General features: G+C 42.7%; 1 protein-coding gene across 1 annotated transcript; it reads right to left on the reverse strand.

Annotated features, from left to right (window-relative positions):
- Positions 1-214,209: 214,209 nt before the first annotated feature.
- LOC126278929 (uncharacterized) lies at positions 214,210-462,134 on the reverse strand (the record flags this gene model as incomplete). Its single annotated transcript, XM_049979206.1, has 16 exons — positions 214,210-215,895; positions 230,863-231,063; positions 246,923-247,263; positions 251,475-251,770; positions 276,707-276,967; positions 288,073-288,374; positions 290,598-290,724; positions 297,071-297,216; positions 301,301-302,414; positions 308,370-308,597; positions 318,658-318,820; positions 339,036-339,171; positions 351,210-351,386; positions 378,088-378,276; positions 410,718-410,807; positions 461,867-462,134. Coding segments are annotated over 16 exons (4,191 nt in total), but the record flags the coding sequence as incomplete, so codon positions are not given.
- Between the last annotated feature and the right edge of the window lie 114,582 nt (positions 462,135-576,716).

The raw sequence follows: 576,716 nt of genomic DNA on the forward strand, positions 1-576,716 counted from the left end.
AGCAGTTTAGTCTCATAAGATGTAACAAAAAAAATGGACGACAGACGATATGATGTCATAAACAGTGAGATGCGTCAAAAAATGCCCCATCATATATAACGTTTGAATTTATCACTTCTTTGTTACTAATACGATTTGCCAGACATTTTGTAGACGTTGAGGCAGAACGTACCTACAAAAATAAATCACTGGATGGCACATAGTTTACGAGATGTGAAGTCATAAACATCAAGTGCAAAGCCAGAAGCTGCGTGGTACAGATGCGGACGCACAGCTATAAATATATACCTGGGCAACGTCGCGTTTCTCTGCTAGTAATAAATAAACCACAGGAAAACACATCACTCAGGTATGACACGGGAAACTGCTAACGCGAAACCAGTGCCACATGTTGAACCTGTATTTATGATGTAGTAGGAACCATCAAGACTAAACATGAAACAAAATATGCTACAGAAAAACTGCAAATAATATTGCGAAAGTCAGGATTCCACATATCTTACGAGAAAGCTCAATTCACGGAAAATTTACATCAAAACACCAGCAAAGATCAACTAGTGGTGGAATGTGGGATGATTATGCAGGCATTCTCCTTCAAGTAACTTGAGGGAATCGTACTGTCCTTAGGTTTGGACCCTACTGCAAACATAAAACCCGATATTAGACTTCAAAAGGTATTTCGGAATTTTCACATGATCCAAAACCCTAGTAAACAGCTTAAAATGCTGAATAATCTTGGTCATAAGTGTCGTACTTAGTCGGATTAGCACAATCAACAAAATCGACTGCCACGGATAAAATTTTAAGAAAAGCTAGTTCTGCTGTTGCTGTCGAGAGGATCAAATATACTTGTTGTCGAAAACTGGACTTGCTTTCTCAATGTCAACATTGCCCGCACCTGAATATGGCTGTCCAGTTGCCCTACAATTCATGGAACTGGGTAGATTGAACGACGTGGGCCACATCCGACTGGGTCCGTGAGGTGGCGACAGTGATACAGGCTGCAAAGTTTAATCAACGTTAGACGTTTTGCAGCAAGAAAATGTTAATCGACGCTCCAACGTTAATACGACAATCTGATTTTTGGACGATGCTACAATTACGTTCTTAGGTAGAGAAGTGAACTTCGCGCCGACACCAAAAAATTCGACAGTCCCCACATTTATCAGCAATGTTGAAGAAGCTGGTCAGCCAGGTTCCTCAGATTCAGCAGATGTAATACGAACCGAAACTTTCGGGCTATTGTGAAAGCTCGCCCGCAAAAGAGTACTATATGAAGGGCTTATTTCAATAGTGGTACAAGTCCATTTTTGTTCATCTGAGATACACTAAAGTTAAATGAGCTGAAAAACCTGCAGTTGAGATACCAGAAATACCCAAGTATATATACTAGAATATTTCTAATATCTCAACTGCATATTTTTCAGCGCTCATTCAACTTTAGTACTCTGTATCTCCGTATGCAAAAAAACTGGTCTTACCACTATTGAAATAAGCTCTTCATGTGTGCCAGACATAACTGCACTACGTTAACTTCGCTGGTAGTGCTGTCCTTCCCACTTATAAAAGTAACGCCACTGTTGTAATGTCTTGTGACAACTATGATAAAACGTAAAGTTTACTGACTGATAGCACTTATGGTAATATCGGTAAAGATCCCCGATACCTATGCAGTGAGAAGTGATGCCGTTATCCTGAAGGCCAACCCCTTCCCGTCGGAAGTTATGCAAAGGTTGAAACCAACTGGGGCTGTTACTCCAAGGCCTCTTGAGTTCCAAACATCCATAAGAAAGACGCTCCTGTACTTCCAACTGTGAGTAACATTTGATCTCCGAATCATGACATCCTCAAACTCTTAGCTCCGTCATTAAGACCTGATGTGGAAATACTCTCTCCTAACACACGCAAATCTGCGGACTTCATTGACAAACTTGAAGCACTGACACTGAAAAGCTGTGCTTTATTAGTCAGTTGAGATTTCGTTTCCGAATTCACCATCGTTCCCCTTTTGGTGGCTTTCTCTCTTATTTGCAAAAGTTTTTATAAAAAAAAGCTTCGTCCTGATATGTCCTGACTTCGACATACTTTTTATTTAATAAATAATTTTTTTGAAGGAAGTTGTGTCGTCGCCTCTGGTGGCCAATATTTTCATGGGGGACTTCGAGGAAAGGCCACTAATTTTGTTTGTCTGAAACCAACTGTATTTTGGATGCATGTTGGCTACACGTTGGCGGTGATGCACCGTGGTGAGGATAAATTACAAGAATTTTTAATACATTTAAATTCCTTCAACGAAAAAATTCGATTACCTATAGAAATAGAAAAGAAAGGATACCTTCCATTTCTGGACGTTTTGGTTTATCGGAAAGAGGATGGTACCTTGGAACACGCAGTTTATCGGAAGCTTATACAAACTTATATTTACATAGTTGCCGCCAGCCTTCCCAGACAATGAGTGGCTTGGAACTTTAGTTCACGGAGCACGTAGTACTGCTAACGAGAACAATCTGCAGAATGAGCTTTCACACTTAAAGAGAGTTTTCGAAGCTAACACGTATTATCCACACCAAATGCGTAAAGACCTGCGAATAAAACCTAAGATGGGCATAAAGAACGAAGCATAAGACATATAAATTTTTAAATCCATTGCTTTCTTGTAATATGTGGGGTTCCTGTAGTTAAAAACAGGTCCGATCATCACCAAACACAAAGCTAAATTGATTTTTCGGCCTCCACTGAAGAGAGCAGCAGTTTTGTGTCCTTTCGAAGATGACTAGATGGTCCGCAATACTGTGGTTCACAAGAACCACTTCGAGTGTGGCTTTTGGTGCGTTGGGCTGACGACAAGTCCGGTACAGAAAAAATACATCGTAGCTACACCGGACTCTTACAGCCAAATAAAAAGACTGTGGTAGAACACTGCATCGATACCGGTCCATCCATGTGATATCAAAATTTCAATACGCCAGCAGGATGTTGCAAAGACGACATTGAAGCTTTTCAGGGACTCTTACAAGAATTAGAAATTGACACTGACAATCGCGGAATGCGAAAACAGGAACACAACAATTACAGGTCACATCCGTCGCAATTCCGCGATGAAAGAAATAATAACCGGACACGACAAGGCTATTCTCACAACACAAATCGTGACCAAAACAGACGCCACATGTATGACAACCGTTGGCAGAGTAGTAATAACTACAGGGAAAGATCACCTCTCCGCGGTAGTGACTATCACACAGACAATCAGAGAAACAGACAATATGGGAACCAGAATAATTATTATCGAGGGAGACAGAATAACGTCAGACGCAGCGGTCCACCGCGCAGTTACGATTCCTGGAGAAATTCTCCACCACATGCCCGACAAGAAAGAAACTATGTAAACTACCGACAAAACTACAGACCAGAATTCAGTCACAACTGGCGGGATTCCAACAGGGCAGGGCCCTCTCGACAAGATCAATCTAAATGCTGCAGCCCATTACAAACAGTATTGTAAGGTGCTTAAAAAATTATTAGGAAGGCAAAAAGTATGTGGTATGCAGATAGAATAGCTAAGTCTCAGGATACATTTAAAACCATATGGTCAGTCGTAAAGGAAGTGGCTGGTCAGCAGAGACAGGTAAAGGATATAGAATCAGTGCATAGTGGGAATGTCCGTGTTACTGATAAGTAGCATATATGTACAGTATTTAATAATCACTTTCTGAATATAGCAGGTGAACTAAATAGAAACCTAATCCCAACAGGGAATCATATAGAGCTCGTAGAAAAAAGTGTTCCGAGACTGTTACCTGAAATGCTCCTCCATGATACTGACAAGAAGGAGATTGAGTTAATAATTAAATCACTAAAGACCAAGAACTCTCATGGATATGATGGGGTACCTAGAAGAATACTGAACTATTGTTCCATATATGGTAGCCCAGTACTTAGCCATATCTGTAACTTTTCCTTTAGGAGTGGTCATTTCCTGACCGATTAAAGTACTCGGTAGTGAAGCCACTTTATAAAAGGGAGACAGGGATAATATTGACAATGATAGACCTATTTCTATGCCATCGGTGTTTGCTAAAGATATCGAGAAGGTTGTATATACAAAGTTACTGGAGCATTTAAATTCACGTAATTTGCTGTCAAATGTACAGTTTGGATTTAGAAATGGCTTAACAACCGAAAATGCTATATTCTCTTTTCTCTTTGAGGTTTTGGACGGATTAAATAAAAGGTTGCGAACGTTAGGTCTTTTCTTTTATTTAATGAAGGCTTTTGACTGTGTTGACCACAAAATATTACTGCAGAAGCTGGACCATTATGGAGTAAGTGGAGTAGCTTACAATTGGTTCGCCTCTTATTTTAAGAACAGAAAGCAGAAGGTGATTCTCCGCAATATTGAGAGTGGTAGTGATGTTCAGTCCCAATGGGGCACTGTTAAGTGGTTCGTTCCCCGAGGGTCAGTGCTGGGGCCACTGCTGTTTCTTATTTATATAAATGATATGCCTTCCAGTATTACAGGTGATTCAAAAATATTTCTGTTTGCGGATGACACCAGCTTGGTAGTGAAGGATCTTGTGTATAATATTGAAACATTATCAAATAATGTAGTTCATGAAAGAAGTTCATGGCTTGTGGAAAATAATGTGATGCTAAATCACAGTAAGACTTAGTTTTTACAGTTTCTAACTCACAATTCAACAAGAACTGATATTTTAATCAGACAGAATGGGCTTATTATAAGCGAGATGGAACAGTTCAAGTTCCTAGGCGTTCGGATAGATAGTAAGCTGTTGTGGAAAGCCCACGCTCAGGATCTTGTTCAGAAACTAAATGCCGCTTTATTTACCATTAGAAAAGTATCTGAAATAAGTGACATTTCAACAAGAAAAGTAGTCTACTTCGCATATTTTCATACGCTTATGTCATATGGTATTATTTTTTGGGGCAATTCTTCTGATTCAGAAAGGGTATTTTTGGCCCAAAAACGGGCTGTTCGAACTATGTGTGGTGTAAGTTCGAAAACCTCTTGTCGACCACTATTCAATAGTCTGGGAATTTTGAGATTGCGCTCACAGTATATATTTTCTTTAATGTCGTTTGTTGTTAGCAATATTAGCTTATTCCCAAGAGTTAGCAGCTTTCACTCAGTTAATACTAGGCATAAATCAAACCTGCATGTGGGATGCACTTCCTTGACTCTTGTGCAGAAAGGAGTGCTGTATTCTGCTGCATACATTTTCAATAAGCTACCACAAGAACTCAAAAATCTTAGCAGCAGCCCAAACACTTTTAAGTCAAAACTAAAGAGTTTCCTCATGGCTCGCTCCTTCTATTCTGTCGAGGATCTCCTGGAAGAGCTAAAAAATTAAGCAAATTCCAGTGTTACATTTTTGATTTTCTTTATTTAAATTAACGACTTGTCCCTGAATATTTTTCTTATATTTCATTTTATCTGTTTGTCCAATCGTGTTACAATTTCATGTACTGACTCGTTCCATGACCATGGAGACTTCTCCTTAATGTGGTCTCACGGAACAATAAATAGATAAATAAATAAATAAAAGGGAGGCCAGTCTCAGGACTGAAGGCCACCACAACAATATAACCCGAAGGCTAACGGTATCAAAATCTAAAGCACCGACGTAAATATCTCATTACAGATAAGTTTTCTCATGTATTTTCGGCGTAATTGAATAATGGATATTAACCCGGGGGCTGTTTACATTTTTCTGCTTCCAACCTAGTCGTTATATTCAGGTGCTGCGAGCTCTATCTTTATGTGTAGTTGCCTGGAATTCAAACAGACAAGGAACTTAATTTCTGGGCTCCCCGAAGAATCAATAAAACCAGGGGATCCGTGCGAAACGTTCACACTTTCAGCCTTTTAAATAATGACATTATTTTGAATAACTGTAGTCGTCTGGTTAAGGGTAGCTGCATCAGAGAAGCATCTTTAAAAATTAACCGAACGATGTGAAATAATAATCAGATGTAGATCCAACATACATGTATACGCGACTTCATGTGTACAGAAACGTGTTTTGCATTGGGAATGTTTGTCACGTCAGAGATTAAGTAGAGCCATATAACCTATAACTTTAGTTCGACAAATATTTTCAGTTACGGTGAGCACTTTAGGCCGCAGCAGCAGAAGGTAAACCACAATTCAAGGTGACAGTGACAAATACGTTCGTCGTTTCGAATGTGGTATATTCGTTTAGAGAAGTCAATTTTTTCAACGGGCGCAGATAATGGACTACCGCAGTGGTCATGGTTATTAACTGTGACAATGCTCTACACAAATTATCCCATCAATAAATACATTAAAGCATATAAAAATGCATTTCTAATAAAATAATGTGGAAAGGGAGCCTCTTACTCGTCATTAAAGAGATAGCTTCGTAAAATATACACTCCTGGAAATTGAAATAAGAACACCGTGAATTCATTGTCCCAGGAAGGGGAAACTTTATTGACACATTCCTGGGGTCAGATACATCACATGATCACACTGACAGAACCACAGGCACATAGACACAGCCAACAGAACATGCACAATGTCGGCACTAGTACAGTGTATATCCACCTTTCGCAGCAATGCAGGCTGCTATTCTCCCATGGAGACGATCGTAGAGATGCTGGATGTAGTCCTGTGGAACGGCTTGCCATGCCATTCCCACCTGGCGCCTCAGCTGGACCAGCGTTCGTGCTGGACGTGCAGACCGCGTGAGACGACGCTTCATCCAGTCCCAAACATGCTCAAAGGGGGACAGATCCGGAGATCTTGCTGGCCAGGGTAGTTGACTTACACCTTCTAGAGCACGTTGGGTGGCACGGGATACAAGCGGACGTGCATTGTCCTGTTGGAACAGCAAGTTCCCTTGCCGGTCTAGGAATGGTAGAACGATGGGTTTGATGACGGTTTGGATGTACCGTGCACTATTCAGTGTCCCCTCGACGATCACCAGAGGTGTACGGCCAGTGTAGGAGATAGCTCCCCACACCATGATGCCGGGTGTTGGTCCTGTGTGCCTCGGTCGTATGCAGTCCTGATTGTGGCGCTCACCTGCACGGCGCCAAACACGCATACGACCATCATTGGCACCAAGGCAGAAGCGACTCTCATCGCTGAAGACGACACGTCTCCATTCGTCCCTCCATTCACGCCTGTCGCGACACCACGGGAGGCGGGCTGCTCGATGTTGGGGCGTGAGCGGAAGACGGCCTAACGGTGTGCGGGACCGTAGCTCAGCTTCATGGGGACGGTTGCGAATGGTCTTCGCCGATGCCCCAGGAGCAACAGTGTCCCTAATTTGCTGGGAAGTGGCGGTGCGGTCCCCTACGGCACTGCATAGGATCCTACGGTCCTGGCGTGCATCCGTGCGTCGCTGCGGTCCGGTCCCAGGTCGACGGGCACGTGCACCTTCCGCCGACCACTGGCGACAACATCGATGTACTGTGGAGACCTCACGCCCCACGTGTTGAGCAATTCGGCGGTACGTCCACCCGGCCTCCCGCATGCCCACTATACGCCCTCGCTCAAAGTCCGTCAACTGCACATACGGTTCACGTCCACGCTGTCGCTGCATGTTACCAGTGTTAAAAACTGCGATGGAGCTCCGTATGCCACGGCAAACTGGCTGACACTGACGGCGGCGGTGCACAAATGCTGCGCAGCTAGCGCCATTCGACGGCCAACACCGCGGTTCCTGGTGTGTCCGCTGTGCCGTGCGTGTGATCATTGCTTGTACAGCCCTCTCGCAGTGTCCGGAGCATGTATGGTGGGTCTGACACACCGGTGTCAATGTGTTCTTTTTTCCATTTCCAGGAGTGTAGATACGAAGCTGGGAATCAATGATGCCCTTTTGTCTATGGTAGTCAAAAATCTCTTTATCTCAAAATTTTCCACAAACAGTAAGTTTAAGTGCAAAATCGCATGCAATTTCCGAAGCTGTTTAAGAAATATTTCTGATGAAGCTTCATTCATCTCTGCACATTTAGTGCGTTTTGAGAAAAAGAGATTCACTTGAGAAATAATATTTATGGTTATTGGAATAAGTAAAATATCTTTGTGTTTTCAACTGTATTTTTATTGCTTTTAGGAGTTAACACAGCAGATAATCTCACCTCTAAGCCATTCCATCCTGCTGCGTTATCTGTAACTGCGACTCGGTCTAATAACCGCATTGTTTATGATCCTTTCATCCCGCTGCCTGCCCTAGATTTCTTGTCTTCCGTAAACAACTGTGCAGTGACCTATCTACTGCTGTTGCTTAACGCACTAACGGTGTCGGAGTGAGGAGCAAGTTTCTTTACATCAATGCCGCTTCCTACAATGAGATGTGTGACATGTGCAACGTTCCTGATAATCTTAAAATTACTGGTCGGTTTAGTTACGTTCTATTCATAGAAATGGCAAACCTCGACTGTAAACTTCATGCTAAATGCATTTCGTGGAAGTATAAGGTATCTTCTTGACCGATGCTACCACCTACGACTGAAATACGTGTCGCTTTTGAGAGTTATCACACTTCTCTGCGCCTGACATTTTATATGACCCATAATTTATTTTCTACCAACTACGTCACTCTTACGCAAAGGAAACGTGTACGTGTATTTTAGTTGTCACAAAATATCTGTCGCCACACACGTCAATTCACATAGCTTCCTCTATACAGGGTGTAAATTTTAAGTTGACGAACTAGAATAACTTGAAAAATATGATTCACATGAAAAAATGTGTAGAATCCAAAGTTGGTTATTTTCGAGGAGGACATCTGCTGGTGCTAAAATTAGCCAGCCACCCTAGCCCCCTGGAGATAGTTAGCTAGTCAGATGATTTGTTTGATAATTATATTTGTGTGGCCTCATGCCCACGAAACAAACAAAACTTGTTCGAATCAGCAGAAAAAATTAATATTTGGGTCAACATTTGTAGAACTCTAATTCCTCGCTCTCAAACACCACCCCATGGGGAGAGAGGAAGAGTTTTAGTTTTAGCGAATCAAAATTTGCGAAGTAAATAAGTATATTTATTTATCAGTAACCATTTTCCATGCAAAAATGAGAACATGGATTTCCTTGAGTTGCAGCGCCAACTACCAAGAATCAAAAGAAATGTTTAAGACAAAATGTACGTAGTTTCTTTGTAGAATCTGATTCTGCAATAAAAAATGAGGATTCCAATTTGAAATTTCAAAGATGCCTCCCGCCCCATCCCTAGAGGGCTTGGGTGGCGGGCTAATTTTAGCACCAGCAGATAACCCCCCCCCCCCCCCCCCTTCCGCAAGTAATCCACTTTGGATTCTACACATTTTTCGTGTGAAGCTTATTTTTCGATTTATCCTCGTTTGTCAACTTAAAGTTTACACCCTGTAGATAACACTGACGCTTAATCTATTTATATCTACGCCCTTGAAAACAAGTTGAGTTTGCAAAACATTGTAAGTCTACGATGTTTTTGAGCAAACGGGAAGCGAGGTTCAAAATGGTTCAAATGGCTCTGAGAACTATTGGACTTAACATCGGAGTTCATTAGAACTACTTAAACCGAAGTAACCTAAGAACACATGCTACGGTAGCAGTCGCGCGGTTCCGGACTGAAGCGCCTAGAACCGCTCGGTCACCGCGGCCGTCGGGAAGCGAGGAAAAAGACGAAATTACTCAAAGAAAATATTACATGTCCGACGCCAGGACCCTTGACAGTTCTGTAATTCCACTTGAGGTTGCCGGAAACTTAGAGACCTACACTACCTCACGAAAAGAGAGTTAACTGAAGAGTAGGTTAAGATCTAAGTCGAGAATAAAGGAAGTGAATTCCGATAAATAATAAGTAACCTGTGCTTTTTAATGACTCACGACACTGAAATTACAGTCAGCCTGTTCTTGTCGTCACTGTGTCAAAACTAAAGCAGGCCATCATCAGTAAACACTATCGAAAAAAAAATCACAGCACCAAGAAGGAGATATGTGACCTAAACGAAAGTCGGTGGGCGTGTTTCTACATATGACAGATCATGTCTGCTTAAATTTCTCGTCAGTCGCATAATAGTGGCGTTAGTAGCTTCACTATGAGCATGAAAGTCAGGTTTGCTTTAAATATACGCTGTAAATGTCTTGATCGTTAGTCATCTTTGAGATTAGAAGTGGCGAGCTGGCGGAAGTCAGGAATGCCTTTGAGGTGACAAAGATGCAATTATCAACACCTCGCCGAGTTTGAACGGGATCGTGTAGTAGGTCTACGAGAAGGTGGATGTACCTTCTGCGATACTGCAGAAAGACTGTGAGGAATGTAACCATTGTACGTGACCGCTGCTGGTCAAAACAATGTATAGTCACGACAAGACCGCACTCCAGCCGGCCACGGGGTACTATGGGAGGAAAGACCATCATGTTCGGCGAATGGCTCTGGTGCATCGTATTGCGTCTGCTGCAGCCAGACGCCCTGTAGCGTGCATTTCACTGTCTCCAAACCACTATTATTTGTGACTTCAGTGGCGTCAAGCTAGAGCTCATCGGAGGACATGGTGGAAGTCCAGTTTTCTCATGAATGCTTGTTGTGCCACGGTGCCATCGATGGCTGTGCGTCGGCTAGAAGGAGGGCAGATGAAGGCCTGCAAGCAACCTGTCTACGTTCCGGACACACTGGACCTCAACTGGAGTTATGGTATGGAGTGCGATTTCATATGGCGGCAGGAGCACTCTCGTGGTTATCCCCCGCACCCTGATCGCAGATCTGTACGTCAGTCTGGTGATTCGACCTGTTGTGCTGCCATTCACGAGCATCATTCCACGTGGTATTTTCCAACAGGATACCGCTCACCCACATGTCACTGTTGTAACCCAACTTGCTCTAAAGGGTGTCGACGTGTTGCCTTGTTCTGCTCGATCACCAGATCTGTCTAGACTCGAGCACATATGGGTCATCATGGGACGAAAAACCAGCATCTTCCACAAACAGCAAAAATCCTCTCTTTATGTAATGACCAATTGCAACATCACCGGAGCGCTATCCCACAAACTGACATCCAGCATCTGTACTACGCAATACATGCACGTTTACATGCCTGTATTCAACCTTGCTGCGGCTACATCAGTTGTCGGTGTACCAGCATTTCACATTTGCAACAACAGTTAACCTCTCGCTTATATAAACAAAAAATGGTTCAAATGGCTCTGGGCACTATGAGACTTAACTTCTGAGATCATCAGTCCTCTAGAACTTAGAACTACTTAAACCTAACTATCCTAAGGATATCACACACATCCATACCCGAAGCAGGATTCGAACCTGCGACTGTAGCGGTCACGCAGTTCCAGACTGAAGCGCCTAGAAACGCTCGGCCGCCTCGGACGGCTTATATTAACATGTGATCTTACAATGTTAATCACTTACCCATGTTACGTAGAAAAATGTATCTCCGAAATTTCATTACTCTACATTAATTCTTTCTTGGTATTGATTTTGGTATTTTCAATGTAGATTTGGACTGCTCTGGCAAGAAAGCCCCTCTGCTTAATAGTAAACGACTACCTTCCTCGCACATTCCCTCCACAAAGCGTTACAATTGTGTTGTAAGTGCGTCCATAGAGTTTACGTAACTGTAATAAATGTTTGTATGGTGTGACGTTGTGAGTGTATAGTATATAGATGAGACAATGTATAGGTTAAATCCGGTAGCGACACCAGACCTACCTTTCTCGAGTCGTACCAAGGAGTACGTCACTCCCACTTACCGGCCATGATTCGAACCGGCAACCTCAGTGTCAACGGCTACCACAAACGTCTTCGTTAGTGACCTCGACTACAGTGTTGCCTTGTGAACTGAGGCGACCATTTGCTATCACGATACGATCTACCAGATGACGAATTTACATTGAAGATAGTGACAGCAATATAAAGTATTAGTGAACAGTAATTTTTGGCAGAATAAATAAACGTCTCACACATAAATAATGAATTGGGTTAATATCAAATAACAGAAAATCCAGGATGGAATGTGACGATACGACAGAAGGAAAGTTGCTACTCACCATATAGCACATATGCTGAGCCGCGATGGGGTCAATAAAAAGATTCACGCAATCATAGCTTTCGGCCATTAAGGTCTTTGTAAGCAGTAGACACACATACACACACACTCACGCAAGTGCAACTTGCACACACATCTGCAGTCTCAGAGAGTTGAAACTATACTGCAAGCAGCAGCACAAGTGCACGATGGGAGTGGCGACTGGGTGGGGGTAAGGAGGAGGCTGGGGTGGGGTGGGGAGGGGGAGGGATAGTATGGTGGGGGTGGCGGACAGTGAAGTGTTGCAGTTTAGACGGAGGGCAGGAGAGAAGCTGTGGAGAGGGTATGTAGTGGAAAGGAGAGAAATAAAAACAAAAATAAAAGAAATTAAAAGACTGGGTGTGGGGGTGAAATGAAGGCTGTGTGTTCCTGGAATGGGAACAGGGAGGGGGCTGGATGGGTGAGGACAGTGAGTAACGAAGGTTGAGGCCAGGAGGGTTACGGGAATGTAGGGTGTATTGCAGGGAGAGTTTCCAACTGCGCAATTTAGAAAAGCTGGTGTTGGTGGGAAGGATCATGGCATAGGCTGTGAAGCAGTCATTGAGATAAGGGGTATCATGTTTGGCAGCGTGTTCAGCTACAGGGTTGTCCACTTGTGTTTTGGTCAGTTTGTCAGTGGCCGTTCATGCAGACAGACAGCTTGTTGGTTGTCATGCCTACATAGAATGCAGCACAGTGGTTACAGCTTAGATTGTAGATCACATGGCTGGTTTCACTGGTAGCCCTGCCTTTGTTGTGATAGATAATGCTAGTGAGCGGACTGGAGTAGGTAGTGGTAGGAGGATGTATGGGACAGGTCTTGCATATAGGTATATTACAGGGGTATGAGCCATGAGGTAAGGGATTGGGAGCAGGGGTTGTGTAAGGATGGACGAGCATATTGTGTAGGAGACTGCAGATGTGTGTGCAAGTTGCGCTTGCGTGAGTGTGTGTGTGTGTGTGTGTGTATGTGTGTCTACTGCTGATAGAGGCCTTAATGTCCAAAAGCTATGATTGTGTAAATCTTTTTATTGTGCCTATCGCGGTTCAGCATCTCCACTACATGGTGAGTAGCAATTTTCTTTCTCTCGAATTGGGTTAATAATCTCACAACATACCGATTATTATTACAAAATATCCGAAAACTATGGAGGAAACATTTGGAAAGGGGGATGATAATGCAAGACATCCACGTATTTTTGGGCTAGTTTTATTATCGTCTCCTGGTGTTACCAACATACTCTGTTGTTGGGTATCTCCATTCTGTGATAGTAGAAACCAGGGTTTTTCGTCAGCGGCGCTCGTAGTCCTGGGGGCATCGTTGAGTGGCGGCCACGGAGATTCGGCAAACAAGTAACTGAGTGTAGGGGAGTGGCGGTGGTGCAGGGGAGGGAGGGGTGGGTCGAGCTTTGCTGCCCGCAGAGGGGCAACGACCTAGGGGAGCGGCAGGTCTTGTTAATTGGCGGCCATCTGCGCCAAGTCGCCCTGACGAGGCCAGCCTCTCCGCTTCTCGGTGCATTCCAACGCTCCAGCTCGGTCCAAATTGTCAAATACTCCTTTCTGATCCGTCGTAAGAGACGTCGAATACTGATGTTCCCAAACTTCGCACCAAATAATTACTCTGGAATTACACTGTAGTGTTGTGTCGTATTAACTATGACAACTAACCCTCCACAATAAACGACGTCTACTTATTGATACTCATTTCGACAATGACATGAAACTCATATCAGACAAACGTCGAAGACACCCGTTTAGCTTGAGCGGTAATTGAGAAACGCTGGAAGAAGTGTAAGCATTTCTGCTTCGCTTTTTTGGTCATAGGTAAGACTTGCGACCGAGGGCCACGTGATCTCATATGGCTTGATTTGGACGACATGACATCCCTTAACAACTATTTTAATCGGTGCAGATTTTCTACTATCACCCTAAATGTCGTTTACTGTCTGCTACTAGGGTACCAGGTGCCCTTCCTGTATCTGTGGTGTCCCTCAGGGATCTCCTTTTTCTCCCATATTGTTCATCATAGTTATGGACACGGCCACCAGAGGTCTTCAGACATTAGCACCTTGGCCACTGCTGATGGCTAGTAAAAACTTTGAACGATCACACCTTGAATGGTTTGGACAAAATTTGGATACAGAGACTACTCGACGCTATACATAAGAGAAATATGTTAAAGTACCTTTGTTAAAACAATCGCTGCAGAACGCCTACTCGTTTCTGAAATCTCAAACAGCTTTAACAACCCGCGACTTAAATGGTGGATAATGACTGGTATGCTTAGCGAACAGAAGATCCCAGACGACCCCAGTGTCCTTGTATGATGCAGAATGTTGGTTCGCAACAAAACAAGCAGAGCTACGACTTACTGTAATGGGAACTAAAACGCTTCGGTGGACATTTGGTCCGACACCTTATGACCATGCAACCAGTGACGAAACTCAGACGTGTTACTGAGTCGCACCTGTCGTTGTCACCTACTCCGAGCAGGCCAAGAAACAATAGCAAACATTGCCTTTCGTTGAAGGTCGACGAAAACGAATTTCTGGGAGACTGAGGCCACTTGACTAGACATACTTTATGTAGATCTCAAGACAGTGGGTCTTCACCCTCACAAAGCACAAGATAGCTCTACGCCGAGACAGACAGTCAAAAGAGTCAACCCAGAAACACTAGGTGGGAAACGTTGAAGAAGATGAAGGAGAGGTAGTAGGAGAACGCTTCTAAGCAGCTTTCCTAATGATTTCAGCTCAGCGAACAATGGAATGTACAAGTTTCTTCAGGTATACTATAGCCAGATATATCCACTCACTGATGATTAGATCCAGTGAGCTAAAGGGACTAACGACTGCTACGTTCATTCGCTGTTCTAAATCTTCCCGCAAATTTTCTATGTCATTAAGATCCCAAGTGGTTGGCGCCAAATCATGGTACGAGAAACACCATCAAGATATCAGATCCGACCTGAACTGCAACACTTCATTGAACAGGCGGTGCATCTGACGTCTCGCATTGTGTTAAAAGACGCAAAATCGCGACTCGTCGAACAGCGCTGGACGCCTCCAGTTAGTTACTGTTCGGAAGGTGTGTCGTTTGTCCGACTGACAACTTCGAGGCTTATTTGCAAGTGTTACCAGTAGTCTCTTCTGAGGCAAAACGGGCAACATACAGTATTATGGACATCTACAGATGGCAGCAGTATCGCAATCACAAGGTATAAAAGGGCAGTACGTTGGCGGAGTTGTCATTTGTACTCAGGTGATTTATGAAAAAAGGTTTCCGGCATGATTATGGCCACACGACGGGAATTAACATATTTTGAACTTGGATCGGTAGTTGGGGCTGCACGTCTGGATCGTTCATTTAGGAAATAGTTAAGGAATTCAATACTCCGCTACCCACAGTGTCAAGAGTGTGCCGAGGATACAGCATTTCAGGATTTGCCTTCACGTCGGATACGCAGTGGTCAACGACCTTTGTTCAACGACCGATAGCAGCGGCGTTTGTGTGGAGTTGTCAGTTCCAGGAAAATGTGACACTGCGTGAAATAACTGCAGAAATAAATGTGGGACGTATGCGTTAGTACAGTTCGGGGATATCTGGCGTTAATGGGCTATGGCAGCAGCTGACCGACGGGAGTGACCTTGCTGACAGCCATGACGTCGCATGCAGCGCCTTTCCTTATCTCGGGACCACATCGGTTGTACCCTAGATGTGGCCTGTTCAGACGAGTCCCGATTCCAATTGGTGATACCTGACTGTAGGACACGAGTGTGGCGCAGACCCCACGAAGCAATCGACCCAAGTTGTCAGAGGGGCACTGTGCTACCTGGTGGTGGCATCATAATAATGTGGGTTGTCTTTACATGGAGTGGGTCCTTTGGATGTTGGGCTGCTCAGAGAAGATATGCAGCCGTTCACGGACGTCATGTTACCAAAAAAACGAATGACGGTGTACGGATGACAATGCTCCAGGTCACCGGACCACAATTTATCGCTGATAGTTTCAAGAAATTCTGGACAATTCGAGAAAAAGCATTAGCCTCCCAGATCCGCCGAAGTTAATCCCATCGAACGTTATGCGACATAATCGAGAGGTTAGTTAGAGCACAAAATCCTCCACCGGCACCACTTTCGCAATTATAGACTGCTAAGGAGGAAGTACGGCGTAATATTTTTGGAGAGGGCATCCAACGAGTTGTTGTCCATGCTGCATTACGCTGGGTAAAAGGAAACAGGACCAGCGTGCCGCTGTTCTTTTTTTTTGTGGCGAACAACAAACTCCAATAGACATACATCGGAAAATAAAAGTCTGTATATGGGGCAGATAAGGCGAAACGTCCAGGAAAAAAAGTGCTGCTGCTTCGTGCTAAAGCCCATTACCATATCATAAATGTAACGTCGAAGTTAAGCCTGGTGTTGATCTCTACTCAAGCGATCATTACGCCTTCAGTCCCTTAAAAAAGGCCTTAATTGGTCGACGATTCCAGTCGTGCGAGAAGTGCATCAGGAGACTACGGTCTTCCTCAGACAGCAGGACAGAGTGTTACACAAACGGGTGTCTTCAGCCTGGTGCTTCGGTGTCATGACTGCCTCAATTCTGATGGCAATTTTGTTAGATTGTCGTATCTATTCTGGAATGTAAGGGTCCGAACGAAATTTTTTGACCACCCCTTATATTTCGTTCAGTGAACTTACAATTTCACTGGAAAATTTTTGTAAGTTCTTTTCTATTCTCTGAAATTTAATTTCATTCAAATATCTCCCTCTTTTCCCTTACTGTCTACTCATTGTGTAGACTGAAAATTGTGACAGTTAAGCTGCAACCTTCTTTCACTCCTCTGTGAGCTACTGCTTCCCTTTTACGTCTTCGACTCTTATAACTGAAGTACGGTTTACTGCTATTTCTACGTGAAACTCTCAGTTATCTGCGTGGTATGCAATTTGTGTTATGATATTTTCCTCTCCTCGTTCTTTCATTTTTCAACTAATGTGTCGTGAGACGCCACTATGTCCAATTCTTAACATTATATCTAACATGTTGGATTTTTGCGTATTTTTCTTTTTACCAAAGGTTATCAATCCCTCCCATTTCATCAAATTAATAAACATTTTAATTACGACTCATTACATCTATGCTTTAAGCCAAAGTTGGTTGCCCTATCTACTTCACTTAGCTACAGATCTATTAGGAAATCTTTGAAATGAAGTACCACAGATTAAAAATTTTATGTAACTGGCTGCTTATATATGAACCTGAACGTCAACTAAGAAATTAAATGCGTTATGAGTTTTTCTTGCACTTCACTGGAAATGGTACAATGACGTATAAGATTTGCTTTGTAGCCACGGAACAGCGTATTTCCAGGGAACAGCAACTGTGAGATGTCAAAGACAGACGTACGCCTCCCAGATCTGATATTAGGAGCAACAGTTACGTAAATTAAACGCGGGAAAAGACAAAAGAGGTTCGCCGAGTAACATGCTGCCTCTTTATTAACGAAGCATGACGCATAACTCGAAAAAATTAAAACAATTTTCAGCCAACGCGAAAATAACTTGAATTATTCATTTAATCGGAGTACATTTTTTCCCAGCGGCGGAGGTGAAATTAACTTTCGAGTTTTATTAAAATGTGAATTCCTTGCTTATTAAAAGCCGTAAATTTGCTGGATGCGACTCGTTCATTGTCTTTGGCTGCCGGAGTTTGTCTGGAGACGGCCAGGAATACAGCTCCGCGTGTGGTAGGCGAAAAGAATGGAGAAGGACCAACCACCCAAGAAGTAAGCCTGCACGTTGTACGGAAAGTCTCAAGGAAACATGGCGTAAGAATACGCATAGTGTGTTCTACAAATATCTGTACTCTAACAGGTCACGTAAAGATGAAGTACAATTTAATCGTTATCATTACGATTAAGGTTTGCAAAGGTTATTTACTAGTCTAATTTCCATATTATACCTTAACAGATGATACGCGTTTTGGTAATTATAAAGGCAGTCTACTTAGCGGCATCTGATAAGGTGCACACACAATCCTAACACAGAAATGTAGCAAAGCCAGAGTGCGGATTGGTTGTTAACGTTCCACACAATAATGCTAATCTGCTTTAATCCAGTTATCCATTCCTGCAGGTTGTCATATATTCTCTTCATTTCACAAAAAAATTGACATTGCACACTATCAGTCCGTTTCACAGAAAGCATTCGATAACGTTCCGCACTGTCGTTTAGTGAATAAAATACGAGTATCGGACCAGATTTTTAATTGGATTCAGGACTTTCTGAGAATCAGGCATTACTAAGTTATTCTTGACTGGACTAGATCGACAGATGTAAAGATAATTCCTTGAGTACCTCGAGAGAGGCTTATATGATCATTGCTGTTTACAATGTACATACTCTTTGAGGAAGTTATAGGATAGCGATATGGACATATAAATGTTTCCGACGTGATTATGGCCGCACAACGGGAGATAACAGAGCCATAACGTTACATGCTAGTTGAGGCATCCCATTTCGGAAACTCGTCAGGGAATTCAATATTCCGAGTGTCAAGTGTACCAAGAATAGCAACACTGCGAGAAATAACACAGAAATTAGTGTGGGACGTGCGACGAACAGTGTGGCCAAAGTCAGCGTTAGTGGGCTATGGCAGCAGACGCTCGACGTGAGTGGCCTTGCTAACAACACGAGAACACGATTGTAGCGCCTGTCCTGGGTTCGTGATGATATCGGCTGGACCCTACACGATTGGAAAACCGTGACCTGGTCAGATGAGTCCCGATATCGGTTGTTAAGAGCTGTTGATAAGCTTAGAGTGTTGCTCAGACTCCAGGAAACCGCGGACCTTTCAACAACGCACTATGCAATTTCGTGATGGCTCTGTAATGGTGTGGAATGTGGTTACATGGAATGTACTGGGTTTTCTGTTCAAACTGAGCAGAGGAGATAATTTTTAGCCATTCATCGACTTCATCTTCCCAAACAACGACTGAAATTTTAAGGAATGCACTGCGCGATGTCACCGGGTCACAATTCTTAGCGACTGGTTTGACAAACATTCTGGACAATTCGAGCGCATCGTTTGGTCACCCAGATTTCCAGACATGAATCCCATCGAACATGTATGGGGCATAATCGAGAGGATGATTTGTGTACAACATCTTGCACCTGTTTTGTTGTTTTTGTTGTTGTTGTTGTTGTGGTATTCAGTCGAGAGACTGGTTTGGTGCAGCTCTCCATGCCATTCTATCCTGTGCATGCTTCTTTGTCTCCCAGTATCTACTGCAACCTACATCCATCTGAATCTGCTTAGTGTATTCATCTCTTTGTCTCCCTACACGCTGCCCTGCCTAAATTGGTTATCTCTTCATTCCGCAGAACATGTCATACCAACCGATCCCTTCTTCTAGTCAAGTTGTGCCACAAATTTCTCTTCTCCCCAATTCTATTCAATACCTCCTCACTAGTAATATGATCTACCCATCTAATCTTCAGCATTCTTCTGAAGCACCACATTTCGAAAGCTTCTATTCTTTTCTTGTCTAAACTATTTATCGTCCAGTTTTCACTTCCATCACACATGACTACACTCCATAGAAATACTTTCAAGAACGACTTACTGACGCTTAAATCTATACTCGATGTAAACAAATTTCTTTTCATCAGAAACGCTTTCCTTGTACTTTCCCGTGTACATTTTATATCCTCTCTACTTCAACCTTCATCAGTTATTTTAGTTCCTAAATAGCAAATCTCAGTTACAACTTCAAGCCTCTCATTTCCTAATCTAACTCCCTCGGCATCACCCGATTTAATTTGACTACATTCCATTATCCTCGTTTTGCTTTTGTTGATGTTCATCTCACATGCATTATGTTCAGCTGGTCTTCCCGGTCCTTTGCTGTCTCTGACAGAACTACAATGTCATCGTCGAACCTCGAAGTTTCTATTTCTTCTCCGTGGACTTTAATTCCTACTTTTGTTTCCTTTACTGCTTGCTCTATACACAGACTGAATAACATCGGGGAGAGGCTACAACCCTGTCTCACTCTCTTCCCAACCACTGCTTCCCTTTCATGCCCATCGACTCTTATAACTGCCATCTGGTTTCTGTACAAATTGTAAATAGCCTTTCACTCCCTGTATTTTACCCATAGCACCTTCAGAATTTGAAACAGAGTATTCCAGTCAACATTGTCAAAAGCTTACTGTAATTACACAAATGCTTGAAATGTAGGTTTGCCTTTCCTTAATCTATTTTCTAAAATAAGTTGCAGGGTCAGTATTGCCTCCCGTGTTCCAGTATTTATACGGAATCCAAACTTATCTTCCCCGAGGTCGGCTTCTACTAGTTTTTCCATTCGTCTGTAAAGAATTCGTGTCAGTAATTTGCAGCTGTGGCTTATTAAACTGTTTGTTCGGTAATTTTCACATCTGTCAACACCTGCAAGGTCCTAGTGGAGGTGTTTTCCATTGTCTTCCTATGACCGTAATGGGGATTAATGGTGATGATGAAGACGACACAACAACAGCCAGTCATCTCGAGGCAAGAAAAATCCCTGACCTCGTCGGGAATCGAACGTAGGACCCCGTGCGCGGGAAACGAGAACGCTTCCGCAAGACCACGAGCTGCGGACATATTCATGGTACACTCGTAAAATGGCCGTAGGGAAAAATACACACTTCATCGCCACTTCGGAGACGCTGTATCCCATCACTCGTGCGCCGACTATAACACCACGTACAAACTCACTTAAATCTTAATAACATCCCTTTGTAGCAGCAGTAACTGATCTAAGAACTGCGCCAGACTTCGTTTTATTATCCTTTTATTTTCACCGCTGACAGTATCAAATTAATTTTGAGTATCAAATTAATTTTACTCTTACGTGGTTCTCGTGTTATATGTGATGTTGTCTTAAAAGTTTTGAAGCATTACTAATGAGACCAAAAGTCTTTCTACGTCTAGTCCGCCTCTCCAAAAGCCGTACTAGTTTTACTTCCTAAATAGAATGGGTGACATATTTTTTATTGACACAATACAATGCTAGGTAGAACTTCCTTCATAAACTCCACAAAACAAACTGGAAAGGACACATTGGAAACGACCATGACAGTGGAAAAATGATAATACAGGGTGTGCGAAAAGTCTTTCCCTGATTACATAAATTGATAACTCAGGCTAGAAGTAAGATACAAATATGGAACTGGTGTCTAATTGTTTACAGATTATCAAAGTTTTTTTTACACTTCAGTAAACTTCCACATGAACGCTCTTGATAGCACGTAGCACATCTAGGCGATATTCAATTTCGGTCCACGCATTAGCCAACATCACTGGAGGGATCGATTCAAGGACTGTGGTTATCCGTTGCCGCAGGGTTTCAAAATCTGGAACACGTGTTCGGTAGACCTCGTCCTTGACATAACCCCATAAAAAGACGTCTAATGGGGTTATGTTAGGAGAGCGAGGAGGCCAAACCGTTGGCCCAACACTACTAATCCATCGCCCAGAAAAGGTCATACTGAGATAGGCACGGACGTCCAAACCCCAATGAGGCGGTGCACCGTCTTGCTGAAACAAGACGTCGGGGTAATACTGAAGCAACTGAGTAACAGGATACAGTTGCAGCATGTCCTGATACACTGTAAATGTGATGGTAGCCTCAGCGAAAAAGAATGGCCCGATAATTCGATCGTGCAATAGCGCGCACCAAGCATTCACCTTTGCACTGCCTCTGGTGTACATCATGACCTCGCCAGGGGGTTGTGAAACCCAAATTCGCACATTATGGCGATTCACTACTCCACTGCCAAAGAAGGTCGCTTCGTCGGAAAAGGCAATTCTTTGAGATAACCATCATCGTCCTCAATACGTGATAGCAAAATGGTGCAAATGACTCTGAGCACTATGGGACTTAACATCTATGGTCATCAGTCCCCTAGAACTACTTAAACCTACGTGATAGCATTTCGACCGCAAAGTCATATCGACGTGTACTGTCATTGGGCAACAATGGAAGTGGAAGTTTACTGATGTGTGAAAGAAACTTTGATAGTTTGTAAACAATTAGAGACCAGTTTCATATTTGTATCTTACTTCTAGCCTGAGTTATCAATTTATGTAATCAGGGAAATACTTTTCGGACACCCTGCATTAGCTGCAACAGATCTACACAGGCTAGGAAACATTACATTTTTAAATTTTGCAGTCCCTGGACTTGTCAGAATATTCCCCCACTTTGCGTGGAAATTCTGCTCGTGCACACATTTTCAAGATGAAGAAATAAGTCAGACTGATGCCCAGGTCAGCAAAACCATATTAAACTATGTTGGCTGAATTATTAAATTATGAAAAAATCTGGAAATTGGTAGTTTTGTACTTACCAGAATTTTCTCACGGATTCTTCAGTTTTCGACTAGTAAATACCCTCTACACTTGACAAATATGTGAAGAAATTTTGAAGTCTCATGTTGTTGCCCACTACGTTCAGTGTTATACAAGATATACGTCGGTGCTGGTGTCCTGTGCAGGACCTGGTCGAAGTCAGCGCCTTCCTACGCCATGGCGGTGTTTGCGTGCTGGCGGCTAGTCCCCGCGTACGGCGCGGCTTTTTCTGGGGACCCGGCGCCGACTTCCCCGGCATCAGTACTTCTCGGCCTTAATTTAGTCCCTTCGGAATAGGTTGGCGGCGCGGCGGTTCGCGGAATGCCAGATGAAGACGTGCTCCCGTAATAACTCCTTATCCCCGCTCACGGGGCAGGAGATTGCGTGCCGCGCCGCGCCGCGGCGAGCGGAATAATGAAACGGCGTTGTGCTGCCGCTTTTGTGTCCTCCCCGTTCCAATTAAATATTTCTTCCCGACAACAGATGACAAGCGGCCGCCGGTCGGGAAATGCCGGCCGGAGAATGTCAGCGATGCAGTGCGGTCTGTTTACACGGAAAACTTCGCGTCGCCCGGCTGCGGAAACTTCTCGATTGGTTGTATTCATGAGACAAGCTGGTGGCAAAATTACTTACTTCCGCGGCAGAGAAACATCAAAGAGGGCCTCTTGTTGGCTGCGTTTGCTTGCTTCCTTTCTCCTCAAACAAAATAATAGCTAGAAGCATATCTATATATCTGCTCTTATCTGCCGTGGGATATGAGACAATAAACATTTCTCCTCCTTTGTATTACTTTCTCGCTCTGTGGCAGAGAAAGAACTTTGTTGGTATAGTTATCTCATCTTTAAAGTGCGCTATTTTGAAGACTACGACCAATGCTTGGATATAAATAACCTTCCCACGACAGTCGCTTCTTTATTGTATCATTACTCGTTTCAGTGATTTTCACTGCTCTTTTCAAACGATGGTCTGAACAGCCAAAATGATTATTGGCACTATAAACCATTCAGTAATGTAGGACACTTATTTATATAACACTGTTGTTACGCATGTTTTTCACCGTATTCTTCATGTTTATTCCTTCTATAACCGCTCTTTCAATTGAAAACCATATTATCAGGTTTATTCTCTTATAGGGGAGAGGTGATGAAACGGTACTGTATGTACCGTTCCATGATGAAATACGATGTTTTTGCAATAATACCTTCTTAAAAGGACAGCATCATCGATAGATATTCACGGGTGCGGCGACTTGCCGTTTTTTTCTCTCACGTAAAACGGCCTCACCGCGGGCGTCACGAAACTTCCATGATGTAGGATGGAACGTTGTAGAATATTTGTTATCATGTAAAATATTTATTTAATGTTAATATGTTCACGCACGTGTAATATCCTTTACAACCTATTCCCATCTTTCCTGAAGCGATGTCAGCCATAAGTTTGGAAGCAGACAACTCTTGGTATACTGTAGTAGTGCCAACTTTGCTTCCTTGGGCTTGAGTGACAGAGATCGACCACAGGCAAAACTTTGTCAAAGACAATGTGAGAACACAGGGTTTAGGGGGAGAGGTTGGTCAGGCTCCACCGAAGACCAGAGGCTCTCAGGAGATGCGCCATGGTAAGTGGCTGTTCTGCGAAGAAAGGGTAAGGTAGTTGTCGAGCCTTCAGCATGTCCGCCTCGATTAGTAACGGAAAAATGTATTGGAATACTAGATACTTGTGACTAACCCACTCTTTTTCAGCCCAGCGTTGAAAAGGGAAACCAATCATTCCGCTCATGGTTATTTTCATTATTTTCTGTTGTATGATTTTTGTGTATTGAGAGTGATAGATGTATGTCTTTGTGTTCAAGCCACGTGGTAGGCAACGTTAGGCCTGGATAGTGAAATTGTCCATCTATACGATAGACTTTCAGTTTCCTGTGTTAGGAATTTTGGACGGGTATATTGATTTTTAGTGTGTGTTTTCTGTGTAGAAATAGGGACCACGTGCTCCACGTGTGACGAACGAGTAACAAGGCAGCTAGCCTGGCCTATAGAGAAACTCGAGTAGAAGCAATAGATTATTTAAATAAACTGCTACCGCCTCACGGTACAGGCATTTACACAGTTTCAACCGTTCGACTAAAATCTTGTAAGCATGTGGAAAGCCACTTTGAAAAAATGGCTCTGAGCACTATGGGACTTAACTACTCTGGTCATCAGTCCCCTAGAACTTAGAACTACTTAAACCTAACTAACCTAAGGATATCACACACACCCATGCCCGAGGCAGGATTCGAACCTGCGACCGTAGCAGTCGTGCGGTTCCGGACTGCGCACCTAGAACCGCTAGACCACCGCGGCCGGCAAAGCCACTTTGAACCCACGTGGTCACAGCCACCACGTGCACATGCAGTATTCCTTGATATTGGTTAAATTATAACTGAAGTTGCTATACAGTACAGAATAGGAGTATAGAAAAGAAAGCTTTATCGTCTAAAGCCAAGCCGATCTCTGTTCAAATGGCTCTGAGCACTATTGGACTTAACATCTGTGGCCATTAGTCCCCTAGAACTTAGAACTACTTAAACCTAAATAACCTAAGGACATCACACACATCCATGCCCGAAGCAAGATTCGAACCTGCGACCGTAGCGGTCACGCAGTTCCAGACCGAAGCGCCTAGAACCACACGGCCACACCGGCAGTCGCCGATTTCTGTCCTCACCCCCAATGCATGCTAGTATTGAATCTGTGCACTAGGTGCAAGTTTGAGCTCTTGTCTATGCTGTACTATGTGTTTTAATATTAAACTAGTGGGAAAATTACTAGTGGCTGATGAGATGCAGTCCCGTCTGTTAAGAGTTCCACATTTCCCAGAAATAGCGTGCGTGTTGCGTGCAGTTGTGTAAAGTAATAAGAGGCTTCACCTCCACCTAACATTATATTAAATTCTGAAAGAAATAAAGCAAATTTATTCAGAATAACTTCAGTGTGCTATACTTGAACAAACTCGATACCCCTTTAAACAATTATAAATAATAATGGCACCGACTGCCAATAGGTATGCTGCGTTCTATGACGGAAAACTCCTTCATTGATCCCTCCAAAATAATCCGTTGCGCATCATTCGTGTTCAATATCCACACCCATAAAGGGCTGTAATAAAGATGAAGGAGGTTTCTGAGAACCTATGACATAGAAAAAGTAAAATATTCCTAAACATACCTATAACTAAGAATAGATAATTTCCCCACAAACAGATAACTTTTAATGAAGGCGATTTCTGCCAGAATCTGTTTCAAGTAATAAACCCCCACCGACGGTCCCTTTTCAGAGATCAATAATATCGGAAATAATTAATAGCACTGAAAAAGTTTCTATTAAAATTATCAATGTATAATCTCTCATTAAAATAGCACCCGCAGGAAAGTAGCACTTCAGGGCAATGAAAGAGGATTTAACGCGGCTATTTTTGTTTCTAAATTTAACTATATAATCCATGCGTGGCTGTTGTTACATCTCTTGTCTTGTTTTCTGCACTCTGAATATGTCAACGTAGCTGTGGTGTGCGATATAGTTGATATTTCCGTGTGATATGCTACGGAACGGATCAGGGCACTTTTGATAAACTGCAAGAAAGTTGACTCTAATTAATTAATTTATACGGGACAGTCTTTTGCCGTAAGCTCACGGACTAAGAATCTACATCCACATGGATAATTTGGAAATCATAATTAAGTGCCTGGTGGAGGTTTCATCGGACCACCTTCACAGTTATCTATTATTCCAATCTCGTATAGCGTGCGGAAAGAACGAACACCTTCTCTGATTTCCCATATCTTATCATGGTGATCGTTTCTCTCTATGCAGGTCGGCGTCAACACAATATTTTCCCATTCGGAGGAGAAATTTAGTGATTGGATTATCGTAAGATGATTCCTCTGCAACGAAAAACGCCTTTGTTTTAATGTTGTCCATCCCCAATCCTGTATCATTTCAGTGACACTCTCTCCCCTATTTCTCTGTAATACAGAAGTGCTACCTCTCTTTGAACTTTTACGATGTACTCCGATTATCCTATCAGGTAAGGATCCTACACCGCCGAGAGTTTTTTTAACTGACAAGCGTAGTGTAGGCAGTCTCCTTAGTAGACCTGTTACATTTTCTAAGTGTCCCGCCAGTAAAGCGCAGTCTTTGGTTAGCCCTACCCACTACAGTTTCTAAGTGTTTGTTCCAAATTAAGTAGCTCTTAATTGTAATTCCGAGGTATTTAGTCGAATTTTCGGCCTTTAGATTTGACTGATTTATCGTTTAACCAATGTTTAATTCCTTTTAGCACTCATGTGCATGACCTCACACTTTTCGTTATTTAGGCTCAAATGCCAATTTTCGCACCATACAGATATCTTTTCTAAATCTTTTTGCAATTTGTTTTGATCTTCTGATGACTGTACTAGTCCATAAACGACAGCGTCATCTATAAACAGCCTAAGACGGATGCTCAGATTTTCTCCCAAACCCTTTATATAGATATGGAACAGCAAAGGGCCTGTGACACTATCTTGGGGAACGCCAGGAATCTCTTCTGTTTTACTCGATGACTTTCCGTCAATTACTACAAACTGTGACTCGTCTGACAAGAAATCACGAATCCAGTCACATAACTGATACGATATTCCATAAGCACCCAATTTCAATACAAGCCGTTTGTGTGGTACAGCGTCAAAAGACTTCCGGAAATCCATAAATACGGAATTGTCAATAGCACTCAACACTTCATGCGAATAAAGGGCTAGTCGCGTTTCACCAGAACGATATTTTCTAAACTCATGTTGACTGTGTGTCAATAGGCCGTTTTCTTCGAGGTAATTCTTTATGTTCTAACACAATATCTGTTCAAGGACCCTTCTGAATATCTACGTTAATGATGTGGGCCTGTAACTAATTAGATTACTCCTACTACCTTTCTTAAATATTGGTGTGATCTTTCCAGCCTTTGGGTACGGATCTTTCTTCGAGCGAACGGTTGTATATGGTTGTTAAGTATGGAGCATTGCATCAGCATATTGTGAAAGGAACCTAATTCGTATACAGTCTGGACCAGAAGACTTGTTTTGTTAAGTGATTTGAGTTGCTTCACTGTTCAGAGGAAATCTAATTCTACGTTACTCATGTTGGCAGCTGTTCTTGATTCGAATTCTAGAATATTTAGTTCGTCTTCTTCTGTGAAGGCATTTCGGAAGGCTGTGTTTAGTAACTCTGCTTAGGCAGCAGGGTCGTCTACAGTATTTCCATTACTGTCACGCAGAAAAGACTTTGGCTGTGTTTTTGCCGCTGGCATACCTCACATACGACCAGAATCTCTTTGGATTTTCTGCTGCGTTTCGAGACGAAGTTTCGTTGTCGAAACTATTATAAGCACCTCGCATTGAAGTCCGCGCTGAATTTCGAGTTTCTGTAAAAGATCGCCAATCTTGGGGATTTTGCGTCTGTTTAAATTTCGCATTTTTTTCGTTGTTTCCGCAACAGTGTTCTGACCCGTTTTTTGTACCAACGAGGATCATCTCCGTCGTTTGTTAATTTATTTGGTATACATCTCTCAGTTGCCGCCGATAGTATTTCTTTGAATTCAAGCCAAAAATGGCTCTGAGCACTATGGGACTCAACTGCTGTGGTCATCAGTCCCCTAGAACTTAGAACTACTTAAACCTAACTAACCTAAGGACATCACACACATCCATGCCCGAGGCAGGATTCGAACCTGCGACCGTAGCAGTCGCACGGTTCCGGACTGCGCGACTAGAACCGCGAGACCATCGCGGCCGGCGAATTCAAGCCACATCTGGTCTAAAATTATATTGTTAATTTGAAAGCTCTGGAGATTCTCTCAGGAATGCGTCAAGTAAATTCTTATCTGATTTTTTGAATAGGTATATTTTCGTTTACTTTTGGGGGATTTTCGAGTTACAATATTCAGTCTCGCTACGACAACGCTGCGTTCACTAATCCCTGTATACGTTTTGATGCTCGTTATTAACTCACGATTATTTCTTGCTAAGAGGTCAAGTGTGTTTTCACAACCGTTTACTATTCGCGTGGGCTCATGAACTAACTCCTCGAAACAATTTACCAGAGAATGCGTTTGGCACAATTTCGGATGATGTTTTATACGTAACTCCGGAATGGAAAATGTATTTTCGCCAACATATCGAAGGTAAATTAAAGTCACCACATAACTATATTTGTATGAGTCGGGTGGGTGTTTGAAATCAAATTCAAATTTTCTTTGAACCTTCCAGCAATTGTATCATCTGAATTGTGAAGTCGGTAAAAGGATCCAATTATTATGTTATTCCGGTTGCCAAGAATGACCTCTCCACATAATAACTCACAGGAACTATCTACTTCAATTTCGTGACAAGATAAACTACTTCTAACAGCAACAAACACGCCACCGCCAATCGTGTTTAGCCTATCCTTTCGGATCACGGTTAGGTTCTTTGCAAAAATTTCGGCTGAGCTTATCTCCCGCTTTAGCCAGCTTTCAGTGCCTATAAAGATTTGAGCATCAGAGCCTTCTAATAGTGCTTGGAGCTCTGGTACTTTCCCAACACAGCTACGACAATTTACAACTGCTATACCGATGATTCCTGTATTTACGTTCTTCCTGTGTTTAGCCTGCACCTTATGTGACTGAAGCCCTTTTTGTGTCTCCCGAGACCCTGTAACCTAGAAAACCGCATATTTCACGCGACACAGCCCTGCTATCCTTGTACCCGCCTCCTGCGTATAGTGAACTCCTGACCTATTCAGCGGAACCCGAAAGCCAACCATCCTTTGGCGCAAGTCGAGGAATCTGCAACCTGCACGGTCATAGAACCGTCTGAGCCTCTGACTCAGACCCTCCACTCGGCTCTGTACCAGAGGTCCCTAATCGGTCCTGTCGCTGTGTTGCAAATGGTCAGCACTGCTTTCATCTCGCATGCAAGACTAGCAGCCTTTACCACTTCTGTTAGCCTCTCGGAACAAGAGAGAATCTCTTCTGAACCAAAATGACACACATCATTGGTACCAACGTGAGCCACCACCTACAATTGACTGCATCCTGTGGTCTTCATGGTATCTGGACGGACCCGTCTGAAATGACTCCACCTGGTATGCACACGGAGTGCATCTTTCCGTTCTTCCTCTCTTTGACAGCCAGTCCCTAAGTGGTTCGGTGATGCGCCTAACGTTGTAGCTTCCAACTATCAATAATCCCACCCTATGTGATAGCCCTGATATTGCAGGCTGAGAGGTTTTCTCTGAAGCAGCCAGGCGACAGCATCTGAGCGACAGACAGAACCTGAAACCTGTTTGTCAGACTAACCGAGGAGGCGTTACGTGCGGCCCTCTGGGGAGTCTTTTGCCTCAGGCTACGACCCGGTGTCGACCACCCACTCGACCACAGGTGGAGGATCATCCTCAGTGCGAGGAGTAACTGCAGCTTCAAGTTGTGTAACCGAAGGCATCACAGCCTGGATCAGAGAGCGAAGTTCCACCAACTCGGCTCTCATCCTTACACAATAATCACAGGCCCTACCATACTAAAGACCGGGAAAAACAACACTGCCCAGGTAAACGGACTGTCGGCACGTGCCGCGGAACTCTACTATATATGCTGACTAAAACGCAGACTATATCTCTAATAAATTAGAGTATCACGCAGGGATTCAAAAACCTAACTACCGAAGCACTTAGGTGGAACCAAATAATTCGCCACAGATTAGGAACTTGTAATGGTCACAAAATCGATTTACTTTCCAAAGCAAACGAAAACGCGAGAACTATGGCTATTAGGTATTAAGTTAACACGCAGAAACTCAAGAAACGAAACTTTTAAAGCACGCGAATGATATTGTACAATTCGCTCCTGGTTAGGAACTCGTGAAAGTCAAAGTCGGTTACCTACCTGTTGCTGCGTGTGGCTCGGCCGGCTGGCGCTGCCAGACTCTGAGGAATTGTGTGCGTGAGAGAAAGTACCGTTCAGTATTAAACTCTATTACATGCTGAATAACCGATAATAGGATCTGTGGACTACACGAAGGGACGTTAAATCAAATCTAAGAACGGAACTGGACACTTAGCTTTGTGAAAATAAAAGTGTACGAAGTATGAAAGATTGTATCGAAGTATTACTGGACTATATTCCTTACTATTATATCTATGAGAGACCAACTATAAACACCACGGACTTTTTAGTTGCCGTAATTGCTGAGAGTGATTGTAGGATCAAACCCCCTTATCCCTATATACAAAACGCAATCATTCATCATCATTCAATTATTATTCAACGTTGTTAATAAAGAACTAAAGTGATATACTTAATAGCGTGTCTATTATTAAACGATAATGATAGGCAAGCAGCAAGCTGTATCTCTGGATGGTGGAAGGTTCGATTACCAAATACACTCCTGGAAATTGAAATAAGAACACCGTGAATTCATTGTCCCAGGAAGCGGAAACTTTATTGACACATTCCTGGGGTCAGATACATCACATGATCACAATGACAGAACCACAGGCACATAGACACAGGCAACAGAGCACGCACAATGTCGGCACTAGTACAGTGTATATCCACCTTTCGCAGCAATGCAGGCTGCTATTCTCCCATGGAGACGATCGTACAGATGCAGGATGTAGTCCTGTGGAACGGCTTGCCATGCCATTTCCACCTGGCGCCTCAGTTGGACCAGCGTTCGTGCTGGACGTGCAGACCGCGTGAGACGACGCTTCATCCAAACATGCTCAATGGGGGACAGATCTGGAGATCTTGCTGGCCAGGGTAGTTGACTTACACCTTCTAGAGCACGTTGGGTGACACGGGATACATGCGGACGTGCATTGTCCTGTTGGAACAGCAAGTTCCCTTGCCGGTCTAGGAATGGTAGAACGATGGGTTCGATGACGGTTTGGATGTACTGTGCACTATTCAGCGTCCCCTCGACGATCACCAGAGGTGTACGGCCAGTGTAGGAGATCGTTCCCCACACCATGATGCCGGGTGTTGGCGCATACGACCATCATTGGCACCTAGGCAGAAGCGACTCTCATCGCTGAAGACGACACGTCTCCATTCTCCCTCCATTCACGCCTGACGCTACCCCACTGGAGGCGGGCTGCATGATGTTGGGGCGTGAGCGGAAGACGGCCTAACGGTGTGCGGGACCGTAGCCCAACTTCATGGAGACGGTTTCGAATGGTCCTCGCCGATACCCCAGGAGCAACATTGTCCCTAATTTGCTGGGAAGTGGCGGTGCGGTCCCCTACGGCACTGCGTAGGATCCTACGGTCTTGGCGTGTATCCGTGCGTCGCTGCGGTCCGGTCCCAGGTCGACGGGCACGTGCACCTTCCGCCGACCACTGGCGACAACATCGATGTACTGTGGAGACCTCACGCCCCACGTGTTGAGCAATTCGGCGGTACGTCCACCCGGCCTCCCGCATGCCCACTATATGCCCTCGCTCAAAGTCCGTCAACTGCACATACGGTTCACGTCCACGCTGTCGCGGCATGCTACCAGTGTTAAAGACTGCGATGGAGCTCCGTATGCCACGGCAAACTGGCTGACACTGACGGCGGCGGTGCACAAATGCTGCGCAGATAGCGCCATTCGACGGCCAACACCGCGGTTCCTGGTGTGTCCGCTGTGCCGTGCGTGTGATCATTGCTTGTACAGCCCTCTCGCAGTGTCTGGAGCAAGTATGGTGGGTCTGACACACCGGTGTCAATGTGTTCTTTTTTCCATTTCCAGGAGTGTATTACGAAGAGTAAATTGTGACTTAAAAACTCTTTCATTTTATTTCCAGTCGGACAGAAATCATACAAAATCAGATACAGTGCGGATCAGTAGTAACGTCGGAAATAGGAAGTTGAAATAATAAGTAACATCCAAAGAAGTTATGAACTACCTTGACTTCGGTTAATGCAGCAGTAAATGCAGGGTGATCGACTGTGTAAAAAGTCAACATTACTATTATTAGAAAAACCCGAAATTTAGTCGTCGTTACAGTGGAGATATTTGTGGATACTTCATCTTATATGTAGATATAACGGAAAGTCGGGCATAGGCAGTAGATAACATCAGCATCTTACGTCAGTGAAGCCGACGACAGCAGATCGTCGGAGGGAGGCTAGATTTGTCACCATAACGAAAACAATAAGTTGGTTAATATTAAAAATTACTCATGTTCTGCCAAATTAGGAACTATTTCCGATTTAATTTTAGGCCTGTAATCCTTTTCTGCCAAACACCGTCTGAAAAATTTAGTAAATGTTGACTGTTACTTCATCGCTCTTGCTCCTCACTGTCACGTACTGAGGTTGGGTTCTGCTGTAGCATATCAGCTTTTCAGCACAAGAGTTTTAAAAAGCAGTACATGAAAATAATTTAAAAGTAACAAGTATGTGTTGTTGTTGTGGTCTTCATTCCTGAGACTGGTTTGATGCAGCTTTCCATGCTACTCTATCCTGTGCAAACAGCCTACATTTTACATCCGATCTACTTCGGCCATCATCAGTTATTTTGCTCCCCAAATAGCAAACCTCCTCCACTACTTTAAGTGTCCCATTTTCTAACCTAATTCCCTCAGCATAACCAGACTTAATTCGACTATATTCCATTATCCTCGTTTTGCTTTTGTTGATGTTCATCTCATATCCTCCTTTCAAGACACTGTCCATTCCGTTCAACTGCTCTTCCAAGTCCTTTGCTGTCTCTGGCAGAATAGCAATGTCATCGGCGAACCTCAACGTTTTTATTTCTTCTCCATGGATATTAATGCCTACTCCGTATTTCTTTTGTTTCCTTTACTGCTTGCTCAATACGCAGATTGAAGAACATCGGGGAAGGCTTCAACTCTGTCTCACTCCCTTCCCAACCACTGCTTCTCTTTCATGTTCCTCGAGTCTTATAAGTGCCATCTGGTTTCAGTACAAATTGTAAATAGCCTTTCGCTCCCTGTATATGACCCCTGTCACTTTGAGAATTTGAAAGAGAGTATTCCCGTCAACATTTTCAAAAGCTTTCTGTAAGTCTACAAATGCTAGAAACGTAGGTTTGCCTTAAAATATTATATAATACACAACAAAGTTTGCCACCATGTTTTTCTGTCTGTCTGTGAGTGATAACTTCGAAACTACTTCGTGTATGATGATACGGTTTCCACTAATAGATAGACTGATTCACGAGGGACGTTCCTCTTTATAATTTACAAACATTTCGTGCAATTTGGCTGTGCTGCGAGGACTTAGAGTGCTCCCCAACCTACACCTTTTTCGTCCAGTATTCGAAGGCTGATCTCAGGAACTGCTGTACGACCTGTAATAGGGTATGCATTAAAACGGAGACCAAGAGGCTAATTCACGAGGCAGGTATATAATTTTTTACCGCCACGCCATACAAGCCATCCTGTTCTAAAAACGTACAATTCTGAACCAAAACACTGTGACAATTTGCTTAATAGCTTGTTTGTCTGTCTCTGGAACGACATACACCACTGATTCTGTGTATCAAATATCCTACAGTTCGTTGGTAGTGTTGTGGAGGTATGTGGCATTAGCGGTCTACGCACAAGCTATATACACTACTGGCCATTATAATTGCTACACCACGAAGGTGACGTGCTACAGACGCGAAATTTAACCGACAGGAAGAAGATGCTGTGATATGCAAATCATTAACTTTTCAGAGCATTCACACAAGGTTGGCACCGATGGCGACACCTACAACGTGCTGATATGAGGAACGTTTCCAACCGATTTCTCATACACAAACAACAGTTGACCGACGTTGCCTGGTGAAACGTTGTTGCGAGCCTCATGTAAGGAGGAGAAATCCGTACCATCACGTTTTCGAATATGATAAAGTTCGGATTCTAGCCTCTCTCGATTGCGGTTTATCGTATCGCGAAACTGCAGCTCGCGTTGGTCGAGATCCAATGACTGTTAGCATTATATAGAATCGGTGGGTTCAGGAGGGTAATACGGAACGCCCTGCAGGATCACAACGGCCTTGTATCACTAACAGTCGAGATGACAGGTATCTTATCCGCATAGAAAACAAGCATCTTATCCGCATGGCCGTAACGGATCGAGTAGCCACGTCTCTATCCTTGAGTCAACAGATGGGGACGTTTGCAAGAAAACAACCATTTGCACGCACAGTTCTACGACGTGTGTAGCAGCATGGACTATCAGCTCGGAGACCATGGCTGCGGTTACCCTTGACGCTGCATCACAGATAGGAGCGCCTGCGATGGTGTACTCAACGATGAACCTGGGTGCACCAGTGGTGAAACGTCATTTTCAGCATGAATCCCGGTTCTGTTTACAGCATCGTGATGGTCTTATCCATGTTTGGTGACATCTCGGTGAACGCACATTGGAAGCGTGTATTCGTCATCACCATATTGGCGTATCACCCGACGTGATGGTATGGAGTGCGACTGGTTACACGTCTCGGTCGCCTCCTTTTTGCATTCACTGCACTTTGAACAGTGGACGTTACATTTCAGATGTGGCTCTACCCTTAATTCGTTCTCTGCGAAACCCTAGGTTTCAGCAGGATAATGCACGACCGCATGTAGCAGGTCCTGTACGGGTCCTTCTGGACACAGAAAATATTCGACTGCTGCCCTGGCCCACACATTCTGCAGATCTTTCACCAACTCAAAACGTCTGGTCAATGGTGGCCCAACAACTGGCTCGTCACAATACGCCAGTCACTACTCTTGATGAAATGTGGTATCGTGTTGAAGCTCCATGGGCAGCTGTACCTGCACGCGCCATCCAAGCTGTGTTTGACTCAATGGCCAGGCGTATCAAGGCCGTTATTACGGCCAGATGTGGTTGTTCCGGGTACTGATTTAACAGGATATAAGCACCCAAACTGCTTGAAAATGTAATCACATGTAGTATAATATATTTGTCCAATGAATGCCCGTTTATCATCTGCATTTCTTCTTCGTGTAGCAATTTTAATGGCCAGTAGTGTAATTCGCGTAAATAACTGGCCGCTGACTTGCGCATACGGTGATGGCACCTGATGGCGACACAGTTGGGTTCCACAGGATTTACAACAGGCTAATCTAGTGGCCGAGACATCAATGTGAATTCCCTATAGTGCTCCTCAAACCACTGCAATACGTGTCTGGCTTCGAGGCACGGACAATTGTACTGCTGAAAGATGACATCGCCGTCGTGAAAGACATCAGACTGGAAGGGGTGAAGATGACTCATAACTGTCAAAGTGTCTTCGATTACTACCACAGGTGCCATACAAGAGCGGGGGAATAGTTCCTGTACCATAATATTGTTCCCACCAGCCTGCGTCCTTGGCGCTCTGCACTTTCCGAGCCGCCGTTCGCTTCGATGAGGGCGCTTGTGGAGACGACCAGTGACGTACTGTAACAAAAAATGTGAATCACCCAAAGAGCCGACGCATTTCCATTGATCGAATCCCGATGGTCCCCTTGCCACGGCAGTCGTAACTGACGATGTCGCTGGATCAACATATGAACACGATGGGTGGTCTGCTGCGGAGCTACATATTCAACAGTGTACGATGAACGGTGTGCTCCGAGACGCATGTGCGTTCACCAGCATTATGCTCTTTCTGCAGAGATACCGCAGATCACCATCTATCACACTGTAAACATTAGACAAGCCTCCGAACCCCATGTTCTATGAAGGGCCGTGGTCGTCAACCATTTAGCGCCTAGTGGTAGTTTCATTGTCCTACTATCTCTTTCTGTAGATGCTCACGAGATTAGCATGTGAACATTCCACCAGTTTCCCAGTTTTTAAAGAAACTTGTAAGGTGTCAGGTAAATCCAACACCTTCAATGAAAACCCTGACATGATAAGTAAATCCAGTAGTATGTCACATAGCTCCAAATAAATCGTGACATTAAATTAACCAAAGTAATACGAGTAACGAGTGAGCAAATGGAATACCACAGACTAACACCAGAGTGCCTAAATGCATGTCGTACCTTCCCACCGTGAGACCGACGCAGTTCCGAGGGGAGAAACGAGAACAGAAGCCGAGAGCAGAACCATGTTAAGCTAGAAGGCCATACGATAAGGGACGGACTGGACACAAACGTCGCCAGCCTACCTCTAAGACTACCAACCGCAGTTTTAGCGTGAGACTTTTTCACGCCTCTGTTACGTCAAGGACCACCCCCCCCCCCCCCCCCAGCACATGTTAAAACCTAGAGCCCTCCAGAAAAACAGTATAGATCTTACGATAACACAAAAAGGGCCACTACCACCCGAAAGTTTTAGCGTGATACTCTTTCGCGTGTCTGTTACTTTAGGACCACCCACCAGCCCATGTTAAAAGATAAAGCCCTCTAGAAGAACAGTATAGAACTTACGATAACGCTAAAAGGACCACACCAGCTGCAGGTTTTAGCGTGAGACTTTTTCGCGTCTCTGTTACGTTGCAAACTTTAGAAACATTGCCCCACCACGAAAACTATAACGTTTCTCATTGGATAGACAGAAGTTTTGTAGGTGGAGCTTAAGGTTAACATTGAGACCCTGATTGGTCAGATGACAACACAGCCAGATAGTTTTTTCTAGACCAACTTCGGTAAATTGTACTAAGGAGAAGTTAGAGGAGAGTTGCTTCCGAGATGGTGACGTGAGCGGAGCTGGGCTGCCCGCCGCTGCCCTGACGCTGCCTAATCACCGACAAGGTAATGAACGCACGCGATGCCGCATTTTTGAGCGCATAAGGCTTCACTCAGAACTGTAGAAGTCTCATCTGTTACACCCACTTCTTTGCGTAATACTAGTGTCGATCGTTAATTAAAACTCATGGTGTTCACATTTGCCACTTGAAGAACAGATCTGAAACGCTATGATTTTTCGTTTATATAGTTATTGATGAGCCACATCAGCCACTGTAGTTTACGACAAGTTAGATAAGTAATTAAAGATAATTGAGGGTTACTGTAGATCATTTTGATAGTTTTCTATTTTGTGAAACTTAAATTAAACCTAGTTTATACACTCCTGGAAATTGATATAAGAACACCGTGAATTCATTGTCCCAGGAAGGGGAAACTTTATTGACACATTCCTGGGGTCAGATACATCACATGATCACACTGACAGAACCACAGGCACATAGACACAGGCAATGAGCATGCACAATGTCGGCACTAGTACAGTGTATATCCACCTTTCTCAGCAATGCAGGCTGCTATTCTCCCATGGAGACGATAGTACAGATGCAGGATGTAGTCCTGTGGAACGGCTTGCCATGCCATTTCCACCTGGCGCCTCAGTTGGACCAGCGTTCGTGCTGGACGTGCAGACCGCGTGAGATGACGCTTCATCCAGTCCCAAACATGCTCAATGGGGGACAGATCCGGAGATCTTGTTGGCCAGGGTAGTTGACTTACACCTTCTAGAGCACGTTGGGTGGCACGGGATACATGCGGACGTGCATTGTCCTGTTGGAACAGCAAGTTCCCTTGCCGGTCTAGGAATGGAAGAACGATGGGTTCGACGACGGTTTGGATGTACCGTGCACTATTCAGTGTCCCCTCGACGACCACCAGAGGTGTACGGCCAGTGTAGGAGATCGTTCCCCACACCATGATGCCGGGTGTTGGCCCTGTGTGCCTCGGTCGTATGCAGTCCTGATTGTGGCGCTCACCTGCACGGCGCCAAACACGCATGCGACCATCATTGGCACCGAGGCAGAAGCGTCTCTCATCGCTGAAGACTACACGTCTCCATTCTCCCTCCATTCACTACTGTCGCGACACCACTGGAGGCGGGCTGCACGATGTTGGGGCGTGAGCGGAAGACGGCCTAACGGTGTGCGGGACCGTAGCCCAGCTTCATGGAGACGGTTGCGAATGGTACTCGCCGATACCCCAGGAGCAACATTGTCCCTAATTTGTTGGGAAGTGGCGGTGCGGTCCCCTACGGCACTGCGTAGGATCCTACGGTCTTGGCGTGCATCCGTGCGTCGCTGCGGTCCGGTCCCAGGTCGACGGGGACGTGCACCTTCCGCCGACCACTGGCGACAACATCGATGTACTGTGGAGACCTCACGCCCCACGTGTTGAGCAATTCGGCGGTACGTCCACCCGGCCTCCCGCATGCCCACTATACGCCCTCGCTCAAAGTCCGTCAACTACACATACAGTTCACGTCCACGCTGTCGCGGCATGCTACCAGTGTTAAAGACTGCGATGGAGCTCCGTATGCCACGGCAAACTGGCTGGCACTGACGGCGGCGGTGCACAAATGCTGCGCAGCTAGCGCCATTCGACGGCCAACACCGCGGTTCCTGGTGTGTCCGCTGTGCCGTGCGTGTGATCATTGCTTGTACAGCCCTCTCACAGTGTCCGGAGCAAGTATGGTGGGTCTGACGCACCGGTGTCAATGTGTTCTTTTTTCCATTTCCAGGAGTGTATACATGGAAAAAGCTAAATCAAGTTTAAAATAATGTAATTTTATAATATTTGTTTATTTAGAAGCAAAATATTGAGTATTGAAAGCTGGCTGATTCATGCTTACGGAACTTGTATTGTAAAATGTAAAAGATGTAGGGAAGTCCCTCCGCAACGGGAGTGGCTCGGCGCGAAGTAAAACGTGGTTTTGGCGGTCTAACTGAGCGGCTACTTTGTAGGGACGGTACGCAGTCAGTGAATGGCTAGCCGTTGCACGGTACACATCGACGGTGCCAAGGGAGGCAATTGGAAGCCGCTTTGCAAGGACTTCTGTCACGGATGTGGATTTGGCTGTTGCATGGTACTCTGGGCAATAAGGAATGGCTGTAACACGTTAAAAATCCGTCGCCAAGAAGAAATTCACACATTAAGTGCCGTGAGTACAGTTAGTCGCCATGTCGCTTGCCACCACTACTTCGCCACTGCTCCACCAACTTCATGCACACAGATTTGTACCAGAGCAGGGACCAGTTAATGTGTGTGAGTGATTTTAATAATAAGCCAGGTGCTATAAACCTGTGTTTAAAACCATATCTTCCATCCTGATCATGAACCTGTGCAGGGTCCTCTCCTAACGGTTTATAAATCCGAGTATCATGTTTTAAATGAACTAATGAAATATTCACGTTTGTCAAATGTGCAAGGATTAGTGAAAGTTGCAGGTAGTTAGAATTTTGCTTAAGTACTATGAGTTTATTGAGAAGTATGGTTTTGCAGAAATTCAGTGCCAGTCTGTGTAAATGTTACTGTTTAAAAGACCTGCTTCACAGGTGATGAAAAAGGCACATATGTTTAATTTATCTGAAACATAATTTAGCCTTGATTACTATGATGAACGATTTATTTGAAGTTAATTGAGCTCAGTGTTGAACAATTTGCCTTGAAAATTAAAAACATTAACTATTCCAACTGAAGCTTAGAATTAACTTTAATTGTATTAAATTTTGCTACTCAAATAAACGTAGAGTAGTGATACTATACTGGTTTATGGGTCCCCACTGTATTCTTCTCATATTAGAAAGATAAATGGAATATTATTGCTCCTAAGGAAATCAGATATATTTCTCTGAATGGGAGTATAAACAGTGTAATTGTGATATTACTCTTTTTTTTTAAATAACTGGTTGTTATATTCGCTCAAGTTAGAAGACCCTCAATGTTCCGTTTTAGTTCGGTGCTTCGTGCAGTAACATCTCAGTACCGAGTCACGTAATGGTCGGAATTGTAACTGTTATTCTTATGAGTTGGGTACAGTTTTGCTTTCTATGATTACTGGTTTGTGTATTATTAGTAACTAGTGCTAACCACATTTTAGATTGCCCTGAGTCCAATTGTATCCTGTGTGCAGTTCAAAGACAATCTTAATGAAAGTTCAAATGGTTCAAATGGCTCTGAGCACTATGGGACTTAACAGCTGTGGTCATCAGTCCCCTAGAACTTAGAACTACTTAAACCTAACTAACCTGAAGACATCACACACATCCATGCCCGAGGCAGGAGTCGAACCTGCGACTGTAGCAGTCGCGCGGTTCTGGACTGCGCGCCTAGAACCGCGAGACCACCGCGGCCGGCTTAATGAAAGTCACTTCAACAACTAATATTCAATTTTCTTAAACATATATTTTCAAATAAATGTGCCTAATTGGACTGACGACAGTTCGATGTAAATTTTACTACTTTCATCAACCCCAAAGTTAACGCCTATTTAATTTTTCTCTTAATTGCACTATATTTAAAACTACAATCCGATACCTTCTTTCATTAGGCAAACACGCGGTCAGAATTTCCCAAATCCTCTCAGAGGATAAGATTAGCTTGTGTCACGGCAGGTTAATGTAATAAGTTTAATCAGTGCTATCATAATTTTAATTAATCTCATCACCTCACTCAATCTCAAGAAGCACCAGATACAATGTTTGTCAGAAGTTACTATGAAGATCGACTGAAAATAGGAAGGGGTGAATAACAGATTTCGTGTAAAGGTATTATTAATAAAAGGGAAGAGGTTGCTCCTTGTGCAGACCGAAAGGTGATATGTATGGAAGAAGAAACGGAAATTTACATGTCCTTAATACTGCAAAGAGTGAAGCTCAAGAGTACCGTAATGGAGTTGAGATCAATGGCACAGGACAAATTAGGGATTAAGTTAACAACCAACGTGAACTACCCTACGTGAATTTCCCGAAGTGCAGAGTCAAGAGCTTTTCCAGTACTGAAAGAGCAATCAAAATGTTTTTCGAAGTGGACAGGAAATATGTCCGATTGTAATTGTAGATTGAAGTTCGAGAGCTATACATTTTCGTACCAAACTATATCCAGTACCACTACGAATCAAAGTGCATAGCAGTAGAAAAATAGAAAGACAATAGAAATCAAGAGAATGATCGACAGAGTAATCGTTGAGAAATCCTCTAATAGATACTGACAAAAAGAGAGGAGCTTGGCCATCGTTGTCGACGCCCATCATCTCATCACGTCTACTCAGTAAGCTGTCCAGTATGTGGTAACACAGAGTTCCCTACTTCTCAGCGCCACTGCCTCGCCCACCTCGTTCGTTATTCAGTGTGAGTCTGCTAAATAGGAACAAACTACAGGGAACGGTTCCTAAAAGGATCAAGAGCGAAGAAGGTCATACGGACATATGAACATATGGAGCGTGGAGGTAAAACCCTGGTACATACATCCCATTCCCACTTACTAGGTATGTTCTCATGTATGCTTCCAATCATTGAAATCCACACAAACATCTTTTACCTCTGCTGAACCTGCATTCAGGAGGACGGACGGTTCAAATACCCATCCTGCCACCCTGATTTAAATTTCCTTTATTTCCCTAAATCGCCCCAGGCAAATCCCGGTATGTTTCCTTTAAAAAGTGGCGGACGATTTCCTTCTCCATCCGTTCGTAATCCGAGTTTGTGCTCCGCCTCTAAACAACTACATTTACATCTACATGTACATGGATACTCTGCAAATCACATTTAAGTGCCTACCAGAGGGTTCCTGGAGCCGCCTTCACAATTCTCTATTATTCCAATCTCGTATAGCGCGCGGAAAGAACGGACACCAATATTTTTCCGTACGAGCTCTGATTTCCCTTATTTTACCGTAATGATCGTTTCATCCTGTGTAGGTCGGTGTCAACAAAATATTTTCGTATTGGGAGGAGAAAGCTGGTGATTGGAATTTCGTGACAAGATTCCGTCGCAACAAAAAACACTTTTCTTTTAATGATGTCCGGACCGAATCCTGTATCATTTTTGTGACATTCTCTTACATATTTCTTGATAATACAAAACATGCTGCCGTTCTTTGAACTTTACGATTTTCTTCGTCAGGCCTATCTGGTAAGGATCCCACACAGTGCGGCAGTATTCTAAAAGAAGACGGACAAACTTAGTGTAGACAATCTCCTTAGAAGATCATTTAGATTTTCCCAAGTGTTCTGCCAACAAAACGCAGTCTTTGGTTTGCCTTCTCCACAACATTGTCTATGTGATCCTTCCAGTTTAAGTTGTTCACAATTGTAATACCTAGGTATTTAGTTGAATTTACCGCTTTTAGATTATACTTACTTATCGTGTAACATGATGACGATGGGACGTTAAACTGTAATCTTCTTTCCTTTCTTCTTTTTATCCCCATTTTCTAGTGTTTGTATCCTCCATGGAGCGCATTTCCGGGCCGTATGTCCAACTGATCTTTTTTTTTTTTGCTGATTACCCTCTCACGAAACGTTATTCTTGCGTTTCTCCCCGTTTAACTAAATGAACATGCATTGCCTCTTCACACACTATCATATTCAAGATACGTTTCAATAACGTATGAAAAGCGGACACGATTTTTTTGGTGTCTTCGCTTTTTACACTTTAGTTGACCGCCGCACTACTTTACTTTTACTTTTATAAATTTTAACTGCTGTAAAAATAGCCATACATAAGAATCATAAAGAGATGCTGATGAAATAAACCTTCATTCTTCGACTTTTTCGGTCATATATTCTGTATGGAAAAAGAGTGAACAAATGAGATATATTTGACCATCTGTTTGTATAGGGTAACGATATGTGGTGAACACGTTCCTGAAAGTGTCATAGAACAATGAAACAAACTTACATTAAATGACTTATATTAGCGTGTGTGCTATTGTTCTTACAGTGGTGTGGGATATTAAAATAAAAAAATCATTTGCGGAAAGTACAAAGAAATCGAACCGACAATGATCTTACACGTGAACGAAATGTTGGAGTACGGTGAATTTGCATTGCGGTACCTGTCGTCAGTAGCGAAATTCGTTAAAGTGTGTAATTAGTGTTAACACACTGTCTACACACAAGTTCCATCCTGCCGTGTGGGGCGCACTCTACATACTAGAGAACTGTAGAGATGTTTTATGTTCACAGGTCGATACAAAGATAATACAGTGATGTATGCAGAGAGTCCCCACCTGCCCTTGTTTAAGCATAGGGTCCAGTAATCAGTATTCCGATTAGATAAAGCAAATATATACCTAATTGTTCATTTCTATCGTTCTTTCCCTAATCATCCTCAGACTATGTATGGCATCTCCTGTTCCTTTACCATTTCTGCAGCCGAACTTGTTTTCTATAGAGTTTTCTTCAATTTTCTTTCCAATCTCCTTTAGTGTAGCGCTAATTATGACCTTTTTGAATTCTCTTGTGTTAAACTTTTTAGATAAAGGTATTGGAATGTTCTTCCGTAGATCTTGAGGCCCAGTTGCTGTGTCAAAAATTCTGTTTAGTCCCTAGGTCAATCTGGCTACTGAATTTACATCTGGGACTTTGATTGCCTCAGATGGAATTCTGTCATAACCCATTGGTTTCTTCCCCTGGAGCTCCTGAATTGGTTTCTGAAATTTCCATTTCAATATTATAAGAGCTCAAGCTTCCTCATTTTGTTCCCTTAGCTTAGATTAGGTTAGTAGTAGTTCCATAGATCACGAAGACGACACTTCGTAATGATGTTGAACGTATCAGGTTAATAAAAGGCGTCTATACAACATATTACCTAACACAAAATATTACATGACACTTAATACTTTATTTTTTTCCATGACACTTAATACTTAATTTTTTTGTGGGCGTTGCGGAAATTACCCACTTACTACATCCAAAAATTCATCTAATGAAAAGAAGGAGTTGCCATTAAGAAATTCTTTTAATTTCCTTTTAAATGCTATATGGCTATCTGTCAGACTTTTGATGCTATTAGGTAAGTGACAAAAGTCTTAGACTTTTGTAGCAGCATAATTTACCCCCCTCTAAGCCAAAGTTAGATTTAACCTTGAGTAGTGAAGATCATTCTTTCACCTAGTGTTGTAGCCATGTACACTGCTATAACTTTTGAATTCGTTTGGATTGTTAATAACAAATTTCGTAAGTGAATATATATATTGTGAGACTACAATGAAGATCTCTAGCTCTTTAAATAAGCGTCTGCAGGACGATCTTGGATGAGCTCCAGCAATTATTCTGATTACACGCTTTTGTGCAATGAACACTTTTTTACTCAAAGATGAGTTGCCCCAGAATATGATGCCATACGAAAGCAGAGAGTGAAAATAGGCGTGGTAAGGTAATTTACTGAGATGTATATCGCCAAAATTTGCTGTGACCCTAATAGCATAAGTAGCTAAACTCAAACCTTTCAGCTGATCCTCAGTGTGTTTTTCCAGTTCACTCCCTCATCAATGTAAACACCTAAAAATTTTGAATATTCTACCTTAGCTATCGATTTTTGATCGAAGTCTATATTTATTAATGGTGTCATTCCATCTACTGAGGGGAACTGTGTGTACTGTGGTTTGCCAAAGTTTAATGAGAGTCCATTTGCAGAGAATCACTTAATAATTTTCTGAAAAACGTCGTTCACAATTTCATCTGTTAATTCTTGTCTGTTGGGTGTGATAGCTATACTTGTATCATCGGCAAAAAGTACCAGCCTTGCATCTTCGTGAATATAGAATGGCAAGTCATTAATATATATTAATATACTGGGTGATCAAAAAGTCAGTATAGATTTGAAAACTTAATAAACCATGGAATAATGGAGATAAAGAGGTAACAATTGACACACATGCTTGGAATGACATGGGGTTTTATTAGAACAAAAAAAAAACACCCCATATTGCTAGACGCGTGAAATATCTCTTGCGCGCGTAGTTTAGTGATGACCATGTGCTCAGCCGCCACTTTCGTCAGGCTAGGCGTCGCAGGTTCCCAGACCTCAGTCCGTGCGATTATTGGCTTTGGGGTTACCTGAAGTCGCAAGTGTATCGTGATCGACCGACATCTCTAGGGATGCTGAAAGACAACATCTGACGCCAATGCCTCACCATAACTCCGGACATGCTTTACAGTGATGTTCACAACATTATTCCTCGATTACAGCGACTGTTGAGGAATGATGGTGGACATATTGAGCATTTCCTGTAGAGGACATCATCTTTGCTTTGTCTTACTTTGTTATGCTAATTATTGCTATTCTGATCAGATGAAGCGCCATCTGTCGGAAAATTTTTGACCTTTTGTATTTTTTTGGTTCTAGTAAAACCCCATATCATTCCAAGCATGTGCGTCAATGTGTACGTCTCTATATACATTATTCCGTGATTTATTCAGTTTTCAAATTTGTACTGACTTTTTGATCATCCAGTATATTCATCTTCCAAAATAAGCATGGTACTATGAACCTGTGCACCGCATAGCTCTTCCATGTAATCCATCCAAACTTCCTTCTCCTCTTCTAGACATATTGTCCTCTTCCCACGTTTTTTAACATTCGTTGTTTATTTATTTTCTTTTTTGATATGGATTTTACAGTTTTGTACATTTCTTCCAAATTTCCTTTATTTTCCCATTATTTTATTTCCTCACATTGTTCCTTCATTCGTCCTTTCTAGCCTGGTCAGTTCACTTTCTTTTTTCAGTGATCAGTTTCTGCGTTCTCCCTAACTGTCATTTTCCCATTTCATGTGCTCATCCATTTTATCCACACATACACTGAGTGGTATTCACACCAAAGCAATACTTTTTTCGGTAATCCCAACTGTTCTTCACTCAGTGATTAAGTTAAAACTGTGGAAAAATAACAGTTTCAGTTAATGGTGGGAAGACGGGGTCCGCTGCACTCACTTTGGCAGCGAAGCGGATTTCACCGGGCGACCAGACCAGCCTTCTATCGCAAATATTTTCGGAGTGCCCACGGCGGCGGCGGCGGCAGCGGCAGCGGCGCCAGAGGCCATTTTTGCGGAGTCCACTTATCAGGTTGCGGCCGCCCTTGAAACTTGGGCAATTATCCTCTATCAGCGCTCTAGCGCCACCTCGCGTCCCCCTGTCCCCCACAGCCGCGTTATTGGTGGCGCCGCCACAGGGGCGTCTGATGGCTCGGATTTGCCCGGGGAAGACCCAGCCGCCCCTGTCTCTCTCTCTCTCTCTCTCTCTCTCTCTTCTCGCAGGGCTTTCTTTTTAATGAGTAGGGAGCTGCTAATGGGGCAGCGAATCGACAGCTCTACAAGATATATCGCCCAGTTGTTGGGCTTGCGTGCTGCAGTACTTACAAGGGGAGGCCACGACATTTGGAACGCGGATTTACTGCGAACTTCGTACAATCGTAGTACTCCATGAGGACAACAACATGAGTAAGCAGTAGCGCGAACTTCTCAAGCGTTATTGAGAAAATCGCAAGATAATTTCAGTCATCAAATATATACCTGTGAGTGGCCATTTTTACCATTCAGCGGTGCCAGCCGGGTGGTTAGCGTTCAAGCCACAAAATCGCTGGATCGAGTCCCGTTCATCCGTTCTGTGGTGTCACCGCCAGACACCGCACTTGCTGGTGGTAAACTTTAAATGGGCCGCGGTCCGTTAGAATACGTCGGACCCGCGTGTTGCCACTATCAGTGATTGCAGACCGAGCACCGCCACACGGCAGGTCTAGTCTAGAGAGACTCTCTAGCACTCGCCCCAGTTGCGCAGCCGACTTTGCTAGCGATGGTTCACTGTCTACATACGCTCTCATTTGCAGAGACGACAGTTTAACATAGCCTTGAACTACATCATTTGCTACTACCTAGCAAGGCGCCACATTCAGTTACTATAGGTACTATCTTCAAGAATGTATTCTGAACAGACAATATTTTGACTCATGTACCGTCAAGAGCGACGTTCATCATTAATGGATTATAGTTAAGTATCAAACTAATTATGTCCTCTTTCTGAATTCTCATTCCTTGTCATGTTGCAAACCTCACGTCAGTATAGTTCTTCCCTCTTCACGCCAACCTGCGTGAGCTAAAAGGTGTGCATTTCGACCTCCACTCTGTAAGTAGGCTGTGTGAGTTTTTTTATTGGTAAGGCCACGTAGCGCTCTGTATGAAAGTCAATGGCTGTGCTGTGTGCAGTCAGTCGCTGGTTGGCATTGTTGTAACACTCGCCATTGTAGTGTTGGGCTGTTGGCTGTTAACAGCGCGTAGCGTTGCGCAGTTGGAGGTGAGCCGCCAGCAGTGGTGGATGTGGGGAGAGAGATGGCGGAGTTTTGAAATTTGTAAGACTGGATGTCATGAAGTGCTATATACATTATGACTTTTGAACACTAGTAAGGTAAATACATTGTTTGTTCTCTATTAAAATCTTTCATTTGCTAACTATGCCTATAAGTAGTTTGTGCCTTCCATAGTTTGAATCTTTTATTTAGCTGGCAGTAGTGGCGCTCGCTGTATTGCAGTAGTTCGAGTAACCAAGATTTTTGTGAGGTAAGTGATTTGTGAAACGTATAGGTTAATGTTAGGCAGGGCCATTCTTTTGTAGGGATTTTTGAAAATCAGATTGTGTTGCGTTAGAAATATTGTGTGTCAGTTTAAGCACAGTCTTGTATAATTTTTCTAAGGGGACATTTCATATGTCGACCCTTAGCCGAGGATACCTCACTGGAATCTTCAGATATTTTCTTGTAGTTTGTGTAGTTAGTGTAGCTTTTGTTTATTGCTAGCGCGTAATTGTAGAGACAATCTCCTTTGTAGTTGCAGTCTTTCATTGTTGTACAGTTAAACAGGTGTGACACCTGTGTAAATTTGAGCCAAGTATTCTTCAGCTGCGATTGCAATTAACTAGATATTATTTTCAGTGCTATGTTAATGTGTTCTCTTATTTTTGCTCTTCAAATTGTGCTTTTCTGTGTTGTCATGTGAAATATTGTGACAATAATGGCGTGTGAAAAACGTAATACCAGGCTACAAAGTAAACTGAGAAATGACAGTGAAGACGAAAGCAGTCTGTTAGCGCCACCGTGTGATGAATTAACTAATGTTCAAAGTAGTAATTTAGTAATAGTGCATAGGGAAATGGAGCGGGCTGCAAATAATGTTGTAGGCAGTGAAACAATTAGTGAACCGGGGAGCATTATCGATCGATCGGTCCGCAACAGCTCGCCTCAGAAATCGGAAATGACAGGACACAATCTTGCAAATACTATACATTCAGGTTTTGCGTCCTCACCGTTTTCTCAAATAAGTCAAGGCACATTTTCTGCTTGTCAAAATGTGAATGTTGCCGGTGCAAATGCACTGCCGAAAAGCATAGAGGAACAGACACCAGACACTAATGCATTATTATTGCAATTCATGCAACAAATGAAACAAAATCAGACACAAACACAACAGTTAGAAACAATGGAACAAAATCAAACACAGAAAAAGCTTCAAAAGTTACACACAATGGAACAAAATCTTCAAAAGTTAGACACAACGGAACATCACCACAGACAAACACAGCAACAGTTAGACGCAATGGAACAAAATCAAAAACAGACACAGCAACAGTTTCAAACGTTAGACACCGCGCTTGAACACATTAAGATTTAAGTACTGAGTTACAGAAAATCGAATCGAAATGTACAAAAGTCTGTAATGACGTAAAAACACAAATTAGTGAGCATTTTCAAACTATTTTTTTCGTGGCATGAAAATGCATTACAGAATCATGAAGCAGCCATAAAAAAACTGCAAACTATTGTCCGTGAAAATCACGACACCTTGCAAGTTAAAATGGACTCAGTTGCATCCACAGATTGGGTTTCGCAACTTGCAAAAACTCAGGAAAACTTAAAGGACACAGTAGATTCGATTTCAACACAAATGGACACTCTGAAAATTGGTTCAGAAAAACACACTGACGAAATGTGTTCAGTATCAGAGAAAGTAGCCGAACTTTCGGATCAGTTCACTAACTTATCTACAAAGGTTGATGATGATCTGAATGACACAAGATCCGTAGCCTTCACTGACACAGAAGAGTAAGAACGAATTAGAAAATTCAAACAAAATCAAAATCAAATCAATACACAGTACAAAAGAGAAATCCGGGAAGTACAAGATCAGCTGACACAGGTAATACAAGAATTACGTATTTCAGAGGACACTCGAGCTCCAATACGGGAAGAGGGACATAGAAATACGGAACAGCCACAGAATTATAACACAGGGCACTTCGGAAATTATGAAAGAAATTGGCAAGGTTCACCGAATTTTGAGATGGAACCGCCGAAACGACGAAACAATGACCGACACGTCACTCGCCGACACGATGATTTTGACTATAAGCTGTTCATTACTACACGTCGATTCAATACATTTAAGAATTCTGACATCAACATTCATCCACAAGCATGGCTTCATCAATTCTTCATTGTTTTCCTCCCAACTAGTTATTGGAGCACAGGTTAGAATTTATATGTGGCTACTTGGAGAATGAACCAGCTGTAAGAATGCGATCGGTCATTCACGATTGGCACAGTGAAGGAGAATTTTATCATGCCTTCCTCTTAGCGTATTGGTCTCAAGCTACACAAGACCGAGTAAAACATAGCATCATAATGATGAAACATTTCGAACAATCTGAATTTTCCAGTATTCTGAAATATTTAGAAGACATGTTGCACAAGATTCAGTACCTGTCAAACCCATACAGCCCCTCAGAACCCATCCGCATTTGCTTAATCAATTACATGAACATTAACGGCGTATTATTTTGGCAGGACGTTGCAAAGACGAAATTGAAGCTTTTCAGGGAGTCTTACAAGAATTAGAAATTGACACTGACAATCACGGAAAGCGAAAACATGAACACAACAATTACAAGTCACATCCGTAACAATTCCGCGATGAAAGAAATAATAACTGGACACGACAAGGCTATTCTTACAACGCAAATCGTGAACAAAACAGACACCACCCATACGACAACCACTGGCAGAGTAATAATAGTTACAGAGGAAGATCGCATTTCCATAGTAATGAATATGACAGAGATTACTAAAAAACAGACAATATGGGAACAAAAACAATTATTATCAAGGGAGACAGAAGGAACTTCAGACACAACAGTTCAGCGCACAGTTAGGATTCAGGAAGATATTCCCCACCACGTGACCGGCAAGAAAGAAACTATGGAATCTACCGACATGACGACAGACGATGTAATCGTAACGACAGACCTGAATTGCATCAGAACTGGCGGGATTCAAACAGAACAGGGCCCTCTCGTCAAGATGAATTTGTAGAAGTTAGGTCTCCTAATCCCAATAACGACGCACGCCAACAAAGAGATGGCAGACAATGACTCGCACCGCAGGCAGCTACGTGCGCCAGCTGGCTCAGAGAAAAATAACATAGACGCCAACCTTGAGAAAAATTTGAGCTTTCTTTACCGAAGTACCGTATACCACATGATAATTCCACTGAAACTGGAGGTCTGCATAGTAGGAAGAGTAAAGGCTTGCTCCACATTTCGCTTGAAAAACCATTTATTTAGAGATAATCTGCTATTTAACTTTGGCTTTTTGCCATGTAACTTTCCACTTTACATTACTAGTATGCTTTGTCAGACTTAGAATCTGTTAACATGCAACAATGTTTGAATTTAAATAGCCAGTCAAGAACCAAGAGAACTTATTTAAATAGAAATTACGAATGCGTTGTTATAGTGAACAGACGTCACACTGTTATTGTGAGTGTACATTCTTGCTTGTTAGTTGCACGATTACGTTACTACTATCAGGCTTACATACTTAGAACATATACTGGTAGTACTAATGAGATTTTAATGCAACATTTTGGTTTACTTGAAAATACATTCTGGATTTAAAGTACTTTCTGAGAGAAAGGAGGTTAGTTTATGTGACAGCTACACGATTTTATCACGACGCTACTAATGAGTGACAATTTACAATGTTGCTTTTGCTGTGTTTCTATTTTATGTCTGATCAGTTTTATGTATTATTCTGGAGAGTAAAACATGTTTCAGTAGTAACTTTTGTGGTATAGCTACATTGAGACTGCCTTTTCCGTAGCACAGCAATACGTTACAATTATAGTACTTTCTTGATCATGGTAAGGTACGTAATAACTACGATATCTATACGTAAAGCATTTCACTTTCGTTTATGATGAGGTTAGTACATTGAGTTAAGCAGAACTTTGCTTCCAGAGGACGATGACTACGACACTTCCACGGAATTACCTTACAGCAAGACGCAAGCTCTACAGGACACGCATTTGAGTGATTAATTTTGTACTTAAACCACTTATTTTTCAAAATTTTTCAATTGCAATGAAAGTTTTCCGAGATACATTTCATTCTATTCCTGTAATCTGTAACACCTGACGGGAATAATTACATTAATCATCAGGGGGGTACACGCCTACTTGGTTTACCATGTGTTTGGCAAGCACAAGGAGCCCTACCTCATATGGTATTTGCTTATACAACTTTACACATCGGTACCATATTTCTCTAACATATAAATTACACAGCTATCTGGTTATTTAACTGAGAGAGAACAAACATTTATTTTACTACATCAGTGACAGATGTTTACGTAATTGCACCGTTGGATAACGTCACACTTATGAAATTGTATTTGTCTGTACTTTGTGAACTGTTCACACTTTTTCGGAACCATTGTGGTACTATGAGAGCTTTGAATGATGTATTTGGTATGAGATCATGATTTTTAAAGTAAGTTTGAGGCAGATGACACTTTTGACATGAGCAGAGAATTTTTTTTAGGATGTGAAATTATTGGAGGAAGCTACGACGATTTTGAGAGTTGACTGAGGTGTTATGATGTCATTATTACGATGACTATGTGTATTATGCTGTAGCGCTATGTTGATGATCAATAAGCTGATGCTATATAAGTATCTGTTATGATGAAATATTGAAGAAGTGTCGACGAATAAGGTAAGGAATAATGAGTAGTGTTTAGGGACTCTGGTTTGTGAAAAAGGTTGTTAGAAACCAAGAATCGTACTTTAAGAGTTATGAAATATATGTAAATGCGTGAATGTATTATAATGCCGACGAAAACTTTTTGGACACTGTTATATCAATAGGATTTTGTTTCTACAGATTTGTAACGCAATTTCTTGACCTGTGAAATATTTTTATATGCGACTGTCACTGTAGCGGAAACTGCTGTCGTAAATATTTCGATAAGAAAATTAAGTGACCACCTTTACGTAATGCGTCGGGGGCACCCAGCTGCGTTACAGACGCCTGGATAAAAGCCATTAGTGTGTGCCTTTCAGAGCACAGGTGGAGAAAAAAAAGTGGCCATTATCCTCGCTATTGGCATTCCTTTGTAGAAAGCATCGTAAATACGACACCCTCAAACTTGAAAACATGATTACAATGTAGAGTTCTTAATTTTCTGATATTTACTGAAATGAAAGGATGACAAACATTTCATGTCTATTGTCTTGTTAGTTGGAAGATTGTTTACTGAATTATGAAATGCCTTATGGCTAGCGAATGACGTTTCACGCCTTGCTTTGCCTATTTTGTTTAATATCTAGTTTTTAGCTGCACTGCAGCATTGGTTAAAATAAAATTTAATGGATGTACTACTATAGTTAGTTTATGCCTACAGATCCAGTCAATAATAAATGTATGATCTACTTCCAAGAAAACGAGGGCACGTAAATAGACATTTCCCTTCACAGAAGGTGCATAAATAATTTTTTAACGATTTGGTAACTTATCTGCTAGAGTTAGTTCTCGTGATGCCTCACCCCTAGTATTAGGATGTTACATAGGTATTAAACATGGCCATTTTACTGTAATATTTTTTCTGCTTGAGCTTTGTCATGTTTAAATATAAGTTATTGCATTTGCTGCTGCTGTTTGCCAGGCATAGTGCTATTAAATTTCACTTTGCATTACTCTGTTAAGCCAGTTTTACTACTGATTTATTTTTCTTGTTTGCTGCTCATTGCCTTATACTAGTTGTAATATTGCTGCTTGCTTTGCCAATTTTGAATTTTTGTTATTGGTGTTTGTGTTAATTATTTTGTGTTGCTGCATTGCCTTGTCCCTTAGTTTAGCATCTCAGCTCAGTAGATTTAAGTTAGCTTAAGATGGGGTAGGCCATATAAGAGAACAGGTTATGACAAATTGGAAGAAATGCATTGAAAAGCTATAAGAAAATGGTTTTGTCAAAAAAGTTGTGTACAGTGGAGAAAAACTATTTTTGAAAGAGGATGTGAACAGAATACAGAATGCAGTCTTAGATAGGACTTTTTTGGAATAATGATGAACGAAGGGAGATCTCTATGCAAAATACTGCAGTAAAACAAACCCTGTCCTTTCCTTTTGTGTTATCCCTCTATCTGTTTGTGTACCCTTGTGTACTTGTATTGTTCCTGTCTTTATGTGTTTAGCTGATACGAGTCATGTTGTAGAATTTTTCTAATACTATGTTATTTACTTTGCAAAGATGTTTAGACATTATTAATTCTGTTTTGTTTTAATGCTCATCTGTGAAGTTGATGTTTCAAAAGTTATTCTGATCTTTTATGTATTTACTTATGTCATAATTCCTGTAACACTGATGTATATGTTTACTTCTATTCTTTTGTAAAGCCTGTTTTACTACAAATGTTATCTGTATTGTTATGTTCTTTAATGATGTATTTTCTACCTTTGTTATTGTATTCTTATGTGATAAAATTCTAATTGACACCAGTTCATCAAATTAAGTAATTTCGAAGTTACATTTCACTGCACACGTTTCTGTTGGTCATAGTACATGGACAATATGTGAGAAATAGTGACTGATAGTGGTTGCACGTGTGTTAATAATTCAGCAATGGACTATTAACAGCATTGCTAGTTCTAAGAACAATTAAAGAAAAGCTTTGTGAGTGCACAAGTGGCGGTTTATGGACTAGCAATATTGTCCACAAGACTCTTCGATGGTGATTGTGCACCTGCACAATCGCAACAGATGGTTGCTGGCCGTCTCTACAAGGACTACAGTGGGTCTACAACTTTGATGACTCACCAACACCATTATTTCTACCAGGACTGCAGTGGGTCTGCACCTCTGGTGGCCCACCAATGCCGTAATCTCTACTAGGACTACAGTGGTCTGCTCTGTGATGACCTACCTACCAATATTCTTCAAAACTTCGACTGACTCTGCTGTGGGTTTGCTCTGTTGTGGCACATTACCTGTCTGCATGTCAAGAGTCAGCACTGTCTTTACGTTGGAAGGACGACACTACTACTTCAAGACTGCATGGAAATCCACTACTTCTGTGTTCATTCTCTTTTGCTGCTCAGACTTTGAGAAAAACACTGCTATTTAACTGTGATGAATGACCAGGACTGTCTTTATGGACTGTGAGAAAATTTTAGCTTTTGACCAACATTGTATCAATAAGTGTGTGAATTTGATTTCTTTGTTATTGTAATTATAATTATGAAAAAAAAATGCAAATCTGTATTGGCCAGTGCCCGAAACAACTTTTAAAATTTTTTGTGGGGAGCATGGGGGCCATGTAAGTAGGCTGTGTGGGTTTTTCATTGGTAACGCCACGTAGCGCTCTGTATTTAAATCACTGGCTGTGCTGTGTGCAGTCAGTGGCTGGTTGGCATTGTTGTAATACTCGCCATTGTAGTGTTGGGCTGTTGGCTGTTAACAGCGCATAGCATTGTGCAGTTGGAGGTGAACCGCCAGCAATGGTGGGTGTGGGGAGAGAGATGGTGGAGTTTTGAAATCTGTAAGAGTGGATGTCATATAGTGCTATATACATTATGACTTTTGAACACTAGTAAGGTAAATACATTGTTTGTTCTCTATTAAAATCTTTCATTTGCTAACTGTGCCTATCAGTAGTTAGTGCCTTCCGTAGTTTGAATCTTTTATTTAGCTGGCAGTAGTGGCGCTCGTTGTATTGCAGTAGTTCGAGTAACCAAGAGTTTTGCGAGGGAAGTGATTTGTGAAACGTATAGGTTAATGTTAGGCAGGGCCATTCTTTTGTAGGGATTTTTGAAAGTCAGATTGCGTTGCGCTAAAAATATTGTGTGTCAGTTTAAGCACAGTCTTGTATGATTTTTCTAAGGGGACGTTTCGACTCGTAACACCTTGTTGGTTCTTCTGCTAACACAAAACGTTCTTTTTTTTTATTTTCAACACTCATTTTCTTTACTATTTATATTACAGTTGATATAATGGGAAACATACGTGTAATCGGATGAACGTTTATTAAATTTACGCTGTTATTTGGCACTCTACAAATTTTTATTGTCACAAATAATATAATATTGTAACTGTCGACTAGCAAACGACGAAACGCATACAGTGACACTGAAAATGTTTGCTTGTCCTTGTGTTCCAAACTGTTTGTATTTAATCGAGAGAGAGCGCTATGAAAATTCAGTCGATACTGCGTGAGAAGATATCAGCGCTGATTTTTAAGGAAACGCTCCGTTATGCAAGGTTTGTCCCAAATTATCGTCTGGAATAGAGGTTTTTGAAAATGTTAACGAGGTTTGTTTTTCCACGGAAAACCTCAAAAGACCTTACGTATGCGGAAAAATAGCATTTATTCAATGCAGCTGGTGCAGTTTAACTTTTTGTTTTCCATGTTTTTACGAAAAATACCATCCAGCAATTTGTACTCGTAATTGCGAAAGCGACAATTAATTGTACATCATTCGATAGCCGTCTTTGGCGCTCAAAACTTGGAGGCAACAAGTAGTTTCGGGCTCCTTCCACTTGTAAGGCATTTCTCAAATCACGGACAAGCATACATTTTCAGTATCACTTTATGCGTTTGGTCGTTTAGTAGTCGACAGTTATGAATATTATATTAATTATAATAATAAAAATTTGTAGACTGCCAAATCACATTGTAAAATTAATAAAAGTTCATCCGATTACATGTATTTTTCCCATTATATATATTGTAATGTAAATAGTAAATAAAATGTCTGTGTTGAAAATACAAAAACTGACGAACGGGACTTGATCCTGCGATTACGTTGCTTGAACGTTAACCACCCGACTGCCGCCACCTCGTGGTAAAAATGGCCACGCACAGGTATATATTTGACGACCGAAATTATCTTGCGATATCCTCAATAACGCTTGAAAAGTACGCGGTACTGCTTACACATGTTGTTGTCCTCATGGAGTATTACGAGTGTACGAAGTTTGCAGCAAATCCGCGTTCCAAATGTCGTGGCCTCCCCTTGTTAGACAACGCCCATCCCAATCGTTTGCTGTATGAACTTGTCAGCAGCTTTCCTAACATACTCTATGTTTGTTGGTTGTGCCACTGACTGTATGTTTAACATAGCACCGCTAATGGATAAATACTGAGCATGTAGGGCATCCAGAAAGTTCCGTATCAATAGAAAATATCAGAAAGTGGTTATTATTGGATATAGAGATACGTGGTTTATTGTGAAATGTTCATCAGCTGTCACAGTTTTGCCATGACTTCAGTGTTCGCCGTATTCGCGGCTCTAAGAACATGAAGGCAATATTCGAGCTCTGCGCATTTACGGGTCAACACTGTAGCATCAGCAGGTCTGACTGGAGGAAAGACCAACGTCTTTTCGCTAGGCACTATTGCAGAAATGTGGAAAACCGGCATCTGAGACTGACAGTAAATCCATCTTAGTGTCGTCAACGTATATTTCCCGCAAGGTCCGCGTTGGTAACATGAGAGAAATTACAGCTTGTCTGCTTCGAGTCACACGCAGTCTGAGCGACGCTTGTCTATCCAGACTGACCTCTTCATTGGAAATGCCCGTACGGCATTGTGCGAGTGTTCGAAGATGCATCCGCACATTGTGCTCTTCCTACGTTGTTAACTGAGGACAAGAAAAGAAAACTAGTAGCTTCATGTTTGTGGTTCGTTTCATCTTTAATGCCAGATAGGAGAGAAAACGATATTTGGTTTTGTTGTGACGAGGCATGCTTTACCTTGAGGGGTACTTGACTGCGAAGTATTCACGCATTTGTGCTATGGAAGACCCACGCCAGGAACGTGAGTTCCCTGTGCACACTCAGAAAGGAGACGAGTGTTCAGTGTGCAAAACCACATAGGCGAATCTTCAGCATTATTATTTTGTGGCACGGTCAACAGTGAGCGGTACTTGCCGATGGCCTATTCATTTGTGGTATACACTGTACCTCAAGACCAGCAGTACACGTGGTTTAATAGGGCAATGCTATGGCTCATACAGCCAATATTAACACGACTTTCGTCGATAAGTGTTCTTATGAACATGTGACATCGGAGGAGCTGTGGCCCCCTAGATCTTCGGATTTATCCAATTCTAACGTTTTATTGAAGAGGGTATGATAAGGATGCTATTAACAAAGTTCGCCCGCACTGCCGCAAAATTTCAGGCAGAAACCGGCCGATTCGTTGTTGCAATTCTTCAATGAAAGTGTAGCTTTTTATTCAGTTATATAAATCAGAAGTTATTTAACTTAGTTATTTTCCCATAGTATTACGTCACCTTTTTGAAACCCTATACTTGGAACATATTGGCCGTGATTTCCACGCCAAGTGTGTTTCAGACATAACTGACATGGGAGATCAACAACATTTATGCAAACACACAACATATGACACTGGTTTGAATGTAGTGAACATTATGTTCAAATGCTCTAAGACTAAACGAAACGATGTTTTCGAAAATAAAAAAAAGATAATGGGCATTACAGAAGATACGAAGAATAGATACTGAAGCTGAAAGCCATTCATTAAAAGTCGCCAGTAGGATAGTACTGGGCATTTCAAATAACTTCTACCTTCAGCATCAGGTATCCCTGATAGAGACATCCGGTGTCAAGTTACACACTTGGATGTGTTATATTCTATATCATTCCCAGTCCCTTACCCACGGGAACAACTGGAAATTGATCATTATCACCCCATGGAAACCCCTCCCATCCCCCACAGGCCATAGACAACTGTGTGGATTGTATTCAAGGTCATGACACAAATCATAGCCAAGTGAACCCATAACTCGATACATGTCATATGATATAAAATTAGCAAGAGCCCCTACCACCCCTCTCAGACAATGGAAGCAGAATAAAACGGTGGGAAACTCAATGGGCCCATAACAGCCGAGCTGTTTCTTCGTCTACTTATTCTACTTTACAACTAGCTCTGCTGTGTGTAGGCCACTTCATTCGAGATCTAAACATCGTGAAAGAGAGGTTACGGTCTGTAATAAACAAGTTCCGCATTATCAACTGTAATATTTTGTCCATGTAATTCAGTTATTGCATGAGCCTAGTCAGTTGTGCTTTATGGTGATAGGATATGTACACAATAACACTGCTATAAAAAATAACTTATGGTTTACTGACGATTACTTTTTCTTTTTACTAAAAATTTTGTTCTAGGTTTATTAACAATAATATATTCTGGTTTATTTACAAGGTTACTTCTTACAAAAAATTATTTTTTCTTGTAATGTGCTTATACATTTTTTTTGAAACTAACGATATCAGGTACTATATGCACTACAACTAGAAGAACTTAAATATTACATTTCCCAAATAATCATTACTTACTGATCTGTTCAATGTATACAGTATATCTTCCACTGTATTGAGTATTTACTAAGTGTAGAAGCGTGAAACCGGAATTTGGTGGCAATAATTACACGTCTGTTGTTTGAAACTGATAAACAGTGTTTTATTCAAAACAATCTCCATTGCTATTTACAAATTACTCCCAGCTCTCCGGCAAGTTATGAATGCCACGCCAAAAAAACAGTTCCTCTTTTGAAGCGAATCAGTCAGCGAGCCATTTTCGTACATTTTCATTCGAATTGAAGCGTTGTTCAGCCTGAGATTGTCCCAGCGATGCAATTAGATGGTAGTCGGACGGAGCCAAGTCTGAAGAATAAGCCGCATGCTCTAGAACTTTCCAACTGAACGCCTTGACCGTTTCCTTGATCAGTTTTGCTGTTTGTGATGGGAAGTTATCATGGAGCAGTATGACTTTATGTTGCCTTTTTCCACATTCCGGTCGTTTTTCAAGTAATACTCGATTTACATCGATCATTTGCTTTTGGAAGCGATCAGTATTAACGGTTCCACCAGGTTTTAGCAGCTCATAATAGATAACACCCTTCTGATTCCAGAAAACACAGAGGATTATCTTCTTTCCAAAGCGATCTGGTCTTGTATTGGATGTCGATGGTTTGCCTGGATTCACGCACGATTTTCAACGCTTAGGATTCTCAGAATGTATTCATTTTTCATCACCTGTCACTATTCGATGGCGAAACGACTTTCTTTTGTATCTGGCAAGCAGTATTTCACAAGTGGTCTTTCGATTTTCTTCCTGTCTGTCATTCATTTCATGCGGAACCCATGTTCCCACTTTCTGTACCTGTCCCACAGCTTTAAACCGAAGACAAACGGCTTTCTCAATCAATTGTTTCGCGAGTTCCTGTTGAGTTTGAGTACCATCTTCTTCCAATAAGGCCTGCAATTCGCTGTCTCCTTGCCTTCAAATGTTTTCGTTAGTTTCCCGCGCTCGTCGTTTCTCACGTCAAAATTAGCACTTTTGAATTTTTTGAACCACTTGAAACATTCTGTTTTCCCACGAGCATGTTCGCCGAAAACTTCGACAAGCATTCTATGTGATTCTGCAGCAGCTTTCTTCAAATGATAACAGAAAAGCAATGCTGTCAGCAAATCGTAGTTCGTAGGCACAAGCTCGGCATTTTTACTGGTTTGAAACAGATACCGATGTACGAAACTTGGGTTACTGTATGTTGACATTCGTCGTCAACCGTTACAGGAAGCAGATGGCGCTGCACACACGGTCCCACTGGTCCTACACTGACGACTACCTCCATGTATAGGGAAATTCCAGTTTCATACTTCTACACCTGGTACCATTAATTAATCACTTGTTTCTGTTTACAATATATGTACAGTATTAACATTTTCTTCGTGATCATTCTGTACGCATTTCAATGAATGATTTCTGATCATTTCTTTTCTGTGAGCAGTATTTACATGGGAAATGGGAACTAGCAGCACCAGGTGAAGAAGAAACCGCAGCTACACACTCAAATATATACATAATATTTACACGCACACATAGTACATGGTAGATATAATATATAAAGTATATGCACATATAGTGTGCAATGAATCTTTCATATTCTCTCACACACAACTATGGCAAGTGGTTCATCCACTTTTCTACACAGACACACACATACACTCACATCAACTGTTTACAATTAAATACACAACTAAACACTCAATCACTCCAGCGAATAGACTACGTAATATAGGATGCCCATCCTTCCACACATATCAACTGTTTGTCATCATAACAAAACAGCCATACCTCCAGATGCATCGCAGTATTTACCTTATTACCTCTCAATCGAAAGCTTTCTTGGCGCACCACATTTGCAGTGGCAACCAACATCCCTGGAGGAGGCATCTCTTGTAATTTTCAATTGTGAGAGCTTTTGAAGCTGCACAATGCACACCCTTAGCTCGCTTCTGGGTGGCACCTTCATCTATATCGTATGCTTACATCTTTCATCCGAGCAACACCAATTTCAAGGTACAATACGCGTTCGCCTCGTCTTTCATCAGATCTTCTTATTTTGAGATGTTATTACAAAAGGATTATTGGCCTCTTATCCATATGTGTCTAATTCCTCCTGATTGTACATAATTACTTCACAAGGTTCACAGCCTTTCACCCAGTAGATGAAACTGTCTGTATCCATACGAAGGAATTTGGGATCGGCGAAGTTTGGCTTTCCAAAGACATAGTGAAAGTGGTACACGTGAAGTTAGGAATGGTCTAAAACCGATATAGGCATGCTTCGTGAACTGCGCTGAAATCTTGGCCATCTCCACAGTGACTAGCTCTTCATTGAAGATGGTGACTAGTTCGGAATTTGTTATAGCGACGTAATCTCTTGCCGTATTCCGCAGTATTATCCATGGATTTACCGAAAATTGAGTTGTTCGTAGTTGTTGTTGTTGTTGTCTTCATTCCAGAGACTGGTTTATGCAGCTCTCCATGCTACTCTATCCTGTGCAAACTTCTTCATCTCCCAGTACTTACTGCAACTTACATCCTTATGAATCTGTTTTGTGTACTCATCTCTTGGTCTCCCTCTACGATTTTTACCGTCCATGCTGCCCCCCAATACTAAATTGATGATTCCTTAATGCCTCAGAATATGTCCTACCAACCGATCCCATCTTCTAGTCAAGTTGTGCCACAAATGTCTCTTCTCTCCAATTGTATCCAATACCTCCTTATTAGTTATGAGATCTACCCATATAATCTTCAGCATTCTTCTGTAGCACCACATTTCGAAAGCTTCTATGCTCTTGTTGCCTGAACTATTTATCGTCCACGTTTCATTTCCACACATGGCTACACTCCATACAAATACTTCCAGAAACGACTTCCTGACACTTAAATCTATACTCGATTTTAACAAATTTCTCTTCTTCAGAAACGCTTTCCTTGCCATTGCTAGTCTACATTTTATATCCTCTCTGCTTCGACCACCATCAGTTATTTTTCTCCACATATAGCAAAACTCTGCTGCTTTGATGCTGCTCTCCACGCTACTCTATGCTGTGCAAGCTTCTTCATCTCCCAGTACCTACTGCAACCTACATCCTTCTAAATCTGTTTAGTGTATTAATCTCTTGGTCTCCCTCCACGATTTTTACCCTCCATGTTGCCCTCCAATACTAAACTGGTGATACCTTGATGCCTCACAATATGTCCTACCATCCGATCCCTTCTTCTAGTCAAGTTGTACCACAAATTTCTGTTCTCTCCAATTGTCCTAAAAAGTCTTTTTTCTGATTTAAAAGGTCACAAGAGCTGTCTCTTCTGTTTATAACTCGACGTACTCCTCCAACCAGGCATACTGATCAGAGAAGATTCCGAGAGTGATATTTACAAGTGCCATCTTCGACCTGAGTCGTTGCTGAAGGTTTCTGTAGTAGGTAACTTATCTTTTATTGTTACCCCAGTATTTCCAACAGCTTTTGGATGGAATCATTTCTTGGGACTATGAGCTCTGGACGTAGTGGCAAGACACTGGGCTCGTAATACAAATGAGTGGAATATTCCAGGTCTACCTCTAGGAGATATCCATTATCAGCGTCTCCATCCATATCGTGGATCTTCAGACTGGTGATTTTCAATCTGAAAATCCATTGGAACCTTCCAAATAGTGGGCTTCGTTGCATGGTTTGCCCATAGATATTGTTTGTGACCAGGCAAAGGATGTAGTTTAAAGTGTCAGGTGGCCTGTACTTCTCCTCACACATACTCGTGTGATTCGCTCTGGCATACCTGTGTAGTCACTGCCAAAGTCTGCCACAAATCCCACGTTCAAAGAAAAGCATCATGTCAACATTAGTCAACAGTTCGATTCTGATATGTGTCTTTCTTAACATCGTCTCCAATAAAAGTTCTGGTGGAATGAAAGGCTGGATGAAGATGGTTTATGCCCATTCATTTTCGAAAACGTCCACGACCAGATTACGTCAGTGTTCGTATACAATGTAGGATATTCACCACCGAACGTCTGCCAAACATTCACCATATGCTCATACTCTGCATCCTTTACGCATGGCCGGAACAGTTTTCTAAAGAGATACATGCATGACGTGAAGCGAATCCAGGAAGCGGAATATTAGTTTGGCATGATGTTCCTGGAATATGATATGTGTTTCCCAATAGTGGCAAGGATGAGACTGACCTTATCATCGTTGATATTCACATCACCTAAGTGTTTGAGTAGAATCTGAGCGTCATACGCGCTCAGATTGTGGAAAAAACGGGTTCGTACCGTGGAAAAAAAAGGTCACAGAGCTGTATGGGACTTCACTTCTGAGGTCATCAGTCCCCTAGAACTTAGAACTACTTAAACCTAACTAACCTAAGGACACCATACACATCCATGCCCGAAGCAGGATGCGAACCTGCAACCGTAGCAGTCCACACGGTAGCGCCTAGAGCCGCTCGGCCACTCCGGCCGGCGCGCCGTGGCAGTTGGTGTATCTAGTTAGATGCATTTTGAGCTGAACCGTGAAACTTCCCCATATAATGACAATGATCCCAATGTAAATATCTGCTTTTCTATCCAACGGAAGTCCCACATCTGAAACTCAACCACCTGATTACACAAAGCATCATTCTTCTCCGAACTGATCATGGGGACATTGTTGCGGTAAATTCGATCTGTTTCCATTATTTTTTTTAGAGATCGGCGATCAACCATGTCGTAAGATTACCCCAGTTTAAGATTAGAATTTTTTGCAACTAGAATCCTAGGAGCACATAACGTAACGTATGTGTTGATCTGTGGACTTGGTACGGGAGGAAGAAGAGATACCTTCACTATGCACAACAAGAGTTACAAGACACTCGAAGTCGATATAAAAGACTAAGAGACATGGTTCCTGATGGTGGATGTTCTTAAACCTTAAGAAATTTTTATCCCCTGTGGGCATTTCCACACATACATGTTCCTGGATCAGATACTCACTTATGGTAAATAAATAGAGGCATCGTGTCATAAATGTCGAGCACCATGATGTTTGGACATTTCGGTATAAAGTAGATGGGATATGTTTTTCATCCACTCACAGTGTCGCTTTCTGCCTTTAGAGAGTATTAACGGGTCTACATGTTTGTGACGCTTACCAGTTAATCTGGAAAAGTACTTACTTCTTTGTTCCGTACGGTGCACTCATGGACGTCTTTTGACTCATAAATTCCCAAAATGAATTAGTGAAATGAATAACTGGAGTTGTAGTTCTCGAGTTTTGGGAAGCCCTAGAGTTTTACAGGGAAGGAGGTGCTTTGGAAACTGTAATACCAGCAAACATCTGATGTTTTGTATGTACTCAGGAGCACTTCATAAAACAACCACGCTTAGCGGCAATGTCTTTTAGAAGAGGGATGCTACTGGACCCCTCCCCCCCTGCCCCCCTCCCCCCAATAAGTGGATGAAAGACATGCAGGTATATATCGAGATGGAGCACACGGCTGAGAACCTCACTCGACCCTCTTTCCTCCATCTGAATAAAATGGCACAGTATGCTGCTTTTGGTAGAAGTTCTGAACCACTATGTGATTGACAAACCCCATGATATTACGCCATTGGCCCCCCAAATCCGGACAATGGTCTTCTGCTCAATAGCATCACTGCCCTCTTTCAGAAGATGCATCACCTCACAGATTTCCGAAAAGCATTTGACATCGTGCCCCACTTCAGACTGTTAACGAAGGTATGAGCAGATGGTACAGGTTCCCTGATACATGAATTGTCCGAAGGCTTCTTAAGTAAGGGAACTCAATATGTTGGCCTCGATGGCGAGTGTTCGTCAGAGACACGGATGTCGTCAGCAGTATTCCAGGAAAGTGGCAAAGGACCGCTATTATTTTTTACATACATAAATGATCTGGGGGGCAGAATGGGTACAATCAGTGGTTGTTGGCTTATGATGCTGCGCCGTACATGAGTGTGTCAAAGATGAATAGCTGTAGTATCAGACAAGATACCTTAAGAAAATTTTCTAGTTGGGATAATGAATGGCAACTGACTCTATGGGATCAAAAATGTATGTTGATGCGAATGAGAAGGAAAACAAATCCGTATTGTTAAGATAAAGGGTTAGTAGTGTCCTGCTGCACAAAGTCACATTGTTTGAATATATGTGCATGATATTGCAAAGCGATTTGAATTGAAAGGAGCAAGTGAGGAATGTGGCAGGGAAGGCGAATTGTCGACTTCTCTTTATTGGAACATATTTAGGAACTTATGGTTCATATGCAAAGAAGATCATATATAGAGAGCTAGTGTGACCTGCTCTTGAATATACTTCTGGAGTGTTTGGGATTTGCACCCTGTCAGATTAAAGGAAGACATTGTAGCAATTCAGGGACTGGTAGTTAGGCTAGTTACTGGCAGATCTGAACAACGAACATGTATTATGGAGATGCTTCAGGGACTCAAATGAGAATCCCTGGACTGAACATGATATTCTGTTTGAAGGACACTACTGAGAAAACTTAGAGAACCAGCATTTGAAGGTGGCTGCAGTATGACTTTACTACTCCCAAAACACACGTGGTCTAAGTACCACGAAAATAAGGTCTGAGAATTACGGCTCATATGGAGGCATATAAACAGTCGTTTTTTCCTCACTCTTTTTTTCGGTGGGACAGGAAGTGAAATTACTAGTAGTGGTACTGGGTTCCCTCCACCATGTATCACACAGTGACTTATGGAGTGTGTATGTAGATGAAGATGTAGAACTGCTTTTGACGTAATTCCCAGACACCATGGATCGTTGATTTACCCAAGGAGCTCCCTTTTCAGACCAGCTTCACAAACATTACGAAAGTGGTCAGGCCTCCGTAGCCCAAAGTCGAGTTATCAATGAGGGCAAATCAGATCCTTTCTCCAAATGCGCAAGCAATCACTGAGTAGTCCAGTGCGACGACAGGACTTACTTTGTGACCTGTAACAGGGTGGGTGGGGGTGCTGCCGATGCTGTTGGACCCAACATGATGTCTCTGCAATTTCCAATGGTTATCCTCAGGAGATGGACCGTGTGGCCCAAACCACAGAAAATGTGCTGGAGTCATGATGCTGTGCAGCAGACCAGTCTGGAACGTCAGTGGACTGGGCTGGACCGCAGGTTTCGCAGGATCTGATTGTAGCTACTGCTGCTGACTATTCAGCCTGAGGAACATAGATGATGACTGACCCGACCACTGCTGTGCAGCCAGCCGAGGTTAAATTCATGTCTGTGCACATCTGGATGTGGGTACATTCATGAACTTGGCTGCGACTTCATGGCCAAATAAGGACACTGATCAACTGGTTTACTGCAGAGCCAGCTGATGGTATATCGACGGACTGGGCTGCTTCACTGCCAGCTGAGTGTACATCCATGAACTGGACTGCTGCAGAGATAGCTGAGGGTGTATCATGGGCTGCATTGTGGATTGTTGCACCTTATTTTGTGAGTATATCATCGTAGCTGTGTCACCTGCTGCTACTGTATGTACATTTCCACCACCAATTATATCTTCCACATCACCAGCACAAATCTAGGAGAAAAAATATTATGAATAATGCACAGTTTAAAAAATTAAAGATATGTGGAGGTGTCAATATTGTTTCTACTAATATTGAGGAATTTACCTTTCCGTAGTTATGAAACAATAATTAAATCAGACCCTAAGATGTCGACAGGTGTTGATATACATCAGTGGGGACAGGTAAAAATGTTTGCCCCAACCTGGACTCGAATCCGGGAGCTCCTGCTTACATGACAGACGCTCTATCCATCTGAGCGACCAAAGGCGCAGTTGATAGTGCGACTGTAGGGATTTATCCTGTCCACGCTCCCCGTGGGACTCACATTCCCAACTTAATGTCCACACACTACATTCGTAGCGTCCCTGCCCATTACACTCATTACTCGCAGCAGACTATCTCACCGTGTCCCATAAGAGTTTGGGCAATGCGTGTGCATCCAGCACAAAAGATGAAGGTCAAAGCCGGTTAGCCTTAAACTATATATGAAGATGGTATCTGTTCTTTCGGACATATTCATATATTTTCCTAGTTAATCCACAAGATCCTATTGGCTGCAGTTGCGAGCAATACTTGACCCATCTCTACTGGTACATCCCCAGTCCCCTCGCTCATGCCACCGAGTGCCTAGAGCACACAAGAACACATCACATTAGTAATCTCTGTGAGCAACTGCATTTTTTGTGTGTTGTTATTGTCAAAAGAACAAAAGGAGATGAAAAAGAATACTCACATACTCAGTCCTCAGTGACTGGCATCATGCCTCGTGAACTAATGATGGAGAATGAGTGTGTTGTTATTGTCAAAAGAAGAAAAGGAGATGAAAAAGAATACTCACATACTCAGTCCTCAGTGACTGGCATCATGCCTCGTGAACTAATGATGGAGAATGAGTTGATACCCTTTGTTAACACATTTACCCATGATCCATCATCACTGAGTGCAGTTACCAATAGACAAAAACACAAAATAGGAATGCAAGCATGCAGTTGCATGTTACATATTAGTACTGATGGAAGAAGAATAGAAAGAATTACAACTGACATATGCACTTGTGAATGACTAGCGCCAACATCCATGAGTTCACTGCAAGGAGTGGTGTTGGCTCTACTACTACAGGAATCTCCTGTAGATCAACATTAATGATAATTACATCAGAACACTGCCCTGGTGTTGATTCAGTGGTTATGGGACTAAGCTGTGGCAATGGGTCCATCTCTATGGCCACTATCACATTGCATAATTCTACGACAGACAGAAACAAAAAAGCATAATGTTAGATGTTTGCATTATTATTCTTACACGTGATGAGCGAGAGAGTAAGAGAAACTGGTACTATGTTCACATTATTCAGTATTTATCCAGCCGCCAGTCTCTGAAATGCCCAGTTGACTAAACTGCTAGGTTAACAGTGGCGATGGCATGCTTCCATCTGTAACAACAGAAGAAGAAGGTGGAATTAGACTTCAGATTGCTACTAATAAAAAATGCAAATCAAACACAAACACACATACACAAAGGAACTCACAGACACGCACATGGAAAAACAGTATGAACAGAAATCATCCCCACATACTTGAATGATCATAGTCAGAGTCCAATTTGGGCTGCATATTAGTGGCACCATTTACACAGCAGACACGGGTATATGTGTAAACAAAGAACGTGCGTAACAGCAGTGTGAATGAAGGGAATGCTGTGATGGTTACTACTGAGAAGCACTAAAAGTGTTGCTTCAGCCAGTTTACTCACAAGATGGTTAAAGGAATGTTGGGATAGATACTGAGAAGCACCAAAGAGACGCTCTGACGAATCTGCTCAACAGAAGAAGGAAGGTAAGTCACTTTCGTCAGCGATCAGACTGGAATGGCCATCTGGACCGAAGTGCGCCCTTTTTATAGCCGAGTGGTGTATATTTTATCCACTAAGAAACCATAACTGATATCACTGCTTTGTCAGGTTCATTCCTGTATGCGTAGGGACGGGTGAGTGAGTGCCTGTCTGCTATCACTCTTCAGCTTCCTGTGAGCCAGAGAGTAGTACTTTCTTTTGCCGATTTGTGGGAGCACTATCACGTAGGTGTTGTTATGCTTCTGTGCAGGCCTGCAGGTTGAACATTGGCTGCAGTATATCTGCGAATATTCTTCGAACGGTTTGGCGAATTTTCCCGCTAGTGGCAGAATTATTACCCATGCAGACATGAACCAGGGGCCACACTGCCACTCCGCTTGTCTCAGGAAGCCTACTCACGCAAGCAAGACATCAACGGTTAGTGCAGACCCATCCACTGCTGCTGTGGGCCAGCCTGGCTGAGCTGGCTGCACTCACAAGCGATTGTGACGTTGGAGTGATTGCGAAATGTATTAAGACCCTTTATTCAATCATGAGTATTCGCTCATAAACGTAAGATCATCCTGCCATAAATGATCCAAACTATGTATTATGGTTCGTCTGTGTGCGTACCTTTTGCGAGCAGGCCTGCAAAGTTCACACAACACCATCTCCAAAACTATCCAGTAATGCATCTTTCTCAAAGCTCTGAGATGAGTGATATTCTGTAGTTCATATGAGCTGTGTTGCCTGCCGTGATAGACGTTCTCAGTATATATATAATGTGTTCAACGTTTTGTGCTGAATGTCATTGCTTTGGCTTTTACCTCATAACACAGGTCTAATAATGTTAATATAGGCTTATTTCCTTCAATTACAGCTTCTTAATCGTCCTTTTGGAGTGTTGTCTCACCTATGCACATTTGCCATACATAATATTTCAGCATAAGATCTCTTCTCTTTTCGTATATTGTTTTGGGAGTCCCAAGATTTCAGGGGTATTAGATCCCAAACTCACTGTCTGCAGCATGGATGGTGTCCTTCGTTAGTAATACTAGCAGTTTTCTCGGCATATATTACTGATCTTGGCTGACCCCATATGTCATATCTAATTTGCTAGCACTGTGAGAGCTGAGAAATCACTCATTGGATATCCTTCATGTTCTTCTTCTTCTTTGCGTTTGCCTGCATCTCACGCCATGACCATGGGTGAGAGTTGTTTAATACGTTCTGTTATGGGTCTAGATGTTTGAAAGAGAGACTGTGCTCGATCCAGCTGTCCCAGTAGTAGCAGTCATAGTTTGCTTCGAATGGCTTTCCGCATTTATTTGGCATTGTGTTTTGTTGACATTCTGTCAGATACTGATCGAACTTAGAGATAGTACGCATCTTATATACTGTGGGGACTAGTTGTGGCGATATGTTATTTACCTTCTTAACTCTTGTATATTCGTGTCGACGGAACCTTTCATTCCTCTTCCCACCAGTGATTCAACAACTCAATTTTCGTATTTATTCCCATCCAGTTCCGTTAATCATTCATCGACACTTCCATTGTCTGTTTCAGTTTGTCTCTCTACATGTGCCCTGATTTCTGCCATTCAGCTCTTCAGCCTTCATAATTGATGCCCTGATAATGCTATCCTACACTGTTCACCTTCTGTTATTTGTTTGCTCACTTAACTGGATTCTATCAATCAGGTGAGATTTACTTTTCACAGCTTCTGCCATGACACTACTACCCAATTCCATCAATCTTCTTTTGACTGTCTCGTTTTTTCTGTCAGCGCATAAACGTATATTTGGGCTCTGCTTCATCCCATTGAGACCAGCACGCTGCATTTGCGTAGATTTATTCACAGCCAACAATATGCTGATAGCATTACGTTTTGGTAGACTGCCTTTAACGTAGAATCTCATCGAAGTTTCGTCTATATTACCCAGTATCCACTATTCTCATTTTATCAGTAACCAAAAAGCCATGTTGTTGTTGTTGTTGTGGTCCTCAGTCCTGAGAGGGTTTGATGCAGCTCTCTACGCTACTCTATCCTGTGCAAGCTTCTTCATCTCCCAGTAGTTACTGCAACCTACATCCTTCTGAATCTGCTCATAAAGCCATACTTCGAGTTATTCCAACAGTCCTCTTAAATCGTAACAAATTCAATCAATGACACGTGAGTTCCTACATGAGCATGGTAAATATGTTTAAATCCAGAGTGTCATGGTTGATAGCTATGATAAGTTTTACGATATCCCAGACCAATGGCTCCAGGAACTTTGAGTATGGCTAGCACAAACGAAGTGCATCGACTTGTATATGGTAGCCAAAGCAAATGTATTCCTAGATCTCATACAGGTTTTCTGCAGCAACTTTGTAAACATGAATACACTATTTGGCAGTAGAATGTCGCTGCTTTTGCTGAACGACTGGTATGTTACTGCCTCCGTGCCCCGCATTATCTCCTGCAGTAGCTCGTATTCTGCCCGAAATAGAACATTTTTGAAAAAAATATATGTATGCTTAAAGCACTCCCACCTCAGGTAGTATTAACAGTGTTAAAACAGTGACTGTCTCCCCGAAATCTTTAAGTCGTGTAATTAAAGCATGTATGTTATTGGGAAGTAACGAGACATTCTTCTTCTTCAAGCTTCGAGGATCGTCATTGCAGGACCAATCTGTTACCACAAGAGTCCTGTGGAGGGGATGTTTCGTCCACTCCGTTATGACCATATTGACGCTCACATTGGCGTACAGTGAAATTTATAAAGAATACACACTTATAGCCCCAAAACATTTTTTATTTTTAAATACAAGTTGCAGAGTATGTGAACAGACTTAAATACGATCACATTTCTAACTTCACTCTGGCGCAGTATGAATCATACAAATGACCAACGGTTTCTTCCGATGGACGGAGAATTTTACGGGCTGACTCCGACAGTTCACTCTACAATGTGTCACAGAAAGATGGACGTTCGATCGCAACCTTAGTTGACAGTATACAACATACTTAATAGAACAAATTTTGTACATTAGAGTTTTAAACGTCTCTTCCTGCAGGGATGACAATGATCTTTCCACTAGACACTATTGCGCATATTTAGAGACTCGGCAATTGAGGTCGACGGCAGAATGATTCTTCTGCCACCATTTGCGTAAGGACTGTGCAGATAATTGCGGGGAAGTAGTGCTCGTACAGACGTTCTCCGACTGTTCTTTTCCGCTCGTTCTATTTGCGAATGGAACAGGAAATGAAATGACTAGTAGTCGAACAAGTTACCCTTTACCATGCATATATCGTGGTTTGCGGAGTATTACGTAGATGTAGATATAGATGTATGCTCTCTCTGTTATTAAATATTTGGCTGTATGACCTCGCAGCATTACAAATGGCGAGGAACTTTGATGTATCACGTAGTCGATAGCATTCAACCGCTGATAAGATCACAAAGACACCACAAAGTCATTGATTTTAAAATAGAACCACCGGCTGGAACTCCCAATTTGATATCATACATGTTGTTGTTGTTGTTGTCTTCAGTCCTGAGACTGGTTTGATGCAGCTCTCCATGCTACTCTATCCTGTGCAAGCTGCTTCATCTCCCAGTACCTACTGCAACCTACATCCTTCTGAATCTGCTTAGTGTACTCATCTCTCGGTCTCCCTCTACGATTTTTACCCTCCACGCTACCCTCCAATGCTAAATTTGTGATCCCTTGATGCCTCAAAACATGTCCTACCAACCGATCCCTTCTTCTAGTCAAGTTGTGCCACAAACTTCTCTTCTCCCCAATCCTATTCAATACCTCCTCAGTAGTTACGTGATCTATCCACCTTATCTTCAGTATTCTTCTGTAGCACCACATTTCGAAAGCTTCTATTCTCTTCTGGTCCAAACTAGTTATCGTCCATGTTTCACTTCCATACATGGCTACACTCCAAACAAATACTTTCAGAAACGACTTCCTGATACATAAATCTATATTCGATGTTAACAAATTTCTCTTCTTCAGAAACACCTTCCTTGCCATTGCCAGTCTACATTTTATATCCTCTCTACTTCGACCATCATCAGTTATTTTACTTCCTAAATAGCAAAACTCCTTTACTACTTTAAGTGTCTCATTTCCTAATCTAATTCCCTCAGCATCACCCGATTTAATTTGACTACATTCCATTATCCTCGTTTTGCTTTTGTTAATGTTCATCTTATATCCTCCTTTCAAGACACTGTCCATTCCGTTCAACTGCTCTTCCAAGTCCTTTGCCGTCTCTGACAGAATTACAATGTCATCGGCGAACCTCAAAGTTTTTACTCTCCATGAATTTTAATACTTACTCCAAATTTTTCTTTTGTTTCCTTTACTGCTTGCTCAATATACAGATTGAATAACATCGGGGAGAGGCTACAACCCTGTCTCACGCCTTTCCCAACCACTGCTTCCCTTTCATGCCCCTCGACTCTTATTACTGCCATCTGGTTTCTGTACAAATTGTAAATAGCCTTTCGCTCCCTGTATTTTACCCCTGCCAACTTTAGAATTTGAAAAAGTGTATTCCAGTCAACATTGTCAAAGGCTTTCTCTAAGTCTACAAATGCTAGAAACGTAGGTTTGCCTTTTCTTAATCTTTCTTCTAAGATAAGTCGTAAGGTCAGTATTGCCTCACGTGTTCCAACATTTCGACGGAATCCAAACTGATCTTCCCCGAGGTCTGCATCTACCAGTTTTTCCATTCGTCTGTAAAGAATTCGCGTTAGTATTTTGCAGCCGTGGCTTATTAAACTGATAGTTCGGTAATTTTCACATCTGTCAACACCTGCTTTCTTTGGGATTGGAATTATTATATTCTTCTTGAAGTCTGAGGGTATTTCACCTGTCTCATACATCTTGCTCACCAGCTGGTAGAGTTTTGTCATGACTGGCTCTCCCAAGGCCGTCAGTAGTTCTAATGGAATGTTGTCTACTCCGGGGGCCTTGTTTCGACTCAGGTCTTTCAGTGCTCTGTCAAACTCTTCACGCAGTATCGTATCTCCCATTTCGTCTTCATCTACATCCTCTTCTATTGCCATAATATTGTCCTCAAGTACATCGCCCTTGTATAAACCTTCTATATTCTCCTTCCACCTTTCTGCCTTCCCTTCTTTGCTTAGAACTGGGCTGCCATCTGAGCTCTTGATATTCATACACGTGGTTCTCTTCTCTCCGAAGGTCTCTTTAATTTTCCTGTAGGCAGTATCTACTTTACCCCTAGTGAGATAAGCTTCTACATCCTTACATTTGTCCTCGAGCCATCCCTGTTTAGCCATTTTGCACTTCCTGTCGATCTCATTTTTGAGACGTTTGTATTCCTTTTTGCCTGCTTCATTTACTGCATTTTTATATTTTCTCCGTTCATCAATTAAATTCAATATTTCTTCTGTTACCCAAGGATTTCTAGCAGCCCTCGTCTTTGTACCTACTTTATCCTCTGCTGCCTTCACTACTACATCCCTCAGAGCTACCCATTCTTCTTCTACTGTATTTCTTTCCCCTATTCCTGTCAATTGTTCCCTTATGCTCTCCCTGAAACTCTGTACAACCCCTGGTTCTTTCAGTTTATCCAGGTCCCATCTCCTTAATTTCCCACAATTTTGCAGTTTCTTCAGTTTTAATCTACAGGTCATAACCAATAGATTGTGGTCAGAGTCCACATCTGCCCCTGGAAATGTCTTACAACTTAAAACCTGGTTCCTAAATCTCTGTCTTACCATTATATAATCTATCTGATACCTTTTAGTACCTCCAGGGTTCTTCCACGTATACAACCTTCTTTCATGATTCTTAAACCAAGTGTTAGCTATGATTAAGTTGTGCTCTGTGCAAAATTCTACTAGGCGGCTTCCTCTTTCATTTCTTAGCCCCAATCCATATTCACCTACTATGTTTCCTTCTCTCCCTTTTCCTACACTCGAATTCCAGTCACCCATTACTATTAAATTTTCATCTCCCTTCACTGTCTGAATAATTTCTTTTATTTCATCGTACATTTTTTCAATTTCTTCATCATCTGTAGAGCTAGTTGGCATATAAACTTGTACTACTGTAGTAGGTGTGGGCGTCGTATCTATCTTGGCCACAATAATGCGTTCACTATGCTGTTTGTAGTAGCTTACCCTTATTCCTATTTTCCTATTCATTATTAAAATTACTCCTGCATTACCCCTATTTGATTTTGTGTTTATAACCCTGTAGTCACCTGACCAGAAGTCTTGTTCCTCCTGCCACCGAACTTCACTAATTCCCACTATATCTAACTTTAACCTATCCATTTCCCTTTTTAAATTTTCTAACCTACCTGCCCGATTAAGGGATCTGACATTCCACGCTCCGATCCGTAGAACGCCAGTTTTCTTTCTCCTGATAACGACATCCTCCTGAGTAGTCCCCGCCCGGAGATCCGAATGGGGGACTATTTTACCTCCGGAATATTTTACCCAAGAGGATGCCATCATCATTTAATCATACAGTAAAGCTGCATGTCCTCGGGAAAAATTACGGCTGTAGTTTCCCCTTGCTTTCAGCCGTTCGCTGTACCAGCACAGCAAGGCCGTTTTGGTTAAGGTTGCAAGGCCAGATCAGTCAATCATCCAGACTGTTGCCCCTGTAACTACTGAAAAGGCTGCTGCCCCTCTTCAGGAACCACACGTTTGTCTGGCCTCTCAACAGATACCCCTCCGTTGTGGTTGCACCTACGGTACGGCCATCTGTATCGCTGAGGCACGCAAGCCTCCCCACCAACGGCAAGGTCCATGGTTCATGGGGGGATATATACATATATATACTGACTTATTTATAGCCTGTATTTTTAAGCTGTAGCTAAAATTAAAGAACATGATTACTCTGTGATGTGAGTTCTTCACATCAGCTGCCACTACTATGCCACTTGACGTCTCAGTTCTTTACCAGTTCCCTCATGACTGGACGAACTATTCATTAGACGTCGTTTATATTCACTTCGTACATTTATAGGCAACTTACTGACAGAGATAACAGTTTAAGTCCTATGGACTATTACCTGTTCCTACACAACTTGTTCCTCTGCAATTTGACATTTCACGGACATTTACGTTACTGCCCGAAGTCTTTAAGAATGATGTATTTCATATGTACGTTACCTGCTGTAAACATTATGATGCGCACACATGATGTCAGATTGAGGGGGGATCTCCCATTGTACTGTACCATGTTGGTTGTAAGACAGAAAAGTATAATACACTATTGGTCATCGAAATTTCTACACCAAGAAGAAATGCAGATGATAAATGGGTATTCATTTGACAAATATATTATACTAGAACTGACATGTGATTACATTTTCACGCAATTTGGGTGCATAGATCCTGAGAAATCAGTATCCAGAACATCCACCTCTGGCCTTAATAATGGGCTTGATACGCCTGAGCAACTGAGTCAAACAGAGCTTTAATGGCGTATACAGGTACAGCTGCCCATGCAGCTTCAGCACGATACCACAGTTCTTCAAGAGTAGTGACTGGCGTATTGTGACAAGCCAGTTGCTTGGCCACCATTAACCAGACGTTTTCAATTGGTGATAAATCTGGAGAATGTGCTGGCCAGGTCAGCAGTCGAACATTTTCTGTATCCAGAAAGGCCCGTACAGGACCTGCAACATGCGGTCGTGCATTATCCTGCTGAAATGTAGGGTTTTGCAGGGATCGAATGAAGGGCAGAGCCACGGGTCGTAACCCATCTGAAATATAACGTCCACTGTTCAAAGTGCCGTCAATGCGAACTAGAGGTGACCGTGACGTGTAAACAAAGGCACCCCATACCATCACGCCAGGTGACACGCCAGGTGACACGCCAGTATGACGATGACGGATACACGCGTCCAATGTGCGTTCACCGCGATGTCACGAGACACGGATGCGACCTACATGATGCTGTACACAGAACCTGGATTCATCCGAAACAATGATTTTTCGCCATTTTTGCAGCCAGGTTCGTCGTTTAGTACACCATCGCAGGTGCTCCTGTCTGTGATGCAGCGTCAAGGGTAACCGCAGCCATGGTCTCCGAGTTGATAGTCCATGCTGCTGCAAACGTCATCCAATTGTTCGTGCAGATGGTTGTTGTCTTGCAAACGTCTCCATCTGTTGACTCCAGCCATGCGGATAACATGCCTGTCATCTCGACTGCTAGTGATACGAGGCCGTTGGGATCAAGCACGGGGTTCCTTATTACCCTCATGAATCCACCGATTCCACATTCTGCTAACAGTCATTTAATCTCGACCTACTCGAGCAGCAATATCGCGATACGATAAACCACAATCGCGATAGGCTATAATCCGATCTTTATCGAAGTCGGTAACGTGATGGTACGGATTTCTCCTTCTTACACGAGGCATCACTAGAACGTTTCACCAGGCAACGCCGGTCAACAGCTGTTTGTGTATGAGAAATCGGTTGGAAAATTTCCTCATATCAGCACGTTGTAGGTGTCGTCACCGGCGCCAGCCTTGTGTGAATGCTCTGAAAAGCTAATCATTTGCATATCACAGCATCTTCTTCCTGTCGGTTAAATTTCGCGTCTGTACCACGTCATCTTCGTGCTGTAGCAATTTTAATAGCCAGTAGTGTAAATATTTATTCCTACCCAACATATTAAAAAAAATAATAATAATATGCGTAGACACATAGGTTTAGCAAGTGCATAAACCACAACTCTTTATTTCAATGAGGCATACACTCGAGCACCGCTCTGTCCATTACTAACAATTAACTGCTGCTGGAGAGAGCCAGCAGCTGTCTGTATGGGGCCCTGATAAGTCTACAGCCGGCAACTCTCAGTGGACACTCCGTATCGAACAGTCATTAAGTGGTATTCTAGTCGGGAACGTTGGCGGGCGGTGGCTGCGACACCGGAAGCAGCGCTGGGGATAGCACAAGGATTGATACCGCCAGAGATTGCGCCGGCTGGTCTGGTGGCAATGGAGGTGCTGCATGAGTTCACTGACTCCATGCAGGAAGAAACTGTTGTATCCAGGGACCCAACCAACCAACAAACTCGCACACGCGCTCTCTGACCGTGACATCCCTGGCCACAGCTCCTGTCGCGGCCGTCGGCGTCTCAGGACGTTACCGCCGACGGAAGATGTCGCGCCATGGCTGAGCTTGGGTCCGCAGCGCCCTCTGCGTTGTGCATATGAGGAGGAGCGCTGGCCCCGACATGGACAGTCTGTTGTCGTTTGTCTATTGCTAGCATTTCGTGGAGTTTATAGCGGGGCCATTGCAGTGTGATATTTGCTATTGTATTCAACTAGCCTCAGTACACGGATTACTCTTGGGTGTTACTTGGACTTGTGTTGCTGGTGCACGTTTCGTCAGAAATATAGATAAGTTATCTCTTCATTCAAACTAGCGCAATTCTTGTCATTAATTATTTTTCGGCCAACAGACAAAGCTACATCCTCGTCACTACCCACGTTTTATACAATTTGTGGTGGCTCCCCCAAAAGTACCGCCGAGGACCTAGGGTTTGGGAGCCGTCACAAAAGAAACTGCATTTTTTAAAAAGGTTATCGAATCAAAGATGAGTGAGTGGGTGGCTGTGACCGAAACAGATCTTTAAAAAAAACATACCATACCTCATTCATATATTTTATACAAATATCATTGTGTTGCGGCAGCACAGAACCCAAAACACACTGATCGGAAAAAGCGAACACAGGAAAATAATTAATGTAGAATAATGAAACTTTGCAATTACGTTTGTCTAGGTAACATATTTATGTAATTAAAAATGCAAGATCACAAGCTAACCAGTGCAACTATCAGAATGTTGAACGCAAGCATGGATAGCATGCATTGTGTGTTACAGATGCTGAATGTCACTGTGTGGTATGGCGTTCCATACCTGTTGCACTTGGTCAGTCGGTACAGGTTCGGTTAATGGTGTATGTGGATGACGCTGGAGTTTTCGTCCAATGATGCTCCATATATTCAACTGGAGACAGATCTGGCGTTCGAGCAGACCAAAGTAACATGTCTACACTCTGTAGAGAATGTTGGTTTATAACAGCAGTATGTGGACGATCATATTGCGTTGGCAAACACCCCCTGAAATGCTCCTCATGAATGGCACCACAGCAGGTCGAATCACGAGATTGACGCGCACATTTGGACTCAGGGTGCGTGGGATATCCAGAAGTGCATCCTATACCATAGCATCCTAGACCATAGCTCCAGGTCGAGCTCCAATGTGTGTGGCATGCAGACAAGTTAGCTGCAGGCCCTCAACTGGTCTACTCCTAACTAACACGCAGCCACTACTGATCCCGAGGGAGAACCAGTTTTCATCAGAAAAGCAACAGGCCTCGACCCTTCCCTGCACTGACGATAGTTTGGGGTTAGTGGAACGCACGCTACTGGGCGTCTGGCTCGTGCTGTTATGTGACTGATGGAATGGCAGCTGCAGTTGTGGTACGATGCTGTAGACGACAGCTATTTCAAAGTCTTTTGCAGTAACTCAGAAGGAACATTCAGCTTCTCTTGTCTTTATTACACGACCTTGCGCAAACTCGTTGAGGTGTTGATAATGACGTCTTTGTCGCCATAAATGGATTCTTGCCTAACATGAACTGACCACCTCCAATCTCAAAGGTAACTAATTCTCACGTCCGTTTGAAGCATCCCCACGTCTCTTGTGGTTCCCTTATTAGGTACTCCACGTTGACGTCTGCTCGTAGATACGTATCGTCGGTAGGTTTTCCGGCTTTATTTCCCGACGTGACAGCGACGACTCTCCGATGTGGTGCGGGCTTTGTGTTTTGCTATTACTGCGAGTTATGTAAATATCGCTTTTATTTAGTAATTCGCCCGTCTCAAAATCTCTGCCCTTTTATGATTAAGGCAGCCTGCTCCACCTTTCGGAGGCAGTGGGGACGTCACGAAAGTTCATATTAAGCAGTCCGTAAAACACGTAAACGTTGACTTCAGTTAGCGTGTTTGTTAATGCCTACGCTTTCCGCCAGATAGTGCTGACTTACTGCTGAATAGCTTTGGTTCCGTAAAACCTTCACTGATTAGTACTAGGTAAATCAAATAAGTACAACACTCTTGTATTTCACTTTCACTCTATATTCAAGGATTAAGATGGTGATTGATGATGGTCTATTTAAAAGGTTCGCAGCCTGGAGGAATCTAAATAGTCCGCGATTGCCGATATGCACACACTCTACGTCCAGATTCGCAACTAACGGCACACGACACTTTCAAAAGTCCACGTGTTAATATCTGAATACGGGTACCTCTGAATTCACTCGTATCAGCAGATAATCTGAGTTTCTGTCGTCTATAGGTCCGTAAAGTTCCAGTCTAGCACTAAAGTCCTAAAATCCCCTTAATACTCCGTTGCTACCAACAGTCAGAGATGGTACACTACATCACTTTTAATCTCCGTAATATTCTAACAGTTATCGTGAATCTTAACACGATACAGTCCAATCTAATTATTGTCTCGCTGATGACACGGGTTCCTCGCCCTTTAACGAATCAGTCAAGGAAAAAGGGGGAGGCAATAATGACGATCAGGCCTTTTTATAGGTTTTTCATCACAAGAGTTTAACGTCACTGCCTTCTCCATGAGGGAGCTTCCGTGGCTTTGCTGTACTTAAACGTTAAACTACTTGCTGATATACTATAATTTCGATCTTCAATTACCGAACTCTGATTCTACACTATTTTCCCCTCTAAAAATTATATTCCTAATTTTAAATTATTCTTTCTATAGGTTTTATCACTGTAAACTAAACCGAGGTGTCACACGTTACAGTGTGTGCTTAAAGCAAACCTGATTTGCAGCCTCATAGTGGCCCTACCCTCGCCATTCTTATGCGACTGATCCGAAATTTGAATATACATCATATTTCAGATGCAGAGGCACTACCTTTTGGTTATGCTGCACAACTCCTTTTCGATGTTGAAACTTTTTGCGTCAGTACAGTTTACTTCTGTAGGCCTTGAATTCTGCCTTGGTGGCGTTCAGGACAATAGGCGGCACTACCCAAATAGGAATTAGTTCTGTGTACTCACCTCCTACAGTCTCTATAGGTTCTACAGTTACACACTTTGGCACAGGGGGTTCACTGCCATTTATCGACTGCTCCTCGTGATCCATTCAAGCACAATCTTTGCTCAAATAGTGTATAAACTCATGGTAACTAGCTATTACATATCGCTACCAATGACACAGTCTTACTGCAGCGATGGATAATGCACACTGCTGATCTTCTAAATTCACAGCACTTGAATATTTGAAGTATATGCCTGTGTCACATCAAGTTAAATCTAACATGGCCTCACTATACATATGACTATTAACAGTTCACAGCCACTAGATACGAACATCAATCTGTGCATGTCAGGGATCAAATCCATTGTCATCTTGTTTTCTTCATAATCCATGATAATGCATAAATACTCTCACTTGTACCATCAATACTGAATCTGGTAGCAATGTGATGTGCGCCTCCAGCTTCATTCGCCACGTCAGTGACGTTGCCTGGTGATAGTCCCACACTTACTAATTTCGATTCATGTGCATTAACTTTATATGTGCTGCAGAACAGAGGTGAAACTGATGTGAGTCATGTCTCCGATTATGTGAACTGTGGTAGTTGTTGCTGTGGCTGCTGCGACGGTGCTACAGTATAGCAGATCTTCACTGGTCTGATAAATCACTACTGTGGCAGTGAGGCCAACAGTATGTGCATTTCCTCGTCCAGCAGTTCTGCTGGCACCGATTCAGAGGCGTGTTGCAACACTGTAACAATAACAAAGCGTAAGTATTTAATCGAAATCGTATTTGTTAATAACTGTATTATTATTAAGAACTTACTTTCAGTTTCAACATTCTTACTCATCTTTTATCTGGGGTCGTTTGCTCGCCGTTGCTGCTAGCTCTGGCCTTTCATAAGCCTCTCACTATGAAGATCAAACGTCGAATGAGGAGCCTCGGGCACCTAGACGCATAATACGCTACTGGCCATTAAAATTGCTACACCAAGACGAAATGCAAGTGCTACACAGGTATTCGGTGGACAAACATATTATACTAGAACTGACATGTGATTATATTTTCACGCAATTTGGGTGCCTAGATCCTGAGAAATCAGTATCCAGAACAACCACCTCTGGCCGTAATATCGGCCTTGATACGCCTGGCCATTGAGTCACACACAGCTTGCATGGAGTGTACAGGTACAGCTGCCCATGCAGCTTCAACGCGATACCACAGTTCAACAAGATTAGTGACTGGCGTATTGTGACGAGCCAGTTGCTCGGCCACCATTGACCGGGGGTTTTCAATTGGTGAGAGATCTGGAGAATGTGCTAGCCAGGGCATAAGTCGAACATTTTCTGTATTCAGAAAGGCCCCGTACAGGACCTGCAACATGCGGTCGTGCATTGTCCTGCTGAAATGTAGGGTTTCGCAGGGATCGAATGAAGGGTAGAGCCACGGATCCTAACACATCTGAAATGTAACGTCCACTGTTCAAACTGCCGTCAATGCGGACAAGACGTGGCCGAGACGTGTAACCAATGGTACCCTATACCATCACGTCGGGTGATGTGCCAGTATGGCGATGACGAACACAAGGTTCCAATGTGCGTTCACCGTGATGTCGCCAAACACGGATGCGCTCATCATGATGCTGTATATAGAACCTGGATTCATCAGAAAAAATGACGTTTTGCCATCCTTGCACTCAGGTTCATCGTTGACTATACCATCGCAAACGCTCTGTGTGTGATGCAGCGTAAAGGGTAACCGCAGCCATGCTCTCCGAACTGATAGTCCATGCTGCTGCAAACGTCTTCGAACTGTTCGTGCAGATGGTTGGTGTCTTGCATACGTCTCCACCTGTTGACTGAGGGATCGAGACGTGGCTGCACGATCCGTTACATCCATGCGGATAAGATGCCTGTCATCTCGACTGTTAGTGATACGAGGCCGTTGGGATACAGCACGGCGTTCCGTATTACCCTCCTGAACCCACCGATTCCATATTCTGAAAACAGTCATTGGAGCTCGCCCAACACGAGCAGCAATGTCGTGATACGATAAACCGCTACAGCTGTTTGTGTATGAGAAATCGGTTGGAAACTTTCCTCATGTCAGCAAGTTGTAGGTGTCGCCACCGGCGCCGACCTTGTGTGAATGCTCTGAAACGCTAATCATTTGCATGTCACAGCATTTTCTTCCTGCCGGTAAAATTTCGCGTCTGTAGCATGTCACCTACGTGGTTTAGGAATTTTAATGGTCAGTAGTGTATAGTAAAGGAGGAGGGGAGAGCTCAATTCATGTTTGTCCATCGAGTTTCCCACCATTTTATTGTGCTTCTGTTGGCCGAGAGGGATACGGACAGGTTTCCTGCAGATTCTCAAATTTTATGTCAGATGCCCACTATCGATAACTTGCACAAACCAATCCTTGGTGGTTCCTCCGTGGTGGAGGAGAGTGTAGGTTGGGTATGAATATATATCAGCCAAATGTATAACCTGACACCAGACACACTTATTATTGTAGCCTGATACTCAAGGTCAAGGTTATCCTAAATGCCCACTGATATTTTCCTAACACCTTTCAATTTATTCATTTTGAAGCGAGTTGTCAATAACTGAAGCATTGCAAAGAGATTCTGTACCCAGGTTCTCGACTGTTAACACATTATAGTCGAAGGTAACTGTAGTCATAAATTGGGAGTATAAAGTTGGCTGACCAATCAAGTGACTGTGAAACGGAGTGTGGTCGGAGCGTGCCACGCTGAACACTAGGCAAAGGCATTCTGCAGTCGAAATTCAGCGTTCTGTTGGTGAACGTGCTTGAACTTCTCTTATTGGGGACTCCGTGTGTACTGAGATCAGTTTATGTTCCGATAGTCATTTCCATGCTGTAAAGCTACGAGTATCGTGGTGCAGTCGTAGCTACACTAGCGAGTTCGTCATAACATTCTGTTTACAACGCTTTTTGTTTCATGCTCAAGGAACAGTACCGATATTTCAGTTGTCCATCCATAAAATTAAAGTATGACCTTAGTTACCTTCTCACTATTTTAATTATGCTCCGAGTAATCTAGTGTATATGGAGTTTTCTTTCGTTCCGATTGTCATGTACTGGAGAATTGTACATCGCCTCAGCCATCACAGGACATATGTAATATTCTTGATGTCACAGCTTATTGACTTATTTATTAATAACTAGGAATACCACCAAAGAAGTTTCGATTTATTTTCGTTCCATAGTCATTCATGAAATATACACGAGATTTGAACTGTTCATACGTGCTTTTATATTTATACATGAGACAGTACTTCACCTGAGAGCAAGTTATCATGTAAATTCTAACTGCAGTGTAATTGTTAGTCAAAAAGGAAAGCTGCTATCAACAAAAATGTTTTGAAGTCTTTGCATCCATATTACAGCCTATGGTAAGTCAGTGTGTTCCAGACTTAGTGTAGTTCTAGACTGTGTTTGACGTGACTATTAGTTTCCATAATGTCTTTGTGAATAGGGGTTATGGTTAAAAAGTGAGGTTTCACATCCTCATGTTACGTGACCCGCTTTTAAGGGAGGTCAATTAAACAGAGTTCAGACTGCTTTCATAATAATCTCTGATCAAAATCTTACTTGGAAGGGGAAATATCGTCAGGGGACTTTACTGTACTTACGTATCTTATGTATTCAACTTCGTTGAAGAAAAAGAATTAGTCTTTCAAAGTAAAATCATGAAAATGGCTTATTGAATCTATCCAATTTTCAAACGTACAGAGGAAAAAAATACAATAGGATGCGTGAAAATTAATCATGTAATTGTTGAACAAATAAATCATACTCTTCCTCTCTTTCATATGTCTCCTAAGAAAAGTAATATCTATGCTCCGTTCGCGATCTGCAGCATCATATATCTGTGACTGGCTTTTTCGTGTTATCGGTTTTGGGAAGTAAACTGTACAGGACGCGATTATAGGCGAGTTTCTACGTGGTAGCACTATTAGAATTCCGTAAGTACACCTTACGTATTTCCTAGCATCTGTAGAATACAAAACGCCAGAAAACACATGTTTTCATGTGTTTCCATTATAGTGAAATTTCTATACATTTTAATACCTCGCAATTAATGTCATCAAATACAATTAAATATAAATCGTCAAAAAATGTTTATAAAAACGTGTGTAACCGTGAAACGCATGGCTAGCAAAATAATGTTAGTAATGAAAAATTTTACAACATATCATATTTTTATGTCCCAAAACAGTAAAATATGAAGAGACGCGAATGATCGTAAAATACAAGGCAACAATGAAATAACTTAAGCGAACTGCACCTTAGACAACAATGAAAGAGATAATAAACAATGTATTTCGAGCATAGTAATCAAATAACAGAACTTTTGACATGTGGGAACGTTTTATACGCCGTATGACATTTCGTTCTGGTTTGTAGTTATTGGGCGCCCACTGTGAAACACAACATTCGTCTCATTACTATGGGCTTCTTCCTATTAAAAGCAAAAGTGTGGTTCGAACATTATTATAATAGGCTACATTACATTTAATATAAATTAATATAGCATATCGTATTTACGGGAACCTAATGCGCACCTTTGCTGACGTATGCGGTATTTAAAACTGTGGTGCACGTAAGATTCGATAGGACATCACGTTCGAGTACCAACTTGAATTTGTCGTTCAAAGGTAACATCATTGAAATATAGGCAAAGTTCCTTACGTCATAATGTTGCAATTCTCAACTTCGATACATTTTTGTTGGTCTATTATTGTATAGTGTGTTTGTATCAGGCAGAAACGGAAGACAAGCAGAGAAGAATATCATACGATGCTACTCTGAAGTGTAAAGTAAGTCTTTATGCTGAAAAATATACTAAGAGAAGGGTGGGACGAGAGTTCAGTCCAACTGAGAGTCACGTTTGCTTATCAAATAAACAGAAATTGTCATTATTGGCAGCTACCACTACTAGAAATAAATTTACTAGCCCTCACAAGAAGACACCCTACAGCGTGCGGCAGCGTTCAGGGTAGGATATTAAAAACACACCATCAGGCAGCAACTGTAACTTATTTATTATCTCTTATGTCGATTAATAGTTAAGGGTATGGCATTTACTAATTAATAAAGCCGGGCGGGGTGGCCGTACGGATCCAGGCGCTGCAGTCTGGAACCGCGCGACCGCTATGATCGCAGGTTCCAATCCTGCTTCGGAATGGATGTGTGTGATGTCCTTAGTTTAGTTAGGTTTAAGTAGTTCTAAGTTCTAGGAGACTGATGACCTTCGAAGGTAAGTCCCATAGTGCTCAGAGCCATTTGAACCATTGAACTAATGTGTAAGTCATTGTCCATTGCATGGATTACTTTTCGAATATCACTCGTGTCAAATGATGCCCCATCTGCACAAAACATTCATCTAGGCGGCGTTGGAAGCTTTCTATAACTCTGCGTAACATATTCTCTGGGAATATTGCCGACGGCAGTTCTGATGCAATCCTTCAGCTCAGGAATGGTGGCTAGAATTTGCATGGAGTTCTTGCCACATACGTTTCCCGGTAGAGTAATTTCCCTTTTTGGTGACATTTACTGGCCGCCTCGCTCACCTGACCTTTCACGTGCAGAGTTTTTCCTTTGGGGCTACCAGAAGTGATCTGAACACGTTGTGCCACCATTTCTGAGTTGGAGGATCGCATCAGAATTGCCGTCGGCAATGACCGAGGGAATACGTTACGCATGGTTATGGAAAGCTTCCAACCCCGCCTAGATGAATCTGTTGTGCAGAGGGGGCATCATTTGACAGGGGTCACATTCAAAAAGTAATCCACGCAATGGACAATTACTTACACATTAGTAAATGGCATACCTTTAAATATTAATTTACATAAGAGGCAATAAATAAATTACAGTTACTGCCTGATTGTGTGTCTTTAATATCCTACTATGAACGCTTCCGCACGCTGTATAACACTAACGTGCCGTGAAATACGCTAATGTTACCCTCCGAGAGTATTTCAAAATTCTGCCATGCATGTGACATGAAAAAGGGTATAGGACTATAATTTCGAAATTTGTGAAGCTGTAAGTAGGTTTTCTTATTGGTAACGCCACGTAGCGCTCTGTATGAAAATCACTGGCTGTACTGTGTGCAGTCTGTGGCTAGTTTGCATTGTTGTCTGCCATTGTAGTGTTGGGCAGCTGGATGTGAACAGCACTTAGCGTTCCGCAGTTGGAGGTGAGCCGCCAGCAGTGGTGGATGTGGGGAGAGAGATGGCGGAGTTTTGAAATTTGTAAGACTGGATGTCATGAACTGCTATACATTACGACTTTTGAACACTATTGAGGCAAATACATTGTTTATTCTCTATCAAAATCTTTCATTTGCTAACTATGCCTATTCAGTAGTTTGTGCCTTCCGTAGTTTGAATCTTTTATTTAGCTGGCAGTAGTGGCGCTCGCTGTATTGCAGTAGTTTGAGTAATGAAGATTTTTGTGAGGTACGTGATTTGTGATACGTATAGGTTAATTTAGTCAGGGCCATTCTCTTGTCGGGATTACTGAAATTCAGATTGCGTTGTGCTAAAGAAAAATATTGTGTGTCAGTTTAAGCACAGTCTTGTATAATTTTTCTAAGGGGACGTCTCATAGTTAACAGTAAAACCAAACGGCTCTTAACCTTGGAAGTTAACAGAAGTGGTAAAACTATTAGTAAATGAAAAATATGAACGGTCACCAGTCTAATTAGGCACATTAATTTGGAAACATTTTTTTGAGAAAATATGGGTATTAGTTATTGAAGTTAGTTTTGAGATTTCACTTTGAATATCAAAAAGGATGCAAACCGACATAGTGCACTCTGTGGCAGCAGTTTCCAATAACACACACACTCACACAAGTAAATTATGGGAAGCACATACTAATGACGGCCAAAATCAACAGCATTACTTAATCAAAATATTGAAATATCACTACATGGATTGCAGAACTAGTTTTGGACTTCAAGGGTTTCTATCTTGACTGATATGAATAACACAAATAAGGAAAAATAATATCTTACATACACAGTTTAAGCTCCTCTGCATAAAGCAATTTTCCTTAGTAAAAGTAATAGTTCATTTTTTTCTTAAGGTTACAGGGTACATTTCCGGTTCAATATTATGTAAAAATCAACACCTATTTCTTTCAGGCATTGTTTATAATGTACATGTTTTACAGTTTTTTTGTTGATATCATGTTATACAGCACACATTCTAAACAAATTGGAAGTTTTTTCAATATCTTTGAACCTGCTTAGGGTTATTAAAAAAATTACAATGAAATGATGCATTTTTTCCACAAAATTCTTTCTCATATTGAAGTACCATTTAATCCAATGTTATACATTTGAAGGAGACCAAATTGTTACCAGATATGAATGACATATTGGCTGAGGTACTAGACCTATTGAATTCCACCTATTATGTACATCTAAGCAGATTCAGAAGGATGTAGGTTTCAGTAGGTACTGGGAAATGAAGAAGCTTGCACAGGATAGAGTAGCATGGAGAGCTGCATCAAACCAGTCTCAGGACTGAAGACCATAACAACAACAATGTACATTACAAGTATAAAAAAATATCTCATCTTGCATTTCAATTTTTATAATTTTTTCTTAGTAAAGATGCTAGTTTTTCTATAATTTAGTTGATTCTGCAATAACGGTTAGGTCTACGACATAAGTATTGCAAGTTACAGAAAAAAATTAGAGCAATGTTTACAAACTCTAGGAAATATATGTACCTGAATTCTGAAAAATATAACTTGTGGGAAATTGTGAATGAGGATATAAGTCACATTAAACTGTGCCTCAGAACATTTCTGAAGAATAGTCTTCAACCTGAAACGTTTCTTCATCTTCCAGCTTCCTCTGGGCATTCCGTTTAGCACTTCCTGCTTCTTTGGTAACTTGAAGAGCGACTCTTTCAGCTTCATGCACCCATTGTCTGTCACCCACAAGCAATTGATCTTCCACATTATAGCCACATTTTATACCTAAAGTTCTCACAACTTCGAATCTACCTATCACTCCATCATTGAAACATATCATTGCATCTAGTACACCAAATTTTAATGTATTTAGTAACACAAAAACATTCGTGGGTAATGTTTTCCATATGCAATGGTGGAAACTTTCATTTGTACTCTAGTGCCCCCTTGAAGACATTTAGTAAGCAAAACAAGGTGACTTAGGTGTATAAAAATGGTTTTGCTTCATTTGTAACATGATAGGGAAGATAATGCTTATCATGATATGTTTGACCACTTTCTTTTGGTTTTCGGTAACTGCACCAAGAATCTGCTCCTTTAGGGCAAAGTCCATGAACAGGGTGGTCATCTGTGAACAACGAATGAAATTAGGTGACCCATACAGATTTTCTCACTGCTGTAACATCATTCAGAGGTGCAGTTAATCTAATGACCAGTCAATAGTAACTCTGTAGAAGGTCTATTTCAGTTTCTGTCAATCTGCCTCAGACAGACAGAGATTTTCCATCAGATAGCAACATTCCTTTCATTTCTATTCGTAGCTTCCTAAATCTAGCACCCATCCTCTTTTATACATCTCCACAACACTCCAGTTTTGTTACCGAGGTATCACCATAATCATTAATTTTATTGAAGGCTTTAGAGTCCCCCATCGCCTAGTACTTCGTATATATAACTTTATAAACGGGCACCGACCTCTGAAATTTTTTTAGACCTCCATCACCCTCCATACCTCCACTGCAGCTATCATAATTCTTAGAACACTGATGTTCAATATGTCCTTCGGTGCTAACATGGCAGGTGTGCAGTACTTAGATAAGCATTCAAAATCAACAACATCTCCATTTTCCAGATAAGTAGCGCTTACAACACCATCCAAGGAACGATGTTCTCGACATTGATATTTGCCATCAAGTGCAACAGCAATGTCTCTATTTCCACTAATATTTACACTGTCTTCTACTGCACAATTCATAGATGCTATAGACACAACCGCCAAGACACCTAAGAGTATTTTTATGTACTTGCTGAACCAACTGGGATGAGGAGGAAGGTCGATCAAACCACAAAACATTTGAGCAGCCTTTTTTTCCTTTTCCTATTGCACACATTGCATGCACTAATTTCAAATTCACATCATAAGAATAATGCACAGTATTCGAAGTCAATTTCCATTTTCGAGGTAGATTTATTGCAGGATCTACACAGAACAACTACTTTTGACGCGAAACCCTTCCTGCTACTTTGTTGTTCATTTTTTCCAGACAGCCAACACCAAAAAATTGTTTGCATTTTACCACTTCCTTTATCAAAGAAGATAAGATGCCCGCATCAACAACAACAAATCCACTACAAACAGCCTCATTGTTAACACAAAAATTTGAATCACCAGGAGGCGTGTCATGTGGAAGTTTCTTCCCTGAAGAACTGATACATAGATTACTTTCAACAGTGTGGCTTGCTTTGTTTGTGAACTGTTTACCACGGAATTTCCTTTTATTGAATGTCTTGATGAGTGGCATGGTTTGTATTTATTGCACACTAAAGGACATGTACTTCGACAAATATATGTAGCACTTGGGCAACAAACAATCAGTAACACGTGAACAAACTGCTTCAACGAAACAAAAGTAAATATTAGCAAAGATAATCATTTACGGACACTAGAAACCCGCACTGTACCAACATATACAATGTATCGTATGTATAATCGGTGGAAACAGAACAGAACTGTTCTTTTCGATATAATACTGGTTTCTGTAACGGAAATAAAGGGGGCGTGGTGGCATACATGACTATAACTTTAAAATTTGATATATGTAGGTCATATGTCATTTGAAACCCTGTAATGTATAGATCAATGTAATCAGGAAATACTATATAATTTAATAAAGTCATAAAAATTGCGATTTTTCCACCATTTCAAGTAAGGACAATATGCTGGGTACCCATAAACTGGTATAGTTTCGCTATACTGACTATTGCAAAAGTAAACTGTCTCTAAAAGCTAATCATTCACGTAATTACTTTACAAAGGTAATGAAATGCAATGGTGGGCAAAATTAACTTAAAAAGGAACCACTCATGAAAGGTATCAAACTACACTGACTTTGAAATTGTGCATAACTTCACCTCAATAGTACTACCGCAAATCCGTCCATTGAAGGTTTATATGTACTTGTACTTTTGCCACCTATGATGCAAGTATTCTTTGCAATAATATTTACAGAATCTTGTTCTGTAATCCTAAAAAACAATGTTTTATAATAAACTAAGGGTAGTTGAGCAGAAACCTATCCAACTTCACTTTTATGGTATTCGGTTTTAAATAAATGAGTTTCTCACTTTCCTATTGATTGATCTTTAAATTTTTGTAGTTAAACTTCCTACCTTAACGATTTCACTTGGAGTAGTCCATAAACAAAGCATCCAAATTTTACTCTTACTTTAGCTTTTGCTAGTCCTTTTACTTTGGATAAAAAATCACTTTTAAACACATGAATTCCAGGACTGTTCATTTAAATCAAGATAATCGATTTTAGTAGCACTTAGGTGAGGACCCTAAGTAGGTTCGTGATCAGGATTCAAGTTATGGTTTCGAACACGAATTGACGTTTTATGTTATTATTATTGAATCAACATACAAATTAACTGATCCATGACAATATACATTGTGTAACTGAATGTATGAAGTCTGTGAAGCAGTGGCGAAGATTAATGGCAGGCGAAATGGCGGCTAACAGTACTCACGGTTCTTGATGTGCGAATGCTCTATAAAATATCTTCTTGGCGTCGATTTTCAACAAATTAGAACCATTCCATTATCCCGTGAATACCAAATAATAGCTAGATCCACATCCGAGGCAAATCCCTTCTAATGCTGCTTCCAATTGTCTCTCTTAGCACTGTCGAGGAATACCGTGCGAAGGATAGCCGTCGCACTGTGTGCCGTTCACACAAAGGAGCCGCTCAGTTTGACCGCCAAACCCCCCTTTAACATCGCGCCATGCCTCTTTTGTTGCGGAGGGATTTAATTACAGTATTTACATGTTACAAATACAAGTGCCGTAAGCATCAACCAGCTTTTAGCAAACATACTTCTTTCATAAAAATATTCACATTATAATAATTTAAAATTTCAACATATTCTCTGCATTTTTTCATATACACGTTACAAAACTCTACATTTCTTGCCATTCATCAAGGAGTTCCGATAACACAAAGTGCACATTTCATAAATTGCAGATACACAGTTACTTAAAATACTCCTAATCGGTGTGTTACTATCCTGACGTTAAAATAAAAGAATAATTATGAGTAACAACTGCAATTTACGCTATGATTGTTTCCATTTCATATAAGTAACCAAGTTACGCGTTCTTTGTTTTAATAATAACTGTATCACTCAACAATCGGTCACTTGGAAATCGTTGTAGTTTTAATAGTTCATGTATATAACTGTTGTTGCGTGAAACACATTTAGCCTGTCAGTGACGCACCAACAACCTCTTTTCTATGATTCTAATTTTTAAAACTGCTGTGCGCGTTATATTCGATTGCACATTAGATTCACGTAGATATGGTACTTACGACTCTCAGTCGCTGTATAACGACCAGTAAAAATGGGAAGAGAATAGCCAGTAGAACAACAGACCAGCTAGCAACAGAAACAGATTAAAGAGTCACCAAAATACATTAGCGGTCCAACTTAGCCAGCTTCATTTTCCTTAAATATATTTTTAAAATAAGTCTCTCCTGCTACACTTGATTTCTCTAACATTTGTTGCTTTATGTTCATTCCCTCGGGCCGCGAATGTTAACGCACATTGTGGGCTCTGTGATATAACTACAGTTAGATTTTGTCCAAGTAGTTTCATAAGAAGACGACTGTTTTACGAGGAAAAGTGCATTTGGTTCGCACAGCTGCCGCCAAACAACTCTCTCTTTCTTGTTCGACAATGGAGTTCTTGCAAGTACCTCGCTACGGCACTGTTGTTGTTGTTGTTGTTGTTGTGGTTTTCAGTCCTGAGACTGATTTGATGCAGCTCTCCATCCTACTCTATCCTGCGAAAGCTTCTTCATCTCCCAGTACGTACTGCAGCCTACATCCTTCTGATTTTGTTTGACAAGAACGTTACATTCTGAATCAGTTTTGGCTGTTCGTCAATAAATCATTTTCTTCGAGGTAATTTGCAATGGGGGGCGTCAAGCGAATATTTATCTGTTTTTGTTTAATAAATAAGTTTTGTATATATTTTTGGTAAATGAAATGAAATGTCGTGTGACGAGGGCCTTCCGTGGGGTAGACCGTTCGACTGGTGCAAGTCTTTCGATCTGACGCCACTTGGGCGACTTGCGCGTCGATGGCGATGAAATGATGATGATTAGAACAACACAACACCCAGTCCCTTAGTGGAAAAAATCTCCGACCCAGCCGGGAATCGAACCCGGGCCCTTTGGATTGACACTCTGTCGCGCTGACCACTTTTTTTTTTTAATCTCATTTTAATCGTTTTCGTTCGTTGTGTTTGCTCGGTGCGGACGTCACGAGACATCCGTTTATGTTCGTTGTTGGTCGATGAACTCATTTTTTTTTTTATTACAGAGGGCAGCTAACCCTCTGACCGAACGCGCTGAGCTACCGTGCCGACTACCACTCAGATACCGGGACGGTGGTGGGTATGGATTTTACGGTAATCAGTATCGCTACAATAACGTTATGGTTACTAATCTCTGTTTCCGACATGATACTCTCTCTTTGCTCAGTATTTTGTTGGTAAGAGGTCAAATACGTTTCCACAATCATTTAGTCTTCACGTGGTCTCCTGAAATAATTCCTCGAAATATTTATCTGAGGACGCGTCTGTACGATTTTGTGCGAAATTGTATACATACCCTCGACTTATAAACACATATTTTCGCCAGTATATCGAGGGTAGGTCGAAGTCACAATCAGCTGTAACTGTTTGAGTGGGGTACCTACAGCTGTAATTATTTGTAGATAGGGAAAATTGAGGTCTCCATCTCTAATCGGATACATGAATTTGAATAAGTGTTAATAACTGTCACACTTAAGAGATTCCTTAAACAAGAAGGAACCCTGTAGCATTTGTCTTACGTGTGGACAGTCACAGAATCAATCAATACCAGCAGCTTCTAAACGGCTCTCTACAGTGTAATATTAAAAGGCTAGCATACCTCACCGTCACAATATCGTTTGCTAACTAAACTGCCTGTCTTTGAAAGAATGGCTTTCTTACGACATCTGTTCCACCGTGTAACCTCCCAACAGAATAAATATGAATAAAATTACATAATTATAACATTCACATTTAGTGTAACCTCCCAACTAGTTTATTTCATTATAACATTCATGTTTAGTGTAACCTTCCAACAGTTTATTATGCCGTAACCTAGCAATAACAACGTGACTAACCTCCCAATAAAAAATGTGACTCATATGTAACCTTTCAATAATTAAGTGACTGTGAATCTAAACTGGTAAATTTGGACGTCAGCAGTGATGCGTCATGGCCCTGAAATAAATTGAAAATTCTTACCTCAATGAAGTCGCCAGATAACGCGTATTTATCTGCTCCTATAAGAAATTTTTCTGGCACAGCCCAGTTCAATGCTGGCCGCTAGATTTGGCATCTATAAAACGAAAGACTGATTTTTCTTTACGATAATTGGGATGACCATGGATTGGAGGTATTAGTAAATTCTTTAAATTCAGATGAATGATTGTCAAAAGTTAATTTTATAAGAAAGATTATTATTAAAAGATTAAAAAGACATTTACATGGGACTTGACATAACAATAGTACAAATTTAGTTGTAACAAATTACAATTGCGCGTGTCTGCTTTTACATTATACTACATCGCTCAGGCACGACTACCAGCTACTGCCACCGTTACTGACGCAGCTTCTACTGCAGCGACACTGCTCTCTGGTCTGCGATTCTATTATAGCTTACATATCGCAGGCACCGCGTGAGCATTCGATCGAAATTACATCTGCTCGCGTGAGCTAGCAATAAATTCCTTAGACATGGACCTCTTACAACGGGACACAGACTTGTGTGCCTCAGGGAGAATATCACACAGAAATGTGGGAAAGTATGATTTCACAGACACCTGAAGATAAACGCCAATTATCTCGCAGGAATCTACATTCGAGATTCCGTATTAAGTGAACAATCTAGAGATTTTTACACCCGCATACGTCTATCTCTATTAGGCACCATGAAGACAGGATTAGATTAATTTCAACACACAGAGATCCTTTTGAGCAGTTATTCTTCCTGTACTCCATCAGTGACTGGGACGGGACGGAAGTTTAACATGTGCTACCATGTGTTGTGTAAATAGTTCCGCGTAGTCAGCTCGTACGAAACTTTTGTATTAGAGCACGCCCCGCTAAGCACAACAGTGCAGGCGCAGCGCTCGTTCGTCTCCGCACTACGAAATGGCACTGCAATAGAGACGGACCAAATTGTGCTTCCGCCGATCCGCATATTATGTAACGCAGCCAATGAGATTGCTGCTAGCGTAGAACCTTTTCTCCTCGCGGATCACACTCGCGCAGTGATATATGAACACGCGAGGTATTACAACGAGTGTACAGACCTCCGATTAGTCAGTCTGCATTAGTCTGTACCAGTCTATACGAGTCTTACATTTGTCTGTACCAGGCTATAGTCAAGTTTCAGTCTGCGCCTAAAAAGATTTCCATATTCCTGTACATAGCCATGAAGATAAATGTATAGACACTTTTGTCAAGTGTCCGAGATGTATATGAGAATAAGATTAACGTACCAATACTAAAGGAACTTCAGATTGTCAATTGCAAATAGCATCCAGAACCAAGTTAAGTAATTTTTATGCTTGTTATTATTTTATAAATGTGTGTAAAAGTCAATCAAGTTCTGTTTAAAGTTGGTCACCGTGAATCTGCTACTCTAAGCGTGCAAGTGGCATTTATATCGTCTGACCTAACGGCAGAAGATAAACACGCCACGATAAGACCACGAGACATATTGCTGACACTCGCCTACTTCGTTAGAGCGACAAGTCAAATAATCTTATGGTCTGTGTACAGAAGGTCTTACAGTACGCACACCACACCATGCTAGTACCCTCTGACACGCACTTCACAGTGGTTTGTAGGGTATGTATGAAGATGTAAATTGGGAACTTGCTACATCCTTCTTGAATGCGAAGGACGAAGGAAGAGGGATCTCAAGGATCAGGAGCTACATTAATGCGCTTAATGCCTGTCTGAAGGACCGTGGATGAAAGCCGCTGAGATCCGCTACCTCGACGAGCATTTCCCGGGCTCCACTGAGCGAGGCCGCTCGCTGCCATTCTGGGCCCTTACCACCGATTGGATAGCACTCCTGCAGCGGCGTTCGGTCGACACGCGCCGTAAAAAGCAAGGAGGCCGTCGTTTTTAAGCGCCCGCGCCTGCGACGTTGCAGGGCGTAACTTCATTTCCTTATAACTCCACGTAGGGCGCAAAAAGTTAGCGAATGGGCGGCGGAATGTATGAGGCAAGTTGGCGGCAACGATCCGCTCCTCCCTGGCTCCCGAGTCGCGGCCTCAGCAATATGTAAAGCAGCGCCTTTCAATCCGATTTGGCCTCCTTCGGGCCGTTACACGCTGCCGATAGATATTCCGACACCGTTCGGCCGTTAACTGGCACCAAGTTGGGCGAGAGGCGCTTGTTCTTCAGGCAAAGTTGAAGGTGTTACATGCAACGGACGTTTCGCGAGGTATGGAACGAACGCTAGAAAAGTCCTACGAAGCATTTCTGATTCCATTGACTTATACGTGATTAAATACAGTGCACCATAGCACTATATTATACAATGGCGGCTAATGCAAAACTTTTGCAATGTGCAAGACTATGGTGACCTGTAACCTTTTGCTTTATCGTATCGTAATCGTAAGTAATTTGCATATATTTATTTTACGTACGTAAATTGAACAGTTTAAGTACATTTAAATTTTACAATAAATGCTTTAACATTGGTGCAATGACATGAAAAGAAAAACAAGTTGCTAACACTAGGAATCGAATCCGGTTTCACGAATTGCCAGTATCTGACCAAAACAATTATGTCACAGTATTATACAAGACTTTTCTACCCAGAGGTTGAAACCGTACGTAAGAGAAGAAAAATTTCTTGTGCTCCTCGAGTCATGAGGCAATCAAACACTTAACATAAAAAAGTATTGTCAGTCAAACTCCAGGCCCACGAAATTAGGTGCTTACTCGCTTTTTTTAAATATAAGAGCATCAGTGTAACAAAAATGTAATAAACTGCTAAACAAAAAGCGCCATGACTATAAAGCGGCAAGGACTGACCAACTCAGCCGATACCTTGAGATGAAATACAAGGCTAAACATATTGGTGAATACGTCGCGATACCGTGTAAGGCGTAAACAGTTCCAACATGTAGTGGCCACATATCTACGGAGGGTTGATGGGTCCGTATTGCCCACTTCATCTACAATGTAATGAACATAGTGGCCCAACAGCCAAGCAGTTGTATTTCACTTTATCTTCGGAAAGTAGGAGGAACCTCGACGTAACAGGATATCAGCCGAAAAGGCCGTCTCAACCAATCGAGTTGTTGTTGTTGTTGTTGTCTTCAGTCGTGAGACTGGTTTGATGCAGCTCTCCAGGCTGCTCTATCCTGTGCAAGCTTCTTCATCTCCCAGTACCTACTGCAACCTACATCCTTCTGAATCTGCTTAGTGTATTCATCTCTTGGTCTCCCTCTACGATTTTTACTCTCCATGCTGAAATCCAACGCTAAATTTATGATCCCTTGATACCTCAAAACATGTCCTACTAACCGATTCCTTCTTCTAGTCAAGTTGTGCCACAAACTTCTCTTCTCCCCAATCCTATTTAATACCTCCTCATTAGTTACGTGATCTGTCCACCTTATCTTCAGCATTCTTCTGTAGCACCACATTTCAAAAGCTTCTATTCTCTTCTTGTCCAAACTAGTTATCGTCCGTGTTTCACTTCCATACATGGCTACACTCCAAACAAATACTTTCAGAAACGACTTCCTCATAAATATATATTCGATGTTAACAAATTTCTCTTCTTCAGAAACGCTTTCCTGGCCATTGCCAGTCTACATTTTATATCCTCTCTACTTCGACCATCATCAGTTATTTTACTTCCTAAATAGCAAAACTCTTTTACTACTTTAAGTGTCTCATTTCCATATCTAATTCCCTCAGCATCACACGATTTAATTTGACTACATTCCATTATCCTCGTTTTGCTTTTGTTGATGTTCATCTTATACCCTCCTTTCAAGACACTGTCCATTCCGTTCAACTGCTCTTCCAAGTCCTTTGCCGTCTCTGACAGAATTACAATGTCATCGGCGAACCTCAAAGTTTTTACTTCTTCTCCATGAATTTTAATACCTACTCCAATTTTTTCTTTTGTATCCTTCACTGCTTGCTAAATATACAAATTGAATAACATCGGGGAGAGACTACAACCCTGTCTCACTCCTTTCCCAACCACTGCTTCCCCTTCATGCCCCTCGACTCTAATAACTGCAATCTGGTTTCTGTACAAATTGTAAATAGCCTTCCGCTCCCTGTATTTTACCCCTGCCAGTTTCAGAATTTGAAAGAGAGTATTCCAGTCAACATTGTCAAAAGCTTTCTCTAAGTCTACAAATCCTAGAAACGTAGGTTTGCCTTTTCTTAATCTTTCTTCTAAGATAAGTCGTAAGGTCAGTATTGCCTCACGTGTTCCTACATTTCTACGGAATTCAAACTGATCCTCCCCGAGGTCCGCATCTACCAGATTTTCCATTCGTCTGTAAAGAAATCGCGTTAGTATTTTGCAGCTGTGACTTATTAAACTGATTGTTCGGTAATTTTCACATCTGTCAGCACCTGCTTTATTTGGGATTGGAATTATTATATTCTTCTTGTAGTCTGAGGGTATTTCGCCTGTCTCATACATCTTGCTCACCAGCTGATAGAGTTTTGTCATGACTGGCTCTCCCAAGGCCGTCAGTAGTTCTAATGGAATGTTATCTACTTCGGGCGCCTTGTTTCGACTCAGGTCTTTCAGTGCTCTGTCAAATTCTTCACGCAGTATCTTATCTCCCATTTCGTCTTCATCTACATCCCCTTCCACTTCCATAATACTGTCCTCAAGTACATCGCCCTTGTATAAACCTTCTATATTCTCCTTCCACCTTTCTACCTTCCCTTCTTTGGTTAGAGCTGGGTTGCCATCTGAGCTCTTGATATTCATACACGTGGTTCTCTTCTCTCCAAAGGTCTCTTTAATTTTCCTGTAGGGAGTATCTATCTTACCCCTAGTGAGATAAGCTTCTACATCCTTGCATTTGGCCTCTAGCCATCCCTGCTTAGCCATTTTGCAATTCCTGTCGATCTCATTTTTGAGACGTTTGTATTCCTTTTTGCCTGCTTTCTGTACTGCATTTTTATATTTTCTCCGTTCATCAATTAAATTCAATATTTCTTCTGTTACCCAAGGATTTCTAGCAGCCCTCGTCTTTTTACCTCCTTTATCCTCTGCTGCCTTCACTACTTCATCCCTCAGAGCTGCCCATTCTTCTTCTACTGTGTTTCTTTCCCCCATTCCTGTCAATTGTTCCCTTATGCTCTCCTTGAAACTCTGTACAACTTCTGGTTCTTTCAGCTTATCCAGATCCCAAATCCTTAAATTTCTTCAGTTTTAACCTACAGGTCATAACCAATAGATTGTGGTCAGAGTCCACATCTGCCCCTGGAAATGTCCTACAATTTAAAACCTGATTCCTAAATCTCTGTCTTACCATTATATAATCTATCTGATTCCTTTTAGTATCTCCAGGATTCTCCCATGTATAAAACCTTATTTTATGATCCTTGAACCAAATGTTAGCTATGATTAAGTTATGCTCTGTGCAAAATTCTATGAGACGGCTTCCTCTTTCATTTCTTAGCCCCAATCCTACTATGTTTCCTTCTCTCCCTTTTCCTACTGACGAATTCCAGTCACCCATGACTATTAAATTTTCGTCTCCCTTCACTACCTGAATAATCTATTTTATCTTATAATACATTTCATCAATTTCTTCATCATCTGCAGAGCTAGTTGGCATATAAACTTGTACTACTGTAGTAGGCATGGGCTTTGTGTCTATCTTGGCCACAATAATGCGTTCACTATGCTGTTTGTAATAGCTTAACCGCACTCCTATTTTTTTATTCATTATTAAACCTACTCCTGCATTACCCCTATTTGATTTTGTATTTATAACCCTGTATTCACCTGACCAAATGTCTTGTTCCTCCTGTCACCGAACGTCACTAATTCCCACTATATCTAACTTTAACCTATCCATTTCCCTTTTTTAAATTTTCTAACCTACCTGCCCGATTAAGGGATCTGACATTCCACGCCCCGATCGGTAGAACGCCAGTTTTCTTTCTCCTGATAACGATGTCCTCCTGAGTAGTGCCCGCCCGGAGATCCGAATGGGGGAGTATTTTACCTCCGGAATATCTTACCCAAGAGGATGCCATCATCATTTAATCATACAGTAAAGCTGCATGTCCTCGGGAAAAATTACGGCTGTAGTTTCCCCTTGCTTTCATCCGTTCGCAGTACCAGCACAGAAAGGCCGTTTTGGTTAATGTTGCAAGGCCAGATCAGTCAATCATCCAGACTATTGCCCCTGCAACTAATGAAAAGGCTGCTGCCCCTCTTCAGGAACCACATGTTTGTCTGGCCTCTCAACAGATACATCTCCGTTGTGGTTGCGCCTACGGTACGGCCATCTGTATCGCTGAGGCACGCAAGCCTCCCCACCAACGGCAAGGTTCATGGTTCATGGGGAGACCAATCGAGTTAGAAACGCTAAATGTCTTTTAAGTCGGCGCCCGTTCGCTTCGTGAGCGTGGCAGACGTTGTAGCGTGTCCATGGTGGGACGCTAACTTCACCAACAGGTGACACTACGTGCAATATGAAATGGGCTCTCATTGGTAGAAAACAGATTGTGGACTACTTGATACCACGATGACGCCATCGCCGTTGGTAGAACAGTAAAGCTAATATGAAGAAACACCGTCTACGAAGAAGTTTGTGGTGACGCTCGTTCAACACGCCCAGTGTAAACAGTCCTTCGCCACAAATTAACAAAAAATTGTTAGGGAGATGTGACCTCTGTAGACTATCAACCCCAAGTGACTGACGGCGATATAAAGTTAATCGACATGTATTAATAGAAAATTCAGTCGACCGAAACCGACTGGTGGACCAAGCTTGTCCGACCGCAGACGGTAAAGTAACCGAGACTTGAATCTATGGATTGCGTGAGAATTAGTCAACACGGCAAGCCGAACAAATAACACAGATGATTCACTTCGAGCGTCGGAAATTTCCAAACTCCCGAGGGGACACACATGACAAATCGCCTCTTATCGTATACGAAACATATAATGGTTCCATAAAAACGATTATACAGCTGTTTCAGTTTTCTACTCATTATTGCGGGAAGGAGAAAGACCTGAGTGATTAAGTATCCTTTGCAAAAGCCGGAAGTATCAAGCATACGAATTTTCTGAAGCGGGTTAAGAGAACGCCATTCATGTTCCAGGATTGCACTATCTATACTGCCCATAACCTATTTCTATTTAAGGACAGCCATTTTAATAGAAAAATGGTCAATATTTTTGAGTCATGAGTCTTCTGGTTGGTTCGATGCGACACGCCATGAATTCCTCTACAATGTCTGTTTTCCTCCTTTTCAGGTTTTACACTTTGAAGCTCCATCTAGTGCCACGTAAGTCATTCTGCGTTGTCTTAAGATATTCTGTCATCCCGTCCCCTATTCTTGTGATGTCTTAGTTTCCTCGCCGATCCTCTGGAGGCCCTCTTCATTAATTACCTTATCAATCTACCAAATTTTCAACCTTCTACTATAGCACCACATCCCAAATGCTTCGATTCTCTCCTTTCCCTGTTTTTCCATAGTCCATGTTACTCCATCATACAATTCTGTGCTCCAAACGTACATTCTCAAAAATTTCTTCCTCAGATTGAGGACCTCTATTGGCCTGTAATGTCCTTTTTGCAGTGATAGTCTGTTTTTACGTACTGCTTCCTCCATTCGACATGAGCTATTTGGCTGATTACATAGCAGCATTCCTTAAGTTCATCTACTTAGCGGTAACCAATCCTGATCTTAAATTTCTCGCTGTTCTCATTTCTGCTACTTCTTATTAGTTTCGTCTTCCTTAGATTTACTCTCAATCTGTGCCGGTCGGAGTGGCCTTGCGGTTCTGTGCGCTATTGTCTGGAACCGCGTGACCGCTACGGTCGCAGGTTCGAATCCTGCCTCAGGCATGGATGTGTGTGATGTCTTTAGGTTAGTTAGGTTTAAGTAGCTCTAAGTTCTAGGGGACTGATGACCTCAGATGTTGAGTCCCATAGTGCTCAGAGCCATACTCTCAATCTGTGTTATGTACTCATTAAACCGTTGATTCCATTCAACATATCCTGTAATTCTTTTTCACTCTCTCTCAGGATAGCAATGTCATCAGCAAATCTTATCATTGATATCCTTTCTCCTTGAATTTTAATTCAACTCTTGAACCTTTTTTTTGATTTCCGTCATTGCTTCTTCGATGCATAGGGGTGGAAAAACACATCCATGTCTTATACCCTTTTCAATCCGAGCACATCGTTCTTGGTTTCTAATCTTATTGTTCCCTCTTTGCTCTTGTACATATTGTATATTACCCACCTTCCCCTATAACGTATCCCTCTTTTTCTCAGAATTCGGAACATCTTACACCATTTGACATTGCCGAACGCTTTTTCCAGGCCGTCATATCCTATGAAAATAATCTTCATTTTTCTTTAGGCTTGCTTCCATTATTAACAAAAATGTCAGAATTGCCTTTCTGCTGACTTTACCTTGCCTGAAGCAAAACTGGTAGTCAGATAACACATCCTCAATTTTCTTTTCCATTCCTCTGTATATTATTTTTTCAGCATCTTGGATACATGAGTTGTAAAGCTGATGGCGCGATCATTCGCGCACTTGTCGGCTCTTGTAATCTTCGGAATTGTGTGGGTTATTTTTTTCCGAAAGTCAGGCGGCATATCTCCAAACTCTCACATTCTGTAAACCTATGTTCTGGTGCCGTTTCCCCCATTGATTTTAGAAATTCCGACGGAATGTTTATCTATACCTTATAACTTATTTGATCTTAACTCTTCCGAAGCTCTTTCAAATTCTTATTCTAATACCTTATTCTGTCTCTTGCCTGTCGACTTCTGTTTCTTCTTCTATCACGTCAACAGGCATGTCTTCGCCCTCATAGAGGCATTGAACGTAATATTTCCATCCACCCGCTTTATCGTCTTCATATAACAATGGAGTTTCCATTGCACTCTTATTGTTATTACTCTTGCTTTTAATTTTACCGAAGGTTGTTTTGACATTTTATCTGCTGATTTAATACTTCCGACAATCGTTTCTTTCTCGAGTTATTCGCCTTTTTTATACAGCCGTTTCACCTTAGCTTCCCTGCACTTCCTATTTATTTCATTCCTAAGTGACTTGCATTTCTGTAATCCTGAATTTTCCTCAACAGTTTTGTACTTCCTTCTTTTATGGACTAGCTGAAATATTTCTTCTACTACCTATGGTTTATTGGCATTCATCTTCTTTATACCTATGTTTTTCATTCCAGTTCCTGTGATTTGCCCTTTTTAGAGGTGTTTATTTGTCATTAACTGAACTGCCTAATGAAGTATTCCTTTCTGTAGTATTTACAGTCACAGAGAACTTCAAACGTTTCTCTTCATTCCTCAGTACTTCTGTTTCTTCCTAACTAGCCACTTAACATTAGCCTACTCTTCATCGCTACTAGTGATCTGAGACGGGGTTTGCCCCTGAAGACGCCTTACAATCCAGTATCTGATTTCGAAATCTCTGCCTGACCTTAGTAAATTAACTGAAATCTTCCGTATCTCGCAGCCTCCTCCCCGTGAGAGCCTTGAACAGAGTATTTCACTATTACTAGCTGAAATTTACTGCAGAGCTCAGTTAGTCTTTCTCCTCTCTGATTGCTAGTACCAAGCCCATAGTCTACCGTAACCCTTTCTTCTATTCCTTTCTCTACAACTGCATTGCAATCCCCCGCCACTGTTAGATTTTCATCTGCATTTACGTAACAAATTACTCATTCACTGCCCTCATATACTTTCTCTATGTCTTCATCTTCGGCTTGCGATGTCGGAATGTATACCTGAACTATCGTTTACGGTGTGGGTTTGCTGTCCATTCTGATTATAACAACCCCGTTACTAAACGGTTCACAATAACTCACTCTCTGCCCTATCTTTGTATTCATGACGAATCCTACTCCCTTCGTACCATTTCCTCTTGCTCCTGATGTTACCATATACGCATCTGACCAGCAATCCTTGACTTCTTTCCAATTTTACTTCAGTTACCGGAGATCCGAGCAGGGACCATAGCGGTATCTTTTCCCAATGAAGAGATCACCGGGACGCTTTTCCAAATACAGCTCTATGTCCTGTGGATACAGAATATGTGTTATGAATGCAATGGCTTCCATTGCCTTCTGCATCCTCGTGTCGTTCATCATTCCTGAATCTTCTGCCTTTAGGGACTGTTTCCCACTCAAGGGCAACAGGCTTCCTGAACCTCTGTCAACTCCACTGCTCTCTTAGATAAGGCCGTTAGGTAGCGGCCTTCATTACTAATGATAAAGAAATTTAAGTGGTGGCGAGGTTCGTACCTTAAACGGAGACTTTTGGATTATTAAATGGAGACGCTACCACCACTTTTTACCCTCGCGGTCTTTCTTGTGGGCCAATCTCCTTATATAAATAAATTTATTAATCTCCAAAAAAATTAAAAAAAGAAGAAACGAAAATCAGATCTACTCCTACTTGACACAGTCACTTTTACCCTGCTGTAAAAAAGAGCTCTCCCTCTTCAGGTGTTGGTCCTAACTATTTCCAATGTTGAGTCAAAGCGATAGGCTCCATGACTCAACAATTTTCATTTATCCAGACATAGAAAAGCTACACAGTGAAATAAACAACGTGCACCTAAGACTTTGCTTCACTTTAGAAACAGAAACAGACAACACGCAACTTTTACTAGATCTGACTGTACGATGAACAATCAACACTCATGACTTCACAATATTCAGAAACCTGGAACCACGAGCACCACTATTTACAATATATCGAACCACCCGGTGACAAGCTACAGATTCATGCTCCACAGGCTGAACAGAACACTCTAAGGAAACAGAATTACACACAGAAGCCAAACACAATAAAACAAATAGCAGTGGAAAATGGGTACAAGGCTCATATTGTGGAGAAAATAAACGAACAAATTTGTTAATGGGAAAGTAACGAACGCCTTGCACACACACAAAACCTTACACAACGCAGAACAACACAACACACGAGAACCACATGCAAGACACAACAGTGCAGCAACATACACGCAAAACAAAGTGGAGCATACACAATTATAATAACAAACTTGTCCCCAGAATGAACGACATATTGAAGAAACAGGGTCTTCAAACGGGGTATATAGGACAGAAAACACAACATAGAGGAAGCTCGGAACACAGCAGACACCCATGGATAAATTCAACAGCTCAGGAATATACGAACTCACATGCCACACTTGCCAATCAGTATACAAAGGACGAACATTCTGGAATCTGAAGACGAGATACTAAGAACACCTCACAGCCCTAAAATTTTTACCGCTCATAGCACATTTGCTAACCACCTAATAGCCGTTAATCACCACGCAACTGCTATTGCGACAGATCTAAAAATACTGAAATCGAACTACAGCCTATACGAAAAACTAACAAAAGAAGAAAACTTCCACCACATACAGGATACAATAAGAGAAGGCAAACAGTTTTAAATGGGTACACTACATTTTCTAAGAGGCACAGTATTCAACACTTTAAAGAAACTTCACAGAAAAGGCAACACAAATAGGTAAAGATGCTTACACACACACACACACACACACACACAAAGAGAGAGAGAGAGAAAGAGAGAGAGCACTGCTAATCATTTCCTTTCCTGTTCCAATCATAAATGGAGCGAGTGAATTACGACTCTCTGTCTACTCCCGTGCAGACCCCGATTTCTTTTATCTTATCTTGGCGTTACTTACACGAACTGTACATTGTTGGTGGAAGAATGGTTCTGCAATCGGTCGGAAATACTGGTTCTCTAATCATTATGAATAGTGTTTCCTCACGCCCCCCAGTGAACCCCATTTTAGTCGACTACGCATCTCAACAATATGCGCATGCTGACCACACCTCCCTGTAACAGATCTAGTTGCACGCTTCTGAATGGTTTCGATATCATCCTTTAATCCAATCGGTAAGAATCCCAAACACTAGAGCGGTACTCAAGAATATGTTGCACTAGAGCTCTATAAGCAGTGCCCTTTATAGATAAGCTAAACTTTTCCATAATTCTCCCAATTACCCAAAGTCGACCATTCGGTTTCTCTACAAGCGACCTTACGTAATGGTTCCATTTCATGTCGTTTTGCAGCTTTATCCACTAGATATTTAACCTACACGAGACTGTCAAGCAGCACACCACTAATACAGTATTCGAACAATATAGGATTGTTTTTACTGCTCATCTACAATAAATTACATTTATTCACAGTTTGATGAATTTGGCATTCATCACACGAAACATAAACTCTTTCCAAGTTGTCCTGTATACTCGCACAGTCACTCAACTATGGAGCATTTCCGTATCCTACAGCATCATCAGAAAACTGTCGCAGGTTGCCGTTCATCACATTCGGTTTCGTATGCAGGGTGTCCCAGGAGAAATGGGCCACATTCGAGGCAAAAATTGTAGTAAACATGGTCTGTTAACTGCATACCTGAATGGCTAAGAGAACCTTTTCTGGTGCAAACTCTTTGCTACCCGTTTTCCGAGAAGCGGTAGTATTCGCCAAAGCTGCTCTTCTGCCCACGTAATTTACCCTGGAAGGAACACACATCAAGGATCTACTGAATGATTAATTTCGGTCCGGGAAATGACGACGAGGAACCTCAGGCTGCAGAAGAAGAAAATGGGCTGCTGAACTGCCACCAGCTGAAGGTGACAGTGAAGGTGCTAAATTGTGCTGCTGCTAAAAAGACTCCTACTCTGAATGCTGTAATTTATGACTGCTATTATCTGTCACCTTATTTATGTCATTTCATTGTAGCCATTTTTGTTACTGTTTTGTGGAATTAAAAAAAAGCAAGAAGAAAATGTCCAGCAAATACAGGCTATAAAGAGATACCTTAAGATCTGTGAGCACTTGTTCATCTTCGCTATTGTGACACAAATCTCTTCTACTCAACAAGTGCTCATGTAACATTATGCATTTTAGAGCCAGTGCTTAGGAGACACATTTGCTCAGAATGACCACTCCTATTATATCCATGAAGATTGACCATTGTTCCTGGCACATAATATATGAGAACGGTCTTATCAGACTTCCATAGGGCACTTCTGACGATGCCCTTATCTCTGCTGAAAACAAGCCGTTCAAGACAAAGTATCAGGTTCTATTACTTAAAACGTTTTCGGAGGATCTTTAACAGTATATAGTGCAACGCTGGGTCAAACACTTCCCGGAAATCTGGGGCAAATGGTATGTGCCTGCTGCCCGTCATCCATGGTTCACAGGATGTCGTGAGAGAAAAGTGTAAGCTGAGTTTTGCAAGAGCGACTCCTTTTACATCCGTCCTGATTTCCAGACAGAAGCTTCTCACTCTCAAGTAAATATATTGCACTGGAACTTAGAAAACGCTCACCAATTCTGCAGGCTTCCGACGCTAATAGAAGCAAAAACGTTTGAGGAGACATGCGTTCGAGAATTAGCCGGTTTCGAGAGAACTGCGAATGAGTTGTTGTTGGCCGCTTTTGACTTCAGTATGAAATGTTGTACTAGTTAGCACAAATGCATTTCCTATGTGAACTTTTGGGTTAAATCGCTATCTCATTGAGCTCAGATGTCACCTACGGCTTATCCAAGCACGTTAAATGCTACAATTTAATGTACACTCGTTCCTGCTAATAGAATTGTCCCAGCGTCGCCCTCGCATTTGAACGAAAGGCACTCGTCTCCCTCAGATCAGCTCGTAAAACTTCACAAGACAATTCTTTCCTCTAATTCTCCAACCTTATAAGCGCGAGTGTTGTACATTTCACTTCTCAGAAAACCATATGCAGAAAAACTAAGCGGATTGAGGTTAGGAGACACGTTAATCCAGATACAAATCCTGCTCGAGTTGTTCAGCTTGAACCATACTGACGCGTTAGATATACTCTGATGTTGTTGTTGTTGTTGTGGTGGTCTTCAGTCCTGTGAATGGTTTGATGCAGCTCTCCATGCTACTGTGCAAGCTTCTTCATCTCCCAGTACTTACTGCAAGATACATCCTTCTGAATCTGCTTGGTGTATTCATCTCTTGGTCTCCCTCTACGATTTCTACCCTCGACGCTGCCCTCCAATGGTAAATTTGTATCCCCTGACGCCTCAGAACATGTCCTACCAATAGATCCCTTCTTCTAGTCAAGATGTGCCATAAACTCCTCTTCTCCCCAATCCTATTCAGTATCTCCTCATGAGTTATGTGACCTACCCATCTAATCTTCAGCATTCTTCTGTTGCACCACATTTCAAAAGCTTCCATTCTCTTCTTGTCCAAACTATTTATTGTCCATGTTTCACTTCCATACATGGCTACACTCCATACAAATACTTTCAGAAATGACTTCCTGACACTTACATCTATACTCGATGCCAACTAATTTCTCTTCTTCAGAAACGCTTTCCTTACCATTGACAGTCTACATTTTATATCCTCTCTACTTCGACCATCATCAGTTATTTTGCTCCCCAAATAGCAAAACTCATTTACTACTTTAAGTGTCTCATTTCCTAATCTAATTCCCTCAGCGTCACCCGACTTAATTCGACTACATTCCATTATCCTCGTTTTGCTTCTGTTGATGGTCATCTTATATTCTCCTTTCAAGACACTGTCCATTCCGTTCAACTGCTCTTCCAATTCCTTTGCTGTCTCCGACAGAATTACAATGTCAACGGCGAACCTCAAAGTTTTTACTTCTTCTCTATGAATTTTAATACCTACTCCAAATTTTTCTTTTGTTTCCTTTATTGCTTGCTCAATATACTGATTGAAAAACGTAGGTGACAGGCTACAACCCTGTCTCACTCCCTTCCCAACCACTTCTTCCCTTTCATGTCCCTCGACTCTTATAAATTCCATCTGGTTTCTGTACAAATTGTAAATAGCCTTTCGCTCCCTGTGTTTCACCCCTGCCGCTTTTAGAATTTGAAAGAGAGTATTCCAGTCAACATTGTCAAAAGCTTTCTCTAAGTCTACAAATGCTAGAAACGTAAGTTTGCCTTTCCTTAATTTTTTATCTAAGATAAGTCGTAAGGTCAGTATTACCTCACGTGTTCCAACATTCCTACGGAATCCAAACTGATCTTCCCCGAGGACGGCTTCTACCAGCTTTTCCATTCATCTGTAAAGAATTCGCTTTAGTATTTTGCAGCTGTGACTTATTAAACTGATAGTTCGGTACTTTTCACATCTGTCAACACCTGCTTTCTTTAGGATTGGAATTATTATATTCTTCTTGAAGTCTGAGGGTATTTCGCCTGTCTCATACATCTTGCTCACCAGATGGTAGAGTTTTGTCAAAATATAACCAAGCAGAGTGAAATATTTATAACATAATTAAGCTTCAATGAGTTACAAAATGCCATAGTTGTTACATGGCCAGGAGAATACAACTGATGCATGAGAATATGTCTGCGTATTGTCATTTTTGGCATGTTCATCATTAGAAATAAGTTATGCTGAGCACAAATTATTTAAGTTTTTGTATCTGAGGGCATCGATATGCTGTCTGTAGGGAGTTACAAGTTTCTCCCTGCCGTGTTAAAACAGAAGCGAGAACAGGAGCATGTGAGCCTCTATATGACGGGGTTTTGATGTTCAGAATGGTTCAAATGGCTCTGAGCAATATGGGACTTAACATCTGACGTCATCATTCCCCTAGAACTTACAACTACTTAAACCTAACGAACATAAGGACATCACACACATCCATGCCCGAGGCAGGATTCTAACCCGCGGTCGCGCGGTTTTAGACTGAAGCGTCTAGAACCTCTCGGCCACACTGGCCGGCAATTTGGATGTCACTCTCCAGTGAATTTGTTATTGTGAACAGATTTATATTGTAGTTCATTGTCAGTGTGAAAAAACTTTTTTATGTTACGAGGCTGAAACGATTTGTATGTTTATGTAACACCTTGCCAAGGAATAGAAGAATGGCTAATGTTAGCATTTCTTTCTCGGGATGTAGTGGTAATGGTGTTGCTTAAGTTTACTTTGGGGTTTTTCAACTAGAATGTTTAACATATCATGGTCGGGGTTCAGAGTCACGTAGAATTTTTTAAACGACCTGTTATTCGCCGCTGTCTGCAGGAATTATTTACTGTATTTCTCAACTGCAACTTTGGTCTTTGGGCCACTTTCGAGTGGTACTGCAAATGGTGCCAGACTCTAAAATCCTTCGGCTTATATACATGCCATCGTCAAAAACAAGCCTTTTCACTGTAGAAATGCAGTAATTCAAATGCTTTTGAAACTCAGTACGTCGTGAAATGAAGTAAACAACGGGTGTTAACGACGGACGTATTATATTCATTATTTTGGCCTTTAGGTTTGACTGTAGAACACCTGACCAAGGAATAGGAGACTGGCAAATTTTGGCATTTCTTTCTTAGGTTGTAACGGTAATGGTGTTGCTTAAGTTTACTTTGGGTTTTTTCATCTAGAATGTTTAACATCCGTAGTATCGGCTCAGCGTCGTGTACAATTTTTTAAACGACATGTTATTCGCCGTTGACTGTAGCAATTATTTACTGTTTCTCACATCAACAATTTTGGCTTTTGGGCCATTTTCGATTGGTACTGCAAATGGTTTTGCTTCAGCACGTATCAGACTCTAAAATCCTTCGGCTTATATACATGTCATCGTCAAAAATAAGCCATTTGACTGTACAAATCCAGTAACTTCAAACGCTTGGCCGGCCTAAGTGGCCGAGCGGGTCTAGGCGCCATAGTCTGGAACCGCGCTACATCTACGGTCGCAGGTTCAAATCCTGCCTCGGCATGGATGTCTGTGATGTCCGTTAGTTAGGTTTAAGTAGTTCTAAGTTCTAGGGGACTGATGACCTCAGACGTTAAGTCCCATAGTGCTCAGAGATAATTGAACCATTTGAGGCAAATGCTTGTGAAGCTCTTGTAAGTAGACTGTTTCGTTTTTTTTTATTGGTATCGCCGCCGCCACGTAGCGCTCTGTATGAAAATCACTGGCTGTGCCATGTGCAGTCTGTGGCTGGTTGGCATTGTTGTAATACTCGCCATTATAGTGTTGGGCAGCGGCAGCTGGATGCTAACAGCGCGTAGCGTTGCGCAGTTGGAGGTGAGCCGCCAGCAGTGGTGGACGTGGGGAGAGAGATGGCGGAGTTTTGAAATTTGTAAGAATTGGTGTCATGAACTGCTATATATATCATGACTAGTGAGGTAAATACATTGTTTGTTCTCTATTAAAATCTTTCATTTGCTAACTGTGCCTATCAGTAGTTAGTGTCTTCAGTAGTTTGAATCTTTTATTTAGCTGGCAGTAGTGGCGCTCGCTGTATTGCAGTAGCTTGAGTAACGAAGATTATTGTGAGGTAAGTGATTTATGAAACGTATAGGTTATTGCTAGTCAGGGCAATTCTTTCGTAGGGATTTTTGGAAGTCAGATTGCGTTGCGCTAAAGATATTGTGTGTCAGTTTAAGCACAGCCTTGTACAATTTTTCAAAGGGGACGTTTCATATGTCGACCCTTAGCCAAGGATACCTCACTGGAATCTTCTGATTTTTTCTTGTAGTTTGTGTAATTAGTGTAGCGTTTGTTTATTGCTAGCGCGTAATCATAGAGAGAATTTCCTTCGTAGTTGCAGTCTTTCATTGTTGTACAGTAAAACAGTTGGGGCATGCATGTAGATCTGCACCAAGTATTTCGCAGCTGCGCGTGCAATTAACGAGATATTATTTTCAATGTTATGTTAATGTGTTTTCTTGTTTTTCTCTTCAAATTGTGCTTTTTTGTGTTGTCGTGTGAAATATTGTGACTATAATGGCGTGTGAAAAACGTAATACTAGGCTCCAAAGTAAACTGAGGAATGACAGTGAAGACGAAAGCTGTGTGTTAGCGCCACCATGTAATGAATTAACTAATGTTCAAAGTAGTAATCTGGTAATTGTACATAAGGAAATGGAGCAGGCTGCAAACAATGGTGTAGACAGTGAAACAAGTAGTGAACAGGGAACAATAATCGATCGATCAGTCGGCAACAGCTCGCCTCAGGATTCCGAAATGACAGGACACATTCTTGCTAATACTGTAGATTCAGGTTTTGCGTCCTCACCGCTTTCTCAAATAAGTCAAGACACATTTTCTGTTTTTCAAACTGTGAATATTGCCGGTTCAAATGCATTGCCGAATAGCACTAAGGAACATGTTTCCGACACTAGTGCATTGTTATTACAATTAATGCAACAAATGGGACAAAAGCTTCAAAAGTTAGACACAATGGAATAAAATCAGAGACAAACACAACAAAAGCTTCAAAAGTTAGACATAATGGAACAAAATCAGAGACAAACACAGCAACAGTTGGACACAATGGAACATAATCTTCGGAAGTTAGACATCACACTTGAACAAACACGTGAAGATTTAACTACTGAGTTACATAACATTGAATCGAAATGTCAAAAAATCTGTAATGACGTAAAAACACAGATTTGTGAGCATTTTCAACCTATTTTTTCGCGGCATGAAAACTCATTACAGAATCACGAAGCAGCCATAAAAGAATTGCAAACTGTTGTTCGTGAAAATCACGACACCTTGCAAGCTAAAATGGACTCAGTTGCATCCACCGATTCGGTTACGCAACTTGCAAGAACTCAGGAAAACGTAAAGGACACAGTAGATTCGATTTCAACACAAATGGACACTCTGAAACTTGGGTCAGAAAAACACACTGAGGAAATGTGTTCACTATCGGAGAAAGTAGCCGAACTTTCGGATCAGTTCACTAATTCATCTACGAAGGTAGATGATAATCTGAATGACACAAAACCGGTAGTCTTTAATGACACAGAAGAGTTCGAACAAATTAGGAAATTCAAACAAAATCAGAATCAAATTAATACGCAACACCAAAGAGAAATCCGGGAAGTACAAGATCAGTTGACACAGGTAATACAAGAATTACGTATTTCAGAGGACACTCGCACTCCAATACGGGAAGAGGGACATAAAAATACGGAACTGCCACAAAATAACAACACAGGGCACTTTGAAGATTATGAAAGAAATTGGCAAAGTACACCGAATTTTGAGATGGAACCGCCGAAACGACGTAACAATGACCGATATGCGACCCGCCGACACGATGATTTTGACTATAAGCAGTTCATTACTACACGTAAATTCAAAACATTTAAGAATTCTGGCAACGACATTCATCCACAAGCGTGGCTCCATCAATTCTCTCATTGTTTTCCTCCCAACTGGTCACTAGAGCACAGATTAGAATTTATGTGTGGCTACTTAGAGAATGAACCAACTGTAAGAATGCGATCGGTCATTCACGATTGCCACAGTGAAGGAGAATTTTACCATGCCTTCCTCTCAGCATATTGGTCCCAATCCACACAAGACCGAGTAAAACATGGCATCATGATGATGAAACATTTCAAACAATCTGAATTTTCCAGTCTTGTGAAATATTTTGAAGACATGTTGCACAAGAATCAGTACCTGTCAAACCCATACAGCCCGTCAGAACTCATCCGCATTTGCTTAATCAAATTGCCTGGACATTTACGGCATATTATTTTGGCAGGCCGTTGCAAAGACGACATTGAAGCTTTTCAGGGACTCTTACAAGAATTAGAAATTGACAATGACAATCGCGGAACGCGAAAACAGGAACACAACAATTACAGGTCACATCCGTCGCAATTCCACGATGAAAGAAATAATAACTGGACACGACAAGGCTATTCTCACAATACAAATCGTGACCAAAACAGACACCACCCGTATGACAACCGTTGGCAGAGTAGTAATAATTACAGGGAAAGGTCACCTCTCAGCGGTAATGACTATCACAGAGACAATCAGAGAAACAGACAATATGGGAACAAAAATAATTTCTATCAAGGGAGACAGAATAACTTTAGACGCAACGGTCAAGCGCGCAGTTACGATTCAGAGAGAAATTCTCCACCACGTGACCGACAAGATAGAAACTATGGAATCTACCGACACGACGACAGACGATATGATCGTAACGACAGACCTAAATCGCAGCAGAACTGGCGGGAATCAAACAGAGCAGGGCCCTCTCGACAAGGTGAATTTGTAGAAGTTACGTCTCCAAATCCCAATAACGACGCGCGCCAACAAAGACACAATAGGCAATGACTCATACCGCTGGCAGCCTCAAAACGTACTTATGAAACTGACGACGCAGCTGCCGTAGCTAGTAATTACGTTAAAATGGAAGACATTAGGGACATATTACTCCAGGAAAACGATGTAAAACATAACAACATTGCATATCCTGTGATTCACATTACTGTAAATGACGTAAAATTTACGGCAGTACTTGACTCAGGCAGTCCCATTTCAGTAATTAGTGAAACAGCTTTTAGCAAATGCAACAAATCGAACGATTGCCCCACACTTCCGTTACGCAAGATTAAATTACAAGGTGCAGTCATTGGAAAAAGTGTAGATGTACGCCAACAAACCAACTTAGAATTCTTTTGTCAGAGCCACAGCTTCTCTATGAACTTTCTTATTGTTCCATTGTTGTCGACGGAAATTATACTGGGAGTAGACTTTTTGAATGAATACAAAGCAATCTTAAACTTTCACGATGCTGAAATAAGTTTAGAGAAAGAAGGTAAGTCAATAGCTTTGAAATTTGAAGATTGGCTCTCAAACCATGACGAGGAAATTAATCGGCTTTACCTTCTGTTAGACAACAGTTCGGAATTTTCTACGGAACTAGACACTAACAGTCGCTCTGCAAGTACTGACAGGGATGATATCGACGGCACAATTGAAACTAATGAGTTAATTCAGAATAAAATTCAAACAATTGAGAATTGTAATGACACTGATAGGCAGGACCTTTTTGAGATTTTACAAGCACATTCCACAGTTTTTACTCACAAAACAGGAACAATCAAGGGATTTCAATACCAATATCGTGTTCGTGAGCATACTAAATTTTGTGTTAGACCATACGTAATTCCAGCACATTATAGGGACCGTGTTAGAACAGAAATACAATCTATGCTTGACGACGGCATTATTGAGCCTGCAGTAAGCTCATACAACAATTCATTACATGTTGTTGAGAAGAAAAATGGATCGATCAGGCTTGTCTTAGATTCGAGACAAATCAATACTATCATTATTCCTGAAACACACAGGCCGCAAACGTTGGAAGAACTTCTTCAAAATTTTAATGGTGTAAAAGTGTTGTCTTCCATTGATCTCAGATCCAGCTTTTATCAGATCGAACTTCATCCAGAATGTAGAAAATACACAGCCTTCCTTTGTTTCGGCGTTTGTTATCAGTTTCGGAAACTTCCTTTTGGTTTGAACATTTCCTCGGCAGCATTCATTCGCGGGCTAAATTCCATATTACCTGAGCTCTTAAAACGTCACATCACCTTATATGTGGACGATATTCTGATAGCAGAAGCCTCATAGGAACAACATAATCGAATCCTCAACAGCGTGTTACATATTTTTGCAGAATCTGGAATTAAAGTTAACTTTGAAAAGTCTGAATTCGGTAGGACAAAAGTGAAGTTTTTGGGACATATTATTTCTTCTGAAGGCATCCAGCCGGATCCTGAAAAGTTAGAAGCAATCAGATCCATTCCAGTTCCATCCACAAAAAAACAAGTCCGCAGTTATCTAGGTCTCGTAAATTTTTACCGTCGTTTTCTGAATATGCAAATTCTAGTTACACCAAAACTTTGTTCTCTCGCTGGAAAAAATACTATTTGGAACTGGGACGAACAAGCACAGTTGGAATTCAATTCTTTGAAATAATCGTTACTTAACGCGCCAATACTAGCTCATCCAGATCTCTCACAAGATTTTTGCCTTAGCACGGATTCGTCTAAAGTCGGTCTTGGTGCCCATTTATTTCAAGAAGCCACAGAAAATGACATTACTGTTCAGAAAACCATTGCTTTTGCTAGACGAGTGCTAACAAAATCTGAAAAAAATTATTCCGTTACTGAATTAGAAGCTTTAGCTATTGTTTGGGCATTTAACAAATTCCGTTTCTTTCTTTGTGGTAAGCACGTAAAAGTATACAGTGACCATCGTGCATTACAATTTCTTATGTCTTCAAAATTAAATCATGACAGGTTAAAACGTTGGGCATTGTTTCTGCAAGAATTCCACTTCACAATAGTCTACATTCCCGGAAAGGAGAACATTGTTGCGGACGCACTGTCACGTGCACCGGCTGGGCTTGAGAAAAGTAACACAGAAAGCAACCTCGAGAGAAATTTCAGTATTCTTTACATCCAGAAAGTCGCCTTTGAAAACTTCATCACCACATCTTTAAAGGACATTGCTCATGAACAAGATAAAGATCCGATTTGGAAAGACATCAAAAGTAAATGGCATGAAAAGACACACACACAGATTCGGCATTATTATCTGGTTAGAAACAATATATTGTTCAAACGATGCACTGTTGATGACAAGCTATGGGTACTTTGCATTCCAGACGATTTTGTTAATAAGCTCATTTGGTACATTCATTTCAGCTATGCACATTTTGGTCCACGAAAATGTTATCATATTCTTCGAACGACTTGTTATTTTAACAATGTGGTAAAGAGAATTCGAAGAGTCTTGTCTATTTGTAAACTTTGTCAAAAGGCGAAACCATCTACTGTCTCTCATCGTGCTCCATTGTTTCCTATCATTCCTTCTAAATTAAAAGAATTTGCTGGTGTTGATCTCTTGGGACCGCTTGTCAGAACATCTAATGGATTTTCGTACGTTCTAGTCGCTGTTGAACTTACTTCTAAATTTGTTTCTTTCACTCGGTTACGTAAAGCCACTGGACGGTCTGTATCCAACGCCTTTGTTAGAAATTTCTTATGTGAAGTTGGACACGTTAGTAAAGTAATTTCATATAATGGACCGCAATTCAGATCTGCTGTTTGGTCACGCATGCTTCGTAACCATAAAATCAAATCTGTTTTTATTTCATTGTACTCAACACATTGTAACCCGTCTGAACGGATTATGAAAGAAATCAATAAGCTTTGCAGACTTTATTGTCACAGAAAGCATCAGCATTGGGACAGATATTTACACTTATTTCAAAACGTGCTGAATGAAATGCCTCATGACTCCACTGCTTTACCACCTGTTCTTGTACTGAAGAATAAAGAACCACCAAACAGAATCAGAGAGCTTGTACCTTTTCCGAATACACGTAAACTTCGACACAAAGACATAATTGATTTGGCTATTAAAAATATAAAATCTGCTGCAGACAAAAGGAAAAAATTACATGCTAAAGCAAATGCAAAGAAATTATATATTGGTCAGAAAGTTCTCATTAAAGCTCATCCATTGTCACATAAGAAGAAACACTTGAGTCACAAATTCTTTCTACTTTACAACGGACCTTACAGAATCCGACGTATACCACATGATAATTGCGTTGAAGTTGAAACTCCTCGTACTAGGAAGAGTAAAGGTTTACACCACATTTCACATATAAAACCGTTTATTGAAAGATAATCTGCTTTTTAACTTTGTCTTTGCCATAAAACATTTCACTTCACATTTCTAGTATGCTTTGTCACACTTAGAAACTGTTAACATGCAACAATGTTTTGAAGTTCACTATCCAGTCTAGAACCTACGGAACATATTTACCAATGCATTGTTATAGTGAACAGACATCACTGTGTTATTTCGTGTGTACATTCTTGCTTGTTAGTTGCACGATTACGTGACGACTATAAGGTTCACATAGTTAGAACATTTACCAGTATTGCTAATGAGATTTTAATGCAACATTTTGGTTTACTTGAAAATACATTCTGGATTTAAAGTACTTTCCGTGAGATACCAGATGATACAGTGGTTAGTTTATGTGACAGCTACACGATTTTATCACGACGCTACTAATGAGTGACAATTTACAATGTTGCTTTTGCAGTTTATCTGTTTTATATCTGCACAGTTTTTCTGAATTTTTCTGGAAAGTAAAACATGTTTTAGTAGTAACGGATGTGGTATAGCTACAATGAGACAGCCTTTTCTGTAGCACAACAATACGTACAGTACAGTACTTACTTCATCACGGCAATAAGCATAATAACTAAGATATCTATACGCAAAGCATTTCAATTTCGTTTATCATGAGGTAAGTACATTGACTTCTGCAGAACGTAGCTTTCGGAGGACAATAACTACGACACTTCCACAGAGATTGTCTTACAGCAAGACGCACATTTAACGCTACAGGACACGCATTAAACTATTTATTTTTCAACATATTTGAATTACAAAGAAAGTTCTCCGTGATACATCTCATTCCGTTGCTGTAATCTGTAACACCTGAGGATATAATTACATTATTCCTCAGGGGGGTACACGCTTACTTTGTGTACCATGTGTTTGGCAAGCACAAGTAGCCCTAGCTAATATGGTATTTGTTTATACAACTTTACACATCGGTACCATATTTCTCTAACACATAAATTACACAGCTATCTGATCATTTAACTGAGAGAGACAAACATTTACTTTACTACGTCAGTGACAGATGTCTACGTAATTACACCATTGGATAACTTCACACTTACAAAGTTGTATTTTGTCTGTACTTTGTGAACTGTTCATGTTTTTTCGGAACCATTGTGATACTATGAGAGCTTTGAATGACATATTTGGTATGGGATCACGATTTTTAAAGTACGTTTGAGGCAGATGACACTTTTGACATGAGCAGAGAATTTTTTTTAGGTTTTGAAATTATTGGTGGAAGCTACGGAGATTTTGAGAATTAGACTGTGGTGTTATGATGTTATTATTACGACGACGATGTGAGTTATGGTGCTGAGGTATGTTTAAGCTGATGCTATATGAGTTATTTGGTTATGCTACGTATCTGTTATGATGAAATATTGAAGAAGTGTCGACGAATATATATATGTGTAATAAGGTAAGAAATAATGAGTAGTGGTTAGGGACTCTGATTTGTGAAAAAGGATGTTGGAAACCGAGAATCGTACTTTAAGAGTTATGAAATGAGTGTATATGCGTGAATGTATCACTATGTTGGCGAAAATTTTTTGGACACAATTATATTTAAATGATTTTATTTCTACAGATTTGTAACGCAAATTCATGACCTGTGAATTTTTTTTATATGAGACTGCCACTGTAGCGGAAACTGGTGTCGTAAATATTTCGATAAGACAGCTAAGTGACCACTTGCATGTAATGCGTCGTGGGCACCCAGCTGCGCGACAACCACCTGACAAAAGAAAGCCATTAGTGTGTGCCTGTCAGAGGCAAAGGTGAAAAAAAAGAGGCCATTATCCTCGCTATTGAGATTCCTTTGTAGAAAGCGTCGCAAATACTACACGCCCAAACTTGAAAACATATGATTACACTGTGGAGCTCTTAATTTATGATATTTACTAAAATGCCTAATGAAACGACGAGAAATATTTCATGGCTATTGTCCTGCTAGTTGAGAGAAATGCCATGTGGCTTGCTTTATGCATTTATTTACTCATTTTGTTTAATATATAGTTTCTAACTGCACTGAAGCATTGGTTAAAATAAATTTTATGGATGTACTAATATAAATATTTTATCCCGACAGATCTAGTAAATAATAACATTATGACGTACTTAAAAAGAAAAACGAAGTAGCACAAAAAGCCATTTCCCTTCACAGAAATTGCATACAGAACTGTCTTTTCAAGTACATGGTAATATTTTTTTTCAATAAATTTTTGTGGTGCACCACTTTAATTGCATAGACATTAAGATGTGAATAGACATTGTCCTTATCTGCATTGTTGTCTTTAGTGTAACATTTTTTCTGATTGAGCTTTGTCATGTTTAGGTATAAGTTATAGCATTTGCTGCGGCTGTTTGCCATTCATAGTGCTACTGAATGTCACTTTGTATTACTAGGTTAAGCCAGTTTTATTACTGATTTATTTTTCTTGTTTGCTGCGCATTGCCTTATATTAGTTGTAATATTGCTGCCTTTTTTGCCAATTTCCATTTTTTAACATTGCTGTTTGTGTAAATTGTTTTGTGCTGCTGCATTGCCTCATCCCTTAGTTAAGCATCTAAGCTCCGTAGATTTAAGTTAGCTTAAGAGGGGGTAGCCTATATAAGAGAATGATTTGCGATGGATTGGAAGAAATGCATTGAGAAGTTATACGAAAAAAGTACAGAAATCAGGTATAGATAGGACTTTTTGGAAATAATGAAGAACGAAGGGAGATCTCCTAGAAGTAAAGAAAGTTTTGTTTGCAAAATACTGCAGTAAAACAAACTCTGTCCTTTCCTTGTGTTATCCCACTATGTGTTTGTGTACTCTTGTGTATTTATGTTCTTCCTGTCTTTATATGTTCATCTGATAATACTTATGTTGTGGAATTTTCTAATATTCAGCTACATTCACTATGATGAGGAATACTGTTATCCTCAAATATAATTTGCGTTAATAACATGTTATTTACTTCGTAAAGATGTTTACACATTATTTATTCTGTTTTGTTCTAATGCTCATGTGTGAAGTTGATGTTTCAAAAGTTATTCGGATCTTGTATGTATGTACTTATGTCGTAATTTTTGTAACACTGACGTATTTGCTATTTCGATTCTTTTATAAAGCCTGTACTACTGCAAATGTTATCTGTAGTGTTATGTTCTTTAAAGATGTATTTTGTACCTTTGTTATTGTATTCTTATGTTATAAAATTGTAATTGACACCAGTTCATCAAATTAAGTAACTTGTAAATTACATTTCACTGCACACGTTTCTGTTGGTCATAGTATATGGACAATATGTGAGAAGTAGGGACTGATAGTGTTTTCACGTGTTTGCACGTGTGTTCATAATTCGGTAAGGGACTGGATAACAGCATTGCTGGTTGTAAGGACATTTCAAAAACAATTTTTGTGAGTGCACAAGTGGTGGTTATGGACTTGCTATATTATCCACAAGACTCTTCAGTGGTGATTGTGCACCTGCACAGTCAAACAGATGGCTGCTGGCCATCTCTACAAGGACTACAGTGGGTCTGCATCTTTGATGGCCCACCAATACCATTATTTCTACAAGGACTGCAGTGGGTCTGCACCTCTGGTGGCCCACCAACAGTAATTTCTACCAGGACTACAGTGGGTCTGCTCTGTGATGACCTACCTACCGATAGTCTTCAACGTCGACTGACTCTGCTGTGGCCCATTACCTGTCTGCATGTCAAGAGCCAACACTGTCTTTCGTTGGAAGGACAACACTACTTCTTCAAGACTGCTTAGAAATCCACTACTTCCAAGTGCAATTTCTTTTATTGCTCAGATTTTGAAAAAAAACACTGCAATTTTACTGTGATGAACGATCAGGACTGTCTTTATAGACTGTGAGAGAATTTTAGCTTCTGACCAACATTGTATCAATAAGTGTGTGCATTTGATATCTTTGTTATAGTAATTATGGAAAATTTTATCAAATCATTATTGGCCACTGCCCAAAACAATTTGTAAAATTTTTTTGTGGGGAGCATGGGGGCCATGTAAATAGACTGTTTAGGTTTTTTTTATTGGTAACGCCGCCGCCAGGTAGCGCTCTGTATGAAAATCACTGGCTGTGCAATGTGCAGTCTGTGGCTGGTTGGCATTGTTGTAATACTCGCCATTGTAGTGTTGGGCAGCGGCAGCTGGATGCTAACAGCGCGTAGCGTTGCGCAGTTGGAGGTCAGCCGCCAGCAATGGTGGACGTGGGGAGAGAGATGGCGGAGTTTTGAAATTTGTAAGAATTGGTGTCATGAACTGCTATATATATTATGACTAGTGAGGTAAATACATTGTTTGTTCTCTATTAAAATCTTTCATTTGCTAACTATGCCCATCAGTAGTTAGTGTCTTCAGTAGTTTGAATCTTTTATTTAGCTGGCAGTAGTGGCGCTCGCTGTATTGCAGTAGCTTGAGTAACGAAGATTTTTGTGAGGTAAGTGATTTGTGAAACGTATAGGTTAATGCTAGTCAGGGCCATTCTTTCGTAGGGATTTTTGGAAGTCAGATTGCGTTGCGCTAAAGATATTGTGTGTCAGTTTAAGCACAGCCTTGTACAATTTTTCAAAGGGGACGTTTCAAAGGGGACGTTTCACTCTGTACGGTGTGAAATGAAGCAAATTACGGGTGTTAACGACGGATGTATTATATTCAGTACTTTGGGCTTTAGCTTTGAATCTGACAGGTTTTTAACACGCTTCTGTTTCACTGACGATAAGTTTAACGAAAGGAAGAACGATTGACACCAAAGTCAGTGGTAACTCTCAACTACCAGTTCGTAACTACTTCGCAAGCAGATGGTTTGTGGCTCTACGTGTATTGGGATATTTTTGCTCCTAGTATCTTACGCTTTACCCACGTGAGTTTTTGTTAAAAATTACGAAAACCCTTCATAGATAACTGAGTAACATCTTGAGATCCCTTACCTGTCTGCTGCACGCTTTGAAATCAGTACGAGAATTGCAGTTCACAGAGAGCGGCCGGTGCAGTGATTTCTGGCGCTTTCCCATCGTGTCCCCAGAGGGCGGACGCTCGGGTGCTGACGGCTGTGACAGCAGGATCGCCGTCGGTTTAACTGCCGTGTCCCCCGCTGCCGGATAAATCTCCTCGCCCGGATAGTTTAATCCCCGCGGAATGAATCTTCGCGACAAGTGTGGATGAAGTGGCGCTGCTACTCGCAATTTAGATGTAACTGATGTTAACAGCCTCTTCCGAAGGGGGGCGAGGGACCGGCCGCTTCTCGTAGCTTCCGGGGTGGCTCTTCGTACCAGATGCTGCCTTCGAAATTTTCTTGGCCGCTCTGTTCTCTGCCAGTCGGAGAGATATACGTCTACGGGTGCCCCTGTCTCCGCCGGCCCTAGCAGCAACGCTACGGATCTCTGTCCGTCCCCAATTCAGGAGTGCATCGCCGTCCCGTTCACCTCCCGTGCAGCAGCTGCCACACTAATGTAAACATCCAGCCGTTTGTATACAGAAATACTAGCCTTTCATTACAAGTGTTATGACGAGTTCTCTCGATTGAACCTAAACTTACGTTAACGTGGCTGTCAAGGCTGAAATCTCAAGACACTGTTTTCTTCTTTGTCTTCCCCTCATTTGCCTGCTACTGATTGCGTTGCCACATGAGAGATGCTTTTACATTGCGTGAGGTACGATTTTAAACTACTAACAACGTAATGCTACAAAACTCGGATTTTCTACCAAACATTCCTCCTCCTTTTCCCGAAGACGCCTCGTTCCAGCACACGCACACAGTATAACATGCTCTGAGTACAGCGAAAATCCAACATAATATATTCTGCCGAGTGCTCTCCTGGTGGCATAATGTTACGTTTAATACAAACAGCGTCGGTTTTTCAAATGAAACTGACCTGCACAGTGATTGCGTACAGTTTCCAACGATAGTGCTCTCTTAGAATGTTCGAAATCGAAATTATCGCATAATTATGTTCTAACTTGAATCTGGCGCTGCCCTAAAATAATTTTTTTCATAATTTATTCATTCATTTAACCTCAGTTGATCAAGTCCGTCAGGGCGTCTCTTACGTAAGACCGAAGTTTCGCTCATATAGTATCCTTTTTACTTAATAGTTCCCTAACAAATACAACTTCAATCCGGAAATAGTATTAAAAATGTTCTGAGTGTCTACACCTCCAACGTGAGTAAATGAAATTGACTGTGGACTTAAGATAGTGAACTGACAGTACTTGTACCACTACTGTCACTTCTGCTGCTACTAATAGTGATAATCGCAACAATAACAGTGACAATGACAATGACAGTAATAACAATAATGATAGTAGCAGGTATGAAAAGAGCTTTTAGGTAAAAAAATACATCTTTTCTGATTAGCGAAGTCTGGGGAAAGGAAGTTTAAGCAGACTGCGCCGACTAAGAATACTGGAAAGAAGGGACAATGGTAATCATTGTTGTCGTTTCAGTAGATATGTCATTAACTCTCTTCTCAAGCTGGTGATATAATTCAGTTCTCTAATATATTCCAGGAGATTATTGCTTAGTCGGGTTCTTATTACTGAGAAGCACTTCAAGAAAGTGGCTGAACGCAGAACTGGGACTAAATTTATTTCGCACTGATAGGAACGGGTGTTTTTCCCGTTTTGTTCAGACAAGAACGTTTAGATATAGGGGGGGGGGGGGGAGTCTACGTTGATAAGACAGTAGTGAATATATAGGATATGGAGATACCTGCGCTTTTCTGGACGCAAGCTGAAAAGCTGCGCATATTATGGTGAAATATTATCGAGTTGAATATCACAGATGCAACGAACACTGGACTTGCATTCGGGAGGACGACGGTTCAAGCCCGCTTTCTGCCATCCTGATTTAGTTTTTCAGTGCTTTCCCTACGTCACTTCTGACAAATGCTGGGCTGGTTCCTTTGAAAAGGTGTGGCCGATTTCCTTCCCACCGTTCCGTTATTCGATGGGACAGATGACCTCGCTGTCTGGTGCCCCCCCCCCCCCCCCAAAAAAAAAAAAAGAAACCAAACGAACCCACCAATACTGGTATTCATAACCAGTTCGAGGCACCGTGAACTTTCCTGAGAAATACCTTGCAGCATAACTTCATTGTACTCACCATAAGAAAAGAAAATTAAAGGTCAATAACTCGTTACTTAGTAAAGTTGCAGCTCGAGATATTTATCATAGTTGTCCTAAAGAAGTAACAAATGTTTGTGGGAGTAACGAAGTAACTTATTACGAGATGACATTGGTTGCAGTGAGGCAAGCAGTACGGTGGCTGCAGGATGGCATGATTTTTTTTCCGCTTTGCTCACAGCACACCTGACGCTGCTTGCCGTGAGAACTGCATAGTGTAACATTCAGTCAATACGAAGATTCATGCCCTCTACGAATCACAATAATCCATGTCAGTTATTGTCCGATTTTGTTCAGAGTTGGTACACAGCCTTTTGTTATTAATGGAATGATGCTAAAAGTCCTAAAACCTACGCCTGTTTTGTAAAACCAACTTAGGAACAATAACAGATCGACTTTCATTATCATTTGATGACATTCCAAAGTTATGAGTGCATAACAATCCATTAATTAGAATTTTCTTTTTAAAACTTTAGTCACTGTGCATTACGTAATACAAAAACCGGTCAGAAATATTAATTGATTATATTTTGCCGTGTGAGTGTGTGAGAATTATTGAGAGAGTGTACGTGGGACATACGTATTTAATATTCCAATTTTACGTAAAACCCTGTAGAAACGAACCGTGGTAAAGTTATTTTTCAGCCACAATTCAGGTGACGTATGTCGGTGTGTGCTTGCTTTTGTATGAATGCAGCCAGAATGGAAGTTAGAGGCGGAATAAATTTGTCATTTTGAGGAATATTTCGCACTTAGTTTCTTTTGATTAAATAAAATAAAAGAGTTTTGCTGACATTAATTACTATCAAATTAGTAATCGAATAAGGCAAGATTTGCCACGAAATTGGTCTGGAATGAACGTTTTGATTGGTCGTTTAGATCAACAGACAATTGCCAAATATCTTTTATAGATTTTTCCATTTGATTCTTTAAGTATAGCATTACAACTTCTGAAGACTGGAAGTAAGCATTTATTGAACTAAAACTGAGAAAAATCTACTTCATAAATCCGAAATATACTTTAATAAGCAGATCGCTGAGCTAGTTTAGGATCCCTTTGGACTTATTTACTTTTCTGTTGCCCACTGATCAATAACAAATGAAATTAAAGCATCCCACTGCTCCTACATTCGTTTGACAACAGAAGGAAGTTAACGCCAGCAAAGCTGCGATGGATGTATATAACGTTGGATATATTTTTGAAATTCCTCTAGCTGACACCATAGTTTGAAACTCAGATTGAAGTAATTGCTACGTCGTTTGCTAGTGCCTCCCAGCGACCAGGAAGTGCCTTGCAACCATTATTAGCACACAAACGAATTGCACGACAAATGCATTTCGCTAAAATGATTCTAGGGAGAAACTTTAAAGCAGTTAGAGTAGCTACTACGGAATTATTATAGTTTTGCCGTACAGCACTTATAAGGGTCCTTTGCTATCAAGGAACAAAATGCTGGCTCCTTCTCCCACGTAGTGCGATTTTTTGAAGCCTATAGAGAGGTTTCTCGCTTGTGGCTACTCATCTCTTTGCATCTTATTTTTCTTTGGTGTAGAAACACTGTATATCTCCACATCTCTACTTGACGTTACACCCCGTTAACGCATTAAGCAAACTGTTAATGTCACATGTTGTTTGATAAGGCACACTATGTACCGTACTAGAAAACAAATAGCTAAGAATCATTGTTGAACAGCTCATAGTACAGTACTCGGTATATCCATAAGTAATGCGAAATTGAACGGTACAGGAAGCACCTAACCGAAATCCATTTTTAGTTAAATACTTAAGTATTACGCTGAACTATAATGATCACATAGCGCTAAAGTGAAACTTAGTGCACAACAAGGTTTTTACGAAGGGCGTGTGCCGGAAGATGTTCTTACAGCCTACTGGATAACTTTAATGTGGCTGTAGTTTATTGTTGTCAGTTAAATAATGTTAACGTGAACGTACTTTATTGTTGTACACGTGCTTTGTGATCGCTTGATCGTAACATAACGATGTATGCAGGGTTAATTTGTTTTGCAACGGTTTCTCGCTCAGAAAGTAAACATTCTAAAACTGTCAAATTTTCGCTAATAATCCTTCATTTTAGTATTAAACATCATATTCGTTCTTCAGCATAAATAACCGGTTTCTTCCACACAGCTGCGAGTGCTGGATTCCAATACCCGTTCATGCCTGGGAACTCGTTTAATTGATGCATTTTCTTTACTAGGCGCCGTTGTGAAAAGTACGCAGTAATCCAAACTTGATAAGCTTTTATTTCCATACACGAGATGGCTACATGACAGGATATGATGTCAAGCGAATTGTGCAGTGCAGCTTTTTATGTAACTGACAAAAACGTTAAGACTGGGTGGCATAGCTGACGCGTTTCCTCAACAGGATCAACTTTTCGGTGGTACACTGTTTTTATTATTCACATAACACCAATATAGCTACACATCAGACGCATAATTAATTTCGGGATACGAAATAAAATTATTAAATACTGTTGGAAATAAATGAAACGTACTGCAGGCTTCTTTCCTGTGTCATATTCTTAAGGTAGATCAGTATGAGATACTCTAGCCTTTCATCAGCAGACGTTATAGAAAGAGCGTCCGGTGACTTCATTGCAACAGTAAATAATGCGTTCCCTGAGTTCAACTACACTATTGACAGAGCTGCAACACATGAAAGATTTCAAATACTTCCACACACAAAAATCCAAGGTGATGAAGTCGGGTGACCTGGAAGCGAGCCACACCTCATACACGTGAGAAACGCTACCTACCAGTACTTAGGTGTCTGGAACGATGATAAAATCAAACGAGGAAACTTTAAGAGTTTGTAATTTAGATGTCACTGTACGTGTACATACGTCATATCGAGGATACCACTGGTTTCCGCACCTATCTTTATTAGTATCAATCTCTGTTTCACTGTTCTCTAATCGCTCCTTTCTGTTGTACCTGTAATAATCAAAACACCGTTTGCCAACAGTTACTTCCCTGAATGCCCAAGTATAGCTGTTTTCATGCTTCCACTACAAGGGCTCCTAACATGGGAACAATACTCTACAGTTGCTCCCACTACCGTATTTCCTTTAGAGATGCACTGCACTTTCGCGAAAGGTTTTCAACAAATCTTTCACTCGTTTTCCCTAAAACAGTCTTTACGAGTTCGTCCTTTTTTATATAGCTTCTTCGTAACCGCCATAAAGAGTATTGGCTTTGTCAGGTAGGCGAACCATCCCCTCCACCACATTTTGAACGAGCAACGGTTAGGCGAAGTGTGCAGCAAGTCCTTTTGGTATTAGACTTTTTCAAATTTGTTCGTTACTTAAGTCCAGACGTTGAAATAAGTTGTGAGATTACCATGAAACTCCTATAAGGGACTTTATTTTGGTAATTTGGTCAAATTTCAGCAATATATTTGCGTTTGTTGGGCCTTAATCTCACGATCGTATTATTGCTCTGCCCATTTGTCAGCAGTTAACTCATTTAATGTATTTTAAAGTGGTATTTCTTTTACATCAATATTTTGCGCAATTTTTTTTATTTTTAATTCGTTTTCTTTGTATACTTGGTTTCCCGCCACATGGTCGGTTGGAGCAACCGCCACGTTGGTAAAGTGCAATTTCGGTTGAAAATGTACAGTAGACCAGTGAATAACTATACGGTAGTGCGTGAGTGTAAGATATGGAAGGAATAATCTTGTGTGTCGGTATTTTTGAATTTCTGTTGGCTACTGCACCTTGGCCACATGTGTCGTTTTGTATCAATGTGATAATTAGTAAATGTTTCTTGTGCCCCCTCCCCCCACCCCCATAACTATTTGATTTGCTGACAATGAAGTGAGTTACATAGAATATACTCTTGTATCTAGAAAATTTTCAGATCTTAATGCCCATTGATGGGATAAAGACTTGCAAAAATTTTCCTGCCATGTGATAGTAAATATTCTTCCCCACAGCTCAGTAAAGTGGTGTTGTTTCGGAACGCAGGATTAAGCCAAAATTGGCAATCGTAGTGAAATGCAGCGCTTGCTACAACCTCTTCAGAGTACGTTTTAATGAAAATAGAAATACATAGGCAAATACTCTTGCGCCCTGACCAAGCTCCCTGTTAGTGTCTTTGCTGAACTTGTTCTGAGTGACCTGTAGCAATTAAACGCAATATCAGTAGAACACTCGGGTTTATGTATAATTGTATGCCTGCATAAAACTCCACAGAAGCCAGGTCTGCGCTTACCTCTCCCTTTCCATAATTACGTGGCGAAAGTAAATCCCGTTAACTAGAGTGACCAGTTGTGATAATGTACAATAGGAGAGCCCCTGATGTTGTACAAGACTGGGCAGCAAACATTCCAACAGATACACAGCTAGTTGTTGAAATGCCATAGGTATTAAATAAATGTCAATTAATCTTTATTCTCGACTGATTATTTCCTCCTTTCATCATAAAGAATAGGTAAAACCCAAAGATGGTCAATACCTGAGTTGCACGCTGTGTCGACAATTGAAAGTAAATAAAAGCCCTATGCTACCTATTAAGCCCTGCAAACGTGCCTTCTGTAGTGGTTCTAAAAGACTGTGTTATCCGTTGTCTTCAATTTTTTACCGGTTGTTTACAACAACCCGCTAGAACTTATTAATACCCCAGCAGTAATCCGCAGGGTCCTGTAATTTCGTGGACCACAGAATTTATTAAACTAGTACTACAGGAGGTAACTTGAAGGAGCTGTAGGACATGATAAGCGACGGTAATTTTCGTACCAGGTCGTGCTTTACCAGTACCACCGGTAGAAGAGGTTCCATTGGAATATATGTAGCAAAAATTATTTTTGTCACGTTTTCCACCATGGTCTGACGTTCAGTTCTTGTTGTGAATGGTTTCTTTTTAATGTTACTCTGATTGTCTCAGATTTGTATCTGGATTTGAGATTTCCTGTCAGAGAGGTCAGTTCGTAGTAACTGAAGGAAAGTAATCGAGTAAAACAGAAGTGATTTCTGGTGTTTCCCAGGTCAGTGTCGCAAGCCCTCTGCTGTTCCTTATCTATATAACCGATTTCAGAGACATCTGAGTAGCCGTCTTAGTGTGTTTCCAGATGATGCTATCGTTTATCGTCTAGTAAAATCGTTAGAAGATAAAAACAAGTTGCCAAACTATTTAGAAAAATATCTGTATGGTGCAAAAATTGGCAGTTGACCCTAAATAACGGAAAGTGTGACGTCATCCAAATGAGTGCTAAAAAGAACCTGTTGAACTTCGATTTCTCGATAATCAGCAAATCTAAAGGCCGTAAATTCAGCTAAATACCTAGGAGTTACAATCACGAACTTAAATTGGACAGAACACATAGAAGATATGGGGAAGGGAAACCAAAGACTACGTTTTATTGGCAGGACACTTAGAAAATTTAACAGATCTATTAAAAAGACTGCCTAATCTATGATTGTCCCTCCTCTTTTGAAGCACTGCTACTATACAGTATTTGGGATGGACATAATTAAAACAAAGGCGTTTTCATAGCAGCGAAATCTTCTCACGCAATTTCAATCACCAATTTTCTCCTCCAAATGCAAAAATATTTTCTTGATTCCGACCTACATAGGGAGAAACGATCATCATAATAAAATAACGGAAATCAAAGCTCGCACGGAAAGATACAGGTGTTGAGTTTTCCCTTGAGCTGTTAGAAATTGGAATAATAGAGAATTATTGTGAAGGTTTTTCGATAAACTCTCTGCTGGTCACTTAAGTTTGATTTGCAGAGTATTCACGTAGATGCAGATTTCGATTTAATTTCTAAGGTGAACTCTAGTGCACCAACAGGTCTTCGTTTCGTACGTAGTTGGCGTAACCGCCAGAGTCAGTTTGGTACTGTTTCTCTTTGAATAGACAACGTCACTGTCAAATAATACCTATATGAGATCGGAAATACATTCAGTCCATGTGCTTGTTTTCGTAAGTCATTTACTGAAGTTTTATTTAAATTTAAATATCATATTATTTAAAAATTCTGTATGTAGATCACCAATAAGCATATTAAGTTAATATGTATATATTTGCTATCGTCAGTCTCTTTGTACCCATTATGCCACAGTTTCTCTTTGATGATGAAATTTTGAAATGTGTAACGCTTAATTAAGAATTTTGATATTTCAACGTTGTGCCATGGATTTAATCTCCATCAAGTAATGGCTTCTCAAGCATGATAGAAGACGTGTAATTTAATACAACAAACAAACAAATACTCGAAATCTTCCAGTCGAAACTAAATACACGTTGTAACTAGCAAATCTAAAGTGACAGATTTCAGTGACTATATTTGTGTCTAACGTTGTATTTTTTTTCGTGTAAGTCTAAAATGAATTAAAGTATTTCAGTGTTGTTTTGTTAAGAAAGGCTGTGACGGAATCCGGTGAGAAGTGCTCAAAATGTTACAACACAAAAACATTAAATGTAGTCAAAATGGTAGGCTTTTTTATTTCATTGTCGAAAATATTCTCCGTTGTTATCGGATCACGGACGATTTCTACACACATCAAAAAAAGTTTTGCATCACCTCTGTTCCGAGAGTTCCGGAAACCGTACAGAAAATTGGAATAGAGATCAACATAAACATCATATCTGCCTTTTTTAATGCTCATGAAAACCACACATTGCATGTTGTACCACCATTCAGTGAGACTTTCAGAGGTGGTGGTCAGATTTCTGTATACACCGGTACCTCTAATGCCCAGTAACACGTCATCTGGCATTGATGCATCCCTGTATTCGTCGTGGCATGCTACCCACAAGTTCGTCAAGGCACTATTGGTCCAGATTGTCTCACTACTCAATTGCAATTCGGGGTAGATCCCTCAGAGTCGTTGGTGGATCACGTTCTCCATAAACAGCCCTTTTCAATGTACCCCAGACATGTTCGACTGGGTCCATGTCTGGAGAACATGCTGGACACTCTGTTCGATCGATGTCATTACCTTGAAGGAAGTCATTCACAAGATGTACACGGTGGGGACGCGAATTGTCGTCTATGAAGACGGATGCCTCGCCAATATGTTGCCTGTATGGTTGCACTATCCTATCGGTCGGAGGATGGAATTCATGTATCGTACAGCAGTTACGGCGCCTTACCCGAACACCAGCAGCGTACGATGGCCCTACATAATGCCACCCCAAAACAGCACGGAACCTCCACCTTGCTGCACTCGCTGGACTGCGTGTCTACGGCGTTCAGCCTGACCAGGTTGCCTCCAAACACGTCTCTGACGATTGTCTGATTGAAGACGTATGCGACACTCATCGGTCAAGAGAACTCCTGAGCGGTCCATTCAACATGTTGCTGGGCTCATCTGCACCGCGCTGCATGGCGCCGTGGTTGCAAAGACGTACCTCTCCATGAAACTCTTGAGTGAAGTTGTGCATCATGCAGCCTATTGCGCACAGTCTGAGTCGTAACACGACGTCCTGTAACTGTACAAAAAGCATTATTCAGCATGGCGGGGCTGCTGTCAGATTTCCTCCGAGCCATAAAGCGTAGGCAGCGGTCATCCAGTGCAATAGTAGCTCTTGGGCGGCCTGAGCGAGGCATCTCATCGACAGTTCCTGTTTCTCTGTATCTCCTCCATGTCCGAACAACACCGCTTTGGTTCACTCAGAGACGCCTGGACAGTTCCCTTTTTGAGAACCCTGGCTGGAGCACACTAATAATGCGGACGCGACAGAACCGCGGCATTGCTTGTACAGGCACGGCTGAACGACAGAAAACGCAAATCGTGTACCCTGATCCTGGTGGTATGACTGGAATTGACGGCTGTCGGACCCCCTCCGTCTAATAGGCGCAGCTCATGCATGGCTGTTTACATCTTTGGGCGGGTTTAATGACGTCTCTGAACAGTCATAGAGACTGTGTTTGTGATACAGTATTTGCAGTCGTCGTCTATCTACAGAAGTCCTGGGAAACACCTGCACAATAATTCTCTATTATTCCAGTTTCGAACAGTGCGAGGAAATACCCAACACCTATATCTTTCCACGATAGCTTTGATTTCCGTCATTTTATTGTGATGATCGTTTCTCCGTATGTGGCTTGATGTCAGTAAAATATTTTTGTATTTGGAGGAGAAAATTGGTTACTGAAATGGCGTGAGAAGATTCCGCTGCAATGAAAAACGTCTTTGTTTTTATGATGTCCATCCCAGATCCTGTATCATATCAGTGACACTCTGTCGCCTGTTTCTCGATAATACACAACCTGCTGCTCTTCTTTGACCTTTCTCGACGTACGCCGTTAATACTATTTTGTAAGGATCCCACTACCCGTAGCAGTACTTCAGAAGAGGACGGACAAGCGTAGTTTAGGCAGTCTTTTTAATAGATCTGTTAAATTTTCTAAGTTTCCTGCCAATAAAACGTAGTCTTTGGTTTTCCTTCCCCACATCTTCTCTGTGTTCTTTACATTTTAAGTCCGTCATTGTAAGTCCTAGATATTTAGCTGAATTTACGGCCTTTAGATTTGACTGATTTAACGAGTAACAGAAGTTTAACGGATTCTTTTTAGCACTCATTTGGATGACGTCACATTTTCCGTTGCTTAGCGTCAGTTGCCAATTTTTGCACCGTACAGATATTTTTCTAAATAGTTTTGCAACTTGTTTTGATCTTCTAACGCCTTTACTAGATGATAAATGACAGAATCATCTGCAAACAACCTAAGACGACTGCTCAGATGTCTCTGAAATCGTTTATATAGATAAGGAACAGCAAAGGGTCTATGGCACTACCCTGGGATAAGCGAGAAATTATTTTTGTTTTAGTCGATGACTTACCATCAGTTACTACGAACTGATCTCTCTGACAGAAAATCTCAAATCCAGAGACATAACTGAGTCAATCAGAGTAGCTTTACAAAGAAACCATCCACAACGACAAACTACATGTCAGAACATCGTGGAAAAATTGACAAAGATTTATTTATACTTATTTCAGATAAAATGTACATAGCATGAAATGGACGTCGAAAGGTAACATGTGTGTTGCCTATCTGTGCAGGCGAGATAGTAACAGCAGCAAGTCTCAGATGCTGCTCAACAGAGAGCACCATCGGCTAAGAAATTACTTTGCTACACCTCCCGCATATACCAACAGTGGACGACCACGACGTCATCCGAACAGGAGACTCAACGGGCGATGAGATCATTATCTCCGACAGTGAAAGTCGATCTTGCAGCTTCATTGTAGCCATCTGCACGGCCTTATGATGTGCGACCCGAGGACTGGAGAGACAGTCGCATTTTGAAATCTCATTTCGAGAACTGATTTCTGGAGCCGCAATACATGAGTTGCGTTCTACATTCAACGGTGTGTTCAGAAATCGATAGTGGCAGTAACGCAGCTATCAGCAAGTGCGGTAGACTATAGCAAGATACCACAGAGGAAAATAGCGTATTACTAAAAGGACTCGTGTGTTAAAACTCCTAGAGCTGCAGTTCCGATTCGAACTCTGACACTGGAGAACATGACAGCTGGAAATGATAACTTTTCACGGATAAGTTTCCATCTGTATGGAATATTGTGTACCAGGATTCGTGCCAAGTCTGTTATGAGTCATAGTAAATGTGAGTTATTTTACTATTTGCGTAGCAGTTTCAGGACGCTACTTTGGTGTAGTAGTTCAAATGAGTGCAAATGGCTCTGAGCGCTATGGGACTTAACATCTTAGGTCATCAGTTCCCCAGAACTTAGAACTACTTAAACGTAACTAACCTAAGGACATCACACACATCCATGTCCGAGGCAGGATTCGAACCTGCGACCGAAGCGGTCACGCGTTTCCAGACTAAAGCGCCTAGAACCGCAAGGCCACACCGGCCGGCAACGGGTGTAGTCGTTAACGCTTACGCACCTCACCGGTTACGCACCTCACTTGGTTACCCTGTAGTCTCTAGAGACAAAAATGCTGGAGTGACCAGATCCGGTGACCACGCGGTGAGGCTTCCAATGGGGTGTCCTCAATCAATCCACTTGTGTGATCTCAGAAGAGAGCACATCACAACAGTCATGAAGAAATTAGCTTGACAACCAAGGTTCAAATGGCTCTGAGCTCTACGGTATTTAACATCTGAGGTCGTCAGTCCCTTAGAACTTAGAGTTACTTAAACCTAACTAAGCTAAGGACATCACACACATCCATGATCGTGGTAGAATTCGAACCTGCGACCGTAGCTGTCTCGGGTTCCAAACTGAAGCGCCTAGAACCGCGCGGCCATAACGGTCGGTGACGGCAACGGGCGTATCCCGTGAAAAAAAAGAGAATAGTAGGAAGTGCATCAAGAACCATTGGTCGTGAAATCTGACAACTTCACTCCTGGAAACGGAAAAAAGAACACATTGACACCGGTGTGTCAGACCCACCATACTTGCTCCGGACACTGCGAGAGGGCTGTACAAGCAATGATCACACGCACGGCACAGCGGATACACCAGGAATCGCGGTGTTGGCCGTCGAATGGCGCTAACTGATCAGCATTAGTGCACCGCCGCCGTCAGTGTCAGCCAGTTTGCCGTGGCATACGGAGCTCCAACGCAGTCTTTAACACTGGTAACATGCCGCGATAGCGTGGACGTGTGCAGTTGACGGACTTTGAGCGAGGGCGTATAGTGGGCATGCGGGAGGCCTGGTGGACGTACCGCCGAATTGCTCAACACGTGGGGCGTGAGGTCTCCACAGTACATCGATGTTGTCGCCAGTGGTCAGCGGAAGGTGCACGTGCCCGTCGACCTGGGACCGGACCGCAGCGACGCACGGATGCACGCCAAGACCGTAGGATCCTACGCAGTGCCGTAGAGGACCGCACCGCCACTTCCCAGCAAATTAGGGACACTGTTGCTCCTGGGGTATCGGCGAGGACCATTCGCAACCGTCTCCATGAAGCTGGGCTACGGTCCCGCACACCGTTAGTCCGTCTTCCGCTCACGCCCCAACATCGTGCAGCCCGCCTCCAGTGGTGTCGCAACAGGCGTGAATGGAGGGACGAATGGAGACGTGTCATCTTCAGCGATGAGAGTCGCTTCTGCGTTGGTGCCAATGATGGTCGTATCCGTGTTTGGCGCCGTGCAGGTGAGCGACACAATCAGGACTGCATACGACCGAGGCACACAGGGCCAACACCCGGCATCATGGTGTGGGGAGCGATCTCCTACACTGGACGTACACCTCTGGTGATCGTCGAGGGGCACTGAATAGTGCACGGTACATCCAAACCGTCATCGAACCCATCGTTCTACCATTCCTAGACTGGCAAGGGAACTTGCTGTTCCAACAGGACAATGCACGTACGCATGTATCCCGTGCCACCCAACGTGCTCTAGAAGGAGTAAGTCAACTACCCTGGCCAGCAAGATCTCCGGATCTGCCCCCCATTGAGCATGTTTGGGACTGGATGAAGCGTCGTCTCTTGCGGTCTGCACGTCCAGCACGAACGCTGGTCCTACTGAGGCGCCAGGTGGATATGGCATGGCAAGCCGTTCCACAGGACTACATCCAGCATCTCTACGATCGTCTCCATGGGAGAATAGCAGCCTGCATTGCTGCGAAAGGTGGATATACACTTTACTAGTGCCGACATTGTGCATGCTCTGTTGCCTGTGTCTATGTGCCTGTGGTTCTGTCAGTGTGATCATGTGATGTATCTGACCCCAGGAATGTGTCCATAAAGTTTCCCCTTCCTGGGACAATAAATTCACGGAGCTCTTATTTCAATTTCCAGGAGTGTATTTCGTCATACACTAAGTAACTAAATAGGGAAGCTTCTCTCCTATCCCGGACACGCCATTGTTGTTGCAATGTTATTAGCATGCCATATCTTCCACAAACATTACGAGCGAATCACAATTATATATAGGTTGATTGTCTTATATAAGAACTCAACAACAGTACCAGCGCAAGGCCTCTAACACATTGTCGACTTGTTGCCAGTTATTAAGTTGACAACAACCAGGGCACATTAATGAAAGTTTCGGTGACTTCTCACTTTCCACAGCTAGCGAGGCGCTGGAGGCCAGAAATGCGGGAGCGATCACACACGGAAACCAGTTAGTGGGCTACCGATGGGGTAGTCTGGAGCGAACCTCTTGTTTGCGCTCAGTTTAGTGATCATGGGGGGAATTGTTTTCAGAGAATGACATTTAATACAGGTGCCTTTGTCACCTAAACTGAACGGCGTAGGCCGATGTTGCTCATGTGATACACTGATTTATCACATCAGGAGGTGAAGAATGTCAGTGGAATGAAACAGTGATATCTTTGGGCGTGAAGAAGTGGATAGCAGAGGAAAGTTAAAAGCGGGCTACGATTTTCAATTGGAAGCAATGTATATTTAATTTATCCACTTTTTCTCGCATTTCAACGTAAAATATTTCTATAAACATTTTCATCTGAAAGAGTTGAGAGCTGGTTTCACAGGGTGGGGCAGGATAAGGTTATGATTGTAAATGGGGCCGTAATCAGTTACTCTCGGTTGCACAACCAGTAATTAAACTTTATTTAAATTAATTAAAATTTTAAAACAATCGCTTAAATAACACAATTGAGTGTATGACGGCTGACGGCCTTATCAGAGAAAAAAATCCACAATTTTAGGACCGAAGGCCACCAACAATAACCTCAAACTACAAACGGCTGAAGGCCTTAATTAGAAGTCAGAAGAACAACTACAAATAGCTCTTATTAAGATAAATACTTCATTAAAAAACTAAGACGTCTGAAGGCCTTATTATAAAAGAAGCGAAATTACCAATCTGCTGAAGGCCACAAACAAATTCAAATAACAAACGGCTGAAGGCCGTAATTAGAAGTGAAGAAAATAATTCCAAATAGCACACATCTCAACAAATACCTTGCTTTTAAAACAAGTTTGCTTTAAAAAACTTATTTTAACATGGCTGAAGGTCATATTTTGAAAACCTGAATTATAAGTCAGGAAAACAATTCGAAATAGCACCTTTAAAATAAATTCCTTGCTTTTAATACACGTTTGCTCAAAAAAGAAACATTACTGTAACATGGCTGAAGGCCTTATCACCAAAGAAGTGAAATTATTGCTCTGCTGCAAGCCACATCAACAATAATTAGAAAATTAGAAATATGTGACTTCTGAAATTTTCCCGGCGTATTTGTTCTTCTAATAATTTCCGGGTATGCAGCCGGATCCCGTCGACATTCTGCCACGATATTTCGGCCCAGAGACGTCCGGCCATCATCAGGTGAGTACACAACTACTGAAGAGCCCAGGTGCAGCCGCGGTATTTACGCCGATTCTCGCGCAAGTGTTGACATGCGCGGCATAGCCGAGTTGTACGTGCTGCCCTCGGTGGTGAAAGTAAAAGATCATCTAGTCATTGAGTATCGAAGGACGCTGTCTATTCCGCTGTGAATGTATAATTTTAATAACAGGATTCCAATTTTTATCCAGTTGAAAGCCGTTGTCACGATTTATAAGATTATCGGCAAGACGTATTTCCACTGATTCCTTGATTACGGAATCCCAAAATCCGGAAACCGGAGCTAAAATTTTTGTCCCATGGTATTCCATTGAATGTCCCAATGAAATACAGTGCTCTGCTACTGAAAGATACACCCGTCTGCGGCAACGTTTGTATCGAGACAGATGTCCAGAACGAAGGTGTCCTGACAGGAAGACGTTCGAAGCAACTGATGGGCGTCTTAGGGAGCACGGAACATTCCAGCCTATGACTCGCGACTGGGGAAGACATTGAACTACGAGGACACCTGCAATGGACGAGGCAGTTCTTCGTGCAGTTGACGATAACCCTAACGGCAGCGTCAGAGAAGCTTCTGTTGTACAAGGTAACCTTGACCACGTCACTGTACGGTGAGTGCTACGGGAGAACCCGTTGTTTCCGTACCATGTACAGCGTGTGCAGGCACTATCAGCAGCTGATTGGCCTCCACGGGTACACTTCTGCGAATGGTTCATCCAACAATGTGTCAATCCTCATTTCAGTGCAAATGTTCTCTTTACGGATGAGGCTCATTCCAACGTGATGAAATTGTAAATTTTCACAATCAACATGTGTGGGCTGATGAGAATCCGCACGCAATTGTGCAATCAACACAGATTTTCTGTGAACGTTTGGGCAGGCATTGTTGGTGATGTCTTGATTGGGCCCCATGTTCTTCCACCTACGTTCAATGGAGCACGTTATCATGATTACATTCGGAATACTCTACCTGTGCTGCTAGATCATGTGCCTTGACAAGTACGACACAACATGTGGATCATCCACGATGGAGCTCCTGCACATTTCAGTCGAAGTGTTCCTACGCTTCTTAACAACAGATTCGGTGTTCGATGGACTGGTAGAGGCGGACCAATTCCATGGCCTCCACGCTCTCCTGACCTCAACCCTCTTGACTTTCATTTATGGGGGCATTTGAAAGTTCCTTTCTACGCAACCCCGGTACCAAATGTAGTGACTCTTCGTGCTCGTATTGTGGACGGCTGTGATACAATACACCATTCTCCACGGCTGCATCAGCGTATCAGGGATTCCATGCGACGGAGGGTGGATGCATGTATCCTCGCTAACAGAGGACATTTTGAACATTTCCTGTAACAAAGTGTTTGAAGTCACGCTGGTACGTTCTGTTGCTGTGTGTTTCCATTCCATGATTAATGTGATTTGAAGAGAAGTAATAAAATGAGCTCTAACATGGAAAGTAAGCGTTTCCGGGCACATGTCCGCATAACATATTTTCTTTCTTTCTGTGTGAGGAATGTTTCCTGAAAGTTTGTCCGTACCTTTTTGTAACACCCTGTATGAAGAAACGGACTAATGAAATCATTAAGTGTGATAGTATACTTTGTAAATTTTGAAATGGCTGAAACGCGCTGCATTTGTTCCGTAAGTGAACTGCGCTTCATATTAATGCAGTATAACAGATAATTAAATTTCGAAGTATAGCATTAACAGTTTGCACCGTTGAAATTTACAAGACAAAATTTTAAACACGTGTAATTGCAGATCTCATTCAGTTCCTACCTGTACTCGTGTTTATGTGACGGTAATTAGTTTTAGCTCTACAACTGAGTGTACCTCCCCTTTGCTGTGCTGTGTTGGTGAAAGTGGCCTAGTACCAGTTTTTCTTTGCTTGTTTATAGGTGAAAGTATTTAGTATTGAAATATAAGTACACAAAGTTCATGAAAGAGCTGTGCTTAGTTGTAAGTAGTCAAAAGGTAAACACTATTCGTTCATCTGAGATAATAAGGTGTAAGTCATATAACATTTTCTGATTATAAATTTCACTCGAATCACAACGCATAGTTTCATAAAGTTTATATTCATTGTGAGTCGTAGTTAATTTTAATATATACTGTGGTAGTGAATGACAACCGAGGAATTTTAACAGTTAGCATTCTGTGGATCGTAGTTTTCATCCAAATCAGTACGCTAATGGAGAACAATCGATAAGCTTATAATTAAGTGGTTTGAATTAGCGTATGTCCTTGTGGGTAAAGACCATTTGTAATTATAATAATCTAAAATCATACAGCAAAACAGCATTACTGATATCTTGCTTAAATGTGCGTCTCTCGATTTTTATGTCAAACCTTGTGCAATACTTCAGGCAACAGCCACATTGGCAATTTCACTCTGTATGCCAGAGTAACATTTATCTACGTATGTTAGCAAGTACATTATGAGTGACGGTGTATGACCAAATCTACAAAATTTTTAATGGATCTAATGGATGATTAACACTCTTCTCGTTCGTTTCCTTTTTACTTTCAGCTGTTTTAGAAGCACAGGATGAGCAATTTTCATCATTAATTGATAAGTAATTTAATGTCTTGCATATTCCTTAATGAGCAGAGCCTTGATCCCTCTCATTATTCGATGTGTAAACGAGTAAGGTCTCTCTTTTTTTTCCTAATGGAATAGTTTCTTAGTTTAAAGAGACACTTCCACAATACAACTGCTTCAATATCCACATAGCTCAAGAGGAAACAAATGATACTTAGCTTTTGGTCTTTGCAGTGTCTAGATGGTTTTGAGGTTCTACTCTTGAGGGTACATATATGTTATTGTGAATTTTAATTTTAAAAATCTACCTGTTACCAACTGTTTGTCTAAACTTCTGAGCCATATGTTTGTGACTATTACAGCGCCATCTGTCACAAAGCGAGAAAAGTGGTTCAACTAAAACATTCATATTTCTTTACGTACAACACGAATATGTAATAAACATGGGGGTTCCTATTTTTAAAAAAACATTTGATATCCGTTTGACCTATGGCAGCGCCATCTAGCAGTCCAACCATAGCGTCATCTGGTTTCCCCCTTCAAGCTAGACCAGTTTCATTCTTTGTAGTTTTTTCGTTTGACGCTTCGTGAGATATTTGGTCCGGTCACGATCAATGGACCACCCTGTATAGAGCGTACGTCTATATATGTTGGTATTGAAGTAGCTATACATTATACAAAGTGTACGTCATACGACAATATTAACGATTTTTAACATGGTTTATTTTCACTCATTTAAAAAAGGTATACCATTCCATACATCAAGTTGCAGGACTCGTTATTTATTATTTACTTTCATCAAAATCATTTCATAAGTGTAATCGCGGAAATATGGCAGATACAGTTACGTTATCGTTTATAATATTAGTATTGATTTTCTGCTTCAGTGCAGTGATGCTGAATGATGCTTAAAGTGATAGCACATACGCTGCTACAATAGTATTACGTTGCTTCATGATGATTATTTCTGTGGGAACTGATAGTACATAATAGTTTACGTTAGCATTTGATGATACGTAAATATGACATTCCTTAAATACACTTGGAACAAAAAGACAGTAAAATGTATAGTGCAGCATCGAATCAATCTTTAAATGTGGAATAAACGTAGATCAGGAAACAAAACGATTTCAGTCTGCAAGAATCAGTCACTAATCGGATATGTGCATACCACTGACTCCCACACGTCTCATAGTGATAATTGCAGTTCTCAAATTATATCACTAAACTAAAAAGAACAAAAGCAATGGAAGTGAGGATGAATGACAACAGACTAACAAGAAAATCCATTATCTCTTGGAAGAGAAATAACAACAAGCTGGAGTCAAGAATTTAGAAAATATTTAGAAGTATATTGCCTAAAAGTAGGAGAGGCTGCAGAAGAAGATGCCTTCGGGAAGAAAATGTTAAATGTATGAGAATTTCAAGGTAAAAGCGATATTAAGACAACTGTGAATTGGTGTGAAGAAAGAAAAAAAGAGACTTCGTGAAAAGATGAGACACGTTTAGAGGAAAATAAAATATCTAATGTGAATGAATTGAAGTTGTCACGTGATCCTTAGTTGGCCGACATGGAAGGGAAAATTTTAGTGACGTATTTACAGAGTAGCGGCACCTAGAAAGGTATATATTATCAAAAGAGCCCTCTTTATGACACAAACGAGGTGTGCCATTTATTTACACCCTCCCGCAAGTGACGGGACGAAAAACCAACACTTGATTAAACAGAGAGCCCGTACCACTACTGTGACCAGGGAACCTCTCCCCAAGAACACAATTCCTGTGCCAGCAGAAAAATACAAACTCTACACGAGCGCTGATGAATATTAAAAAAAGAAAAATTCGCGCCAGAATTAATTGGATATGTAGGGAGGTGAGGGGAGAAGTAGTGGCCCTCTGCTGAAGGGCAGTTGTAAATTCAGTTAGTGCTCACGCACTACGAAACAAGGCCCTCCCCTCTTGCCGGTGTCCCTCGGACTATAAACGTAAGTGTTAGGGCGGGTGAGGCTGTTTGGGGTGGGAAGCAGAGAGAGAGAGAGAGAGAGAGAGAGAGAGAGAGAGAGAGAGGGAGGGAGAGAGAGAGAGAGGGAGAGAGAGAGAGAGAGAGAGAGTGAGAGACTGAGATGGAAGGGGAACAGTTGAGTCGACGCGTAAGGGTAGCCGAGGGCGATGATTGGGGGCGAGCTGTAATAGCGGAATGTCGCCGGGGGTTGACAAGGGATGCCACTTATTTGGGCTATTTTTCTTCTCCTTCTTTCTCGCACGAGTTACAAGAAAAGTAATGGGTTCCGGGGTCGGAGGCCTGAGGAGCGAGGCCTACAAGGGAAGTCCAGCACAGACCGCGGGGGGAGCCAACCCCGCCGTCTTAGCAGCATTGACTTATTGGATCCGGGATGATTCATGTCGCGCGCCCTTATTATATCCACCTCGGTTTTACAGGTCATTCTATCTGTGAGAGCTGTTCGCTTTACGGGCCCGGGGGGTTCGCCCGGGCCGTGATTCCTATAATAAAGCGGTCTCTATTATCAATTAACTCTCTGTCCTTCGTTAGTGACCGTGTGACGGCGGTCCGAAAAGAAGGCGATAAACGGACACGGCCACCATCGTATATTGCGCGCGTCAGCGTTTCATTTCTATTGGAACAGAATTCTTACGAGGAAGATTGTGTACTCTAAATTAGTATACTTCTTCTCTTTTTGGCTCTGAGCACTATGGGACTTAACATTTGAGGTCATCAGTCCCCCTTCCTCTCTTTTTAAAACGTATTATGGGTCATATTGCGACTTCAGTGGAATGCGTTCCCAAACACTCTTCCGGCTTTGAAGCCCCTCTGGGAATCAACATCTCTATCAGGTGAGCAGCAATCTATCCTTTTCATAATACTGTTCTTATTCCATCCTGGACTTCCAATAAATCTGTTTACAGTATACAGAAGAATGATAATTAATTATGTAAACGCATAATGTTGAAAGTGAATAATATTCGAAGCAAGATAAGTCTCAGTAAACGTGGGGTGTAAAATGCACACCTTTTAAGAGCAATGAGTACTTTATATTTTATACTGACAATCAAATCCCTTCTAGAGAAAGCTCTTTCCTCTCCATTTTGAAACGAGACTCATGTGACCAGGCAACATGTTTCCAGTCATCAACAGTCAATGTCAGTGTTGACAGGCCCAGGCGAGCCGTAAAGCTTTGTGTCGTGTCGTCATCAACGATACAAGAGTAGTAAGAGTAGTCCTTCGGCTCCGAAAGCCCATATCGATGATGTTTCGTTGAATGGTTCGCACGCTGACACTTGTGGAAGGGTGCACTTCTGCCACCTTGAACGATTCTCCTCGGTCGTCGTTGGTACCGTTCTTGCATGACCTTTTTCCGGCAGCATCGATGTCGAATATTTTATGTTTAACCGGATTCCTGATATTCACGGTACACTCGTGAAATAATCGTACGGGAAATTCCCGATTTCAATGCTACCTCGGAAATCCTGCATCCCATCGCTCGTACGCCGCCGGCCGCGGTGGTCTCGCGGTTCTAGGTGCGCAGTACGGAACCGTGCGATTGCTACGGTCGCAGGTTCGAATCCTGCCTCGGACATGGATGTGTGTGATGTCCTTAGGTTAATTAGGTTTAAGTAGTTCTATGGGACTAATGACCACAGCTGTTGAGTCCCATAAAGCTCAGAGCCATTTGAACCTTTTTTTTTTCTTTTTTTGCTCGTACGCCGACTATAACACTACGTCCAAACTGACGTAAGTCTTGATAACCTACCATTTTAGCAGCAGTAATGAACTAACAACTGCGCTAGACACTTGTCTTATATAGACGATTCTACCCGCAGCTGGCCTCTGTGACCGAGCGGTTCTAGCAGCTTCAGTCTGGAACCGCGCGACCGCTACGGTCCCAGGTTCGAATCCTACCTCGGGCATGGATGTGTGTGATGTCCTTAGATTAGCTAGATTCAAGTAGTTCTAAGTTATAGGGGACTGATGGCCTCAGATGTTAAGTCCTATAGTGCTCAGAGCCAGTATACCGTGAATATCAGGAATACAGTAAAACATCAAATGTTGGACATCGATGCGGCCGGAAAAAGGTCCTGCAAGAACGGGACCAAAGACGACTGTGGAGAATCGTTCAACTTGAAAGAAGTGCAGCGGTGACGGATATTGCTTCAGATTTCAGTGCAAGGTTATCAACAAGTGTTAGCGAGCGAACCATTCAACGAAATATCATCGATATGGGCTTTCGGCACCAAAGGAACAGTCGTGTAATCTCGATGACTACATAAGACAAAGCTTTACGCCTCGATAATGGTCGAAGTAGAGAGGATATAAAATGTAGACTGGCAATGGCAAAAAAAGCGTTTCTGAAGAAGGGAGATATGTTAACATGTAGCACAGATTTAGGTGCCAGGAATTCTTTTCTGAAAGTATTCGTTTGGAGTGTAGCATAGTATGGAAGAGGAACATTAACAATAAACATTTTAGAACAGAATAGAACAGATGCTTTTGTAGGAATGCTGAAGATTAGTTGGGTTGTTGTTGACGTGGTCTTCAGTCCTGAGACTGGTTTGATGCAGCTCTCCATGCTACTCTATCCTGTGCAAGTTTCTTCATCTCCCAGTACTTACTGCAACCTACATCCTTCAGAATATGCTTAGTGTATTCGTCTCTTGGTCTCCCTCTATGATTTTTACCCTCCAATACTAAATTGGTGATCCCTTGATGCCTCAGAACATGTCCGATCCCTTCTTCTGGTCAAGTTGTGCCACACATTTCTCTTCTCCCCAATCCTATTCAATACTTCCTCATTAGTTATGCGATCTACCCATCTAATCTTCAGCATTCTTCTGTAGCACCACATTTCGAAAGCTTCTATTCTCTTCTTTTCCAAACTATTTATCGTCCATGTTTCACTTCCATACATGGGTACACTCCATACAAATACTTTCAGAAAAGACTTCCTTACACTTAAATCTATACTCGATGTTAACAAATTTCTCCTCTTCAGAAACGCTTTCCTTGCCATTGCCAGTCTACGTTTTATATCCTCTCTACTTCGACCATCATCATTTATTTTGCTCCCCAAATAGCAAAATTCATTTACTACTTTAAGTGTCTCATTTCCTAACCTAATTCCCTCAGCATCACCCGACTTAATTCGACTACATTCCATTATCCTCGTTTTGCTTTTGTTGATCTTCATCTTATATCCACCTTTCAAGACGATAGCCGTTCCACTGCTCTTCCAAGTCCTTTGCTGTCTCTGACAGAATTACAATGTCATCAGCATACCTCAAAGTTTTTATTTCTTCTCCATGGATTTTAATACATACTCCAATTTTTTCTTTTGTTTCCTTTACTGCTTGCTCAATATAAAGATTGAATAACATCGTGGAGAGGCTACAACCCTGCCTTAATCCCTTCCCAACCACTGATTCCCTTTCATGTCCCTCGACTCTTATAACTGCCATTTGGTTTCTGTACAAATTGTAAATAGCCTTTCGCTCCCTGTACTTTACCCCAGCCACCTTTAGAATTTGATAGAGAGTATTCCAGATACCATTGTCAAAGGTTTTCTCTAAGTCTACAAATGCTAGAAACGTAGGTTTGCCTTTCCTTAATCTTTCTTCTAAGATAAGTCGTAAGGTCAGTATTGCCTCACATGTTCCAGTATTACTACGGAATCCAAAATGATTTTCCCTGAGGTCGGCTTCTACTAGTTTTTCCATTCGCCTGTAAAGAATCGTGTTAGTATCTTGGAGCTGTGGCTTATTAAACTGATTGTTCGGTAATTTTCACATCTGTCAACACCTGCTTTCTTTGCGATTGGAATTATTATATTCTTCTTGAAGTCTGAGGGTATTTCGCCTGTCTCATACATCTTTCTCCCCAGAAGGTAGATTTTTGTCAGGTATGGCTCTCCCAAGGCCGTCAGTAGTTCCAATGGAATGTTGTCTACTCCGAGGGCCTTGTTTCGACTCAGGTCTTTCAGTGCTCTGTCAAACTCTTCACGCAGTATCGTATCTTCCATTTCATCTTCATCTACACCCTCTTCCATTTCCATAATATTGTCCTCAAGTACATCGCCCTTGTATAGACCCTCTATATACTCCGTCCACCTTTCTGCTTTCCGTTCTTTGCTTACAACTGGGTTTCCATCTGAGCTCTTGATGTTCATACAAGTGGTTCTCTTATCTCCAAAGGTCTCTTTAATTTTCCTGTAGGCAGTATCTATTTTACCCCTAGTGAGTTAAGCCTCTACATCCTTACATTTGTCCTCTAGCCATGCCTGCTTAGCCATTTTGCACTTCCTGTCCATCTCATTTTTGAGACTTCTGTATTCCATTTTGCCTGCTTCATTTATTACATTTTTATATTTTCTTCTTTCATCGATTAAATTCAATATTTCTTCTGTTACCCAAGTATTTCTACAAGCCCTCGTCTTTTTATCTACTTGATCCTCTGCTGCCTCCACTAGTTCATCCCTCAAAGTTACCCATTCTTCTTCTACTGCATTTCTTTCCCCCATTCCTGTCAATTGTTCTCTTATGCTCTCCCTGAAGCTCTGTACAACCTCTGGTTCTTTCAGTTTATCCAGGTCCCATCTCCTTAAATTCCCACCTTTTTTCAGGTCCTTCAGTTTTAATCTACAGGTCATATCCAATAGATTGTGGTCAGAGTCCGCATCTGCTCATGGAAATGTCTTACAATTTAAGACCTGCTTCCTAAATCTATGTCTTACCATTATATAATCTATCTGATACCTTTTAGTATCTCCAGGTTTCTTCCATGTATACAACCTTCTTTCATGATTCTCGAACCAAGTGTTAGCTATGATCAGGTTGTAGGGTAGGTCAAGTAAATAATCTGGAGCGATAGAATAGAACTGGGGAGAAGACAGATTTGTGGCACAGCTTGAGTGGAAGAAGTGATCGTCGGTAGGATACATTATGAGGTATCATGGGATCAACAGTTTAGTACTGGAGGAAGCGTGGTGGGTAAAATTGTAGAGGGAGACCAAGAGATGAATATAGTACGCAGATTCAGATGCATTTGCGTTGCATTAGTTACTCAGAGTTAAGAGGTTTGCACAGGATGACTAACTTGGAGAGGAGCATGGAAGCAGTCTTCGGACTGAAGACCATATCAACAACACAATTGTAGCGTCAACAGTGGAGTAGGGAGGAGGTGGTGTTACTGTTTGGCGTATTTTTCGTGGATAGGGTGTCATCCGCTTATTGCAGTTAATATGAAGGTAAATACAGACGATATGAGCAGCATTGTGTACTACGTATAGTAGAGGAACAGCTCGGCGACGATGGTTCTTTGTTTCGCCAATACAATGCACGCTGTCATAAATCAGTGTCTGTGAGGCAACGCTTTGTGGATAGTAAAAGCCCTGAATTAGACAGGCTTCTGACATCAGTATCTTCACTAGTTTTGGCACAGAGGAATAATAGATTGCCATTCCTGCTCAGACAATCACCTACCTCGTGGTATGTGCCGCGAAGGTAGTTCAAGTTGCCAAAAAGATGAAAGTGTAATCTATTTACATTATTGTCCACTAACGATGTTCAGATATTTTTGATCAGCAAAAATAATTGTTGCCAGTAGACTATCTCTCCTGTTTCTGTGTATAATTTAATTTTTAATTTATTCTTTGAAAAATGACCTTTAAAGTTGAATAAAAAATATACTGTTATTTCATAATGTCTATCCGTTATAGAGAGCTTTTTTGCGTGATGCATAACATGCGTAACTGGAGACAAGTATAAAGCTTATCATGTAATCGTGAATGAATAATTGTTATTCTTGTTAAATATTCAGAAAATGCTATGCTTTCTGATGTTACTTATCTGGTTTCTTTATGTAAATGCTTTTAACTGAGAAAAATGTTGGCATTCTCCAAACAAGATTCAACTTTTCTATGTAATTTCATGCCAGAGGCTATATGTGCCATTAACTGAAAAACTAATACCTTGAAATAATTTCAAATAAGCCGCCTAATGATGGCGGCTGCAACTGGCGAGCGATGTACCTTCTGTTGCTGCAAACGGAACTAAATTCTGAGAAGGGCTGAATTAGTTGACATGGAATGTTACCAATGTACATTAAAAAAATTTCTACATGTGTTTTTAAAATATGTTTGTTAAAATCTTTGTTACTTTTACCCACCTTTTGTTCTACAGCAGTGATTGCTAATTATATATTTGAACGATCAGAGAGATAGCTATTAACAGAGATCGAACTTTTTAACGGCGTTCTTAATAATATGAACAGCGACAGCTCTGAGTTTTATAACTCATTGTTCTTTCTGCAATTAATATAGCAGGATTACATGTTTCATTCTATGGTACAACATATATTAATTATTATTACTATTTTCGTACAAAAGATCTCTAATATTATTGTGAATGTCACGTAGTTTGCATCACATACTATATATACTGTACATCATACACCCGTCGTAATTATTCTTGATGACGACATTTTAGCCGCGTGGGGTTAGCCGAGCGGTCTAGGGCGCTGCAGTCATGGACTGTGCGACTGGTCCCGGCGGACGTTTGAGTCCTACCTCGGGCATGGGTGTGGGTGTTTGTCCTTAGGATAATTTAGGTTAAGTAGTGTGTAAGCTTAGGGACTGGTGACCTTAGCAGTTAAGTCCCATCAGATTTCACACACATTTGAACATTTTTGAATGACTTTTTAGACAATTTCACCCAGTCGTTTTTATGGGATCGCTGCATTAGGAAGACTAACACTGTCATTGCCTCATCTATTTCAGGTAAACGGATGTGTATTAAAATTATAGGATTACGTCTGCGTCTTTGCCGCTGGGAAAGGATGGCTTCACCGAGTCATCTGCGGTAAACGAGATGTCAATAAAATTCTGATGGCAAGAGGGTAAGTGAAATCGAAGAATAACGAATCTGGCCGGCAGCAGGGGCGAACCCTTTCCATTGTGACCACGTGATGGAACCCAGCCGGGAAATTGAGATGATGAGCAATGCCCACGGCTCGTGGTTGGCGGCCCTTGTATTGAGGGCTGGAAGGGGGGCTGTGCAGGGGAGGGGCTGCAGGTGAAACGTAAAACTGCAATTTCCTGCAGATAAATGAAGCTCGAGGCGGTGGCACAGGGAGCCAAAGGGGCGCAAGCACACTATGGCGGTGTGGTCGAGTGTGGCTTGGCGAATGAGTCACACACAGACGCCAGACACGATGCCATCTGCAGGAGATCTATAGGCGATTGCGCTCATCAAATGCATTCGATTCGTAATAGTAAACTGCCAAAGGGTCGCGGATGATTCTGTAGTATCCAGCATTAGAAAATTGTAGCGAAATGCAGGAAGATCTGCAGCGGATAGGCACTTGGTGCAGGGAGTGGCAACTGACCCTTAACAAAGACCAATTTAAAGGCGCTCATGTGCAGCAATGATGTAATATATTGCGAATACATAGAAAGGAGGATCCTTTATTGTATGATTATATGATAGCGGAACAAACACTGGTAGCAGCTACTTCTGTAAAATATCTGGGAGTATGCGTGCGGAACGATTTGAAGTGGAATGATCGTATAAAATTAATTGTTGGTAAGGCGGGTGTCAGGTTGAGATTCATTGGGAGAGTCCTTAGAAAATGTTGTCCATCAACAAAGGAGGTGGCTTACGAAACACTCGTTCGACCTATACTTGAGTATTGCTCCTCGGTGTGCGATCCTTTCCAGATCGAGTTGACCCAGGAGATAGAGAAGATCCAAAGAAGAGCGGCGCGTTTCGTCACAGGGTTATTTGGTAAGCGTGATAGCGTTACGGAGATGTTTAGCAAACTCAAGTGGCAGACTCTGCAAGAGAGGCGCTCTGCATCGCGGTGTAGCTTGCTGTCCATGTTTCGAGAAGGTGCGTTTCTGGATGAGGTATCGAATACATTGCTTCCCCCTACTTATACCTCCCGAGGAGATCACGAGTGTAAAATTAGAGAGATTGGAGCGCGCCCGGAGGCTTTCCGACAGTCGTTCTTCACGCGAACCATACGCGACTGGAACAGAAAAGGGAGGTAATGACACTGGCACGTAAAGTGCCCTCCGCCACACACCGTTGGGTGGCTTGCGGGGTATCAATCTAGATTTAGATGTAGATACGGACTGCACTCTGGGTACCCGCATCACAAAGCAGCAGGCTCGGGAAAAAAAATTAAATAACTATGTCTCTTACAATATTGTGGTGAGGGTTCTCTTATGTAATTATTTTGTATGGACTTACTCGCCCTGAGAACGTCACTTGACAGGTAATACAAGGGTGAATTCAATGAAAACCTTAAATTTGTTATAAGAAATCGAAATTTAGCGACGTTATCCCGTAAGTTGTAAACGTGCTACAAACAGCATGCAGAATGGCCTTTAGGTGGCAGCATAGTGCTGATGCACACATACCTTCGCAGTATCAGCATAAAGATGGCCGCCCCACTTGTGACTTGCGCCAGGGAAGAACAGCGTTCTGTTATTCGGTGCCGGCCTGAGTGGCCCAGCGGTTCTAGGCGCTACAGTGTGGAACCGCGTGACCGCTACGGTCGCAGGTTCGATTTCTGCCTCGGGCATGGATGTGTGCGATGTTCTTAGGTTAGTTAGGTTTAAGTAGGTCTAAGTTCTAGGGGATTGATGACCTCAGATGTTAAGTCTCATACTGCTCAGAGCCATTTAAACCATTTTTTTTGTTTTTAGGTTTTTGCGTAGTGAAGGTGTGAAACCTACTGAAATTCATCGACGAATGAAGGTTCAGTACGCTGATGCATGTTTGCCACAGCAGCAAGTCTACGAGTAGAGTAGAAAGTTCGCAAATGGTGTAACTTCGGTGGAAGATGCTCCTCGTCCAGGTCAGGCACAACGAATGTGTGCCTAGAGGGACCACTGTCACCAGTTCCCCATACACAGATCTCCTAAAAAGTTATCTGTGGCCTGCAATCAAATCAAAGCGACGTGGATTGCTGTCAGCAGGTGTCCTTTTGCAACATGACAATGCAAGGCCCTACACTGCCCGTACAACAGTGTCAACAATCACAGAACTGCATTTCGACTATCTTCCTCATCTACCATGCTCACCAGACCTTGCCCCCAAGTGATTTCCATATGTTTGGACAACTCAAAGACGCAATGGGAAGAAGTTCCGTTCTAATGAAGAGGTACGCCTCGCGGTGCATCAGTGGTTGCGAGTACTAGCAAAAGAATTTTTTTCTAAAGGAATGTATGCACTCTGTAAGCGCTGGAGGACTTGCATTGGGCGTGGAGGAGATTATGTTGTAAAGTGGTACAGCTTTGTACCACTTCTGCACAATAAATAACATTTTAAAAAATATTCAATGTTTTTATTTGACTCGCCCTCGTATGAAGCAGCATTCACATCTCAAACCCCGCGTCCCTTCGCGTCAAATTCTCGGCTCGAACGCTTAGTTATTTGGTTAGAAGAAGCCGCCAAGATTTTTACAATTATGTTTGGCGAAATTCTACATCTAAATTCATACTCTGCAAACCTTTGTGTAGTACTCGTACATGGCAGTGCTGCTTCCAACAGTTGTTAGGGCTTATTCCCGTTCCATTCACATACGGAGCGCGTTAAAAGTTACTGTTTAAATACCCCTGCATGCACCGTAATTAATCTGATATTGTCCTCCAGATACTTTCGGGAGCGATACGTAGAGAGCTAAACTCTGTCCAAACAGGCCTCAGAAGCCCAACGGCACTGACCGACCGCCGTGTCACTCTTCATCGTTAGGCGTCACTGGTTGCGGTCGTTTTCTGTTTTTGTGATCGGAGTTGTCACTTCTCAGTCAAGTAGCTCATGAATTTGCGTGACAAGGGTCGAATGCACTCCGCTTGCCAATAGCACTCGCCAGACCCAGAAGGTAATCCATCTCTGTGCTAGCGAAGCCCAACAGAGCTTAACTTCAGTCATCTTACGGAAACCGATCTCACGACAGCGGCAAGGCCATTAGCAGGACATTGCTAGAGTCACCAATTAACATCGGTTCTCGAAATTTTGAAAATAGAATTTTTGGTACTCTTTGTGTCTATTTTTTTGTTTAGTTTCTCCAGCATCTCTGCTACAATGTTACCACGGATAAAAAAATCTGCCATTCTGCCTAAGTTCATTATCCTCATTTGGTCTGATTTATTATAGGTATCAGACACCAGAGGAGTGTTCCATGATGAGTCTCATGAACGATTTGTAAAAATTTCATTTGTTGATTGACAGCGTTCCTCGAGCATTCAACCAATAAAAGGAATTCTGCAATCGGTTTTAAGTACGACTGATGCTATGTGGCCATGCTCAACACCACGCCGCGTTTTTGCAAGGTTTGAGAGACCCCTCTAGCAAAACACCTGGCTGCCAGAGAAGCGACTGGCGAGCCACGTGCTGCTTTGTAATGCTCTGGCTAAGCTGTACACTGCAACCATCTCTTCGCCTTGACAACGCTGTACTGTACGCGACAGTTCAGTCCAGTGCTGTTACGAAGTCACTACAAATGGATCACACAACCCACTACAAATATATCATACTACCGCTGAAAATGTGGTACATTTTTATTTTGTCATCTCTGCCCAGTTACTACCTCTCGGCCTACGCTGATAGTATTAATTGCCCTCAGTTCCACAGTTACGAAAACATTAAAATTATTGAACAAATAAAATAGAAGCAAACGGTGTTACTGCTGCAAATGTAAGCGCTTGACTGGTGAATCTGTACACTGCCACTTATTTCAGTATAATCGTCTGATATAATTAAAAACTTTTCAAATTCGTCTACATCCTTTGACTGTTAAAGATGAGAAATTGTCGTTCTTTCAGTCAAAGGCCTAGTGGGCTGAAATGCAGTGCAGCGGCCGCCGTGTGATGCAACAAGAGTTCCATTCATTGCAGGTGTAGACAGCCGGTTTCTCAACTTCGAGTCTATTCTGAATATCTTGCTGAAAACAGAAATTTAAAAAGGAAATTAATTTAAAAAATGTTGAAGTTTTTGAAACTGGTATCTCTCATCGCTCAGTCTTGCTCATTCACTAAATAATCTCACTAATTGCCGATAACGATAGTAATAGTAACAACCAAACAGCTTATAATTTTCTGCTAATGATTTTTATCTTACCTGAATACTCGCTCGCATGCCGCTGTGGAGTGCGGAAGTGATAGTACTGCTACGGCGAAGTCAACTGAAGCATCATATAAATGGACACCGTCATCGGAAGATATTTGCTCAGTCTGCAAAAATTTATACATCGGCCCTTAATTAGGTCTGTACTTGTAAACATTTAAAGTATGGCACAATACTTCTCCTTTCTTATTTGGATTGAAACTAAAATTATTTCAAAAGTTAATGAAAAGCTACTAAACATAGCTTGTGCCAAAATCTATTATATTTCGAATCCGAAGAAACATCTGCTGGAAGCACATTCAAGAGCAAAGAGCACCATTCACCATTTACGTTTTGCATTTCAGGTGGTTTAACTCGTCTCACAAGATATGATGGAGTTGTCAAGTAGGTGTAACTTCTGTCTCTGTACAGGACATGGGTCGTTTCGGAGATAATACAGATAAATTTTCTAGCAGAGGGTTGTTAAATTTATACAGCATCTAAATTCCATTATATCCACGAACTAAGATCTTGCAGTATCTGTCCCTCACTTCCCTTATAATACGAGGCATAAGTAAAACATACTTCAAATTCATTGTTTCGAGAAGTTCCACACCGAAACACAATCGGTTAACATCCAAAAAATTTGTCACATCTGCAGCCTGTACAGGATCCAGAGCTTCTTTGTGGACATAATCCTGTTTCATGTAGGTTAGCAAAATTACTAAATGATTTTTCAATTGTACTTTTAAGCTAAGCACTACAGCGTTTGAAGATTGGATGTAAGCGTTCATTGTATTAAATTTGAGCAAAATCCACTTCAGAAATTGGAAATACTGTTAATCAAATGGATCACGAAGCAAGTATAGGATCTCTTTGTACTCATTAAACTTTCCTATTGCCCACTGAACAATACAAAATAAAATTAATTGTTCTACTGATACGACATTCTTCTGACAACCGAAATAAGTGAACGCCAACAAGTCTGCGCTGAATGTAATATTTTATGTGCTTTAAGCTGCATATATCTTTGAAATTGGGCTAGCTGTCACTGCCGTTTGCATCTTAGTTTTAAGTAATTATATACATCTGTTGAATGTTTCCTACAATGCGTAGAAAGTGCGTTGCAACCATTACTAGTACACAAGCGAATTGAATGACAAATGCATTTTGTTAATTTGCTTCGAAGAAGAAACTCTTTTAGTCAGCTGGATACGGAATTATGCTGTCCACTACATTTATACTTCCTGAGCCCAAAACAACGATTTTTGCAATATTTTGTTCTATTCTACAATCAGGGAACACGCTTCTTAACATAGTTTTCAAATGGTTCATTGTATTACAAGGAATATGATGAGCTGCTGGGATCACGGCAGTTTTAAGCTCAGTTTCCGTAGCTTGTTTGTCGAGCGTTGTCGTACCTTTGGGCAAAAACTTTGCAAAAATTGCGAGTTATTTTTCAGTGATATCGCTCGGTTCTTTGTTAACTCATCCATTTGCATCTTTTTTTCTTTTTTTTTGGCGTGGAAACACCGCATATCTCTGAATCACCTCTGACGTTACACTCGCTTAATGCAGTACACAAATTAACACAAAATATAAATGTTTCATGTTGTTTGACAAGGCACACTACGTACTGAACTAGAGCATGAAGAGCTGAGAACCATTGTTAAACAGCTCACAACACAGCTGCTGGTATAACCGAGTATAATGAGAAATCATACAATACAGGTAGCACCTAGCCGAAATTCGTTGTTAAATCTTACTGTAATTGACTCACAGCTCTAAAATGAACTTACTGCACAACAAGGTCCAAGCGAGGCGTGTGTGTCAGAAGACGTTCTTACACTCAACTGAAGAATTTTCCTATGAGCTTAGTTCATTGTTGTGCACGAGCTTCGCAGTCGCTTGATAATGACCTAATAATGTACGCAGAGTTGATTTGCTCCGCAACGGTTACTCGCTCAGAAAGTGAAAATCCCAATATTATTATATATTTTCGCGCTTAATAGTTCATTTAGTATCATACATCACACAGGACTTGAAATTATGGCATGCGTATGACACTTATCTTACACGTAACAAGCCTGGTTCAGTTATTCACACTCGTAGTGGTTAACGTGATCGTTGCTTTTTGTGCAGTAACATTGTCATTATTGCTGCTGCCGTAACATGTGCGCTACTTTCTATAAATAGCGATTATAACATAAAAGTTAAATCTTTAATAAAGTGTGGGAGGAAGAAGAATTCTTTTCTGTAGGGAGAAACTCCAAATAAATGCGTCTTTCTTGTCAGATGGCACTGTCGCAGTTCTGCAACGTCATCGCGACTCTTACACAGTGGTTTCAGTATTGAATCACCTCGTGGTTCTCAGTTAAGGAAAACTAAACACACAACGTAACATGGAAAGCCTCAAGTTCAGAATAGACATACATCCGTGTTAATAAAGGAAGGAGAGTTGGCTTTTAATTGAAAAATCAAAGAAATTTGACTCAGTCAGTGAGTTTATAAAGAGGAATATGGCACAAATTGCTTGTATTTTAGACGCCGAAAATAACGAACTAAACTACATGCGTACTGCTTTACATCCCCAGAGATGCCAAGTTTGGAAAGAAGCTATCCATAGTGAGTAGTGGGGCAAGACAACTGGTAAGAGGCGACCAAGGACTCTCCCCATTTTTTTTGTCTTTATTGACAATAAAAATCTCGATCTGAAACCAAATTGTATCACTCGAAAAATAAAAATTTTGAACTCTAATTTCGTTTACCTGTGCCAGAAAGAGACTAAAGAAGACTTAATTTGAATGCTACTCATCTGCTTTCTGGTCGAGAGTGGCTTCACATTGTGAAAATCGGTGTGCAAAATCGCAACATAACTGCAAGTGTACGCAGTCAGGGTAATGAAGTTAGTGAGACACCATTATAGTAGATAAGTGTTTGTTTATAGTATATAGTTTGTACCAAACTGTTCATAAAAAGGTATATTGCGTTACTTCTGAAACTATACTGGTTTACAAAATGATGCAACAAAAAACAAACTACTGTAATAAATAGTGAATTCCGCAATTTTAGCAAGGGCTCCGTAAGACCATAATTTTAGCCTATAAATAGCGATATTTACGGGCAAATCGCAATATTTGACATGTCTGCGTACCACAGACAGGTGAGTTTCAGTTGTTATCTGCAGTATACCCTGTAATATACAAAAAAATTATTTCTAAGTGTTCACCAAGGAGTCTCATTTTGGAAGAGTGTAAAGATAGTGGTGTGACAGATCAACCACAACTTACCATTTTTGTAAGATATATTTTAAATAACTTTGAGATGCTGAAGTTCTTAGACCTGCTTGCGGTGAATGATGCTACTCAATGTTTTGACTTAAGAAAGCTCTTGAGTCTGTTCATTGAAAATTTCAGTGGTCTTTCGGATGTCTCCCGACGATGGAGTGGCTGTGATTGATAACAAATAATGGTTTCGGGGATTTTTAAAGCTCACACAGCATCCTCTAATTTCATACCTCTCCACTGTGTTACTCACACAGAACATTTAGCATCGAAACTTTTCAGCATACAAATGTTATTCAGGTAGTTCTAAACATTGTCAGCTATATGTTTCATCGTTAGCGTCAACCGTTAAACAATGCGGCTGTCCTCGAACTAATTCCGTAACTTCACCGCTCCCAGAGGTTGCGCCATACTTGTAAAATGCACAAATAACTGGAGATAAAACATAGTTTATTTTGACTGAAATACTTATTAAGATCGTTAGTTGTCCCAGCTGTTCATAAGGTACTTGTTTATAATGTGAGGTGGCCAAATTATTTGCTGTGTGATTTAGTGGAGTGCCACACAGACTTACCAGGTATAAACCGGTAAGTAACCAGTTTCTGCTTATTGACCAAACATTGACCGCGGAACAGTATAAAAAACCATTGGACACACTAGCTCAAAGAAGAAAACTCTCTGTGTCTCCTTCTGTTAGTTCTACTTCTCTCCTTGTCATAGCTACCTCTCCGCTACTCCCACCTCTTCTCCGTTTTTAATCACGTCACTCTCCCTTCGTCTGCTTTTGCATTTGCCTCACAACGGCTTGTACTCCCAAACTTCTGTTTTTATCATCAACTTCGAAATCATCATTTCACCTTCCACTCACGTCACTAAATGAATACGTATTAACATAAATACACGACGTATTATTGACATGACAAATCTTAGTCCAGAAATGTTTCTAAATAAAAAGTAATTCAAGTCTTACAAAAATTGGAAACACTACAAGCAAAAAGCACAAGGAGGAACGTTTAGCCTGAGGCTTGTAATCAAACACTGGTGATGTAATATTTGGTGGGATTAAGTCAGTAACCGTGTAGTCGCGAAAATCAGAGGGCTGAAAACGCCCCTGCCAAATGTCGGAACGATTCGAAAATTTCCATTCGGACGGTACCGGTACTTCGGGATTTGAGCGTAGTATGCAGTAATTAAATATCACAATTTCAATAGCTAAGAAAACGAGCTACTTTTAGATCCACAACGAAAATCAGAATTTTAGATATGTTTGATACCAGATCATGGATAATGTTTTAAATGAACAGAACGAAAAAATATGGTAGAGTAATGCATTTTTTAGCAGTTGCAAAGGCTGAATTTAAATCCTAAAGTATTTATCCTATTTGTTTATATCGTATTCCTCTAGTTTTCTATTTTTAGTTTCGAATAAGAAGACCATATTTTAGCCCGAATATGAAGACAGTTGGAAATGATTGTGAGCTGTCTTTGCGCAATACATGAAATCTCTAAGTATACTGTGCGTACACTTTAAAACGTTTCCTTTCCACAGAGTGACTAATGTTCGCTTCTCTGCCTTAATGCATTCTCTCATATTAGTATTACGCTCTCCTACGGGAGGGAGGGGACATAAATCAGCTCCATAAACTTACTTTCGCCCTGTTTAGCCGTTCTGTAGACAGCATGCAGTTTCAACTTTTCTGGGTGTACCCAAAAGTATATTCGTCTTATCATTTGTCTGTAATAATGACACAGTGCCATATGTTCTGTAGTCGACATACAGAGGGTAACTAAAAAATATCGAGTGTAATAACAAGCTACACCCTCTGATATCAAAGCTTGCACATGCAAAATGCAGTTTCCGTCCGCTTAGAGTAGCGCCGTTTGCAGAGCTGCGTTGCCATCAAGTCGGTAGGCAGTCAGCGATTCAGGACACCAACCAGTTCCATCCCTTTTTCGTAACTTCATTAAAGTAATTGTTGTCGTGTGTAGAATACGATGGATATTGTTAGCAGTGCACCTAAAAAGATTCTGACGTTATTACCTTGTCTGTATAACGCCTCTTTTTCATGCACTTTCTTTTCACTTAGAAACAAGCAGCTAATGCAGATACATTGCCGTTTCCATCAACGTAACACTGCGAAGGACAGATACATATATACAGGCAAGCAATTACAGTGACGTATCACATTTAAATGTAAAAGTTTGCAGGAACCGGTAATACGGACATGTTTAGGATGTGGTTATAAGAAATTCAGCTACTTACTTTATATCTTACTTGAAAATGGTCATAAACTGACACAAATGGGATATTTAGTAATCTACGTAAAAATTCAGTGACATTTTCAGAAATAAATTAACTACACCTCTACCTAGAGCCGAACACCCGACGTAAATTGTTCATTACCGAACGTTCTGGAAAGAAATTCAATACAGCTCTACCTCAACCCGAACACGAAATACAAAATATTCTTACCCAACGTTCTCTCCAGTGCAGGAACCGCATGGACCTGTTAAAATGCTTTATATTTTTATTATGAATGGAATCGCAAAGTGCGAGTAACAGGAAATTTATCCGTCCTGTATATTTAGCGGCTCCTAACAGATGGCAGTGTGGATCGAGTGGAATCAGGAATACTCTGACGGAAGTGAAGTACCAGCCGTCGTTTATCAAACGTCGTGGAGATATTCAGCGCATAGCGAGAAATAAGTGAATAACACTAGCATTTTCTTTGCAGCTGGTGCCCATCATCAACATTAATATGCCCTCACGGGCGCCAGGACATTGTTATAGCTTTTAAAGGACGTCATTTCTCTCGTATGTCTGTAGAAGTTTTTTTTTCAGCTGTTGGAATTAAGTAGTCGTCAAGCATAAATATCCGATGTCTTGTCATGGCATGGATATCTTTCTATATAAAAATTCAGCGTGCTTATTCTTGCGCTCGTAAAATTCGAGAAGTAATCAGTCTATTGATTTGAAATTTAGACACAGCGTTGCATTTAAATACGCGCTTGCTTTTATGAACCTACTGGAGTGTCATAACAGGGATAAGATGTTAGGAAGAATGTCATGTTCGTTTGTTCAAAATCTTAAGTACCCGAAAGTTCTTCACCGACAGCTTTGAAATTTTGACGTACATATAACATTGGCCGCAAATCTAGCACTTTGTTTCGGTTTCCCTGTTTCTTTTTCCGGAGACTCTTCCGTCTTGACTCCTACACTCCAGTGATGGACCTCACGAAGTGCCTCTTCGTGGTGCCAGTTTTATTCACAAAGTGCCACTCTTTACTTAATAGCTTGTTTGAGATGATGCAGTCACATCCCCTGCAACATCACTTTCTACCACTAGCACAATGTAATACGATCACTTTATGAAATGTGGTCATTTTTGCTCTCAGACTCATTATGTCATATTCGTTTGCACAATGTTCTACACTGGATGCGATGACTTTAGCTTGTTGCAGCCTGCTTTATTTCCCCGAAATCACACGCGTGGGTTATATTTTTTTACCCCGAATGTATCTAACAATGCTACCAGCGTATCAGAGCTACAGAGGGGTATATTTTACCCCACTCATGTGAATAGCTGTTAAATTTACAACTGAAAGTGTTGCACGGCGATACAGTAATTGGGACCTTACGATCTATATCTGAAAAGTTCCAGTAACGTTAGACAGACATAGGGCAGACCAGGTACTCAAATTGTTCTCCATCTGCAGAAATGGACCTTCTCTGTACCAAAAGTATTGAAAATATGGTCGCATAAGACAGAAATTTCAGTCAACATACCTCACAGAAATGGACGTACTGAAGACCCAGTTGATAGAGCTCCGTTTAGGTGTTAATGTTATAATACACAACTTGCCATGAATATTGCTACACCACGCAGATGACTTGCTACAGCCGCAAAATTTAACAGACAGGAATATGATGCTGTGATATGCAAATGATTAGCTTTTCAGAGCATTCACACAAGGTTGGCGCCGGTGGCAACACCTGAAACGTGCTGACATGAGGAAAGTTTCCAACTAATTTCTCATACAAAAATAGCAGTTGGCCGGTGTTGCCTGGTGAAACGTTGTTATGATGCCTCGTGTAAGGAGGAGAAATGCGTACCATCACGTTTCCGACTTTGATAAAGGTCGGATTGTAGCCTTCCGCGATTGCGGTTCACCGTATCCCGACATTGCTGCTCGCGTTGGTCGAGATCCAATGAGAGTCAGCAGAATATGGAATCGGTGGGTTCAGGAGGGTAATACGGAACGCCGTGCTCGGTCCCATCCGCCTCGTATCACAAGCAGTCGAGATACAGGCATCTTATTCCCATGGCTGTAACGGATCGTGCAGCCAAGTCTCGATCCCTGAGTCAGCAGATGGGGACGTTTGCAACACAACAACCATCTGCACGAACAGTTCGACGATGTTTGCAGCAGCATGGACTATCAGCTCGGAGACCATGGCTGCGGTTACCCTTGACTATGCATCTTAGACAGGAGCGCCTGCAGTGGTGTATCATACTCAACGACGAACCTAGTTGCACGAATGGCAAAAAGTCATTTTTTCGGATGAATCCAGGTTCAGTTTGCAGCGTCATGATGGTCGCATCCGTGTTTGGAGGCATCGCGGTGAACGCACATTGGAAGCGTTTATTCGTCATCGCCATACTGGCATTTCACCCGGCGTGATGGTATGGGGTGCCATTGGTTACACGCCTCTGCCATCTCTTGTTCGCATTGACGGCACTTTGAACAGTGGACGTTACATTTCAGATGTGGTACGACCCGTGGCTCTACCCTTCATCCGATACCTGCGAAACCCTACATTTCAGCAGGATAATGCGCGACCGCATGATGCAGGTCCTGTACGGGCCTTTCTGGATACAGCTAATGTTCTACAGCTGTCCTGGCCACCATATTCTCCAGGTCGCTCACCAACTAAAAACGTCTGGTTAATGGTGGCCGAGCAACTGGCTCGTCACAATACGCCAGTCACTACTCTTGATGAACTGTGGTATCGTGTTGAAGCTGCATGGGCAGCATGCCATCCAAGCTCCGTTTGACTCAATGCCCAGGCGTATCAAGGCCGCTATTACGGCCAGAAGTGGCTGTTCTGGGTACTGATATCTCAGGATTTATGTACCCAAACTGCGTGAAAATGTAAACACATGTCAGTTCTAGTATAATATATTTGTCCAATGAATACCCGTTTATCATCTGCATTTCTTCTTGGTGTAGCAATTTCAATGGCCAGTAGTGTATAATATGTTCCATTTTCGGCAGTGTAGGTGCACTCTGCCGGCCTCCCTCCCTACGGTGTCAGACAGAGGCAGGCAGCCCACCGTCTGCGGTAGACAGACGCCGTGCACTGGCGTGGAGTGGCGGCTGGCTGTGACGCGTGGCGTCGCGACGCATGTCGTCGCCGCTGCTCGTCCAGAGCGACGCGCCTGACGCGCCAGTAATTGCCCCGTGCCCCGGCTGCTGCTCTGTCGTCGCGGTAGCGCATGTGGCTGAGGGGGCGGGAGGGGGGGGGGGGGTTGTAGGGAGGGGGAAGCAGAGACAAAGCGCAGGGAAGGCGAGAGGTTGTTGTCGCTGCCTGCCACTTGGGCATACCTAATAAAGCTCCAGCCAAGTCTGGCTGGTCTTTCGTCGCTGCTGCGCCAGCGGTGAGAATGAGAGATCCGATGCTGCTAATGAAGAACAGTGATTAGCACAGATTGCTCATAAAAGAACGAGGAAATTTTGACGGCGACATTCGTTAGACATTTGGAGTGCCTGGAGTGGAGAGTGATCAGCTTATATGAAAGTAAATATGGAGGCAGTAACTCAAAAAGATTGAATAATCAACGAAAGGATAATGTTCTACGAGTCGGGATGTGGAATGTCAGAAGCTTAAACGTGGTAGGGAAACTGGAAAATCTGAAAAGGGAAATAGAAAGGCTCAATCTAGATGTAGTAGGGGTCAGTGAAGTGAAGTGGAAGGAAGATAAGGGTTTCTGGTCAGATGAGTATCGGGTAATATCAACAGCAGCAGAAAATGGTATAACAGTTGTAGGATTCGTTATGAATAGGAAGGTAGGGGTGTGTTACTGTGAACACTTCAGTGACCGGGTTGTTCTAATCAGAATCGACAGCAGACCAACACCGACAACGATAGTTCAGGTATACATGACGACGTCGCAAGCTGAAGATGAACAGATAGAGAAAGTGTATGAGGATATTGAAAGGGTAATGCAGTATGTTAAGGGGGACGAAAATCTAATAGTCATGGGCGAGTGGAATGCAGTTGTAGGGGAAGGACTACAAGAAAAGGTTACAGGAGAATATGGGCTTGGGACAAGGAATGAAAGAGGAGAAAGACTAATTGAGTTCTGTAACAAGTTTCAGCTAGTAATAGCGAATACCCTGTTCAAGAATCACAAGAGGAGGAGGTATACTTGGAAAAGGCCGGGATATACGGGAAGATTTCAATTAGATTACATCATGGTCAGACAGAGATTCCGAAATCAGATACTGTATTGTAAGGCGTACCCAGGAGCAGATATAGACTCAGATCACAATATACACTCCTGGAAATGGAAAAAAGAACACATTGACACCGGTGTGTCAGACCCACCATACTACCATACTAGCTCCGGACACTGCGAGAGGGCTGTACAAGCAATGATCACACGCACGGCACAGCGGACACACCAGGAACCGCGGTGTTAGCCGTAGAATGGCGCTAGCTGCGCAGCATTTGTGCACCGCCGCCGTCAGTATCAGCCAGTTTGCCGTGGCATACGGAGCTCCATCGCAGTCTTTAACACTGGTAGCATACCGCGACAGCGTGGACGTGAACCGTATCTGCAGTTGACGGACTTTGAGCGATGGCGTATAGTGGGCGTGCGGGAGGCCGGGTGGACTTACCGCCGAATTGCTCAACACGTGGGGCGTGAGGTCTCCACAGTACATCGATGTTGTCACCAGTGGTCGGCGGAAGGTGCACGTGCCCTTCGACCTGGGACCGGACCGCAGCGACGCGCGGATGCACGCCAAGACCGTAGGATCCTACGCAGTGCCGTAGGGGAACGCACCGCCACTTCCCAGCAAATTAGGGACACTGTTGCTCCTGGGGTATCGGCGAGCACCATTCGCAACCGTCTCCATGAAGCTGGGCTACGGTCCCGCACACCGTTAGGCCGTCTTCCGCTCACGCCTCAACATCGTGCAGCCCGCCTCCAGTGGTGTCGCGACAGGCGTGAATGGAGGGACGAATGGAGACGTGTCGTCTTCAGCGATGAGAGTCGCTTCTGCCTTGGTGCCAATGATGGTCGTATGAGTGTTTGGCGCCGTGCAGGTGAGCGCCACAATCAGGACTGCATACGACCGAGGCACACAGGGCCAACACCCGGCATCATGGTGTGGGGAGCGATCTCCTACACTGGCCGTACACCTCTGGTGATCGTCGAGGGGACACTGAATAGTGCACGGTACATCCAAACCGTCATCGAACCCATCGTTCTACCATTCCTAGACCGGCAAGGGAACTTGCTGTTCCAACAGGACAATGCACGTCCGCATGTATCCCGTGCCACCCAACATGCTCTAGAAGGTGTAAGTCATCTACCTTGGCCAGCAAGGTCTCCGGATCTGTCCCCCATTGAGCATGTTTGCGACTGGATGAAGCGTTGTCTCACGCGGTCTGCACGTCCAGAACGGACGCTGGTCCAACTGAGGCGCCAGGTGGAAATGGCATGGCAAGCCGTTCCATAGGACTACATCCAGCATCTCTACGATCGTCTCCATGGGAGAATAGCAGCCTGCATTGCTGCGAAAGGTGGATATACACTGTACTAGTGCCGACATTGTGCATGCTCTGTTGCCTCTGTCTATGTGCCTGTGGTTCTGTCAGTGTGATCATGTGATGTATCTGACCCCAGGAATGTGTCAATAATGTTTCCCCTTCCTGGGACAATGAATTCACAGTGTTCTTATTTCAATTTCCAGGAGTGCAGTAGTGATGAAGAGTAGGCTGAAGTTCAAGACATTAGTCAGGAAGAATCAATACGCTAAGAAGTGGGATACGGAAGTTCTAAGGAATGACGAGATACGTTTGAAGTTCTCTAACGCTATAGATACAGCAATAAGGAATAGCGCAGTAGGCACCACAGTTGAAGAGGAGTGGACATCTCTAAAAAGGGCCATCACAGAAGATGGGAAGGAAAACATAGGTACAAAGAAGGTAGTTGCGAAGAAACCATGGGTAACAGAAGAAATACTTCAGTTGATTGATGAAAGGAGGAAGTACAAACATGTTCCGGGAAAATCAGGAATACAGAAATACAAGTCGCTGAGGAATGAAATGAATAGGAAGTGCAGGGATGCTGAGACGAAATGGCTTTAGGAAAAATGTGAAGACATCGAAAAAGATATGATTGTCGGAAGGACAGACTCAGCATACAGGAAAGTCAAAACAACCTTTGGTGACATTAAAAGCAACGGTGGTAACATTAAGAGTGCAACGGAAATTCCACTGTAAAACGCAGAGGAGAGAGCATATAGGTGGAAAGAATACATTGAAAGCCTCTATGAGGGTGAAGATTTGTCTGATGTGATAGAAGAAGAAACAGGAGTCGATTTAGAAGAGATAGGGGATACAATATTAGAATCGGAATTTAAAAGAGCTTTGGAGGACTTACGGTCAAATAAGGCAGAAGGGATTGATAACGTTCCATCAGAATTTCTAAAATCATTAGGAGAAGTGGCAACAAAACGACTATTCACGTTGGTGTGTAGAAAATATAGGAGTCTGGCGACATGCCATCTGACTTTCGGAAAAGCATCATCCACACAATTCCGAAGACGGCAAGAGCTGACAAGTGCGAGAATTTTCGCACAGTCAGCTTGACAGCTCATGCATCGAAGCTGCTTACAAGAATAATATACAGAAGAATGGAAAAGAAAATTGAGAATGTGCTAGGTGACTATCAGTTTGGCTTTAGGAAACGTAAAGGCACGAGAGAGGCAATTCTGACGTTACGGATAATAATGGAAGCAAGGCTGAAGAAAAATGAAGACAGGTTCATACGATTTGTCGACCTGGAAAAAGCGTTCGACATTATAAAATGGTGCAAGCAGTTCGAGATTCTGAAAAAAGTAGGGGTAAGCTATAGGGAGACACGGGTCATATACAATATGTACAACAACCAAGAGGGAATAATAAGAGTGGAAGATAAAGAACGAAGTGCTCGTATTAAGAAAGGTGTAAGACAAGGCTGTAGCCTTTCGCCCCTACTCTTCTATCTGTACATCGAGGAAGCAATGATGGAAATAAAAAAAAGGTTCAGGAGTGGAATTAAAATAGAAGGTGAAAGGATATCAATGATACGATTCGCTGATGACATTGCTATCCTGAGTGAAAGTGAAGAAGAATTAAATGATCTGCTGAACGGAATGAACAGTCTGATGAGTACACAGTATTGTTTGAGAGTAAATCGGAGAAAGACGAAAGTAACGAGAAGTAGTAGAAATGAGAACAGCGAGGAGCTTAACATCAGGATTGATGGTCACGAAGTTAATAAAGTTAAGGAACTCTGCTACCTAGGCAGTAAAATAACCAATGACGGACGGAGCAAGGAGGAAATCAAAAGCAGACTCGCTATAGCAAAAAAGGCATTTCTGGCCAAGAGAAGTCTACTAATATGAAAAACCGGCCTTAATTTGAGGAAGAAATTTCTGAAGATGTACGTCTGGAGTACAGCATTGTATTGTAGTGAATCATGGACTGTGGGAAAACCGGAACAAAAGAGAATCGAAGCATTTGAGATGTGGTGCTATAGACGAATGTTGAAAATTAGGTGGACTGATAAGGTAAGGAATGAGGAGGTTCTATGCGGAATCGGAGAGGAAAGGAATATGTGGAAAACACTGATAAGGAGAAGGGACAGGATTATAGGACATCTGCTAAGACACGAGGGAATGACATCCATGGTACTAGAGGGAGCTGTAGAGGGCAAAAACTGTAGAGGAAGACAGAGATTGGAATACGTCAAGCAAATAATTGAGGACGTAGGTTGCAAGTGCTACTCTGAGATGAAGAGGTTAGCACAAGAAAGGAATTCGTGGCGTGCCGCATCAAACCAGTCAGTAGACTGATGACAAAAAAAAAACTCAAAAAAAGATGAAACTGAAAGGAGCATGCGGCGAAACAAGCGCCGCACTATGGGAAAGATACAGAGGCCAGCGAGTGTGCCGAGACTTACCCCAGTTTACTGCTACTAGCGCCACGTCACCACAACGCGTCTGTGCATAGCACAAAAGTAATGCACCATCATTTCATTTTAAGAAAAAAAAATTAATGGCGCTTAATAATAAAGTTAGAAACCCAAAAATTGGTTACAATGTGCAGATGTAAGTCAAAATTAACTGGTACAAGTCTCAACATGGTTAAACAAATATTTTGATCAGAATACACATTTTTAAGAAAAATTGAAGGCGATATATATTACATTTAGAAGTATGAAAATCTGTATGAAGCTCCAGTTCAGCATAAAAAGTTTAATTATGTAACCCCCACTGAGCTACCTCTAATAGTTGTCGAGTAATTTTGCCGAAAACTAAATTTGGAACTACAAAATCCTTATTTGTAGTAGATTAAATATCTATTGATACTAGAAAGGTTTTTGTTACAGCACGCGATGAATCCTATTCAATAATAGGGCTATAACACATTTCAAGGCCGGGACGTGAATAATAACGAATACAAGATCTCTTTAAGTTGTAGATCGAGGTAAGGTTCTACTGTCAGTTCCGTTGCGAAAATTCTTAACTACATGCATACAAAATTACAAATATTCTAAATTAATAGACAGCAGTGTTATAAAATACTGTGTGTCCGAGAAAGCGGCCGTTTAGAGGCTGCTACCGTGGGCATAAGACGGATGGATGACAGCAAGTGTTCCCTTGGCCGTCCACTACGCCACATATATTGTAAGTGGGCTGTTTAGGTTTTTATGTTGGTAACGCCACGTACCGCTCTGTATGAAAATCACTGACAGTGCTGTGTGCAGTCTGTGGCTGGTTGGCATTGTTGGAATATTCACTATTGTAGTGTTGGACAGTTGGATATGAACAGCGCATAGCATTGCGCAGTTGGAGGTGAGCCGCCAGCGGTGATGGATGTGTGGAGAGAGAAGCCCTAGTTTTGAGATGTTAATATGAGCGGACGAGCTGGACGTGAGTCCGTCAGAAAAAGGAAATTTACCAAACTGGATGTCGCAAATTATGTATATAATGACTTTTAAACTGCAAATACATTGTTTGTTCTCTATCAAAATCTTTCATTTGCTATGCTTATTAGTAGTTAGTGCCTTCAGTAGTTAATATCTTCTATTTAGCTGGCGGTATTGCCACTCGCTGTGTTGCAGCAGTTCGAGTAACGAAGATTTTTGTGAGGTAAGTGATTCATAAAAGGTATAGGTTATTGTTAGTCAGGGCCATTCTTTTGTAGGGATTATTGAAAGTCAGATTTCGTTGCGCTAAAAAAATTGTGTGTTACTTTAGTGTTGATCAGAATAAGTAAACAGAGAAATGTCTGAGTACGTTCAGTTTTGCTCAGCAGTTTGAAAATCAAATAACGTAGAGGTTTTCCAGCAGTGTCATTTATATTTTTTTCTAAGGAGATGTTTCAATATAAATATAGCCAGAGAGGCAAGACTAGGCCTCACATCGCCCCCAGCCATTGTACGATCCGTGTCAGTCAAACGCTGCAATGTACACTGCTTTGGATGACGTCAGAGAGAGGCTGTTGCTAAACGCATATTTTCAGTAATAATAGAAAGTGAACTCGCGAGGACTGTACACCATCCTGGATCACTTAGATTTCGCAGAAGTAACTGTAAGTGTACCGTCTGTACATATCACTTCCGTACAAGGCTTCACTCCAGACGAATATCTTCTGAAAGGACGTTCTAACTCATAAATGTTATTCAAAGTTAGCAGATCTGTTGTTTTCAGAAACACTTTTTTTTTTCACTGTTGCTATTTTCAGAAGCAAAGTCTCTGGCTAGGCCGACTGAAACAACAAGTTTTCTGTGGCCAAACAGTGTATTCGAAAGTCGAATCCTCCGTGATCACGTGAATTTATGTCGATTAACGTGTATGTATATGTTGCGATATTACTTTGGGTTAACCTGTGACACTGCCTCCAGTGGTCACAGGATCATTGTTCTGTTGTGTTACAAAGTGTCACGATGTTTCTATGCGATGTAACACAAGAGGGAAAGGAAACTATCATCACTGGAGACACTGCGACAAGTTACTCCAAAAACCTAACACAACACATGTATGCCATATTAATCGACATGAAAGAGCGTAATGATAGAGGTTGAATCCTTCGAAACTCGTTATGGATGTAAACCAAGAGTCACAGATAACATAAGGTCGTTGTTTCACTCCATTTCTGTTGTCAGTCTGCATTTCAAATTCTCTCTACTTCTGTCATTGTCAGTAATTTTGCTCCCCAAATAACAAAAACCATCTTCTATTTAAATGTCTCAGTATCTAATCTGATTCCCACACCATCGCCTGGTTTAATTCAGACACATTCCATTACCCTTATTTAAGTTTGGTTGATGTTCATCCTACAATCTTGTTTCGGAGGTACTATCTACTCGATTTAACTGTTACTTGAAGATTATTGGTATCTGTGACAGAACTACAATATCGTAAGCAAATCTTGAAGACATTGTTCTTTCTCGCTCAACTCTGATTTCCTGTCCATATTTCTCGCTGTTTACTGTCATGTCCTAGTCAATGCATAGACTAAATAACATCAGGGATAGCTAAAAGCTTGTCTCCCTCCCTTCTCATGAACTGCTTTCCTTTCATGTTCTTTGACTATTAATACTGCAGTCTCATTTACACTTAGGCGCCATAGAAGCTGGTATAGGCATTGGTATTCAAATACAGAGATGTGTAAGCAGGTACAATACGGTTCTGCGGTCGGCAACGCCTATGTAAGATAACAAGTGTCTGGCGCAGTTGTTAGATCTGTTAATGCTGCTACAATGGCACGGTATCAAGATTTAAGTAACTTTGAACGTGGTGTGATAGTTGGCCCACCAGCGATGAAATGAGGATTTTGCAAACCACCATATCACGAGTGTACTGTGAATATCAGGAACATCTTGTAAAAAATTAAACCTCAGACATCGCTGCGGTCGGAAAAACATCCAGCAAGAACGGGACCAACGACGACTGAAGAGAATCGTTCAACCTGACAGAAATACAACCCTTCCGCAAATTACTGCAGATTTCAATGCTGGGACACCAACAAGTGTCAGCGTGCGACCCATTCAACAAAACATCGTAGATATGCACGTGTACTCTTGATGACTGCACGACAAAAGTTTAACGCCTCTCCTGATCCCGTCAACACCGACATTGGTTTGTTGATGACTGGAACCATGCTGCCTGGTCGGGCGCGAGTCTCGTTTCAATTTGTATCTCTCAGATGAACGTGTACGGGTATGGAGACATCCTCATGAATCTATGGACCCTGCATGTCAACAGTGGAATGTTAAAGCAGGTAGGGGCTCTATAACGGTGTGGGGCGTGCGTAGTTTGAGTTATATAGGACCCCTCATACGTCTAGATGCAACTATGACAAGTAACACGTACGCATGCATCCTGTCTGATCGTCTGCATCCAGTCATGTACATTGTGCATTTCCACTGACTTGAGCAATTCCAGCAGGACAGTGCGACACCCGACACTTCCAGAATCGCTACAGAGAAGCTCCAGGAACACTCTTTTGAGTTTAAACACTTCCGCTGGTGACCAGACATGAATATTATTGAGCATATCTGGGATGCCTTGCAAGTAAGTATTATGTAGCATATCGCATTAGATGAAGACTTAGTTTTTCTCTCACAACAATTGAAACACAGGAAAATATTGTGAATCGCAATAAATAAATTCCTTTATTGCAGTTACTGGAAGTTTTGTTAAGTATGTGTACGTAACTATAATGTATTTGACTGCTGAGTATATAATGTATATTTATAGCGTGTCTTTACAAAGGTAACCGAAAAATCGGCCTAATTTACATCGCCGGTAATGAATTAATTCGTGCGGAAGATGGATATTTATTTTTTAAATTAAGTATGTCTGTAAAGCTGTGAATAATAGTGAAAGTAATGAGAATAGCGACATGCAACCTAAAAAGGATTGGATTGTTTGCGGGAAGAGACCGAAGAGCGAGATTATCGGTCTCATCGGATTAGGGAACGACGGGGAAGAAAGTCGGCCGTGCCCTTTCAAAGGAACCATCCAGGCATTTGCCTGGAGCGATCTAGGGAAATCACGGAAAGCCTAAATGAGGATGGCCGGAGGCGGGGTTGAACCGTTGTCATCGCGAATGCGAGTGCAGTGTGCTAACCACTGCGCCATCTCGCTCGGTGACCTACAAAGCTGTCTTTCCAAATAAACCTGTAGCTTATCGTTTTAATTAATGTAATCCTGACACTAGACTCGTTACGATATTTGTTTAGAGAACATGGGACATTGTTCCCACAAATACAGTTAACAGGTCTCTATCAGTGCTTCGTCCAGTGCTAAAATTTGCTACACTTTCATAGCTCTTTGGTAAAGTGTATAATGCGAAACTCTTCCTAAATCCATAGCTTAATTAACTGTATTAATACTGTGATGGTACATCGCACTGATTAAAAAGTACTTTACATTCTTGAAAGTGTTTTATGATTGGTGATAGCTATGAAACAGCTCAGTAACTACTGACATCTCCTTCTTAGAGTGGTTTAGCAATTAAGTACTTTAATTTATCTATAACAGTGCTCCGATACGGAAATGGATTGCTAATTTCGTATAAATGATCATAGTACTGGTGAAAGCTCTTTGTTATTCTATCCGCAGATATCGTCAATACCTCCAACCGAACACGAGGCACGTGCCGAGATGTGGGCTGTGAGTGTATCGCAGCCACGTGCCTCTTCGTTGGGCCGTGTGTTTGTATTCGCGGCCTGTCCACACACACGGGAATCGTATCTCCGCCGGAGAAAGCTGATTGCATCGGACGCGCCACGCAGGCTCTCCTCTGGAGGAAAGGAAGCGCCGGCTGCCTCCTCCGCTTGCGACAAAACCTTGTTTCTGCAGCGGCCAGACACTTCCAGAAACAACATTCTCCTCAAAAGTAGCGCCATAGCCTGTGTGAGTGGGCCGGATCTCCGACACACTGAACACGTCCTCCTGGCAGACAACTCGCTGTTGCGTGCTGTGTGTCCTTTCAAATCTGTAACTCCAAATAACACCGTCGTGTGCTCAAACTCCGGAAATCCTTCTAAGAAGTACCTAACGACCGGCCTCTAGGAGCCCATCTCGAAAAATGATTCAAATGGCTCTGAGCACTATGCATCTTAAGTTCTGAGGTCATCACTCGCCTAGAACTCAGAACTACTTAAACCTAACTAACCTAAGGACATCACACACATCCATGCCCGAGGCAAGATTCGAAACTACGACCGTAGCGGTCGGTCAGTTCCAGATTGTAGCGCCTAGAACCGCACGGCCACTCCGGCCGGCGAGCCCATCTCGCCTTGAGTTCGCAGCGTGGGGTGTACACTAGAATGGAGAAGCAGGGAACTCTCAAAAGTCCTACAAAGGAAATATCCCCATAGATTAAACCTGTGTGTTAGATCCGAATTCTAAGCCAGAATTTAGTATTTTGTGGGTAATGCTGCTACCGACTGAGTAATCTCGGAACGATTCATAGCATGCCATCAACGCCCTTATTTCTGCTACCACCATGTGGTTATAATTCAAGTACTAGGTACACATGCTAAAGGCTTTTTTTAAATTTTAATAAGGCCTGGCCTTTTAACGTCATGCATGGACGGCCCTTCCCGTGTTAGCTTCACACTATCTGAGGGGGTTACTGAGCGCCGGGGCCACGTCAAGGCCACCGGTTAGGTACTCGTCCCACTCAGGTTCCACTGAGCCTCAGAGCACTTCAGAACAATCTGAAGATTTCCGGGAATCAGAGGATCTCCTGCTGGTTTTAACCCAGTTACGGAGGGTAGCACACCTCCCCCAGGTGGCACAACGCAGACCGCTTTCCTGTGTGATGCTAAAGCGTTTATGCGGAACCGATTTACGGAGGCAAAAATGTTAGTTCGAATTTTGACCGACATATACAAATCTGACGCTCTACACTGTCTGTATGGCGGTATGACATCAGCTCTGCCATAACGTGAATCAATAGTATGGCTAAAGACACCATGCGCAGTGTCGGAACTGTTCTATGTGAACGGCAGGAAGTGATGTGCAGTGCTGCATTCAGGGAGTATCACAGATTGAAAGGTCTCAGGAAGGGCCCGATGTCATTAAATGCTTTAAACAAGATGACAATGAAATTCGAAAACACGGGTCAGCTTTCTGTGGCACCTGGAAGAGGAAAGTGCACTAGCCTGGTGGAAGTTATTGACGAGGTCACAGTAGCTGTGACTGACTACGCTACATGTGCCCTAGTTATCGCTAGTGCTCGTGGAGTGTCAAGAGAAATATCAGTCCCATGGTCAACAGTGTGGAAGTTTTTGGAGTCTATTTTACAATGGCACCCAGACACTGGTTCAACTGAAACTTCATGATACGCAGCAACTTTCTCAGTTTACCTTCCGGTGTCTCGCACAGATCGAAGTCGCTGGGCAGTATCCTATGGAGTGACGAGCCAAACTTTACACTGTGGGGTGCAGTGAATATGCAGAATAGTCGAATTTGGGTTATTGTTAAGCCGCGTGTTGTGCGCGAATAGCCACTGCATTTGCCGTATGTGACTGTGTGGTATGCATTCAGAAGCACTTTTATTCTCGGTCTGTTCTACTTTGAAGAGAATATATCTATAGGATCTGTCAGGTTTACCGTGATGTCTGCACGTTATCGAGTCCTCCTTGTACACCACGTGATTACAGCTTTGGAAGAGAAAAACGGTTTAGAAACCACTGTTTTACAGCAAAACGAGCCAACTCCTCATGTCGTTCGGCCAGTGAAAGATCTCTTTAACGCAACCTCCCACGAAAGTGTTTCCTCGAGAGGTACATGACCGGCAAAATCATCTGATCTGATTCCATGCGCATTTTGGCTCTGGGGATATCTAAAAGAAAGCGTTTACCAGGCATGCATTCGGCCTCTACCTAATATCAAGGCCAGTATAGAGGAAGAGATTCCACCAGAATTGCTGCGATCAACTTTTGATACCGTCGTTTTACGGATACAGTAACTCGTCAACGTCCCCGTGCTTATACTGAACTAATTGTGTAAACGACAGTTAACAATAAACTCAACAAATGCTTTTCTCACTTGTTTGAGCATTCATGTCCAGGTCCCATTTCTAATCCATTGCATATGGAAACATTTGTCTACCTCTTTTTTGATTCACAACTTCAGATTTGCTCATGGTGGCCAAAATTGGAATTAATGTTTTCCAGCGTAAATCGTTTCCCCATTACCGCTTTGGAATATCTACCACGTTTCGTTCCCATACGATTATTACAGCTCATACTGAGCCCGTGTAAGTAGCTACACTTTAATTATAACCACAAGGTAATTCTGCTTTCCAAACCTTCATTCTGCAAACAACGGATGTCGTCCAAATCTTTCAACTACAACTTGCTAGGCTTATCTTCAACGGCGCCTCACCTGATCATACCCGACTGAACATTCTACAACTTCTTCAAGGAATTTTAATGCTACTAGGTTAAAATCGTTTGAAACGGCTAACAGCTTGCATGTTGCTTGCTAATATGTGACATCAAAGTCTGAAAGGAGTGTACTGGGGCAACCTTGAATGTAGCACAAGAATAAGATAAGAATATTAATAAATTAAAATGAAACTAGTGTACTATATAAAATGAATGTCTCTGATAAGCTCGATAATGTGGATCGCTGACTGTGCCCGACCACAGAGCAAAACATACCGTACTACTCTGTTGGAGTAACCGGGCGCTGGGCGCTAGCTCGTAGGTAGTTGTCTGTGAGGGAAAGACGATGGAGTAGGCAGTTGTTGTGGTGTGCTGCCACCAAGAGTTACATTAAAGTAGTTATGTCAATATTGTTGAACAAGGAAGCAGAAATCTTCATGGGAATAAGATAGAAGTGTTAAATAATTACGATTTCTGTTTTGGCAAGTGTGTTAGTATAGATGAGGTGACTGATGATTTATAATTGTTGAGTAACACCCAGAATGTACGTAAACGATTATGATAAAGAGGCTAGTTAGATATTTCATTCTTGTAGTGATTTTAAGATTTGTTAACAGAGCTATGTGTAATTTAATGATTTGCATTTACTTCTGATTCATGAAGTTAGATAATACTTGCTGTTCAAACCTCATTGCTTGTGAATCAATTGTGAATAATTTAACTTAAATTTTCAGATTTTTTTTTGAAAAGCCAAACTTAACTTGCGATATAATTTTACTTAAAAAAAACTGAATGTTAGTAATTCACCATACTCAGTATCACCTCCCGACCCAGGTCATATAATTTTTTAAGAAGTTTATCAACCAAATGACTTTCATGTTCATTTCAAGTATTATGACCAAAATTGCACACTGCTGAGCCTGCAGCAGGCGTATTTATAATTTTTTATGAGAGGCAAGAACATATTGCGTTACTCCGTTGCTGCTTTATTTGCTATGTGCACAGGGACCAGAATTATCAGTTTTGAACAGGGCCAGAGGATTCAGTGCTTAAGGGGCTGAATGTATTTTGCAGTGACTGCATTTGTTGATTGGTACTGGGAGTTGTATTGCCCAATCAATTGGGGGCACGTTTTTCTAGCAATAACACAGAATAAGCACACCACTTGCACTTACAACACGCAACACGACAATTCGAGTTCTGTATCCATTCCACACATTAGATCTCAATCAACATGATCGTCAAGTTCATTATTTCATTCACATTAAAGTACGTTACACTTGGAAAATTACAAGTTCTCCTTGATTTTCGTAGTTGTGGTAAACCGAGTACGTACTGTGTTCCATACATGACATGCCTTTCATAAACATGCCGGTTAGTCGGCTCGTTCTTTTGCTCGCAGTATATTTTACCTTTTGATGAATCGCAATACTCATTCTGCTACAATTTTAAAGATATTGCCCTAGCCTGTTACAATATACTAACGAAAAAAATATCGCAACACCAAGAAGGAGTTGTGCGACATTAACGAAAGCAGGTAGGCATGCTTCTATGTCTGAAAGATGATGTCCATTCAGATTTCGCACGAGTCGCATAAGAGTGGAGCTAATAGCGCACTATGAGGATGCAAGTAAGGTTTGTGTTAAATACACGCTGTCTCAGTTATGCGACTGGATTTGTGATTTCCTGTCAGGAAGATCGCAGTTCGTAGTAATAGACGGCAAATCATCGAGTAAAATTGAAATGATATCAGGTGTTCCCCAGGGAAGCGTCCTGGGACCTCCGCTGTTGCTGATCTATATGAATGACCTGGGTGACAATCTGAGCAGTTCTCTTAGGTTGTTCGCAGATGATGCTGTAATTTACCGTCTAGTAAGGTCATCCGAAGACCAGTATCCGCTGCAAAGCGATTTAGAAAAGATTGCTGTATGGTGTGGCAGGTGGCTGTTGACGCTAAATAACGAAAAGTGTGAGGTAATCCACATGGGTTCCTAAAGACATCCGTTGGCATTCGATTACACGACAAATATTACAATTCTCAAGGCTGTCAATTCAACTAAGTACCTGGGTGTTAAAATTACGAACAACTTCAGTTGGAACGACTACATAGATAATATTGTGGGGAAGGCGAGCCAAAGGTTGCGTTTCATTGACAGGACACTTAGAAGATGCAACAAGTCCACTAAGGAGACGGCTTACACTACACTCGTTCGTCCTCTGTTAGAATATTACTGCGCAGTGTGGAATCCTTAACAGGTGGGATTGACGGAGGACATCGAAAGGGTGCAAAAAAGGGCAGCTCGTTTTGTATTATCACGTAATAGGGGAGAGAGTGTGGCAGACATGATACGCGAGTTGGGATGGAAGTCATTAAAGCAAATACGTTTTTCGCCGCGGCGAGATCTATTTACGAAATTTCAGTCACCAACTTTCTCTTCCGAATGCGAAAATATTTTGTTCAGCTCAACCTACATAGGTAGGAATTATCATCAAAATAAAATAAGAGAAATCAGAGCTCGAACGGAAAGGTTTAGGTGTTCGTTTTTCCCGCGCGCTGTTGGGAGTGGAATGGTAGAGATATAGTATGATTGTGGTTCGATGAACCCTCTGCCAAGCACTTAAATGTGAATTGTAGAGTAATCATGTAGGTGAAGATGGAGATGTGACGGTCGTGAGCATTAGTAACCCTTGAGAGTGGACGTAGTGAGTTGATGTTAGTCAAGAATGCCTTTAAGGCGGCAAAAAGGCCATTATCAACACCTCACTAAGTTAGAACGAGGTTTGTAACAGGGTTACAAATAGCTGGAAGTTCCGACTTCAGCACTACAGAAAGAGTTGACGGGAATGTAGCCATTGTACATGATTGCTGGCAGAAGTGGTCATGAGAATGTACGGTTGCCAGTACACCAGGGTACGCACGGTCATGTGACACTACCGAGAGGGAAGTCCATCGTGTTCGGTCTATGCCTCTGGTGCATCATACTGCATCTGCAGCAGCAATTGGCACCTCAGTGGCACAACGAAGTGTTGAAAATCGGTTACTTCGAGGACAGCTCCAAGCCATACGCTCAGTAGCGTGGATTCGACTGACCCCAAACGACCACCATTTGCGATTTCACTGGTGTCAAGCGAGGGCTCATTGGAAGGCAGGATGGAGGTGTGTTGTGTTTTCTGCTGAAACCTGGCTCTGCCGTGGTGTCAGTGATGACCGTGTGTTGGTTCGAAGGAGGCCAGTTGAGTGCCTTCGACCAACCTTTCTGTATGCTAGATGCACTGCACCTACACCTTGAGTTATGGTCTTGGGTGCGATTTCGTGTGACAGCGGGGGCACTCTCTTGGTTATTGTACGACAGTCTGGTGATGCGGTCTGTTGTGCTGCCATTCATGAACAGCATTCCAGGAGGTGTTTTTTAACAGGATAACGCTGCCCTACATATGACTGTTGCAACCCAACATATTCTACAGAGTGTCGACATGTTACCTAGGCCTGCTGGATCACCAAATCAGTCTCCAATCGAGCAAACGTGGGGCATCACCGGAAGATAAATCCAGTGTCACCCATGGCTAGCATTAACCGTGCCTGCATCGACCAACAAAATGCAACAGGCTTGGAGCTCCAACCCAAAATCTGACTTCCGGCACGTGTACAACAGGATGCATACAAGTTTGCATGCATACATGCAACATTCTGACGGTTATTCCGGTCACTAACGTACCAGGATTTCATATTTTCTATAGCTTATGTCGCACTAGCCTCTGATTTTGCAATATTAAACGCTTACACATCTGTTCGCGGGGAGCAGGCCATGTGGGTCCTTTGTTAGAAGTGACTTTCACTTGGTATTCGGGTGCGGTCTCTTATGGTTCTAAGTAGGAGAACTCCTTTCGACGTCACATGCTGCTCTGATGCAAGTTACCTCTGTCTGATGGAGAGCTTTATTCCTACTCCGAAATTACAATGAACAAGGAGTTGGTAAGATATATTCAATGCCGAAGGCGGTCCTGTGCCGGCCGGCCGTTGTGGCCGAGCGGTTCTAGGCGCTCCAGTCTGGAACCGCGCGACCGCTACAGTCGCTGGTTCGAATCCTGCCTCGAGCATGGATGTGTGTGATGTCCTTAGGTTAGTTAGGTTTAAGCAGTTTTAAGTTCTAGGGGACTGATGACCTCAGATGTTAAGTCCCATAGTGCTCAGAGCCATTTGAACCATTTTCTTGATCCTGTGCCATGCTGTTCCTCAAATACGGTTTTACGTATTTTAGATAACATACTTCCTTTCAGCTGAAGCACTTGTTGCAGGAATAGTAGCAACTGGACAAAACTGTTTGAAAGCTTCTGAAAGACTTTGATACATTTCATTCTCAATCACTCTTGCAAAACTTCTCCCAGACTGGTGGAGTGAAAGATTTATGTTGCGGAAAAATAGTCTCAAGTTCTACACGCAACTGCGAGCTCCTGAAGGACGCACCATACTTCTGTATTAATGAAGCCACACTGTTTACAAGAAAATAATAACCACGATTGGGAAATTCGTAGCACGACTTAACTTAAGAAAGAGCAGTTTATAACAATTGAAATTCTTGTTTCCATTTGTGTTACAATATTGTCCAACACCTCGATGTACATCTGTTTACATATTGACATCAACGGACAGCCAATTTATTCAGCCATCATTTCAGCTCTATTCTCGGAAGCTTCAAGCTTGCGAATTAGTCGAGCGTTTCATGGAATTTGAGAAGTAGAGCAGTTTACCTTCATTTCTTAAGTCTTTCATGTAAGCTGTGCATTCTGACAGAGCGTTGTTGCGGAACTGTGCACCATTGGCTTTTTCTGAAGAATCTTGACAAGCAATTCAGTCTTATAAATATACCTATAAAAACAGAGAAAAGAACACGAGGTCGAAGTCTAGAAGGCTATTTTTGAAACTAGAGACTTCTCTTGAAGTCGTTTGCACTAGAGTCTGGACTGTCAATTATTTTATTAAAAACCTCAATTAGAGAAGAAAGGTTTTCCTGAGTGGCAGACATTGATCTGGCGTTACAGTCCCATCTGGTTTCACTGTTCGAAGGAATGCGTATACTATTAATACTGTCGAGAATTGCTGTGAGTTAGAGGGAGAAATTAGGAATTTCCTGAAGATTGGAGAAAAAATTGGTACTGGTTTTATGGAAGTACAGCTATGCTGATAAATTAACCGATGTGCAAACCAGTGAGTAAAAAGGGCCTGGGGGCAATTTGACGGGCCTCAGCTTGCAGGTTATTTACTTCTCCCGCCATAACGGAAGCTCCATTACATGTTTGGGCCACCGGTTTGAAATACTCCCTTATTAACCCACCGTTATTAACTAGTGGATTATAGTCTAACAGCTTAGACCAGTGTGACTGTGTGCGACTGATAAAGGCTGCTCGGTTAATATTTGCCTTGGAGTCGTTTCATATGAAATCCAACAAAGCTGATTAGGATGTCATGTAGCAGTAATTGGTACATACTTCGTTGTATATATTGTCAAAACCGCACGAATGAGTCAGTTACTCCCTTCGTCTGACAAGATAATAACGGCTGACTCATCACAGGTCGCCTATTAATCAAGTCACACGTCAGTATTCTTCGTGTTGCACTGAATGTACAATCCTCACTGCAGTCCAAATCGTCCGTGCCCGGCGCGGTTGTAGAGTAATGACGGTACACAAATGAACACTAAAACACACCAACAAATCACTGAATTGAAGCCATTTATGTACTCGCTGCATGTCAGGCCCTCGGCGTTGCGTGACACACACAGCCGTTAATCAATTGTAACCGCGGTCGGTCGGCCGTCTGCCGAAACCCACCCTGCTCGTTCCAGCAGTCAACAACTTAACTTGTTCGGAGTCTCAACACTGATTACTATGCACACTCGGCGCTCGACTATCGATAGTACCTATTGCGACCTCCGTGTGGCAAAGATATATAAGGGGTGGTTGACTCCTTACAAATTTGTTCTTCACATCATAATTACGGAACACGCCACTCAACACAGTGAATAAAGCAGCAGCAGTTCTAGCTTCGCTAACGAAGAAAATGTCCTTCAATGGTTGCCGTTGGAGTCCACTAATCGAACAATAACAGAGCATTGTGACATGTCTGAAACGTCCATTGCTTCGTCCATAATGCAGACATAAAATAAGGTTCCTTCCAAACTTGAGTGTTTATATTCACAAATAACCTCAACTCTATACTCCGTCAGTTCGTTCTGCACATTTTTTTGAAAATCCCCGAAATTACTTGTGTTCCGCTCAATGCTATGTGTCGACACACAATCAGAAAACGGAACTTTCTTGAAGAGACGGTGGAAGATATGGCAATTACTGTGTGGCTGAAAAGAGACTAGCGTTCGAAACGGTACTAAAACTCTGATTAGTCAACAACTGCAATCATGTTTACAAAAATCAGTATTACAAAATTACGTTGTTCTGTCATGCAATTAGTTAGTGCAATGGTTAACGAGTGCTGCTTTTGTAACTCTGAGTGCAAGCTATGTGGGATACATAACTTTATTCGAACACGTCTCGATAGTCAAACTAATTGACCCAAACTAATAAAGATAAATCGCCGAAAATTAGTCTTTCACAATGACAACCTAAATTACTAGAGAGCGAGCAACTAGCAACATCACTACCTGAAAAATCTTCACACTTCCCAAATCAGTGCGTATAAAACCATTTTATCAAAATTCAGCATCCACTACATCTTTATATCTGTGCTCTGCTCGCACTTTCTGACTGCACAGTAGTATGACCAATACCCGACTCAGTCACTTTTATCACAGAAGGCTTCTGGCGAAGACAACGCTACGAACAACCAACGATCGCATTGCCTGTACTCGGAATCACTGTGGTGTAACGTATCGACTATTAAAGGCTTCTGTTTGACAAATATCGAGTGTACAGATTGTAACCTCCCCCCAGTTTCGCACCGAACTATATTATTCGCATATATTTGAATTATTTTAGCATAATATATATATTTCCTCCTTGTCATTAGACTCATTGTTGTCCACTTCCGTTATTGTGAAAACTACAAAATGATAACATCTCCTTTCTTAAATGCATTAATTTATTAATTAAATCACTCAGTTTATAAACATTTATGAACATCAAACACCGTGTGCCATTCTGCCACTCATCTCCGACCTCGCTACCGAGCAACCTCTCTCTCTAGTCTCTTGCACCCGACTTCCACCCACGGACTTCAACACTGGACTACTGCTTACACACTCGCACATTGTTGGCTGCATTGCAGCCTTTGCTTAAACTATGTATGATCTATGAATAGTGCATAATCGATACTACGTAAGGTTACTGTACCCTTACATATCCCCACCATAAAAATACTTTAAGATCAAAAACTGTTATAGTGATATTAGATTTGAATATTAAAGTAGAAAAATATATAGAAAGAAAAAAAAGAAAAAATGTAAAATTACATTATTTAGTCAAAACTATTTGCTTATTAATGGAGAACCTCAAGTCATTAGAAACAATTCTCATTTTTGTAAGGAAAATGATGTTTAAGAAATTCAAGTATCACATAATCACAGTACATTAATCAAATTATATCATTAAATCACTCACTAATTAGCAACAAGATAAGTCAGATTAGTCGCAAATGCTTGTGCACACTGCATAATGTCATTGAATTAACATAGCAACATGAAACACAATGCTGTACATCCCAAATAAATAGTGTACTGTACTCTTACAGTCTTTGCTTAAACCGTGTATGATCTCTGCATAGTGGATAATCGATACTACGTAAGGGTACTGTACCCTTACAGGATATGAAGTGTGCCACATCGAATGAAATCAGAGCTCACATCACTTTAACTGAATATCAAACATATGCTAGAAGTTCACTCTTTGTCAACTCATTCCCCAGAAATGCGATGGAAGTCAAATTCGTTATTCAATCACTACAATATATCGCCACTGGGTTGTAGAGTAAGCAGTTAGAATTATAAATAATAATCGGTAGAACTTCTGTGCAAAAAACTTACCTTTCACGAACTGAGTAATGTACGTATGATGTGCTGCTGAACACTGCTGCGAGAGTACTGCTTGTTGAGTAGGCAGTCAGAATTATAAATAATAATCAGTAGAACCCCTGTCAAAGTACTTACCTTTCAGGAACTGAGTAAGGTACGTATGATATGCTGCTGAACACTGCTACGAGACTTACGGTTGCCTTGCGCCACTGGACTGCTGCGGTAAACCTCCGGTAGTTAAATATTTTTTGCATTCTGAATTTAGGCATACACAGGAGAGGAGACTGCCCCCATAGCAGAGGTGGACGGTATATGCGGAAAGCGTACACTTATTTGTTAAGTGCGTAATTAGTTACTTTCATGGAAATATTGATTCATGTACTACATATCTCGATATGCAGGCAATACTCTTATTCCTGTTGCGCTGAATTTCTTGTAACAGTGTTGTGTGTGAGTATTTTCAATTTTTTTTTTTTCGAATCAGATCGCGTTACTAACTTTCAGGTCTTTGGCATTACATTAGTCACATGTCGGATATCACTGAACTGTCAGGGGTTATTGTATCGCTACATATTAGAATAGTCTATAATTCATTACAAACACACACACACACACACACACACACACACACATACACACACACCTCACAGTCTGCTTAAATTTCTCATTCTACTCTTGACGTTCTCGTCACATTGACGGACTGTTAATTTCTGTTCCTTCGTGCAACCTTTTCAGGGATGCTTCCTTCATGTAACCACATATTTCTACTTTAAAGGTAGCTACATTCCATAAATTTAGACCAAACATTATTCTGAGGCGTCGTAACGAATATTCACACTCCCTGTGTGGAACTACACTTGGCTACAGACCTCTTATCTTGTCTACACGAAGAATTGCTTGTTTCTTTCGACGGAATAAAGCATGTCCCATGGCCCGTCTGGAGAGTGAACTGGAGGAGGAGAAAGGAAGCGAATGATTGTCTACCTGATGTTCCGCCATTGCTCAGGACTCAACATCATTTTGATAGCAAGTTCCTCTTGAAACGGATCTTATCTCGTGCTGGCGTATTGTAAGCTTTCATCTCTTGTAGCCACCCATCGTACTACATAGGGAAGGAATAGGAGAAAATAGGAGATGAAAACAGCGACTGGATATGCCAATCCAGATTTGTAATTAGAGATCAGTGTAACTAAAAGATTTATTGATCAAGGGAATTTGCATATCATCAGCTAAACTATATTAGTGGACAATTTCAGAGAAATGTCGACATCACAGTTCCCAAGCACATTATGTTATTGACATGCCGTTGGATCGTAACGCGATGAAATGGCCACGTATAGCAGCAGCTGTGAAACTGTTGCTATATCTGTATCAAAGTGTTTCACACCAAGAACATCGAAGAAAAACAATATGAGAACTATTTAGTCGGGATGATGACTGAAAACTTTACTAAGATGGCACAATTGTGAAGAAATGCTCCTCGTCATAAACTATCGGGAAAAATGTAAAAGCTACAACGTTTGAGAGGTGAAGAGAAATGTAAATTGAGCGCAGTGAAATTAACTGGGAGTACAATCTCTGCGCGAAGGACTATACGAACAACGTTTATGTGGCACTCCGCCCTGAGGTGCAGAGAGCAAGCCCTACATCCGACAGGCAGCATATCAGGCACACTTCAGTGTTTCTACAAAAGCACAGGAGAGATATGGGAATAAAGATTGTTTAACCGATTTTATTTAGTCAAAACAGAAATGTCTTGACAGTAATCACAAAATGTTGGTGTAGAGTGTTACTGCAAACTGTTTGCTGACCAAAATTGGAAGCCAGCTGAAACACGTCAATACCGATCGAAGCCTCCTCACCCAGCAATCTGCGTGGAAAATTAGAAGTTACCCTGTGTGTATAGTACGTTTGTTCTACTTCGTCGACTACAGTTACTTCAGCCAAAAATGAGGCAGTAAATAAAGCATGTTCTACTACATCATTAAGCAAGTGGCCATTTTAAGAGGGCATCTCTGTTTGCATTTTCTAAAACGGACTACTCTTTTGGAACATGGGTGATGGAATGCCAGCGTGAGAGGAGATCACGCGGTTTCTGTCACATAAGATTTTTCTGTCGTATATTTTGATTATGAGAAAGCCCTGTTTTCGCAATCCATCTGAAAAATGATCACAGTTATAAGTATACAGGGTGATTCAAAAAGAATACCACAACTTTAGGAATTTAAAACTATGCAACGACAAAAGGCAGAGCTAAGCACTATCTGTCGGCGAATTAAGGGAGCTATGAAGTTTCATTTAGTTGTACATTTGTTCGCTTGAGGCGCTGTTGACTAGGCGTCAGCGTCAGTTGATGCTAAGATGGTGCTACTTCGGAGGTGCTACTGTAACTGGACTACAGTATCTGGAGATGTTAGAGAATTGGCTGTTCCCTCAGCTCGAACAAGAAGCACAACAATTCATATTTCACCAGGATGGAGCGCCACCACATTGGCACATATCTGTCCGTAACTACCTGAACGTCAACTACCCGAGGCGATGGATCGGCCGCAAGGCAGCCCGTGACAGAGCACTTCATCACTGGCCTCCAAGAAACCCTGATCTTACCCCCTGCGATTTTTTCTTATGGGGGTACGTTAAGGATATGGCGTTTCGGCCACCTCTCCCAGCCACCATTGATGATTTGAAATTGTGTTTTGATGGCGTCTTAATTCTGCCTCGTCTTTTCTTTACAGGGGTGTTTAGTTGCTTTAACAGTCTCTTTTCGCGTTTTTACTACTCAGTGTTTGTATGTGCGCATTGCAGAAATTTTCTTTGAATTTTTAATTATTTTTCTTGCTTGCTTTGTCTGATTATTGCATTTGTCTCTTCCAACATGCCCATCCCACCTGTCCCACCCCACGCTCAGGGACCGCAGCTGCCAGCGTTAAATGCAACACAACTAATGCAGATGTTTCAGTTTCAGAACCAGCAAATATCCTCACTTTTCAACACGTTATAGCAGCTCCTGGCGAACCAAACTACTGAAGCAGCGCAAGCAGTAAATATAGCATCTCCAAGTGCTGTACCGCCTTTTCGCACAAGAAGAGGAATGGCTAGAGTGGTTTCAACAGTTTGAAGCCCACTTACGTACCAGGTACTGAGATATTGCCTTATTTATTGTCTACGGCAGGAAGTGCAATGTTCTGCCTCATTCAAATACTTTTTCCTCACGCCACTCCGAGTGAACGTCCGTGTGATCAGTTTTGGATTCGCTAACTGCCTATTTTGGCAAACAAGTGAATGTGGTAGCGGCTGCGAACTAGTTGTTTAATTCCAAGAAACGGTCAGAGAAAATTTATTGCTAGTGGGTAACGGATCTGCAGGATATGATGGGGAAATTAAATTTCAAATGTGCTTGTGGTGCTTTACATACAGATGCTATGATGTGTGATGCGATTGTGTTCAGTGTAAGTGATGTCAAACGCAGAGAACAGATTCTGAAACAATCCGATCGATCATTTCAGCAAGTAGTGCAAATACTAGATCAGAGGGATTCATGTGCCCTGTCTGCCGACAAATTTGAGCAGCCAGGAGTTTGTTCGTTTTAGATCTTGCCTTACCAGCGACTGGTCCATTAAGCAACAGTTTGGGCGTGCCACGCCTCGTACACAATTTCCCGCGCCGAGTGAGTAGCTCACTATACAGGCGACTACACAGGCGAACACAATTTAGTCGCGGTCTCGGTGTTATTCACGGCACAAACTCCAAGACTGCCCATCCCGACAAGCACAGTGATACTGTTCTTGAAAGAATGGACACCTACAATCCGTATGTTTGCAACGGAACAAACATAAGAATCTAGTCACATGGTCCACGAAGTTACTGCTGTGTATTCAAAGCCTGCAGTAGGTATTAGCAAACCTAGCAAGCGAGCATTTTATTCAGTACAACGCCAGTCCAACAAACTTTTTGTTCATTTGCTTCTTTGTGGAAAACATGTGAAATTTCAGTTGGACAACGGTGCCTGTGTTACTTTACTTAATCCTTACACATATGAACTGTTAGGCTCCCCACGCCTGTCTACAAACAGCACACACCTGATAATGGACAAGATATTCCCGTTCACGGAAAATGTTCTTTGCCTGCCATGTATCGCATGCATACGCGAACAGTGACTTTTACGGTCCTACAATCACACGATTGTGAGGACATATTTAGTCTTGATTCATTTGATTTGTTTGGCTTTAACATTCAGGACAATATGTTGTCAGTGTCTGCATTCCATACAAATGATAGTGTAGCTAGCTTGCTCAAAGAATTCCCAGAACTGTTTTCTAAAGGTTTAGGCAAGGCTAATAATTTTGTTGCATATATTACCATGACAGACAATGCTCAGCCAAAATTTTGGCGGGCCAGAACTGCTCCCATTGCATTACGGGACAAAGACACTGCTGAAATTAAGGAATGGCAAGATAGCGGAGCTATTGCGCCCATACAAGCTAGTCTATGGGCAAGTCCACCTGCTTTACTTCCCATACCTTCAGGTCGCATTTGCCTCTGTGTTGACTTCAAGTCTACAGTCAACCCACAAACTGTGGTTGATACTTACCCATTGTCACGCCCAGACGTCTCATGGACAGATTAGGCGCTGGTTCCTATTTTTCAAAAATTAATTTGCGCGGTGCGTATCTTCAGATACCGCTCGGTGAAGAATCTCAGAAAATGTGTGTAGTGAATAATCATTTGGGCTTGTTTACTTATTTGCCTTTAATTTTTGGCAGTACTTCCGCACCCGTCATTTTCCAACGGTATTTGGAACAGCTGACTGCTCAAGTGCCAAACTGTTCACACTATTTGGACGATATTGTCGTAGCAGGTCGTGTACCTAAAGATCACATTGCAAATTTGCGTGCTTTGTTTCGTGTGTTATCTGCTGCAGGTCTAAGGTTTAGATTCGACAAGTGTTTTTTTTTTTTTTTTTTTTTTTTTTTTTTTTTTTTTTTTTTTTTTTTTTTACTAACTTACTGCATCTTGGTCATGTTATAAACAGCCCAGGTATACATCCTCTTCAGTCACAATTGCTAGCCACACGAGATTTGATAGTTCCTCGCAATGTCACACAATTATAGTCACTTTCAGGGAAAATGAATTATTATATTCTGTTGATACCCAATGCTACACAAATCGCAGCTCCACTGCATCGATTGCTTCGCAAGAATGTGTCCTCTGCTTGGACAGTTGGGCGCCAAGCAGCTTTTCAAAAACTTAAAGATGCATTGCACAGTTGTAAGGTGTCAGGCAAATCCAACACCTTCCATGAAGGCCCTGACATGATAAGCAAATCCGGCAGTATGTCACATAGCTCCAAATAAATCCTGACATTAAATTAACCAAAGTAATACGATCAACGAGTGAGCAAATGGAATAACACAGACTAACACAAGAACGCCTAAATGGATGTCATACCTTCCCACCGTGAAACAGACGCAGTTCCGAGGGAAGAAACGAGAAGAGAAGCTGAGAGTAGAACCGTGTTAAGCTAGAAGGCCCTAAGATAAGAGATGGGCACCCACGGATCCAGCCAACCACCAGTACCACCCCCCAGCCCATGTTAAAAGATAGAGCCCTCCAGAAGAACAGTATAGATCTTACGATAACACTAAAAGGGCCACACCAGCTGCAAGTTTTAGCATGAGACTTTTTCACGTCTCTGTTACGTTGCAAACGTTAAAACCATTGCCCCACCACATATTATTTTAAATCACAATGAAGTGCGATTTCAGTGTTGGTTTCGGAGTTTATTGCGGAAGTTGCTTTGTTTCCACTCCAATAAAGGAAAGTGGAAGCACGTTAAGTAATGAGGCGTAACTCAGATTAAAACCATCGCACTTTTGTGTGAATGTGCTTATAGGTGTGTCTTCGTGTAATTGTAAGTCAAGAGTGCTGCGTTATTACGCAGTTCGGAAGGTTTCCTTTTGTTTTTGTAAGTAATGTGTTTGGATTTGATTTCTTCATTTAAATCGTTGTGGAATTACATATTTTCTGTAAATGTACTTGTGCACGTGGAACATGTGCTGTAATAACATAACTAGCCCTCAGCTACTCTTTTGCATAATATTTCGTGTACTGAAACGTAGTTAAGCGAAATCGCGAGCAGTTTTCTTATTTCACAATTTCTAGAAAGATTTTTATAGAGTATTTTGGTAAGATTGTGGTTATATCGAACCACGTGATCTTTGTCTATACTTCCAATACCAGTCTGTGGTTATCCATTGGGTACACAACTACACTAGGAGCGAATTTCTTTTCCTAAATAAAATGCATTGGTTATGGTTCAGTTCTTTCTTTGTGTACCCTTGAACTATCTTTGTGTGCTTGTTTGACTGCGGTATACCATCTTGTTTCCCACTCTTTCGGTTTCCTATTCTTTAAAAAATCACATTTTAGGCTAATTCAACTCCCTCTGAGTAATGCTTTACTTAATTAATTCACAACAATAAATAAGGCACCAGCTTTGAGACTTAACATGTGCTATCCGTTTTATTGAACGCTGATGAATTTTGAAATAAATATAAAAGTTTAAACTTACTTTACTTTTCTTTACTCTAACTTTCCCCATCGTCTGTTTACTTAAAATAATAATAAAATGATAAAAAAGAGCTGATACTGTTGGTGACTACTGCATACATTGAAAAATTTATAACAGTAATAAAAATTTATATATAAGTCACCCACGCATACTCTCCACCCTAGGTTCGGCAGGTGTTTTAAAAACACTGCGGTCGTGTTACACTCGATGAGTATATTGTGGATGATGTGGCTTCATTTAGTGCAAAAGCTATTTTTTATACATCTAAATGTTTATGACGTCGTACTCCTAAACAATGTGTCGTAGAATGAAGAAGCTTTGCAGGTACATTGGTGAGTATATGTAAATACTGTCTGCAAAATCCGTTACGAACACAGTAATGAAGAAGTAATAAATTGGAACGTCATGCCTGAAGCGGCAGCTTTACTCCATGAAAAGCGAAAATGTAGTAAAACCATCGTCTCAAAGCACGAGAAAACCCGCTTATTCGAGAAGACGGTGACGACACAACATGGAATTAAGTTGCATACACAGCGGACCGTGAAATGATGTAGATGGCCTGTCAGATTTTTGTCCCGTGCATCGGAACGTGTCCAGTAGGAATCGACAACGCCTTTACGTCAAAAGCAGAACTTAGGAGTAGCTTTATTGTATGGAATTAAATATCGTCTCTGGTGGGTTCTCTTCATCATAGAGTACGTGGTATGACTATATGCTCTTTCAAAGCATCAGCAAATTGAGGCTATTCGCATACGCATCGTTTCAACTACGATTTACACTAATAAAACCGATCGGCAAGTAAAGGCTTCCTGTATTTTATGTTTTTACTATTATAACTTGTGTGCTATGAAAGTATAAAGTTTCATTCCTACGGCACAGTGATGATCGACTAAAGGCGCGGGGTTTTGGTTCAGTCTGTCGTAGTTAAAAATCAAATAATGACATTTATAGGTACAGTCTTTCTACAGCATAATCCATGTACAGAAGCTCAGCTGCAATGTTGGAGCATAATTAGCATAGTTAATAGTCTCTTGAGATGTGAAGAAGAAGACAACAGGTCCTCGTCCACCTCTTTCCAAATGTTACGTTTGCCTCTCGTTTTTAAAAGCGTTTGGGTCTTCCTTATGAATTAAATAGAAGCATTATCTGCCATTGTCGACGTGAAATATTAGCTACTGAAATTCTTGTTGCAAAGGGCTACGACTGGAATATTCGCGGAGTGCTAGAAGTCTTAGCGTGATTGGCAGTCTGTTTCTGAAAGCAAACACAAGTTACACAGTCGAAGTTTTGCTTTGATGAAGCTTTGTGTAAAATACAGCGTAAGTCAATGGCGACTTTACAAATTTTGAATGATACAGAAATCTATTAAGGTAGCTTATATAATCGATAAATGTATCATTTTGTAACAAACAACATCAAATTTCATCTAAAAGTGTATTGTGTAATTATGGTTCGATGTGACAATAATTTGTGATGCTGCAAACATCCCACCGGTAATCTGTTTCTTCCCACACTCGTTGCAGCATATCGGTCGTAACTGGTGCAAAGGCTGCTTAGATTTGGTTCTTCAAGTCAGCTTAATTGTTTGGTGCGGGAGGAGTATACACGCGGTCTTTAACGAAATCTCAGATAAAGAAATCCAGTGGTGTTAATCATGGGGAGCGAGGTGGCCGTGCGATTGGCCCTTCACAGATAATCCACCGACGTGGGAAGCGATTACCGAGGAATCCTCGAACTTGAGTTTGGAAATGAGATGGTGCACTGTCTTACTGGTAGTGAACCACCCCATCTCGCTCATCTTCATTGATCTGTAGAATTATAAAGTTTTCAAGCATATCCATATATGCAATGCCAGTGGCAGTTTTCACCATGAAGAAGGAAGTGCAGAAGTGGCATACACTTTCAGTTTGCAAAGTACAAATGGTTCAAATGGCTCTGAGCACTATAGGACTTAACATCTATGGTCATCAGTCCCCTAGAACTTAGAACTACTTAAACCTAACTAACCTAAGGACATCACACAATACCCAGTCATCACGAGGCAGAGAAAATTCCTGACCCCGCCGGGAATCGAACCCGGGAACCCGGGCTCGGGAAGCGAGAACGCTACCGCACGACTGCAAAGTACACAAAACTCTAGCTTTGGGGCTGTCATGCACGTCTTCCTTAGCTTCATGTGGATTTTCTCTTCCCCATATTCTGCAGTTGTGGGTGTTCCCCGTGCCACTGATATGAAATGTTGACTCATCGCTGAAGATTATTGTGTTGACGAGTGTCGCATCGTGCTCTATGAGATACATATCCGCACGGATTACACCACGAGAAACCTTGTCTGCATCACTAACGTGCTATATCATTCTACGTCTGTGTGGTATCACGTATAAGCGTCTACGCAGTCTTTTGTGGAATGTCAGTCTCATGAGACGAACGTCGTTTTGACTTTTGTGGACTTCGGGGAAGTTCTCCCTAACCTGTTCGACAAAATAAACACGCGGGCGACTTGCTGATTTATCATGTTCCGGGAACAACCCGTCTCAACACAGTTCCTTGTGCCAACAGTATATTGTAGGCCTATTAGGGTGTTCTTTAGCACCTTCGGTGTGAAAATTACGCCGAATAGTTTTTGCAGAATTCGTTTCACGAAACCGAAACACACAGCGATCACAGCGCACCAGTGAAAGTAGTCAGTTTAACTGTGCACTACACTGGCACTCCTGGTGGCGGAATAGGGTGCTGACGTACTGTGTGAACAAACCTGAGGTTGTTTGCTACAAATGATACATCTAAAGATTCTATAAGTTAACTCCATACATTTCTATATCTTTTTGAAAGTTGTTAAGTCCTCTTGTATTCACCCTGCATACATACACACCTCTTGGTGTTATGGCATGCATCATGTTTTTATTTTCCCAGTAATTATCGTTTTCGATTATTGTGAGCAGCTCCAAAAAAATCTCCCCTTCAACTGAAATGAAAATGCCAAAGGAACTTCGAACTTGAAATCTATGTAACGAGAGGGATTAGTAAGTGCGACACCGACAATCTGAATATCATGCACGCGCAAACTGACATTAGACACTACACTTCAACTCAGTTTAAAAGTGCAAATGGGATGAAGATTTGAGTTAACGAATAAACTCTACTAGTTTGCATCTCAGATCGTTGTATAGCATTATGTAGGGTTCCCCTACCAGCAGTGCTCTCTTCAAGCTATCGACGAGTTCAGAATCTACTTTACGATTTTCTTCACTCGTCTGCGACAGCCAACGCAGTTATTTTACGCATGACCACTTTCGGAAAGAAACTGCGTGATTTAAGCTCCATATACAGGTGGGAACTACCACTGGAGACCCCTGAGATCGGAAATCACGGTAAGGACCACGTCCCGTGAGATGTACGGAAGTCGTTTCAGGGGGTGCAGCAACCAAAATGGACACATGTGGCCTGCTTCACAATGACAAACATATTCCTGGTAACGACAACTTAAGCGATAAACTTTTTTCCCCAGAGAAAATGTTTCGCAATGGTTAGAAGTTATGTATACAGTTTGTTGCAAATAATAAAGTGCATTCATTCTCAAACAATGGGTGATTATAGTCTGCGTTTATGCATGCCATGAGTTCCGCTGCCTCTAGACATACTGTATATACCTTTATAACTGTAATGCTGCTCTTACTGTGTTGAACCTTTCGTATACGATTATGCCTCTAACATGAGTCGTTCATTTCAGCATTTTAAGTTTTTAAATTAGATCGATATTGATACAGAACATGAACACTAAATTTTTGTTCATGTAGAAGCTGTTAAATAGGCAACCAGCAGCTGCGTGTGGGTTCCGTGCCCCGGTATACTCGCTTATAATACGTGTGTAGACAAGTCATCAATGAGCTCTAAAGCTGGAATTGGATGAGTTTCAGCGAGCTCGTAGCTAGGCCGTAGGGATGATCCGAATAAATACACTACACCTACGATATGAGGTGTCATTAATGACTCATTTTCACAAACTGATTTTCTGTTGTTGGATAGAAATGCTGATATGAGTCTTTACCGCCGATATCCGCTGCTTGTGCTTCACAGTGATATACATCCGTTCTCTATCCTCAGTACCTACAGACACCAGTATACGTTCATTCTGTCTCTCACTGACGCTGCATTTACTGACAAACGTCAGCTTGCAGTTTGTTTCCAGGTTTTAATGCTTGGTATTTGCCAATAGTCCCTTTTTGAGAAAGTGGCTAGTTGAGAACTGGTTGTGTGGCCACGCCACTTATTTTTGTGTCATCATTCTCCTGAGCGGTGTGACGCGCTCACACGATTTGCTGTTTTCTTCCAAACTGTCCATGTCAGAGTAGTACCTACACCCAACGTCCACAGTTATCTGGACCATTAGTCTCCGTCTTCCCTATACAGTTTTTGCCTACTACGGCACTCTCAAGTACAAAAGAACTCATTCCCTGATGTCTTTACGTATGTCCAATATTTCTATATCGTCTTCTAGGTATGGTTTTCCATAAACTAAACTAAACTTCTCCCGCACGGGCCATGAAGGCCCAAAGGTACCGACTGGCCGCCATCTCATCTTTAGACCACAGGCGTCACTGGATGCGGATATAGAGGGGCATGTGGTCAGCACACCGCTCTCCCGGCCTTATGTCTGTTTCTGAGACCGGAGCAGACACTTCTCAATCAAGTAGTTTCTCAGTTTGCCTCACAAGGGCTGAGTGCACCCCGCTTGCCAACAGCGCTCGGCAGACCGGATGGTCACCCACCCAAGTGCTAGCCCCTCCTCACAGCGCTTAACCTCGGTGATCTGACGGGAACCGATTGTTACCAATGCGGCAAGGCCGTTATTGTTTTCCATACACTGCCTAATCACTACTATCCGAACATATTTTATGGACATTAATGGGTGGCGTCTACGTTATTCACCTTCATGATACCTTGAAATCTGCTTGGGACACATGGAGTGAAGAGTATCAGTGTCTATGGAGGAATGATATACCACTGTTCTGCAAGAGGCGAAACCAGAGGAGGTAATGATGTTGTACACTGGGGTCTGAAGCTAAATCGACGTTAATTGATCCCAAAGTGTAGATCTGAACTCTGGGCAGGCCACCCATTTCAGACATGTTGTTGTGCACAAACCATTGCTTCGCCGTGTTAGAGGCGCCCAACACTTGGTTTCACGACGTAACACACGTGTTAGTGTCCATCCCTGACCCTCTCGTTCTTGTGCTGCGGGGGCTGCCATGAACTTAGCCGCCACAAAACTACTACGCTTAAGGAAACGCTCTTCACTTGGTGATATGTAATTTGATTATAAATCATATCCGCAACGACTAATTTATAGTGGATGGTGACGTAGCGACATTAATATAAGTGATGTCGATACTATTAAATAAAAAAAAAACTTTGACCCAGAAAACTATTTCTATTCATACAAAGACAAGCGTGTCACACACGTGATAGAAAAGTCGACTCGAATGTTTTACTAGAAGAAAGACATAAATTTAATGAACAAAGTGAAATAAATATTTATAAACACTGACTCTTAAATAGTGGAGGGAAGACTGTGGTTGGTTTAAGGAAGTACACCAGCACTATTACTTGTCTTCAAACGCTACTACACATGTTTTCACAAATTAATTCAGAAAATAAGTAACTATTCAGCTCTAATAGAGTAAGAAAAGAAAAATAGAAGATTAACACCATTTGAGTAAGATATGTTCCCCTTTTCTTTCACATTACTGTTCCTTTTGTACCACATTATCTAACTTAAATCCAATCTCCTTCCCTTCTGATGTGAACTGACTGCTTCGCATTTCGCAATTCTTACCATGGCTGAATTGTCGGTTACGACAATAGATTATGCAGCACAGCTGCAATTTCGACCCTCTCCAAGTACACCAGTAGGTGATGCAAATGTAATGTTGCCACAGTCTGTCTCTGTCATCGATTGGTGGCCCGGTGTAAAGTCTGAGATATCACTAAATGGAAACGGCGAATGTGTAACTGTAATCCTGGATAGCTGGATTTTACTGAAATGCTTTTAAGTTCCGCGAAATGTGAAGATGATCTTTAGAAACCAGTTTGGACTGCAATTCTGTCCACTCCTAACGCCGAATAGACCTGGAAAAAATGACCAAGTAGAATACAAACTGCCGAGTTCGCAGTCACCTATCATAAAGACAAAGGGGAAATTAAAATTGCCGATGTCTGAGTCCGAGAGAAGTCTTGCTTGCGAGATGGAGGTGGAGCTAACCACCTGTTGCATCGTCGACAGAGCCGACTGTGATCTTTGGTACAGAGCCGCGTGGAGCGTCTAAATGAGGAACTCAGACGATTCTTCGACGGTGTAGGCTGGAAATTTCTCGACTTGCACCATAGGGTGGGGGGTTTCCAGGCTCCGCTAAACAGGTCAGGAGTCCACTATCTGCAGCGAGCAGCAATACGAGTAATGGGAGCTCTGTGGTAGGAACTGGGTGTTTTTTTAGGATGCATAGACTCGGGAAGGTGTAGAGGTCTCGAGAAAATTCAGAATGAAGTTCAATTTCAAAGTTTGCAGGACGGGCATAGGAAGAGGATAGACATAGGAACAATCAATATTGTAGTTGTAAACTGTCCTAGGTGTGTTGGAAAAGAACCATGGCTCCAAGTGCTCATTGAAATACCTAACCGTATTCAGAAACGACTATAAAATACAGTTAGTGGTGGAGTTTATATTACTGTCGGACATAGATTATCTTGTAGTAAAACTGAAGTACTCTGGTGTCCAAAATTATAGCAACAATCACCCATTTCCCTGTCCCGAGTCTAATTTACTATAAAATCATAGAAACTATCGACAGATGTAAGTACAATGGTGTTCTGTACGGAAGATGGCATTCCGGTCTGTGGACAACCACGTCAACGATGACGGAAGGGCACCTATCGAACGGGGTAGTGTTCACCGGGTAGTCCCACATCCACGATTAGTGTGTATGCAGTCACAGACCGTACAAGATGGCACAAGGAGACGCCTGCCAGACTCTCTGCGGTGGAGGGCCACAAGAAGAATGGAAACAGGACATTCGGATACTGATGGGACACGAGGACTTAATGTGAATCGTTCTGTTGTTTGTCGGATGTGCCGACAACTTACAGAGACCGAAACAGTATCCCAAAGAGCACGGCACGGCAGACCACGTGAGATATCAATAAGAATGGACCGTTATTTGGCCTTTAAGGGCATGACGGTATCGCCTTAGCACTGCACGGCATCTGACGTCGGACCTCGCAGAATTCACTGGAAGAATTGTATGGAGGCAAACGGTGTACAAAAGACTTCGGCAGAGTAGCCTTTATTGTTGGAGACCTTCAGTATGTGTACCTCTGATGTGTCTTCACAGGAGGGAACGGCTAGACTGGAGTCGTCAACATGTCACCTGGACGGTCGAACAGTGGGCCAATGTTGTTTTCGTGGATGAATCCCGATTTGGTCTGGAGCGTGATTCTCGACGCACTTGCATCTGAAGGGAACACAATTTCGGAACCTAAACATTGTGGAAAGAGACCGATACCGAGTAGGATTATTTTGACCACTGTAACACCTCTTCATGAAACTGTGCGGGTTAGTCGGTAAGATTTAACTGCAGTCATGTATTCCGACGAGTTCTTGGGACCTCGCCTGCCGCGGTGGCCGAGCGGTTCTAGGCGCTTCAGTCCAGAACCGCGCGAATGCTACGGTCGCAGACTCGAATCCTGCCTCGGGCATGCATGTGTGTGATGTCCTTAGGTTAGTTAGGTTTAAGTATGTCTAAGTTCTACGGGACTGATGACCTCAGATGTTAAGTCCCATAGTGCTCCAAGCTATTTTTTTCTTGGGACTTCATGTGCTGCTGTTGGGAGGTGGCGTGGGCCCAGACTTCCTACTTATGAACGGTAATGCTCGACCTCATTGAGCACGGATGGTTAACCTTTTCTTGGCAACAGAAGATACTACAAGCATGGGGTGGCCAGCTCGCTCTCCCGAATTGACACCCTAGAAAATGTCTGGTATGCTCTAGGGACACAGGTTGCATCACGTCAGCATCCACCAGCCACTCTCCAATACTTGCGAGCAACTCTGCAGGAAGAATAAGCGTTATTACCTCAACATGAGACTGATGATATCACTCACATCATGCCCCGTGGCTGTCAGGCCTGTACTGCAGAGATACGTGGTAACGCACCATGCAGAGCACATTAACCTGTTGCCAGAATGTCTGTGCAAAATCCTTAAGTTGGAAAACACGAAGAACATTTTTGTCTACCGTTATGCGTATTGCAGTTGCTTACATTCTGTCTTCATTATATTGTTTATACTTTACTATCACCGGTTTACAATGTTTTATGGCAAAATAAAAGCCACCTTCCAAAATGTCCGTTTCTTGCTTTAATTTTGGACGCCAATATAAATATTTCCTGTCAGGAAGTATGGGTAGTGGTTATACTTGACAACCGGATTACCGTTCCCCCATCTCAGATGATGTAATTACTGAACAGTTCAAAGGAAACGTGAGTGTCATTTCAGATATGTTCTCTACTCATACGACTACAGTAATGATTACTTTAATTTACCTTCAGTATGTTGGTGAATATTCATGTTTAAATCCGCAGGAACGCATAAAACGTCGTCCGAAATCGTACTGTATGCTCTCAGAAAGTTATTTTGAGCAACTAGTTCAGGAGCCCGCAAGAAGTATAAGTGGTTGCGGAAACAAACTTGATCTTTTACCAACAAATAATCCTGTCCGTAAAGGGAGAATTATGACAGATACAGGGGTTAGTGACCACAAGATTGCTGTAGCTAGAGTGAGTATCCTAACATCCAAACCCACCAAAAATTAATATATTTTAAAAAGCGGATAAACATTCGCTTAACACCTGCCTAAGAGACAGTCTCCACTTCTTCCAATTTGACTATGTAACCGTAGACAACAAGTGGTTTAAATTCAAAGAAACAGTATCGACGGAAACTGAGAGATGTATACCATATAAATTGATACATGGTACTCACCATCCGTGGAATACAAAACAGGTCTGAACAGTATTGCAGGAGCAACGAAAAATCATTCCGAATTGAAACCAACGTAAAAAGACTTACAGAGGCTCGATATCTAGCATGACCTTCAGAACAAGTTGCTTTTAACAGTTTCCACAGCAAAACTCTGTATTGATATCTGGAAGAATATCCTAAGAGATTCTGGTGGTATATGAAGTAAATCAATGGCAAGACGCAGTCAATACTTTCACTGCGCGGTAACAATGGTGATATTATTGATGACATGACCATTAAAGCACAGTTACTAAACATGATTTTCCGAAATTACTTCACAAAAGAAGACAAAGTAGATATTCTAGAATCCGAATCAATAACAACCGCCAACATCAGTAACTTATAAATAGATGCCCTTGTTGTTACCTAAGTCACACCAATGACCAAGAAAGGAAACAGGAGTAATCCACTGCATTAGAGACTCATGCCACTAACGTCGATTTGCAGTAAGATTTCTGAACATATACTGTGCTCGAACCTTATGAATCATCTCGAAGAAAACAATTTATTGACTAACAGTCAACACGGATTCAGAAAATTTCTTATGAAACTCAATTAGCTATTTATTCAAACGAAGTTGTGGTTGCTGTCGACAGGGCTGTCAGGATTGATTTCATATTTTTATATTTCCAGAAGGTTTGTGAGACCGTTTCTCGCAAGCGACTGCTAATAAAATTGCGTGCCTAAGGAGTATCACCTCAGGTGAGGAGTGGATTCGTGATTATCGTCTCACTTGTGTACTGGTTTCGTGATGTCCTGTCGGAAAGGCCACAGTTCGTAATAACTGACGGGAGGTCATCAACCAAAAGAAGAGTAATATGTGAAGTTCCCTAACGAAGTGTAATAGGCCATGTGTTAGTCCCATCTACATAAAAGATTTAGGAAACAATCTGAGCAGTTCTCTTAGATTGTTTGCTGATGATGTTTTGATATAACCTCATGTAATGTCATGAGCTGACCAAAACGAATTGAAAAATTAGTTAGAGAAGACGTCTGTCTGGTGTAAAAAGTGACAATTGACTCTAAATCACGAAAAGTGTGAAGTAATCCACATGAGCACTAAAATATGTCCGTGAAATTTCAGTTACACGATAAATCACAAAAATCTACAGGCTGTAAACTCAACTAAATATTTATGGATTGTAATTACGACTAACTTAAATTGGTACGACCACATAGGTAATGTTGAGGGGAAAGCACAACAAGGAGAGCGATTATTGACAGAACACTTAGAAAGTGTACCTGGATTACTAAAAACATTGCTCACATTACACTTGTCCGCCTCTTCTTGAGTACTGCTGTGCAATGTGGAATCCACATCGCTTAGGATTGACTGAGAACATCGGAAAAGTTCAAAGTAGGGCAGCTCGTTTTGTATTATCGCGATATAGGGGGGAAAGTGTTACGGATGTGATAAACAAATTATGTGGACGGATTTTTTTTAAAAAAAGACGTTTTCCGCTGTTGCAGGATCTTCTAATGAAATTTAGCTCACCGACTTCCTCCTCAGAGTGTGAAAATATTTGGTTGGCGCCCACCTACATGGCGAGAAATGATCATCGTACGGAAATATTCAACAGTTAGTTTGCCTCGCAAGCTCTTCGAGAGTGCAACGGTAGAGAAGTAGCTTCAAGGTGGTTCGGTGAATCCTCTGTCAGGCACTTACATATGAATTCCAGAGTAGTCATGTAGATGTATATGAAGATGGAGTAAAAATCAAAACTATGAAGTTCGCAGTCTCACATCTGAATTACCAAGTTTCACTCTCTGTGGCTCCCCACCTGGGATCAGAACTATGCTCCCGCGTCGTCCTCACGACCAGTCACTGGGCAGACCAGAGGCGTAGCACCAAGTCAAAAATTTTGTAATGCCGTGTCTGGCATAGAATGGTCGATCAGACTCGCAGCCGCTTCAGGTAAAATCGAGGCCGTACTTCCTCCCCGAACAAGTATTTAGCCAAACACCAAAAATGTAATTCTGAGTAGTTATGTGATCTGACGAGGTTAATTGAAGTGCTGTGGGGCCTGAAAGCTCTGACGCATGCAGTCCTCCAACTGAAGCTCGGCTCGATGAAAGGGTTATCTGGCGTCCACTCGCCGGTCTCAGCAACTTGGAACTAAAGCTGATGTCCTAGCACTGCCTGCCTGTGTTGTCTATGCTCTGGATCTAATGGGAAGGCGACGTTGCCGGTCTGGCCGAATACAAACCGCAACAAACTGCCGAGTTAGTGGGTCCCGCCCGGCCACCCACTCAGTTTCTGAAGCCACCAACGTGACAGCTTATGCGGCACCATTCTGCCGTCCAGCTGCCAGACGATGACTCACTTACCAATTTTTCTCGCACAGCGAAGGTGAATGAACCGAACTCTGACCAGAAAACCACTTCCCAGAACTTCACATAGATTACTGTTTTGCCGACTGCAAGACGAAATTATAACATGAAATTGAATGAAGAGCCAATACTCCTGTTCCCCACAGCCACTCATTATTTACTGACAGAAAAGTTTGATTCTAAAACGAAAACAACAGCGCATAAATTCGACTTTATTTTATATAAATCTAGAATGAAAATGTGAGGAAGGCACCCGCACCAGGCCGAAACCTCACAACTAATGCTGGTTTGAATTCAGGGTACATTTTCATGCCGATAGAGTAATTGTCTCCGAACAGATTTTCTACTGTATACACTTCACAATGCTGTAAAATGTATTCAAATCCTTCTGTATTTTGCTTTCTCTTATGTGCAATAAAGTGACCACACCGCAACCACGAAAAAACCCCCGAGTAAGACCACGTTCGTTGTACTTCACTTGCGGCGGAGCTGCATCATTTGCTAAGCGCCACTCACCTGGTGGTGAATTTCTTCTTACACACGCCCGCCTCCTTGAAGATACTGGCATGCATTTGTCAGCCGGATAAAGCTATAGAAGGAGGAGGAGGAGAGTAGTGTTTAACGTCCCGTCGACAACGAGGTCATTAGAGACGGAGCGAAAGCTTTGGTGAGGGAAGGATGGGGAAGGAAATCGGCCGTGCCCTTTCAAAGGAACCATTCCGGCATTTGCCTGAAGCGATTTAGGGAAATCACGGAAAACCTAAATCAGTATGGCCGGAGACGGGATTGAACCGTCGTCCTCCCGAATGCGAGTCCAGTGAAAGCTATAGAAAAAAAACAGCTGTACAGATCATAATCTCAAGTCGCACTAAAATCATTTCTGCAGTGGAAGGAAATAGTTAAATGATAGTATTTGAGTAATATTTCACTCTATTTCTGTAAGCTTGCATACACCAGTTACTAACAAGCCTTACTCGAAACTTAACACAGCTTCAAAAATTCACACGCACACCTCACTCGTAACCACGGCCAATTTATGGTAATTCTTCGCCGAAAGCTTACAAACGGATTGTTTCTTTTAGAATTGCTCCATCAAACGTTGCTAGTACTAGTCTCAAGGAACAAAACGTGGCTAGTAAGCAACACACCCCGTTGGTAATAAAGACTGAAATATTACCAAATGTGCCGAATTTCACAACATGCTTTAAGTATAATTCTCTTCCACACTTTACGGCACTCCTCAAACATTTTAGCACCGAAGTATCACAATGTAATAATCTGCAGCACAGCGCATATCAGTTTCTTTGATCATTACGAGATCCAAGCCCAGACTCTGCTCCGCTCTCTACAGGAAAGAAGTTTATAGCCCCCGCCCCCCCCTCCAAAAAAAAGCGCAAATATGCTACTTTCTGCTTGACAGAAAAACGTCACAGCCAGTGGGTAAACAGCATCAAGCCCGCTCACTCACGCATATATATACAGAACCAACCAATATTCGTCACTGAATGAAACAGTAAATTAAATATTACTATAAATAAATATGTAGAACCCACAAATATAAACTTACATCCCTTACAACAAAACTATTTTTCCGAAATCATTATCACATTTACCCAATACCATCAACTGACAAAATAGTTTATAATAAGTTCCCCGGTACGAATGAGTAACGCACACGTAATTCTCGAATTCTTACTTCAATATATAGTAAATAAACATTACGTGAAACAGTATTTCACATTTACATCTTCTTTCACCGTCATTACGAGACACAATAGAAGTAGTAGTTAGTAAACTATTAGAGAACTAAATAAACAAAGTCGGAAGAAAATTAACACTATTTTGACTGCATTTACAACTGTGTCTGTCAGCTAGCGGCTTCTATCATACTGCATAGAAACTAAATATACTCGAGCCATATGACGCCACCTGGGTATGAGTCCTCCCTCGGGCATGGGTGTGTGTGTTTGTCCTTAGGATTATTTAGGTTTATTAGTGTGTAAGCTTAGGGACTGTAGACCTTAGCAGTTAAGTCCCATAAGATTTCACATACATTTCTTTTGACGCCACCTGTTTTGGACGATTCACACTGCACACGCCTGCTCACTAATCTCCCATCTCAAAAGGGACGATGTGGAGGCGCTACACTTCACACTGCAGGATACACATGTACTGTGAGGTAACGTTCTCCAGGAATTCGTAAAACCCAGCACATTCGGTCGAACTTCCACGTGATACAGGGTGATTAATCACTTCAGATCACTTGTTTCAATCACTATCCAGTTCGTCGTTTAGTGCACCACCTTAAGCGCCGCCTGATACTGACTACACAGCTGTGCGACTTATGAGGAGCTGATGTTCCGTTGTACGCCACTCATTTTAACCCCCTCCGGCAGTAGGACTGCTGGCGCCACTTTGGAACGCGCAAGTGCTCCCATCCGCTCATCTGATGTAATATTATAGACTGGAGAATACTCAGTATTGCCGAACACTCAGTATAATGTCGTTTATTGAAACTGAACTACACTTCTCAAACAATCACTATACACACACAAAGAAAACAAATAACATGTAGACGACTATTCATCAAGATCGTCGGTGAGGTCCGGCGGAGCTGGTCCTAGCTCGGCGAGGAACTGGCTGTACTGCTGCTGCGCTGGCCTTATAAAGCCGGCGGAGCTCGGCGGAGTACTCCAACTTTCCCTGTGTCTGTGAGGCGACCTCTGCAGAAAAAGGTTCTCATTGGTCTCTAGCAAGTTCTGTTTATTTTGAAGAATTGTCTACCTCTTGGTTGCGCTTGCAAGTGCTTGTGTATGTTATATGGTACAGAGGGGTGTCTTGAGTGTAGTCTGCCTGGCAGGGCCCGTCTGTGGCAGACGTAACATAGACCTTACAATTAAAGTTTTCCCTGAAACATTGAAGTCTCAGCTTTGTCTGCGATAACGATGGAAGCAGAAGAACTGAATTAAAATTTGTGCCGCGGCCGGCAAGAAGACCTGGGTTCGAGTCCCGACGGCAGCTCAAATTTTGATTTCTTCTGCTTCCATCGTTATCGTTTTCGATGACGTGATATTTTCCAACAACCCTTTGTGATTCTCGAATGGATTGTCCTTCAGTACATGTTACAGAACGATATTAAAGTGCCTTTGTTAATCCGAATTACGATACATTATTCCTTTGTACATATCTTCGTAATTCGAAATATCACAGGCACTGCGATATCGTATTTATCTGCTGACACTGGGCAAACGACTTTCAAGTAAAATATACGGCAACGTACACAACGGGTGTACGATGTACGAGTAGAAGTTTTAGACACGTGGTTGACGATGTATACAAGTTTGGGTCCGGCTGTGAGTCGTGCTGGAATAGCCAAATGCTAACGCCACCACCTGCGATGGACGGAACGCCGCGTTCGAATCCCGGCCTGGTACAAATTTTCATTGTCTCATTCCATTACACAGCTGACGGTTGCCCATATTTGCAGTTCTGAATACATTTTATGTATTCAGTACATGAGATCTGACTGCTCTTATTTGAGCTTTAACTGTTCCTTCACGTTTCCACTTAACAGTCGCATCACCAACAGTCGACTCGTGCAGGTTTAGAAAGTTCGACAAGTCCTTGATTTATTTGTTACTCCTGTGACATTCAGTGACAAGTCCACGTTCGAGGTCTCAGTCCTCCTGAGCCATCCATTCTGCTGTTATTGGTTCCCTGCTCACAATAGAATACCCCAGTCCTCCTTGAATACTGAGTATACAGCCTGTAGTGGTATTTAGTAGTTGTCTCCGCATTACGTAGACATGTCCAGATACTTTGGCTCAGATAATGTAGTTCTTCAGTCTACTGTGACCAGGATCTCTTCATTTCTTATGAGTGCACTTGAATTTTGACATCTTTCTGCAACATCACATCTCAAACACTTCGATTCTACTCTTTTCCGATTTCCCTAATTTCTATAATTCGTATTTTAAAGCGTGTAATACGATTACATTCTTCTGGCTAGTCTGTCTGCTTGCTCTAGCCTGTGTGTTAACGCCTCCTTGCTTCATCGGTCATGCGTTATTTCGCTTCTAGCGTAGTAGAATTCCATCATTTTGTCTATTAAGTGTTCCTCAATGTTTAAATTGTCTTTGTCCCTCTTCTCAATTCTGGTGTTCTTTAATATTTCCGTCCTTATTTGGTTTTCTCTAAGTTCATATTCTTTGCCGCAGTAGATATTCCATTCAGTTCAAAAGATCCTACAATTCTTCCTACGTTTAACAGAGGACAGTATTGTCATCGATGAATCCTAACATTGTTATCCTTCACCTTTAATTTTTGTTCCTTCACTAATTATTGAGCACTTTTCCCTTGGTCTTCCTTTCTTATTCTTACATATTTCTTGTACTTAATATACGTTACCCTTTTTTATTTGTCGTGTATAGCTAATGTAAAGTTGTTTTCAAACATTTTGCATAGATATATAATGTCTTAATGTTTTCCTAGATCACCAAAGAATGGGAAAGACCTTCGGTTTTTCTCAATTTCTCACAACGTTCTTTATAAAATTAATCAACACAGTAACATATGGAGGAGCCTAAGTTACTTTGATCTTTAAAATCTGAGTTAGTGAATGAGTTCTGAAAGCAATGTGAATTTTGAAGCACCATCCACCTGTGTCTGCCAATCAAAGCTCTCCTCATTCCACTTCTGCCAAAGCCTGATGCAAACGATACTTGTAGAGAGAGAGAGAGAGAGAGAGAGAGAGAGAGTGAGAGAGAGAGAAAGAGAGAGAGAGAGAGAGAGAGAGAGAGAGAGAGAGTGAATGAGAGAAGGAGAGAGAGAAAGAGAGAGAAAGAGAGAGCGTCAGGGAGAGAGAGAGAGAAGGAGAGAGAGAGAGAGAGAGAAAGAGAGAGAGAAGGAGAGAGAGAGAGAGAGAGAGACAGAGAGGGAGAGAGACAGTGAGGGAGAGAGAGAGAGAGAGAGATAACATGAATACTGTTGTATAGTTGTTCAAACATTTTGGAGCATCCAGTGGTTTCAAGCTACATTTCTGTGGTTCTGAGAAACATTTCAAAACTCTAGATTCCGTGTTTCACTTATTGTTTATGAATCAGTAGGATAAGAATTATAATACGACAAGGGACAAGTGGTTTCAGTGCACACGACAGGCTGTAAACCTACTCCATGTAGCGCAGACCAATAACATGAGGATTATTTGATTTCACATCGATTATGAGGTGTACTGGGAGATGAAGAAGCTTGCACAGGATAGAGTACCATGGAGAGCTGCATCAAACCAGATTAAGGACTGAAGACCACAACAAACAACAACATGAGGTGTTATAGTTATAGCAGCTGCTTAGCTTCAATAAATTATTAAAAAAATAAAACTCTAAAAGTCGGAAAGAAGTAGATGAAAGATAATGCTGTGATGCAACCGCAACGATGCGAATGATAGGTACTCTATACTCTTCTGGATCACCGAGGCGACTGACACATAGCTGACTGGGAGTATGCATACGGCAAACTGTGGCCAGTGTTCATGTTACGTTATGTTCGCCGAAACTGAACTGCTGCGCTCTGCAGTGTTGTATGCTATTTCAACTGTTCACGGGCAGCAAATCATCTATAAATAACGTTTCTATTTATGTATGTGTGTACATACCATTACTATCTGACGCGTCAAAGTGCGAAGGTTACAAACTTGTTAATATCATTCATTAAATGTAAATACATCCCACCAGATGACGCACGTATAAATGGGAAGGGAGATCTCCATTGGGTTAACTCTTAGTTTTCTCGCGTTTTCCAACAGAGGAGAAATATTACAGGAGTGCCCTCTATCCCACGAATTTCTGGCAATTTTTATTTCAAAATTACGTGTAAATATCAGTATACCCTCTCCAAGACCAGTAGACTAAAGGTCAACTTTGGTTTTCAGGTATCAATATATCTGAAAATGCCAAAATATTTGACGAAACAACAAGAAATCTGATTGAATATACAGTGTTTTTTAAATATAATCTTCTTAGAGCATTATTAAACTGCAATATTCTCTAAAGTTCTAATTTTTCACGGCAGTTTAAAATTACCAGACTTGTATACATGTCCAGTGGCTGTGTATATAATGTTTTCCACATGTCTTGTATAAATAACACCAGACTACTGCACTTACTCACTGATTTACAAGAACTGACATAGCTGGACTTTCAGGTATAGTTTCTGCAAACCTTCATCAGAAAATTCTCCTGGAACATAAAACACTATTATCGCCAGATCAGACGAAGTGTGTATTCCGGTTAGATCTTGAAGCTGTTCCTCAAAGTCACTTTACAGAAATGATTGTCAGAGAAACACTAACCGGGGTTTTTAATAACTTCCTTAAGTCTACATATAACTGCTTTCTCAGAATCTAACTAAAAAAACAGGGATAGTGCTAACACCACGGGAGAAAACGATAAATTTCTGAAAGAGACAGAAAATATTCTGAAGTTGTCGAGGTTTATCTGAACCATTATTTCATCATATACTACCAGCTTACTGTTTAGAATTCCAACATATATCGATATTCTGCTTCCAGTACACAGAGCTCCAGAAATTAGCCAAATTTTTCGGATTAAATTTTTGGTTACAGTTAATAGCCTTTTTTCTTTGGAAGATAGTCTGGAAAACACTAAATTTCTATTTTTTTAACAGACATATTGCCACCTGGAACTATGTGATATTTGTAATATTTCTGTAATAATTTATTGTTTAAAAGATGACTTAGATACATAAAAACTATTTACATTCTCGGTGTCGGCAAATAGTTGCCATCTTCAAAGGTGCTTTATCCACAAAATGCTTCGTACAGACAAACAAACGTTGTTTGCCACTTGGATTATTATAAAGTCATTTAACATTTCTATAAATGCAATCGTCATATGATAAAAGAATGAAATTACAGTAACGTGCTGCGTTGTTACATAGGGGTATTAACGAGATGACTGAGGGGTGGGGGGTATGAGGGAGAGGGGGAAAACATATTCGACGTGGGAGGATACGAACGTACTACGTCACAACTTATCTTTCCTGTCATCAACTAAGCACAATTGTTATTTGAAGAAAACAATGCCAGGGACGCAAAATGAAGTTAGAAAGAAATAATTTATAAAATGTTTTCAAAGGTAATATGAAAAGGAACGACTTTAGCTTCGTTTGACATCACAGATCTATGTATGACTTTCAGATCAATGATTAAAATCATTAAGATATGGAAAATTAAGCAGCAGTGAAGTAATTGAACGAATAATTTTTTTAAAGTTGATGCAGGATTTCAGTTACTTTAAATTTCAAGACAAAATAATCAGCAACCTGTCGGTTTAGTAATGGGGAACAGCCCATCAGGAACACAGGCAGATATATTTGTAAATGACTGGCAGTGCAGATTATTCAGTAAATGCCCACAAATAACGGAAAAACTTTGTGTACTGCAAACGGCATGTTGATATCTCTATCATATTATTCGAAAGTAAGGAAGGTGAACTAAATGAGTTGGAGTGCTTATTAAATGCAGTGCACCCAAAGATAACTTTACGGTTGAGATAGAAGCAACTGACACGCTTAATTTCTTAGGTCTGACAGTAACCAAAATTGGAGACAAACGTGAAATGTCCATTTTTAGAAAGTCTTCCACCACCGACGTAATTATTAACGCGGAGTCCTGCCATCCACACCAAAATGAAAATGTATATTTTTGTGCTATATTTTTGTGCTATTCTTTTGTGCTACCGCTGACTCTAGACGAAATAATGAAAGAACTTACAACTTTAAAACACACAACAATAATCAACGTTTGCTAAAGCAATCATGTGACTTCACTGTACAAGGAGAGAGAAGAAAAACTGTAACTACAATATCTGGCTAACACCATCAGTAAGAATCAGAAGAAATTCTACATGAAGGATGGAAACAAGACATATGTGTCAACGACTTAGCACGCGCAGGTGTCCAATAAAATTGCGAAATATTTTCATAAGAGCAAATTTAAAAAATATTTCCGAACAGAGAAACCTCTTAAAATACAAGACTACGTTTGCAAGTCCTGGAGTATACCAGATCAACTGCAGCAAATGCGAGAAAGTAGACATAGGGCAGACTGGACGTGATTTTGAGACGAGATTAAAAGAATAGTAGCAAGACAACTTTCGGTGCGCAGTAGAATGTAAACTCTCTTTTTAACTCTCACGCAGAAATCCTAAAACTGTACATAGAGCAGACAAGGAACTGCCACTGGGTATATTAGAAGAACTGGAAGTTCACACACACACAGCATGTTGGATCACGTAAATGTACTCAATAATCAGAATGGTTCCTCCCAGAATTTCTTTTCCAGTGTTTTCGACAGTCTGATCCTACATTGCACCTTACAGGGACACACTTGGGGAGAACTAGCAGCTGACGGACGCAGTGGCTATGTGGGAAGAGGTAAACACGCCGAGCCTTCTGCACTCTATTGAAAACACGGAAGTAAACAAAGCGACGGCGGTACCATCGGTGCAGAGCCATCGAACGGCCCTAATAGAGGGCCTTAGAGCCCAGTATCATTGTATTTCATTATCATTTCGTTGTAACAGATTTCAGTGATTTTTGGTAGAAGGTTTTTTATCATAGTGACAACGACTGTAATGTCTTGGTTTGGTAGCTAAATCAGGCGTATAGCGTCTATACTCTTGCATCATTTTAAGAAATGACAGTCGTTGACGTGTGCATATTTTTTAATTTCTCATAATAGCTTTAAGAATTTTTAAGCAAAATTTTTAACTTTAATTTGCGTTCTTGGTATTTTTTTAAAACCCAATTTTACTTCACTCACTGTAATTTAAACCTTTTGTCATCCTACAATATATACATTGATTGAAACGTTAAATAACTTCACGATCATCAAAATGACTAAATACGTATGTTCGTCTATACTAAATTTTTCTGTGGATTAAGCGCGTCTATAGAGGACAACTACTTGCCAAAACCATTTATGTGAATATTTTTAATTTTTCAAGCGATCTTTGACGTAATAAATTACTATTCAGACTGAATGTCCAGATCATAAATGCGTACAAAAACGAAGCTGTTTGACATTCGGTAGTCAACGTCCACATTTTAATGGTCTGCTCCTTATATCGTTTGCGTCTGTAGTTTTATATTTGTAATAATGGTTAGTAGGTCTTGCAGCTTCACTGAATTACCCATAATTAGCGATTTTGTGTGTAAGTGCCCAACGTCAGTGACAGCGTGTTGCATACCAACAACTTTTTAGTAATTGGATTTGGAAGTAACTTTCTAGTCCTCTGCTAACCTAGAATATAACAAGATGTAAAGGACTGACCGATGGCAAATCCAGGTGGATATTTCTGAACCCCATGACTTTCGTATTTTTTTGGTATATCATTTTCCTGCTCAGAAATATTATAACAACGTGAGGATGGAAGATGGTGCTACAATTCTTGTATTTTACTTGAACGAATATATTTGCACGATATAAAATTATGCAGCTGTACAAAATGTGTCTTATTATGGCGGTATAAATATAAAATTATATACAAACACACTGGCAAATTTAGAAAACGTAACAAATACAACATTTAGTTACACTGTTTACTTACATGCTCAGTATTATCAAATGGAATACGATTCTACTATTGCTCCCAAGTTTATATAGATCATCATATGATGCTTAATATTGAGGTACTGACACAACACATGTACAAGACAGATCAAATATTTCATAAAAATATTTTAACATGAATAATATTTTAAATACATTAACTCATACCTATCTCAACACATGTATGGAAGAACATTTATAGTAAATACAATAGCTTTGATTTTCCTCAACAGCAGATATACTTTAAGCAACAAATATCTAAAATTTTCCAAAGAGCTGTGCTACGAATTAACTGATTGAACTTAATTTATTACAAAAGAGAACATAGCTTTTAGCTTAATTTCAAACAGCAAAGTCATAAACAGCTAAGCGAATGTATTCATTGTACTTATCAGTCCATTGTTATGGAAGACAGTTTAAGATTAGCAGCAAATAAGTCACAAGGTGATATCATTATCGAATCACAAATACGCTGCATCTTTCAGCACATGCTTGCAGTCTCTAGCAACAGCTTCATTAACATTGTTCGCCACTGACAAATACAGTTTCAGTGTAGGAATAACTGTTACAACAACCAAATTCATCTTTTTGATGCCACTGAATTACCAGCATTGGTTCAGGAACTAAATGTTGTCAAACCAAGCAAAGTCTTAGCATCCTAAAACTTCAGTGCTACTGCAATACTTCTTCTGATATATTCATTTTTTTGTGATTCCGTATCACACATTTTGTGTGGGGTCTGTTAATGTCTGAATATCACTCGGCTGGTGCTGCTCAGTCCATCAGTACTTTGGTGGCAGATGTGAAAATTATTTCAGCAACATCTAGCTGTAATATCTAGTATTACAGACAACTGTAAATAATACTTCAAGTTCCACTGCACGTATAACGCGTTGTTAAAAATTAAATAGGACATGATTTCATGAAACTGACATAGAAACGAAATCTACCAGTCCTATGGATATGAAAAAATGTCGACTTACCAGTTACACACATATAAGAAAATATCAACGCCTTGCATCACGCTAAACTGGAAATCTCAATCCACACAGGAATATTGCCTATCTAGTCCACGCACAGCGTCAACTGATGTTCGGCAACTCCAGACAGAGTTACTCTGAAGGCAGAAATGTAGATTCTTTACAGCACAAAATGAAAAATTTTGAAGTAAATCACTAAATACTACCATAAACTTGTTTTGTGATGTGGAGACAAATACCTACATTCGATACCAGTCACTCATTTCCACCTAACGATACACTCGCCCCTGGCGAGTGTTGCGTGAAGCTACCATTCTGCCAGTGTTATATATTTGTGTGCCTTATGCACTTCATTTAATTGAATTATTACAGAGTTTAGTGATCTGACAGTTTCACCAGCTTTCTGTAGAAAACTGCAGAGTAAAACTGAAGAAAAAACTGTTTTACACAAATTTGGATAAGACACTATTGACAGCTCACCAACGAGATTGTTAGTTGACTGACCTATCGTTTGCAATGGCTTGGAACCTTAACAACTGCGTAGTACAGCACGGACTACCTGTTATGGGACAACTGTCATGGACTGGTACTGAATAGGGAAACTCCCCGTTGCACTCCCCTGAGATTTAATGATAATAAGGCCCAGTAAATAGCCCGTAAAAACTGAACATAAATCAGGCATGAAACAGGAAGACGATTTACTCAACTGCGAAAAAGGATGCAAAATAGAAACCGTGAACGGTCCAAGTTTAACATGTGCAACAAAGAGGGAAGTGTTGGACAGTAAAGCTGGAGATACGAGTTGAAATCTCCCTCGCGCCGCTTTTTTTTTCACAGAATTATGAGTTGTCTGCCCTGTCATTGACATGTCTGATCTCCTTCTGTAGTCTTGCGAATTTCCATACTATGCATTGGTAATATAATATGAGTCATATGTTAAAAATGTATTACCGTCACAAGTAAATGTGACAAATAGCGAGAACAGGCGAGATGCTGCATGCACCACAGAAATGAAAAGAACACATAAACGGGTGTGAACTATGTTACAACAAACGAATTCAAGAGTCGAAACTTCCAGAACGGAACTCCAAAGTCATAACGTGGTGCCTGTGTAGCACAAATAGAAAGTACGTACGGATGATCACTTCCTTACACTTCGCTGTTGCAGACAGACGTTAAACCACGACACTGACACAAATATGAATACAACGAACAGACACGTGAATAACCGGATGGACAGTTGACGACTCTGTAAATAAAATAAAATAAAATAAAAATACACAGATGGGGGAGATTTGAACACGGATCCTCTCCTCTGTAGTCCAATACCGTAACCATGCAACCACAACGGCGTCATTCTCACAGTTCGACAATTGGAGCATTCACTGTTTCTATTTTGCTTCTTTTTTTCTAGTTCAGTACACCTTCTTCCTGTTTTCATGCTTCATCTGTGTTCAGTTTTTTGCGGGCTGTCCACTGTGGCGGGCTACCCACCACTAAATCTCAGGCGGGTGCCATGGGAAGTTTCCATTGTGAGGTACAACATAATGGAAGTCCATTTCACAGATCAATGACGAAAAATCTTTTTTCGTGAAAGTGGCTTATTCTTGTGGTTACTCAGAGTCAACATTTTAAAAATACATTTCAGTCAATGTAAGGATGTACGCGTAATATTGTGTTTCTGACAATAATATGAAGTTTCTGTGGCACTCTCTGCACTGGTTATTATACTTCGCAGCTACATTGACAAGTTCTTTGATTCTTATTTTTTTTAGAGCTGTTCGTTTTATAACAACGTAAGCTCTCTTTTCTACATTTTAGTGCATTTGTTTGGTGTAGTGGGTTGTCGTAATTCCAGTCCAAGTCCTGATGGTTTTTGTTACGTTCGTGGTGAGCTTCCATTTAAGATGTTTCGTAAAGAAAGTATAATTCTCCCACTTTGAAAAAGCTTGGTGATCATGGTAATCCGCTTGCGCAGTCTGAGGCAGGCTGTGTAAATGCTTAAGATCCCAGCATATAGTCCCAGACAGATAACGAAGCCTTGGGATTTACTAATCTAATGATATAGAGGGAGCAAATAAATCATTTTAGTGAAGATTTCTTCAGTAGCGCTGATGTTACTGATTATAATAAATAGTGGTATCCTGTATATTTCTAGAGACACCCAGTTTGATGAAGATGGAAGCTTATGAGGACATTCATTGAACTTTGAGCAATATAGAACCCAGTCCATTTACACAAATCGAGCTAAACTCTCTTTGAGAAGATTTGGCTCCAACGAAGGAAAACGCCCAACTACTTGGTTCCAGACTCAAGGAAAAGATCTTACTGGTAGCAGCAACCACAATTTACATGATAAGTACTAGAGGAGAGCAGACATTTGTTAACATTTCAAAGAAAGTCATTTGCTGAAATGATCAGGTATTGTGAGTTTGATGAATGGCTAGAACTGCTTGTGTTCAGAAGAAATGGAAATACTTTATACATTCTGCTTAAAGTAGTTTCAAGGTCGTTTTGTTACAAAATGGTGATACCATCAGTACCCGTAAAGTTAAGAAAACCTTTATATGGTAAGTAATATAAACGTTTTCCTAAAGTGGCAATGTACGTGGAAATTTAAATGTTTCTTGTAATCTCCTTGGCCGCGCAATTGCTTTGGTCGTATTTCTTATTTGGTTTGTGACTGGGAGAGTATGGCAAGGGGTCAACATCAATGCGGAATAAACTAGCCTAGAAAAAAGTCTTTAAAGCCTGTAGAAAATAACATTTTGTGTAACAATCTCTAGAATCAGGAAAATATTCTGTTACATCCATACGTTAATTTAATCCTAACGAAACCGTCCGTGAAGGCCTTATTCATAGGCAGGAATTCTTTCAAATATCTTTGCAAGAAATTTCCTCATCTACGAGGAGTTAAAGTGATAAAAATCTTCGTTAATTTTCCATGAGACTCGAAACATATGTTCAATGTGAACTTTGAATAAAAGAAGGGCTGTGGGTGGGAGGGAGGCTTTGGTATCCTTCAAGAAGGCTGTTACGTAGTTGTTAAGCATCGAAACGGGCTCGCACTATGTCAACTGGAGCCGCCACACGGTGAGAGTCTAAGAAGTAGGACTTCTTATTCAGTTCAAGATTCACTTTTTAATTGTCACATTGAGTGTATGGTGAAAATCTGACTGTCTCAATGAGAAAGAAAATGAGAGCTTTCATCAACACGTCAAGTGATGTCAGGATAGCTGGCTTCCCGATATGACCAGAAACTACTTTGTATCATTTTATAGAGAAGTATGAAAGTAATTTCATATATGACAGAGTTGCGTTATATGATTCACCAGTAAGAGAAATATAAGACAATGAGCACACAGTTCCTTTATAATAGTAAGGTATTTTTATTTTGATCCGTCAATTGTACCTTCGCTCATACTAGAAATTTAAATTTCTTTACATTCAGATTATACGTGTATTGGTAATTTTCAAGTTTACAGCAAAGTCACATTGTGAAAAAACTGCTCGACAAAAAGAAATAAGGTCAAATTGGATTCAGTGTCTGGAACATCTAACAGACGATAATGAAAAAAATTAATTCACTGCCATGAGTTTTTCTTTCACCTTAATGATTCATTACAGTGCTCATTAGAAACCTATCCAGTCCGCATTGCTTGCTTCTATTCCGCTGTTTTTCTTCATTTATACATGTTTCAGATCACAGCCTGTATTACACATAAGAATCTCATAATTCATATGTTTCATTTCTCTAGAGACGTAGAGACTGATGTTATCGTCACCATTAGTACATCTATTATTTATTTTCCTTGAGATAAGCACACATTCACCCTGCCACGCTCATTATCTTACTGTGGACTGTCCTAAATTTACCACGAAAGACATTTCGTTGTTTCCTACGTCCAACACCCTCACCGTTCCAAGCAATGTGTGGAGAAATATTTGGTATTTGTCAAACACAACGTATATTCATTACGCATAGTCACTGGCATTGTGATACACATTTCTTCATTGTCACTTACATCGGAACGTAGACTTTCAATTTTACATGCCCTATTTCACTGAGAATCGTATGATGAAGTGGCGACAGTGATGTAGCTTGCGACAAAACTTAATTACCAGTTCAGAGACTTCCTCATCTTTACTATAACCGAGTCAGTAAAAGTAGAAACAGTTGCAATCGGCTGAAGGTGTCAGCTTAACGCGCCTACCTCAACCAGTCACGTAAAGCGATTTTGTAACCGTCTCTTCGGAAACGCCAACGACTCATATTTCAACTGCAGCCATTAGCGCTAGTGACCTGGAAGTTGGGAACAGTGCTGTTAGCTGTCAGGATCATCTTTTGTCCACTTGACTACAGCACCTCTCTTTCCCTTGGACTTCCATCTTCTAAGTTATTGATTCCTTTGTTTACGGGTAACAAACATGTAATCTCTCTGCAGATCTCTCGACACGAGACAGACTGAGAACTTACTGGTCGATGTACAACGAGCGGGTGGAAACGCCGTGCATTTCGTCGTTGCCGCAGTATTTACTGATTCCGAGGAGAGCGACAGGCCGGGCTACTGCCTGTCTAGACGGGCGAAGAACACGGCGCCGACGGAGGTGCTGGTTGATGAGGAGGCGAGCTGGGTGCGAACCCTGGTCACCGGCTGCAGCGTGGAGTCACGTCGAAGCAGGTGACGATCATGATGCGCGACTTGGCGGCGGCGACGCGCTTGGCCAGGATCTCCGTCTCCCTCTGCAGCGCCTCCAGGAAGGCGGGGTCTCGCGCGTCCATGCTCTCCTCCACGTGCACTGCAACAGCGCACACACACCTGTCACTGGGCGGCTCCGACGGTATGTGAAATCTGCGATAGCACAGTTATACACTGAAGAGCCAAAGAAACTGGTACAGGCATGCGTATTCAAATAGAGAGATATGTAAACAGGCAGAATACGGTGCTGCGGTAGGCAACGCCTGTATAAGACAACAAGGGTCTTGTGCAGTTGTTAGATCGGTTATTGCTACTACAATGGCAGGTTATCAAGATTTAAGTGAGTTTGAACGTGGTGTTATAGTCGGCGCACGAGCGATGGGACACAGCATCTCCGAGGCAGTGATGACGTGGGGATTTTTCAGTACGACGATGTCACGAGTGTACCGTGAACATCAAGAACCCTGTAAAATATCAAATCTCCGACATGGCTGCGTCTGGAAAAAGATCCTGTAAGAACGGGACCAACGTGGCACAAGTGCAACCCTTCTGCAAATTGGTGCAGATTTTAATGCTGAGCCAACACCAAGTGTCTGCGTGCGAGCCATTCAACGAAACGTAATCGATATGAGCTTTCGGACCGAAGGCCAACTCGTGTACCCTTGATGACTGCACGACACAAAGCCTTATGCGTTGCCTGGGCCCGTCAACACACACATTGGAGTTTTGATGACTGGAAACACGTTGCATGGTCGAACGAGTCTCGTTTCAATTTGCATTGAGCGGGTGGAAGTAGTTCACAAAGTGATAACTAAAGTATGGAACTCAGAGGTGATACCTGAAGAGTGGCAGGAGTCGATTCTGATCCCAATTTTTAAGAAGGGCGACAAAATGAATTGTAGTAATCATAGACTGATATCGCAATTAGCAGTATGTTCCTAAATTTTCTCGAATATTCTGCTAAGCAGGCTTACACCATCTACAGATGAAATTGTGGGGCATTACCAAGCTGGCTTTCGGTGGAACAGATCAACTATAGACCAAATATTCACCTTGCGTCAAATTTTGCAAAAGAAATTGGAATACAATAAACCAGTTCATAATCTTTTCATAGACCTTATAAAAGCATATGATTCAGTATTGCAATCAAAATTGTACAGAATTCTTTTGGAGCTTGGAATACCAAAGAGGTATGTTAGACTTATAGAAGCGAGTTTGAAAAACACAAAAGGTAGAGTACGCGTAGGGAAATTGGAGTCACAAGAATTTGTAAAATGCCCAGTCTCCGCTACTTTTTAATTTAGTCCTTGAATATATTGTACGAATGGCAGCAGATAATTCAGAGGGTGTGAAGTTGAATGGAAATATTAAGATATTAGGGTATGTAGATGATCTAAACATCATTAGCGATAGGAAAGAATCAGTAACAGCACATGTTAATGCGTTACTCATGGCTAGTGAAGACGTAGGTCTAAGGATAAGTGAAGACAGAACTAAGTACCTGGTTACCACTAGAATGCCAACAGCAGTAGAACAAGAAATGTTAAGAGTTGGAGACCTGCAGTTTGAAAAAGTGAACACGTTTTAGTATCTAGGTGTGGACATCACTTCGAGAAATGAGATTGAATCCGAACTGAAGGAGAGATTACGGGAAATGCGTGATACTTCTCACTGAAGAGATTACTTTCATCACGGATATTGTCTAGGAATTTAAAGATTAGAATATACAAAACTATTATTCTGCCAGTTATGCTCTATTGGTGTGAGACTTGGTCTCTCACTGTGCAAAATTAAAAACCGTTTCGAGTATTTGAAAACAAAATTTTGAGGAAAATTTTCGGAGCAAAAAGGGATGACATTGCCGGAGAGTGACGAAAACTGCATAACGAAGTGGTTTACAAACTCTATTCAAGCCGTGACATAATCAGTATTATTAAAACTGCATAACGAAGTGGTTTACAAACTCTATTCAAGCCGTGACATAATCAGTATTATTAAATCACGTAGGCTACGATGAGCGGGTCACGTAGATCGAATGGATGAGAGCAGGGCAGCTCTCAGAGTACTGGTAGGGCACATAGAGGAAAAACGTCCTATGGGGAGACCGAGGATTGGTTGGGAGAACAATGTGAAGGCTGATTTGAGGAGCCTAGGTATTGAAGGTGAATGGAAGGAAATAGCCCAAGACAGGGGCAGATGGCGAAAATACGTTGCTGCGGTAATGGACTCTCGAGTCCTGTATGACCAGTGAGTGAGTGAGTGTGGATGGATGGTTCAAATGCTTCTGAGCAATACGGGACTTAACGTCTGAGGTCATCAGCCCCTAGAACTTAGAACTACTTAAACCTAACTAACCTAAGGCCATCACACACATACATGCCCAAGGAAGGATTCGAACCTGTGACCGTAGCGGTCACGCGGTTCCAGACTGTAGCGCCTAGAAACGCTCGGCCACAACGGCCGGCGAGCGAGCGGGTGGACGCTTACGGGTAAGTATGGAGCGTCCATGGATCCTGCATGTCAGCAGAGGAGTATTGAAGCTGGCGGAGGCTCTGTGATGATGTGGGGCATGATATGGCACCCCTGATACGTCTAGGTACGACTCTGACAGATGGCACGTTATCATCCTGTCTGATCACCGGCATCCATTAATGTCCATTGTGCATTTCGATGGACTTGGGCAGTTCCAGCAGGACAATGCGACACCCCACTGGTTCAGAAGTGCTGCCGAGAGGCTCCAGGAGCACTCTTTTGGGTTTAAACACTTTCGCTGCCTGCCAAATTCCCCAGACATGAACATTATTGATGTCTTGCAACTTGATGTTCACAAGAGATCTAACCGAGCGAGGTGGCGCAGTGGTTAGCACACTGGACTCGCATTCGGGAGGACGACGGTTCAATCCCGTCTCCGGCCATCCTGATTTAGGTTTTCCGTGATTTCCCTAAATCGTTTCAGGCAAATGCCGGGATGGTTCCTTTGAAAGGGCACGGCCGATTTCCTTCCCAATCCTTCCCTAACCCGAGCTTGCGCTCCGTCTCTAATGACCTCGTTGTCGACGGGACGTTGAACACTAACCACCACCACCACAAGAGATCTCCACCTCTCGTACTTTTACGGATTTTTTGACAGCTCTGCAGGCTAAATGGTGTCGGTTCCCTCCACCACTACTTCAGAAATGAGTCGAGTCCATGCCACGTCACGTTTCCGCACTTCTGCGTGCTCGGGTGGGCCCTACACGATGTAAGGCGTGCGAGATTAGAAATGAGTGCACTACATACAGTTAGTTTTCTCGACATTGCTGACAGATAGACATCTCCCCATATCTCCATCCAAGTCTAAAGAAAAATTCATTATGTTAGGTAAATTTCGTACACAGCAGCACATGATGTACACAAAACGCAAAATCATAATGGCCCGCATTGGACAGTGCGATTTTTTTTTTTCAAATTTCGCACAATGCCTTACTTCAGTGCAAATGTTACAACAAGTATTAAAAAAAGTGATGGGCACACCATCGTGAAGCTGATATACAAAGCTACAAATTTCTTAACGAGTAGTTTCTGTAAAATCGTTCGAGAAAGGTTACTGATTCTGTCAGCACAGCTTGTCGCCAACCAGCCTAAAGTGGGTAAACAATGGCAGCTTCCCCTTCTGAACAAACGAATGAACTCGCTCAGCATTTCGGATTAAAATTCTTCGCTGTGCTCCCTAAAATCAGCTGCGTTGACATAAATACGGCGATCTGTTCTATGTTCATGCTGCACAGCTCAAGGAACACACACCTGAAGATTAAGAACGTGACTGTGCGGCTAGCGGTATATGCACTTTCAAAATCACCGCACCTGCCATTAGAAATCTTCATGCTCACTTAGTTCTAATAGATACGAAAATAATTGCTAAGGAGACACTGAATTCATAGACCTGAAAGGTTTATTGTCTCTATTACAAGCTACGGTAAACATTCCTAACGTTTCTAAATACACATACTGACGTTCGCTCTTATTTCAGCTTGATTTTACCATTGCTTCTACCGATATTTGAAAACGTTCGCTTCTAATAATGATGAGTTCTCAATCCCATACACGAACACTGCAACATTCAACGGATTTATCGAACTTCCCACGGCTCATGCGCACGTATCGTCCAGCGTCGTCTGACATCCAACCACGACTCCCCTCTACTAATTCCTTTCCGCGCCACCAGTTATGGCAGCCGCCAAACCGATCTCTGCTGTTTCCCCTGGCGGCAGTGCTATTGCGCTAGACCGTTACGTGTAAGGTATAGACATTGATACCCAAGGAGTAACTGCGTCTGTAAACTTACAAGGGCAATACTCAACCCCATGCAGGACATCAAAGACCCCTCCTTACTAACGCCTGAGAGGACATACATATTGTTCGCTCTGCCATTTGATATTATGTAGCCAGATCAAGTACGTTGAGTGAGGATACTGAATTGTTTACTGGAAGGCAAGTATTTCTCATAGACTATGCGACGATTTCTAGAGCACCATGGGTTGTGCACATGGTGACCATTTTGCGGCTTTACTTGATGCGGCAGCGTGGTAAGCACTTAATAGCGATTCTGAACGCAGGAGTATTATTATGTCTACTTTTCAGACGAGTCATACTCGCATGCATGCAGCCTCACGGTAACAATACCTGTGTCCGGAAGCTCCGAACTAACATTGCCAGATCGCGTTCGTCATCGTCGTATAGTCCTGTGAAAAGTATTTTAACCGATAATTTGCAATTGAGGCGAGTGAGTGCAATGTTTTTTGCCCGACTTTTGAGTGATGAACAGTTAGAAAATTGTGTGTCAGTTTTGCTTGGAATTATAGGTTCGTCTTCATTCAACCCGCACCTCAAGTCCGGAATTGTTATCGAATCTGAAACTTACGTCTACGGATATGACTCCGAGATGAAAACTCAGAATTTGCAATGGCAAATCAGAGAATTTCGTCGCCCTAAAAAGTCATGTCAGTCAAAATCGAATATCGGTCCATACTCATTGTTTTTTGGATACGATGGCATAGTATGATCAGAGTTCTTCAGAGGTGAACAAGTATTCTTTATCACGATAACACGCCATACCACACCTCGCTTTTGATTCACATGTTTTTGGCCGTAAAAGGTGTTCCTGTATGTTCACATCGATCTTCCTCACCAGATTTAGCACTATGCGACTTCTGGATCTTCCCAAAAATTCAAACTGTGCTTAAAGGAAAACGTGTTGACACTATTCATGACACTGAGAGGGCTAGGACGTAACAGCTGAACGCCGTTCCAAAAGAAGCCTTCCAGAAATGCTTCGAGTTATTGAATAAGTGCACTGTTAGTCAAGGCCAGTAATTTGAAGGAGACTAAATCGAATTCCATGTACGGTTATTGCTTTCTTGCTACTAAAATTCTTCAATGTACTTTTTGATGATACCTTATAATACTACAGTGTACAGCCGGCCGAAGTGGCCATGGGGTTCTAGGCGCTGCTGTCTGGAGCAGCGAGACCGCTACGGTGGCAGGTTCGAATCCTGCCTCGGGCATGGATGTGTGTGATGTCCTTAGGTTAATTAGGTTTAACTAGTTCTAAGTTCTAGGGGACTAATGACCTGAGAAGTTGAGTCCCATAGTGCTCAGAGCCATTTTTGAACTACACTGTACACTCACACTGCTTCAACTCTCCCTTTCTCGAATGTCAGCATGGCGGTGCTCATACCCTGGCGAGTTCTTCAGTTCTCTTTGTCGGCTAATACACACTTATGGTACAAAATATCACAACGACCTTCTTAGCAGCGCGATGGTCCACCTTTGAGACGCAATACAACAGTGATACTGCATGTCATGCATTCCATGTCATCGGTAGGTTTCCGGAAACATGTGGAACAGGTCATAAAATCCCATAAATTACACGGCGGTTATTTATAACCGCAATACTGGAGTCCAACGACTTCCAAAATGCTTTCGATCGCATTCTAATCAATGAAATTATTTAACAGAGCGCGTTTTCTAACATACTTTTACTGTAAATGCGTTTTATACGTTTGAAACAACTAATTTTCTTTTATGCAGCGCAAGTGTCAACTGTCACAGAGCAAGTAATATATACTGCTCAAAGACTCATTATGACTGCGAGAGACAGATTATCTGTGAATCGTGATACAAAAACTCTGTGAATATAATGTGGAACATCACGTGTGCAATGGACTCTCTCCTGATTTAGAATTGAGGAGAGTAGATTCGCAGCCGAACTCTAATTAGTGGCACTGTTTTAAGGTGCCATTTTGAGTACTGAATGTAACTGGATTAATTATGCTAACATTGCATCTCACGCAATAGGATGCTATAATCCGAAATGTAGCCATGAAGATCGTTTATGGGAAAAATACAATTTCATGAGTGGAAAAAGTACGTTCAGTTCTTTGGTTATTTTAACTTCTCCCTCGTATGTGGGCCGGAACATTGTTTCGTGTGTCGTAACTCGTAGGGAACTTTGTATCCTGAGAAATCAGAAGAGCCTGCACCACAGTCGTTTAAGTTCTATTTTAAGAGATTAAATTCTGGATGTTATCGCAACTGATCGCAACTTGGGCACTGATTCATATGCTGCAGAACTGAGTACGTCATAGAAACCAAGACCGCTTCCCCACGGCGTACAACTGTTCCGGTAATTATTTTAGAATTTTCTGAGTCGACGATCGCCGGAATTTTGCAGAGCCACAGAAATTTTATTCCAGGTGCTGACTTCGACCTCGAGAGAAAGAGAGAGTCTGATTACGAACTGCAACTGCTTATCATTTTACTTTATAGACTCGAGAATCAAATTAGGAATTAATTTCTCATCTGGAAGAGTAGGGGATAATTGTGTTAAAATATTGGGGAAGCCACTTCTCTCGCCCAAAAGTTTTTTTTCAAGTAACTAGATACTATTTAGTCACAATAATTTAACTTAATTTCATCGGGAGAGAAGTTAAAAGCACATGCAGGTGATCCGCAGTAAAGTATACGTAGTCCACATCTGTCTTAGTGGCTTCGATTATTGCATTATGTTCCGTAGAGAGCCGGGTGAATGTTATCCATAGCGAAATACTTCCCAACCTGTCTGCGTCCATACTGCTGTACGCCTGCATGACGGTGTATCCGGAGACTACTGTCACAGTGTTGTAACAAGAAACACGGTTCATCCAACCGGGCGACACGTGCCCATTCATCCATGGTCCAATCTCCGTGCCCATGGCTATCTTAATTAACGAAGTCACTTAGCAACATGGGAACACATCTACTTCTACATATTCATACATACCCTGCAAGCCACTGTACAGTGCGTAGCGAAAAGTATCCTGTACCACTACTATTCGTTTCTTTTCTGGTTCCACTTGTAGATAGCGCGAGGCAAGGACGATGGTCTACATGCCTCCGTAAGAGCCCGAATTCTTTGTATCCTATCTTCGTGGTCCTTACGCGAAATATATGTTAGCGGCAGTAGAATATCTCCACAAATGCACCAAACAACGAGAGCTTAGTACTAATAACACATTTGTGATTCACAGATGTGATTCACGCACCAGCGTCCTGTATGTGGTCTCCTATACAGATGAACCGCACTTCCCCAAAATTCTCCCAATAAACCGAAGACGACCATTCGCCTTACCTACCACATCACATGCTCGTTCTATTTCATATAGCTTTGCAACTTTATTCCCAGATATTTAAACGACGTGACTTCTCCATCAAGATATTACTAATGCTGTATCCGAACATTGCACGTTTCTTTTTCCTACTCGTCTGCATTAACTTATATTTTTGTACATTTAGAGCTAGCTGCCATACATCACACCTTCAAGTCATATTCTATCATCCTGCACTCAACTCATATTCACCTTCTCGTACATCACAACTTCATCAACAAACAGCCGCATATTGCCATACACCCTGTTGGCCAGATCATTTACGTATATAGGAAGTAATAGCGCTCCTGTCAGACTACCCTGTTCCATGAACACTCGCTGTCGCGGACCGCATACTATTTCTTACGAACCCTTCACGCAACACACATACTCGGGAACCCATTCCGTATTATCGTATCTTCATTAACAGCCTGCAGTGGGGTGCATGTGAAGTACTTTAGCAAAATCTGGAAAAATGGTATCTACCCGTTGCCCTTTATCAATAGTTCGCAGTATGTTGTTGTTGTTGTTGTGGTCTTCAGTCCTGAGACTGGTTTGATGCAGCTCTCCATGCTCCTCTATGCTGTGAAGGCTTCTTCATCTCCCAGTAAGTACTGCAACCTAGATCCTTCTGAATCTGTTTAGTGTATTCATCTTTTGGTCTCCCTCTACGATTTTCACCCTCCACGCTGCCCTCTGATACTAAATTGGTAATCCCTTGATGCCTCAGAACATGTCCTACCAACCGATCCCTTCTTCTAGTCAAGTTGTGCCACAAACTTCTCTTCTCCCCAATTCTGTTCCATACTTCCTCATTAGTTATGTGATCTACCCATCAATCTTCAGCATTCTTCTGTAGCATCACATTTCAAAAGCTTCTATTCTCTTCTTGTCCAAACTATTTATCGTCCACGTTTCACTTCCATACATGGCTACATTCCATACAAATACTTTCAGAAACGACTTCCTGACATTTAAATCTACACTCGATGTTAACAAATTTCTCTTCCTCAGAAACGCTTTCCTTGCCATTGCCAGTCTACATTTTATATCCTCTCTACTTCGACCATCATCAGTCATTTTGCTCCCCAAATAGCAAAACTCCTTTAGAACTTTAAGAGTCTCATTTCCTAATCTAATTCCCTCAGCATCACCCCATTCAATTCGACTACATTCCATTATCCTCGTTTTGCTTTCGTTAATGTTCATCTTATATACTCCTTTCAATAGACTGTCCATTCCGTTCAATTGCTCTTCCAAGTCCTTTGCTGTCTCTGACAGAATTACAATGTCATCGGCGAACCTCAAAGTTTTTATTTCTTTTCCATGGATTTTAATACGTACTCCGAATTTTTCTTTTGTTTCCTTCACTGCTTGCTCAATATACAGAATAACATCGGGGAGAGGGTACAACCCTGTCTCACTCCCTTCCCAACCACTGCTTCTTTTCGTGTCCCTCGACTCTTATAACTGCCATCTGGTTTCTGTACAAATTGTATGTTCGCAGTATATCGTGTGAGAACAGGGCAACCCGAGCTCCAAACGAACGATGCTTTCTAAAACTGTGCTGATTCGTAGACATAAACTTCTCGGTCTGAAGAAAATTTCTTGTATTAGAACTGAGAATTTGTTCACGTTTTCTGTACCAAACCGAAAATTTGTAATTTAGCGGGTGCGATCTTTTACCCTTATTATATAAACGATTCAACTGCGCTTTTTCCCAGTCGCTTGGGACTTTACGATGGGCAAGAGATTCACAATTACCATTTGGGAGGTGAGAAGCATAGCCTTTAAGAACTGTTTATCCCTCACAACAAGCAGAGACGAACCAAAATATAATGGCTCTATGTACATGACTCTGGAGTCGTCTTCTGCAGCCTCGCATTTATCCGCGTGCTGTGTTCGGAAGCTCTGTTACCCTCATCAGCATTGTACTCTGTCCTCAGATCTACCACAGATCACCTTCTACTACGCTGACAAAAAGGACAAACCACAGACGTCCACGTTGTGTAATGATGCGTGGACGTCCAACAGTCGGTTTCCCACTCGTGGTTTCCCAAGTCCCAACCACTTCCCGTAGATGCTCCCAAGAGCAGCACGTGAACAGCAGATCTGCATCACCGTTTCTGAGACGATGGATGCCAAGTGCTGGGTCGTAACAATTTTCCCACTGACAAGGAACTTTACGAAGGGGGATTTGATAATGTGGCTACACCTATTGCACATTCGTCTCTGCTTTGCTCAAGAGTACAAGCAATCAACATCAGCCAACACAGTATCAGCCCCAGGGAGCTGTAATAAAATATCTACAACCACCTACCCACAACACACATACACACACACACACACACACACACACACACACACACACACACACACACACTATGTGCCTCAGAGTTAACACCAGCTCATCGGTCACAAGCCACTTGGTATTGAATAGCACTTACGTACGCAAGTAAAATACGTTTTCAAATATTCGCTTAATGTCGATGACTATTATGAACAAGTGTGATTGGAATCAGTTAAGTGTGTTTGAATTCGGTGATAAATTAGTCAGTACAGATTAATATAATCACCCGGGGTAAGAATAAGCTACATTTTATGGAAATGAAAGCAATTACAATATATGTCATAATTTGCTGTAACTGGTGCACCAAATCCGGTTTAATTTGATTGGTGGCAAAAGCTTCACACAGGCGCGTTTTTAATTAATAAATATAATATATAATTAACAAATGTAATTTATAATTTGAAGGTCAGATTAAGAAATTAATAACATCAATTAGTTAGAATTCGTCCGATTACGTAATCTGTTCTAATTTCGAATACACTAACTGCTGGTTGCAAGTTGTTTCATATGTCGTATTACTGAATGTGGTCTGCTATATAAATTACTTGTCTTAATGTCTCTATGTTCTTGACCTTGAATTTAACCAAACATGTAACGTACAGGAAAGCAAAATACTCCCATTTTGGTCAACACTTTCTTCCGTCTATTCTTCAATTAGTAGATCTAACTTACGTAAATTGGCTTGTCAAAAAGGACAGTACAATAAATCCATCTCCACTTAAGATGAAATCGGCACAAGGTTTTAAAGGCCATTCAAGACAGTTTATTCCACACCATGTTGCAGTTTATGGATCAGTTTTAGCAGTATTCGTGTATTAAACATGCTCAGTTTTGGATGTTCTGCTGATCTTGCCAGGGACTCACAAATTTCTATCGCAGCTTACTGAACAACAAAGGACTGCTAGAAGAGTACATCCCCATTTCCCTTCGTGCTGCCTGGGTTCACAAAGCTTGGAAATTCTTCATATAACAAAACTACCTTATGTACGCCTACAGTACACTCTACCAGAATTTCTTGTAAGTGCTCTAAAATATTCATACTGATAGCCCCTCATTACATGCTTGTACAGCATCCGGAAAATGTTTCCACTATTTCAGCTAGCTAATCGTATAGAGATTATTCCTCAGTAGGTAATCATTCTTATGTAATCACTCTTTATCAGCGTGTACTGGATCTTTGCCTTCACAGTCGGTACCTCCTTAGAGGTGATCATTTATAGTATGTCAGTTATACTGTGATGAGTACTTTGTGTGACACTTTCTTTTAACAAGGCAATAATGAATCCATCTCTACACAATATTTGGTAAGGAAATCATAAAATAGTTTGTGCACCAAAATTCCTTTCTCTACAGCTGCAAGATCGCATAATCTTCTGTAGTCAAGATAGTCTGGTCTACTGATGTTTTCCATTTCCCTGAAAGTGCTTTTAGTATGAGTGGATATCAGGAAAACTAATACTGTGGGGTGAAATTAAAGCACAGAACACTGTACAGTTAGTTATATACCTCTTCGGTACTGAATTCTGAAAATATAGTGGAGACAGTCCACATTCATTGCAATAGAAGACATTTATCGCCTGGAACCCGGTGGACACCGCTTAGGATTGTTTTCTGACATACCCAAATGAAATTTAATTAATTCCGAAGGCGGAAGAGAGTTGTCCATAGACTTAGAGGAAGTGCGAAATTAGAGCGAGCAGAAAGACTTTCCACCGTTGGCCAAATATGATGTTTTTTCCGATCAATGACACAAAAACTTATAAAAACTGTTATTCGAGAAGTTAGAGGGAATGAGAAGCCAACCAGTTACAAAGGACTGCATGCACAAGTTAGGGTGTTGTTCTCACACAGCATAGCACATGGAAACTCCGAGAACAGAACTGATTTAGACCTTCCAGAGATGACATCACTGCTCATTTCGGGAAGGCGGATGATGGAAGCTACCACGTGAAGGCACAAGACAGGAGCTGATGTTATTCTCACTGTGGACGCAGACATCATACTGCAGGAATGTATATATTTATATTTCGCCGTATGTAACTGCACTCAGGCCTCACATGAATTAAAGTAGAACCAGTCTAGAACACACGCCCCGTTTTCTGAGATGTGTTCAACAATTGTTTAATTTAGTTGTTCATTTTTCAAAATTTTAATGGGGATATAGTCTGTTTTTGGGAGACATGTGTTGTGGCTCACCCTTCATGTAATTGTTCCATATTTTGTACTTTTTTCATTGGTCAGGCCTACTTACGACCACATGAAATAACTAATGTATTATTTCATTCTTCCTTTTCTTCTTCCCTGCTGCTTTTCGTTCTTTCCCTATATACTTCTTCTTCTGTCCGTACTGCACCTGTTTTTTTCCTTGTTTCCTCCTGGAAGCGCTTCAGACGTTTTACTAAAGCCCTGCCCTTTTGTCTTTCACCCGTTTATCTCTCCTTTATTCCATATCCCTCAAGTCAGCTTTAACGTGTGTGATCCACCTCAGTGCTGATTTTGGATTTATGTCGAAAAAGTGAAAAATTCTTTTTCTTATCCTGTTTTGATCCATCCTTTTTAGGTGTCCATACAATTCAGCTCTCCTCTTGCTCATTGTGTTTAATTTCCGTTCTCTTTATTTCATAAAATACCTTAGTTCTTTGTAATTACTTTGTTTGGTTCTCATATTTTTAGTACCAAGATTTTACTGATATTTTACTTTCCATGTCTTCTTTTAACTTAATTAGTTGCTGTGTCCAGTGACCACTCTGGTCTACAGTGTTGTATTGTCGGCATTTTGTGTTTTTGGGTATATACACATATGGATAGAAGGTTTGGCATCACCCCAATACCCAGAACTCCTGAAGACTGACGTTGATTATGCATATTGCGTCACAGACACAGTCCCTTTGACTGGTCAGAGGTGTCACTAATTCCACCAAAAGATGTAAACAACCAGGTATGAGTTGCGCCTATGAGACCGAGGGGGCCCGACAGGCGATCAGTTCCAGGTATTACACCAGGAAGGAGTATACGGATTGCCGTACGTCGGCTCCACATAATGCCACCACAAACAGCAAGGAACCTCATCCTTGCTGCACCAAGGTGCCGAGTTCAACCATGCCTTGACCGTAAATACCGGAAATTGGATCGTGTCCGCATTTTTACTTTGTGCCTGGAATGACTCTCAAAAAGAGAAGGTTCCTGACGTCTCGAAGTGAACCAAAGCGAAGCTGTTCAAACATGGAGGAGATAGAGAGAGACAGGAATTGTCGATGACATGCCTCCCTCAGGCCGCCCAATGGCTACTGCTGTAGTGGATGACCGCTAGCTATGGATTATGGCTCGGAGGTACCCTGACAGCAACGCTACCATGTTGAACAATCCTTTTCGTGCAGCAATGACTCAAACTGTGCGCAATAGGCTGCATGATGCGCAACCTCACCCCCTACCAACATGACGAGGTCCACGACACCATGCAGCACGGTATAGATGTGCCCAACAACATGCCGAATGGACCGCTCAGGATTGGCCTCACGTTCTCTTCACCGATAACTGTCGCATATGCCTTTAACCAGACAATCGTGGGAGGCAACCTGGTCAGGCTGAACGTCTTAGACACACTGTCTAGCGAGTGCAGCTAGGTGGAGATTCCCTGATGTTTTGAAGTGGCGTTATATATGCCGAAGTCCGCCGCTGGTGGTCACGGAAAGCACCGTTACGGCCGTAAGGTGCGTGAATGCCATCCTCCGATCGATAGTGCTACCATATCGGAAGCATATTGGCGATGCACTCGTCTTCATGGACTATAATTCGCCCCCACATCGTGCACATTGTGTGAATGACTTCCTTCAGGATGACGACATCGCTCGACTAGAGTGGCCAGCATGTTCTCCAGACAAGAACCTTATGGAACATGACTGGGATAGACTGGAAAGGGTTGTATATGGACGACGTGACCCACCAACCACTGTGTGGGATCTACGTCGGATCGGCGTTGAGGAGTGCCTTGATGATAGTATGACACGACGAATACAGGCATGCATCAATGCAAGAGGACGTGGTACTGGGTATTAGAGGCATAGGTGTGTACAGCAATCTGGATCACCACCTCTGAAGGTCTCGCTGTATGGTGGTACAACATGCAATGTGTGGTTTTCATGAGCAATACAAACGGCGGAAATGATGTTTATATTGATCTCTATTCGAATTTTCTGTACAGGTTCCGGAACTCTTGGAACCGACGTGACGCAAAATTTTTTTTGGTCATGTATGTATTCGTTGTTATAATGGCGTGTCATGTGATAAACCACCTCCATTTTTCTTATCCTTGCTAAGTTAGCTTCTATGGCCAAAGCATTTTGTTGTATTTTTTCACTTAGACATTTAAATTTTGTAGCCCTTTTTATTCTTTCATAACCAGTTAGCATGTATCTTGCTGACTCCTTCACATCTGTCATGTGCTCTGTTATTTTATTTTTTATTTTTTATAGGTCTTTAGAGGCCTGCTATTGCAGATATTACAGATGTTTCTTGTAGGTAAATCATCTGTATTGTAGCATCACCTACAGATTCAGGTAAGGTAGGAAGGTCATCTGCGAAAGCCATACAATCTGTACCTTTTCGCCCAGTTCAAAGTTTTCAAATTCATTCTTCTTCTTTCATTTCCTCCATTAAATTGTACAGTACAAAATTGAAGAGCACCAGAGACAATTTATTTCCTTCTCTTACACCAGTTTTGACATTGTGACTTACTATCTCTGTTTTAAATATGAACTGGTGCACACCACTATCCCAACAAGAATATTAAATAGTTTGTGCATGATGGAAATTTCTGTTCATTTCATTGCTGTTCGTTTACGTTTTCTGGAAAAGGTCCCAGGGATCATAAAAACAGATGACAGGGTTCACGGCATGACTTGGCGCCCAGGGATACGCCCGGAGTTTGTGGCAGTACAATATACCCTAAAGAGCCCTCCTGATGTGCCTGTATGACGAGGTGTCGACTCCTCCTTTGCGCCTGTCCCACCCGCTGAGGGCAACGTGTGTTTGGTACAGCTGGTGACTCACGTACGGTCGAAGTCCCAGCGCGAGGCGGGCAGCAGGAGGCGCGCCTTGGTCAGCGCCAGCTCCAGTTTGAGCTCCAGCTGCTGGTCTCGTAGCCGCCGCAGTCGCCGCGCGCTCCGCTCCGTCCAGCGGCGCTCCAGCCGCGCCACGTCCTCCAGGCAGTACTCCAGCACCGAAACGCGATGCGCCGCCGTCGGCCCAGATGCCGCTGCGGAAACACAACGCACCGTATCACCCTAACCTGTAGCGTCAAATTGGTTTATTCTATAACGGATCATTAATTGGGTATCTGAACGATGACTGTATCCAAACCATTTGTCAATGGATTAAGCAAACTTTCCCATTATGTATTTATTAAGAAGAGATTCGAATATTTCACTCAGCTATCTTTATTTATGATATTTGCATATTTTGCTGTCGTTTTCATAGATACAGAATTCTATTTTCATAAGTACGTATGGCTGTGCAAACAAGATTTTCGTCAAGTACACTGACCAACTACAGTAGGGTACAAATACACAACTGGCCATTAAAATTGCTACACCACGAAGGTGACGTGCTACAGACGCGAAATTTAACCGACAGGAAGAAGACTCTGTGATATGCAAATAATTAGCTTTTCAGAGCATTCACACAAGGTTGGCGCCTGTGGCGACACCTACTACGTGCTCACATGAGGAAAGTTTACAACCGATTTCTCATACACAAACAGCAGCTGACCGGCGTTGGCTGGTAAAACGTTGTTGTGATGCCTCGTGTAAGGAGAAATGCGTACCATCACGTTTCCGACTTCGATAAAGGTCGGATTGTAGCCTAACGCGATTGCGGTTTATCGTATCACGATATTGCTGCTCGCGCTAGTCGAGATCCAATGGCTGTTAGCAGAATATGGAATCGGTGGGTTGACGAGGGTAATACGGAACGCTGAATCCCAACTGCCTCGTATCACTACCAGTCGAGATGACAGGCGTCTTATCCGCATGGCTGTAAGGGATCGTGCAGCCACGTCTCGATCCCTGAGTCAACAGGTGGGGACGTTTGCAAGACAACAACCATCAGCACGAACAGTTCGACGACGTTTCCAGCAGCACGGATTATCAACTCTACATCTACATCTACGTCTACATGACTACTCTGCAATTCACATTTAAGTGCTTGGCAGAGGGTTCATCGAACCACAATCATACTATCTCTCTACTATTTCACTCCCGAACAGCGATCGGGAAAAACGAACACCTAAACCTTTCTGTTCGAGCTCTGATTTCTCTTATTTTATTTTGATGATCATTCCTACCTATGTAGGTTGGGCTCAACAAAATATTTTCGCATTCGGAAGAGAAAGTTGGTGACTGAAATTTCGTAAAAAGGTCTCGCCGCGACGAAAAACGTCTATGCTGTAATGACTTCCATCCCAACTCGTGTATCATATCTGCCACACTCTCTCCCATATAACTCATGTGGATTACCTCACACTTTTAGTTATTTATCGTCAACTGCCACCTGCCACACCATACAGCAATCTTTTCTAAATCGCTTTGCAACTGATACTGGTCTTCGGATGACCTTACTAGACGGTAAATTACAGCATCATCTGCGAACAATCTAAGAGAACTGCTCAGATTGTCACTCAGGTCATTTATATAGATCAGGAACAGCAGAGGTCCCAGGACGCTTCCCTGGGGAACACCTGATATCACTTCAGTTTTACTCGATGATTTGCCGTCTATTACTACGAACTGCGACCTTCCTGACAGGAAATCACGAATCCAGTCGCACAACTGAGACGATACCCCATAGCTCCGCAGCTTGATTAGAAGTCGCTTGTGAGGAACGGTGTCAAAAGCTTTCCCGAAATCTAGAAATACGGAATCAACTTGAGATCCCCTGTTGATAGCGGTCATTACTTCGTGCGAATAAAGAGATAGCTGCGTCGCACAAGAGCGATGTTTTCTGAAGCCATGCTGATTACGTGTCAATAGATCGTTCCCTACGAGGTGATTTATAATGTTTGAATACAGTATATGCTCCAAAACCCTACTGCAGACCGACGTCAATGATATAAGTCTGTAGTTAAATGGATTACTCCTACTACCCTTCTTGAACACTGGTGCGACCTGCGCAATTTTCCAATCTGTAGGTACAGATCTATCAGTGAGCGAGCGGTTGTATATGAGTGCTAAGTAGGGAGCTATAGTATCAGCGTAATCTGAAAGGAACCTAATCGGTATACAATCTGGACCTGAAGACTTGCCCGTATCAAGCGATTTTAGTTGCTTCGCAACACCTAAGGTATCTACTTCTAAGAAACTCATGCTAGCAGATGTTCGTGTTTAAAATTCTGGAATATTCCTTTCGTCTTCCCTGGTGAAGGAATTTCGGAAAACTGCGTTCAATAACTCCGCTTTAGCGGCACAGTCGTCTGTAACAGTACCATCGGCAGCGAAGGTATTGACTGCGTCTTGCCGCTTGTGTACTTTACATACGACCAAAATTTCTTCGGATTACTACCCAATTTCGAGCCAATGTTTCGGGACCTATTAAAGGCATCTCGCATCGTAGTACGTGCCAAATTTCGCGCGTCTGTAAGTTTTAGCCCATCTTCGGGATTTCGCGTTCTTCTGAACTTCGCATGCTTTTTCCGTTGCCTCTGCAACAGCGTTCGGACCTTTTTTGTGTACCACGGGGGATCCGTTCCATCTCTTACCAATTTATGAGGTATGAATATCTCAATTGCTGTTGCTACTATATCTTTGAATTTGAGCCACATCTCGTCTACATTCGCATAGTCAGTTCGGAAGGAATGGAAATTGTCTTTTAGGAAGGCTTCTAGTGACACTTTATCCGCTTTTTTAAATAAAAATATTTTGCGTCTGTTTCTGATGGATTTGGAAGAAATGGTATTGAGCCTAGCTACAACGACCTTGTGATCACTAATCCCTGTATCAGTCAATATGCTCTCTATCAGCTCTGGATTGTTTGTGGCTAAGATGTCAAGTGTGTTTTCGCCACCATTTACAATTCGCGTGGGTTCGTGGACTAACTGCTCGAAATAATTTTCGGAGAAAGCATTTAGGACAATCTCGGAAGACGTTTTCTGCCTACCATCGGTTTTGAACAAGTATTTTTGCCAACATACCGAGGGTAGGTTGAAGTCCCCACCAACTGTAACCGTATGAGTGGCTGCGGTTACCCTTGACGCTGCATCACAGACAGGATCGCCTGCGATGGTGTACTCAACGACGATACAGGTTGCACGAATGGCAAAACGTCATTTTTTTCGGATGAACACAGGTTCTGTTTACAGCATCATGATGGTCGCATCCGTGTTTGGCATGTCGCTGTGAACGCACATTGGAAGCGTGTATTTGTCATCGACATACTGGCGTATCACCCGGCGTGATGGTATGGGGTACCATTGGTTACACGTCTCGGTCACCTCTTGCTCGCGTTGACGACACTTTGAACAGTGCACGTTACATTTCAGATGTGTTACGATCCGTGGCTCTACCCTTCATTCGATCCCTGCGAAACCCTACATTTCAGCAGGATAATACACGACCGCATGTTGCAGGTCCTGTACGGGCCTTTCTGGACACTAAAAATGTTCGACTGCTGCTCTCGCCAGCACATTATCCAGATCTGTCACTTACTGAAAACGTCTGGTCAATGGTGGACGAGCAACTGGCTTGTCACAATACGCCAGTCACTACTCTTGATGAACTGTGGTATCGTGTTGAAGCTGCATGGACAGCTGTACCTGTACACGCCATCCAAGCTCTGTTTGACTCAATGCCCAGGAGTATCAACTCCGTTATTACGGCCAGAGGTGGTTGTTCTGGGTACTGATTTCTCAGGATCTATGCACCCAAACTGCATGAAAATGTACTCACAGGTCAGTTCTAGTATAATACAATTGTCCAACGAATACCCGTTTGTCATCTGCATTTCTTCTTGGTGTAGCAATTTTAATGGCCAGTAGTGTATAAAATTGAATCAGCAAGAGATCTTCAGAAGGAGATGAGCCAAGATGATACTCGTAACAGATGTACTGGTGTCGAGAGGCCGTCCGTGGTGGCCGAGCGGTTCTAGGCGCTTCTGTCCGGAACGGCGCGACCGCTACTTTCGCAGGTTCGAATCCTGCCTCGGTCATGGATGTGTGTGATGTTCTTAGGTTAGGTAGGTTTAAGTAGTTCTGAGTTATAGGGGACTGATGACCTCCGATGTTAAATCCCACAGTGCCATTTGAACCATTCTTTTTTTGTGTCGAGAGAGAAACGCCTGTTTATCTGAATGACATTACAGCTGTAACTCTTCAGTTATGGGAACATATAACAGCGAGAGTTTCAGTTTGACAATGGTGTTTGCGTCAGTATAATTCTATTTGTCACTGATTCGTCTGTTTCTAGAGTTTATTTGGACGGTGGATATTCTACACTACCTATCCAAAAGCATCCGGACAGCGCTCTGCAATGTGGAATTGACCACTAGATGTCACAAGAGGAAGACCTGCCAATGTACAGAGAAGTGGGGAGTATTGGGTTGTCAGTAGAGGCAGTAACAAGAGAACGGACTGGTCGGGAGAGCTGAGTACCTTAGAATGTGTACTAGTCATTGGATGTCACCTAAGTAAAAATTCCTCGTGGGGTGTATCACACGTTATAAGAGCCCAAAGTGGAATGCTGGTGAAACGGAAAAGGGAAGGAACATGAACAGCTAGACCGAGACTACGCAGAACTCATGTTCTGACGGACGAGTACCGTCGAATATTTCGGAGGGTAGCAGTAAAGAATGGGATGAAATCAGCCGTAGGAATCACTCACGAGTTCCAGAATTCTACCAGCGGTCCATATAGCACAATGACGTGCAGAGTGAAGAATTATGCAGCACGACAGTCGAGTATTTCCTCGTGTAACGGGACATATTGAAGTCTTTACTTTACCGAAGTATGCGATACCCTCCAAATTCAACCAGTTTAAAGAGTATTTATGATTATAGAAAAGTTATTGTGTATGTTAACAATGATTGTATAACATGTCTCCATAAACAGTCAATCCATTAAATTATACTGAATAACTGACCCACACAAAAGTTAATATCACTTGATCACTGATGCAGGAAATGCCATCATGTAAAAACACTAAGTTCATCTTAAATAATTAATATGAAGTACGAAAAATAATGACCAATTGACGTATTTTGGATCTCCTTAAATACAAATCACCCAGTGAAACCTATTTGTTCACTAGGACTGTTTTCACTCAGTATTTGAGTAATCACTCCTATTTTAGACGAAAAACAATGTAATTCATGTTATTTACTTATTAATGAAAATTAGAGAAGTCAGTTGACAAGCCTCCAAACAACGGCCTTTTTGTAACAAAGAATTATTCTGTCAAGTCAACAAATCTGTCTGTCATTTTGATAACATGTTAAATTATGTCACTCGACGTAAATTAATAACTTTTCTGCACAAATTATGATAACAGATGTACATGTGACTTATAAACTATATCTCTTTTTAGTTGTTCTTTGACAATGTTATAAATACAAGCAGCAAGAAGGGCCGGGTGCCAAGTCGGAATGTCACTTTGGTAAAGTGTATACTATATGTGTTATTGTTCGAGGTGGATAAACAATGCAAAGAACATGTAAAAGATGTACTACTTTGTGTTGTCATTGTCTTTGGTGGACAGTGGAATGAAGATGTCCACCAGAGTAATAAATAATTGAAGTTTAGATATTTGTTGGTTTCCCTCGTTATTTATCATCAAAAGCACATCAAAAACAGAGGACCTCATCTTTTTACCCCTAGACAACCGGATTTAGAGCCAGCATCAACATCGAGACACAGCAGCGATGCAGCCAGCAGCAGCGATTACTACAACGCATTTTAACGGTGCCAACCTAACATCAAGTGCTAACAAGCTCCGTAAATGGGAGTGAAATAGTGCGATTACAGCGGTTAGCAATATCTACGACTAGGCGACCATTACACTCGTCAGTCACAAATGTCTGTAGTCAGTGATAATCGACGCTTGAAGTGGCGCAAACAGCGACACCACTGGACACTTGATGACTGGAAACTGGTTATTCGGACTGATCTATCATGTTTTACCGAGTCGCAATCTGATGGAAGGGTTTCCGTTTGCCGAATGAATGGACAACTTGACGTGCCATCATTAGCAGTGGCAAAGGTGAAGTACGGAAGAGATCGTGCTACGGTAAGAGGTGTTTTGTGGGTAGTGCGGTCCCCTTACTGAGCGCAGTAAAACGATAAATGCAGCAAGATACGAACACATTTTGCAACGTAGTGGACCCCGTACAGTAGAGAGACTCATCAGAGACAATGATTGTTTGTATCAGCAGGGCAATGCTTCCTATCCTTGTGGACAATAACATGTCTAAAATAGACTGGGCTCCCCAGAGTCCCCACCTGAAGTTTAGGGATGAGTTAGAGTTACGAAAGAGTGGTTAGCAGCAGTCGCTTACTTCAATTTGACGTATTACCCGAGTTAGGTCCAAATGGTTCAAATAGCACTGAGCACTATGGGACTTAACAGCTGTGGTCATCAGTCCCCTAGAATTTAGAACTACTTAAACCTAACTAACCTAAGGACATCACACACGTCCCCGACCGAGGCAGGATTCGAACCTGCGACCGTAGCAGTCGCACGGTTCCGGACTGCGCGCCTAGAACCGCGAGACCACCGCGGCCGGCCCCGAGTTAGGCACACATTTGTTTGAAATGAAAACCTTTCGCTTAAGCGCCATGGAACTGGACTGAAATGTCACCCTTGGACTACGTTAACAAGAAATAGGTCATTACTTCAGTACGTTACCCGTTATACTGATATCTGTTAAAGGAAGTGTTTCATGTTTTCTTAGCCTTTGGATGAAGTATTGTACTCGTCTCAGCAATGAGCTACGAATCATTTCAACTATCTCCGCCCTCCCCTAAATCTGTAAATATTGAAATTCTCTGCTCTAGTTCTTTAGTCTGATCAGTGGGAGTGTTGCTCTTGCTCTTTTGAGATGACCTCATGCAATAAAATGCAAAGAGCTGAGGTTAGGTGATCTTGGAAGCTAAGGTACAGACCCCGCTGGATCTGTTGTGAGATGACAAAACAGGTATGGCTAGAAACGCATTGCTTTAACAGACTATACGGTGCGGCGCGAATCCCAAAACACGAGAGCACAGCTTGTGAGGAGGAACTAAGTGAAGCTGTCTCTTGGAAAGCAGACGACGTCTCGGGGTCTGTGATTGGTGAAATAAACGGACCACGAAGTAAGCCGGATGTTCGATGGGCGTCAGTCTTAGGGATTACTATGAGTAGTTATCACTGGACGAGTGGCTTTGTAAGTACGTGCGTGGTGTGAGGACACCGTCATGGCGAACATCTACATACCGCAAATTATTTCACGACTCTTCGCAGCTCGTGGTCTGGTGATCGCGTTCTGGCTTCCCGAGCACGGGGTTCCGGGTTCGATTCCGTCGGGGTCAGGGATTTTCACCTGCCTCGAGATGACTGGGTGTTTGTGTTGTCCTCATCATGCATGAAAGTGGCGAGGTTGGACTGAGCAAAATGTTGGGAATTTGTATGGGCGCTAATGACCGCGCATTTGAGAGCCCCACAAACCAAACATCATCATCATCATCATCATATTTCACGACTACCATATAAGTAAAAGTTATGTCAATAAATATATAGAATAGGCAATGGTGTCACGTAAAAGAGATAAATGAGGGAGAGAAGTACGTCTAAACACCCAGTCAGTAGACATAACGGTACTTTAAACACTGATAATGGAATACATAAATGTAGTTAATTCTTTAAAACTTAAGTCATTTAAAGAACAAGGTGTCAGCTGATAGAAATTGAATAGCACTCTCGAAAAAAAGGAGGACATTGGGAGCTATGAGCGGGAATGTGGTTTCTGAGGGTGAAAGTGCTCATTTTAGTGAAAAATAATACTCAAGACAATAAGAATAGCCGCAATATTAGATAATAGTCTACAGTAGCTATCTGTAGAGGTCTGAGTCTTACTAGGTTTAAAATATGATTATTTAGATCATTGCACTGAATAAGGTGCAATTAACCCCAAAATCAAGAGTCTCAACAAAAGACTGAGGTCATCACCAAAAACATGGTGAATTCTACCCTTAATCCATATGTAGTATTTACAGTAGGGTGAGTTCAACGCAATTTTGATCGGTTGTAAAATTCAAGTACAAAATGACAGACATTGTAATGGATTTTCTGATAAAAAGACAGTGAAACTGTTACTTTTTTTATCAGCTCATAGGAATCATTAGGCAAGTAAAGCCATGTAAAGTTTTTACATATGTGGTTTTATAGCGATACGTACATTTTCTGTAATTTGGTTGGTTTCAACGACAGATAAAGTCTATGAAAGGGAACTGGCAATTATGTTCACGGCTCGTTCACTTTGCGAGGTCTGTGAGACAAGACGTGCTCTGATGGGTGTCGTGTGAGTCGCATTTAATGTGATTGAAACTTTTAGTGCTAGAAGTACTGCGAGTTGTAGAATTTCTGCAGGAGTTCGGATACTTAGACAAGCTTCTAAAAACTAATTCTTGGACCTCTCCTCTGAACTGTAGCATTGCGTGTAGAGACATATGAACTTCCAGCGTAGGTTCATGGACCTTGAAAAGTGATGTGTAACAGATTTCTCGAACTTTAACTTTCAAAAGTAATGTGGCGAAATGCGTTAGAGCATCTTCCACCAGGCGTTTCATGCAAATGCCTGGATGGTTCCTTTCAAAGGGCACGGCCGATTTCCTTCCCAATCCTTCCCTAACCCGAGCTTGCGCTCCGTCTCTAATGACCTCGTTGTCGACGGGACGTTAAACACTAACAACCACCACCACCACCATCTTCCACCAGGCGTGAAATAGTCTGTCGTTGCGCTCAAAGTGCTGAGCAATGTTCCAGTAAACCATTTTAACTGACAGTACACAGCTTTCTAAAGGGCATTTGAGGAGCGCCGGAACAAAAGCCGATACATCAACTTTTGCTGTATTCGCGTGTTTGAGCCGTAGGGGGGAGATACGGGAGTAATAATACATGCTCCCACAAAATAATTTTCAGTACAACGCGACATCAAGTGTTTTATGGTGTGTTTCTTCTTTTTATAGCTTGTGGAGCCATTTAGAGATCACTATTTGTTACTTTCTGTATTAACAGCAAATGTGGATTTATCGGTTTTTGTTCTGCCGCTCCTCATTTAGTGAATTCACCAACGGTAAAACTGCCAGGAATTTAACCACGTCACAGGGAATTAACAGACAAACTACAGAGTACTGCAGCATGTATGTGGTAGTGCGCTAGACTCATACAAACCCAACTAAGTTTAAAAATTGGTCACAGACTTAGTGGAGTACATTTAAACAAAGAGACAGTGTGCAAGTAGAGAGTAATATGCGTTTCACTATCCATTTTAGATGAAAATGGTGCGTGATAAGTAATATTTCGTCAGTATCAAATGGTGCAGGTGCTCCTTCGTGCATGTACACCGATCAGCCAAAATATTATGACCACTGCTCACTGAGAGGTTGAATACTTCCTGGTGGTGTAATGGGGCAAAGAAAGAATGTAAGCGGAAGAGACACGAACAGGCAGTCATTATTTTGAAGACACGGTCCGCAAATGTGACAATCCACTGATATAAGCGGTTTTGACAAAGGTCACATTGATGTGGCGCTGCGGCTGGAAACGAGAATCTCTGAAAGTGCCTGGTCACCTCTAAGCGTAGTACTGTCGTGAGCACCTATGGAAAGTGGTTCAAGGATCGTAAAATAACGAGGGGGCCATATGGTATTGGACAACCAAGTCCCATCACAAAACGTAGAGGACGGAGGATTCTAAACTCGGTAATTTAGGGTAGGTAGCGATCTGTGGCAGAACTGACGCGAGAGTAAAATGCTTGTGCTGCCACAAGTGTTTCGAAGCACACCGTTTAAAGTTAATTATTGAACGTGGAGTTCCACATTACACGACGCCTACGTCCTTCTGTGTTGTCCCAAATTTATGATCGCAGTGGGCCCAGCATCACAGACTTTTCTCCCCGGATCAACAGAAACGTGTCGCCTGTCGAAAGAATCGCATTTCATGTTTCACCAGATCGATGGTTGCGTCCTTGCATGCCGACATCAAGGCTGCACGAAACATGCGCCACGTCACAGATACAAGGCGGCGAGGGCGGAATTACGCTATAGAGTACTCAGACGTTGGGATCTCATGAGATCTGTGGTGGTAATCGAAGACATCATGACAGCAGTGAACTACGTCAACCTTACTGCTTCATGCTTGAAGTCGCCCTCTACGGCGATTACGTCTTCCAGCAGAATATCTGTCCGTGTTACAAAATCGGAATCGTGCTGCAGTGGTTGAAAGGTGGCTACACTGAGTCACAGCGCCAGAGATTGCGCCAAAGATTATTATTCCGCCACCTCCACTGGGGCAGTAGGATGTCGAAGGCAGTCATTGTTCTGTTGGGTGAGAGAGTAGACGATCTGAGTGTTGACTGAAATGTTGTACAATTCGGTTGGTGTAATGTATAGATGGAAGAACATGCAGTTGGCAGAATATATTTGAGAAAGGAGATGGGCTTTTGATTTATGATGCTGGTGTAATGGAATATTTTCGTCAACTTATAATGAGGTAAACAAAAGTGCCAGGGGGCTTAATTAAAAAGAAAAGACTAATATTAATGAATAAATTCAATAATTTTACTAGCTGTGTGACCAGTCACGAAGTCTCGTAACCGGTTGGCCCTGACTATTATTAGAACGCAATCTGACTGCATAAAATAAAAATAAAGAATGACAAGGAATTTCCATTAACACAACTGATTAATTAAGTCACCTGCAACTATAAAATCTACGAAAAACCACAAAGCACATGTGTAACTGTTCTGTGTGTGGTAGTGTGACTCAACGTACATGTATCTGGCTCGGTCCTTTCTCAATACGACAAAACATTTTAAATACCATCTACAATGAACTAATTGAAAGACTAGAAATACTATAATTGCACATAGAAACCAGAATTAAAAGTCTAATAAGTGAACACGAGCGAGATGCTTTGTTTACTGTACCTGTGAACAAGAGGGATTGTTACTAAAGAAAACTGTAATATCTTTTTATCTCATTATATATTGACGAAAATATTCCATTACACCAGCATCATCTCCTTTCTCAAAGATATTCTGACAATTGAATCTTCTTCCATCTATACATTACACCAACCGAGCAGTACAACATTTCAATTAACACTCAGATCGTCTACTCTCTCGCCCAACAGAACGACTGCTCTCGACATTCTCTGAACAACTACTGCCCCAGTGGAGGCGGCGGAATAATAATCTTTGGCCCAATCTCTGGCGCTTTGACTCAGTGTAGCCACCTTTCATGATTTAACGGGATTATAGTGAACTGACACTGATGCATTGTCCAGCAAATGTGCATGATCTTTACCCATTGGAACATGTATCGGGCGCCAGCTACCTATCCGCAAACCACCATCCTGTAATTTGCGGGAGCTGCGTGACCCGTGGGTAGACATTTGGTGCCACATACTTCTGGGATCCTGTCAGGGAATTGCAGAAACCATGCCAAGCAGAATCTCTTTTGCATAGTGTTTGAAAAGTGGAACAACACGCTGTTAAACAGGTGGCCATAATGTTTTGGCTCATCGGTGTATCTCATTTCATAACAATAAGCCATGCGTGAAATTTGACGTCAGTCTGATGTGGACTCAATCTGAAAGTTAACATTTCAAATAAGTTTGTCCTAGATAAGAAAATATGTCATACTGACGTCAGTGGATGCTCGTAACCACACATTTGGAATTGTGTCGCAAACGGCTAGTTTGAGGACCAACATTTACTGGAACATTTTTACTATTATTATTGTAAAATTGTTTCCGTGTCACTTTTTGCTGTTTATTGTCAGATGCCCTGTATACCGTTAATAAATACAACTGAACGCAAAAAGGCTTATCTGAAACTACGGGTCACACAAAAATCCCTCCTTTACATAGTTTCCATAACTGAGCAGTTTACGCTATAATGCGTATAAGGTGGTGGGAAGAAAGCCAATATGCACTCCGTGTGCATACCGGGGGGGAGTCATCCAAGATGTGGAAAGGGTCCTTCCGGATGCCATTAAGGGTACTGCGTGCAACCAACTGCAGAGGATGGCTCATGTCGGCACTAATGATGTGTGTTGTTATGGATCGGAAGAGTTTCTCTCTGGTTTTCGGCGGCTATCTGAGTTGGTGATGACTGCCAGTCTTGCTAGCGAGATGAAAGCAGAGCTCACCGTCTGCAGCATCTTCGACAGAACCGATTGCGGACCTTTGGCACAGAGCCGAGTGGAGGGTCTGAATCGAAGGATCAGACGATTCGGTGACCGTGTAGGCTGCAGATTCCTCGACTTGCACCATAGGGTGGTGGGGTTTCGGGTTCCACTAAATATGTCAAGTGTCCACTACACACAGGAGGCTGTGTGGCGTGGACTGGGAAGTATTTTAGGTTAGACAGTCTTGGGAAAGGTCAAAAATGGCTCCAGTCTCAAAGGGTATAGGGCAAAGAAACGACGAGAATCGACCAAGCCACAGTCGGTATTGTAGTTGTAAATTGTCATAGCTGTGTTGGAAAAATACCAGAGCTTCAAGCGCTGATGGGAAAGCTGAAGTCGCTATAGGAACAGAAAGCAGTCTAAAGCCGGAGATAAATTCTGTCGAAATTTGTACAGAGGCGCAAACCGTGTTCAGAAAGGATAGATTGCATAAAGTAGGTGGTGGTGTGTTTGTGCCTGTTTGTAGTAGTTAATCTTGTAGTGAAGTTCAAATAGATATTTCCTGCGAATTACTATGGGTAGAAGTTATACTCAACAGCTGTACCAAAATAATAATTAGCTCCTTCTAACGAACCCCCGACTCAGATAATATAATAGCTGAACGCTTCAAAGAAAACTTGAATCTCATTACAAATAAGTACCCCACTCATACAGTAATAATTGATGGAGATTTCAATCTACCCTCGGTTTGATAGCGAAAATACATGTTCAAAGCCGGTGGGAGACAGAAAACATCTTCCGAAATGTTACTAAATGCTTTCTCTGAGAATTACTTTGAACGGTGCGCTCCGAAAGACTTAGGCATCCACCAGCATTGTGTTCTTTCGCAGAGGCGTCACAGATCACAGCCCATCCTACATTACAGATCAGACATACCTCCGAACCCCACGTTCTCTGAAGAGTAGTGCACGTCCAACCATTTAGTATCTAGTGGTAGTTTCACTGTCCTTCTACCTCTTTCCGCAGATGCTCACGACTGTAGCACGTGAACATTCGAGCAGCTTCGCCGTATTCGAGATATTTGTTCATAGGATCTCTCTAAAAATGATCTGCCCTACAAAATATGCTTGTCTCGGTGGATTTACCCATCTGCAACCCAGATCTTCGCTAGAGTGAGCCTCCGTCCGTGTCTGCTCCGCTTACCTACTTTTGCTAACGTGTTATGTGCCCGTAAAGCCACCAGGTAGCATCCAACGTCACGGTGGGCAGTGGTCATAATGTTTTGGCTTATCAGTGTATGTTCTGCAATATGAAGCAAACTATTGCATTGTACCTCACTGATATTCCTGCTCACATTTCAACCCTCTTAGAACGACCTTCCCTACATGTGAAACTGTTAAAGGAGCAATAACAACAGCCGTGTAGCTTGTAGCTTGAATGATTTCAGAGTCGCTTCTGAATGCCAGTGTGTTCGATGTAACAGCTCTTAAGTACAGGTCTACAAACTCCGCTATTTTGGGACTAAAAGCTGACTTTGCAATTTCTGTAACGCTTACACAACTGCTTCTTCGCATGAAGACCTACAGAGTTTCTATTGTGTAAAATATTATCCATTTTGGTGTAATAGGTTAGGTTAGGTTAGTGTTGTTTAATGTCCCGTCGACAACATTAGAGACGGAGCGCAAGCTCGAGTTAGGGAGGGATGGGGAAGGAAATCGACCGTGCCCTTTCAAAGGAACCATCTCGGCATTTGCCTGAAACGATTTAGGGAAATCACGAAAAACCTAAATCAGGATGGTTGGAGACGGGATTGAACCGTCGTTCTCCCGAATGCGGGTCCAGCGTGCTAACCACTGCGAAACCTCGCTCTGTCATTTTCGTGTAATAGGTTGTTTTATGTATCCCGAAGAATTTTAATAGGGAGTGGAGTTTACAGCATGAAAATGGGGATAATCCTGCTTGAATTCGATTACCTGGAAGCTTTGGCCGTGAGATGTAGCAAACACTAAAATTACTAGGGATGGGCGAAAAGTTGAATACGTGAAAAAGGTCATGTAGGATAAGCATCCCGGAAAATATTTTACGCACCTTAAGACAGGCAAGCCAGTTTACACTACTGGCCATTAATATTACTACACCAAGAAGAAATGCAGTTGATAAAAGAGTATTTATTGCCAAATATATTATACTAGAACTGACATGTGATTACATTTTCACAAAATTTGGGTGTGTAAGTCCTGACAAAACAATATCCACAACAACCACCCCTGGTCGTAATAACTGCCTTGATACGCCTGGGCATTGAGTCAAACAGAGCTTGGATGGCGTGTACAGGTACAGTTGTCCATGCAGCTTCAACACGATGCCACAGTTCATCAAGAGTAGTGACTGGCGTATTGTGACGAGCCAGTTGCTCGTCCACCATTGACCAGACGTTTTCAGTAAGTGAAAGATCTGGATAATGTGCTGGCGAGGGCAGCAGTCGAACATTTTTAGTGTCCAGAACGGCCCGAACAGGACCAGCAACATGCGGTCCTGTATTATCCTGTTGAAATGTAGGGTTGTGCAGCGATCGAGTGAAGGGTAGAGCCACGGGTCGTAACACATCTGAAATGTAACGTCCACTGTTCAAAGTGCCGTCAATGCGAACAAGAGATGACCGAGACGTGTTACCAATGACACCCCATACCATCACGCCAGGTGATACGCCAGTATGGCGATGACGAATACACTCTCCCAATGTGAGTTCACCACGATGTAACCAATCACGGATGGGACCATCATGATGATGTAAACAGAACTTGGATTCATCCGAAAAAGTGACGTTTTGCCATTCCTGCACCCAGGTTCGTCGTTGAGTACGCCATCGCAGACGCTCCTGTCTGTAATGCAGCGTCAAGGGTAACCGCAGCTATGGTCTCCAAGCTGATAGTCCATGCTGCTGCAAACGTCATCGAACTGTTCGTGCAGTTGGTTGTTGTCTTGCAAACGTCCTCATCTGTTGACTCAAGCATCGAGACGCGGCTGCACGATCCGTTACAGCCTGTCATCTCGATTGCTAGTGATACGAGGCCACTGGGATCCAGCACGGCGTTCCATATTACCCTCTTGAACCCACCGATTCCATATTCTGCTAACAGTCATTGGATCTCGAATAACGAGAGCAGCAATGTCGCTATACGATAAACCGCAATGGCGATAGGCTACAATCCGACCTTTATCAAAGTCTGAAACGAGATGGTACGCATTTCTCCTCCTTACACGAGGCATGACAACAACGTTTCACCAGGCAACGCAGGTTAACTGCTGTTTCTGTATGAGAAATCGGTTGGAACCTTTCCTCATGTCAGCACTTTGTAGGTGCCGCCACCGGTGCCAACCTTGTGTGAATGCTCTGAAAAGCTAATCATTTGCATATCACAGCATCTTCTTCCTGACGTTTAACTTTCGCGTCTGTAGTATATCATCTTTCTGGTTTAGCAATTTTAATGGCCAGTAGTGTATTTCACGCACCTCAAGACTGGCAACAAAACTTACATCATCTGCCCCGTGGGCGTATCGTGTAAGTTGTGCTGCCTACACTATGTCGGAAATGATGGAAGTCAGTAAAAGACAAAAGACAAAAGGCAAAAGACAGATGACTTAAAACGCATATACCAACAGCTGGCGGTCGTTTCACGGGTGTTTTGAGGTAATAAGGCTTCGCACTTCAATAACACGAAGGAAATATTTATCAGTGACGTACCTGTCGCTGCGGTCTGTCGCTGTTCAGCGACAGGCTCGCCCCCGGCGCCGCCAGTAGCGGCGGTGGCAGCGTTGCTCGCCCTGCAGACGCCCTCCAGAGATTCAGCGTCGGCGTCGACGTCTGCATCGACTGCGCTCCTGGAGCGCTGGTGGCTGGCGCAGCTGTCCACGAGGCGGCCGCAGCCGAGGCGCGCAGCCACGGGCGGCAGCCTGGCGCTCACTTTGCCCAGCAGGCGGCGGTACAGCCGCGGCGCCGGCGGTGTGGCCGGGGGCGTGGGCGTGTCCGTGGCCGGCAGCGAGCGATCAGGGGGCGGCGTGGGTGGCACTGCCTCCTCCAACCTACTGTTACAACAAGTAGCTCTCGTGAGGGGCAAGCAGGACTGTACATCTGGTTAAAGGAAACAGGTCATGCAACAGATACGAGTACTCGGTCAGAAAAGGTCCAAGAGAGGTGTTTTTTAAACACACAAATCGCACTTACCATGTAATGATCCTAGGTGCTATAGAAGTGGTCCACTTGGATATCTACACAATGTTGCCAACGTTCTGGAGATTTTGGAAGCAAGCACGGAAATTTTCAACTATGATGCTTGTAAGCTTACTTATCACAGCTCGTTGGATTGCGGTATCTTGATGAAGCTTTCCTTCTAGTCACCTTTTCACTCGCGAAAACAAGAAAAAATTGCAAGGTGAGAGACACGCCGAATTTGGCGGGTTTGGGATGGCAATTACAGAATGTCTGGCCAGATACTCGATAACCGTAAATGCAATGTAGGATATTACATTTTCATGAAGTCCTTAGAAAGCCACAAATCAGGACAGCGACGTCGAACTGCGTGTCGCAAACGTTTTAAGACGTCGATGTAAAGAGTTTGGAGGAGGAGATTAGTGTTTAACGTCCCGTCGACAACGAGGTCATTAGAGACGGAGCGCAAGCTCGGGTTAGGGAAGGATGGGTAAGTAAATCGGCCGTGCCCTTTCAAAGAAACCATCCCGGCATTTGCCTGAAGCGATTTAGGGAAATCACAGAAAACCTAAATCAGGATGGCCGGAGACGGGATTGAACCGTCGTTCTCCCGAATGCGAGTCCAGTGTGCTAACCACTGCGCCACCTCGCTCGGTTGTAAAGAGTTTGGTTCACTGTATGATGTGGAGGAACACACTCGTTTCGCACTATTCCTTTACTGTCAAAGAATGCGATCAACATTGTCTTTGTTCTCGAAAATTGTCGTTGGACGTTTTCCGCAGCTGGTGAAAGAGGACTCTGCCATTCAGCACTTTGACGCTTCTTCTGAGGCTCATCACCAGCAACAGCCTTTGACAGAGATGGGGGATCACGTCTGGCTCTGTCTAGAAGCTCAGCAGAAAGTCTTCGTATGTCTCTTTCTGTTCGTCTGTTAGCGTATAAGGGACAGGTAGCCGCTCCTTCAGCAATGTTTGCTGTGGGGCCTCATCCGAGACGTGGAGGCGGCCGTGCCTGTAGCTGTCGAGCGTGCAGGTTGCAGTTATCTGCATGCTGTCTCTCACGTGGGCACCAACGATGCATGCCGTATTAGTTCTGAGGCGACCCCCGGTTCCTACAGGCGGCTTGCGGAGGTGCGAGGAGAGCTCTCAAATTATAGCCTCGTTCCCAGAGCTGATCGTGGACCTTTGGTCTGCAGCCGAATAGAGGGTCTCAAACAAAAGCTTCGTCGACTCTGTGTCGGTCTTGGCTGCAAATGTTTAGACCTGCATTTTCGTGTGGGGATTTGTAGGACTCTCCTTGATAGGTGAGATGTGCACTACACAAAAGAGGCAGCTACTAGCGTAGCAGAATACTTGTGGAGTGCATGTGAGAATGTTTAGGGTAGGCAGTAGTTTGAGGTGCTATGATGGACACTTGCCAGTCAATACGCAGCAAGGGAAGTCAACCGGCGTTCAGAATAAAGGCACTTCGACTGTCACAATTTTATCAGTAAACTGTCGAAGTGTTCGTAATAAAGTTCCCGAATTTACTGGCCTCCAGGAAAGTTCTCGCGCTCAAATTGTTCTCGAGACAAAGAACTGGCTGAAACCCGGCGTGGAAAGCTCTGGGATATTTAACGAGTCGTGGACTGTACATCGGAAACAGATGAGAGGAGTTTTCATTGCAGTTGACAAAAACGTAGTGTCTATTGAGATCCAAGTTGAATGCAACAGTGAAGTTGCTTGGTCGCGTATAGCAGGTTAGATGAAACTAAGTTAATTGTTGGATGTTTCTACGTGTCGCCCGATTCTTCTGTGCCAGTTCTAAAGTCATTCATCGGAAGTCAACAGCTCATAAATACCCAGTGCATCCAATACTAGTGAGAGGTGTCTTTCACCTGGCGAGTATAGACTTGCACTTTTATGGGATGCATTGTGGGTGTCATGCGAAATACTTTTGAGAACGTTTTCTGAATATTATCTTGAGCAGTTAGCTTGGCAGCCCATACGCAAAGGAAACATCTTAGACATTGTAGCAACACAATCGTCAGTGTCAGTATAGAAACGGGGATTAGCGATTATGATGTCATTATAGCAATTATAATTACTAAAGTTAATAAATGAGTCCAGAAGGCTAGGAGAGTGTTTCTGCGAGATACAGCACATAAGCAATTATTAGCATCTCACTTAGATAGTGAACTGACTGGATGTAGAGGAATTATGGGCAAGTTTAAGCAGACTGTAAATCACGGTTGGAGAGTTATGTGCCTAGTTAGTGGATAAAGCATGGAAAAGATCCACTGTGGTTTAATACCGGAATTCGGCGAATGCTGAGGAACCAGAGGCTGTTTCACCCTCGCTTCAAAGGGAATATACAAATGACGACAAGCGTTTCGTAAACATTTGTGCGACTGTGTAAGCATCTATGCACGAAGCATACATCTACCACCGTCATATTGTAAGTAGGCTGTTTAGGTTTTTATGTTGGTAACGCCATGTAGCGCTCTGTATGAAAATCACTGACTGTGCTGTGTGAAGGCTGTGGCTGGTTTGCATTGTGGGAGTATTATTCGCCATTGTGGTGTTGGGCAGTTGGCTATTAACAGTGCGTAGCGTTGCGCAGTTGGAGGCGAGCCTCCAGCAGTAGTGGATGTGGGGAGAGAGATGGCAGAATTTTAAGAGCGGACGATTTGGACGTGTGTCCACCAGAAAGAGTAATTTTGTAATACTGGATTTCATGAACTGATATAATGACTTTTGAACCCTATTAAGGTGAATACATTGTTTGTTCTCTATCAAAATCTTTCGTTTGCTAACTATGCCTATCAGTAGTTAGTGCCTTCACTAGTTTAAATCTTTTATTTAGCTGGCAGTCGTGTCGCTCGCCGTATTGCTGTAGTTCGAGTATCGAAGATTTTTGTGAGGTACGTGATTTGTGAAACGTATAGGTTAATGTCAATCGGAGCCATTCTTTTGTAGGGATTTTTGAAAGTCAGATTGCGTTGCGCTAAAAATATTGTGTGTCAGTTTAGTGTTGATCAGAACAGGTAAAGAGCGAAATGTCTGAGTGCGTTCAGTTTTGTTCATCTGTTTGAAAATCAAATAATGTAAGAGATTTATCAGCACAGTAATGCACTAATTTTTCTAAGGGGACGTTTCAACACCTTATCAAAAAATCTGACAGAGAACCCGCGAAACTTCTGGTCTTACGTAAACTGTCTAATTGCTTCTGAGGCTTCCATTTTGTCCCTTGTTGGCCACTCTGGTGTGGCAGTTCAGGATAGCAATACAAAAGCGCAGCTTTAAATTTCACATTCAATAAATCGTTCACACAGTAGAATCTTACAAAAATACAGCGTTATTTGACCATAGGACAGAATCTCGTGCAGACGACGTAATAATAAGCGTACCTGATGTTGTTAATACATCGTAAAATTCATCCATTTGCTCTGCATAGCCGTGTTGGAGTCCTCGGCTGGCTTTCGATTCGGTGGTGACGGCTAGTATATGGCAACAAAACTCTTTCTGTGGGCTTTCCGGGGAACCGTCGATGAACGAATGGTGCCTCCAGAAGTGCCATCAAGCCCACAGTAGACCACACCAAATGCAAAAAGAACCAACCGCTTTCCTCTGCCTGCCCAAGCAGGACGAGGTGTGTAATATTCATGGTTTCACTTTGTTCTGTAGGATAATGCAATTAAAGTGATTCTTCTGCTGGGTATACGAATGGTTCCCACGCCAAAGGCTATTCAAGACACTTGACTATACATTTCTATCACTAATAGAATCCTTCGTATGAGCAACGGAAAATTCCGTTTTGGAACATATAAGGTACGCATGCTGTCGCATGCATACCGGTTACCGCAATGCCAGAAAAATCGTTGGGCTGAGCATACTTTGTACTATCCATATAAAGCCGGGAAGGGCGGCTAGTGAAACAACGGATAAAAGACTCGTTTATGTCAACAAAAGCCTACGTATTCATATTTGACCAGAACTTCCAAAACTGGACTGCGTTTAGGATCTGTCTACCTTTTGCTTAGTTTTGACTTTAGTGTTTAGGGTACACTGTACATGCGACCTGATGCTGAATATGGTGAGGTGCAGACCTGAAGCTTTTGGGCAGGTAGCCGTTCCCCTGGAGGAGGCGGTGGGCCCTGGCGGGGCGGTCAGCCTCCTCCTTGAGATCAGGGTTGGAGCAACCGTCCGGCCGCCGCAGCGAGGCGATGCTGCAGCCACTCTGCTTGTCCACGCCGCCCCCGCCAGCCCGGCTGCTCCACCGCGGCGGCAGAGGCGGATGCGCCAGCGCTTCCAGCGTCGGTGTGGGCGTCGTCAGCCACAGGTTGTTGTCGCTCGGTCGCAGCGAGAAGTTCAGCTTGCAGTTCACGCACAGCTTCGTCGGACGCTGTAGACCATCCAATCAAGTGTACTTTCGAAGTACTACGCGTTAAATTAGTACTGCTCCCTAGGTGGGAGGATTATTTAAAGGAATGGACGAGAGTGGAAAATTTTGAATTTGTTAATTTTTAACATGCTACTTGTTTTTTCACTCCCAAGACTGTCCGTGTTTTCCAGTTACGCTAGCTATGCGTCTTAATTAGTTTATGCCAATTATCATTGGGATATAGGCTACATAGGATTCCCATCCTCGGATAGACGTGGCGAAATGTTTGTATGAACTTAAAAACATTTAATAAGACAGTTAGCAGCTGGCAAATTAGCAAATTGGGTGAACGTACGAACACACATGAACAATACATAACAGACAATTTTGTGGCTCTTACTTTAGGAAAAAGTATGTACTGATTTACGATAAAATACGACTAAATAAGACTAACGCACGAGAGCATGATCGATTCAACTGGGGAACGTTGGTTAGGGGTCCAGGCCGAAGAGTGATTGAATTGGAACGAGTTCAAAAATGGCTCTGAGCACTATGGGACTGATCACACATCTGTCATCAATCCCTAGAACTTAGAACTACTTAAACCTAACTAACCTAAGGACATCACACACATCCATGCCCGAGGCAGGATTAGAACCTGCCACCGTAGCAGTCGCGCGGTTCCGGACTGAAGCGCCTAGAATCGCTCGGCCACACCGGAAGGAAGATCAGGGGAACTCCTAATCGTACATAATGCTGGGATTAATGGTCACTGATCTGGTACTGTGGAGAGCATGAGTGTAGATTTTGCTTCGTTTCCCACATCTAATCATGTTCCGAACTGGTTCCCCATCGTAGTGTCAGATACGCAACATAGAGATAAAATAAGGAAAATTCTCAACAAAAGTAAAATCAATGAGAGACAGCAGGTATGCCATCCTAATCAGTTGGACACATTGTATTTGGCTAGGAAAATTAAGAATTACACTCACGCTCATAAATTAAGGATAATGCTGATACATGCAGAAACAACGCTCTGGTGGGCAGTTTGCGGGTTTAAATCACCTCGGGGTACCAACATGTGGTGCATTTGACCTGCAGTCGTGGCACTGTGGCGCTGGCAACAGTCCACATACTCAGAGGTGTGTTGGTGCATGTAAGAGTACGGTGCTGTGAGTAAGTGTGCAGACGTTTCTAGACGTGTTAATGGTGACTATGTGTTAAAAATGGTTCATAGAACGCATATTGATGACGTTATGAGGGGCAGAATACTAGGGCGACTGGAGGCTGGTCCAACACAGCAGGTCGTAGCACGGGACCTTCCTGTGCCACAGAGTGTGATCTCAAGTTTATGGCAATGATTCCAACATACAGGAAACTTGTACAGGCGCTACAGTACGGGACGTCCACAGTGTACAACACCACAAGAAGACCAATATCTCACCATCGGTGCCCGCGGACGGCAACGGAGTACTGCAGGTAGACTTGATCGGGGCCTTACCGCAGCCAAAGGAACAGCTGTAGCCAGACACACAATCTGCAGACAACTGAACAGACATGGTTTATTCACCCGGAGACCTGCAAGGTGCATTCCAATGACCCTGGCCACAGGAGAGCCAGTAATGCCTGGTGTCAAGAACACAATACATGGTCATTGGAACAGTGGTACCAGATTATGTTCACGGACGAGTCCAGGTATAGTCAAAAGAGTGGTGTGAACCAGGAACCAGATACCAACCCCTTAATGTCCTTGAAAGGGATCTGTATGGAGGTCTTGGTTTGATGAGGTGGGGTGGGATTATAATTGGTGTACATACATCCCTGCATGTGACTGACAGAGGAACTGTAACAGGTGAGGTGTATCGGAACGTTATTTTGCACCAGTATGTCCGCCTTTTCAGGGATGATGTGAGTCCAACCTACCTCCTGATGGATGATAACTCATGGCCCCACCTAGCTGCCATCGTGGAGGACTACCTCCAAACAGAAGACATCAGACGAATGGAGTGGCCTGCCTGTTCTCCAGACCTAAATGCCATCAAGCACGTCTGGGATGCTCTCGGTCGACGTATCGCTGCACGGCTTCAAACCCCTACTATAGTTGATGAGCTCCGACAGGCACTGGTGCAAGAATTGGAGGCTATACCCCAACAGCTGCTCGGCCACCTGATCCAGAGTATGCCAATCTGTTGTGTGGCCTGTGTACGTGTGCATGGTGATAATATCACGTATCGATGTCAGGGTACATGCCGAGCAAACAGTGGCGTTTTGCAGCACGTGTGTTTCGGGACGGTTTTCTCAACTTATCAGCAATGCCGTGGACTTACAGATCTGTGCCATGTGTGTTTCCTACGTGTCTATACTATTAGCGCCAGTTTTTTGTAGTGCTAAGTTGTGTGGCACCACATTCTTCAATTATCATTAATTTATGAGCATGAGTGTAATTGCACAATTGCACAATTGCACAATTGCACAGAGTCGGACTGTCTACTGTTTTTAAATAAAACCGTAAATAGGAGAAATGCTATCAAGGCCAAATAAAAAACCGCTAAATACACTCTAAGAAAAAAAGAAAACAATAGCCCACCACGAACATATTGTCCAAAGAGGGAGGGAATCGATATTGGTGATGTACATGTACAGTCTTGCTCAAAAGTATCCGAACGACCTGAACGGCATGCACACTTTGTTACTTCTGAATTGAGGTATATCAGACACCTTTCGTGGTCAGTTAACAGGGACGAAAGGGTCTTGATAGGAGTCCTGGTTCATTATAAAAACTGTCGTCATTTATTTTCAAGTTTTGATTTGGTTACTGATATTGGCGAAAATTTCGGTAATTCATGTCTCTTCATGGCTAGTTAGCAACAGGATATGGTTATATTAGATTAGATTAATACTTGTTCTATAGATCGTGAATACGACATTTTGTAATGATGTGGAATGTGACACTTTAATGAAAGATTTCTTGACATGCCATGATTCAATTTCTTTACAATAATTTTATACTCTCTCTCTCATTCTTCTTTATTTTTATCTCTCTCTTTTTTACACACAAACACACACACATTATTTTTTTCATTTTTACTTCTTTGTTATACTTGACTATTGGTGAGCACGAAAACGTACGTGAATGAGTTTCTTAGTTTTGAGTACACTTACGAAAGCAATATGAATATAACTATAAGATTTACTGATTTAGAATGCTTAGTTTGCAGTCAGTTCTCAGTATTATTAGTAACTACGTTCCGGTCCCTAAACGTAGTTACATAAATGCGAATCAGACGCATTACGTACTCCACGACATAGCAGCTGTGTCTTTGAGACGCCAGCTATGGTCACTTCACAACGCTTTGTAGGCTCACATCGGTTCGTCCTCTTCCTGTTGGTACTGTAACTGTGATCTGGCAATATGGCAAGGTATGTTCGGCAACTCTGTGATCGACGAGTTACTTCCTGGTGTGCACGGAATTAAGCCTCAACGTTCACTTGATTTTTCTTGTCATTTCCACTGAATAATCTGAGTTATGATCGTTTGAAGTGTAACAAATGATTGTAAATTTACGGTTTTCGGAACAGGAAAGTCATTGGACGCGGAAACCGCAACTAATCTCGTCATTTAAGTAGCTGTTTACGAGTTCTAGCCACTATTGGCCACGTAAGAGGAATACGCCACTTATACCTCTTCCCCAGCTCTGTGGTTACGGGCTAACCTGTGAAAAAGCGACCGTTACTTTGCGCGGTTCTAGTCTCGCTGACAATATCGTTTTTATACCTTCTGTGAAGGAGCTACAAGCAGTCAGATTCAACATCGATGAGTAAATCGCAAGAAAATACTTTCGGCTCATAGTACAATGGTGAAAAACTTACAATTCTGCACTACAGGAAACGCTACTTTCCGCTGCTGACAAGCACATTTTGGCTTTCTAGGAATACATAACTTTATTTTTTAAATGTCACAGTTGCATACCTATTGAGAACGATACAGCATACCAATTAAGCACAGACTCAATCGAAATGTGAGTAGTGTTTTATTAATTCGTGCCAATAGAGGCACACTTGTGTACAGATACTCAGTTTTATTAAAACAGACTTTCCTCGTAAGGCTATCATGGGTAGTTTTATTTCATTTTTTATAGTACAGTGCACAATTTCCGTAAGGTTTCTTTTAGTGTTGTTAAAACAATAGTAAACATGAGAAAGAAATTTATCATCAACGATATACGCAAATTCTCTGATATTATCTATAACAGTCTCAAAATGCACATGAAGTATATTTTTACATGCATTTAGAAAACTAGTTCTGAGTTAAAGCCTTCAAACAAGATTTGAAGAAGAATAAAATGCCACCATCACGTGACAGCTAATGTAGAAAATACTTTTCTGGCTATTTTGGAACGATGCGCTCTCCCCATACATAATACAAAAGTTTCGAGATGCATTTGCTGCCTGGCTGTCTATTAAACCTGCAAAGAACAAACTGTCACAGGTTAGCCCTTTTCCACATGTGACTATTTTGGGTTGAGAAGTGAAGGGAATTATGTTCAAAGTACCATTAGATCGATAACTTCAGCAGATAGGAGATTTGCGTTTTAAAAAACGTAGCAGTGAATGTACTCATACTCGCAATGTTTTATCTACAGTGCACGACGCTTACCATTACGCTACTAGCCGACAAGCAGCTTCGGCACCACCACAAGTCAATAACACTTCCTCCAGAACTTCCGCATTCCACAGTGTTGTGAGATAATGCATATGACCGTATCTAGACTTCTGAGAGACAGACAGTTTCAGCTTTTCTTTTGCATTGCACGACGTTTTCAACAAACAGATAGCGCAGTAGAGTTGCTCCAGTGGAAAGGAATACTTCCTATTTAAATTTCTTCACCCTACGCTGTTGGCAGTTCTGTGTAGGTGGCAGTTACGTGATTTTATTTCGGTGATTACAACATAGAGTCGAAAGTATGCATTGGGTAACTGCGGCAGGTAGTTCATGGCGATTCGGTCAACAAAGTGAATGAATGTACTGAACATGCTGCAAACCACTGTATATGTGTCAGAATTCTGATCCAGTGTGGCGCAACGGCGCTTTGAGCAGACGATTCGGTGGCCTGTTAGATTGATAGAAGGTTGATATACATATGGTCTTGGTTCAATACTAACTTCTGCCAATGATTTTTGATAGGGAGGGACAGATTATATTCTCTCCTGGCTACGCCAAGTGAACATGGTGTAATGGTATTGTGGTCTGAAATTCACATTAATCATGATAATCCTTCTCTACCAAGTAGACGTTAGGCTGAACCACAATAAAGTCAGGTGTGGCGACATGTAGAAACTTTATCACCAGTAACAATTATTGTACTAGTTATTTTTTTCTAGTGACGAAGCAAACGCTATGTAGGCTACAGGACGCTTATTCCATCTTTTATTTGAGCTTCTGTATGTCGATAAAATTGGTTCTGAACTGCGAATGAAACTCAGACCGCCCTCAACGCGGAATTTGATCCCTTCGTGATGATACAGCTCGACGACAATTTGTTGTTGGTTCAAAACTGCAGAGCCCCCAACATTACCACGTACTGAGGTTGAATGGGTTCGAATCCTGCCCAGCACTAAAGTTTTCATTATGTATTATCAAGCTCTAGCATGGGAACACCTATCTGCTGGTAGATAATAATTTAGATTTTTAAAGTATTTTCATTCGTTGTCAGCACTAACGATATCTGGCGTTATTGATTCCCAGTGTGACACAGAAATATTTGCGAGGTAACTCTAAGTTCAAGGGTGCTCGCGGAGAAAATTTCGGTAACTGACGTCTCTCTTTGTGTAGTCAACAACGATATCTGTGGGTTTCGATTCCCAGTTAGCACTGAACTCTTCGTCTAGTTCAAACATGCTAACATGTCGCTGCTGGTGTAACAAACCCATATTTAACGTTCGTTTTCCCTAGAATATAACAGCGGTATGTGTCGGATTGGCGTCGTGGGAAGGGAAAAATTAATGTTTCGTCTCGTTATTTGAGTTAAAACATCTAGCTACTGCCGAGAACATCCGATATGCACAGTTGATTGTGCATCGATAACAATTTTATTAGGTTCTGGGTTTGAATTCCTGTCCAATACAAAGCTTTACCTCACGGTAACATCTCTCGTAGTTCGTTAACGGGGAAAATAGTTGCTGGATAGGAATTCACGCCCGTTAAAAATATTTATGTTATGTTGTTAAAGTTAATATTTGCCAACTGAAACAGTCTAAAATCGAGGTACATCACTCTCTGTATGCATAGTCAGAAATGATTGTTAGTTTCCGTCAGTCACGAAATGTTCGCCTAGTCTGCATGAGCTGGGTTTGAATCCATATGCAGAATGAGACAGTTTGTCGTGTCATTTGAAGTCAATACACATTCTGAACTAGCTGCTCGTGAATAACTTACATTTTTAATGTCTTTGTGTGTTAAATAATAAGTACGGTATGTTAGTTTGAAGAGGAAATCATGAAAACGACGAACTTACTTCGTGCATTAACTATCTGACGTAATACTGAGAGTCGTAACATTTCAGGTATGTCCTTTATTGTAATAAATGCGAGCTGACAAGCCTTCATGACAGTCTTATCTGTGATAAGGTGTTCCCTGATATTTATAGTATCGTCGTATAGCTTTACATCTTGACTTATTGCGATACAGAGCAGTTTTTTTCTAGTGGTGACTTGTTGGAACCATTTTCAATAGCCAAACAACTGTACCGAGGAGCGATTAGAGGACCCGCTAAGCAGCTGCGTTATGTGGGTTGCAACGAATTAGGCGAAGTGCAATTCAGGTCGTTCGGATACTTTTGAGCACGACTGCACATACATACAGGTGATTACAATTCTCGCAGATGATAACCAAAGGTATTCTGCTGTGAAATGAAGTGGCATCGCAGACCGTCACTGCCGTTTGTCGGGCATTATGGAGAGGACACTCACGTCGGTGTCCATCGCTATACGAGGCGACTCTAGACACGTTTTCGGCCTGCTCACTGACTGGATTATAATTGCCTTCAGTGATAAGACACGCTTCGAATGGAGCCCCGATGACCAGGGAAGACGCCCCCGTTGAGGCCCAGGACAGTGGTGGGACACAAACCTAACTGTTCCCGCCATACGGCACGACAACCAGGAGTGACGCTCCGGCGTGCCATTTCATATCACGGCAGGAGCCGTTTGCTTTCATCACTTACAGCACAGTGGCGCTTCGACTGTGCTCTACTCCCCGTTACATTACCTTCATGCCAAGCCGTTCTGGGCTTACATTTCAGCAAGGTAGTTCCCTCCCGCACACGGTGACCGTTTCTACTACTTTTCTTCGAGCTAGCCAAACCAAACTCTATATGAAGATGGTATTTGTTCTTTCGAAAGAACAGATAACATCTTTACATAGTTACGGCAAACCGGCTATTGACCTTCTTCTGTGTGGATGCACACGAATTGCCCGAACTCTTACGGCACTCGGCACGAGTGTCTACCGCGAGTAATGAGTGTAATGAGCAGGGACAATATGAATATAGTGTGTGGACATGAAATTGGGAAAGTGAGTCGCACGGGTAGGGTGCAAAGGATAAATCCCTGCAGTCGCACTATCCTCTGTGCCCTCGGTGGCTCTGATGGATAGAGCGTCTGCCATGTAAGCATAAGATCCCGCGTTCGAGTCCTGGTATGGGCACAAATTTTATCCTGGATCAATTCCCGTCTATTAACGCCTGGCGGGTGCTTAGGTTCTCGATTTAATTATTATTTCAAACCAAACACTGGCCAGTATGTTCGCCGGATCTCTCCCCAGTTTTGAACACTATGAGCAGGGCCGTCGCACTAGAGAGGGATTTTGACGATATAACCCGCCATTAGGACGGAATTTGGCACGGTATTCCTCGGGAGGACATACAACTATCCTATCAATTATGTCAAGCCGAGTAACTGCTTAGATGAGGACCAGAGCTGTATCACGTCATTAATGACTTGCTAAATATGTACAGCTATTCTCCTTGGATAAACCGTCGAATTTCTCTGAAATTCCAATCATCTGTCTGACTGTACGTGTACCAGGTAAATCAAAAAGTCAGTATAAATTTGAAAACTTCATAAACAACGGAATCATGTAGATAGAGAGGTAAAAATTGACACACATGCTTGGAATGACATGGGTTTTTATTAGAACCGAAAAAATTGCTAGGCGCGTGAAAGACCTTTTGCACGCGTCGTTTGGTGATGATTGTGTGTTCAGCCGCCACTTTCGTCATGTTTGGCCTCCCAGGTCCCCGGAACTCAGTCCGTGCGATTATTGGATTTGGGGTTACCTGAAGTCGCAAGTGTTTCGTGATCGAACGTCATCTCTAGGGGTGGTGAAAGACCACATCCGACGCCAATGCCTCACCATAACTCCGGACAAGCTTTACAGTGCTGTTCACAATATTATTCCTCGATTGCAGCTATTGTTGAGGAATGATGGTGGACACATTGCGCATGTACTGTAAAGAACATCATCCTCGCTTTGTCTTACTTTGTTATGCTAATTATTGCTATTATGATCAGATGAAGCGCCATCTGCCGGGCATTTTGTGAACTTTTGTATTTGTTTTGGTTCTCATAAAACCCCATGTCATTCGAAGCATGTGTGTCAATTTGTACCTCTCTATCTATATTATTCCGTGATTTATTCAGTTTTCAAATTTATACTGACTTTTTGATCACCTGGTATATCACAAGTGCCGATTTCCGTCCCATTCTGATAATCCCTTCACGATGCGTCGGTTTCTTTTGTCTGGGCGTGTACTTCCCGTGACGTCTAGAGTCGGTATACAGTTAGCTATGATGATATCGCCTAAATAAGTAGTGAGCCGTAATAAACATCACTCTAATATCATGTAACACCGTCTCTACCTTTGTCAACGGTCTCAATGTGGCGAGAGAGGGAAACCACAAGCTCTTCCCAGTATGCCTTGGCCACTCTCTTACTTCTTGGTAACCGACTATAATGAAACAGACATCCAGACTGTAGTTCACATTAACCTGAGTATGTGGGTCCACGTCGTAAAAAAGAACAGAACCCCTTCTGCACTAAACCGCAACCTCCACACATCAAGAGTTAACTGCCTCACTGGCCCGTCTGTATTCTCGTTAGCTCACATCACTTGAAAAGAGGTAAAATGGCGACACTTTGGACCACACTACACCCATCCTGTCAGCTACTTTCCAGCTTTGTCTTCTTGGCCCATTGAAGATGTGGTATCATCAGCAATCGATACCAAGCAGGGGGCACCATTCCGCTACAGGTAGCTGGCAATGGCCGTTATACAGGTTACCGCGAGAGGCAGTCACGATTGACCGCTTCCTCCAAGCGGCGATTGCCTTAGGCACACGGCCCCCTGGATCAGCGCGGCCAGCACCAAACACCAAGCCGGTAAGAGTCCGTCACAAGGAGCCTCCAGGCTCCTGTGCAGGGGCTCCAGCGTGCGAATATTCCAGAGTCTTCAGTCTTTGGTGTACGTCAACTTATTTAATACAGGGCTGCGAATACAAGAGTAACGGACACAGCCCTCTGCTTGATATCAGATAGTGATTAAACTTCATATAGGACTTGTTGTTAGTAGCACTACCCTCTATCTGTATTTACATCACAACATTAAGTTGAATCAATGTAGAAACCAGATATACAGTTATACGAGGGTTAGAGGTCAAATAGTGGCAACGATTTATTCACAGCCGATACAAAAGAGTTGCATGTTGGCACCTGTTACTGTCGTTCAAGGTAGCCACCAGCGTTGTGTAGAACCCATTGCCAAGTATTCTACACAACGCTGGTGACTACTTGGAACGAAAGAACAGGTGCAAACGTGTAACTCTTTTGCATCGGTTGTGAATAAATAGTTGCTACTATTTCAGTTCCAAGCTTCCTATTAAACTTTTACTGATGTACGTGTTTTTCAATCTACTGTGATACAACACAACATCTCCCCAAGGGGAATAAACAGAGAATATTAATGTTTATGTTCCGTTAAGACAATTGTACTTTGCGAGGTACCTGACTGCAGAGGACCACTGAATGATGTTCGCCTTACAATCTTCAGTGGGAAAGTCATTGGGATAGACCTCTAGTCACCGCCAATAGCAATTTCTGTCGTATCTGAAGCCCACTGTCGTCGAAAATTTCTGATACTCGTTTATTGTTCTTGTCGAATAGGATCTGTTTACGACTACTATTCTTACCTCGTGTTACTTGGCTGCGAGTGGTACACTATTCATTATGCAGACGTTACACAGTACGCAACCGAACAAGATAGTGCCAAGATTGGCACTCTGCACTCGCATTCGAAAGGACAACAATTGGAACCCACGTCCGGCCACCCTGATTTACGTTTTCAGTGATTTCCCCAAATCGCTTCTGACAAATGCAGGGATAATTCTTTTGAAACAACACAGGCGACTTCCTTCCCCATCCTCCTCTAATACGCTGGGCCCATGACCTAGCTGATTGGTCTCATTCCCCGAATCAGCCAACCAACCGATAGCACAAACCAATAAACCAACATACATTCACTGTGAGGTCATGGGCACGTAGAAACAGGGTACCTCTCTTCTCCCATTCTGGCACATCTCCAAGTCGAACTATCATACTGCGCTGATTCCATGGAAACGACATGCACATGCAAACGGCTTCACCGTTATAACGCGAAAGAGGTTCAAATGAGCGCCTGGTGCCATTTTTAACCAACATCTGCTTTCGAAGGCGACCGATGTTACTTAAGGGGTGACTACATTTTTCTCCGGTCGTCTTATAAGAGCTCACGTATTGTACTCGAGAGATACAGAAAATGTTATGAACCCTAACGTTATTTACTTTTGTCACAGCAGTGAGAAGATATAAGTGATCCTGGCTGGATATCGAAAATAAGTGGAAAAAATTCACACAGCACTCTCTTTCAAAAATTCATTGCACTGACATGAAATGAGGGCGTTAATGCACAGTAAGTGTGAGGAGTACATAAATGAAAAAGCTCGGGAATGTAATAGATTGCTCTGAACATGTGTTAGCTTTCTGGTTATAGTGTTGACCTTTGCATTGGCGTTTTCTCCCCATTTTGGACACTTAACATCCAGAACGTATGAAGTACTTTGTACGTGATCAAATGCAGTCCTAATTCACTTCGCGCATAGCATTGCATTAGATAAATACGAAAAAACACGATGTTTCGGAACAGCAACCAGCGACCCAGCATACGATGACCTAGCTCTTACCAGCACATAAAACCTAATTGGGATGCAAACGGATTCCACTTATAATTATTTATAGCTTGCTGCAGTGTCAGGCGTTGCCCAGAATGTTTAATATTTGTCATACAAAGTGATTGGCCCTGTGCCTTGTTGATACTAATAGCGAATGCAAACAGAATTGGAAACTGCAATCGCTTTAAATCGAAGGCCATATTCAAATCACTGGGTGTCAACGGAACGCGAGGAATGAATACGTTTTCACCTGCAACATACTCCGTGATAATGGTGGCCTCTATTACTTTAGGCAACATGTTATTCACGGCCAGCCTCCTTCCGTTGCATATGTAACAACGGCAACTAATCAGCAAAAAAGAGTTTGTTATCATGTTTCTGTTAAATTCTTCAGCTTTTGCTCATCTCAGAATCTAATGACGTCTGATGGTGATGTCTCCAAGATAGATATTGCCGCTGTACTTTATTCTCGCTATAGGAATTACAGTCAGTTTACCACGATATGTTTCGTTTGTATTTCAGCCCTAATGAGATCGTGTAGAAATGTGAAGTAAATTGGTCAAAAGCTTTTAGAAATTTTTGGTAGCAACAATTCCTCTTTATATATTACACACATATATGTTTAAGTCAGATTAAAAAATCTTATGTAGACAGTTTCTAGAATGAAATTTTCACTCTACAGCGGAGTATGCGCTGATATGAAACTTATTGGTAGATTAAAACTGTGTGCCGGACCGAGACTCGAAATCGGGACCTTTGCCTTTCGCCGGCAAGTGTTCTACCAACTGAGCTACCCAAGCACGACTCACGCCCCCTCCTTACAGCTTTAATTCCGCCAGTACCTCGTCTCCTACCTTCCAAACAACACCGAAGCTCTCCTGCGAACCTGGCAGAACTAGCACTCCTGGAAGAAAGGATATTGCGGAGACATGGCTTAGCCACAGCCTGGGGGAGGTTTCTAGAATGAAATTTTCACTCTTCAGCGGAGTGTCCGCTTATATGAAACTTCCTGGCAGATTAAAACTGTGTGTGTACCGAGACTCGAAGTCCGGACCTTTGCCTTTCGCGGGGAAGTGCTCTACCAACTAAGCTACCCAAGCATGACTCACGCCCCGTCCTCACAGCTTTAATTCCGCCAGTACCTCGTCTCCTACCTTCCAACCTTCACAGAAGCTCTCTGCGAAAGACAAAGGTCCCGAGTTCGAGTCTCGGTCCGGTTGGGTTCAAATGGCTCTGAGCACTATGGAACTTAACATCTGTGGTCATCAGTCCCCTAGAACTTAGAACTAATTAAACCTAACTAACCTAACGACATCACACACATCCATGCCCGAGGTAGGATTCGAACCAGCGACCGTAGCAGTCACGCGGCTCTGGACTGAGCGCCTAGAACCGCTCGGCCACAGCGGCCGGCAGTCTCGGTCCGGCACACAGTTGTAATCTGCCAGGAAGTTTCATTTAAGTAGACAGTAATCTTCCTCTTGTGTTGAAGGTAAAGTGTGCAACATTAATCGAGACAGTAATAAATCTGTAAATGTGTATGAATTACAAACAAATGGGCACTCTATTCTATATAGATAGACAGACAGACACATTGTTAGTGCTAGCTCTGTGTCTCAGTGGCGATTCGTCAGAGTGACTGTTACCCGTGTATTTAACTGCCGTAAGACAATAAATGACGACTCACAAGCGTGGCACATTGACGAATATCCAGTGCAAAGAATGATATGGTTTTGGCAAACGACTTCATTAGACGTGAGTTTTACAGCAAAAATAATGGTTTAAGGTCAGAAAAAATTTTCGCCACTGTAGGGACATTCCAACCTACATTCAATACCAAAGCAACATCATCAGAAATACGCGTTGCTGATAACTTGTAACATTAATCTTGTACATCATGAAAAGTGACCATCATTGAAATTAGAATTACACGGAACACAACAGAGCAATCCATGACGCAATAACCAGCTTCCAAGCAGTTCATAACAGAAACTTCGGAGCATCTAAGGCGTAACGTGGTAACATGCGACTGGACACCTAGGCGCGGAGTAATACAAGCGAACATTCCGAACCTAATCTCGCCACTAAAAACTAACTTTCATCACAGTAAATTGAGCTGATGTTACACGGATCATTATAATAGCAATCACTGCTCAAAAGTGTGTGCCTCGACCATACAAAAGCAGATTCCTTATCAACATCAGCAACAAAGCATAAAGCGCCTCCTTCTGCATTACCATACCAGTTACAAACAAGAAGTGACCCAGAATAATGCCGACCTACTTACAAACGAGAAAGACGAATACTTTTTGCCGAAAGCAAACGGATTCGCCGAGTCTTAAGTTCGTTGCAGTGATCAAGAAATGAGCTTTGCTAAAGAGTTTTGTATCGACGTATCGAGCAAGATCTTATAGATTATATGACATATAAGCATCGTGATATACAAAAAGACATAATATTCTTTGAGGAGGAATTCAAAGGGCTGCATAACAGGCACCTTTCAGCGTGTCACGACGTGTCGGCACTGTGAAGGACTGCGGCCTACTGAAGTTTTTATGATCACTTGTACCTTGTCTCGGTGTTACAGTGTGAGCAGGAAATGCAACCGTCTAATAACATGAAAGTTCTAAGATAGGTGAACGTCAAATGAATTAAGAAGAATAATAGCCTACTGATTTGTAATACCTTTAGGGTGTCCCAGGAGGAATGGTCAGTATTCAGGAATACGGCATGAACGATCATTCGAAACGAGAAAGTGAGAAATATTGGCACCAAACAGTATACCTGAGGAGCTGAGCACATCTTCGTCTTTGATACCCCGAAACGAATCTCTGCTAATGCAATCCTTTTGCTTGCCGTCTTTCGAGAGGAGGTAGTGTGGACCAAAACAAGGAAAAAGTATCACCATGGGCTATAACGTGTGTACCTTATGAGCTACGGGCACTTGTTCATGGTTGCAAAATACTAACATGAACTTTTTATAAAAAATTGAAAAACTGATAGACGAAGATATTAGGGAAGCTTAGTCTGCGAAATGTAGGAAGACGTGAAGCAATACTGACCCACGCCTTCTCTTAGAAGACGGGTTACAGAAAGGCAAACCTAGGTCGATAGTATTTGTAGACTTAGAGAAATCTTTTGACAATGGTGACTGAAAAACGATTTTTGAAATCTGAAGGCAGCTGGAGTACAATACTGGGAGCGAAAGGCTATTTACAACTTCTACAGAAACGACACGGGAGTTGTACGAGTGTAGGGGCATGAAAGGGAAGCAGTGGTTGAGAAGGGAGTGAGACGGAGTTGTGTCCTACCTCAGATGTAAATATCAACGTTGATGGATCAGCAAAAGGAAACCAAAGAAAAATCTGGTGTCGAGATTAAAATTTAAGAAGAAGAAATAAAAAACTTTGAGGTTTGTCGATGATATTGTAATTCTGTCAGAGACAGGAGGGGACTTGGAAGAGCAGTTGAATGGAATGAACAAAAGCAAAACAAGAATAATGGAGAGTTGTCTAATTGAATCAGGTAATGCTGATTAGACAACGAGGTACTACAAGATGTAGATGAGTTTTGCAGCAAAGTAAATGGTCAAAGTAGAGGGGATACAAAATATAGACTTACAATAGCAAGAACAGCCCTTCTGAAGAAGAGAAATTTGTCAACACCGAATATAGATTTAAGTGTTAGGAAGTCTGTTCTGAAACTGAATGCAACCATGTATGGAAGTGGAAAATGGATGATAAACGGTTTAGATAAGATGAGAATGGATGATTTAGAATTGTGGGGCAAAGAAATAAGGCTGAAGATTAGATGGGTAGATCGCGTAACTAGTGAGGAGATGATGGAATAGAATTGGGGAGTCAAGAAATTTGTGGAATAACATTCTGAGACATCAAGGGATCGCTATTTAATACTGGAGGGAAGTGTAAGCGAATAAAAACCGTAGAGAGAGGCCAAGATATGAGTACTCTACGCAGATTCGGAAGGATGTATGTTGAAGAGGCTAGAGTATCGGGGAGAGCTGCATCAAATCAGTCTTTGGTCTGAGAACCACTACCAAAACATCAGAGAGGAAGAAGAGCTCATAGCTCCTAAGGCATATGTTTCAGAGAGCACGTTTATTTTTTGCTTGGAATAATCGTTCCCGTCATGTAACTGAATATTGACCATTCCTCCTTAGGCACTCTGTATACAGGTTGTTTCTAAGTTCGTATTGCAGGCTTCTACCAATTGTATAGGTGTCATACTGGATAAAAGTTTGACCACGAATCCACGTCCGGAAATATATCACTTTGATATAAAGTAAATTGAACGTCAGATCGTTTTAAAATTATCCGCTTGACGCTACGAATACGAAATGAGAAAAGGCCGCCGACGTGAGTCCCCTGACGTCATCGTGTGCCCTCTGTTTACACTCGGTTTGTGTAACGAACAGCACAGTCGCCACATGGAGCATCTCCCGCAGAGCTCACAGGTCAGTGTTCATTGTCTCCGGCATGTTCTTATCGTGAAGTGGGAGATTTTCAATTGATCCGATCTGCAAACATGTTTTATATTTAAAGGTATCCTTCCAGCATGGCTTTCGTATCAAATCTCTATCTACTATGTGCCCTCTACAACACCTAGAAGCATCTAATGCCAATTGTGAAACACCCTGTAGATGCATCTTCACGTGTGAACTTCATAGTAATCACACTTTAGAGCAACCGGCACGCTGAAATCCTGAACGATTTAACTGGTTTCGCCAGTAAATCAAAACGATTTGTATTCTTAAATATGCACTAAAGAAAGAAAATTTTTCAAGGATGACGGAGTAGAAGCTTGCATTGAAAGACTTTTGAATACACCAAATTAATTATCATTATTATTACTATCATTCGAGAAAGTGTTGCGCATTTGTGTTACAAAATGAGTTACTGTTAAAGTGATCACTGTACCGCGCCAGTAGACAATGTAGGTGTATCATGAAATGGGTAAGCATTCCCAGTTGTCCGGAATACTAGAATTTTAGGGAATTTGAATTGTTAACCTACGTAGGTTGGCAGCAGCAGGATATTGGTCTTCAGACCTCGAAATACGCCGTGTATTTTTGTAATAAAATCCACGAGTTAAACTGGAATTGGATTTATTTACTTTCATATTTAACGTGTTCACTTGTCGTTTTACACTAGTACCCACACCAAAAAGGATGATCCGTAATAGTGGAAATACAGTTCTGCCGTGAGAAAACACAAATTCTTTTCGTTTAACTCCCATTGTGAGTTGGTTCATATATTTTCTGTCAGATAACAGATGTAAATGCGAATGTGTATGACTTCCTAAGGGACCAAACTGCTGAGGTCATCGGTCCATAGACTTACACACTACTTAAACTGACTTATGCTAAGAACAAGACACACACCCATGACCGAGGGAGGACTCGAACCTCTGGCAGGAGAGGCCGCGCAGTCCGTGACATGGCGCCTCAAACCAAGCGGCCACTCAGTGCAGCGTCAAATAACATGTAAATAAATTTTCGTGGCAACGTACACCGTTTTGAAGTTATGGTACTTATATTCTGAAACTCATTAACAGAAAACTAGGTGTACTCACATCAAAAAAGGTTTTACACCATCCCCGTTCCAAGAACTGAAGATAGGCGTTGACTGTGGATATTGTATCACAGACACAGTCCCTTTGACTGTTCAGAGATGCCACTAAACCGCCCAAAGATGTAAACAACCATGCATGAGCAGAGCCTATTAGACGCGGGGCGGAGGAGAAGGGGGTGGAGGGGAGGGGAGGTGAGGCCAACAGCATATGAGTTCCAGCCATGTACACGGCTCGTGTTGTGTGTAGTTAAACCATGCCTAAGCGGTCAATGCCGCGGTTCGATCGCGTCACCATTGTTACTTTGTGCTATGAAACGCTCTCAACAAGAGAAGTGTCCTGGCGTCTCGGAGTGGACAGAAACCATGTTGTTCGTACATGGAGCAGATACAGAGAGAGAGGAACTGTCTATTACATGCCTCGCTCAGGTCGCCTAAGGGATGACCGCTACCTACGGATTATGGCTAGGAGGAATCCTAACAGCAACGCCAACATGTTGAATAATGCTTTTCGTGCAGCCACATGACTTCGAGGCGCGACTCAAACTGTGTGCAATAGGGTGCATGATGCTCAACGTCACTCCCGACGTCCATGTCGAGGTCCATCTTTGCAACCACGACACGAATCAGGGTGGTACAGATGGGGTCCATAACATGCCGAATGGTCCGCTCAGGATTGGCATCACGTTCCCTTCACCATTGGGTGTCGCAAATGCCTTCAAATAGACAGTCGTCGGAGTCGTGTTTGGAGGCAACCTGGTCAGGCTGAACGCCTTAGACACACTGTCCAGCGAGTGCAGCAGGGTGGAGGCACCCTGCTGTGTACTATAGCTGAATGCCATCCTTTGACCGATAGTGCAACCCTATCGGCAGCATATTGGTGAGGCATTCGTCTTCATGGACGACAGTTAGCGCCAACATCTTGCACATCTTGTGAATGACTTACTTCAGGATTACGACTTCGCTCGAATGAAGTGATCAGCATGTTCTCCAGATATGAACCCCATCGAACATACCTGGGATAGATTGAAAATGGATTTTTACGGAAGAAAAATGGTTCAAATTGCTCTGATCACTATGGAACTTAACAGCTGAGGTCATCAGTCCCCTAGAACTGGGAACTACTTAAACCTAACTAACCTAAGGACATCACACACATCCTTGCCCGAGGCAGGATTCAAACCGGCGACCGTAGCGGTCGCGCGGTTCCAGATTTAGAGAAGACTTGACACACCAACCACTCTGAGGGATTCACACCGAATCGCCGTTGAGAAGTGGGACAATCTGGACCTTGATGAACTTGTGGATGTTATGCCACGACGAATACAGGCATGCATCAATGCAATAGTACGTGCTACTAGGTATTAGAGGTAATGGTGTGCACAGCAATCTGGACCATCACCTCTGAAGGTGGTGGTACAACATGTAATGTGTGATTTTCATTAACAATATATAGGGCGGAAATGATGTTTATGTTGATCTGTATTCTAATTTTCTGTACAGGTTCCGTAACTTTTGGAACCGAGGTGCTGCAAAACTTCCTATGATGTGTGTTTATTCTTAAGAGAAAGAGGGAGACGAGGAGGAGGTGGAGATTAGTGTTTAATGTCGTGAAAACAACGAGATCATTAGAAACGGACCACAAGCTCGGATTAGGAAAGAAAGTTCCAGGAAGTCGGCCGTGCCCTTTGAAAGGCCTTTGGCTGAATCGATTTTGGAAATCTCGTAAAACCTAAATCGCGATGGTCTGACGCTTGTCTGGGACGTAATCCTTCAGAAAGCGAGTTCAGTGTGCTAACCACTGACAAATACCTTAGAACCACGTACAACTCTTTCTGTGGCTTTCCGATATTTCGTTGCAGTATGCCATCTACAATTAGGATTTTTTTCCCGATATTGTCTTTCTTTGGTTACTAACATTTTAGGCTTTAAATTTACACCAGGATCTGCATTTCCATGAATACTTCCAATTCAGATGTAAGTGTTTGGCAGAGGCCGCATCCAACTACCTTCACACTCTTTCTCTCCCGTTCCACTCTCGAACAGCGCGTGGGACAAAAGAACACTTGATTTATCATATTTTAATACGATGATAATTTCTCCCAGAGTAGGTGGCGTCATCGAAATATTTTCCCACTCGGAACAGAATGCTGGACTTTGTAATTTCATAAAATGGTCTCCCACAACGAAAAACAATTTCGTTCTAATGATTGCCACCCGAACTCGCTTACCATATCCGCGAAGCTCTCTTCCCTGTTTAGACACAATACACAATTGGCTGCTCTTCTGTGAATATTTTCCGTGTCCTCCACCAATCCTATCTGGCAAGTTATCCATACCACGCTGTTTAAACAACCCCAGAAGGGGAGGGACATGCTTAGTGTAGACAGTCTCCGAAGTAGATTTTGTCAATAATACGAGGTGTCTGGCTCGGCTTCACGAAACAGTTTCTGCCTGATATCTCCAATTTAAATTACTGGTAACTGCAATCCCTAGACATTTAGTTGCCGGCAGCTGTGGCCGAGAGGTTCTAGGCGCTTCAGTCCGGAACCGCGCTGAAGGTACGGTCGCAGGTTCGAATCCAGCCTCGTGCATGGATGTATCTGATGTCCTTAGGTTAGTTAGGTTTAAGAAGTTCTAAGTCTAGGGGACTGATGACCTCAGTTGTTAACTCCGATAGTGCTTAGAGCCATTTTTTTGACATTTAGTTAAACTGGCAGACTGTTGATTTTTGTGATATATCGTGTGACCGAAATTTGTCGAATCTGCTCCAGTATTCTTGCATATCACCCTCATTTTTTATTGTTTGGGGTCAGTTACCATTTTTGGCGTCATGGAGATATACGTTGCAATTAGTTTCGATCTTGTTGTGATTTTACTATACGGTAAACGACTGCATCATGTGCGATCGATTTACGACGGTCGGTCAGATTGGCTCCTAAATCGTTTATACTTGGACAGCAGAGATCCCATAAGACTTCCTTCAAAACACCACATATAGCTTGTATTTTATTCGATGACCTTAGTTACTACGATCTGTGACCTGTCTGGCAGGAACTTACTAATCTACTCATACAACCAAGACAATGCTCCATAGGCATGCAATTTGATTACCTGCTATTTGTGAAGAGCGGTGTCAAAATATTAATGAAAACCTAGAAATAATGGAATCAAATTGAGATCCACTGTCGAAGAAATATTAGCAAAGTAGAAAAAATACAGTAGTTTCATTTTAGATCTAATATTTCGGCAACCATAAGTAAAATAAATTGAGAAAAACTGATTAACAGCATGTTACATTCAGCTGCACAGGACATGCCAAATAGCTACGAAAACATCAGGGACCGATACTAAAGTATAGATTTTTGTGTTAACATTTTTCTTTTAATAATTTTAAAAAGTAAATCTGAAAATTGTACATACAGGACGTGTTACTTGGTAGAAAATAAATGAGCCCACTGATGATGGAAAAACTTCATCGAAATATGTTTTTGTGTTAAACAGGAACAGTTTTCTAACATCCTGGCAGATTATGAAGATTGTAAGTAGGCTGTTTAGGTTTTCTTATTGGAAACGCCACGTAGCACTCTGTATAAAAATCACTGGCTGTGCTGTGTGCAGTCGGTGGCTAGTTTTCATTGTTGTCTGCCATTGTAGTGTTGGGCAGCTGGATGTTAACAGCGCGTAGCGTTGCGTAGTTGGAGGTGAGCCGCCAGCAGTGGTGGATGTGGGGAGAGAGATGGCGGAGTTTTGAAATTTGTAATACTGGATGTCATGAACTGCTATATACATTAAGACTTTTGAACAGTATTGAGGTAAATACATTATTTGTTCTCTATCAAAATATTACATTTACTAACTATGCCTATCAGTAGTTAGTGCCTTCAGTAGCTGGAATCTTTCATTTAGCTGGCAGTAGTCGCGCTCGCTGTATTGCAGTAGTTCGAGTAACGAAGATTTTTGGTGAGGTAAGTGATTTGTGAAAGGTATAGGTTAATGTTAGTCAGGGCCGTTCTTTGGTAGGGATTTTTGAAAGTCAGAATGCGTTGCGCTAAAAATATTGTGTATCAGTTGAAGCACAGTCATGTATAATTGTTTAAAGGTAACGTTTCATATGTCGATCCTTAGCCGAGGATACCTCACTGGAATGTTCTGATTTTTTCTTGTAATTTGTGTAATTAGTGCAGTCTTTGTTTATTGCTAGCGCGTAACTATAGAGAAAATCTCCTTTGAAGTTGCAGTCTTTCACTCTTGTACAGTAAAACAGTTGTGGCATGCAAGTAGATTTGCACCAAGTATTTCGCAGTTGCCCTTGCAAATAACGAGATATTATTTTCAATGCTATGTTAATGTGTTTTCTTGTTTTTCTCTTCAAATTGTGTTTTTCTGTGTTGTCGTGTGAAATATTGTGACAATAATGGCGTGTGAAAAACGGATGCTAGGCTCCAAAGTAAACTGAGAAATGACAGTGAAGACGAAAGCAGTGGGTTAGCGCCACCGTGTAATGAATTAACTAATTTTCAAAGTGGTAATTTGGTAATTATGCGGGCTGCAAATAATGGTGTAGGCAGTGAAACAATTAGTGAACAGGGAAGCATTATCGATCGATCGGTCGGTAACACCTTGCCTCAGGAATCGGGAATGACAGGACACAATTTTGCAAATACTGCAGATTCAGGTTTTAGGTTCTCACCGTTTCCTCAAATGATCAAGACACATTTTCCGCTTGTCAAAATGTTAATGTTGCCGGTGCAAATTCACTGCCGAAAAGCACTGAGGAACATGTTTCAGACACCAGTGCATTGTTATTACAATTAATGCAACAAATGGGACAAAAGCTTCAAACGTTAGACACAATGAAACAAAATCTTCAAAAGTTAGACACAATGGAACAAAATCTTCGAATGTTAGACACAATGGAACATCACCAGAGACTAACACAGCAACAGTTAGACGCAATGGAACAAAATCAAATACAGTCACAGCAACAGCTTCAAAAGTTAGACACCGCACTTGAACAAACACGTGAAGATTTAACTACTGAGTTACATAAAATCGAATAGAAATGTCAAAGAGTCTGTAATGACGTAAAAATATAAATTTGTGAACATTTCCAACCTATTTTTTCGCGGCATGAAAATGCATTACAGAATCACGAAGCAGCCATAAAAGAACTGCAAACCATTGTTCATGAAAATCATGAGACCTTTTGGGCTAAAATTGACTCTGTTGCATCTACCGATTCGGTTACGCTACTTGCAAACACTCGGGAAAAATTAAAGAACGCAATAGATACGATTTCAACACAAATGGACACTTTGAAACTAGTAGGTTCAGAAAAACACACTGAGGAAATAAGTACACAATCGGAGAAAGTAACCGAACTTTCGGATCAGTTCACTAACTTATCCGCAGAGGTAGATGATGATCTGAATGACACAAGACCCGTAGCCTTCACTGACACAGAAGAGTATGAACAAATTAGAAAATTCAAACAAAATCAAAATCAAATCAATACACAGTACAAAAGAGAAATCCGGGAAGTACAAGATCAGCTGACACAGGTAATACAAGAATTACGTATTTCAGAGGACACTCACGCTCCAACACGGGAAGAGGGACTTAGAAATACGGAAAAGACACTAAATAATAACACAGGGCATTTCGGAAATTATGAAAGAAATTGGCAAGGTACACCGAATTTTGAGATGGAACCGCCGAAACGACGTCACAATGACCGATATGCTACTCGCCGATACGATGATTTTGACTATAAGCTGCTCATTACTACAAGTAAATTCAAAATATTTAAGAATTCTGGCAACAACATTCATTCACAAGCGTGGCTCCATCAATTCTCTCATTGTTTTCCTCCCAAATGGTCATTAGAGCACAGATTATAATTTATGTGTGGCTACTTAGAGAATGAACCAGCTGTAAGAATGCGATCAGTCATTCACGATTGCCACAGTGAAGGAGAATTCCATCATGCTTTCCTCTCAGCATAATGGTCTCAAGCTACACAAGACCGAGTAAAACATAGCATCATAATGATGAAACATTTCGAACAATCTGAATTTTCCAGTCTTGTGAAATATTTTGAAGACATGTTGCATAAGAATCAGTATCTTTCAAACACATACAGCCCCTCAGAACTCATCCGCATTTGCTTAATCAAATTACCTGAACATTTACGACATATTATTTTAGCAGGACGTTGCGAAGACGACATTGAAACTTTTCAGGGACTGTTACAAGAACTGGAAACTGACACTGACAATCGCGGAACGCGAAAACAGGAACACAACAATTATAGGTCACATCTGTCGCAATTCCGCGATGAAAGAAATAATAACTGGATACGACAAGGCTATTCTCACAACACGAGTCGTGACCAAAACAGACACCACCCGTATGACAACCGTTGGCAGAGTAGTAATAATTACAGGGAAAGATCACCTCTCCGCGGTAGTGACTATCACAGAGAAAATCAGAGAAACAGACAATATGGGAACCAAAATAATTATTATCAAGGGAGACAGAATAACTTTAGACGCAACGGTCCAGCGCGCTGTTACGATTCAGTGAGAAATTCTCCACCACGTGACCAACAAGAAAGAAACTATGGAATCTACCGACATGACGACGATATGATTGTAACGACAGACCTGAACTGCATCAGAACTCGCGGGATTTAAAAAGGGCAGGGCCCTCTCGACAAAGTGAATTTGTAGAAGTTCAGGTCTCCTAATCCCAATAACGGCGCGCGCTAACAAACAGACAGACAATGACTTGCACCGCAGGGAGCCAGGTGCGCCTGCTGGCTCAGAGAAAAATAACATAGACGCTAACCCTGAGAAAAATTCCTGTATTCTTTACCGACGTATACCGCATGGGAATTGCGTTCAAGTTGATATGCTGCGTACTGAGGAAGAGTAAAGGTTTACGTCACATTTCACATGTAAAACCGTTTATTGAATGATAATCTGCTTTTTAACTTAGTCTTTGCTATAAAAGTTTTCACTTCATACTACTAGTACAATTTGTCACACTGAGAGACTGTTAACATGCAACAATATTTTAAAGTCAACTATCCAGTCAAGAAACTGGGCAACTTATTTAGACAAGCATTACAAATGAATTGTTATAATGAACTGGATGTTAACAGCGCGTAGCGTTGCGTAGTTGGAGGTGAGCCGCCAGCAGTGGTGGATGTGGGGAGATAGATGGCGGAGTTTTGAAATTTGTAAGACTGGATGTCATGAACTGCTATATACATTATGACTTCTGAAAATTATTGAGGTAAATACATTGTTTGTTCTCTATCAAAATATTTCACTTGTTAACTATGCCTATCAGTAGTTAGTGCCTTCGGTAGATGAAATCTTTTATTTAGCTGGCAGTAGTGGCGCTCGCTGTATTGCAGAAGTTCGAGTAACGAAGATTTTTGGTGAGGTAAGTGATTTGTGAAAGGTATAGGTTAATGTTAGTCAGGGCCATTCTTTTGTAGGGATTTTTGAAAGTCAGATTGCGTTGCGCTAAAAATATTGTGTATCAGTTTAAGCACAGTCGTGTATAATTGTTTAAAGGGGACGTTTCAAGATTACTTTTGAATACGTTATGGGAGTGACAGTGACCAATATGTTACAAATATTCACTATTAAAAACAGTCTTGATCACGATTTATTTATTACGGTGACCGGTTTCGACCACCACTGTGGTCATCTTCAGACTGCTGAGTAGGAACCTTTTTCTGCTGGAGAATCATTACTGAATTCTCCAGCAGAAAGGGGTTCCTACTGAATGGTCTGAAGATGATCACAGTAGTGATCGAAACCGGTCACCTTAATTAATAAATCGTGATCAAGATTGTTTTTAATAGTGAAGATTATAAACAGTTTTGGTTTGGTTTAGACAGAAGCGGATTTCCGTAACTTTACCCATTAGGAAGGAAACACTGGCAAAATGTGAGTTTCAACAACAGGATGACGCACTGGGTTACAGAGGAGACATCTTGTTACTGAGGGTGGCACGAGATATAAATATGACAGTAGGGACTGTAAAGAGCTGACGCGAAAGTGGAGAGTTGTGGGAAGAGGTAGCTCACCTGCGCGGTGTCGGCGGCGTAGCTGATGGCGGGTTCGCTGTAGATGCTGGCGTCCGAGTAGGCGCCGTCGTCGGAGAAGGCCACGTCACACAGAGACGCCGACTGGAAGCGCGAAGCCAGCGGGGGCGGTGGGGGTGGCAGCGGCCTCTCTAGGCAGGCCAGCAGCGTCGGCGTCCGGAGGGGCGGCGGGGGCGGCAGTGGCTTCTCCGGGGCTGGGGCCTGAGGAGTGGGCGAGGCCGGGGACGGAGGTTGCTGCGTCACCTGCCGACAAGAGGTGGCTGTCGTTACACGAGTTCATTGCCAAAGCGTCTCAGGTGGCGGTTATGACGTGTACCATGTGTACAGGGCGGCCAAGAAGTCCGAAAAGCTTGTAGGGTTGTTGTAGGGTAGATTGTGCTGAAACGATGAGCATACTTGATTGTGCACGAGACTGCTCAGTTTCTGACTTGGGTTCGATCCTTACTACCGTCCCACGTCCAAAATTTTGGAAAATGGAAATGTGTGGTAAGGTCTTAAGGGACCAAACAGCTTAGGTCATTGGTCCCTAATCTTAAACAGTACTTAAACTGACTTACGCTAAGGAAAACACACACACCCATGCCCGAGGGAGGACTCTAACCTCCGACGAAGGAGGGCGGGGGGAGGGGGGGTGGTGTGCGTGGACCGTGCAGGACACCTCAGACCGCGCGGCTACCCCACACAGCTCCTATTTTTCTATCGCTCTCTTGTTCGGTTTTAGCAAACCAAAAGAAGAACACATTTGGCATCACTGTCTCTGGTGGGCCGCTTGAAATTGCCTGCGCAACGGTGTGATTGGCTAACATGAATACTAAGTAACTAGGACACGGCCCTGTTGTAGTAATTTTTCAACAATTACTACTTAGCACATCCTACCCTGCAAAACCCTTATAAGCATTTCAGACTATTTCTGACCATTCTGACAGAAGGAGAAGAGGGCAAGTGGCATCTGTTCTGGAGGCATTTAGTACTGAAAACAAAGACACACACTTGAATTCTGCCGAGCGGTCTAAGTCGCTGCAGTCATGGACTGTGCGGCTGGTCCCGGTGGAGGTTCGAGTCCTCCCTTGGGCATGGGTGTGGGTGTTTGTCCTTAGGATAATTTAGGTTAGGTAGTGTGTAAGCTTAGGGACCGATGACCTTAGGAGTTAAGGCCCATAAGATTTCACACACATTTTGAACTTGAATTCTTTGACGCAAACAAGCGTAGCGAGATAATTCCATCGTGCCTTTCAGTCATGACAGGTGACGTGGACTTGGATGAGGACGAGATTTGTGACGTCACGATGTGGAATTTCAAGCTGCGAACCATCCACGAGTGTTGGAAAGGTATTAAGTCCTATTCGATGTTGATAAAGACGTATGAAATGTGAACTGATAATAAGCACAGCCGCTTTATGCGTTAAAGTGTGAACCTAGCACGCTTCATACAGAATTGCAATCTGCAAAGCTAAAGCTTCGTGGATCCGTGACCATAAGTCTACAAACAAGGCATCCATGATACTTATGAGCATCTTGACATATGTGTGGTACCTGATAATATTATGCTACAGCAGAACAACCCTCATCAGCACAAATCTTGGGGATGAAAATTTTCGACAGCTGACAGCTCTGCATGTGGAGAGGCCAGCTAGGTACACGTTCTCCACAGGACAAGACTGTTGTTCCTTGCGCTACTGAACCACTTCCTCTGCGCTCGTCGGTTATAAGAGAAGGCGGCAATAGAAACTGCAGTGTGATAGTTTTTTTACATACTATTCATTGCACCGTTTTCGTTCTCCAAGTGTGCTCAAATCGAAATTTAAGCTCAATAAAGTTTTGGTTGGCAGAAGTTTTGTTATTATGGGCAAGAATTTTGTTTTAGCTTTACAGTTTTTATGAAACTAGGCACCTTAGGTTGTTATGAAATTACGGTGGTTCCTCATTCCTGCTGGAGATTGCCCTAATAACTCTATTCGTTGTTCAATGACCGAAGATAGGAATGGGAGACTATCATTTAGAATTAGCGATATTTAGCTCGTAAGTGATGCATGACAGTTCCAGACTGGGCCAGGACGAGGGCAAAAAGGCCGTATCACTCTCTAAGGAAACAATCCGACTTTCGAATTAAGCTATTTTGGGAAATCACAGAAAATTGCAATCTGTCGACATTGATGTAGACTTGAAAGCCATTCCTCACAGCGTGTTTAGCTGACAGTCAGTCTTGAGGCAGGAGAGACTGCCTCGCTGGAAAAAGCCGCCACATACAATCACCATGCCTTTTTAGCCGACAAGTCAGCAGTGATATTGCTACACAGTAGGAAGACCAGGAAGAGATGTCAGGAGATTTACGAGTCAGAAGAACACAGAATTTTTGGATTCTCTGGAGGCACTTGCCGACTAGCCACATTCCAAGAAGCCTTTGAAGTGAACACTATTTATGAAACTTGTTTATTTTATAAGAAGCGATCAAAAAGTTACCGTTTGAGGGCATTGACACTGCTTATGTGCAACCCATTGCGATTCCGATGCAGGTATATAAACCAGCATCTAAGGCTAAATGTCCGGGAAAATTGAGACAAGGGGTGCTGATGGTTCATCACAGCTCATGTTCCCATATCACAAATGTTGTAACACAGAAGTTACGCCAACTGAAGTGCGATACACTGGAGCATCCGCCGTATAGTCCTTATCCCTCCCCGTGCGATTAGCCGGCCGCTGTGGCCGAGCGGTTCTAGGGGCTACAGTCTGGAACCGCGCGACCGCTACGGTCGCACGTTCGAATCCTGCCTCGGGCATGGATGCGTGTGATGTTCTTAGGTTAGTTAGGTTCAAGTAATTCTAAGTTTGGGGACTGATAACATCAGATGTTAAGTTCCATAGTGCTCAGAACCATTTGATCATGCGATTACCACGCCTTGAAAAAGGCCTGGAAGGGTCGACGATTCCTTTCGGACGAGAACGTGCAACAGCCAGTTCGGACTCTTTCACGCAGCTGGACACGGTGTTTTTCCAAACTATCGTCTATTAGACAGGTCGGCGGGATGTTTGCTTCAAGGCTCATGGCGATTTTGCCTGATTGACATACCGATGCTGAACTATACGGCCTTCGAAAGGAGACGTTTTGATCGTCCCCTTACAGCACAGAAAACGAAGGCGCTATTCCAGGGCAACGACAGCTGGTAAGAAGTAATTCGATAGGCAACGAAAAGAATATGGGTTAGTTAATCAAAGATAAGGGCAAGATTAGAGCGATTTCTTATGAATTTTGGGAAAGAGACGTGATGATCTTATACCGCAGGTCGATTCACTGGTATTTCAAAGCTATAGGACATTGGATTATGCAGGAGGCCACTGAATACTTTTTGTGGTGTCACCGCCAGACACCACACTTGCTAGGTGGTAGCCTTTAAATCGGCCACGGTCCGGTAGTATACGTCGGATTGCAGACCGAGCACCGCCACACGGCAGGTCTAGAGAGACTTCCTAGCACTCGCCCCAGTTGTACAGCCAACTTTGCTAGCGATGGTTAACTGACTTATACGCTCTCATTTGCAGAGACGATAGTTAGCATAGCCTTCAGCTACGTTATTTGCTACGACCTAGCAAGGCGCCATATTCAGCTACCATTGATATTGTGAATCATGTACTGTCACGAGCTACGTCCTTCATTAATGGATTAAAGTTAAGTATTCCACCAGCTACGTCCGTTTTTCTCAATTCTAATTCCCTTGTCATGCTCCAGACCTCACGCCAGCCTGCGTGAGCTAAGACGCGTGCATCTCGGCCTCCTTTAGTGGCACGGTGTTGGCTCTCCTGCCAACCACAACACTTTTGTTCCTTCTGTAAGCAACTGTTATCACAGGCGTCGCTCGCAGATGCATCGACCGCGTTAAACTGGCTGCTGCCACAAGCAGTACAGCTGTCGCTTAGAATTAATGCCATCTTGTTCGCACAGCGATGAGTTGATCGCCGTTGCCACATCATTTACACGTGAGTGGTGACATCATGAACTGAAGCAGTCGTGTAAAAGTCGACCTGCTAATGTTATTTGTGTCTCCAACAATAAAAATCTGGGAAACTGACCCTGAGTTCATATGGGGCGTTATAATTTATGACCGCCTGTTTAACAGCGTGCCGGTCCAACCTTGGAAAGCAATGCAGCATTGACTCCACGTGGAATGGTTTCAGTCAGCCTATGGTAGGTATCCAGAGGTGCGTTACACCAGATGTCTACGCGCAGATCATATAATACTCTCAAATCACGTGTCGGTGGTTTGTGAATGTGGAGCTGACGCCTCATATCGTCCCTCATGTGTTTCATCGGTTTCAGATCAGACGAATTTGGTTCCTAAGACATCGGTATGAATTTACCATCATGACTCTCAAACAACTGAAGCACGATTCTGGCTTTGTGACACAGACAGTTAAAGTTGGGGAACATGCCATAGCCTTCGGAGAAGACATGAAGCATCAAGGGAAGCATGATGTCGGCACCAGTCTTAACGGAGTCCACATTTGTATTGGGGACATTGACTACTGCCACAGGTCCCATGGAAGCGCAGGTGCATATCTGCCACAGCAAAATACTTCACCCAACTGCTTGTGTCCGTGGCGTGGTGCATGTTTCGAGTATCCGTTACTCTGTACCACGGCATTTACGTACACGACCAAGGACCTGGTGTACGAGTATCAAGAAACGTGATTCCTTCTACCAGACACAGGTTTCAATTGATCCACAGCCGACTATTAATGGTCCTGTGCAGGGTGGATTCGTAGTTGACGATGTCATTAGGCCGACGTAGGACCACGTAAGGATCGTTTGCTTTAGAGCCCAATGTTCAACAATGTGGGGTGAACGGCGTCTTCCGAATTGTTCTGAGATGCGGATATCCCACCTTGTGTTCTTACTGTCATCCTACAACTTCTCATAGATGTTAACGACACTAGCACCCAAACACTCTAACATCTTCGCAGTTTTCGAGACCCTCATTCCCAAACGCCGGGCCATTACATTAAATCCCTTATCAGTGGATTTTTCCCTTGTATAACCTGTGCGTCTCTGCTCCGTTTACATACTTTCTTAAGCCCGCCACGGCATTGAATCTCCCAGTGGGTAATGGTTTGTTTTGCTCATCAGTCTGTTATTTCCTTTTTAATCTTAGTGTGTGATAGAAGGGGTTTATTTGTTTTAGAGTGAGTTACTATTTAACAGGCGCTAAATGCCAGGGTAAATGTAATATACAGTGAAAAGCACATGCGTAATGAGACATTACGCAGCGACTTCTCTATTCTACTTGCCTTCAACAGACGAAACATAACGTCCCTTGCATTTTGTCTGCTGCTGTGGAAAGATGTCTGTGCTCTACACTAAACCAAGGTATGCAACAACAGGAATGTAACAACATAATTCCCCACCTGAAGATAATAGTGTGAACAACTAAAATCCGTTGTGTGAAAAAAAAGTAGCTGATGCGACAGTTTTTATCAACAGTCTCATCAAGCCCACCTTTATGGACGAAATATTAAATTTTAATGCGCTTTTCTCACATTCTTGCAGCTAGTACACTTACTCTGTTTACTTTGTATATGCTGAAAATTCTAGACTTAAGTGAATTATTTATAACTGTAAAAGAATCTAGGCTAGTCTTCATGTCTGAATAAAGAATATTCAAGTACTATTTTCACTTCCTGGAGCTAACAAATTGCAGTCTACGCACACTGAGATGACAAAAATCTTGGGTTAGCGATATTCACATACGCAGATGGCGGGAGTATCGCATACACAGTTCATAAAAGGGCAGTGCATTGGGGGAGTTATCCCCAAGCCACCCCCACCTGCCCACCTTCTCCAGAATGCTGATGACACCGCCTTCCTGGCTATTTACCCTAACCTTCAACGGTCCCAACGCACCCTCCAAACCCACCTTGCCCAGTTCACCACTTGGTGTAACCAGTGAAACCTTCGTCTCAACCTCTACAAAATTCAGGCTATCATCATAGGCTGCACCACCTGCTCCTTCCGTCTCCATGACTTGTACCTCACCATTAATGCTCAACCCATCCAGGTCACCCCCACCCAGAGATACCTTGGCCTCACCCTCGACCGTCACCTCACCTGGACCCCTCACCTCCTGACCATCCAGCAGAAAGACCATTCCTGCCTCCACCTCCTGAAACTCCTTTCTGGCCGGACATGGGGATTGCATCCATCCACCATCCTCCACACCTACAAATGCCTCATCAATCCTATCCCCTGTTATACCAGCGTTGCCTGGATATCTGCAACCACCCACTTTTACATGGCCCTCCAAATCCTTGAACCCCATGCACTCTGCCTTGCCTTCTGTATCCGCCTTCCTTCCCCCACACGGCTCCTATATGAACTCATCCCACTCCCCGACCTCCTCCTTTTCCTACAACATCTCTGCTTCCTTTACACTATCCGCAGGCTAGATCCCCCCACCCCCCACCCCACTGGTTTCCTCCTTCCTTTCCACTCCCGGCCCGTTGCCGAGCCTCTATCACTGTGTCCCTCCCTCTCCCCACCTCCACACCCTTCATCTCTTTCATGAGAGGAATTTCCAGCTCCTCCCCCTCCTGGATGATGAACATATACCCTTCCTTCCAACTATAACCTGGCCTTGTCCCCCCCCCTCCCGAAGGCCCCCTTTTTCCTCACCCTTGTCCCCCTCTCCCATGCAGATCCCCCCAGGTTTTGTTTGGTATCAATGTGCTATGTCAGCGTTGTGTTTCGGTCTGTTCTAAAGTGTCATCTAGTGATGTGGGTTTTAATTGTGTGCTCGACCTGTTTATTGTCCATGACAGTTGCTTGCTACACCTCCCATGATGTGCCTGTTTTATTTGTTCTACGGACTTTTATGCTCCGGCCATACTTTGCCTGGTGCCTTTTAATGTAGTGTGTGGTTTTTTGTGTAACATACTTTTCTAGATTTTTATCATGGATTTACAGTCACCGCTTTGTATGTCTTATTTGCTTATGTTCCACCTTTTTTTCTATATTCCGCCATGTTATCTCCTTTATATTATTTCTAAATGTCTTCCTGTCTATTTATGTCTCTTGGGTGAAGAGCAGCGGTTATGCTGCTGCCAGCTCGCCCCTGCTGAGGAATGGAAACGACAATAAAGGGAAAAAAAGCGGAGTTATCATTTGTACTCAGGTGATTCGTGTGGCAAGGTTTCCGACGTAAGTGTGGACTCACGACGTGAATTAACAGACACTGAATGCAGAACGGTAGTAGGAGATAACGTAGGAGGAGCTAGACGCTTGAGAGATTCCATTTCGGTAATCGTTAGGGAATTCAATATTCCGAGATCCGCAGTAAAGAGTGTGCCGAGATTATCACATCTTAGGCATTACCTCTGACCACGGAAAAAGCAATATTCGTTGGCTTTCGCTTAGCAACAGTGAGCAGCAGCATTTGCTTACAGTTGTCAGTGCTAATACACAAGCGCCACTGCGTAAAATAACTGCAGAAACCAAAGCGAGGACGTACCAATAACATATTCGTTAGGACAGTGTGGCGAAACATGGCGTTAATGGGTTATGGTAGCAGACGACGGACGCGAGTGCTTTTGTTAACAGCACGATATCGACTTCAGCGCCTCTTCTGGGATCGTGGCCATATCGATTGGTCTCTAGACGACTGGAAAACCGTAACTAGGTCGGACGCGTACCGATATCAGTTGGTAAGTGGTGGTAGGGTTCGGGTGCGGCGCAGACCCCACGACGTCACGGACCTACGTTGTCAACAAGGCATTGCGCAAGCTGATGGTGGCTCCTTAATGGAAAAAAATTTGGAAATTTGTGGTAAGTTCTTATGGGACCAAACTGCTGAGGTCATCGGTCCCTAAGCTTACGCACTACTTAATCTAACTTAAACTAACGTTCGCTGATGACAACACACACATACCCATGCCCGCGGAGGTTTCGAACCTCCGACGGGGAGAGCCGCTCGGACTGTGACAAGGTGCCTCAGACCGGGCGGCTACCACAGGCAACGCTCCTTAATGGTGTGGGCTGCGTTAATATGGAATGGACCGGGACGTCTGGTCCATCGGAACCGATCATTTACTGGAAATGTTTATTGTTGGCCACCTGGCCTCAGACCGGGCGGCTACCGCAGGCAACGCTCCTTAAATGGTGTGGGCTGTGTTTATATGGAATGGATAGGGACGTCTGGTCCATCGGAACCGATCATTTACTGGAAATGGTTATTGTTGGCCACCTGGTGACAATTTCAGCCATTCATGGACCTCACGTTTCAAAACATATCACCAGGCCGCAATTGTTCACGATTGGTTTGAAGAACATTCTAGACAGTTCGAACGAATTATATGGCCACCCATATGGCCCATCTTGAATCACGTCAAATACTTGTGGGACATAATCGAGAGGTTAATTCGTGCATAAAATCCTTCACCGGAAACACTTTCGCCATTATGGACGACTTTAGAGGTATAACGGGAGTAGGATTCGTTATGAATAGGAACCAAGACCTGGGAGTGTGTTACTGTGAAAAGTTCAGCGACAGGGTTGTTCTTATCAGAATCGACAGCAAACTAACATCGACAACGATAGTTCAGGTATACAAGCCGACGTCACAAGCTGAAGATGAAGAGACAGAGAAAGTGTATGAGGATATTGAAAGGGTAATGCAGGTTGTAAAGGAGGATGAAAATCTAATAGTAATGGGGGACTGGAATGTAGTTGTAGGGGAGCGAGTAGAAGAAAAGGTTACAGGAGAATGTGGGCTTGGGACAAGAAACGAGAGAGGAGAAAGTCTGATCGAGTTCTGTAACGAGTTTCAGCTAGTAATAGCGAATACTCTGCTCAAGGATCACAGGAGGAGGAGGTATACTTGGAAAAGGCAGGGTGACAAGGGAAGATATCAGTTAGATTAGATCATGGTCCGATAGGGATTCCGAAATCAGGTACTCGATTGTAAGGTGTACCCAGGAGCAGAGATAGACTCAGATCACAATACAGTAGTGACGAACAGTAGGCTGAAGTTTAAGACATTACACAGGAAGAATCAATACGCAAAGAAGTGGAATACGGAAGAACTAAGGAATGACGAGATACGGTTGAAGTTCTCTAAGGCTATAGATACGCCAATACGGAATAGCTCAATAGGCAGTACAGTTGAAGAGGAATAATGGACATCTCTAAAAAGAGCCATCACAGAAGTTGTGAAGGAAAACATAGGTACAAAGAACGTAACTGTGAAGAAACTATGGGCAATAGAAGAAATACTTCAATTGATCGATGAAAGGAGGAAGTACATAAATGTTCTGAGAAACTCAGGAATACAGAAATACAAGTCGCTGAGGAATGAAATATATAGAAAGCGGAGGGGAGCTAAGGCGAAATGGCTGCAGGAAAAATGTGAAGAAAGAAATGATGGTCGGAAAGACAGACGCAGGATAGAGGAAAGTCTGAACAACTTTCGGTGACATTAAAAGCAAGGGTGATAACATTAGGAGTGCAATGGAATTCCACTGTTAAATGCAGAGGAGATACAGGACTGGTGGAAACAATGCATTGAAAGCCTTTATGAGGGGAAAGATTTGCCTGATGTCATAGAAGAAAAAACAGAAGTCGATTTACAAGAGACGGGGAATGTAGTATTAGAATCAGAATTTAAAAGAGCTTTAGAGGACGTATGATCAAATAAGGCAGAAGAGATAGATAACATTCCATCAGACCTTCTAAACGCATTGGCGGAAGTAACAACAAATCGACTATTCACGTAGGTGTTTAGAATGTTTGAGTCTGGCAACATATCATCTTACTTTCGGAAAAGCATCATCCTCACATTTCCGAAGACGGCAAGAGCTGAGAAGTTCGAGAATTATCGTACAATCAGCTTAACAGCTCATGCATCAAAGTTGCTTACAAGAACACATAAAGAAGAATGGAAAAGAAAATTGACGATACACTACATGACGATCAGTTTGGCTTTAGGAAAGGTAAAGCAACGAGAGAGGCAATTCTGACATTGCGGTTAATAATGGAAGCAATACTAAATAAAAGTCAAGACATGTTCATAGAATTTGTCGACCTGGACAAAATGTTCGACAATGAAAAATGGCGCTAGATGTTCGAAATTCGGAAAAAAGTAGGGGTAAGCTATAGGGAGAGACGGGTCACATACAATATGTACAACAGCAAAAAGGGATTAATAAGAATGGACCGGCAAGAACGAAGTGCTCGTATTAAAAAGGGTGTAAGACAAGGATGTAGCCATACGTCCTTACAGTTCAATCTGTACATCGAGGAAGCAATGATGGAAATAAAGAAAAGTTTAGAAGTGGATTTAAAATTCAAGGTGAAAGGATATCAATGCTATGCTTCGCTGATGACATTGCTATCTTGAGTGAAAGTGAATAAGAATTACATGATCTGCTGAACGGAATGAACAGTCTATTGACTATAAAGAATGAACTGAGATTCAATCAAGGAAAGGTGAAAGTAATGTGAAGTAGAAGAAACGAACAGCGAGAAATTGGACATCAGCGTTGATGGTCAGGAAGTAGATGTAGTTAAGGAATTCTGCTACCTAGGCAGTAAAATAACCAATGGCGGAGGGAGCAAGGAGGACATCAAAAGCAGACTAGCAACGGCAAAACGGGCATTACTGGCCAAGAGAAGTCTACTAATATCTAATATCGGCCTTAATAAGAGGAAGAAATTTCTGAGAATGTACGTCGGGAGTGCAGCATTGTATGGTAGTGAAACATGGACTGTGGGAAAACTGGAACAGAAGAGAATCGCAGCATTTGAGATGTGGTGCTAATAACGAATGTTGAAAATTAGGCGGACTGATAAGGTAAGGGATGAGGAGGTTCTACCCAGAATCGGAGAGGAAAGGAATATGTGGAAAACACTGATAAGGAGAAGGGACAGGATGAGAGGACATCTGCTAAGACATGAGGGAATGACTTCCATGGTACTAGAGGGAGCTGTAGGGGACAAAAACTGTAGAGGAAGATAGAGATTGGAATACATGCAGCAAATAATTGAGGACGTAGGTTGCAAGTGCTACTCTGAGGTGAAGAGGTTAGCACAGGAGAGGAGTTCGTGGTGCGCCGCATCAAACAAGCCAGAAGACTGAGGACAACAAATAAATAAAGTAGAGGCATCATGGCTCAATACTTATGCAGAGGACTTCCAAGGCCTTGTTAGACCTATGACACGTCGAGGTGCTGCACTACGCCGGGAGAAGGAGGGCAGACACTATACCAGGAGGTATCCCATGACTTTTGTCACCTCAGTGTGCTGTGCTTGGGCTAACTCCTGGTAGAGACTGATGTCGTGTTTGACTGGGCAGCCAGCAGTGACTCACGTGTGGAGAGGACGGAGCGAGCCAGATGCTAGCGAGCTTGCGCTTGTACATCTGGTGCAGGCGCGCCAGCTCCTGCAGACGGTCCTCCGACGCCGCGAGCCCACCGCCGCCGCCGCCGCCCCCGCAGCCACCTCCGACCACTCTCTTGACGGCCAGCGAGTCTGAAGCGGCGCTCAGCACCCCCACGCCCTCCTCCGCCTCGTCGTACAGGCTGCTCGGACGCTGCTGCGGCTGCCAGCAGCCGACGCCCACGCCGCCCCCTCGATACCGCGGCAGTGGGTCCGTGGCCGCTGACAGCGAGTCTGCGGAAAGGCAGCAATTAGATTAGCCCAGTGACTGTGTGACGTAAGCACAGTGGGCTTAAAAGCATATTCTAGTCGCACAAATACATGGCTCAACAGTACGAGGGGAAAGTGCAGCTGGCATCCCAGGCATAGCTTTTAATGAGAAATGAGGCTTAGCGTGCACATTGAATCTACCACACACATATGTCAGTGTTTAATAAAGGCATTAGCGTGGGAAAGGAACAGTTCCCACTTCCAAAGTTATTAAGATTTGTAAGCCAACCAGATTACATCTCTAGTACGTTATGTATCTGCTACTTGGGGTTAAGGCCAAAGAAATAAGATCCTACGAAATATATCGTCTTTTTGGACTACAGCAAATGGCACGTTACTAGTTAAAGTTGTATTGTGTACATTGGACTTGCTAATGTGATAACTGCCTGTTATTGGTTGAAGAAATTGTAGATCGATAAAATTAGGCAGACAATTGGTTAAATAGGTATTACTATACGAAATTATAAGAACTACTTGCCAAAGACAATGAAATACCTATCGCACATTAAGAACGTTAGAAGTTCCATTACTACACAAAAGAAATCACACTTTATTTTGTCATTCGGGAAGAGGGATTGTGCATTTACTGGCCATAGCCTATATTCATTGTATTATTGCAGGATCCAGAGAAAGACTTACACGGGATTGTGAAAGCGGAGCTCTGTAGTAAACACAAGCACTACATTGCCTGAATGACGTATAATTAAGACAATGATCTCAGTACTAAGAAGCCACTTTCCGCTAAGTGCCGTAATATTTAATTCTATGTTTGGAAAAAGGGTGCCTGTGTAATTAGCAATGGAACGTTCGGCTGGAGGTGAAAACGAGTTGGATATTTGAAGTAAGTAGGCTTTCGCAAGACGGTATCCTCAAAAATTCGCATACAGTTTATGTTACAGGGCACGTTTATGTTACAGCCACTATTTTGTAGCGACTTACCTCCGATGAGGCAACAGGTAGCCTAGATAATACTTTAACGTCAACAGGTGAATTCTCCGCCTTTGTCAAATGCCTGTGGTATAAAGGAACTAAACAAAAGAACTTCCAGGGCATGATCAAGGCTGGTTTCCAAAATTTGGGAAGAAGAACAACATGAACACGGGCCCTAAACGATTTTTATTAACAGTCATAAGCAATCGAAAGCACGAGATTTTTAACAGCGAAGAAGTGTTGCTTGTGATGTGGTTTTGGACTGCGGCCACTGAAAATGGCAGCGGACAACTGTAGACCGTGGATGTCAAAAGAAAGAGTGAAACATGTATGATCGATAAAAAGGCAAGGAAGTAAATCGTTTTATTTTATTTAGTTGATGGTGAATGCTTTTAAATACTGTGAGGAATTCTTATGTAAGAGTGGGTGGAGTAAAGAGAAAGAGAATAGCAAGCTTCAGGGAAAATGGGCTACTATTTCAATAGCAGACTGGAAATGGCCTTGCTATCAGTTACGCATGCTTATATCACTGGGGTAACATTCCTGAATATGCCAGGATCGTCATTAATAATATGTCACTATTACGACCCAAAACACTTGAACGGAAATTGAATAAACGTTATTCCTCAGTTCTGTGTCTATTTCTATCGCCAATTCTCAGCAGTTAACTCACTCATCTACTGTTTTAAATGTTACTACATTAGTTGTGGATCTGTCCTACTCATGAATTTACTGTATTCGAACACTACTAAGAATCATCCACAGATCTTCGAGAATGTAGTACTTAGAGGGGTTGTTGCTCGTGTTAGCCGTGCGGTTTAGGGCGCCTTGCCACAGTTTACGGGGCTCCCCCCGTCGGAGGTATGAGTCCTCCCTCGGGCATGGGTGTGTGTGTGTGCGTGTGTGTGTGTTGTCCTTAGCGTAAGTTAGTTTAAGTTAGATTAAGTAGTGTTTAAGTCTAGGGACCGATGACCACAGACGTTTGGTCCCACAGTACCTTACCACAAATGTCCAAAAAAATTGAGAGATTGCTGGACTGTACTAGGTCGGTTGTCCTTGTTTCAAGGGGCTCAGATTATGAAGTTCAGGTGGCTACCCGACTGTGGTATATACAAGAAATAAAGACAACTGAGTATTAGGCTGATGTTTCATTAAATACACATGTGATTGGTGTCAGAGATGGAGTGTAGTGTTGGAGACAGATTACGAGAAGGGTGAGGAAGAAATTCGCGACTAGTTGGTTGCTGGCTGGAGTACCTGTGAAGCTGGAACTCGTGGAGAGGTTGTCTTGGCTCAGCATCTGCAGCGGATGGTCACCGACGGTTGCGCTGTGTTCCCGGGTCACCTTGTTCCCCATGCAGCGCGCTATGTCGTCTTCTGACACCTGGGACCCATTGTTTATTAGCACTCTGATACATTAAATTCTCACGATGCGCGTAAGAAATATACTGTTACAATATAGGCAATGTTATGGACGAGAGAACTTCACAAACGGAGAAGAAGAAAGAGAACATGTTTGGGAAATAAGAGAAGCACGGGAAAATGTTATAGTTTAGTGTAAATGGTGTATTTGTTGAAGCAGAATGCCTACAGCACATACGTTTGGACACTGTTACGACGTGTCAGAGACACTGTTGGCTATTTTCAGTATTAGAGTTTCGAATTATCCTCTGTTAAAAGTAGTGTACACAGAAGTGATTCAATACATGAAAGTGAGATAATTTAATTTTATGAGTTCTTTTGATGTGAAGTGGCAGTTATTACTCGTTATCAGTAATAACTGATAGCATTAAACTATTTTACTTGTTCACCACACATTTCAACAACGTGATTCAAAATAAAATGCTCTCATCATCACATTGTCAACACACTTTTTTTTTATTCATAACATAACACGCAGCATATGACGCAGCATGTGCAGGTTGCTGTGTGTGGACGGGTTACTCCTGTAACTGAAATTGTATATCTGAAGATGGTTCTAGAGGAACCGAAACCGGTCATGTGAATAAACATTTTTGCAATCAAGATGGATTAAAAGTAACATTGTAAAATGACAAATCGTGACAGTCTTTCATAATCACACACACAATACGTACCTGACACGTTAGACAAGGAGAGTAGAAACGAACAGCAGAATTATTTAACTCCACCCTAAGAACCTTTCGAGAAACTACGTCACAGTCCTGCTGTTAAAAACTAATAACTATATCAGATGACTGACGGACTACATTACCTTTTGTAATACTGTATGGAACAGACATTGTTATAGTTATGGCTTGAAAACTTACTTTGCAGTTACTTACTAAACATCTGCCGTGTGTCTCTGTATGAAGTAGCTTCAGTGACATTTTTATACAGCGTACAACTTAAAGGATGCGTATAACTTTACATCGTAATTTGAGAAAGTTCATTTTTATATATCAAGTTTGGAATATAAAATGGAGTCATGAGTGTAAAGCTTACTGAAAATGTAAGCCGAGAAGGTGTACTTGCAGTATCTGTATTACGTGAGTTGCTGGTACAAATGTTTTCGTTTGGAGTCAAACGGATTTTAAATGCAAAGCCAGTACAGTTGGCTGCTGTTTGTTTTCACACCAGTCAGTGGTGCAGAAGGGATCGACTTGGTAGCGCATTGTGGAACTGTCAAAGTGTTGGGATCGCGCGAAGGGGCCAGAACGCCCTGAGTTTGACTAAGCGGAGGTGAAATTGACACTTGAATGGATGGCCAAAGATGGAGTGTAATTTGAATATTTAAGCGTTGCATCAGAAAATTAGAAACAGATCGGTACAATGAAGAATATAACAAGATACCTCATTTTGAAGATAGTTTACGTACTAGTTTGACGTAACTATAGGCCACCGTTTTAGGAATTGTGAGAGTCGACAAGAAGGCATGTAGCGAGACGGAAAAAAAAAACTACCCGCAAATATCATAAGTTGCCATCTTTACATTAACTGAAAAACGCTGAGGCAAATTTTCAAGCGAAACAATACAATAGCTGTTTCTACTGTATAATAGTTTATGTGTCAATTATGAATAATGTGTTATTTGACGATTCTGCGAAAACTAACATTACTGCACACAAACAAAGAATAGCATATGGTAGCTGTGACTAGATACCCCGCGTAGTTAGCTTCCTTTACTAACAGTACATTTTTCAACATTTTGTAACTGATATCATTTACTACACAAAATCACAAAAAACAGGTGCACGATACGTCAAAATAAATTTCACCACACTAAAGGGAGTATAGAAAGGCATAAGTAACCGGATTTTAGAATTCTGATCATGGTTAGATTTTTGTTTTTAAACAGAATTGTGTATAGATAACCATTTGTAGCAATGATACATAACGGTATTTATATCGTGAATTTTCATTCTCGGTACATACAAAACCGCTCTTCCTACGCCGGTTATACATCTTTAGTTAATTTCATAAATCACAAAAATCGGACAAATGACCGTCAAGGAGAATGTGACATGGAACCGTAAGAGAGATGTGTTCTGTGCATTGTGCGGACACGGGATCAATATTGTTTAGGTATAGGAATCTCGTTGCAGAGGTTTGGACGTGGTATATTGAGACAACTGTTAAAGTGAAGTACTCGCTGATATTTTGTGGTGGTGCGTTTAACGTAACTAGAAAACATTCACAACGACGAATTCGATAGTTGTAAATATGAAATAGGCCATTTCGTACTTTTGATATTCACAAAGCAGACGTACACTGTTTTGTTGAGTTATGCTTGCAGACTTACGAGACTTTATCTTGTGTTGCTCAGATTTTCGACTTGTAAAGATTAAAATGTTGTTGTTGTTGTTGTTGTTGTCTTCAGTCCTGAGACTGGTTTGATGCAGCTCTCCATGCTACTCTATCCTGTGCAAGCTTCTTCATCTCCCAGTACCTACTGCAACCTACATCCTTCTGAATCTGCTTAGTGTACTCATCTCTCGGTCTCCCTCTACGATTTTTACTCTCCACGCTGCCCTCCAATGCTAAATTTGTGATCCCTTGATGCCTCAAAACATGTCCTACCAACCGATCCCTTCTTCTAGTCAAGTTGTGCCACAAACTTCTCTTCTCTCCAATCTTATTCAATACCTCCTCATTAGTTACGTGATCTATCCACCTGATCTTCAGTATTCTTCTGTAGCACCACATTTCGAAAGCTTCTATTTTCTTCTTGTCCAAACTAGTTATCGTCCATGTTTCATTTCCATACATGGCTACACTCCAAACAAATACTTTCAGAAACGACTTCCTGATACATAAATCTATATTCGATGTTAACAAATTTCTCCTCTTCAGAAACGCTTTCCTTGCCATTGCCAGTCTACATTTTATATCCTCTCTACTTCGACCATCATCAGTTATTTTACTTCCTAAATAGCAAATCTCCTTTACTACTTTAAGTGTCTCATTTCCTAACCTAATTCCCTCAGCATCAACCGATTTAATTTGACTACATTCCATTATCCTCGTTTTGCTTTTGTTGATGTTCATCTTATATCCTGTCCATTCCGTTCAACTGCTCTTCCAAGTCTTTTGCCATCTCTGACAGAATTACAATGTCATCGGTGAACATCAAAGTTTTTACTTCTTCTCCATGAATTTTAATACCTACTCCAAATTTTTCTTTTGTTTCCTTTTCCTGCTTGCTCAATATACAGATTGAATAACATCGGGGAGAGGCTACAACCCTGTCTCACTCCTTTCCCAACCACTGCTTCCCTTTCATGCCCCTCGACTCTGATGACCGCCTTCTGTTTTCTGTGCAAATTGTAAATAGCCTTTCGCTCCCAGTATTTTACCCCTGCCACCTTCAGAACTTGAAAAAGAGTGTTCCAGTCAACATTGTCAAAAGATTTCTCTAAGTCTACAAATGCTAGAAACGTAGGTTTGCCTTTTCTTAATCTTTCTTCTAAGATAAGTCGTAAGGTCAGTATTGCCTCACGTGTTCCTACATTTTCACGGAATCCAAACTGATCCTCCCCGAGGTCCGCATCTACCAGTTTTTCCATTCGTCTGTAAGGAATTCGCGTTAGTATTTTGCAGCTGTGACTTATTAAACTGATAGTTCGGTAATTTTCACATCTGTCAGCTCCTGCTTTCTTTGGGATTGGAATTATTATATTCTTCTTGAAGTCTGAGGGTATTTCGCCTGTCTCATACATCTTGCTCACCAGCTGGTAGAGTTTTGTCATGACTGGCTCTCCCAACGCCGTCAGTAGTTCTAATGGAATTTTGTCTACTCCGGGGGCCTTGTTTCGACTCAGGTCTTTCAGTGCTCTGTCAAACTCTTCACGCAGTATCGTATCTCCGATTTCGTCTTCATCTACATCCTCTTCCATTTCCATAATATTGTCCTCAAGTACATCGCCCTCGTATAAACCTTCTATATACTCCTTCCACCTTTCTGCCTTCCCTTCTTTGCTTAGAACTGGGTTGCCATCTAAGCTCTTGATATTCACACACGTGGTTCTCTTCTCTCCAAAGGTCTCTTTAATTTTCCTGTATGCAGTATCTATCTTACCCCTAGTGAGATAAGCTTCAACATCCTTACATCTGTCCTCTAGCCATCCCTGCTTAGCCATATTGCACTTCCTGTCGATCTCATTTTTGAGACGTTTGTATTCATTTTTGCCTGCTTCATTTACTGCATTTTTATATTTTCTCCTTTCATCAATTAAATTCAATATTTATTCTGTTACCCAAGGATTTCTAGCAGCCCTCGTATTTTTACCTACTTGATCCTCTGCTGCCTTCACTACTTCATCCCTCAGATCTACCCATTCTTCTTCTACTGTATTTCTTTCCCCTATTCCTGTCAATTGTTCCCTTATGCTCTCCCTGAAACTCTGTACAACCTCTGGTTCTTTCAGTTTATCCAGGTCCCATCTCCTTAATTTCCCACATTTTTGCAGTTTCTTCAGTTTTAATCTACAGGTCACAACCAATAGATCGTGGCCAGAGTCTACATCGGCCCCTGGAAATGTCTTACAACTTAAAACCTGGTTCCTAAATCTCTGTCTTACCATTATGTAATCTATCTGATACCTTTTAGTATCTCCAGGGTTCTTCCATGTATATTAAAACTAAGATGTTACGACATTCTATTGTAGAGTTACCGCAGCTGCATCTGCTGATGCACATTTGTGTCTGGCTATATCACATTTCGATTATTCTAGTAATTTAAGAGACGGTCAGAGCCCGTCTACAAGGCACACTACGTGTTCAGGCACCTGGGAAAACGTCAAGTCTTCCATTTGGTACCAGCCACCTGCGATGGGAGATTTGTGAAACTGTTATACAATCAGTTAAAGTCAACCTACGTGTTTTCACGAGTATCGTCTGTCGCTAATGATGGGACTCTTTAAGTGGCACACATTGCACCCGTGTGCTCCCTATCTGACATCATCAGGGCCAAGTAATTTTGTAAGCCACATGTTCTCCCGCTTGCAGCAGAGAAACCTCGGAAATGGAGGTATTATTATATTGATTTAGTACAGGCTTTTCGTAAGGTTGCTTACCAGGTAGTGTTCTTTTTTCAGCAATGTGTTCCCACAGATGTAACTGCTCTCAATGAAAAATGTTCACAGGGATGTAAATGGTCTATATGAAACGTTGCGATGGACACAAGACTTAAGCTCAGTAGTCTGGGATGCAGTCCCAGACGATGGAAAGTAAGCCTCAGGTGAGGAAAGGGTACAGTTATTCGTGCGAGGAACGATGTCATTGGCAACAGCTAACACATTTTCACTCTTATAAAAACGTTATCATAGTCTCTGGTTTTGTTAGTGCCATATATTAACATGTAGATATACGAATAACTAAAGCAGTTTCAAATTCAAACTGTACCATACAACTAGTTTAGTAATGTATTATTGAATTTTTAATTGTCCGGAATCATTATTCTGTGCCTCAATCGTCAGAAAGTAGAATTTGATTGACGTTATTGCTGCTAAATTTATTTTATAGCTTTTTGTTTTACCAACTGATAGATTTAAACTGTTTAGTTACTTTATTGTATACTGAAGTTAAATACTTTTGTACGTCATGTTAACTACAATTATATGTTGTAATGAAAATAGGGTATGAACGAAATATTACGTGTACTGATGTGTGTGCTTATGAGTTTTATATTCATTACGGGTTCCGTTATTATGAAATTTAGATGGACTGTAGTAATCATTTAGTTGAACAAACTTATGTAACTTCTTCAATACGTAGTTTGATATTTTCTGTTGGTTTTTTTTTTGTTATCACACAACATTGAGAAAGTTGTTATTTTACGATCGAAGAAAATTTCTGATGGGATTCTTACCGAGTTTGTGGTCGTCAAGTGGACGCGTTGTTCAGTCAGTTACTCAGTAACTTCGGACAAAATTCTGTTCGATAGCCAACAGTTAGATGAAAAATCAGCGCAATTGCAAGGATAATGTAGGTTTAACTGATGGTGAGTGCAATATTTGGAGTAGACAGTAGTTACGATACAAGCCATGTAATCCTCATTCTACCGCAAAATGGTCGAACGATTAAATGTTTTCTGCAAATAATGATCGATGTTGCAGAAATTTTCTGCTACAGTCAAACATTTCTGCAGCGAGTGACCATATCAGCGTCTCAGTAAAAAGTGAATAAATGGATAGTGAGTAATTGCACTGAGTCATCATATTATCAATATTGGACATTCTGAGAGTGAGGAAATGAGACAGAAAACGGCATACCTGCAGACATGAATCTTGCATCTGAACTATCTCACACGTTTCCTCCACTTCCACAACGTCTGCATCAGAACTGCTCCCCAAGCTAGCTGAATCCGTCTTGCACTCTTCTGGTTCGCCTCTTGTTATATCCATATCTTCTTCGGCACCTAAGCATAGTTACAACTCAGAAAAAGACATGTAAATTTTCTAGTCGATTTCAGAATATACAATAAAAATTAAAAATTTACTTTCCAAATTATCACTACAAATACTATCAGAAAATAATAAAGGAGGAACTATTATATCTGAAATACACTTGCTGAAAGGTGGAAAAAAGAAGGATCTTGTCCCGCGAAGGAAACAAGGAAACAGAGCAGTGCGTTAAATGAATGAGTCTCGATATCACATACGTAAATATTTACTTACGCTCACTGGAACAAGGATGTTAGAGAGCTCATTAGCCCAAATCCCAAAGCTAAAATGGGCTTATTATTATACTGTTACCTGCTGAGCACAGATTTACCTCTTAATACGAAATAGCATTGAAATACTTTAGATTTTTTATGCATCTTATTTTTTCTTTCTTACGGTGTCAGCGAGAATATGACTTATTCAGGTAATATTTCCAGTATTCGCTCACATAAAATGCAACAAAGAGGTACTCTATTATATTTCATAGTCAACGACTAATGGTTAAAACGTAAACAAAATTAGCAATCTAATGAACTACAGTTATTGTGACGTGCATTGTTATATTCCTGACTGACAAGTCTTCAGTTATTTTTTAGCATCAGTAATTTGAAAAATATTTATAATGTACTCACATCAAGCGATTCAGTACATGAATTTAAATGAAAAGGAGTTATTCCGTTTCAAATCTACTGCTTATCTTCTTCGAGAGCAATAAACAGAAGGAGGAAGGGAACCATATGAAAGAAGATTAAAGCATTGACTACTGCTGGTATCTAACTAGCGCCTTTCACTATTTGCTGACGATACGAATAAAAGCTATTTTACCTTGAAGCATGCAGTATTCTGTGAAGATTACTTACATTCATGAATGTTGAAATGTCATTGTATGGGGTATTATAACATGGCATCTAAATTGTATATGGACAGTCTTGGCCTGAACCTGCATGATTCCATTCACTTTATGTCTGGGCAATGCATAACGTACTGTATATGCAGGATTCCCACAGTTAAAATTCCAGTTTCAAACGCCTTAGAGAGGGAAACACTGCTCAGAAGGACGTCAAATTTGAACAGCATGTTATTGACGCAGGGGGAAACATCATGGAACAAAAAAAAATGTAACGAAACGTTTATCAATAGACGGCGATATAAGCGCCAGAATATGCACACAAACATACGCACGGCATGCGGCTGTTCCTCAGTTTGCGCGAGAGACGCCCAACATTTCTGTCTGTGAAGTTCTTGCACCAGAACGATGACGGTGCACCAGTAGCCCTGCAGAAACTCCGGACACTCAAGGGTGTCATATAGGACACTGGTAGGTTGCCTCCTTACCGTCTGGAGAAAGTGATCATCAGATTCGGAAAGACAGGTTCTTTTGAAATGTAGAGTGGCAGAGGGAGAAAAGTTGTTGGTCCGACAGCTGTCGAAGATGAGGCCACAACATTGCACGACTGATCTGGTGTTGGCGTGCAGACATGCAGTACACGGGGAATCACCCGAAAGTTGGGCATCCCTGCGAGTGCGGTGCATAAAATACTACGAAACATCCTCCACTTCTACCCATACAAAATCACTCCTGTTCAAGAGTTCATTCCTGCTGACCTGCCAACATGATAAACGTTCGCTCTCTAATGTCTTGCTTGCCTGGAAAGGACAATGAATGGCCATGGAACATTAAGTGCGATAGACGAAGCCCATTTTCATCTCCAGGGTTATCTCAGCACGCAGATTTGCAGAATATGGGCAACAGAAATCCGCATGCCCATCAATCGGTAACACTTCATTTTTCGAAGGTCACTGTGTAGTGGGGGCAGACGGCATCACTCATCGTAGAGCCGTATTTTTTCGAGGAGATGAGTCCTGTGGGTCCTGTTACCTTTACCGTCGCCGGTAAACGCTATGAGAGTCTCTTGCTCAGAAGCGATATTCCAACCTTTCAACAGCGTGGGTGTGTGGGTGGGATCATTCTTATCGGAGATGACGTTTCTCGCACACCGCACAGTCTGCGAAGCGGTGCTGCAGCGGAATTTCGGAAATGCTGGAATTGTCACCCATCAATTCGCTTATAGCCTGGTCGTCCTGATCACCGGATCTTAATCTGTGTGACTTCCGGCTGTGGGGTTATCTGAAAGATGTAGTCTTCAGTGCTCTAGTTATGAAGGTAACATAACTGAAGGCACGCACTGCGCAACGCATTCCGATTGTGACCCCCAAGACAATCCGACCCGTTGTTGAATATGCTGTTTCTCGATTTTAACTTGAGGCGGAAAACGGTGAACAGGATATTGAACATGTCTCGCGCCAGTCTTACGACGCTTAGAAATCGGTGTCATTTTGCTTTTTATGTGGTTTTTGGCCCCAGGACAATTAAAAACCGATCTTTCCTATTCCGTGCGGTACGAGTTTGCCTTGGTGGATGAGCTTACCTAACTAACGGTGCCATAATTGTTGCCTGCCAAACTTGTGTACTCCTACACACTGAAAGGTAGGCATGGTGTAAGGTGCAGGTCAAGCCATAGACGTCGTATGGCTGTTCATCAGTCCTTTACAGTCATCTGTTGGTAAAAGTTTCTTAATTTATTTTTGTTCAGTGTCATTTACAAGTGATTTAATAATATTCTGTTCAAATTTAACGTCATTCTGAACAAAGGTTCTCGTTCTACAGCGTTTTGAAACCGGCTCGTTAATTACGTACACTCTGTATTTCTAACTGGAAGGAAATGAAATAGCCGTTCCGACAAAAAGTGACATTAAAAAGAAAGTTGAATGTGAAAGGCGTACACAGAATACCTGATTACCTATACGAGAAGGCTTGTTGGACCTAATCTTGCTCACTAAATTATAGAAATAAAACTTTTTCTCGTTGTAGCGGATGAAGAATCATAACTTTCTAGTGGAACTTGAATGACAGGAATATCGACTAGTGAAATTAAAAAAAAAAAGAAACCTTGAATGTCAAATTTGTGTTCGGAACCATCTCGAAAGGAAAATAATTTTAAAATAATGGAGTAAAGGGCCTTTGCTGTAAGTGAAGTCACCGAGGTTGACAAATGACTGTTGAATGTGGTAGTAATTGACATTTAATCGTCACTATCTCATTACTGGAAGATTTTATGTTTCTGTCTCTCTCTCTTTCTCTACATGTCCAAAGTATACACAAATATGCTAATGTGTGTAAATTTATTCACAGCGTCTTTTTCAGTAAAGAGTATAGTCATACAGCTCTTCCCTGGGGATTAATATATACACCTTGTAATGATACCTGAATTACGTAACCATTGCGGCACCTCACCTCAACCTCTCGATTCCAGCAATATTCTACTGTGTTTCTGTAAAATAATTAACATATTTCTGTGACAAGATTCAGATTTGATTTCATTAATGTAGAGGTACTTTGCTACATCGATATGTTTATATTGCAAAGATATTATTCTTATGTGTACTATTCCTTTTGTCACTATGATCTTTGTCATACTTGTAACTCTGATTTTTGGGCACGTAAGCGGTTATTGGAGAGTCAAGTCTTGGTCGTCATGTTGAAAAGACGCAAATGGTAGTCAGTTTATGAAATGTGAACTTTAACAGTGAGGAATATATTTTCAAGTATGTTTTATATTGTGAAGTGCAACAAAGGAAAAAAAAAACTGTAACTTAAATTCGGACTGCTGGTTACTTTTTTACATCACAATTGTGCTAACTTGCAAAAGTTTACTATGCAAGAATGGTTTATGAAACAAATCTATAATACTTTTGAATATCACAGAATAACACCTACGCCACTTTGTATCCGAGCTTGGAATCATCACCACCTAGATTTTTGACGACTGAGTCATGAGTGGGAAACACGAAAAGATGAGTGCCTAGCTTATCCATTACTTCATGAAATGACTTTATTAACTGTGCTCTAATGACACCTGCCACATAATATAACTTTGTTGTTGCCCGAAAGTGCAATATTTAGCAGCGTGAGCAACACTGCAATCACAATTAAATTTTACCTTTGTTGTGGTAGGGAACCTGAATTTCTGAAAACGTTGTTAATAAAGGGATACTTACTTGCTTCACTCCCTTGCAAGTCGAAGTCTTTGAGACGGCTGTAAACGTCTGGGCTTTCGCACGTATCAGTTGGGGCAACCTCATCACAAACATAGTTGGCAGCCACTGTTTTTCCCACTCTTAGCGAATTCACTTTTCTGAGCGCGTCGTCCTTTCCGTTCGAACACCTGGACGTCCGTTCAGTGTCGAGGAACAGACTGGCACTTCTGCTGAGGGACACAGCACGACACACGGGAGTGTGGAGTACCGGAGACACGAGCACCTCCTGGACCTTGCTCAGCGCGCACACCGTGGCACTACGCGACGACATAAACTGCGCGTCGTTGCGGTAGTCGATGTTCATCGTCTCCGCGAGGTACTCGCTGGCCTTGTAGCAGCTCTCGAGCACCTCCGGGTCCCTCGCGGCAGACGTCTGTCCACCGACCCGCGCGTACCCGTTCTCCAGCCTCAGCAGCTCCTTTGTCGCGGTCGGTCGAGGCTGCTGAGTGACGACCGCCTCCACTGGGGCGACCACAGCCTTGGGAACCGGCGCTGGGGGCGGCGCCTGACCTTCCACCTGCTGCTTCTGGGACTGCGCCGTCTGACTCTCCACCCACTTCTTGATCATCCTCTTCTTCTGGTTTTCCGCGAAGCCGGCGTAAATACTGCCGCTGACGGTGGACGTCGTCAGCGGTGTCGCCAAACCCAAGGGGACGTCTGGCCCACCGTTGCAAGTGACAGAACTCTGCAGGGGCCCGTCGACCCAGGCTTCGTTCTTCTTGTGCGTGCTCTTGATGAGACTGCGGGCCTCTTCCAGTTTGGACCTCGATACTCTGGGGCCGTCGATCCACCGCTCGTCGCTGACTTCGGCGGCGCCGGCTGAGGACTTTGCAGAGGCTCCAGCTGACGCGGGAGGGCAGGTATGTTGCTGCAGCGCGGTTTTGCGTTGCGTGGACGATGGCGACGACGAGCAGGCCGTGGGGGCGTGGTCGACTGAGAGTCCAGGAGGCTGCTGCGTCTTGTTGGGGCTCCTGCTTCCTGCCTTCGATGGCGATGGCTTCGCCGCATTCAAATGCGTCGTTGCTGACCGACTTTGCTTCCCATCTGTGTCATCCTTGCCAGTGGCACCAACACCCTGCGGACGAAACATTTTATTAGGAAACGTTATCTCCTATTATGGATTACAAATGGTTTTGGATACTTAGAATACCAAGCCGGGAATCTGTCAGAAATCTCATTACTTCATTTTGTATATGTGTACGGGAAAAGACTGACAGAAAATGATAAAATCACTCTACCTTTGAACTATGGAAAACAATCAGAATTTGTATCAACAATAAATGTAAATATCTCCAAAGAGTAAACAGCTTTACTACGAATATTATTAACAGAGTAACTTTCAGACTGAATTACTGAAATGCCATCATTGCCATTATTGACTGTAAATATTTGTTATTTACCACTATTAGCCAATTCCGGTTATTATACCATTATCAAGCGGTAGTTGCCAAACGTGAAGTTAAATAGAAATAGTTAATAATCTGTAGCAGAAACGAGAACACTGTCCAGTGCGACTGGATTGTAGCAAAGCAAACTGTCATTACACCAGAATTCGTGAAACTTGTAATTACTGCAGCAACTGAGTGACCGTTGACTAGCATTACATAATATTTTCGTTTCTATTGCTGTTTTTATACTGTTTCATAGCAATTACACACATGACTGCATGTCAAAAGGTTTATGTTTGCCCTGCTCGAATAAAAGTACACTGATTGTTTACAAACCTAAACCAGAGTAATTAATTGCCAATTTACTAGCTTCCGTCCTCAGATTCTGAAATTTCGCTGCATTTTCCTTTTGTGACGTTGTTACTGTTGTCTTCAGTACAAAAACTGGTCTGATGCAGGTTTACAAGCAACTCAATACTGAGCAAGCATCTTCATCTCTGCACAACTACCACAACCTGCATACATTTGAACTTGTATATTGTATTCATGTCTTGGTCCCCTTTACAATTTTTTACTCCTCACACTGCCTTCAATTATCTGATTCAAAGTTCTCTGACGCCCCAGGATGGGTCCTAACAACCACTTCTTCCTTCTGGTCAAGTTTTGCAATAAATTTCCTTTTTCTCCATCTGTATTCAGTACCTTCACATTTGTTATTCGATCCACACATGTGTAGTGAGAAAATTAAATCATGCACTTACTTGACGGGCAGTTAATTAGATATTTAATCGTACAGTACGCCTGAAGACCAACGGGAATGTAATTTTAAGAGTGCAATTCGTTATTGGGCCATCCTCAGGAAGATTATGAACTTACAGCAATACCAAGCCGCTGCCTGCGACACCCAAACAGGGAACAACAGCGTAAAGATTTTCTTGCCTGGTGAGCTGTAGTGTCTGCTCTCGGTGGCCTTTTTCTCCCTGTTTCATAGTTTTCGTTCTTTACGTACAGTAGGCTCTTCTACTAAGATCCATTACAGAATAAGGGGCCTTTCAATCAAATGCAAAGTGGGTTGGCAGGAGACAGTGGATGTTCTAAACGGGAACATTTGAAAGGGCATTTCCAGTTCAGACATTTGCCTTGGTGCCGTGGGGAACGTCGCGAAAACTTTAGTCATAAGCAAGGAATGGGCGTTTTTCGTGCACAGTAATTCTGGGTATATGTGCCAGGCAAAAAAGTGAAAGCCGATCATACGTGAAAGTGTACGTCATAGACTTAGTTGAGTATGTGAGCTTGGCAAGTGCGCTCAAAGCAATGGTGTAAAGATGGTACTTGGTACAGAAACTGTTAGTCGGTAGACAACATGAAAGTGAAACTATAGACTAAAGCAAATAATTTTTGTCTGAGTCTGGTGGTTGCTGTTCCAACAGGAACTATGTCAGGAATATGGAAGCGTATTTGCTTATGTGTATACAGAGCTAAATGGCTTGCGCGATATGTGCAGTGAACCTGTGTCTCATCAACGGAAACCTAGCCCCACGCCTGAAAAGGGCAGATTCTAAAACGATAACAATGTCTCAGCAGTCCTCCAAGAATGACCCAAAATGTTATTGTCTGTGATGTTTTCTCCGTTAATTTCCGATCGCTTATCTCTTTTGCCAGAGTTAAGCTACGGTCCTTCACTGATCCTATCCTCTCAGTTATGCTCCTCCGACATATCCCATTGAAGGACCTCTAATTTTGCAGGGATTTTCAGTAAGGTCTATCCGATTACACAAGACTATTTCTTGCGTATGAACGAAGACAGAAACTTGGGGATGAATTTTAACTTACGAATATAACTACAAACTTTTTACTTTCAAAAGTGACATCGGATTTTACGAAGATATAAATATATGCTGACAACTGCTAGCTGACATTAATGTAGGGTATGTGCACCCTTCATCGTTTTGATAGCTGCAACTCTATTGGGGATACATTTGGTGAGGTGTTTGTATGTTTGTAGAGTATTGGCAGACCATTCTTCCTCAAGAGGGGAAACCACAGAAGGTAGCGACACTCGACGCTGGTGTTTGGAAGTAAGCCGGGCAGACCAATCCGTTTCAGGAACTACCTCACAGACCCTGCATTGTAACAGGTGTATATTGTCATGCTGATAAACAAGAATGCTGTTAAATGCGTTCATATCCTTCCTCATTTAGCGATTTCTTGAGCGCGATGAAGGGACCACTCCCTAACTACGGAAAACATTCCCACGTCATAACACCACCTCCGCCGTACTCACTAGGAGCCAGCCTGTACGGTCATGAGCCCAGGAGAGGCACGGCTCTCGATGTCGAGCTGTTGTCAAAGCCACTCGCGTCGGTCGCCTGCTGCTATAGCCCATTAACGTCACATTTCGTCGATCTGTCCCTACTGATACGTTCGTCGTACGTCCCAAGTTGATCTTGAGGTTATTTCACGCAGTGCTACTTGTCTGTCAGCAGTGACAACTCTACGGAGACGTTGCTACTATCGGCCGCCATGTTGCGTTGCCGTACTGAATGACAATACCTACAGTGTGTATTTCGGAATTCTGAATTCCCTAACGATTTCCAAAATGGAATGTCCCATGCGTCTAGCTCCAACTACCATTCCGTGTTCAACGTGTGTTAATTACGTTCGCACGACCATAATCACTTCGGAAGGCTCTTCGCATGGATGAGTTGAATATAAACGACAGCTCCGCCAATGTATTGCCATTTTATACCTTGGGCACTCGGTACTACGGCCACTGTGTACGTGCATATAGCTATCTGATGATTTACGTCACCTCAGAATATAGTTGACACCTAGGTAAACTTTTGTTTTCAATGAGCATTAATTTCAACCCGAAGATTCTGTCATCAATGATGTAGAAGATTGAGTCTTCTGAAGTGATTGTGTTCGTGAATCAGAGGTGGAAACATCAGTGACACTAAAACTTTGAAAGTGTGCTTAGAGAGCTTAGTGGTTTTAAAGTTTGATCACATGAGCCTTGGAGACTATCGTTGCACTGTTTCTCCTGGGTGGACTTGGGTTTTAAAAAATGTAAACTAAATATTACGATCAATTTTATAAAAAATCGACAAGTAAGCCAAAGAAGAAGAGATAGAACTACAATGGACATGTTATTCCATGGACTCTCGAGCTTATATGCATCAACTATCTTTCAATTGTCTTTCACTTGTCTTATCTGCTTGAATTCGGGCCTAAGAGGGCGTCCTTGTGTAAAGCTCATCTTGTTGTAACAGCTCATAATGTAAATGGTACTTCAAACCCGAGAAGTATAATGGTTACTTTGTCAAAAGAATTTGTGTATGTGGTCAATCAATTGGTAGTCTGATACCTGGATTGTCTTAAGTACATATGGGACTTAAAAAAGAATTTTCATTGTTAGGCTCCATCATAGAAAAACCTTTAACATTTTTCTTTTAGCTCATCTACGAGACGTGCCTTCGGATAGGACAATTAACTTAATTTCAGATCCCACGAGACCGGAGGCAAGTACTAGTAATTTAACAATTTTACTAACATATTTTCTTCATATAACGAGATAACATCCCAGGCAGAAAAGGTCTGGTCACATGATTTCAGTTCCATTATAGGATTTCACTTGTAGGTGCTACTCTTGTTATCTTATACTGGGGAATCGAGACGAAACCACGATGTTAAGTTACGTATTGCAGTAGTGTACATCCAGACTTGGTAAATATTCTATTGGTGTAATAAGCACATGACTTCTTACGAGCCTGGAGTAATATCTATAGTGTTGGGTGGATATGAAAAGGACAATTAACTATCTACGATTACGTAACCACCCTGAAAACTGAGCTAGTTTACTGAGTGCTTATACATGTCGGGATAAATTAAACAACACATTACACTGTTAATATTATTCCTACATTAGTTATTTCTCTTTTATGCTGAGCCATTGCATTAATGTGTGTTTCTTTTTTATATAAGTCACGGCTCATATTCATTCTATTACATTACAATGGCAGCAAAGAAAAAGGGTCTCAAATAATTTTTAATGTGATGTGATTCTTGAGTTTCTCCGGGTTTATTTGATAATCAAAATATTCACTGCTGTACTGCCGGTCGACATTGTCCAACGGGCACAATATTTCGGCGATTATACATGTCGCCATCACCAGGTGAACTGACGGACTTTTCCATCGCGCGACCGTGGCGCGGGACGCGGACAGAGGGGGGAGCGCGCCGCGGGCGGAGGGTATTTAAATCGGCCGCTGCCGCAACCGAACCCAGTTCCCTCTGAGTAGCCATAGCGTACGGATCTCCGTGCCGGCACGTTCACAGGAGCTCAGCCCGTCAGTTCACCTGATGATGGCGACCTGTATGATCGCCGACAAATTGTGCCCGTTGGACTCTGTAGACCGGCAGTACACCCGTGGATATTTTTTATAATTTTTATTTTATTACATTACAACGTCTGCAGTACCTGTTCCGCGTTTAGGATTCAGGGCCAGCAGCTACATCTACATTTATACTCAGCAATCCACCCAACGGTGTGTGGCGGAGGGCACTTTACGTGCCACTGTCATTACCTCCCTTTTCTGTTCCAGTCTGAAAGCCTCCGTGCGCGCTCGAATCTCTCTAATTTTACATTCGTGATCTCCTCGGGAGGTGTAAGTAGGGGGAAGCAATATATTGGATACCTCATCCAGAAACGCACCCTCTCTAAATCTGGCGAGCACGCTACACAGCGATGCAGAGCGCCTCTCTTGCAGAGTCTGCCACTTGAGTTTGCTAAACATATCCGTAACGCTATCACCCTTGCCAAATAACCCTGTGACGAAACGCGCCGCTCTTCTTTGGATCTTCTCTATCTCCTCCGTCAACCCGATCTGATACGGACCCCACGCTGATGAGCAATACTCAAGTATAGGTCGAACGAATGTTTTGTAAGCCACCTCCTTTGTTGATGGACTACATTTTCTAAGGACTCTCCCAATGAATCTCAACCTGGTACTAGCCTTACCAACAATTAATTTTGTATGATCATTCCACTTCAAATCGTTCCGCACGCATACTCCCAGATATTTTACAGAAGTAACTGCTACCAGTGTTTGTTCCGCTTTCATATAATCATACAGTAAAGGATTCTTCTTTCTATGTATTCGCAATACATTACATTTGTCTATGTTAAGGTTCAGTTGCAACTCCCTGTACCAAGTGCCTATCCGTTGCAGATCTTCCTGCATTTCGCTACAATTTTCTAATGCTTCAACTTCTCTGTATACTACTGCATCATCCGCGAAAAGCCGCATGGAACTTCCGACACTATCTACTAAGTCATTTATATATATTGTGAAAATATAGCACAATAGCTTTGTGCTATTGTAAGTCACAAATTTCGTGGTAGATGCCATTCATGTAGCCCAGTGGTTACGACGACTGTTCACTGAAAACAGAAAGTCTGCATTCTTTTCCTGGTGAGACACTCATTTTTATCGGTCACCATCTAATCAGCAGACGGACAGTCGTCATTCCCATCAATAGGATGTGGGGATGCGATACTACCACACTACGTATCCTCCACTACACGTTGTACTGTGGCTTGTGGTGGAAACGAGTTAACATTAATATGGGTATGGACTCGCCATTTTTCGCTGACGCAAGAGTCCGGTCCCCGGTAGGTAGACGGGCGGGTGTTCGCCGTCTGTGGCGTCGTCCGCTGCGGGGCCCACATAGATGACGGTGTCGGCCGACTGCTCGCTGCTCGACGGGTCGACGTCGCTGCTGCCCGTCGACGTCGAGTGACCGCCGTCGAGTCCCGCGCAGGCGCCGGCCGCGTGCTGCAGGTGTCCCGGCTCTCCAGGCAGGCCGAACTGCGGACAGCGAGAGGCAGCCGGTCACCCGCCACTCAGGACAAGGCAACCAATGGACGATGTCTCGATATACACTACTGGATATTAAAGTTGCTACACCAAGAAGAAATGCAGATGATAAACGGGTATTCATGGGCAAATATACTATCCTAAACTGACATGTGATTACATTTTCAGGCAATTTGGGTGCATTGATCATGAGAAATCAGTACTCAGGACAACCACCTCTGGCCGTAATACCGGCCTTGATATGCCTGGGTATTGAGTCAAAGAGAGCTTGGATGGCGTGTACAGGTACAGCTGCCCAAGCAGTTTCAACAAGATACCACAGTTCATCAAGAGTAGTGACTGGCGCATTGTGACGAGCCAGTTGCTCGGCCACCATTGACCAGACGTTTTTAATTGGTGAGAGAGATCCGGAGAATGTGCTGGCCAGGGCTGCAGTCGGACATTTTCTACATCCAGATAGGCCCGTACAGGACTTGCAACATGTGGTCGTGCATTATCGTTCAGAAATGTAGGGTTTCGCAGGGATCGAATGAAGGGTAGAGCCACTGGTCGTAAGACATCTGAAATGTAACGTCCACTGCTCAAAGTGTAATCAGTGTGAACAAGACGCGACCGAGACGTGTAACCAATAGCACCCCATACCATCACGCCGGGTGATACATCAGTATGGCGATGACTAATACACACTTCCAACGTGCGTTCACCGCGTTGTCGCCAAACATGGATGCGTCCATCTTGGTGCTGTAAACAAAACCTGGATTCATCCAAAAAATTGACGTTTTGCCATTCGTGCACGTAGGTTCGTCGTTGAGTTCATCATCGCAGGCGCCCCTCGCTGTGATGCAGCGTCAAGGGTAACCGCAGCCATGGTCTCGGAGCTGATAGTCCATGCTGCTGCAAACGTCGTCGAACTGTTCGTGTAGATGGTTGTTCTCTTGCAAACGTCCCCATCTGTTGTCTCAGGGATCGAGACGTTGCTGCACGATCCGTTACAGCAATGCAGATAAGATGCCTGTCATCTCGACTGCTAGTGATACGAGGCCTTTTGGGATCCAGCACGGCGTTCCGTATTACCCTCCTGAACCCATCGATTGCACATTCTGCTAACAGCCATTGGATCTCGACCAAGGCGAGCAGCCATGTGGCGATACGATAAACCGCAATTGCGTTAGGCTACAATCTGACCTTCATCAAAGTCGGATACGTGATGGTACGCATTTCTCCTCCTTACACGAGGCATCACAACAACGTTTCAGCAGGCAACGCAGGTCAACTGCTGTTTCTGTATGAGAAATCGGTTGCAAACTTCCCTCATGTCAGCACGTTGTAGGTGTGGCCGCCAACGCCAACCTTGTGTGAATGCCCTGAAAAGCTAATCATTTGTATATCACAGCATATTCTTCCTGTCGGTAAAATTTCGCGTCTGTAGCACGTCATCTTCGTGGTGTAGCAATTTTAATGGCGAGTACTGTAGTATGTAGACGTTTACGGGACAAACAACTTCAGTCATACGACCATCTTTAAGTCGCGCTTCTATTGAATCAAGTTAAAGGAAAGTTCCTTGGCGTCATTCGCTTAATAATTATCAGCTGCAGCATCTGTCACAACTGATAAGAATTACGCACTTGAGTCAAGGAACCTCCATTGAACCTAATTTAATGGCGTTCTTGACTTGATGATTGTTGCATGACCCAAGTTCGTTGTCAATAAATACAATGTACACAATTTTGCTTCTGCCGTTTTTCCCCCAACGTTTGAGGCTTTAATCATCTTGGGGTTGAAGCTCTTTTCTTCCGTGTTTGCTTTAACAATATGTATCTTTTTGCATAGGGTCCGCCTTTAGCAACATTTTTGTTTTTTAACCCAAACAGCAAAGAACACTCTTTATTTTTAACAGATGGAAACTAAAAGACCACTGAAGATGCTGCAACTGCAGTGAAACATATGAAACATTAAAAAACATAAATGTGTTTTGTTAAAGGCGAACGCTATCCCAAAACACATATTTGAGGCTTTAATGAAACAAATTCGTTAGACGTGTATCATTCAAAGTATTGTCCATCGCTGCCCACTACTTTCTCTCATCTTTTGGGCAGTGTACGAATCCCGCGTCGAAAAAATTGTTCATCTTTTGAAGCGATCCATGGGTCGATCCAATTTGTCACTTCTTCTTGACATCGGAAGCGTTGGCCAGCCAGGCCATGCAACATTGATCTAAACAGGTGACAGTCAAAGGGAGTAATGTGGGGTAGGACTTCACATTTAAACGTTCCCAAGTACGCTTTGACCTCTGTTGCAACCTGGGGTCGAGCGTTCTGCTCAAACACTTTAATTGCGTTCGATGACCAGCACCTGTGATTGTTTCACTTGGTTGTAACACCTCATAGTACACGACGCCGAGCTGGTCCCACCAAATGCAGAGCATGATCTTGGAGCAGTGAATATTCGGTTTGGCTCTCGACGTGGAAGCATGGGCAGGATATCCCCATAATTTTTTGCGTTTAGGGCTATCGTAAAGTACTCATTGTTCGTCCCCAGTCAGAATTCCATGCAGAAATCACTTCCTTTTTTGCCTCTGAAGCAACTCTTCACCAACACACAAACGCCGTTCTAAATCTCTTTGTTTCAGCTCACCAGGGACACAAGTTCCTTCTTTCTGAAACATGCCCATAGCCTTGAGACGTTTTTGATATGACTTGCTGTGTCACTCGCACTAATCGTGCCAATTCTTCTTGAGTTTGACGTGAGTATTCCCTCAGCAATGTCTCCAATTCTGCATCTTCGAAAACATTATCTCTTCCACCACAATGGCGGTCTACGACGTTAAAATCATCGTTCTTAGGGCGTTGAAACCACTCACGACACGTTCTTTCACTTACAGAGTCCTTACCATACGTAGCTTAGAGCATTCGATGAGACTCAGCCGCTGTTTTCTTCATACTGAAACAAAACAGTAACACCTCCCGAAAATGACGAGAATTAGGCTCGTAAACTGACACTTTCAATCAAGAACAACTTTATGATGCTGACACAAATCGACTAATGTGTGAATGAGGTTATGTTGACCGAGGTCCGAGCTAACTGCCTGACGTGTACGATCCATTTCTTTCCACCGCTACTTACCGTTGTCGCCACCCATCGGCAAACGGCAGAAGCAAAATTGTACACCTTGTAAATAGACATTACACCAGCTCCTGACTTTCTCTGTCGTCGTTCTATAAGTACATTGGATCTGAGATGCAGTGTGTACAGAAAGTACAAGGTAATCACTAACGTCAGTTCACCTTTATCCAACATTTAACGGCATAAGAGAGCTGTAACTCTGAGAAACATAGCGCTACATAAACTGAAAGAAGCTATGAAAGCATTGCGAGCAACAAGTTATGGCAGTATACGGGTCATCTTGCCAAAAGCGTAATATATGATAAATATCCATGGATGTCCCTCGGATTCCTTCGACTCCCTATCTTGAAGCAAATCAGATGTCAGGATATGTCCGTTGAATAATAAAGGCCTGATTTATACGTTTACGTCTATTACAGTCTTCAATACGTAACTATAAGTGTACAGCTAATGTCTTGCAAACTCTTTGTTCTCTTAACATCAGTTCGCCTAGCTATGTTTCACACTCACCCGTATTCCATTTTCGTTACAGTCATGACTTCCATCCTAATCTACACATAAAAAAAAGTTTGAATCACCTCGGTTCCGAGAATTCCGGACCTGTACAGGAAATTCGAATAGAGATCAACATAAACATCATTTCCGCCCTTTTTACTGCTCATGGAAACCACACATTGCATGTTGTACCACCATACAGCGAGAACTTCAGAGGTAGTCGTCAAGATTTCTGTACACACCGGTACCTCTAATACCCAGTAGCACGCCTTCTTGCATTGATACATTCCTGTATTGGTCGTGGCATACTATCCACAAGTTCATCCAGACACTGTTGGCCGAGATTGTCCCACTTCTCAACGGCGATTCGGCGTAGATCCCTCAGAGTGGTTGATGGGCCACGTCGTCCATAGACAGCTCTTTTCAATCTATCCCAGGCTTGTTCGATGTGGTTCATGACTAGAGAACATGATGGCCTCGCTAGTCGAGCGATCCTGAAGGAAGTCATTCACAAAATGAGCACGATAAGGGCGCGAAGTGTCGTCCATGAAGACGAATGTCTCGTCACTATGCTGCCGATGTGGTTTTACTATCGATCGGAGGATGTCATTCACGTATCGTACAGGCGTTACGGCGCCTTCCATGACCATAATGCCACCCCAAAACAGCAGGGAAGCTCCACCTTGCTGCACTCGCTGGAAAATGTGTCTAAGGCGTTGAGGCTGACTGGGTTACCTCCAAACACGTCGCCGACACTTGTCTGGTTGAAGGCATATGTGAAACGCATCAGTGAAGAGAACGTGATGCTCATACTCAGCAGTCCATATGGCATGTTGTTGGGCCCATCTCTACCGCACTGCGTGGTGTCGTGGTTGCAAAGATGGAGGGAAGTTGCGCATCATGCAAGCTATTGCGCACAGTTTGAGTCGTAACACGACGTCCTGTGGCTGCACAAAAAGCATTATTCAACATGGTGGCGTCATCGACCCTGTCTCTCTGTATCTCCTCCACGTCCGAACAACATCGCTTTGGTTCAGTCCGAGGCGCCTGGACACTTCCGTTGTTGAGAACCCTTCCTGGCACAAAATAAAAATTCGGTCACGATCGAACCACGATATTGACCGCCTAGGCATGGTTGAACTACAGAGAACACGAACCGTGTACCTCCTTCCTGGTGGAATGTCTGGAACTGATCGGCGGTCGGACCCCCTCCGTCTAATAGGCGCTGCTCTTGCATGGTTGTTAACATCTTTAGGCTGGTTTAGTGACATATCTGAAGAGTCAAAGAGACTGCGTCTGTGATACAATAACCACAGTCAACGTATGTCCTCAGGAGTTCTGGGCACCGGGGTGATGCAAAACTTTTCTTGATGTTTGTATCTTCAGACTCATACATGTTTCAAGACTCTCCTAATAACTTACGACGCCCGTGCTTGTGTAGTTTTCCTGATGAAGGAGTCTGTTTGCAAGCCAGAACACTGTCTGTAATCTTTCATATCCATAAATACTGGAAGCTTAATTTGTAAGAGTATCGTTTAATTACGAAAAGCACTCAACCCATTTATAACATTCTGTTTTTTTGTTATCCTTGTTTATCATACTTGCTGCCAACGCCCTCAATTATTTGTAATATACACTACTGGCCATTAAAGTTGCTACTCCAAGAAGAAATGCAGATGATAAACGGGTATTCATTGGACAAATATATTATACTAGAACTCACATGTCATTACATTTTCACGCAATTTGGGTGCATACATCCTGAGAAATCAGTACCCAGAACAACCACCTCTGGCAGTAATAACGGCTTAGATACGCCTGGGCATTGACTCAAACAGAGCTTGGATGGCGTGTACAGATACAGCTGCCCATGCAGCTTCAACACGATACCACACTTCATCAAGAGTAGTGACTGGCGTATTGTGAAGAGCCAGATGCTCGGCCACCATTGACCAGACGTTTTTGATTGGTGAGAGATCTGGAGAATGTGCTGGCCAGGACAGCAGTCAAACAATTTCTGTATCCAGAAAACTGTGCATAGGTTCGAGTCCTCCCATTGGCATGAGTGTGTATGTTTATCCTTAGGATAATTTAGGTTAAGTAGTGTGTTAAGTCCCATAAACTTTCACACACATTTGAAGACATTTTGTATCTAGAAGGGCCCGTACAGGACCTGTAATATGTGGTCGTGCATTATCCTTCTGAAATGTAGGTTTTCGCAGAGATCGAATGAAGGGTAGGGCCACGGGTCGTAACACATCTGAAATCTAACGTCCACTGCTCAAAGTGCCGTCAATGCGAACAAGAGATAATCGGGACGTGTAAGCAATGGAACCCCATACCATCACGCCGGGTGATACACCTGTATGGCGATGAAGAATACGCGCTTCCAATGTGCGTTCACCGCTATATCGCCAAACACGGATGCGACCATCATGATGCTGTAAACAGAACCTGGATGCATCCGAAAAAATCACGTTTTGCCATTCGTGCACCCAGGTTCGTCGTTCAGTACACCATCGCAGGCGCTCCTTTATGTGCTGCAGCGTCAAGGGTAACCGCAGCTATGGTCTCCTAGCTGATAGTCCATGCTGCAGCAAACGTCGTCGAACTGTTCGTGCCGATTGTTGTTGTCTTGCAGACGACCCCGTTTGTTGACTCAGGGATCGAGACGTGTCTGCACGATCCGTTACAGCCATGCGGGTAAGATGCCTCTCATCTCGACTGCTAGTGATACAAGGCTGTTGAGATCCAGCACGGTGCTCCGTATTACACTCCTGAACCTACCGATTCCATATTCTGCTAACAGTCATTGGATCTCGACCAACGCGAGCATCATTGTCGCGGTACGATAAAACCGCAATCGTGATAGGCTCCAATCCGGCCTTTATCAAAGTCGGAAACGTGATGGTACGCATTTCTCCTCCTTACACGAGGCATCACCAGGCAACGCCGGTCAACTGCTGTTTGTGTATGAGAAATCGGTCTGAAACTTTCCTGATGTCAGCATGCTGTAGGTATGACCACCGGCGGAAACCTTGTGTGAATGCTCTGAAAAGCTAATAATTTGCATATCACACCATCGTCTTCCTTTTGGTTAAATTTCGCGTCTGTAGTTCCTCATCTTCGTGATGTAGCAATTTTAATGGCCAGTAGTGTACATTCCATTTGCTAGGTTCCCTAGAGTTTTCGACCCTCGCGACTGCGGTGTCTTGACTCAGGTCCTATTATCCCTCATTCGAACTACCTCTCCCCACATACACTATCTGACAGAAAAAGTGAAACAATCTTACGACACCGACGGATGTTAATGTAACTTCATACACGAACACAACATCGGCGGGTATGTAATCCATTAGAGTTGCAGTTCTCTGTGAAGGTAGTATGGCCACCAGATTGGAATTTAGTGTTATTACCAGGCCTAACAGGATGTATAAGTGAGTTCAGATGTTGACTGATCACTGTGAAGGATATTGTGGCGCCGCGTACTGATGTGGGACAGCGGAAAGACCTGTATTCATTCTCATTCTTTATCCAAGCCTTTCAAATTTTTAATTTTTTTATTAATGAAAATTTACAGTCTTTCATCAATTTATAAGTTGCAGTGGCATTCCTATGTGGACAGATAATTTCATGTGCTAATTTCACACTGGTTAGTGAGAGAGGATTGGACTAAGATATTTTTTTAATTTTTTTCTTGCACTTACTTCAGCAGTCTCCCTTGTGCAGCTATGACGGCTTCCCTTTCACTCCATGATCGTTGTTTTCGAAAGCATGGATCACAAATCTAAATGATATGTAGAGGTCAAGGTAGTCACATTTGTTATTCCGACAAGTTGTAGTACCAACTTTGAAGCTTCACTTCTCACACACCTTTGGTGCTGTAAAGAGGTCTCCATGACGAAACTCTGACCCAATTCTTGCGAATCATGAGCCGTCAAAGCTCTGTCTGCTAGCTACGTGGCAAAAACTGTACCCTGTAAATGGCTCGTTTAAGGTGCGCCAATTACTGCCCCCAGTCGGTCCAGCTCTGCTCTGGACACTAGGGAACTGGGCAGTTGCTACGAGCGAGTGGTGGTGAGATGCTGCAGACCTGGGATTGGTAGGAGTCTGTGTTCTCGGCGAACACCAATTTTTTTAAATTTGTGATGCATTTAGACTGTTAATTATATGAATACTTTCATGAACATCCTTGAGGAAATAGATGTATATTCACATGCACACAGCAACTCAACAAATTAATTGAACGAACAAACCGAGATTAAGCTCAAAAAATATAGAAAACTTTATTCACATTATAAATCGGGAAAACGGGTAAAATAATAAAATCAGAGACTTAACAACACATATCCATAGGAACAGCGATAACAGCATGAGTAGTATAAAACAGAGACATAGCACCAACGTAAGTCATAGACAACAACAATTATTATGAAAAACTTAAAAAAAACGTAAAACAAAAATCTCAAGTAAAACTAAAACAAACTTAAGGCAAAAACATAATTAGAAACAAACCTACTTAAAAATAATTATAAACAACCGAATTTCACACATCACTTATTTATAATAGTAACTATGTAAACATGGAATATCGCTGACCGACTGTAATCCAAGCTGTCTGTAAAATCCGACATACAACTCCAGTGTACATCTGGGAGAAGTAATAATTCTAAAACAGAGAGGATATGACAGCAACGATGTTACATGTACGATAAAACACCTAATTATATATTATAGCTTTTCAAATAATAGTTAGAGGATCATTATATTAGGACAATCGCTGATTTATGCATTTGCAGAACACCTGACGATGGCAATTTACCGAAATTGGCACATCGTGCATGAGATAAAATATAAAAAATTTACATATCAGTGTAGCTGGCTATTATTCATAATAATCTCTAAATCAAGTGTTCAAATCATTCTGCATAACGTTTCGAAGAAGAGAAGTGTCTGTGCAAAGTCTGACCCACACACTTTGAATTCCGGGAAAAAGACTAACGATGCGTGGATGCTTGTCGTGACTTCATTGAAAAGCAAAACGCAAACAAAACTCTCCTGGAAGAAAATCATCGGGGGAGAAGAGAATCGGTATTATCAACACGAACCTACTATAAAAGGACACAGAGCGTAAATTCACATGAAGGTTCGAATGGCTCTCAGAACTTAACATCTTGGTTCATAAGTCCCTTAGAACTTAGAACTACTTAAACCTAACGACATCACCCACATCCGTATCCGAGGCAGGATTCGAACCTGCGACCGTAGCAGTCACCCGGTTCCGAACTGACATGCCTAGAACCGCACGGCCACCGCGGCCGGCTCATATGAAGGGTCAACACTTTGAAGACATAACCGACATCAAGTCAATGTGAAGCACGGGTTGAACAACATCGCAAAAAGGACAATTTGGAAATTTGTGGTAAGTTCCTCTGGGATCAAACTGGTAAGTTCATCGGTCGCTAGGCTTACGCACTTCTTAATCTAACTCAAATTAACTTACGCTAAGGATAACATACACACCCACGCCCGAGGGAGGTCTCGAACCTCCGACCGGTCAGTCGCGCGAACCGTGGCAAAGACGTCTGAGACCTCACGGCTACCCCGTGCGTTGACACCCAAAAAGGATTTTCCTGACCGTCTCACATGCTTACGTAAAAATTATGTAGGATTTTCTCGAGTGAGGGGAGATTACGCAGAACATGTGTGGCATTAAAATCACCATACTAGCTTTTCTCTGCTTTTTTAAATTAATCCAGTACAGTCTCAAAAGTTTTCGGATTGCATGGGTATTTCCGTAATACTATACCTCAAACGGTTCAGTTACGTGGTTTTCCAATTTTTCTACAGTCCATGATTGATTTATGTACAATGCAGTGCTGCAGAAGTACATTACTGTCCTTTAATATCTCAAAATGACGCCTGTATTTGATACTACAAGACTTATTTTGAGGTGGAATGTCCTCCTTGTCTATGTTAGTTTGCTGGAAGCATTCTTGGTCTGGAATGATCCCTTTTCCCCCACCAGTTTGCTTCTCATGTCCTGCTTACTTATTTGTCTAGTCACTTTTTTTTTCAATCGCCTGGATCACAAAATCCTTTGATCGCTGAGTTACGTTATGTAGACTGTCAGGAATAGGAACAGTGTCAGTAAAGATTATAAAAGCAGCAGAGAAAATATGCGGTTCTAGGCGCTCAGTCCGGAGCCACGCGACTGCTACGGTCGCAGGTTCGAATCCTGCCTTGGGTATGGATGTGTGTGATGTCCTTAGGTTAGTTAGGTTAAAGTAGTTCTACGTTCTAGAGGACTGATGACCATAGATGTTAAGTACCATAGTGCTCAGAGCCATTTGAACCAGAGAAAACATGGAGACGTCACATTCTGTTAGCGCCTTAGAGAAGACGTGGGGGTAGCCCTAGACTCAGAGCTTACCTTGACACGCAGTCTCCGCATGCGATGCACCCGGGATGCGAACTGCAGCGTGGCCAGGGTGTCGGTGTAGTGGTCGGCGGCGGCGGACACGTGCGCGATCATGGTCGTGTGGCACGTCAGAGAGCCCAGGCACTCGCGCAGCAGCTGGCTCAGCTTGTGCTCCCTGCCGACAGAGGAGAGCTGCATTCTCATAGCGGTACGGAACTCGTGGTAGAGGGTACTGTGCATGGAAGATGACCTAGGCTTAGCACATTACTGCAAAAGGTGTGCCGAACATTTATAGTTCAACTCCTAGACGGGGTAGAGGTTCCTTCAAATTCGAGCCTACTGTACTGGCGTCTGCAATTAGTTTTTAATGACATATCTTACACCTTATATCTATAACTGTCTGAAGTTATGACCGCCGATGTGGACGGGAGTAGTACTACGTAATCCAAGGAGAGAAGACACCGCGTGGATCACATCTTATATTTTGTTAGCTTCACCTATTTCAACCGGCAGTATAAGAGAATCACTTAACGGCCAAAAGATGAACGAATGTCGTGGTAGTACAAACAGGCTGAAATTTAAGAGTAAACAACATGAACAGTGGCAGTTATGAGCATGAGAAGAAGGCTTCTGTTGCAGTTGCATAAGTTTCCTAGAGATTTCATTCCTTCAGTTATGAAAAACAAACCATTAAGGGGGGGGGGGGGGGGGGGTAGGACGTCAAACGGGCCGACTTGGAGCATGAGAGGACAAGACATTTTAATTTCCACTGTCTATACTTTTACAAGTAAACTCATAAAAATTTGTCAGCATGACCAGGAAGGATTCAGGATTCACATTAATAGCAGTGGAAGGTAAAAAACATAAAATAACTTGATTTTAGATGTGAAATTACATCATTTTTCCACTTATCATTGGCTGCATTTGTCGCTATATGTACAGTTTTCTTGATGTATTATGCACAGCATACACACCATACTTACAGGTGTATGAAACTCTAGAATTTACTTAGTTTACGGAAAAATGAATGAGGTCTTACATTTTAAATTTCATGTTTCGAAAAAACTCACTTATTTAGTTAATTATCTCAATTTTTACCAAAGTTTGCAATAGATTTGGAAAATTTTAGAGTTTCATACACCTGCTGTTATGGTTGGTATGCTGTGCAAAATTCATCGAAGAATCTCTTTTACTTATGAAGAAAAGTGTACCTATAGCAATCAACGCAGCCAACACTAAGCGAAAAAATGATGAAATTTTACACGTAAAAGAAAATTATTTTGTTATCCTTTTGAACTTCCACTGCTATGAGTGTCAACCCTGAATCCTCCCTGGTCATGCTGACAAAGTTTTATGAATTTACTTGTACAAGTGTACACAGTAGGCATTAAAATGTCCTGTGGTGCCTCTCCTGCTCCATGTTGGCCTGTTTGACGTCCTACCTCCCTTAACAGGACTGAATTCTAGGATAAAAATAGAAACTGACTCATGCTGGTGCTCTTTGATTATGGTAGGGTGTTATAGTTGCTCGACCACTATTTTGCACAAGTTATTCATCAAAACGTGTATTTTGTGGGTTGATTGACCGGATGATTACTTTCCCAAGCTATCCTCCAACGTCTCCTCAAATTCTGCAGTGTAAACAATTCTGAGATTTAACATTTTTTGAAACGTTTTATCTTGTTTCCATCGCAAAGGCAGCAGTTATGGTAAATTAATTTAATATGTTACAATCGTTCCAGCCGCATAAAGATGATTATTTATTTACTGGTAACCGTTTTCGACCACTGTTCTGGTCATCATCAGACCACTTATTCCGTGAAGAGAGTAAATTGAAAGTACTAAGAGGAATGTAAACTACAAGCACAAAAATCAACATAGCACTTCGACCGATTCGTAGACAGCTACACACATGGGAGTCTGCTGAAGCTGTCGCGTAACAGGCGCCACTGTAGAAGGAATGTAACCACTGCTGCATGATAGACAATTTACATCGCTTAAATAGCGGAGGCTCCACCCACCGACTCGAGCATTACCTCACTGTCAGTCAACAGTCGCAAATCAAGTAAAATAGAATATAAATACAATTATTTATGTATTACATACAAACTGTTTTATATCTGTATACTGTTTGCGTGTAACTCCTTTTAGTAGTTTAAGGCCACGTTAATTTTGAATAAAATCGTTCCATAAACAATTTTCTATCGGTACTAACTATTTTGTTTTCAGATCGGTAGTAGTAATATATCGATCTTGGTGATGGTTCCTTAACTATTGGCGGGCCAATGATTGTAAGCCAATATTTATATATTTTTGATGTGCAGTTGTAGTACATCGAACTTCAGAACGTTACCGTGTTTACTGGTCGCGTCCCTACTAAACACCTTTAACTCACCGTTGTTACATATAGGATCTTACAGAGGGCACGGCTTATTTTATTTCTTTTTACTGAATTTAAAGTGTTGTATTATGGCTTTATAAATCTTACTTGTATTTTAGATATACCTATGGTCTGGGCGTAAATATTGTGAGCAGGTAATTGTATTTAGACCTTAGTTAACGTGTTCCACGGCCTTTGGCTGGCAATGATGTAATGCTGGAGACGGTGCTTGGAGCTTCCGGTAGTTAAGCGATGCAAATTGCATGGCATGCAGCAGTGGCTACACGCCTTCTGGAACGGCGCCGGCAACCGTGGGTATAGCTGCCTTACATTTATGTATGTGTTGATGAGCTATGTTTATTTTTGTGATTGTAGTTTTGAAATGCCTGACAAGCCATGACAGAAAATGCAAAGCGGATAGCGTGTGCTAGGCTGGAAGTTCATAACATTTCATTTATAATTGTTAATAAATGGTCGCAAAAATAGCTGGATATGTAGAATTCGATGTGTTTACTTTCTGTTTTGAAGAGAGAGGGTGCCTGAAATGATATGAGAAACAAATAACAAAATTATGTTTGAGAAACTGCCGTACCTGATTACCCAAACTTTTGTAATCAAAACTACAAAGGTCGTCCGGTAACCTTATTTGAATACTTTGAGGTAGGTGGATAGAAGTTATCGATATGACTGAATATTTATTATTTTTCTGATACAAAAAACTTGAACTTTATAGCAACCGATGAAGGTGATGTAGGCCTACTAACTGTTGAAAGTGGTGACTGCTTAGTAAATGTATTTTTGCACACGACTTGTCCGCTGATCATAGTCTAGTGGTCACCATTGCTCTCTGTAGATTGCTGAGTTCCGGGTTCCACTCCCAAACGGTTTGGACATTTCTCTACACCAGGACAGGCTGATTGACTTGTCCTAATCATTTCACCTTCATTACAAAGACACGCAAGTCGCCGAAGCAACGTCAGATAGAAAGACTTGCCCCATGCGGCATAACATGTCCGGAGGGGGTCTCCTAGCCAAAAATGCCGGCGGAATATTTCATTGATGAAGTACCTCCCATCTGATTGCTCTGTTGAAATTAATCTGGGTAGACTGTTCTTTGTCGAGAATGTGGGGACTAAGTTACCGTATCTCAGGTATGTACTAAGTCACAGCCATGAATTCTTTCACTTAGAATGGCGTCTGTCATGTAGTATGTCTTGATACGCTATTCAGTAATTGCATGTCTGTTTAACAACCAGTCATGAACTACAGAGAATGGTAAAACCCAGCATTGACACATCACAGAAAATTGTGTATTGTTTGTCAGGGTAGCACCACCAACATTGCTACGGCAGAAAGTTCTTTGTTACGAAACATAAACGATTTAAAATACGCCCCTCACATGTTATGCAATTTTAGGACCTTGTACCAGCTGAAATATTCATTTCCGACGATTAGTTGCTTATCTCAAAAACTTGCAGTTACATCTACTTCTACATCTACATCCATACTCCGCAAGCCACTTGACGGTGTGAGGGGAAGGTACCTTGAGTACCTCTATCGTCTCTCCCTTCTGTTCCAGTCTCGTATTGTTCGTGGAAAGAAGGATTGTCGGTATGCCTCTGTGTGGGCTCTAATCTCTCTGATTTTATCCTCATGGTCTCTTCACGAGATATGCGTAGGAGGGAGCAATACACTGCTTGACTCCTCGGTGAAGGTATGTTCTCGAAACTTCAACAAAAGCCCGCACCGAGCTACTGACCGTCTCTCCTGCACAGTCTTCCACTGGAGTTTGTCATCTCCGTAACGCTTTCGCGGTTACTAAATGATCCTGTAACGAAGCGCACTGTTCTCCGTTGGATCTTCTCTATCTCTTCTGTCAGCCCTATCTGGTACGGATCCCACACCGGTGAGCAGTATTGAAGCAGTGGGCGACATGTGTACTTTAGCCTACTTCCATTATTTTCGGATTGCATTTCCATTCGATTCTTGCAATGAATCTCAGTCTGGCATCTGCTTTACCGACGATCAACTTCATATGATAATTCCATTGTAAATCTCCCCTAATATGTACTCTTAGATAATTTATGGAATTAACTGCTTCCAGTTGCTGGCCTGCTATATTGTAGCTAAATGATAAGGGATCTTTCTTTCTATGTATTCGCAGAACACTACACTTGTCTACATTGAGATTCAATTGCCATTCCCTGCACCAAGCGTCAATTCGCTGCAGATGCTCCTGCATTTCATTACAATTTTCCATTGTTACAGCCCCTCGATATACCACAGCATCATCCGCAAAAAGCCTCAGTGAACTTCCGATGTCACCCACAAGGTCATTTATGTATATTGTCATTAGCAACGGTCCTACGACACTCCACTGCGGCATACCTGAAATCACTCCTACTTCGGAAGACTTCTGTCCATTGAGAATGACATGCTGCGTTCTGTTATCTAGGAACTCTTGAATCCAATCACACAATTGGTCTGATAGTCCATATGCTACACTGTCTATAATTTTAATCATAAAAGTTTGGGACAACTTGTATGGAAATAGAGCGTCTACATTTATGTAACTAACTTTGTACCATTTTGCTTTCCTGTAACGGAACATAGAAGAGGAGTACAGAATCTATTGTTTTGAGTAAACTGCTGTACCAATCCAGCGAACCTGCGAGAGCATCTCTGGTTCGCTAGCACTAGCTTCTGACTCGGCCGGCAGTTTCGTCCCTCGTGTTCTCGAGGGCGTGCACTCGCCGAGTGCGAGTGAACAGACGCGTGGCCCTACCGCCCGGTTAAGGGACCGACACAAGCAATTAAGGAGATATTACGTCTAGGCTCACCTGAACGCAGTGGAGAGTGAACTGGTAAGTGAAGGAAGCATCTCAGTACTGCACACCTGCACTATAGAAACCATATGCAAGTAGACACATCCAAGTAAAATTCACTTAGCCATGCGTGCCGATCGTGCTGTGACATTAGGAGTGCAAAACTTATGATCGAAAGTGACTTTCGCATGATGTGTCATGCGCTAAAGTAGCTGTATGAAACTTGGACTATACGCAGAAATAACTGCTATAGTATTGGTAACTGCAGAAAATATTCAGTGAGACGAACAGATATGACACTTTCATTGAAAGCGAATGATTATACACTCCTGGAAATTGAAATAAGAGCACCGTGAAATCATTGTCCCAGGAAGGGGAAACTTTATTGACACATTCCTGGGGTCAGATACATCACATGATTACACTGACAGAACCACAGGCAAATAGACACAGGCAACAGAGCATGCACAATGTTGGCTCTAGTACAGTGTATATCCACCTTTCGCAGCAATGCAGGCTGCTATTCTCCCATGGAGACGATCGTAGAGATGCTGGATGTATTCCTGTGGAACGGCTTGCCATGCCATTTCCACCTGGCGCCTCAGTTGGACCAGCGTTCGTGCGGGACGTGCAGACCGCGTGAGACGACGCTTCATCCAGTCCCAAACATGCTCAATGGGGGACAGATCCGGAGATCTTGCTGGCCAGGGTAGTTGACTTACACCTTCTAGAGCACGTTGGGTGGCACGGGATACATGCGGATGTGCATTGTCCTGTTGGAACAGCAAGTTCCCTTGCCGGTCTAGGAATGGTAGAACGATGGGTTCGATGACGGTTTGGATGTACCGTGCACTATTCAGTGTCCCCTCGATGATCACCAGAGGTGTACGGCCAGTGTGGGAGATCGCTCCCGACGCCATGATGCCGGGTGTTGGCCCTGTGTGCCTCGGTCGTATGCAGTCCTGATTGTGGCGCTCACCTGCATGGTGCCAAACACGCATACGACCATCATTGGCACCAAGGCAGAAGCGACTCTCATCGCTGAAGACAACACGTGTCCATTCGTCCCTCCATTCACGCCTGTCGCGACACCACTGGAGGCGGGCTGCACGATGTTGGGGCGTGAGCGGAAGACGGCCTAACGGTGTGCGGGACCGTAGCCCGGCTTCATGGAGACGGTTGCGAATGGTCCTCGCCGATACCCCAGGAGCAACAGTGTCCCTAATTTGCTGGGAAGTGGCGGTGCGGTCCCCTACGGCACTGCGTAGGATCCTACGGTCTTGGCGTGCATCCGTGCGTCGCTGCGGTCCGTTCTGGTCCCAGATCGACGGGCACGTGCACCTTCCGCCGACCACTGGCGACAACATCGATGTACTGTGGAGACCTCACGCCCCACGTGTTGAGCAATTCGGCGGTACGTCCACCCGGCCTCCCGCATGCCCACTATACGCCCTCGCTCAAAGTCCGTCAACTGCACATACGGTTCACGTCCACGCTGTCGCGGCATGCTACCAGTGTTAAAGACTGCGATGGAGCTCCGTATGCCAAGGCAAACTGGTTGATACTGACGGCGGCGGTGCACAAACGCAGCGCAGCTAGCGGCATTCGACGGCCAACACTGCGGTTCCTGGTGTGTCCGCTGTGCCGTGCGTGTGATCATTGCTTGTACAGCCCTCTCGCAGTGTCCGGAGCAAGTATGGTGGGTCTGACACACCGGTGTCAATGTGATCTTTTTTCCATTTCCCGGAGTGCATTTAAGTCACCGCGATTTAGGATGCTCCTTTGTACAGTCATTACTGTGGGACAAGATTCTTAATAGGGTGTGTGAACACCACAGACGGCAATGCATGCCCTGCAACGTGTTCTCATTCTCGTCACAAGTTTTCTAAGGAGTTCATGTCCTACGGCGTTCCATTCCTCTAACAGCTCGAAGTTGACAACAGCTTGATGGTCATTGGTGCATGTACAAGTGCTGCAATGTAACCTACACGTTTTCGAAGTGATTTAGGTTGGGAGAACGGATAGATCAATCCCATCGCCGAACATCCTCTCGCTCCAAAACGTCCACCTGTTGTAACCGCAGAAAAGCCAAGTCTAAATGCAGTTGTTCTCAGACGATACACCAGAAATCATACGGGGAGATAGAGTTAACAGGGGACACCAGGCGTGTCAGAGGGGTCACAAAAGATAACGACGCAGCCAGATAGCCGAGGCGGCGGTCCAAGCGGCCAGGCAGCTGCGCGTGATAAGCAAGGAAGCAGACTCAGCTATTAAGATAAACAGGGCGCTCTGGGCAGGTCCCTTAATAAGCAATATTTTGCAGTATCAACACTCTTGGCTAGAGGGAGAAGTCTGGGAGCGGAGAGAGAAAGAAAGAGGGCCCTAGGTGGGGACCGCACTACGTCATGAGGAGCCAATGAAGGGCTCAGGACGCAGTGCGTGACCATATAGGGAGAGGCCCCTCTACCCCTCCACCCAGCTTCTGAAGAAAAGTACTGAAGTTAATACTAAGACAATCCCTAATAAGGAAAAGTTGCACTCGACGCTACGTCATGCCAAGCGCTGGCGGGGTCGAAGGGGAAGAGCTAACAAAACTCGGAGGCACGCCGCTCCGGGGATCTCTCTCTCTCTCGGGTTTAGGCAGCGACGGTAGTCAGCGTGAGTAGCAGCCGACTTGGGCTGAGGGCGGGCTGCAGGCAGACAGTTGGAGATAGTCGCCGATGAGCGTTTAGGCAGCGACCGCGGGACTCTGGCGTAGGGTGCTAGTGTGGGCAGCAAAGTGCTGGAAAGTTCTATCAGGCAGCCAGAACGGTGGAAGTCAGTCACCGTCTCTGTAATGGGCTTGGCTATTCTGTAGGTACAATCACTACGCAGTTAGGGTGATCTGTATTCTTTATGAATAAATTAGAACTTTTATAACGTCCATACGATTTTACTTCTACCAACATCCTAGCCTTGTACCTTCACACCAGGGAATTTAACATCTTAGCCAGATTAAAAGTCTCCCTCTCAATTAGGTCAACCGGCTAATTCCCGTTTACGAACCGTGTCGCTCAATCCCTCGCAAAACCCACGCTTGGGACGCGACATAAATAAAAGTTTTGGTGCCAGGTGTGGGGTACCACAAAGGCATATAGGCAAAAAGGAGATAGGAGCCAGTACATTTTGCTACAGCGACTGTGGCAATTAGCAGGAAGTTGTGGCGACTCGCAACTTTCAGCATTAGTAGCCCCACTACGACAGAGTCCAGAGAAGTAGTCCTCGCGGGTGCAGGGCAACGCAGGATAGCGGCAGCACGACGCGGAGCGACGAGGCACAGAGGTGCCTAAGCAGCCAGCGTTCGAGACCGGGGGTCCGGGCCGAGCAGCGGCAGCAGCCGTAGCAGCGGCAGCCGAGGCGAGCGACGGGGTCGGCACAGCCCAGCAGAGCGGCGGCCGACGCATCGCGGCAGCGCGGAACAGCGCGGGCATAGAGAGCACAGAGACAGCGCGGAGCAGCGCGGCACAACGCGGGACAACGCGGATCAGCGGAACAGACGGCGCACCACAAGAGAAGCGGTACATATAAAATTATATTAAGAATTTTGTATCTTGTATTGTAAAGTGCTAACATAGTTAAGTTGGTAAGATGGCCCAAACTAACGAAGTTCCGTCATCCTCCAGTAGCGGTAAGATATCAGTGAAAGAAGCCTTGTGTATAGTTCCAAAAGTGTTCGAAGGAAATAAGAGAGATCTTAGGGAGTTTATTGAAAATGTAGACGCTGCATTTGAACTTGTGAAACCGGAGGAACACGAAACGTTACTGAAGTTTGTTAAAGCCAAAATAACCGGAGAGGCCAGATCGAGGCTGCAAGTAAGGGAACGCACGGGGCATGGCAGGAAGTAAAACATGTTCTAGAGTAAAATTATGCGAGTAAGCGTACCATTGACTACTACGCGTGCAAGATATTTCAATCGAGACAGGGACAAGGAGAGCCAATTGCGACATGGGCAAGCCGAATAGATGAAATGCAAAGGGATTTCAGGGAAGCAGTAAGCAGAGTTACGGCTAGGGAGAACTTAAAGGGCGCAATAGAACTGGTTGATTCACTAGGAAGAGCATGCTTTATACAAGGGTTAAGCAATGATAGAATACAGACGATAGTAAGAAGTAGAGGCGATGAAATCACGCTAGCAGCGGCCGTGGAACTAGCATTGCAAGAAGAAAGTGCAATACTGTCAATGAAAGAGCGGGGACTAGCCCCAAGAGTAACTTTCAACCGGGGAAAGGAAACGGTGAAGAATAGCAGAGATATTAGAGATTTGAAATGTTTCAATTGTGGATTGAGAGGGCACATGGCAAGAAAGTGTAGAAAGAATAGGCCAGAGGGAAGAGTACGGATAATGACGGGCAAAGAGTTTACGAATTTTTGTTACAGGTGCGACAAGCCAGGACATACAGACGCGGAATGCCGGGTAAGATTAAGAAAAATCCAGCCGATAGATACAAGAGACTTTAGAGGAAATCATAGGGAAGCTGATGGAGGGTTACGAGAGTGGAGGTGCCCACAATGTAATCTACCAGGGAACTGTGGAGTTCCGTGTACGAGGGTAAAAGACGTTGCTTGTTTCAAGTGTAAGCGGCCGCGACATTACGCGAAAGATTGTCACGCAGGGCCCTGGCACGCATGGAGAAAAGGCAGGGTGCCAGTATCGAGCAAAACCGGTAAAGTGGTGCAGGGAAACTAAGAGGCGGCAAGGCCGCACAGTCGGGCCTTGTTGCGATAGGTAATCCCTCAGTTAGGGTAATCGACTGTGCAACAGAAAATGACGTTTTGGTTTTATACTGCACAGAATTAAAAAGATATTTGAAGTTGCTAATAGACACTGGAGCACAGTTGTGTCTGCTCAAGAGAACGAGTATTCCGATAAATAGTACACTTGCAATTAATGAAGCGGAAAGGCTTCGGCTAAAAGGTGTAACCAGTGAGGCCGTTAGCACAATAGGTACGGTACAGTTACACTTAAGTGTGGACGGTTCTGAGCAAGTAGGGCAAAAATTTCACGTGTACGGGAGAGGATTAGATATTCCGTACGACGGACTGATAGGCAGAAATTTCTTGACAGAGCATAGAGTTAAGTTAGACTATGCAGGTAAAATAGTGAGACTAAAAGGGCGAGATATACCCTTAGTAGTAGAGGAAGAGCCAAAGGGACATGAGAACGAACAAGATTCAGAAGTAGGCGGGGAAATAGGGCCCCGAGAGGAAAAAATAATGTTATTAAAGGTGGAAGGAAATGTAAAAAGGGGAATCGAAAAGGAAATGATTATTCCTAGGCAGGAGATTGCACAAGGGGTACATGTACCTGAAGCGTTAGTAAAAGTGCGAGACGGGAAATGCATAGTAAGTGCATTAAACTTGTCAGAAGACAGAGTGCAGTTAGGAAACGTCAGGTTAATGACGGAAGAATTAGAAAAAGTTGGGAAAATACGCGAAGTAAAATGTTGTACTAATGTCATAGGAAAGACAGAAAGTCGTACTAGTGTGTTGCGAAGGCAATTAAGAATGGATCATTTGAACGCTGAAGAGAAAAGCGCTCTAGCAGAGGTTTGCGCGGAATACGGAGATGTATTTCATCTACCAGGAGACAACCTGTCCTATACTTCCGCAGTGAAGCACAGAATACCGATTGCACCGGAACACGCGGGAAAGGTAGTAAACGCTAGACCGTACAGGATCCCGGAAGCGCAAAAGGAAGTGCTAAGGGAGCAAATAGAGCAGATGCTAAGAGATGACATAATTGTCGAGAGTAAGAGCGCTTGGAACGCACCGTTCCTGTTAGTTCCAAAGAAGCTAGACGCTAGTGGCAAACAGAAATGGAGAATCGTAGTGGACTACAGACGATTAAATGATATCACTGTAGGCGATGCATTTCCACTACCGAATATCTCCGAGATACTGGATCAGTTAGGGCAAGCTAAGTACTTCTCGACGCTTGACCTCGCAAGCGGGTACCATCAAATATTGACGGACGAGAAGGACAGAGAGAAAACGGCATTTAGCTCAAACTATCAGCATTACGAATACAAACGAATGCCGATGGGACTGAAGGGAGCCCCAGGATGTTTTCAGAGACTGATGAATACAGTCTTGGCAGGTTTACAAGGAGTGAAATGCTTTGTATATCTAGACGACATAGTATGCTACGGGAAAAACCTGCAGGAGCATAACGAAAAGCTCCGGGAAATATTTGACAGGTTGCGAGAGCACAATTTGAAGCTGCAACCAGACAAGTGTGAATTCCTGAGGAAGGAAGTAATCTTCCTAGGTCATTGCATCACTGACAAAGGAATATCACCAGATATGGTGAAGGTGGAGAAGGTGAAGTTCTTCCCACAGCCAAAGACAACTAAGGAACTAAAAGGGTTTCTCGGATTGATAGGTTACTACCGCCGTTTCAATGCTAACTTCAGCAACATTGCGAAACCTCTCCATGAGCTCTTAAAAAAGGGAGTGGAGTACCGATGGAGCGAACGTCAGAACAATGCGTTCGAAGAACTAAAAGAGAAATTAATAAACCCTCCGTTACTTCAGTACCCTGACTTTACGAAACCGTTCATCATTACAACGGATGCGAGTAACGCAGCCTTGGGTGCAGTGTTATCGCAAGGTAAGAAGATTGGCGAAGACTTGCCCATCGCATATGCATCCAGAGCATTGAACAAAGCAGAACTAAATTATAGCACAACGGAAAAAGAGTTGTTGGCTATAGTTTACGCAGTAAAACAGTTCAGACCATATGTATATGGCAGAAAGTTCACTGTAGTGACAGACCATAAGCCACTAACGTGGATATTTAGTGTCAATGATCCGAGTTCGAGACTCCTGAAGTGGAGACTGAAACTCGAGGAGTATGATTATGAAGTAATATACAAGCCAGGAAAGTTAAATAGTAATGCGGATGCGCTGAGTAGAATAAGGCATGAAGGGAAGGAAGAGATAGATGCGAAGCAGAAGGTGGAGACAGAGATCTCGGCAGCAAAAGCAAATGGGGAAGAAAGTTCCGTAAACGTGCGGCAAGCACCAGTGTCGAGTGAAATAGAACAGGAAACGGATAGTGGTGAGGAAATTAGTCCCGAAGAAAAAGAAAATATACTAAAGAAAATGCATGACAATCCCTTGGGAGGTCACCAAGGAATGCACAGGACACTCGAAAGAATTAAAGCATACAAGCAGTGGCGCGGAATGAAGCGTGACATTGAAAATTACATTAGGAAATGCCCATCGTGTCAAAAGAATAAAAACACGCAAATGAAAACTAGGATTCCCTTAGAAATTACAGACACAGCAGAAACAGTATTCGGAAAGTGTGCGATGGATGTAGTGGGTCCACTAGATGTATCTAATACAAGAAAAAGGTACATGTTAACATTCCAAGACGATCTGAGTAAATTTACCTTAGCAATCCCAATTGACAAACAAGATGCCGAAACAGTAGCTGAGGCATTTGTGGAAAACGTAGTATTAAGGTATGGAATTCCATCAGTATTATTAACAGATCAAGGGTCTAACTTTCTGAGTGATGTATTTAAAAGTGTATGTAAATTGTTGAAGGTAAAGCGTATAAATACTACAGCGTACCACCCTGAATCAAATGGTGCACTAGAAAGAAGTCATAGAACTATTGTAGAGTATCTCAGACATTTTGTAACAGGAGATCAAAGTTCTTGGGACAAATAGGTACCGTATGCAATTTTTGTGTTCTACACTACACCACACAGCAGCACAGGATACACACCATTTGAATTACTATACGGAAGAAAGGTTAACATACCAGGAGTACTGCAGCAAGAAACACAGCAGGTAAGTTACAGTTGTGAAATGTATGTAAATAAACTAAGAGCGAGAATGCAGGAAGCCCACAGAGTGGCCAGAGACTCTATTATAAGAGGTAAGAAAATCAGTAAGGAACAGTATGACATGAAACAAAATCCAAAAATCTTCAAGGTAGGAGATAAAGTATTACTGCACGATGAGTCGGTGAGACGGGGTAGATCTCGGAAATTAGATTCACAATGGAGAGGTCCATTTGAAGTAGTAAAAGTGGAAGGTCCTAACGTAGTAATAAAAGTTAAAAGAAATAAGGAAACAAAAGTACATGCCAACAGGCTGAAACAATTCTTTTAAATTTCAGGTATGGCACTCAAGTGGCAGGTCGTAAAATTCGTCATAGTGATAACAGCATACTACATCACTGCATCAGAGCATGCAACAAATGAGTACCAAGTGACGCCATTTCCGAGTTCATCAGGACTATATTACGATAATAGAGGACAGGTAGAAATATACAGTACCACCTGGAGAATAGTCACATACGTAAATCTAGATATAATAACAGAAAGGTTTCAGAATGCAGAGAGGTATGGTAGGGCAGCGGTACAAAGGTGCCGAGAAACACTAACACAATTAAATGTAGGATTAATAGAATGCAGGGTACTAGACCAACAAGTAACCCATCATGTGGAAAAAATCACAGGATTGCAACTTTTAGTACAGCAGCTAACGAAACACGAGCCCAGAAGGAAGAGAGGAGTATTCAACTTCGTCGGGCAGGTAAGTAAAATACTGTTCGGGACGTTGGACGAAGCAGATGCAGCATACAATAAGGAAAGAGTAGACGCTATGGAGAAAAACTCAGAAGGGTTGTTGAGGCTAACAAAGGAACAGGTGGCAGTGGTAAGAGCCACATTGGCGGGAGTAAACAGGACGGTACATAAACTAGAGTCAAATGAGCACGTTCTGAAGACAGGTATGCAAAGACTAGAACGATTCATGAAGGAATACGTGAAGGAAACCGATATAGGGTTTAAACGTGTAGCGTCCTTCGCCACAGTAACAGAGCAAGTATTACAACTATCGGCAGTGTTTGGTCAGATCGAAGAGGAATACGAACAAATGATAAATGCCATTGTAAATGCTCAGAAGGGAATACTACAGCCTCATATAATTAATCCAGTCCAAATTGTAAAATACCTAAGTTTAATACGGGAAGAACTAAAAGATGTAAAGTTTCCTGTTCCTCTTACGGAGTCCTCAGGTTATCTATTGTTAAGAATAATTGATTTAGATGTTTTCATCTCGGGTAGCATACTAGGATATGTAATTAATATCCCATTAATAAATAATAACAATTTCAATTTGTATAGAGTACTCCCACTACCAAAAGAAATTCCAAACATGAAAGGTAAATATGTGTACATACAGCCAGAGAAAGAATTATTACTAATAGATGAATCCAAAAGGCAGTACGCGAAACTTTCTGCGGAGGAACTAAAATGCAAGGAGCTAAGTAAAAATAGGAGACTGTGCAAACAAGCATTCGCCTTGCTGTCAACATTCGACCACGAAGAGTGCGAAGCCAAATTGTTGGAACCGGTAAGAGAAATTCCGGAAGATTGTGTGCGAAAAATAGTCGCACTGAATCAGAGCCTTTGGACTCATCTAAACAGTAACGAATGGCTATATGTAGCACCGAAGGAAGAAGGCTTAACAGTATTGTGTGGAAGGGAACCACCAAAGGACCTAGTAATAAAAGGGGTAGGAAAAATTAGTTTTTACAGTAAATGTGAGGGGTATGGCACTAGAGTGTTCATACAAACAGATAGAGTGATTCAGAGTAATGTGACGAAGAAAGACATAGTTCCGCAGATCAATATAGAATTCGATTGTTGCGTGGTAAACAAGGAAAAAAGGAATGTCTCAACGTTAGCATTAGATTTGCCATTGGACCAGTTAATAACACAGTTAGACGACTTGAAAGTCGCAGGAAAAAGACTGGATGATGTCCAGAAGATGGTAGAGAGACAAGAGGAGGAAATGAAGTACTCCAGGTACTTCACACATTACTCCATAACTACGTATGTAGCCATATCAATAGTTATTCTAATCATAAAAACATGCTGTTGTAAAAACTGTAAATGTTGTAAAGACTGTTTTAAAAGTATATGGAAATATTTTGAAGACAGTGATTGTTGTGGAAAAGTATGTATAAGAAATACCATAGTGAACCAATACCCAGAGACTAGTTCAGCTAGAAGACACAGTAATAAAGAAACTGAAGAGATAGAAATTTATGAAAGATGTGGAAAAGACCAAGGTGATACGGTCGCTTTCAGAAACAGACGTTAAATAACTGTATTTGAAATGTGTAATTGAAATGTAACTGTATTTGAAATATGTAATGGAAATGTGAATGTATGTATCAATGAAAGTGTCTTTTGATTTTAATGCAAATGCTTTTGACATAACTGAATGTTAGGCATGTATAATGTAATTGTATTATTGTGTGTTTAATGAATTTGACTTTACTAAATGAAAATGAAAAATATAACATATCAGATGCTAATGTAATCCACAAATCCGTAAAGCATGTAATGGAAAAAAAATAAAAGAGTCACAATTGACGCTACTCTGAGGAGTAACGCCAATTTCCCTGGCGGGGGAGGTGTTGTAAACGCAGAAAAGCCAAGTCTAAATGCAGTTGTTCTCAGACGATACACCAGAAATCATACGGGGAGATAGAGTTAACAGGGGACGCCAGGCGTGTCAGAGGGGTCACAAAAGATAACGACGCAGCCAGATAGCCGAGGCGGCGGTCCAAGCGGCCAGGCAGCTGCTCGTGATAAGCAAGGAAGCAGACTCAGCTATTAAGATAAACAGGGCGCTCTGGGCAGGTCCCTTAATAAGCAATAACTTGCAGTATCAACACTCTTGGCTAGAGGGAGAAGTCTGGGAGCGGAGAGAGAAAGAAAGAGGGCCCTAGGTGGGGACCGCACTACGTCATGAGGAGCCAATGAAGGGCTCAGGACGCAGTGCGTGACTATATAGGGAGAGGCCCCTCTACCCCTCCACCCAGCTTCTGAAGAAAAGTACTGAAGTTAATACTAAGACAATCCCTAATAAGGAAAAGTTGCACTCGACGCTACGTCATGCCAAGCGCTGGCGGGGTCGAAGGGGAAGAGCTAACAAAACTCGGAGGCACGCCGCTCCGGGGATCTCTCTCTCTCTCGGGTTTAGGCAGCGACGGTAGTCAGCGTGAGTAGCAGCCGACTTGGGCTGAGGGCGGGCTGCAGGCAGACAGTTGGAGATAGTCGCCGATGAGCGTTTAGGCAGCGACCGCGGGACTCTGACGTAGGGTGCTGGTGTGGGCAGCAAAGTGCTGGAAAGTTCTATCAGGCAGCCAGAACGGTGGAAGTCAGTCACCGTCTCTGTAATGGGCTTGGCTATTCTGTAGGTACAATCACTACGCAGTTAGGGTGATCTGTATTCTTTATGAATAAATTACAACTTTTATAACGTCCATACGAGTTTACTTCTACCAACATCCTAGCCTTGTACCTTCACACCAGGGAATTTAACATCTTAGCCAGATCAAAAGTCTCCCTCTCAATTAGGTCAACCGGCTAATTCCCGTTTACGAACCGTGTCGCTCAATCCCTCGCAAAACCTACGCTTGGGACGCGACACACCTCCTGAGCTGTTCGATGCGTTCGCGCATAAAAATCACGTAAGGGCTGAATGGACCAAAAAAACAACACACAGGGAAGGAGTCCAGTGTCACAATGACGTCGAATGGTAACTGTACCGTGTTCAAAGGTATTGAGGTCACTGTGGCCATGCAGCACTATGCCTCCGCACACTAAAGAGCATGTCAAATTGATTCCATATTTTTACATTTCCAGAAGGCTTTCGACACCGTTTCTCACAAGCGTCTTCTAATCAAACTGCTTGCCTACAGAGTATCGCCTGAGTTGGGCGATTGGATTCGTGATTTCCTGTCAGAAAGGTCACAGTTCGTACTAATAGACGGAAAGTCATCGAATAAAACAGATGTAATGTCCGGCGTTCCCCAAGGAAGAGTTATAGGCCCTCTATTGTTACTCATCTATATTAACGACATAGGAGACAATCTGAGTAGCCGTCTTAGATTATTTGCAGATGATTCTGTCATTTACCATCTTGTAAAGTCATAAGATGATCAAAACGACTTGCAAACTGATTTAGATAAGATATCCGTATGGTGAGAAAAGTGGCAATTTGCCCTGAATAAAGAAAAGTGCTAAGTTATTCACATGAGTAATAAAAGAAATCAGTTAAATTTCGATTTCGCGGTAAGTCACACAAATCTGAGGGCTGTAAATTCAACTAAATACTTAGGGATTACAATTACAAATAACCTAAATTGGAACCATCCCATAGATAATATTGTGGGTGGAGCAAACCAAAGACTGCGATTCATTGGCAGTACACTTAGAAGGTGCCGTCTTTGAATGCCTCCGCGCTGCTGTAACCCGCTGTGAAGGTGGCCCTACAGCTTCACATACCAGATTTATAGAGAAACATGTACCATATGAGGCAGTGTATCAAAATGTGTCATCGTCTGATTCTAGCCATAACCGCTACAAATCTTATTTCGTGGATAATCCTGCGGTTTGGCTGCCCACTGAGCTTTATAATCTTTAAGGCTTGTCCGCCTTATTCTGGAGTACTGCTGTGCAATGTCGGATCCGCATCAGGAGGAACTGACGGATGACAACGAAAAAGTACAAAGAAGGCAGCTCGTTTTGTGTTATCGCGAAATAGGGGAGATAGTGTCACAGACATGATAAGTGAATTGGAGTGGCAATCATTAAAACAAAGCCCGCGTCTCGTGGTCGTGCGGTAGCGTTCTCGCTTCCCACGCCCGGGTTCCCGGGTTCGATTCCCGGCGGGGTCAGGGACTTTCTCTGCCTCGTGATGGCTGGGTGTTGGTGCTGTCCTTGGGTTAGTTAGGTTTAAGTAGTTCTAAGTTCTAGGGGACTGATGACCATAGATGTTAAGTCCCATAGTGCTCAGAGCCATTTGAACCATTAAAACAAAGGCGTTTTTGTTGCGACGGGATCTTCTCATGAAATTTCAATACCAGTTTTCTCCTACGATTGCGAAAACATTCTGTTGGCAACCACCTACATAGGGAGAAACGATCATCACGATAAAATAAGAGAAATCAGGGCTCGCACGGAAAAATTGTTGTGCTCGTTTTTCACGCGTGCTGTTCGAGAGTGGAACGGTAGAAAGTCAGCATGATGGTGGTTCATGGAACCCTATGCCATGCACTTTATTGTGAATACCAGAGTAATTACGTAGATGTAGATGTAGATGGACCAGCAAAACCATCACGATCGACAATGTTCCTAAATTCTTTGCGTTCTCCCACCTATTTCCATACGAAGCCAAGAGCAATATTATCGAACTTCAAATTTTTTGTAGTACAGGTGTTATGGTGCGGGAAGGCATATTGTTACATTGGGGAACTAACCTCCAATTCTCTGAACACAGCACACTCAGGTGTCAACGTTGTGACATCTACCCCTTCCCCATGTTTTCAGGGACCGCGCTGGTACAGGAAACGTGTGGCCTGCAAGGGAACATGCACTGACATCACTGGTGACCACACACTCTATTACCATGTCACGCTTTTTCCAATGTTCTTGGGACCATCGTGACTAGCGGTGACTTCAGTGCAACTATTGTCTCCGAGTTAAAGCGTCATCTCTCTCTGTCTCATTGTGTATTTATTTCCGTTCCGTTCTGTACGACTTGCTACTTATGGTCCAAGTTTCATTGATCTATGTTAGTTGGTAGTCACCATGAATCATAGGTTACTTTCGTCTTAAAGTTTTGCGCACCATTGTGGTATTGGCCATCATCGTCAACTTCCGACAATTCATGTGAAGTCTGTTCGCCCTCTCTCTCGTGTACCGCAGCCGAGTGATGACTATGCGAAACGGCCAAGAGACTGCTGAGTTCTGGTTTTGAGGCGGTGTGAGTGAGAAACTATGCCAAGAAAGATACAGTGAACACTTGAGGCCTAGCGCCGTATAACGATTCTGCCTTGGAGGCGGTTAAGTGGGAGATGTAGCTCAGAACTGGATAGTGACAGATAGTGACGCGAGACTAGACGCGCATGTAGTTCATGTATCAGCCGGTAGAGGACAATATTGGATAGGGGACTCATTTAGTTTCTATTGTGTCCACTAGAGTGCACTAAAGTAATAGAATGTTTTTCATAAACTGTTCTAGTATTTTCATAAAGTGTTATGTTTTTTTGTGCATGTGTTTTAGCAGTATGCATGATGCGAGAGTGTGGTTTAATGTTAATATGAAGATAATTGTTTAACGAGTTGTGTAGTAGAATTTAGTGTGGGAACATGTCGCAGGAGTATGGATATGAACAAAGCGGATTTTTGTAGAATAGATTTCTAAAGTACGTTTATGGTAAAGAGATAGTTAATTCAGGTATAAATAACGATAGTAAATAACATTATTCATAAGCAAAACTTCAGCATATTAGATAATTACGTCGGCAAAAACTGTAGTCGTTACGTTTACTATTTTGCGATTGGTTATTGATAAAAAGCGCGGATTGACGCGGGAGAGTGTTGTTTTGCTATTGCCTGTTGAGTAAACTAACTAATGGTAAAGCAGTATTCTTCGCGCACCTTTTTTCTGCTGGTAGAGAAGACTTAGAGTATTCTAGAGAAGAGTCGAAGCCTAGCCATGAAAGAGATCGGACGTGTGCAGTAGTAGTTACGATGGAAATGATAAGTTGCCGGATCTAGCAGTGTTTCATACATCAAAAGTGTTGGAAAGTGACGGCATAATTATTACGATGTGTGTGTAGAAATTTCGGAATTTTTAAGTGTATTTTGTGACGAAAAAAGACATATATTCCGCGTGGCGTATGGAGCAGGTTGGTGGCTAAAAAACTGTGACTGCATTTGGAACCGACAGACTTAATATTTGGCGAGCATTATCGATCTAAAACAATAAGAATTTTGTAGCTATTACGTTTCCGGCAAATGCAACAACAAAAACTTGCTAACGTGAGTGAAAGGGATTGTGAGTGACTGCGTTAAGATTAGCACGGGCTTGGCACCGATACGTGTTCACCTAAGTTTCAGAATTTATTAATTGAGGAAAAAGTTATCAACTTTTCATTTCATAAGAAAACTTTCCCCCGAAACGTAGATTAGTGACTTAAATTGAAGCCTGGTTCACGTCGAAGTACAGTAGGTTTCACTCGGCTTCCCTACTGATGATCTGCTGAGACAATGTCCACAGATAGGTGCAGGTACTTGCGACGGCGCTGCGTGCTGTGTCCTACCTGTAGGGCAGGTGCCTGTTGCCGTTGATGATGGCCAGCAGGACGTTGGCGAGGGCAGAGGGCGGCAGGTCCCCCTGCTGCGACTTGCAGCTCCCCAGGTCCAGAAGGTGCAGCCGGCTGCGGCCCGCCGACACGGCTGCCGACAGGGAGGCAACGCTCAGCACCAGAAACCGCAGCGCCTGAGTCTCTTCTGCAAAGCTTACTGCATCAGCTGCTCACGTACTTCACGGTGGCTGGAAGTTAGCTTTCACATACAGGCCTATCTACCAGCAGGTGTTTGGCATTTGCCTCATGTTTTCCTCATATTACATTTCAATCACTGACGTGCTTCTTTTAAAAACTTGTGACTTTTATCTTCTCTTTCTGCTACCCCTTTTTGCTGTGAAATATTCCTCGCTCATTACAGTGGTAGCCGGTGGACCTTCCTTGTCACATTTTGCATCGCTAATAAGTATGAGACCCGTAATGCATAACCAATGGTTGAGCCAACAAAGGATAGATCGTGTTGTGTTGCAATATCTGTTTTGCCTGTAAAGTCATCGTACCAGTGTAGGTACATTGGCGTGACTGTTACGAATTACTTGTGGGTAAAGCTGTAAATGAGGGGCATGAAAGGGAAGCAGTGGATGGGAAGGGAGTGAGACAGGGATGTAGCCTCTCCCCGATGTTATTCAATCTGTATATTGAGCAGGCAGTAAAGGAAACAAAAGAAAAATTCGGAGTAGGTACTAAAATCCATGGAGAAGAAACAAAAACTTTGAGGTTCGCCGATGACATTGTAATTCTGTCAGAGACAGCAAAGGACTTGGAAGAGCAGTTGAACGGAATGTACAGTGTCTTGAAAGTAGGATATAAGATTAACATCAACAAAAGCAAAACGAGGATAAGGGAATGTAGTCGAATTAAGTGTGGTGATGCTGAGGGAATTAGATTAGGAAATGAGGCACTTACAGTAGTAAAGGAAGTTAGGCTATTTGGGGAGCAAAAAAACTGATGATGGTCGAAGTAGACAAGATATAAAATGTAGACTGGTAGTGGCAAGGAAAGCGTTCCCAAGAAGAGAAATTTGTTAACATCGAGTATAGATTTAAGTGGCAGGAAGTTGTTTCTGAAAGTATTTGTATGGAGTGTAGCCATGTATGGAAGTGAAACATGGACGATATATAGTTTGAACAAGAAGATAATAGATGCTTCTGAAATGTGGTACTACAGAAGAATGCTGAAGATTAGATGGATAGATCAATTAACTAATGAGGAGGTATTGAATTGAATTGGGGAGAAGAGGAGTTCGTGGCACTACTTCACTAGAAGAAGGGATCGGTTGGTAGAACATGTTCTGAGGCATCAAGGGCTCACAAATTTAGCATTGGAGGGCAGCGTGGAAGTTAAAAAAAAATGTAGAAGGAGACCATGAGATGAATACACTAAGCAGATTCAGAAGGATGTAGGTTGCAGTAGGTACTGGGAGATGAAGAAGCTTGCACAGGATAGAGTAGCATGGAGAGCTGCATGAAACCAGTCTGAGGACTGAAGACCATAACAGAAACAACACAAAGCTGTAAACTGATACAGTGATCAGGTGCCATCTGGGACACTGATTTGGGTGTCATTGTGAAGAGCTTGTGGAGTAGTGATAAGACACAAAGTGATTTTACTTGGCAGGGACACATCACCCAAAGGTTCTCGTCCTCGACTTTTGCGCACCAATGTAGCATTGCTCATCATCGACAACTTCCGATAACGCAGAAGCGCTGTAACAAATATGTCTGAAAAGGTCGCGCGTAGGAACGCCACTTTGTATGATTGTGGTGCTGGTTCGTATCTGAGCTAGGAATATGAGATGAATATTTTTTAGTTTAGTCCTGAACAGCGACCATTTGTTCAGCCATTCGAAAATCTGTCTTACTGTAGCTGTGTTACCATATATTAAGCACAGATTGAACGACGAATCGCAGCTGGCGCCGAGGCAAAATTGTGCTAATCCGTTAATTCCTTTCAAAAAAGGTTTTAACTGCGCCGATATTAATGCTCGGATAATTGCACCATTTGTATGTGCACCATTCGGATTTTAAGTGGAAAAACAGTCACCTTTAAATAGCTCCAGACTGGTTTAAATTTGGTCGACCAGTGTGTCGGACCTTGGTCTAAGAGAAGTTTTTATGTTCTGAAAAATTTGCTTCTTTTGTGTTTCACCTGCAAAACACACGTTTTCTTGGGGGAGGGGTTTCTGAAGCGTGCCATTTCCTTAAACCTGTACAAATTGATTTAAACTTTGGTAGAAGTTGAGTAAATGAATTAACTAAACACGCGTTTTTTTGTCCAGTGAGCTTTAGCAATTTTCGAGATATAAGCAACAGAGCTCGAAAGACAATAAAAAGATCCATACCGAATCAATTGTCAACAAAAATTTACATCGGCTGCGAAGCTATGTCGATGTAATGTCAAAATAATGGTAGGGTAAAGGTTAGGAACCAGAATGAAAAGTCCTCCCATCGTAGTACAAAAAAGAACTTGAATATATCCTGGGCATAGCTACTGTTGTATAGGAAATTAATTAGCTTTTCGACTTATCCGGCAGCTTCAAAGACAGTTAAATCAAAACATCTGTACGTATCAGCACTTTTTTACGAATTAACCATACTTCTCCAGCCCAGTAAGTTCTCTTAATCCTATCCCCTCTTATACGTATGGTGAGGGAGATAAGCACAAATAGACACTAATTTATGTGCTTCTAGACAGTTAGATGTATCTACAATAGAAAGAACCCGAGAGCGTGGGTGCATCTGTAGCAGGACGTGTCCCAGAGTGGAGGTCAAGTATCTTACATTTCTGTCGTATTGCACGACATGACAAATATGATGTTGGATGACATAATGACATGTATCATGTTATATAGCATGACATCATCCGTCATGTTACTTTAATGATGCACTGTTTTACAGGACATGATTGTTAATACTACCAAATAAAAATGCGCCAGATATTTTGATTTCAATGTCTTTGAAGCTCTCAGATAAGTCGAAAAGCTAGTTTGCTTCCTCTACGCCCCTCACTCTGCCGAGAACATATTCGACTTTTTTGTGGTACCCCAGGAGCATTTTTCATTCTTGGAAAAGTATTAGCCGGTATATGAGTATGTCGTGCTGAGCGGGACGTTTTTCTTGCCCGCAGCCACACAGTCATGCTTGGCGACTTACAGCTCCGGCGCTGCGAGAGAGTTGTGAGTTAAAGAGCATCGCGCTCTCATTTAAGTATAAGGCCGAAAGAGTCAGCCTCCAGGGATTGTGAAACGAACATTGTCGTCCAGGACCGGATGCCACAAAGGGCGCAAAATCACCACGAGATGGGGAAACTCGCAGGCGTCCGTTGTCTATTGAGGCCTAAGCGCTGTAGTGTGCGAGTGAGGCAGATGCGAACCTACGTGATAGGGAAACCCAGTAGAAGGCTTTTGTGGCCAAGGAGACGTAGCAGTGTTAAATATGGCAGACCTAAGATCGGTGATAAAGTTTATTATTAGTTTGCTTTCTGAATAAACATTATTGTAAGTTATTACATCATGCAGAAATAATGTAAGGATTTAGTTGACGATGAAAGAGCAAAACATTACGACGATCGACAGACGGGATTCATCGCTCTGTACATCAAGAAACACTTCGTGCTAAAGTTTCAGGCAGTCAGCACGCGGAGTAATTGGTGGTATAAAGAGAAAGCTCTCCTACGTCTTGGTCATTATTCCACTGTCAGCTGCAACAGTTTTCGGGGGAAGTGGAATACGAGTATGGAGACTTTCATGTATTACTGCAAAGTAAGTTGTTAAGGGGGGATTTACTATCTTTGGCCCGAAAAAACATGTTATTTGAGAATTTGTTTCTCTGGATTTGTTAAAGATATTAATGTCAGATTCGCTAAAAATGCTTATTAATATTCCCTCTACAAAGTGGAATTTTTTTCCACCAAAAATGTCGAAGAACAAAGGCGGAAATGCCGTCGGAACGAAACAAAATTTCGATGTAGACCTCCATGCGTGGTATGTCACAGGTCAAAATTGAGCTGACCTTAGCGAAGTATATAATATTCTTTAGGAATTGCAGCTCGCTTAAGTTATTTGGACCATAGGGAAAAAATGGCGGCCATTTGAAAATATGTTTTTTGTCGATTTTTCGGCTTCATCGCCCAAGTAAAAATATTTGTAGTTTATGGATCGGAATAAAAGTGGTACAACTCCTAGACAATTTAGTTAGCTTCGTCGGAAACAAATAATCATGCCAACCGGTTCAGTAGATTTGAAGTTACCATATCGCGCGATAAAGTAAACGTCATTTCGAGAAAAAACGCGTTTCAAGTTTTGGCTACATATAAATGCAATATTATGCAATGTTCGTTAAATCTGCTATTCCGGGTCCATAAATTAGTCCATCCTCATAGTGGGCGTTCTGCTCAATCTGGCCATCCTGCGCTGCTCCAGAGCCGCTCGTATGGCCGGTGACGTGCGCTTTTCGACAGCTTGAATCCGGTGGTCGTCCGAATGCTTGGCGAACTGCGTCGAATACAGTTCCAGGGTGACGTCCATCGTTGTCGTGGTCTTCAGAATTGCTGAATACCCTTCGTTGAAGCTGCTAACTGCCAGGATAATTGCAATCTCCACAGTCTTTGCACCACAATGCAAATGCTTGGGGGCTAACTTCTAAACACAGGCATTCAAACTTTCATTTGAAGTTTATGTGTTTCCTCCCAAGCACCGGTACAATAACTTGTCCTCCGAAAGAATAAAACTGGTGCATGAGAAAGGTTGATTTCAAGAAGGTGCATTTTTTTGTTCAAGCGCGAATAACAAACATTTCCGTTCCTTGTTCGGAAAAATCGTTTCAGGGGTGATTCTAAATACTTTCATGGATCCAAAAAGGCAATTTAAAAAAAATCGATTCTTGGAACCAAAAGATAGTAAACCTCCCGTTAAGTAAAGGAGCGTATTGACACGATTTTGCGATTTAAAAGTCGTGGTTGTTGAATTTATGAAGGAAAAGTAAGACCCGGAACTAAAAGTAAAACATCTGGAATGAAAGGCTGACCTAGCATTTAAAGTGGTCTTGACTGATTGACCGCACGACGAGAAACATCTTATTTACGATTGCATGGGGATGCATTTAAAAAGAAAATCACGTTGTTGAGAAGGTAACTTCTGGCAAAAAGCCCTGAGCTCAATGGCGTTAAAGAAAACCAAAGAGCTTGCAGTAGATGACATTTGTTTCACACTATCGTGAATGAAGAAGTGTTCATAGCTCTTAAGGTATGCATCCTAGAGCCAATGTTTACTAGAAAGTTCTGCTTTGAATGATCGTCCATCGTTCCTGTCATATCCGTGAATATTGATCATTCTTTCTGGGGCATCCAGCGGTGTGACCTGTTATGACTGTTATATGATGCCACGCTGGCGCGCGAAAGTGTCGTCCAAAGGTGAGAGCCATTTTGATATCGTTAATTACACACCATATGCGTCTCTAATGGATATGAACATTTTTTATTTAATAAATTAGTGGTTAAACTGAGCCTACCCTTGCAAATCTCTCAGCCCGTAACCGACTCCACCAAAATCCTACGCTACATAAATGAAATCAGCACTACATTGAAAATTACGAAATAATGAACGATGTCGTCTCATGCAACTAGTAAATTTGTCAGAGGAAATCGCGCCAGAAGGAATCCAAAAAGCCCTAGTACTTCAGTGTGGAAAGAATGTAGACTCTGTGGTAGCATCGAAAATGAAGTGAATAAACGGCGTGGAGCGTTAGCGTAAATGGCCAATCGACCATACAGAGGCCAGTGACAGTCAAAGCATCTACGCTACGGGTCGTTTGCAGGAGTCCCTGATAATACAGACATAGATGCGCGACCACCTAATATCGTCGTGTTGTCAACCCACGCTACATGTGATAAACTTGTAGCCAATCTATTCTGTAACCATTATACTAAAGTATATAACCATTGTGGTAAAGATTGATAGTTAAATTACATATTAATATGAAACACTTATTACGATCTTATCTGGACATTTTCACGAAAAATCTACGACTCTGACACGAATTGCATAAAAGGATTTTTTTTTATTATTAGCAATCGAGTATCCTATAATGTTAATAATGACGGGCTCATCAAGCTTCGAATGCGACAAGAGCAAAATATACTGACAGGTGCCATAGTGGGACAAGTATTTAGCAATGATCTTCAATTACAGAAGTGAGACTATTTGGTGAAAGGAACTCAATCTCGATATTGCGAGTCATACTAGATTTGAATAACTCCCTTGGGAGTTACGACATATTTTGAAATAATAGCCAGAATTCGAATTACCAGCTGCTGATGGTATAATGGTGCATCAGTTATTATGGAGCGTGAAAGTGATACACTTTCATAAAATAAGTTTCCGCATCAGAGGCAACGTCATTCTCAAACTACACACCTGGAAATGGATAAAAGAACACATTGACACCGGTGTGTCAGACCAACCATACTTGCTCCGGACACTGCGAGAGGGCTGTACAAGCAATGATCACACGCACGGCACAGCGGACACATCAGGAACCGCGGTGTTGGCCGTCGAATGGCGCTAGCTGCGCAGCATTTGTGCACCGCCGCCGTCAGTGTCAGCCAGTTTGCCGTGGCATACGGAGCTCCATCGCAGTCTTTAACACTGGTAGCGTGCCGCGACAGCGTGGACGTGAATCGTATGTGCAGTTGACGGACTTTGAGCGAGGGCGTATAGTGGGCGTGCGGGAGGCCGGGTGGACGTACCGCTGAATTGCTCAACACGTGGGGCGTGAGGTCTCCACAGTACATCGATGTTGTCGCCAGTGGTCGGCGGAAGGTGCACGTGCCCGTCGACCTGGGACCGGACCGCAGCGACGCACGCCAAGACCGTAGGATCCTACGCAGTGCCGTAGGGGACCGCACCGCCACTTCCCAGCAAATTAGGGACACTGTTGCTCCTGGGGTATCGGCGAGGACCATTCGCAACCGTCTCCATGAAGCTGGGCTACGGTCCCGCACACCATTAGGCCGTCTTCCGCTCACGCCCCAACATCGTGCAGCCCGCCTCCAGTGGTGTCGCGACAGGCGTGAATGAAGGGACGAATGGAGACGTGTCGTCTTCAGCGATGAGAGTCGCTTCTGCCTTGGTGCCAATCATGGTCGTATGCGTGTTTGGCGCCGTGCAGGTGAGCGCCACAATCAGGACTGCATACGACCGAGGCACACAGGGCCAACACCCGGCATCATGGTGTGGGGAGCGATCTCCTACACTGGCCGTACACCTCTGGTGATCGTCGAGGGGACACTGAATAGTGCACGGTACATCCAAACCGTCATCGAACCCATCGTTCTACCATTCCTAGACCGGCAAGGGAACTTGCTGTTCTAACAGGACAATGCACGTCCGCATGTATCCCGTGCCACCCAACGTGCTCTAGAAGGTGTAAGTCAGCTACCCTGGCCAGAAAGATCTCCGGATCTGTCCCCCATTGAGCATGTTTGGGACTGGATGAAGAGTCGTCTCACGCGGTCTGCACGTCCAGCACGAACGCTGGTGCAACTGAGGCGCCAGGTGGAAATGGCATGGCAAGCCGTTCCACAGGACTACATCCAGCATCTCTACGATCATCTCCATGGAAGAATAGCAGCCTGCATTGCTGCGAAAGGTGGATATACACTGTACTAGTGCCGACATTGTGCATGCTCTGTTGCCTGTGTCTATGTGCCTGTGGAACTGTCAGTGTGATCATGTGATGTATCTGACTCCAGGAATGTGTCAATAAAGTTTCCCCTTCCTGGGACAATGAATTCACGGTGTTCTTATTTCAATTTCCAGGAGTGTATTATGAGAATGAATGCGTCACGATTTGAAACTGTCATTAAATAAAATGTCTTTAACTTAGAATAATATGAAGCACTACATTACAATTCTGTGAGAATCTGTAGCTTATTTGCCAATTTTTGGTAATTGCCTGTCTGAGTCACATTTTTAAGTTAGCAGTTTCAACTATATCAAACGGACATATTCAGATTTAATAAAAAAAAATGTCTCCTGATAGTGTTCCAAGACTCACATAATTCATTTAGTTACATAAAATGATAAAATGCTCACAGAAATGACGAGCTTTGTAGTCTTGGTCTCACTGGGGACTAACATTATCACTAACCTTAGACAGTGTTTCCCTTGACTTTATGTAGCAAAAACCGAAAACAAAACATATCTCAAAGTATCGAAACAGTTCCGTATCTACTTTTTAAGACAGTCAAAGGATTACTTTATGTGTAATCACACACATCAGAAACTGTTTCACATCGCACCAGTTCCCAGAACTACTGAAGGGAGATGTTGACTGTGGATATTGTATTACAGACATTTCATTTGATTGTTCAGAAATGTCACTAAAACGGCTGAAAGAGGTAAAAAACCATGTCACTAAAACGGCTGAAAGAGGTAAACAACCATGTCACTAAAACGGCTGAAAGAGGTAAACAACCATGTCACTATAACAGCTGAAAGAGGTAAACAACCATGTCACTAAAACGGCTGAAAGAGGTAAACAACCATGTCACTAAAACGGCTGAAAGAGGTAAAGAACCATGTCACTAAAACGGCTGAAAGAGGTAAACAACCATGCATGAGCAGCGCCTATCAGTTCCAGTGATTCCACCAGGAAGGAGATACACAGCTCTGTCGTAAGCAGTTAAACCATGCCTAGAGGGTCAACTCGGCGGTTCGATCGCGTCCTTATTGTTACTTTTCGTCAGGAAATGCTATCAACAAGGGAAGTGTCAAGGCGTCCCGGAGTCAACCAAAGCAATGTTGTTCGGACAGGGAGGAAATACAGACAGAAAGGAACTGCCGATAACATGCCTCCCTCAGGCCGCTCAACGGCTGCGACTGCAGTGGATGACTGCTACCTACGGGTTATGGCTCGAAGGAACCCCGACAGCATCGCCACCATGTTGAATAATGCTTTCCGTGCAGCCACAGGACGTCGTGTTAGGATTCAAACTGTGCGCAATAGTCTGAATGATGCGCAACTTCACTTCCGACGTCCATGGCGAGGTCCATCTTTCCAACCACGACACCATGCCGCGCGGACATATGGGCCCAAAAACATGACGAATGGACAGCTCAGGATTGGCATCACGCTCTCTTCATCGATAAGTGTCGCATTTGCCTTCAACCATCCAGTCGTCGGAGACTTGTTTGGAGGCAACCCGGTCAGGCTGAACGCCTTAGACACACTGTTCAGCGAGTGCAACAAGTGGGCCGACGTACGTTGCTGGTGGTCATTGAAGGCGCCGTAACGGCTGTATGATACGTGAATACCATCCTGCTACCGATAGTGCAACCACATCGGCAGCATATTAGCGAGGCATTCACCTTCATGGACGACAATTCGCGCCCCCATCGTGCACACCTTCTGAATGACTTCCTTCAGGATAACGACATTTCTCGAATAGAGGGGCCAGCGTGTTATCCAGACATGAACCCTATGGAGCAGGCCATGGATAGATTGAAAAGGGCTGTTTATGGACGATGCGACCCACCAACCACTCTGCGGGATCTATGCCGAATCGCCGTTGAGGAGTGGGACAATCTGCTCCAACAATGTCTTGTTGAACTTGTGTATAGTATGCTACGACGAATACAGGCATGCATCAATACAAGAGGACGTGCTACTGGGTATTATAGGTACCGATGTGTACAGCAATCTGTACGACCACCTCGGAAGGTTTCACTGTATGGTGGTACAACATGCAATGTGTGGTTTTCATGAGCAATAAAAAGGGCGGAAGTGATGTTTATGTGCATGTCTACTCCAATTTTCTGTACAGATTCCGTAACTCTCGGAACCGAGGTGATGCAAAACTTTTTTTGATGTGTGTAGTTTTGTAGAAGCTCGGTGCCGCGAATGTGCTGAACTGAAGTGTACTGTTCAAAGATAAGCTGGAAATAGCGAGCGTCGAGACAGTAAAAATTTGAATACGAACAAATGGTCGGAAGAACCACTACCACACAATACAGCGACACAGAGACAACGGACATCGTTGCTTTAAATAGCGGTTCTGTCCTGAATTTGAAGCAAGTTTACAAGACGAGCTAGGCACCAGCGTGTAGCACGGAATAAACAACGTGTTCTTCTTGCTAAGTTCTTATCGTCGCCGTTATCTCAGAAGTAAGATATTTTAGGTGTCCACAATGAGGAAATCAAAGAAAAACTGGGAATGAACTCTATAGATGTAGCAGTCAGGGCGAACAGGCTTAGGTGGTGGGGTCATGTTACATGCATGGGAGAAGCAAGGTTACCCAAGAGACTCATGAGTTCAGCAGTAGGGGATAGGAGGAGGTACCTGGATTCGGTTAAGAATGATTTTGAAGTAACAGATTTAACATCAGAAGAGGCATCAATGTTAGCACTGAATAGGGGGTCGTGGAGGAATTGTATAAGGGGGCTATGCTCCAGACTGAACGCTGAAAGGCATAATCAGTCATAAATGACGATGATGATGATGAGTGAATAGGTGGTGGCCCGGGAGTTAGGCTTCTACCGTGCATATCAAGTGAAAACGTACCTTGAATAACGGCTTTCACCTAAGGAAATAGAAATCTCTACGCACGAAAGCCTCAGATAATTTTTTTCTCGCTATCTTATCAGATGGAAGCGAGGTTGCAATCCCGACACTGAAGCGCTGCTGTTTCTGTCCTTCTGATAAAAGCAACTTTAGCAGTAGTGCTCGGCCTCTCCAGTCGGAGGTTCGAGTCCTCCCTCGGGGATCGATGTGTGTGTTGTTCTTAGCATAAGTTAGTTTACGTAGTGCATAAGTCTTGGGACCGATGACCTCTGCAATTTGGCCCCTTTAGGAATTCACTCACATTTGAACCAGTAGTGCATGGTTGTTCATCTTAATAGTCATTGCCTCTAGAACGGAAAACTTCGCCGTTCTTAATCCTTGGCATCAACAGTGACTTGACAAAAGAAATCAACACGAGTCGCCAAGCAACGTCGAAAGACTAAACATTTTGCATTCAGAGTGCTTACAGCGCCATGTAATCAAAAAAAAAAAAAAAGGTTCAAATGGCTCTGAGCACTATGTGACTTAACAGCTGTGGTCATCGGACCCCCTAGAATTTTCGAACTACTTAAACCTAACTAAGCTAAGGACATCACACACATCCATGCCCGAGGCAGGATTCGAACCTCCGACCGTAGCAGTCCCACGTTTCCGGACTGCGCGCCTAGAACCGCGAGACCACCGCGGCCGGCGCCCTGTATTCACCTGGTGACAGAAAGCGGAACATTTTTTCCAGTATAATCCGCAAGCACACTGATTAATGAACATACATATGACGTTTCAGCGTCACGCTATGAATACAGCCCGCACTGCATCATTCGGGACAGGGCCAGTTTAGTTATAACCACCTGATATTTGATAGTGAAAATCTATGGATAGAAACACACCAGCTTTTTTGGGGAATAAATACGGTCTGTTCACGTTATCCGTTATTTTTTTCATTACCTAACAAATACCAATGTAAAAAACAGTATTTTTCTCCTTCAACAAAACTACCTTTTCACATATAATGTGTCATTTTATGAAAATATCTGCATTTAAGTTCTTATTTGTACACAGTGTGGGCATCAGCTCTATTCTGTTACTGGAAAATCAAACTCATATTTCGTTTTCAGATACATGGCGCCGCTATAGGAAGCACACTGAATGGGAAAAATATCCAAATCATTATGGGACATCCGCAGTGCTCTGTGAAAGTAAAGCAAAGTAATAAAATGAAGAATAATGAGATATAAAAGCACGAAATCCACTACCACAACATGAGTGAGTGCTGCAGTAAAATGTAACTTTCCGATGTTAGTACGCGACGACATAGTGCTACCCCCCCCCCTACCCACCCCCCCTCCCGCCAACCCCGTCCCCACCAATGTCATCTTCAAAACTTTCTTCCCGAGGAACCTTGATGGTGACTTGACGTTGCGTGCCGTAGACGGCCTGTGTGAATGCCGCCATTTGACATGCGTTGTTGAATGTTATGCCGTGACGTGAGGGCAAGTGTGAATGTTGGTCTTAACTCTGGTTGTATCTGTTAGAGGAAGCGGGCGAGCGCGGCGCCCGGCAGGTACGAACCGCGTCCGTGGTACTGGTAGACGTGGAGGCGGAAGAGCAGCACGGAGGCGGCGTGGCGGCGGTTGGCGAGCGCCGCCTCCAGCAGCGCGGCGGCCCGCTCCGCGCTGGGGGCCCGCACTTCGCTCAGCGGCGGCTCGTCGCTTAGCAGAGACCCGGGCGACGGCTCCCCGCCGCTCTCTGGTGAACAGGAACACAACATTTGTAAACTGGAGGTGGAAAGTGAAGAAAGGAACAGAAATGGAGAGGATCACTGCTTTCAGCGGCATCGGGGCATTACGCGGAAACAGCGACGACGAGTGGAAATGTATACCGCACCGAGACTCGAACCCAGGATCTCCTGCTTGCTGGGCTGGTGCGTTAACTACTGCGCCATCCGAGACACGGCGTCATCACAGCTGCGCGGACTGTATCGGCATGCCTGGTGGCCCATCGATATGTCCGGAAGGACAGACACCACGCATTCGTGAAACAGACACAACAGGCACGTCCCTGGTTAGGGACTAAAGAAATGAGTTGTTTGATAACCAGACATTCTATTGAGGTCAGTTATATTCAGCTGCAACGACGATACTCGCAAAGCCTTAATTTTTCCTAATGGTTTATACTGAGTATGAAGATTGTAGTATTATGTTTTTATGACCTATTGTACAACTTGTGCGTTACAGTCCTTAGATCTACGAATTTTGTTTGCTAGACCCTTAAGAAGTTTTCTGCAAGCCCAACGCCATGGTTTTGGCGCCATTGTCGTTACCTTAGGAAATATTTGCAGTAAAATTTTTTATATCCTACGACCATAGCATGCTGTCATCAAAGTATTTGTGGATGCCAAACGTTCCGAAATAAACTGCTGTTTCCCGATTAGCTTTCCACCTTTCTACAACGCCTTGAAGGAGTATATTTAAACTGTGGCCTGATTCTTTTTTTATACCGTTGTGTATGCCACTCATAACGGATGCTCCATCACAATCTCCGTCAGCACACTTGCTCGCATCTTGTCCCTTTCATTCTACATATTCAGTTAACTGTTGTTCGTATTGTAAATCAGACTGATCTTTGACTAGACTCATTGCAGTAAATGTCTCACATATATTTACATTGCAATAATTTACAAAACAGTTTTCCATATTTTACTATCCCGAAAGACTTATCTTTAATGATCAGTTCCATTGAATTTTCCACTTTCCTTTCAGCCTCTTTTTTTTTTTAAATTTGAAACTAACCTCGCCCTCGGGGTCGTAAACCTTTTACCAAGCTTAGTTATGCCTATTCTAATATCCCTGAAGGCTTTCCTAAATGGTGCGGTGCTTATTTTCTGACTATCCTTTTATAATACACAACGTGTTACGAGATGACGCAGTTGCCAACAATACAGGACCCTCTGCAAAGGGACACGTCGTTGCTCAGCAACAGTTTCACACGAGGCTACTGGCGAGAAATGGGAATGTATCCGTCCCCATTAGCAAAATCGCAAGAAAACGCTGAAAAGCAGTAGCAGCACGGAGTAACGATAGCAGTCAGAAGGTAAGCAATGAACTTACTTGTCACTTTTGCCATTCACTGATACCCAAAATACAGGCACCAAGCAGATTGCAACTTATGCGGAAGCATAACATACATTCTCATAGGCATGTACACTGAACAGCGAGAACATTATGACCACCGACCTACTATCGCTATATACCCGTCCACGCGATAGCAGCGTCACCTGGCGAGAAATGGCTGCTAGTCATACACACGCACGATGCTTGTAGTATCTATAAGCGTGTTGTTCATGCCTAGAATCGTGAAGCTGCGCGATCTATCCGAATTTGACAAAGGGCAAATTGTGATGGTCCAGAGGCTCGTTACGAGCATTTCGGAAACTGCAACTTCTTGTCGGGGTTCGAGAAGTGCTGTGGTGAGTGTCAACACGTGACGGAACGAAGGTGACACCAAATCCAGATGTCGTGGAGTAGGGTGGGCAACGGTCGTTAGAAAAAAAATGGTTCAAATGGCTCTGAGCACTATGGGACTTAACATCGATGGTCATCAGTCCCCTAGAACTCAGAACTACTTAAACCTAACTAACCTAAGGACATGACACAACACCCACCCATCACAAGGCAGGGAAAACCCCTGACCCCGCCGGGAATCGAACCCGGGAACCCGGGCGTGGGAAGCGAGAACGCTACCACACGACCACGAGATGCGGGCGGTCGTTAGAGATGTCGTATCTCGTAGACTGGTCAGGCTAGTAAAACTGTACAGGCGACGAGCAGTGGCGGAAATACCATTAGACTTCAACGCTCGGCGGAGTACAAATGCGTCTGAACACACAGTGCACTGAACACTCGTAACAATGGGCCTTATAATGTTCGCCTAGTCGTAGATATTGCTGAAATCGCACTATTTCACTCCCATTTACGGAGCTTGTTAGCACTTGATGTTAGGTTGGCACCATTAAAATGCATTGTGGTAATCGCTGCTGCTTGCGGGATCGCTGCTGTGTCTCGATGCTAATGCTGACTCTAAATCTGGTTGTCTAGGGGTAAATAGATGAGGTCCCGCGTTTTTTATGTGCTTTTGATGATAAATAATGAGCGAAACTAATAAATATTTAACCTTCAAATATTTATTGCTCTGGTGGTCATCTTAATTTCACTGTCCACCAAAGTCAATGACACAACACAAAGTAGCACTTCTTTTACATGTTGTTTGTAATGTTTATCCACCTCCACCAATAACACACATACACTTTACCAAAGTGACATTCTGACTCCGCCCCGACTCTACTTGCTGCTTGTATTTATAACCTTATCAAAGAACTACTAAAAAGAGATATAGTTTATAAATCAGATGAACATCTGTTATCGTAAGTTGTTAATTTATATCGAGTGACGTAATTTAACAGGTTATTAAAATGACAGACAGATTTGTTGACTTGACAGACTAATTCTTTGTTACAAAAAGGCAGTTTTTTGAAGTTTGTAAATTGATTACCCTAATTTGCATAAATAAATAAATAACGTGAATTATTATAAGAATTACATTGGTTTTCGTCTAAAATAGGAGTGTTTATGTGAATACTGAGCTAAAACGATCCTAGTGAACAAATAGGTTTCACAGGTGATTTGCATTTAAGAAGAACCAAAATACGAAATTTGGCTACTATTTTTCGTACTTCATATTAATTATTTAAGATGAAGTTTGTGTTTTTACATGATGACATTTGCTGTATCAGTGATCAAGTGAAATTAACGTATGTGTGGATCAGTTATTAAGCATAATTTATTGAGTTGACTGTTCATGGAGACATGTTATGCAATCATTATTAACATACACAATAACTTTTCTATAATCATAAATGCTCGTTAAACTGGTTGAATTTGGAGGGTATCGCATACTTCGGTAAAGTAAAGCCTTTAATAGCTTCCGTTACAGCATCCACAGCCGATGACCCGCGCATGAGGCAGTGTTAACATCACGACATCGGCAACTACGACTGAAATGGGCATGCGATCATCAACACTGGACGTTGGCGCAGTGGCAGAGGGTTGCATGGTCCGGTTAATCCCGTTACCTTCTTCATTATATCAGTCGGAGGGCATGAGACCGTCGTCTTGCAGGGGAACAGCCTCTGGATATCTGTTCTGCAGGTCGGAGACAAGCTCACGGTGGCTCCATTATGCTGTGAGGAACAGTCATGTGGTCATCCACAGGTCCAGTGGAGCTCTTGCAAAGCACTATGACGGCTAAGGACTATGGTACACTGCTTACACACCACGAACACCCCTTCAGGACGATCATTTCCCGACGTCCGTGGTATTTGTCAACAAGATAGTATACCTTGTCACCAAAGAAGTGTGATGGAGTGATTCGAGGAACACAGTGGCGAGTGCCAGTTGATGTTCTGGTGCCCCAGCTCGCCAGATCTGACCCGACCGAACACATCTGGGGTTTGATCGAACGTGACGTCAGAGCTCATCGCCCTCCTACCTGGTATTTACGGGAATTGGGCGACCTGTGTGTGCAGATGTGGTTCGAACGCTTTCCAGCGACCTACCAATGTCTCACTGCTTCCGTGTCGCAACGCGTTGCCGCTGTTATCCATGCCAATGATGGACATACGCGCTATTAGGCAGGCGATCATAATGTTTCGGCTGACCAGTGTATGTGAATGAATATGCAGAACTTCGACACTGCTGTCACATTCAGGGCAATTTGATTTTGGAAAGCCACCATTCAGAATGTTTATGATGGTTTGTCTGAGGCAATTTGTTCAAATGCGTGTGAAATCCTATGGGACTTAACTGCTAAGGTCATCAGTCCCTCCGAGCGGTCTAGGGCGCTGCAGTCATGGACTGTGCGCCTGGTCCCGACGGAGGCTCGAGTCCTCCCTCGGGCATGGGTGTGTGTGTTTGTCCTTAGGATAATTTAGATTAAGTAGTGTGTAAACTTAGGGACTGCTGACCTTAACAGTTAAGTCCCATAATACACTCCTGGAAATGGAAAAAAGAACACATTGACACCGGTGTGTCAGACCCACCATACTTGCTCCGGACACTGCGAGAGGGCTGTACAAGCAATGATCACACGCACGGCACAGCGGACACACCAGGAACCGCGGTGTTGGCCGTCGAATGGCGCTAGCTGCACAGCATTTGTGCACCGCCGCCGTCAGTGTCAGCCAGTTTGCCGTGGCATACGGAGCTCCATCGCAGTCTTTAACACTGGTAGCATACCGCGACAGCGTGGACGTCAACCGTATGTGCAGTTGACGGACTTTGAGCGAGGGCGTATAGTGGGCATGCGGGAGGCCGGGTGGACGTACCGCCGAATTGCTCAACACGCGGGGCGTGAGGTCTCCACAGTACATCGATGTTGTCGCCAGTGGTCGGCGGAAGGTGCACGTGCCCGTCGACCTGGGACCGGACCGCAGCGACGCACGGATGCACGCCAAGACCGTAGGATCCTACGCAGTGCCGTAGGGGACCGCACCGCCACTTCCCAGCAAATTAGGGACACTGTTGCTCCTGGGGTATCGGCGAGGACCATTCGCAACCATCTTCATGAAGCTGGGATACGGTCCCGCACACCGTTAGGCCGTCTTCCGCTCACGCCCCAACATCGTGCAGCCCGCCTCCAGTGGTGTCGCGACAGGGGTGAATGGAGGGACGAATGGAGACGTGTCGTCTACAGCGATGAGAGTCGCTTCTGCCTTGGTGCCAATGATGGTCATATGCGTGTTTGGCGCCGTGCAGGTGAGCGCCACAATCAGGACTGCATACGACCGAGGCACACAGGGCCAACACCCGGCATCATGGTGTGGGGAGCGATCTCCTACACTGGCCGTACACCTCTGGTGATCGTCGAGGGGACACTGAATAGTGCACGGTACATCCAAACCGTCATCGAACCCATCGTTCTACCATTGCTAGACCGGCAAGGGAACTTGCTGTCCAACAGGACAATGCACGTCCTCATTATCCCGTGCCACCCAGCGTGCTCTAGAAGGTGTAAGTAAACTACCCTGGCCAGCAAGATCTCCAAATCTGTCCCCCATTGAGCATGTTTGGGCGTGGATGAAGCGTCGTCTCACGCGGTCTGCACGTCCAGCACGAACGCTGGTCCAACTGAGGCGCCAGGTGGAAATGGCATGGCAAGCCGTTCCACAGGACTACATCCAGCATCTCTACGATCGTCTCCATGGGAGAATAGCAGCCTGCATTGCTGCGAAAGGTGGATATACACTGTACTAGTGCCGACATTGTGCATGCTCTGTTGCCTGTGTCTATGTGCCTGTGGTTCTGTCAGTGTGATCATGTGATGTATCTGACCCCTGGAATGTGTCAATAAAGTTTCCCCTTCCTGGGACAATGAATTCACGGTGTTCTTATTTCAATTTCCAGGAGTGTATTTCATACATATTTTTCATTTTTTTCATCAGTTCCTAAGCTTACACTCTACTTAACCTATATTATCCTAAGGACAAACACACACACTCATGCCCGAGGGAGGACTCGAACCTCCGCCGGGACCAGCAGCACAGTTTATGACTGCAACGCTCAAGACCCCTCGGCTAATCCCGAGCGGCTGAGGCAATTTGTATTGAGAAGCAGTGATTCTGTAAATCTTGTCATTACAGGAAAATCGGAGAACAGTAAAGTAACATTCCTGGAAGAATTTTTAGTGCCAAGTAATCTCTGTTTCCACTCGTTTGGACATAGTTCTAAAAGTCAAGTATGTCAGCATGGTGTCTTGAAACACTCGTTTTCCATGCAGATATAGTTAGAAATAATACATTTTATAACAAATTTCAAAAATTTACAAATTTCAGATATTAAACTGAATTATTGTCAGCTAACTACGAGGGTTGGAACTTTGATAGTGCCAACTATTAATTTACAGCTCGTACAAAATAGACACGTGTTTCAAAGTTTTACTGACATTCAAAGAAGTCACCAGCATTGTGTATGACCCGTTGTCAGCCATTTGGAAGTCGTAGGATACTCTTAGCAGTGCCAGTTATGTTGACAGTTCGTGGAGCGCGATCTATTGTCCGACGAATTTGTATCAGTTCTGATGCGAATGCCGTGAAGTATTTCCTTCGGTTTAGAAATCGAATTGAGCTCACGAGGGCTTAAGTCAGTGGAGTGCAGTTGGTGTTATAGCACTTAGGAGCCCCATCAGTCAAAAAAATCAGTAACAGCTTCCACTGTACGTGTTTGAGCATTGTCCCGCAAAATGATGGTCAGGTCCAGCAGAAGGTGTCATCACTTTTGTCTCTAAGTTGGTCGTAGGCTGTGTTCCAAAAATTAAGAACATAGAGATATAAGTGATGCCACTTTCTGCACGACGTGACCATCATTTTGCAGGACAGTGCTTAGGCATGTACAGTGCAAGCTGTTACTGATTTGTTTGACTGATTGGGATGCTAAGTGCTATTTCACAAAATGCACTCCCCTGACTTAAGCCCTCGTGAGCTCAACTCGATTTGTAAACTGAAAGAAACACTTCACGGCATTGGCACCAGAACTGCTACAAATTCGTCAGGCAATAGATCGCGCCGCTCGAACAGTGAACACGTCTGGCAGTGCTACGAGTATCCTACGACTTCCACAACGCTGGCAACGCGTTATATACAATGCAGGTGACTACTTTGAAGGTCAGTAAAACTTTGAAACACGTATGTACACTCCTGGAAACTGAAATAAGAACACCGTGAATTCATTGTCCCAGGAAGGGACAACTTTATTGACACATTCCTGGGGTCAGATACATCACATGATCACACTGACAGAACCACAGGCACATAGACAGAGGCAACAGAGCATGTACAATGTCGGCACTAGTACAGTGTGTATCCACCTTTCGCAGCAATGCAGGCTGCTATTCTCCAATGGTGACGATCGTAGAGATTCTGGTTGTAGTCCTGTGGAACGGCTTGCCATGCCATTTCCACCTGGCGCCTCAGTTGGACCGGCGTTCGTGCTGGACGTACAGACCGCGTGAGACGACGCTTCATCCAGTCCCAAACATGCTCAATGGGGGACAGATCCGGAGTTCTTGCTGGCCAGGGTAGTTTACTTACACCTTCTAGAGCACGTTGGGTGGCACGGGATAATGCTGACGTGCATTGTCCTGTTGGAACAGCAAGTTCCCTTGCCGGTCTAGCAATGGTAGAACGATGGGTTCGATGACGGTTTGGATGTACCGTGCACTATTGAGTGTCCCCTCGACGATCACCAGAGGTGTACGGCCAGTGTAGGAGATCGCTCCCCACACCATGATGCCGTGTGTTGGCCCAGTGTGCCTCGGTCGTATGCAGTCCTGATTGTGGCGCTCACCTGCACGGCGCCAAACACGCATCTGACCATCATTGGCACCAAGTCAGAAGCGACTCTCATCGCTGAAGACGACACGTCTCAATTCGTCCCTCCATTCACGCCTGTCGCGACACCACTGGAGGCGGGCTGCACAATGTTGGGGCGTGAGCGGAAGACGGCCTAACGGTGTGCGGGACCGTATCCCAGCTTCATGGAGACGGTTGCGAATGGTCCTCGCCGATACCCCAGGAGCAACAGTGTCCCTAATTTGCTGGGAAGTGGCGGTGCGGTCCCCTACGGCACTGCGTAGGATCCTACGGTCTTGGCGTGCATCCGTGCGTCGCTGCGGTCCGGTCCCAGGTCGACGGGCAAGTGCACCTTCCGCCGACCACTGGCGACAACATCGATGTACTGTGGAGACCTCACGCCCCACATGTTGAGCAATTCGGCGGTACGTCCACCCGGCCTCCCGCATGCCCACTATACGCCCTCGCTCAAAGTCCGTCAACTGCACATACGGTTCACGTCCACGCTGTCGCGGCATGCTACCAGTGTTAAAGACTGCGATGGAGCTCCGTATGCCAGGGCAAACTGGCTGACACTGACGGCGGCGGTGCACAAATGCTGTGCAGCTAGCGCCATTTGACGGCCAACACCGCGGTTCCTGGTGTGTCCGCTGTGCCGTGCGTGTGATCATTGCTTGTACAGCCCTCTCGCAGTGTCCGGAGCAAGTATGGTGGGTCTGACACACTGGTGTCAATGTGTTCTTTTTTCCATTTCCAGGAGTGTATATTGTAAGAGCTGTAAATAAGTAGTTGTCACTATTACAGTTCCAACCCTCGTAATTAGTCCTTTACATCATTGCTGTATTATTAACATAATGAAATGTGATTTTTCCAGCGACCGCTGGAAAAGTTGTGACAGTGATTTTATTAAGGGTGTCGCAGTAACTACTGTGGCAACTTGAATTAATAACTGTGAACGACAGATCTAGATTCGTCCAGGCAGTTGTGAGCAGGTAGTGCGCTGACCATGTGCTACCGTTGATGTATCGCAGATCGCAGTGGAACAATGTCTCTAAATCAAGTGTTCAAGTATTTTTGAAAGAAGAGAAAAGTAATCACAAAGTTTTCCCGTACGCCTTGTTTCCTGGGAAAAACAGCAATACGTGGACGCCTCCGTCACCTTGAGAGGAACACTAAAGAAGGATCACTACTTCCTCCAAAAACCGTCAGATATGATGAGACTTGGAGTTATCATTACGAATCTACCGTAAAACGACAAAGTGCAGAAATTCACCCAACGATATAACCGACATTCATATCAGTTTGCCTCTCTTGTAAACGTGGACAATAGGCCTGTATTTACTGTCGAACTTCACCAGTTTGATTCTAGTAGCCTGAAATTACGCAACGGATTTCGGATAACGCGATTCGCTGTAGAGAGCACAAAGCAATGTATCCTAAGTTAATCATCATTATCTTCATCATCATTTAAGAGTGATTATGCCTTTCAGCGTTCAGTCTGGAGTATAGTCCCCCTTATAAAATTCCTCCATGATCCCCTACCCAGTGCTAACATTTGTGCCTCTTCTAATTTTAAGCCTATTACTTCAAAATCATTCTTAACCGTATCCAGGTACCTTCTTCTTGGTCTACCCTGACTCCTCCTACCCTCTGCTGCTGAACCCATGAGTCTCTTGGGTAACCTTGCTTCTCCCATGCGTGTCACATGACACCACCATCTGAGCCTGTTCGCCCTGACTGCTACATCTATAGAGTTCATTCCCAGTTTTTCCTTGATTTCCTAATTGTGGACACCCTCTTGCCATTGTTCCCATCTACTAGTACCTGAAATCATCCTAGCTAATTTCATGTCCGTAACCTCAACCTTATTGATAAGGTATCCTGAATGCAGCCAGCTTTCGCTCCCATACAACAAAGTTGGTCGAAAGATTGACCGGTGCACAGATAACTTAGTCTTGGTACTGACTTCCTTCTTGCAGAAGAGAGTAGATCGTGGCTGAGCGCACACTGCATTAGCTTTGCTACACCTCGCTTCCATTTCTTTCACTATGTTGCCATCCTGTGAGAATATGCATCCTAAGTACTTGAAACCGTCCACCTGTACTAACTTTGTTCCTCCTATTTGGCACTCAATCCGTTTATATCTCTTTCCCACTGACAGTACTTTCGTTTTGGAGATGATAATCTTCATACCATAGTCCTTACATTTCTGATCTAGCTCCTAAATATTACTTTGCAAACTTTCAATCGAATCTGCCATCACAACTAAGTCATCCGCATATGCGAGACTGCTTATTTTGTGTTCGTATATCTAAATCTCACCCAGCCAGTCTATGTTTTCAACATATGATCCATAAATAATATGAACAACAGTGGAGACAGGACGCAGCCTTGTCTTACCCCTGAAACTACTCTGAACCATAAACTCAATTTACAGTCAACTCTAACTGCTGCCTGACTACCTATGTAAAGACCTTTAATTGCTTGCAAAAGTTTGCCTCCTATTCCATAATCTCGTAGAACAGACAATAACTTCCTCCTAGGAACCCTGACTTAATTACAGTTCAATTATATATATGCGTGGTGTTTGTTCTTTCGGACATGTGGATGCACAAGTAGGTCCGATGTACTGCAGGGATCTCGGAACTGCGAGCATGAAGGAAATGGGCAGGAACTGCGGACAGATGACGCTCGATGGGTATGTGGGTCGGCCGTGATATTAACATAAGAGACTGAAGTCATCATTTGTATTACATAGAATTTATTCCACAAATATGGTTTGCAGGAATAATAATTTTGAGTCACAATCTCTTCTCAATACAAAACAGTTCACAAGAACGGATGGCATCTGTGTTTAACGTCCCGTCGACGACGAGATCATTAGTGACGGAGCACAGGCTCGAATTAGAGAAGGATGGAGAAGGAAAGCACTATGCCTTTTTGAAGGAACCATCCCCCCACTTGCCTTAAGCGATTTAGGGAAATCACATAAGCGCTAAATTAGGATGGCCGGACGCTGGTTTGATCTGTAGTCCTTCAGAATGCGAGTCCAGTGTGATAACCGCAGCGCTACCACGCTCCGTAGACCACATTAACAATCATCTTCATGAGTTGGCAAGTTATAAAGCCGAATGGAGATCTCAAGCATGATATGTCGCGATCTGACCATATTTAGAGACATGCGAAGTGATGAAGATAATGTTATTACTGGGACAAACGACCACTCTGGACGCCGCCGCTTCTAGCCGAACGAATTTCCTAATGACTGGAAAAAAGTACACATCTCATCCGTTTTCAAGAAGTGTCGTCGAACAGACCCACAGAACTATAGTGCTTCAACTTTGACGTCGGTATGTCACATTTCTGGAGAGCGAAAATCTCCTCTGTAGAAGGCAATATGGCTTCCAAAAACAACGATCGTGTGATACCCAACTCGATCTGTTCGTCCTCGAGAAGCATTAAGCAGTGTACATGACCTAGTGGATAACGTCGGAAATTTCATGAGGCTTTTCACGGGTGATGCTACTGTATTCAGTGAAATCGCAACTCTAGCAAATTGAAGCAGAATGCAAGAAGACATGCTGAGGATCGACGCTTAATGCAGGGAGTGGCGATTGACCCTTATCATAAACAAATACAACGCATTAAAAAAAACCTTTAATCGGGTTACTACGCGATTGCGGAACAAACACTGGTAACAGTCATATCCATAACATATTTACGAGTATGCACGCAGAGCTATATGAAATGGAACGACCACATAAAATTAATCGCTGGTAAGGCAGCTGACAGACTCAAATTCATTGGAAGAATCTTCAGGAAATGTAATCCATCAACAAAGGAGGCAGCTGATAAAATTCTTGTTCGACCATTACTCAAATATTGCTCGTCAGTGCGGGATCCGTACGAGATATGGCTGATAGAAGAAACAGAGAAGATCCAAAGAAGAGTAGCACGTTTCTTTACAGATTCATTTACTAAGCGCGAAATCGTCATGGAGATGCTCACCCAACTCCTGTCGCAGACGATGCAGGAGAAGCGTTCTGCATCACTGCGCAGCCTTCTGTTAAAATTCATAGCGTGAGCCTTCGAAGAAGAGTCAATCAATGTATTTGCTTTCTCCTATCTAAAACTCGCGAACAGTCATGAAGGTTAAATTAGACAGATTAGAGACCGCACGGAGGATTACCAGCAATCGTTCTTCCCGCGAACCATACCGGACAGGAACCGGAAAAGGGATTAGGGATAGTGGTGGGCGAAGTAAAGAGGGTTTGCGGAGTAGATGTAAATGGAATAACGCCGTAATATGATACCAGCGCAAATCGTACAGATTTACTGAATCTGCAATGTCAGAAAGTTGAAAATATGCGTCAGAATAGGATTCGCATCCGGATTCCTTGCTTATCGCGAGCAACCATCTTAGACATTGGGCTACCTGCGAGACCTTTCATGTCCTGTTGTTACTGTCTTTTGTCACTGACGTCTCCACCAACGATTTCCGATCGGTATAACGTGAGGTTCACTACTGAAATTTTGTAACTAACAAAATCAGGGAATGATTAATGGTTTCCTAGTGTCGACAAGGGACAAGTACAAGTAAGTGTTATTGTTTAAATCATCATCCAAACGGTTGTTCTCGAAATGAACGAATATTTTGATTCGGTACCACAAAGCTGAACGCATAGCACTGAGGCGATGCTTTGTGTATTATTGCTGTAAACTGAGTGATATGAGCGAAGGAGACGACATAAAATATGTGATCAAAAGTATCGGGACACCTGGCTGAAAATGACTTACAAGTTCGCGGAGCCCTCCATCAGTATTGCTGGAATTCAGTATGGTGTTGGCCCACCCTTAGTCTTAATGACAGCTTCCACTCTCGCAGGCACACGTTCAATCAGGTTCTGGAAGGTTTCTTGAAGTATGGCAGCCCATACTGCACTGCGGAGAGGTTTCGATGTCGGTCGGTGAGGCCTGGCATGAAGTCGGCGTTCCAAAACATCCCAAAGGTGTTCTATAGGATTCAAATCAAGACTCTGTGCAGGGCAGTCCATTACTGGGATGTTATTGTCGTGTAACAACTCCACCACAGGCTGTGCATTATGGAAAGGTGCTCGATCGGGTGGAAAGATACAATCGCTATCCTCGAATTGCTCTTCAACAGTGGGAACCAAGAAGGTGCTTAAAACATCAAGGTAGGCCTATGCTGTGACAGCTGCCACGCAAATAAACAAGGGGTGCAAGCCCCCTGCATGAAAAACACGACCACACCACAGCACCACCGCCTCCGAATTTTACTTTTGACACTACGCACATGACGTTCACCGGGCATTCGCCATATCCACACCCTGCCGTGATTCGTCACTCCACACGTTTTTCCACTGTTCAATCGTCCAGTGTTTACGCCCCTTGCACCAAGCGAGGCGTCCTTTGGCGTCTACCGGCGTGAAGTGTGACTTATGAGCAGCCACTCGACCACGAAATCGAAATATCATGGTACTTGCAATGGATCCTGATGCAGTGTGGAATTCCTGTGTGATGGCCTGGATAGATGTCTGCCTGTTATACATTACGACACTCTTCAACTGTGGGCGGTTTCTGTCAGGCAACAGACGAGGTCATCCTTACGTTTTTGTGCTGCAAGTGTCCCTTCACGTTACCACTTTACTACCACATCGTAAACAGTGGACCTAGGGATGCTTTGGAGAGTGGAATTCTCGCGTACAGACGTATGACACAAGTGACATCCAATCACCTGACAACTTTCGAAGTCCGTGAGTAACCCTGAGCACCCCATTTTGCTCTCTCACGATGACTAATGACTATTTTTCACAACCATATACCTCTCTGTGCTCTGAACACATCATTACATGATTTAGATTACTAGTAGCGGTTTATGTTTTTTAGAAATCCGTTTTCCATATAACCATGTGCAGACATTAATACTACATCTTCCTTACATCTGCCTTCTATCCTACTTCAGTAATAGAATAATTGCTCTACTTCATCAAGAGACTGTTATCCTCTAACAATTAACCATTCACCATGGCAACTTTTTACATACACTATTACGGTATTTTTATTTACGCGCGTATTGCAGCCAGCAGAATGCACAATATTCATTTAATCAAGCAACGTACTTAGCTCAAATTGCGGCATGATTGAACTGTATCGTGCTGAATGGATTACAGTTCCATCCCTGTAGTTGATACCAGCTGCCTAAAAATGGAAAGAATTTTTCCCATTCTACATCAGTAATAAAACTTTGTAGATGTATGTTACCGAAGTATCTGTAAAGGAGTGACTTTTTTTCAGGAAGAGGACTGATCATGTAAGACTCGAAAAACACGAAAGGCACGCATTTGTTGACAAGGTAATGAAACAGAGTTGTAACGTGTCAAACATAGTTATCAATTGCCCATAGAGTAGTATATAAAGAAAACAAGAGAGAAATATGAAAAAGAAATTAAAGTTCAGCGAAAATATTCCTAAACTTTCAGGTTTGCTGATATTTTAAATTTTGCCTGCGACGGTGAACGAGCTAGATCATTTGGGTGGAATGGGTACTGTCTTGGAAAGAGGTCATACGATGGACGTAAATGAAAACATAATAAGAATAATTAGACTTTGTTGAATTACGAAAGATGATGCTGATGAAATTATTAACTGATCACGGCGGAAACGAAGAGGATGTAAAACGAAGATTGGCAATGGCGAGAAAAGCGTTGCTCCTGAGAGTTGTGTTTGTCTAGCATGAAGCCTAATATAGAGGTAAGACACGTGCCCGTAAGAGCAGGAGGAGAATAGCAGAACGGTGAAGATGGGCAAGGTTACATAAGTAATGAATGGGTACTAAATCGAGTAGTGCAGCAAGGAGCTGTGAAGCTCAGTCAAGTGCAAGAAGTTTGTTGAGTCACTTTCTGAAGTATTGAAGAGTAATGTTCCAACGCAGAACAGTATGAGGACTGAAAACTGTAGAAGAAGTCAAAGACTCGGATGGACATATCAAACTTAAATTGATGTGTGTTGTCGTAGTCAGCCGTAAATGAGGAGACTGTCACAGAACGTAGTAGCATTGAGAGCTGCATCAAACCAGTCCTCGGACCGAAGACCAGAAAAATAAACAGCATTAGGCATAGCTCCATGTCTCGAGATGTTGCTGAAAAACTCTCTCAGTAATGTTACACAGCGGGACGAGAATAGTTCCTATAATTCCGAATTTATTTCCTCTTAATCAGATGCCACACACAGATACAGCATGTATAAAGCAGGTAATTACTTTGGGCTTTCTTAGAACTGTGTAGTGGACTGGTATTAGAACTTGGGACCTTTTGATTTGACTAAAAAAGTACTGTGAGTACATGGCCTAGTCTTCTTAGTTGGCAGAGCTGTTATCTGCTGAAAGCAAAGGTTCCCGGTTCGAATCTTGGCCCCTTCACACAACTTAAAATGTCAGGAAGTTTGAAGTCAGCGCATATTCGGTCGCAGAGTGAATATTAATTGGAGAAAATAGATAATGTTGAGAAACAGAGCTGTGCAGTCGATGGCTTTGGACATCGTAGTGATACAAATTGTAGTAAGGTATGTAGATTGAAGAGCCGAAGCTGATGAAAAATAGACAGAAGGCTGGAAACGGCTTGCTGCTAATCAGAATTGGGAAGGAGACGGGGGTGGAAAAAGTGAGGTTTTTTTTGTCTATCAAGTAAGGTTACACAAATATTAGAAGTTGACTGGCACAAGCGTAAACGTTTCTCTGTAAATGAAGAGTACTGGTATCAAATACTGATACAGATGTGAGGATGAAGTTTCTGAAAGATTGCTTCTGTAGAAGAATATTTAATGGCAATCAGTAATACTCCCTGGAGTCCAGTGAAGAATCTGGAGGTATTTGAGATGTGATTGTATAGAACAGACAGATCAAAATTAACAGGTACTGAAAGAAATAGGTAATGAGGGATGTCTACAATATTACTTTTAGAAGAAAATGGGAAAGTTTAGTAGGACATTTGCTGCGACCTCTTTGGAGAAAAGCTTGAGTAATAGAGGAGGAAAAGTAGTTCTCCAAGGAGAACGCCAGTACGATCCATTGTATAGTATTGATTGAAAGTTGGGATTACTCACCAGGTCGGATTCAGGGAAGATATGCAAGCAGTTCAGAGGTGCTGCTAGATTTATTCCCGGTAGGTTCGGTCGGTATACAAGTACTCGTATTATGGAGATGCTCCGTGAGCTCAGATGGAAATCCCTGGAAGCAAGACGACTTCCTCTTCACAAAAAAATGTTGAGAAAGTTTAGAGAGCAGGCATTTCTTGTTGACTGCAGCTCGCGCTATTCGTCCACGAGACTCAGATGGCCTTAGACACGGGTTCACAGGTAGATGCCGTGTTTCTTGACTTCCGCAAGGCGTTTGACACAGTTCCCCACAGTCGTTTAATGAACAAAGTAAGACCATACGGACTATCAGATCAGTTGTGTTATTGGATTGAGAAGTTCCTAGATAACAGAACGCAGCATGTCATTCTCAATGGAGAGAAGTCTTTCGAAGTAAGAGTGATTTCAGGTGTACCGCAGGGGAGTGTCATAGGACCGTTGCTATTCACAATATACATAAATGACCTGGTGGATGACATCGGAAGTTGACGGAGGCTTTTTGCAGATGATGCTGTGGTGTATCGAGAGGTTGCAATAATGGAAAATTGTACTGAAATGCAGGAGGATCTGCAGCGAATTGACGCTTGGTGCACGGAATGGCAATTAAATCTCAATGTAGACAAGTGTAATGTGATGCGAATACATAGAAAGATAGGTCCCTTATCATTTAGCTACAAAGTAGCAGGTCAGCAACTGGAAGTAGTTAATTCCATAAATTATTTGGGAGTACGCATTAGGAGTGATTTAAAATGGAATGATCATATAAAGATGATCGTCGGTAAAGCAGATGCCAGACTGAGATTCATTGGAAGAATCCTAAGGAAATGCAATCCGACAACAAAGGAAGTAGGTTACAGTACGCTTATGCGCCCACTGCTTGAATACTGCTCAGCAGTGTGGGATTCGCACCAGATAGGGTTGATAGAAGAGATAGAGAACATCCAACGGAGAGCAGCGCGCTTCGTTACAAGATCATTTAGTAATCGCGAAAGCGATACGGAGATGATAGATAAACTCCAGTGGAAGACTCTGCAGGAGAGACGCTCAGTAGCTCGGTACGGGCTTTTGTTAAAGTTTCGAGAACATACCTTCACCGAAGAGTCAAGCAGTATATTGCTCCCTCCCACGTATATCTCGCGAAGAGACCATGAGGATAAAATCAGAGATATTAGAGCCCACACAGAAGCATACCGACAATCCTTCTTTCCACGTACAATACGAGACTTGAATAGAAGGGAGAACCGATAGAGGTACTCAGTGTACCATCCGCCACACACCGTCAGGTAGCTTGCGGAGTATGGATGTAGATGTAGAAGTGCATTTCGCTTAAGGACCACGAAGACATACTAACAATGGTTCAAATGGCTCTGAGCACTATGGTACTTAACATCTGTGGTCATCAGTCCTCAAGAACTTAGAACTACTTAAACCTAACTAACCTACGGACATCACACACATCCATGCACGAGGCAGGATTCGAACCTGCGACCGTAGCGGTCACGCGGTTCCAGACTGAAGCGCCTAGAACCGCACGGCCACTCCGGCCGGCGACAAGATAAGAGAAATTATGGTTCATATGGAGGCATGTGGAGGGTCGATTTCTCTGCGTTCCATTTGCGAGTAGAACAGGAAATAAAATGGCTACTCGTGATACGAGGTCCCTTCCTCCATTCACCATTTCGTGGCTTGCGGAGTTACGTATGTAGATGTAGAGGTAACTGTAGAGAAAGGGCAGGTTAGTAGTAGGGAGGGCATGGTAGGGCGAAGAGCGTAGTCGGACCCTCCACAGAACTTGTTACTTACTCCCGTTTCATTTTGAAAGGAAATTCGTTGGACTTTACGCTGGCGGCTACAATCTAAAAGAGCGAATATTGTCCTCCAGATAGCCTGCTCATAGTAAGATTCCTTCGTACAGAGAGGACGTGAAATCAAGCTATGCTAATGTAAACTGAAAAAAGGTCGTAGGTGCAGGGTGTAAAGTAAGTGACCGAATTTATTTTCTACGTTCTCCTTTCATGTCTGAGACCGAGAAAACGAAAGTAGCGGGATAAATCCGGAAAGAAGAGAAAGGAGGGAGACATGGAACAGGGAACAGAAGTGGATGATAAACTAAGGCGCAATTTTGAAGGCGGAGGAATGTGGCGCGCTGGGAGGCAGCTGTTTACGTGTGTTGGCGCTCCCTTGTCCCTGGATGGGGATCTGAAACATTTATCTGCGCTGAGTGTCCATCACCGCGGAAGCGTCGACAATAGCCGCGTCACAATGCCACTTGCAGTCCCACCCCAACCCACTCTGCTCTCTCTGAGGCGCGCTCTGCCGCTGTTTTTATGGCGGATATACATTTCTATTTCCTCCCCGGGCGGAAGGAGGAAGGAACTGGTGCTGAGAGCGTCGTATGCGGCCGGTATTATCGTAATCGAGCGCCGCCGCGGCCATTAAAGTCGCGTATAGCGACGCAATTGTCGGTATTCCCTATTGGAGCGCGCCGTTCGGAGGGGTAATTCCGACGGATGCTTCTTGCCGCTGTTGCTGCCTATTTTCGCTGCGCAGCGCAGTTGTGCTCTACCGCATCATCGTCCACGGTGTGGCTTCTGCGCGCTCGTATTCCACCAGAGGGCGCCGTAGTGTGAAGGTATAACGGTTTATGGGTGATTGTAGCAAGAGTGCTGCTGCGGTACACTGGTCTATTACGGTTCTTATATCAAGTCTGTAATATTACAGACAAAAAAGTTGCTTGATACAGAAAAGGGAAAGCAGTCTGGAAATTCACGACAGTTATTCAAATAGTATTTTTACGTCGATATTTGTCTGGAAATTCACGACAGTTATTTAAATAGTATTTTTACGTCGATATTTATATGTATGCTCTGAGAATTTCTATGAAGCGAGTGGCTCAGGTCACTTTTTAATGCTCCACAATGCGCTTTCGATATGTGAACGGAAACAGGAGTACAGAAATCCAGCCGCAGCGGCTGCCAGTTATGTGGGTTCAAATGGTTCAAATGGCTTTGAGCACTATGGGACTCAACTTCTAAGGTCATCAGTCCCCTAGAACTTAGAATTACTTAAACCTAACTAACCTAAGGACATCACACACATCCATGCCCGAGGCAGGATTCGAACCTGCGACCGTAGAGTAATGTGGGACATAGACGTAATTGAACAGCTCTTTGAGCGAAAGTCTGCACTGCTAGGCTGTCAGTTTATACAGGGTGGTAGATTGATCGAGACCGGACCAAATATCTCACGAAATAAGCGTCAAACGAAAAGAAAAACTACAAAGAATGAAACTTGTCTACCTTGAAGGGGGAAACCAGATGGCGCTATCTTTGGCCCGCTAGATGGCGCTGCCATAGGTCAAACGGATACCAACTTTTTTTTTTTTTTTTTTAAATAGGAACCCCAACTTTTATTACATATTTGTGTAGTACGTAAAGAAATATGAATGTTTCAGTTGGACCACTTTTTTCGCTTTGTGATAGATGGCGCTGTAATAGTCACAAACATGTTGCTCACAATTTTAGACGAACAGTTGGTAGCAGGTAGGTTTCTTAATTTAAAATACAGAACGTAGGTACGTTTGAACATTTTATTTCGGTTGTTTCAATGAGATATATGTACCTTTGTGAACTTATCATTGCTGAGAACGCATGCTGTTACAGCGTGATTACCTGTAAATACCACGTTAATGCTACAAATGCTCAATATAATGTCCGTCGACCTCAATGCATTTGGCAATATGCGTAACGACATTCTTCTCAACAGTTAGTAGTTCGCCTTCCTAAATGTTCTCACATGCATTGACAATGCGCTGATGCATGTTGTCAGGCGTTGTCGGTGGATCACGATAGAAAATATCATTCAACTTTCCCAACAGAAAGAAATCCGGGGACGTCAGATCCGGTGAACGTGCTGGTCACGGTATGGTGCTTCGACGACCAATGCACCTGTCATGAAATATGCTATTCAATACCGCTCCAACCGAACGAGACCTATATGCCGGACATCCATCATGTTGGAAGTACCACGCCATTCTGTCATGCAGTGAAACATCTTGTAGTAACATCGGTAGAACATTACCTAGGAAATCAGCATACATTGCACCATTTAGATTGCCATCGATAAAATGGGGGCCAATTATCCTTCCTCCCATAATGCCGCACGATACATTAATCCTCCAAGGTCGCTGATGTTCCACTTGTCGCACCGATCGTGGATTTTCCGTTGCCCAATAGTGCATATTATGCCGGTTTACGTTACCGTTGTTGGTGAATGACGCTTCGTCACTAAATAGAACGCGTGCAAAAAAAACCTGTCATCGTCCCGTAATTTCTGTTGTGCCCAGTGGCAGAACTGTAAACGACGTTCAAAGTCGTCACCATGCTATTCCTGGGGCATAGAAACATGGTACAGGTGCAATCGATGTTGATGTAGCATTCTCAACACCAACGTTTTTGAGATTGCCGATTCTCGCGCGATTTCTCTGCTACTAATGTGCGGATTAGCCGCGACAGCAGCTAAAACACCTACTTGGGCATGATCATTTGTTGCAGAGCGTGGTTGACTTCTCACATGTGGCTGAACACTTCCTGTGTCCTTAAATAACGTTACTATCCAGCGAACGATCCGCACATTTGGATGATGTCGTCCAGGATACCGAGCAGCATACATAGCACACGCCCGTTGGCAATTTTGATCACAATTGCCATACATCAACAGTACATCTGCGTCCGCAGCTCGTGGTCGTGCGGTAGCGTTCTCGCTTCCCTCGCCCGAATTCCCTGGTTCAATTCCCGGCGGGGGCAGGGATTTTTTCTGCCTTGTGATGACTGGGTGTTGTGTGCTGTCCTTAGGTTAGTTAGGTTTAAGTAGTTCTAAGTCCTAGGGGACTGATGACCATCGATGTTAAGTCCCATAGTCCTCAGAGCCATTTGAAGCATTTGAACGACATCCTCCTTTTCCGCATTTGGTAAACGGTCCATTTTAACACGGGTAATGTATTATGGTGCAAGTACCTTCCGCACTGGGAGAATGTTACGCGATACTACGTACTTACGCGTTTGTGACTATTACAGCGCCGCCTATCACAAAGCGATAAACATGGTCCAGCTAAAACATTCATATTTCTTTACGTACTACACGAATATGTAATAAAAAATTGGGGTTCCTATTTTTAAAAAACGCAGTTGATATCCGTTTGAACTATGACAGCGCCATCTAGCGGGCCAACCATAGCTCCATCTGGTTTACTCCTTCAGGATAGACGAGTTTCGTTCCTTGTAGTTTTTTCGTTTGATACTTATTTCATGAGAAATTTGGCTTGGGTACTATCAATGGACCACCCTGTATGCCTGAGAAACAAGACTCTCGAATCTGGAGGAAGACGGCCCTGCTATTACGTCTGCTGTTTGGCACGTACGGAAACTGCATGCTAAATACAATCCCTTAGCCATATGGACTTTGATAGTGAGTATCTCAACGAGTACACTGTATGCGAAACTAGTTGGAGTTATCAGATATGCCTGGTGTTCTTATACTGTATATTTTATGGCTCAGTTAACTCCCGTGTTGTTGAGAGTCATTTATCAGTAATTGCATTCGTAAACTCGTTTTGCTTCATGCATATGGCTTTTTATTGTCTTTTTCATTTTTGGATGATGTGGTATCCTCGAAATACTGCGGACCAACACCACTATTAGTAACGCGCATCGATGCCACAGGCATTCGTGAAATCTTGCTGCAGTGCGCAACGATGAACGGACACAGCAGTGTAGCAGGGTCCTCACACGGAGGTCAGTATAGAGACGAGCATGGAAGCGCTTTCCGCAGTTCGTTATCTCAGCTGAAGCAGTGAACATCAACGAGTAGGAACAGTATCCTTTGAGTATCAGATGAAATGTACCTTTATAAATTTTGTAGAATTAACTTAAAGAGAATAGGTTGTCAATTAGTGTATCAAGTGATGTTTTAGCAATCAATGACAGTTGTAAATTACCATGCACACCTGTCGCAAAGGATAGTACCACGTTAAGTAAATCTTTTTAGGAGACATGTAATAATATTTCGTATGTTGTAGTCCAGTGAGCCTTCTCCCAGAGCGATCACAAAACCCACAGTTAAGACCTGACGATTTTAGTTTCGTCTGGTCATAACTGATAAGTCATTAATATTTTGGGCTGTGCCTGTAACGTGTACTCAGCATAAAGACAAGTTCAATTTTCCTGTCTCAACTGAAGGTGTGTGAGAGTTACTTTAACATGAGTTTTAAAATGTTATCTTTGTACAATGCTGAGAGTTTGTATCCGTTTATGTTACAAATATTTCTGTTTGTTGCAGTAGAGCCTTATTTTGTAATTTAGGAGTATTATTTGTCTTGGGTATTCAAGGTTAAATATGATGGTGTTATGATTCTTCAGTTTCTCTCGGCGTATTTAATGATGAAATAAATCTTGGGTGAACAGCGTGATGTGAGTGCAGAAAGGACACAATATTTCGCCATTCGACATTGTTGCCATCTGATATATACCTCACGCCTGCCGGCCCTTGGCAGTATGTTAGCACACCTGATGATGGCAACAAGGTCGATTGCAGAAATATTGTGTCCTTTGTACATTCACGCCAGGCTGTTCACCCGAGATTTATTTCGTTTTTATGGTAATCGTTGGAGGCAGGTGGGTGTCGTATTTTAAACTGATCGTTGCCTGCTACGAGGCGATAACTAAATGTTTAAATCTGCCCATTTTGTTAGTTTATTGCTATGCAACATATCCTAATGAAAATGTTTTCTTTCTTTTTCTGTCACTATTGTACTTTTTAACCTATGTTGAAACAGAACCACCAGTGTAAAGTAAAGTTTAATAGTTTGCTATGTTCAGGTAGTTCGTTCAATTTTTTAAATTTCAAACTTGTTCGTTTTTGACATTTGTTTCATCTTTACACTTTTGCTATTTTCAATTAAATTGTTGAAGTTCACATTCGAAAATAGTACTGTTCATTTTTTTGCATTTATTGAAGTTTCCGGGAATTAACTAAACATGTGCCAAGGATATACATAAGTATTTTCAGTACTATATTTATAAGTAACTGGTCTTTTCTGATATTTTTTGGAGCCTGGAACATCGACACCACCAACTCGTCGCTAGTTACAGAAATTGACACTATATTAAAGCATCTTCCAATAATAAAAGCACATATGTAGCAAGGGAAAATGACCGTTTGTACACACCCCTTTGGGATCTCTTATTTACTTAATTTTCTCTCCACTGTGTCTGTTAAGTAAATACGTAAGGGCCTTAGCCGCAGGTTCGAATCCTGCCTCGGGCATGGATGTGAGTGATGTCCTTAGGTTAGTTAGGTTTAAGTAGTTCTAAGTTCTAGGGGACTGATGACCACAGCAGTTGAGTCACATAGTGCTCAGAGCCTTAGCAATTTTCGAAGTTTTATAGGGGATGGCTCTTCTGATTTTTTAAGCAGGTACTCCGTTGATGTTCGCATCTTCTACAGTTCTCGTAGCAAATATTTTTCAACATTTCTGTCACATTCTCTCTTCAGTCAAACGAGACTGTGACAATTATCACAGCGCTTCCTTACTTACTCCGCTCTCCCGGACTTTATGTACCCATACGTGTCAGCAGTATACATGTCCTGTACACCTGTCCTGTCTTCTTGTCAATGCTTTCCACATGTTTCCCTTCTTGTCGAATCTGCGCAGGTCTTCTCATTTCTAATCTTATCAGTCCACCTACTTTTCAGGATCCTTCTACAGCACAACACCTCAAACGCTTCGCATCTCTGAACACACATCGTCAAAAACTCTTTCCTCAAACATAGATCGAGTGCGGTGACGCAGTGGTTAGCACACTGGACTCGCAATCGGGAGGACGACAGTTCAAACCTGCGTCCGGCCATCCTGTTTCAGGTTTTCCGTGATTTCCATAAATCTCTTCGGGAAAATGCTGCGATGGTTCCTTTGAAAGGGCACGGCCGATTGGAATCATTTCCGAATGCAAATTTCATCATGACACTTTTCTGAGGACTGTGTACATGCCTTGTATGTAGGCGTACGCATAATGTGTCTTTAATGTAGTGAGCTCCATTACCTTCTGCGTTCCCATGTAATTGATCTTTGCTGTTTCGTCATACTTTTGGGGCATTTTCAAACTGTAGGAGTGATTCGTGACCGGAAGTCTTGAACCGCCATGAGAAAAACATTTTGGTCAAGTTTGAGTAGGGCTCACGCACTAGGGGTTGCGTGGAAACTTTTGATTACGTTGACATAAAAGCTTAAATTTTTTAACCGACAAGGGACCATAGACTTTAGTAAGTGACATAGATATGAATTCGGTACGCCGAACGGTTCACGAAAAAGGTGGACTCAAGAGAAGAACATATACACAGACGGATAAAAAACGCCAAAAATATTTGATCGTGTTATATAATTAAAAAAACAACAATTTTCGTACTTTTCCTTTACCTGTACTGTGAAACTTTGCTTCTTGCTGAATTTAATGATTCCATTTCAATGGGAAGTACCTTATAAGTGTTGTAGAGTGGATTTGCAAGGTTCAAAATATGTGACATAAATGATCGAACCTCTTAATTGAATTGACTTAGAATTTTAAATGTTTTACACCGGCAAGGGGCAACAGACTTCAATATTTTTTATTTATTTATTTTTTATTTATTTATTTATTTATTTAACCTGGCAAGATTAGGGCCATCAGGCCCTCTCTTACATCTAACCAGGCATTCTACTTATTTTACAGTCATATGTTTCAGTAGGCATGTTAAACTACATCTAATACAAAAAGTGAGATAAACAATTAGAAAGGTACACCTCGAAAAATGCATTATTGAAGAGAAATATTTAAGATAGGAGTGCTGGCACCAGGGAGTATGAGGGAGACTCATGGTGAAGGGAGGAGAAGAATAGAGAGACATGATGAAACATAATTAAGGAAAATATAAAGGAAAAGGAGACTGCGTGGCTAATAGAGATAGATGAAGAGGAAGGCATCTCAGCAGCAAGATACGAGACGCTAGCTTTGCTATTTGACAGATGAGAGGATTGGCCTTGCACATTAATTTTGTGGAGAATTTTATGCGGATGATAGTAGGAAATGCTTCAACTTCTTCTTAAAAGCCACAGGAGATTGAATTTTCCTCAAGGTAAGAGGCAGTTTGTTCCAGAGGCGGACAGCGGCAACTGAGAAGGAGTTTGCAAAAGTTTTTGTTTTGTGAGTGGGCACAGTTAGGATACCAGATAAGAGTGACCTCGTGTTTCGATTATGATGGCATGACAGGTTTTTAATCTCTGAAGCTAGGTACTGGGGTGCTTGCGCGATGAGGAGTCGGTGAAGTAGACATAGAGTGTGGTAGTCACATAAATCTGAACTTGATACGTCAATCTTTCCCAGAGAACAGGGATCTTAACAGACGGACAGAGAGACAACTAATAAAATATGATAAAAGAATTTTTCGGGTTATATAATTATATCTTAACAGTTTTAGGCTCTAAATGGTTCAAATGGCTCTGAGCACTATGGTACTTAACTTCTAAGGTCATCAGTTCCCCAGAACTTTGAACCACTTAAACCTAACTAACCTAAGGACATCACACACATACATGCCCATGGCAAGATTCGAACCTGCAACCGTAGCGGACACGCTGTTACAGACAGTAGCGGCTAGAACCTCTCGGCCACCCCGACCGGCTAACAGTTTTAGGATTTTTTCCTTTACCGTTAATATGAAACATTCCTTCTTACTGAATTTCGTGATTCTTATAGGTTTTGTTGAGAGAGTCTTCGAGTATCAAAATACGCGACATAAATGGGCCATATCCTTTGAGTGAACTGACGTAGAAGATTAAAATGCCACTGAACCATGGATCTTAATATGTGACATAAATCTGAGCGTGATACGTCTCCCCGCTTCTGAGAAAAATGGTTCTTAACAATGGAACAGACAAACAGACAGGCAAAGAATGGACAAGGAAGCAAATCTGTAAGGTTTCCGTTTTCAAGTATTGAGGCACGGACCCTTGTAAACAAATAAATTTAAAAAGGCGCTCATGTGCAGCAATGAAGTAATATATTGCGAATACATAGAAAGAAGGATCCTTTATTGTATGATTATATGACAGCGGAAAAACACTGGTAGCAATTACTTCTGTAAAATATCTGGGAGTATGCGTGAGGAACGATTTGAAGTGGAATGATCATACAAAATTAATTGTTGGTATGGCGGGTACCAGGTTGAGATTGGTTGGGAGAGTCCTTAGAAAATTTAGTCCATCAACAAAGGAGGTGGCTTACAAAACACTCGTTCGTCCTATACTTGAGTATTGCTCATCGGTGTGGGATCCGTACCAGGTCGAGTTGACGGAGGAGATAGAGAAGATCCAAAGAACAGCGGTGCGTTTCGTCACAGGGTTATTTGGTAACCGTGATAGCGTTACGGAGATGTTTAGCAACCTCAAGTGGCAGACTCTGCAAGAGAGACGCTCTGTATCGCGGTGTAGCTTGCTCGCCAGGTTTCTAGAGGGTCCGTTTCTGGATGAGGTATCGAATATATTGCTTCCCCCTCCTTATACCTCCCGAGGAGATCAAGAATGTAAAATTAGAGAGATTCGAGCGCGACCGGAGGCTTTCAGACAGTCGTTCTTCCCGCGAACCATACGCGACTGGAACAGAAAAGGGAGGTAATGACAGTGGCACGTAAAGTGCCCTCTGCCACACACCGCTGGGTGGCTTGCGGAGTATAAATGTGGATGTAGATGTAGACTTGACGAAGCTGAAATGAAACTGTGTAAAAACCGAAGCTCGCAACATGTTTTACTTACTCCAAGAGTTCACTCACGCACAAAGGGGCTGCGCGTGGCGCTGCCTCACTCACCGCTGGCGTGTCCGGCGAGCAGGTCGGCCATGGAGGCGCAGACCTCGACGGCGGAGACGCGCACTGAGAATCGGGCGCCCGTGCGCTGCTTGTGGTCTGCGATGGCGCGGAACAACCACGACAGCGCGCAGGGCACCACCCCCAGCGCGCCTGCCGGCGACGCCGCCCCCACCATCGTCTGCGTCTTCCCTGAAACCGACGTCCGGCTGTGGCATAAACCAGTACTACAGTTTACTACTCCCCAGATCCATTTTCCATTCAGGTAATACGTTCCAGAACCTTACACGTAATTTGTCCTGGAGTATACAGGGAGGTCCATTGACAGTGACCAGGCCAAATATCTCGCGAAATAAGCATCAAGCGAAAAAACTACAAAGAACGAAACTCATCTAGCTTCAAGGGGGAAACCAGATGGCGCTATGGTTGGCCCGCTAGATGGTGCCGCCATAGGTCAAACGGATATCAACTACGTTTTTTAAAATAGGATCCCCCATTTCTTATTACAGATTCGTGTAGTACGTAAAGAAATAAGACTCTTTTAGTTGGACAACTTTTTTGGCCTTGTGATAGATGGCACTGTAACAGGGACAAACGTATCAGTACGTGGTATCACGTAACATTCCGCCAGTTCTGACGATATTTGCTTCGTGATACACTACGCGTGTTAAAATGGACCGTTTACCAATTGCGGAAAAGGTCGATATCGTGTTGATGTATGGCTATTGTGATCAAAATGCCCAACGGGCGTGTGCTATGTATGTAGCTCGGTATCCTGGACGACATCATCCAAGTGTCCGGACCGTTTAGGGGATAGTTACGTTATTTAAGGAAACGGGACGTGTTCAATCACATGTGAAACGTCAACCACGTCCTGCAACAAATGATGATGTTCAAGTAGTTGTTTTAGTTGCTGTTGCGGCTGATCCGCACATCAGTAGCATACAAATTGCGCGAGGATCGGGAATTTCAAAAACGTCGGTGTTGAGAATGCTACATCGACTGCAGCCGTACCATATTTATATGCACCAACAATTGCATGGCGACGACTTCGAACGTCGTGTACAGTTCTGCTACTGGGCACAAGAGAAATTACTGGACGATGACAGATTTTTTGCACGCGTTCTATTTAGCGACGAAGCTTCATTCACCAACAGCGGTTAAGTAAACCGGCATAATATGCACTATTGGCAACGGAAAATCCAAGATGGCTGCGACAAGTGGAACATCAGCAACCTCGACGGGTTAATGAATGGTGCGGCATTATCGGAGGAAGAATAATTGGCCCCCATTTTATCGATGGCAATCTAAATGGTGCAATGTATGCAGATTTCATACGTAATATTCTACCGACGTTACTACAAGATGTTTCACTGCATGACAGAATGGCGATGTACTTCCAACATGTTGGATGCCCGGAACGTAGCTCGCAGAAGGATATTTGCTTTCGTGATCCACCGACAACGCCTGACAACATGCGTCAGTGCATTGTCAATGCATGTGCGAAAAATGGTTCAAATGGCTCTGAGCACTATGAGACTTAACATCTGTGGTCATCAGTCCCCTAGAACTTAGAACTACTTAAACCTAACTAACCTAAGGGCATCACACACATCCATGCCCGAGGCAGGATTCGAACCTGCGACCGTAGCAGTCGCGCGGCTCCGGACTGAGCGCCTAGAACCGCGAGACCACCGCGGCCGGAAATGCACGTGCGAACATTACGGAAGGCGAACTACTCGTCGTTTCGAGGAATGTCGTTACCCGTATTGCCAAATTCTTTGAGGCTAACGGACATCATATTGAGCATTTAATGCAGTAATGTAGTATTTACAGTTAATCACCCTGTAACGGCATGCGTTCTCAGAAATGATAAGTTCGCAAAGGTACATGTATCTCATTGGAACAACCGAAATAAAATGTACAAACGTACCTGCGTTCTGAATTTTAATTTGAAAAACCTACCTGTTACCAACTATTCGTCTGAAATTGTGAGCCATTTGTTTGTGACTATTACAAAGCCAAAGCCAGGCGAAAAAAGTTGTGCAACTGAAACATTTTTATGTCTTTATGTACAACACGGATATGTAATAAAAAATGGGCGTTCCTATTTTAAAGAACGCTGTTGATATCCGTTTGACCAATAGCAGCGCCATCTAGCGGACCGACCATAGCGCTATCTGGTTTCCCCCTTCAAGCTAGACAACTTTCGTTCTATGTAGTTTTTTCGTTTGACGCTTATCTCGTGAGATATTTGGCCCGGTCACGATCAATAGAACACCCTGTATGCTGTGTGTCTCCCCTAAGACTCATCAGGCACATTTTCTCTTGTAATTCAGCTGGTATTTGCCGTTTCTTTTATATATTATGTATCCGGCGTCAGCGCAAACAAACAGTACGCATCTCTTCTCTCATGCGATGCCCATTGTAGATAGTAAGTGTTGGTTTGTTTGCCGTTCGACTCTTAGGAGAGAATACTTGTGTATGTGGAGTCCCAGGAAGAACTGTCAGTACTCTGGGGTATGACAGTGTGACGATCATTCGAAGCATAAAACTGTAGTAAACATGGACTCTGTAATGCTATCCTGCAGAACCATGAGCGCTTCTTCATCTTCGATACTATGAAACCAATTTCTTTTGCTGCAAGCTCTGTGCTTTGCATGTTTTGAATGATTTTAGTATATACCAAAACGAGAAAACAGTATAGTTTTCACTGTCAATGATCTTTTCAATATCATTACTATAAAATAACACTTCATAACGTTCTTCAATCAGATAGCACAATCCCCATGCCAACTGCTGTCTTGAACACTGTTGCAGTACACCACCTCAGTGTACCTCTAGATGTCTCTTATCTTGCAAGAGTATCAGTGGTTTCATGAAAAAGGCAGTCGTACTTCAAAAACAGTTAATAAAATGGTGGTTTCAGGCACAAATAATTGGTAATCAAAGCGTTAAGTGCTATGTACACTTTTTCATCTTCAACTGTGTGAAACACATCTCTTCTACTCAAGAAGTGCTCATTGCTCTTAAGGTATGAATTTGTAACCCTTGTTTACTAAACAATTTTTCCCTCCAGGAACGCCATGAAAGTGAAATCCTTATTTTGTGAGGTGGTAGTATGGATCAAAACAAGAAAATAATTTCCAGTAAACATAAACTGTATAAAGCTCTCAAGAGATATGAGCACATGTTCAGCTCTGATACCGTGAAACACGTCTCTTCTGTGAAAGCTCCTCGCTATCACTAATGATCTATCAGAATGCAGTAAAGAAATGAGGACACATTCGTCTGTTATTGTTCGTAGATACAGTATACAGCAATCACTGTAAATGTTGTTACTGTAAAGCGTTTTCAGTGTTCTGGTTAAAGGCAATACGTGCATTATTTCTAATGGAACCAGTTTGTGTTCTGATAAATTTGTGGAATGTTTTTACATTGTAGGATTATCTTTCCACTTTTACTGTCCTTTTTGCCACACGGAAAGTAGCATATCTGCCTTTTGTTGTTGTCTGGCAAATGACAGCAACCATCGAAACCCTACCTTAGGTGCAGAAAAATATCCGAAACGTATGATACCATGCTTTTTTTCATTTGAGAACTAATATATTTTTACTAAATTTTGTAGGTCGTTCATAATAGCAAAGAGTTTGTAGTATGACAGAAGTGTTTCACAGTAACGAAGGTGAATAGGTGTTCATAGCTGATAAGGTATCCTTTAAAGAGCCCATGTTTACTGGATATTTCAGGTATCTGCAATTTCGTTATTGCAATGTGTAGCTGGAATCATCCAAAAGAAAAAAAAGAAAAAAAAACAAAGAAACTGCTCATAGCGTCTTTCAGGCAACGGGAGATGTCGACCGAAAGTATCGCCTTCTTTCTCGTTACAAACAAAATGATATTTAAAGCAGAAATTTACATGCCCGCTCCCAGCTTATTCTAGTGCGATATTTAGTTTATCAATATACAGGGTGTAAATTTTAAGTTGAAAAACCAGAATAACTCGAAAAATAAGCTTCACACAAAAAAATGTGTAGAATCTAAAGTTGATTAATTTCTAGGGGGACATCTGCCGTTGCTAAAATTAGCCCACCACCCCAGTTCCCCGGGGATGGGGCGGGAGGCAACTTTAAAATTTCAAATGGGAACCCCAATATTTTATTGCAGAATCAGATTCTACATAAAAAACTACGTACATTTTGTCTCAAACATTTGTTTTGATTCTTAGTAGTTGGCGCTGTAGTTGAAGCAAATCAATGTTCTCATTTTTGCGTTGAAAATGGTTACGGATGGATAAAAAATATTTATTTACTTCGTAAATTTTGACTCGCTAAAATTAAAACTCGCCCTTACTCTCCATAGGGTGCGGATTGAGGGAGAGAAATTAGAGTTTTACAAATGTTAACCCAAATATATTTTCCGCAGATTCAGATAAGTTTTGTTTGTTTCGTGGTCTCTCAAACCCCACAATATGTGAAGAGAGGGAGAATTTTAGTTTTAGCGAATCAAAATTTACGAAGTAAATAAGCATTATTTATTTATGCATAACCATTTTCCGAGCTGGTGTGGCCGAGCGGTTCAAGGCGCTACAGTCTGGAACCAAACGACCGCTACGGTCGCAGGTTCGAATCCTGCCTCGGGCATGGATGTGTGTGATGTCCTTAGGTTAATTAGGTTTACGTAGTTCTAAGTTCTAGATGACTGATGACCTCAGAAGTTAAGTCCCAAGGTGCTCAAAGCCATTTGAACCATAACCATTTTCCACCCAAAAATGGGAACATGGATTTTCTTGAACTACAGCGCCAGGTTCCAGGAATAAAAACAAATGTTTAAGACAAAATGTACGTAGTTTTTATGTAGAATCTGATTTGCAATAAAAAATGGGGGTTCCCATTTAAAACTTTAAATTTGCTTCCCACCCTACCCGCAGGGGCTCGGGTGGCGGGCTAATTTTAGTAGCAACAGATGTCCCCCTTGAAAATAATTAACTTAGGATTCTACACATTTTTTGTGTGAAGCTTATTTTCCGAGTTTTACTGGTTTGTCGACTTAAAATTTGCACCTTGTATATTTATAGGCAGAGCGAAACACCGTGGGCAACCAGTACTGTAGCAGCGACTGAGCAGCGTTGCTGCACGGTGATAGCAGCCCGTGACGGCCAGGGCGATGCTGTCGCTGATGGGTTTCTGGTGAGAATGTACTTAATTCATTAGATAACAAATTAGAGGCTACTGGCACTATCTGGGACCTGTCAAAAGCCTTTGACTGTGTGATTAAAATATTACTGTGTCATCGGCAATGCTATGAAATGGGTCGAGGCTAATCTATCTAACAAGATTAGTTGCATGTGGTGTTCCTCTAGGTTCCATCTTAGGTCCATTGCTTTTCCTTGTGTTCATTACTGACCTATCATCTGTTACATTGCCAGATGCTAAGTTTGTTTTGTTTGCCGATGATACAAACATTGCAATAAGTAACAAGGAAAGTACAGGTTTTAGAAATAGTTACTAATCAAATTTTGACTGTACATAAGTAAGTGGTTTAAAGCTAGTTCACTGTCATTAAAACTTGGAGAAGACCTACTATACGCATTCCAGAACCTGTAAGGGGTTTCCTTCCAGCATGAGTATAATATTTGTAGACATGCAGATCGAAGAGGTTGACAGTGTTAAATTTTTGGGATTACAACTCGATAATACATTCAGCTGGGGAAGGGCATACCACAGAATTGCTTAAGCTGCTAAACAAGTCTGTATTTTTCGTGAGAAAAATGTCAGATGTAATTTATATACATAAAAGAACTTGCAAACTTTGCATACTTTCACTCTATAATGTCATATGCGAACTCATCAAACAGAGAAAAAGTTTTTAGTGTGCAAAAGCGTGTGATAAGAATAATTTGTGGTGTAAATTCAAGAACATCTTGTACAAACCTGTTCAAGGAACTGTATATTCTAACCACTGTTTCTCAGCTATATTTATTCGTTAATGACATTTGTTGCAAGTAATACATCTCTATTCCCAACCAATAGCTCTATACATAGTATGAGTACTAGGAATAAGAACAATCTACATAGAGACCTAAAATCACTTACCTTAGTCCAAACAGGGGTCCAATATTCAGGAACACACATTTTCAATAAATTGCCAGCTACCAATTAAAACTTGGTTTCAGATAAAGCACGATTTAAACAGAATTTGAAAGACTTTTTGATAGGCAACTACTTCTCCTCCATAGATGAATATCTTAACAGGGACTGGTAAGCCAGCTTAAGTAAAAATATCTGTTAGATTTCAGTTTTGACACCAGTTACTCACAACAGTCAAGATTAGGTATTTTGTGTATGATCAATTTCTTGATAGTGCATATCAGTGTTTCATTCTGACATCGTGTTAATTCTGTAAATATTAGCTGTTCCAGTTTACTGCATTGTATTAACGTATTTAGACAATCTATGATGAATGATCAGGGTCGTAAATATTACATTCCAATGTTTTATGTTATACTTTTTGGCATGTTCATGCGCACCACAATGATGTAATTTTTTGGGTCTATGGAACGGAAACTTAATCTAATGTAATCTTATTATTAGTGTTCCACTGTCCTTGTTAAAACATATAGTTAAAAGAAATATCGCAGTGGACTAATTTCGGGCCACTGTATCGAGTGGACGCATAATATTCCGCTTTGAAAATCATGTTGTTTGTAGCGGGACACAAACCGACGGTTCTGTCGATACTAAGCGCCTCATGTGATACATAATGAGCAGTATTCGTTTGACCTGGCTCCAGCTATAAATTTTAAAAACAATGTCATTCAGATTTTGATGTGCAATTTCTATACGTCACTGTCCTATGTTATATCAGATTTGCATGTTTCGTGAACACAAGTGAGCAATCAAAACACTAGACGCCATTAACGCGCCACGGCCTCCGCTTTGGAAAGGTGGTACTGATGCCACTAGCAACCTGGCGGTCCACCCATGTTAACCATTGCGGATGTTGTGTATCACCCCTTGCGGGAGCAACTATCAACCCTTCATATAGCAGTGGCTCCTGTACTAAACCATCTCTCCTGGTCGACTACACCGAGCTATTAGGCTCAGTGGTTAGCACACTAGACTCGATTTCGGGAGGACGACGTTTCAAACCCGCATCCGGCCATCCTGATTTAGGTTTTCCGTGATTCCCCTAAACCACTTCAGGCAAATTCCGGGATAGTTCCATTGCAAGGGCACTGTCGATTTCCTTCCCCATGTCGCTTCAGGCATGTGCCGAGATGGTTCTTTTGGAAGGACACAGCCGATTTCCTTCCCCACCCTTCCCTAATCTGATGGGACCGATGAACACGCCGTTTGATCCCCTCCCCTGCATCAATCAGCCAACCATCTGGGTCGACTTCCTAGTTTATCCGCTGTGTGATAGTCGAAACATAACGTTTGTAGCGACTGTCCAATAGCGTCATCTCAACTCGGCGCATGAGTACCACACATTTCAAGCGTTTCTTTGTTTTGAGATAAAGATGTAGCTTTCGCTCTTAAGCTCCGCAGTCTGTAAGTTGTTTGGTTTTTCTAATTACACTGTTCGCACAACATTAGTTTTCTTGATGGTAAGTTTTGATTTGTTTTTAAGTTCTGAGTGTCACTGTCATTAATACAAATTACCATACCAAACAAACAAGAGTGTGTGGTTTTTTACGTTACCACTGCCTAGTAAGTGTCGAGTCATCACCTCTTCTCAGCCATGGAATCCCAAAATCTGCGACCTGGAACCTGACGAACGACTTGCTTTATCAGCTACTGGATGAATATACAAGGTAATCAGAGGTCAGTGACGTCTGACAATTTCAAGGAAAGTGAAAGCGTCGTGCAGGATAATGCAGCAATTTCTTGATGTGACTGTGCCCAAAGCTGGCACAGTATTCAACGGAATAAATGCACGAAATAGAAAGAGTCTTAAAGAGTTGAAGTTGATTTAGAGGCTTGCGTTCGTCTTCAAAAAGAGTACACGAAGCACTACGCATCAACTACAACTATTCATGTTCTCTACGAGCGAAACGAGTACAGGAAATGAGAGAAGACATGAGGACTTTGAGTCTAATTCAGTAAAAATCAGAACTGTTATGCAGATAATCATAAGCAGTGAACAAATCCCTGGTATGCCAGTGGCTTTGCGGCGGCGTCACGTACAATAAAAATAGTGTAATACACTATTTTGCAATATCATTTGTATATGTGTTGACATGTGCTGATATCGTGGTTGTGCGGTAGCGTTCTCGCTTCCCGCGCCCGGATTCCCGGGTTCGATTCCTGGCGGGGTCAGAGATTTTCTCTGCCTCATGATGACTGAGTGTTGTGTGATGTCCTTAGGTTAGTTAGGTTTCAGTAGTCCTAGGGGACTGATGATCATTGATGTTAAGTCCCATAGTGCTCAGAGCCATTTGAACCATTTGACATGTGCTGATAGCTTCTATATTAATTCTAACACGGCTCTTATTGCGATTAAGCAAAGAATTAGTAGGTTACGGCTGTTACTGGAAACGGCTGCGATGTAAACTAAAATGTTGCAGGTGCGAGTAACATCCAACTCGGACAAACCCGTTACGACAGCCACGCCTGCAGCACACAAAAGAAGGGATGTAAGGCTCTTAAAGATCATAAATGTTGCAACTGCGTAATAGATTGCGAGACGGAACTATGAGGTTGCCTGTTACAGTGAAAACGCAAGAACGGTATTAACGTGTTCAAAATTACGGAAATTTTAACAGGATCAAAAGCATCGGATGACAACTGATTAGTTTTCTCATTGATATCAGAAAACGGGGTGAGTGGTAATAAGTCTTCATCTGTTGGTGATTCTCTCCTGTTAAAATTTAATATGGTCCAGAGAGAAATTAGTTGCTGAAACATGGACCTTGCCGTTGGTGGGGAGGCTTGCGATACAGATGGCCGTACCGTAGGTGCAACCACAACGGAGGGGTATCTGTTGAGAGGCCAGACAAACGTGTGGTTCCTGAAGAGGAGCAGCAGCCTTTTCAGTAGTTACAGGGGCAACAGTCTGGATGATTGACTGATCTGGCCTTGCAACATTAACCAAAACGGCCTTGCTGTGTTGGTACAGCGAACGGCTAAAAGCAAGGGGAAACTACAGCCGTAATTTTTCCCGAGGATATGCAGCTTTACCGTATGATTAAATGATGATGGCATCCTCTTGGGTAAAATATTCCGGAGGTAAAATAGTCCCCCATTCGGATCTCCGGGCAGGGACTACTCAGGAGGATGTCGTTATCAGGAGAAAGAAAACTGGCGTTCTACGGATCGGAGCGTGGAATGTAAGATCCCTTAATCGGGCAGGTAGGTTAGAAAATTTAAAAAAGGGAAATGGATAGGTTAAAGTTAGATATAGTGGGAATTAGTGAAGTTCGGTGGCAGGAGGAAAAAGACTTCTGGTCAGGTGACTACAGGGTTATAAACACAAAATCAAATAGGGGTAATGGAGGAGAAGGTTTAATAATGAATAGGAAAATAGGAATGCGTGTAAGCTACTACAAACAGCATAGTGAACGCATTATTGTGGCCAAGATAGATACGAAGCCCACACCTACTACAGTAGTACAAGTTTATATGCCAACTAGCTCTGCAGATGACGAAGAAATTGATGAAATGTACGATGAAATAAAAGAAATTATTCAGATAGTGAAGGGGGACGTAAATTTAATAGTAATGGGTGAGTGGAATTCGAGTGTAGGAAAAGGGAGAGAAGGAAACATGGTAGGTGAAAATGGATTGGGGCGAAGAAATGAAAGAGGAAGCCGCCTAGTAGAATTTGGCACAGAGCACAACTTAATCATAGCTAACACTTGGTTTAAGAATCATGAAAGAAGATTGTATACGTGGAAGAACTCTGGAGATACTAAAAGGTATCAGATAGATTATATAATTGTAATACAGAGATTTAGGAACCAGGTTTTAAGTTGTAAGATATTTCCAGGGGCAGATGTGGACTCTGACCACAATCTATTGGTTATGACCTGTAGATTAAAACTGAAGAAACTGCAAAAATGTGGGAAATTAAGGAGGTGGGTCCTGGATAAACTGAAAGAACCAGAGGTTGTACAGAGTTTCAGGGAGAGCATAAGGGAACAGTTGACAGGAATAGGGGAAAGAAATACAGTAGAAGAAGAATGGGTAGATCTGAGGGATGAAGTAGTGAAGGCAGCAGAGGATCAAGTTGGTAAAAATACGAGGGCTGCTAGAAATCCTTGGGTAACAGAATAAATATTGAATTTAATTGATGAAAGGAGAAAATATAAAAATGCAGTAAATGAAGCAGGCAAAAAGGAATACACACGTCTCAAAAATGAGATCGACAGGAAGTGCAAAATGGCTAAACAGGGGTGGCTAGAGGACAAATGTAAGAATGTAGAAGCTTATCTCACTAGGGGTCAGATAGATACTGCCTACAGGAAAATTAAAGAGACCTTTGGAGAGAAGAGAACCACGTGTATGAATATCAAGAGCTCAGATGGCAACCCAGTTGTAAGCAAAGAAGGGAAGGCAGAAAGGTGGTAGGAGTATATAGAAGGTTTATACAAGGGCGATGTACTTGAGGACAATATTATGGAAATGGAAGAGGATGTTGATGAAGACGAAATGGGAGATACGATACTGCGTGAAGAGTTTGACAGAGCACTTAAAGACATGAGTCGAAACAAAGCCCCCAGAGTAGACAACATTCCATTAGAACTACTGACGGCCTTGGGAGAGCCAGTCATGACAAAACTCTACCAGCTGGTGAGCAAGATGTATGAGACAGGCGAAATATCCTCAGACTTCAAGAAGAATATAATAATTCCAATCCCAAAGAAAGCAGGTGCTGACAGATATGAAAATTACCGAACTATCAGTTTAATAAGTCACAGCTGCAAAATACTAACGCGAATTCTTCACAGACGAATGGAAAAACTGGTAGATGCGGACCTCGGGGAGGATCAGTTTGGATTCCGTCGAAACGTTGGAACACGTGAGGCAATACTGACCTTACGACTTATCTTAGAAGAAAGATTAATAAAAGGCAAACCTACGTTTCTAGCATTTGTAGACTTAGAGAAAGCTTTTGACAATGTTGACTGGAATACTCTTTTTCAAATTCTAAAGGGGGCAGGGGTAAAATACTGGGAGCGAAAGGCTATTTACAATTTGTACAGAAACCAGATGGCAGTCATAAGAGTCGAGGGGCATGAAAGGGAAGCAGTGGTTGGGAATGGAGTGAGACAGGGTTGTAGCCTCTCCCCGATGTTATTCAATCTGTATATTGAGCAAGCAGTAAAGGAAACAAAGGAAAAATTTGGAGTAGGTATTAAAATTCATGGAGACGAAGTAAAAACTTTGAGGTTCGCCGATGACATTGTAATTCTGTCAGAGACGGCAAAGGACTTGGAAGAGCAGTTGAACGGAATGGACAGTGTCTTGAAAGGAGGATATAAGATGAACATCAACAAAAGCAAAAAGAGGATAATTGAATGTAGTCAAATTAAATCGTGTGATGCTGAGGGAATTAGATTAGGAAATGAGACACTTAAAGTAGTAAAGGAGTTTTGCTATTTAGGAAGTAAAATAACTGATGATGGTCGAAGTAGAGAGGATATAAAATGTAGACTGGCAGTGGCAAGGAAAGCGTTTCTGAAGAAGAGAAATTTGTTAACGTATAATATAGATTTATGTATCAGGAAGTCGTTTCTGAAAGTATTTGTTTGGAGTGTAGCCATGTATGGAAGTGAAACATGGACGATAACTAGTTTGGACAAGAAGAGAATAGAACCTTTCGAAATGTAGTACTACAGAAGAATACTGAAGATAAGGTGGATAGATCACGTAACTAATGAGGAGGTATTGGATAGGATTGGGGTGAAGAGAAGTTTGTGGCACAACTTGACTAGAAGAAGGGATCGGTTGGTAGGACATGTTTTGAGGCATCAAGGGTTCACAAATTTAGCATTGGAGGGCAGCGTGGAGGGTAAAAATCGTAGAGGGAGACCGAGAGATGAGTACACTAAGCAGATTCAGAAGGATGTAGGTTGCAGTAGGTACTGGGAGATGAAGCAGCTTGCACAGGATAGAGTAGCATGGAGAGCTGCATCAAACCACTCTCAGGACTGAAGACAACAACAAACAACAGTAAGGACCACTCAGTGACATACACTGAAAAGCAAATAAACTGGTACCCTACCTAATATCCTGCAAAACACTCGCGAGCACGCAGAAGTGCCGCAGTACGATGTGGCACGGACGCGACTGATGTCTGAATTAGTGCTTGAGGGAACTGACACTATGAATCCTGCATAAGTGTCCACAAATCCATAAGAGTACGAGGAGGAGGAGATCTCTTGTGAACAGCACCTGGCAAGGCATCCCGATATGTTCAATAATGTTCATGTCTGGGGAGATTGGTGACCAGCGGAAGTGTTTAAACTCAGAAGAGTGTTCCTGGAGCCACACTGTAGCAGTTCTGGACGTGAGGGGTGTCGCATTGTCCTCCTGGAATTGCCCAAGTCCGTTGGAATGTACGATGGACATGAATGGATCATGGAGATCAGACCGGATGCTTACGTTCGTGTCACCTGTCACAGTCGTATCTAGATGTACCATGGGCCCCGTACCACTCCAACTGCACACACCCCACACCATTGGACAGCCTTCACCTGCTTGAACAGTCCCCTGCTGATATGTAGGGTCCAGGGATTCATGAGGTTGTCTCCATACCTGTACACGCCCATCCTCTTGACAAAATTTGAAACCTGACTCGTTCGACCAGGCAACAGGTTTACATTCATCAACAGTCTAGAGTCGGTGTTGAAGAGCCCAGGATAGGCGTAAAGCTGTGTGTCGTGCACTGTCAAGACTACACGAGTGGGCCTACGGCTCCGAAAGTCCATATCGATGATTTTCGTTGAATGGTTTGCACGCTGACACTTACTGAAGACCCAGCACTGAAATCTGCAGTAATTTTCGGAAGGGTTTACTTCCGTCACGTTGAACAATTCTCTTCAGTCGTCATTGGTCCCGTTCTTGCAGGACAGTTTTCCGGCGGTAGCGATGTCTGAGGTCTGATGTTTTATCGTATTCCTGATATTCACGTTATACTCGTGAAATGGTCGTACGGGAAAATCCCCACTTCATCGCTACCTCCGAAATATCGTGCCCCATCGCTCGAGCGCCGACTGTAACACCACGTTCCAACTGACTTAAATCTTGATAATATGCCATTGTAGCAGCAATAACCGATCTAACAACTGCGCCAGACACTTGTTGTCTTATATAGGCTTTGTCGACAGCAGCGCCGTATTCTGCCTGTTTGCGTATCTCTGTATTAGAATGCGCATGCGTGTACTGGTTTCTTAGGCGCTTCAGTTTAGTTATTTTAATAGCTACGTTAAAAATCGCGCATTCCTAATCATGATCCTCAACCTCAACAAAAGCTCTTACGCTTTTCTAAGTCTCGTTAAGGGAACAATAAAATCTTGTGGGCAAATAACCTTTTTGTACGTATTATGTAAATGTTAAGTTACGCAACAACATTTCTGTTTACTGCGGTTTCAGTGTACTTACTTTTTTATCATTAGACTTTCGACTGGATCGATACACCTCACTCTCGTCATCTCAGAGAGGCACCTACGAGCGAATTACCCAATTTTTTTTTCTAAATACGCACATTTCCAATCATAGGGTTGTCACCTGCAGAACATTCATATAATTGGCAGACCAAACTTCTTGTTCCAGTTATTCATTTTAGCCATCTGTTGAGTCAGTAATTAAAATCAAACATTTTTATGTGTATGAGCTTCTCTAGGACACTGCCTGCACTAGACAAGTAGCCGCGCGAGGCTGTCGGAAATAACAACCGTTCGCCACACGCCACAGTACCAATAGGCGACGAATATATACAGGGACAGCTATGCCATATTCAGCTGACGACACTCGCCGCAGCTCTACAAAATGGTTCAAATGGCTGTGTGTACTACGGGACCTCACGTCTGAGGTCATCAGTCCCTTAGAACTATTTAAACCTAACTATCCTAAGAACGTCACACACATCCATGCCCGAGGCAGGATTCGAACCTGCGGTCGTAGCGATCGCGCGGTTCCAGACTGTAGCGTCTAGAACCTCTCGGCCACTACGGCCGGCGCAGCTCTACTACCAGTGTATCCAGGCGACAATTCAGTGCTTCTGATGTAGCAACCCTCCTACACTTAGTACACTTCTGTAACGTTTTTCTCAACGATTTTTTTTCTTTTTTTTTGTAACGCGATCATTTTAGGTGAGAATCACCCACTTTTATTTTTGCCCGAATTTTCGTTTGTAAAGTAACAGCGGATAATTTGTAAACTTTAAATTTGACGAAAACAGTACGTAACTTCTTGGTAGATTAAAACTGTGTGCTGGACTGAGACTCGAACTCGGGACCTCTGCCTTTCGCGAACAACAACTCTACCATCTGAGCTGCCCAAGCACGACTCACGCCACGTCCTCACAGCTTCACTTCTGCCGGTACCTCGTCTCCTGCTGTACTGTGAGGAGGGGGCGTGAGTCGTGCTTGGGTTTCGCCGGCACGGTAGCTCAGCGTGTTCGGTCAGAGGGTTAGCAGTCCTCTCTAATAAAAAAAACTGAGTTAATGGATCAACAGATACCTGACACCATTTTACGAAAAGTCACGTAGTCTCTGTAAACAAGGGTCTTAACGTTCTACCAGTCGTTCAGTTCTTCAACGATAGAAATCCGCTTCTTGTTGACGATGCCGCTCGGGAACGGGTGTGTAAACGTGCACATTGTCGGAGAATCTGTTTCCTCTTAGATGTTCTTTCAGCTCTGTATGACGGATGGTTCCAGACCTCCTATTGAAAACCCTTAAGCAAAACTCGTGTTAATGCACTGTGTGGGCCGCTGCATGGACGTGCAGCAGAACAAAGACTATGCTTAGTTTTCCACGCTTCTCATTGTTCATGGACTTGCACAACAATGTCAGTGTGGCGAAGTACTAACCGGAGTAAATGGTTGTGCCTTTTTGGGTGAACTTCGTGGACATAAGTCATTCTCATTCGAGGGAAACGGTGACCAGGCTTTTCCTGCTGTGACGCGACATTACATTTTTTCGGTGGAGGAAATGAGTTGTATCTCCATGCTGTAGATGCTCTAAGCGCTGCATGTGTGATTTGATGGACCCATATCTCTTCGCTTGTATTGATGCGGCTTCGTAAATCGTTGCCTCCCACGGAGTACCGTTCGAGTAAGTAGGGAGACGCTATAAACCTTTTGCTTCTCCACGCAGGACACTCACTGTGGAACGCAGCGTGAGCGCAAAGCCAATCCCGCACCATGGAATGCTCTCCTATTGAGATGCGCATCAACTGAGCAATGTCCACGACAGTAACTCTGCGACTGCTACGTATCAGTTCGTCTATTGCCTGGAGATTGTCATCTACGTTCGATTTCGATGGCTTTCCTTCCCATCACCGCCTACGCGTGTGTGGTCGCGGTCAAATTGTTGGCCCTATTTAACTACAACTGGACGCGGCATTTCTTGTTATGCATACGCTGCCAGGATTTCATGCTGAGTGTGTGTGTAGTTTAGAAATTTTGCCAACAAAAATAATGTTGTCTCGCCAACTTCAGCTTTGGAATAAGTTTGTAGCTGCCGCGCCATTTTAGTCGAACGCTCTAATTGACTTGATAACTGTACCGCAGCAGAATCTGTCCGCAAGAAACGCGGACCGTGTGCTGTCTTCTGAAGACGCGCCAGTCTTCTTGCGCAATGACCTTAGCGTGGCACGACATGTTAAATAAATCAGACTGAGGTGACACAAATTATAGGATACCTCTTAACATTGTGTCGGACCTTCTTTTGTCCGGCGCTGTGCAACAACTCGACGTGGGATGGAGTCAACCAGTCGCTGGTATTCCCCTGCAGAAACGTTGAGCCATCCTGCGGAGGCGTTGTCTATGTAGGACTTTCTGCACGATCTCACCTTTCAGTTACGTCCCGTAAATGTTGGATGTGGTTGATGTCAGGTGATCTGGGTGGCCGAATAATTCACTCGAATTGTTCAGAATGTTATTCAAACCAGTCGTGGACGATTGTGGCTCTGTGACATGGCGTATTGTCATCCTTAGAAGTTCCTTTGTTGTTTGTTCGAAATGGTCTCCAAGTAGCGGAACGTATTCATTTCCAGTCAGTGCTGCGTTCAGTTAGACCAGACGACCCTTTTCATTCCACGTAAACGCAGCCGACCATTCGTGAGGTCTGCGCCACACTCTAACCCTACCATCATCCCTTAGCAAGTGAAATCGGAACTATATCATCATCCCACGGTTTTCCAGTCGTCTATGGTCGAACCGATAAGGTCACGAGCCTAGCAGATGCGCTGTGGAAGATTCGTGCTGCTAGCAAAGGCGATCGCGTCCTAATTGCTTTCTACGGTTATATCGCGCAATACTGCTTGTTTGTTGACACTAAGAACTCTACACAAACGCGGCTGCTCTCGGTCGTTAAGCGAAGGCTGTCGGCCACTGCGTTGTTACCCTGGGATTTGATATTCTCCGAACGTTCTTGACACTGTGGATTCCGGAATATTTAATTGTCTATCGTTTTGCGAAGTGGTAAGTCCCATGCCTCTAGCTCTGCACTGAAAGTCTGATAACTCAGATCGTCCTGCCAGTTGGAAACATTTTCACATGAATCAGCTGAGTCACAGCTCCACCTGTGCACTGCCCATTTATACCTTTTGTACGCGATGCCACCGCCATCTGAATATGTGAATACTGCTATCAAAATGGTTAAAATGGCTCTGAGCACTATGGTGCTTAACATCGGAGGTCATCAGTCCCCTAGAACTTAGAACTACTTAAACCTGACTAACATAAGGACATCACATACATCCATGCCCGTGGCAGGATTCGAACTTGCGACCGTAGCAGTCGCGCGGTTCCGGACTGAATCTCCTAGAACCGCTCGGCCACCGCGGCCGGCGTATTGCTATCCAATGGCTTTTGTCACCTCGGTGTGTCTCTTACCTCATTTCGTATCTTATTAGTTTAATTATGAGGGGACTTTTAAGAGAGAAGTAACGTGTTAAAATGGCTGGCTAACTAATTTTCATTGAATGCTGCACTACATTTCAAAATGACACAGATACGTGGCATAATTTTTGAACATAGTCAGCCCGCATCTCGTGGTCGTGCGGTTGCGTTATCGCTTCCCGCGCCCGGGTTCCCGGGTTCGATTCCCAGCGGGGTCAGGGATTTTCTATGCCTCGTGATGGCTGGGTGTTGTGTGTTGTCCTTAGGTTAGTTAGGTTTTAGTAGTTCTAAGTTATAGTGGACTGATGACCATAGATGTTAAGTCCCATAGTGCTCAGAGCCAATTGAACCATTTGAACATAGTCACTAAGTCATTGTAAACAATGTGCGTAACGTTCTACGAATCTTTTACATCCTCAACTACAGAAAGTCGCTCCTTGGTCCCGAAGCCTTTCGAGAAACGGTATGTGAACTTACTCGTTGTTGGAGTATCTCCTTCTTCGCACATATTGTTTCAGATTTCCTCAAAACTGGAAATCGAATTGTCAAGATATGGACCGTATGGCGGATGGTTCCAAAGCTTCCATGAGCAAAGCTGAAGCAAAATTTGAGTTGGAGCACCGTTTGGACTGTTTCACTGCCATGTAGGAGAATAAAAGCCTTGCTTACTTTTCCACGCCTTTTGTTCTTCATGGAGTTGAGCAGTACGAATCAGAATTAATGGCTGTGCCTCTGTCATAGACACTGTGTACACATGTCTTTCACATTCGAAAAAAACGCTGAAAATGACCTTCCTTGCTGATGGCACAACTTAACATTTGTTCCGCAGAGGCGAGAAGTCTCAGTTCCATAGATGCTCTCTTTGTTACGTATATGATTTGATGGATCCATTTCTCATCGTTTATAATGACGCAGCTTCATAAATCATTGCGTTCCACGGACTAACTTGCAACCGAATCCAAAGGTGTCTTAAAGCTTGTGCTTTCGCGTGCAAGTGACTAACTGTGGAACCCCCGCTATTTGTGGTAACGCAGGCGATCTCGCATGACGAAATAAGCACTGCCTGTCGGGATGAGCATCAGGTGAGGAATGTCCACGACAGTATCTCTGCGGTTGGTACAAATCAATTCTTCAATTGCCTGGAGACTGTCCTATATGGTCCAGTCAGATAGCTTTCCTTCCCATCACTGTTTTTATACGTCTGTGTGACCTTTGGCAAATTGTTGGCTCCGTTTAACTACAAATGGTTGCGAGATTGCTTATGATTTTTGTGCCACCGGAATGTCACGGTGAATCTGTGTACACTTTAGGCATTCTTCCAACAATAATTATGCTGTATCGTGGCCTTCGACTTCTGAATACGTTTTCAGCTACAGCGCAAATTCAGTCGCAAACTGTGATACACCTGTTATCCGTACCTCAACAGAACATTGTCCGAAAGTAACCCGGACCGTGTGCTGTCTTCTTACAATACGCCTCTCTTGTCGCGCAATGGTCTTAGCTTGGGACTATATACCATGTTGCTCACTCCCTGAAATCGCCACGCACTTTTTGGCATTCCTTCGTAAACCAGGTCTGAAACTCTTGGTTTCTCCTCTTCTGTGGTATTCTCAAGGTAACTGATTGACTTCCATGCAGTGCTACACTCTAGATTCGTATTCTCTGAAATTTCTTTCAAGAATTAAGGTGTATGTTTGATACTAGTAAGCTTCTTTTAGCGAGGGATAACCTATTTTTCGGTGCTAATATGTTTCTTTAATCGTTATCGCTTCTCCTATGCGGTTTTTAGCTTCCAGGATAGCAGAATACCTTTATGGCTTCTGCTAAATGGTCCTAATCTACATGTTAAGTTAATGAAATTGGTTAAGAAAGAGTCCCAAGTTGCACAATGTTCTTATTATGTACTTAATGTTATAAGTCATTATATCTCTTTATAGATTTGCCTTAAAAATTTCTGATGCTGCAATTGCATGATGTTTTATGGAATATTCCGGGTTTGCAGATTTGTCGTATTCAGTACTCAAGGTTTCTTCTCAGGGCAGCAGAATTATACGACAGTTTTAGGATTCTAAACTGTGTTTTGGACAATACACTCTTGGCAGTTACTGGCTCTCTTCTACTTTTAGTTATTCTACGTAAAAGTTTCATTGACAAACGTTGCTGCTTATGTAGTTACTAACTCGTAGCCTGTATAGTTTTATTTTGTAACACTCTGTTTATTGTATTACGTATCTCTGCCGCATTTCTTTCACCTGTTCTATTTCATTGCAATACATTCGTGCCTCCATCCTTGGACAATATTCTGTAATAATTTTTTGAACAAATTACACTCCTGGAAATGGAAAAAAGAACACATTGACACCGGTGTGTCAGATTCACCATACTCGCTCCGGACACTGCGAGAGGGCTGTACAAGCAATGATCACACGCACGGCACAGCGGACACACCAGGAACCGCGGTGTTGGCCGTCGAATGGCGCTAGCAGCGCAGCATTTGTGCACCGCCGCCATCAGTGTCAGCCAGTTTGCCGTGGCATACGGAGCTCCATCGCAGTATTTAACACTGGTAGCATGCCGCGACAGCGTGGACGTCAACCGTACGTGCAGTTGACGGACTTTGAGCGAGGGCGTATAGTGGCCATGCGGGAGGACGGGTGGACGTACCGCCGAATTGCTCAACACGTGGGGCGTGAGGTCTCCACAGTACATCGATGTTGTCGCCAGTGGTCGGCGGAAGGTGCACGTGCCCGTCGACCTGGGACCGGACCGCAGCGACGCACGGATGCACGCCAAGACCGTAGGATCCTTCGCAGTGCCGTAGGGGACCGCACCGCCACTTCCCAGCAAATTAGGGACACTGTTGCTCCTGGGGTATCGGCGAGGACCATTCGCAACCGTCTCCATGAAGCTGGGCTACGGTCCCGCACACCGTTAGGCCGTCTTCCGCTCACGCCCCAACATCATGCAGCCCGCCTCCAGTGGTGTCGCGACAGGCGTGAATGGAGGGACGAATGGAGACGTGTCGTCTTCAGCGATGAGAGTCGCTTCTGCCTTGGTGCCAATGATGGTCGTATGCGTGTTTGGCGCCGTGCAGGTGAGCGCCACAGTCAGGACTGCATACGACCGAGGCACACAGGGCCAACACCCGGCATCATGGTGTGGGGAGCGATCTCTTACACTGGCCGTACACCTCTGGTGATCGTCGAGGGGACAATGAATAGTGCACGGTACATCCAAACCGTCATCGAACCCATCGTTCTACCATTCCTAGACCGACAAGGGAACTTGCTGTTCCAACAGGACAATGCACATCCGCATGTACCCCGTGCCACCCAACGTGCTCTAGAAGGTGTAAGTCAACTACTCTGGCCAGCAAGATCTCCGGATCTGTCCCCCATTGAGCATGTTTGGGACTGGATGAAGCGTCGTCTCACGCGGTCTGCACGTCCAGCACGAACGCTGGTCCAACTGAGGGGCCAGGTGGAAATGGCATGGCAAGCCGTTCCACAGGACTACATCCAGCATCTCTACGATCGTCTCCATGGGAGAATAGCAGCCTGCATTGCTGCGAAAGTTGGATATACACTGTATTAGTGCCGACATTGTGCATGCTCTGTTGCCTGTGTCTATGTGCCTGTGGTTCTGTCAATGTGATCATGTGATGTATCTGACCCCAGGAATGTGTCAATAAAGTTTCCCCTTCCTGGGACAATGAATTCACGGTGTTCTTATTTCAATTTCCAGGAGGGTATTTCCTATTTTTAGGTGTGTGTAGTTCGCTTATGAGTATTTTTCTCTATTATAACCATTTTTATTGATGGCCGTATACCTCTGCTAGGCGCCGGCTAGTGCCTGAAGTCTTTACTAACCCTATGAGTAGCTTCTGATTCCAACCGTTACCGTCTACACACTGTGTGATCGTGGATGAGGCCCGACACTTTCTACCGGGTGTATCTTTAGAGTTTTAGAGTATACGAGCGTGATCTTACTCTACTCTGCTATGATTGATGACCCACACAGCACGAGATAAATCGACGGTTACAATTTATATCTATTCATCTTTGGGTTTATTCTCAGTGTCTTTTATACCATTTTCTACGTTGGTCTTCACGTTCGATTATCGAGTATTTTAGTCATGTCTGACGATTGCTTTTTGGTAGTAACATTTTGTACGTGATTTCGTATTCTTGTAGTCTTACATATTTAAATCTTTGCTTTCACTTTTGAGTAAAGTAGTTCAGGATAGCACCATGCCCGGTTATTCATTATGTCCATTTTCAGTTGGTCTCTAACTAACCTGATATTGCACTACCCGGCTGAAACGCATCTTTTCTCAACCGATAAAGAAGACAGTGCAACCGGGGATTCTGTTTTAATATTAATATTGATTAGTATACGATTAATTTTATTTTGGTTTCTTCTTCTTACTTTGCGTTCTTTGGTTAAGACTCAGTTCATATTCTGTGCTCAATGGACTCATCATGTCACTGAACAGGTTCTCAAATTCTTCTGCCTTTATGGAATGTTTTGAGAAGATCTTGTCGTTATCATCCTTTCACCCTGAAATTTAATGCCATTTATGAACCTCTCTGTTTCTTCCTCTATTGCTTTTACAGCATGTAGATTGAACAGTCGACGGGAAGGTTGCATGCGTGCTGAACGGCCTTGTTAATCCTCTGGTCTTCGATTCTTATTGTTATCTCTTGAGTATTGATCATATACGTACGTCGATCAGCCAGAACATTATGACAGCCTACCTAATAGCTGATTTGTCCACCTTTGGTACGAATTACAGTGGCGGCGCGTCGTGGCATGGCAGCAGTGAGGCCTTCGTAGATCGGTGGAGGGAGTTGGCACCATATCTGCATACACAAGTCACCTAAGTCACCTAATTCCCGTAGATTCCGGGGAGAGGCGGATGAGCTCTGACGCCATGTTCAGTCACATCCCAGATGTGTTCGATCGGGTCCAGATCTGGCGACCTGGGGGGAGGAGTACATCAACTGGATCTCGTCACTCTGTTCCTCGAACCACTCCATCACACTCCTGGCCTTGTGACATGGTGCATTATCTAGGTGAAATATGCCACTGCTTTTGTGGAACATAATCTCATGATGGCGTGACCGTGGTCTGCAACCAGTGTACGATACTTCTTGTCCGTCTTGGTACCTTGCACGAGCTCCACTGGCCCAAGGATGCACCCGTGAATGTTCCTCAGATTATAGTGGAACCGTGGCCAGCTTGTCTCCGTCCTGGTGTAAAGTTGTCAAGGAAGAAGACGTATTCGCGCCTTCCCATGTGCTTGATGAGGAAGGTATTGAGTCATCAAACCACGCAGCGCTCTGCCACTACGCCGGCGTCCGATGCCGATGGTCACGTGTTTATTTCAGTCGTAGTTGCCGATGTTGTGGTATTAACACCGGTACGTGCATGGGTCATCGGCTGTAGAGGCCCATCGTTAAGAATGTCCGCTGCACTGTATGTTCAGATACACTTGTACTCTGCCCAGCATTAAACTTTGTTGTTAGGTACGTCACAGAGCCCCACCTGTCCCATTTTGCAAGTCTGGCTAGGCTACAACGTCCGATGTCTATAATCAGAAGTGGACGCTCAAAAACCAAATGTTCAAATGTGTGTGAAATCTAATGGGACTTAACGGCTACGGTCCCTAAGCTTATACACTACTTAACCCAAATTATCCTAAGGACAAACACACACACCCATGCCCGAGGGAGTACTCGAACCTCTGCCGGGACCAGCTGCACAGTCCATGACTACACGGAAGCTCAACTCCTTGATGTCTGCACTTGGTTTCATCTTGGTTTCGCCAAGTGTTGAACACACTCCTCGCACACCAGACAAGTCATTGGGCTGGGAAGACTGGTAATACAGGGCATGTGGCGAACTGTGCCGGAACTAGCATCAGATTTTAATGCTGCGCAGAGTACAAACAGTGCACAGAACACTCAAAAATGGCTCTGAGAACTATGGGACGTAACATCTTAGGTCACCAGTCCCCTAGAACCCAGAACTACTTAAACCTAACTAACCTAAGGAGATCACCTTAGCAGTCGCGCAGTTCCGGACTGAAGCGCCTAGAGCCGCTCGGCTACCGCAGCCGGCGCCGAATAGTCATAACGATGGACCTACACAGCCGATGACTCATGTTTGCAGTTTCCGAAATCCTCATGCCGAGTCTTAGGGCCATCACAATCTGCCCTCGGTCAAACTCAGATAGATGGCGCGCCTTTGCCATTCTACACATGTACAGCACGGACACTGATACTACACGCACCGTGTGTGTGTCTGACTAGCAGTTCTTCCTCACCAAGTGGACATTGCTGTCGCCTGGACAGGTTTATATCGATATTAGGTCTGTACTCATCATATTCCTTCTGATCGGTGTGTATCATCCGTCATTCTCCATAGTATTTGTTCGTCTGAGCATTTCAAACACCTTGCAACACTCAATATTGCCAATCATTCTTTCTATGTGATAACGACGTTGCGGCAGTGGTAACATCGGTCCCCCATAAGATCACCGAAGTTAAGCACTTCAGGTTGGGCTCGCACTTGGATGGGTGACCATCCTATCTGCCGTGCGCTGTTGGCAAGCGGGGTGCACTCAGCTCTTGTGAAGCAAAGTGAGGAGCTACTTGATTGAGAAGTAGCGACTCCGGTCTCTTAAACTGACTTACGGCTGGGAGAGCGATGTTTTGACCACATTCCTCTCCACCTCCGCATCCAGTGACGCCTATGGGCTGAGGATGACACGGCGGCCGGTCAGTACCTTTGGGCCTTTGTGGCCTATTCCTGCGGCGTTTAGTTTCTTTTTATTCTTTCTGTGTGAAACACGATTCACGAAGTGACCTCACAGCTTTACTTACCCTAATCAAAAGTCTGAGGTTCGAATCCCGGGCTCGCATGCAGTTTTAATCTGCCAGGAACTATTAAATCAGCACACTCCTCTGCAGAGGGAAATTTCATTTTGGACATTTATTCCGTAGAGGGTCTACAAAGATTTGTGGGAAGGGCTAAGTGCTCGAAAGATTCCGATTTGAAATATGTTATTCAGAGGAAAGTTGGAAACTCCATACGATAGTAAAACGAAAATTAGCATAGGGGCAGAAAGTTACAATTGACGTTGATTCACAACACAGAGCTGCGGACAATGCACCACTTGGTGCATTGGACAGTGGTTTGCACTCTGAAACTGCTTGCAACTTCGTCTCATCATCGACTTCAGGCGCATTTACGCAATGTGTAAAGAACAGAATACAAATAGTGATGAAGAAAGCTTCGTAGTCAGTGCTTATTCTCATTTCTAACGCAGAAATCACATGTTTTATTATTTTCGAAGAGAGTAGATGGTTGCCTAGGGAGGTAGGCAACTCATAGAATTTGTTATGGCACAGTGAATTCAAAACATTAATGGACAATTAAATTTATCTTTCTTTTCATTATGAGTTTATTAAATGGAGTACTTTGAAGTAATTCAGTATATAGCATATCACAGGAGGAAACGTCAATATTCAGGGATATGACAGGAACGATCGTTCGAACCAAGAAAGTCTAACATACACAGGCTCTAAAGTGCATACCAGAAGGGCTATGAGCACATGTTGATCTTTACTGCTACGAAACATATTTCCTCTACTGTATAAGTGCTTATAGGTCTTTCTTAAGGTAATTTTAGAGATCGCGTATACTAGGCTGTTTTCCTTCAAGTGATGGTTTTGTGTCATACCCCTGAATAGTGACCATTCCTCATGGAACACCCTGAACCAAAGTTTCATGAAAATAACAGCCCCACTCGTTCGTTGGGTATATATATATATATATATATATATATATATATATATATATATATATATATATATATATATATATATATATATATATATTGTGCTAAGTCGTCCTCCGTAGCTGGGTAGTCAGCGCGGCAGAAAGTCATGCGAGGGGAGACGGTTCGACTACCTGCTGTGTCGGGGATTTTCTATGCTCGAGGCTGGATATTGTGTTTTATTACTCATCATTTCATCCGGAGAAGCACAGCACGATTTTTTACAGGTTTGTCTGATACGTGGGAGTGTGTCACAGAGGTACCGAAGGAACTGCACTGGAAGACTATCCCGAGAAAGTTTATTAAAGTTTCAAGAACTGGCTTCAAGTGATGACTCAACGAATATACTACAACGCCCTCTGTATTAGTCACATAGGGATCGTGAGGATAAGATTAGAGTAATTAGTGCTCGAATAGAAGCATTCAAAAATCATTCTCCTCACGTTCCATACGTGAATAGAACAGGAAGAAACCCTAATAACTGGTCCAATGGGACGTACCCTTAGCCATGCACATCTCGGTAGTTTGCAAATCGTAGATGTAGATGTAACAGTTTTATTCTCAACCAGATTATCATGTTCAATGAATGACTGATGTTGGTCGCGATTTTTTCCTTTTGCTAACGTTACGCTGAACTTTTCTCTAGGGAGAAAAAATTCCCGTGTTGATGTAGATCTTCATAACAAAGAAGAAAGGTTACTGCTGCTTTCTTATCGTACAATCACAAAACAAAATGTAATGTTATGTAAAATTCGGAAATAACTCGGTGTAGCAGACAAAATATCCCATTCGTAGGCACCCCCCCGCCCCCCATCCCACTCACCCCGAAAAAAACTCTGATTAAGCGTGTTGCGAATTGCCTAACGAGCCATAACCATAAACTCCTTCCTCCCCTCAGAGCTCGGAACGGCCGGCGGCTCCCGCCCCCCCCCCCCCCCCTCTCCTCCCTCGCGGCAGTAATCCAACTCAACACCGCAGTGGCCGACCCCACGCGACACGTGCGTGCTCTAAAACGCACCTCTAATCTTGCAGCGGCTTCCCGACCGCTAAATCAACCTTATCTGCCCGGGAGACACATAAACTCACCTGCAATCGAACGGCCTCGTTTAGTTGCAAATTATCGGCAAGCCCTCACCCATCACCCAGAACTTTGACGGCCACAAAAGTTGCCAACGGCTGTTTGTAAAATTGTCGTTAATTAGTGGAGTGGGCAGGGGCAGCGGTTGTAGCGATGGTGCTTGCGGGGTGATGGAGGGGCACGTGGAGTAACAGATCAATCAGTGGGAACCCGAAGTGAACCCATGGGGGCTATCGACAACCCCTCCTACCATTCTAGCCAACCCCTTCCCAAGCGCGTCACAAACTTGGCAGCCATCGGACGTGCAACTGCTACAGGCAATTTGATGCAATGGTGGAACATGGAAACAGTCCCGTTTCAAACAGTGAATATTCACATAGGCGGGGATAAAACATCGCGCTATAGTTGATATAATGGGCATCAAGGACAATAATCAAAAAAATTTACAATTCGCAGTACCATACAAGGCAGCGGGAAGGCTGACAAAACGGCTACACAAGGTGTTAGATCAAGCTCATCTCATGACCTATAGACATGTCACGCTGGTTGCCTGCAAAGATTTAAATGGCAATTCTAACGGTGCAGAACGAAGAATGAAGAGACCGACTGACAACGAAGGGAAACATTGTTGACAATTTCGTTCTATTACCTGGTATACCACGCAGTCGATATCAAGAGAATTTTATACAACTGTATCACGCATGAATTTAACCAGGTGAGATTTAAAGGACATCCGCATCGACTGTGATTGATCGAGGCCCCTACTTGTTCATTTAGAGACGAAGAAGATGAAAACCACATCGTTTTAGGATGTCTCGAAAAAATAATCCATTAAAGATGGAACGCCAACTGAATACTATGGCGTACAGACGCATCCTCTGCTTTACGGCTCTGCTGAGGAGAACGTACGTCAGAGTTTACAAACCTCTATACACGGTTATTCATTTGTTAGTTATTTCCGAATTATCAGATCATTTAGATCCTGTGAGTAAGTGAAGATGTATTTTTTCGGCTTTAAAAATTCCTAAAAAGACATGTTGGACCAAGCTTGAGACAGAGAAAAAGTGCTGTACAAAGCCACAAGTGAATACGGCAAATCCCATTCGTAGATGTTAGGGCTGAGAACAACTGAAACGATTGAAGGTACGGTAAGTAGAAGTAATTCCAGCTACCTAAAATTACGAATTGGGCATTCACACCATAGTTGCAACATACAGCAAATTTTATCCTAAATTTATGTAACTATAACATTTGTTTTGTTAATGAACGTCATTTTTCCCCTTTAGGTGCAGTAATATTGTTATTGGCGTGTATACAGCAATGTACGCCGATAACAATTAACACTGACTTCTTTTAATATGCATACACTGTGGATGGCTATTGTTCATTTCACCAAAGCACGAAACATAGAGGAAATGTGCATATTCAGTAAAGTGCATAAGAAGAAGTTTATTTCAGTTCTCAGACAAAAGATCAGATAATTTGATTCCAACAGTGAACGTGCGGAGGAACTTGGCAGAATTGCAACTGAATAGTCTGCCAAGTTCTAGAAAACACTTCGCAACACTGACTAGATCACTATGTTACTCAAGAAATAGCGCCTACGGATCAGTAGACAAAAAAGGTAGAAATACACAGAAAAGCACTCGGCTACCAGATAGGCAATAGTGAAGCCATAGTAAAATATTATGATATTACCTGTCCCAAAACCGTAAGATATTTTGTTAAGATGACAAGGTTATCAAGGACTCGGAAATCACTGTGCAAATAATTGCTGACGAGACGGGAATCGAAACAGAAAACAACATAACAAAAGCTGAAGTTATGAGAACTGAAATAGAAAAACTACAAAACGAAACTTCCTGGTAGATTAAAACTGTGTGTCGGACCGAGATTCGAACTCGGTATCTTTGCCTTTCGCGGGTAAGTGCTCTACCATATTTATTTTATATATAAATCTCATTTCGTTCGTTGCATCTACTCGGAGCGTACGTCGCAAGACATCCATTTCAGTTTGTCGTTGATCCATTACCGCAGTTATTTTTATTACAGAGGACAGCTAACCCAACGACCGAACACGCTGAGCTACCGTGCCGGCTATCTTAGGTACCCAAGCACGACTCAAGCCGCGTCCTCACAGTCTTACTTCTGCCAGTATCTCGTCTCCTACCTTCCAAACTACTTCTACAAAACGAAAACTGCTTACACTAATGCTTCATTCGAAGCCTTGATGACAGTTGCCATCAGTTCGAATGAAGCATCAGTGTAACGACAGAATTTACGGCATCCAGTGATTTATGGATGCATATAAGATTTTCGTTCATTTGGGGAGGTGCATATGGGACCTGAAGATGGTGTAATGAAATACTGAAACCGGTAGGCTTCAAAATGAAATAAAATAACATCTTAAGTTACACGGCTGTGGGTGAATCTCATTAACATTGACAATTTATACTATGGGGCTGCAATATGCGGCAATATTGTAGTGTAATCTGCTAATACTGCTGATGATGCAGATAGTTGCGGAAGTATTGTGAAGGGGTTGCCGCTGTTGGCCACCAAAGGTGGGGAATATTTCATATTTCAGGGCAATACCCATCTCGCTGCATATCTGCAAATGCCTCCATCGTACACTCACCTTTGTTTCCTACCTCTCTCACTGACAGCGCAACAGTTACGTCTCTGAGCGAAAACAATATGACATCGCTGTTATTTGAATGTTCATCGCGTACATGTGCCTATCTCTTTTGTTTATTGTTTACTGTTGTTAATTTTTGTGTACGGCAATGGAGAAGTGCAAGAGAGAGAATTAAGAATTTTCTAAATGTGATTTATATACGACCAGAGCCATGGGACGTCGAAAATAATGTATAAAAATATCGGAATCTGAAAAGGAACAGTTGACAAACTATTGTCGATGATTTCGGAATGACGAGTGCTGAAGCAAGCAAAAAACTACAAAGTCTTCCGGCTTATACCAAATGCGAAGAAAATATGTAGCCTAGGAAGAGCGGAAGCACATGTGGCCCTCCATCAACGTACTTTGCATTTGATATCATGAGTTTGGAACTGAGATTGCCTCAGGCACGAACCGATAGTGTGAACAGAGTTGAGTGCTGCTGAACAAAAATAAAATAAAAATAAAATTGTATTCTTATTTCGGACTTACTTTAAGTATTTACCTTAAGGAAACCTTTCAGTCTTTTCACAAAAGCAACGGCTTCTGGATGAGGAGAGCAGTGTAAAGAAGTACATTAATGGGGTTAGGGCGTCAAACAAGCCGACTTTGAGCAGGAGATTTTAATTTCACTGTTTATACTTTTGCAAGGATTCAAGAGTCACACACATAGCAGTGGAAGTCCAAAAATGTAGTATAATAAATTGTTTTACATGTGAAATTTCATCATTTTTCACTTACTATTGGCTGCATTTATTACTATAGGTACACGTTTCTTAATAAGTAAGAGAGATTCATCGATGAATTTTGTGCAGCATACAAAGCATACTTACAGGAGTATGAAACTCTAGATTTTTTTAATTTATGAAGAAATGAATGAGCTGTTACATTTTAAACTTCATGTTTACAGAAATTTCAAATTTTATAGTTAATTATATTATTTTCTACCACAGTTTTTAATAGATTTGGAAAATTCTAAAGTTTCATACACATGTAACTATGGTTTGTACGTTGTGCAAAATTCACGGAAGAATGTCTGTTACTTATGAAGAAAAGTGTTTTCATAGCAACAAATGGAGCCAATAGTAAATTAAAAAATGATGAAGTTTCACACGGAAAAAGTTAATTTACTTATGTTTCCGAAATTCTTCTTCTATGAGTGTGAATCCAGAATCCATCCTGGCCATTCTGACAAATTTTTATGAATTTATTTGTAACAGTATAGACAGTGGACATTAAAATGACCTCTGGTGCCTCTCCTGGTCCAAGTCGGCCCGTTTGACGTCCTACCGCCATTAAACTTCTGTACGAACCACAGCAGCATAATACCGAAGGGTGATCGGCAGTCCCGTTGTAACTGATGCCTGGTCCCTCATACTGGTATCAGTTTTAGCAGTTCTCGAACCAACTGCTTCTAACAGATACCCAAAATCGAACGTCGAAATTCACGTAAAAATTTTCTGAAAATATCCGCTTACTTAAATCAATGCATCCACGAAGACCAGTCTCTTTTATTCTTCCCTATTTTATTCCTCGTGTAATGTGAAACCAGCAGACTCGCACGTACTCTGTAACACCGTAACTCTAGTGCTCTAATGATTTATTTTGCCTTTTGTTTTATTTAATGTTACATCGTTGAGCTTCTGTAAATGTTGTTAGATTGAATCGATAACACAAAACTGTATATTCCTTTCTTTGTAAAAACTTTGATGTCATGGTTTGATTCTATGCAATATAGTATATCTGTCATTTAAATTCTTTTTCTCAATTGGGAGAGAGACAAAACTTACTGTATATATTTGAAATTTGTATAAATAATTTTGTTTAGAACTACCTATATGGGCCATTAATATGTTTTATTTAATGCATTTGGTTGCTGTTATGTAAACTGCTGACCTTCACTTAGGGTTCTTAGTTAGTTTTTATGTTAAGGGTATAGTGGTTCCTCTCGGGGACGGAACAGTGTAGCGCGCGCAAATTGTGGTTGGCATAGGTAGAAAAGGTGGAACCATGAGTCAGTCGGCGACGTGCTACCAAACTGTCAACTGATCATGTAAACGTTGTGTGGTTCCGAGAGCTGCTTTTCCTGCCGCTTTCCAATGCCTCGGATGGATGTATAAATAGCTGGAACGATTCTTGAATTGGTATCCATTATCGCCACCAAGAAGGGACAAAGTCCAGCAATTCTGCCTGCAAATCCACCTACCAACATGCAGTTGCCACTAAATTGCGCAATCACTGTTTCGGAATACTATGTACAGTGAAGGATCAGTTTATTGGATGTGTTAGTGAGCTCAAATAAAAGATAACTTATAACTGAATTCATGTACCTACCTTGACTTTTTTCCCCTATCACAACACCTTTCAGGTTCCTCTCCATTTGAACTATGAGTACCGAGTGTGCTAGTTTGTGGAAAAATTGAAAGCCTCAATCTTTGGTAAGAAGGGAATATTCAGATTTGCTGTGGATTTAGTGAAATTGTGGGAGGTAGTAAATGTAGTTCTGTTAAGTTTCAAAGTCACCTATTTAATCATTTACTTGAAAGTAGTAGACTGTGGTAATAAAGAGAATTTGCAGTTTCTTTTAAAGATAATAACCTCTTAAATCTGAGGGTTATAAAGTGAAGCTTAGTTAATGATCTTAGTGCTGCTTGTAGTATATTTTAAAAGGTGAGTCAGTTTCTTACAAATTTGTCAACATTATGTTTCACTGTAGTAAAAGTGGAAAACTGCAATAGTGGATAGTTATATATTCATGTTTGCTAATTGTTTGTATCTCTTATATATTGGAAGTGCATATTAATAATATAACAGGTCCACAGTTTGTCTATTGTGCTATTGCTAGGTGACAAGTAACGGAAAGACCACTATTTATGAAACCAATAATTTCTTTATTCAAAAGCTAGTGAGAGGCAACCTGTTAGTGGATTCCAAATAACTTTCATTTTAAATAGTAAAGTATTTAACTGAGAGAGACTTAACCTATGTCCAATTTATGATTCTGCAGTGAATATTAATAGTAATCTTATAAGACTTATTCGGTTTGAATAAGCCTTGAAAGTAATAGTGTGTTCCGTTATCTGTCATATTTATGCAAATAGTCTGTCCTGCTCTGTCAGCTCACAATCTTAACCGTGAACATATGCAGGTTTCAGAGTTCATTGCATTCGTGTGTGGTAAAATATAGGTTGTGTTTTTCCGTTAAAGTTACTAATAACTGTTTTCTTAAACAGGAATGTTAATCATTCTCTTGACTAATTAGGCAGGCGACCGTTTTCTTTGTTCTTTAAACAGTGTAGATTGGCAAAAATATTGTTTGTTACTGTTCGAATATTTCCGTAATTCTGACTTTCATTTTCCGATAAGCCACCTCCGTTAGGTACAACACGGTCAACATAACAAAATTCCTCTCAGAGTGTAACACTGCTCTGTTGCGTTGTACCCTGATTGCTTTAATAAAATAGTTTTATTTCACAACCTGTTCCAGCTTTAAGGTTATGGTACAGCAATAGCGGACAGGAGTGTTATATGTGGCTTTTCCGTGACAGGACTGATTTGCTCTGTTGGGACACAGTACGTAATAAGCCAAAGTTGGTATTTGATTACATAAGCTACGTAAATGCTGTTGCAGTGTTATAACTTCCAAAAGCTCGCGGTCGTCCAGTCTGTGGCAATAGCGTGGCCCCATGTAAGCACTCCTGGCCGGGAAATGCACTGCCGCAAACACTTGCAGGGCAGCAGTGGCCGATAATGTAGCTGTAAAGGTGGTTGTAAATTCGTGTGGCCGCAGTGTTTCCTGAGAGCTTTGTCAGGATATGTGGTCGTCAATATGCAATTTTACGGCCCCTGTAAACGCAGCTGATGTTCTTTGTTAAAAAGCACTATTTTAGGACGCATTCACACACACACACACACTCAAACACACACACACGTGTACAGAGGGACGGCTGCAGTGCCCTTACCCAGCCGTGCGTGTCCGAAGCTAAAGACGCAGCCGTCGGCGCCGTTGACGACGGCGTGCACGACGTCTGCCAGCGCCGACGACGCCACCTCTGCCTGCAACATAAGGGAGCCCCATTGTCAACCTGAAGCCTACGTCAGATAAGTGATAGCCAATTACTGAAACATTGGCTAGCGTGTGTTTTTTCCCTAAGTCATATTTCACCAAGATTATCTTGTGACGGACAGACTGCAGAGACGGTGGGCATTGTTGCCGGCATCCACCTAGGTTCGCTGCACGCGGCGCTCCACCTACCTGTAATACAGGCAAAACGGCGAACACACGGCACTTGGGGGGAGAACTGTTGTTCGGTGGCGGTTGGTCCCTATCATCGATTCACTCAAAGGTCAACGCCAAAATAATTTTAGTCGGATTATATACACCTAAGCAAACAGAAATTAAATAAAATTTCCAAAGAATAAAATGTAGTGAATGACCCATATTGTGCACTTTCCCTTGTCTAAAATGGTGTTCTCAGACGAGTATATTTCTATTGTCTATTGTCATACCACAATTTATGAAAGATGTTTATATTTTATTAATAGGATTCAGTAGGAATAATTAATGTTTGTCATTTTGTAAATAATTGTGGTGGCAGGGAATGTCTGCACCAAAGTATTGTTGGCGGAACAGACCGCACATTGATTTGATTTTATAAAGGGCGGGAGAGAAGGCGTATGGATATACACTCCTGGAAATGGAAAAAAGAACACATTGACACCGGTGTGTCAGACCCACCATACTTGCTCCGGATACTGCGAGAGGGCTGTACAAGCAATGATCACACGCACGGCACAGCGGACACACCAGGAACCGCGGTGTTGGCCGTCGAATGGCGCTAGCTGCGCAGCATTTGTGCACCGCCGCCGTCAGTGTCAGCCAGTTTGCCGTGGCATACGGAGCTCCATCGCAGTCTTTAACACTGGTAGCGTGCCGCGACAGCGTCGACGTGAACCGTATGTGCAGTTGACGGACTTTGAGCGAGGGCGTATAGTGGATATGCGGGAGGCCGGGTGGACGTACCGCCGAATTGCTCAACACGTGGGGCGTGAGATCTCCACAGTACATCGATGTTGTCGCCAGTGGTCGGCGGAAGGTGCACGTGCCCGTCGACCTGGGACCGGACCGCAGCGACGCAATGATGCACGCCAAGACCGTAGGATCCTACGCAGTGCCGTAGGGGACCGCACCGCCACTTCCCAGCAAATTAGGGACACTGTTGCTCCTGGGGTATCGGTGAGGACCATTCGCAACCGTCTCCATGAACCTGGGCTACGGTCCCGCACACCGTTAGGCCGTCTTCCGCTCACGCCCCAACATCGTGCAGCCCGTCTCCAGTGGTGTCGCGACAGGCGTGAATGGAGGGACGAATGGAGACGTGTCGTCTTCAGCGATGAGAGTCGCTTCTGCCTTGGTGCCAATGATGGTCGTTTGCGTGTTTGGTGCCGTGCAGGTGAGCGCCACAATCCGGACTGCATACGACCGAGGCACACAGGGCCAACACCCGGCATCATGGTGTGCGGAGCGATCTCCTACACTGTCCGTACACCTCTGGTGATCGTCGAGGGGACACTGAATAGTGCACGGTACATCCAAACCGTCATCGAACCCATCGTTCTACCATTGCTAGATCGGCTAGGGAACTTGCTGTTCCAACAGGACAATGCACGTCCGCATGTATCCCGTGCCACCCAACGTGCTCTAGAAGGTGTAAGTCAACTATCCTGGCCAGCAAGATCTCCGGATCTGTCCCCCATTGAGCATGTTTGGGACTGGATGAAGCGTCGTCTCACGCGGTCTGCACGTCCAGCACGAACGCTGGTCCAACTAAGGCGCCAGGTGGAAATGGCATGGCAAGCCGTTCCACAGGACTACATCCAGCATCTCTACGATCGTCTCCATGGGAGAATAGCAGCCTGCATTGCTGCGAAAGGTGGATATACACTGTACTAGTGCCGACATTGTGCATGCTCTGTTGACTGTGTCTATGTGCCTGTGGTTCTGTCAATGTGATCATGTGATGTATCTGACCCCAGGAATGTGTCAATAAAGTATCCCCTTCCTGGGACAATGAATTCACGGTGTTCTTATTTCAATTTCCAGGAGCGTATTTTAAGAAAAGAGCGGGAAAAGACCGCGCATTGATACATTTTGTAGTGGTAAGAGGTATTGTCTGCACCAGAAAGCATTGTTGGTGGGAGAGACCGCACTTTAGCCTTCGTAGGAAGTCAGTAGTAAGGCGAGATGTGAAGCGAGTTGGTAGCAGGTCTCAAGCGAAAGGTTGAGAGGAGCGTGTGCCTGCCAGCCACCAGTAATGATTTACAAGAGATTATAAACGGATGTACAGAGGCATCAGCTAACTATTATCATAAGAGGAATTAATATTATTGAATTAATATTATTATTTGAACAACTCAGCGCTACTGAAGGCAAGATTGCGCAATGCTAGTTGTAAGATTATTGTAAAAGGTAAGTCCCATTTGAACGTTTGTAAAATCATTTCATTACGAACAGTAAATATTTGAACAATCGTTTTCAGAATATAATTCATTTTTGCCAGCAATATTGCGTTACTGATCATAATCCATCCCAGAGTCCATCAACGTAAAACTTTGCAAAATTTTATTGTTGTCAAGAAAAAGTTTAACTATGAATTACATAACTTCAAATTAATTAATGAATAACTTCAGCTTTGCTATTAAAGAATAACGTCAACTTTGGTAATAAATACAGCGACTTATTATGACAGCCTACCAGCAGCTAATAGAGTATAGTAAAACAGAGTAAGTGTATTCATGTCGCAGTTTTATGTAGCAGTCAGATGGCGATCCAATAACAGTAGAAAAGGTAAGGAACAGTTTTGGATTATTGCAGGTAACGACTGAGGGCCACGACGACGACACATTCTATGTTTTGCCGAAATAATCAGCAAATCACTTTTGATAAGCAGCATTTATATTTTCATGCGAAGATTGCACTTATTATTATTGAGAAAGGGAATTAATTTCAATGGGAAGAATTCATTTGTTATTATTAAGCAAGAGATAGAAATCCTAAGGGAAGGTTTCATAGGTTATTGTAGAAGGGAAGGTTGCGTAAGAAAAGAGATATGGAGGAGACGGGAAGGTTTCAGTGACATGGGGTAAAATAAGGTTTTTCGTCTTTAGCGGTTAAGCCTTGAAATGAAAGAGAACTATGTCACACCAAGCCATGATTCAAATGAAGACACGTAATGGAGAGAAAACAATTTGTCTTATGAATTGATACTTCCATCGTTACTTGGTAGAACAACATATTTATAAAGGAAACGCACAAAAATGTGGACATTCTGCTATATCTTTTGATAGTCCTTGGGATCGATAAACGTCTGGGGCACGGTCTGTTTAAATATCAAATTCACACACTCAGTCTAACATTGGGTGGCTATAATTAAACCGACAGTGTTCCGAGTGCTCCAGTGCGGATTGTATACATGCAGGATGCTGAAACATCGTAGGTATGTTCATTAATCGTGCGTTCGCGGAGTATGCTGAAACATCGGCCTATAAGCAGTCGGAATGTGGTGTGGGTGCAGGAGAACGGAATGAACGATCAAACACGCGATAACGGTGGCTCGTTTATTAGGCTGTGGTGACAAGCTACGAGTGTTCAGTGTGGTCTCCAGACTCAGCAAGATACTGCATCTGTAAAACTGCAAGGTCGACCGTTGCTCACCCCGTATTCGGTGTAATCAGAGTGATATGTTATCGTATGCCTTGCTTGAGATTAGGAAGAGTCCACACAGGTGCCTGATGCACAGTATCTTTCAGATATCCTCATAACCAGATGTCACCTAGATTAAATTTGGGGGTCTTGGAGCTACACATCTTGAAATAGTCCAGAGATTCTGTTGACCTTGCCGAAGGTTTCTCGAAGCAAATATTTCACATGGCGAGCGACATTTGGTGTCGACACATTTTGCATGAAAATAGTGGTGCACACACAGCTGCGTTGCTGCAAGGCTGGAATCGCGTGTTGCACAAGGAGGTCCTTATAACGTGTAGATGTCACTGTGCGCCGACAGGCCTACAAGGAGTCTCCTCGAAGAAAAAACAAACCGAGAATGAAGGAGCTGGTGAACCACACCACACAATCACAGAAACTGAGTGCAATAGATGTTCCTGCACAACTTGTGGCCGAGGAGAACCCCATATGCGACAGTTCTCTGCATTCATGGACCGTACAGTGTAAAATGTGCCTCGCCCATCGAAAGAACATTCCCCAAACACATATCATGTATTCCCATACGTGTCAAAAAAAGAAGGGCAGGTGACGGCGTTGTAACCTACTTTGAGACTTCATTTGACGCATATTCTGAATCTTTTAGGGATACCAGTGTAAAATGAGCCTCAAAATGTTTTGAAATGTTGACCAGTGGAGAGACAGTTTCTGTGACGCAGCTCGAGCGGTGGCTCTAGAATCTGAGGCATATGGTGCACAGTCCACTACAGCTACAGCATCTTCATCAACAACTGCCACGACTATGGGCCCCCTCCCTCTCCTTGATGCACCATCTCATTTACTTGTTTCTCCAAATTTCTTGACCACTTTCTGTAGCCCACTTGCTGATATAGGTGCTGTTCGCAGAGGTCTCTGTCGGCGATATTCCCGCAGCGCAGCTTTACTATTCCTGCAGTTCTGATTAAACACATTTACCAAAAGTACACGGTTTTTCTTCCCAATGGCCACTGCGTTTCCTGCGAAAAACTCCAACCTCCTTAACCCATTACACCAACAGTCACTTCTCAAAAGAAATTAACGGGCGTTGACAAGTGATAAACAGCATAATGAAATCAAAACAAGAAAACTTTCACATTGTGACTGCTTACAGAGCCATATTTTCATCTGGTATCAGATGCTGAAACTATTATTTTCTCAGCATATTCCGCAAGCGCTCCGATTAATGAACATCCCTACGATTTTTCAGCATCCTGCAATGCGTACAGCCAGCACTGCAGTACTAGGAACACTCTAAGTTTAATTGTAGCCACCCGGTACTTCCCGTCTCTTAAAATTAACTTACGGCACAACCCATATTTCTGCTGTCTGCCCAAACAGTCTGTTTCATTCTACCCATAAATTTTTCTTTTGTATTTATTTATTTTATTCTGATTTTCAAACTATTCCGGATGGTTTGATAATTTGTTGTTATATGTACGTCTCGGCTCCTGTAAAGTGCAATTCGTCATACATACTCATATACAATTTACCTCACGTATATCCGACTATGTTACATCTGTCAGTCATATCTTTCTTTCTGTTTCTGCAAGATCTTCTTTACGCAATATTTGTTCAAGTGATCCTGTAATACTCTGGTCTCGTACTTATTTTCTTATGATTATCAGCTGAATTCTTATTGATGTATAAGGTATTCTATTGTTCTATGGCATGTACATTTCCTCTTGTCTTAAGAATAATTCTTCATACATACCTACAGAACCCAGCCATTAATGTAGCACATGTAGCAATAACAAGTTTAGATTTAGGCATGGCATGATACCTCTTAGCTTATATTGTCAACCTTCCCTTCCACCTCTTTCTTGCAACACAGTACTTTCATTGTCAAGTTTTAATAGTTTCTGTTATTTTTCAAGTATATTCACCTACTGTTGACCTTAAATACGACCAGTTGTTTGCAGTTCCACTGTCACAGATGACGTGTACTCCGTTTTAATTCTCAGTTTTTCTGTACAATTTATTTTCCAAAGTTTTTGGGCAATCCCGTAACTTGTTTGGTGGTGATAGTCAGTTACAGTCTGATGATGGTCTTGTAATCCCAGAACCAGTAAGCTAATATGTAGTTATGGATGTTAGTTCTGTCTTTAGCAAACCCAATCCTTTTTCTTCCTAAATACTCGGACATGTTTTGGGGAAGTTTCTCCATCGCTCATGCGTTAATTTATTCTCTGTCAAATTACAAACAACGGAATTAGCATATAAGTTCGTAACAGAGTTGAGATTATAGTATTTATATTGATAAAATTATTGACAGAAAAATATACATCTTAAGATTGTGTGTTGCTGTTTATGTGGCTGTCTGGCATTTTCACATCTGATATTTCGCTCTAGTTTGTCATCTGCAGTTATTAAGTGCTTTTAGTGTCGTTATACGACCATTAACCAAAATGTTAAGCCTAAAATGTAATTATTTTGGGTCTAATATCCAGTACATTTACATCTAATTTGACAGGCAATACATCAACCCCCTCATTACTCTCATGACATATGTTTATATATTGTTTGACAGAGAATAAATGAACACAGTAATAATGGAGAAACCCCTCCGCTACTTCTCTGAGCGTTGAAGAAGAAAAATTGTGTTTGTTCATGGCTAAGGCAGAACCCATTTCAGTAATAATGTGTTAGGAAACAAGCACGAAAAAAGAGAGGTCGAACCACAAGATGAATACTTTTACACTAAATAAAACTATGCTGTAGAACATCCATGAAGTTTAATTATTCTACATAAAAATTATCTCTTACCTTTACGATTATTTATAATTATAATGTGTGTGTAAAGAATTATGCTTGCTTCAGATACTTAATATGTGGCAGTATAGTTATCTATAAATTTATTTCTTGGGCAACGGCCTTGCCGCAGTGGATACACCGGTTCCCGTGAGATCACCCAAGTTAAGCGCTGTCTGGCGTGGTCGGCACGCTGATGGGTGACCATCCAGGCCGCCATGCGCTGTTGCCGTTTTTCGTTGTGCACTCAGCGTCGTGATGCCAATTGAGGAGCTACTCGACCGAATAGTAGTGGCTTCGGTCAAGAATACCGTCATAACGACCGGGAGAGCGGTGTGCTGACCCCACCCCCAACCTATCCGCATCCTCCACTGAGGATGACACGGCGGTCGGGTGGTCCCAGTAGGCAACTCGTGGCCTGAAGCTGGAGAGCTTTTATAAATTTGTTTCTTACATTTGCCAATAGTTGGACTCATCATCTAGAGCTTTGTTGTATGGAATTTTTTGTCTAATTATTGTCGGACATACTTTTCTGGTACCGATTTTTGTTGTAGCAGCTTTTATTCAAAAACAAGTTAAGTTATTGAAGGTTTAATGAAAATAAGGGTTGCTTCTATTAGAATACCCCAAAAGAAGTGCTAGCTTCTCAGCATTTAGAAACCTAACGAAAATGTAATATACCACTGATAGACAATAAGGTAATGTATCCAGTGTAACATCTTGTATTGAATCGGGCTGTGTTGTTAAATGCTTACGTAAAGCCACGGCAACCTACAAAATATTACCAAGATTACTAATTATTAGAAAAACAGGCACATCAACTAACCATCAGACTGTAAAGCTTCCACGATGCTACTCCAGGCAGATGTAAAATGAATGTACGCAACGGAAAATACTAAACACGAAAATGAAGATTTCCTGTCTGACTACCACTTAAATCAATCTTAGTATCTCTTAATGGGAAGATTATACCTTCCTTATTGCTCTTTAACATAGAAATTAGAACATCAACATAAATCAATAATTAAGGGAACTAGTAACAACAAATGATAAATGCTGTTTCTGCTTATACATTTATTGTGGATTAAAACCCCTTTATATAATACAAATGTTTATATGTCAATTTCCAATTAACATAAAGAGATACAAATGGATATCATAACTAATGAGATTGATCAATTGGCCATATCCGCCCCTTTTCATGGCTACACGATCTAATATAAATAACGCGGGATGACTGACATCACCTACGTACCAAACGCTAGAAGACACTACTTTCAAAGATGATCTACAGTGGTGTGCAACCTCAGTGGAAATAAAATTTACGTGATCACAGCTGTTTTGCATTACAGTTCCTAATAAGTTGAAGCAATTACCAATATCACCGCAAGTATTGTGTTCGGTGCGTCGGAATGATGGTTCTCGTACACGCCTGTGACGACGGGAGAAATCCAGCCGGAAAATATAAAAAAAAAAACCTTCATTCAAACCCTAGGGCATCAGAATACGGTCCTCTGACTAGTATAATCTAATACTGTGATCTCCTCTCTGTGTTCTACAGACGAGAAACGCGAACTTCCAGCCACACGAACGGAGTTCGTCTCAACGTGAGTGTAGGAAGAAAAAGTGCTCTCAATCACTGAACACTGCATACTCAACGACAACTCCCTACCTGGAGGCGAAGTACAGAATCGTATAAGTTCGCAACAGTACAGTGCCTAATCGTTCTAACTACAAAATCACCTGATAGCAAAGACAGAAGTCCGTCTGTACCAACAAAAGGTGATACTGAGCGAGCGTCAAACACGGGCACTCAAAGCGGAAGACCCCCTTCTCTCCACCACTGTCTTCTCGGCAAAGCTCGGCTCCCCTCCTTCGTAGTTGCAGAAGACGAATTATAGTCCCGAAACCACAAAATATTCTCCCTCTCTACAGATTACCCTGAACGCCGACCAACCATATTTTAGTCTTTCGTTGTGCAGCTGTGGAAGTTCGCGAATAAATACCTATCCTCATTAATTAGGAATACATACAATGGTACGCTTCTCAGAGTAAAAATCCTCGGAAATAATGTTGCCTGCGTGATTTCCGAGGTAACACTTCCTCATTCCTCTCTGCTGCGTCCAAGTTTTTCGGAGTTTCAGAAGTATTATCTGGTTATCCTTCTGGCCCCGCTACAAACCGACCGGCCGCCGCTGTATTGTGCTGCAGTGCTCAGGTGCCCCGACCGTCCATCTTGGCTACTTCCTGTGTCAAGCAGGACCAACATATCTGTGTGGGATTTTCCGCCCAGGGCTTGAGTTACGCCTGCCGTGTCATTTCCACTGGCGTTCCAGCCTCTTTTAGTAGAGGCAATCATTCATTACGCCGTTTTGATAACAAAGACACGCTGTCACCTTTCGTGCAATAAGCGTTAACAACTATTTACAAGGTGTACGTGACAATGTCAGTGTTCTTTAAATATTCATACATACGATGTAAAACCTATCAAATGATACCCAATTCCAGTTGGAAATCACAGCGAAGTATTTAGATGAGTGCTTTTAAGGTGAGAAATTATAGCCACCTCACATGAGTGTTACTATGATCACATCGTACTGTCTTTCTTCAACAGTGATTAGCAAAACTCAATATGTAACAGTTGAAGATAGTTTCGAATGTCAACTGTAATTTGAAACTATTATTGCTGACGACGAAGCTATGGAGCGAATTGATGTGTTCTTGTATGGAGAGAGTTGAAGAAAACAATATATGAGTCCTTCGTGTTTCAGATTCTTTCCTGAGATTTTGTTTCTCATAAATTGAATACCTCGGCTGTAAAGAATTGTAAGTGATAAGTTACTTGCTTTAAGAAACTGAGCAACATAGATTTAGACCATCTTATAAATATGTTACTTTAAGTATATGCATTGTGAATTTTTTATTCATGTAAGTAATTGTTTTCAAATAGTAGGAAAAAATTTTATTGTTAAAAATATGTGAATGGGTGCTTAACATTGCTTACTTGTAGATCGAGTACACTTAACGTGGTTAGTTTTACCATTGTTACTAGCTGGGAGAGAAAACAAAACGTTACTGTGGAACTTCACAAATAACGGGTGTAAAAGATCCGAATTGTTTAAGTTTACGATACTAAAAGCTGTTCCCAGTTATTGCATTAATAAAGCATAAAAGCCTCGGTCTAAGGTGCTGCAGTCATGGACTGTGCAGTTAGTGCCGGCGGAGGCTCAAGTCCTCCCTCGGGCATGGGTAAATGTATTTGTCCTTAGGATAATTTAGGTTAAGTAGTGGGTAAGCTTAGCGACTGATGACCTTAGCAGTTAAGTTCCATAAAATTTCACACACATTTTAACACATAAAAGCCTCAAAAATTAATCTATAATTCAGCACAGTATGGTATTTATTTAGTTGACGCTTTACTATAGTAAGTAAAAAATGTTAAGGATGCCCTTAACAATTCTGCTGTCACACTGCCACGCAAATTCACGTAACCTACGGTAAGTGACAATTTTAACGCTAATTACTTGATTAAATGATGATGTACCTTACTGGCAAATATCAGTTACCAAGATCATCCTCGGATTTGCACCAATACGTCCCACAAGAGCATATTCCTGGCACGAGCACTAAACGCTTCAGTACTATAGGCAGTCATGTTTTTGGCGCTTATCACTGTTAACCTGCACACACTCTGACAAACCTGCCGCTATAGAGAATCCGCCATCTCTCCGTTTATCGCGCAACAGTCAACTAATACGAAGGAAGCACATCATGTGCCATGTTTTACTTGCAGGTAGTCTGTTTCTCATCGACTGTCGCTGCCATGACAAAAATGGTTCCTTTCCTTAACATTTCCTAGACGAAATTGTATTCCAGAGTAACATAAAATACTATCGATTCGCCAGGCAATGGAGCTCTTGCTGCCCGCCGTCCTTTACGCTGTGCATGCTGTCATCTGATGAATCAACACCTTGTAGAAGAAGGATGGTGTCTGCAGGAGACATGGATTTGACGGTTGACATTAATAGGGATTCGATAAAGGCGTTAATAATGAATAGCTGGTAGATAGAAACATAAGACTGGTTTTTCAGCATTGTTAATTTTCGGGCCCTTTTTATTGCCTGTTGTGCACAAAAGCTTCTTCCATTACCTTCTCACTGCATTGTATGACTTGGATATCAATCACAGTGTTCTTGAGAAGACAACAACTGATGGCCGGGGGTGGTACAGCAATTTCGGAACGTAAAGACGCGAGGCAGGCTTTCGGGCGCGGAAATCTCCACGCAGCAGCCGCCACAACACATCGCTGGTGAACGAGGATAGGGGTCTGGCGAGGAGACGATGAAGTGGGGCGGACAGGACGGCAGAGGTTGGGGGGCGGGGGGGGGAGGGGACAACAAAATGGGATCTCAATTACAGGCGCCCCCATCAATAACTTCGGCTCCAGTTTGCGGAGACGACAAGGCTCAAGGAGGCTGCAGGCTGACGAGCGAATGAGCAAGCGCGGTCGTAGGGCGGCGCAGCCAGCCTGTCAATGGCCCGTGAAATATTCACTGTGCGGGGGCGGCGAAGCGACACACCTGCTGTCGACCTGAGTGTCAGCCGAGTCTGCTGCTGCGCGGTACACAGAACGATGCTGCTCCCTCTAGGCTTCCTTGTCTTAGTGTCAAGAAGCTGTATCCACTGTGTGAAACGCCCTTTAACAGATGTGGTGCCATCCGTGCAAGTTATCAAAGCACTCCCCGAGAGTGGGAAACACATTGACCCTCTCGACCGATAGCAGTAGTTTGTTCCCGAGTGGCACAGTTCTTGTTCTCATGTTGCTGTCTGCAGTACAAGTCTTCATCTACATCTACATCAACATCTGAATCTACATGATTACTCTGCTTTTCACATTTAAGTGCTTGGCAGAGGGTTCATTGAACCACAATCATACTCTCTACCATTCCACTCCCGAACACCGCGCGGGAAAAACGAACACCTAAACCTCTGATTTCTCTTATTTTATTATGAATATCATTCCTACCTATGTAGGTTGGACTCAACAAAATATTTTCGCATTCGGAAGAGAAAGTTGGTGACTGAAATTTCGTAAAAAGGTCTCGCCGCGACGAAAAACGTCTATGCTGTAATGACTTCCATCCCAACTCGTGTATCATATCTGCCACACTCTCTCCCCTATAACGCGATAATAAAAAACGAGCTGCCCTTTTTTGCCCCCTTTCGATGTCCTCCGTCAATCCCACCTGGTAAGGATCCCACACCGCGCAGCAATATTCTAACAGAGGACGAACCAGTGTAGTGTAAGCTGTCTCTTTCGTGGACTTGTTGCATCTTCTAAATGTCGTGCCAATGAAACGCAACCTTTGGTTCGCCTTCCCCACAATATTGTCTGTGTGGTCTTTCCAACTGAAGTTGTTCGTAATTTTAACACCCAGGTACTTAGTTGAATTGACAGCCTTGAGAATTGTACTATTTATCGAGAAATCGAATTCCAACGGATTTCTTTTGGAACTCATGTGGATCACCTCACGCTTTTCGTTATTCAGCGTCAACTTCCACCTGCCACACCATACAGCAATCTTTTCTAAATCGCTTTGCAACTGATACTGGTATTCGGATGACCTTACTAGGCGGTAAATTACAGCATCATCTGCGAACAACGTAAGAGAACTGCTCAGATTGTCACCCAGGCCATTTATATAGATCAGGAACAGCAAAGGTCCCAGGTCGCTTCCCTGGGGAATATCTGATATCACTTCAGTTTTACTAGATGATTTGCCTTCTATTACTACGAACTGCGACCTTCCTGACAGGAAGCCTTTTCATTACATCCATTTCAGCCTCATTAATTATATATTCCAGTAGCTGAAAAACCAGGCATTGGGCTGATTTTCATTTTGCCGATTTTGTATGAGGAACGAAGACAAAAAACTTGTAGTGTAACATCGAAAAAAATGTCGTTTTCACGTTTTAGTGAAAACAAGTTTGAAACTATGCGGTAGACTCGGTGTGAGAGGATCCCGTACATTTTCTGTACGCTGGGTGCAGCTGCCTTGCGTGTTTACAATCCCGTTTTGTCAATATCTATGGCTCTTTACACCGAAATCGGTAGTCTGATGACAAAGAATTTGTGACCATAGACGTGAAGTAAAGGAAATTTATAATACGGGTTCAACAGCAGAGGAGATAAGCTGGATCTGTGCTTTATGGCCCTTTGTCTGTCCGAGTATTTAAGTCTTGGTCAACATGTCTTGTCGGTTACTCTTCGTTCTAGCTTCGTTCCGCGTATTTCATTTTACTTTCTGGAACCAGAAACTTTTCAAGCCTCCGGTTTTAGAGGGAGTTGTTCCTGTCTTGCCGTATTTTTTTGGGTCTCAGAGACGAACACTACGTAGCCTGAACAAGGAACACAGCAGACAGCGAACCGGGGGTCGCCAAGGTAATGGCGGCGCCGTTTTAACATTTTGGGTAATTTCCTGGGAGGGTGGCGGCCGGCGCTCTGGGGCCATAATTCCAGCCGAACCGCGGGAACAGTTCGTCTTAATTTAAAACTTCCCGTGCTGCTATTTACCAGTTGTAACGCCAGCAGAAACCCCGCCCGAGTGCCATGCAGTCCCGCCATCTCGGTAACTTTGTCCGCGACCAGGGCGCAGTTACGACGCCGCGGAGTGGAGAAAGCTTTCAAGAGGTTACACTGCTACTGACGCACTTGTCGTCCCGGAAACCAACTGAAGCAACTACACTCTGATAAAGTGTATACAAGTTGAGCGAAAAGGAAATAAAAACTTTGGAATCATACAGGAATTTATTAAGTTGACTTACAGAATTGGCAGGTATCTCATTTTGTAGTAAACAACCTGAAGTTTGATTCACTCAGTGTATCTGTACTCCAACCCGTCACAAGGAGCGTCAGCGTAGAGTACAGATAAAAAAATCTACTTCCACTGATGCAGATCGTGCTTGCTGTGTGGTTTGGTTTCATTAAGCGAACTCTGCAACAGCTGTCCGCCGCACATTTGACAACAGGTAAGCCGAAGAACCTCCAAACCGGCCTACAATTTGCTCTTGGCACAATAACTTTGTTGAGACGGATTTTTCAGTGTAACAGAAATCACCAGGTTGCCTGCATGTTGATGATTATGTCGAACAGGTTAGGAAGATCAACGCCCGCACTCACAAAAATTAACGAGACGTGCATCCCCAGAGACTGGTATTCCGAAAAGGACTGTTCGGCGAGTAATGGGCAGATGTTTACTATTGAAACCATACAGATTCAGAATGGCACAGCACATTTGCCTTGCAGATAAGGTTGCTCGTGGGAAATTCTGTGCAGAAATGTTGCATCGGATAGAGGACGGCGAGGCATTCCTGAACACAATGATCTTCAGCGATGAGACAACATTTCATGATAGTAGCATGGTGAACACTCACAACTGGAGAATACGAGAGAGCGAAAATCCACGCGATCCTGAAACACGTGTTGTTTACTCTTAGCAGGTTGAAAGTGTAGTCCTTCCTTCTTGATGGTCGAAACTGTAACTAGTATCGTATATCTGGATGTGCCTGAAGGGTTTGTAGTTCCACAGATCGATGAAGATGACCGAGATGGAATGCTTTACTACCAGCAAGACAGTGCACCGCCTCATTCCCTCACACAAGTTCGAGGTTTCCTCGGTAATCGCTTCCCACTTCAATGGATTATCCGTGAAGAACCAATCGCATTGTCATATATATATATAGACACTATCCATGGAGAACGCCAAAAAGAATTAACATGTGGGAAATATCAACAAGAATCCACTTAGTAATAAAAACAGTATAAAGATGATAACTGATACGAAATTTGGGTGCAAATTACATACCACAAATACAGCCGCTAGTAGTGTATGGAGACGAGGGGGGAAAGTGGGTAGCTACGGACAGAGCGAAGAGCCGTGTCGGTGGCGGAAATCGGATCTACGAATGCGTAGTGGGGCAATATTACCTACAGAAATTCATGCAGTGAGATCAGATTCGTACAGAAATGTTAGAATCTTGCCCAGAATAACATAACAGAACAACTGCGCTTCTTCATACTCGAAGGATCACATACGACATCTCATGGTTATTTTTGTTCTCAGGCGCACATGCAGGTGAAACGAAACACATCGTACTTGCCACAGCTCATTTGTTCATCCTTCTGCCGAGCACCATGAAGTTGCAGCACTTATTGCAAACTGCCGGTTCCCTAACTGCACAGTGTGTCTCGGAGAAATTAGGGCAATGACAAATCTTTTTTTCAAATTCAAGTGTTTTCATATACTGCTCTACAGGTATTCATCAGGTATTAACCAACTATAAGCTAATTTTATAGGGGATTTATAGGCCTTAAATTTTTGGGAAATATATATTAGACATCAGGACTCAATACCAACTTTGTTTACATCACTGGTAGTGGGATTATACTTTTTTAGTTTTGTTACCAAGGTGGACTGCCTTGTTCAAAGGAACAGATCAAAATGCCAGCCAGAAGGTTTGAGCAGTGCAAAGTGTTCCATTGCTTCCCTACTGACCAGACTTACATTACACATTGAACAAAGAAAAGAATAAAATTAGGACAAGAAATATTAACTTAATATTGACCTATGTGGTGATATCAGAAGAGCAAAAATGCTTTGAAAAACTTTGCTATTGTAATTGTGTCTAAGTATTTGGAATTATTTACTTACAATTGTAAAAAGTTTTGATACCAACTGTGTATACAGACCTATCTTGAAATGTGTAGCAAATATGTGGAACATGTGTAGTGTATACGCTTTTTTTAATAAAGCAACCTGAATCTGCAAAGTTGCTTGTGCAATCGTCCTCCTCAACTCCTGTGGTATAAAATACTGACTATGATTTCAGAATTTTTTGAGCGTTAATCATTGTTAACTAGCACTGACACAAAGCAATTAACAGAACAGTAGCCAACTTGTCCTTTTTAATATGTGATCGGAGAACAGAGCGCATTACTAAACATTTTAGTGAACAACGTTAACATATTGCTTAAATAGTAGAGATCTGGCTAAAAGTACTTCATGTTATAAAATCAGTGTATGCCGAAATCGAAACCACAAGCGAAAAAGTAAGGCATACTGAAGCAATAAAAAAAACAGAGTCATTAGTCCAGTACTAAAGAAACCACCAGGTGGTTGCAGACAAGCTTAATGATTTTTTTAATGTAAGTTGTCTACAGTGTTACGATGTATTTCCAGCTGTCCGTTTTCCTTCTTAGTGGACGTCAAAAAGGACAAGTTTGATGCCACTCAATACGAACTGAAACTATTCCGCATATCACAAGGGACGGCGAAAACCTGGGACACAGCGTGTATCGAAAACGATACACACGGATCGATACCTGCACAAACTGTCAAACCACCACCCGAGCCAGAAAAGAGGCATGATTAGTAGGCTCGTAACGAGAGCAGGACGAATATGTCAGCCACAACACCTCAAACGAGAATTGAAACACCTGGAAACTGTTCTGAGGAGCATTGGGTACTCCACAAATTATATTATAAAACGTCCACTTCGAAAAATTATACAAGACTGGTCTATATGAAACGTCCCCTTAGAAAAATTGTACAAGACTGTGCTTAAACTGAAATACATTATTTTTGGCGCAACGCAATCTGACTTCCAAAAATCCCTACAAAAGAATGGCCCTGACTAACATTAACCTATACGTTTCACAAATCACTTACCTCACAAAAATCTTCGTTACTCAAGCTACTACAATACAGCGAGCGCCACTACTGCCAGCTAAATAAAAGATTCAAACTACTGAAGGCACTAACTACTGATAAGCAGAGTCAGCAAATGAAAGATTTTAATAGAGAACAAACAATGTATTTACCTTGTTCATGACATCAATTCTTACAAATTTCAAAACTCCGCCATCTCTCTCCCCACGTCCACCACTGCTGGCGGCTCACCTCCAACTGCGCAACGCTACGCGCTGTTAGCATCCAGCTGCCGCTGCCCAACACTACAATGGCGAGTATTACAACAATGCCAACCAGCCACAGACTGCACATGGCACAGCCAGTGATTTTCATACAGAGCGCTACGTGGCGGCGGCGTTACCAATAAAAAAACCTAAACAGCCTACTTACAATTAGAAGTGTAACAGAGCCAAACACTCGGCGAAGTAAGGAACCAGAAAAAGAAACGTCGGGTACGGCCTTTCTGCCATACATTCCCAGAATGATGGACAGAATCGGCCGTATATTGCGCAAACATGGCGTAAAGACGATTTTCAAACCGACAAGGAAGATCAAATAGTGTCTTAGATCGGCGAAGGAGAAAAGAGACCCACTTGCAATGTCGGGAATATACCGTATACCATGCACATGCGTAAAAGTTTATCTCGGAATGAATGGACGATCAATTAACACCAGGATCAAAGAGCATAAGCGACATTGCAGGTTGGGGCAGGTGGAGAAATCGGCAGTGGTAGAGCACGCACTGAATGAGACCGACATTGAAGTTCTGGCTGTAGAGAAGCACTATCACACGCGCTTGTTCAGAGAAGCCGTAGAAATACAAAAACACGCGATCAGTTTGAACAATAAAGAGGAAAGCCTTAAGGTAAATGGATCCTGGCTTCCCGTACTGGAGCGAACGACCGTCGCAGGTAGCAAGAGGAGAACCGCACCGGAAATGACCGCGGAGAAGCCCTCGGAGGTTGGCGCGCCAGGTACATATGGTCTGCTGCCGCGAGTTCGGCTCCAGTTCACCACCGGCAATGGAGGGTGAAGCTTTGACAATGCCACCCACTGGTGTTGGCGAAACGTCAGAAAAATCGTTAGATGAACGTCGGCCGAAGAACCCGAGACAGAAGCAAATACGCAGTTTGTCAACAAGTGGCCACGAAAGCCTGAAAAATTTTATATCCTTAACGCCTAATACGCGGCAGCGAGCACTACACAAGAAAAAAAATGCAAGGAAACCCAAAGCAGACACAACAAATAAAGAACGTGCCCACTTTGTAGGAAGAATATTTCATACACAGTATCAGAAAGAAATTAGAAAAAATGCAGCTTCGCAAAAAATAGTACTACAAGAGCTGATGCTAATCATAAAGTAGACTGTGTCCTTTAAAGTCAGTACCAGAAGTAATACAAAACAACGAAATTTACTCATTGTGCGTATACAATGAAGTAGGAAGGACGAGTGATTATATTTTGTAGGTGGTTTGGGGTAGACAGGGCGCTACATTAGTACAGAGAGCTCCCTCTTTGGCAGCAAAACTAGCTGGGCATAGAGTAGAAGTGAGCTTGGATTACGGATATAGGCACGTCAAGCGATGATGCTTCAACTCAGTCCCATAGTTCATCAACCGTAGTGCCTGATGTGATTTGGCTGTCTCTCGGGAAATGCACGAAAATGTATTTTCATCTAGATCTGCATCTACATACATACTCCGCAATCCACCATAAGGTGCGTGGTGGAGCGTACCTCGTACCACAACTACCATCTTCTCTCCCTGTTCCATTCCCAAACAGAACGAGGGGAAAATGTCTGCCTATATGCCTCTGAACGAGCCCTAATTTCTCTTATCTTATCTTTGTGGTCTTTCCGCGAAATGTAAGTAGGCGGCAGTAAAATTGTACTGCAGTCAGCCTCAAATGATGGTTCTCTAAATTTCCTCAGTAGAGAATCACGAAAAGAACTCCTACTTTCCTCTAGAGACTCCGACCCGAGTTCCTGAAGCATTTCAGTAACACTCTCGTGTTACGGAACAAATCTAGAAGCCCTCCTCTGAATTCTTTCTATGTCTTCCCTCAATCCGAACTGATAGGGATCCCAAACGCTCGAGCAATACTCAAGAATAGGTCGTATTAGTGTTTCATAAGCGGTCTCCTTTACAGATGAACCACATCTTCCCAAAATTCTACCAATGAACCGAAGACGACTATCCGCCTTCCCCACAACTGCTATTACATACTTGTCCCACTTCATATCGCTCTGCAATGTTGCGCCCAAATATTTAATCGACGTGACTTTGCCAAGCGCTACACTACTAATGGAGTATTCAAACATTAGCGGATTCTTTTTCCTATTCATCTGCATTAATTTACACTTATCTATATTTAGAGTTAGCTGCCATTCGTTACACCAATCACAAATCCTGTCAAGTCATCTTGTATCCTTCTACAGTCACTCAACGACGACACCTTCCCCGACACCACAGTATCATCAGCAAACAGCCGCACATTGCTATTCACCCTATCCAAAAGATCATTTATGTAGATAGAAAACAGCAGCGGACCTACCACACTTCCATGGGGCACTCCAGATGATACCCTCACCTCCGATGAACACTCACTATCGAGGACAACATACTGGGTTCTATTACTTAAGAAGTCTTCGAGCCACTCACATGATGGGGAACCAATCCCATATGCTCGTACCTTAGTTAGGAGTCTGCAGTGGGGCACCGATTCAAACGGTCAAGGAATATGGCATCCGTCTGATACCCTTCATCCATTGTTCGCAAGATATCATGTGAAAAAAGGGCGAGTTGGGTTTCGCAGAAGCGATGCTTTCTAAAGCCGTGCTGATGCATGGACAGCAACTTCTCTGTCTCAAGGACATTCATTATATTTGAACTGAGAATATTTTCGAAAATCCTGCAACAAACCGATGTTAAAAATATTGGATTGTAATTTTTAGGATCCGTCCTTCTACCTTTCTTATATACAGGCGTCACCTGCGCCTTTTTCCAGTCGCTAGGGACTTTACTTTGGGCAAGAGATTCGCGATAAATGCAAGCTAAGTAAGGAGCCAATGCAGTAGAGTAGTCTCTGTAAAACCGAATTGGAATCCCATCAGGACCTGGCGATTTATTCAATTTCAATCCATTCAGCTGCTTCACAAGCCCAGGGATGTCTATCACTATGTCCTCCATACGGGAATCTGTACGAGACTCAAACGGCGGTATGTTTGTACGATCCTCCTGCGTGAATGATTTCTCAAATGCTAGATTTAAAATTTCAGCTCTCGTTTTGCTGTCTTCCGTTGCCAGGCCAGACTGATCAGTGAATGACTGGGTGGAAGCCTTCGATCCGCTTACCGATTTCAAGTAAGAACAGAATTTCCTTGGGTTTTCAGAAAGACCTTTTGCTACGGAATGACAGTGGTAGTGGTTGTATGCTTCGCGCATCACTCTTTTTACAGCAGCACGAATCTCTACTAACTTTTGCCTGTCCTCATTCTCCCGATCTTTCTTGTACCGAGAGTGTAACTGTCGTTGCTTCCTGAGCATTCTCCGAATTGCGCTGTTAAACGACGGTGGGTCTTTTCCGCTCGTAACCCACTTTTTCGGCACATACTTCTCCAAAGTGTTATTTACAATGTGTTAAAAATTTGCACATAATTCCTCCACGTCCCTCGTACCGGAAGTAAATGAAGTCGATTCATTTGCTAAGTGGGATGCTAACAACTGCTTATCTGCTCTTTCTAGTAACAATACTCTCCTAGCCTTCTTGACCGACTTTTTCATCTTTCGTAAGCATAGTCATAATGACAACATCATGATCACTAATCCATGTCTCAACACTGACACCGTCGATGAGGTCTGGTCTGTTCGTGGCTACCAGATCTATAAATTTCCATTACGCGTTGGCTGTCGATTTAGCTGCTCAAGACAGTTTTCGGATAATGTGTTCAAGGGTAATTCACACGACGGCTTGTCTGTACCACCTGTAATGAATCCATAGACATCCCAGTCTATGCTAGGTAGGTTGAAGTCGCCTCCGACTAATATAGCATGATCCATGTACTTCTGCCATAAAGAGTATAGACTCCCTTTGAATGATTCTAGAACAGTCACGGTGGAACTGGTGGCCGGTAATAACACCCAACAATTAACTTTATTTCTCATAGCCCTGTTAAACGTGTCCAGATAACTTCACAATCACGCTCTACTTCGACCTCAGTAGACACAATATTTTTGTCAACTGCAATAAAGACACCACCTCCTACGGTGTCTAATCTGTTTTTCCGATACACATTCCAACCCGCACTAAATGTTTCAGAACTTCCTACCTCAGGGTTCAGCCAGGTCTCAGTCCCGAGAATAATTTGCGCGCCACACGCTTCCTCGAGGGCAGTAAATTCAGGAACTTAATTCCGAACACTCTTAAAATTTACTGCTAATATCTTGATAGCTGAAGTGTCTTTTCACTGAGCGCGTCCTAATTTCCCTGCCTGCACGTCGACTGGTGAGTGTTCATCAAAACACCTCGCACTACTGCCTAGCCTAAAAAAAAACCATGTGCACGCCACAAGTACTCTGCTACCCGAGTAGCCGCTTCCTCTGTGCAGTGCACCCCTGTCCTATCTAGGGGCGTCCAACAATTCCCCACCCAATAGCGCAAGTCTAGAAATCCGCAGCCAGACCTGGAGGACACGCTGGTTACTCGAACATCCTGCGTATCGAGGCAGGTCAGGGCATAGTGCACAACATGGGGCCATAAGTTATATTTCGACAAATGACGACACACAGACTTCGATGTTGGGACTCAGGTTTAACACGTCAGAAATATAACGCTTTCTGGGTTAACCGGGATGTTCGTGCTGGGTATCCAATGGCATAGCTCTAAGTGCTGGGCCTCTATGACTACGACGAATGTTGTTGTTGTTGTGGTCTTCAGTCCTGAGACTGGTTTGATGCAGCTCTCCATGCTACTCTATCCTGTGCAAGCTTCTTCATCTCCCAATACGTATTGCAGCCTACATCCATCTGAATCTGTTTAGTGTATTCATCTCTTGGTCTCCGTCTACGGTCTTTACCCTCCACGCTGCCCTACAATGCTAAACTGGTGATCCCTTGATGCCTCAGAACATGTCCTACCAACCGATCTCTTCTTCTTGTCAAGTTGTGCCACAAACTCCTCTTCTCCCCAATTCTATTCATTACTTCCTCATTAGATACGCGATCTACCCATGTAATCTTCAGCATTCTTCTGTAGCACCACATTTCAAAGGCCTCTATTCTCTTCTTGTCGAAAATATTTGTCGTACATGTTTCACTTCCATACATGGCTACAGTCCATATATATACTTTCAGAAACGACTTCCTGACATTTAAATCTATACTCCTCTTCTTCAGAAACGCTTTCCTTGCCATTGCGAGTCTACATTTTATATCCTCTCTACTTCGACCATCATCAGTTATTTTTCTCCCCAAATAGCAAAACTCATTTACTACTCTAAGTGTCTCATTTCCTAATCTAATTCCCTCAGGATCAACCGACATAATTCGACTACATTCCATTATTCTCGTTTTGCTTTTGTTAATGATCATCTTATATCCTCCCTTCAAGACACTGCCCATTCCGTTCAACTGCTCTTCCAAGTCCTTTGCTGTCTCTGACAGAATTACAATGTCATCGGCGAACCTCAAAGTTTTTATCTCTTCTCCGTGGATTTTAATTCCTATCCGAATTTTTCTTTTTTTCCTTTACTGCTTGCTAAATATACAGATTGAATAACATTGGGGAGAGGCTACAACCCTGTCTCACTCCCTTCCCAACCACTGCTTCCCCCTGTCTCACTCCCTTCCCAACCACTGCTTCTTGTCCCTCGACTCTTATAACTGCCATCTGGTTTCTGTACAAATTGTAAATAGCCTTTCGTCCCCTGTATTTTACCCCTGCCACCTTCAGAATTTGAAAGAGATTATTCCAGTCAACATTGTCAAAAACTTTCTCTAAGTCTACAAATGCTGGAAATGTAGGTTTGCCTTTTCTTAATCAAGCTTCTAAGATATTGACTTATTAAACTGACAGTTCGGTTATTTTCACATCTGTCAACGCCTACTTGCTTAGGGATTGCAATTATTGTATTCTTCTTGAAGTCTTGGGGTATTTCGCCTGTCTTATAAATTTTGCTCACCAGATGGTCAGTTTTGTCAGTACTGTATCCTGCAAAAATCATTCTTCTCTGGTCCTCCACACGGGGAAAATTTCCATCGTGAAGCTGAACTGAGAACCGAGAAATGAAGACGCTGAACCGCGTCCGTTGGCCACACCTTTCTCCAATGCCGCATCAAGTGAAGATGCAGAAAGGGTACTCCAGAAGTTGTCGCACTGCCCAGGTGGATACTTGTCTTGCTGTAAAGAAACCCATTTCATAAGAGTACCCGATCTGTCAGAGAGAATATACACGGCGAACGACCAGTGTCTGCCTCTCTCGTGCTAGTCGTGTGTCTGTTATTCCTGGCATCGAGTGTGGCTCTCCTGACCCAATCGGTTCCAACATTCTCCTGACAGTCGTGCTATTCCAGCCAATGTGAACAGCAATTTCGTGGAACTATGAAGCGCCATGATCAATGTGCGCTCGTGCCTGTAGTCTTTTGTCCTTCTTACACGATTCATGAGACAGTAATCTTATAAACAAACAACATTCAAATGGGATTTCTGAATGGAATATCTTTTAATTATTCTTTCTTATTAACATAATGCGGGGAACATAATCGCCTCATATTTTTTGTAGATGCACTGAAGCGCTAATCGTTTGCATGTCCAAACTATCAGTACACTTCGTGCAAACATGACATTCGTCATGTGCTGTGGAAACGTGACATGCTACTACTAGAACTGCCTCAAAAAATGTGTGTGAAATCTTATGGGACTTAACTGCTAATGTCGTCAGTCGCCAAGCTTACACACTCTTTAATCTAAATTATCCTAATGACAAATACACACACCCATGCCCGAGGGAGGACTCGAACCTCCGCCGGAACCAGCCGCACAGTCAATGACTGCAGCGCCTCAGACCGCACGGACAACTGTATCATGCCTCACTCGGCGCTCCAGAATATTTGATAAAAATGAAATTGTGCTGAAACGATAATTAATTTGGTTTTTGCTAGGCGCTACGCTTGGTCGTCATTAATCAAACCGACCGTCATCTCCTCGATGAAATAACGTTTCTGTATATGTGAAAATAGCTCTGAATAAGTAAGCGGCGAACATAAAAAATTATTTCAAACATCAGTTTATTCAAACAAGGTAATTAAATAAGCATTATTGGCTTTCAGGCAGCTTTGTCAGGACTGACACGGCACAATGAGTGTGTGTATGGGACGACATTGTCTTTTTGATGAGCTGGGTTGGCTGATGTATCTCGGCCACGTCCTGTATTGGCGTCGATGGCTAATGATTGGCCGTCGGAGGACAGTGATGTGAGGCGGCGCATGTGATATATCTCCGTAAACGGTAGGCACGTGGCGAATTATTGGAAGCGGTCGCCAGTTGAACGCTTCCGTTCTTTTGTGCGACCGAAGATACTCGCCATTCAAGTAGTAAGCCACCGGGAATCACTCACTCTAACATCAAATGATTCAAATGGCTCTGAGAACTATGGGACTTAACATCTGTGGTCATCAGTCCCCTAGAACTTAGAACTTCTTAAACCTAACTAACCTAAGGACATCACCCACATCCATGCCCGGGGCAGGATTCGAACCTGCGACCGTAGCAGTCGTGCGGTTCCGGACGGAGCGCCTAGAACCGCTAGACCACCGCGGCCGGCCTCTAACATCAATATGGAAGTTCAGGTAAGAACGGAAATATTCAAATAAAAAGCGAGACAAGAAAGTGATTGAATTTGTTATACGATGGGATGGAATGGTACATAGAGCAGAACAGTAGAAGCAGCCCTTAAGAGATCGGAAGTGGTCAGATTGGCGGTGTTCATGAGAATGACTGGTTCTTTCAGAATGAAAACTCGAATCAGCAGTGATATGAGACCAAAAAAAGCAACATCCTGGTCAGTGTCGGAAAACGAGTCACAGAAACAGAGGTAGTTGAAGGTTAGTGAAAATGAACGTCAGTCTGGAATGAAATCCAACATGGGCTACAATAGCAAAAGGTGAAATATGGAAGTGAGTGTCTTAAACAAGGGATCGGAACAGCACAAAGTCGGCATTATGAATTTTTCAGGAACAATGTCTCAATGCCAAGTGCTTATACGACGTGCAGAGACAAAGTTCCGTCCGCTCCACTGCTCTGCAGGTTTAAATTGTATATTTCAGAATTCTAAACTTCCATCAGTGGCTGACGATATATCAGTACCAACCAACAGACATTTCCTCCTGCGTACTTCTCTTCCTTTCCTTTCCTCGTTCTAGGATGCCAACTTTTAGCTGGTCTATCGCAAAAGTCGTTAACATCTGACAGCGGCCAGTCCTTATAGACCCTCGGCTTCTATTGTACTGAAAATGTTCCGCGCTGCGTGAGAGTCTCTCTGTTGGCGCAAGGCTGGCGTTCTGTGGCATCAAGTGACTGTAACAAATGATCTTAGTGGCCGTTGGATATCTAAACACTTGCAGGAACGTCCCCCAAGCGTTATATTTCTGTGGGAGTCATGGCCTTTGCGAAATGATGCGTTTCCCTAGTGAAAGAATACTTAAACTTTCCCGAGATGCAGTGGCCACAAACTTACAGATTCATATCCTTTCTCTCGCGTGTACTAAGCTGGCCGCACTTTGCTTCTGTCAGTTACAAGCCTTTCGTCGAAAGGTCTCCAATAACGTGCAGCGACGTGCACAGAAAGACAGCCGACACATGATTAGCTGCAGTTTCTGCATGGAACGACCTCCCTGCACTCAAACCCATAAACTGATTGCCTAAGGTGACACCTTAAGTGAACACAAAGTTATACAATGGCAATCACAAGCAAATTCCAAATCAGTTTATCAAGATAATTCAGCACCATCCAGGACATAGATCGGTGGCCACACAATTGCCAAATTCTGCATTGATACCAAGCTACACTACAGCAATGGTAGTTGCGCTACAAGAACGACAACGTGTTTGCAAGCCGATGTGTTTCTTGAGCGAACTTAGAAGTGAGCACAGGTTGTGCCTAAGAGACGCATCCAGAACACCGAAATTATACACCAAGGGGCTATATTCCCATTTCTGTAATTTGTTTAGGGACTGGAGCTTAGCTAACAACACTACTCATACTCTGACTCCAAGCTAAACATCATAAAACAATAACTGTCGCAACCGTTGTGAGAAGCTCATTCATCAGATGGTTCACATTTTTGAAGCATCTCCATTGGTTATACGGAAAACTTCGTGAGTAGATAACACATCTTTCGACCGTTATGCATGCAGAATTAATTTTTCTAAGGAACACTGGCATTGGTTGTACCGCCAAAACAGAGGAACACAAACGGAAAAACAGCGTTGATTGCAAAATGTGAACACAGTGAGAATCTGTGAGCTACACATTACATAAGACCCACATCGCGATAGTCTACTCTTCCCGGAAACCATATGCAATGACTGAAAAATCTGGCCACAAAAGTTGTGAAGAAAATGAAAAAAAAAGGTTGAAATGGCTCTAAGCACTATAGGACTTAACATCTGAAGTCATCAGTCCCATAGACTGAGAACTACTTAATCCTAAGTAACCTGTCCGAGGCAGTATTGAACCTGAGACCGTAGCAACAGCGCGGTTCCGGACTGGAGTTCCTGGAACCGCTCGACCACACGGCCAGCGAAGAAAATGAAACCAGGAATGTGTTCTGTGCTCATTCGCTTCTGGCTACTTATCGCATGGAAAAGAGAAGCATTTGTCATCACAATGCGGAACAAGGAATTAAAATTTCTTACAATGGTATCTGGAATAAGTCATCCTGTAGCAAAAGGTAGTTGAGACAAGTATCAACTGCTAATAACTACTACAGTGTAACCGTTGCTGATGCTTTGTCAACAACGAAAGAAAAATAAAAACACCTATCTCAAAGAGCTTTTCAACTTACGGTATGCTTGACAAAGAGACAACGCAGAATTACAAAAGAATGACAAAGCTAAGTGTGGTATTGATTTTCTAAGCAGCATCTCACTGTTGCCACGGATTATTATTAATGCAGTGTCTAACGATTTCATTAGAACGACAACCCGAGGTTACTGCAATATTCATATAATAATTATCTAAGTTAAGAGTATATCATGTGTGAATTGGAGTGCAGTTCCTATTAATTCAAATAACTAATGATTATTATAATTCAGAAAGACTGAAGTATGATTGCAGCAGTCTAGTTACTTAAATAAATGTTACCATTAAGTTATCAATAACCAAAACTGAGAAGCGATCACATATTGTGATTGCTTCTCAGTTTTAGTTATTGATGACTTGATACCAGGGTCTACGTTTGACGTGTACAGCACCGAAGATGATCACTATGTGATCGAAAATCGATTCTGCTATCAATAAAACATCAATATTACGACCAACGCTGACCTTCCTTTTAATTTAACATATATGGACGTTGTGCTCACAGCACTCCATGGAGTCGCCAATCAATAAATCTAACCATACAGAAACTGTGTACGGACTGTAATTTCAGTTACTTACTGTGCAGTAAAGCACTTTCCAGTCACATTTCTGATATCATCTGTTGAAATACTGAATAACCATCCTTAGCAGCTGCTCCTCAGGGTGTATTGCTAACTGCAGCAGTTAGCAATACACCATGAAGAAAGCGCCTTGCAACAGTCGCCGAAACGTTGGAATTTTACAGTTGACAATGCGGTCTCAAACCCAGAAGAATTTTATTCACTGTGACAACGGCTGTGGATGTCTACGTTTACTTACAATAGGAAACTTCTTTACGGTTACCAACACGATATCAGTAAGGTGCTCAATATGCGGCACGGTGCGTTCACCTGGTAGGACGGCGTCGGCCCCAAGCAGCCGCCAGCCTCAGCCAGCTGCCTGTAGTCCCTGTAGGACGAGGAAGTACTTGAGCATAGGGTGTTCCGACCTTGTCGCACCCACGAGATCTTTCGCGAAAGGTTTTTCTATTACAGGCGCTTTATAAAGTGAAACGCATTACCTTTGAGGTTCCATCAAACTAAATTCTCCAGCTGACACCGTAAATGGAGACTAGCACTGTAACACCCCGAGCAGAAGACAACACTTTCTCCTAACACTTTATCATCATATAGTGTTGTCAGATCGCGTACATGATTGGACTTAAAATCTAAGAGGCTACCATTTTTTGTGTTATTAAGAGAACCTCAGCTGGAGTTGGCAAGGTGCGGCGGGCAAGCTGTTCGATAGTCAGCAGCATTTCAAGTGCGTGAAAGTCTATGGCGTTCCCGAACGTGCCAGAGCTTTTATGAAGAAGCTGGTGGAATGGTTCAGTGTTGAAACGTTACAGACGTGTATACTTTGCAGTGAGTTCAAAATGGAACTCTTTTCTCTCATACTACAGAAAAAATACGACCAATTTTTATCAATACTTTTGAAGGAAATACTCCCAAACCTCGAAGGAGCAGAGAGAAAACACTATCCAGTGGACAGAGACTCTTAGCAACTGAGAGCTTTTGTTTAGCAAATTCTAGGTGGTTTGCTGCCTCCTGCATTCAGTATATGATCAAATCAAAACATAGAGAAGTGACCGGTAAAGGTGTAGAACTGTTGTTCAGATACAAAACGCTGCTGCATTATCTGTGGAATAGGCTGTCTGACCAATCCGCGATTGCCGGCCTGGGTGGCCGAATGGTTCTAGGCACTACAGTCTGGTCGCAGGTTTGAATCCTGCCTCGGGCATGGATGTGTATGGTGTCCTTAGGTTAGTTAGGTTTAAGAAGTTCTAAGTTCTATGGGACTGATGACCTTGGAGTAAAGTCCTATAGTGCTCAGAGCCATTTGAACCAACCCGAGATTGTTGTTGGGGTAGAGACGTAATATCCACATGCATGATTAATATTCACATGCACGACTAGTACGAATGGGAAAAGGTGATTACCCTCTTCTATATTGCTGATTGTTTCGCATATGCAGAAAACTATAAGGCATTTGTGGGTCCACGTTGAGGCAAAATATCTACCATTTTGTTAGGCTTTGAAACCTCTGACGGCAGAAAGAGAACCCTTATAAAATCAATTTTTTTCCTTCGGTTCGTCTGTTTCGTCTGTCTGTGTGTCCGATTGTGTAAGACCTGTTTTTTTCATGAGCCGGTAGATCTATCACTTTTTCTCAGGAACAGGTAAAATTATCGCGTTGAAATTAGTAACATACGAAGTTCCATGGTTCCTTGCCGGTGTAACACACTTAAGACTGTAAGTCATTGCGGCCAGATGATACTGCTGTTAATATCACACATTTTGACAATCGCAAACCCACGCATAAAAACATATGGCGTACTTGTTGTTGGTGTAGAATCATGATATTTGCCAAGAAGCCAGGTTTAAGAATAAAACTGAAGGAAAAACACCGAAATGGTTCATTTGTAATTATATCACATGAAGAAAATATTTCTTTTTTCATTTGTTATCCGACTACAAACTTAAAATGGCTATATTCTCGGGAGTGTTGGAATTCCCAGGACCGATATTCTGCCAGTGTCAATGCTTTTAATAGACGAAACTAGTTGTGGTTCTCGATTCCTTGGACGGTTGAACTCCCTATACACATAATTAAGTTTTTACGGATACCTCAGAGTGCGAGTCCAACTCACACCTGACCGACTTTCTCTTCCTCTTTTTCTTTCTTCTCAAATGAGTTTCACTGAGGTGTAGCCATCATAAGTGGCCTTCACAGAAGTTAAAACTGATTTTAAATGACGTCGTCATTTTGCAGAAAGAGAAAAAGGTACTCAAAGACTTCAACATACAGTTAATATAGTCTATACAGCGTGGTCCATTCATAGTGACCGGGCCAAATATCTCACGAAATAATCATCAAACGAAAAAACTACAAATAACGAAACTCGTCTAGCTTGAAGGGGGAAACCAGATGGCACTATGGTTGGCCCGCTAGATGCCGCTGCCATAGGTCAAACGGATATAAACTGCTATTTTTTAGGTAGGAAACCTCATTTTTTTATTACATATTCATGTTGTATGTAAAGAAATATGAATGTTTTAGTTGGACCACTTTTTTCGCTTTGTGATAGATGGCGCTCTAAAAGTCACAAACGTATAAGTACGTGGTATCGCGAAACATTCCGCCAGTGCGGACGGTATTTTCTTCGGGATACATTACCCGTGTTAAAATTGACCGTTTACTAATTGCGGGAAAGGTGGATATCGTGTTGATGTATGGCTATTGTGATCAAGATGCCCAACGGGCGTGTGCTATGTATGCTGCTCGGTATCCTGGACGACATCATCCAAGTGTCCGGACCGTTCGCCGGATAGTTACGTTATTTACGGAAACGGGAAGTGTTCAACCACATGTGAAACGCCAATCACGACCTGCAACAAATTATGATGCCCAAGTAGGTGTTTTAGCTGCTGTCACGGCTAATGTACACATCAGTAGCAGACAAACTGCGCGAGAATCAGGAATCTCAAAAACGCCGATGTTGAGAATGCTACATCCACATCGATTTGCACCCGTACCATATTTCTATGCACCAGGAATTGCATGGCGACGACTTTGAACGTCGTGTACAGTTCTGCCACTGGGCACAAGAGAAATTACGGGACGATGAAAGATTTTTTGCACGCTTTTTGTTTAGCGACGAAGCGTCATTCACCAACAGCGGTAACGTAAACCGGCATAATATGCACTATTGGGCAACGGAAAATCTACGATCACTGCGATAAGTGGAACATCAGCGAACTTGGTGGGTTAATGTATGGTGCGGCATTATGGGAAGAAGGATAATTGGCCCCCATTTTATCGACGGCAATGTAAATGATTCAATGTATGTTGATTTCCTAGGTAATGTTCTACCGATGTCACTACAAAATGTTTGACTGTGTGACACGATGGCGATGTACTTCCAACATGATGGATGCCCCGCACATAGCTCACGTGCGGTTGAAGCGGTACTAAATAGCATATTTCTGGCAGGTGGATTGGTCGTCGAAGCACCAGACCATGGCCCGCACGTTCACCGGATCTGACGTCCCCGGATTTCCTTCTGTGGGGAAAATTGAAGGATATTTGCTATCGTGATCCTCCTCAACGCCTGACAACTTGCGTCAGCGCTTTGTCATTGCATGTGCGAACATTACGGAAGGCGAACTACTCGCTGTTGAGAGGAATGTTGTTACACTTTTTGCCAAATGCTTTGAGGTTGACAGACATCATTTTGAGCATTTATTGCATTAATGTGGTATTTACAAGTAATTATTCTGTAACCACATGCGTTCTCAGAAATGAGAAGTTCACGAAGGTATATGTTTCACATTGGAACAACCGAAATATAATGTTCAAACGTATCTACGTTCTGTATTTTAATTTAAAAAACTTACCTGTTACCAACCGTTCTTCAAAAATTGTGAGCCGTATGTTTGTGACTATTGCAGCGCCGTCTATCACAAAGCGGAAAAAGTGGACCAACTAAAACATTTATATTGCTTTACGTGCTACACGAATATGTAATAAAAATGGTGTTTCATATTTTTAAAAAAACACAGTTGATATCAGTTTGACCTATGGCAGCGCCATCTCGCGGGCCAACCATAGAGCCATCTGATTTCCTCCTTAAAGCTAGAGAAGTTTCGTTCTTTGTAGTTTTTTCGTTTGACGCTTATTTTGTGAGATATTTGGCCCGGCCACGATCAGTGTACACCTGTATACGTCAAATAATTTGCACTTTTCAGAATAAGAGCTCAGTAATTATGGGGAAATGTCACTGAATCTCTTTCGGATTTAATGCACAAAGTACTTTGCGTCAAGTCTGTTCCACAAATGTGATATTGTTGTAGAACAAGGCACGATTCGTATTTATTAGGACTGTTGGGTTAGGATTCGCTGCAGACGAGCGAGACAGCTAAGACTCCGTCGTGTGGTAGTGTGCTGTGAGTGACGGATGTTATTGCTCTCAAGTCTGGAAGATTCCTCGCAATTACGGCAACTCGGCGAGAAGAGCGCCCCGCGTGGAGAGATGCGCCATCTGCGGAAAATATTTTGCCGCCAGCCCTTAATTTGTTTAGCGGCTAATTAGTGGCGCTGGCAGCAGCAGACAGCGGGGAGCCTCCCTCGCCCCCCCCCCCCCCCTTCCTCTTTCTGCTCGCGGCGGCAACTGTCTGACGTCACCAGCTGCCTGATGCTCCCGCGAGAGTGTAGCAGGTCGTTCTGCGCGACATCTTCAGCCTCGTCTACACCGGGATGAACACAAGAGGACGAGCATCGACGAACGAACATTCTCTCTGGAGCAAAAGCAAGCGTATAGCATTCGGACGTGCTCGCTCCGTATTTGCAGGTGCTCGCTCGTTTGGTTACCTGTGTATAAGCAGATGCCGCGCGAGATTAGCCGAGCGCTTTAAGGCCCTACAGTCATGGACTGTGCGGCTGGCCCCTACGGAGGTTCGAGTCCTCCCTCGGGCATGGGTGTGTGTGTTTGTCCTTAGGATAATTTAGGTTAGGTACTGTGTAAGCTTAGGGGCTGATGACCTTAGCAGTTAAGACGCATCACAATTAATACACATCTGAACACATTATAAGCAGATCATCAAAATTAGTTCGTGTGCTTTTCGCTGCTGCGCTCGTGACGCAAAGAGAATTCATCTCCCGTCTGCAGCACCAAATGCTCTTATTATTGACGCGTTGTGTGTGAATGCAGGAATGGTCAGATATAAGGTCGCTAAATGAAGATTACAGGTTGTCATAACAGCATGTGGAATCCAAAAATCCACACTACAAGTTCCGAACAAAAAGAAACATGCATGGTAGAAAATTTTCGAAGCATTCACAGACCAAACTGCAGACTTGAAAGATATGTAAGTTCCTTTCTTTCAGCAGTGTTGCACAGTTTCAACGTATGTAAAGTACGGCAACATGGAACCACTAAAAGCATCTGTAACATGTATTTATTCACAGATAACACGACCATCTTAATCTCACAGAGTCTTATGGCCCTGCACATGGGGATGTAGACGTGAACGATATGTAAGTTCTTTTCTTTATGCAGTTCTGCACGGTTTCAAAGTATGTGAAGTACGGCAACATGGAACCACTGCTCTAAAATGTATTTATTCACAGTTAACACGACCATCTTAATCTCACAGAGTCTTATGGCTCTGAACATGGGGACGAATAGATAGCAAAAACCGAAGCTGGTCTACTGTCGGTGTGGTGTTGTCGTATGCACCTACGGAAAGGGGCTGAATGATGGTGAAACCAACATTAGTTGACATGGTCCTGTTCGTGCGCGCCTCATCACAGAGCTTGCAGCTTGGAGGCACCCCCGCCCTGTAAAGCAGGACACTCGATGATCTGACAACAACAGAGTACAATACCGATACATACACAAATCTTTCGCAGCTCTTGTTGTTCATTTTTAGCCTTCCAGTTTTATGTGTTGCCACGACGACCCAAAGATACCGGCAATTACGATTGAACTGGGCACGGAATTATTAGGACTACATTTAGAATTAATTAATGGAAACATATCGCCTGGTCTTATGAATAACGTTTCTTATTACACCAGGTAACACCAGGTAATCGGATACGCCGTCAACCGCGTGAACTCACGATGGACGCAGACCGCCGGGGGCAGTGTTTTGCTATAGGTGACTTCAATTTCCGCTTTCATTGCGCCATTTTTAGTAATGAAAGGCACCAAAACAGAACAATTTCCGGACCATATGCATATCCTCATGCGTGAACTTTTACCCAACGCCGGCCGGAGTGGCCGAGTGGTTGTACACGCTACAGTCTCGAACCGCGCGACCGCTACGGTCGCAGGTTCGAATCCTGCCTCCGGCATGGATGTGTGTGATGTCCTTAGGTTGGTTAGGTTTAAGTAGTTCTAAGTTCTAGGGGACTGATGACCTCAGCTGTTAAGTCCCATAGTGCTCAGAGCCATTTGAACCATTTACCAAACGGCGATAAACTCTTAGAGCGGCTGGTTAATTATGCTTGTCACAAGTCCACTAAAGTGCTACAGTGGTTTGAAGTGCGTTGTAGTGGACTCATGCCTGGTCTCCAGATTTAATCTAAACGTCCTCCCCGGGTCCGAGCCCAGCCATTGCCAAAATATTGAATAAAAATCATCATTAGCCGCTGCCGAAGAAATCTGGAATAAGAAGTCGCCCTAATTCATCCAATGGGCTTATCAAAGAGGGCGAGAAGTGGACAGACGTCCCGGGCTCTCTCTTGCTGTTGGCGTGGGAAACTATCGCTAAAGGTGGAAAAATCGTCATTGATCAACGGCGTGAGGATTCAAAGGGCAAAGGAAACTGCTGGATTAAAGACAAACAATGTGTATCCACAGGACATATGGTCTGTTATTCAAAATCATCATGATGATCGCTCCACTGGCAAAAGTTTCCGGACTAGTCCCCCATTCGATCTCCGGGAGGGGATTGCCAAGAAGGGGATGACCTTGAGATAAAGACTGAGTAACCAGCGAAGGGATAACGTTCCATGAGTCGGAGCTTGAAATGTCATAAGTTTGAACGTGGTTGGGAAGCTAGAAAATCTGAAAAGGGAAATGCGAAGACTCAATCCAGATAATATACGAGCGGGGGGGGGGGGGGGGGGGGGAAGTGAAGTGAAATGGAAAGGAAACAGAGATTTCTGGTCAGATGACTATAAGGTAATACCAACAGAAAATGGTATAACGGGAGTAAGATTCGTAATGAGTAGGAAGGTAGGGCAGAGAGTGAGTTACTGTCAATAGTTCAATGTTAGGGCTGATCTCATCAGAATTGACAGCAAACTAACACCGACAACAATAGCTCAGGTATACATGCCGAAGTCTCAAGCAGAGGATGAAGACATAGAGGAAGTATAAGAGGGTACTGAACGGATAATTCAGAACATAAAATGAGATGAAAATCTAATAGTGATATGGGACTGGAATCCTGTTGTAGGCGAAATAGTAGAAGATACGGTTAATAGATAGTATGGGCTTGGTAACAGTAACGAGAGAGGAGTTATGGAATAAGTTTCAGTTTGTAATTGCGAATACTCTGTTCAGGAATCACAAGAGGAGGGGATGAACTTGGAAAAGGCGTGGAGATACGTGAAGGTTTCAATTAGATTACATCATGTCAGGGAGAGATTCAGATATCATATAGTGGACTGTAAGGTTATTTAGGAACAGATATAGACTCATATCACAATGTATTAGTGATGAAGAGTAGGCAGAAGTTCAAGAGATTATTAGGGAAGAATCAACACTCAACGAAGTGGAAAACCGTAGAGTTAAGGGATGACGACATATGCTTGAAGATCTCCAGTAGTACAGACACTACGATATGGAATAGCTCAGTAGGTAGTTCAGTTGACGAAATGGACATCTCTAAAAACGACGATGACAGATGTTTGATAGAAAAAGATTGGTACAAAGAAAGTAAGTGCGAAAATACCATGGGTAACAGGAGAAATACTTCAATTTATCGATGTTCTCGGAAAGTTATGAATGCAGAGATACAAGTCACTTAGGAATGAAGTAGATAGGAAGCGCAAGGAAGCCAAGTTGAAACGTCTCTATGAAAATTGTGAAGAAATCGAAAAAGACATGACTGTCGAATGGGCTCGCGCAGCATATAGAAAAGTCAAAACGACTTTGGTGCAATTAAAAGAAAAGGTGATAACATTAAGAGTGAAATGGGAAATGCGCTTTTACATGCGGAGAAGACAGCGGATGGGTGGAAAAGAGTAAGTTGAAGACGTCTTTGTTTAATGTGATAGAAAAAGAAACAGGAGTCAATGTACAAAAGGTATGAGACCAGTACTGGAATAAGAATTTAAATGAGCTTTGGAATATTTGAGATCAAATAAAACAAGAGGGGTAAATAACATTCCATCAGAATTTGTAAAATCTTTGGGGTAAGTGGCAACAAAACGACTACGAGTCTCGCTATATACAATCTGACTTTCGGAGAAAGCATCTTCCATGCAATTCCGAAGATCGCGAGATCTGACATATGGGAGATTGATTGCACAGTCAACTTAACAATTCATACATCCAAATCACTGACTAGAATAATATACTGAAGAACAGAAAAGAAAACTGAGGATGTGTTAAACAACCACGAGTTCGGCTTTAGGAAATATAAGGGCTCCAGAGAATCAGTTCTGAAAATGTGGTTGACAAAGGAAGCAAGACTAAAAATAAAGCAAGACACTTTCATATGATCTGCCGACCTAAAAAAGCCGTTCGACAGTGTAAAATGGTGCGAGATGTTCGTTATTCTGGGGAAAAATGGTAAGTTATAGAGAAAAACTGGTAATATACAATACGTACAAAAACCAAAAGCGAACAATAGGAGTGCAAGACCAATAACTAAGTGCTGGGATTAAAAAGTGTTAAGGCAACCTATATATCGAGAAAGCATTAGCGGAAATTAAAGAAAGTTCAGAAGTGGAATTGAAATTCAAGATGAAAGGATATCAGTGATAAGATTTGCTTATGACATTGCAATCCTAAGTGAAAGTGAAGGATCTACCGAATGGAGTGAAACGGTCCAATGAATACAGAATGAAGATTGAGAGTAAATCCAAGAAAAACTAAAGTAATGACAAGTAGCTGAATTGAGAACAGCGAGAAACTTTACATTCGGATTGGTGATCCAAAAGTAGAGCAAGTTAAGGAATTCTGTCATCTAGACCGCAAAAGAACCCGTGACGGATGGATCAAGGACGACACGAAAAGCAGATTAACAGTGGGAAAAAGGGCATTCCTGGGATACGCCTTAATTTGAGGAATTTCTGAGAATGTATTTTTAAACCACAGCATTGCAAAGTCGTGGAACATTGACTGCGGGAAAACTGAAACAAAAGAGAAACAAAGTATCTGAGATGTGATGCTACAGACTAATGTGGAAAATTAGATGGACTGAAAAGATAAGGAAAGAATCGCGGAGGAAAGGAATATATGGAAAACATTGAAAAGAAGTAGGACATCCGTTTAGACATCAGGGAATAGCATCAATGGTACTAGATGGAGCTGTAGTGGGTAAAAACTGTAGAAGAAGACAGATTGGGACACATACAGCAAATAAATGAGGACATAGGCTGCAAGAGCTCCTCTGAGATGAAGAAGTTGACACTGTAGAGGATTCCTTGGCAGGCCACACACACCAACACACACACACACACACACACACAAAAGGACTGGAGAGCGCCATATCCGCAGTCAGAAACCACCGTCCTTTAATCTATGAGAACTGCGTAACCTGTGCATAGAAATCTGGTGCCACACACGTCAGGAGAACTGCCAGGCACTTGTCGATTCCTTGCCACGCAGAATCTTCAAAGCTGGACCAACACGACACTAAGCAATGGCTATAATATTTTGGCTTTCGATTGTAGATTAAAGACCAAAAAATCCAAATTTATAGCATTTGAACTTTCAAACTGCTTATGACATTGTACACTGGGATCTAATTTATGGAATTCTGAAGTTATAAGGGAAAAATGCAGAGAGCATGCGTTTTCTTTTAACTGTATCTGAAGCAGGCTCTGCTTAAAAGGCCAAAGAATATGAAAACAGGTAGTCGTCGAGAACGGAATCAGGCAGGGTTGTAGCATAGCCCTCATGTTATCCAGTGTATGAACATAATAGGAATTCAACGATGTAGAAATTTCGTTGAGTAATTAAAGTTCACGGAGAAGTAATAAAAATTTTAATGTCTGCCGCCGAAATTGTAGTTTTGTTAGAGGATTTTCATATTCACTCCATCAGATTTGTCCATGACATTGTGTTAGTGGCAGATACATAAAATACTGTCTACACTTTTACATATAAATTCATAAAACATTGTCAACATGACCAGGATAGATTCAGGATTCACATTCATGGTACTGGAAGTTCGAAAACATAACAAAATTCATGTTTTTACTTGTGAGATTTTATCATTTTTTTCACTTACTATTGGCTGTGTTTATTGCTATAGGTACACTTTAATTCATAAGCAAGAGGGACTCATCGATGAATTTTGCGCAGCATACAAACCATACTTGCAGGTGTATGACACTATAGTATTTTCCAAATCTATTGCAAACTGTGGTAAAAATTTAGATAATTAACTAAAAAAATTAGTTTTTTCTAAATATGAAGTATAAAATGTAACAGCTCACTTATTTTTTCGTAACTTAAATAAGCTCTAGAGTGTCATAACCTGTAAGTATGGTTTTTATGTTGTGCAAAATTTATCGAAAAATCTCTTTTACTTATGTAACCAAGTGTGTCCAAAGCAACAAATGCAGTCAATAGTAGGTGAGAAAATAATGAAATTTAATATCTAAAAGATATTATTTTGTTATGTTTTTGTACTTACACTGAATTCAGAATCCTTCCTGGTCATGCTGGTAAGCCCGTTTGGCGCCCTACACCCCTTAAGGTCTTAAATAAAGTGAATATAATTCAAAATAAGACAAAAGTCCTGTTTACAGACGAGAAATGAGGCGGAGGTAAGACTGATATAAAATCAGCGGTGACAAGTCGAATACGTAACCAGATGTCAGAATATCGGTAGCACTACAGAGGAAACTAATAGATGTCTCAAGGGAAACAAGAGAAGAAAAGCACTGGCTGAAAGTGCCTTTAAAAAATAAAAAGAATCTCCGGTTGAACAAGGGTAGCAGCTTCCACACTAAAAAAAGATTCGTAAAGACCGTTATGCGCAGTGTTCTGATAAACGGATGTGAAACCTGTACCTTGCTAAAGCAGGAGAAAGCTCGACTCGAAGCTCCAGAAATGTGGATCTGGAGTAGAATTACAAGAACTAATTGTACCCTGACAGAAAAACGAATGATATATTTTTACAAGGAAACGGAGAGAAGAAAGACTACTGAAAGTTGTAGGCCGACGCGAAGAAAAACTCTGTGGATACTTCATTAGATTCGATATTCTTTTACAAAATATTTTCGACAGCAAGATCGGAGGGAAGGAAACGAAGGGACCACCGATTTAAAAAATATGGTCATTGAGATGGGCTGTTCTTCGTAAATGGAGATGAAGAGGATTATTGAAGAGAAGAAACTGAGGCTCCAGATGCAAAGCATACCCTTTTGAAAGAAAAGAAGAAGTCATATACTTGACAGATCAGTTAAATGGGACACATTATGTCTTAAGAAAAAGATTAAAAGATGAATATTAACAAATGAAAAGCTAGGATTACACTGTATAGTCTTATGAAAACATGTGACGCCGTAGGAATTAGGATAGGTTATGGGGCACTCAAAGTAGTACACGAGTTTCCTGTTTGAACGGAAAAGTGAAGATGGTCGAAATAGAAGGGACGTAAAACGCAAATTGTCAATAGCAAGAAAAGCATATATGAAAAAGAGGAATTTGTTCAGAGCTACTGGGAATTGAAACGTTAAGAAGCCTTTTTTATGTATCTGTTTGGACTGTAGCTTTGTATGGAAGTGAAACGTTTAGAGCAATAAATTCAGTCAAGACGAGAGTAGAAGCTTTGGAAATCTGGTGCTGCAGAAGGATGCTGAAGATCATATGCGTACATCGAATAACAAATGAGATATTGAATCGAATTGGGGAGGAAGGACATTTCGAGTACAGCTTGATTAGAAAGGGGATCGGTTGAAAAGACATGTTCTGAGGCATTACGGAATACTCATTTCCTTAATGGAAGGAAGTATCGAGCTTTAAAAATGTAGAGGGGTACCTAGGATTCAGGGAAGGATGATTATACAGCGTGGTCATTGGAGAACAAGTAAGAATTGAGAAAGGATGGAGAAGGAAATGAGAGCGCCTATTTCAAATGAACCATCCCGGAAATTGCCTGCAGCGTTTTAGAAGATGTCCAGGTCGGTATTTGAACCGTTTTCCTCGCAGTGCGAGGACAGTATGCTAACCATGGCGTCATCTCGCTCGGGACTAGGCTTCAAAGGAGTAAGCAGATTCATTTGTACATAGGTTACATTATTTGTGCAGAGATGAAGAGGTTTGCACAGTATAGACTATTGTGGAGAGCCGCATCAAACCAGCGTTCATACTGAAGACGATTAGAAGAGCAAACAAGCGTGCTAATTGGCTGGAACTCAGTGGGAAAGGGACTGAAGCTCCATTGTATCCTAACGGTTGGTGCACCTGAGTGGTAAATCCCCCGGAGGAGCCACAGGTTGCCGCCTGGCATTCAGGCCGGCACGACCTTTGCCGGGTGGTGGGGGCGTCGGGAAGGCCGGATCGAGTAGAGGCCTCCAGGCAAGGAAAGGTCGACTCTGCTTCGTCAGCCGCGGCCTCGCCGTGACCGTACGACCTGACTTACGAGATTCGTTTGTCTGAAGAGCAAGCCCACGCTCACTCGCATGACAGCCGTATGAATGAATCAGGATTGCAACTCATTATGAGTTTCATTGTTAATCCTTTCAGTTTCGAAATATACCAATAACATAACCGTAAACAGTTGTTTTCATAGTAATTGTGGGTCACAAGGCAGCACCAAAACTTAAAGATTGCACAAAGCTATTGTAGCTGTTTCAAACAACAGCTATCCGAACATGTTTGTGGCTTTATTGTGATTAACGATTATATGGTTTTCCCAGATTTACCAAGTGGCCGGTTTGCGTTGTACGATTGCTACTCATGTAGTGTTTATCAAATGTCGACTTATTCTACTGTGAAACAATACTGTGGAATCTAGTTTTGTGCTTGTACTTTGGATGCTGATGAACCACTCCTCGACCTAAGGATTATTTAAGACTTAAACTGTTCTAAAATAGTAGCCATTGTTAATGTGATTGCTTTTGGCGATCCCAAAAAGCCTTCTCCGACTCCTTTAAGAGATGTGAAGCACTGACTGGATAAAGTATCTTGGTACAGACATTCAACAATACTTGATGCAGCAATGTCGCCTTTTAATTCGCTGATATCTGATGTAAAAGTAGACGAACCACGATGTGCTAAATCTTTGGCTGGAAGATAAACAAAAATTAACCATACCTCGTAGAAATCTTATTGAAATAGCTCGCTATTTGCCACGTCAGTTTCGATGTTTGACTCGATTTTATCTCAGCAAGATAATGATAAAGGTATGTTCCTGTTTTTAATTGCTGAAGACCCTTCATTTAAAAGAGAGCAGTGGTCTGTTTGAAACTTTCGGGAGCAGTACATGCAAGTGAAACAAATTTTATGTGGAGTGATTGTAAGAGAGTACGAAATCAGTTCCAATACACAAAGTGGACCCCTGTCTATTAGGTGATACTGCAACCTCAATACGTAATTAGAAACAGGCAAAGAGAGTGAACTTAACATCCTCTACGAGAACAGAATATGTCATGTCACTGCCTGGCCCAGAAATATTGCGACAAACTTCGAAATATTGTAGAGGATGTCTTAAGAATAAACTGAGAATAGGAAACCCTGTCCGGAGGCTACAGAGCGTCGTAGTTATAAGTGCCAGCGCCTGCCAATAGGAAACCCCTTAGCAGAAACGTGAGTTCATATGCTGACGGGTATTAGGCGGAGCGTCTGGCAGTGTTGTTTGTTATTCAGCGATCTCGGCTGATTCCCATGATCGCCAGTGGAGAAGATGGAGCTAACTGGTGCATAGAAAGGCCACGTCTCCTGTGACTGCGATTCTCTGTTGCCTTGGTGGATGACGGCTTCGGGCATGGGTTTCCAGTTGCAATTTATTTTTCTCCTGCGTACGGAAAAACAGTGGAGATGTTAGACGATTCCAGGAGAAAAATAAACAGCGGATGGTATCCCGTGCCCGAAACAGACGTCCACCGAAGCAACAGAGCATGGAATTCATATGAGGCGAGGTCTTTTTACGCAGCAACTAGCTGCATCTTCTCCACTGACAACCATATTAATCAGCCACGATCGCTGAATAACGAAGAACATTGCGAGAAGCTCCCCCTACGGTCCGTCAGCACATGAACTCACGTTTACTGCCGAAGGAGTGGCGTGGTGCCACAACTTCGACACTCTGTAGCGTCGTTGAATGACATTTCCGGACATGGGTGCGTATCCTAGATTTCTTCCTCACGACACCCTCTGCAACCGCCCGAAATTTGCCGCAACATATCTGGGACACCCTGTATAAATCTTGGACCAAATTTATAATTAGATTACAAATGCACTAACGATGTGCATACCGTTGGACAGGGTGGAACTTCACGTGGCTCAATGTGCTGCATAGTATGTCGTCTGAGGCTCGGCCTGTCTCTTCACTTCTCATTAAATCTCGGCTTTGCTCGGTCGTTCTCGTTATAGCACGACATTGCATATAACAGTGCAATCTACATCTACATCTACATTTATACTCCAAAAGCCACCCAACGGTGTGTGGCGGAGGGCACTTTACGTGCCACTGTCATTACCTCACTTTTCTGTTCCAGTCGCGTATAGTTCGCGGGAAGAACGACTGTCTGAAAGCCTCCCTGCTCGCTCGAATCTCTCTATTTTTACATTCGTGATCTCCTCGGGAGGTATAAGTAGGGGGAAGCAATATATTCGATACCTCATCCAGAAACGCACCCTCTAGAAACCTGGCGAGCAAGCTACACCGCGATGCAGAGCGCCTCTCTTGCAGAGTCTGCCACTTGAGTTTGCTAAACATCTCCGTAACCCTATCACGGTTACCAAATAACCCTGTAACGAAACGCGCCGCTCTTCTTTGGATCTTCTCTATCTTCTCCGTCAACCCGATCTGGTACGGATCCCACACTGATACTGAAGTATAGGTCGAACGAGTGTTTTGTAAGCCACCTCCTTTGTTGATGGACTACATTTTCTAAGGACTCTCCCAATGAATCTCAACGTGGTACCCGCCTTACCAACAATTAATTTTATATGATCATTCCATTTCAAATCGTTCCTCACGCACACTCCCAGATATTTTACAGAAGTAACTGCTACCAGTGTTTGTTCCGCTATCATATAATCATACAATAAAGGTTCCTTCTTTCTATATATTCGCAATGCATTACATTTGTCTATGTTAAGGGTCAGTTGCCACTCCCTACACCAAGTGCCTATCCGCTGCAGATCTTCCTGCATTTCGCTCCAATTTTCTAATGCTGCAACTTCTCTGTGTACTACAGCAACATCCGCAAAAAGCCACATGGTACTTCTGACACTATCTACTAGTTCATTTATATATATATTGTGAAAAGCAATGGTCCCATAGCACTCCCCTGTGGCACGACAGAGGTTACTTTAACGTCTGTAGACTTCTGTCCATTGATAGCAACATGCTGTGTTCTGTTCCAATATTTCCTTCCAGCCATCGGTGTTGCTTATTTTGTTCGGCACGACTTTCTTCCATTCGGCAGAATCGTAGTGTAAGTGCTATTAGTCCGTAGTAAAAAGGAAGTTCTCAGGTTCAGTGACTGTCTGTCCTAAAAGAGGCAATCTGTCGGTATACAGGAAAGGGTAAGAACTGTCATTATGTGTTATGTAGTCGTATAATCGGAAGGTACCGCAAATTTGCTATGAAGTGGCATTATAGAAAGAAATTAAAGGTTTAGTTGACGATGAAACAGCTAAACATCATAACGACGGACAACCGATTTCGATGGGATTCATTATTCCGTATATCAGGACGCACTTTGTGTTAAATATGTAGGTGATGAATATGGTTGTGAGTTGTTTATGACGCTCTGTTGCTGGATTTCTAAAGAAACGTGGAAACCAAGAAGCGATTCTGTCTCTTCATTAGTTCTCTCGTTACTCCTGTTATCAGGGGCGTGTTTACGAAAGACGGCCCAGATAGTATCTCTAGCCTGTATGTTGCAACCTACATCGAGGATTTTCGTGTAGTTTAAGAAACTAGTGTGTCACGTCTGTGTCACTGAATGCAATCGAAAATGACGAGTGTATGTAGTGTGTTGTGTTGCATTGCGTTTGTGCTGAAATAAATGATTGCAGAATGAAGAGGAGGGAGCAATGTGCGACACGATACGGTGTCAGTAGGTCACTTGCTGGAGAGCTGAACAAAAGGTGTCGCCGAATTACGGTACACATCGAGTAGACGGCTACAGATTCCAGAGAGCTAAACACTTCTTCAGGGTTCCGACAGAAACAAGGAATCACACTAATATTCAGTAACATATTCTTTATTAAAATTAATCTTACACACGATGTGTAGATTTATCTATTTTCAAATTCTTTTCTTTATTGACAATGGAAAAAAAGTACGTGTTTTCACAAATAATGATACATCGCTCGTTACACACGAATCAATTGTCCTGATAATGTGCAGCACTTTGGCAGATTTGTTGTGGTGCTGTACTGGACGAACTTATTGTAACATTTCCATTTGCGCTAATCGTTTTTGCATCATTCATCCTCTACCCAAGTCTGAACGGCGAACCATTGTATTGTTATGAACTCTTTTCAGCCAAATCACAATTACAAGTGTTTCAGAGGGAGTGTTCTGCTATTAGCCTGACAACGAAGATACGCTTGCAAAAACTTTTCTCACATCTAGGGAATTGGTAACACATTTTAATTTGTTTCTGTAGCAGAAATGCTGCAAATAATGATTCGGTACCAAGTTACCACAGTACCCAATAAAATGCTACATACATAGATTTTCACGTATCCTTAGGACAAACGCACGTCCCTTTTGATATAGATTGTAACAATGGAAGAGTACTGGCACAACCTCAAGCGGATCCTGTCACCAGACATATGTTATGCAGTCAACAGATGCTACTATATTACTTGTTATTACGTAACATCCACTTCTGTATAAAGATCTATGAGCTCCAACGTTGTGATCTTCCCTACAGTCGTCTGTCCACATCCCAACAAGCATGTCCAGTGCTCGTTTAACATCCCTCGGTTTTCTGTGGCCATCATTGCTACAAGTGATTTCTGCTAATACGCATTTATGTAAACTTGCCTTTCCAGACAAATTCGAAGCTCGGTTTGGAAATCGTATTTATTTCTTTTGGTGTTGATCTAGTCATTGTCATAAAATACCATAAATACATAAAACCATCATATAATTTCAAGTAATATGACACTATTTCTTACTTTTGTTAATGTTCGGAAGCCTTTTTTTTATTCAAAAATGGTTCAAATGGCTCTGAGCACTATAGGACTTAACATCTATGGTCATCAGTCCCCTAGAACTTAGAACTACTTAAACCTAACTAACCTAAGGACATCACACAATAACCAGCCATCACGAGGCAGAGAAAATCCCTGACCCCGCCGGGAATCGAACCCGGGAACCCAGGCGTGGGAAGCGAAAACGCTACCGCACGACAACGAGATGCTGGCTTTTTTTTTATTCATTTCTAAATTTCATTTCTCTATATAATACATTTTGAAGCAATAAAATTTAATATATATGGAGCTTTTAAGAAATTTGTGTTGCAAGGCCGTACAGTCCAGATCGGTATGCCAATGAGGCAAAACCGCCGTGAACATTGAGGTAATCATCCAAGTGATACACCAGGTTGACGATACCCGTTTGGTAAAGTATAGATTCCTACTGAGTGAGAAATTCCGTAAATGCCTGCTCGTCCTAAGGGAATCGTTGACCATTCAATGTATTTTTTAAGGGATCGAAGGCGTGATAATCGCATAGTAAGGAATCGGTGTTATAGGGCTGGTGCACGAGTGTCTCCCATTCGAGTTGATGAAAGAGGCTGGCGTCCCAAATCCAACGGCGTCTTTTGTGGAATGGCGACCAGTGCGGAACTCGGCACACCTTTCCACAAAGACACTTTCCGACAGACATGCTGATCCATACACATTCTTCATTCTCTGATCGATGTCTGCCAGTGTTTGTCCTTCGGCACTGAAGAAAAGAGTAGCAGCAAGCTGTGCTTCTGTTTAGATGCCTCTGGCAATAGCGTCGCCTAACTTTCCGTTTCCAAATTTACCGCACGCATATTGGAAAGACACAAATGCCATATTAATCCCTTGCCTAGCTGCGTTGCACGTACGAAATAATAAACCTGTAAAACATAAAAGCGATAGTAACCAAGACTTAGTGTACGATAATTCAGCAAGACAGACGCATTCGATTAGTGTCACGTACAGGTGGGGGTGGGGGGGGGGGGGGCGGCAGTGAAACTGCTACACCAAGAAGAAGTGCAGATGATAAACGGGTATTCATTGGACAAATATATTATACTAGAAGTGACATGTGATTACATTTTCACGCAATTTGGGTGCATGGATCCTAATAAATCAGCACCTAGAACAACCACCTCTGGCCGTAATAACAGCCTTGATACGCCTGGGCATTGAATCAAACAGAGCTTGGATGACGTGTACAGGTGCAGCTGCCCATGCAGATTCAACACGATACCACAGATCATCAGGAGTAGAGACTGGCGTTTTGTGACGAACCAGTTGCTCGGCCACAATTGACCAGACGTTTTCAATTGGTGAGAGATGTGCAGAATGTGCTGGCCAGGGCAGCTGTCGAACATTTTCTGTATCCAGAAAGGCCCGTACAGGACCTGCAACATGCGGTCGTCCATTATCCTGCTGAAATGTACGGTTTCGCAGGGATCGAATGAAGGGTAGAGCCATGGGTTGTAACACATCTGACATGTAACGTCCACTGTTCAAAGTGCCGTCAATGCGAACAAGAGGTGACCGAAACGTGTAACCAACGTCACCCCATACGCTCCTGTCTGTGATGCAGCGTCAAGGCTAACCGCATCCATGGTCTCCAAGCTGATAGTCCATTCTGCTGCAAACGTCGACGAACTGTTCGTGCAGATGGTTGTTGTCTTGCAAACGTCCCCGTCTGTTGACTCAGGGATCAAGACGTGGCTGCACCATCCGTTGCAGCCATGCGGATAAGATGCCTGTCATCTCGACTGCTAGTAATACGAGGCCATTGGGACCCAGCACGGCGTTCCGTATTACCCTCCTGAACCCACCGATTCCATATTCTGCGAACAGTCGTTGGATCTCGACCAACGCGAGAAGAAATGTTGCGATACGATAAACCGCCATCGCGATAGCCTACAATCCGACCTTTATCAAAGTCGGAAACGTGATGGTACGCATTTCTACTCCTTACACGAGGCATCACAACAACGTTTCACCAGGCAAAGTCGGTAACCTGGTGTTTGTGTATGAGAAGTCGGTTGGAGACTTTCCTCGTGTCAGCAGGCTGTAGGTGTCGCCACCGGCGCCAACCTTGTGTGAATGCCCTGAAAAGCTAATGATTTGCATATCACAGCATCTTCTTCCTGGCGGTTAAATTTCGCGTGTGTAGCACGTCATCTTCGTGGTGTATCAATTTTAATGGACAGTAATGCATGTTACGTATCTTACAACAGGCTACTAAAATTACGTCACAAGCTGTGCGTAAGGTCCCTCTAAGTTTGGTTACCTGTATTAATATGCGTGATACACACTGCACAATAGAACAAAACGATCACATATTCGAAACCTCCAAATTTTCTCTCATTTGGCTCAAAGGTGCCTGTAACGTGCCTCTGTAATGGTGCAGAGGCGGCGCGCCTTATGACTCCACGCTACGGCTCGGAGATGCTTCAGACAGCAAAGTGTCGACACTTGTGAACTGCAAGGTAAGTTAATGTTGTAACATCGACACCAAAATTCACTACAGCTCAACGTCACCGTGGACTTGTCACAAGATGTGAAGGTCAGCATACCCCCTCTTACCCGTATTCCATCCCTTCATTTGACGCCTCTGCGATCGACATCGGAATTATATGGTTTCCTTGTGGATGACATAGGAAAACATTTCAGATACACAACCGCAAAGAATCGGCATGAAAAGGCCTCAAGGTGACGCATAAAGTGCGTCTATGGGAACCACCCCTTCCCTTTGGGCTTTGTTCCCACACATTTAAAAAAATGGTTCAAATGGCTCTATGCACTACGGGACCTAACATGTGAGGTCATCAGTCCCCTAGACTTAGAACTACTTAAAACTAACTAACGTAAGGACATCACACACGTCCATGCCCGAGGCAAGATTCGAACCTGCGACTGTAGCAGACGCGTGGTTCCGGAGTGAAGCACCTAGAACCGCTCGGCCACAAAGGCTGCCCCACACATTTCGTTGTTGGAATCGATGAGCCACAGGACTACGTTCTCGACAAATCTGGCCAATGCTGCCCCACTTGGGGGTTTCAGCCCTGCTCTCCGGGTAGTGCAGGACAGCAACCCGACTGAATGGGATCTCACTCCACTGGGCTGTAGGGTGACTACAATTTTTCCTGTGCCATACAGGGTGGAATCATTGGGGACGTATAAACCCATTCGACGAAATTTCAATTTGTACCTAAGCAGTTCAGTTTTTTATGCTTTTTACATCCCTCCTTATTCGCAGCCACTATTGGCTTGATCAAGTGATGTTGCGGCATGAGTGAATAACGTGACAAGGAGTCCCGCTAAGATCAAGTAGTTCAGCAACACGATCGTAACACCCTTGCACCTTCGTTGAGCACGTTGGAAATGTACGTCTTAGAAACTTCGACGCCAAATCAGTCCCGCGGCTGCTCTATAGCCTGAAAGGAAGCAAACTCTACCTAAGGATGTCGAAGTGGTTGCTTGACCCTCAGGCGCCGGAGTAGCTACTAGGCTGAACTGGTGTCAAAGTTCAACAAAGATGCATCGGTGACACTTTATCGTTTTATCCACTCATGTGTTGATGCCAAACCCTGAAGTCATCACGAAACAAGAAGGGGCAAAATTGATGGTTGAAAAAGCATAAAAACACCTTTCTGTAACGTACCAATTTCAAATTTTTTAAATAGTTTTATACTATACAACAGAAATCGCTGTCATGCAACATTCCAAAGGGATGAGATCAGATTTACATCTACATCTACATCTACATCTACATGACTACTCTGCAATTCACATTTAAGTGCTTGGCAGAAGGTTCATCAAACCACAATCATACTATCTCTCTACTATTCCACTCCCGAACAGCGAGCGGGAAAAACGAACACCTAAACCTTTCTGTTCGAGCTCTGATTTCTCTTATTTTATTTTGATGATCATTCCTACCTATGTAGGTTGGGCTCAACAAAATATTTTCGCATTCGGAAGAGAAAGTTGGTGACTGAAATTTCGTAAAAAGGTCTCGGCGCGACGAAAAACGTCTATGCTGTAATGACTTCCATCCCAACTCGTGTATCATATCTGCCACACTCTCTCCCCTATAACGTGATAATACAAAACGAGCTGCCCTTTTTTGCACCCTTTCGATGTCCTCCGTCAATCCCACCTGGTAAGGATCCCACAGCGCGCAGCAATATTCTAACAGAGGACGAACGAGTGTAGTGTAAGCTGTCTCTTTAGTGGACTTGTTGCATCTTCTAAGTGTCCTGCCAATGAAACGCAACCTTTGGCTCTCCTTCCCGACAATATTATCTATGTGGTCCTTCCAACTGAAGTTGTTCGTAATTTTAACACCCAGGTACTTAGTTGAATTGACAGCCTTGAGAATTGTACTATTTATCGAGTAATCGAATTCCAACGGATTTCTTTTGGAACTCATGTGGATCATCTCACACTTTTCGTTATTTAGCGTCAACTGCCACCTGACACACCATACAGCAATCTTTTCTAAATCGCTTTGCAGCTGATACTGGTCTTTGGATGACCTTACTAGACGGTAAATTACAGCATCATCTGCGAACAACCTAAGAGAACTGCTCAGATACGTCACCCAGGTCATTTATATAGATCAGGAACAGTAGAGGTCCCAGGACGCTTCCCTGGGGAAGGGTTGGAACACCGCGATGTCCTTAGATTAGGGCTACAACGCCCATGGGTTGGCAGCACTGGCCAGATCTATCAAGAACGTCGACTCATTGCTCGTTGCACTGTGAACCGTCGTTTTCGACCGCTAAATGTCTGGGAATCAACGACCAGGGAAAAGAGTGGTTTCATTGATGCCCTTTACGCCACCACCTGAGGCCTTTTTCTGTCGATTCTGATAGATGATGGTTGATGTTTTCTTGGCCGCTCACACGAAATCTGAGTGATTTCAACGCTAGGAGCCGCGTTTCTGACCTCTATCGCAGAGGTGTCAAACGAAGGGGTGAAATGAGGCTCAAAGGAGGTGTGATGACCTACTCATAGTCTTACGTGTCCACGGTGGCGACGGAGAGAATTGTAGTGAAATTCGCAGGCAACTTAACGTCATTAACCCACTTATCAACTCATATAAACTGAGCTCTCTCCCTTTTTGTCCCAGGTATCGATACGTGGCTGTGTGGGGTGTCGTCGAGCTTGCGGGTTACCTTAAGGAGCGCCACTTTTCTGTACCATTACAGTGAAAGGATGTACGCACCACTGAGCCAGAGTTGAAACTTATGCGTTTAAACGGAAGCCAGTTGCGAGGTTTCGAAAAAGTGATCCTTTACTTTTGTTGTGCAGTGTATATTTCATTCACCTTAAGACAGATTACCCAACTTAAAGGATGTTTACCCAGGTCAGATAAAGTACGTTGAGTTGCCTCTCGTAAGGTTAATTTGTGCAACACGCGTATCTACATCTACATCTACATCCATACTCAGCAAGCCACCTGACGGTGTGTGGCGGAGGGTACCTTGAGTACCTATATTGGTTCTCCCTCCTATTCCAGTCTCGTATTGTTCGTGGAAAGAAGGATTGTCGGTATGCCTTTGTGTCAGCTCTAATCTCCCTGAATTTATCCTCATGGTCTCTTCGCGAGCTATACGTAGGAGGGAACATAGTCCGCAGCTCGTGGTGGTACGGTAGCGTTCTCGCTTCCCGCGCTCGGGTTCCCGAGTTCGATTCCCGGCGGGGTCAGGGATTTTCTCTGCCTCGTGATGGCTGGGTGTTGTGTGATGTCCTTAGGTTAGTTAGGTTTGAGTAGTTCCAAGCTCTAGGGGACTGTTGACCATAGATGTTAAGTCCCATAGTGTTCAGAGCCATTTGAACCCTTTTTTTTTTTTTTTTTGAGGGAACAATATAGTGCTTGACTCATTGGTGAAGGTATATTCTCGGAACTTCAACAAAAACCTGTACCGAGCTACTGAGCGTCTCTCATGCAGAGTCTTCGACTGGAGTCTGTCTATCATCTCCGTAACATCATTATTTGGTACGGACCCCACACTGTCTAAACCGGTTCCTAACTAAAATAAAATATTTTGAAATATGTGAGTGTTTTAAATTCCAGAAACCTAAAACATCGTATCGTGAGTACCTGGAGCTACTCCTCTTCATTTATTGCCAACAATTCCATAAAATGTATAGATGCAGGGGCGTGGATCCTTCGATTAGTTGTCATACTTGGACAATTTGAAGTGCGTCCTAATAAACCGGCAGGTTAGCTGAGAGGACTCCTGCGCTGCTTACTGGACACGGGTAGGCGCGCCGGCTGTGGATAGAATGCGCCCGGCGGCTAAACGATGGAGGCCGGTGTGCCGGCCAGCCTGGATATAGTTTTTAGGCAGTTTTCCACATGCCACTAGGTGAATACCGGGCTGGTCCCCAGGTCCCACTTCAGTTACACGGTTCGCAGACATCTGAACACATTCGCACTATTACATGGATTACACTAGACACAGACAGTTGGCGTACACTAATTCTGTCCCAGAGAGTACGGGGTGGCGGCAGGAGGGCATCCGGCCTCCCCTTAAATTAAGCTTGCCAAATCCGACTAACCATGCCGAACCTGCGTCACTGCGGGAAAAAGGCACAAGTAACGAAAGAAAGAAAGAAACTGAAAGTCATAAAACCTGCCTGAGAGTCGTCGCTGGAGAAGATGGCGTCGAAGGAGAACATCTTGGGGGCGGCGACGGCCGGGACCCGTCGCTCGTCGGCCGGCGCCGGCGCCGGCGCTGGAGGCGGCGGCTGCAGCAGCGACACCTGCTTCCGGCGCCGGTCCACCGACAGGATGGGCGCGCATGACGCGGACGTCGACTGGTCCGCCGTGGCGCCCTGCACTCGCAGCAGCACCTTCACCTGCGACACGGAGGCATCCACTGTAGCCAGCACTAGGACGGTGTTACTGCTGTGGTAGCGCTCCCTAAACTTGAAAATATGAGGTTATTGTATTTAGCAGAAAATAATCCTGTGTTAATAACGAGCATCAAAACCGATTCAGGGATTAGTGACACAGAGTAGTCGTAGCGAGATTGAATATTGTAATCCCCAAATCCTCGAAAAATAAGCGAAAATTATACCTACTCAAAAAAAGAAAAAAAAACAGATAAAAATTCACTTGACGCCTTCCTGCGAGACAATCTCCACTCATTCCAAATTAATAATATAAGTGTAGACCAGATGTGGCTTAAATTTAAAGAAGTAGTATCGGCAGCAACTGAGAGATTCATACCAAATAAATTAACAAACGACCGAGATCACCCTCCTTGGCACACGAAACGGGTTAGAACACTGTTGCAGAAACAACGAAATGAACATGCCAAATTTAAACAGACGTAAAATTCCCAAGATTGGCGATCTTTTACAGAAGCTCGAAATTTAGAGCCGACTTCAATGCGAGATGCCTATAACAGTTTCCACAACGAAACTTTGTCTCGATACCTGGCAGAAAATCCAAAGAGATTGTGGTCGTATGTGAAATATGATAGTGGGAAGAAACAATCAGTGCCTTCTCTGCGCGATAGCAATGGAATACTATCGAAGACTGTGCTGCCAAAGCAGAGTCACTAAACACAGTCTTCCGAAATGCCTTCACAAAAGAAGACGAAGTAAATATTCCAGAATTCGAATCGATAACAGCTGCCAACATGAGTAACGTAGAAGTAGTAGTAGTAGTGAAGAAACTTAAATCACTTAATAAAAGCAAGTCCTCTGGTCCAGACTGTATACCAGTTAGTTTCCTTTCCGAGTGTGCTGATGCATTAGCTCCGTACTTAACAACCATACACAACCGTTCGCTCGACGAGAGATGCGTACCCAAAGACTGGAAAGTTGCACAGGTCACACCAATATTCAAGAAAGGTAGTAGGATTAATCCACGAAATTATAAGCCCATATCGTTAACGTCGGTATGCAGCACGATTTTAGATCATATATTGTGTTCGAACATTATGAATTACCTCGAAGGAAACGGTATATTGACACACAGTCAGCATGGGTTTACAAACATCGTTCCTGTGAAACACAACTATCTCTTTATTCACATGAAGTGCTATTGACAAGAGATTTCAGATCAATTCCGTGTTCCTGCATTTCCGGAAGGCTTTTGACACTGTACCATATAAGCGGCTCGTAGTGAAATTACGTGCTTATGGAATATCGTCTCAGTTTTGTGACTGGATTTCTGACTTCCTGTCAGAGAGAGTACAGTTCGTAGTAACTGACGGAAAGTCATCGGGTAAAACAGAAGTGATTTCTGGCGTTCCCCAAGGTAGTGTTATAGACCCTTTGCTGTTCCGTATCTATATAAACGATTTGGGAGACAGTCTGAGCAGCCGTCTTCGGTTGTTTGCAGATGACACTGTCGTTTATCGACTAATAAAGTCGTCGGAAGATCAAAACAAACTGCAAAACGATTTAGAAAAAAAGTTCGAAGAAAGGCAGCACGTTTTGTATTATCGCGAAATGTGGGATAGAGTGTCACAGAACTGATGCAGGATTTGGGCTGGAAATCATTAAAAGAAAGGCGATTTTCGTTGCAACGGAAACTGCTCACGAAATTCTAATCACCTGCTTCCTCCTCCGACTGTGAAAATATTTTGTTGACACCGACCTACATAGGGAGAAACGATCACCACGATAAAATAAGGGAAATCAGAGCTCGTACGGAAAGATGTAGGTGTTCATTCTTTCCGCGCGCTATACGTGATTGGAATAATAGAGACTTGTGAAGGTGATTTGCAGAGTATCCATGTAGATGTAGATGTAGATGTAGACTAACAAAACGCAGCATATCCCAGACATTGAAGGTAAAAATACTACAGACAACAGATCTTATACACAGTATTGGGCATTGTATCTCACACTTTTATGGTGAAAATAATGCAGACGATTGATCTTAAATAGAGTGCTGGAGATTGTTTGCTTAGTTGTGTGTTGCATCTCCCTTCACTGCCTGCCCTAGCTGTGAAGTAAAATGTGTCGTTATTTACACATCCAACATACTTTCCCAAAGACACATATGGCAACATGCTGCCTGTGTACATGGCTGTCCTTCTGTTTTACATATACAGTAAAGTACCTACAGGGTGTTTCAAAAATGACCGGTATATTTGAAACGGCAATACAAACTAAACGAGCAGCGATAGAAATACACCGTTTGTTGCAATATGCTTGGGACAACAGTACATTTTCAGGCAGACAAACTTTCGAAATTACAGTAGTTACAATTGTCAACAACATATGGCGCTGCGGTCTGGGAAACTCTATAGTACGATATTTTCCACATATCCACCATGCGTAGCAATAATATGGCGTAGTCTCTGAATGAAATTACCCGAAACCTTTGACAACGTGTCTGGCGGAATGGCTTCACATGCAGATGAGATGTACTGCTTTAGCTGTTCAATTGTTTCTGGATTCTGACGTTACACCTGGTCTTTCAAGTGTCCCCAAAGAAAGAGGTCACAGGGGTTCATGTCTGGCGAATAGGGAGGCCAATCCACACGGCCTCCTGTATGTTTCGGATAGCCCAAAGCAATCACACGATCATCGAAATATTCATTCAGGAAATTAAAGACGTCGGCCGTGCGATGTGGCCGGGCACCATCTTGCATAAACCACGAGGTGTTCGCAGTGTCGTCTAAGGCAGTTTGTACCGCCACAAATTCACGAAGAATGTCCAGATAGCGCGATGCAGTAATCGTTTCGGATCTGAAAACTGGGCCAATGATTCCTTTGGAAGAAATGGCGGCCCAGACCAGAACTTTTTGAGGATGCAGGGACGATGGGACTGCAACATGGGGCTTTTCGGTTCCCCATATGCGCCAGTTCTGTTTATTGACGAAGCCATCCAGGTAAAAATAAGCTTCGTCAGTAAACCAAATGCTGCCCACACGCATATCGCCGTCATCAATCCTGTGCACTATATCGTTAGCGAATGTCTCTCGTGCAGCAATGGTAGCGGCGCTGAGGGGTTGCCGCGTTTGAATTTTGTATGGATAGAGGTGTAAACTCTGGCGCATGAGACGATACGTGGACGTTGGCGTCATTTGGACCGCAGCTGCAACACGGCGAACGGAAACCCGAGGCCGCTGTTGGATCACCTGCTGCACTTGCTGCGCGTTGCCCTCTGTGGTTGCCGTACGCGGTCGCCCTACCTTTCCAGCACGTTCATCCGTCACGTTCCCAGTCCGTTGAAATTTTTCAAACAGATCCTTTATTGTATCGCTTTTCGGTCCTTTGATTACATTAAACCTCCGTTGAAAACTTCGTCTTGTTGCAACAACACTGTGTTCTAGGCGGTGTAATTCCAACACCAGAAAAATCCTCTGTTCTAAGGAATAAACCATGTTGTCCACAGCACACTTGCACGTTGTGAACAGCACACGCTTACAGCAGAAAGACGACGTACAGAATGGCCCACCCACAGTCTGCGTTGTCTATTACATCTTTCACATCACTTGCAGCGCCATCTGTTGTTGAAAATTGTAATTACTGTAATTTCGAAAGTTTGTCCGCCTCAAAATGTACTGTTGTCCCAAGCATATTGAAACAAACGGTGTATTTCTATCGCTGCTCGTTTAGTTTTTATTGCCGTTTCAAATATACCGGTCATTTTTGAACACCCTGTATGTTCTCTCCCTCTCTTTTTCTCTCTCTCTCTCTTTCCCTTCTGTCTTAAAAACGCACATACACGTGCGCCACTTACATTGTTACCCATTGAGACCCTCAGTTGTAGAACAGAAAGAGTTTTCCATCAGATATGATTTAAATTTGTATTTGAAGTTAATTTTATTTATCAAATAAATTATTTCTTTCACTTTGTAAGCTGTTAAAGATATCTATTGCTGAATACCTGAGTACTTTTTGTATCACGCTGATGCTGAGTGGTGGGCAGTACAAGTCATTTATTCTTTTACTATCACGTTTATGAATGTTACTATTGTTTCGAACTATGATTTGTTTATTATTAACAAACTTCATTGGAGCGCAAATGGACGACGAAGCTGTTGTCGCGAGTCTAAACGTTTAAAGATCGATCAGCAAGAGGCTACAGAATGAATATGAATCTACTCTTGCGAAATGGGTGTTTTAGATGGAATTAATTCTTAAATGAGTAGTGTTGGTGAAACACGTGCTTGTAATGTGTCTGCAAAAAGTTAGAAACACACAAGTGATTTTAAAATTGTGCGCTAATTTGTATCAAGCATGGACATAACAGGAATGAACCAATACAAAACAGAGACTTCTGAGAGACTCAAACCATTTACTAACTGTTTCTAAATCCCACAGTAATAATTTGATCTTCTTCATGTGTGTAGCAATACATTTGTAACTACTTTCCAAATTCTCTACAGCAAATGCCTCTCTTTTGTGTGCTAAAACCATCTCGAAGTTTCGAAAAGTCATCTCCACATAACGTTAAAAGGCTTAACTTCAATGCAGTAATCCCGCTAGGGACATTATCATCCAAGCCTTTCTAAAATTTCCTCCCGAGAGGCATCAAGGCGTAACATAACTCCACAATCCTTGGTATTTGAAAATAAATTAAAGCTCTACCGTCACCAGATTGCTGCTTCTAGATTTTGGAAACGTGTAATTGCAGGGAAGACATCAAAGAATGTTCTGCGCCCTCTGGTCGTTTGTTGACTGATGCGCGTTAACTAAATTGTGATTTGTTATTTACAGTCTGGAGAGAAGTTCTTTCTCCCAGACTTGTCTTAACGGCTACCGGAATTCTGTAGGATTCATCTGGTGCCAGTTTCCAAGTGAACATGGATGTCCAAAAAAGCCTTAAGCTACGTGCTTGTGTTGTTATAGCTTTCATGAACCAATGTAAATAAGGCCATTATATACAGGGTGATTCAAAAAGAATACCACAACTTTAAAAATGTGTAATTAATGAAAGAAACATGATATAACCTTCTGTTATACATCATTACAAAGAGTATGTAAAAAGTTTTTTTTCACTCAAAAACAAGTTCAGAGGTGTTCAATATGGCCCCCTCCAGACACTCGAGCAATATCAACCCGATACTCCAACTCGTTCCACACTCTCTGTACCATATCAAGCGTAACAGTTTTGGATAGCTGCTGTTATTTCTCGTTTCAAACCATCAATGGTGGCTGGGGGGGGGGGGGGGGCGAAACACCATATCCTTAACATACCCCCATAAGAAAAAATCGTAGGGGGTAAGATCAGGGCTTCTTGGAGGCCAGTGATGAAGTGCTCTGTCACGGGCTGCGTGGCGGCCTAGGGTAGTTGACGTTCAGGTAGTTACGGACAGATAAGTGCCAATGTGGTGGCGCTCCATCCTGCTGAAATATGAATTGTTGTGCTTCTTGTTCGAGCTGAGGGAACAGCCAATTCTCTAACATCTCCAGATACTGTAGTCCAGTTACAGTAGCACCTTCGAAGAAAAAGGGACCAAAAACTTTATTGGCTGAAATGGCACAGAAAAAGTTCACCTTAGGCGAGTCACGTTCATACTGAGTTGTTTCCCGCGGATTCTCAGTGCCCCATATACAGACATTGTGACGGTTGACTTTCCCGTTAGTGTGGAAAGTTGCTTCATCACTAAACACAATCTTTGAAACGAAAGATTCATCTGTTTCCATTTGAGCAAGGATAAAATCACAGAAATCGATTCTTTTAATCTTATCAGCTGCAGACAGTGCTTGAACCAATTTCAGACGATAAGGTTTCGTAACTAACCTTTTTCGTAGGACTCTCCATACAGTTGATTGTGGAATTTGCTGCTCTCTGCTAGCTCTGCGAGTCAGTTTTCCTGGCCTGCGAACAAATGCTTGCTGGATGCGTGCTACATTTTCATCACTCGTTCTCGGCCGTCCAGAACTTTTCCGTTTGCACAAACACCCATTCTCTGTAAACTGTTTATACCAACGTTTAATACACCACCTATCAGGAGGTTTAACACCATACTTCGTTCGAAATGCACGCTGAACAACTGTCGTCGATTCACTTCTGCCGTACTCAGTAACACAAAAAGCTTTCTGTTGAGCGGTCGCCTTCTTAGCATCAACTGACGCTGACGCCTAGTCAACAGCTCCTCAAGCGAACAAATGTACAATTAAATGAAACTTTATAGCTCCCTTAATTCGCCGACAGATAGTGCTTAGCCCTGCCTTTTGTCGTTGCAGAGTTTTAAATTCCTAAAGTTGTGGTATTCTTTTTGAATCACCCTGTATTATGCTTTGAGACCTAGACGTTGCTTTCCTCATGTTTTGAGAGATTATCTTTTGCCTACGACACACAATAAAAAGTTGTAACAGTTAAAAATGAAGTAGCATCCCTCCTTACTCAATTAAATCTGTGTAAATTTCATCCATACCAGTTGATTTTTTCGTTTAGTTGCGGTTACAGACACCCTTAATTCCCTAAAATAATGCATGCGATTAAAAACTAATATATGACACAATGGACTTCGCAAAAATAGGCAGTTTTTATAGCATGTGGCATCAGTTGGGTCAGCTTTAAAAAGCTACACATAATCGTCTGTTACGTGTGCGGTGTGAAATTTACCATTGTTTATAGTTTTCAACAAGTTGTTAAGTATGGAACTTTACTCGTTACAGAAATTTATAGACATCAGGTTGGTGTAAGGCGCTGCAGGTTGCAGTGAAGTTAAAGCCGAACGATTGTGTAAAGATTCTTTTTGCAACCATTGTCATACTAACTGGAAGGTATATATACACTGCGGATAGAAAACGAGAAACTGGGTGACTTTAGACACAGGTAGCTTACCAATGTTATCAAGAAAGAGTTATTTGTGCAGTTGAATTTGAGGGAATAGTGTTGTATGATCGGAGAATAGTTATCAATAAAGACCCATCAGCTTAACACTTCAAAGAATAGAGTTTTCCAACACTTAAATTAGTGCTTCGGTGTAGCATCTTTTGGTTCGGCAGGGTACATATTATGCAGTTGCTGAAGCGATGGATACTGCAAATTTGCTATGAAATGATTTTACAATAACGTATAGAAAGAATTTAAACATTTTGTTGATAATGAAGTATTAAAAAATTGCACCGATCGATAGACAGGATTCATTGTTCTACTTCAAGAAGCACTACGTGATAAATTTTCAGTATGCATCATGTGAAGAAAGTGATGGTACGAATAGTAAAATTTCCGAAGTTGCACGCCTTATGCCTCCGTCAGCTCCAATAGTTTGCGATAGAAATGAATGAAGAACATAGAGACTTATTGTGTTACTACAAACTACGTTGATAAAGTCAAGGGGCATGCCTGAAACTATATTTAGATTTAAAACACGCCATTGCCGAAACAATGAAGGGAAAAAAGGGTGCAGGAACGAAAATTAGGATGTCCCAAAGTGGATCACAGACGTCGCATATTAAGTGGACATGACTGCACTCAGGCCACAAAATGGTTAAAATGGCTCTGAGCACTATGGGACTTAACTTGTGAGGTCATCAGTCCCCTAGAACTTAGAACTACTTAAACCTAACTAACCTAAGGACATCACACACATCCATGCCGGAGGCAGGATTCGAACCTGCGACTGTAGTGGTCGCGCGGTTCCAGACTGTAGCGCCTAGAACCACACGGCTACCCCGGCCGGCCACTCTGCCCACAGTAATACATTGCAAGGTGACGAACAACTTATTTCAGATTTGATGGCCATGCAGTTCTGATAAAGAGAGTCCAGTCTCTTAAGCTGCCATTACAGGAAACGCAGAGTTTGAAGAGTCTATTGTGCCCTTGACAGAATTACAAGGATAGTTTCCTAAATGTTTTGAGGTCTCTGCCAGTCTTACTTCTGTTTTTTGAGGCCCTTTTCCATTTGAGTTGCAAGTGTCCCTGACTATATGCAGATCTAACTGACTGACCTGCAAGGTAATTCGTATTTTATTGACAAATCTTTTACGTTAAAGCTGTCCAGGAGGTCTACATCGCTTTCCTCTGGTATGGTTTACACGTATTGATAATGAAGTTGTAAAAGTGGTACAATATTTCTATGGACATATTTGTGTAAAAGACCATTTTTCGACGATGAAACTAAATAAGTCACAATTACATGACAACCCGAGTGCAAAAAAATGCGAAATTGTCTCTCTCCCTATGCCGACAGTTTGTACCAGATATAAAATATATTTTGTCTTGATGGCACTGAAAATAATTCAGTTTGCCTTAAAATTTGTTTCGTTTGTGATCTATGATGTTGATAAATATGAAATACGTCACGGGCTGTATGCAGAGCGACTGCACTGCCATTTAAAGCCGGCCGGAATGACCGAGCGGTTCTAGGCGCTACAGTCTGGAATCGCGAGACCGCTACGGCCACAGGTTCGAATCCTGCCTCGGGCATGGATGTGTGTGATGTCCTTAGGTTAGTTAGGTTTAAGTAGTTCTAAGTCCTAGGGGCTGATGACCTTAGAAGTTAGGTCCCATAGTGCTCAAAGACATTTTTTTGCCATTTAAATGCGGGGAATTCTCAGTTTCCTCGTCTTTCTCCTCGTCGAACTCAGTGTGGTGGTTTGTTAGGTGAAGTGTGTAGCGGGGATCAGCTCTATGGCCCTCTTGCCAAAGAAGGGCTCGCAAGCCAAAAACTTAGCATGTATTGCAGTGGTAAGCACTGGCGGAAAGCTGTTCAAATCGCTGACCAAGCATCCTGATCTAGGTTTTCCACAGTACCCTAAATCGCTCATGACAATCCCGGGATGCTTACTTGGAAAAGCAAACTTCGAATTTCCTTCAGTACCCTTCCCCAGTTGGAAATTTCGTTATAATGGCCATGTATTAGAGACTATGTTTTCCACTTTGTTTTTCCTTAAGGGAGAGTAGAGTGTTATTGACACCTCCAGCCTTCAGCTTCATGCCAGCTTCCTGCATACCGGGCACTACAACCACGGGCCACACAGTTTTGCTGTCGCGCTGGGAGGTGGTGGACCAGGGGCGGCGGGTGAGGTGTTTGACCAGCTGCTGGCTACCGGGGCCCGCATGTGCTTTGTGGCCGATCCGCCGCTAGACCGTGTCCTAATTGGCCGCGCGCCACGGGGGAATGGGATAGTGGCCAACGTGGCCAGCAGTACTGGGTTGGGGCACAGTGACGCCGGCAAGTAGCTGCTGCCACATCTGCGCGAGCGAGACGTAAAGCACAGTTTCTTAGACAACATATACTGTAACATCCACTGCCAAGAGGATTAACTCCTTATTAAAATTGTTTATAACGTTTTAAGTATTTAACCTATTTCTACATCTACATACATACTCCGCAATCCGCCATACGGTGTGTGGCGGAGGGTACCTAGTACCACAACTAGCACTTCTCTCTCTGTTCCACTCCCAAACAGAACCAGGGGAAAATGACTGCCTATATGTCTTTGTACGAACCCAAATCTCTCTTATCTTATGTTTGTGGTCTTTCCGCGAAATATAAGTTGGCGGCATTAAAACTGGACTGCAGTCAGCCTCAAATGCTGGTTCTCTAAATTTCCTCAGTAGCGATTCACGAACAGAATGCCTCCTTTCCTCCAGAGACTCCCACCCGAGTTCCTGAAGCATTTCCGTAACACTCGCGTGATGATCAAACCTACCAGTAACAAATCTAGAAGCCCGCCTCTGAATTGCTTCTATGTCCTCCCTCAATCCGACGTGATAGGGATGTCAAACGCTAGAACAATACTCAAGAATAGGTCGTATTAGTGTTTTATAAGCGGTCTCCTTTACATATGACCCACATCTTCCCAAAATTCTAGCAATGAACTGAAGACGACTATCCGCCTTCCCCACAACTGCCATTACATGCTTGTCCCACTTCATATCGCTCTGCAATGTTAAGCCCAAATATTTAATCTACGTGACTGTGTCAAACGCTACGCTACTAATGCAGTATTCAAACATTACAGGATTCTGTTCCTATTCATCGGAATTAACTTACATTTACCTATATTTAGAGTTAGCTGCCATTCTTTCATTCTTTACACCAATTACAAATCCTGTCCAAGTCATCTTGTATCCTCCTACAGTCACTCAACGATGACACCTTCCCGTACACCACAGCATCATCAGCAAACAGCCGCACGTTGCTATCTACCCTATCCAAAAGATCATTTATGTAGATAGAAAAGAACAGCGGACCTACCACACTTCTCTGGGGCACTCCAGATGGTACCCTCACCTCTGATGAACACTCACCATCGAGGACAACGTACTGGCTTCTATTACTTAAGAAGTTTCGAGCCACTCAAATATTTGGGAACCAATCCCACATGCTCGTAACTTAGTTAGGAGTCTGCAGTGGGGCACCGAGTCAAACGCTTTCCGGAAGTCAAGGAATATGGCATCCATCTGATACCCTTCATCCACGGTTCGACGGATATCATGTGAAAAAAGGAGAAGTTGCGTTTGGCAGGAGCGATGCTTTCTAAAGCCGTGCTGATGCATGGACAGCAACTTCTCTGTCTCAAGGACATTCATTATATTCGAACTGAGAATATGTTCGAGAATCCTGCAACAAACCGATGTTAAGGACATTGGCCTGTAATTTTGAGGATCCGTCCTACCCTTCTTATATACAGTCGTCACCTGCACTTTTTTTTCAGTCGCTCGAGACTTTACGTTGGGCAAGAGATTCGCGATAAATGCAAGCTACGTAAGGAGCCAATGCAGTAGAGTAGTCTCTGTAAAACCGAATTGGAATCCCATCAGGACCTGGCGATTTATTCATTTTCAACCCATTCAGCTGCTTCACAACCCCAGGGATCTCTATCACTATGTCCTCCATACGAGAATCTGCACGAGACTCAAACGGAGGTATGTTTGTACGATCCTTCTGCGTGAATGAGTTCTCAAATGCTAAATTTAAAATTTCAGCTTTCGTTTTGCTGTCTTCCGTTGCCAGGCCAGACTGATCAGTGAGTGACTGGGTGGAAGCCTTCGATCCGCTTACCGATTTTACGTAAGGCCAGAATTTCCTTCTGTTTTCAGCAAGATCTTTTGCTAAGGTATAACGGTGGTAGTAGTTGTATGCTTCGTGCATCGCTCTTTTTACAGCATCACGAATCTCTACTAACTTTTGCCTGTGCTCATTTTCCCGGTCTTTCTTGCACCGCGAGTGCAACTGTCTTTGCTTCCTGAGCATTCTCCGAATTGCGCTGTTGAGCAACGGTGGGTCTTTTCCGTCCATAACCCACTTTTTCGGATGCAGGACAGGTCTGTACAAGAAGAGAACTGGCAGGATAGAAGTAAGTGGAAACTTGGATGCGAGAGACACCGCATGGTGTAGAAAATTCGCAGAAAGAAGAGAAAAGATCAAGGTACTGTTCTAGATACATTGTGTCGAAAATGGGATATCGAGCAGCAACTTCCGTGGACTACATGCCACACCACAGTGTGAATTTTGGGCGATATTGGCTTCGTTCAACAACCTCCCTTGGATCCTCTTTTGCCGTCCCCTCCTCCAACATGAAAGACGGCTTCTTCTGGTCACAGACTATTACTGAAAATATCGGGCCAATTTTTGTATGATCATCTCCCCGTATTTCAGCCGATGATCACAGTCTTCCGGCGATAATTCCTGGTAGTAATGATATTTCCATCGACTAAAATTCAACTTCAAAACAGTTCGGATTGTGTGTTCCATAAAAGTACTTTCGGCAGATGCCTGTCTCTGTGATTTCAATGCACTTCTAGTGACCATTTCCTCATGCACTTGCACGGTTTCCCCTGTCCTGAGCAGTAAGGGTCGACCGCTTCTCCTACATCTGATACTAAACATGTGTCGATTAGCTTCGAGTGGAACAGCTTACGCTATTTGCAGTTACTAAGGCACGAGGTCCATTTAGAGTGTGACATTAGTTGTACTATATTTCATACCTCATACTGAGATGGGTAGGTCACATAAATAATGAGGAGGTATTGAATAAAACTGGGGAGAAGAGGAGTTTGTGGCACAACTTGACAAAAAGAAGGGACCCGTTGGTAGGACATGTTCTGAGGCATCAAGGGAGCACAAATTTAGCATTGTAGGAAAGTGTGGAGGATAAAAATCGTAGAGGGAGACCAAGAGATAAATACACTAAGCAGATTCAGAGGGATGTAAGCTGCAGTGCGTACGGGGAGATGAAGTATCTTGCACAGGATAGAGCAACATGGAGAGCTGCATCAAACCAGTCTCAGGACTGAAGACAACAACAACAACAACAACAACAACAACAACTGAGATGCCAACTGAGCCCAATCATGTAAGGTTGCACCGTTGACCATGGTTGGCTACTGATATCTCCGATGATAAGTATGAGAGAGAAAGTAAGACATCCTACACCACTGTAGGGAACAAAACGATTTTTATTCCAGGAAAATTAGTGATGTATTAAAAGCGTTGGAAGTAATTTTCAACTGATACTTAATTCTCACCCACCCGGTAGACATTAGTGTCGGTGGCACTGAAAACAGTTGAAATAATTCAGATCAAACATGTAATCTCAGTCAGATTCCATAGGGTGTCGCAGGAGGAACGGTTGCTGTTCAGGGATGTGGCAGGAATGATCATTCGAAGCAAAAACTTTTAGAGAATATCGGCTCTAAGCTGCATTCCTTAATAGCTATGAGCACTTTTTTCAGTAGAAGAGATGTGCTTGACAGTGGTGAAGACGAAGTGCTTATAACTCTTAAGGGCACTTTTCAGTCCATCTTCATTTGTCATTTTTGTCTTTCACCGGTTCAAGTAAAGCAAAGTAAAAGTATTCCAGTAGAAGAATTCTGTTTCACACTGTCGAAGAAGAAGAAGTGCTCTCAGCTCTTACGGTATGCATTTTAGAGTCCATGTTTACTAGACTTTTTTTGCTTCGAATGATCGTTCCTGTTATGTCTCTGAAAAATGACAATTCTTTGTGGGATGCCTGTATACAAATTTGCATTCAGTTTAAACAAAAATATAACGAAAATCTCTGGACAAAAACTAATCAATAACTGGGAAAGGGCACAGGCCATTCGCGTGTCTGAGAAACGTTACAGAAGTTTTACACAGAAATACTGCTCAGTTTCACTTACGCCCATTTTTTGTTGAATTTTAAAACGTATTCTGTGTTGAAATATATTGAAGAATGTCGCATATGATTTATTACATGGTCCCAATAGTAGGTTAAACAGAGGTGAACTTCATGTTACTGATACAGTAGAATACTAGAAATATACAGTATGTCTACACAGGAAACTGCTCGCAAAATATTCATGTGACTCGTGATAAAGAATCGTTCTTCAGTGCAATACCCATACGAGACAGGGCCAACAGGGGACACGGGACTTACACAAAGAATGGTCAGAAGTTAGTTTGACAGCGCGCACAAAAGGCAATTAAGTAATCATTCTTCCCACTTTTCATAACTGAATGGAATGGGAAGAAGACCTAGTCAGTGGGACAATAAGTATTACCATGATTTGGTTCCGAATATAGACAGAGATGCAGACATGCTGCTTTTGGGTATTGTTAAACTACCGCATATCTGTTATGTATTTCCACAACAACGCCCTTTACACCACTTATGCATGTAGAGTACTAAATGCCATCACTCTAAAGTGTATCAACAAACCTCAGTGTAGAAAAGTGCCTGACTAGGATTTTTCTTGCTATAATTTTTTATCACGATTTCTTAATATTTAAAGTGAACTTGTTTGCTTCGAGCTGATTACTAGTACTTTCGTGCCTATCAAAGGATGACACGAAAGTAGTAATCAGCTTCAAGCAGGCAAGTTGCTCCAGGCCCTACAGATGGCACGAAAATGGATTTTATCTCTTACAGCCAGTACGAATTCCGTAATATTATAATTTTTAAGGACTTATTTTACATTCATGTAAGTGAGAAAACAACTGCACTACAGGTAGGTATATTACGTAAGGATTTTGTCACAAACTTTTCTAATTCTCTATGAGAGTTATTTCATGAAAATCATTTTACTGATCTTCTTTTTGTAGTGCTGATGAACACATTTTAGAGCAGATCGGAAGGAGGGAACTCGTGATTTTTGGACAGTGAAAGTAGTTGCATTGATGACTCGCCTGGAGAGTGGACGTACACGATTTGACATACTTGAATTGACATTACAGTATAAAATTGTACAAATGTACCATAAAATCAGCGGAAAACAAGTGGGAACTTAAAGATCTGGCAGCTTATGTTTTCTGACGTTTTTGGTTCATGTAAAATGTGGACACATTTCATACACAAGCCTATATATATAGTTGTACAAATTAATACACACACCAAAAACGTTTTGCAAAGCCCGGTTTTCAGAACTCCTGAAGATAGATGTTGACTGTGGATATTGTCTGACAGACACAGTCCCTTTGACTGTTCAGAGACACCGGCCGGAGTGGCCGAGCGGTTCTAGGCTCTACAGTCTGCGACCGTTATGGTCGCAGGTTCGAATCCTGCCTCGGGCATGGATGTGTGTGATGTCCTTAGGTTAGTTAGGTTTAAGTAGTTCTAAGTCTAGGGGACTGATGACCTCAATAGTTAAGTCCCATATCGCTCAGAGACATTTTTGAACTGTTCAGAGACGTCACTATACCCACCAAAGATGTAAACAACCACGCATGAGCAGCGCCTATTAGACGGAGGGAGCCCGACAGCCGATCAGTTCCAGTCATTCTACCAGGAAAGATGAACACGGCTCGTGTTATCTATAGTTCAACCATGCCTAGACGGTCAATGCCGCAGTTCGACCGCAGCCACAATGTGTTCAGGAGTGTCGGAATAAACCCAAACGATATCGTTCGGACATGGAGGAGATACAGAGAAACAGGAACTGTCAATGACATGCCTCACTCAGACCGCCCAAGGGCTACTACTGCACTGGATGATCGCTACCTATGTATTATGGCTCAGAGGAACCCTGACAGCAACACCACCATGATAAATAAGGGTTTCCGTAAAGCCACAGGACGTCGTTTTTCGAACCAAACTTCGCGCAATAGACTGCATAATGCGCAACTTCACTCCCGACGTCCGGGCCTAGTTCCATCTTTGCAAACACGACACCATGCATCTTGGTACACCTAGGCCCAATAACATGCCAAATGGACCTCTCAGGATTGGCATCAGGTTCTCCTCTCCGATGAGTATTGCATATCGTCGGAGACGTGTTTGGTGGCAACCCGGTCAGGCTGAACGCCTTACACACAGTGTCCAGCGAGTACATCATGTTGGAGGTTCCCTGCTGTTTCGGCGTGGCATTATATGGGGCACACGTACGCCGTTGGTGTTCATGGAAGGCGCAGTAACGGCTATACGATACGTAAATCCCACACACCGAACGCTTGTGCAACCATATCGGCAGCATATTTTCGGGGCATTAGTCTTCGTGAACGACAATTCGTGCTACCATCGTGCATATCTTGTGAATGACTTACTCCAGAATAACGACATCACTCGATTACAGTGACCAGCAAGTTCTCCAGTCATGAACCCTATCGAACATGGATAGATTGATAAGTGTTGTTTATAAACGACGTGACACACCAACCACTTTGAGGGATCTACGCAGGATCGCCGTTGAGGAGTGGGACAATCTGGACCTACAGTGCCTAGATGAACTTATGGATAGAATGCCAGGCATGCAGCAATGCAAGGGAACTTGCTACTGGGTATTAGAGGTAGCAGTGTTTACAGCTATCTAGACCACCATCTCTGACGGTCACGCTGTATGGTGGTACAACATGCAATGTTTGGTTTTCATGAGCAATAAAATAGGCGGAAATGATGTTTACGTTGATCCCTATTCCAATTTTCTGTTCAGGTTCTGGAACTCTCGAAAACGATGTGATGCAAAACGTTTATGAATGTGTGTATGATTATTGGAAGTTATGCCGAGGATGACGTATTTTCTGATCTACATGGTACGCTACTGGCCTGGTGCTTGCAACCTAACACTTATGCTCTGTGTTAAAAAAGATTACTATTTGTTCAGTGCATCGAATTAAATATTTGTACTCGCGAAAGTGTGGGATTTATATTAAGTACAGTAACGTTTATGAGCTGTACCTCCTAATCCATTGAACATTTTAATTATTAAATGTAACTTTGTTTGAAAGTAATATTGTGTTGGATTACATTAATTCAGCTTTGACTTAACATCATTTTCCAGTATTGTTACTGTTTTAAGTTGACTTATTGAATGGAGACCTTAAACCTACGGCTATCAGAGACAGTGCCGAAGGGCAGTGATTGAAAAACAATAACACAAAGCTATATTCGGAACTAGCGTTGTGCTGAACTTCTCAGGAGAAAAGACAACATAATTTTATAAAAACAGATGTTCCCCAAGCAAGAATGATGAAATGTTTTCTTATTTATTTGAAATATAAAACTGCAATATTGGCTAACTCGTTTGGAATTTCACAAACTTTTATTACTTATTTCTAAAAGTAATGGCGTAACTGTTTTTAAATTAAAACAGTCACAGTATTTTTATAAAATCAGTGACAGTAAGTTAAATAAGTTTCACAAGGCACATTTTTTTTTATGAAACTATAATGAATGATGCCACCATCGCAGTAAATTTCAATAACTTAAAGTAAATTGTTGAAGCAGTCCTGTAACTTATAATAGTGTTTTTCTGCGTCAATTTTATATATACGAGTATTTTTGTGTGTGCGTGCATAGTGGGAATTTATTATGCAGTCATATACAAATGTGATTCATCACAAAGTAGATGGTGTTGTGATATTCTTAAATTTTCATGTAGAATCCGATGGGGTAAATTCACTGAAAATTCATACCTTAAGGAGAATATATGGTTATCAGAGAATTTGTTTCACAAACTCAGATGACGTTTTACGAGAGTGTCACTCTATTACATAATTGTAGTAATATTCGCGAATTAATAAATTTTTTCCGAAATTAGTGTATTGCAAGCATTAAAAACTAATCTCATAATTAAAAAATAACAAAAAATAACTGTTTCTGCTGTATTAAACAACTACTGCAGCCGCACACACTACTCATAACTCTTGCTCTCAAAACAGTTTTCGTCATGCACAGAAAATACTGTTGTTAATCAAACTGGTATCAAATAAGGAATATTACAACATACTGATGGACCCACCGAGCGAGGAGCTGCAGTGGTTAGTACACTGGCCACGCATTCGGGAGGACGACGGTTCAAACCAGTATCCGACCATCCTGATTTAGGTTTCCGTGATTTCACTAAATCGCTTAAGGCAAATGCCTGGATGGTTCCTTTGAAAAGGAACGGTCAACGTTCTCCCCCATTCTTCCCCAATACAATGGGACTGATGACGTAGCTGTTTGGTCCCCTCCTCCCTAATCCATCAACCAACGAACCAACTGATGAACAGAATTCAGTCTCCCAAGACTGCGTCGCCACACTGAGAATTTCCCTATAGTGAAAGAACACGAAGTTACGTACAGCTACCTAAGTTGTAGATCGTAATATTTGTTCTCGAAACATCGCAGCTAACACACATATAACTTTATTTTTCTTGTTTAATTCGTAAGATTTCCTAAATATAGTTTTGCAATGTCTGGGTACATTTGAAGATGCTTTATTTTCTCACTTCAATAGGAGGTATCTCAAACCCATTCAATTTTCTCAGATTTCGAGAATCCTAAAAGGTTGTTGTATCAAAAAGTTATCGAAAAGTATCGAAAAGTGTGCAGTACTGTCTCTACATGTCACATGGTTCAGTGGACGAACATTGTAGCATTGTTTGAAGACAGCGGTTGCTTTTCAGAAACGAGTTTAAATTTCGATTGATAGGAATACTCCGTAAGACTAGAGTTTTTAACAACGTGTTACTAGATAGCTTTCAGTATAGTTCTACACCGGCATGAACCAAGAACCTAAGCAGTGCAGAATGTGTACGGCCGTTTATTATGAAACACGCACGCACGCACGCACGCACGCACGCACACGCACACACACACTCACACACATACAAACAATCACACACAAACGAACAGCAAGAACACTCAGTGAGGGAGGACGTAAAAGGATAATTCTTCATTAATTCTCTTACGAGAATACTGCTGTTCATACGATACTAGGTAAAAGCTCAACCAGGGAAAAATCTCCATGTTATGAAGTCTTCCGAGCAATGAATTACGTTAATTTTGAAGACGTCTCCTCACATCTCCAATGGTTTAGTCTGATCCAGGGACTTGTAAGGATTATTAAAGAACGCAGTGTGGGCCGTGTTATCTGGGCCTAGTCCCCCCACAGCAAGCCCCCATCTGTGTTATTAACAAAGCGCTAGGGGCGGAGCCGACCTGCGCTGTGGCTTGATGAAATTATGAAGGCTTAAGCGCGCTTCCGTATGAACTCGGAATAGAGGTTGCAATCCCGATAGATTAGTAAAGAGCGGCAGAAATCTCTGTCCGGGGAAAATGGGCTCAAAACAGTATGCAGAGAAAATCTGTGCGCTCGTGCATTTGGCACGTGTTGTGGGAAAACTAAGAGAAGGGAATGCAGATATGGATATGAAGAGAATGGGATAGCTGCTGTTATTCATATTTAGTCACTCTGCTGCGTCCACAGATTATCTGTAAGGCACGCTATTATATATGTGTAACTGCTTATGGTGTCTCTTTCTGTTTTGCTACGTAGCATAGAGTTGAAAGTGTATAAACATAGTCTTTTCTTGTCATGAATCTCAACACTTGCAGCTAACCGTAGTAATTTATTTCGCTATTTAAGTTGAGTTATGTATGCTGTTGAAGGAGATGAACCATTAATTATGTACGAGATATACGTACGATTGATATTTGTGACATTATATCGGATTTCCCGTACTTAGCACACCACAAAATTTTTTTTTTAAAGGTTGCGAACGAATGTCTTGGCGTCAAATTTTTTGTTTTCAAATACTTGAGGACTAATTGAAGGATGAACTGCACATCATTAGTAATCTGCTAAGAACTTAAGAAAAACGAAAAAATATAAGAGGCAGCAACGAGGAATGACAAGTGATCGGTTAAGCGTATTCTACTTGGTGCCTTATGTCGAATCTGTTACATTAGTTGTTAAGATTTTAGTGGATTTTTAAGATCTTAATTTACTGCCTAATCTTTAAAATCTAGATCAGTAAGAGATATCACTCCCTTTATGGTAGGTTAAAGCTGCGTGCCGAATCGACAGCTTTGCCTCTCGTGGTCTGTTCTCCAACCAGCAGAGCTATCCAGGCACGACTCATTATGCCTTCACTGCTCCCCTCCATAGCAGACTTGTTCTCCCACTACCTCTCTCCTGCTTTCAAAAGTTTGAGTCCTGGCCTGGTACAAAATTTTAACCTGTCGGTACTATTCGAAACAGCCCTCACTCCGCTGAAGGGTGAAACACTGATTCCGTTTCAAAGTACACGGTCATATCTCCCTATAATATATTTCATGTTATTAAACTCAGTTCTGGACTTGGCAGGATATAAAATGACTTCCGGTGTTAGCAGATTGCCCAGAGTCTTGTCAAAACAGGGCTGGAAAAGAGAAGCCAACTGCATCTACAGTAAAACTCTAAGAAACACTCAAGTCTTCGCAGAATTCTTGACTTTGCCTTTTATAGAGGTCCAAGGCATAATGTTTAATTTGCATGTGTCTGAATTTCACGACTAGGTACTGGCACAAAATAAAGTCAGTTTAGCACACTATTTCGTTTGGCTATCATTTTACTATCTTGTTTACTGTCAGTTGTCGATATGAATAGAGCACCAGTTTTAAAATGCTTCAAACAACACTGAAGTTATTTAGCTGCGTTGTAGTTACTCGACAGTACTTGGTGGATTTAGCGTAGTCAGAAACCGGCAATGTACCTTCATTTTATTTAAAATCTTGCTTTAAGGAGTTAACGTGATCGGCATCTACAAGGAACTCCTTTCTTTCTTTTCTTTTTAGCCGACATAATGGTCGTAATATGCATATCAACATCAAAGCATACGGCTCGAAATACAAGGTTGTGGCTCGTGTACAATACCCCAAAACAACCTAACACCCCTCCTCAGAGCCCAGACATTAATCGTATTGATCACCTTTGGAAAGTACTGGAAGATAGAATCAGGAGAAGACACATTTCTAACAAGAGATTCCTAAAAGAGGCACTCCAAGACGAATGGGACAATATTCCAGCCTCTCTGACTTGGTCAGCCGATGCCCAGACGACTACAACCAGTAATAGCTGCAAAGCAAAACACCACTACACATTAATTTTTGTAATGTAAATCATATTTTAAGATTGTAAACATAAAAAAATGAGTGTATGAATACTTTTTGAAGTAGTCGTCGAATAAATTCTTCATTTTGTCGAATTTGCTATCGCTATGGATGTATTTATTTCCTGGTCCATTAATAAAAATGACTTACCAAGGTTCGTTGCACACGACTGGATGTTCACATTGGTGCTGCCTCCTTTTCACGTGACATATACCTAGTTTTTTAAAAGAAATTACAACTAGACAAATTCTTATTGGACTCGCTGTATGTGCCGGTTGCACGCGTTTTTCGTTGGCCAGTCACACGGCAGTATTAGAGCGCTGTTTTGCCTGCGGCAGCTGGCTACAGCAGGTGGCAGGGCAGAGCCCCGGTGCAGGGGTGCAGACGTGTTGTGTCGGCAGTTGTTTAAGCGGGCAATGCCATTTTCCGGCTGGCTGCGCACGCCCCCTCTTCCTACTCTCCGGATTGCGACGGTAACCGCTCGGATTCGGCCCTGTGTACGCTGGATGCCAGGCAAATGCGAAAACGGAAAAAACGGAAACCAGAACGAGAAAAAAAACTCAAATACCAGTAAATTTCGCAAAAACCACCCGACGTAGCGCACGAGTTAGTCCAGAGCTCCAGCAGACCGCCTAGTCCATTCTGGACTCGGTCAGGAGGTGAAGTCTCGCGAAACCGGATGACGCTTCATCCACGTCGCAGGTAATTTTTTACTCTGCAGCAACTTGAGCTCATGTCTGTTGCAAAATAATGATACACTACTGGCCATTAAAATTGCTTCACCACGATGATGACGTGTTACAGACGAAAAATTTAAGTGACTGGAAGACGATGCTGAGATATGCAAATGATTAGCTTTTCAGAGAATTCATACAAGGCTGGAGCCGGTGGCGACACCTACAACGTGCTGACATGAGGAAAGTTTCCATCCGATTTCTCATACACAAACAGCAGTTGACCGGCGTTGCCTGGTGAAACGTTATTGTGATGCGTCGTGTAAGGAGGAGAAACGCGTACCATCAAGTTTCCGACTTTGCTAAAGGTCGGATTGTAGCCTATCACGACGGCGATTTATCGTATCTCTACATTGATGCTCGCGTTCGTGGAGAGCCAATGAGTGTTAGCAGCATATGGAATCTGTGGGTTCAGGAGGGTAATACGGAACGCCGTGCTGGATCCAAACGACCTTGTATCACTAGCAGTCGAGATGACAGGCATTTTATCCGCATGGCTGTAACGGATCGTGCAGCCACGTCTCGATCCCTGAGTCAACAGATGGGGACGTTTGCAAGACAAAAACCATCTGCATGAACAGTTCGGCGACGTTTGCAGCAGCATGGAGTATCAGTTCGGAGACCATGGCTGCGGTTACACTTGACGCTGCATCACAGACAGGAGCCCCTGCGATGGTGTACTCAACGACGAACCTAGGTGCACAAATGGCAAAACTTCATTTTTTCGGATGAATCCAGGTTCTGTTTACAGTATCATGATGGTCGCATCCATGTTTGGCGACATCGTGGCGAACGCACATTGGAAGCGTGTATTCGTCATCGCCTGATGGTATGGGGTGCCATCGGTTACACATCTCGCTCACCTCTTGTTCGCATTGATGGCACTCTGAACAGTGGACGTTACATTTCAGATGTGTTACGACCCGTGGCTCTACTCTACTCTCGATCCCTGCGAAACCCTACATTTCAGCAGTATAATGCACGACCGCATGTTGTAGGTCCTGTACGGGCCTTTCTGGATACAGAAAATGTTCGGCTGCTGCCCTCGCAGATTCTCCAAATCTCTCACCAATTGAAAACGTCTGGTCAATGGTGGCCGAGCAACTGGATCGTCACAATACGCCAGTCACTACTCTTGATGAACTGTGGTATCACGTTGAAGCTGCATGGGCAGCTGTACCTGTATACGCCTTCCAAGCTCTGTTTGACTTAATGCCCCGGCGTATCGAGGCCGTTATTACGGCCAGAGGTGGTAGTTCTGGGTACTGATTTCTCAGGATCTAAGCACGAAAATTGCGTCAAAATGTAATCATCTGTCAGTTCTAGTATAATACATTTGCCCAATGAATACGCGTTTATCATCTGCATTTCTTCTTAGTGTAGGAATTGTAATGGCCAGTAGTGTAGTTTCAGTTTTGTTTTGGAAATATTAGACCGTGTTCTAAAATGCTTCTGAACCTAAACGTTTCGTCGCCTATTACTTCGTTCATTATGAGATGCTACAAATGGAGAGTTAGTGGTTTCAAAGCCAAAGCACCTCAACAAGCAGAACTCTTTATACGTGTTGGGGTAAGAACCAGGTCGTGACCTCACCAGATCGCGGAGTACAACCATCGTGTCTGATGCACGAAATGTGAGGCACAGAAGCATACCTTTGGCTACAGCCTAAAGCATATGAAACTAAAATCTAGAACGATAAAAATATAGGCCTTTGAAGCTTGCGTTGTTTTAGAGATGACATTAACTTATAGTGGTGATTCCTGTGTGCATGTGTATGGACTAGTTGTGAGAAGTCAGAGATGTCATGTGATTTTTAAAGAATTAAAAAAGGAGACGCTGGATTCAATAACTCAGAAGCCTGCAGTGTTGTATAGGTAGGTGGCAGTATACTTCATCGTGGAGAGTCCGGACGAAGAACGAGGAAATACTCTCAGTGTCAGCATTCAGTTTACAGTCGAAGTAAAGAAATTACACTGCCCTGTCATTTCACTCACGAGTAACAACACAAAATATTTTATTTCGCGAGCTTTCCTTTATCGTTTCCCCTCCAACTTCAAAACTCTTTTACGGGCGGACGCAGGAGGTAGACCTGAATTAAAGAAAATCTGTATAATTTAGAGATGTTTCTCAATGACTACAAGTGAGTAATGCCCACGAGTGAGAGTCCTAACTGCAGTAATTAGAAGATGCTTGCACGAAAGAGACTGCTGTTGCTCTCCGACCGGATAGCAGTGCACGTTAAAGCGCGCGCTTCTGTGATAGGGGAGGCGCCGTGCCCCGTATTCGAATCGGCCTGGCGGGTATGTTACGGCCCGAGACGAACCTCCTGGTCCGAGACTATGGTTCCGTACTAGGGAACGCAATTGCGTTCATACAGAAAACAACTGGGATAGCAAAGTAGCAGGAGCCCAACTAACAAATGGAAGTTAGTAATATGTTATAAGTTTATTCCTACTATTTTTTTCTTTTTGAACAGCTTTATGGTATTCTGGACTTTAATTCGAAGACAGTTATAATGGCAGTTCTGTGATTTAAGGTTGAAATATGGAATAAAAAATTTAAAAGGCAATTTGCCTAAAGCAGTGTGCCTAGTCGTTGTATTTATTCGATTTTTCTTCTGTACACTGTTCCGCTCACAAGAATCACTTGCCACACAAAGACTTGCTTATCTTAATAAACATAGATACTGTACAAGCCACTGCAGAGTGCATGGAAGAGGGTACGTCGCAGCTGCATTATCAGTTTTCTGTCCTGATCAATGCACACACTGAGTAAGAGAGAAATGACTATCTATACGCATGAGAAGGTGCCCTAGCCTCTCTCGCTCTCTCTCTCTCTCTCGTGACTCGTGCTCGAGGTACAGTTTGACGGGGGCATAATCATCGTGTACTGTCGTCGAAATACAGGTTCTTTTAATGTACCCAATAGGGTACACATTGGTTAGCACGATCTGTTATAGTCCCAAAAGCGGATCTCTGAACTCGTTCGACGTCTGTCGTCAGGTGTGCTTGATAATAACTCTACCCACTAGAATAATACACTAGAATTGGTCGCACTAGCGTCTTGTAAGCGATTCCGTACTCTCCCAGACCATTTCCTGCAAGCCTAAGTCTTCCATTCGCCTTCCATAATACTGATATTGCGCTATCGTCCCGTTTTATATAACTATTTAGAATTACTCATATACTCTTTCACGATGTGTTCACCACTATTCTTGTACTGAGGCACTATGCGGTTCTCTTTCTTTATTATAGACATTTTTTACACTTATCCAGAGTCGTTACATAAAATGGAAACTTCATCTACATCATACTCCGCAAGCCACCTAATGGTATGTGGTGGAGGGTACTTTCGGTACCACTATCTGATCCCTCAAACCCAGTTCCACTCGCGAATAGTGTGTGGGAAGAATGACTGTCGGTAAGGCCTCTGTATTGCCTTTAATTTCTCGAATTTTCTCCTCGTGGTCAATACGCGAGATGTATGTGTGGCGAGGGTGGAGGGGGGGTGGGGGTGGGTGGGTGGTGGTGGAGGTGTGCGGGAAGTACTATGTTGTCCGACTCCTCCTGAAAAGTGCTGTCCCGAAATTTCAGTAGTAACGCCTCTCTTGTAACGTCTACCAATGGAGTTTGTTTAGCATATCCGTAAAGCTCTCTCGCCAGCTAACGATTCCGTCACGAAACGCGCCGTTCGTCGTTGTCTCTCCTCTATCAGTCCTACCTGATAGGGATCGTAAACAGATGAAGATTACTCGAGAATCGGGTGAACAAGCGCCTTATAAGCCACTTCTTTCGTGAAAGATTTACACTTCCTTAAAATCTACTTTTCCCACTATCTGTTTTACATGGTCATTCCACTTAAGGTCGATCTAGATAATTACGTCAAGATATTTTACGACTGTCGCTGTGTCCAGCTGTATGTCATCAGTAGTGTAGCTCTACAGTAGTGAATTTCTTTTCTTATGTATGGACAATATGTTACATTTATTTGCGTTCAGGGTCAGGTGCCAGAGCCTGCACCAATCATCAATTCTCTGCAGGTCCTTCCGCAAATTCTTACTATCTTCTGGCGTTGATACTTTGGTACAGACAACTGCATCATCTGCGAATAGCCTTACACAGCATCCCAGGCTTTATACTTCATCATTTGTGTATATTGTAAACAACAACGGTCCTATCACACTTCCCTGTGGTACTCCGCTTATTGCCTTTAAATCTTTCGATTTTGTTCGAATAAGAGCGATGTATTGAGTTCTCTTTGCGAGAAAGTCTTCAATCCAATCGCAAGTCAGCTCCGATACTCTGTAAGCTCGTATTTTTTTCATTAAATGGCAATGCGGCACGGTGTCAAATGCCTTACTGAAATCAAGGAAGACTGCGCTGTGGATATCTTGGAGGAACAGAGCGAGCTGAGTTTCGCAGGATCTCTTTTCACGGAATACATGTTGATTTTTATAGAGGAGATGTTCATTTTTCAAAAATGTGTACTTCTTATAAATATTTATGACATTCTTTACGATCGGCCAATAACGAGAGTTTCCTGTGCACACTTGCCTCGTCAGTGAAAACCATTATACAGCTGCTAATTTCATTTGATAAAGTGTCTATGCACATTGAAAACATCATAGTTGTGCCGTGGAGGCTAAGACAGAGATACTCACTACGAGGACCGCCAGAGCGATGCAACAAAGACATGGGGAAGGCTGCTGCAGCCACCTGACTGAACATCGTCCAAGAAGGTTCCTCGAGGAAAAAGAACTCGCTTACCAGAGCTCGGTACTTGGAGAGGCCCCAACAGTTAATGACAGAAATGGCTATTAATAGTGGCGATGAGAAAACTTTTGACAATGTTGACTGGAATACTCTCTTTCAAATTCTAAAGGTGGCAGGGGTAAAATACAGGGAGCGAAAGGCTATTTACAATTTGTACAGAAACCAGATGGCAGTTATAAGATTAAAGGGGCACGGAAGGGAAGCAGTGGTTGGGAAGGGAGTGGGACAGTATTGTAGCCTCTCCCCAATGTTATTCAATCTGTATATTGAGCAAGCAGTAAAAGAAACAAAAGAAAAATTCGGAGTAGGTATTAAAATCCATGGAGAAGAAATAAAAACTTTGAGGTTCGCCGATGACATTGTAATTCTATCAGAGACAGCAAAGGACTTAGAAGAGCAGTTGAACGGAATGGACAGCAGTGTCTTGAAAGGAGGACATAAGATGAACATCAACAAAAGCAAAACGAGGATAATGGAATGTAGTCGAATTAAGTGTGGTGATGCTGAGGGAATTAGATTAGGAAATGAGGCACTTAAAGTAGTAAAGGAGTTTTGCTATTTGGAGAGCAAAATAACTGATGATGGTCGAAGTAGAGAAGATATAAAATGTAAACTGGCAATGGCAAGGAAAGCGTCTCTGAAGAAGAGAAATTTGTTATCATCGAGTATAGGTTTAAGTGTCAGGAAGTCGTTTCTCAAAGTATCTGTATGGAGTTTTTCCATGTATGGAAGTGAAACATGGACGATAAATCGTTTGGACAAGAGGTGAATTGAAGCTTTCGAAATGTGCTGCTACACAAGAAGAAGATTAGATGGGTAGATCACATAACTAATGAGGAAGTATTGAATAGGATTGGGGAGAATAGATTTTGTGGCACATCTTGACTAGAAGAAGGGATCTGTTGGTAGGACATGTTCTGAGGCATCAACGGATCACCAGTTTAGTACTGGAGGGCAGCGTGGAGGGTAAACATCGTAGGGGGAGACCAAGAGATGAATACACTAAGCAGATACAGAAGGATGTAGGTTGCAGTAAGTACTGAGAGATGAAGAAGTTTGACAGGATAGAGTAGCATGGAGAGCTGCATGAAACCAGTCTCAGGACTGAAGACCACAGCAACAACCACAACACTTGCAAGTCTTACGGAAATATTTAGGAAAGAATACAACTGTGGGAGTGGCAGCTAGGAATGAGGCAGGTGAACCGGAGAGGACCGAGCTGATGGGACGGTATCGGAACGCGTGCCTGCGCTATCTCGGCGTAGCGTGCCCCGGCGCTGTTAGTCGCGGACGCAGCCTGCCACCGACCGCCGCTCGTAAATCGCGTCCGTGCCCGCAGGCTATTCAAACAGACAAGTGTCCGCTAATGGGAGGGCCAGCCTGCGTTGCCGCAGTCGCACCGCGGACCTGTGGCGCTACGCAAAATAGCCTGATGGCCGCGGCCTCCAACTTTCATATTCATATTCACGTAGCGCAGTGAAGTGTCACCTCTTTATCTAGTATCACTTGAAGATGATAAAATTCCTTCGTTTCTTCCATTTCCCTGGTGGTTTAGAATCGTAGGCCTAGCACCTACTATGCTGCTATCCAACTCACAGCCCCGTACACTTTCTCGCTACTCCGGTGATTTCAGGTGAACACCCCTACCCACGCATAAACAAGCATCATTATTTTCCTTGCAATCTCCTGTTGTCTGGCGTCCTGAAAGCCTGAGTCTCGCCACGGAGGCCGCTGACAAGGCACCATATTGCTGCCGCCAGCCATCTACCCGCCACCTCTGTTCCCTACAGTGTGCCAAAAGTCACGTGAGACTTCCTGCTATCACGTATGACGTAGGACCTCCTGTAGCCTGGCGTAGTGCAGTATCTCGAGCTAGTACAGACTCAGCAAGTCGTTGGATATCCCATGGAGAAATATTACTCCATGCTGCATCTACAGCAGACCATAACTGCGAAGGTGTGGCGGTGCAGGATTTTGCTCACGAACTGACCTCTCCATTATGTCCCATAAATGGTGTATAGGAGTCATGTTGGAGGTTATGGGTGCATGAATCATTAGCCGAAATTGTCCATAATGTTCTTCAAACAAATTGCGAGTACTTGGGGCCCAGTGACATAGCGTATTGTCAATCACAAATATTACATCATTATCTGGAGATGTGAAGTTCAAAAAATGGTTCTGAGCACTATGGGACTTAACATCTATGGTCATCAGTTCCGCAGAACTTAGAACTACTTAAACCTAACTAACCTAAGGACATCACACAACACCCAGTCATCACGCTGTGATGTGAAGTCCATGACGGATTCAAGGTCTGCAGGAAGCTGAACATTACCATTTAGAGTCAATGATCGGTTCAGTTGAACCAAAGGATCTGTGCAAACTCAGTGTACTCCATTACGGAGCCAACACCGGCTTGCACAGTGCGTGTTCGACAGCTTTGATCCATGGCTTCGTGGCACCTGTGTCTCACTCAAACCCAAGCGCCCGCTCTTACCAACTGAAATCACGACGCGTCCGACCAGGAAACGCTTTAACAGTTTTCTAGGGTCGATCGAATAGTATTACGAGCGCAGGAGAGGCGCTGCATGCGACGTCGTGCTGTTATCAAAATCACTTGCGTAAGATCACCTGCTGCCATAGCCCATTAACGCAAATTTTCGCCGCACAGTCCTAACGAAAACGTTCGTCGTATGTACAACATTGACTTGTGCGGTTTTTCCATTAAGTGTTGATCGTCTGCTAACGCTGAAAACTTTCCTCTCTCGTTCATTAATTGAAGGCCATCCCTCGTTGCACTGTTCGTGGTGAGACGTAAACTCTGAAATTTGGTATTTTCGAAACACTATTGACATTGTGGATCTCGGAATAGAATTTGTAGCAGTTCTAAAGCGAATGCCGTGAAGTGTTTCCTTCAGTTTAGAAATCAAGTAGAACTTACGAGAGCTTAAGTCAGGGGAGTGCTATAGGTGATATAGCACTTAGTAGCCCCATCAGTGAAACAACTTAGTAACAGCCTGCACTGTACATACTTGAACATTGTCCTGCAAAATGATGGTCACATCCTGCAGAAAATGTCATCACTTCTGTCTCTGGGCTGTTCATTTGTGGAACACAACCTACGACCAGCTTAGAGACAGCACGTACAGTGCAAGCTGTTGCTGATTTATTTGACTGATTTGGCTGCTAAGTGCTGCCGACCGGAGTGGCCATACGGTTCTAGTTGCTACAGTCTGGAGCCGAGCGACCGCTACGGTCGCAGGTTCGAATCCTACCTCGGGCATGGATGTGTGTGATGTTCTTAGGTTAGTTAGCTTTAATTAGTTCTAAGTTCTAGGCGACTGATGACCTCAGAAGTTAAGTGGCGAAGTGCTCAGAGCCATTTGGCTAACTGCTATACCACCTACTGCACTCCCCAGACTTAAGCCCTGGTGAGTTCAGCTGAATTTCTAAACTGACGGAAACACTTCACGGAATTCGATTCAGAGCTGCTACAAATTCGCCGGGAAATAGACCGCGCCGCTCGAACTGTCAACACAGCTGGCACTGCTAAGAGTATCGTACGACTTCCACATCGCTGGGAACAGGTTATACACAATTCTGGTGACTACTTTGAAGGTCAGTAAAACTTTGAAACAACTATCCATTTTGTACGAGCTTTAAATAAATAGTTGCCACTATTAATGTTCCCACCCTGGCAAATGTTTTAATCTAATTCACTGACAAATTTTTAAGAGACCCACTATATGCATTTCAGAACCTGCGAGAAATTTCCTACCAGCGCGTGTATAACTTACGAAGAATTACAGACAGAAGTGATTCACAGTGTTAAATAATCTGGGATTATAACTCGATACTAAATTCATTTGGGAGGGGCATATCACAAAATTTCTGAAGCGTCTACACTAGTCAAAATTTGGAATGTAAATGATGTTAGAAGTAGGAGATATAAATATAAAAAAAGCTTACATACTTCGGTTACTGTCAGTGTATAATATCATATGAGATCATATTCTGGGGTAATTTTTCAAAATAAGCAACAGTTTTTAGAGTGTAGAGCATGTAATAAGACTCATTTGTTATGCAAACCCAAGTAGACACCTAAAGATGATTGGAAATTCAACAAACCGTGTCGCCGCGGTCCACAAACAATTTTTGATGTTTATAGTTGCCTGGTAATGACAATGGCTTTGTTCTTTTTCCGTAGCGTTGCGAAGAGCCTACGAAGAGGACTTCAGTTACATAACAAGTGTGGAAAGTGATAAAATATTAACAAGAAAATAACGGTGCAAACCACTGTCCCTAACATCAGAAGAAGGGTGTCTCATTTACGGGTGCAGTGACTCGCGGTACAGTTATCTTTTTACTGTTTTCATACAGGATGTGTTGAAGTCCTCTTTGGATGCTCTTTCTAATACTACAGAAAGAGTATACAGTCTCACTAAAAAACGAAGTCGGTGTCATAATTCGGTAGCTACAAAAAATAAAACGGTTAATTTACTTTCTCGGCGTATTTGGACCGATCTGTCTTAGCTGCCTTAAACTATAAGTCACAGTCAAGATGCTAACTCACTATTTGCACAAGTAGTTTCGCACAAGATTAGAGATGAGGTAACTTGTGACACACATTATTGTTCTGTGGAACACCGAGTCCCCAAAGCAAGTGCCTGAGTTTGGAGGGCAGTTCTGATACTGTTCTATCATCACAGCACTCCTGAAGTTTGGATAAGACAACCGATCGGGACCTCTTCCTCGTCGCCGCTCTTTAATCTCCTAGAGTCTGGCAATCAGCGTTTAACTCTTAGTAAACGACAGACCGGAGATGTAGCTACGGGATTGCCGCCATCGGCATTTGCAACCATAGACATCCTACAGTGCGAATTGCTGTACTTATAAAAGTTGGCTTCGCTGCAAAAATGGAAAATGGCCTGTCTCGTCTGGCTACACGATGAAGAGAGGCTGCTGTACTTCCACCAATAGCTTAGCCAACTGCATGCTGATATCTAATTCATCAGGGAAACTGAAAAGAATTGTGTGCTAACATTCCTCGATCTGCAGTTATTTGTAGACCCTGATGCATGACTGGACCACAGAGTGTACAAGGAGATTTGAAAGCGGTGCTCAATCATCTACGACCCTGTTCCAGAGCCAGTGCATACGACAGAGAAACAATACATAGCACTATGGAAGCACAAAATAAAACATAAGTGATGAAGAAACAGAACAACAGCATTTCGCTCACACTCGGTTCATATAGGGCGTAAGTGAAGGAGTTATTAACGTTACCCACGAAATGTGAAAAATGTTCGTCGATTGAAGTAGCAACAAAATCAACGATGTCATCAGCTATATTGAGGATGCGGTCAGCGAAGCTACACATCCCCGTAGCCTATGAAATCATCGGCGAGTGTGATAGATATACGTATTAACACATGCCTATCAGACAAAAGAGACATACAGGAAACAAGTAAGTCAATAGTGGTAGCATATTATAAGACGTGCGGCAAGACTATGCAGCATTAGCAGGTTATATTCATGTATTTAAACATCTGACTTATTATAATGAATTGATTTGATTAGGAATCATATTTCACTTCGTAATCAGATGATCTTCTGCTTCTATTAATTAAATATTGATATGTGGGTGATGTATGACTAATGCTTCACCAGGTCCGTCATTTTCTAATTAATTTAATCCGGCTCACTGAGTTGTAATAAAAGTATTTGAGCCTACCAAAGTACGCAAGTTACAAATGACCAGTAGCAACAGGTGTTTTTATGTCCGTAACCTATGAATAACATTTGATAACTATTAGATTGTGAATCTATCAGAATATTTACATTTCAAATATGGTAGTACTAATTACGATAATATTTCATACTGAAGTCAGTGGCGAGTCGTAACCGAACATAAGCAATGATGTCACTAACGGCTCGCTTTTGAACTATGTTTACTAGAAGTTTTTAGCTTCTCTTATAGTATTTGTTTATGCGCGTACGTTTTCGGTATTAATTATGAGTCACATCCTCAAGCAAGTTCATAAATATTGATGAGCCCACCTTTGGAAAGCAGTATCGTAGCTATTCTGCTTGGCGTCAGTTCTCTACCCACAGTTCACGTAATTCCCTTAAATTGGGCCGGCCGCTGTGGCCGAGCGGTTCTAGTCGCTTCAGTCGCTCTGCTGCTACGGTCGCAGGTTCGAATCCTGCCTCGGGCATGGATGTATGTGCTGTCCTTAGGTTAGTTAGGTTTAAGTGGTTCAAAGTCTAGGGGACTGATGACCTGAGATGTTAAGTCCCATAGTGTTCAGAGCCATTTGAACCCTTAAATTACGGGCAAGTGGGCAATGAAGCGGAGCTGGCGCCCGACAGGACTCTTGATGTGTTCCATAGAGTTCAGATCACTTGAATTTACTTGTCAAGACAATGCCATAGCCCTAGGGGTAGTCCGTAATAATATTTAAGTAGTACCCAGCTGTCATGGCCGCATTGATTACTACCACAAGTGCCATGGAAGCCAAGATGAATGTCACCCATCGCATGATACTGCCCCCAACAGCCTACGTCTTTGGCGAGGTCGTCGTCTCGAGCTACGGCTCACCTGGTGTAACACGAAAAATTCATCCTACCAGACGTCACGTTTCCGTTGATCCACGGTCCAATCTCCATGGTCCTTTGCCAGCTGCAATAGTAATTGAGGATGTAGTTGGGTCAAAATGGTGTTGTCAACTATTAATATCCATTTTTAATAGTGTTATTTAGCAGTATGCTCCGAAAAAATGATATCTTCACCAGCTTCTTACTCTCTCCTGTAATAGATCGCCGCCTAATGCATCACAGAACGAACAATCCTCCGATCTCAATGTTATGCGACGTCCGTCATCTTGTCGGCTACTAGTGGTTCAGTCGCGCTCCAGCAGTTCTCCATAGACTCTCACAACATTAGCATGCGAACAGCCGACCAGCATAGCCGTTTTCAAGATTCCAAGCCTATCACACATTCTCCTGTCAGTTTAGTTCTCCTTTGCGGTCCATATCGTCGCTTCAGTTATTCTCCATTCGTCTCTGCTCCGAGGTTGGCAGTGGTCTGAAAGCTTCGGCTAGTCAGTCCACGTACATGGCGTATACAAAAATGGGTCACATATTCCTGGAAGGATAGTATTTATCAAAAGCAGAAGAGAAGTTCCTATAACATGTTCCATAAAATTTCGCGCGTGCAGCCGCATAAATTTCACTCCTTCTTCTAATATTCCGGCTGTTTATCCGTGACGGCATGCGTAGTATCGCAGTCTGCGGGTTTACAAGGACGGAGCAAGTGCTGGATCGTCATTTACTTCGGCTCTCTCTGTAGATGGCTGGACGATATACAGCCGAAATACTAGAACAAGTGAAATTTATGCACCTGCACGCCCGAAATTTTGTGGATCAGTCATTGCTTCACGAAAATATGAAGATGTACTTCCGATAACATATCTGGAAAACAATACCTGTTGAGCTACGAGCCAGTCTACTGCATATTCCCATCAGTCTGTCATCTGTAAGTACGCACTACAGGCTGTATTTTATGTGGTTACCACCTATCCTGAGACAATCTTCGGGGCCATTGTGTAGCAAATAAACCACTGAATGAAACAGACCTAGTTCTTTTGGATTGCGTCACATGCGTTGGTCACAAATTCTTATGACATCTGCACATTGTCGATGGTTTTATCATACATCAGACCTTTTAAATGTGGCCATAGCTATATATCTAGCAAATTCATGCCCGCTGAACAGGGCAGCGTGGAAGGTGTTATTCTGCCGGACCTCCTCCTCCAATCCTTCGCAAGATAGAAAGAAAATGGTTTGGTACGGTCATGTGTAAACCACACTCGATGTCTTTCTGCAAGAATAACGTTGAACAGCGCTGGTAATTCATTGTGCAATGAACTTTAACAGTAAAACTGCCTACACCACCAAATACTACACATTAATTCGTCATCAGTAAAACAGTTAATGTCTGAACAGATGTGAGTTTCCGGACATACAATTATAAGAAATTTTCTTCTATTTTTGATCAGATTACGTCCTCTAAACATATGTGATTCGTTTTAAGGTCTCTAAAACGGAACCCTTGTAGAGTCACTTCGCTGTCCGCATGTCTGTCCAACTGTTGAAAAACCTTCGTCTTAAAAGCGTGTGGACGCATCGAGTTGAAATTTGTCACTATGGTCTACGGTCTCTTATTGATGTAATAAATGTAAGCTTCCAAGTCAATGCAATCAAAAGATACGGCAATTTATGTCTCATATTTACTATCGCAAGCTCCATTATTAAATCCTATAAGGTATCCACTGACCTAAAATCACGAAAGTTGCCAAGAAGCATGGTTTCACAGTAAAAATAAAGGAAGAAGATAAGAAAATACGTGATTTGTAATTACATAAGGGGACGATATATTTCTTTTGTCATTTGTTACCTGGCTTCAAACTAAAAATTAAGTTCAAAAGAAGTTATGGTCCAGAGACCATTTCAGGTCCAAAATTACAACATTCGCGAAATTCTTAGGATTCTCAGGGCCGATATCTTGCCAGTATCTTTTCGGTAACAGGCAAAAATCGTAGAGAATCGCATTTCCAGGGAGAGATGAACCGTCTATACAGGGTGTTACAAAAAGGTACGGCCAAACTTTCAGGAAACATTCCTCGTACACAAAGAAAGAAAGTATATGTGGACATGTGTCCGGAAACGCTTACTTTCCATGTTAGAGCTCATTTTATTACTTCTCTTCAAATCACATTAATCATCGAATGGAAACACACAGCAACAGAACGTACCAGCGTGACTTCAAACACTTTGATGCAGGAAATGTTCAAAATGTCCTCCGTTAGCGAGGATACATGCAACCACCCTCCGTCACATGGAATCACTGATGCGCTGATGCAGCCCTGGAGAATGGCGTATTGTATCACAGCTGTCCACAATACGAGCATGAAGAGTCTCTACATTTGGTACTGGTGTTGCGTAGACAAGAGCTTCCAAATGCCCCCATAAAGTCAAGAGGGTTGAGGTCATGAGAACGTGGAGACCATGGAATTGGTCCGCCTCTACCAATCCATCGGTCACCGAATCTGTTGTTGAGAAGCGTAGGAACACTTCGATTGAAATGTGCAAGAGCTCCATCGTGCATGAACCACACGTTGTGTCGTACTTGTTATAGCAGCACAGGTAGAGTATCCAGTATGAAATCATGATAAGGTGCTCCATTGAGAGTAGGTGGAAGAACATAGGTACCAATCAAGACATCACCAACAATGCCTGCCCAAACGTTCACAGAAAATCTGTGTTGATGACGTGATTGCACAATTGTATGCGGATTCTCTTCAGCCCAAACATGTTGATTGCGAAAATTTACAATTTGAACAATTTGGAATGAAGCCTCATCCGTAAAGAGAACATTTGCACTGAAATGAGGATTGACACTTTTTTGGGTGAACCATTCGCAGAAGTGTATCCGTGGAAACAACTGGTTCTCCGTAGCACTCTCCATACAGTGGCGTGGTCAACGTTACCTTGTACAGTAGCAACTTCTCTGGCGCTGACATTAGGGTTATCGTCAACTGCACGAAGAATTGCCTCGTTCATTGCAGGTGTCCTCGCCGTTCTATGTCTTCCCCAGTCGCGAGCCATAGGCTGGAATGTTCCGTGCTTCTTAAGACGCCGATCAATTGCTTCGAACGTCTTCGTGTCGGGACACCTTAGTTCTGGAAATCTGTCTCGATACAAACGTACCGCTCTACGGCTATTGCCCCGTGCTAATCCATACATCAAATGGGCATCTGCCAACTCCGCATTTGTAAACATTGCACTGACTGCCTAACCACGTTCGTGATTAACACTAACCTGTTGATGCTACGTACTGATGGACTTGATGCTTGTACTGTAGAGCAATGAGTCGCATGTCAACACAAGCACCGAAGTCAACATTACCTTACTTCAATTGGGCCAACTGGCAGTGAATCGAGGAAGTACAGTACACACTGAAGAAACTAAAATGAGCTCTAACATGTAAATTAAGCGTTTTCGGACACATGTCCACATACCATCTTTTCTTTATTTGTGTGTGAGGAATGTTTCCTGAATGTTTGGCTGTACCTTTTTGTAACACCCTGTGTACATGATTACGTTTGTACGGAACCCTCAGAGTGCGAATCCCATTAACACCTTGACAGTTCTTTCTAAAACATTCTGTATATTAATACGACGACATGGTCACATAGGGAGCGAAGCTGTATTAAAGAAAGGAAAAAGATTCACCCTCGCTAGCGTTGCTACATATCGGCACTGTACGTGTCAGAAGCAATATCGTGAAATGAATATGGGGAAGTTTAGTAGGGATCAAAAGTCAGCAGCAGAAAGAGGGAGGAGGGTCGGTGGGTAGGATCGTAAAGCGTACAGCGTGACACTGAGGAGGCGGGACCTCGCTCGGGATTAACAGGCACCCGGGCGGACGGTGCGCTGCTGTCTCGGAAGCAGATAACAGGCGCGCCTGACGTGTAGGCAGCGCCGCGTCACGACGTAACTCAGAGGACGGCGGCCTGCATGCCCCGCTGCCATCACCAGCTTTACGACCTGCTGTCTGCCCGCTTGATATTTACCTGCCCTATCGAGGGGCAGCTACCTAGTAAATCTTTATTGCCCCTCAACAGTGGGCCGGCAGCGTACAGCTCAGCATGCTCCGTGAATAAAAGGGCACGCACCCTTCACGAGTCCGTCCTAGAGAGCGGGCTATCTACAGTGCTTCCTGGGGGAGGAGCTTCCATAGGTAGCTTTGCTACGTGACACGGCAGTAATCATCAGATTTCGTCGTTAGTATTCAGAACAGCGAGCCAACGAACTAGCACGTTGCCCTGTGATGATTTGCAGGGTGCAGACTTTTCGTGAACAAGCCACAAGGCCTGCCACCAGTCTCTAATGCTGTATGGTCCAGCTCAGTGACAGTGGGAGAGTGCACGAGTGCACTAGGTAAGATAAGTCAATACCTCTCACATTAGAGTCGGGTTATTCAAAAGAAATACTTTTCGTTTCTTATGCACTCCAAATTGATAAAATTGTTATTTCAACAGTCATCATAATTAATCTCTAATTATTCGCTATTAAACTAATTTTAACCGATGATCTGAGATCGCCGTCAGCTTGCCTAACCAACGGACTATAGGCTCATGGGGGGCGGACGAATTTCCAGATTCTTAATTGTCGTAAGATGGCGAATACTGGCTGAGATAAGCCAGCTGTTGGATCCAAATTAAATCCAAGGGTACTTGCCGCGAAGGACACCAGCGTTCCTGCCGTTTTGGCGGAAGTTGGCGACTCCTCAGTAATCCCGACCCCTGGGTCGGGGAAACTAACGTAGCCACAGCATGGTCAGGTTGGCTCTACGGCCCTCTTCTTTTCTTCGGAGGCGAGTGGTGTGGCCGAGCGGTTCTAGGCGCTTCAGGCTGGAACCGCGCGACCGCTACGGTCGCAGGTTCGAATCCTGCCACAGGCATGGATGTGTGCGATGTCTTTAGGTCTGTTAGGTTTAAGTAGTTCTAAGTTCTAGGGGACTGATGACCTAATATGTTAAATCACATAGTGCTCAGAGCCATTTAAACCACTTTTCTTCAGATGGCTCTTCGGCCACAAAAGTGTCGAGAGACTCCATGAAGAGGCATTTGCGACGAGCTGAACGAAGATGAGCAGTTAGAACGGTTGTGAGTTCGGGAGCAGCAGCCATCTTACTGTAGGTGAGCATATTTTGTGCACAGTTTGCCACTATGGACCGTTCCGAGGTTGCTGGTAGTTTAATTCATCTCCGAGTTCATATTCAGTAGTGTTCGTAGTTCTACTCATACTCATTCAGTACGCAATAGAAACAGGTGCTGTCCAAGATAATACCAGACTAGTTACTCGACGTTACCGTTCAAGCTAGTGAACAAAGTTATCCATATTTTATCTTTTCGCACTCTATCTTAGTTCAAGGGATGGATCGTTTTAATTTGATGCTTTTCATGCAGCAGAATATTTTATATTCGTGTCCAACAGCAAGAAGCAATAGGACCTGGCGATAATAAATTTACTGTTTTATCAGGCTACGTCGCCTATTTATTATGTGTTGTTAGAGGAAGAATGCAGTAGGTTTTATCATAACTGACTCCTTTTCTCTTGTCCGTAGATCCGTTCTGTATCGTATTGTTTGTATTAATTAACCATCAACTGAATCCCTTCTAGCAGTCCGCTGCCAGTCACGTTTGAGGCAGCAGCCGACAGGTAGGTGAGTGGCAAACCTCACAGCTTGCAGGGAAACAGAGGAGTGGTCTGCACAGATAATTATTTTGCCACATTTCTGCAAATTACAGTTCATTAGAATTCACGCCATTGTCTACAGCAGACAACAACTGCTACAGATCGTCTTGTTGTGTGAGGGCTGGCATTAGCAGGAAGGGCACAAATTAATCTCCCTTAATCTCTCCAGAAGGGAGGCATAAAAGCACCATCTTGTAGTCTAGACCCTATAAAATCAAACTAACCTACCAGTTCAGAATATTTTGAGACTGAGTTAATTACAAAAAATAAAGAAACAATAAGTTGACAATTTTTAATGCTTCAGGTGTTCTACATATTCCTCCTCCCCCCCCCCCCCTCCTAAAGTACAACTACGTCAAATTGTCTGAAAAATTCTTCTTTGGGAAGTTGCTCAACTCGCCAGTTACGTTGTCCTGTATGCTGAACATTCATGTGAATTTCTGCACATTGTTGTTTGGTGATAGAGTGGTATTGGTAACACCAAACCTCGTCGTTCCTGATGACTTGTTTTCAGGAAAGAATTATCCGCATTTTGCATTCCAGTCAAGTCACTACAGATGTACAATTGACGCTGTTTCCTTTCGGAAATGAAGGTGTGCGGGAGAAACATTGCAAACGTTATTTTCTTACTCAAAAGTTTCTTGAAAATATTTTGAATACTTGAGTTAGAGGTATTGCTTCACTGTGATTTGTGGAGCAACCGTGCTGAGATACTACAGCTACACGTGCACTACTCAACATCGCCGACCCACAAGTCACATGCAGAGCTCACATCTGCAGTTGATAGGTGTTACTGCAAGCTACTACCTTACTTCCTCCACTGACGCCTTTTCTACGTCAAGAATAAAATCAGTTTCGGAACTTTAACGACGGCCGGTGCACACTGAAAATTATCTTCCACAATATTCCGTCCAGCATATCCTCCAGAGTTCACATGCGTCCGCAGTAATCACTTGCTACTTTCCTCGTCACCCCGCAACTACTTTTAGTGTGAGCAGATGTGAAAGCCTCATTTCCAAGGGTACCAAACACGAAAAATTTAAAAATGAGATAACTGGACTGTAATGTATTCCAAAACGTACCATATTCGTTATATATTTCCTCTTAAGACTTCCTGTTCATGGGGACGAGAACCGAATCCAGTCTTATATGGTTTCCAAGCAATATCAAATCCCGGCGGCCAGTCTTGCTCTTCTTTGTAACGAAGTCACACTCAACATTACCGACACATATTGACGTGACACAGTATGTTGATGTTGTAAGGACGTGGCTGACTTTTTTTTTTTTTTTTTGTTCAGTGTGAATTTTTTATTAAATTTAAGATGGATGATGTGAATCTTCAGAAACTTCAGTACAAAAGTTACCAAACTTAACACAATTTTCTGCCAAAAGGTACCAAATCCAATATTATTTATGCAATAAGAAATAAATAAATAATCATTTAACAAAGATACTTCACGTAATTTGTCGGAACATCTGTCTGTATTTGAAAACAAGGCTACAAAACACATTCCAATGCTGTTGTGGTTGTAAAAGTTTTTTGTCTCTCCTAAATTATATTTTAGGGATTTGATATCTTTTGGAAAAGGGCTTCTCCTGCGGGACAGGAGGTGTTCTGACGTGTAGTCAAATGCCAGGGTACTGGCACTAATCATATAATCCTGTGATGGCTAGTAACCGATCCAAATATCTAAAGTAGTTTTTAGGTGTCCAATTCAGGTGTACTGTAGGTGGCAGAGACGATCGCTGACGAATTAAGAAGCTTGGACAATAATTAACAAATTTCTGCACTGATGGAATTACATATTACTTCCGATCAATGGAGCGAAACCGACTAAAGCAGATCTCACAGAAGAGGAGATACTGGCGATTGAGATTATGCTTCACTCACAGAAATTCTTGTCGCTATGAATTGTCTGAAACCAATTCTTGTCGCTGTGAATTGTGTGAAACCAATTACGTGTGACTGTTACATCTGGATTGATCTTCGCCCTCTTTTTAGGTGAGGATACAAGGAGCTGGTAGGGGTCACAACACCGCCTACCCTCCTCCATAAACATTTATGTAAAAGCGGTTATATTGTTACAGAATCAGTATCGTAATTTATCGGAGAATGAAATAGCATGGAAACTAAGGGTATTGGAAATGATGTGGGATTCTACTAATTCCAAGTTATGCTTAACAATGGATACTTATCAGAGGCTTGCGGCTATCAATAAACACACATCAAAAAAGTTTTGCATTACCTCGGTTCAGAGATTTGTGGAATCTGCACAGAAAATTGGAAAAGATGTATCAACATAAACAATATTTCCGCCCATTTTACTGCTCATGAAAACAACACATTGCAGGTTGTGCCACCATACAGCGAGACCTTCAGAGATGGTGGTCCAGATTGCTGTACACACTGGTACCTCTATTACGCAGTACAACGTCATCTTTTATTGATGCGTGTCTGTAATAGTCGTGGCATATTGTCCACAATTTTCATCAAGGGACTGTCCGTCCAGATTGTCCCACTCCTCAACGGCGAACCCCGGCGTGGATCCCTCAGAGTGGTTGGTGGGTCACGTCGTCCCTGAACAGCCCTTTTCATTCTATCCCAGGCTTGCTCGATAGTGTTCATGTCTGGAGATCATGCTGGCCAGTCTAGTCGAGCGATGTCGTTATCTTGAAGGAAGTCATTCACAAGATGCGAACGATGGGCGCGTGAATTGTCGTCCATGAAGACGAATGCCTCACCAATATGCTGCCGGTATGGATACACTATCGGTCGGAGGATGGCATGCACGTATCGTACAGCCGTTACTGCGCCTTCCATGACTACCAGCGGCGTACGTCGGCCCCACAAACAACAGAGAACTTTTACCTCGCTGCACTCGGTGGATAGTGTATCTAAGGCGTACAGCCTGACCGGGTTGCTTCAAAACACGTCTCGGACGATTGTCTGTTGAAGTCATATGCGACACTCATCAGTGAAGAGAACGTGATGCCAATCCTCAGCGGTCCATTCAGCATGTTGTTGGACCCATCTGTATCGCGCTGCATGGTGTCGTGGTTGCAAAGATGGACGTCGCCACGGACGTCGGGAGTGAAGTTGCTCATCATGCAGCCTATTGTGCACAGTTTGAGTTGTAACACTTCTTGTGACTGCACGAAAATTATTATTCAACATGGTGGCGTTGTTATCAGGGTTCCACCTAGCCAAGGTCCGTAGGTAGCGTCATCCACTGCAGTAGTAGCACTTGGGCGGCCTGAGCGAGGCATGTCTTCGACAGTTCCTGTATCGCTGTATCTCCTCCACGTCCGGACAACATCACTTTGGTTCACTCTGAGAAGCCTGCACAAGTCGCTTAGTGAGAGCCCTTCCTCCCACAAAGTAACAATGCGGACGCGATCGAACCGCAGTATTGACCGCTTAGGCATTGTTGAACTGTAGTCAACACGAGCCGTGTACCTCCTTCCTGGTGGAATGACTGGAACTGATCGGTTGTCGGACCCCCTCCGTCTAATAGGCGCTGCTGATTCATGGTTGTTTACATATTTGGAAGGGTTTAGTGACGTTTCTGAAGAGTCAAAGGGACAATATCTGTGATACAATATCCACAGTGAACGTCTATATGAAGGAGTATGGAAACAAAAAAAGAAAAAATCAAACAACCATAAAGTCTCAATTCTAGAACGACACAGTTTGAGACGTGTATTCTCAAGGGATGTGGGGACTTCTGGAACACCACTTAGGTCTACTTCACACTTGTCCAGCATGCATCTATATATCACTGTATGCACGGCAATGGCATACCGCGCATTTCATATCAGCGGGCACGGGCAGCTGCTGCCCAGACGGCACACTGCAACCGTGTAGCTTCCGTGCACTTCCACAGCACTGGACTGCTGCTGTACGAATACCTAGGTGACGCGTCTGCTAGTGGATACTTCGGAAATACTGTTGTCTTCACATATTTCAGGCACGGCAGACTTCGAGGCGACAACAGCGTAAACATCAGTTAATTCGTTGTGATTTTGCTTGCGATTCTTTTTTTTTTCGTAGCTTCTTCTAGTAAACCTACACATCATGGTTTGAGAAATAGATAGTAAGCGATTAATATCTTAAATGGAAGAACAGACAGATTTGTAGGAAAAAGCTCTAGATAAGTATAAGTACAGGATTCGTACAAAAATGTTCATCGATGTATTCAAAGAACTGCGTGCAGATTTAAAAAACATCAACGAAAAAAAAAAAAGAGAACGAATTCAGGGAACAAGTCAGTCAATCATTCAAAGATGTTGTATTGGATTACCTTCTAAATTATGGAAACAATGAATGAAACAACAAGTCTTCCCAAAATGATGTTTTAGGGAACTGCCAGTTTAGTGACCCTCTGAAGTTGTTCCTCAAATTATTTACTGAAATTTCGCCATGAACCTGTCTAGCTCCCTGCACTCGTTCCCATTCAATTATCGGTAATGTATTTTCAGCATCATAGCCGTCTCTGTGACGCACAGAGCTATACAAAACGACACCGGCTTTGGCAATATCTGCAGAGAAATCAAATCTATGTTGAAAGGAGTTTGAAAAATTTTCCATCTGCTACTCAATAATCCAAAGATACAGTCTACGTACCTTCGAATTACGGAAAGACGGTAACTGAGAATTCTCATTGCAGCTGTCAAAATGTTGTTGTTGTGGTCTTCAGTTCAGAGACTGGTTTGATGCAGCGCTCCATGCTACTCTATCCTGTGCAAGCTTCTTCATCTCCCAGTACCTACTGCAATCTACATCCTTCTGAATTTGTTTAGTGTACTCATCTCTTGGTCTCCCTCTACGATTTTTATCCACCACGCTGCCCTGCAATAAACTGGTGACCCCTTGATGTCTCAGAACATGTCCTACCAACCGATCCCTTCTTCTAGTCAAGCTGTGCCACAAATTTATCTTCTCTCCACTTCTGTTCAATACCTCTTCATTAGGTATGTGATCTACCCACCTAATCTTCAGCATTTTTCTATAGCATCACATTTCGAAACCTTCTGTTCTCTTCTTGTCTAAACTATTTATTGTCCACCTTTCACTTCCATACATGGCTACACTCCATGTGAATACTTTCAGGAACGACTTCCTGACACTTAAATATATACTCGATCTTAACAAATTTCTCTTCTTCAGAAACGCTTTCCTTGCCATTGCCAACCCTCTCAACTTTGACCATCGTCAGTTATTTTGTTCCCCAAATAGCAAAACTCGTTTACTACTTTACTGTCAACATGTTCTCTGCATATGGTCGAAGAAGGTACGTGGCCACACCGAAAGTGTCATCCCCCACGAAATATTAAAAAATTAAGATATCTTGGAGGAATTGTTCAGTCACCATGAAGTTCTTAGAATGTTAATATACTCGTTAGAAAGTAAACGGCAGAATCACTCAGGATAGCTGCCAAGCACTAGGAATAGAGTGTGAAACGCTCCGTTTGTCTCCTTTTTAAATTAAGTGGATGGGTCCACAGCATTCTATTACTAGATGTTTTACAATGAGGACATGCTTAACTAATGCTAACATATGTTCCCATTCCATTTTTCTGGGACTTTTCAGAGAGTGGGAAGCAATCAAATGAAGGGGACTCCTGTGACCTGCCGTTTGTAACAGCATGCGGACAAATAGGAAAGTATAGCGGTCGTTTGGACGGCTACTGGCTTGGCTTCTTCGCTAAACTCTGCGAGTCAAGATTTTGTGGGCTCTCTGTGTCTGTCTGCAGGCAACATACGGACGGAACTGTCTGCTCGAGTGGAAGGTGAAAAATCCATTCACTTTGTTGATCTGCCATATTTTAACTTTCATACTAATTTGTATGAGGGTGATGTCATTTTTCTCCCCTTTTAGTTGTTTATCTCCTAGGCTGGAGGTCTCTCTCAGATATAAATGATTTTTCTTTGTATAGCTGAGAAATGAATGCCCGATATATACGTTAGGCTTAACACACGGTCGCAGCTACGGCAGTTATTAACGCGCCCCGACACCGCCCCGGCGGCCTGTTGCGCCGCAGTGAACACAGCCCCGGGGCGGCGAGAAACGCAAACACCGGCCGCAAGTTTGCAGTCCAAGCAAGGCAGCCGCGGCGTGGGTTGCCCTGGCCGGAGCGGGCTAGTTTGCATACACTGCCGCCAGCCAGCTGTTAATAACACGCGTGTTCCAGCAGCCCGAGCATGCGGCTACTGTGCGCGAGAAAGGTTCAGCAGTGCAAACACCGGGCTGTCCTTTGTGATGCGCGGTCGCAACCAAAAGTGTCTTTCAACGAGAAGCTGCTGGAATCGTAATTGTGTAAAGTATGGTTTACTGCTTGGATTCGTCATTAAAAGCCACCTCCATGCGCTTACTAATGCCTGTGATGCAGCGTGAGACTTCTGCGCATACACTACTGTCCATTAAAATTGCTATACCAAGAAGAAATGCAGATGATAAACGGGTATTCATTGGACAAATATATTATACTAGAACTGATACGTGATTACATTTTCATGCAATTTGGGTGCATAGATCCTGAGAAATCAGTACCCAGAACAACCACCTCTGGCCGTAATAACGGCCTTGATACGCCTGGGTAAGTGTAAGGAGGAGCGTGCACACAGCTTGGATGGCGTGCACAGGTTCAGCTACCCATGCAGCTTCAACACGATACCATTGTTCATCAAGAGCTGCGATCGGCGTATTGTGACGATCCATTTGCTCGGTCACTATCGGCCAGGCGTTTCAATTGGTGAGAGATCTCGAAAATGTGCTGCCCAGGGCAGCAGTCGAACGTTTTCTGTGTCCAGCAAGGCCCGTACAGGACCTGCAACATGCGGTCGTGCTTTATCCTGCTGGAACGCAGGGTTTCGCAGGGATCGAATGAAGGATAGAGCCACGCATCGTAATACATCTGAAATGTAACGTCCACTGTTAAAAGTGCGGACAACAGGTGACCTAGACCCCATACTATCACGCCGGGTGATGCACCAGTATGGCGATGACGAATACACGCGTCCAATGTGCGTTCACCGCGATGTCGTCCGAAAAAATGACGTTTTGCCATTCGTGCACCCAGGATCGTCGTTGAGAACACCACCGCTCCTGTCTGTGATGCAGCGTCAAGGGTAACTGCAGCCATGGTCTCCGAGCTGATAGTGCATGCTGTTGCGAACGTCGTCGAACTGTTCGTGCAGATGGTTGTTGTCTTGCAAACGTCAACATCTGTTGACTCAGGGATCGAGACGTTGCTGCACGATCCGTTACAGCCATGCGGAAAAGATGCCTGTCATTTCGGTCACGTTGGGATCCAGCACGACGTTCCGTATTACCTTCCTGAAACCACCAGTGCCATATTGTGCTAACATTCAATGTATCTCGACCAACGCGAGCAGCAATGTCGCGATACGCTAAACCGCAATCGCGATAGGCCACTATTCGACGTTTATCAAAGTCGGAAACGTGATGGTACGAATTTCTCCTCCTTACACTGAACTGCTGTTTGTGTACTAGAAATCGGTTGGAACTTTTCCACATGCCAGCACGTTATAGGTGTCGCCATCGGCCCCAACCTTGTATGTAGGGTCTGAGAAGGTAATCATTTGTATATCACATCATCTTCTTCCTGTCGGTTAAATTTCGCGTCTGTAGCACGTCATCTTCGTGGTGTAGCAATTTTTTATGACCAGCAGTGTATTACAACTATAAAGGGTGTTTCAGTTGCTCGTACCACTGGGTTTAATGCAACCTGCAATGCCTTCTAATATCACTTGCAATATTTTCATATTCCATCTCTCGCTACGATCAAACTATTAGTTCTGCAGAAAAAATTGAACACAACATTTTTATGCGAAATTTAATGTAAATAATTTGTGTACTGTACTGTCAGACGTTTGCGTCGGAAACTGTAGTCTTCGAATCATTCTAGAAAAACATACAAAGCTAACCACATTTTTATACTATAGTTCGAAAACTTTGGCCTCCAGCGAAAACGTATTGCATTACAAAACTAAACTACAATAAATTTCGAACGGTCTAGGCGCTACAGCCATGGACTCTGCGGCTGGTCCCGGCAGAGGTTCGAGTCCTCCTTCGGGCATGGATGTGTATGTTTGTCCTTAGGATAATTTAGGTTGAGTAGTGTGTAAGCTTAGGGACTGTGATCTTAGCAGTGAACTCCCATAAGATTTCACAAACATTTGAACATTTTTAAACAATAAATTTATTATAAAAAGGTCGTGTTCATTTCTTTTGTAGGAGTGACAGTTTGCGCATAGTGACGGATAGAATATGAAAATCTCGCATTTGCTTTTTGAAAGCGTTGCAGGTTGCATAAAACCAAACTTTCGGGGCAACTGGATCAACCCGTATAAAGACAAGGAAATGAATAAGGAAGTAGAGTTTGTTCCGGATTGCTCCTTAATTTTTGAGGTAACAATCAGCTGCCTTGGCGCTACAAAGATTTATGGTCGCTCGTAGTTTCATTTGCTTCTTTATCTTTACTAATGATCGGTCATTTTGGTAAGTACAATACCCGAAGAAAAAAAGAGAAGCAACTACAAAAGGTGAGGGTGACAGAAGAAATTTTGCAGGTTGAGGTGGTATGTGATTTTAGTTCAGTGATTACAAAATCGATTCAGATTTAGTAAGAATACAGCAGTGTGGCCCCAGTTACCGGTATGACGATGTGCTCCCTCAGGTTAGAGACATGCACTGATTCATTTGGGGAAGGTGGTATAAATCTTTTTTGTCTTCTGCTAAAGAAATCTGTCCAACAATTATTGTAACTGGTCCTTGATGTCTTGCATACTGGTACGCTGAAGGGGTTTATGTCCGAGCTGGTCCTTCACATGTTCTAATGTAGACAGATATGGGGATATTGTTGGCCTCAACAGTACCTCAGCATCACACATGCATTTCATAGCGATAGGTACCGTGTGTAGATAAGCTCTGTCCTCTTGAAAAATGGCGCTCGATACTGCTGCATGAGAGGTAACACATCAGGGTACAAGACATCCATAAAGTACTATTCTCCTGTCCGAGCTCCCTCAGTCACTACCACCCATGAACTGAAGTTATATCTAATGGTTCCCCACACCAAGACGCCAGATGTAACACCACTGTGCCCTTAGAAAACAATGTGCTCCGTGATCAGATCGCCCTCATAATCGTGCAGAACCACGATTCATCGGTGAGCTCGGTTCGATGCCATTCATCTACAAACGATGCAGTGCTTGTGTTATTGTGTTAACAGTAGCCTATGCATGGGACGGTAATTCCCCAATCTGGATGTTGGAAGTCTCTGAGCAATGGTGCGCGATGACAGAAAATCTTCCAGAGAGCCCAATACTTGTTCCCGGATGGAAGCCATAAATGTGAAGTCACGACTGCTTGATGCACAGTAGGGCTGCTTATAATGCTGTCTCATACGAATACACAGCATGTCCCTGCACTTCACGTTGAACACTGAGGATGTGACGCTTTACGCCCCGCTTATATTCTCTACCATTCGCAGCTGGTCGACTGGAAGTTTGAAGAGGGGTGTGTCTAATCTCGCCTACCCATGTAGGCCGCCATAGGGTTCCCGTCACATCCGAATGACGAATAAATTTGGATACTGGGTAATTCGACCAGCTGGTCAAATGAAGACAGACAGATATGGAGCCTTTCATATACCATGATCTGCTGATAATGCTGTCTCATACGAGTACAGAGCATGTCCTTGTACTACACGTTGAACACTGAGGATGTGACGCTTTACGCCCCTCTTATATTCTCTACCATTCGCAGTAACAACACTAATGCGCTCTAGTGGCCATTCTACCTGTCACAGACAAGTGCAAATCTTATCATTTAATTCCTGCTGATGGTGTGTGTGCGTACAAAGTTACACTGACATCTTTCTTCTGAGAGCTTCATTTACTTTTTTGTCAGGTAGTCGACTATCAAACGCGTACTGTGAGAAGAGAGATTGGTTGCGGAGTGCTTCAAAGGAGTAATGCTGAATCAGTGGATGAAAATTCTGCCAGTGTGCGTTGATCCCCAGATGTGTCTCCTAGAAAATTTATGACACTTACTTAGCCTTAAAATTATTGACCATCTAATACTACAAAACGAAAAATTAATATTTGTAATAATTATAAAGGAATTCAAATAATATTGTGCACAGCAGAGGAAAGAGGAGGCAGGGGTATGGAAAAATGGAAAAGAAAAAAGAACAGTTTGCTAAAATACGTGAGACATTTGGCAGTTGGCCAGTTTCATGAGTCATCTTAATCCACTTCAGCGACTAGGTAGGTCTACATCCAGTTCCAATTTTATATTAAATCATGAAAACTTCTGGATGCAGAAACAACTCAACCGTGCAGTGCAGTAATCCCCTTTTCTTCTTTTCTGTGACAGATTATGTACCCGACATAGTCTTCCATTGTAACTCGGCCACGTTTACTAGTTATTTCTCTTACTTTTTCTAACTACCATTTTCGAAACCAATATTTACCACACAGTCTTCTAAACTGTATGGATCGGATACACTTAAAAAAAACACTAAGAGGATGTCTAATGGCGTTCTCCAGTAGGTGTCAGAGATCTTTATTAGCATGTGAACCGGGTTCACTAACTAAAGTTTGAAAAGCCACAAACTTGCTCCGGAACTCGCTATTGAGTTAAGTATGACGTCAATAGTATTGCAAAAGCCTTGGCGGATCAAATGTTGATAAGACGATTACAGTAAGACAGAGAATATCTTTGTACTAGACTAAATGAAAGCTGGCCTAAAGCAAGTAATTAGGGAACAGAGTTTAGCCGTTTTACAAGTTAGTGCTGAGAACATATCCACTTCAGCTAGAGAAGTGGGAAAAATAGATCTGATATAGAATTATACATATCGGTTGACACGTTCATGCTGCTAGTTTCCATCACCAAAATCCTGATAGGAAACCGAATACCAACGGAGTCATTACATAACGTGACGGGTAGACCGTTCGCCGAGTGCAAGTCTTTCTATATGACGCCACTTCGGCAACTTGACGTCGATGGGGATGAAATGGTGATGATTAGGACCACACAACACCCAGTTCCTGAGCGGAGAAAATCTCCGACCCTGCCAGGAATCGAAGCCGGTCCCTTTGGAATGACATTCTGTCGCTCTTACCACTCAGCTACCGCGGAGGGGGGGGGGGGCATCTTGCCAGTGAAGCAAGCCTAATATTATGCCTTCAGCACTTCCCGGGTGCCTGGAAATGAAGATGGCAGACATGTCACTTCTTATAGGTATTTAGTAGTAATACAAGTGGCACAGTACATCACAAACACCGTCCACCGTGGGAGTGAATGCTTCTGGTGAGGTAAGGTCATGTGATGCGGTGAGAAAACAGTATAAGCGCAGCAGAAACCAATGAAGAATCATTCCACTGACGATATGGGACAAAAATAGTGAAAAACACTGACATAATCGACTTTCACAAAGGGCACAATATTATATCCATTTCCTACGGTCGAGCATTTGGGAAACGCTGTAGCTGGTTGACTGTTCGCCTGTAACTGTTGTGATCAGTTACGGAAAATGCTTGAGGTGCGGTGAAACCGTGAGTAGGCGAAGAAGCGTTGGACCTTGAGTGCTGGGAGTACATCGTTCAGCGTACGTTGTGAACACGGGTGCCCGTATAGACAACTCCTATACATATCGACCCAAGGATACCGCATTTACTATTACAGTGGACACGAGGTTAACTGTATTGCACCGCGCATCAATAGAAACGGGCATCTGGTGAGATGAATCACGTTTTTTGTTTCATCAGATCGACGGTGATGTCCAGATACGCAATAATAGTTGCAAATGGCGGATCGAAAAATGCACAACGCTTAGGACAGAGGCCAAGGTGGAACAGTCTTATGCTACAGGGGTCATTTGCCTGCGCATTCATAGAGTCTGTGGCAGTAATCATAATCACCATGATAGATGCGAACTACGTCAACATCACTGCAGACCACCTATATGCATTCATGTCTGATGTCTTCTACGCAGCAACGGCAAGCAGGATAACTGTCCATCTTACAGGGCAACAATCGCACTACATTAGTTTGAGCATCATCGCAAAGAATTCTGATACCTTGGCCAGCAGTTCAACTGACCTGTTCCCTATGGTCTACGTATGGGATGTTATAGGTGCCATCTGGTGTTATATCTACACGGAAACGCCCCAAGGACGCTTCGAATTCATGCCAAGCAGAATAGCCGCTACGTTGAGTTCCAGGTGTGGCTACGAAGACGATGATCATAATGTATTGCTTGACTGCGTAGGGTTTTTGGAACGGTTCCAGAAAAACGCAGTTCATCTGCAAAGGAATCGCACACAAGAAGCGACTAATTCCACTGTTCCAGTGTTCGTCGTTTTCAAGTAGCCATACCTACAGAAATTGAAAGAATTCAGAGGTGCGCTGATAGAATCGAAAGAGATCGGTGTTGCACAGACTTGAGTTCAGTGAGAATCCTTGGACGAAAGACGACCTGATTCTTTGGAATGCGTGGTGCTCTAATTTGGAGAAACGGAAATGGAAGAAGACTCTGCTACCATCACGCTACCGTCTTACTGTACATCAAGTGAGGCTGATGAGACTAAGAAAAATTAGGGCACAAATGGCTCTGAGCACTATGGGACTTAACTTCTGAGGTAATCAGTCCCCTAGAACGTAGAACTACTTACACCTAGCTAACCTAAAGTCATCATACACATCCATGCACGACACAGGATTCGAACCTGCGACCGTAGCGATCGCGCGGTTTCAGATTGTAGCGCCTAGAGCCGCTCGGCTACCCCGGCCGTCTGAATTAGGGTACATACAGACGCATATGCACACTCACCTTTCCTTAAATATGTACATGAATCAAATAGAGAAGAAAATCAAAAATGTTGGAGCGATGAACTCTAAGGCCATGCGATGTACCGTGTTGTGCGGAGTATGTATATACACTACTGGCCATTAAAATTGCTACACCACGAAGATGACGTGCTACAGACGCAAACTTTAACCGACAGCAAGAAGGTGCCGTGGTATGCAAATGATTAGCCTTTTAGAGCATTCACGCTAGGCTGGCGCAGGTGGCGACACCTACAACTTGCTGATATAAGGAACGTTACCAACCGATTTCTCATACACAAACAGCAGTTGACCGGCGTTTCCTGGTGAAACGTTCTTGTGATGCCTCGTGCAAGAAGGAGAAATGCGTACCATCGCGTTTCCGGCTTTGATAAAGGTCGGATTGTAGCACATCGCGATTGTGGTTTATCGCATCGCGACATTGCTGCTCGTGTTGGTCGAGATGCAGTGACTGTTAGCAGGATATGGAATCGGTGGGTTCAGGAGGGTAATACGGAACGTCGTGCTGGATCCCAACGTCCCCGTATCACTAGCAGTCGAGATAACAGGCATCTTATCCACATGGCTGTAACGGATCGTGCAGCCACGTATCGATCCCTGAGACAACAGATGGGGACGTTTGCAAGATAACAGCCATCTCCACGAACATTTCGACGACGTTTGCAGCAGCATGGACTATCAACCATACCTGCGGTTACCCTTTACCCTTGACGCTGCATCACAGACAGGAGCGCGTGTGATGGTGTACTCAACGGCGAACCTCGGTGCACGAATGGCAATACGCCATTTTTTCGGATGAATCCAGGTTCTGTTTACAGCATCATGATGGTCGCATCCGTGTTTGGCAACATCGTGGTGAATGCACATTGGAAGCGTGTATTCGTCATCGTCTTACTGGCATACCACCCGGCGTGATGGTGCGTTGGTTACACGTCTCGGTCACCTCTTGTTCGTATTGACTATACTCAGGACGGTGGACGTTACATTTCAGATGTGTTACGACCCGTGGCTGTGCCCTGCATTCGATGCCCTCGAAACCCTACATTTCAGCAGGATAATGTACGACCGCATGTTGCAGGTCCTTTACGGGCCTTTCTGGACACAGAAAACGTTCGACTGCTGCCCTGGCCAGCACATTCTCCAGGCCTCTCACCAATTGAAAACATCTGGTCAATGGTGGCTCATCAACTGGCTCGTCACAATACGCCAGTAACTACTCTTGATTAAGTGTGATATCGTGTTGAAGCTGCATGGGCAGCTGTACCTGTATACGCCAGCCTTGTTTGACTCAATGCCCAGGCGTGTCAAGAACGTAATTACGGCCAGTGGTGGTTGTTCTGGGTACTGATTTCTCAGGATCTATGCACCCAAATTGTGTGAAAATGTAATGGCATGTCAGTTCTCGTATAATATATTTGTCCAATGAATACCCGTTTATCAACTGCATTTCTTCTTGGTGTAGCAATTTTAATGGCCAGTAGTGTAGATGTGGTTAACACACTGTAAGAAATATAGGTTTGGTTTCATTACTATAATACAGCAAATAATAGTGTGTTCATCTGTATCAATGACATAGGAAGTAGTTGTTGCTGTGTTAACCGTTCGGGGATATTTGGGAAGCAAAGGCGCTGTGCGCCAGCGTCACATCTATTAGAGTTCTCTTGCGTGATCTTTCCCCTATCGTTGACTTCTTTTGGCACACTCTTCTTTTAAGCTTACAGTCGCTCCCTATAACATGCTTCTTGTCAGTATTCTTAGAAAAAGTTGGTTTGCTCCTGAGCATTAAGTAGTGGCACATAATACGGATTCGTGTAATGAAAGAGTAGTAAATACAAATAACAAGTCTTGTTGTATCGTAGAGCTTCTGTTGTTATTCATCCTATTAGTCCATAAAATTCAAGTGCTTTGACATTATCCGAATGTGGTCTACATTCCTAGAGGGATAAGAGGATGTTACAGCTCACTATTCTCAAAATGGTTTTTGATCCCGAGGAAGAGTGAAAGTTTTAAATGCAGACCCAAATTGTAGACTACAGGTGTAGATAAGTATGCAGATTCTAACTCATACGGGTGTGTGTTTGTGTGTGTACATTATGTCTAAAAATTGTATTTACATAAATTAAATAAAAATGAATACTTCGAAAAAGGTCTGAGACCTTGAAACCAATGAAATATTTGTACGGATACAAGCGAGCCTTTCGTTTAAAAAAAGAATGCTATTTAAGTTTAATCTTTACTTCTGGTGATACGAAGTTGCTCTCAACTGTTTCACAAATCAATCACAGAAATATAAAACAACTTTTCACATTTTGGCGCGGCTACCTTTCCTTGTCAGTTTTTCATGGAATAATTTCTACAAGATACATGTACGTGAATGAAAAGTAACCATTTATACTGTTTTTCATGGTTTGTTTATGTCTGTCTGTATCTGTTTATTTTGGCATTTGTTGAGGACGTTATGACTAATTACGGAACTCTATTTATGAATAAATGATTTATGAATAAATGTATGTGTTATATAATATGTGTAGCACGAGAAAGATCTATAAAGTTGGCAAAACAATGACCAAAACGAAGCTGTGTAGTGTAAAAGTAAGGGTAAGAAAAAGCAATGAAGTAGAAAAAGCAACGCAGCTTGTCAAAGGTACGTTCAAATATGAGCGGGCACAGACAACGAGATCATGTTCATACAAATGAAAAATATATGAATTAATTTAAAACTAGAGTGAAATTCTGTAGGATAAGCCATCTTAATTTAAATAAATTAGATCGTTTATTGACCAAGCTGTCAGGGACACTACGTAGGCTAATGGGTTACAGACGAAGCTGCAAAGAACGCTACGTAGGCTGTTTTTGCCAAGAGAAACGTTTGTTTAATTAGCGGTACGTTATTAGGACCATCTCCCTCTGTGGGCGACCTTAAAAAATTCTCAACCCTCCCCTCCCAGAGTGTCTTCAATATTTTAAGATTTTCATTTGAGCCCGGAAAGAAACGGTGCTGCCTAATTATGCGTTCTCTTGCAGTGCCTGTAATTAAGACTGAGAGGAGAGAGGGGAAGAGATAGGAAGGAGCCGCACCCAGTTGGTGGCTTCCTGCCACTAAGGTCTCCAAGAGAGATGAGCACGAGGTGTTCCTATCTATAGCGTCTGTGTCACATCTCACCTCCGAACAAATTGGCTCACGGATGTTCCAGCTCCATTTGTCACCTACTTTCTCTACTATTTCTCGCGTCATTCTTTAATCTCTTAACACAGACAAAGAATTGCGTGCACATAATTATGTGTATCTCTGCTTTAGTCACTTGTAACCAACCGCACACAATACATTAGTTGAATTACTTCGCCTTTTTCTATGTGGTGCTTCTCTCTCTCTCTCTCTCTCTCTCTCTCTCTCTCTCTCTCTCTCTCTCTCTCTCTCTCTCCACTCTCCACTACAAGTGAATGTGTGATGGAGTAGATGATTCTTTTTTGTTCGGAAGTACGACACAGACTAGAGAAAGAAAAAAACACAAAGCAATGAGGTATTGTCCAAGTGTCCAAGGGAGATGAATCCTTTATAAAAAGTAGTAGTTGCCACGAACCCTAAATATGAACCTTGTAAGCAGGGAAACATTAATGAGAAGCCATGTTTCGAGCGGAGCTATTTATGACTGTGATACACAATCAGGAAGACAGAAATAAAATAATTAGAAGCGTCTGACATGTGGTGTTACTGTAAGGACTGATTTAAAGAAAACGAACTTAGGAATTTTTTACGTCGTTGGAGAATTGCAGCATAGGTTCTTTTATAGCACTGAGGAGACTATAGTCGAAATAAACCAGGGAATTCCAGGCAATTAGATGGGGAAATGAAAGACTAAAAGTAGTTAATCAGTTTTGTCATTTGGGCAGCAAGATTTTTAAAAGAACGAAAAGGAACATTTCTGAAGAAGTGAAATTCGTTAGAATCGAATTTAAATTTATGTTGTAAGAAAGTTATTTTTATAAAGTTATTTGTCTGGAGTGTAGCCTTTTACGTAAAGGGAACATGGACGATAAACAGTTCAGGCAAGAAGATGGTTCAAATGGTTCAAATGGCTCTGAGCACTATGGGACTTAACATCTGTGGTCATCAGTCCCCTAGAACGTAGAACTACTTAAATCTAACTAACCTAAGGACATCACACACATCCATGCCCGAGGCAGGATTCGAACCTGCGACCGTTGCGGTCACGCGGTTCCAGACTGAAGCGCCTAGAACCGCACGGCCACACCGGCCGGCCCAGGCGAGAAGAGTCCTGGAACATTTCAAATATGGTGGTACAGAGGTATGTTGAAAAACAGATGGCTAGAACGAGTAACTGAAGAGTTACTGAAACCAATCGGAAAGAAATGAAATATCAGGCGCGGCTTGGCTAAAGGAAAGGGCACTTGGTACACACACCCCCAGTCATCAAGGATTACGTGAATGTGGTTATGGACAGAAATGTCAGAGGTGAAAGTTGTAAACGGGAAACAAATGTCGACCAGCTCAGAGAGACCCAGGTTGCAGGGCTTATCCAGAAATGAAGAAATTTGGATGGAACAGAAGAGCGTATTGAGCTGCATGAAACTTCGTACACGAGATCACAAGAGTAACATTTAGATTAGCACAGTTAGGAAATACGCACACAGATCTTTAGCGCAACTGAATAAATCCATCATTATTACAACACGATATCAATCCATCACAGTCAAAATGAATCTTGACAGACATTTAACTGTTGGTGAAGAAGAAATGATTCATCTCTTTACCCTGGAATGCTGTCAGCCACATTACCCAACTTCGAGCGGTGGCTTGTGCAAGAGTATCTCAAGAGAATGTCTCGGTTCATTGAGATGACGATCTTACTCCCAATATAATGAAGATAAGTTGTTGTGGTGTTGGGCTTCTCTCGTGTAGATGATCCGCACAATTTAAATTCCGCTTGGTGCACAACCACTGCTCTGCCGTCATCGTTCTGTGGCACTGCCTAGAGTAGCGGACACAACTGAGCCGCCAGAACAGCACGAGACGGGGGGGAGGGGTGGGGCTGTACTCGACCGCAGTGCTGTGACCATACGCCAGCAGAGACAAATGAGGCACGCGTCCGAAGGCGACGGTTGGGCATTTGGACAGGAAGCAACCGTTTGAAATCGAGAATTTGTGGGTTATCAGTTCGGTCAATGTACTCAGTGTCCCAAGAAAACACCGACAACACTTAGTGTGTTACGCTGAAAGGCACACTTACTGTTATTCAAGAGGGAACCAATAACTGGAAACGCACGGCTTGGGCGCTGGTACGTGTCGAAGTCTGAGTGGGTGTGCGCTCAACATTACGTCGAGAAACCCAACATGAGTAGCACATCGCCCTGTCTACATACAAAAGGGCTTCGAGCTGCGTACCTCCTACCTCAAACGAAGCCTACATCGGTAGTGCTGAGCCTCTCCCACACGAGCTGTTGTGTTTGAAGAAATTCAGTCACTCCGTGGACTCGACCAATACTGTCCTCCGCTGAAATTACAGGTATGCCATATACCATACTCTTCATACAAACCCAGTCCGCCCCCGGTAGCTGAGTGGTCAGCGCGACAGAATGTCAATCCTAAAGCCCCGGGTTCTATTCCCGGCTGGGTCGGAGATTTTCTCCGCTAAGGGACTGGTGTTGTGTTGTCCTAATCATCGTCATTTAATCCCCATCGACGCGGAAGTCGCCGAAGTGGTGTCAAATCGAAAGACTTCCTACCGGCGAAAGTTCTACCCGACTGGAGGCCATAGTCACACGACACTTTTTTTTATACTACCCTACAGAAACGAGACGAGAGGTCTCAGTGCTACATCGCCGCCCATGGAACTGGTTCGCTTCTACTAATCCATCGATTGGGATATGCGACGTCGAAGTGATTACACACATGAGCATCTATGTGTGCTGGAGCTCTGTAGCCTTTTAACCATACGTCCATCCGAAAATTTAGTGGCACCAAATCTAATAGCGGAGGCAAAACATCTCTAATAAATGTGAGGTACATCGGTCCTGTTAGTCTTTTTAGCAGCAGATATGACCCATTGATATAGTCACCAGTTATCCCAGCCCATATGGTGGTACCGACTCTGTACTGGTGATTTTGAATCACAGTTAGCGGGCCGGTGTGGCCGATTGGTTCTAGGTGCCTAAGTCTAGAACCGCGTGACCGCTACGGTCGCATGTTCCAATCCTGCCTCGGGCATGGATGTGTGTGATGGCCTTAGGTTAGTTATGTTCCAGTAGTTCTAAGTTCTAGGGGACTGATAACCTCAGATGTTAAGTCAGATAGTGCTCAGAGCCATTTGACCATGTTTTTGAATCACAGTTACACGCCGACTATTGTCCGCCTTAACATGCATGTTGTGCTAGTTTAACATGTCGCCTCGAGTAAACGTGCATTTGTCTGTGAACTACACCAAGCTCGGGAATTGTGGCTGGGGCATGCATTCTTGCAAATACCACTGCGCAAGCTGTACCCCTCCCACCGTAATGCCGAGACTTTCTGTAGATGCAGAACGTCCTTCTCCAACTGTAGTGTTCAAGCCGCGTGCACGACCAGTATCACATTTCGGCACCTGCCAGGGGACAAACAGTAGACTAGGGATGGTATTAGCTACTACTTTATTGCACGACAAACATACATCTGGCAAAAAAATACCTACATGCAACTTTCCGGCTTGTCTGAGGCCTCTCTTGATGGCTGCGAAAGTGGAATGATGTGGGGTACGTCTGTATGGAAAAATGTCATCGTGCAGTCTTGCTGCCGTCCCCCCACTGCAATACGTTTTGCAGTATTGAAGCACCATGTCGGTCAATATAACAGCTGTATACTGGTACAAGTTGCAGTATATGAGATGACCTTTAAATGTCCGCCTCACTGCTCTTGTTCTGTTTGTAACTTGCTTACTATTTTTCTTTAGGACACTGCCCCTCTATACCAACTTCTTAAGCAGTGGCCAATGGTTTTCCATGACGAATATGCCCCCCCCCCCCCCCCCCGCTGTAAACGGACTTGTTGGTGTACAGAGGTAGTCGGCACAAGGCTCACCGTGAATTCAGCCTCTTTTTGTCTTCCGCCTATTAGTGGTTCTTGTTCTCATTGAAGCACGTCGAATCGCTGAAAACGATGAACGCCTCTCTCTGTCGACCGCTTCCTTCTTGACGCTTTGCTGCTACCAACATCGTCGGATAGTGACATCCCTCCTACTCAAATGAGCGTTTCGCCATTCACTTTGACCGACTTCTTTGAGTTCAAATGTTGTGTCGCAAACATCTGCGTATATTGTTCTCCCGCCTGCGAGGAATAGTTACTGTGCAACTGAGTACACGGAATGACATTCGCAGACATTTTATGGCTTGGTGACGACATATCCCTTTTTTTTCTACCTTTGCCAGATGCGCAGTGAAATTGCGCTGCAGCATCCATCGACTGCTAAGTTTACAGTATTTAATTTTCTCTCGATAACAGTATGACTATCAATGTGTGACCATTTTCTCTCGATACCAGTATGAATATCAATGTGTGGACCAACTTTCATAACTGCTTGGTGGTTCGTCGTTCATTTTCTTTGTCTTAAAGTGTACGTTATTTATGTTTAGATTTACGTGTGTTACTAAGTTTAGAAGGGTACTCGAATGGTGGCCTAGAACTTGGAAAAGTTAACAAGACTACATTAACTTAAGTGCTTCGCTTGCTGATATTTAAAGATATTGGCGCATTACACATCCATGGACAAAGTGTTAACTTACATGAACTTTGCGTCCCATGCATATCGCTGCCCATCATAATGACAACAGCGTTGAAATACTATGCAAGAAACTTGCAATTGCCATGAAGTTTACTGCGTGCTTCGATACGGAAACTATTGGCATTTCAGCGCAGACGCATAAAAGTGGATGAAAGTAATGTCATCTAAATTCTGCTTTTAAGGAAAGATCACAAAGAGGGATCTCCTTCGAAAAATCGCTTGTGGATGTTAGTTGTTTCTGAAAAGGTCGTGTTGCACCGCATGTGAGAAGAAGAATCTACCAACCAGCGGTTTAAGGTTTCGCAATATTTCTGCTAGTTTTCGTCTGAGTCGCATGACTGTTGTGCGAGTTGGGAACCTGTGTATTCAAGAAAACCATATTCAAATTCATGCAGAATCTTAACGGCCCATCGCGAATAGCGCCCGAGAGGATGACAATACCGTTCCCTGAGCCGTGCGGGATCTTGCGGTCACAGCACAAACCATGATTCAGGAAATGGGTTTGCTTGCGATAAGACTAGAATCCATACAAATGGTGTGATGGCGGTTGGAGCGCCAGGACTGTCAACTCGGCGGCCATTCCACCTGCTTCTCTTGACTCACCAAGCAGATATTGGCGCGCCGACAGCGGTGCGTCCAACGAGAACACTGGGCAGAGGAATGGCACAACGTCGTAATTACAGACGAGTGACAGTTCAGCTTACACCATCACAACAGACGTATCCGTGTAAGCAGGATGCTAGGCGAGCTAATGTTGTTTCAATGAATTCTTAATCACATCCCTTTAGGATACACCGCAAGCCCATCTGGTTCATGAATCCCCTATTTTCACCACCCGGCGTTACATTTCTGACTTGTTAAGAGCGTAGGCGGCGCCATATATTCGAGATGTCCGTGACGTTACCTTCCAACAACACTACGTAAGAGGTAAGATTTCCCTTTCAGTCCTAAAACACCTGTATTCGACAGTGACCCTGACCAAATCATACTTCACATCTCCCAGCCATTTGCAACATATGGTCATGGGTTTCCGAGATACTGGAGCGATACAACTCACCATCCTCTATTGTTGGTGGATTCTGGCATAAAGTTGAACCAGCATGGAGAAACGTACCCATGCTTGTCGCCCAAACTCAGTTCGCCTCTACACACAGCCACTTTAGAACGTTGCTTCTCCGACAGGTGGCAGTTCTGTATAATAAATTCCGCATTCCGTAAAGCCTCCAAGTCATGTATATATTTATTCATGTATTCTCCCTACCAAGCTTTATGCGAATACAAAGTAAAATGTCGGTATCGTCTAGCTTTTTTGGTTCACTACCCTTAGTGGCCAGCAATTTATTTGACCAAATTCGAGTTCTTACGGGTGTGTTCTCACAAATGTTCATGATTCACTGAGAAGAATGGCTGAAATACGACTAGAAATGACAGGAAGCAACTTCGAGTCCCTCCGTTACCGTCTGCACACAGCTTTCCATCGATGGACTGAAACTGTCATTTCTCTACCTGTGTTCGTGTCTTCGTACATATCCTCGTGGTTGTTTTTTTTTGTTTTGGAGTATCTGTCTCCTTGCTGGTTGAGGCAGTCCGTCAATTACTCTCTTGTGCCAACCTTCTCATTTTCCCCTTGCAACCAACGTCCTCAATTATTTATTGTATGTGGTCCAGTCTCAGTATTCCTTGCAACTTTTGTCTTCTACAGCTCACTCTAGTACCATGGAAGTTATTCCCTGTTCTCTTCGCACAAGTCCTATCGTCCTATTCCTTCTTCTTGTCAGTGTTTTCTATATGTCCCTTTCTTCGCTGATTCTGCGGACAACATCCTCATTCCTTACCGTATGAGGCGACACAACTTTCGACATTCTTGTAATCAAGATGTCGTACTGCTTTTTTTTTTTAAAGAAAAAAAAAAGGAGACGCACTTCTTACGCAGATGAACTCGTAAGAATGATGGGGGCTGGACCTCTGTTGGCGATGAGGACATCAGAGACTGTGATTGATGTCAGAATGAATAACGTTGTGGAAGGAAATTCAATGTGTCATTTCCTGGAAACGAACGATAAAAGACTCTGAAAAGATTTAGTTTGGATTACTAGACAGGCGAGAGGGGGATCCGAAGTTCCGTCTTCCCAAAACACAGTCATTTGCCTCACCACTGCTCCGTCTGGTTCAGTAGGTGAACTCGGGGATCTAAACTCCCCGCCACTTCCTGCACAGTATGCACCCCTGAAAAGACTGGGCGGTCTCACCCTCACGCACTGTCACAGTCCCAGGGCCGGGCTCATTCCAGCCCTAATGAACGCATGGCCAGCGAATATGAGAACGCGACGCCGCAGTGCTAACTACCACCGCGTCATCTCGCATTAATGGAAGTTTCCGCTTTTCATTTTCTCCTCTGCTATCCACCCGTTGAATTTCCAGCGTTAAAGTCATAGTTTAAGTATATACTTCCAGACTACAGCTGCGTTCCACACCCCGTGGTAGTCCTATCCGTTAGTGCCTAAAATCTAAACCTATGCATTTACCTTGCCCTTAATGCAAGAATGCCTACGTTACGTGATGCTTTGAGAATACTTTCAACTTTGACAGCGCGAACGCCTAAGTCGCTATAGGCAGTTTTCACACACAATGCAGGACTGAATTTTAAGTTCTCAATTAATGACTGCTGAAACCTATGAATTCGGCTGCGATGTTACCAAAACTGATGTACGAAGTTCCAACATACTGATGCTTTGCCGCGTTCCACTGGTAAGAATTCACAATGTATTCTCATACGATATTTTATCATGTGGTATCAGTACAATGGGAAATGATGAGAAATAATGCCTATTCGGTTACTCAGACGTACACTGCTTAAAAGTTTATGATTACACTTACGTCTGAGGTCATTGTTTGAAAATGAACGTGATTACTGGAACCAAACACCACAAAGGAATGATTATTAATTATCGTGAGAGGGGTATTAAAGGAAAATAGAGATTTAAAAAAAATTATGTACACCATCTACTTTAGGAGATAAAGTCTTCGACCAGACAGTGATCTGAACCTTCATTTTAATTCGATGTATATGTAGTTCTTAGTAAATACTGAGTTAAAACAGCATAATCAAGGAGTGACATTATAATGGTTTTAATGAAAATCTTACCAAGACGTGCGATATTGGTTGCTGAATTGATGCTATTTCAGATGACTAGTTCGCTATAGTATTACACTACATGCTTTAAAGTAACGTTTTATGTAAATTAAAGTGAGGTAAAAGTAGGCTCGCAATATTTTGCTTCGCCGTAAATTTTTACAGTGAAAATGCACATCATCACCAATCACTTTCATTAAAATTTCGAAAACGGTGTTTACATTGTTGTTGGCTAATCCGTCTGGAGCAGATTATCATCTGACCACACAATGTGGTGAACCGCTTACGAAAACCACAAGATATGGATGTGACTCAAATATTTTATTCTGAAATCTTCATCTTTAGCCTCAGTCAGTGAGAGATATATGAAAATTAATAATGTAATAGTTGATACACAAATATTAAATATAGTTTATGTCAAATTAGCATCCAATGGGAGGAAGGAAAGTCGTCTTCTATTATGAGTTTTAAAACTATGTTAGTTAACTCTTTTTTAGCATCAGATCATGATGATAATTAGTTATTCAACAAGCATCTCTGTTAATGGAGTAAAGATACGCGACACGCTGACTCGAGAACTCTAGCATTTCAAGTGAGCCAGGACTTATGAGAAAACGTTTTACTTTTGTTCCTGAAGGCCTTTGCACTGAGCTGACAGAAGTTCTTCAAACTGGTGACATGGCGCACCGTCATTCACAAAAGTTCCATCGTTGTTTGGAAACATGAAGTCCATGAATGGCTGCAAATGGTCTCCAAGTAGCCAAACGTAGCCATTTCGAATCAGTGACCGGTTTACTTGGACCAGGGAACTCAGCCCATTCCATGTAAACACAGCGCACATCATTACTGGGCCACCACTAGATTCCTTAGCGCTTGTTGACAACCTAGATCCATGGCTTCGTGGGGTGTGCGCCACACTCGAACCGTACCACCTGCTGTCATCAGCTAAAATAGGGATTTACCTGACCGGGCCACGGTTTTACAGTCGCCTAGACTACAACCGAGATTGTCACGAGCCCAGGAAAGGCACTGCAAGAGATGCCGTGCTGTTAGCAAAGGCATTCGCGTCGATCGCCTGCCGCCATTAACGCCGAATTTCTCAGCACTATCCTAATGGATACGTTCGTTACACGTCCCACATTGGTTTCTGTGGCTATATGTGTTAGTGTTGCTTATCAGTTAGCACTGACAACTCTAAGCAAACGCCGTTGCTCTCGGTCGTTTAGTGAAGGCCGTCAACCACTACGTTATCTATTGTGAGAGGTAATTCCTGAAATGTGGTATTGTCGGCACACTCTTGACACTGTGGAATATTGAATTCCCTACTGACTTAAGAAATGGAATTTGCCATGCGTCTTGCTCCAACTACCATCCCGCGTTAGAGGTCTGTTAACCCCCGTCGCGACACATTCACATCAGTTAAATATCCAGATATTGCATTGAGAGGCGATATGAAATCGAACGAGCATGTAAGGGCGGTAATAGGGAATGCGAGTGATTGACCTCGATTTAATGGGCAAATTTCAGGAAAGTATAGTTCATCTACAAAGGAGACATTGTATAGTGCACTTGAGAGACCTATTTTAGAGCACTTCTCGAGTTTCTGGGCTTCAAGGGAGACAGCGAAGCGATTTAGAGCGAACTATGGCTCTAAGCAATGTGGGAGTTAACATTTGAGGTCATCAATCCCCTAGACTTAGAACTACTTAAACCTAACTAACCTAAGGACATCACACACACCCATGTCCGAGGCAGGATTCGAACTTGCGACCACAGCAGCTGCGTGGTTCCGGACTGAAGCGCCTAGAGCCGCTCGGCCACAGCGGCCGGCATCTGTGCTGAACAGAAACGCACTTCGCTACCCCCTTTTTTTGCTTCGGTTTCTTTCCTGAGTTATAACAATGCTTATTTAAACACGTAAATTAACTATTGTGTAAAGCTGTGAAGACTTTTCTTAAATTTGGTCCTCTTAAATAAACTTGTTCTTTAACACATTCACTACCCGTCCTTCACGAAACTTGTACACACGTTACATTGTAATATAATTCCTTACAATGGTACTGGCAAAACAAAAAATGTTGATGAAATTTTACTTGAACTTTCTCCGTTATCTTTAAATATTAAGTTGGAAGCAAGGGAGATGTTGACGTTTTCAGGTTTTGAGACTGTGGAGCAGAGTTAAAAAGGTGAGCCATGCTTGGTTTCGAAAATACATTTCTATAGACAAAACTGAACTTACTTTGTTCCATTTATTACCGATTCTTGTGTGAATAATACGTGGGCTTCTGGGTTCCTAAAAGAATAATAACGTATTTCACAGAATTTTTCCGCACGTTTAAATATCAGTTATTTAAAGCACTGTCTGATGTACATTCGAAAGAAATAGTCAATCATTATAAAACTATTGCTTCCTTTGCAGGTACACTAACAGAACGTTATGACCACCGACCTACTATCGATGTAAACCCATCCAGGCGATAGCAGCGTCACCTGGCGAGGAATGACTGATAGTAAGACACACGCATGATGCGTCTAGTATCAATGAGCGTGAGTATGACCGAGAGCAAAATGGGATGGCCCGGCGGCTCTGCACGATTCATTTTGGAAACTACACGACTTGTCAGGCGTTCGAAGAGTGCTGTGGTGAGTCTTCAACACGTGGCCAAATCAGTGTGAGACAAACTTTAGCCGTCGTGGGATTGAGCACCCAACCCTCATTACAGATGTCGGACGTCGTAGGCGGGCAGACTTGTAGAACAGAACAGGCGGGAAATGTGGTGGAACTAACATCAGCCTTTAATGGTGGCCAGAGTACGAGCGTTTCTGAACACACAGTGAACCGGACACTCCTGGACAATCGGCCACCGCAGCCGACGACCCATACGAGTGCCAATGTTAAGCCGCTCGGAGTGGCCGCGCGGTTTCAGGAGCTATGTCACGGACTACGCGGCTCCTCCCGTCGGAGGGTCGAGTCCTCCCTCGGGCATGGGTGTGTGTGTGTTGTTCTTAGCATAAGTTAAAGTAGTGTGTAAGTCTAGGGACCGATGACCTAAGCAGTTTGGTACGTTAGGAATTCACACACATTTGAACATTTTGCCAACGTTAACACGACACCTTCGTCAGTTACAACCGAAATGAGCACTTGACCATCGGCCCTGGACGTTGACGCAGTGTGTAAAGACATTGCTTTCCCCGAAAGTCGATAGTATTTTTTTTCTTTTGTGCATTACCTTGGCATAGTTCGTGCGTATCATTTATTTCAACTATTTTTTATTTGTTAATACGTCACACTGTTGTTTCATCCATTTTGCTACTGTTTTATATTTCATATTGTACTAGTGTGAATGATCTGCTTTTATATGCTTTGTAAATCTTTGGTTAGGCTAGGAGAAGTACTGTGTCAAAGAGAGAGCGAACGACTTTCGATAGAGAGCGTTCGAGTTGTTGTGTTACCTGGCCGGTTCGCGGGAGGAAAAACGTGGTAAAGTTCGGCGTGAAAGACGGTGATACACGGAGGAACAATTAATTACAGTGCGCCCGCTGCGTTAATAGGAGGTCGTGCATTATTAAGTGATCAGTAAAACGTGGAAAGTATATCGAGTGTTTCCGGTGACGATTTTACAAACTGTGTGAACCTGTGACAATTAGCCATGAATCAGACACCATTGTTGTATGGAGACACTAGTTGTTAGAATTGCGGAGCAAACCAAAATGTTAAGTAAAAGAACAGTACTGTGATTTGATCAAGAAACATTTATTATGTGGTCACAACTGTCTTAAAGACCACGACTTAAATTGAACTGATGTTTAACGGACTGTTATAGTGATAAAACACATGTTACCGTTTTCCTGTGGCAACACGGTGAAAGAACTGTACGAAGTATTGGCATTAACCGGATATATATCGTAAATACTAAAGACATTGCATAATTCCGTTCCACGTGATTAATAAACTTTTAATAATAAAACTTCGTGCGCGAAACGACAACCCACACACTGGAACCATTATTACCGCGCCAGTGCTGCCAGCTGATTCGACTACAACGGAGATGTGGACCACCGCCGTAGCTGGAATATTAATGAAACAGGAGGATCCATCATTATCTTCACGCCACGAACCAGGATTCATTTAACATCGTCCGCGCTGCCTGCAGCAACAGTTAAAACATCAAAAGAAAATTATTACGCTCTCTCTCATTTCAAAATTAAAGACAATTGAAGTTAAATTAACTATTTTAAAAATACTCTCACGATATCTCAGTTTTGTTTAGTTCCAATAAATATTCTTTCCATTATTTCGTCTTGTTGACAGTTTTGAAAACCCGTCAAATTAAAGTTCAATTAATAATATTCTTTCAAAATTCTTCTCAGACATTTTGCTGCTCATTATTATTTTATTTTAATGTTTGTTTGTAACTTTATGTGGGGGGTGTACATATTTTATTTTTTGTGCAGTAAAATTAGCTACCATAAAATTACGTATATTACCAGCTAATGCTGTCCGCCCTTACTGCTTGAAAACTGACCAGTATTTTTGTACCTATTTCTTCATTGGATTTCAGCTTCAAAACAAAATTACGTATTTCGTGGGCATCTAGCAGGTACGCGATGTCTATCTAGGCCCCTACCATTTTTTTTTACTTTTGCAGGTTTACTGGAATTATATTGACTTTAATTGTTCATTTGTCCCCATTAAAGTGACTTATCGCACCTATATAATAATTGTACTAAATTACCTAATTTCTTTTTTATTACGTTAACACTGGCAACCATATTTAGATTAAAATTGACGTCTTATTGGCCCCACATAAGATTCTGCACGTTCTCACAAAGACTATACCAGTTTTTTTTCCGTCCATGACTAACAGGTGTAGTCAGATTCCTTGTATAGGTCATGATTTATTATTTAATTTTTTTTTAAGAAGAGAACCAGTTTCTTTACAAGTGGTAGAGATTTGCATTGTTTGATGAATCCCGATGCGGTTTTCATCAGACCAGTGGGATGGCACGAATCCGTCGTCTTCCAGGGGAACAGCTCCTTGCCGCCTGCGGGACGGATACAAGCTATCAGTGGCTCCATTACGCTTTGAGGAAAATTCACGTTGGCATACATGGGTTCAACGGAGTGCATGCAAGGCTCCATGACGCGCAAGGAGTATCGTACATTGGTTTCAGACCACGTACGAACGTTTTCCCCGACGGCAGTGGCATTTTTCAACTAGATAATGTGCCTTGTCACAAGGTCAGCAGTGTGATGGAGTTCTTCGAGGAACACTGTGGCGAGTTCCAGATCTGATGGCTCTGAGCACTATGGGACTTAACATCTGAGGGCATCAGTCCCCTAGAAATTGGAACTACTTAAAACTAACTAACCTAAGGACGTCACACACATTCATGCCCGAGGGAGGATTCGAACTGCGACCGCAGCAGTCGCGCTGTTCGGACTGAAGCGCCTAGAACCGCTCGATCACCAAGGCCGACAAGGTGCCGCCAGATCTGAACCCGATCGAACGCATTTGTAATGTGACTGAACGTAGGTTCAGAATCCGTCGCCCCCCCCCCCCTCCCCCACCCCACCTTTCCAGGAATTTTCCACGACCTACCAGGGCCTCATTTCTTCCATGTCACGACGAGTCGCTGATGTTATCCGTGCCAAAGGTACCGACTATGAGGCAGGTGGTCATAATGTTCTGGCTCATCAGTGTATATTCTTTCCACGCCTTTGTCGTTATGTCAATATATCATGACCAATTGCTGCCTGTACTGTTGATATTGAAATTTTTACGTAGTGAATAAACCTTTCAATTTTCTCACCTTCATCTTACCGCCGTTCCTTCTGGCCCCTTCGTTCAGGCGATGGCACGGGACGGTCTTGATAGTCCTAATGGCATTCGCAGCCGATTCGTCTTTAAGTTGTCTGCGGCACTTAAGCAAATACAGACCCATTATTTAGACAGCGACGAGAGCAGAAGCTGACAGCCAAGTAGAGGCGCGGAGGACTACTTAATGTTCTCGAGATGATTAAAGATTTATTGCAGAGGATATATTTTTCATCACATTTAGGAACGGGCGCGTGGGGGTCCCCTCCCGAAACCCCCTGCGCCTACGTTTCAGAGGAGCGGGGGGCCGCTCCCGGTATAATAGATGGCACACACAGCGGGTCGGAGGCGCCCGAGTCGCGAAAGGAATGGAGGGCCGGGCTCGGGTGAGATTTCAATTTAACGCCCTCCCGCCTGGCCGCCATATGGGCACTGCCTGGGCAGGGCACAGTGGCAGCACCGCGGCGGTGGGGAGCGCCGACTCGCGCGAGTCGATCGCAGCCGCTGTTCCGCAATGATTTATATGGCCGCCGTGGGCCCAGGTCAGCGCCGCGTTCACGACCACGGCCACTGCCGCGACCGACGACCGCGCCGCCGAACGCGACGTTCGTGCTGGCCGGCCGATACTGATCAGGGAGGGAAGCGGTGATTAACTGGCATCGGCGGGAGAGATATTACTGGAACCGGCGCTGTTTGTTACTGTCGCATGGCTCCGCGCACGTAATTTAAATAGAAGACTGAAGGATCACTTGTCCACAGCTGCACAAACAGTAATGTCTCATCAGGACATAGCCTACAGTTCTACATTGTCCGTAGTTTCGTCCCGATTCTGCTTGACAAGGATATACTGACGGGGGAGAGAGAGACCCTACTTAGCATTGATAAATGGAGCTGTTGGACACGCCATTACCACACCATGTTAGACACTCTGCTACTGGAGATACAATGATCGATGAACACTTCTCTGTGATTGTACCTCTGACCTCGATTTTATCTTCATAATGATCAATGTATGACTACAGGGTAGTAACAACAGCAGCAGAAAAAGGTATAACGGTTCAAAATGGCTCTGAGCACTATGGGACTTAACTTCTGAGGTCATCAATCCCCTAGAACTTAGAACTACTTAAACCTAGCTAGCCTAAGGACATCACACACATCCATGCCCGAGGCAGGATTCGAAACTGCGACCGTAGCGGTCGCGCGGTTCCAGACTGTAGCGCCTAGAACCGCTCGGCCACTCCGGCCGGCCTATGCAAGTGTCCAACTATGTCCCCCTAGGTTCTCTGAATCATGCTTCATATTTTGACTTTCTTTAACAATCCAACAAAGTAGGGATCAGGCAGTTTCTCTTCTTCTTATGTGTCACATATCTCCAATCATATATAAATTCTCATCTCTCGAGAATCTTTTCAGCACAGTTCAATACAGTGGGTGAAATATCTGTCATACCCTTATAAGAGCCGACTAATTGCTTTGGAGCGCTGCACATTGTGTAAAACTGGTATCAGGAGGTAATATGACGGGAGAAGAAGAGGGGGCAGTTTCCCTCTCCTGGAATCAGATCACAGGCGTTTCTTTCGTTACAGAACTTTCTCGAATTTCTACCAGTCATTTTCTGTGGTTCCACTAAACAGCATATTTAACATTGCCGTTGGTTATGAGAATACATGTGACTCCACCTTTCTGTAGTAATATTGTCGGTCTTCTTAACATGCCAGACCTCAGAGCGGGAGGCTAAATTACGCATCGCCCAGCTCTTTAGCCTTTCCCAACATAGAGCCTACGCTCTAGACAGAATTTAAATTTCTCCCAGACGAACATAACCACTAATACCTGAAGTTCATACGCAGAGTACTTCTTTTGTAATGATACAAGTCCTCTAGAAGCATATGATAAGGACCTTCTCTGTTATGGTACTCCTGAAGTAATACCGCTGCTATCTCAGTCAGAGAGGCATCAATTTGGACGAGAAATTTCCTAGGGAAGTCATAGGGCTGCGTCAACCAGAGCCGCCTTCATATCCTTGGTCGCAATTTTCTGTGATTCGCCCCTCTGGTATTTACAGTATTTTTGCGAAGCTCATTCAATTGCTTGGACAATTACGCAAAATTCGGTACAAGTTTCACAAAGCTTAATAGCTCCTTAGTATTTGTGGGAGGAGAGGGTTCTCTAATTGTCTTGTAACGGTAATGATCAAATACAATTTTCCCCTGGTGACGTAATATACCCAAGAAACAACATTTCAGACCCCCAATCTTACGTTTTTAATGTTTACCGTCTGATTTTTTTGTGGTAATGATCAGACTTAGTTCTCGGAAGACGACACACTTTCAAAGTCACGTAATAAATTGTTTCAAAGGTAGCATGTTTTGTATATTGCACTCTCTCGCAAAAATTTATGTTTACGTCGACAAATATGATTCTTTACCGCTGCTGTTAAGTCAAAGCAGTGAAGTTGTGTGTACATGGCAGTTGGTTGTATGGAATCAGCGCAGTAAGATGGGTCGATCTGAAAGTGGCAGATAGATGCTATTGTGACTGAATACGCCTATAATCACACCGTGAATATAGCTGCCCGATTTGTTGGTGTATCCAGCTTGACTGTCCAACGTTACTGTACGGAATGGTGTAGCGCTTGCAGCCGTGCAATACTGCGTAAGAGCGATGGCTGTAAAAAGATTCTATCAGATAGGCACTAGACACATGTGGAACGCATTGCCATTGGCAGTATGTTCCAGTAGCGACAGGATTTTCTGTTGTCCGCAAATGCTGCTCCAACTCTACCGATTTCTTACCGAACATGGGGGGGAATGGATATTTTGACTCGGATACTTCGCAGATGGCCGATTTTGCAGGAGTACTGATGTAATAAGCTGTGCGTCTACAATGGAGGGGTGTAGTGCAGTCCAGTGCGACGAATCACCATTTTGCCTCTCTGCAGATAATGCAGGGTGTTTAGTGTGCCGTCGGTCCAGTCAGGGATGTAACTCGTAGGAGGGTTTAGTTCAATACGAAGTGGGCTTTCGTGGCATTTTTCGTTCCGTAACATGGGCCCCGCAGTTTGGTAGCTCTACAGAACGTAGTCATCGAAGAGAGTATTATTCAGCTAGATATGGCGTACACAAGGAAACTTTCCTCGCTGAGCTGAGGTGCTTAATTTTTACGTCTGGATATTTAGATTTATCCAGAATGAGATTTTCTCTCTGCAACAGAGTGTGCGCTGATATGAAGCTTCCTGGCAGATTAAAACTTGTTCCGAACCGAGATTCGAACTTGGGACCTTTGCCTTTCGCAGGCAAGTGCTCTACCAATTGAGCTACCCAAGCACGACTCACACCCCGTCCTTACAGCTATAATTCTGCCAGTACCTCGTCTCCTACCATCCAAACTTCACAGAAGCTCTTCTGCGAACCTAGTAGATTTAGCACTCCGCTGCAGAGCGGAAATTTCACTCTGGAAACATCCCCCAGGCTGTGGCTAAGCCATGTCTCCGCAATATCCTTTCTTTCAGGAGTGCTACTTCTGCTAGGTTCGCAGGAGAGCTTCTGTAAAGTTTGGAAGGTAGGAGGCGAGTTAGTGACAGATGTCAGTCCGGCACACAGTTTTAATCTGGCAGGACGTTTCACTTAGATTTATGTTTTCGTGGTTCCCCCAAATCACTTAAACCAAATGCTGGGATACTTCCTTTGAGCATACTAGCCTAATGCCGAACCCTCTCTGCGTCTGTAATGACTTTGCCCTTTCCCGTTGTGGAAAGAGCAGCGGCTATATTTACGCAGTGGAGTACAAGTCAGCGGCACTGGGTCCGCGCCGGTGGCAGGCCGCTCAGCGGAAGGGAGGTGTGGCAGGGTCTGCCCTAGCCGGCCCGCGGTCCGGTGCCTACCGCCCTGAGCTGAGCGGGAACAAGGGGCCAAATTAAATCAGCGTCGCAGCGCAGCGCCATATCTGGCCGCCCGCAGACGCGCCAATCGCGGGCCTCCCCCAGCCCCTGCCCAGATGCCATTACCAGCCGGCCTTCCTTCCTCCTTCTCCTTCTGTCTTCCTACCAAGGTCCGCGCCAGACACGGTGCAGCTCCTCTTTCCTACTGCCAAACACTCTCTCCTCAAACTGATGGAAGTAAAGGCACTTCTATCAGTCTCCCAATTACTTTATGACGAGAGTCAGCACCTTATTTAGCACGAGTGGCAAGCCCAGGATAAAAATCTGAATTTTCCATGACAATTATGCCTATTTGATTTCGTGCTGGCAACCGTGTGTTACACTCCACGACACAAAAAAAAAAAAAAGTTGCCGCCCCACGCGATAGTTTTGCGAATGGGATGCATATCGGTAGATATAATGTACAAGGGTCACTCCAAAAGAAATCGACACTATTTCTGTAAAAATACAGTTTTCATTCTGCTTGTGTGTAGATACATCCTTCCCGCTTGTTTTCAAACTTAGTTCAACCTGTTCCCGTGAGTGGCTCTGTCACAGCATGTCTTCAAGTTGCCTCCTACACTTGACGTTCGTCAGAAGCAACGTGCAGCCACAGAATTACTGTGCTGTGAAAACGAGACAGTGGGAAACATCCACAAGAGTTTGTAAAAGGTGTATGGAGATGCTGCTGTCGATCGCAGTACAGTAAGTTGGTGGGCAAGCTGGGTACTTGAGGAAAGCGGGCAATGCAATATTGAGGATTGTCCTCGCAGCGGCAGGCCTGCACACACATTGGGTCTCAAAGAAACAAGAAAAATGGTATGCAACGAACTTTCGGAACAGTACGAGAGGGGTGGTGAAGAATCTCTTGGAATAATTGTGACAGTCGATGAAACATGGCTACATCATTTTTCACCAAAGACGTAGAGGCAATCAATGGAATGGCATCACGAAAATTCACCCAAGAAAAAAACCACACCTTCTGCTGGAAACGACATGGCTACGGTGTTTTTCGATTCCGAAGAACTCTTGCTTGTGGCGATCGTCCCAAGTGGAATTACCATAAATTCTGATGGATATGTGACAACACTGAAGAAACTTCAAGCTCGAATGAGTCGTGTTCGACCACATCGGCAAAAAGCACGATGTTTTGCTGTTGCACGACATTGCACGGCTACATCTCAGTCAAGAAACCATGGAAGCGATCACAAAACTCGGATGGACAACATTGAAATACCCGCCTTACAGTTCTGACCTGGCTCCATCTGACTATCATCTCTTTGGGAAACTGAAAGACTCTCTTCGTGGAACAAGGTTTGAAGCCGGTGACTCCCTTGTGCACGCTGCCAAACAGTGGCTCCAACAGGTTGGTCCAGAATTTTACCCTGTGGGTATACAGGCGCTGGTTCCAAGATGGCGTAAGGCAGTTGAGGGGGATAGAAAATATGTGGATAAATGAAAATATTGTCCCTAAAGTATGTGTATACACACTGTACAACTTCCAAACATGTAGAATAAAAGATGGATTTAGAAAATATAGTGTGCGTTTCTTTTGGAGGACCCTCGTACATGTACAGCCAAACAAATGATTACAATTTCAGAATAGTTGTACGATCTATTCAAGAGAAAGAGCTTCAAAATCGAGCAAGGCAATAACGCCTTAGCCCACATATGGCCCTTATGCAAGCAGTTACTCCGCTTGGCACTAAGAGAGTTTTTTGACGGCCTCCTGCGTGATAACGTGCCAGACACTCCCCAATTAGCTCGTTAGGTCGTCAAAATCCCGGCATAGTTAGAGGGCTCTGCCCATACTGCTACACATTTTCTCTAATGGTCAGAGATCCGGAGACCTTGCTGACAAAGGAAAGCTTTGGAAAACACGAAGAGAAGCAGTAGGAACTCCTGCCGTCTGCAGAAGAGGATTATGTTGCTGAAAAGTAAGCCCAGGACAGCTTGCTACGAAGGGCAGCAAAACGGTCCGTACAATATCGTCAACCTACCGCTGTACTCTAAGGCCGCTGCGGATGACAATCAAATAGGTCCTGCAACGAAAAGACACCGAACACCATTACTCACGGTTGTAACACCGTCTGGCGGGAGACAGTTAGGATGGTATCCCACCACATCTTTACTGATCATCGAGGCTCATTTCTAAGCGGAACTCATCACTAGACCACGGATTTTTAGGTCGTAAAAAAGTGTGTTTTAGGCACCTAAAATAGGCTCCTTCAGTAGTTCATTTAGGCTGTATAAAACCTAAAATAGGCTCAAATAAAAATGATGCAGAGAAAATAAAAATAAAGTAAAATATACAGTGTTGACAATATGAACATCTTATTAATCATTAAAACAAGGAGAATCAATATTTACATAGTTACAGAGCACAGCAATTTACAACATTAATGTTGAACATAACTCCAAATATTTTTGAGTTCCTGCAAGATAAAGATCTCCGTAAAAAGACGTGGCAATGGTATAATTAATACATTCGTAGTTTCACATACTCTGACCATAGTTGGCTTCACAATAAATAACCAAAATCTTTTCTAGGTTTTCTAGTGAAAAACTGTGGTGCTTGTCAGTCAGAATCAATTTATACGCTGAAAAAGAACGTTATACATCAACAGATGTGACAGGGGCGTACTTCATTTTCGGCACAGGAATGCTGCACTCGAGAGTGCCGGATTTTCCACTAAGTATGTCGGCAGCTGCACACAACTCCTTCAGGGTAGTTTTTAGGATTTTGATGCCTAAATAGGAAATTAGGCGTCAACGGCGAAATACGCAATTTTAGGTCCTATATACCTAACGGTATTCAGTTTAGTTAGTCATGAAACGCTGAAGTACCAACTTATATGAAACTTGGAGCTTAGGAAAAAAAATAGGTTTTAACCTAAAGATCCGTGATCTATTTTTTACATATGAATAATAAAACACTTATAAAGAGTATTTGGTATTAACAGGGATAGCGACATAAAAAACTAAAACAGACCGAAGTGTTAGACAAATAGGAAGCTTGAGCGCATATCAGCTAGCCACCTTGCTGCACGCTGGGCAGAAAATATTTTTTTGCATCTGTCGTATAGTGTGGGAAAACTTGGAGTCACTGTCTTATATTATGAAGTAGGCACTTTTTAGGATATTAAAGCCAAAATAGGCACTAACGTCGAAATAGGCTTTTTTAGGCCCTATAGAATTAACGCTATTAAGTGTAAATAGTCATGAAACACTTAAGTACAAATTTTTATGCAATAGGCACTCAGGAACAAAATAGGTTTTTACCTAAAATCCGCGGTCTACTCATCCCTGAAGACAATTCTTGAGACCCCATATCGAATCCGCGTCTGGAACCACCCGGACAGCTGTGGTCTACCTATCTCACTGCCAACCGCCACACGGCTCGGCAACCTGGAGTCATGGCCTCGGGCGCCATTTAACTTCACAGCACGACCAGGTGAGCAGTCATCCGCCGTACCGTTGCAGCACAGCGGCACGTCGGCGATATTCTACGCCCAGTTTTGTTGCCCCTTATGGGAAGTCATCCTGGACTTTCATTTATACCAGCTAATACTCCCCTGTAAATAGCGAGAGTTCTACTGCTTGTCTTCGTGTTTTCCAAAGCCTACCTTGGCAAGCAAATTCGCTGGATCTCTCCCCATTCGAAACCGTTTGGAACATTACGGGCACGGTCCTCTAAACAACTCCGGATTTTGACGATGTAACTCACGTAGCGTAACTTGTGACCAGGGCCCTGCCAGCAGGCGAATCTAGGAGGCCGCCTAGGGGGGGGGGGGGGGGGGGGCGCAAAAAGGAGAAAAAAATGAATTTCAAATCAAACAGCAAACAGGTTGGGAAAATGACGGGGAAAAATTAGAAAGAGGAACATCTATAACATCGAATTGCTTTCAAAAGCACGCGGAATAGTTACTTAATAGGTCTTTACTTACTTTGAGGAACGTAAACACGTTGAAACGTCCTGGCAAATTACAACTTTGTGTCTGACCGAGACTTGAACTCGGGACCTTTGCTTTTCGAGGGCAAGTGCTCTGCCATCTGAGCTTCCCAAGTACGATTCACGCCCCGTCCTCTCAGCTTCACTTCTGTCAGTACCTCGTCTCCTACCACGTAACCACATTGCTTCTACTTGTCTCAAAACTAAAGCAACCGCAACTCAATATGAAACGAAGACAAACAAGATGTTGATACATCTCGGTTGAGCGCTGGAGTAGGACACATGCGCTGTCGTGTCCAAGATTAGCGATGAATTTATCAAGTGTTCAAATGGTTCAAATATCTCTGAGCACTAAGGGACTTAACATCTGAGGTCATCAGTCCCCTAGAACTTAGAACTACTTAAACCTAGCTAACCTAAGGACACCACACATGCCCGAGGCAGGATTCGAACTTGCGACCGTAGCGGTCGCGCTGTTCCAGACTGAATCGCCTAGAACCTCTCGGCCATTCTGGCTGGCTTATCAAGTGTATCACGACTGTTCAGTAAACGTACAATGAACGTGACTGTTGAAAAGGTACAAAAGAAGTATAAAGTAATGTCGTTCAGAGTGTTAGATGTGATAAGTTGCATGATACGTGGCAGGATACGCTCACACATCGCTAGATGTGACGCCACCAGCAGTCGACCATGTGTTAGCCCTGAAGATGTCCCCTGCGATGGGCTGAGATCGGTCCGTATTAAATAAATAAAAAACGAGATTAAGACTGTTTTCTTAACGTTTAGTTAATGGTTTCTCTACAACCATGTTGTCAAAACATCCAGCATAATTGCATGAATAGGCAGTTTAACTTAAAAAAATGTATTGAAAGAACTTTCTGAGCAACTCAGTTGCTTACAACCAGTCGCCCACTCCTAATTTGGGGTCACTGACTCCGTGGAAAGCAACGAGCCAGTGCCTTTAGACAAATACAACATCCATGTCTCACTGGGGTCGCCATCTCGGACAAACGATCACAAGCTAATTGTTACCCAATAAGAATTGTAGAACTCTTAATCGAAAATGGAAACAAGGCGCAAGTTATTTATGTAATCGCAAGAAAATGGATGCTGACGAAAGATGACATTTATTCCTCATTCTAAAAATATTTCAATTACAACAGAAAAGAAATAACACCATGATTATGCAGATGCCCTAGTCAGATGCTTCGGCATGTCTCCCATCAGTAAAGCATAATCTATAAATTCAAGGAAATATTCATTCACACCAGGAAATCTTTCCACATCTTTATAAATCCATTTTCTGTATTTAAATAAATAATTGAAGACAAATTTGGTTGCACTGGTATATTCAGTTGAGTTCTTCTTTAACATGTGCAACACATTAATTCTATTTCAGTTATGTTGGGAAATTTCAAAAATGGAGGGCAAAAACTAAGAAACTAAAGATGTTTGTTGTCCTCAAAAAATGGTTCAAATGGCTCTGAGCACTATGGGACTTAACATCTATGGTCATCAGTCCCCTAGAACTTAGAACTACTTAAACCTAACTAGCCTAAGGACAGCACACAACACCCAGTAATGACGAGGCAGAGAAATTGTTGTCCTCAATCAACTGAGGACAAAGCATGAAAACTGAGGACAGTCTACAGAATATGACAACATTTGGTAAACTTGGTTTATTGAATAAAAGTGCAAAAGGAAATTTGCATTGTTGTACCTTTGTATGTCGGTAGCGGTAAAGAGGGGAGGGGGGGGGGGGGGTTTGCAGGGAAGACCGATGGCAATGAAACGATGGGTGGGTGGTGGTGGGGGGAATCTTTAGATTCTTCCCTAGTGCTACAAAACACCTAGCGACGCTCCTGAGTGTGGAAGGCGGCAGTGTAGTTCTGATATCAAACTTATGACGCCGGTGCGGGAGCCGCACTCCTGCGGGAGCTCTGGAGGTGTCTGGGAACGGGCCCCCGGGCAGCGGCTGGCTTGTTGGTGGGGGGGGGGGGGGGGGGGGGGAACTGTGTTGACTTGGTCCGCGCGCGGCCACTGCGGGCTTTGAGCAATTAGCGGGCTGGCGCGCGCTGGGGTAGCCTGGCAACGTAGGGGGAGACGTGTTTGTCTCCACACGCAGTCCGACCAGCTCACCTGGCCCTAATAGCTGCGCTCCCATTAAGTTCGACCGCGCGTTACGCGTCTTTGTTTGTTTTAAAACAGCCAGCCTGTGAGCTCTCACAGGCACTCGTCGCGTAATCTACTCACCTCTTACGATCACAGTCGCACACTGTCCTCGATTAACATCAGACTCGCCTTAATGAACCTTCACGGTCTGTTTCTCCATTGCATTTCACCCGGGGTTTTGGCAGGCGTCTTCAGATCTATGATGCTCATATGAGCGTTATTGCCGGTTTCTCACAGTTCTGCGTGTTCATCTCCTCTTTTATAGCTCTTTCTACGGTGAAAATCCTTGTCGTTCTAAGGGATATGTCTTATTGGCTGAGTAAACGAACACAAAATATAAGACGAATCGCGTAAGGTCACCTTTTTAATTGCATTTACCTCTGAATAAACCAATCCGAGGTTTTTGGCAAATGTTAGTACGCAGAGGGACTGGACTGAAGAATTCCTAGATAACAGAACGCAGCATGTCATTCTCAATGGAGGGAAGTCTTCCGAAGAAAGGGAGATTTCAGGTGTGCTGCAGGGGAGTGTCGTAGGACCGTTGCTGCTCACAATATACGTAAGTGACCTTGTGGATAACATCGGAAGTTCACTGAGGTTTTTTTTTCGTATGATGCTGTAGTATATCGAGAGATTCTAACAATGGAAAATTGTACTGAAATGCAAGAGCATCTGCAATGAATTGACGCATGGTGCAGGGAATGGCAAATTGAATCTCAATGTAGACAAGTGTAATGTGCTGCGAATACACAGAATGAAAGATCCTTTATCATTAAGCTACAATGTAGCAGGTCAGCAACTGGAAGCAGTTAATTCCATAAATTATCTGCGAGGAGGCATTAGGAGCGATTTAAAATGGAATGACCATATAAAAATAATCGTCGGTAAAGCAGATGCCAGACTGAGATTCACTGAAAGATTCCTAAGGAAATGCAGTCCGAAAACAAAGGAAGTAGGTTACAGTACACTTGTTCGCCCACTGCTTGAATACTGCTCACCGGTGTGGGATCCGTACCAGGTAGGTTTTATAGAAGAGATAGAGAAGATCCAACGGAGAGCAGCGCGCTTCGTTACATTATCATTTACTAATCGCGAAAGCGTTACAGAGATAATAGATAGACTGTAGTGGAAGACTGCAAGAGAGACGCTCAGTAGCTCGGTATGGGTTTTTGTTGAAGTTTCGAGAACATACCTTCACCGAGGAGTCAAGCTGTATATTGCTCCCTCCTACGTATATCTCGCAAAGAGACCATGAGGATAAAATCAGAGAGATTAGAGCCCACACAGAGTCATCCCGACAATCTTTCTTTCCACGAACAATATGAGACTGGAATAGAAGGTAGAACCGATAGAGGTACTCAAAGTACCCTCTGCCACACACCGTCAAGTAGGTTGCGGAGTATGGATGTAGATGTAGATGTAGATCCATGTATTACAGCTTCCGAACACTTGAACTTTCGCGCGAAATGACATTGTCAACCAATCGCGTTTTTAACTGTGCATTATACTCTCCATCTTAAGAATGTGGGTTCCATGCAATGCGAGTTAATGTTGGCTTTATAACTTTTCACAAAAGTATATACGTAATGTTCAAGTTTGGAGTATGAAGACGGCAAGGACGCACTATTTCGGTGTATACACCATCTCACGGGACTCAGATGCTAGGCTGTGTCATTATTAACACCAACAATAGGCCGTGCCCAGTAACATAAATGATACCTTTTCGTACGGCAGAAATACAGGCTCAATCACAATTTTTGATGTAAGCAAAGAAATTAAAATTCTTAGTGCCTTGCTTGTCAACTGTAGCCCACATTGTCGATACTTAAGTGAAAACTTTCAACGCTAACACTAAAAGAGTTATATCACTTGAAAGCTGCCACTACCATGTATCCTTAACCTGTGAGTGTAAAGCATATTAAGTCTCCGGTTTGAATGGTAATGGAAGTATTTCCTTTTATGTGTAATTTGACTCATGAATGAACAACAACGTGATATGATTAGTATGATCCCATAACATCTAACTATTTTAACACAATCTTTCCGTGTATATGTACCCTTACTTATAGGAAAGATGCGTGCGATGCAAATGTAACTGCACACGGTGTTTTCTAATACCTAATGAACAGAAAAAAACTCCTTAGAAAGCAAGTCTCGCAGTGGTTTTCGCTGTGACACTTTTCCTGAAGATCGTCGTGATTCGTACATGGATAGCTGAAGATAACATATACCTCAGGAAATAGTACTGCTGATAAAGGCAGTTACTAGAAATGCTGCCTCTGCTAAAGGTACATCAATAAGCATTTCAAACAGACTGCTGATGAACGTTTCGGATTCACGATCGTAGCGTAAATGACTACTTATGCAAAGTGACAGCCCGCTTCTCGTGGTCGTGCGGTAGCGTTCTCGCTTCCCGCGTCGGGTTACCGGGTTCGATTCCCGGCGGGGTCAGGGATTTTCTCTGCCTCGTGATGGCTGGGTGTGGTGTGATGTCCTTAGGCTAGTTAGGTTTAAGTAGTTCTAAGTTCTAGAGGACAGATGACCATAGATGTTAAGTCCCATAGTGCTCAGAGCCATTTGAACAATTTTTTTTGCAAAGTGACAGAAATGCTTCGATAACCCAAAGAAGAATAGATATCGATTCTCACGTATTCTAACAATGACCTGAATTGAAAAACAGCTATCACTGCTCAAGCGAATACTCAACTACAAAGCATGTTCTGAAAAATCGTATGACGTAGAATTAAGGCAGTAATCCTGCATGACGTAGCTCCAAAACGCCAATTTTTCAATCACGAGGAAAATGTATTTATTAGTCGGTGGCAGGTACAGCGATGATCACAGCTTAAGGTGGAAATTAAGAGTGCTTCGTTTGCCTTTTCACATTGCTCTATAGAACTCGAAACTCAGTGCCAAGCAATATGATTGGCCTGCTGGACTCCACGTTTAAATATCGGATAAAGACATGCCTTGCACTACTCCCAACGATAAGGCTGCTCTTCTGCAGGGAAGGCACTGGTTATAGAGCTTTTGAGTTGTACATTTGCTTTGCAGCTCGCGCCCTGATACATAACCTGGAAGTCGGTTTTAAAACACGACTTGCAAACTGAGTTAGCATTTCCAAGAGGTTTAAGATACTATATCGATCTATTACAGAACAATAACATTTACCAAGCCTCAGTTAATGATACACCAATAATCAATAAGGCCTAGCAAATGCAACAGGTAAGAAATCCTCGTTTGTATAGTTTCAATTGACTGCGAAATAAAAGAAATTTTAAAAAAGCCGTCGCCTTATGTGACACAATGTGCATATAAGGCAGGAAAATCGGACGATGAACCTCTAATCACTGTTTAGCTATTTGTGAATTCCTAAGAGAATGCAGTTAAAGAAATGTTTATGAGATGTTCAAATGTCACTGAGCACTATGGGACTTAGTATCTGAGGTCATCAGTCCCCTAGAACTTAGAACTACTGAAACCTAATTAACCTAAGGACATCACACACATCCATGCCCGAGGCAGGATTCGAACCTCCGACTGTAGCGGTCTCCCAGTTCCACACTGAAGCGCCTAGAACCGCTCGTCCACAACGGCCGACGTTAATGAGATGTCACTTTAATAGTAACAACGAGTACTGCAGTCATAGTCAACAAACACAGTGACATAATGTCACAGAGTGTAACAAGCCTTTTGACTACTATAATGACCTGCACCTGATGAGACCATTGCGAGACAGATCGGTCCCCAATGGATTTCAACGACATGCGAAGAATGGATACATGTTCATTAGCGGTGTACCCCGTGATAATGTTGGCCTCCATTACACTCGGCAACAGGTTCTTCACTGTCACCCTTGTTCCGCTGCATTTCAAACAATGACAACTAATCAACAAATAAGAGTACGCAATCATGTTTCTGTGAAATTCTCGAGCTTGAGCTCATCCCACGATCTAGTGACGTCTGATGATACTGTCTAAAAGACGGGTATTGCCGTTGTAATTTACTCTCGCGATCGGAATTACAGTCAGTTTACCACAATTCTTTTCGTTTGCTGGGCATTTAACATTTCATTTTCTTCAAATCGTTAAAATGGCATTGAGCACTATGGGACTTAGTATCTGAGGCCATCAGTCCACTAGACTCAGAACTACTTAAACCTAACTAACCTAAGGGCATCACACACATCCATGCCCGAGGCAGTATTCGAACCTGCGATCGTAGCAGCAGCAGCAGGCCTAGAAACATTCGGCCACTAATTTTCTTCACTGTTTCATCTGAACATAGATATTTGAAGTAAAACGTCCAAAAACATTCACGTAAATCATTCAGGTAACTTCTGAGACGATGGGTAACAACTTATTTCCTGTACGTACTTTATGTTGTTGTTGTAGTCTTCAGTCCTGAGACTGGTTTGATGCAGCTCTCCATGCTACTCTATCTTGTGCAAGCTTCTTCATTTCTCAGTACCTACTGCAGCCTACATCCTTCTGAAACTGCTTAGTGTATTCATCTCTTGGTCTCCCTCTACGATTTTTACCCTCCAAGCTGCCCCCCAATACAAAATTGGTGATCCCTTGATGCCTCAGAACAGGTCCTACCAACCGATCCCTTCTTCTCGTCAAGTTGTGCCACAAACTTCTCTTCTCCCCAATCCTATTCAATACCTCCTCATCAGTTACGTGATCTACCCATCTAATCTTCAACATTCTTGTGTAGCACCACTTTTCGAAAGCTTCTATTCTCTTCTTGTCTAATCTATTTATCGTCCATGTTTCACTTCCATACATGGCTACACTCCATACAAATACTTTCAGAAATGACTTCCTGACACTTAAATTTATATTCGACGTTAACAAATTTCTCTTCTTCGGAAACGCTTTCCTTGCAATTGCCAGTCTACATTTTATATCCTCTCTGCTTCGACCATCATCAGTAATTTTTCTCCCCAAAGATCAAAACTCCTTTACTACTTTAAGTGTCTCAATTCCTAATCTAATTTCCTCAGCATCGCCCGACTTAATTCGACTACATTCCATTATCCTCGTTTTGCTTTTGTTGATGTTCTTCTTATAGCCTCCTTTCAAGACACTGTATATTCAGTTCAAATGCTCTTCCGAGTCCTATGCTGTCTCTGACAGAATTACAATGCCATCGGCGAACCTCAAAGTTTTTATTTCTTCTCCGTGGATTTTAATACCTACTCCGAACTTTTTCTATGTTTCCTTTATTGCTTGCTCAATATACAGATTGAATAACATGGGGAATAGGCTACAACCCTGTCTCACTCCCTTCCCAACCTCTGCTTGCCTTTCATGCCCCTCGACTAGTATGACTGTCATCTGCTTTCTGTACAAATTGTAAATGGCCTTTCGCTCCCTGTATTTTATCTCTGCCACCTTCTGAACTTGCAAGAGAGTATTCCAGTCAACATTGTCAAAAGCTTTCTCGAAGTCTACAAATGCTGGAATCGTAGTTTAGCCGTTCCTTAATCTTTCTTCTAAGATAAGTCGTAAGGTCAGTATTGCCTCACGTGTTCCAACATTTCTACGGAGTCCATACTGATCTTCCCCGAGGTCGGATTCTATCAGTTTTTCAATTCGCCTGTAAAGAATACGCGTTAGTGTTTTGCAGCTGTGACTTATTATACTGATAGATTGGTAATTTTCACATCTGTCAACACCTGCTTTCTTTAGGATCTTAATTATTATATTCTTCTTGAAGTCTGAGGGTATTTCGCCTGTCTCATACATCTTGCTCACCAGATGGTAGAGTTTTGTCAGGACTGTCTCTCCCAAGGCTGTCAGTTGTTCTAATGGAATGTTGTCTACTCCTGGGGCCTTGTTTCGACTCAGGTCTTTCATTGCTTTGTCAAACTCTTCACGCAGGATCATATCTCCCATTTCATCTTCGTCTACAGCCTCTTCCATATCCATAATATTGTCCTCAAGTACATCGCCCTTGTATAGACCCTCTATATCTCCTTCTACCTTTCTGCTTTCCCTTCTTTCCTTAGAACTGGGTTTCCATCAAAGCTCTTGATATTCATGGAAGTGGTTCTCCTTTCTCCTGAGGTGTCGTTAATTTTCCTGTAGGCAGCATCTATCTTACCCCTAGAGACATAAGCCTCTACATCCTTACATTTGTTCTCTAGCCATGTCTGCTTAGCCATTTTGCACTTACTGTCGATCTCATTTTTGAGACGTTTGTATTCCCTTCTGCCTGCTTCATTTACTGCATTTTTATATTTTCTCGTTTCATCAGTTAAATTCAATATTTCTTCTGTTACCCAAGGATTTCTACTAGCCCTCGTCTTTTTACCTACTTGATCCTCTGCTGCCTTCACTATTTCATCCCTGAGAGCTACTCATTCATCTTCTACTGTACTTCTTTCACCCATTCCTGTCAATTGTTCCCTTATGCTCTCCCTGAAACTCTGTACAACTTCTGGTTTAGTGGGTTTATCCAGGTCCCGTCTCCTTCAATTCCCACCTTTTTGCAGTTTCTTCAGTTTTAATCTACAGCTCATAACCAACAGATTGTTGTCAGAGTGCACATCTGTCCCTGGAAATGTGTTACAATTTAAAACTTGGTTCCTAAATCTCTGTCTTACCATTATATAATCTATCTGATATTTTTTAGTATCTCCAGGGTTATTCCATGTATACAACCTTCTTTCATCATTCTTGAACCAAGTATTAGCTGTGATTAAGTTATGCTCTGCGCAAAATTCTACCAGGCGCCTTCCTCTTTCATTTCTTGGCCCCAATCCGTATTCACCTACTATGTTTCCTTCTCTCCCTTTTCCTACTCCCGAATTCCAGTCACCCATGACTATTAAATTGTCGTCCCCCTTCACTACCTGAATAATTTCTTTTGTCTCATTATACATTTCATCAATTTCTTCGCCATTTGCGGAGCTACTTGGCATATAAACTTTATATGTACTTTATATGTACACTTGTATATCGTGTATATTAAAAATGCACTGCAGTGTCAAAGAATCTGTTATAGGCATTCGTATTCAGATACAGAGATATGTAAACAGGCCGAATACGGCACAAGTGTCTGGCGTACTTGTTAGATCGGTTACTGATGCTACAGTGGCAAGTCATCCAGTTTTAAGCGAGTTTGAAGGTGGTGTTACGGTCGGCGCACCAGCAATGTGGCACAGCATCTACGAGGTAGTGATGAAGTGGGGATTTTCCCATCCGACCATTTCACGAGTGTACAGTGAAAGTCAGGAATCCAATAAAACATCAAATCTCCGACATCGCTGATGCCGGAAAACCAGCAAGAACGGAACCAAAGACGACAAAAAGAGAATCGTTCAGAGTGACAGAAGTACAACCCTTCTCTCCAGAACTAATTCAGAGATTAGTCGAGTCCATGCCACGTCGTGCTGCGGCACTTTTGCATGCTCGCGAGGGCCCTACGCGAAATGAGGCAGGTTTACCAGTTCCTTTGTCTCTCATGTCAGCCCAAATACTCACTAGGGGATAGTGTAGTATTTTGAAGTACATCGGCCAAGAACCTTTTTTGGTAACAAACTTTCGCCTTTACATATTGCGTACATTGGGACGTACGTGGTTCAAGACAGATTCCTCTGGTCTTGAAGGTAAAGTGTGCAGGTTTTCAGCATGATCGGAATAAAACGTTAGATTTGTATGAATTACAAATAAAGACACGAACACACTTCTTGATAGACAGGGTGGTCCATTGATAGTGATCAGGCCAAATGTCTCACGAAATAAGCATCAAACGAAAAAACTACAAAGGACGAGACTCTTCTTGCTTGAAGGGGGAAACCAGATGGCGCTATGGTTGGCCCGCTATATGGCGGTGCCATAGGTCAAACGGATATCAGCTGCGTTTTTTAAATAGGAACGCCCATTTTTATTACGTATCCGTGTAGTACGTAAAGAAATATAAATGTTTTAGGTGGTTCACTTTTATCGCTTTGTGATAGACGGCGCTGTAATAGTCACAAACGTAGAAGTACGTGGTTCACGTAACATTCCGCCATTGCGCACGGTATTTGCTTCGTGATACATTACCCGTGTTATAATGGACCATTTACCAATTGCGGGAAAGGTCGGTATCGTGTTGATGTATGGCTATTGTGATCAAAACGCCCAACGGCCGTGTGCCATGTATGCTGCTCGGTATTTTGGATGACATCATCCAAGTGTCCGGACCGTTACCACGTCAACCATGACCTGCAACAAATGATGATGCCCAAGTAGGTGTTTTAGCTGCTGTCGCGGCTAATCCGCTCATCAGTAGCAGACAAATTTCGCGAGAATCGGGAACCTCAAAAACGTCCCTGTTAAGAATGCTACATCGACATCGATTGCGCCCGTACCATATTTCTATGCACCAGGAATTGCATGGCGACGACTTTGAACGTCGTGTACAGTTCTGCCACTGGGCACAAGAGAAATTACGGGACGATGCCAGATTTTTTGCACGCGTTCCATTTAGCGACGAAGCGTCATTTACCAACAGCGGTAACGTGAAACGGCATAATATGCACTATTGGGCAACGGAAAACCCACGATGGCTGCGACAAGTGGAACATCAGCGACTTTGGCGGGTTAATGTATGGTGTGGCATTATGGGAGGAAGGATAATTGGCCCCCATTTTATCGATGGCAATCTAAATGGTGCAATGTATGCTGATTTTCTACGTAATGTTCTACCGATGTTACTACAAGATGTTTCACTGCAAGACAGAATGGTGATGTTCTTCGAACTTGATGGATGTCCGGCACATAGCTCGCGTGAGGTTGAAGGGGTATTGAATAACATATTTCATGGCAGGTGGATTGGTCGTCGAAGCGCCGTACCATGGCCCGCACGTTCACCGGATCTGACGTCTCCGGATTTCTTTCTGTGGGGAAAGTTGAAGGATGTTTGCTATCGTGATCCACCGACAACGCCTGACAATATGCGTCAGCGCATTGTCAATGCATGTGCGAACATTACGGAAGCTGTTGAGAGGAGTGTCCTTACACAATTTGCCAAATGCATTTAGGTTGACAGACATCATTTTGAGCATTTATTGCATTAATGTGGTATTTACAGGTAATTACTCTGTAACAGCATGCGTTCTCAGAAATGATAAGTTCACAAAGGTACGTGTATCACACTGGAACAGCCGTGATAAAACGTTCAAACGTACCTGCGTTCTGTATTTTAATTTAATAAATCTACCTGTTGCCAACTGTTTGTCTAAAACTGTGAGCCATTAGTTTGTGACTATTACTGAGCAATCTATCACAAAGCGAAAAAGGTGGTCCAACTAAAACATTCATATTTCTTTACGCGCTACACGAATACGTAATAAAAATCGGGGTTCCTATTTAATAACAGGCCATTGATATCCGTTTGACCTTTGGCAGCGCCATCTAGCGGGCCAACGATCGCGCCATCTGGTTTCTCCCTTCAAGCTAGACAAGTTCACGTTCTTTGTAGGTTTTTCATTTGGCGCTTATTTCGTGAGACATTTGGCCCGGTCACGATCAATGGGCCACCCTGTAGATAGATGACATTCATGTGTACGACACGAGCTATGGCAGACAACGTTTAGAGCCAACTTACAACGAATTCATGGCTTATTCCTTATCACCGTGTAAGGTGTCAGTCAAATCCAACACCTTCCATGAAAAACCTGACATGATAAGCAAATCCAGTAGTATGTCACGTAGCTCCGAATAAAACGTGACATTAAATTAACCAAAGTAATACGAGTATCGAGTGAGCAAATGGAATACCACAGACTAACACAAGAATGCCTAAATACATGTCGTACCTTCCCACCGTGAGACCGACGCAGTTCAGAGGGGAGAAACGAGAACAGAAGCCGAGAGCAGAACCGTGTTAAGCTAGAAGGCCCTACGATAAGGGACGGACTGGACACCCACGCCGCCAGCCTACCTGTACGACTACCACACGCACTTTTTAGCGTGAGACTTTTTCGCGTCTCAGGTACGTCAAGGACCAACCCCCAGCCCATGTTAAAAGATAGAGCCCTCCAGAAGAACAGCATAGATCTTACGATAACGCTAAAAGGACCACACCAGCTTCAGGTTTTAGCGTGAGACTTTTTCGTGTCTCTGTTACGTTGCAAACTTTAAAAACATTGCCCCACCACGAAAAGTATAACGTTTCTCATTGGATAGACAGAACTTTTGTGGGAGGAGCTTACGGTTAACATTGAGACCCGGATTGGTCAGATGAAAACACAGCCAGATAGTTTTTTTTAAAACCAACTTCGGTAAATTGTAGTAAGGAAAGAGTTAGTTCCGAGATGGCGAGGTGAGCGGAGCTGCCGCCCTGACGCTGCCTAAACACGGACAAGGTAATGAACGCACGCGATGCCGTATTTTTGAGCGCATAAGGCTTCATTCAGAACTGCAGAAGTCTCATCTGTTACACCCCCTTTTTTGTGTAATACTAGTATCGATCGTTAATTAAAACTCATGGTGTTCACATTTGCCACTTGAAGAACAGATCTGAAACGCGATGATTTTTCTTTTATATAGTTAGTGAGAAGCCACACCAGCCACTGTAGTTTACGACAAGTTAGATAAGTAATTAAAGATAATTAAGGGTCACTGTAGACCATTTTGATAGTTTACTCTTTTGTGAAACTTAAATTAAACCTAGATTATAGATGTGATATGGCATAGATCATCCTTCGATCCATTGTAGAACTCGGAAACCCATTCAGGGAATATTCGTTCACATTTTTGTTGAACGCAGTTGGTTTTTACCATCCTGTATTAAAACATTTCCTTCTATCAATAGTGCAATTTATAAACGATGTTTTGTGAGTAGAATAAAATTTCCAGTGGTAAACTTAACTGCTTTTTCGACGTTATTTTACCAGCTAACTAAAAATAGGAAAGCCTTGAACCCTTTCCACTAAATTTAGTTAGCATTAAGATTCTTTTACAGGGAGTGCAATGGAGCTGACGCTGAGATCATTCAGTAGTTGGTTATATCATCGCTAGTCTCACTGAACTCTTCTGAATTCTACATGTCATGTGTGGTCTGACGTCTCCTTACCAGAAACAGGTCCAAGGTTCAAACTAGTCAATTCCCTAAAAAACACGCTCAGAGCGTCGTTGCGCGAAAGTGGTAGGGAGACACGATATAGAACAAACAGACACCATCATTAATGTTTAGAACCGTATGAACATGTACATATCACAGGCAAATTGCTGTTTGCTACAATATTTCCACAGTTTATGAAAGTGCAGAATTGTAGATATGTAAAGGAATTAATTAATTAATGTGTGTACAGAGGGACCGCGCAGTTACGTTGGGAAAGAAATTAGGAATCTTAGTGCAGCTGAATGGAAGAATTAAAAAGCTTTCGAGTACCGAATTCATACTTGAATTATCTGCAATGCGACAGCAACGTGAAACCATTCTACATCTCTCTAGGCAATTGCCTCACGAACGATTTTCTTATTTATCACGTCTCCTATTCCCCGTGACGATGGAGCGGGTACGGTTCTCGCTGTTCGTAGAATTGAGCTCGCCGCGTGCTCGCACATCACGTTTGCTGTTAAGCTCTGGTCTAGCGTTTCCGTGCGAAGTCCTGAGTGCCCAAGACAGATTACTTCACTTCAGTTACAGATCTAGCTAAGTCGTGATTCACTTGTCGTAGTGAGTAAGGCTATGTTTTTACATGACTCGAAATCTTACGTCACAGTTCGGTTCAAAAATGGTTCAAATGGCTCTGAGCACCATGGAACGTAACTTCTGAGGTCATCAGTCCCCAAGAACTTAGAACTACTTAAACCTAACTAACCTAAGGACATTACACATATCAATGCCCGAGGCAGGATTCGAACCTGCGACCATAGCGCTCGCGTGGTTCCAGACTGTAGCTCCTAGAACCGCTCGGCCACCCCGGCCGGCCACAGTTCAGAAAATGTAGAGATAGATCTACCTATCGGCCTGCGATCTAGTGACTTTTGCTGGTATTATCGCATCGACTTGTCTTAGTGTTTTAGTGCACTATAGATTTCAATAATAAAAATAGCTGTGGAACACAGACTGAAATATCCTCTTTGCAGTTTGTAGTACGTAACTTGAAAGTATGTAAAGTATTACAGTCATGGTCCTGCCCAGCTTTCGAGTTTTCGCTTGTCTCGCTTTCCAGTGAAGTTTGATGATACTACCTCAAAACGGATCTTGCCGCCGTAAGTTATTCTAGTGACAAAAACTGCAGTCACTTTTTCATGGTTTCGCTTGTTAGACATTTAATTCTTGATTAATTTCCTTCCTTGTGTCATCTGAATGTTTCCATCTTGTTTTCAAACATTAAAACCTGGCAACGTTTATTCCTGTTATTCTAATAAGTTAACAGGGATTGTACTGCTCATGTGCAACCTACGTGGGAAATTATTACTGTTTCTCACTAACGAATAAAATACTATTTTTTGGAGGACATCAGTTTCGCCTTCGACAAAAGTGTTTATACATCCATATAGACTGGTCGTGTCTGAGAACTGCTGCCACTAATTTATCAGTTGCATTGGGAGCTTGTACAGTGGTAGAATTTAGTGTTGTTCCGTCCTGTGTTTCACGAAATTGTCAAATTTTAAGCAGAGCCATTGGTATTTCTTGTGTCTAATTAGTAGTTTCTCGGGTATCATTTGCAGTGGCGCCGCGAGAGTCAAATATCTTGTGATTATTCGAGCAGGCTCGATACCGTATCGAACGGTGTGGCGTATCGGGTAATCTCGTGGGTGTTCGAACGCCAGTATCGTTTGCCCAGCCCTACTGACGTGATCTCTTTTATCGACGCTAAAGCCAGAAAAACTTCTTATGATACAATGAAAATTCTCGCTCTGCTTGCTCATGTCAGGTGTATACGAGGCCGGTCTGATTATTCTGGTACAAAAAAAAGGTTTGTTTTGTGAACCACTCGCTTTACTCCACGACATAGCCTCCTCTACAAGACATCCGTTTGGGCCAGCGATCCTCAAGTTTTTTTCGCCCCATCGAAAAAATAAGTTCTGTCAAATCCTGCTAAATACTCTTTGACTGTAACTGTCACTTCTTCATCTGATGAAAATTTCTTCCCAGCAAGCCAAAGTTTCAAGTTATGGAACAAGAAGAAGAGGATGGATAAGGATCAAATTAAAAGCCCAATTCATGCACTTTGACCATTTTTTTTGCTGATTTGTAGAATGGTGCATAATGTCGGTGGAAGAGCATTTTTTGCATGCCAACGTTGGTCTTTTTCAGCCAACGAAAGCTTCAAGTGGATCAAGAAAAAAGTAGAATAATGTCCAGTTATGGTTCTGCTTTTTTCAAGTAATCTTTGAGGATTATTCCTCGGGATTCCCCAATAACAGTGGACATCACCTTGGCAGCTGATAAAATAGTGTTTTTCACTTGTTTTCAATGCCATTTTGAATTTTGTGTGTAATGATGGATCCAGGTTTGATCAACGGTCACAAATCTGCTCAAAATGTCTTGCCGAATGCTATTAGACGTCACCAGACATTGTGCCGATATGCTTGGTCGGTTGTGCTTCTCGTCCTCTGCGAAAAGACGCGGCACCCACCTGGCACGCAGCTTCTGGATGGGCCAGTTCTCCATGCAGTGTATTACACACTCGCTCAGCTGACATGCCTACAATCTCAGCAGACCCACAAACTTTTATTTGGCGGCCTTGCCCTATCATGGACTTTGTCAGTGGTCTCCAATGTAGTGAATTCAACCGCTTGGCGAAAGCGCCCGTCGTCTTAGGTGCTTGTCCGACCAGATTCAAACTCCTTCATCCAATGGAGAATGGTCTTCAATCATGGTACACAGTCCGTGTAAATTTCATCCAGTTTTATTTTAATTTATGTTTCAGTGTAACCCTTCAAATGAAAATGTTCAATAGCAGTACGAAACTCGGTTTTCTACATTTTCACTGGTAGTCGACACATTGATCAGTTCCGCCAGCTGTCAACAATGAAGTTCACGCTGTACGTTGTTAAAAGTTGTTATACGAATTTCGAAATACTCAGGTTTCCAAACCATGAAGAAGCAACAAAAATGTTCCATTCTTTCACGGAAATTTACCAGGTGTATGCAACCACACTCATATACATGAGGCATGTATGAAAATGGATACTACTGTTAACTGATAAAACATCCTTCATTAGTTACATGGGTTAGCCGCGCTGTCTAAGGCGCCTTTCTACGGTTCATGCGACAATACCCCCCCCCCCCCCCCCTCGGAGGTTCGAGTCCTCTCTCGGTCATGGGTGTGTTTGTTGTACTTAGAGTAAGTCACTTTAAGTTATATTAAGTATTGTGTAAGCATAGGTACCGATAACCTCAGCACTTTTGTTACATAGGAACTTACCACAAAAAAATGATTCATTATTTCTCACAGTTCAACAGTGACTGTTAACGAAAGCGAAAGCCAGAGCACGCAAGAGAAATGGAAAACTGTTTCGGAAACATGGACGGCTCTCTCTATCTCTCCTAACCTGTGCCTCAGGCAATAGATTTGCCACTTACATTAAAACCAGTACTTACGCTTATAATATAAAGACGTAATTATCCACTGTTACTAGCCGGAAGTGAGCCTCTCATTGCAGGAATCTTTCAGTGTTTGATCTTCAAGTGGTGAGTGAGACTAACAAACTAGTATCAAAAAGAAAGTTAGGCTTACAAGTTTGCAGATCTCTTCCGTGCACGTAACAGATGCTGTAGTTAACGATGTTATAACTAGAAACAATGTGAATGGAACGGGCGAATCACATAAAAATTTTTACTAGTCTTTTGTCGTATTCTGCTCTGGACATGCATTATAAAATAACACTTGATATTATACGGCCAAAGTAAGGTAACTCAAACATTATCAAAATAATGCTGTGTCTATCTAGGAAATTACTTTCGTTACGACGTAAGAGATAACTTCCAGCAGTCAATATTTCATTGCTGTAGGGCTTCTGCTACAGTTCGTTATCTCCCGCGGAACGTATTTACATTCGTTGGTGATATTTTCCAATACGGCTGTGTACATGTTGGTGATTACCAACCTGCGCTGCGGTTCCAACTTCTGAGCATGTTATCGTTTATCCGACGGTGAATGAATAGGCAGAGATGAATGGGCTGTTTACATATTGTGATTTGGATGCGTGAAGGAAGCACCCGGCTGTATTGTTGAGGCAGCAACTGCAGGCGGCCGCTCTAGAAGTAATTTCCGAGCTACCTGCTCGACGGGCGGTTACTTGCGGAGCACCGAGAAGCGGCTGCCACGTCTCAAATCAACGGGCGAACGGCTACGAAGTGGAACGGCAGGTGACTTCATTTGTGTAAGTACAATACGAACTCTCGTCTATAGGGCTGGAAAATATTTGCTTGATTTCGCGTCACCGCGTGACGTTATTATCCTGGCGAATTTATATTTAAATTACTGATAAGCCGCTCAAGTTGCTTTTTAGACATTTATTAAGTTCACACGACCGCTTTCGGTCCTTACATCAAGCCATTATCTGAAACTGCCAAATGTTAATTCATTGGCATAGAGATATTTTTGTTTTTTATGATAGGATATGAGAGACAAAGCTTATGCAGGGTGAAAATTAAGTAAACTGCCAAACTGCAGGAACGGAGTCCTGACTGTAAATGTAGGAAAAAACGTCCGTAAATGTGTGGGTGTCACTGTAGATGGTGCTGACGAATGAGATGTAGGGGCGCGCTTCCACCACGCAGTTGGTCACTACATTGGAGACCACTGACAAAATCCATAATATGGCAATGCAAGGCCACCAAATAAAAATTCATGTGTCTGCTGAGATTGTAGGCATCTCAGCTGAGCGAGTGTGTAATACCCTGCATGGAGAATTGGCTATCAAGAAGTTGAGTGCGGGGTGGGTGCCGCGACTGTTCACAGACGACGACATCATCGGACAAATTATTTCAACACAATGTCTGGTGACTTAATGAGAGTTCCTATGACCATGTGCCGTGTGTTCCTTGCGTGTTACAGGCTGTGGGCCTGATTCAGCGTAAACAGTAGAACGGTCCGGTATTCGTGTCGTCGACAAGCAGAGATGATGTCTTTGTACAGCCAAGCAGAATAAAACGGCCGAAAGGCTTCGCTTCTATACAGAAACAAGTACCCTCATAGACACCAACAACATCAAACAGAATTTCGAGCCTTCTTTGATCTTCCTTTCAGGCGGAAGAACGTCCAAGATGGCGGCGGACTTTGCGTACAGCAGATTTGGAGGACATGGCACTACAGGATGCTGAGACAAACCCTGTTACAAACTCCAAACAAGTGGCCCGCCTCCATGGCTCACACCGGAGACCTCGTCTCTCCACCGCTGGCCACCCAGCGAGGCTCAGTTCCCCACCATCGTAATTCCGAAAATGAATCATTTTTCCGAGACCACGCAATATTCTCCCTCTATACAGATTCTTCCGAACGCCGATCAACAATATTTTACATAGTCTTTTGTCGTCCAACACGGAAAGTTTGCGGCGAAATACGTTTACTCATACAATGGTACGCTTCCGAGTAAGAATCCTTGGAAATAACCCAGCCTGGTTTCCGAGGCGCCGCTTCTTCTTTCCTCTCACCTGCGTCCAAGATTTTCGTATTTTCCGTAGTATTATCCTTCCTGTTCATCTACACAGACCGGCCGGTCACGATGCTATTGTGGTCCAGCGCTTAGGTGCTACGACGTCCGTCTTCCAACTTCCTGTGTTTAAGCAGGACCAACACCTGTGTTAGCCTTCCACCCAGGGCTTCAGTTCAATGTGCTGTTTCATTTCTACTGTCGTTCCAACCTCTACTAGTATGATAATAAATACACTCAGTCACCTTTCTTGCAAAAAGCGTCAACAATTATTTACAAGGCGTACATGGCAATACAGTCTCCTTTAAATATTGGTATATACGGTGTACTACCTATCAAACAATACCTTGTGTGGTTGTTGATCACGGCAAAGTATGTGGATGAGTGCTTGTAAGGTGTGAAATGAAAGCCACCTCACAATGCTGGAAGACAAATTTTTATCATTTGTCCCATAATATAAACTCTCTGTAAGGTAGCGAAGCAAGTTTTAAAACTGCCCTAAAAGCATTTCACAGTGACAACTCCATTGCATTTACGAATATAAATTTAGAAATTTGTAGCCTGTAACTAAAATGACTCGTTCCACATCGTTTGTATAAACGATCGATCTAAGCAATGCGCAAGTAGCTAGTAAATAATATTTGTGTAAACGACCACTTTTAGGAAGAAAACGTCACCTATAATAGAATTCTGGCTTTCAAAGTCGGTATTTGTGTTATTGCTGATACTTCTTTGATCGATATTAGGCCGTGACCAACGCATAATTCGTTGCCTAACGTTTCGCCTGCCAATACTGGAGACATCATCAGGGGCTTTAATGACTAAAAAATCATTTGCAGTCTCAGACAAGCTAAGCAATCCGTACTGTTGTAAACAGAAAACTCTAATATACAGGGTGGTGGAAAACAACTTGATAATGAGCTCACAGCAGCGTAGAGGACGTCGAACCCAGTAAAATTTTCCATACGACCATGGGTCATAAACGCCACGTTGTGGAGTCACGACCACAGAACGGCATCCATTCGCCTACGAACGCGCACAAAAGTGTGAAATCAAACGAACTTTCCCCAGCTAATATCTGTCATGCTTTACAGCACAATTATTAATTAAAGAAGCTGAAGCTAATGGATTCAGCTAATCACTCAAAGTTAGGTTAACTCTGAATTTAATTTGTTAAGATAATGAAATTCACCGCAGTGTGAAACTGTATTTGAAATTTTATTAATAATAGAAAACAAAGACCAAAATTTTAAATTTTTCTAATGGAAATGAGCGTTTGGAGTCATTTGCCGGGAGGCCCCTTGTGGGGCAGGTCCGGCCGCCTAGGTGCTGGTCTTATTACATTCGACGCCACATTCTGCGACCTGCGCGCCGGATTGGGATGAAATTATGATGAAGACCACACAACACCCAGTCCTTGAGCGGAGAAACTCTCCGACGCAGCCGGGAATCGAACCCGGGATCGTAGGACGGCAGTCCGTCACGATGACCACTCAGCTATCGGTTTCTATTAACCAGATAGCATGAACGAACTTTTATTGTAATGGCTACAGTAGGTGATAAGGCTCGAACTAAGGCAATGATGAAAAAAAAAGGAACAGGCATTAAGTTTCAAGCACTCTTGTTTTCTGAAATTAACTTTTATATTAAATGCACGAAATTCCTGCCTCCAACATCTCTATAAAGCTGACATCATCGAAGAGAAGATTGAACCACCGCTCGAAAGTTCGTGGAATTGTTGCAAAAGACTGCAGTTGTCTCAAACATGTTCCTGTTTCCGACCACTGGCTGAGATTGACTGTTATAGCCGTAATCTACAACGGTGCATTCGCGGCCTCTGTTATCTGGAAAATTTTGCCCCATTCGACAACACCTACCCTGTTATGATCTTATTACCAGTTTGGTTTTCTCCACCTTGCAACTTAATAGAAATACGTTTGAGTGACGGTGTAGTTATAATATCTTTGCTTGTTCGGATCCTCCACTCTGGGGACACCCGCCAACGTAAGCTGCCACAATGACATTGAGGCGAGCATTCAAAACAATCGCGAGAGTGATGCTAAGCCAAGTGAATGCATCTTGAGGCCCAGGGTGAGGTTTAATCAGTGGCAACGAAGGAGATGTCAGCATTCATCACCAGAGGCAGCGAGCTGCAAAACAGAACAATTGCCGAGTAAGCGCTCTTGCTCTCTGGAGCGGGCCCCTACCTCCAGCGGCAGTGCGTAGCGCAATGACGCCGGGGGAGAAATAAAAACGCGTTTCTAAGAAAGCACGCTGTGTACGGAGGGGTGCGCTGTCCAGTCACAATATCTGCAAGCCACTAATCCAAAAGGACCAATTACTCAAACCCCCTTAAGGCTTTTTTCTGGGTGCAGGAGGGCGCTTTTCTTAGCTAGCAAGAATTCTCCCTACGGCGGGGGGTGGAGCCGTGACGTATACTGACGCAGACACGGTGATGGCACACTAGCAGGGGTTAATCTTCCGGCTCTCTACGTGATTGCTTGTTCCTTACCTCGGAAGAATACGGGAGGATGCAGATGCAGCGGAGAATGTGCGAGCAATGTTCGAGGGTATAAAGGAGCAGGGAGTGTAAAAGAAAAAAAAAAAAAAGATCGGTTTGGGTACGGCGGGACAGGGCCGTTGTGAGCCGGTAGCTGCGGGGCGTCGCAGATAAGGGAGGAAGGGTGTGCTAGACAGCCGGGAGGGTGCTCGAACCAGGTGGGCCTCTCTGACAATGCAGCCCCGTCGATAAGTAACACGGGGAGGGGTGAGGGGAAGAGGGAAAGGGGGCGGGGAAGAAAGATGAAAATGCGTGGAGCGCGGGCTGATTTGTGTCGTCGTTAGCGACCGTCTCCTGCCGCCGTGTCAACCATCACTGTTAGCTCCAGCTGCCGCGAGACGCGCCATTAAGGCGCCAGGGAAATTTACTGCGTATAGTACGACACCTGTCAAGCCACGACTTACAGACACCGGTTCAGTCACCCACACGTCGTGTTTTATAAATCGCATCTCTGATGAGTGCTTCCAAAGACGAGGAGCGTTTCGGGGTGTACAGTGTCAAGCAGAAGTAGCCACAGCAGGCTGCCTTACTGCAGGCTGTGGTTTTAAGGTGGGGGAGAGCGCCACAGTACCAGCAACCTTAGACTTTTCGCTTACAAGATGAGGAATATTTGAAAATTTTGTAATTTAATACAGTAATGTGGCACTTCAACCGATGCCTTATGGTTGTACTTGTATCTTTCTTTCTTTCTTTCTCAGGGCCTTTCTCCCTCTCCAACGAGTGGTCGGCTATGTTATTACGGATATGGTAGTATTAAGAGGGGGGGGGGGGGGGGGGATAGGACGTCAAACGGTCGACTTGGAGCCGGAGGGGCATCGCAGGGGATTTTAATTTCCAGTGTCTATACTTTTAAAAACAAATGCATAAAACTTCGTCAGCATCAACAGGAAGGATTCAGAATTCACACTCATTGCAGTGGAAGTTCGAAAACATAACAAAATTAACTTTTCTTTGCGTGTGAAATTTCATCATATTTTCACCTACTAATCGCTGCATTTGTTGCTGTAGGTACACTTTTCTTCATAAATAATACAGATGGTTCGATGAATTTTGTACAGCATACATACAATAATTACAGGTGTATGAACTCTAGAATTTATTTAATTTATGAGAAAACGAATGATATGTTGTATTTTAAACTTCATGTTTAGAAAAACACAAATTTTGTAGTTAATTACCTCAATTTGTACCACAGTATTTAATAGATTTGGAAAATTCTAAAGTTTCATACACCTTTAAGTATCTCTTTTACTTATGAAGAAAAGTGTACGTATAGCAACAAATGCTGCCATTAGTAAGTGAAAAAAAAAGATGAAATTTCACATGTAAAAAAATTATATGTTTTCGAACTTCCACTGCTATGAGTGTGAATTGTGAATCCTTCCTGGTGATGCTGAGAATTTATTTGTAAAAGTATAGACAGCGGCAATTAAAATGTCCTGTGGGCCTTCTCCTGCTCCAGGTCGGCCCGTTTGACATCCTATCCCCCTTAATTGCAGAAGGTGGCCGGATGCCCTTCCTGACGACACCTCAAACCCCCTGTGATGGAAGTGGTGTACCCCAGCTGTCTGCGTCTAGCGTGAGTCATGAAATAGTGCAAACGTGTTCAAATGTCTATGAGTCGTGTCACTGAGGCAGAAATTGGGGACCAGCCCAGTATTCATCTAGCGGGATGAGGAAAACCACCTAAAAACCACGTCCAAGCTGGCCAGCATACCGGCCCTCGTCGTTAATTCCCAGGCAGATTCTATCCGGGGCCTGCGCGCCTACCCGAGTCCAGGAAGCAGCGCATTAGCGCTCTCGGCTACCCTGGCAGGTTTATGGTTGTACTTGTATGACTTACCTGAAATTTTACAACAGTGATAGGTCTTGTAGAAGTAAAACGAGGCGGTTTTCCAGTCAGTAAAAGAATTGTCTTCCAGTACCGGCCATTGCCTCTGTAGGAATATTTTCAGGCAATATTGATAACTAATATTAAAGAATTAAACAAAACCACCAAACAAATTATTATATGAACAAAATTTACTAACCTCATAAACCATTGTTCACTTATTGCAATGATAAGAAATAAAATACAATATACATTCTTGTTGTACACAACCAAGTGCCCACTCTTTACATTTAGCGATATATATCCATTCTTTTTAAAATGATTCACAGCATATTACACATATTGTGCTCTCGTCCCTTGTTAGAGTTTCACCACCAATTCTTTTGACGTTTCGTATTTGCTGTATCACTATTTGCACTATGACTTGTTTGATTTTGTTACGTGTATCTGACGTTTCTCTACTGAGCCCTTGATGACTTCAAATCTCTTTCTGACTTACTTTTCTCAGCTCTTTGTCTTTTCAGAATGAGATTTTTCACTCTGCAGCGGAGGGTGCGCTGATATATCAGTGCACACTCAGCTGCAGAGTGAAAATCTCATTCTGGAAACATCCCCTAGGCTATGGTTAAGCCATGTCTCCGCAATATCCTTTCTTTCAGGAGTTCTGAAAGGTTCGCAGGAGAGCTTCTGTAAAGTTTGGAAGGTAGGAGACGAGGTACTGGCAGACTTAAAGCTGTGAGAACGAGGGGTGTGTCGGGCTTGGGTAGCTCAGTTGGTAGAGCATTTGCCCGCGATAGGCAAAGGTCCCGAGTTGAAGTCTCGGTCTGGCACACGGTTTTAATCTGCCAGAATGTTTACCCATTGTCTTTTATTCGATCACCTGAACTGCTCCTAGGGCCATGAAGACACTCAGCTGCCAACCTTACTATCATTTTCCCAGATATTACCTCATTTACTGCCATCCTCATATTTTCTTTAATGCATTTTCCTTTCATTTTCCCCTAATTACCACCTAGTACACTCTGAAAAGTGAAGAGAAAGTGTTATTATTATTTTCCCCTAATGTTCTGACAGGTCAGTACTGGACAACTGGGCAGACGGTACTGTAAGACGATAATGCAGTAAAAAGAAAACCGATTTTGTATTGTTTAATACACGATGTCTTGAAAGTTTTAAGACCAGAATATTCTTAAATAGCACTGTTATAATAAATGCAAAAATAGATTGAATTGCTCACCTCATAAAGATATACCTCAGCTTGAAAGTAACTTCTTGCGCTCTCCTCCCACACAAACAACATTATATGCTCACAAATCACAAAAAACTGAACGCAAGACAAAATGCCCGACTACCATTACTCGCATCATGGCGTCTTTTTAGCTCACCCTTGTGTGCGCTGCCACCTAGTATTAGAAACGAGAACTAGCGACGGCTGGTACTGTAAGACTGCCGGTACTGTAGGACTCTCCCCTACACTTCTCTCCCTCCCCAGTTCCGCCGTATCTCTAATACTTTGGAAAGTATTCAAGTGGTTCAAATAGCTCTGAGCACTAAGGGCCTTAACTGCTGAGGTCATCAGTCCCATAGAACATAGAAGTACGTAAACCAAACTAACCTAAAGACGTCACACACATGCATGCCCGAGGCACGATTCGAACTGACTGTAGCTCCTAGAACCACTCGGCCACCCCGGCCAGCTCAAATGTATTAGATATTCTATAGTCAACGTAATTGCCCTGAGAAATAGATCAACTGTTTGAATAATTAAGGTAATTTTTATCTATTATTCACCCTCAGTTCCACGTTTTTAGTTAGAATATACATTTCTATCACTCTGGATCATCATCAGAGCTTCAGTACTCTGATATGTGGTTCTGAGTAGACAAGACGGGTTGCTGACGTAAGTGATCGCATCTGAAAATGATCTAGAGTGACTAAAATCTGTAATCTAACCAAAACTGTGCAACATGCACGAAACAATAAATGAGAATTACTTTACGCATTAGGTTTCGCTCTGTTAAGTGTGATATGTACGTATATACTAGGGGTGACAATTATCTTCCAGTGGCATACAAACAGGACATCGCAAGAGGAAGGTCAATGTTCGGGGATATGGCAGGAACTAATGTTCGGAGCAAGAATGTCTTGAAACGTCCCATTAGAACAATTGTACATGACTGTGCTTAAACTGACACACAATATTTTTTTGCGCAACGCAATCTGACTTTCAGTAATACCTACAAGAGAATGGCCCTGACTAACATTAATCTATATGTTTCACAAATCACGTACCTCACAAAAATCTTCGTTACTCGAACTACTGCAATACAGCGAGCGCCACTACTGCCAGCTAACTAAAAGATTCAAACTACGAAAGTCACTAACTACTGATAGGCACAGTTAGCAAATGAAAGATTTTAACAGAGAACAAACAATGTATTTACCTTTATAGTCATTATATATATCAGTTCATGACACCAATTCTTACAAATTTCAAAACTCCGCCATCTCTATCCCCACGTCCACCACCGCTGGCGGCTCACCTCCAACTGCGCAACGCTACGGGCTGTTATCATCCAGCTGCCGCTGCCCAACACTACAATGGCAGACAACAATACAAACCAGCCACAGACTGCACACGGCACAGCCAGTGATTTTTATACAGAGCGCTACGTGGCGGCGGCGTTACCAATAAAAAAACCTAAACAGCCTACTTACAGTCTGATTAACATGGGCCCTTAAAAGCTTACCTTAAGACATAGGAGATCTTCTTCATCTTCCATACTATGAACCAAATTTCTTCTACTGCAAGAGTCTTGCATCCATAAATGTAGATTTATGGTAGGGTCCTAAACAAGGAAAAGTGTCTATCATGTCTTAAGAGCTGTGAGTACTTGTTCATCTTCGCTACTGCGAAATATGTCTGTTCTACTTAACACGTTCTCATAGCTCTGGAGATATGCTCATGCAGTTTAGAGCACGTTTTTATTAGACCTTTTTGCTTCGAATCTATTGTATCATCGCATATCGACCATTGCTCCATAGACGCCCTGTATGTACGGGTGTCTCTCTTAAGAGTCATCACGGGTTTCAGCAAACATCCGCGGTTTCGTTTTCGTCTTGTGTGGGCTGGAGTCAGCTCAAACTAATCATCACGAGTTTCATGCGACTCTCGGTGTCACAGAAAGCGGCAGTTCATTTCCAGTTACAAGAAAAGTTATTTTGAAAGCGGACTTTTACGTTCCCATTCCATAGAGCAGTCCCAGATTATTCTTCTCCAATATTCGTTTTTACGATATGTAGTAACAGGGATAGTAAAACTCGGCAGTATAACCAGTACTCCACCGGTGACAGCATTGCCTTGGGCCACGCTGATTGCTAGCGCCAAGCTTGCAGCACTGCTAGACTGCTGCTTATCCTTGGTCTCTTACTGCCGCTGTTAATATGTGTAAATAAAACAAATATCTCGCTGCAGTAAGCTAGGACTTCTCCACCGAATGTGTAGGTAAAATTCCTCTTTAAAAATCTTTTGTTTGTTACGGGGAACAAAGCGACGCTTTTTTGTCAGAAAGGAATTCTCACGAAACATGTAAAGAACGCTATTTGATAGGGCTGTGTCGACATACACAATGCAAGAACTAAATTGCAAACATCTTCTGAAACATCAGAGGAAATTCTCCTAACGGCTATTACGAGAGGCTCCTTGTGTACAGATTGTAACGAAGTCTTTGCTTCGGACGTCTAAGAATGATCACTTCTTGGGGAACAACTTCTGTTACAGACGTATCTCGACCATGCTATATGGGTTTATATGACATTTACTACTACGTGACAAAAATGTCTCAGGTGCACCATTTCGCCACTAGGTGTCCATGGAACATTTGCACATAGTAACGTTCAGGGATTGTGTGACTGGCGTGTCAGGTTTCACTATTAAGACTGGTACACTGGGTAAGTATATAATTGAGACAGCGTGCTTTAAATAAAAAAAGCTGTGGTCTTTAGGAGGCGACATTACAATACGCTTTTGTCTTTGAGTTCGAACGTAACGCCTACAATTTTTTATCATACATACATCCTTGTTCCATAGATCATGAATACGACATTTCGTAATGATGTGGAACGCACACAGTCATTACATACAAATAAATCAATAAAAATAATAAAATCGGATGTTGTAACGATGGAATCTTTTTAACACATGCCATAATATTCTGGAAGAGAAAGCATAATGTAAATTTAACCTCTTCCATAGTAAGGTCACTGGTGACCTGGGCGTTAAGCGATCTAAAGCAAAGGGCATCATCATCATCATCATCATCCGTCGTCATCGTCTTCTTCTTCTTCTTGATTTTCTCCCATTGTAAAATGAAGTGAAATCCATGTTAAAACATTTGTTTTGTTATAAAATAGAGCTTATAAGACAATTTACGACTCCTCATAGCCGCGACTGCTTCGTTGACGGTACGTCCCCCAAGTCGCAGCCGCCCTAAATATCTCCTCTCATGACACGACATCTCAGCTCACCGTTTCCACCTTTCTCTAAACCGTAATTCGAGCTGTCAGTTCCCATTCATTTCTAAGTGACCTGCGAAGCCTATTCTAAGAACTCCTTTTCAGTATGCCTGTTGTTCAGTAAAACGTATCGTAAGTAACGTATACCTCTTTCAACCATCACTATGAATATAAATAATAACATTCTTCATAAAGATTGAAAAGTCCCACAGTTTGCACGAAAAATGTATACGTTATGGAGGAACTTCGCCAGAAACTACAAAAAAGTTAATTTAATTTTAAAGCACTGTTTAAGATGGTCATAAAGCTTTTATAGTTAAACAACTTTCAGTTAATGAACTTCGCACAAGAAGCAGTCGACGTAATAGGTATTATTTACGTCATGTAGCTTGGAGGAAGTGTCGCACCAAAATTAAGTACACCTTGAGTGCGTGGTGGAATCAAACTAAATAAGCGTTTAGTTTTGACTATGCTTCGTTACCAGAGCTTAGGAATTATCTTATGCTCTCTAACATTCACATATTTAAATCTTTACGATAAGCTTTTAATTAACGTGTAAATGAAAAACGAATGTAATGTTTCACCTTTTTCAAAGCCTTTTGTCGCATATTTATTAGAATTTGTAGAAGGATCATTCGTATATCAAATCATTCGTAAGTAAGTGTTCCTCGTCACCGCTACTGTAGATGCATTTGGTATTATGTGTAAGATTGTGAAGTCCAGCCAATAATCTACGTTTTCTCCGTCGTGTGATGTGACGTTCATTTTGATGAGTAATGCCAACTGAAAATAAGAGGGTCATTCGGAAAGTAAGGAACGACCGGTCGCGGAACGGAAAACACAGTGAAAATCAAAACAGTTTTATTTGCAACAGCTAAGTGCACATTCCAGATACTTCTCTACATAGTCGGTGCTCCGATCTAGACGTCTGTCGTAGCTTTGTACCAACTTTCCAGTACCCTCGTCATAGAAGGCAGCCTCCTATGTTTTCTACGCTGTATTGCAGCTCGTTGTCTGTGCCAAAACGTTTTCTTCATAACCAGCGTTTCACGTGAACAGCTCTGAAAATCAGAGGCAGCCAAGTCCGGTTCAAAATGGTTCAAATGGCTCTGAGCACTATCAGTCCCCTAGAACTTAGAACTACTTAAACCTAACTAACCTAAGGACATCACACAACACCCAGTCATCACGAGGCAGAGAAAATCCCTGACCCCGCCGGGAATCGAAACCGGGAACCCGGGCGTGGGAAGTGAGAAGTCCGGGATGTATGGTGTGTGATCAAACAATTCCGATCCCAATTTCTGCAGGACTGTGCTTTCGATGACTGTTGTGAAAGAGGAAATGCTTAATACACACATCAAAAGAAAAAAGTATTACATCACCTCGGTTCCGAAGGTTCCGGAACCTGGAGAGAAAAAGGAAATCGAGATCAACATAAACATCATTTCCACCCTTTTATTGCTCATGGAAACCACACATTGCATGTTGCACCACCATACAGCGAGAACTTCAGAGGTGCTGGTCCAGACTGCTGTACACACCAATATCTCTAATACACAGTTGCATTGTTGAAAGCCTGTATTCGTCATCCATACGTCCACAAGTCCACTGATCGTCCCACTCCTCAACGGCGATTCGGAATAGCTCCTTCAGAGTGGTTGGTGGGTCACGTCATCCATAAACATATCTTTTCAGTCTCTCCCAGGCATGTTCGATAGGGTTCATGTCTGGAGAATATGCTGGCCACTCTAGTCGAGCGATGTCGTTATCCTGAAGGACGTCATTCACAAGATGTCCACGATGGGGCCGCGAATTGTCGTCCACGAAGACGAATGCCTCACCAATATGCTGCTGACATTGCTACACTATCGGTCAGAGGATGTCATTCACGTATCGTACAGCCGTTACGGCTCCTTCCATGACCAACAGCGGCGTACGTCGGCCCGCATAATGCCACCCGAAAACAGCAGTGAACCCCTAACTTGCTGCACTCGCGTTCAGCCTGGCCGGGTTGCCTCCAAGCACTTCTCCAACGATTGCCTAGTTGAAGACATATGCGGCACTCATTGGTGAAGAGAATATGATGCCAAACCTGAGCGGTGCATTCGGCACGTTGTTGGGCCCATCTGTGTCGCGCTGCATGGGGTCGTGGTAGGAAAGATAGACCTCTCCACGGACGTCGGGTGTGTACTTGCGCATCATTCAGTCTATTGCGCACAGTTTGAGTTGTAACAAGACGTCCGGTGGCTGCACGAAAAGCATTATTCAACTTGGTGGCGTTGCAGTCAGGGCTCCTTTGAGCCATAATCGGTAGATAGCCCTTTGGTGGCCTGAGCGAGGCATGTCGTCCACAGTTACTGTCTCTCTTGATCTCCTCCATGTCCGAACAACATCTCTTTGGTTCACTCCGAGACGCCTGGACACTTAACTTGTTGAGAGCCCTTCCTGTCACAAAGTAACAATGCGGACGCGATCCAACCGCGGTATTGACCGTCTAGGCATGGTATAACTACAGAAAACGTGGGCCATGTACCTCCTTACTGATGGAACAGATCGGCTGTCGGACCCACCCCGTCTAATAATTGCTGCTTATGCGTGGTTGTTTACATCTTTTGGCGGGTGTAGTGATATTTCTGGACAGTCAAAGGGACTGTGTCTGTGATACAATATCCACAGTGAGCGTCTATCTTGAGGAATTTTTGATTTGTGTAGTTACATTATGATTGTTTGCATGAAATCAGGCACCTATACTTGTGGGAGACACTACCTCCTAGGCATCCCTACGCGCTCACTGTGCCCTCAGAACAGAGAACAAAGACGTGTTCTCTGAAAACATTGACCAACACATCTGTGCAAAGTTTCATCGAATTTTCATTGTTGTTTCCACTTCGCGACAAATCGTTCCTTACTTTCCGAATAGCCCTAGTAACTTTACAGTCAAAACCGTACTATAATAAAAGTAAAACTAAGGTATATTTTAATTCATACAGTACAAGCTAATGTGGAACAGTGTTATAATTAACGAAAGAAATATACGAATGGAGACTTGATATTAATAAAACGAAACAATAATATCGACAGTGCTCTTGTAAACAATGAGACATGAAGCTCCTCAGTGCTGCAGAACACAGAAACGTTTCGTAGAAGGAAACCTAATATTATACCCATTGATTTACAGCCCGAGCAGTGCCTACAGAGGCAGCGCCGGCGCCACTATTGTCTGAAACTGTCGGACCGACAATCCGATAGTTTCCCATTCACAGAGGACGGCACAGCTCTTCAGAACGGATTAGCAACTGTGTCGACAACGAAGTAACTCTATACTACGAAACTCTCGCTCTGATTTCCCAGTGGGACAAAAGTGTTTACTTCATTGAATTACTTTACTCTATTACTCAGAACCAGATATTCGTCTTTGAATATTACACTGCTGGCCATTAAAATTGCTACACCACGAAGATGACGTGCTACACACGAGAAATTTAACCTACTGTAAGATGATGCTGTGACATGCAATTGATTCGCTTTTCAGAGCATTCACACAAGGTTGGCGTCGGTGGCGACATCTACAACGTGCTGACATGAGGAAAGTATCCAACCGATTTCTCATACACAAACAGCAGTTGACCGGCGTTGCCTGGTGAAACGTTGTTGAGATGCCTCGTGTAAGGAGGAGAAATGCTAACCATCACGTTTCCGACTTTGATAAAGGCTAGATTGTAGCCTATCGAGATTGTGGTTTATCATATCGCGACATTGCTGCTCGCGTTGGTCGGGATCAAATGACTATTAGCAGAATATGGAATCGGTGAGTTCAGGAGGGTAATACGGAATGACGTGCTGGATCCCAACGGCCTCGTATCACTAACAGTCGAGATGACAGGGGACGTTTGCAAGTCAACAACCATATGCACGAACAGTTCGACGACGTTTTCTGCAGCATGAACTATCAGCTCGGAGACCATGGCAGTGGATACCCTTGACGCGGCATCACAGACACGAGCGCTTTCGATGGTGTATTCAACGACGAACCTGGGTGCACGAATGGCAAAACCTCATATTTTCGGATGAATCCAGGTTCTGTTTACAGCATCTGTGTTTGGCGACTTCGCGGCGAACGCACATTGGAAGCGTGTATTCGTCATCGTCATACTGGCGTATTACCCGGCGTGATAGTATGGGGTCTCCGTCACGTGTTGTTCGCACTTTGAACAGTGGACGTTACATTTCAGATGCGTTACGACGCGTAGCTCTACCCTTCATTCTATCCCTGCGAAACCCTACATTTCAGCAGGATAGTGCACGACAGCGTGTTGCAGGTCCTGTACCGGCATTTCTGGATACAGAAAGTGTTCGACTGCTGCCCTGGTCAGCACATTCTCCAGACCTCTCACCAATTGAAAGCGTCTGGCCAATGGTGGCCGAGCAACTGGCTCGCCACAATACGCCAGTCAAGACTCTTGATGAACTGTGGTATCGTGTTAAAGCTGGATGGACAGCTTTACCTGTACACGCCATCCTAGCTCTGTTTGACTTAATGCCCAGGCGTATCAAGGCCGTTATTACGGCCAGGGGTCGTTGTTCTGGATACTGATTTTTCAGGATCTATCCACCCAAATTTCATGAAAATGTAATCACATGTCTGTTCTAGTATAATATAGCTGCGCAATGAATACCCTTTGTCATCTGCATTTCTTTTTGGTGTATCAATTTTAATATCCTGTAGTGTATTACAATTCACCTTCGAGTACTGGTCCCGCTTACACATCAGATTCGAAGTTTGGAAGGTAGGAGATCAGGTACTGGGATAAATGAAGCTGTAAGAGCTGAACCGTGCTCTGATAGCTCTGATAGCACTTGGCCCCGAAAGGTCTGGGCCGGGGGGGGGGGGGGGGGGGGGAAGAAGTCTCGCATTATCACATGAACTCTAGGATCGTTGGAGAGCCATCCCGATACATTACTCCTTGTGCGCCTCAGCTGTGACCAAGCTCGATGCTAACATGAACATGACACGGTTAAGGTCTTGTACTTGGGGTGTCACAGATCCAGTCTGATGTCCGTAGAGTATTCTCCAAACTATCTGATGCAGTTCGTGAGACACGGAGAGGTTCATTAGCTGGATGAAGGTGCTTGTCGTAAGAAGTGTACACAAAGCATGCGCATGCACGTGACGGTGCAGTAGGTCCCATTAACGTCCGTTGGAGAGAGACATGGGCAACATTATCAGTGGAGCTGTTTCATCTCGCCGGCCACTGTACCCTAGTGGTTCTAGGTGCTTCAGTGCGGAACCGATCGACTGCTAAGGTCGCAGGTTCGAATCCTGCCTCGGGCATTGATGTGTGTGATGTCCTTCGGTTAGTTAGGTTTAAGTAGTTCTACGTTCTAGGGGACTGATGACTTCAGATGTCAAGGCCCGTAGTTCTCAGAGCCATTTGAACCATTTGTTACATCTCTTGTAAACATCTCCCACGTGAGAATATCTTCATCATAGCTGTCTGAACATTGCAGAGTTGCTTTACGAGATGCATTCTTTCATGTATTTTTGAACGGACTCGTATCGAGTCTTGGAGCGTACCAACGAATATAGCGAAGCAACAAAACTAACTACCGTCTTTCATGCCTTGAGCGTCCAAAGACAGTACGCCTCCACTAATAAAAAACTCTCTACCGTGTGAAACACAGTGACTTATCGACCAGATGTTAGGCAGTGGTTTACACACAACGTAGTGACGACTTGGTTGTTGACGATTGCACTGGTAACAAGTTACTGTTTTCCAACACTAAACTGGCGAATGTTTTGCTACAGCATAATCCGTATATCCATTATCCTCGATAGTCGATGGCGATACCTGTCACTAGCACATTATATTATGTTGGTGCGTAAGTTCTCAGCGCTTTTCCATACGTTTAACAAACACAACAGATATACCTAACAAGTGCTTAAGTAACCAAAATGCGTTCTCCTTAATTATTTGTAACAATCTACCAAAATTAGGTAACTTTTCTTTTCCGCGACTGTAGAAATCAAGTCGTTTTGAGGTAAAGAACTCGTCGACCCGTGCTCGGAGATCATTTACAACCTGAAAGGATGTTCTTCGAAGATAGTTCGACAGAGAGGGGAGAACGCGAAAACCCGAGGGCCCAAAATCAAGTAAATAGGGTGGGTGTGGAATGATTCAAATTGTTCAAATGGCTCTGAGCACTATGGGACTTAACTGCTGTGGTCATCAGTCCCCTAGAACTTAGAACTACTTAAAACTAACTAACCTAAGGACCTCACACACATCCATGACCAAGGCAGGATTCGAACCTGCGACCGTAGCGGTCGCGCGGTTCCAGACTGAAGTGCGTAGAACCGCTCTGCCACCCAGGCCGGCGTGCGGAGTGCCTTCCCACCTCAGCCCCTGTGTAGTGCTCTTTTGCCATTCTAGCACAATGCAGGCGGTCATTATCGTGGGGTAGTCTTCCTGGTCGTTGTTCATTGACTGCGTCTGCAAGACGTTTCAGCTATTGACAGTAAATGTCAGCAGTGATGGTTACACCTCGGGGATGTAATTCGTAGTAAACGATACCGTCTCTGTTCCTAAGACGCCGTTTCTCGTAACTAGTAACGATACAGAATAGGAATAGTCTGTGTTTATCGCACACCGACAGGTGATAAACATGCAGTTATGTTCATATGGCCATCCTCTGATTTTTATGACCTTGGCTTATATAACATTATTTGTTTATGGTTCATTTAAACTTTCATAATTCTATTTGCTTTAAAAATTTCGCATATTGGTACTATATTTTCTGTAGATGTAAAGTAAAGTGTGGTATACCGGAGTTTCAAGTTCTTTACATTGTATGTGAGCAATTTATGTAAAATACTAAGTAATTTCTTTATTATGTTAAATAACTTTATGATGAAATTTTGTATTTAAAAATATTTGTGTGCGTGAATTGTTCATGTAGATGTAAATTTGACAATTTAAGAAATGGTCACGCTTAGGAACAATGTAATAAATAGGTGTTATGTAAAACCCAGTGTGCTTTTGCTTGAAACGGAAGGGGCACTGGGGAGAGGAGAAGGTGGAAAGAGCGAACTGGCGCGCTACTTAGAGCAAACGCGTGAAGTGAATCACACAGTCTGTAGGCAACAGTGACTGTGGCAACCACCTTGTAGAGGAGAAGAAGATTTGCCTGCAAATTTGCACAAAAATGCCTCAGATGAAGACTGCAAGCGACTTACGGCATAGCTACGAGTTGTTGGGCTACTGTGTGTAAAACTGAACGACGCCAAGAAGAGTAATTGAGCCTATACAGCAAGTTACTTGTAGGCAGTACTGTAATTGTTCACCACACCGATGCCTACACCCATCAGATAAGATTTTTTTTTTACTTTGGTACAGCGTGTACCATTAATTTAAACTGTGTTTTAATAATCATTTTAGAACTTTAAAGGAACTGCTTCAACCAGTTATTTCAAACCTAATCATACACCTATACAGGTGTCCCTTTCTTGGAGTTTGATTAATCTCAGTATCCTGTTTTACAGACTTCTGAAGCGCCAAGTTAATATCAAGAGGCACCATTAAACTGTTTTTTGTTGTTGTTGTAGATAATAAAAAGTTTTCTTGACTTTTCTAAGTGTTACAGTAAAAGTTTGTTTAGGTAAAATTTAACGAGAGTGTAGTCCAGTTACTAGAATCTATTAAATGACCATACAGAGTTAGTTCAAAGAACAACAGTTTTCGAAAGGAAAGTCCAGTAAGAAAGAGGTTTTCTTGGAGTGAAACGTTCAATATAAAAAGTATGTCTTAAATTATTACGTGAACTTGGAACTGAGTTGTCATAGCTTCAGTATAATACCTTATTCATACTGCGTTTCTGTCTCAGCGCTGGGTAAGATCTTAGGAAAAGAGATGAATATTCTGATTCACTTGTCCATTAGACACAACACACGGTCAAATACTGTAAAAAGGGTAACTCTGTTGATTAGCTTTTCCTATGAACAGCAATATCCTTCCATAGCGTACTTTATGTGGAAACTAAACGAATTTTAGTAAGAGGATTATATGTAGCAACATAGAGACATACGTTTTGTTATTTAGGTAAAATCATGCTAAATTACAATAGTAGAGGTAAGGTTATACCTAGAGCAATCGGTACACATACACCCGATTCTTGAACCTTTCCCGTTGCATGAAAATGTAGCACCATGGTGGGATGATCACAGTTTATCACATTTGGCAGATCTCAAGTATACTGAGGTGGATCAATGTGATTAATGCGTTAAAACGATCTTCATCTAACCCCGCAGTTGTTCATGAACGTGGAGAGCCATTAACGCTGAAAGTACCCTCCTTAAAACGAGAAAACCATTTTCATGCCGTGTTCTGTGCAATGGAATTATCCCCGTACATGGCAAATGTACCTGGCTACCTCCGCTGATGTCATCGTTCTGCTGAACTCATACAGAAGCTTATGTCGGAAATGTTCCGAATTCTCTACTTAGTACTCCATTATCTAGCGTAGAAATCTCCATTCGAAATCTCCAACTGAGAAAATGACAATATGTAGACTCAGTTTGCAACAATGAAACAGAAATGAAAGATGACAATCGATAAACAGGCCCATAGCAACCAGAAAACCAGCTTGCAAAAGAAAATCGCTACGAACTTATGCACCAGCCTAATATTTTACTCCCATGGTGACGGTTCGCCCAAAACCTAAATACTAACGGTACACAATCCGCACAGCGGCACCTTCAAAACCCTATAGCTCTACAGTTTAGGAGTTTCCACCCGTCGGATACCTACTATCTGTCCGCGAATGAAGTGCGCTGATTCCGCTAGCGTTCCGCATGCTACGAGATCTAAATACAGTCAGTCCTGTGACAAGGAGAAATGTGCTATTCACTGAGGCCAGAGAAGCGCACGCCTTTCAGTGTAGCAGGTGTTTCTAATTATACTGTTCATGGGTGTATATCTATGTGTGAGGAAATTAAATTACTTCTAATGCTGCTGAGAATACATTTAACAGAAAGGGTAGCTTTCTACAATTACAAAAGTCACTGAATATTTTTGCTTTTCATTTGTAGCAGGAAGTCCTTCCAACTGAATAGCATAAAGACAACAGAGGAACCGTTAGCCTCAATGAGAATTTTTACGAACAGGCAGCACAACATTTCTATACCCGAAAGAAATATTTCATAGTACGAGAGCGTACCGATAAGTAATGCCCCCGAGTTTTTTGTTGTTGTAAATATTGATTGAGTTATTACATGTGACGCATATTACTCGGTCACATTGGAAACTCGCTGCCGGTAGAGGGCTCCGAATTGTAGCGTCTAACATGACGGCGTGTAACGTTTCTGTTAAACCGAATACTGCACCGTGATTCGGAGTCCACATTAAACCACTTAATCTACTGCTGGCCCCCCTTAACCTAGGTCGATTAATCAGTTCAAATGTCTGAGAAGTGGAAGGGCGTACCACCTGCAGTTGGTCAATGTGTACTGAACTAGTTTCCTTGTAAACACTCATTTATAATGCCGTAACTCTGTAATGTATGTCCAACAATGACATTTGAAGGCTGCACACAGCACATAAGATTGACGAGTTGTTCCACAACTACAAATGACATCGTATGCATATTTGTATTCTTCGTGGTTTATGTATTTTTCAGATATGTTATGCAAGGTCATTCTTAGCATATCTTTTTTTTAACAGACCTGAAGACGTTAAAGGCTAGAACGAACGCAGTAACCATAATTCAGGCAAAAACGAACACAGACAAAAGTAAAAAGTATAAAAATAATAATCAGTTGTTGCAGTTATATACCACCTCTTAGGCAACTGTTGATGTTACTTGTCAAGTTATGTAAATATTTTATGTGAAGTATTAGATGAAACAAGCCAAAGAGAAGGAGCAGTGGCTTCAATTTGGTGCTTCACGTTCTTTTGTTTATTTATTTTAAGAATCTACTATGCGAACTGTGATGGATCTCAATGTTAAGCCCAACGTTCTCCCCAGTTGGCTTTTAGCAACCACAACTGTCTGGAGGGATCGAGTAATGGCGAAAATTTGTCAGTGAGCTTCTCACGATCCTGAATGCAGACCGCGCTGTGAATGAAAGTCTGCAACATTCATCGACTAAATGTATTACGTACGGCACAATGAGAAATTTGGAAATAACGAGCCAGCAGTCACAGCCCATACAGTTTTAGCTGTCTATGTAAAATGAAAAAGTGAAATTAAATGTTACACAATAAAAGACGGCTGCAGCGTTCAAAATGAAAACATTGTATTGGGGAAGAAATACACTATGTGATCAAAAGTATCCGGACACCTGGCTGAAAATGACTCACAATTTCGTGGCGTCCTCCATCGGTAATGTTGGAATTCAATATGGTATTGGCCCACCATTAGCCTTGATGACAGTTTCCGCTCTCGCAGGCATGCGTTCAATCAGGTGCTGGAATGTTTCTTGGGGAATGGCAGCCCATTCTTCATGATTGGCTGCGCTGAGGAGAGGTATCGATGTCGGTCGGTGACGCCTGGCACGGCGTTCCAAAACATCCCAAAGGTGTTCTATAGGATTCATATCAGAACTCTGTGCAGGCCAGTCCCTTACAGGGATGTTGTCGTGTAACCACCCCGCCACAGGCCGTGCATTACGAACAGATGCTCGATGGTGTTGATAGATGCAGTCGCCATCCCCGAACTGCTCTTCAACACTGGGAAGCAAGAGGGTGCTTAGAACATCAATGTAGGCCTGTGCTGTGATAGTGGCACGCAAAACAAGGGGTGCAAGCTCCCTCCATGAAAAACGCGACCACACCATAACACCACCGCTTTTACTGCTGGCACTACACACGCTTGCAGATGACGTTCACTGGGTATTCAACATACCCAAACCCTGCCATCGGATCGTCACACTATGTACCGTAATTCGTCACTCCACACAACGTTTTTCACTGTTCAATCGTCCAATGTTTACGCTCCTTACGCCAAGCAAGGCGTTGTCTCGCATTTACCGACGTGATGTGTGGCTTATGAGCAACCGCTCGACCATGATATCCAAGTTTTCTCACTTTCCGCCTAACTGTAATAGTACCTGAAGTGCATCCTGATGCAGTCTGGAATTCCTGTGTGACGGTCTGGATAGATGTCTGCCTATTACACATTACGACCTTCTACAGCTGTTGGCGGTCATTGTCAGTCAACAGACGAGATCGGCCTGTACACTTTTGTACTGTACGTGTCCCTTCACGTCCCATTTCACTAT

Source organism: Schistocerca gregaria, chromosome 6 (assembly GCF_023897955.1).
Source record: "Schistocerca gregaria isolate iqSchGreg1 chromosome 6, iqSchGreg1.2, whole genome shotgun sequence".
NCBI classification, from domain to species: Eukaryota; Metazoa; Arthropoda; class Insecta; order Orthoptera; family Acrididae; genus Schistocerca; species Schistocerca gregaria.